General features: G+C 46.8%; 1 protein-coding gene and 2 long non-coding RNA genes across 10 annotated transcripts; 2 read left to right on the top strand and 1 right to left on the bottom strand.

Annotated features, from left to right (window-relative positions):
- The first annotated feature begins 115899 nt into the window (after positions 1 to 115899).
- On the top strand, positions 115900 to 202632 carry LOC142818756 (uncharacterized). Its single transcript, XR_016346930.1, has 4 exons — positions 115900 to 116054; positions 176652 to 176713; positions 195196 to 196563; positions 199733 to 202632. It is a non-coding gene; the product is annotated as an uncharacterized LOC142818756 (long non-coding RNA).
- Positions 202633 to 212214: 9582 nt separating this feature from the next.
- Positions 212215 to 559357, bottom strand: EBF1 (EBF transcription factor 1). 8 transcript variants are annotated; one of them, XM_075900634.2, is made up of 17 exons: positions 558717 to 559357; positions 557287 to 557443; positions 556729 to 556792; positions 556178 to 556233; positions 544568 to 544641; positions 533152 to 533220; positions 340490 to 340571; positions 327577 to 327718; positions 304886 to 305019; positions 295147 to 295273; positions 251846 to 251934; positions 228153 to 228218; positions 227334 to 227511; positions 224669 to 224848; positions 220901 to 221095; positions 220487 to 220555; positions 212215 to 215376 (listed from the first exon to the last, which is right to left on the bottom strand). In XM_075900634.2, exons 1-16 carry the CDS (start codon positions 558848 to 558850, stop codon positions 220488 to 220490), a joined length of 1815 nt encoding a protein of 604 aa, XP_075756749.1. In that variant the 5' UTR covers positions 558851 to 559357; the 3' UTR covers positions 212215 to 215376; position 220487. The 8 variants fall into 8 exon arrangements, with proteins under 8 accessions (XP_075756749.1, XP_075756750.1, XP_075756751.1 ...); XM_075900635.2 differs by having other exon boundaries at positions 304886 to 305016; XM_075900636.2 differs by having other exon boundaries at positions 327601 to 327718.
- On the top strand, positions 217194 to 235589 carry LOC149523491 (uncharacterized). Its single transcript, XR_016346929.1, has 3 exons — positions 217194 to 217576; positions 232307 to 232503; positions 234733 to 235589. It is a non-coding gene; the product is annotated as an uncharacterized LOC149523491 (long non-coding RNA).
- Positions 559358 to 576716: the final 17359 nt, after the last annotated feature.

The raw sequence follows: 576716 nt of genomic DNA, 5'->3' as shown, positions 1-576716 counted from the left end.
TCCCCTCCCGTTTCCAGAGCCTTCCCCTCAGTTTGGTCGAGTCTGCGCCAACCAGTTGACTGAGAGGACGCATTGAGCCTGTTTTGCAGTAGGGCGAATCCCACCGCTTGCCCAGCACACCCAGACAAGAACAGTTTTGTTGGGGTCACCGAGGATTTTCCTGGGGTTCGTTCCCAGTTTTCCCTTCAGAATCTGAACTTCCTGATCAGTAAGGGCCTGGTTCTTCTGGCATCTCTCCACAGAATTGCATGTCCTGCACTGACGCCCCCAAGGCAGGTGTGGGGAACCTCCAGCTCTCGGGGGCAGGGGGGGGGGGTCCAGCGGCCATGAAATGCTCTGGGGAGTCCAAGGGGCTGCTTTAAAAACTTCCCCAGCCACCCCTGCAGCACGGGAAGACACTTCTGGTTCTTCTCCTGCACGCAGACCTGGCTGGCGGGGAAAGCCCCATGTGATGGAGCAGCACTTGCTCCCCCCCCCCCCCACCGGGCAGCTGCAAAGAGCCTGGAGCTGTTAAGGAGGCATGCAGGGACCAGGAAGGAAAGGGGAGGGGGGAATCCAACCCCAGAGTGGGAGGGAAGGGAAGCCCCCAATCCCCCTTTCCTGCATGGGGTGCCTTTAGGGAGGAAGGGGTTGCCGTAGCTGGGCAAGCCCCAGAACCCCTTCCCAGCCCCTGGCTGATCTCTCTGCGGGTTAGCAGCCCCTGGCCCCCAAAAGTTTCCCTACCCCCACCCTAAGGATATATCTACACAGCAGCGTTATTCCGGAATAACATCGTCTGCATCTACACTACAAGCAGTTATTGCGGCATAATGTCCAAAGAAGGGTGAGCTGGAGGACTTCTTACTCCCACTTCTGTAACCTTCATTGTCTGAGGAGTCAGGGAAGTCGGGGGAGGAGCGCTCTTCCTTCAACTTCCTGCTGCGCAGACAGCGCCAAACGCCAAAATCGGCTATTTCGACTGCAGCTACGCAATTGACGTAGCTCACGTTGCCTCGTTTAGTTGGGCTTTAGCCTGGCTGTGTGGACATGCCCGGAACGACTGTTTTCTATATGGACAATAACCTCATGCTCCAGTAGGGCCAGCTTTGGGGGCAACTCTAGTTATCGTATGGAACACTTTGTTGTACTCTCTGGCAAAAGCCCACGCTGAAGGGGCAGAAGTACAGGTGTCCAGGATGTTCACGGTGAAACCAGGCAGGACACGGGGGCTTGGAACAAGGGCAGGACTCACCCCAGCATCGCTGAAAGGGTTGCAAATGAAACATGGTCAATGGATGAGTTTGGGATGGAAACCACACCACGCCTGCGGTCCTACCAGAAGAAGACATTCGAGATTTCCAGGGCAGAGTTCTTCTGCCACTGTGCCCATGGATAAGCAGTGAGCTGAAAGCTTGGAGGGCTGAAATTTAGATGGCTTCTACTTTCCACCACTATGGGTGTCCGAGGTGTGAAGGGAGGGAACACCCCTCCAGGTGGTTACACCCTGTGAGAATGCCGGCTGGTTCCGACGTGCCTCACCGCTGTAGAATTGTTCTACCACAAGCTGTGTTGCCACTCACTGCTGTGGTGAGAAACAGCACAATGTCCTTTGCTTGGGTTTCTCTCCCTAGCTGCCAGGCTCAAAGGTCCCAGGCCTGTGGGGTGACCATGAACACCGTGCCACTGAGGAACTGTGTAACTGGGGTCACAACTGGTCACAAGACTGACCTCGGGTGGAGAAAGGCCGAGAATTGCTCCTTTGAGCAATATGCAATGAGAACAAACTTCTCTTGGACAAACAGCTCACAGACCTCTTGACCTGCAACTGGGTCTGCACATCTCCGGCGGAGGGTCCACACAATGCTAGTGGGGAGATGTTCCAGGCTGGTATGAAATATGCATCTGCCAATTCTTAAAAATCTGTTTAAAGTCAAAGTCTTTCATAGCGCACGGATGGGCCTACAGCTGGGTAATGCAAACCAGCCAGGGTGCTGTTCGCACTTGGAAACAGAAGTGGGCTTGAGCTTTCTTACTCCATTGTTGCGGTTCCTTATTAAATTACACAATTTTCATTTTTTCCATCCTTAAGCCTACCACTTAAAATGGTTTGTCCTACACAATCAAATATGATCCTTGAGCTTCATGGTCTAAAAAAGCAACAATAAAGTTCTCTGGAACAGAAAGAAAGGAAGAAAAGGTCTGTAGTATTTCACTGAAATGCATCTGCAAAAGCCTGCGTCAATCACGCTGAGCAAAGTAAATCCCAGACCTTCAAAGCTGGCCTTTCTGGTTTTATTTTTTTGTTCTGGATGGCAAGTTAGTGCTCTTGATAGAACCCAGAACTGAACTCCCACATCCAGCCACAAAAGAGTCACATCCTAGGCAGATGTGCTACAAGGAAGCCCAGAAACGGGCTTTGTCTCAGGAAAAGGACAGAAAAGTTACCTCGGTGCCCTCTCTCGTTCCTGGCTCCTTGCTGAGAACAAGTGCTAGTTAGCAACCTGATATGGATACCCAGAAACTCACCATGTGATATGGATACCCAGAAACTCACCAAACTCACATCACTGCCATCGGGGATAGAAATAGTCGAACCTTCATGTTCAGGGCTGGATTTGAACTAGCAAACCTGAGGTATAATTTTCCAGTGCTGTCACTGCTGCCCTGAGGAGTCATGCTCCAAATGTCTTTCTGGAATATATTTTCTTTCCTAGAGGCCCTCTATATCACAGATACAAATGGGCAACTGCAAATAGGAAAAACAATTTCCCTAGAAGGGGGGTGAAACCCTGGGATGGGTTCCCTAGGGAGGGGGTGGAATCTCCATCCCTAGAGGTTTTGAAGTCCCGGCTTAACCAAGCCCTGGCTGGGAGGATTGAGTTGGGATTGGTCCTGCTTTGGGCAAGGGTAGGACTTGATGACCTCCTGAGATCTCTCTGGCCCTAAGATACTATGATTTTTTCAACATGGTTGTCCCTGAAATTAGTTCTCACAGAGATCCCAATTTGTCTACCAGACACATGGGTTACGTCTAGACTGGCATGATTTTCCGCAAATGCTTTTAACGGAAAAATTTTCCGTTAAAAGCATTTGCGGAAAAGAGTGTCTAGATTGGCATGGATGCTTTTCCGCAAAAGCACTTGTTGTGGAAAAGTGTCCGTGCCAATCTAGACGCGCTTTTGCGCAAAAAAGCCCCGATCGCCATTTTCGCGATCGGGGTTTTTTGCGCAAAACAAATCTGAGCTGTCTACACTGGTCCTTTTGCGCAAAAGGACTTTTGCCCGAACGGGAGCAGCATAGTATTTCCACAAGAAATACTGATTTCTTACATGAGATCGTCAGTGTTCTTGTGGAAATTCAAGCCGTCAGTGTAGACAGCTGGCAAGTTTTTCCGCAAGTTTTGCAGAAAAACTTGCCAGTCTAGACGCAGCCATGGTATTTTAGGATTCACCTACAAGGGGTCCAGAGATCAGGCCTTTGAGTTTTGAACCATTCTGAATCAAAATCCCAGGGATATGTTTTAATCTGGGGATTTGACTCCCTCACCCTGACTTTTGTCTCACTCTACCACTGAAATCAACGATGGATTTACAGTACAAGCCCTTTTCTAGTTCTGGCAAAAAGATTCTGCATATGCTAGGAATTGTGCCATATACTGATGAAGGCTAGAAAGGTGGGCATGTGATGTTGATTCTCCTCCCCCAACCCCCATTTCCACCCCTGATTGATTGTTCTTAACCACAATACAAGCCTTTCATACAAGTTTCTATTGACAAGACCCATAGCTTCTACTCGTTAGGCAGTGCAAAACAGGGGATTCTGAGACCTGTGTGTGCATTCACACCCTGGTTTGGAAATGTCACACCCATCTAATTTTAAGGTACAGTCCATGCATGCAGGTAGAATTCTCCTTCATGCACTCTGCTGGCAGGATTTTGAGAAGGTGGTGGGTTATTTTCTGATTGCTTCATCCGACCCTAGTTGGTTTGCTCTGCCTACCTGAGGCACATCGGTCCTGATGAAAGGAGAAAGGAGAAGCTACTTGATAACTAGTTATGCAAAAGAATCTTTCCTGAAGGCTAGGGTTCCGTTTCAATAGAGTCACAAATGTCCAAGATATAGTTTCACGGCAGCTGGAGATGGTCTTTGTGCGAGGGCAGGGAGGGAGAACAATGTGAAATTCATGGTGTTGACCCAACACTATGGAAAATACCTCCTTTTAGGTTGAAATTTCACTATGTGATGGGTGTGACCATTTCACTGTGCAATGGGTGTGACCAGCTTCTCAAAATGAACTTGGTGGGGGTGCTGGAATGCTCCTACAGTAATAGCAATGGCGGAATGACGAGCTCTGCAAACCCAACCTGCAAATTTCACATGGCTCTGCCAAACAGCAATTTATGCAGGAAAAAATTGTCCCACTGCTCGTGTCTCTTTATTTTCCCCCCCTCCCCCTTTGTTTTGTGTTTTCTTCCATTGCTCCTGGGACATTTGAGTGACAATGAGGCAATTGTTTCTTCCTGAACAGGGCTCAATGAAACAGCACAGACAAAGTGACATTGCAAGAAAATGTGACAAATATACTGCACTCCTGAGGTGGATAGCATGGTTGCCGCAACGTGCAACTCCTAAGAGGAAAAATATCCATCAAGCTATTGAATAAACAAGATATTACCATTGTGGCATCTCCTCTGGTTTGGAAAACGGAAGGTTTTGATTTTCCCCTCCACACCTTTAAAATAAAATCAACCCAAGTTTAATTCTATTGCTAAAACGCAGCACATTTATACAGTCTGAACCTCTCTAGTCCAGCACTCTCTGGTCTGACAACTTCCATGGTCCAGCATGATGTTAGTTAGCCGGATGTCCACTTAGCATGGGTGTGGCCAAGTTTCCCGCAGTCCCATAAAGTTTCTCACGGTCCCATAAAGTTTGTTTACCCCCACTAGTCTTGGGTCTCAGTGTTCTGTGCTGTTATTTAGCTCTATTTTACTCCTAAAAATCTCTTCTAAGAGCCCAGTAAGCAGTGGACATGTTGATAATGCTGCTAGACAATATTGACTTCTTGTGTTTCGGCAAATTCTCTGGTTTAGCATCGCTCAGGTTCTGAGGGTGCCCGATTAGAGAGTTTCAGCTTGTATGTATATTCTAAAAGTGATTTCCTTTTATCTTCCAATCCAAAATGCAACACCACCTCAGACTATGTGATTTCTTCAGGTTTTTCCCAGGTGAGACACTGGGAACAGGTAACATTGTCTTAGGATAGTTCTGAAATTAGCACTGCTGTGATGAAAAGGGGCTAGTTTCCACAACAACTCAGCCAGCTAGAACATGGTTGATATTAATGCAACAGGAAACAAGAGGTAGAGGGCGGGGACATACTGGGTTAAAAGGAAACTGATTTTTAACAGCCTGAAGAATACAAGCTATTCCATTGGAACGATGGAAATGGGTGGTACGGAATACATTAGCTCTGGTGGTTCTCTTAATTCGTTACCCTAAGGAAGGCTGTCTTGCTAGTTGCTAATCTTCAGAGAAAATTGCTACCATGGAGTTTAAGGAGGTGGTGTCCTTTACATCCCGAGTCCCATGTTTTAAAAAGCTTTTGGAACAGATTTCTAGACACGCAAAGACAGGGTAAATGCCAGGGACTGTATAATTGAAGAACAACTCAGGCACTTATGGTCTTGTATTAATTACTGGAATTTGTTGTTTATGGCTGTCATGTCAACTAATCATGAAAGGAATTACGTCATCCGTGGGGTGCTCCAGGGCTGGGGGGCTTGGCTCAGGGAACCAAAGCCCCATGCTAATGGACTTATCTCCGAGATCAGGAGGTCGAGCTGGTTTTGACAGGCTCAGCTGAGACCGGCAGAAAGGCAGAGAGGACGCGACCAGGGAAGTCTGGAGAAAACGCCTTCTCCCTTTCCCCAAAATGCGCCGTGGCAGATGGCACGCCTGCTCTGGATCATTCTAGCCCCATAGTGATGTGGTGAGAAGGCTAATCTCTCTTGCCCCAGTTACCCTGTGTGGGGGCAGGGAAAAGGGGGGATTCTTTAACCTCACAGTCCTTGTCTTTTCTCCCTGGCTAAAGTGTACGTCAAAGCTACTAGCCAGGGAGAAGGATTTAGGCCAGGCATGGGCAATCATTTTTGCAAGAGTGGCCTTTTAATAAATTTTGGTACAAGGTCACGGGCCAGCTCCACTCCTGGAAGGGGCGGGGTTTGGGACGGAAGGGGCGGAGCTGGGGACTAGCTTCCTTGCAGAGTCGTCTGGGGCTGGAGGCTTTGAATTAAAGACACAGCAAAGGGCTCCCAGCTCCCAACCCTGCTGCTGCCATGTTGCCTGGCCGCCGCCTGGCGTTGCTGGGGCTATTTAAAGGGTTCGTGGCTCTGGCCCCTGCTTGGATAGTGCCACAGCTGGGAGCCGGGAGCCATTTAAATAGGATCCTGCTGCCTGAGCCACCGCCTGGAAATTTGGTGGCACGTGCAGCAGGATGCACATAGAAAGGGGCCAGATGCAGACTGCAGGCCAGATCCGTGTTAGGCAGGCCGGATCTGGCCCCGGGGCCGTATCTTGCCCAGAGCTTATTTAGTTTTTGTGGTGGCTTCAAGATGTAATCATCCCAAGAAGACCCTGCTGGGACGCTGGGGGCACACCACGCATGCTCTGTGCGTCCTCACGCAGAATTGCTCGGAGGCTATTGCCATAAAGGGCCGTCCAGTAGGGTGGAGTCAGAGAAGTGAGGCACCCAAGCCACGCCGAGTTCAATGCCCGTGGCCACCTGTGAAGTCCGGATCTATAGCCACGTCGCTCAGCTTGCGTCCACGCCTGCCTACTCAGTCAGCTGGAGGCGGTGTCTCCTAACCAAACCGGGCCTCATGTCATTGGAGCCTCTCTCCTGAGCACCGTATTCCACCCCCTGCTGGAAAGAACTGGCGCTGAGGAAATCCGGGGGGAAACGTGGGCGGAGATTCATTTCCACGGCTCGTTTCCCTTCCAGGTTTTCCGGCCCCGCTCTATGAAGCGATGGGCTGGCCCAGTCTCATTCAGGCATGGGCACTTGGGTCTCACGCCACCGCGTATGGCAGTGATGGCTGCCTGCTTAGCCCAGCTGGGGTGGCGGTTTGTGGCCAGTGGACGGCAGGGCAGATAGACGCTATGTCAGCCCCTGTTCATCACCAGTGGCTGGAGCTGTGGGGGGTTGGGGGAACAGGGCAGCACTTGAACAGCGCTAGCAGGGATGATTAATGATCTCTCATGCCGGCCGTGGTCCCCTGAGGTCAGAAATGAGGCCACAGGGCAGACAACAGGGAGCTGCCTTTAGTCTCTCTGACTCGTGTGGCCACGTAAAGGAAATCGCTGTTATCGGCCTCCAGCAATTTGGCTGTAACAAAGGCAAAAGGTAGCTTTGGGGAGACTTGGCTTCTACTGGAAGGCTGCTCCTTTCTTCATGCCGGGTTTAACAGAGAAATGGCGTTTTCAAACCAGGGTGCCAAAAATTAGCTACCATTGTCTACATGCAGGCAGCTATGGCTCACTCCGTCCTTTGGGTCAGGGTGACAAGTCCCCTTCCCCGTTGTAGGACTCCGTGTGGTTGCCAGGGTCCACGCATCTGTCTCCGATGGCATGAGCGGGGCGAAATCAATAGCTTGATTTTTTTTCAGAGGCCCAGAACACTTTGTTATGTCGCGGGTTCGGACTCACTTTCCGCACGGCTCTTCCCTCAGGGTGGCTTTGGGGAAGTAACCGGCGGCTCCGACACCGACGTGCCCCCTTTGGGTGAGGTGTTCTCTTCAGGGCACTGCCCTCCGGCAGCGACCACTCCGGTCTTGGTCTGCACCCCCTTCCGGGGCGGGGGGAGTTATTGTTCCTCCTCTGCTCCTCCTCCAGGGTCCTCCCTACTCCCTAGGACCCCCAGTTCTTCTCCCACTCTGCCTGCCCGGTTGCCTCCTGCAACCCTGCCTTGCGGACTTATGGCCTGGGGCTTCCCTGGCTCCAACTCCCCCAGCCAACCGCAGCTGCCTCCATGTGAGCCCCGCCCTCCATGACTGCCTCCATGTGAGCCCCGCCCTCCATGACTGCCTCCTTGCAGCCCCTCAGGCCAGGTAGCCTGGGTTTGCTAGGCCAAAGCCTCTCTCATTGCAGGCAGGCAGGTCCCTCTCCTAGAAGCTGCTCTTATAGTCTCCAGCTGGGCCCTCCTTATTTGCCTCAGCTGGGCTTCCCCTTGACTCCAGGTCTCAGCCCCTTAAAGGGCCAGGCAGGGCAATGCCCTGCCACAGTTATTTGCAGTAGGGGCTACACAGACTGCGGAGGTGATCAGGGACCTTTGGCGCTAGGCGCTGTACATGCTTTGAAAGAGGCCGTCCTGGCTCCAGTAGCTCACAGTGTCAATCCACAAGATCAGGGATCAGCAATGAAGTGACTTTCTTAGCATCATGCTGCAGGTCAGTGACAAAGAGGAGAACTCCCCCCCCTCAGGTTTTTTTAATCTTAATCCAGCGCGTCCTCGTTCAGCTACTTTGAAAACCAGTGATCAGGGGTCTGAAAATGAGGCTACTGATTGTGGTACCAAAGTATAGATGAGATGACTAACTTTACGTGCCTGAGTTTGAAAAATGTGCCTTTGTGTAGTCGCACCCCCCCCAAATCCTTGAACCAGTCCAAAGGCAGAACTCCTGGGAGGTTTAAAATGATCTGTTATGAGCAAGTGACACTAGTTTTGGTCCAAACCGTTGGCTCTTAGCTTTTTGAAAAAAAAATCTCGTTTGTAATGAGTTTTTCATCCCTACGGCAGGTCCGTTCCGTAAGAAACACAAAAGGTCTATTTCTGAATCGAGGGCGCGCTCGAAAGGAAACATGCAATTGCCGGAGAAATGGAATCAGTTCCACGCCGTTAAAAAAAAAAAGTCTTTTCAGAGGAAGATCTGTGACTACAGCTCTCCCGAACTGGTTAACCCGGTGGGGAGATTTAGCAGATGAATTCTGACCCATGCTCTCCACTTTACTGTGCCCTGTGACGGAGAGACACACCATCTCCAGACAGCGAAAGCCAATCTTCCATTGCCAGGGGGGAAATGATGCAAATTTCTTAGAGGAGATTAATTTTACCAGGTGCTCTTCTTCCCCAATCAAAGGTCTGACTATTCTGAGAGCATATAGTCATTGTGGAATTTTCCCTGCTTTGGAAGAAGCTTGGCACAAATGTGAAATGTGCCCCCATCCAGCCATCCATCATGGGAAAATTGGGCTCGGCGGGGACAGGCATGTTGTTACTATTTAAGCAGTGGGGCGCTGGGTTTTTGGCGCCATCCCAAGAGCGAGGTGGTAAATCTCAGTGCTAGCAAGAAATCCTTATTCTCTGGTATGAAAAATGGCAGGAAGGATTCACAGTAAGAAGCTTTTGCCAGAGTGTGGGTGACGGGTATGCTAGGCAGGGGGAGGCATTGCCTTTCCAAACTGCCAGCCTGGCCCCGCCCACACTCCGCCTCCAGAACACCGAGCTCCTGGGTCGGAGAGGCTGGGGACACACCAGCTGTAAGGGGGTGGGGAGTCAGCTTGGTTCCTGTGGGGGGCGGGGCCTCGGTAGAAGGGGCGGGGCTGGGGAGGCAAGCCCCCAGCCCTACCTTCACCGACCGCCTAGGGGCACAGTCTTGAGTAGTGTTACTAAGCGCACAAGGCCGAAAGCTGAGTGACATAGCACCACCTGAGAAATGCAATTCTCATCCCTCACAGCTGAGCCAGGAGCGGTTCGTTGCACTCAGAAAGTGGAATTTACACACACCACATTGAGGCCGGTGGAACCGATGTGGATGTGCTGAGCCGGACAGGCATGGCCGTGACATCACCGGTGGCCAATTGGAAAGCTCCATCTGTGTCCAGCTGTTTCCTGAGAGCAACTGTTTCCCCTACGGCTCTCTCCTCCTACATGCGGCTTGCTCTGTGCCATGAACATCACTCGCAGTCCCGACCGGATTCCACAGCTTCGTAAATTATTAATATCGTCTTTTTTCCCCCAAATTCTGCGGCACTACAGAGCATCTAGCCCTGTCAGAAAAATCCACAGCCCAGTCACAATCCTGTGACAAGGCAGATTTCCCTGCACAACATCACCATTAAGGCTTGCCCTAAGTTTGAGGTAAGTTTCATTTTTTTAATCCCATATGGAAATCAAAGAAAGTCCCGTGTGATAAAGCACATGCACACATATGTGAGAGGCACGTTTTTACAGGTCTGTTGGATTACATCCTCCACGTGGTTCAGTGCCAAGGAGAGGGACGCTCTTACGGGTTTGCAAGATTGAGAATACCGTTCACACTTATTTACTATGTTTATTAGCTGTCCATTCATATAGACATTTCCAAGAAGGGTAGGGATTGCTGCAGGTTTTAGCATTTCAGTATGCACCCTTTGTCCTGAATTTGCATCCTGATGCAGCAAATATACCTCAGGATAACAAGGTCAGAGTCTTGTTGAATAAGGACAAACTGCTTAAAAAGAATAAGAAGGAGTTGGGAAAGCTGATGCCCAAATGAGTCGGTTATTGTGGAAGGTGCCATGGGGCTCCTTGTTGGTTCGGCGGATTCTTTGCTGACTTGAGGTTCCATGGAAATATGAGCATTGGGGTGATACACGGGCTGAAGAGCAAAATGTGTCTGATTCTTTATTGCCCCGCACACTCGCTCTCGGAATGTCCTGCTCAGTTCCACGAACGGTGGCATTTTTTGCTTGCTTTGCTCATATGGAGATGAGGACTCAAGGGCCAAGACAGTGAAATCACATCAGGAAATATCATTTCTTAATGTTGCATGGGGGGAAAGAGCAACTTTCTCATAGACTTAAGCACCCACTTCCATAGGGGCACTGTACAACGGGGCTCTATTCTTTCCCCCCTCTGAATGGCCAGTTGTTTTTTTCTCTTTCTGATTGACTGGCCTATTTTTTGTATTGACTTTACCCTATGGAAACAAAATGAAAAAATAGAAATACTTTCCCCTTCTGCTGTGCCCAGAAGAGATCTGTCTTACACGTCACTTATCAGAATGGGACATTGTTTTGGACAGACGTGGGCTTTTGTTGAGCGGACTGTGATGTTGTAAAAGGAGAAGTTTGGCAGACTATCAAGATAGCTCAAGAAGTTTAGTGACAGGTTAGGAAACCTTTCACTTCTAGATGGGCGGCTTGACTGTACCTCCAGATTGGTAGTGATCAATGATTGTTAATATCTGAGAGCCACCCATGAAGCGTGATGGTGTGTCCAAGCCAATGAGTAATGAGCTGGTGTAAGAAGTTTTGAAGAAGAGCCGGTACAACGTCACAGAAGTTTTGCCCCTCACATGGCGATATCAGATGCCTCCATTCACCAGTTCCTCCCTTCATTTGTAGCGATGTTGGTTGACCAACATTTACAAAATCCCAAGGCTGATTTTCCGAGGCCAGACACAAGTTACAGTAGAACGTTAGCAGATGCATCATCACTGATGGGGAGCCATGGTGTTATTTAAAGAAATCAGTGTCTGACCATAACCATCCAAGACCATAACTTCTACTTCTCTGCTGCTTCTAGTTGAGATCAGATGAGGAAGTAGTTGAACGCTAGTTTCTCTCTTGGCTTTTCCTTCCCTACCCCTCTCTTCCACAAAGACAGTCCATATAAAATAGTTCCTCCGACCACAGGAAATTCTAGCACAATAAGAGAACTGCCTAGTTATTAGGTCACCCATCATGAAATCTGCCTGGGACTGAACAGGTGACTCAGTTCTGTTCCTGGCAGCATAAACCTCACACACGCTTGTCAGAGGAAACGCTTGTTCAGCTCAAGACTCAGAAGCTGCGAGCCCACCTGCGAAGGGAGAGGCATGATCCAAAATTCATCTCTTTCCTCCTTTCTGACCCCTGGAGACCGGAGGCATGTTTGCACGGATTTGTCACTCCGAGAAGCTGTATTTGTGATGGGTGCATGGACATGAAAGATGGAAGCGACGGGGCGATGAACATTTGCATGGTTGTTAACGTGAAGTAGATAGTGGTAGCCATCCCACGGATCAGAGGTAATGCAGGAAGGCTGTCTACCTAAAGTATAAGCCAAAGCCCTTTCCCAAGGCACGATGTAAGAATTGCTCGTATTGACCAGCTCCTCAACTGGGCCTAACCCACCTGGACAGTGCATTCAAAAAACACGTGGAAGGTGTAGTCATGGATGGTCAACTTTAAAGTAGGGGAGAGGGCTACAACACTCTCTAGAAGTCTTTGGTGGACTGGGGTGTCATTCGGGGGGTTGGCTGGTGGTGATGGTGGGACGCCCTTGGTGCGTGGGTTGGAGTGTGACTCTGTCCCATTCTTACGTCGCTGTGTTTGGGCTGCTGGCTTTGGCCACAGGGTCATGTGCACATCTGTACCCCAATACCACCCCCTTCCTGACCCTGGCCCCACCTGATTGCTTGTCCCATGCTGGGCTGGGCTGGGCTGGGCCAAAGATAATGAGCTGGTGGGGCAGGTGCAGCCCGTCGCGTGTAGCTGCTCTGGAGCATGGCTTTGGTCTTTCATTTGCATCCCAGTCCATAACAGCGGCTCTCTGAGCTTCTCCAAACACGTCAGCAGGCCACCTCCAGGAGTCTCTGAGCCCTCTCTAGCAGACAGGTTCCTAAGCCGTAGTAGACACCAGAACGGCCAGACTGGGTCAGACTAAAGGCCCATCCTTCTCAGTGTCCTGTCTGCCGACAGTGGACAATGCCAGGTGCCCTAGAGGGAGTGAATCGAACAGGGAATGATCAAACGGTCTCTCTCCTGCCATCCACCTCCACCCTCTGACAAACAGAGGCTGGGGACACCATTCCTTACCCATCCTGGCTAATAGCCATTGATGGACTTAACCTCCATGAATTTATCTAGTTCTCTTTTAAACCCTGTTATAGTCCGAGCCGTCACAACCTCCTCAGGCAAGGAGTTCCACAGATTGACTCTGCGCTGTGTGAAGAAGAACTTCCTTTTATTTGTTTTAAATCTGCTGCCCATTAATTTCATTTGGTGACCCCTAGTTCTTATATTAGGGGAACAAGTCAATAACTTTTCCTTATTCACTTTCTTCACACCACTCATGATTTTATAGACCTCTGTCCTATCCCCCCTTAGACTCCTCTTTTTCAAGCTGAAAAGTCCCAGTCTCTTTAATCTCTCTTCATATGGGACCCATTCCAAACCCCTCATCATTTCAGTTGCCTTTCTCTGAACTTTTACTAATGCCAATGTATCTTTTTTAAGATGAGGCGACCACATCTATACGCAGTATTCAAGATGTGGGTGTACCATGGATTTATATAAGAGCAATAACATCTTCTCCGATGGAGACCCATTTTACAGGTTGGGAAGCCAACTAAAGCAGGAGGCTCAAAGGGCCCAATTCTGGTCCTCCGAATGGGAATTCTCCTGACGGAGAGCGGAGCAGGCTCCGTTCCTGACGGATACGTGGATGATCTCCGCGTCTCAGGAGGAGTTAGCTGCGGGATCTGTAACGGAGCCCTCCCCCCTAAAAGCCTTCTCCACGAAGCTGTGGCCTGCACCAATGCCCGGGACAGCTGTTTCCAGGGTGCGCCCCCCAACCAGACACTGCAACAGTCAAACAAATATTCAGCCAAGCATCTCTCCGATCTGAAAAATGAATCCCCTTCCGCTCTCCCTCCCCTCCCCCCCGCCGATCCCAGAGGGATACTCTGTGCATTAAGTAGCCCATCTTCCTTAGAGAGAGCGGAGGAACTCGCACAGGTGACTTCCATTAATGCTAATGGAGTTACTGGCATTAATCCCCCGGCATTGTTGGGGGAATGGAGCCCTTATTTGTCTTTGTGCTCCAGCTGACGCTCTAGGGGCTTAGCATGGACCATAGAGGGAGACTTATTAGCAGGAGGTCATTCCGACCACCTCCCCATCAGTGCAGGATCGTCCCCTGCCATATACTTGCTAATGCTTCCTCCTGTCAAGTTTTAAACGTCCCAAGAGAGCGGGCTGCTACTTTTCTCTGGGAGGAAGATTTGCAGGCTAATAGCGGGCTCTAATATTCGACGGAGAAGCTGGAATGTTAGTGGAAGGGATGCCTGTGACTGCCCTCCTGCCAAAATTACTTGCAATTTATCGTTTTTAAAATGTAACAATTCTGTCGGTTCGGCCCAGCGCCTTTCCGCTCTCCGTAAGAGTCCCTGTGCAATGTATTGGGATTATTGGCTCATTTGCTGGGCAGGGAAGGGAGCACTCTGTCCAGAAACAGTAGCCAAACAAGACATCTCCCCCCACAAATGGAATATTCTGCTGCGACTGGCAGACCTCTCCTAAGCGGTTTCAAAGTATATTATGTGAGGTGCAGGTGCTTGACAACACAGACTCACACGGCGTGCGCAAAACCCAATCATCAACAGGCCAGTTAGCCCTGGTTCCACCCACAAACCCCTTCCCTTTCCCGCTGTGACTGACACTGGCTTCGCGACATTGTTCTAAGGCAAGCAACTCCCCTTCATTAGTGACACGCGCCAATTTAAACTGCTAATTAAGGAGGCACTGGTCTGGAAACAGTCGTTTGGCCCCCAGCTCCAAAATCAGTACCTGGACTAACCCTTTTCACCTCGTTGCTTAATGCGGGACATTCGGTTTTGTGTGTGCCCGATCCGGCTCTCAAAAGGTCCTTTCGTAACTTCTGGATTTGTGCCCGTGTGAGTCTATTGCAGAACGAGAGGGCAGCAGCAGTGGTCGTAGTGGGACCATCCATTTTGTTATATTTGGACAATTTCAAAAGGGTTTCTGGGGGGTAGGGGAGAACAGCGCTTAGCCCACAGTGTCCTCACTTGGGTCTAATTGGAGCTGATAGGTGAGTTTCTGGAAGGAAGGAAAACATGTCTATATTAGCGGGGAGGAGTCCTGTGGCACCTTATAGACTAACCAAAGTGTTGGAGCATAAGCTTTCATGGGCAAAGACCCACTTCGTCAGATGCATGTAGTGGAAATTTCCAGAGCAGGTATAAATATGCAGGCCAGAATCAGGTTGGAGATGACGAGGTGAAGCCAATCAGGGAGGATGAGGCCCACTACTACTAGCTGATCTGGAAGTGTGAATTCCAAGAGAGGAATTTTTGTAGTTATAACTACAAAAGCAGCTTCTCCTTTCTTGGAATTCACCCCTCCAGATCAGCTACTAGAAGTGGGCCTCATCCTCCCTGATTGGATCCACCTCGTCATCTCCAACCTGATTCTAGCCTGCATATTTATACCTGCCTCTGGAAATTTCCACTACATGCATCTGACAAAGTGGGTCTTTGCCCACGAAAGCTTATGCTCCAACACTTCGGTTAGTCTATAAGGTGCCACAGGACTCCTCACCGCTTTTGCAGATTCAGACGAACATGGCTACTCTGCTGATACATGTCTATATTACTGGTTTAGAGATGCTTAAGAAACAGTAGAACTAGAAGACTGGCTGAGCTGGGAAGAACGCCAAACCTGTGAAGAGTTCTCGGCCACCTCTGTTTTCAGTACCCTACCAGCCAAACACAGAGGGAAATATTGGAATTACAGTTCATCTGCAAGTCCAATTCTCATGCTAATGGACTCAATCGGGATGAGGGGTGGCTGGGCCATTACCTACCTAACATTCAGTGAAGGTGCAAACAGCTCTTTGTGTAGATTCCTTTGTTAGTAACCCCTCCACATCTATTGACTTTGATCCTTATTTGCTTTGTTTTAACTGGCCAGTATTCAGGTGCTTACTGATTGCCAGTTCTGCCTTCTTGTTTTTCCCTTTGATATTTTCATAACCTCTGCTCCTTGTTTCCTGCTCCCCCCCTTTTTTTTCTTCCTCCTTCTCCCTTATTTTTTTCGGTCTGCACATCCTTAACTCAAAACTCCGGTCATCTGAAGAAGTGAGTTGTGCCCACAAAAGCTCATGATCCTATCTACATGTTTCATTAGTCTATAAAGTGCTACCAGACCAGTTTTTGTTTTTTAAGAACTCATGTGGGTTTCAGTAGGTCCTACTGGGCTCCCCTGCTGACTTAGGGTTTCCAAAGCTCTTTATAGGATTGGTTTTGAAGGCAGACCATAGGTAAGGACACAGAACTATTCTGGGATCTTGCTGACTAGTGGCGCATGGGTTCTGGAGGTAGTGACCCAAATTCTGCTCTGGGATCCACTGGCATCTGTCTGGAACAATTCCTTCCACATCACATTGCCGGGGAGAAGAGGTAAAGGAGAACCTAGCTTCATGCCCTGACTCTGTCAAGGTCTCTCTGCTTCTACCTCATCCCCCCCTTCACTAATTGGAAGAGATTGTTATACTGAGCTTTTGCTTAAGCATAATGTGGTAATGACAGATTTGCAGGTGGGCAGTGGTCCCTCCAGAAAGCCCGTGGAGTGAAATGTCCATGTGGCTGCTGGCGCTTTACATCTTTTGATCAAGAGCTTTTGCTACAGAAAACTCCTGTTTGGGTTCTCCCCGCTGCCTCCACCCCCGTAATTATTATCACATCCTCTACTCAGCAAAAGCCTGGGAGATCCTTAATCCTTACACAAACTCTTCCTTGTGGAATTCGTTGAAAGCCTGCCCTTGCACATAAACGGTCCTTTGTCAGTTACACGCCCCTTCAGGGCGGATGGCGCAGAGTCAGCTAAAAAGGAGCCCAAGGTTGAGTCTTTCAAATGAGTATTGATAAAAGACAAAAACAAGGGTGAAGGCAGGGATTCCAAACCTAGGAAATCGCTGATGAAGGGCAGCTTTCCTGCCTCGGAGCCGCTCGGGTGAAATGACATCGTTAAGGGTGAGGCAAATGGTGCTGGAATTACGTAACACCCGGTCAACGCCCTGTCACGTAAGGACTCGTAATAGCGTCCCTGAGAGTAGCTCACAGTAGGGAAAAGTGAGTGTCTGGTAGTGAGGCCTGTTGAACTTCAGGACTAGCGAAGCCACCGACTGTAAGAATTGGCTGACTGGGTCGGATCAGTACATGCGCCTGTCTCTCTTCAGAGGACAATACGAGAAACTCTGCACCAGGCAGCTGTGGACTCATCAGCTTCCCAGAGCTGGTGAGGTCTTTCTGTGGCTGTGGGTGGTAGCTAACGAGCTGCAGCTCGCTATCTCTGATGCAGCGTTGCAAATGTGGTGAGACACCGTAGCCAGATCACATGAGCCCCCTTCATCTGGTTTGTACTGTGCAGAGAGACTTGTGTTCAAAAGACTCCATTTCCTCGCAGTGTCAGCTAGGAACATATGAATGGCCCAGTATCCTGTCTGCCGACAGTGGCCAATGCCAGATGTCCCAGAGGGAGTGAACACAGCAGGTAACCCCTCTCCTGTCACCCACCTCTGGAGAAACAGAGCTAGGGACTCCATTCCCACCTATCCTGGCTAGTAGCCATTGATGGGCCTAACCTCCATGAATTCATCTTGCTCTTTTTTCAATGAAATGTCCGTCTCTCTTGCTGTGCTCCACGCAGGTGAAGGCATGGGATGGGCGCGGCAAGGGGTGGAATACACAGGAATGGAATTCATCTCCAGGCGGTAGGGATGGGTATGGTTGGAGGTGGCCAACGGCTGCCGAAGAGGAGGCCCACCGTTGAGGAAGGAGGGGGCCCACGAGATAGGTGTTCCTATCATCAGTAAAATAGTCAATATTGGCATGAATGGGTCCTCACACGGTGAAGCCAAAGAGACCAGCTCGTGTTGAGAGGGACTCTCCCCAAGTCCGGATTGGGGCATTTTGGGGAGAAGGAGGCTCGTGTCACCCTCACGTTGCTTCTATTCATTGCTTGGAGGCCTCTGGCTTCCTGAGCTGTGAATTTCACAAGTAATTAATTCTCTCTAAAAAAGTAAAGGGGGCAATCAAAAAATAAAAAGAAGGGGGAAAAAAGGCTGCCAGGAGCTCTCTTTGGAGCTACACCACCACATACGAATGTCAGGTGCATTGTCACACCGGAGCATCACTTTCTTCCCGGGGGGGCGAGAAACATCTCATGATGGTTTGTGATGGCCCATGCATCATAACAGGGCATCAACCTTGGACTGTCAAAGCCGGACAATGTGCGTAGTGTATTTCTGCTTGCCAAGGGAGGAAGGAAAGCACCAAACTGAAGCGACTTCCCAAGAGGAACGACAAAGTCAGCGTCAGAGCCTGCAACTTTGTTACACCATGCCTCTATTCTCTGGTCAGAGCATCCTTCCTTTCTTGCTCAAGGGAGAGCTCACATCTAGGTCTAGAGAGCAGGAGCAGTGAGGGAAGACTGAAAGAATTGGGCTTGTTTAGTTTGGAAAGAAGACTGAGAGGGGACATGATAGCAGCTTTCAAGTACCTAAAAGGGTGTTACAAGGTGGAGGGAGAAAAACTGTTCTTCTTGGCCTCTGAGGATAGAACAAGAAGCAATGGGCTTAAACTGCAGCAAGGGAGGTTGAGGTTGGACATTAGGAAAAACTTCCTGCCTGTCAGGGTGGTGAAACACTGGAATAAATTGCCTAGGGGGGTTGTTGAATCTCCATCTCTGGAGATAGACAGACATCTATCAGGGATGGTCTAGACAGTAATGGGTCCTACCATGAGGGCAGGAGACTGGTCCCTTCTAGTTCTAGTGTTCTATGATTCTATGATCTGTAGCTTGGTGCACTGCTACGGTTCTTCTCCCTGCAGAAAATGATCTTTGGTTAACTTCAGCCACCCTTTTTTTTTTGAGTGAAGTGGGACTACACATTACACATTACAGTCACATCTACTGCACTACAATGAGGTCCTCTGCGGAAGGAACCCTTGGCTGCACTACATGGAAGACCCCCCCCCCCCAAATTCCAGCAAGACAAACACTCCCTTTTCAGGGAAGGGGCATAATAATGAGACACCCCTTCTTACCTTCAGCATTTTTTCCAACACAGGCCCTGTGCACTGCTTGTTTTGCTAGCATGCCGCACTGATTCCAGAAACCCTCATTTTCTGTTTCTCATGCAGTGGGGTTTGGCGCGCGTAGTCTCCGAAGCAAATACACAGGCTGTTGTTTCTGGTGTGCTTTAAACCTTCATGCATTTGTAATGATTTACAAGGGAAAGAATCTCTCTCTCTCTTTCTCTCTCTCGCTCTTAAAATAAATGTAACGACAATACACATCAAGCAGAATTGTTAGTTTGTGGTGACGGTTTTATAATTCCAAGGTCAAGTTTTTTCTATTTAATTCTGCCCAATAACACTCATGACCTCTAATGCAATAATGAAAGCATGCATCCAGCTTGGCCCGGGTCTGTTCTTTGTTAGTGTGGGCATGGGCACGGGTCTGAAAGAAAATATTTGGAACTAATGCTGAGTTTGTTTCTGTACAATTACACCCAGAACTATCCCTCCCACCGCCCTGTAATGTATTGCAAGCAGAGACCTTCTGCTTTTTGACAGGCCTGCTTCTTTGCTTGATAAATGCAATTGTAGTCATGTGAATGATGAGGCATTGCTTGCTCACAGCTGCCCTAATAATAATAATAATAATAATTAATAATAAGTTGATTAAACAGAGGGCAGATAACACTGACCTGCCGCCTTCGACAGTATTTCAGTTTATCAAGGTTAAAAGTGATTATGTGACGAAAGGTTATTCATTGTATAGATTGTCCGATTACTTGGATAATATCCCTTCCGAGCCAGATTTCTGATTGGCTCTTGAAGTTGTCCTTAATTTTTGTTTGATAGTCTAAACAAGGTCAGATCCTCAGCAGATCTTCACACTTAGATCTACAGCCCTCCCGTATAAAAGCACCAGGAACTTGCTAGGTTCAAATAAAGCCAGCCCCTCTAAGGCACCTTCCTGCTTACCTATAGATAAGCTTCCCTTTATGGCCGTGCATAGTTTCACTGGCTGCAGAGGGAATTATGTTTGTCAGCTTAGGCATGAGCAACTGCTCCAGGGGTCGGCGATTCAAAAGGGCTCGGAGCAGCGGCGGAGGCATCTGGAGCCCCAGACCTTTTAAATTGCTGCCAGTGCCCCACACAGCGCACTCCGGGTGACTCTGAGGACTGGCGAGGGGGAAAGGAGGAGGCGGTGTAACAGGTCCAGGCATTGCCGAGGGTTGGCTGCCCCAGCCCCGCCCCTTCCTCCTGAGTCCCCGCCCCTTCTGGGAGCATAGAGCTGGGCACCCCTTCACCTTGCCCACAATTCTGTCAGCCCCCCTGGGTATGACGAAGTGTCGACGAGGCCAGGGCTTACATTTGTAAATATTATTAATTGATTTCTTTCCTAATGCCATCACTTTGGCTACTCTAGACTGCAAGCCTCTTTCGAAACAGCATCTAGACTACAACCAGTACTTTCGAAAAAGCAAGTCGCTTTTTCAAAAGAGAGCACCCAGGCAGTCTGGATGCTCTCTTTCAAAAAAGCACAGTTTGCATTACATAGCGCCTTTTTTCGAAAGAGCACTTTCGAAAAAAGGCGTTCTTCCTCGTAAAACGAGGTTTTCCACGGTCCAAAAAACTGCTGTGTTCTTCAATTTATTTTTGAAAGACTGTGGCAGCAGTCTAGATGCAGGGGAAGCTTTTTTCGAAAAAAGGCCACTTTTTTTGAAAAACCCTGTAGTCTAGACACACCCTTTGTTTCTCTGCTGTTTCCTTCAGAATAGTTTTTTAGTTTTTACTGGAAGGGAAACCCTGGCGGAAGCAGCCAAGTTGTTTCACAGATCTTCCGATGGTTCAAAATCAAAAGCGCATGTTCTCCACTAAAAGCCGCCAGGACTCAGCCTCCACGTTGAGCTCACTCTAGCCAACCCCAGCAACATTTTAGCCAGCATGTTCGTACGCTCCGCAGCCAGCCTGCTTTGGTGGTAGGTTGGAACCTTCGGAGTTATTTTCATGGTCGTTCTTGCTGCCCCATTTTTCATCTGTCCCCCAGAAGGTTTGTAGAAAGTGAAAATTGCGTGACTTTCCCACACCATGAAGGGCCACACTTTGCCAGGCTATCTTGAAATCCCTGTCAGGAAAAAAACCCACAACCCACTACTGCGTCTAAAGGACCAGTCATGCAGCTTGTGCGTCCAGTTCTAACTAACAAGCCGTTAAAGGATGGTTTGTAGGAAAGAGCTCACAGGCCATCCCGGCAGCTTTGCAAGAAATCTTCCTCCTCCATTCTAGGCCCATCTCCTGCCTCAGACAAGCTACAGAAATGCACCCAACCAATCCTGCACCGAGCCCAATAACTTATTGAACTAGAGCATTGTATTGAACTAGAGCAATAACTTATTGAACTAGAGTCTGCATGGGGGAGGCCAAAATGGGTCGCAACTCCATTTGAATGGGGTTGCCGGGGCTGGCATTTGACTTGCTGAGGCCTGGGGGTGGTGCCGGAGGCTAAAGGCTTCAGCCCCTGTGGTAGGCCTTGGGCTACAGGTCTCTCTCCTGCTTGGGGCTGGCACCCTTGGACTCTGGCTTTGCCTGTTCCCACCCTCTGCCCAGTGCTGGCACCCAGGGTCTTTGACCCTTTCCCCAACACTGGGGCAGCTGGCCTCAGGCTCAAGATTTGGCTTCAAGCCCCCCTTCTGGGGTCCTGTAGTAGGTTTTGTTGTCAGAAGGGGGTCGTGAGGCAGTGACGTTTGAAACCCCCTCAGCTAGGCCATCTCTCTCAGAAAGTCACTGCGGGCCAAACCCTCAGAGGGTGCAAATCGGGGCAGGTCTCTCAAAGCCAAGGGAGCTCTGCTAGTTTATCCAATCTCCGAGCTTGATTTAAAGACTCAGTGGTGGAGAACCTAGCCCGGCCCCGGGTACTCGGTACTGGCGGGTAGTGCACCATGCCGGCTGAAAAACCAGTGCATTTTATTTCCAGTTTAAAATACATGTTATTTAAATAGCAAACGAGTTGATAAAATACCCTCCCTTTTTGGCTGGATGCCCTTTGCATGGGGCCGTTCATCCTGGGTTTTCTCTGTCACCTCACACGTCCAATTCACTTGGGATCTGTTTTACTTATATAGCCACAAAATACATATGGCCATGACCTGTCATTCTCCTGCGATCTTAGAAGAAGGTCCTTACTGGACCTCCGATATAATTTCTGGCCTTGTAATATATGCTGGGCCGGTTCTCAACAAACAAACAATTTAGCAAAGAGCAAATGCTGAGGATTATTAAACCCTTGTTTCTTAATTCCCAGTTTGATTCAGAAATCCCAGGCACCTGCCCCCTTTCTGGTTTCTTTTCTCCTGCGCTAGTAAGGGAATCTGCCACTGGGGAGCTGCAGATGGTCAGCGATTTCTGCGCAGCATTAAATATTCTTTTGCATGATGGTGTTGTACTTTGCAAACTGCAAATAGGCTGTGACGCGCCATGCCGAAGGTGTTTTCCTTAGCAATCGCGAATTCGGCAAGTCTTTCTTCTTGAGTTGCAGTTTTCCTCTTTTGCCAGCCTATCTGCCTTTGCACGGAAATAATATCCCTGAAGTTTCTTGCAAGAAAAGCAATTTTCAAGTGGAAAGGGACTCACTAGTTGTTTTGGAGCGTTTTTTGCAAACGTTTCTGTGCCTGTGTTTATTTTTTTGTTCCGGTTCTGGTCCTCTTCAAAGGGCTTAAGTTGCCCTAGAGGAATCCAGGATGGGAGCATTGATTGCAGCATCCAAAGGCTTTTCTCTTTAAACCCAGCCCACCATGCTGCAGATAACTCCCTGTGCTCTCTCAGGTATTTTGGGGGAGACCCAGAGTTGAGTCCAAGCCTATCATTGCGGGGAGGAGAAAAGGGGCCTAGTGATTCCAACAGGCTGGGAGCTCCTGGCCACCACCTCTGCTACTGCAGTAGGGGTAGTGCCTAGAAACCCTGGCCCTTTAAATTGCCGGCAGAGCACTGAGTAGCACACTCCAGGCATTGAGGACTGGATGCCCTAGACCCGCCCCCTCGGTCCCAGGCTCCTCCCCTTTCAGGAGCACAGAGCCACTTTCCCCGGGGCCTGGCGAGGTTGTCGACTGCCTGGGGTGGGTCACAGAATCATCATGAAGGAGTTGTGAGCAGATCTGTGGGGGCGTTTTGTATGGCGTGCAAAATCAGCTACTCAGGCTATTGTTTTGTTACCAATCTGGCAAGCGGACCATGTCCACTGAGGTTTTGCAAGTTCTTCAGGAACTTAAACTAATAAAAGAAACTAATAAAACTAATAAAAGAAAGTTCTTCACACAGCGTGTAGTCAACCTGTGGAACTCCTTGCCAGAGGAGGCTGTGAAGGCTATGACTATAAGGGTATGTCTACACTACCCCGCTAGTTCGAACTAGCGGGGTAATGTAGGCATACCGCACTTGCAAATGAAGCCCGGGATTTGAATTTCCCGGGCTTCATTTGCATAAGCGGGGCGCCGCCATTTTTAAAACCCCGCTCGTTCGAGCCCCGTGCAGCGCGGCTACACGGGGCACGAACTAGGTAGTTCGAACTAGGCTTCCTAGTTCGAACTACCGTTCCTCCTCATTCCACGAGGAGTAACGGTAGTTCGGACTAGGAAGCCTAGTTCGAACTACCTAGTTCGTGCCCCGTGTAGCCGCGCTGCACGGGGTTCGAACGAGCGGGGTTTTAAAAATGGCGGCGCCCCGCTTATGCAAATGAAGCCCGGGAAATTCAAATCCCGGGCTTCATTTGCAAGTGCGGTATGCCTACATTACCCTCCTAGTTCGAACTAGCGGGGTAGTGTAGACATACCCTGATAGAGTTTAAAGAGAAGCTAGATAATTTCCTGGAGGTTAGGTCCATAAAAGGCTATTAGCCAGGGGATAGAAATGGTGTCCCTGGCCTCTGTTTGTCAGAGGCTGGAGAGGGATGGCAGGAGACAAATCACTTGATCATTGTGTTTGGTCCACCCTCTCTGGGGCACCTGATACTGGCCACTATCGGCAGACAGGATATTGGGCTAGATGGACCTTTGATCTGACCCAGTACGGCCGTTCTTATGTTCTTATGAATCAAAACTGGGAGAAAGCCTGATGAAGGACAGAACCCAGGGGAAGTGTGGTGGTTCTGGCTCTTCACAGTAACCTGGCTCCTTTGTAAACCGGTTGATGTTCCCTAAGAAAGGGAAGTGTAAACCCTTCCCAGCTGTGGAACGAGCTGTACCGGTAGTTCAAATTAGAAAGCTTAATTTGAACTACCTACTCCGTGCGGCTTGTAGCCGCGGGCACGGAGTCCGCACTAAGGGGGATTTAAAAATGGCGGCGCCTGGGAACATGCAAATGAAGCCCAGGATATTTAAATCCCGGGCTTCATTTGCAACTTTGAATGCCTACATTAGCCACCCTAGTTCGAACTAGGGTGGCAGTGTAGACATACCCAAAGAGGGTTGAAGTGTATCATTTTAAATGTATCCTAGACCTTCGTGTGCAAAAGAAACCTAGCCAGGTGCAGCTAATAAGGTCTGTGTCAGACCCAGGGCAGCTGATTACAGTAGTTTGGTGTCGGGCAAATATACTGGAAACTGGCCGAATGGTTTTCTGTTCCCTGAGTGAACAGGCCAGACCCTGCTGCCGCGCAATCAAGGCAGGTAGGCTCCTGGGGCCAATTAAGAGCTTGCCGGAAGCAGCAGGCTAATCAGGGCACCAGTGAAGGCCTGCTGAGGCCAGTTGAAAAGGTTTCCCCTCAGGAAGGGCAGAGAGGAGGCCAAAGGCCGAGAGGGAGGAGGTGCACTGAGAGAGCGAAGGACTGGGAGTGCGGAGGAGCAGGAAGGATTGCTCAGGTACTAGGCGGGATCGTTGCGGGAAGCGGCCCAGTGAAAGGCTGCAAGACTAGGAGTGGAGAAACCGTTTCCAGTTGCCACTGCCTTAGGGTCCCTGGGCCGGAACCAGAGTAGTAGGCGTCTGCCCCGGGGAGGAAGGACGGGCAGGTCTATGGAGGGGTTTCACCCATGCCTGTGGTGAGGATGGCTCAGTAGGCTGTGACCTTTGCCTCTAGTAAAAGGCCAGAGGCCGTGTGGAGGGTTGCAGCGAGCCTCTGAGGCAAACGATAACTGCTAGGAAGCGTAGACCCCTCGCGGTGCGGCCAGAGCTTTGCCACACGTTGTAGATGTGGAGAGAGAGTCATGTAACTCTCTCTGCCTTATCAGGCTCTATCCATGATTCCTCTTTCGGATCTGAGGCTCTATTTTCTAAAAAGGCCTGGCCCATCGGAGTGGCATGAGTCCCATGTGGGCTATCTGGGGCTGCAGCAGCATGCCACACAATTAGCCCTGGGCACCATCTGCAATTGTTACATTTGGAGCCATTATAAAATTGCAAAATTCCCCCCAGATGGGCACCATGCAACCTGATTCCAAAAGGCATGTCAAGGTCTACCCTGATGGGCTGTATTTATCGATGCCAAGGGAACAGAAGTGTTACAGAAAGGGATTTGTTCAGTGCTGCTTAGCCCACGAAAGGGTACAGCTGGGAGGGGCTATACAGTCACAAGTACTCTTGTTTGCCATTGATTTAAATTCTTGGGCCCTAATTTCAGCTCCCTAAACTTTCAATGTTGTCGATTCAAGGCCGGGAGCTGAGGAGGGAGACTGATTGGCTGCAGACACCCGTCAGAAATTCTGAGGAAGGCAAGTTCCAAAAAAGCCAGCTAGAGAGGTGTTTTGTCCCTTTCCTGTGCCCCAGACATGGGCGTGCACGTGGGGTTTTTCTACACGTGGAGAGAAAACGACAAAGCTATAGAAATCTAAATCTGTGCACAGAACAAAATGTATTCTGACCACGGAGGGAACATTGGTCTGCATATCACAGTGATACTATAGCTGGAACCTCTCTAGTCTGGCATCCTCGGGACCTGACTGGCACCGAAACAGAAAATTTGCCAGACCATGGTAGGTCAATATTGTCTAGCAGCGTTACCAACCCTGCTACTTCTTACTGGGTTCTGAGAAGACGTTGAGGGGTAAATTAGAGCAAAATAACATCACAGAACCCTGAGAGCCAGGCCTGGCGGCTGTAAACAAACTTTCTAGGACTGCAGGAAACTTGGCTACAGCCATGCTAAGTGGACATCCAGCAAGCTAACATCATGCCGGACCACGGATGTTGCCAGACCAGAAAGTACCAGACTAGAGAGGTTCAATCAATAGTCTAATCAAGTCCTGGGCCAGCTGAAGCTAAAATGAAGCTTTTCTGGATTTCTCCAAGAAATGCCAGTGATCTACCTCAAAACAGCCAGCATCTCCAGCTGAACTATTGGTACCAACTTGAATAGGGCTCAGTGGACAATACATTATCACTCAGGGAAAATACATTAGGAAAAGCGCATCAGCTAAATTAAGAAAGTGAACTACAGGTGACATGCCTGCTTTAGCATAATCCCAGAATTATGATTTAGAAAGAGCGATACCCAAAGTGCATTCTCTTGTCACGTTCTCCTGGTAGCATCAGGATGAAAGCTGTAGATTTTCCGCAACCCCGAGCCCTAATCACTTTCTTTGCAAGACCCAAGAAGGGATGAATATTGGGGACTGCATGCATCTCGGCGCTGATTTTGCCGAACACGTATGCTTTCGTGTAAGCACATGTGAAAGCCCAGCCCTGTTCAGCCAAGCGTGTAAGCATGTGCTGAAAGTTAAGCACTTGCTTAACTAATATTTGAGGCAATGGGACTTAAGCAACATGCATACGTGGTTATGTTGAATCAGGGCTGGAAAGTCCGATCAACAGGAGCCTCTCAAACCCTACCATTGGGCTTTGCATCAGTCCCTGATTATGTTTTAGTTAAATGGACATGAAAATCAGATTTTTGCCTCACGTTGCTGGTAAGATGCCAGGAGGCAGAAAAGTCAGCTACCTTTGCTTTGGTATGGCTTCTGCTATTGTCAGAGTGGATTCTTCTGCAGTGGACTGTTTTTTGGGAGGTTTTTTGTTTGGTTTGATTTTTTGTGTGCTTTTTTTTTGCTGTATGCAAAAGTGGCTGCCTTTGCTGCGCTCCGGCCAGTTTTAATCATCCATCCCAAGTGGCCCTGAGAGTTTTAACATGGATGCAAGTTCTGCCTGACTTGTTCAATTGGTCAAATTTCAATCAAGCCAGGAAAACCTCTTGCAAATGGCAGGAATGCAATTTACAAAAACAACAATCCAAGCGTGAGTGCCAGCGACTTTTCCAACAGGAAGGAAGAAAAAATTCCAATTTTCCCTCTGCATGGAATGCTTAGAATGTATATCAGATTAACAGTTTCTGAAGTAGAGGAGACCTTTTGGGACTTTACGGGAGTGAAGCCAGGGCAGGCTGTAAGAAAAGGTTTTACTTGCATTGTTATCTCTCAGACAGGTCACACTGCATCGAGCTGCCTGTAATTAGCGTTGTGTCAGTGTTTTCATGCTAGACAGCCTCTTGTTTGCTGTCATTTCACTGTCAAACTCTGAGTAGGAAATGAAATTTGCCAAGGGGTGGGGGTCATCTCAGGTCAACAGCAAATACCAAATTGGATGGGACACTCTCTTTCTTGAAGATGGTCCTTTGTCTGAGTGAAAAGGGGGAGAATGGAGGCTTTGTGTGTGTCTGACACCGCTGGCGTGTTCCAAAAATCCGAAACTGGCAGTGTATTCTAATCGGACACTCGGCATTCCAGAGGTTCACAGTGGGAACCGGTGTCTCAGAGAATGCTGAAAGGAAATTAGCAAAGAAGAGCCATCCCAGATTGCAATATGTAAAGCGCCGTTCAGCCAGGCACCTAAGGGGAGCCTTAACTTGCAAAGCAAAGGGAAGCATGTGCTTCTACCAGAGCCTGTGTGAACAAATGGCTAACTTGTGGAATCGTAGATCAGTAGGACTCATCTAGTCCAGGGCCTATTCTGTGGCAGGACGAAGTATTGTGTATTCTGGCCTTTGTGTGATCTCCAGAGGTCGGCTCACAGTACAGATTGAACCCCTCTAATCTGTCAGTCTCTGGTCCGACGACATCCCAGATTCTGTATTTTTAACCGGTATGTTAAAAGCCCTGTACTGAATTTGTATTTTAAAGTTGTAACATTTCCATCCGAAAGTTGTCTGTTGGGACCATACCATCCAGCATTCTTAGCAAGGAGAGCGATGCATCTGCATCTGAAGGTAGTAAACCACAGCATGGCGGATTGCCACTAGCAAATCTCAAAGTCAATGTCTTTCTTCAGAAAAACAACCCCCGGCGTGTACACGCTCCCATCTCTACAGAGTGGCTCTTGACTAGAGTCACTTCTTTATTATTTGTATTGAAGCAGTACTACACAAAGTGTTCACACTGAAACACAAAAGCCACCCCAAAATTGGCGGGTGACACAGAGAAACATGCTATTCCACCGCTACTTTTTGAGGGTTCCCAATTTGTTTTTGCTCCACACTGGAATTGCAAACAAAACCTTTCAAGCCTTTTCTCGAAAGGATATTGTGGCAAAAAAGTTCAGGGCTTTGACTGGATCTCTCATCCTCTCTTTGAAACAAAATCTTCCAAACAAACATTACAATCACAGTCAGAATGAATCACAGATTCAAAAAGAAACCAACCAAATCCTTCCCACCCCGGACTTTCTCCTGAAAATGACCAGGCCAGGTCAGTACCATGCCAACCACTTTTTTCACCAAACTCAATCATTTTTCCTCCACCATTGCCAGCGGTGAAATAACTGCACAACGAATGCGAGCTGGAGTTTCTGCTACACTTTCCCCTGCTTGCAGTTGACTACAATGATCTGTCAAATGGCTCCACCGCGCTAAATAATGCTTGTCATTAGATGTGTGCAGATCTCCTGAAACGGAACACAGCGAAACCACCCGCCTCCTCTTTGCCAGATCCCATCATTCCATCTGGGATGCATAAAACTCCCAAACCGTTTCTCATTCCAGAGAGAAGCCTTCAACCTTTTCCAATTGTCACTGCTTTACTAAGTAAACAAGCATTTTGTTTCCAAGAACCAGGGCCAAATGTCAGTCTTCCATTCTCCCCGAATTCAGCCTGGCCCAAAGCAGAGATCAGAAAACTGCACCTAGTCCAATCACAGACGTAGTTTTCACCTGGAGTCTGTCCAATCAACTACACAATTTCCCACTAAACCTGTAAATGCCAGCTCTTTAAATAAGGATGCCCCAAATCGTCCTGTAACCCAGAGGCACCACACACGGCTTGTAAGTTTCATCAGCCTGTAACCCTTTAGGATGCTTTGCCTTGTCAGTCGCTGCAGCTAAACAATCCACCCGCCTCCCCCATTAAAAACAGCTGTGGAGACATTGACACAAAGGCGCAACCCCTATAAAAAGATTTTGTTTGTCAATTTCTGATGCTGGGGGGCACTGATGGTGACATTCCAACTCTTCGCCCCCAAACAAGAGACACTGGCTAATAAACCTCACCTCACTGCTGTTCTAATTGGTGCCAATACTACATAAGCATACAACAGTAGCCCTGCTCCATGAAACGTATCAGGCCCTGTGGAGTGAAAACATGGGCCCCTTCTCCAGTCTCTCTCAGCTCCCCAAATGTCATGTCTTGTTTCTTCTGTCCCCCCCCCCTCCCGCTCCAAATCCGTCCCGCCCAAAAGGAACGCTCATCTGCCACCAGTGCTTGCTCACGGTGGAAGGCTGCACTGCATGGGATGTTCAGTACCAGTCCCGTGTAGCCCAAGTCCTATGTAGGTGCAGGATTTCCTTGATCACTTTTTCACTACCACTGCACCTCCTGTCTCACTCCTCGTGCTCACGCTTGTCTTTCCTTTGCCACTTCCCCCTTGACTGGTTCATTATGCTTGGTTGGAGAGTCTCCTGAGTCCTAGAATCACAGAATCCTAGGGCAGGCAGAGACCTCAGGAGTCGAGTCCAAAGCAGGACCAACCCCAACTCAATCCTCCCAGCCAGGGCTCTGTCAAGCTGGGACTTAAACACCTCTAGGGATAGAGATTCCACCCCCTCCCTAGGGAACCCATCCCAGGGCTTCCCCACCCTCCTAGGGAAATCGTTTTTCCTAATATCCAACCTAGACCTCCCCCACTGCAACTGGAAACCATTGCTTCTTGTTCTGCCACCTGCCCCCACTGAGAACAGCCTCTCTCCATCCTCTTTGGACCCCCCCTTCAGGGAGTTGAAGGCTGCTACCGAATCCCCCCTCACTCTGCTCTTCTGCAGACTAAATGCACCCAACTCCCTCAGCCTCTTCTCATAAGTCATGTGTTCCAACCCCCTCATCATTTTTGTTGGCCTCCGCTGGACCCTCTCCAATGCATCCATGTCCTTCCTATAGTGGGGACGCAGTACTCCAGATGTGGCCTCTCCCTAGTGTGGAATAAAGAAGAATAATCACTTCTCTAGATCTGCTGGCAAATCCTGATTCCAAATCTCATCGGTTCTTCCAAGCCTGGTAACTCCTGGATCCCTTCCTCTTTGTGAGGGAGCCTCAGGTGCCTCCCTTTGCGACTGGGCCTTATTCAGAGGACCTGTTAGCTGGCTGAACGGTGAAAATATGGGCTGGTTGGACAGAGGGAGGCCACCCTGGGTCATCGTAGCCCCAGCAGACCCCAAGGTTCCTCTTTTCCCTGTCAGATTGCAAGAATCGCTTTTGTTCCTGAAGTGGTGCAAGCTAAATCCGCTCCCCCGCTGTAGGATCTGCCACCTTAGAGTCTGGGAAGCTGCAGGAGGCCTCCCGGAGGTCAACATGTTCAAATTAGCAGCACCGGAGTGTCCACGCTAACGTTATTTCAGACTTACAAGTTCAGAATTAGCGCTACTCCTCATGAAAAGCAGGGCTGTGTCTACACTTGCGGCTTCTTCTGCGAGTAATATGCAAATGAGGCTAAGCATGGAATATCGCTGAGCCTCATTTGCATACCTAATGAGCCACCATTTTTTTCAGAAGAGGCTCTTGTGCAAGAAGGAGCGTCTACACTGCCCTTCCTTGCGCAAGAAAAACCCTTGTGCGCAATGCCGTTACACCTATTACTTGACAGGAAGAACAGCGTTGCGCACGAGGGTTTTTCTTGCGCAAGAAGGGGCAGGGTAGACGCTCCTTCTTGCGCAAGAGCCTCTTCTGAAAAAAATGGTGGCTCATTAGGTATGCAAATGAGGCTCAGTGATATTCCACACTTAGCCTCATTTGCATATTACTCGCGCAAGAAGCCGTGAGTGTAGACATAGCCCAGGAGTCCGGAGTTCCAATTCTGCGGCCCCTTATTCTGAAATAACGGGGTTGGTGGTGTGCACACATGGCTTACAAATTCAACCTTTGACGGGGAGGACGGTATTTTGGACTAAGGTCCTAGTGTAGACCAGGCCTCCACCCCAGGGTTATATCTGCCAACTCCTTCCCAACACATGCTCCTTTCGCCCGTCCTTTCACCCTGCATCCTGCCCACAATACAGCTCCCAAGTCAGCTTCCCCACGGCTACCGTCGGCCAGGCCCACACACCTGTGGGGACCACAAACATAGTTAAAGATGCCTGTTCGGAGGACGGTTAACAGCTTCCACTGAAAGTTGAACTGTGCACATTGTAAGAAACTGCAGAGAAATCACGTCTGTGAGGAAAACAACAGTAGCCACAAAGCTAGAAGAAACTGGTTTGAACTAGCACTGACCCTGTCCTGACAGGCAAGGAGAGTTGCCTTATAAATGAGGCTCCGATACATATACATGAGAAAAGATAACACTTAGAAAGAAGTCAGCCCACACAAAGGGGAACTCGAGCTTTGAGTAGTTCAGTGCCAGGGATGGCTGTGAGTATTTGTCCCAAGATGCTTCCCACTTCTGAAGAACAGAGCATTATCTGCCAATGCCCGGCCTTCATCAAGATTTGTTAGACCCCAGTGCTCAGGAATGTCTCTCGAGCCAACAAAACCACTAGTGTCCCAGGAACATGGCCTATAGCATTGGCTGATGGCCTCCCCGCATCCTTCCTGTGCACAGTAACTTCTATATCACTCTCTAAACCAGGGGCGGGCAATATTGGGGGGGAGGGACTCCAAGAATTTAGAGAGTGGTCATGAGACACATTCTTCCATGATAGTAATGGAGGAGGTGCAGCATCTGGGATGGAAGTTGGGTGTAGAAGAGGGATTGGGGTACAGGAGGGGGTATAGGATCTGGGAGTGTGTTTGGGTGAAGGAGGGCGTTGTGACCTGGGGCCATTGACTGGGGCACAGAAAGGGGGTGCAGGGTCTGGGAGGGGGTATGGATGCAGGAGAAGTTTCTAACATAACAATGTCCATAGACCAAAGGTACACCTAGCCTAGAATCCTGTCTGTTGACAGTGGCCAAGGCCGGGTGCCCCAGAGGGAGTGAACAGAACAGGGAACCATCAAATGACCTCTCCCCTGTCACCCATTCCCAGCCCCTGACAAACAGAGGCAAGGGACCATTCCTACCCATGCTGGCTATCCTCCATGAATTTATCTAGTTCTTTATTGAACCCTGTTACAGTCCTGGTCTTCACAACATCCTCTGGCAAGGAGTTCCAAAGGTTGACAGTGCGCTGCGTGAACAAATACTTCCTTATGTTTGTTTTAAACCTGCTACCTATTATTTCATTTGGTGACTCCTAGTTCAGACCTGGAGAGGGGTGCAGAAGAGAGTGTATGGTCTGGGACGGGGTAATGACCTGGGGCAAAAATGCAGGAGGGGGGTGCAGGTATCTGGGAGGCAGTTTGGATGAAGGGGGGGCTGTGACCTGTGGGAGGAGATTGGGGTGCACAAGGGGGTGCAGGGTAGGAAATCGGGGTACAAGTTCAGGGAGTAGGTTGTGATCTGGAGGAGGGGTGTAGGAAGGAGTACAGGGGCTGTGACCTGGGACAGAGGTGTGGGGGGGACAGAGGTTTGGAGAGAGGGAGGGACTGAGATGCCAGAGGCAGGATCTGGCAAGGAGACACTGACCTGTGTGGCTCCCGGCTGGCTGCAAGGGTCATGTGCAGCGCTCAACTTCGTGAGCCTAGAGGGGGAGGGGCACTTCACGCGCTGTCTGTCCTGCAAACAGGCAGCTTTCATTGGCCAGAAACCAGCCAATGGGAGCCAAGAGATTGTGCTGGGGGTAGGGGCAGTGTGTGAAGCCACTCTCCTCCCTGGCTCGCAGCGTTCAGAGAGCTGCTCTGAGGAGTGTGTAGGGGCGGGTCCGGCAGGGCTCCTAGCGGTCGGATCTGGTGGCTTGGCAAGCCGAATCCAGCCCATGGGCCGTATTTTGCCTGCCTTTGCGCTAACCAGAGTCTTCCACTATCACACCCAAAGAACTTAGGGGAGGGTCAAAGACAGTGTCAGCCCCTCTCAGTAGGAAGAGGAAATGAGAATAAATTCTCCCTCCCTCTCTCTCGCTCGCTTTGGAGGTAACCCTTAGAAACCTTCCTGTTAACGTCATTGAAATCGGTACATCTCTGCAAAATATTTCAGCACTGATGAAACAGCATTTTTGGAAGCAAAACCATTGAATCAAAACACGTTCTGACTGGCTCCCACTGGTGACCTATTTACTCTTTCCATGCGATTTTATTCTGTTCTGGCTGATAACTTTTGTGGCCACAAAACAAAGTATGGAAAACCCACCAACGCCGTTCTGAAAGGACGTATTTCGAAAGGCCCCCTGTGGGTTGTTTGTCTTCCCTCCGTCACGGCAGAAGTTGTGAGGTTTAATTCATTAAACCACTTTGTCCTTACAGAGCTCCAGAGAATCCAGGTTACCAAGGTGATATTATTAAGAGACTTTTTAAGGACAATGTTTGTCCAGGAGATGGTGAAACTTTCACCCAAGAGTTTCACTTGTCGCATTGGGTGGAGTATGGAAAATGTAATGGATTACTACCGATGCAATTCTTTCAGTTCTCCTTTCATTGTTGCTGCTTTTACAACAGCTGCGCTCCATCTCTCTTTGGCCACTTCGTCAATGTTGGCAGAAGGCAGAAAGAATCTGAGGTGGAGCTGTTCTGCGAGCAAATTAAACAACGACCAGCCCTTCACTCATTTCTTCCAGCGCGATTTCAGAGTTCCTCACAATTTGATTGCCAGTCTCTGGAGGTGCTGTAAGAGGCATCTTGAACCGTAATGCTTTTCAAAGACAGGTTGCTTGTGGAAAGCATTGGCCATTGTGTGGTTTGCAAAAAAATCCATCTCTGTAAGACCCACTCACTCTGGTTGGAAATGCAAGGGTTTAGGGTCTTGGCAGGACAAAAAAAAGGCCTGCAATCTCGTCCGGCCCAGGGCTCCAATATTAGGTATCCCCTATCACTGTGCACGCTGATATGCCAAGTGAATGTTATGATGGTCTTTTGGCGGCCACGGACGGAAGAAATAGAACACCAATTTAAATCACAAAGAGCGATGCAGGGCATCTATCATGATTAATCTGGCTGTCAGGTTTAATTTTGGGGACATTACCTCACTCAACACTTGCCGGAGAGAGCGGCCAAAAATGATGATGTCATCATTGCCAGGCACATTTGACCCCGGCTGCTGATTGCCAGAGCTGAGTGCAAGTTAATAAATCCCCCGGTACCTGGATCCACGCTGGAGTTTTATTACAATGCAGCCATTCCAGGAGACCGCTGTAATTAAATGGTCTGGGGAGGAAAAAAATAACCCTACTTTTTCCTAGGTAGTAAAACTGTAAACTATAATTGCTCGGATACATTTCAGATCAGCTTCCTGCGGCTGTCATATAAAGTTGAGTTTATTCTAGCAGAGAGTTAGGAAGCAATAGAATCATAGAACCCTAGAACTGGAAGGGACCTTGAGAGGTCATCAAGTCCAGTCCCCTGCGCTCATGGCAGGACCAAGCACCATCTAGATCATTCCTGACAGGTGTCTGTCCAACCTGCTCTTCAATATCTCTAGTGATGGAGATTCCACAACCTCCCTAGGCAATTTATTCCAGTGCTTCATCACCCTGACAGGCAGGAAGTTTTTCCTAATGTCCAACCTCAACCTCCCTTGATGCAGTTTAAGTCCATTGCTTCTTGTCCTGTCCTCAGAGGCTGAGGAGAACAATTTTTTCCCTCCTCCTTGTAACACCCTTTTAGATACTTGAAAACTGCTGCCATGTCCCCTCTCTGTCTTCTCTTTTCCTGATTAAACAAGCCCAGTTCCTTCAGCCTTCCCTCAGCTCATGTTTCCTAGATCTTTCATCATTTTTGTTGCTCTTCTCTGGACCCTCTCCAATTTCTCCACATCTTTCTTGAAATGTGGTGCCCAGAACTGGACACAATCCTCCAACTGAGGCCTAACCAGTGCAAATGCTTGTGTTTGAGCTAAGCGTGTGAAGGGCCTCGAAGAAATTCTGGGTGTGAGGGCCATGCCACACCCGTTTCTCCCACAACTGGGCCGCTTGGAATTGTGCTAATTGGCCCTTGACTTTGTGGCATGGTGGGTGCCAACATCTCTCATCCCAGTGTATCCCACCGGTGAGTGTGTGTTCCCGCTCTGCCTTTGTGCCTGAGGAAACGAATCTGTTATGATCCTGCCTAGAGACACAGCCTTTCTGCTAGGGCTTTGTGCTGGGGGATGGGGAGCTGTCACAGAAGCACTCCCTGAAACGCAGAATGCTTGGAAATGCATGTCCAGGTGGGGCACAGGTCTGGCTGGTCACCCCCGCTGACTACTGAGTGAACCGTGCCTGCTATCTTGTGCAAAGATATTCATCTCTGCTGGACCCCTGTCCCCAGAGTGGCCGCTCACTTAACTCTCTCTACAGTGTCAGGGCTCTCCTCACACCGCCAAGCCATGGTCGTCCCGAAGGTGGAGCCAGGCGCCTATTGTTGCAGGCGCTCGGCAGACTCAGGCAAAAATCTGTTACAGGTTGGCCCTCCCTGGTCTGGCACTCTCAGGACCTGACTGGTCCCAAGTGGTGGATTTTGCCAGACCAGGAGAGGTCATTTGTACCCCACCCATCACCGGTCCCCCCAGCCCTGGTCTGGCCCGCCAGCCTCCCGCCTGCTGCCGGCTCCACTGTCCTGCTTTGGCGACTCCTGAAACTGCTGGGCAGCCACACACCAGGTCTCCGAGCCCCACTGCCGTGTGCTGGGCAGCTCCACTGGCAGCTCGCTGCAGGCCGCCGGCTGCACTGCTGGCTCCACAGGGCTCCCTGCTGCTGGCTCCTCACTGGGACACTGTAGTCCTGCAACATCCGTGCCAGACCACGGATGTTGCCAGACCAGAGAGTCCCAGCATAGAGTGTTTCAATCTGTAGTATTAATGAATAAAGTGTCTGAATTTTGCCTCTCGAGCCACCTCCAGGCAGTTCCATAAGACAAGCCAGACAAAGAATTCACCCAGTTACCACATTCCTAGGTCAGTACCAACACGAACAGTCATGGGGTTCTCGAGTGCTTTGCATAAAAGAGCAACTGAAGGAGGACTCTTGCTGACTAACGAAAGCCTTTGAAAGCAGGAGCCGAGCTGGGGACTTTCATGCTGGGGAAAACATTCAAACGGCGCTTGTTTGGAACATGGCACCATTTGCCTTTCAAGGCTTCGTAACTAGCATTGCATGCTGCTTTTGCTCATTGCAAAAGACGTTTGGTTTGGTGTTGCTGCTTTGTTGCTCTCCCAAGCCCCTCTTTCTGGATACCGCAGTGACGTTATCAGAGTGACACCATACCATCCTCATGAGCATCGTAGCTGTTTCTATGGCAACAGAAGATGGCGCCTAAAACCACAGGACTCTGGAATTGGTGCAGGTTCAGATGGAAAGAGAGGTAACACCGCCAGCCTGCTTTTCAACACCTAAATCTCTAGTAGCAGCAAGATGAATACAGCAATTCATTGGCAAAAGGAAAGGGGGTTTGCATAAACATTCTTGTCTTCCAAGTTGTGCTCCAAAGGGAAATTCCCTCCTGAAAGTCCCTTTTTAAATATCAGTGAGTTCTTGCAGTGATTCTGACAGTAGGGGAGCAAGCCAACTATCATATAAGGAGCAGTTACATGATCTCCCCCATGCACTGAGGTTATACCAAGCACGGATCCATCTTAAACTGACCACGCCTACAGTTTGGTCTTATAGTTTCACTGAGGCCAGGTCTACACTAGACCTGTCAGCTCAGCTTAAGGTACGCATGTCCAACGATGTAGAATGTGTAGCTGGAGTCGATTTACCTTAAGCCGAGCTTGTCGGCATCCCCACAGTGAGAGGCCGATAGAGCAAATACTTCCATCAGCTTCCTTACTCCTGGCATGAGCAGGAGTACCGGACATGGGCGGGGGCACCCTCTGAGTTCAATTTAGTGAGTCTTAACTAGACTTGCTAAATCAAACTCCGGAAAATTGAGCATGGCAGCAGCAATTGGTGGAGTGAAGACGTACCCTCAGTGAGGAGTGGTATGGTAGGTTGCACTAAACGCCTTACTTAAGGGCATTTGAAGCCATTGAGAATCTTGCTGGAGGCCAGCAGCAATTTCCTGCTTCAGATCTTCAGGCACTTTTGATCCCTGGATGCCGATGGAGGGAAGAAAGCCAGTTTTGGGCTGAAGACAGTGGCTTGGGACATGAGTGATCTGTGTTCAGCTCTTCACTCTGCTATAGATTTCCTCTGGGTCTTTGGGCACACCTACCCCTTCGAATGGGGCTAATACACTGTGACTCACAAGAGGGCTGTGAAGATAATTCATGAATGTTTCAAAACAGAGGTGGGGAACCTAACACCGGGGGGCCAGTTGCACCCCCTGGCTTGCCTGGATCCAGCCCCTGAGGCTTGGGGCTACACCCCCCCACACACACACACTGGAGAACCCACACTGGCACTCCAGCCCCCATTGTCTTTCATGGGGCTGCAGCACACAAAATATATTAGCCAGGGCCTCCTAGACTCTGGTGTGAGGGGAATGAGGGAAGTGTCTTTCTTCTCAGTTGGGGTCCATATCAGTAAGGGTTTGGGTTGTGGGTTTTTTTGTGTGTGGCCCTAGACTGATTTTTTTTGTGTGGGTCAGCAGCCCCCAACCCAAAAAAGGTTCCCCATCCCAGTTTAAAAACAACGAATAGTCCTGTGGCATCTTAGGGTATGTCTACACTAGCTCATTAATTCGAGCTAGGTAGGCAAATCAGGCAACCAGTGCTGCAAATGAAGTCCAGGATTTAAATATCCCAGGCTTTATTTGCATGTTCCCGTCCGGCCACCATTTTTAAATCCCCCTTAGTTCGAACGAACTGCCTGTGGCTACACGCAGCAGTTTAAAGTTAATCCGAACTAAGTCCTTAGTTCGGATTAACTGTTACTCCTCGTGGACTCCTCGTAAACTGCCGCATGTAGCTAAACTGAAAAAAATCCTGCATCAAGGCAAGGGAAACCAACATATTTATAACCTCTGTGCTTCACACTCCAGCTATCCAGTATGTTGCTGATTTGCAATGTTTGAACCTTACTGCTGCGGCGGTATACAATGACCTAAGCAGAGCCAACATCCTCTACACGGGGGTGTCTTGGTCTGAGTGTGAAACCCAACATTATTCTGTCTTCCACAAGACCCAATGGAGGAGACACTCAGTTTGCTGTTTCTAGAAAACAACCTCAATTATTTCCTATACAACTCCGGGTAGTTCTGAACGAGATGCTCTGGATGGACCCAGCAGGTGTTGGCTCCAGAAAATGCCAACACCAGTTCATTGTAGCCGGCAGAAGTTTGCAAATCCCGTCTGTTCCTTCCCCAAGGAGAATTTGCATTGATTCCCCACTATTCCTACTATTATTTAGCAGTGGTAAGTAATTATTGTAACTGATCAAGTGCACTGAAGGGCAATGCAACTGTTCACATAATAATGCCTTGTCTTTCTTTTGTGCCTTTCATTTGAGAATCTCACTATAATTTACAAACTAATTATTTCACTCACCAAAATACTTATGTAATACCCAGTCACAGAGAGACAAGATGAGCCAGGGGCTACTCCAGAATAAAACCCATTTTCAGTAGACCATTCCGGTCACTGTCTGGTACAAAACTGAGGAGCCTTTCTTCCTAGTTCCATACCAGAATCACTCAGTTCCCTCTCCGATTTACGCACCCTTCAATCACTGAATCGCACCATGGTTTGATTTTCAGACAATGAAGAATTTGGTGACGTAGAATATTTCAGTAATTTTAAGTCATGGCTTCTGATGACAGGGCAAGGACGAGAAGCAATGGGCTTAAATTGCAGCAAGAGAGGTTTCGGCTGGAAATTCGGAAAAGCTTCCTACTTCTCAGGGTGGTTAAACACTGGAATAAATTGCCTAGGGAGGTTGTGGAATCTCTATTATTGGAGATACGTCAGAGCAGGTTGGATAGACATCTATCAGGGATGAACTTGATGGTGCTTGGTCCTGCCATAAGGGTGGGTGACTGAACTTGAAGCCCTCTCAAAATCCCTTTCAGTTCTAGTGTTCTATTATTCTATTCTTCTCGGTCCAAATCTGGCCTGAGAATTTCTATCTTTAGGGAAATTGGCCGGGTTGTTTTGAAGGTTCTTATTTAGTTTGGGTTAGTTTGGGTTTCTTCAGTTAATTTCCTGAAGCTCAGAAGTTCTGAGAGTTTTTTCTTTTGAAAAAATGAAGTCAGCAAGAGAATTTGCTCACCCAGCTTGTTTCTCCAACTATTCTTTGTCTATCTTTAATTAGGAAGGGGTTTCAAGTGATGAAACCAGCCTGTTGTCATAAGTCATCCACATGGTAAATTAAAGCAGTCATACTGACATGGCAGTTCAGCCCTCAAAGCCTGAAGGCAATCAATAAAATCTATGGAAAATTACTCTGAGCATATTAAAATCTTTAATACACAAATGCAGATTTTGCATTTCTCTCCATAATATTTGTGCACAACCTTCCTGCTCCCCCCATCCCACAATCCCAAACAAGCTCTGTGTCTGATACACCACAGCAAAATGCTACCTTTACACTCCTGTAACTTCCTAGCTTCATAGGACAGCTCTACGTTACAGGGGAAAGTCAAATTAAGATACGTTAATTACTTAGCTGGAGATGATGTACCTTAATTTGAGATTCCCCATTGTGGGAGGCTGAAGAGAGCAAATGCCCCTGTCATCTTCTCTTATGCCTCACAGGAACAGGAGTACTGGTGCTGTTGGGGGTGTCCTCTGAGTTTGATTTAGCAGGTCTTCACTAGACCCGTTAAATCAAACTCCAGAAGATTGACTGTGGCAGCGTCGATCTTCCCCCAGGGAAGACATGGCCATAGATTCCAAGTCCAGAAGGGACCATTGTAAATCACCTAGTCCAGTGGTGGACAATCTGCAACTCGAGGGCGGGGTTCTCTGTGTGGCCCGCAAGACATTTTGTTTACTGTTGTCCATGTGCTGGGTTGCCAGATTCCACTGCTTTCTGCCCGGGTAGTCTTTTCCTACCTATATTACTAAAGTGACATTCACATAAAGCCAGGGCACGTGAAGTGAGATGCGAGCTGATTACACACAACATTGACCATGGGAGCCTTGAGCTCCCTCTGCCTCCAATCAAAATGCTCTTTTGATTCAGTCAGCACAACCCGCAAAACTATCTCATCCCAGGAGATCGTCTTGGTTACGACAATCCTACGGCCCACTGAGACGATGGAGGGCTACTCCTGGGGCCCACTCACTAGCCTCGGTTGTCCATCACCAACCTAGTTTGACCTTCTGTGTAACAGGCCACAGAACAGCCTCCAAAAAAACCACTAGTGGAGATCTGTGAGAAAAACACCCAACCTTTTGACTGAAAAATAGTGAGTGAGGAAGAACCCATCTCGACCCTGGCTAACCTGCTCTAAGGATTAATGCCTCTCGTTGTTACGGAATGCCTCATTTTCCATTTTCGTTTCTTATCTGAATTTGTCCTGCTTAAACTCCAGCCTTTGTATCAGGTCGCACCCTTCCCTTCAGGAACCTCTCCCCAAATATTTGTTCCTCACGTCGATACGTACAGCCTGCCAACAAGTCACCCCTTGAAGTTGTCACTGTGACGTTACATAGATTGAGCTTCTTGAGTCTGCCAAGGCAGGGGTTCGAATCTTTTAATAATTCTTGTGGCTCTTCTCTGAACCCTCTCCAATTATCACCCTCCTCGTTGGATTGTGGGCACCAGAATTGGATACTGGTTCCAGCAACAGTCGAAACTCGTGCCAAATACAGAGGTAAAAATAGCTTCTCTCCTCCTACTTGAGAATCCCGATTATGCATCCCAGGATCACATTAGCTTTTTTTGGTACAATACTTTTTTCAGAGTCCCTCATTCCCAAGATAGAGTTCCTCCATTCTGAAGGGAAAAACTACATTCTTTGTTCCCAGATGTTCACAATTAGCTATATGAAAATGCATATTATTTCCTTGTAACTGGCTTCCCAAGTGGTCTGTGTGATTTCAAAGCCTACTCATTCTTTAGCATGTCCCCAAATGCTGGGTCACCTGCAAACTTTATCAGTGATGATTTTATATTTTCTTCCAGGTTGCTGATAATGTGAAATAGTACAGGCCAGAACCAATCTTTACAGGCCCCACTGGAAACATTTATAGTCTATGAGGCGTCCCTGTTTCCAGTTACATTTTGAAACCTATCAGTTAGCCAGTATTTAATCCATTTCATGTGGGCCACGTTCTAGTTTTTTGATCAAAATGTTGTGTGGTACCAAGTCAAATGCCTTACAAAAGTCTAGGTATATTACATCATGCGAGCACCTTTATCAACCAAATTTGTCATCCCATCAAAAGACATCAAAAAAAGTTTGACGGGATCTGGTTTTAATAACACAAAGTTGATTTGAGTGCATTATATTACATTGCTTTAATTCTTTATTAATCATGTCCTGTAGAAGCAGCTCTGTTATCTTGCCCATGATCAATGTTAGGGTGACAGGCCTATAATTACATGGGTCATCCTGTCTTCTGGAACTTCCAAAGTGCTTCAAATGGTCTAAAGAGCTCTTTAGCAAGCTCGTTTAGACTCTTAAATGCAAGTCATCTAGACCTGCGATTTTAAAATGTCTAACTTTAGTAGCATCTGTTTAATGTCCTCCCAGATCTACCAGTGAAAGGGAAAGACAGTTATCACTAAAATTCAGCCGAGACGACATAATTTCTTTTTTACCTTAACACAGAACAGACATATTTATTGAACATTTTGCCTTGTTTACATTATTGATAATTCTTTCATTTCCATCTATTAATGGATCAGGATTCTTCTCCCTCCCCCCGCCAATATATTTTTAAAATTCCTGAAATCTGTTGGCCATAGAGGTCACCCTGTGTCCCTTGGCTTCCCTTATCGATTTTCTCCAATTCTAACATCTGATTTATAGTTGTCACTATCAACTTCCTACTTCTTCCACTTATTGGGTACATGTGTTTATATATATTTACAGCTGCCTTCTCTTCCTCTCCAAACAAGATTCTTTTTTTAACCAGCCTGGCCTTTTTCCTCGGCACTGGGATTGTGGATTTTTGGGGCATCTCATAAGATTGTTCTTAAATGAGTCTCACTTATCATTCACATCCTTCCTCCTGGCATGTTTGGCTCATATTTGTTTTTTAGGTTTGTGTTCTTGGCCCTGTTAAAGTGCTAAGTACATGTATTACTAGGCCACTTGCATATTGGAAATGAGATCAAGTCATGATTACTTGTGCCGAAGCTACCATTAACTTTTAGTTCTGTGATCAGTTCCTCTTTATCTGCTAGGGCGGGGTCTAGTATCAAATTTCCCCATGTTGTCTGGAACATAGACATCAATGTAGTTACACTGGCATAACCCGGAGTAGCACACGGTGGCAGATCAAACGCTTCTGTTCCAAATAAGCCTCCTCAGATTTCCTACTAGATGCTCCCTTATTTCTAGTTGGTGCCTTTCTTATATCAAAAGAACAATAGTATTGCGGGAGGTGCAGTAAATATTAGTCCTTCCTTCCCCAGCCTAACCTTAGATGGTGAGACAAAGCTGAGAAAACTCGTGATTCCCCACTTTTACACCCTGTTACAACACAGCGAGAGGGCACCCTGTTATGGAGCCAAGGAGGACGAATTTCTCTGCAGCCTGGATTACATTAGAAAAATCCCCTTCAGCGGCCTGCACTGTGACTGTTTCCTCTCCCTGGTTGTTTCCCAAATCATCTAACATTTTTGAAACTTTGCCTACATTCTATGTCTCACCCCTCCCCTCTTCCTCTTCTCCTTTCCCCTTGACTGCCTGGGCAGATATTGAGCGAGTGTTAGTCACTGGAAGGAAATCTGGATGCATGCAACTGTCGGGAAAGAGCAATAATAAATCAGGGAGTCTTGGAGAAAGCCTTGGACTTCTTAATGCTTTATAGGGCTCAAGTCACATACTAACAGTTTTTATTTCCAAATAGATCATGCATAGATGTGTCTATGATGTATTTCTCCCTCTCTTTCCAGGCACTTGTGTGGCTCCCATTACTGAACTATCTGAGTGCCTTTTCCATATTAAAGAATGTTTTAGCTCCGTGTAAAGCAGGGGGTATTATTCCCATTTTAGTGGAGGGGAAACTGAGGCATGGAGAGATTCATAGAATCCTAGAATCCCAGGGCTGGGGGAGACCTCAGGAGTCATCGAGTCCAGCCCCCTGCCCAAAGCAGGACCAACCCCGACTCAATCATCCCAGCCAGGGCTTGGTCAGGCCGGGACTTAAACACCTCTAGGGATGGACATTCCAGCCCCTCCCTAGGGAACCCAGCCCAGTGCTTCCCCCCCGCCTAGGGAAACTGTTTTTCCTAATCTCCAACCTAGACCTCCCCCACTGCAACTTGAGCCCATTGCTCCTTGTTCTGCCACCTGCCCCCACTGAGAACAGCCTCTCTCCATCCTCTTTGGACCCCCCTTTTCAGGATATTGAAGGCTGCTCTCAAATCCCCCCTCACTCTTCTCTTCTGCAGACTGAACAAACCCAACTCCCTCAGTCTCTCCTCGTAGGTCATGTGCTCTAACCTCCCAGTCATGTTGGTCGCCGTCCGCTGGACCCTCTCCAATGCGGCCACATACTTTCTATAGCGGGGGCCCCAGAACTCAACGCAATTCTCCAGATGTGGCCTCACTAGTGCCAAATAAAGGGGAATAATCACCTCTCTGGATCTGCTGGCCATGCTCCTCCTCGTGCACCCCAATATGCCGTTAGCCTGCTTGGCTACAAGGGCGCCCTGTTGACTCATCTCCAGCTTCTCACCCACTGTCATCCCCAGGTCCTTTTCTGCAGAACTGTGACTTAGCCAGCCGGTCCCCAGCCTGTAACGATGCTTGGGATTCTTCCGTCCCAAGGGCAGGACTCTGCACTTGTCCTTGTTGAACCTCATCAGATTTTTTTGGCCCAATCTTCTAATCTGTCTAGATCACTCTGACCCCTCTCTCTGCCCTCCAGCGTATCTACCTCTCCCCCTAGTGTCATCCGCAAACTTGCAGAGGGTGCAATCCATCCCCTCATCCAGAGCATAGATAAAGATGTTGAACAAAACAGGCCCTAGAACTGATCCTTGAGGTACTCCGCCCTTTCCCTGTAGCTTCCTCCTGCAGGTTTTCCTACAGATGGAGAGCTTGAGCAAGCCCAAGACGAGAGAAGATTTAGATCAGCCCATGCGTTTTAATTCGTCCGTATGCATCCCTGCTCTGAAAACTTTACCTAATGCCATTGTTATGTGCATAACTGTCTTTTGGGTGGTTTGAACTGACGTGTATTTGCATCCAGAGCAGGGTGGGTCAGTACGCGGGGTGGGGGTGTTGTTTTATTGCTGTCAACAGCTGAAGCAAGCAAAAGAAAGTCTCGCTTCAGAGTCATGCCTCTGAGAACAAGCTCCTGAAGGCAGCGGCGGTCCAGCTAAGGCGACGTGTTTGTGAGCAGAGCCCAGCTACTGGCTTAGCATCTGCAGCTCCCTAGTAGAATCAACATTTGATTTGTATTGGACACTGGAAGAAGATCAGAAGTGAACCCACAGGCGCTTGCCAGCCAGGCCTGGTTTTCTTTCCATATTGCTCCTTCACTGATATTCCTGCTAAATGTCTTATGTCTGCTACTAGTGGATCAAGCAGGCCTGGCTGAAATACATCTTGGGCTCATTTCCAGCCGGGGATCACACCACTGGGACCAGTTATCAGCTTCCCTGTCTGTGGGTTTGCCCTTCGGACTGGCTGGCCACTGCTGGGATGGAAGCAAATCCCCACGAAAGCCAAGGGCTTCACTTTGTAAAGGAAGGAAGCGGGTGATTGTGGGGACTGAATGGCAGAGCTAGAAGAATGCTGAAGCAGCCATTGATGGTTGATTGTATTAACATTCCATCTCATTCACAAATGTTCCAGAGCTCTTTCTTGGGAGGATGGGGGACAGGAATCAGTCTGTATATTAGATTACTGCCAGCCGTCAAAGCTTTTAACTGGGGCTGTTTCTGACAAAAAGTGGGTGACTGCTCCCCAGTGAAGAAACACATCTAAGGAAGAGTGGATGAGTGGATGTTGATTGCCTCAATATTACAGCTACACGTGCCAAATGATTCCTGCAGTTCCCTTAGACTGAAAAATAGCTACAACTTTGTCCTGTAAAGCAAGGTCATGGGCATGTGAATTTTACAAATACTGTCGTAGAAAGAAAGTTTATGCATCAAAGATATTCAGACTGGCTTCCCTGTCATCAGAATGACTGCATCTCCAAAAGGCAGTTCCTGGAATGATGATGCCTTCCTTGATTGGAAAAAACTTCCATTAACTTGACAAGTTCAAGCTGAAGCCAAGAAGGATTTGGACCTCTAGAATTTGGGCCTCTAGCTTTCAATGTTCATGCTTAGGCTTGTCAGATGCTTTCACCCAAAATCCCGAACATGTCAGGAAAAAAAAAAAAAGTTGCTGCGCCTTTAAGACTCCCCAGGCTCCTCACTTCCCCCAGCCCACACCAGATGCGGCAGAGTAAGAATGTCCAGTATTTTCTGTTTTTGTTTACCGGATGGAAGGCGCAATTACCGAACTGTCCGGTGAAAACCGGACACCTGGCAATCCTATCCACTCCCGTGTCACAGCATGTTGGCAAATTACCAGGAGCAACACAACTTTATGTGTCCCTTCTGAGGTAGTGAGGGTGCACCTTGAACTCCGAAACTGCCCTGAAAGGCCAGAGATTCTAGTCCACCGTACCTCTCCAAAAAAAAAAAAAGAAAAACCTCATTCGATGGGTTTGTCTCGGCCCGTCACATTCCTTTTCTGCGGCTCTGGGAGCGGCTCCACTTTGGTTCATTCGGACATGAAATAAACAAAGGATTAAACATGAGGGGGGAAATTCACATGGCTAAGTGTATTATATTTAGAGAGCAACAATTTGCTGGCTGTGAATATGATCCAGTGGGCTTAACTTCAGGAGCGGCCCACACGATGAGTCAGAGTCCAGTCCCATGGGAATCACCACTGTTTCAGAGTCCCAGTCTTAGTGGATTTGGCCGGCCATGCTCGTAGATTGATGGCTGGTCTTTTTCTTGTCTTTTCTTTTTCTTTTTTTTAATCTTTCTCATCAGTTGTTGATTACTGGGAGGTGCCTGCCTTTATCATCAGATTCCTTCCCAAAGCAGTAATACTGTGATTCAGGCTACAGTGGAAACTGAGAAACAAATGTTCCTGACATAATAATGCCGAGGTAAATCATAATCTGTCCTGCCCTCGGTAGAGCTGAGAGCGGCCACAGGGAGGGTCCTGCGTGGCCACCCTTCGGGGAGAGACCAGCGTTACTTCCTGTCAGCTTGCTCCTCACTTCTTGCAAGGAATAAATTGCCTGGAAAAGGACAGGGCTGTAAAGTTGCCAGAGGTTGAAACAAAAATACCGAACACTCCCCCCCACCACACAAAAAATGGGAAAAAATTCTGTTGAAGGGGGACCAAAGTTGTTGAGCAAAAAATAAAAAATAAAAAATGAAAAAAGGATTCCAAGGACTTATTAAGCCAAATAAAATAAAATAGCATTAAAACATTATCCTGTGGGTAATAAGTCGATGTGGGTAAGACACGGCCTCCTGGAGAGTTTTGTGTTTAGATAAAACTGACCTCCTCAAAGGGTGTTCCTCCAGCCAGGGAGGAAAGCCTACTGGCACTAGCACAGCTCTCCCACTACATCCCTACACACCACTGTTTCCTGTAAGCTGGGCACTTGTGTGTCCCCTCAGGAGGGAGTCCAATGCCACCCAGCTGAATAGCAGGGAACCCACAGCTAGGGCTTTTGTGGTTCACATTTGCTCATGCCTTGGTGCACATAACCACCTACTAGTGGTTCACATTTGCTCATGCCTTGGTGCACATAACCACCTACTAGTGGTTCACATTTGCTCATGCCTTGGTGCACATAACAAAATTATTCTACACATGGATGGAAAAAAATCAGCACACAGATGGCAAAGATTAGAGGGAACATTACTCTACACCCCTTCTACAGGGATTGGAATTGAGCCTTTAAACTTCCCAAGATAGGTGTATCACAGTGAATTGAATCAACAATCCTCAGTTTTACACAGACTTGAATGGGGTCCGTATTAGGCAGTTGCTGCAGAGACTGGCTTTACATCAGCAGGAGAGAACCTAATGGCCTTTTCCAAATCTGATTTCTATGGTCGTCCAAAAGCTCCAGCCCTAACGAGGGGTGTGTGTGTGTGTAAGGCTTTAGTAGCAGATTAAGTGATATTTACAAAGCACAGGCTACATCTAGACTACAAGCCTCTTTTGAAAGATGCTTTGAGCATCTAGATTGCAACCACTTCTTTTGAAAAAGTGAGGCGCTTTTTCGAAAGAGAGCACCCAGGCTCTCTTTCCAAAAAGCAGTTTGCATTCATTTCTCGAAAGAGCACTTTCGAAAAAAGGCGTTCTTCCTCGTAAAATGAGGTTTACCGCGGTCAAAAAAACTGCCGCAGTCTTTCGATTTAATTTCAAAAGAACGCAGCGGCAATCTAGGCGCAGGGGAAATTTTTTTCGAAAAGCCACTTTTTTTTAAAAAAAACCCTGTAGTCTAGACACACCCACAAGGTGCACAATCTTGTTTATTGTATAGTTAATTATTATGTGTATTACCATAATGCCTAGGAGCCTGAGTCCTGTACAATGCTGTACAGTGCTGTACTAACACAGAACAAAAAAGACAGTCCTTGCCCCCATGAGTTTACAGTTGGGCTACTTCTAGATTGACATGATTTTCTGCAAATGCTTTTAACGGAAAAGTTTTTCCGTTAAAAGCATTTGTGGAAAAGAGCGTCTAGATTGGCACGGACACTTTTGCGCAAAAGCACTTTTTACGGAAAAGCATCCGTGCCAATCTAGACGCGGTTTTGCACAAGAAAGCCCCGATCGTCATTTTCGCTATGGGGGCTTTTTTGCACAAAACGGTTCTCAGTTGTCTACACTGGCCCTCTTGCGCAAAAGTATTTGCACAAGAGGGCTTTTTCCCGAATGGGAGAGTCATTGTATTTGCGGAAGAACACTGACAATCTTACATGAGATCGTCAGTGTTCTTGTGCAAATTCAAAGTGGCCAGTGTAGACAGCTGGCAAGTTTTTCCACAAAAGCAGCCGCTTTTGCAGAAAAACTTGCCAGTCTAGACGCAGCCCTTGAAGTATAAGAAGAGGCAACAAATGGATATAGACAGGCCATGTGGGAAGCATAAGAGAGATTTTTGCTGCTGTTATTGCGAGACGGTTAGAAAACAGGAAATATTTTCCATGGCAATTGTAGAAACAAACCTTTTTTTGTGCTGAAAACTGAAACCTAAAAGGCTTCACTTAAAACCCAAACATCGTTTGAGATTTTCAGTTTTTTTATAAACAGAATAACTTTTCTCATAGAAAGTATTCGACCAGCTCTACTCCTATTATTATCTCTCCACTGCAAACTTCAGGACACTTCATTCTAAATCTGTGTCATCTGTCCCTAGCAGCAGTGTGAATGGCATAATGTTTCAGACCCATATTTATCTGTTAGGTAAATCTGCCATCTCACCAAATTATTGACTGAATTGTATGCAACCATGTCCTGATTCAATGAGCATCTGAAGAACAAGGCCAATCTTAAGCATATGAATAGTCCTACAGACTTCATATGCCTGGCGAACAGTGTGGGAAAATACTAACTTCGGTGCAACTACTCATGTGGTTAAATATCTTGCCAAAAAGCGGGTCTTAACTCGTGCATCATTCCAGCCTATGAATATGTTGTCACGAATGTACAAGCTGCCATTAAAAGCTATTGGACAGCAACTATGCCATGAAAATGTCCTAAAGTATTAGGGTAACTCTATACCACAGCGTTATTTTGGAATAGCAAAACGTGCGTCTACACAGCAAGCCGTTATTTCGAAATAATGTCGAGTTGGAGGACTTCTTGCTCCGACTCCAGTAAGCCTCATTGTACGAAGTGTAAGGGAAGTCAGAGGAATCGGGTTCTTTCTGCTGTGTAAACAGCGCCAAAAGCCGCATTAAGCTATTTCGACATCAGCTACATAATTGACTTAGCTGAAGTTGCGAAGCTTAATTTGACGTTTGCCCTGCAGTGTAGACATACCCTTAGAGACCTCAGGATGATGATGCACTTTTAATGTTTCGCATAAGCATTTGGCATGTGAAGAACTTTCAGCTCTCGTAAGGAAATCGGAATAAATGCTTACGTGGGGGCTAAGGGGAAAAAAATCAGCAACCCTGAACTAAATTTTAGAACTTGATCCCCCCCCCCACTTTTCTCCCTACATGTTGCTCGACTCAAAACAGGAAAATAAAATCAGCTTTGTGCGTGAGCAGGTGCTTTTGACATTTTTTTCCCTCTTGAAGTCTGTGAATTATTAATAAACTAATTTCTCTTTATAGTTCAATCTTTGGAGATTTAAAGTGCTCACTCAAATGCACGGATCGGCAGGAATGCTTCAGCTCCAATCAGCACCTGTCCTCTTTGGACATGTTGGCCTTGAGGTATCTTTGAGTCTTTGAAATCCATCTTTTATTCAGCTGGGAACTTCGGATGGCTAAGAGGGCCCGTCTGTTAATTCTTCCTAATGCCCTGTTTAAGTTCAGGGCATTTCAACCAGCTGACGTGCTGCTTGCAGTTTGCACACAGCTTATTTTTTTCTCCTTTCTTTTTGTCACCATGGGAAAGCTAAAACTCTTTGTCGAGCCGTGAGGTTTGGGCTGACCTAAGAAGGCTGAAGAGTTACAGTCAGTGTAAGATCTCACTGTTTTTCTGCAACCACATTACTCGAGTTTGGTCAGCGCGGCTGGGCTACCGTCTGTTGACACAGAGCACATAAAAGTACAAAGGAGTTAGTGTGTGCCTACCTGTAAAACGACTCTTAGGAGCCCATGGCTCTGGGTTATTAAAGCAAGCAACGTTAACGGGAACTTCACTGGTGAAAACCAGAAATCCGTGCACAGTAGCTGTGTGAGGACATGTTTTATGATTTCCAGGACCCTTAGTAATTGCCTGGCCCCGTTTGCCTGAGGGTGTTAGAGGGCGAGATGATCAGATTCCTCCATCCCTGGCTCCCAGGGCTGAAGAATTGAAAGTGGCTAGTGATGTTTGTTCCCCTTCGGATCCAGTCATTTCAGAAGAAGATAGGCCCAACTCAGGAAGAGCAGAAATACAGCCTCAAGGCACTTAGTATATCTGCGGGGACTTCAGGCCCGATGGTTTTGTATCATCCCCCCAGTCAAGAATTTCTCCACTAATGGCCCAACCCAGCTCTCCAGCCGGGGTCTGTGAAGGACGGGGTGTGCTCACAGTGATGTGACACCAGCGGTTCTGGACAGCAGAGCGGCCCATAGGCAGCTGTGAATAGCTCCCATAACGCACAATGGCCCCGGAACTCAGACTGGAGGGGGTGTGAAACAGCATCTCTTGTGGCAGGTCTCCTGGAAGGGTTCCCTGCAGAACGTTGGCTCCCCCCCAGATGGGACTTGCCTTAACATTGCTTCGGGTGCAAAGGAGCTGCCATTGCTGCGTAAGGATATGGAGAGGGGTGGCAGAAATGGAAGGTCTTCCATCCTCTCCAAAGATGGAACAGGGGGACTGTGGGTAGGGTGGCCACGAAGTGCATCCCCTGGCCATTCCGGTACCTCCAGGCACATGACCCTGCCCTTGCTGGTGTGATTAGCTTCCCCATCCCACCCCACTTCATCCCACCCTCCCCTGTTCTAGGGAGAGATTAGAATCCTAGAACACTCGGACTGGAAGGGACCTTGAGAGTCATCAAGTCCAGTCCCCTGCCGCCACGGACCAAGCACCGTCTAGATCATCCTGACAGGTGTCTGTCCAACCTGCTCTTAAATATCTCCAGGGATGGAGATTCCACAACCTCCCTAGGCAATTTATTCCAGTGTTTCACCACCCTGATACTTAGGAAGTTTTCCTAATGTCCAACCTAAACCTCCCTTGCTGCAGTTTAAGCCCATTGCTCCTTGTCCTATCCTCAGAGGCCAAGGAGAACAACTTTTCTCCCTCTTCCTGTGACCCTTTTAGATACTTGAAAGCTGCTGTCCTGTCCCCTCTCAGTCTTCTCCTTCCCAAAGTAAACAAGCCTTCCCTCTAGACCTCCCATCATTTTTGTGGCTCTTCTCTGGACCTTCTCCAATTGCTCCACATCTTCCTCGAAATGTGGTGCCCAGAACTGGACACAAAACTCCAGCTGAAGCCTAATCGGCACAGAGTAGAGTGGAAGAACGACTTCTCGTGTCTTGCTCACCACACTCCTGTCCATTTATCCCAGAAGCACGTTTGCTTTTTTTGCAACAGTGTCACACTGTTGACTCATAATTAGCCTGTGGTCCACTCTGACCCCTAGATCCCTTAGTCTGCAATGCTGCCAACAGCAGCCACACCGAGGTGGAGGGTACAGAGGATCCCAGTTTTGGGGGCCGAGTGCCCCTTCTGGGCATGTGTCCACTGGCTCTTCTCAACTGCCCCAAAGAATGGGCGTACACTCACGTGGGTCAAGTACATGCCCTCTTCAGAGTCCCCTTGAGGAATCCAATGGAGCAATTCAATGCGGCTCTTCCACGACTTTGGGGTTCTCTCTCAAACCCAGCCAGGATTCCCCTAAAACCGCTCCCTGCTGCGGTTCCTATGCAGAGCTCTTTCTCTGGGAAGATACTGAGACCCGGGGCCTCTTATCTATGAGCAGGCCAGCTCCCTTCTAAATAAAGCCAACCCACTTCTGAGTTGCGATACAGGGACACTTGGCCACCTGACCCACCCCCCCACCTTTAGGAGGGAGGCAAGCATATACCTTAGCATCAGGGCACCATGACAGTGCTCTTCTTCAGCGCATGCAGCCAACTCTGGGGCCTGAAACACGCATCACCTGTGCGTGGTGGGTTCACAAGGGATTGGGCTGAGAGCCGAGCAAATTCATTTCCCCGATGATTTTGCACCGCATAGGAAACAAAACCAAGATGCAAGAAGGCAGCATGGTTTTCTTCCGTCTCTTCTGCTTGTGTCAGTGCCTGGAAGCGGTCTTCCTGAAATGTCAAACTCAGCCGAGAGAGTGCAGTGTAAGTTGCCGGACTCTGCACAGTCAAATCCAATATCTGAGCTCGGATGTGAAACACTTAACGGTGACTCATTAACAAAAAAGTCTTCGGTGGAGCTGTGATTCCTGTTAACACCAAAGAAAAAAAATCTGACCCTGGGAATCAACAAACAAACAAAAAAGAATCCTGGGCTTGTGTCATACGTATGACTGATGCATTTTTCTGCCTTCTTCCTCATCACCAAGCTGACTTGCATGAACGCAGGGTCAGATTCTTGCTCTGCATCACACCGGTTTAACACTCCTATCCATTGTGTTAGGCACAGCGGCATCCAATTTGCAGCAGGAGGCCTGCAAGCAACATCTCAAATCCAGTTTTGTCAGTGCCTGGAATATCCACCAGGACTGAAAATATATGGAGAGTAGCAGAATTGGTTCAGCATAAGATTTATCATTCAGCTCTCCTCATGGCACCGGCAACTCCTTAAAACAACAAAAACATTTCTGAGCATAAGAGGGGAGGCATTTTTAGTTATTCATGAGTTTATTTTACTACTGGTTGAACCTCTCTCATCTGGCACTCTGGTCTGGCAAACTCTGTGGTCCGGCACGAAGTTAGTGAGCCGGATGTCCACTTTTCATGGGTGTTTCACGCCAAGTTTCCTGCGGTCCCATGAAGTTGTTTATAGCCATCAATCCTGGCTCTCAGTGCTCTGTGCTGTTATTTAGCTCTAAGGGTGCGTCTAGACTGCAGGGTTTTGTTGACAAAAGTGGACTTTTATCGACAAAACTATACTTGCGTCTACACTACCACCGAATTCTGTCAACATAACGTTGACAGAATGTGGCAGTTTTGTTGAAGGCGGTCAACCTCATTCTATAAGGAATAATGCCTTTTGTCAACGTTAATACATCTATGTTTGGCGTTAATACATCTATGCTGTCCTTTGCGTCTACACTCTCATGTCGACAAAGCGGCTTGCTTTGTCTACAGACCTGGATGTAGTCTAGACGCTCTCTGTCGACCAAGCCTCTGTCGACAAAAGCCTGTAGTCTAGACGTACCCTAATTTATCCCCCAATGTCCCTAACAGCCCATTACACAGAGGAAGTGTTGCAAATGCTGCTAGACAATATTGACCTCCCATGGTTTGGGAAATTCTCTAGTTCAGCACCGGTCAGGTCTCAAGGGTGCCAGGCTAGAGAGGTTCAACCTGTAGCATAGCTGGGGAGCTGAAAGAAGGTAGGAGCCCAACTCCCATATAATGTCAACGGGATTAGATACAGACCACAAGGACTGCAACCGAGGAGCACTCTCTCATCTGAAAGGCAGAGCGGTCTGGCAGGGTGACCACAGGACAAGGAGCCAGGAGCTCTTCCTTGTGCTCCCATAAGAACATATAACATAATGATGTAAGAACGGCCGTACTGGGTCAGACCAAAGATCCATCTAGCCCAGTAGCCTGTCTGCCGACACTGGCCAGTGCCAGGTGCCCCAGAGGGGGTGGACCGAAGACAATGATCAAGCGATTTGTCTCCTGCCATCCTTCTCCAGCCTCTCACAAACAGAGGCCAGGGACACTATTTCTATCTCCTGGCTAATAGCCTTTTATGGACCTAACCTCCATGAAATTATCTAGCTTCTCTTTAAACTCTGTTATAGTCCTAGCCTTCACAGCCTCCTCTGGCAAGGAGTTCCACAGGTTGACTCCCAGCTCACTGTGTGGCCTTGGCACTTAGCCCCTTTGAGCATGCTCCTGAGATGGAGACCATGCCACACCCATGGAAGTCTCTGGGCTGTTTCTTAGGGTGCCAATTTTGCCTGTCAGTCACACCACATGTTTAATTCATGGCAATGTCATGTAACTGGCCTTGATTTGGCAACCAGAGGGTCTGCAAAACAAGTACACCTCCTTAATCTACTCACTGGTGATCTTGGCAAGGGTGGGACAAAAGGGACAGCTTCAGCCACTTTATACCTCCCAAGAACTTGAACCATCGTGCCTCAGTTTCCCCTCCAGCAATAATGGGATAAGATATAACTATAGAGCAAGCAGAACATTTTCTATCAGCCACATTATTTTGGCCTTTTACAAAACACTGCCCCTGGTAAATGGAGAAGCAGAGGAGTGACGGAGATGCACTAAACAAATTTGAATTTCATGGGAGATTAAAAACATACTTATTCAAAGTTTCCTGCCAAAAGTCATTGGCATTTTGAGACCTGTTCTACTGGTAAGGAAGAAATAGCACATTGACCAAAAATATCTGACCCTCATATTAATGTATAGGTTTCAACTGGCCAGTTAACTAATTGATGGATAATGAATGTTTGCAATGTCCCTAGGGCAGGCATGAATTTGGCTCTGTGTCTATAAAGCACTCCAAAGACAGACGGTACAGTCAAAGGGTAAAATGTGGCCCCAATGAAATCAGTGGCGAATCATCATTGACTTCAACAGAGCCAAGAGTTTGCCCTATATAATGTTGTTAACAATATTTCAGTACCTATTTTTATAACCTAATATAACAAAATGGTGGCACTAAAGACAGCTGCCCTAAAAAACAATTTCACCTTCTTTTCTCCTTACTGACCTTTGGGTCCCCAAATTATAGACTTACAGTCTAGAACTACGCAAAAAAATTGCTTTTTTAGGTTCATTGGCTGAACCAAGAAATACAAACAATTTAACTCCTTGTGGAACAAAACATTGTGTTCAACCTACATCCAAGCATTTTGTTCTATTTTCAAAATAAAAACCACCATTAAAAATAAAATAGAGGTGACATTTGATTAATAAAGTCTTTTCAAAATTAAAAATCAACAAGATTTGTTTAAGACAAATGGTAGAATGAAATGCTTTGATTTTGGAGAAAGTTTTTTTTTTTTCAACCAAAATTGGCCAGTTCCATGTGAATTCACAAGATGGTTCAGTTGACTCAAATCTGCATTTTTCAACAAAATAGTTTGTCCAACATAATTTTACCCATCGCCGTTACATTCTCCTTTATGCACGTTTCACGTTTTCTTTAAAGGCAGAAACATATAAAATAAGAGAAAATGAGTTGCTACCGAGCAAATAAAAACTGTTTTTAAAAAATCACCCAAATGATGGAAAATATGTCTGTGGAAAAGCAAATGATTACTCTTAAAACAATGTGAGGCCAACAGTAAAAAGTCCCATTACTGGATGATGTGTGTTCCTTTAAGTGGCTGTTTCAGGTCTCTGAGGTAACAAAGTTGTCATGTGATGCAGCTGTTGCTATGGCAATAATCTGTAATTGTGCAGAAAATGCAGTGAACTAGTGTGCAACTCCTTAGTGAATTGGAGGGAGAGACAAATCAAACCGATGTAGGCCGTGAATTGATGATGTTCTGAAACTGCATTGGACAAATCAGCCCAGTTTACCATACACTGAATTTTCGAACGAGGAAACGGTAAAAATCGTAGCTAGTTCCACGTACACTTCCACGCACCTGCTTTAGGATTTGGGTTCGCCTTTTACTATGAAGGAAGTGGGAATTGTTACCAAAATGACAAGCCCTGATTCTCTAGGCATTCTTTTCAGGCACAGGTGGAACAGCCGTTTTAAATGTTGTGACTGATTAAAATGACAAAATGGATTTTTTTCCCCTGAAGGAGCAGCATACGAGATCCACTCTGTTGCTTTCCTTGCACAGGGTTGTGTTGTTCCACTGGTAACTTGGTAACAGCGTACACACATGTAAACACACCCATCTGACAGCAGCATCCCTCAGAACAGACTAACCAAAAACAGGGATGTCGAGGCATCAGGAGATCAAATTCGGGCATCACGTAGGAAATAAGCTGCCAGAATTTACAAAGAAACCCCATCAGCATTTAGGGCCCTCTATCCGTGAGATTATTGGGCTAAAAATTCCCTGCCGCCATCCATGCCGGAGGAATCCCATGAGAACTTGCCTTGTGGGCAAATCCCAGGAGAAGAACATCTGGAGTTAAGATGCAATTGCCCTGTACTTAACCCGGGGCCGTTAAGGAAAATGCTCTTTCTTTCTTCTTCGTAAATATTTATATGATGGTAGCTCACAAAGCCTGCCATCAAACACGGTGTTCCACAGTGCTAGGCACTGTACAGACCTAGAAAGGAGACTGTCTCTGCTGGGAAGAGTTTTCCTTTTCATTCAGCAAAAGTGGGATGAATTTTTCTACCCTCGGGACTAGCCTGATGCAGCGGCTGGGGCAGGTGACTTGACTCCAAACTCTCAGGCCTCTAGCATGGGGGGGGGAGGGGAAATCGATGCTTTGTTCTCCCGAGTTAGCTCAATTGAGTCAGTGTAACTCAAATGAAAACCTCTCTCTACACCAGCATGGCCCAGCTGATAATCATTCGCTTGGTTTTAGTAGGTCCAGCTATAACCTAGACCAGTGTTTCTCAATGAGGGGTACGAGTCGCCTCGGGGCACTCGAGAGACGTCTGGGGGGTACGTCAACACAACCGAAACTTGGAGAACACTGAATTTTGGTTTTAAGTTTTACAACGTTTTATTATTTTTGTACTTTTTACACCCAAAAATTTCATCGCCCACCCGGCTACAATTAAGTTGTTTAAGTAAATGTGCTGCAATGGTAGAAAAAAATTTGTGTGTCTGAAAACTGTAGGTACTAGGGGTACTTTATAAAAAAAGGTCGAGAAACACTGAACTAGGCATTCACTGAGGCTGTGTCCATATGAGAGAGCTTAGAGCGGGCATAGCAGTAAGATCTCTCGTGCCGGCCGGAGAGCACTCTCCCGCTGACGTCTTTAAGCCCTTCCCAAGACACACTGTAGCTATGTGGGTGGGAGAAGCTCTCCCGAGGGTGCCAGACTAGAGAGGTTCAATCTATAGCCACTCTGGGGACACGTCTGTGCACCCCGCCCCTTGCACCTGTTGAGATCGGGTGGTCAACTAGACTCCATTGCTGCAGATGGCCCCGATCCATGCAGTCCGGGAGAGCTGGCCACTGTGACCGGCCACAACTGGAGGCAGCTGCAGAGCCCTGGGTCAGCGGTGAGACCCCGGGGCAGGGCCAGTGGGACTCCGAGGGCTGGCGGAGCCTGTGGGGATGGCAGATGAGCACCCCGCCCCCGGCAGCGCGGTGCCACCCCCAGGAATGCAGCGCATGCACGGCCCCGCCCTAGGCACCCGGCGCATGCACGGCCCCGCCCTAGGCACCCGGCGCATGCACGGCCCCGCCCCTGGCACCTGGCGAATGCACGGCCCCGCCCCTGGCACCTGGCGAATGCGCGGCCCCGCCCCTGGCACCCGGCGCATGCACGGCCCCGCCCCTGGCACCTGGCGAATGCACGGCCCCGCCCCTGGCACCCGGCGCATGCACGGCCCCGCCCCTGGCACCTGGCGAATGCGCGGCCCCGCCCCTGGCACCTGGCGAATGCGCGGCCCCGCCCCTGGCACCTGGCGAATGCACGGCCCCGCCCCTGGCACCTGGCGAATGCACGGCCCCGCCCCTGGCACCCGGCGCATGCACGGCCCCGCCCCTGGCACCCGGCGCATGCACGGCCCCGCCCCTGGCACCCGGCGCATGCACGGCCCCGCCCCTGGCACCTGGCGAATGCACGGCCCCGCCCCTGGCACCCGGCGCATGCACGGCCCCGCCCCTGGCACCCGGCGCATGCGCGGCCCCGCCCCTGGCACCTGGCGAATGCACGGCCCCGCCCCTGGCACCTGGCGAATGCGCGGCCCCGCCCCTGGCACCTGGCGAATGCACGGCCCCGCCCCTGGCACCTGGCGAATGCACGGCCCCGCCCCTGGCACCCGGCGCATGCACGGCCCCGCCCCTGGCACCCGGCGCATGCACGGCCCCGCCCCTGGCACCTGGCGAATGCACGGCCCCGCCCCTGGCACCCGGCGCATGCACGGCCCCGCCCCTGGCACCCGGCGCATGCGCGGCCCCGCCCCTGGCACCTGGCGAATGCACGGCCCCGCCCCTGGCACCCGGCGCATGCACGGCCCCGCCCTAGGCACCCAGCGCATGCACGGCCCCGCCCTAGGCACCCGGCGCATGCACGGCCCCGCCCCTGGCACCCGGCGCATGCACGGCCCCGCCCCTGGCACCCGGCGCATGCGCGGCCCCGCCCTAGGCACCCGGCGCATGCACGGCCCCGCCCCTGGCACCTGGCGAATGCACGGCCCCGCCCCTAGGCACCTGGCGAATGCACGGCCCCGCCCCTGGCACCCGGCGCATGCACGGCCCCGCCCCTGGCACCCGGCGCATGCACGGCCCCGCCCCTGGCACCCGGCGCATGCACGGCCCCGCCCCTGGCACCTGGCGAATGCACGGCCCCGCCCCTGGCACCCGGCGCATGCACGGCCCCGCCCCTGGCACCTGGCGAATGCACGGCCCCGCCCTAGGCACCCGGCGCATGCACGGCCCCGCCCCTGGCACCTGGCGAATGCGCGGCCCCGCCCCTGTCACCCGGCGCATGCACGGCCCCGCCCCTGGCACCCGGCGCATGCACGGCCCCGCCCCTGGCACCTGGCGCATGCACGGCCCCGCCCCTGGCACCCGGCGCATGCACGGCCCCGCCCTAGGCACCCGGCGCATGCACGGCCCCGTCCTGGGCACCCGGCGCATGCACGGCCCCGTCCTGGGCACCTGGCACATGCACGGCCCCGCCCCTGGCACCTGGCGAATGCGCGGCCCCGCCCCTGTCACCCGGCGCATGCGCGGCCCCGCACTAGGCACCCGGCGCATGCGCGGCCCCGCCCCTGGCACCCGGTGCATGTGTGGCCCCGCCCCTGGCACCCGGCGCATGCGCAGCCCCGCCCCTGGCACCCGGTGCATGTGTGGCCCCGCCCCGGGCACCTGGCACATGCACGGCCCCGCCCCGGGCACCTGGCACATGCACGGCCCCGTCCTGGGCACCCGGCGCATGCGCGGCCCCGCCCCTGGCACCTGGCGCATGCACGGCCCCACCCCTGGCACCCCAGGCAAGTAATGAGGAGGATGGCCCATGCACCAGAGCCGTGGTGTCCAACCAGTTCTGCAGCAGTAGCCACTATAGTGGCAACTGCTATAGCGAACTAGCCACACTCAACCAGCCACGTGTGGCTAGTGGCTGGCGCACTGGACACCACGGCACCAGCGAATGCACAGTCTAAACGGGAGAGGGAACACAGTGGCTGGAGGACACAGCCAATGACGTGAGAGCAGGTTGTGCAGGTGAAGAGCAGAAAAGCAGACGTCACGGTCACGCCAGAGGTGCGGGAGAGTGGCAGAGATACAAAACCGGAAGCGGGGGAAGGCGTGGTGAGGAGAAAGGACCATCGACTCCCCTGTGGCCGCATTGAGAGCACGTAGCCAGCTAGACAGCCCATGCGGAGCTGCCGAAAGGACAGTCGCGCTATTTGAAGCCAGCGTGTGTTTACAATCAGCTGAAGCCGGCGTGTCGCACAGGGAGAGCATGGGCCGGAGACAGAACCTCTGACTGGTGGAGAGAGAAAGGGGAACCAGAGGGCTCATTAGATTAAATACTGATGAAGCCATTGCAGAGTTCGCAGGAGTGGAGTGTGATGTGACTCCACTTTTTTCTGTCTAAACTGTTTATCTGAGGACGGTTTTTTTTGGAAGGACAGCTTGGCAACCAAACCATCTCAGTCTGTTCTTTGACACATTTTCACTTTTTGTTAAACCAAACCTGACAACCGTCCATGAAAGGTTTTGAGAAAACGATAAATGTGGTTTTGTCGAAATTTTGCATGGGACCAGCACGAAGCACAGGCGTGTGCTCGTGGCAGGTGACCAGCCAATCCGTGGGGGTTACAGCTTAATTACCTAATTTTTTTAAATTAACACAGGCTCCAAGAACAGAACAAATTCATCCTTAAAATAATCAGGTTCAACACTCTGGGCCAAGATGGGCTCCAAAGGGTGGTAAATCGCCACTAACTCATAATGGTTCTAATGTATCTTTGGTAGGCTTGCACCTGGCTACTTATACCTGGGCCACTTACTGGACTGGAGCAGATTAGACAAATAGCTCCCAGGGATAATCTAGATGGTGGCTGGTCCTGTCATGAATGCAGGGGACTGGATCTCTCGAGGTTCCTTCCAGTTCTAGGGTTCTCTCGCTGCTGAATTGGCTACTGGACTGGACTGGACTGGATGGGACTAGTGGCCATGTTTCTGTCTGAGGTGCTTTCAGAGAGCTGGGTGAGAAAACTTGCAACAAGACCAGCCCCGCAAGAGTAACCCCACCTTTCCTAGTAAGGCCAGGTCTGGCTGACACAGGCCTGCAGACTCAGTGCTTGGCTTCCCCTCAAGCTGAAGTCCCAGAATAAACTTATTTACAACTATGAAAGGGAACGTCTACACTAGCCCCCTAGTTCGAACTAGGGAGGCTAATGAGGGCGACCGAAATTGCTAATGAAGCGGGGGATTTAAATATCCCACGCTTGATTAGCATAGTCCCAGCCGGTCGCCATTTTGGAAACTGACTAGCCCGAAGTAACTGCCTGCGTCTACACGTGGCAGAAAAGCAGAATTCCGAGATAAACCCCTTTAGTTCGAATGAACTGTTAAACCTCATTCCACGAGGTTTAAATCCCACCCTTCATTAGCAATTTTGGTCGCCCTCATTAGCCTCCCTAGTTCGAACTAGGGGGCTAGTGTCGACGTACCCAAAGAGATGAAGATCGGGGGGGAGGGGCAGGAAGGAGGGAACAGCATTGACTGTGGCTTATTAAAAAAAAATGGAGGCCCAGTCATAATGTTTTCATCCTGCCTAGGACCTTCTTGTATTCAGAACCCTGACTAAGAAGAAGTAATGCAGGTACAGGGTGAACCTGTCTAGTCCAGGACTCTCTGGTCTGGAAACATCCGTGGTCTGGCAATATTCTAATTACCTGGATGTCCGTTTTTCATAGGTGTGGCCAAATTTCCCGTGGTCCCGTGATGTTTGTTTACAGCCCCCAGTCCTGGCTCTCAGCTCTAACTGACCCCTCAAAGTCCTCTAACAGCACAAGCCACTAACTAACAGCCCAGTCAGCAGTGGAAGTGTTGGTCATGCTGCTAGACTATATTGACCTCCCGTGATCCGGACAATTCTTTGATTCGGAACTGGTCAGGTCCCAAGGGTGCCGGACTAGAGAGGTTCAACCTGTACCGACTTCTGAGTGGCTATGTGTGAATGATCCGTTTCAATAATACGGTCTATTCTTCCGTAACACACGGCTCTAGTCAATTGCTATCAGCCCTCAGGTAGACAAGCACTCAATTCACTCCATTTTTAATGTAGAGGGAAATGCAACCCAGAAGGCGTACTATTTACAAGGCTTTTTTGTGCATGTGTGTGGGAGTAGAGACACGAAGCCAACTTCTGCTTTCAGACAGAGCCCAGCTTTGCATTTTTGGGTGGGCCTTTGAAACAATCTTTGAAACCACTCCCTTGCAAGCCAAACATAACTAATTGATGTCAGCTCTTCTCCGTCCAATATGGACCAGCTTGGCCTACAGATTCGAGGGAGGGTCAATAAGATGATTCCTTGGATTCTCCCCAGATATGACTGAATTGTGCGTAAGGCGTGTACACATGTGTGTGCATGTGTGCATGTGTGTGCATGTGTGCACGTGTCAATTTCGTTCATGGATTTCATTGTTCACACATGCAAACACAAAGTAAAGTCCTGCCCCTGCACAGACGCACGCGTGGTGTCAGAGTGCGGTAAAATTAAGCCCAGGCTTGCGTCTTTACAGGACTGCTGCCTAGCCAAAGGAGCCAACCTGCATGACAGATATCTGAAATCACAGACCACAATGGCTCCACCCGCACACCGCTCCTGCCCTTTCTAATCATCCATGAAAGAACAAACAAAAAACCCCCCTGCCATTTCAAGTCTCCCCCAAACATCAGCCCCGCACAGGCCCCAAAGCCCCACAACAACCCTCCCTCCCCAATCCCCACAGCACTTCAAGTACACAGCTCCATAGGGAAGAGGTGGGTAGCTCTTGGCTTACACAATTGGTCTGGGGCTGAAGTCACTGTTGCTTTGTCCTCCAACCCATTGTCCGGGCTTTTTCTCCATCTGCCCTATTGGCACTCACCATGTTCTGGGACTGTAAGCTATTTGGGGCTGGAGCTGCCTTTTATTACATTCGGTCATAAGCACTTCCCCAGCGGGGTCCCAAACCAGGGATGACTGCAACACTTCACCAATGCTGATCCAACTCATAAGCAATAATCACAGATTCATAGAACTAGTAGGGACCTCGAGGGGTCATCAAGTCCGTTCCCTGCCCTCACAGCAGGACCAAGCACCATCTAGACCATCCCTGACAGATGTCTGTCTAACCTGCTCTTGCATATCTCCAGTGATGGAGATTCCACAACCTCCCTAGGCAATTTATTCCAGTTAGGAAGTTTTCCCTATTGTCCAACTTAAACCTCCCTTCCTGTAATTGAAGCCCATTGCTTCTTGTCCTATCTTCAGAGGTTAAAGAGAATATTTTGTTCCATCCTCTTTGTAACACCCTTTTAGGTACTTGAGAAAGGTGTTATGTCCCCTCTCCATCTTCTCTTTTCCAGTGGATTCCTGTGCTCTGCAACCAAAACACATATAGCAGTTTTCAGGTATCTAAAAGGGTGTCATAAGGAGGAGGGAGAAAACTTGTTCATCTTGGCCTCTGAGGATAGAATAAGAAGCAATGGGCTTAAACTGCAGCAAGGGAGGTTTAGGTTGGACATTAGGAAAAAGTTCCTAACTGTCAGGGTGGTCAAACACTGGAATAAATTGCTAAGGCAGGTTGTGGAATCCCCATTTCTGGAGATATTTAAGAGTAGGTTAGATAAATGTCTATCAGGGATGGTCTAGACAGTACTGGGTCCTGCCATGAGGGCAGTGGGCTGGATTCGATGACCTCTCGAGGTCCCTTCCAGTCCTAGTATTCTATGATTCTATGATATGCATCTTAACTAGATTTAAAAAAAAATCTTAATTAATCATTCTAGGACCAACGACACTGTTTCTACACCTCAAGTGAAATTCACCCCAAGGGTTACTTATTGGAGTCACACCTGGACTGAATCTGGATCGGTGTATCGTGTTTTTCTGCCTGTTTCTTTTGAAGAATGAACCTGCGTCATCTTTATATGTATACATATCAGGTAGGTCGCTGCACAAGCCAAAAAGTCCTTATGAAAGACAGCTGACATTCTATAAGCAAAGCCTTTGTTTCTAGTCAGAATCAGAGCTGAAAGAAACGTCCCATTGTGCAGAAATGGCCAGTCTTCTCCTACCCCGACCTGTAACGGCATGGGACCAATTCAGACCCTGCTTTACTACATCAAGTTTCCACGGTTATTTCTCTGTTGTTACTAAACATTACAACTAAAATGATCCTGCGGTCGTATAGGCAGAAAAAATGACATCATGCTTGAAACCCCTCATCCAAAAAGCTTTGGAATCTATCAAACAAGCTGTTTTCTAATTAGGAATAAGAAACAATGACATTTGAAATGAAGAAATTTCTTGGATTATTTTTTTTCCTTAATCCTCCCTTGGCGTCCCTTCAAGCCAAAGTCATGACAAGTGCGCTAGGGCTGATAAAAACCACACACCTCTGAGGTCATTACGAGGGGGATTGAAAATGACTTTTCTTTTTTCACAGAAAATAAGGGGGGAAAAAAACGTTGTCTAGAGTCTCATGTCTCCAGAAATGCAGAGTTTGGGGAGTTACAGCATTGGGGCTGCAGCATAGAATCATCAAGGGGGTTTTCTGCAAGGGCACGTCCAGCTACCCTTCTCCAGACTTTTCCATCCAAGAATTAAAAAAAAATACTCTGTTTTAATTATTATAGTTTAATGAACTGATTATTGGTGCTCTCGTGGGAAGGTAGGTGCGCGGCAATGAGAGCCGCTGGGTGAATCAACGGTAGGAATAGTCACAGACGCACAGAAGAACAGGCCTGGAAGAGACCTCAGGAGTCATCTAGTCTCACCCACTGCACAGAGGAGGGCCAACTCCAACTAATTCATCCCAGCCAGGGCTTTGTCAAGCAGGGACTTAAAAACCTCTAGGGATGGAGATTTTACCCCCTCCCTAGGGAACCCAGCCCAGTGCTTCCTCCCCTCCTAGGGAAATAGTTAAGAACATAAGAACGGCCATACTGGGTCAGACCAAAGGTCCATCTAGCCCAGTATCCTGTCTGCCCACAGTGGCCAGTGCCAGATGCCCCAGAGGGAGGGAACAAACACAACAGGCAGTCCTCACATGATCCCTCCCCTGTCACCGATTTCCAGACAGAGGCGTTAGGGACACCTTTCCTGGCTAATAGCCATTGATGGACCTAACCTCCATGAATCTATCTAGCTCTTTTTTGAATCCCGTTAGAGTCCTGGCCTTCACCACATCCTCTGGCAAGGAGTTCCACAGTTCTTCCTAATATCCAACTTAGACCTCCCCCACCTCAACTTAAGACTATTACAACTAGTTCTGCCATCCGTCACTACTGAGAACAGCCTCTCACCATCTTCTTCGGAAGCCCCCTTCAGGGAGTTAAATGTATCCCATTAGAGAATCAGTAATACAACAAATTCAGGCAAATCAAGTCTCCAAAGGCTTCCTGCTACCACCCATCCGGAGCAGGAAGAGATCACGAGAATAGGTAAAGACAATGCTGCAAAGAATGACCTACCATCCCACACCTGCCGAAAGGTGGAATTCACTGTCTGGTTGGTTTAGGAACAGAATAAATCCCGACGTGTTTTGAAAAGGTGCCCTCACCCATTTCAGAGTTAATTCTCTGCTGCCTTTTGTCTCAGTCAAAGCTGCTTTTCTCCAAGTGCCGTTACTAATACTGACTCTGCACCTTGCCTGCAGCTGCGGGCGTATTGTGCTGTGGGGGCTATTTTTAATCCGTTTGGTGTTTTGCTAACATTTGGTGGTGTAGATGCCGGCTGGCTGAGTGCTGGACTGAGACTGAAGAGAAACCACTGTTCTACTGCGGAACAACGCGAGAGGGACACCCAACTTGCCATAAAGTTAGAGAGATTCTGCTCACAGCTCCATGGCTACGTCTACACTGGCATAATTTTCCGGAAATGCTTTTAACAGAAAAGTTTTTCCGTTAAAAGCATTTTCGGAAAAGTGCATCTAGATTGGCAGGACGCTTTTCCGCAAAAGCAACTTTGCAGAAAAGCGTCCGTGGCCAATCTAGATGCGGTTTTGCGCAAAAAAGCCCCGATCGCCATTTTAGCCATCGGGGCTCTTTTGCACAAAACAGTACTGTGCTGTCTACACTGGCCCTCTTGCGCAAATGATTTGTGCAAGAGGGCTTTTGCCCGAACGGGAGCAGCACAGTATTTCCGCAAGAAGCACTGATTTCTTACAGGAGATCGTCAGTGTTCTTGCAGAAATTCAAGCGGCCAGTGTAGACAGCTGGCAAGTTTTTCCGCAAAATCAAATGATTTTGCGGAAAAACTTGCCAGTCTAGACACAGCCTACCTGTGCTGACCTGCTAAAATCATAAGAACATCAGAATGGCCAGACTGGGTCAGATCAACGGTCCATCCAGCAAAGGGTCCAATCTGCCAACAGTGGCCAATGCCAGATGCCCCTGTGGAAGTGAATAGAACAGAGAACCATCACGTGATCCCGTCTCTATCGCCCATTCCCAGCCTCTGACAAACAGACGCGAGGGACACCGTCCCTACCCATCCTGGCTAATGGCCATTGATGGACCCCACCTCCAGGAATGTATCTAGATCTTCTTTGACCCCTGTTAAAGGCCTGAAACAGCAAAGGCAACAGATGTGACTAAGGCAGGGGTGGGCAAAAATCTCTAAGGGGGCTGGATCCGGCCCACGAGGCAGCTCCAAGCCACCCCCTAGCTTGTTGCCTGGAGCAGGAGAGGGGCAGGAGCCCTTCAAACTGCTTCTATTTAAAAGGCTGGTGTCTTCCCCACACCTTGCCTCGCACCGCTGACGTAACTAAGGCTGTGTCTAGACTACATGCCTCTGTCGGCAGAGGCATGTAGATTAGACACATAGGCAAAGGCAAATGAAGCCGCGATTTAAATGATCGCGGCTTCATTTACATTTACATGGCTGCCGCGCTGAGCCGACAAACAGCTGATCAGCTGTTTGTCGGCTCGTGCGCTAGTCTGGACGTTCCCCCTGTCGACATCAAAGCCCTTTGTCGGCAGCCCCGTTATTCCTCGTGGAATGAGGTTTACCGGGGCTGCCGACAAAGGGCTTTGATGTCGACAGGGGGAACGTCCAGACTAGCGCACGAGCCGACAAACAGCTGATCAGCTGTTTGTCGGCTCAGCGCAGCAGCCATGTAAATGTAAATGAAGCCGCGATCATTTACATCGCGGCTTCATTTGCCTTTGCTGAACAAACAAATCTACATGCCTCTGCCGACAGAGGCATGTAGTTTAGACGTACCCTAAAAGTTTAGAGTTAGTGTTGTTGTTATTACAGATGTTACAAGTTTTGCCATCTATGCTAATCTTTGGATAATGTTGTTTGCAGTTCATTATTATTCAGATTTAATTACTCTGTTGTGTAAAAAACATATTGGTGTCTTTTTACAGCACATGAACCACCCCTTCTGCCCGAGGCCCCGCCCCATCTGCCCGAGGCCCTGCCCCTTTTGGCTCAGCCCGCGGACACTTCTGAAATTTGTGAAGTGGTCCCCCCCTTCAAAAATTATTGCTCACCCCTGGACTAAGGGCAGAATATGCCAAAAAATGTAGGTGGAATACTCCACAGGGCAAGGAACATGTTTCTTTCCCAACTTTACAGGGCACAGGACTGGGCCCAATACCATGGAGTTGCCCCTACCTTAAGGGGCTATACGTCCCCTCCATTCCATGCCCCTCAATATAAAGAGCGTATTGGGGATGGGGATGGGGAGGAGCAGGTGTGGGTGGGGCACAAGATGCTCTGCTCAATTTCAGGCCAGTATAGCTGTGCCTCTAGTGCCAATGCAGCAGGCAAACTTAGAGCAGCCTTTAGGCTATTTTAGGTCATCTATATCAGTGGCTGCTTTGGCACCTGCTAAGTAGAAGATGCTGATAGATGCGTACAGCCCCCTTCCCCTCCCCAGTCCACTGCTCTGTGTCCATTTAATGTGCAGTGTGAGTTTACGTCACAATATGTATTTTAATTGAAATCTAAATGCGAACCCCCTTGTATAGCTCCTTCTGATTTACATGGCGACTTTTCTTTTTAATTGTCACAACAGCAATAATGTCCTGTGATATTCTTGTCCTTCCTCCGCACTGCCTGCTACAGGTGGGAACCTCTCTAATTTGACTCTCTCTGGTCCAGCAACATCTGTGGTCCAGCATGATTTTAGTTCGCTGGGTGTCCATTTATAATGGGTGCAGCCAAGTTTCCCGCAGTCCCAGAAAGTTTGTTTACAGACCCCAGTCCTGGCTCACAGTGTTCTGTGTTGTTATTTAACTGTAATTGACCCCAAAATGTCCTCTAACAGCTCAATAAGCAGTAGACGTGTTGGGAATGCTGCTAGACAATACCGACCTCCCATTGTTTGGCAAATTCTCGGGTTCGACACTGGTCAGGTCCCGAGTGTGCTGGACTACAAAGGTTCAACCTGTGCGGGCCACTGTTTGGGAGTGGATACTGAAGATACTGAACTATAATAACCAATGACAATATTTGAAAATTCCCTTATTTTTTTGTTTAGTCATTCATTGATTGTCTGAAAAGTCCAGATTTCTGGCAATCTCTGACATGAGGCTGTATATACCAGATGTGAAGATCCTGAGCCAAAGCCCACTGCAATCCATGGGAGTCTTTCTATGGCTTTTAATCCACTTGGGATCAGACCCCCTCAAAGTGCCATGTTATTTATCATTATTATGAAATTTAATAGGGATAAGTGCAAAGTAATGCACATTGGAAAAAATAACCTCAACTATATGTACAATATGATGGGGGCTAATTTGGCTACGACAAATCAGGAAAGTGATCTTGGAGTTATCGTGGATAGTTCTCTGAAAACTTCCACACAGTGTGCAGTGGCGGTCAAAAAGGCAAATAGGATGTTAGGAATTATTAAGAAAGGGATAGAAAATAAGACCCAGAATATCTTACTGCCCCTGTATAAAACTATGGTACGCCCACATCTTGAATACTGTGTACAGATGTGGTCTCCTCACCTCAAAAAAGATATTTTGGCCTTAGAAAGGGTTCAGAAAAGGGCAAGTAAAATGATTAGGGGTTTGGAACGGGTCGCATATGAAGAGAGGTTAAAGCAACTGGGACTTTTCAGTTTAGAAAAGAGGAGACTAAGTAGGGATATGATAGAGGTCTATAAAATCATGAGTGGCGTGTAGAGGGTGAATAAAGAAAAGTTATTTATTAGTTCCCATAAGAGAAAACTAGAGGACGCCAAATGAAGTTAAAGGGTAGCAGGTTTAAAACTAATAAAAGAAAGTTCTCCTTCACACAGCATGTAGTCAACCTGTGGAACTCCTTGCCAGAGGAGGCTGTGAAGGCTAGGACTATAACAGAGTTTAAAGAGAAGCTAGATAATTTCAAGGAGGTTAGGTCCATACAAGGCTATTAGCCAGTGGGTAGAAATGGTGTCCCTGGCCTCTGTTTGTCAGAGGCTGGAGAAGGATGGCAGGAGACGAATCGCTTAATCATTGTGTTTGGTCCACCCTCTCTGGGGCACCTGGTGCTGGCCACTGTCGGCAGACAGGATACTGGGCTAGATGGACCTTTGGTCTGACCCAGTACGGCCGTTCTTATGTTCTTATGTTCTTCTTCTTCTTATTATTATTATTATTATCCCTGGGAGCCCTAGTCATGGCTAAGACCCTACTCCCTAGGTGATATACAAACATAAAACAAACAGTCTGGGCCCCAAAGAGATCTCTAGGGTATGTCTACACCAGGAAACTATTTTGAAATAACTAAAATTGATCGAATAACTCCCGAAATAACAAAATCAAAATAGCGTGTCCCTGCTACAGGGAAGCCTCGGAATTAATCTGCAGCAGGTTCCGTTACTGTGGATGTGTGACTTTGACTTTGAGCCCCAGGAAGCACTGGGGAGTAATTAGTCTGAATTACTCTGGGGAGTCGTTAATTCAAACTAGCTGCACTGGAGCGTCCACACTGCTGCTATTTGAAATAACTATTTTGAAATTAGCGGTCTTCCCCGAGGAAAGCAGGAGTAGAGATTTCAAAATAAGCGACCCACTATTTTGAAATAACGAGCTTGGTCGTGTGGATGTGCCACTTATTAATTCAACCTGTGGGGGGTTCTTTTGGTGTAGACCAGTGCCTAGAATTTCACTATACAAGAGACAAAATGTGAGAGAGGGTTAGATACAATGATGGGTGGAGGGGCAACTGTAGAGGAATTATCCTCTTTTTATGCTCCCTTTGCCTAAAACAAACTTTTAAAAAGTGAAAACCAGCTTTGCTTTGCTTTGCTTTGATAAAGAACAGTCAAGTAATGAAATTCTTTATGGCTAGATATTTATTTAATCTAGTTACTGGTTTGGGAACTAGCGTGTCATGACAGCATTACATCTCCTGCCTCGACTGATGCAACCGCCCGTCACTTCTACAGGCTGTTTAAGAAAATGCATGTTTGGATTTTATCAGGAGTTTATATTTCCCGTCTGATAATTTCAGCGGTGGTCAGTTATGGGAACAAAAGTCAGCTGAGCGAGGACATCACCAGATGCTATGCCTCATGGTACGCCAAACAAGAGCAGCAATCAAGCCAAGTTAGGTGAAGGGCCAGTGAATGATAAGGCTAAGCTTTTTTTTTTTTTTCTCTGAATCCATTTCCTTCGGTCTGGGAGCATCTTCTCAGTCGCCGTTTGTTCAGAAAAGCCCTGTGAGTCATTTCCCATGAGATGTTGTGCAATAAGACTTGTCCAAAAATATGCCAAAGGGCTTTTGTGAGTTGTCTTGATGCTGAGTAACAAGAGCTAGTCATTAGACAGCGATTCTCCTTTCAAACTTTTCGGTGTTGCATCTGCAATTAGGTCAGCTTGCCACTACTCTTAGAAGAGGGGACAGCAGAGGAATGGTGTGAATATTGCACAAACGGCGGTTAGTTAGGAAGGCAATTGAGGATGGTCTGAGCGTAACCACTGCTGGGAAGTGAAGTTCCCTTTTAATGCATTTGATTGATGCTATTTCAAATGTTGCCGCATGTTGTCAGAGACTGCAGGGCGTTTGTTCCAAGGACAGTAACATTCAAATGGGAACACTCTGTGCTCGTCCACCATCCCGACCCGACAGAAAACACGGGGTTTATTTTCTGAGTGTCTCTCCCTACGAGATTTGTTCAGGTCCCGTATTCAGATGCCATTGTTTATGTACTTGGGAGGTGTGAAATATGCAAACCATTCTGCAAGCACAATCCCTTGTGCAAACGTTTGCCTGAAAATGATTATTTCCATATTGCGCGACCCTGCCGCAGAGACAATTACTGCCCACATGCTAGAGCAGCCAAAGTACATGCCACTAAGCCGAGGGACATCTACATGTCCTGGCTTCCCATAGCTTAGAAGAAAAAAGGGTCACCCGCAGCCCTTGGTACACTGAAAAGCAGGTGAGAAAGATCTCAGAGAGGTGTGAGAGGCAGTGTTTAAATTGGAGTGGAAGAGGGGCCAGAGATCAAGCCATTTTTTTTTAATGTTCAACACTGAAGAGGAAAATTCAGAGGGACCAGGGCTAGGAAGAGCCAAACCGAGAGATGCCGGGGGTCAGCCCTGGCACAGGCTGGGCACTAACGAGAGGTCAATAGAGCAACAGGCATCCAAACTGGGACGCAAACAGGCCCGCCAGTGAGGGAGAGAGGAAGGGGCAGTTGTCCCAGGGCCTGGAGATTCAAAAGGCCAAGGATGCCCGGCCACCACTGCTACTAAGGCAGCAGCTGTATCTGGAGCACTGGGCCCTTTAAATCACCGCTGGAGTGTCACATGGTGCGGTCCAGGAAGCTTTGAGGGCTGCGGGGGGAGGGGTGCAGTCTGGGCAGTGTCCCCGCCCCTTTTATCCAAGGCTCCGCCCTTTCTGGGAGCATGGAGCTGCTAGCAGCTTGGCAATACTGTCGGCCCCCCAGGACAGAACTCAGGAGTTGTCTTGAGCTGAGTTGCTCTGGAGACATGACTTCGGGTGCCATATTGTTCCCATTTGGAAAATGGCCGCCTGCACGCAAAAAGCCTCAAGTATAGCCTGTGTCCATGGACTGAAGAGGCAGAAATGTGAACGTGCTGATTGGGCTAGCAGAAAAGGAAGCAAGGACAATTATTTATGTTTTAGTTTGGCTATATTTGTATTGCAGTCGCACCTAACAGCCTCCTCGAAGATCCAGACCCTGCTGCGCTCGGTGCTGTACACCTAGTCAGAGATATTTCATGGATAGAAAAGCTTAAACTCTAAACAGACCAGACAAACGGTGGGAGAAAGTAGCAAGAAACCTCCCCGCCTTGTGTAGACAGGAAATTGAGGCGCAGAGAAGGGAGGTGTCTTTAAAGGCTGTCTTTTTCTCATTGAGGAACACGAGGCTTTTTTTCTTGGCAAATACTATGATGTAAAGCAATAAAGGCACTTCGTTAAGAAAGTAAAATTAGGCCTCGCCCTTGCGAAGCCAGAATAGGTGGATCAGCATGAATACAACCCATGTCAATCGGGGCCCGATGAGGGGAAGAGGGAAGAAATGTGCTACTTTGACAGCTTCCCCATTGGATACAGAGCAAAACAGTTACATTGTCAACCTCGAGCTGCCAGGGACGCCGATGAGCATTTTCCTACCACAGACATTTCGCAGGCAATGTGGAAAAAATGCCGCATGCCAAAGGCATTAAAAGTAGGGGCCAAACATGAATAATTCATTTGGAATTCACTGCACTGGTATGAGTCAGAATGAAAGCGAAGCTGGTATTAACAGCCGGGTAATAGGTATGGTACTTCCTGAGGCATCACTACTAATAAAGAGCAAGTCTTAATAAGGGCCTATAAAAGAGGGCTAGTGTTTCTGCCTCTGCCTTCATGGAGCCCCGTCAGGGGGCAGGGGTGTCTGATCTTCTCTTCAAATACACCAGGCCAAAATCTTACATTTCTTTGAAAAAAATATCACAAAGTTGTAACAGGAAGGGAATCAGGATCAGACCAGGCTAACGATTTCCCTAGGAGGGGATGAAGCACTGGGCTGGGTTCCCTCGGGAGGGGGTGGAGTCTCCATCCCTAGAGGTTTTGAAGTCCTGGCTTGACAAAGCCCTGGCTGGGAACACTTAGTTGGGGTTGGTCCTGCTTTGAGCAGGGGGTTGCACTCGACGACCCCCTGAAGTCTCTGCCAATCATAGAGTCGATGAATGTCTGGAGAATGGTGCTCAGAAGCAATCAAATTCCAAAGAGCAGATTGGTTTTACCATAGTTAAGCTCAGGGCCAGCCCACAACATTTTGGCACCTGAGGCGGGGAGCTCAAATGACACCCACAGACCTCCTTGCTGCACCAGCAGCAGACACAATTTTCGACACTCTGGGTCCTAGAGGCACCCACCTCCTCCCCCCAGTCTGGCACCTGAGGCGGCCGCCTCAGTTCACCTCATGGTAAGGCCAACCTTGGTTAAGCTCTGTTTTGTTTGCATCTCCCCAGCATTCATGCAAATGGGTTTTCATTCCCCCAGAGGAGTGAGGAACGGGAATGGCTACAGTCACAGGAAAGTGCTGGGGAGTCACAGAGCTGGCTCCATTGTACTAGACTCTATAAGCCCCACACAGAGATCGGGGCTCCCTTGTGTACAAGTGAATAGTTAAGAAACAATCCAATAGGCAGAGTTGTTGACTCGAGTCCCACAACTTGAACTCAAGTCCAACTTAAGTCGCCTAAGTGACTCGACTTGAGACTCGACTCGGGATCATTGTTTGTGACTTGAGACTCGACTTGAGACTTGCTAATTTTGTTAAATTGACTTGGTGAAAAAATTGTCCAAAAATGCCGATATTGATGGCTTGTACAAAAGTGACTTGACATTTTTTAAATTAAGACTTGAGATTCGACTTGGGACTTGACTCAAAAGTGACTTTAGGGACTCGAGACTCGATTTGAGACTTGAACTGTAGTGACTTGAGACTCAACTTGGACTTGACAATGACAGCTTGAAGACAACACTGCCAATAGGTGAGCAGAGACACCACATCAACCAATCACACACCAGGCAGACCCAAATCCACCCCGTTTCAGCAACTGCCCCATTGAAGCCATTCCTGATCAATTATTTTTTGTCTTTGAAATCACTTCGACCTAAACACACGGTTAAAGTTAAAGTGCGTGCTTTCGCGCTTTGCTGAATCCGGGCTCTATGGAACAACAAATAGTGAATAATCAAAGATACAGGCAAAGCAAAAAGGGAGCAAGCCACTCATGTGCTGAAATATGTTTGAGTATAGTTTTTATCAGAGAATACATTTGTAAAATACCAAACTCTGATCAAGCATGATTCACAAACAGACACAAGAGCTAAATTCATTGGCGGACTGCCACTCATCTCTAGCCAGGCTGTTTTAAATCTCAGCTTTGTCTCAGTTACCAATTACTTAGGCCTGGTCTACAGTACAAGGGAAGGCCGAAGGAAGATATGTAACGTCAGCTACGTAAATTACGTAGTTGGAGTCGATGTATCTTAAATCCCAATCCACACAGCGGGAGGTCAATGGAAGCAAACACTTCCATTGGCTTCCCTTGCTCATTGCAAGGAGTAGGATTACCAGTGCGACGGGGGCGCCCTTTGAGTTCGATTTAGTGGGTCTATTCTATACCTGCACAATTGAACCCCAGAAGATTGACCATGTCAGCATTGATCCTCTGTGTAGCGTAGACGTGCCCTTAGTGCAAACCACCGGATCATTGAAAAGACAGATTCCCAGTATAGCTTCTGTCTCCATAATCCTTAACAACCAGCACCTGCTAAAATGGCTTGAGTTGAGCAAGCAACCTACTTGGCCAATGTACTATGTAATGAGGAGCCTCACGAGGTGAAACTAATTAATCGAAACATTACAATCACAACAGAAGTTCACCTGAGTTATTTAGGGCACTCATACCCGGCAAGGTGTGTACATAACTCTCAGGAGCGCCAATTTGCAAAGCTCTTTGGGGATGCATCGTCATATTATAGACCGGCCTCCACACTGCTGTGCATTATTGCTTCTACTCATTGTATATCAGACAGTGCTACTCTATGCCCTTAGAGTAGGAGATCTCCTAATAAAAAGGGATACAAATCATTCAATGCTGTCTTCCAGGTTTTGACACCGGTACTGCGGGTCTGCAAGAATTACGCCCTGACACCGACCAGTCATGGGCTCTGCAGAGACCAGGTTCTGAAGCTGCAGGAGCAAAAGGATGGGAAGGTCACCGTCTCCCAGCAGAACTCTTGAAGGGAAAGGATTAGAGCTGGTTCCTGAGGACTGATTGCCCCAACAAGAGGGTCAGGTTGAGGATCTTTCCCCCTGCCATTATGAACCTGCACAGGTGCCATTATGAACCTGCACAGGTGTCACACATACATTGACACAACAGGGAGCATCATTTGGTTCTTCCCGGATGATGCAGACACAGCTAGGTTCGGTAAAGGTCGCCCCCAGGAAGCTCCTGACTCCGTCACATTCTACACACAGGTCAGGACCAAACCCAGGACATGGAAGGGGGACTCCTCCTGAGACATGAATTTCTCTAACTCTGTCTTTAAAGTGCCTCATGAGCCATCTCCCTTCAGTCTCTGTTCTCTGTAGAGCCCGGCCCTGGGTGAGTGGTCACAGAGGGGCAGATTCCGGCTGGTGTCGACCTAGCGCAAAGCCCTGTCTGGAGGAGCTTTCACATCTGCAGCGCTTGTGCTCCAAGGAAGTTCAGAGATTGCTACCTACCACGCATCAGCGGGGATTTGCTGTTCCCCAGCAGGACAAGTAGTGGAGTGGTCTATAGCCTTGCATCCTGTCATGCAGGCCAGGAAACCCCATCGGGGGCCTGCTGTGACAGGAGGGGACTGGACTCGATGACCTTTCGAGGTCCCTTCCAGTTCTAGTGTTCTAGGATTCTATCTGCCCCAGGACAGGTTTTACTGAGCTCTCCTGGGAACATGTATCTCTGCACCTCTTCTACGGTGTAGTAGTGCAGTGGCTGGGGCGCACTCTACTCTTTAGAGGTTTCCATCCCCCGGAGTCAGTAAAGTCGTGTCACTCCAGAGCTCCACTGCATCATGGGGCAGTCTTACATTGCATGAGAACGTGACCCTGGAGAGCAGTTTTTCTTAAACTGTGTTACACGGCACACCAGCGTGCGCGGAGAACAGAATTAAAAATGGCCACCCTTAAAGGGGCAGGCGACCTTTTTACCTTTTTTTTCTCAGTAACTTTCCCCCAACCCTTTTTTCCTCAATAACTGTCCCTCTGGCCCTCCCCCCCTTTTTTTTTTGGTCAACAAAAAATCCTTGGTGTTCCTCATAAAAAAAATATTGTTTGGTGTTCCTCAGTCTTAAAAAGTTTAAGAAACGCTGCTGGAGAGGAACCAAGCTGTGGAAGATGTAGAACAAGTGTGTGGTTTCTTATGGCTCTTGCATGTGAACTTTAGGTTTCTTTTCTTCTATGTTCAAAACCTTTCTCTCCTTTTAAACAGGAACCTGGAAATTCTCACTGGTCCATGCAAGTTCCCTTTGCTTAGATCAGCTTGGACTAAAACCATCAAAGCTCTGCATTACTTACAGTACTTTTGCATGTCTAGTAATAATACTACTGCTAATCAATAAATGGGGCTTATATAGGCCTTCTATCCCTGAACTCCAAAGCACCTGAAAACATTTTATGATTGGAATGATGAAGCTTCAGAACAGCTTTGTAAAATCAGTTAGTATTCCCATTTTACAGATGGTAATTAGACCTGCCTGATGTCGTAATCAGACAGCCAGAAATAGATTCCCAGCCATGTGTGCAGCTGGTCAAAATGTTTAAACCAAAAACTTTTCCTGCCAAAAAAAAGGTTTGTCCAAAATTAATTTTTTGGTGGGGAAAATATTGTTTGATTAAACTTACGATTTTATGGGCAGTTTGGAGTGCACATCCAAAAGGAAATGTCTGTTTCATGTTTCAAATGGATTTTTTTTTCATTTCAGTTTTGACAATGCAAAATTGAACATGGCAGATTCTTGACCTCTGTCTTCATCTTTTTTGCAAAGATACGGTGTGACAGTTCACTTCCCCCCCATGCTTTATGAAATGGACTTATGGACCTAAATGTACATCACTCAAAGGTACATTGAGAAAATTACTTCATGTACCCTATCAAGCTTCATGCCTTAATCAGCTGGATCTGTTGATCTTATTTTGGTGTGTAGATATATGGAGTAGGGAATGCTTTATGGGTTTTAAATGAGTGTATGAAAGTCGTCAAGGGAGGCCTTAGTGTCTGGGCAATCATATGCAAATAGCCTTTTGTCCTTAAGCCTTAGTAGTGGTTGGTAGGGACAGGCCATGTGACCCCCCGTGCAATAAGGGAATCTTTAAAAACAATAGGAAAATAGGAATCTTTGGTCTTTGGCTGGCACATGAGAGGGAAGGTACCAAAGATCCCAGGGTGAGGAACAGCCCTGGTTTTGGAAGCACCTTTGAGTGATGTACATTTATGTCCATAAGTCCATTTCATAAAGCACAGAGAGGGTGAACCGCCACATACAGTATTCTTGGCCCCTTCCTATCTGCGTGGTTACATAGTGCTTTCTCTGTGCTTTTTAATAGCTGATATGCTCCATAGTTCAGTGGTGATTGCAGCTATCTATTGTTCATAAAGTACCTTTGGGACCTTTTCGGGGAAAGGTAAGACATTACATATAAAATGGGTCTCTTTCACATATATGAGTTTATGAAGATTTCAATACGAACACGCATGGTACAGATTTCGTAACCTGGCTCTGTCCAGTGTACAAGGCGAAAGTTCTGAACTTGTTACTCGGCTGAAGATAAAAGAAAACCGCGGTTTGATTTTTCAGGAATTTAAAGGGCTACTTCTTCCCTCTTAAGATGCAGGAAATAGGTAAAGCCAGGAGGCGGTGTCGGCTAGCAGATACACTTCTAACTTCCTGGTGGAGTGTACTGGTTTTTAACAGATCTTTTAAATAAGATTTTATTAGAATAAGTGATCTATATGGCGGATTTTCTGGGGAAAGTTTTCACGCAATGGTATATGTTGAGCGGCAGTGCTTTGCAATGTAAAAATGGAGTCTAAGTGTATATATATCTTTTTATTTATACATGCCCTTTGGACAGACTCATTTTATTTATACATAGCCTAAGAAAAATGACACTTTCATGGTGCTGCCAGCTAAAAATTGCTGGAATCCCATGGTGAGATTTGAAGGAATGTATTAAATTACAGAGACACTAAGTGCCTACGAGAGCCAATGGTGCAAATTCCTGCCATTTAATGAGTATGATTAATCTTTTGCTTGATACTGGCGGTTATGCTTAGAGTCCACATGTAATTGTAGGACTCCATACAATTCTAATATATACAGCTCACAAACAAACATCAGTGCACACAGGGCAGAACTGCATATGCAAGCGTACATAACTTCAGTAGATTGAGGTCTTGTTCCATCGGCCTCCTCAGGTGGAATTTCCACTAAAGCTAACGTGTATTTCAAAGGCAAATGCAAAAGATTTTGCGAGGTCAGGTCATAAGCATGCAATGTGCAGGTATTTGTGGGCTACAAGATAATACATGGACATTAACATGTTCAGATGGCATTTTGGGAGCCAGTAACTATGCGCTGGTTTATATTAGGGAGTTATTTCGGAATAACCCCCCTTTTTCGGAAATAACAAATGGAGCGTCCACACTACTAAGTCCATTATTTCGAAATAATAGGCCGCTTATTTCGAAACCTGTACTCCTGCTTTTCTCAGGGAATAACGCTTATTTCGAAATGGTTATTTTAAAATAGTGGTCGTGAGGACACTCCACTGTTGCTATTTTGAAATAACTACTTCCTAAAGTCATTCACAGTAATTACTCCCCTGTGCTTCCTGGGTCTCTAAGTCAAGGTATTAACAGAGCCTGTCCCGGACTAATTTCGAGGCTTCCCCATAGCGGGGACATGCTATTTTGATTCTGTTATTTCAGGAATTATTCTTTCAAAATAGTTTCCAAGGGTAGATATGCCTTAAGTGGCCAACCTGGATAGATACATGTGAAATATCACCAGAAACTGAGAAATGCAGGCTTAGTTACATATTTCTTATGCTGGGTATTTTATACTGAATGGACCACACAAGATTATATAAGAAAATCTTATTTAAAAAAAATGTTTGAAAGTCAGAGACTTCTGAGGCTTATGTAGCCAGGAGGAATAACTTTTCATTACTCTGTGAGGATGGAATTTTTTGCTACCTTCTGTCATTTATATTCATTTGAAAAGTGAAGGATTATATTGCAGACTGGACTACTTCAAAGGTTCAGACCTCAATCTGAACTACCGGGCCTGGGCTCTGCGTTGGGGGGGGGGGGGGGGCTGTAAAACAGAACCACCGAACCTTATGGGGTTCTGCCACAGCTATTCCAACTGCGGTTTATATAAAATAGGTTGTAAGAAAAAAATCCCAATCAGGACGAATGGGAAGCCATAAACAATTAAGTCACACAGAAGGCCTCTGGCCAACATATTAACAATATTTTATAACATACGTGCTTTATCACTTTGCTGTGTATTCAGACGTTGGGGTTAGGGAAACGTGTATGTATGCTGAAAAGGACAGATCTGAAAATTTTACATCTCTGAAGTTTCACCCACGACCCACAATAATTTTCCTTGGGGCTACAGCATATCTCCCTGGAAAGGAACCCAAAGGATCACAGGTAAAAAGACAAACCTACCAAGTACCACTTGCCTGGTGCATATTTACGGTCACGGGCCATATACCCAACAGGCTTGATTCCATCCAGTTCCTTTGAAGAGACGTTTCGGAAGAAGCCCCCACAAAAGCAAAGGATCCCGACGGTCCCCAAGCACTTCCTTGGTCAGCTAGTTCTTCTGGGGACACATTATCCTGCCGCAGGCCTTTAGCTGAACAGGATTTTATCTGTGAGGGGGCCAAGGCTGGGAGCACAGCTGGAGGTGGGAGTTGAGGCCTGGGTGTGTAGCCGGCAGCAAACCGAGCCCCTGGGCACTGGCCCCACCCCCACAGCCCTGCTGGGCATGCTCCAACTGGAGACTAGCTATAAAAGGGAGGAGCGCCGCTCAGTCGGGGCTGACTGCTGGAAGGAAAGGATGTTGGGCAGAGGCTCTAGCTCCGGGAGGCCCCATGCGGTTGGATGGACCTGGAACTCCCTAGCTAAGCTGCAATCCCACTGATGGTGGGCCCTTCCTCCGGGTTTTGGCCTTTGGGCCACACTGCCCTGCATCTTGGGGATGCCATATAGACTCTAGCCATTGGGCCACACTGCCTTGCAACAAGGGCTGCTGTATAGACTCAGCCACTGAGCCTGGCATACAGGAACTAAATGAATCTAGCCATTGGGTCACACGGCCCTATGCCCAATGACTTTTATGCTGACACTGGCCATTGAGCCTCATTGCCCCGCACACAGAAGCGACGATCCTGACTCTGTCTGCTAGGCCGCGCTGCCCTGAATACAAGGGCCACTTTGCCTGACTGGGCATTAAGGTGCTGCACCCTAAATGTCTCCCTCTGACTCCCCCGGGCAGCCCTGGCATGCGAGACCTGGCATTAGGGATCAGAGACCCCTTTCACTCCACTGCGCCGTGTAAGCTAGCGGGGCCCTCCTCAGCACCGTGCCCACCCCGCCTCCTTCTGAGTGGCATCCGCTAGAGCCAACAAGAGCAGGGGATTCAGTTCACAAAAGGGCCTGTCCCTCCAGCAGGGCAGGCTGTACACAGTGACCAGGGCCAGGTGAACCCATCCACCCGCCCATCCAGGGCGTGGGCAGGGGGGTCGGCTGCCGGCTAAGGCTCCGGCCTGCAGTCTGGCCGAGCTGCAATAGGCTGTTTCCCCAGCCGCTAAGCAGGCGGGGGCAGTCAGTTCGTGTGGCTATAAGGCTCCCGTGTAGGGGCTCAGATACGGGACATCTATCGGCCTCGCTCCAACCAAGTGTCATCTGGTCCGGCCTTTTATAGTTCCCCTTCCTGTCCCACCCTCTGGGCTCCACCCCCCAGGCCGCGTGTGGTGCTCCCTCTGCGTCCGAGGGGAGCCCGGCCTCCAGGCTACATGGAGGCTGCACACATGCCAACCAACCAAACGCCGCTGGCACGAGACCCAGTGGCCAGGGTGTCTTAATGGGAAGTCCAGCGGGGAGCACAGAATCCTGATACAACCGTCAGGCCTCGGAGCAGGCCGCACAACTCGGAAAGTGACAAGGGCCATATTACTCCATAGAAAACAGCTGCGGGCCGCGAGTGGGGATGCTCTCCCCAAAAATACCAAACTTGCGGCTAAACATTTTTGTTGAGCAAAAAAAAAAACCAACAAAAAACTGCGTATCTCCACTTGGCCCCCTGGCGTTTGTCTCCTTCACCCTGTCCCTTGGTGTCTTCCTCTTTCTCCTCACCTGCCCCCCTCCCCTCAGCACAAGCCCCTTCCCCTCCCCTCCCTGGCTTCTGCCTTTTTGAATCCGGTGGTCGCTGGTCGTCTGGCCGCATCCTGGCGTCTGCTGGCGTCCCGCCCTCTGGCGCGTCCCGCTGCCGTGCACCGGAGCTGCATGCAGGCAGCCCGGTGGTGAGAATCGCCGCACTTCCCCCTCCCTAGCGGCGCTCCGCTCCTCCGCCCGGCCGGCAGATCGGAAGGGGCCACACCAACCGTAGTTGTCACGGGCCGCACAGTGAACCCCTGCGGGCTGCATGCGGCCCTCGGGCCATATGTTGTGCAGCCCTGCCTTGCAGTCTGGCAGCGTCTCTCCAGCAGGGGACACCTCATGGACCTTTGATGTAGCGCGTGTGCACATACGCCCACACAGACACACACACACTGTGAGGCTGTGCCTGGGAACGATGGGCGGGAATTCCTTCCTGACCCCTCACAGACACTTAGCTTACGGCCAGAAGCATGGTATTTCCTCACGCTTCATAAGCTTTCACCCAGGAGTCACAGATGTTTTTAATCTCTTAAGCAGACGTGCATGCCAGAGAGCAGTGAATGGGGAAAGACCTGCAAGGGAGAGGGCATGGAGCCAACATAAGAGCGGCTACACTGAGTCACACAAAGGTCCATCTCGCCCAGTGTTCTCTCTTCTGAGAGGGGCTGCTGCCAGGTGCCCAGGGATGAGCAGAGCAGGGAATTATCGAGTGATCCATCCTCCGTTGCACATCCCCAGCATCTGGTAAACAGAGACTAGGGACACTAGAGCAGTGGTTATCAACGGCTGCATGCGCAGTTTGTTCTGTGGGCCACACCGTATATATACTGCCTATGTGGCTCTGCAGAGGTGGGTTTTGCATCCCTACCCATCTTGGCTAATAGTCATTGATGGATTCATCCTCTCTGAATATATCTAGTTCTTTTTTTTTCAGCACTGATATAGTTCTGGTCTTTCCAACATCCTCTGGCAAGGAGTTCCCCAGGTTGACTGTGCACTTCCTGAAGAAATACTGCTTTCTGTTTGTTTTAAGCCTGCTGCCCATCAATGCTTTTTTTTTTTCTTTTTTTCAGAAACAGACAAAAAATAATTATCGGTCCATCTGAAAACATGACCTTGATTCTTCATTATAGCAATAGCCCGAGTGATGGTTTCACATCCAGATGTGAACATATTGGATCAGTACTCAGGAAAACATAAAAGTAACCATCGACGCTTGGGCCCCAGAGGCTGTCGTTGCACTCGCAGATATTTGAGGGAATGAAGTAACGACTTCAAGATCAAGGTTGTTTTCATTTTAAGCCGCATCCATTATTTCTCTTTCTCCTGGCAAAGGTATCTAGATACCTCTGCACAACACCAGCCAACAGGCAAAGCTTACCCTGGAAAACCTGACTATTTCTCAGCCTGACGGAGGGCCTGTTTCATACATTAAATTGGTTTAATCATTTAAACTTTTACTATGCAGCTTGGCAAGGCGTAGGAAGCAATATTGCATGTTACCAATTTAAGGCATTTAGAGCATATTTAAGTGGCTTCCAATGTTCTTAGTCACTGCGATTCAAGCAAAAGACCCATATTTCAAGTCACAAGACTTCAGCCGGGAGATGACATTCGTGATGGATAATCAGTGAAACCATCGATCAAGACATCAAGTTTGAAACAGATGGCAAAAAGAAGGTCCAGAGCCATTTATGGGCCTCCTGACATGCTCACCAATTCAATTCACCCCCAGGATGCACAGTGCTCTCATTCACTGCAAGCTTGAGAGGGAATTAGCCAAGACGTTTACAAAGAAACAATTCCAACGGATTTTGCCAACGTCGCTGGGAGCAGAAATTGGCCCATTGTCTTCTTTTTTTTTTTTAATAGATCCTTGATTGCTAGCGTTGAAATCCCAAATCCTGTACATGGATTGTTGAGCTCCATCATCTGGCTCCACTAGTGGTTCATAAATAAGAAGTAATTTTGCTGTCATTGTCATTGCCAGAATGTACATATATCTTTGTATCTTCAAAGACATCCCCTACCACCAGAGGTTTTCTCTTTTGGCGTTTTCTTTGTTTAGCCTCCTTGATTTCTCTGTTCATAAAGAATCTGACAATCTTTTTGACTCTGCCAAGCCTTAACGTGCTGAACGGCAGCATGCATGAACGGGCCTCTAACCAGGAGATTCTTTTGTGTTTGTGGGGTTACTCTGTTACCCCCTCCTCATTCTTAGATTTAAAGGGAAAACAGCCTGGGTTTTCTACGTGCACTCTGGAGCCGACATTAAAATGTGAAAGAACCCCCATTAAAAAGTTAGATTTTTAGTTAAAGGCTTCATTCGAGTGGCTGGGGAATTAATGTCAGTTGGAAAATGATTTCCCAGTGGTTTGGTTCTGTAGCAAAAGTCTTCAACTTTTATGTACATAGCCTTTGAAGTTGGAAATTGTTGTTAGACTATCAAATATTGTTTGAGGTGTCACTCATTTTTTCTTTTTGTTATGGGAATGGGATCTTAGCAGGGAATTACTGAGGCAGAAAATAAGCGCGTGAGTGACACCGAAAAGAAAGGTGTTTATAGGGCATATACAAGGTGAATTGTTGTGGAACCTAAAACTGTCAATATAATCTTGGTTAATTCTCTGAGTGTCTGGGCTCTCATCGAAGGGAAGTGGGGTTAAATCTCTGAGGTGTGACACGTGCCTGTCTCATCCACTGGGTGGAATATTTTCTAAAGTATCTTTCTGCTTGGGTAACTTCAGCTCTCTGGTTTCTCTGAGTCACCCCCACAATGCTAATGTAAGGACTGTTGTTTAGGAAACAGCTCCACTAGCCCAGAGATTGGGCTCACTCGATGATTCCTGGTTCTGGTCACGCCCTCCGGGACACCTGGCATTGGCCACTGTCGGCAGACATGACGCTAGGCTGGAGAGACCTTCGGTCTGGCTGTTCTGAGGTTCTTATGAGTTTCCTGCCTTTGTGAGCCATGCAGATTCAATGTGTGCAGGGTCATTGTTCCCAGACCTTGCGTCTTTTGCCATGACGCCATTTCTCAACCACAATGTTCATTGCCATGGAGACACCGCTGGGACTAGACACCACAGATAGGTGGAGAGAAGAGACCCAAGATTCCCTGGTACAGAGCTCGCTGGGTGAGGCTCTTGCTATGAGCCGTGTACTCGTGTGAGCTCCACCCCCCTTCCAGGGCAGGGCTGGCCTTACATGAGGCAGCCACCTCAGGTGCCAGACTGCAGGGGGCGCCACTAAATGAACTGACATTGCCTATCTCCTAGAGCTGGAAGGGACCTTGAAAGGTCATTGACTCCAGTCCCCTGCCTTCACAGCAGGACTAAGTACCATCTCTGACAGATTTTTGCCCCAAATCCCTAAACAGCCTCCTTGAGGATTGCGCTCATAACCCTACGTTCATTAGGCCAATGCTCAAACCACTGAGCTATCCCTCCCCCCTCACTCCTACACACTAGGACCCCGAGTGTAGAAAATTGTGTCTGCTGCTGGTGCAGATGGATTCTCTCTGCAGTGCCGTGAGAGGAGTAGAACAGGAAGAAGGCAGAACTGAGACCTTTCGAAGTTTTGGCCCAAGCGAGAGGGCATGGGGGCATCATTTGAGCTCCCCGCCTCGGGTGCCAAAATGTTGTGGGATGGCCCTAGTTCTTGAGTGGGATAAAATTAAAACGCGAGAGATGAGCGGATAAATGGAATGAAAACACCACGAAAACGCTTTTATCCTGGATTGCATGCAACCTCCAACCCCAATGCACTCTCTTGCTTTTATCTCTTCCTTTGCTTTTCGAGCCTCACTGTTTATCACCGGGTAGCTAGCACCTGCCTGGCCTACCCAGAAGAGTCACCACAGTGGATGCGACCATATGGCTTTTAACAGCAGCTCTAAATTCTGTGCCATCACGTACTCGAAGGAGTCAGGGTATTGGGCTGTGCTCAGTATAACCGTAAATAATTCGGAAGTCCTGCTGGGGGAAAAGGTGTGCATCTCGCAAAGGCATTAAAATGTGTTGGTTCTCGTCGGCCTTCCTAAACAGGAGTGCAGTGCAAAACGGTGTTTCCGGGAGTGACATCTTAGCATCGTTTCCTAGAAGTTGTGCGCATGTGCGGCTATGCAGGAGAGAGTCAAATGCCACCCCGCTGATTAGCAGAGCGTCCATAGCTATGTGTTTTGCTTCTACTGGTGGTGCACATCCTGCACATGCCTTGGCGCGCACAAAAAATATTCTGCACAACGATAGAAAAAAATACGTGCCTGAATGAAAAAGATTAGTGGGAACATTGCATCTTAGTACTTGACAATCCTTGGTCTGGAGCCAGTGAGAACCGGCCAGTGATAGAATGGCACATGCGTTTTCCTGTGAGAGTAATTGAGTAGCGTCAGGCTGGTTCCAAGGTGGAACTGTTAACTTTAGATTTATCGTCACCAGATCCAGTTTCCCAGAGCAAAAAAATCTTTGAGAGCACCGATGGAGGAGCCTGGTTTTCCTGCCGGCGTCTTTCAGCCTCCTTGGGAAGGAACACGGGCAGGTTTCCAGCCCTTTCCCATCTCTGACGGCACGGGCAAAGGCCAATAAAAAAAAGGATGGCTGTCTTGAGAGTAGCCCCCCTCCTCCAAGTTCTGAAGGCAACAGAATGGAGTGGGTAGTGAACAACCTGTTTGTCTTGGGTGCAGATGGCTTTTAATTGTCATTCCCAGATGTTCTGCCTCTTGAAGGTCAAATTCACCTTGTGTAAATTGTGCGGGAGCCATCCAAGAGCGAGCGAGCGAGAGAACACAGGCATTTTATTTGAAGAAATGCAATAAAAGAATCTTCTTCTTGCTTGTTTGTTTCCTTGTCTGTGTATTTAAAGATAATAGCTCAAGTGGAGTACGCAGGACTTAGTGAAGAGAGACGGACCCTTTTACCTCCAGGGGAACCGCTCCAATGAAACTCAAGTCAGCGCTGGCCTAGAAGATTTTACCCTCTGCTTGCATGGCAGTGACCTGTGTGCGTGGACCTAGTGGGGTTGGTCTAGCTTCCAGCGGCTTGCCGTCCACACCACAAAACCCGCGTTTTCCAGAAGTTAACCTCTCCAGCTGTTGCAACAGAGAAACCAAGCACGGAAAGGAAACAGTATCTGACTTATCCAGCAGATCAGGGCTGGGACTCCCCTGCCTCTGCGGTCCCTGCTTTTAGCTGCGTCCGTCTCCCAGTGGGTCCCTGGAGTGGCTTCTCCGGGCAGTGCACACACACCCACTTTTACCTCACGACTCAAGCTAGCTCTGCTGAGCACAACCAGATTTCACGGGTCCCCCTCCGAAATACTGAATTGGGCTGCTCTCTCCACACATGTCGGAGTCCGTATCGGGAGGCCTCAGCCCTGCCCAGATGGACCAAGAGGTAAGAGGCCTCTGAAGAGCTCCACCTTGCTGCATCCGGCGGGTGTGTCAAGGCGGAGGTGTTATCGGACCAACTGTCTAGTGGCACAAGCTCAAACACCCTGGCCCTGCCCCAGCTTTGCGCTTTCTCTGAGACCCTGCCGTCCCCTTCCCCCACTCTATCCCCGTCCCTCCATCACAAGCTCTCCCCCACCCTCCCTCATTTTCCCCAGGCTGGGGCAAGGGGTTGGGGTACAGGAGGGGGGGGGCTCTGGGCTGCAGCATGTGGCTGAGGGGTTCAGAGTGAGGCAGGGGGCCCTGGGCTGAGCCTGGGGTTGGGGTGGAGGAGGGGTGCGGATAGAGCCCGGCAACGCTTACCTCAGGTGGCTTCTGAGAAACACCCGGCATTCCAGCCCCGGGGACAGCCAGGCAGCTTTGAGCGCTGCCCCGGCCGGCCGTGGTTCCTGCCCAATGGGATTGGTGGAGGTGGCGCCGGGGGCAGGGGCATTGTGCAGAGACCCCCTGACGCCCCTGCCCCTCAGTGCTGGACATGCCGGTCACTCCCAGGAGCCTCCTGGAGCCAGAGCAGGGAGAGAGCCTGCGTAAGCCCCGCTGCATTGCCGGCCTTTGAGCAGCCTAAAATCTCCCTGTTTGGCTTCAGTCGCCTCCAGGAGAAGGAGACCAGTTCCAGGAGACTCCCAGCCAGTCCAGAAAGCTCGGCACCATTAAACCTGGAAACCAGAAGAGAAGCTGAGTATAAACCGCAGGGCACGGGCAGAAGGAGGTCAGAGGTAGGAAGTGGTCTCAGAAACTGGCTGCACCCTTGAAGGACCAGGCATTGGTCCCTGGGCCAGACCCTAGGGCAGAGGCCAGGTCTGGGCTCTGCCGGCCTCGGGGAAGCAGCATACAAGGCCTCGTGAGACCAGGGTGGGGCAGAATGAAGAGGAGGCCAGGACGGGGGCAGAACGACCTTCTGCGGGGGTTGGTTCTTGGACTTCAGCTGTGCTCTCCTTACCCCGGAAGGAGTGGGACTCAGTCATAGAATCCTAGCACTGGAAGGGACCTCGAGAGTCATCGAGTCCAGTCCCCTGCCCTCATGGCAGGACCCAGCACCGTCTAGACCATGGTGAGCTGACGGGAGGGCTGAGTGACAAGAAGAAGCCGACCTCCACCCAGGCCTGGACAACACTCAGCCGGGGGGTGGGCTAGCGAGGCAAGATCCGGGTTCTCCATGCCAAGCCCAGCCGTGAATGAACCCACCCTGCCACTGTCACATTTGGTTCTGGTGGTATTTTCCTAGGGTGATGGCTCCACTAACAGCCCTCCGTCCGGCGAGCAGATGCACTGACTTCTAGGAGGCTTGTACAAACGTGAACTAAACAGACCCCTCTGTCCAGGATCAATACTATTAAAAAAACACGCCCTGACAATACAAGAGTTTAATGACACAGCAAGAAAGAATGCTTTTAATTTTCTAAAAAATGAAAATAGTATCTCCCGCGATCCTTTTAATGAATCCAGCACAGATTTTCATAGCAGATGTTTTAAATATCACGAAAGGCCATTGATGGCCTAGTTATAATGTGTGTGATGGAGGGCGGGGGGTATGCCCCACGGAGGCCCTGGAAGGTTGAATTAGGCCAGGAAGGAGCAAACAGTCAATTAAGTTGCAAACAATGGGGATTTAGGCCATCGGGGAGGCAACTAATTAGAAGGGAGCTCACCTGTGTGGGAACAAGTGGGCCTTCTGGAAAGCCAGGAGGCTGGAGGGAGGAACCCGGCAGTTTCTGTCCCTGAGGGAAGGCGGGGATAGAGGAACCCCTGAGCGAGCTTACCTCGCAGCCTGAGGGAGAGGAGTCTGAGCAGCGAGGTGGAATAGCTCGGGGAAGACCAATGGGAAGTAGTCCCGAGATGAGCGCAGTGAAGCTAGTGTAGCCAAAGACCTTACCGGTTGGCTGTGGGACACTGGACTGCAATGCAGGGGGGGGGGGGGGTGTAGATCCCTCTGTCACCCATTGCAGCATGGGTATGGCAGGGGGCAGGGAAAGGCAGACAGCCCACGCTGCTGCCGGAGAGCCACAATCAGTACAGCGGGTGTAAGGGCTGCCTGGTGCTGCTGAGGGACTTGAGGAGACCTGGACGGATGGGCGGGCCGCAAGGCAGCCGGGCTGGGACTCTGAGGGGAAGGAGAGCTGCAACGGTGGCAAGGGAGAAAGGGGGCACTGAACTGGGCCGAATGAATCCCTGGGTTTGTGGTAAGGAGGTGTCCTCCCCTCCCCCGGTGTGAGCAGAGCCCTCCGCGACATTGCACATTGAGACTACCCAGGGTCTATTTGAGTGTGCGCTGCTGCCGTAGAAACGCCCTGTCCTGGCCCACACGGCCCGGCGATACTGTTCCATGCCGTCTTCCAAGACCTTTCCCAACCACTGCGAGCAGCTTTTGACTCCTGGGAAGACGTGCTCCAGCAGCGGAGGCTTAGAGGCAGCTTGAGAGCAGAGAGAGGGGTGGGAACCACTGGACAGTCTGCGCGTTCTTGTGATCTCTAATGAAAGCTACTTCTTAAGGCGGCCGCTTCCTGGGCACCAGGTTTTGGTGTTGGGATGAGGTTCCTGAGAGACGCTTTGCAGGCTGCAGGCCTAGGTGTGAGTGTGGACTTCCGCTGTGTCATGGACTCTTCCACTGGCCCATTACCAGGAGCCATAAAGTCCTAGTATCCCAGGGCTGGAAGAGACTTCAGGAGTCATCGAGTCCAGTCCCCTGCCCAAAGCAGAACCAAGCCCAACTCAATCATCCCAGCCAGGGCTTTGTCAAGTCGGGACTTTACAACCTCTAGGGATGGAGATTCCACCACCTCCCTAGGGAACCCAGCCCAGTGCTTCCCCACCCTCCTAGGGAAATAGTTTTTCCTAATCTCCAACCTAGACCTCTCCCACTGTAACTTGAGACCATTGCTCCTTGTTCTGCCACCACTGAGAATAGCTTCTCTCCAGCCTCTCTGGACCTCCCTTCAGGGAGTTGAAGGCTGTTTTCAAATCCCCCCTCACTCTTCTCCTGCAGACTAAAAAAGCCCCAATCCCTCAGCCTCTCCTCATAGGTCCTGTGCTCCAGCCCCCTCAGTGTTTTGGTTGTCCTCCGCTGGACCTTCCACTGGACCCTCATGCAATGGCCCATAATCCCTGTCTTTCGGGCAGGACACAGCGCCCGCATGTTGAGCTCCAGGCTGCTCACCTCACTGCTGTGAGACGTCCCCTTGAATCCAAAAGGGCTCTTCCCAAGGAAGTAAAGAGCATTTAATCGGCGGGTTGTGCTGATGATTTTGCATTGTCAGCAGGATTTTCAGAGGGGTTGCCCCACGAGCGACACCTCAGAGGGTGTTTGGACTGTGCTGAACACCCGCCTGCAGGAAATCAAGCCCATTTTAAGGGGACCTCAAGCTGAGTAGCCAGAAAAGGTGGCAACCGCCATAGCGGGTCACTTCTGTTCATCTCAGCCTTCATCTTCTGTCCTCCCAACACACACACATCAGCTCCTGTCCTCTGTCCTTCCTCAAAGGCCTCTTTTTAGATTGGTGACTTCCATGAGCCATTTGGGAAGAGAACAGTGAAAACTCTACAGGTCCAACCTCTCTAGTCCGGCACCCTTCGGACCTGATGGGGGTTGAACCAGAGAATTTTCTGGACAACAGGAGGTCAATATGGTCTAGCAGCATTACCAACACTTCCACTGCTCAGTGGGCTCTGAGAAGACATGTAGAGGTAAATTAGAGCTAAATAACAGCACAGAACACAGAGCCAGGACGAGGGGCTGTAAACAACATTTATGGGAAACTTACTGCTAAGTGGACATTCAGGTACATAATGTCATAGCGGACCACGGCTGTTTCTTGACCAGAGAGTTCTGGACTAGAGAGGTTCAACCTCTATGTGTGACAAAGGTGGCGTGTAATGGAGAGACGGCTAGAAATTATAAAGAAAAATTAAGGTGCAATTAAGCAACTCTTAGGGGTAATTTCACACTAGCGCTTCCCACTCGGAAACCATAAAAGGGGTAGAAAACACTGATAGTTTCCCCTGCCATCCTAGCAGATGGCAATATTTTGCCTTTTTTGTTCTTAGAAATTCGGCGCACCTTTGGTCCGTGCTTCTGTGTTATAAGCTGCCCCCACTGAGCCGGTGGAAAGAGACTTTGGGTGGGCGATTTAGGGTACTGTGAGGCTACGTTGAAGAGTGACCTATGTACACCAGGCATTGCGTTGCAAGTCCAGGGGAAGAGGGGAGAATTGTCATTGTCTCTTTTACACGTGGATGCTGAAGGCTGAATATTTGCAGCTTGCAGGTGACATAGTGCTTGAAAGCTCAGTCAAATCTCCTGCCTTCTAGCCTATCGAAAAAGAATTGATACGGGAAGAAGTGGAAGGAGGCTTGTGGGGGAAGGGGCCTGGTAGTTACTTGACTGCAAACGGGGAAAAGTAATCCAAAGAGAGGGAGGATTTCGTAGGGTTTAGCGTGCGGACGAGGGAAAGACCGCACCAAGCACCCGTGTCCGTCTGCCGGGGGCAATGGTGATGTCCTCTCTCCTTTTGCAAATCTGCTTCACTCTCCTTGTGCCCTTTGTCCATGTTTAGCCACAAACTAGCCCTCGCCTGGCTCCCATGGCTGAGTCCCGATGGATTGGAGGCTGAGAAGAGAGGAGCACCTGGCCCTTCCACCCTGGCTAGGTAGAGCACTGGAGGGAAAATTTCCAACCACAACTTCCTGCTCCCAGTTGGTCTCCCATTGGGGGCTAGGAAGGCCACTCCCTGAGGGGAGCTAAGCTGTGCTCAAACAGGGCCATGCGACTGGTTACAGGAGATCTTCTGCCGCTCGTCTTACCTGCCCAGTTGAGATTAACTGCCAAGTCACTAGCTATGCTGCTGGAGCCCGCTTGGCAGAGAATCTTTGATGTAGGCACCTTTCTTCCTGGGGGCAACGGGACCTGAGTTTTCTGGTGTCTAGAGTAGCTTGCAAAGTCCACTCTGGTGGACTCCCTTGAGTAAAAGCCAGCCGGCTGAAGATGAATGCTAAGATTGGCTACTGAAGGTCTTGTGTGCCTTGTAAAAACTCAGTTGCATCTGTACTTGCAACCTTGGAGAAGTGCACGTAAAAACACAGTTAAATACTATTATACAGGGATACCAAGCCCTGATCATAGAATCATCGAACACTAGAACGGAACTCGAGACGTCATCGAGTCCAGTCCCTGCACAGCAGGACCAAGCACTGTCTAGATCATCCCTGATGTCTATCCAACCTGCTCTTAAATATCTCGAATGATGGAGGGATATCATCAGAAGAAAACTCACCATTTAATAGGATTCGTCACACAGCGTAGCATGTTCTTTAAAGCAACCCGCACCGTCAACGGCCCCCAAATGAGGAAGCCATTAGGCATAGGCTTGAAAAGAAAGGAGGAAAAGCCAGGAAACAATGGAGCTAGTAAGTACACGGCAAAACTCTTCAGCGCTACAGTGGGTTTTAAAAAAATATAGAGAAAAAAATTTACAGAAGAAACAGATGTATCTGCCAGAAGTTAAATACACATTTGTTAAGGATGCTCTTCTCATAGTCAGGGTCAGAAAAATATGTACAAATGCAGCACCTTGCTGATTGACAGAAAATCCTCCGTCCCGGCACTGGGAAACTTGTTTTCTTGACAGCACTTTGTTTTAAGGCTAGAGGCAGAAAAATGTCTTATGCTTGTCCTTAAGCTGGAAGGCCCTTTGTTCAGGATACTTATACCATTTGCAGATAATGATGTGCATTGCCGTTTCAGCTGTCTGCATATGCATTTTTATGTTTTTTTATGACAGCTCTGCGTACGGAACTAAAAGGCCATTTAGAGCTGTCAGGAACTGACAAGCATTACCCTTTACATTTACAATTCTGTTAGCATGCACTGTCAGGTGGATTCACCATTCCGCCGACATACGATTTTCTTTGAAACCTATGTATGACTTTAATTTAATACAGCAGTCGCCACAAAAAGAGCCTTATTAAGATTTTCTTTTCTATTTATCTTTTACGCCTTTCCTTTTTATGTGGCTTCTCCCCCCCCCCCCCCCCCACTTTCTTTCCTCCTTTTACAGCTCTGTAAAGAGAAACAAGGAGAGAGAAAATTGTCTTACCAGGAACATTACAGTGTGTTCTGGCACTCCAGCCTGTAATGTAGTATGTAGAAGAGTTGATTTTTTTTTAAAGTCCATTTACTTTAAAAAAAATTGCTACTGGTATGTTACAAATATTGAGCCAGCCTATGAAAGTGAAAAGAGCAAAATACCTGCAGTTGGTAATAGCGACAGGAGCTCGAATATTAGCTGCTGACTGATCTGGTAACTCCTCTGCCCTCTGGGTCAGTTTCTGATATATTTGCTCCTGGTGAGTAGCTGTTTACTCCTCAAGCAACTCTCGAACAAATACCAGTGTTAATTCAGATTATTTTCTAATCACTGCAGCATTACTTACCTTCAAAGGTGTAGAGTCAGCTGTGATCTACACTTCATGCAATCCACCTTGGGCTTCAAAGGAGCAAATCTGGGAAGAATTTAACCCTCGGCGTCAGTGTTTTGAAATGTACTAATATGTATTCGTTTTAAAACAGTAGGGCCCAAAGACTACATCTATACTGCGGAGCTATTTCAGGATCCTTCCGGTATCCCGACATAGTTATTCCACGTCTTTTGAGCAAGCCCATTATTTCAAAATATAACGGGCACGCTATTCTGACATGCCTGCAAACCTTGTTTCATGAGGAGTAAAAGGCATTTTGGAATAGTGCTCTATTTTGAAATTTGGTGCTGTGAAGACAGCACCAAATTTGAAATAAGCTATTTCGAAATTAAGTCAAAATAAGCTATGCAATTTTGAGCTACAAATTCAGCATAGATGCACTCAAAGATGCCAGATGAGATGGGGGTCTCTATGCAAGACACACATAATAAAAGTTAGTCCCAGCTCTGAAGAGCTTCTAGTCCAGCCATGGCCAATCCTCAGCTTGCGAGCTACATGAGGCTTTTGCCCCCCAAAAGTGCAGCTCGCGAAGCCGCTCCTGCGTCCCTCCCCATGGCCCCCCACCTCCCGCCGGCTTCTCCCCTTCCCCCCAGTCCCCAGCTTCCCTGTGCTTATCGGGTCGGAGCTGTGGGGTTTTAAAAATGGTGCCCAATATGGGTGTCCGTCTTAAAGGGGCAGCCTCCTTTTTAGAATTTTTTTTTTTAATTTTTGGTTTTGCTCGATAATTCTGTTCTGGGGCTTTTTTATTATTATTATTTGCTCGACAATTCTGGTGCAGCTCTTCACATTTTTTCCAGTGCTGTTTTGGCTCTCTTTGTTAAATGGGTTGGCTACCCCTGTTCTAGTCTAGCTAGACAAAGGTAAGAGGGGAAACAGGAACAGAATGAAACAAAAGACAGGACTATGAAGCACTTTAAAGATTAACAAGATGGTTTATTAGGTGATGAGTTTTCGTGGGCCAAACCCACTTCTATCACCTAATAAACCATCTTGTTAGTCTTTAAAGTGCTATATAGTCCTGTCTTTTGTTTCAGCTAGACCAGACTAACATTGCTACATCTCTATTACTATGAATAACTTGCTAAAGATGCCACAGCAAGAAATTGTAGAGCCAGAACTGGCGCGCAAGTTATCCTGGCTAGCGCTCTTGGAATAATTGTGGGTTTTTTTCAGTTTGTTCACTCACCTGATAGTGGAGTTGTGGGGTTGGGGAAGAATTCATTTCAGGTCAGTCCAGATTTTTTTCCCCCCTAAACCGTATTGTGCACAGAAAGAGTTGCAGAAAATTGACTTTGGCAGAATCTTTGTTCAGTCTTTTTTTGAATTAAAATCGAAATAAACTCAAAATCGAAAGTCATTTTGGAGTGGGAAATCCAATGATTTCCTTTTCAAAATAGCAAAATGAAATGCAATATCTGTAGTTCAGCTGAAAATAAAAACAAGTTGGCACATTTAGCACAGGCCTGCCAGTGTTTTGTTGCTCTGAATCTGTTTGTGCGCACTTGGGCATGTGCGTGAAGTGGTAGGATAAGGAAGTCTGGTTGAAAATTTGAGCAGCTCAATTCCTCACATCTAGTTGAGCCTTCTCTCAAATCTGGAGGGAGAGGTAGGATATTCAAGTGATAATTAAAGGAACAATGGAAGTGTAGTCTTTATTACATATTTAAATACTGACAGTATGTTCAGTCTATCTCAGGACACTGCAGAAGCCACATTCCTTAGGCCATGTTGTTCAACTTAATGACTCCCGATTTTACAAAATCGAACTAGTGTGTCCACACTGTGGGGGAAGCTTCGAACTTAGTCTGAGGCAGGCTCCATTAATGTGGATGCGCTACCTCAGACTTAGAGCCCCCGGGAGCGCTGAGAAGTAATTAGTTCGAATTACTTGAGAGAGTTGTCATTTTGAAATAACGACACCAGAGCATCCCCATTGCTGCTATTTCGAAATAGCTATTTCACAATTAGCGTTACTCCTGATGAAAAGCAGGAGTACAGATTTTGAATGAATCGAATTAAGTGGCCTGCTATTTCGAAGTAACGAGCTTGGTAGTGTGGACGCTCTGCTTATAAATTCACCCTAAGGGGATTATTTTGAAATAAAACCCTAGTGTACACCAAGGCTTGGGGTTTATAATCTAAATAGCCTCGTACGATCTAAACGCACTGCCTGGAATGACTAGATTAAGAAAATGATTTAGGCCTATGTTCGACTGACTCACCCTACTTAAAAATCTACTCTTCAGTACCGAATGGCTGTCAGACTGAGTAGTATTAAAAATAACTTGACGATTGCTACCGCTGGAGCTACAAATTTTTTTCTTCTTTGATTCCGCCTGTTTTGATATCAGACCAATTCAAATGGAAGACTCCGTAACTTGGCAAACCTATTTATTTTTTCGGTAGATCATATACATAGATATGAGTGATGCCTTTTAGTTCAAGGGGGATGTGTTGGGGGGTGGTCACAGAAGACCCTTTGGGGGGTGCCTCCCAGAGAGCTGACAAGTGCACTGCCACTCGCCTTTTTGCTATCTGGAGCTTCTCATCACTCGGTCCTGCTGGGCCAGATCCCTGGCCGTCCCCAGCCAAAGCATAGAGCTAAGATCACTGCCTTCCCCCCACCCCGAGAAGCAGTTCAGGTCCAAGGAAAATGCAGTTTGGGGCCCAGCTTCCTGGGATACCGCTCCCAAAATGGGCTCAGAACCCCAAAGGAATTTTTTGGGCAAGCCCCCTTTAACAATGAAAGGGGGAATGTACACACTGGTTGTTCCCCCAGGTAACAATTAGTTACACTGGGCTTGATAGTAAATAAAAGTGATTTTGCTAAGTGCAAGCAGTAGGAGTTAAGTGGTAATAAATGAGAACAGGCAGAGCAAAGTAGATTACAAACTTAAAACAACAGAAAGGCTGTGTCCAGACTCCATGCCTCCGTCGACGGAGGCATGTAGATTAGCCAGATCGGAAGAGGGAAATGAAGCCGCGATTAAAATAAGCCTCGTGAAACCAGGTTTACCTGTGTCGATGAAGAAAGGCTTCTTTGTCGGGGCATCGCGTCCAGACTCTCCCGATCTGCCGACAAACAGCTGATCGGCAGATCGGGGCAGCCATTTAAATTTAAATGAAGCCGCGATTATTTTAATCGCGGCTTCATTTCCCTCTTCCGATCTGGCTAATCTACATGCCTCCGTCGACGGAGGCATGGAGTCTGGACACAGCCAAAATGCGTGGCTAATTCTAACCCTAAAACCTCAGTACAAATGTATTACAAACCCACCCTAAAACTGTTCTCTTTCCGGCTAAGCCTTCAAACCAGGGCTGCTCCTCGTCATGGGGTCTTTGGATCCCTTTCTTGGCAGTGTCCCAGCCAAAGACAAAGACCTCCTAGTTTCCTATTGTTTTAAAGATTCCCACTTTTGCATGGGAAGTTACTTGGCCAGTCCCTACCAGCTAGGGAGGTCGTGTGACTTCCTACGACCAATCACCGCTAAGACTTAAGGACAGATAGCTGTCTGCATATGATTGCCCAGACACTGAGACGTCCCGGCATTGGAAACACCCTTGATGGCTTTCCTTTGCACATTTAAAACCATAAAGCATTCCATTCTCCATATGTCTAATTTTACACACCAGGTCGATACAAACACCAAAATAAGCTAAACAGATCCAGCGGATAATGACATGCAGATTGATAGGTTACATGAGACATTTTGTCCAAAGCACCTTTGAGTTAGACATATCTCTGTCCGCAATTCCATTTTTTACAGCCTAAGGGGGTGTCTGTCACAGGGGCACCATAAGAAGTAGAGATTTGAATGGGAAGCCCTTTGGATTAAAATAAGACTGGTATTAAATACACAGACAACCTTAAGATGTTTCCCTTCCTTCCACAGCATAAAGGCAAACTCTAAACATTAGCTTAAAACAGCTGCTGTGCACATATTCGTTGATAAATTTGAATCCATTTCCTACGCCCCCTAAGCTCCTCATCTGTCTTACCCATTTGATATACACACATGTGGCTTAGACAAGCAGAGACAAGCTCACTGGGGTTATCTCTGTCTGCACGGCAACCATCCATTTGTAACTTTCTGGACCTCCAGGCTTACCAATTACCAGTGATTTCCTAATCTATCACTCTTTTATTGTGTAATTGTTTGTTTTACAGATTGCGTCAACTTCACATATGTGAGGTCTGGAGGGCTGATCCTGCTTCAGTTGATTTCCACGATATACATTTTGATGGGAGACGGATCAAGCCATAAAGATAAAATAAGTATCCTCCACCTTTATCCCAAAGGTGTAAATTGTCAAAGTAACATACAGGGAAGTGTAGCTGTGTAGCTCCCATTACATTAACTGCCTAGATTGTGGCTTAATGCTCTTAAAGAAGAGAAAAAAAATGCATGCTGCCATTTCATCATCTCCTCCTTCTTCTGTTACTCGTTAACGTTTTGCCCCAGTCTGGAATGCCTTTTCCAGTCACACTATCCTAATGCAGGCACTCACCAGGAATGACCGTTATAGGATTTGTTTATTCTCCTCCTGTACACCTCGACTTGAGTTCAAATCTCTCTTCCTTGCAATTAAGAAAGTTGCACATTCACATGTATGTTGACCCCTGCACAATACAGTTGGAGATAGACCACATCCAACTTGTGAGTAAGTCCCTTCCGTTAGATGATGACGCAGCTACTGTGGTTACTCCACCTTTAATTTTTGCTCTAACACTCCTGTTGAAATTCCACCAGCCGTTCATTTTGTGCCACGTTTTCTCCGCCCAAAATTGCGGCAGCCTTGAAAATGGGCAAGTTCCATTCATGAAAAACTGTTTTTCTTGCGTGTGTGCTGGGAATCCTTACCCAGCTCTCTTGACTGAACTATTCAGAATAATCAATGGGTGACAAGATTGGCATTAGGTTTGAGCTGGGCTTCAGAGCACAGGTTGGAGGACAAGACTGGAAATCTAGTTTAGTTATTGATGGCACCAACATCTCACAAGTTGCTCTCACAAGCTCTCCGCCGCTTCAGACTGCATGTGAAGTAGGTTCAGCTAAGAGGGTACTTCCCATATACAAGCATAGAATCCTAGGGCTGGAAGAGACCGCAGGAATCATCGAGTCCAGCCCCTTGCCCAAAGCAGGACCAACCCCAACTCATTCATCCTAGCCAGGGCTTTGTCCAGCCAGGATTAAAAAACTTCTAGGGATGGAGATTCCACCACCTCCATAGGGAATCCATCCCAGTGCTTCCCCACCCTTCTAGGGACATAGTTTTTCCTCGTATCCAACCCAGACCTCCCCCACTATAACTTGAGACCATTGCTCAAGTATGAACATGGCCAAACAAAAAGTATAGGGTTAGTTTGGATTCATACACAGGAGTCTTGCCTCCTTCCAACTCTACCTCTGGCAATATAGAGGTAGAGTCTGAGATTCCTGTTTGGGTTCATCACTTCACTACTTACTGTGTCAACAAAACAGCTGGAAGACGAAGAGCAACTACCATGGAGTAGATCACAACACCCGGTGGACAGAAGAGGTGCTAATTTCCTCATTACTAGCATATGATGATTTTTCAAATGCATTATTTAACTAGTTGCCAGGCATGTGGTGTGTTGAAGACTGTTACAATTGTGATCTTTACATTCTCACAGGCATTTCCTGGCCCTGCTTGTGGGCAAGGAATTCTACAGGGAAACGTGATGTCAGAAACCATCTGAGCCTAGAGTAAAGTGACATGACTTGGCACATTTGTGTTTTAGGGAGAAGTCTGCTTTGTCTAGCAACTTTTATAGCATTGGCATACAGATAGTGCTCAGGTCTCTGGATAGAGGTTGCAATTTTTTCCTCCTTTTCATTACATTGTAAATTGTTGGTATAACTCTATGTAGCTATTTTTCTTTATTTTCTTGTTATTAAATACACCATCCCTGTGGCCAGTTTTCTGCTATGTGCTGGCACTTACATACATTAACTAAAAAACATGACTATTCTGGCTGGAAGGTTGTAAGGTAAAAGTAATTAATTTCTTAATTCAAAACCGTAATGCAAAAGAACCCCAGAATAGAGAGACAAGCAGGCCACCCCCTAAGGCACATGGGCACAATTCACTCCACCTTACTCTGGCCTGGCTCTCTACAGACTGGCACTGATTGTATGCATCACATTCTTCTCCTCTCCCAGCCCTGTGCACGGAAACAGGAGAGGGAAGCCTCCTACCCCCAAGAATTTAAAGTGAAAATGGCTCCAATATGCCTCATGATCTATCAATGACTCATGATCTATCAATCTCCCACAAGCGGCAGAGAGGGTTGCACTAAGACAGGCTAAAGAAATGATACGTGGTCCTATGGCACCTTAGGGTATGTCCATAGAACCATAGAACTGGAAGAGACCTCAGAAGGTCATCAAGTCCAGCCCCCTGCTCTAGGCAGGGCCAATCCCAACTAAATCAACCCGGCCAGGGCTTTGTCACGCTGAGACTTAAACACCTCTAGGGACAGAGAGTCCACCCCCTCCCGAGGCAACCCGTCCCAGTGCTTCACCCCCTCCTAGGGAAATAGTTTTTCCTAATATCCAACCTGGACCTCTCCCACCACAACTTGAGACCATTGCTCCTTGTTCTGCCATCTGTCACTACTGAGAACAGCCTCTCTCCATCCTCTTTAGAACCTCCCTTCAGGAAGTTGAAGGCTGCTATCAAATCCCCCCTCACTCTTCGCTTCTGCAGACTAAACAGACCCAAGTCCCTCAGCCTCTCCTCACAAGTCATATGCTCCAGCCCCCCAATCATTCTGGTTGCCCTTCGCTGGACCCTCTCCAATGTCTAGACTACATGGATCCATCGAAGGAGCCATGTAAACTAGTTTACCTGACATAGTCAATGAAGCAGGGATTTAAATAATCCCCGCTTCATTAAAATAAAAATGGCCACCACGCTGTGCCAACAATCAGCTGATCCGGCACAGTGCGGCAGTCTAGATGTGGATCAGTCGAAAAGGGAAGACTTTGTCGACTGCTCCCTTATGCCTCGTGAAATGAGGTATACAGGAGCGGTCGACAAAGGCTTCCCTTGTCGACCGATCCACGTGTAGACTGCCGCGCTATGCTGGATCAGCTGATTGTCGGCACAGTGTGGTAGCCATTTTTATTTTAATGAAGCGGGGATTATTTAAATCCCCACTTCATTGACTATGTTGGGTAAACTAGTTTATATGGCTCTGTCGACGGAGCCATGTAGTCTACACATACCCTTAGAGGCTAACCAAAATAGATAGAATCATGAGCCTTCATGGGCAAAACCCACTTAATCAGATGAATTGGAGTGGAAATAACAGCAACCAAGAGAGAGATACAACATCAGAAGAAGTACCTGTGAATTGTAGGACCCGTGTTAATGAGGCTTAGTAAATGGGCTGGAAGTGTCCCATATAGAACTTTTGATATGGAAATGCAGATGTCAAAGGCAGCAGAAATTGGCTTTGTAATGTGCCAAGCAGTGAATGGTTTTGTTCAAGCCTAGAGTAACAGTGTCAAATCTGTAGATGAATTCCAGTGCTGCAGACTCTTTGTGACTGGCTAGTGAAATACCTGTGTAGAAGAATGGCTACTTTTAAATCCAGGACTGAGTGCCCCGGCAGGTTGAAATGTTCCCCTACAGGTTTCTGTGTGTTTGGTGTCTGATTTGTGTCCATTTCTCCTTTGTCGCAGAGACTGGCCGGTTTGGCCAGTGTACATGGCAGAGGGGCAATAGAGGATGTGTAGTTGTATGAGCCCTTGATGTTGTGGCTTGTGTGATTGGGTCCTGTGATGGTGTCACTTTCCTGTGGAGGGCAAAGATTGAAGCTGTGGGACACAACACTGCTAAAAACAGCAGTGTATCAGGGAAGGCCAGCGTGGGCAAGTGGAGAGCATGTACATTCCTTTACCCTTTGGGTGTATCTAGACCTTGCTTTCCTAAGATGTGCCTGTGGAACTCCTTGCCAGAGGATGTTGTGAAGACCAGGCCTTTAATAGGGTCCAAAAAAGAACTAGATAAATTCATGGAGGTTAGGTCCATCAATGGCTGTTAGCCAGGATGGGTAGGAATGGTGTCCCTAGCCTATGTTTGTCAGAGGCTGGGAATGGGTGACAAGAGAGAGATCACTTGATTCCCTGTTCTGTTCACTCCCTCTGAGGCACCTGCCATTGGCCACTGTTGGTAGACAGGACACTGGGCTAGATGGACCTTTGGTCTGACCCAGTGTGGCCATTCTTACGTTCTTAATTATATAAGCTTTATTTTTTGTGTTTGGCAGTAGTGCCTAGAGGAGATCGACCAGCCCAAGGGATCATGCTTCTATGCATTATACAACATATAGCAAATGACAGTCCCTGCATAATGAAATGGTAGATGTCCTGGCTATCCATACCATCAACGACACAGATTTATTGTATCATATTCACCAGGTGAGAGCTTAGTACTAAAATTCCTCTTGACCCTTCTCCACACAGTCCATGAGTTTGCCAGCAAATGCAAAGCTGAATGAGTGGGTTAGCTAATCCTGCCCTGGATTCGACTTTCTTCACCCAGTTCCACCACTTCGGAAAATGCACCTCTGAACCGTTGCTTCAAAGCATGCTGGGAAAGGTATTTTCTTCAGAGCAGTCATGCTGGGAGTGCCTCAGTGTTTCTGACCATGGACGGATGGGCTAAAATGGACGTTCTGTCCACTGTACGACGTGAAGCTGGTCTCCTCTGTACAATGTGAAGCTGAATCAAATGCAGAAGTGGTGGGTTTCCACTTATTAACAAATAATTCCTGCTTGGCGTTAGATGGTTCCAGTCACTTCTATGAACTGGATTTTCATCTCTACCCTTTTAGATCTATTTGTTGCCAGCCTCAAAGAGGAGGCAGGTCCCTTCTTATTGTTCGTGGAAAGTCTTCTGTTGGATTTGGTTTCTTCAGCCCCCCCTGAAGCCTGTAACTCTATGTTTATATAATTTCCGTGTCATAAGTTGGTTATCTGACACTTTAATAACATATTGCAATTTAAGGAAAGACGCCGTCCATACCGCATTAGGCAAGTGGTTCTGTCTATGTTGCTTTTGGTGGAGTTTAATAGCGGGTAGGAAATATCATTCAAATGGTGGATGCAGATGATTGCATCCTGATCGATTCTACTGCCAGATCCTGGTAAGCGCACCAGCCTGACCATCTCTTTCTTTTCCTTTATTTTTCCTATTCGGTAATCTTGCCTTTTGGGAGAAAGAAGGGAATCAACCCCCACCGTATGTCGTCATCTAGAATTGTTTTTCTTTCTGTAAGTCATTCACATGCCTCTGTGATGAGTGCTATGAATACTTAGATAATGTCTACCCCATTTATGGATCCAATCCAAAGCCCATTGGAGTCTTTCCATTGACTCTGGATCAGGCGTTGAAGTCTCCTTTGGCTACATCTCATGCATTTATTCCGCTTTCATTCTGTTCTTAGGATAAAATGCTCATTTATGACACCAGCAATATGGCAATCCAGCAAACTGGGAAACTTTCAAAGGATAATTGAAGCGGAAGTCTTCGTTCTCTCTTCTTATACTTATGTCATGAAAGAAACAACAACGTCGTTTCCAATGCTCTGTTTTAGAGCTGGTTGAATAATACTTAGTCATCATGTTGGTCAAATAGCCAATAGGGCTGTTTGTTGTTAAATATATTATTCACCCATTCCACACAAAAATTGGCCATCTCTAGAGCTGCCTTAAATGTTTATTCAATTGATTAGTAGTTTAATCCAGTTTTAACTAATTCAGTCTATTTGGTGGTAATCAACCAGTGCTATTTTATATGTACATTACACCATTGAATTGGAAAAACTCAATAAGGTAAATAAGAAAATCTTGAGGATACAGAAATAATAATGTGATAGAACAGAACATATATGATGACAAAACTGATAAACAAGTCTACAGAAGTGTAATTTTCACAGAGAAGCGATTGTGCTTGGACTTCCCCCCATCATCTCACCCTTTGCAAAGTCAGGCTCTGTCTGATAATATAGAATCATAGAATACTAGAACTGGAAGGGACCTTGAGAGGTCTTTGAGTCCAATCCCCTGCTCTCATGGCAGGACCCAGTGCGTTCTAGACCATCCCTGACAGGTGTCTGTCTAACCTACTCTTAAACATCTCCAGAGATGGAGATTCCACAACCTCCCTAGGCAACTTATTCCAGTGTTTAATCGCCCTGACAGTTAGGAACTTTGTTCTAATGTCCAGCCTAAACCTCCCTTGCTGCAATTTAACCCCATTGCTTCTTGTCCTACTCTCAGAGGTTAAGGAGAACAAATTCCCTGCCCCCCCCCCCGTGACACCCTTTTAGATATCTGAAAACCACTATCATGTCCCCTCTCAGTCTTCTCCTTTCCAAACGAAACAAGGCCAGTTCCTTCATCCTTGTCTCATAGCTCATGTTTTCTAGACCTTTCATCATTTTTGTTTGCTGAATCTTCTCCAATTTCTCCACATTTTTCTTGAGATGTGGTGCCCAGAACTAGACACAACTTCAGTTGTGGCCTAATCAGTGCAGAGCAGAGCGGGAGAATGACTTCTCGTGTCTTGCTCACAACACTCCTGTTAACACACCCCTGAATCTCATGTGCTTTTTTTGCAACAGCGTCACACTATTGACTCTCATTTAATTTGTGGTCCACTGTGACCCCTAGATCACTTTCTGCAGTACTCCTTCCTAGATAGTCACATATGTTTGAATATAGCCAGCCTACCAACATGTGCAGTGACAACTGAACTTATTCGCAGCCTAGCAATTGACTAATGAGGTCTATGTCCTGAGACCTCTCTCCAAGGAAATCACCAACTCTGGTGGTAAAACATGAGTTCATCAACAGGAGAGTGATTTTGCCATTGTAGGCTCCAATCCTACAAACAGTTATGCACTTGCCTGGTCGTAAGCACATGAACCATTCTATTCAAATCCATAGCACAAATCATGCATAAAACTAAGTATGCGGCTTGCTCTTTGCAGAATCAAGTCAATGGTGAGTACATTGAACCTTGTTCATGCATTTCTAAGAGTTGGAGATGGTCAGAAAATTGTGGGAGGAGGGCAATTCTGCTGTGGAAAATTTTGAGGAAAGCAAAAAGTTTTTTCATCCATTTTCAGAAAACTTTGTTTTGTGGTAGGAGAGAGGAAGAAACTTAAAAATAGGAGCAGATAACTGTCTAAAAAGGCTGTGCTTTTGGGGGGAGAGGTCAACTTTATAAGGAAAACAAAAAAATACTGAGGAAAAGCAATTTCTGTTACTATAAAAACAATGAGAAGTCCTGTGGCACCTTATAGACTACCCACGAAGGCTTATGCTCCGATAAATCTGTTAAAGACCCACTTTATCTGACGAAGTGGGTCTTTGCCCACGAAAGCTCCAATAAATCTATTAGTCTATAAGGTGCCACAAGACTTCTCGTTGTTTTTACAGGGTCAGACTAAAACGGCTTCCCCTCTGATATCTGTTACTATGCATTTTCATTTGGTCAAACCACCAATTTTTCATGATGGAGGAGGAAGTTTTGACAGAATTTGACTCTCTCAACTGCATATGAGTGCTTAAGTAGATTTTTTTCCTGAGGGGAGAGGTGTTTCAGTTCCTGGATATTTTGTCACTTAGCTTGGGGGACGGGGTCTCATAATGGTCCTATTTTGCTCCCACTGGAGCCAATGTGCAATTTATAGGATTGGGCGTATCAAGAGCAGAATGCAACATCTCATCTCCTATTGCTTTGTGTGGACAGCTGGCAGAATAATGTTATCCGCACTTGTTTTTTTCATTGTCAGTAGTCCACCAATATATGGGAATGAGCATTCTCAAACACTGCTTCGTGTCTTGAACCTGAATTTCAGTCCAACTAGGAGAAAGGCTTTGAATTTGCAGCTTCTGAACACAACCAGTACAACCAAGCTCCATAACATAGTGCAGCCAGCCTGTCTCAGCCACACAAACTGTTTTAGATGTGTGAAGTCTGATGTGCACAAAGTTCTGCTGTATTTGCAAAAGCACCTAAGTTGTTCATTTCTCAAAGCCCAAAGGAGTTGGGTTTTTTTATTTTTATTTCTGTGTGAAACCTCAAAAGACTCAGCGCATCAAAAGCACAGAGAGTGAATGATTATTTAATAGGGTCACACATTAAATGATGTGTACTTCCACAGCTTGTCAGAGCAATTAGAATCACGCATGAGATGGCTGGAGACCCCTCCAGTCCTACAATGAAGCTGACATGATGCTTGAAACAGGAATTTGGAGGTAAAGTTCCTCAGGGGGGCTCTCTTTAGGAATGCAGATAGTTGTTTGGAATTACAGCAGAATTGCACACGTGTTGTATGCTGCTACCTGGGGAATAATGTGGTTACTGTAATGTGTGCTATTGTAGAGTTACTAACTTTTGTTACATCAAAGTCTTTGCTGCCTAAAAAGAGATGTGTGCAAGTTACGTGCGCATGATTAATCCACATGAGCTCTCCTGAGGAAAAAAACACAATGAAGGCGAGGGACTTTGGTTTTACCGGGAGATAAATTAGGTGAGGTCACCCCTAAATTCTCACCTGAGGTTGACCTCACATAGTTTGCCTCACAATAAAACTGAAATTCCATGCTCTTATGGTGTTTTGTCCCTCAGAATAGCTCAAGTGCATTAGTTACCTGGAGGTAACACACACTCCTTAAAAGCAGACAACAAGCTTATGGTAAATAAGCCACTGTTTCAAAATAGGCCCAGCTGAAACTCAAGCCACAGTTCTGGAAAGCGTTTCTATTTCCAATGGACACTTAGCTTTAACTAGGATTTCATGTTGCTACCAAGCTCCACAAAGAAACTGGAGATATGCAGGTATTGTTAATGTAAGATATGGGAAAACAGGCGGAATGTCTCTTTAGAACCCTTGACTTTACTGAAAAGAGTCACACAAAGATGACTATGAATGGATTCTGACCATGTCTGATGAATATGTTATAGTTCAGAGAAATGTGGCTTATGGCATAGGATGTTTCCACCAGAGATTTCACGAACCAGAAGAAAATGTTGAATGTTTTAGAAGAGTGCTACATACATTGACTGAAAATTGTGGGGTTTTTGTGTGGAGGGGAGGGGAATGAAAAACACAAAAATCAAAGATAGGCTGGTTACTGTTTAACAGGTAAAATCCTTTTACAAGACTGTTCTCGAAGAGAGACTTAATCCTAACCACAACTATCCAGAGAGTAAAGCAAGCTGAGTTGGTGAAACAGCAGAACCTAGCACAGCTTGACAAACTTGAAAAACCTAAAACTGTAAATAGATACCTGAATGTTACCATAAAAACTTTGAGGAAAGGAGAGAGAACTCCCAGGTTCAGGGAGACAAATTCTAAGGTAACATATTCTCTTTAAACAAAATCTTACGGTAATTAAACCACCTACATGCCCAAAGTGTAGAAAAAATACAGTAAGAGATTATGATTGTCCAGCTAGAGGCATACAGTCTTATAAAACCATGAACTATGGACATTGGACAGTTGTTTGCTGCACCAAAGCAGAAAGGAGCTAACTTGTATTAAAGGCAACCAAGAGCTATTGTTTCTAGGGTTTATCATTGCTGATAACACAGAGCCTACAGGAGGGTGAAACTGGATATTCATAAAAAGACTTCTGACTTTCAAAGTGACTCAGGAGCTGATATCATTGGCAGTCTCATCTGAGATGACTAGAACTGCCTTCAGTCCTTCCCATAACTAAAGTCACCTGTCACTGCTCTGACTAGCCCTGGAGGTATTCTGAACTACATAAGTCAGTCCACCACAGAAATAGCTTATAAAGCCAAAAGCTATGCATTCAGTGTGTGTGTGTGTGTGTGTGTGTGTGTGTGTGTGTGTGTGTGTGTGTGTGTGTGTGTGTGTGTGAGAGAGAGAGAGAGAGCGAGAGAGAGAGAGAGAGAGAGAGAGAGATCAAAGGATCAAAAACCAACATCTTCCCAGCAGCACTGTGGGCCTAGTGAGAAAGGTGGAAGAACTTGGTAGAGGCTTTGATGAACTGGACTGCTGAAAGAAGATCCACGACAAATCAACTTGCGATCATGCTGAACCACAGTGTACATACACTCCTACCAGCCAGACTTTGGAAGAGACTAGCTGTAGATTTATGAAGATTCAGACATCATTATCTGGTGGCTGAGGACTCTCTTTCCAGGTATTTTAAAAATAAAGTATTTGCTACCCAGAACTTGCTACCTGGTAACATATCAAGATACCAAACTCCGCTTTTGCTCACTTCTGTTTCCAGAACAACTAAAGTCTGACAACGGACCATAACTCACTGCCACAGAATTGAAGTCCTGCCAAATGAAATATGGTTTTGGTCATATTACTAGCAGCCCACATTACCCACAAGTGAATGGAGAGGCTGAGAGAGTTTACAGACAGCCCAGGAAAACCTGCAGCAGAAAGATCCGTTCCTTGCTCTTCTGAGATAAATCAATGCCAATAGCAGCATAACTCAGATTCTTTTCCAAAGTTGGAACAGTAGTTCTATCTCCAAAGTGGCCACACATGAAGAGAGTAGCCAAATTAGAAACCAAGGCAAAAAGTTCTTCTAAACACTTTTACTGCTCAGGGCATGTCTACACTAGGAAATTATTTCAAAATAACTCCCCAAATAACTATTTCAGACTAGCGTGTCCACATTACAGCGAAGCCTCAAAATTATTCTGAGGCAGACTCCCTTGATGTGCATGTGCTACCTTCAATTAGAGATGAACCACTGGGAAGTAATTATTTTGAATAACTCTGGCGAGTAGTTATTTCAAAATAGCAGCAGTGGAACATCCACATTACCGCTATTTCAGAACAACTATTTCAAAATAAGTGTTATTCCTCATGGAAAGCAGGAGTATGGATTTCAAAATAAGTGGCCCATTATTTCGAAATAATGGGCTTGGTAGTGTGGATGCTCTGCTTGTTATTTTGAAATAAGGGACCCTGATGACCATGTTTATATAGAACTGGAAAAAGGGAAAAGGGTATAGAACTTAGAGATTTCAGGGTGCAGATCATAGTGAGAGGGTATGTCTACACTATGGGACAAGGTTGAATTAAGATATGCAACTTCAGCTATGTTAATTGTGTAGCTGAAGTTGAAGGACCTTAACTCGACTTTTGATGCTGTCCACACAGCAGGAAATCAAAGGGAGAACACTCTTCCTTTAACTTCCCTTATTCCTCGTTGAAGCAGGATTACCAGCATTGACCGGAGCATCCCTCTCAGTTCAAATTAGCTGTCTTAACTAGCCCCGCCCACTCAAACTTTGGACGATTGACAGCAGAACTTTGATCGTCTGTGTAGTGTAGACGTACCCATAGAGATCAACAGTGGCGAGTTCAGCAAAAACCATCGATACCTACCACTTGTTCTTTCTGAGGAATAATCAACAGGTCACTAAGGGTACGTCTACACAGCAGGGCTAAAGTCAAATTAAGCTATGGAACTTGAACTACTTCAATTGCATAGCTTAAGTCAAAATAGCTTAATTCAGCTTTTGGCGCTGTCTACACAGCAGGAAGTAGAAGGAAGAACACCCTTCCCCCGACTTCCCTTACTCCTCATAAAATGAGGTTGACCCAGAGTTGGAGTAAGAAGTCCTCCAGCTTGCCATTATTTCGAAAAAATGGCTTGTAGTGTAGACCCGCTCTATGTTATTTCGGAATCACATCAGTTATTCCGAAATAACACTGCTGTGTAGACATAGCCTAAAGGATTGTATGAGGAACGCATTTGGTATGCATAAGCAAGCTCTGTGACCGATCCATTCCCAGTCCTGAAGAACATGACAAGTAGCACCTTGAATGCCCCCTCCAACTAAGAGCGAGGTCTCTTTGTGCTAAGTACTGCCCGTGAACCTCACGAGAGTCCCGGTCCCAAAGAATTTCCCCTCTAAAAGACAAGATACAAGAGTTGGACAAAGGGCTGGCGGTGGTCTGCAGAGCAGTTGCTGAGTTCCTTAAAGCTGACCAGCCTTGTGAGCCTCACTCTCCTTGTTTCCAGTGGGTACATTTCATCAAAAGGCAGCTGCAAATATATTAAGTACTTTCCTAATACTACTTCTCCAGGGGCTTGCCAGTGTGGTCACCAGGAAGCTGGTGAAAAATGAGAGAGGAGGTGATCTGTACACATGCAAATAAGAAGGGAGGCCTGCACCGGATTATTTCTCTATTAAGTGATCAACCCTATGAAACCGATCGAGAGCCCTGGTATTTGCCTGGAAAGAGTCAGATGGAACATGTGTCTGTTGGTTACTACTCATGGATTGCTTAAGAGCAAATGCTTGGCTCTGGGTCTTTCCTGAGCAAATTATGTCATTCTTGTTCACAAAAAAGAAGAGCTTACACTACAGCTTCTAAATTAAAGCTGGTGGTTCAAAATTAAAAGCAGACGGGGCAGATGTGCCTAGAAGAAATTTATATCCACATCTTTTGGGAATCTGCTAATAGTTCTGCCAGGACGTTAAATCAGCTTTTCCTGTGTATCCCTCAGTGGCACCACACCTATCTAAGCCACAGTGAATGATGCGGAATTAAAATGTTACCAGATATTTCCTTCACGTTGCCATGTGAAAAATGAAGGAAAAAGTTGATGAAGCCCAGAATTGCAGGGGTCCAACAACCATTGAATGTTAGTCAAGATTTGACAGAGGCAAGGGGAGTACAAGTGACCATCACCAGGTTATGATGCAGCCATGTAAAATACTAAAAATTTGATTAGAGCCATATGAAGCTGTAACACCCTCTGTTACTGGCACAGCTGTTGCAAGACGATAGCCATATATTTTGTATTCCTCTCAGCTACACTGCAGAACGTCTCTATTGTTTTGTACTAAACCTTTCCTAGAGTGGATCCAAAGAACTGAAGGGACCAGGAAAAACAATTTCCTGGGACATTTTTAAATTTGAGAATGTGGAGAAAGGAGGGATTGGTAGGGTTCAAATTTTTTTTCAAAATTTCAGTGACATTTTATCAATATTTTTGTCACTCATATTCCACATTCCATAATGATTTGGCATATAACTTTGATTTTCAAAAATTGATAATGCCATTGAAACTCGTGCAAAAACTGGACATTTCTGAGGGAAAGTTTTCTCAAAAAAAGTTCCATTTTCCATAAGGCCTTTATTTGGTGTAAGTTTGTAGACATTTTTTTTTAACTGGCTCTGAAATTTACTGGTTGGGGGAAGGCACAATGTGAAATGAAATTTTATCTTAATGACTTTGGCCATTTTACTCCAGACTGCTGAATGGTGTGATCAAAATGAGGGCAACTAAGAATTTTATACCATCCTCCAGGTGAACATATTGAGTGTGTCTATCCAATGTTCCATAAAAAATTGCCACGCAACTAGTTTTAGAGGGGTTTTAATTGTTTTGTTTAAGTATCCCTCCTGTAAAGCCAGAGGGTTTTGTTACTTCACAAGTCAACCCTTAGAAGAGGAAGAATGTAATACATTTAAAACACATTCAAAATATAACATGAAATAGCTTCTTTATATAACACGAATATCACACCTTTTAAAGCCGGTTGGTCTGGAACCTACCTAGCATTTCTCCCTTTACCAATAATATAAAGTTTCTAACCCTGCAGGTATGAGACTATGCATAATAAATTTGTTAATAGTTCAGGAGTGAAACTAAATAATCCCATTATAGGCCTGAGGCCAGTGTAATTTTGGGGAGGTTTTTTTTTTTTTTTTTTTTTTGATGGGGGGGAAAAAGAAATGTTTCTCCTGGGATTTTTTTTTTCATGTTTATTTTTTAAGTTGTCACTGTTTGAACCAGCGGGTGGCTGTGCGATGTTGGAATTGGCCCCTGGAGAATGGGAGTTATGGGCAGAATGCAGGTGGAGTGGGAAGAGGTGCGTGTTGAATACAGTTCCATTACAGGGTATTAGTTTCTCATATTACTGTCACCGTAATCGTGGTGGGGTGTATGTCTCTGCTATAACATCTCTCTGTCTTTAGCTACATTCTAGGCACAGGGAACTCCTTCCCCACCCCAGGGGAGGATGCAATTCTGTACCTACCTGCATTCTGTCACAACATCTAAAGCCGTGTCTACACTAGGAGTTTTATTTCAAATTTACAAAGTTCGACTTCTGGGCACCCGATTTTACAAGTTCCAAGTTCCATGTCCTCACTCTGGGGGAGCCTCGAAATGAGTCCGAGGCACCGTTCATGTGGATGCGCTACCTCAGACTCAGAGCCCCAGGAAACGCTCTGGGGAGTTGCAGGAGGCCTCCCGGAGGCCAATTAGTTCAAATTAGTGGCACCAGAGCATCCACACTAAGTTATTTTGGGCTTACAAGTTCAGAATTAGCGTTACTCCTCATGCAAAGCCGGAATCCAGAGTTCCAATTCCACGGCCCCTTATTCCAGAATAACAGGTAGGGTTGCCAGGTGTCCGGTATTGACCCTGACCATCCGGTATTTTCGCCTCCTGTCCGGTAAAAAAAAATCAGAACATACCGGACACCTAAAACGTCTGGTATTTTCTGTTTTTTTTCCTTGCCAGGAGGTGAAAATACTGTTCACCTGGCAACCCTATGACACACTCAGCAACTGGGCCCAGGCCCCCGCCCCCGGACCTCCTGCTTACCTGGTTCCGCAGGGAAGCTCCGTTCTGGCTTGATCAAAATGGCCCCCGGCAAAAAGCCTAAAGACCACGGGGAAGCAATGCCTTCCCTGGGTCTTAGTGCTCAACCGCTCCTCTGTTCCTATCCCTATTCTGACTCTGCACACACTCTGAAAGGGCCGCGCTATTTTATTATTTATTTATTTATTTGCTTAATAACTTTCAAAGTCCTTTTTTTTTTTGCTCAACAACTTTGGTCTTCATCCCCTTTTTTTCCCCCCTCAACAAAATTTTTTCCCCGGTGTTTTTTTTTTTGGCGGGCGGGAGGAGGGTTGGTATTTTTGGTTAAACCATCTGGCAACCCTAATAACAGGCATGGCAGTGTGCATGCATCACTTACAAATTTGACCGGGGGCGGGGGATTATTTTGAACCAGGTCCTTGTGTACACTGGCCTCACAGTTCTTGGCACCTGGAAGGGGCTATCCATGACAGGATGAGGCCTGGCCTCTGTCCTACCTTCCCTGCTGAAGGGCTTGCTGCAAAAGAGCAGGCGCCTGCCAGTATCTTTGAAGACATTCTGTCTTCTCCCGCTCCCTGCTGGGATAGCGCCTCCAGCCAGCAGCTCTCGTGTGGCCAACCACCTCTCCCCGCCCCGGCTCAGCTTCGCTTCGAAGAGCCATGAAGGAGCCCATAGAACCAGGTGGATTCTAACCAATCCAGTCACAGGACTAGAAGGAGCAGTCAGCGTGTCCGGAACGAATCACGCTAAGCCCACCTCATTTCCTTCTGAGACGCTGGCCTAGTGGGGAGGTGGGAAACAGTAGCCATGTACAAATGCCTGGCTTAGGAGCTTACCCCCTTAACATTCTCCCTCTACACGATTATAGATCAGTATTCAGCTATTGAAGTGCCCCCTGAGAGACTGGGTAACACCGATGACAGCTCCCTGTTACGCACCATTGCATTTTGCCCACGCGCAGGTTCTGGAAAGCAGCAGAAGCAGCCCCAAAACAGACTTTTAAAGCTGCTTCTGCTGAGGGCCCTCACTTGCCCATATAGCCCAGTCACACGGCTGCTCCTCTGGGCCTCTCTGGCAGCATAACGTGGGGAAATCAGCATTCTGAGCCTGCCTGCTTCCCCCGGGCCTCCCCGGTGGATGTGGACACAACATATTGGCCTTACGCAGGTCCTCGCCCAGCCTGCAACAGGTGGAGAATTCGGGAGCAAGCTATGGTCAGGCCGGGGTCAGGGCCAGACTTCACTGCAGCAATTGTCTGTTTCCTAGGAGACATGGACTTGGGGATGACAGTGGATGAGAAGCTGCATATGAGTCAACAGGGTGTACTTGTAGCCAGGCAGGCGAATGGCATATTGGGGTGCATTAAGAGGCGCAGAGCTAGGGAAGTGATTATTCCCCTTTATTTGGCACTGGGGAGGCCGCACCTGGAATATTGCGTCCAGTTCTGGGGCCCTCACTACAGAAAGAATGTGGACGTATTGGAGAGGGTGCAGCAGAGGAGAACAGAAATGTTTAGGGGGCTGGAGCACATGACTTATGAGGAGAGGCTGAGGGATTTGGGCTTATTTAGTCTATAGAAGAGAAGACTGAGGGGGGATCTTATAGCAGCCTTCAGCTACCTCAAAGACGGTGGAGAGAGGCTGTTCTCAGTGGGGGCAAATGGCAGAACAAGGAGCAATGGTCTCAAGTTTCAGTGGGGGAGGTCTAGGTGGATATTAGGACAAATTATTTCCCTAGGCAGGTGGGGAAGCACTGGGACGGGTTCCCTAGGGAGCGGATGGACTCTCCATCCCTAGAGGTGTTTAAGTCCTGGTTTGACACAGCCCTGGCTGGGATGATTGAATTGGGATTGGTCCTGCTTTGGGCAGAGGGTTGGAGTTGGTCTCCTCCGTGATTCTCTCTCTGTCATGCCCACGTTTGTGATGGATACAAACCTCCATGCTCTCTGAGAGCCTAGTACGAATGTGTCCCACCTTCAGAACCAAGCGCTCTCTGTCTCCCTAGCATTGTGCAGGGGCAGAGGGGGAATCCCTGGCTGGGAGGATTGAGTTGGGGTTGGTCCTGCTTTGGGCAGGGGGCTGGACTCGATGACTCCCGAGGTCTCTGCCCGCCCTGGGATTCTAGGACTCTGTGGGAAGCAGATAATAAGTCAGAGCAGCCCCGAGGCTGCTCTAACTGACCCCTACGGGCAGGGCTGTCCCCGGCCAGGCCCCAGGCGAGATGAGTTGCAAAGATGGCTTTGAACCACCTTAACGCTTCTCTCCACATCCCTGCCTAAAACTCCGTACTGGGGTGCTTGAGAATGTCGTGTGGCATTTTCAGGAGTCAGCTGAAGTCGAGGGGTGGGAAGGTGATCTCAGCAGGGAAATTTTCCTCTGAAAACCCAGGTCCCTCCCCGCAGCTTTAGCTGTTTTCTGATAATATTATTCTCTTTGGTCTTCTGGGAGTGCCACCACCATCATTAATCAAAGCCTCACATTGCTTACTCGTACTGAAGTGCCCTTGCTGCATCATCAATCATAAAAGCAGCCTAGGGTGTGCTTTGGGTACCTAAATAGAGCACAAGACAGCACAAAATAGCGAGCAAGAAAGGGGGCTTAATTATCCAGGGGTCTTTGGTCTAGCACTCACATTGGGAACGTCTCTAGCGCTTTATTGTGGCTGCATCTCCTTTTAGAGCCTTGTAAACAGCTGGGAAGCGAGCAGCCTCTGTGCTCCGGCCCGGGATACCCCACTGCTTTTCGAGCAATTATTTTAATAAGGCCTATTTTACAATTAAGGCTCCGCGGGCCTTAAATTACATCTGCAATGCAATGTGGCAATGGAAGGGTTCGGTGTGCAGCTGCCTTCAGAGGCTCGACGGCTGCGTATGAAGACGCTGCTGGCGCCGAAGTGGAAAGTGCCAGAAGGGCGTGGATTTGCGCCACTCAAGTACGAGCAACAACCCTCATTCCTCTTTCCTCCTCTGGGAACGCCCTATAGTGTGATTCCCTGAGGGATGCCAATAGAAGCTTCGGGAGGGTCAGGCCTGGCCATTGTGACCGGCAGGCCCTGCGGTGAACCCGAAGCCCTCTGGTTCCGTCTGTGCGCGCTGATTAGCCTGTTTCTGAGCTCCTTTGTTGCGTCTTGGCTCCTTCCCAGCCTCATAATGCTCGGCGGTGTGGGGTAAGCACGGGGCCGCCGCTGTGGTCTGTGGCGAGGTGGGGAATGGCTCTCACTCCAGATGGTTGTAAAGGTTAACGAGGAATTTATGCAGAGCTATATACCAATCAGACGGCATCTTTGCGGGGGGGAACCAACAAACCACCAGCATAAATTCAGCCTGCAGAGCATATGTCGCTCGGTGACGAGGGGAAAACATCACCTCTGCCGCTTGCTGGGGGTGGGGAGAAGAGGAGGGGAGTTAATCACCTAACATGAGCAGGGAGGGAGTGGGAGGAGGTCTGGATCTGCTGTAGTACAAATAAAGAGCAATAGTCCCCTAACCTTAGCTCGCTGCTCTCAGCCCTTCGGTGTACTGGGATTTGGAGGCGGGAGAGGGGAGGTAAGTGTAGCATTATTCAGTACCACCCCTCACCCCTCCCACCCAATCCAAGACTCAGCAAGTTCTCTCATGGACACACACAGCACAAGCTATGGTAGCCAAGAGGCAATCTCGCAAGGGCACCAAGGCCCCATTGTCCCTCTAAGTCCCTTCCCTACTCCCCAAGCTGCCCACAGAGGACTTTTAGCAGAGGCAGACTGTGGCCCATTCCAGGTAGCCCCCTATAATCCAAGAGGCACATTCGCAGGAAAGGAATGAGCAAGTCTGTAAGTCGAACCTGCCCGGATACAAAATTTGTATCCGCTGCCGCACCTGCATCCGCAAACATGAGCCGTGGCTGCAGACAACTGTGGATATAGAAGGGACAGCCACGCATGTGCAGGCTCCTAGATGCAAACTTTGTATCCGCCTCTGCAAAAATGAGCCAGGGATATCCGCAGCCACAGCTGCAGAGGCGGATAATTGCGGGTATAAAGTGGATTTCCATGGATTTGCAGGGTTGTAGCTATAAGGATGCAGCCAGGGAAACTGAAACTGGTCTTTCCTTCTCAGCCTCAGCCATTCCAACAGGCTATCCCGTGAAATGATCTCCCAGGAAAAGAAAAGGAGAGCTGCATAGAGACTCTGTGTAGAAATAAGTCCTACTACAAAATTACAGCTGGCTGGGGGAGAAATAATCCATACACTATCAAAGAGTCAGCACACCACAAATGCTGTTTGACAGGGCAGACAAGGCCCTGAGTCTAAAAAGAGCCATAGAGAAGTCCTCCAGGAGGCTAGAGAGGCTTTGATGGAATTAGCCAATCAGGGGCCAGAGAGGCCTACAAGAGGAGCTGCCAGGCTCAGCAGCAGTGGGTGTGGGACAGAGCTCAAGGTGAGCAGACTGTGAAGCTGGCTGAGGAAGTTGCCTTCAGGAGGGGGAACCCTGGAGTGGGGAAAGAGACTGAAGTGAAAGAGAGAGACAGACTTGGAGACACCAGCAAAACTTGTTACCAGCAGGTAGGACCCTTTGTGGCAATAGGTCACTGATGCTCCACAGGGCCCTTCCCACCCTCTGGTTTAAATACAATGCTCAGATCCCTCCCCTGAAGTGGAGTACATGAGCCCCTCACTCAGCTACCTCTGTTAAGACTCCCAGCTGCCAAGAATCTATTGTTGTTATTCTTTGTCTTCCCCTGACTAATGTGTCAGCGCAAGGCGTTCCTCTACTTCCCCACCGAGTCGAGAGCCTAGGAACAGTGGTCAGGAAGGCAGAGGATTTTGTTTTAAAGTTAGAAACAAATCAAAGCGAGACATGGTGCGACACTAAGAATTTCCTGTTACTAAGAATGTCCGCGTGGTGTTCTAACCGGTTTCCAGGGAAGAGGGAGATTGTTCAGTGCACTCCTTGTGGTGTATTTTGCTGTGATTCCCTCCGGGGTATTACACGCAAATGGATAGGGTTAGCCCCGAATTTAACCTCTGCTAAGGGTTCTGCCTTTTCTGTAATGGCAGAGAAAGGAGCAGGCTGGCTGCTGTTTTACTACCACACCCTCACCTGGGTAGGGAACCTGGTGGGAACCCCTCAGAAATATGTTTGTTAGCGCACATGGTGCTACGCTGCAGGAGATGAATAATGCTGTACCACGTTAGCTGCCAGGTGGCCTCTGTCTGTACGATGGCTCCTCGGCTTTTGTGCCGTGTTTGGTCTTAATTCTCCTGGCTGTTTCAGCTCCTTCTCTCGAGTGGTTTTATTGAAACATCTAGCTGCTTATTCCAGTTTAAGGATCTGTTATTTATGATTCCCGCCCCTTTGTTTGGTCTATTTATAGCTGCTCAGATGTCTTAGTGAATTGCTTTTAAGCAGGGGACACACTCACGAGGGTTGGGTTTGCTGGCAGGAGAGTATGGGCTGTGAAAAGGAGGCATTTGGGACCGGTGGCGATGTGGCTGGCTGCTCCACAAAGACATTAGAAACCACAGAACTGTTCAAGATTTCCCCTCTCGATGGTTCCTCGGGAGAAGATGAAAATCAACAGGCAAGCAGGAATATGGTGGACTAGCTGCTCAGGTGACGTAAATTACCATGGCTTGATGGACCCTGCTGATGCACGTCACTGAGGAGCTGGTCCAATGACTTCCAGTAATTGAAACCACAAGTTCTGTATGGACCCTGGAGACTTTTTCAAGTCTTCTCCAACTAGCAGAGATCACATGCTGGAGCCTTCAAAACGGATCCTTCTTGGTTCCTCCCTGGTGTTTGTCATAGAATCCCAGGGCTGGAAGAGACCTCACAAAGTCATCGAGTCCAGCCCCCTGCCCAAAGCAGGACCAATCCCAACTCAATCATCCCAGCCAGGGCTCTGTCAAGCCGGGACTTAAAAACCTCTAGGGACGGAGATTCTGCCCCCTCCCTAGGGAACCCAGCCCAATGCTTCCCCACCCTCCTAGGGAAATTGTTTTTCCTAATATCTAACCTAGACCTCTCCCACTGCAACTTGAGACAATGGTTCTCCTCGTTCTGTCATCTGCCACCACTGAGAACAGCCTCTCTCCACCCTCTTTCAGGTAGTTAAAGGCTGCTCTCAAATCCCCTCTCACTCTTCTCTTCTGTAGACTAAACAAGCCCAAATCCCTCAGCCTCTCCTCATAAGTCATGTGCTCCAGCCCCCTAAACATTTTTGTTCTCCTCTGCTGCACCCTCTCCAATACGTCCACATCCTTTCTCTATTGGGGGCCCCAGAACTGGACACAATACTCCAGATGTGGCCTCACCAGAGCCAAATAAAGGGGAATAATCACTTCTCTGGATCTGCTGGCCATGCTCCTCCTAATGCACCCTAATATGCCTTTAGTCTGCTTGACTACAAGGGCGCCCTGTGGACTCGTATACAGCTTCTCAGCCACTGCAATCCCCAGGTCTGAACGGGAAATGCAGCCCTGTCCGGACAGCCCTTACAGGGTTTAGTCCCCATTGAAGTCCTCGGCGTAAGTGGGATGAGGTGCTCGTCTTTTGCCTCTGAGGGACGTTTCCAAGGAAAGACGCCATACCATGACCCAAGAGTCCTGCCTCCCTCCCCCGGGGCTGTAAGCTTGGGGTTGCTTTCTCACAGGCTGCCATTTTATAACATAATGCACTTACCAGACTTTGGGCCTGCTAGGCCCAAACAAGAATCAGGCTTTCCCTCAGCAGCATTTTAAAACAACCCATAATCCCCGAGCTGTCGTGCCAGGCCAGTCCTGTCGTTAAATCGTAAGCGTCCCTTTCAATGCTGTAGTAAAATCCTGCATTTTAAATGTTACGTTTTCCCCAGTCCCCTCCTTTCTCTCCTCCTCCCCCTCTTATGACCTCATTCCCTCTCTCTTCGCTGGCCTGATGTTGCTCATGCACAGACCTGGACGCTTCGCCGCCTTCTCGTTTCCCGCTCTTTTCACTTCATGTACAGCCCCTCTCTGCCGATTTTGCTCGAGGCCTCGTGCCCACGGAAGGGAATTTGACCCAATACTTGATTTCTGTGAATGTGTAGGGAAAGGAATGTATTGCTTAAAAAAAAACACCCTAATTTCGCTGAGCACAGGTAGGCCATCATGCATAGCTGTCTTGTGTACACCATGCAATGTCGACATGGTGCGATGTTGATCCAGGAATACACGAATTTGACAGGTCAGAAAGAGCACCAAAAATGATGAAAGGTTTAGAAAACCATGACCTCTGAGGGAAGGCTGAAAGAATTGGGCTTGTTTAGCTTAGAAAAGAGAAGACTGAGAGGGGACATGATAGCAGCTTTCAAGGACCTTAAAGGGTGTTACAAGAGGAGGGAAAAAACATTCTCCTTAACCTCAGGATAGGCCAAGAAGCAATAGGCTTAAACTGCAGCAAAGGAGGTTTAGGTTGGACATTAGAAAAAACTTCCTACCTGTCGGGGTGGTCAAGCATTGGAATAAATTGCCCAGGGAGGTTGTGGAATCTCAATCACTGGAGATATTTAAGAGCCAGTAGACAGACACCTGTCAGGGATGGTCTAGAGATGGTGCTTGGTTCTGCTGTGAGGGCAGGGGACTGGACTCGATGACCCCTCGAGGTCCCTTCCAGTTCTAGAGTTCTAGGATTCTAGTATGCTATGCTATAATCCTCTTCCAATCAAAGCCTAGTGTTAAACAGAAAGGGCCTGATCCTGTGCTTGCTGAAATCTGCATAAAGTCTCCCGCTGACGCCTGACTAACCCACCATCGCGTCCATGGCCTTGCTGAGTCCTATGGCTTCTAAGAAGCAGGGTTCGAATCAATGCGGCAGGATGTAGGAGGACCCCTGGGACTCTGAAACTCCTCTGCAACTAGCAGAGCCCATGTTCCAATGGGATTAGGATCAGGCCCTCGTTGATTCAGCAGTTTTTAGAAATGTGTATCCGTCAGCCCGTCCGTCGGCGAGTCTGCTTCTTGAAGAACTCTTCCTGAACGGTGAGAGCTAGGACCACCGCATGCGGGCGGCAGCTTCCTCGCCTTCTATCTTAAAGGCGTTCGGCTGTGCCAGGACAATGGGATGTGCCTGCACTGGGATTGTTTCATACCAGACGGAAAGGGAGGGGTGAGAGAGCAGGGACTGTTATACTCCCCCACAACCACAAGGGGGCAGCCGCTGGTCAGCAGTCCCCGCCACCCCGGCCTGCCCTGCGGAGGAGTTGCCAGTTGCTGTGCAGCCCCACCCCCACCTCAGGGCTAGGCTCAGGGGTGCACAGCCCACCTGTCCCCGGGCTGGCCTTGGGGTGTAGCTTATGGCCAAGGTGCCTGGCCTCCCTACCCCAGGCCCACCCGAGAAAAAGCTGGTGGCTGGGGTGCATAGCCCTTCCCCGCCCCAGAAAGAAGCTGCGGGGTGGGCTGCTCAGCCTCCGCTGCCCTGCCCCCCACCCCGGGGAGAAACCGATGGCCACCTCCCTTCCCCCCCCCCTCCCCCCCGGCAGTCAGGTTGGTAATTATGATTGTCCCTGACTCATCGGAGGGCACCCGAGATAGAAAGGCACCATGACTCAGCCAAGGCCTCACGGGGAGTCGATACAGATTCGCCTCAGATTCCGAACCCGGGCGCCTTCCTCCAGAGCAGATTGCTTCTTGGAATAGCCCTGCTTAGTCCTGTAAAGCCGCCTGCCACCGCTGCCCTGTGGAGAAGCTGCTGAACGCCCAAATGACCTTTTTCGTTGCTCCCGAGTTGATGACAGAAAACAGGATAGGACGGTGTCAACGTGATTTCTCGTGCATGCTGTATATTTTTTAGCCCTCTCTCACCTGCTCTTTAGGTTTTTTACTTTTGGTCTTTTTTTTGTTAATTGTTGCTATTTGATTTCTGTTTTCCCTGCGTAACCCCCCTCCCCCCTATGTGTGTCCTTGGTGTTTGAGCCGAGGTGCCCTGAGCCGGGAATAAAGAATCGGTAGAAGGATTGTGAGTGTTGCTGCCCCACCTCCATTCCTTCCCCCTTTACCCACCCTCACACGCTCTGATCTGCCAGTGATCTCAGGAATACCGAGACCCACCACTCTCTCTAGGGATCTGTCTGCTGCGACCGCCTCAGGCCTTTCCTGAAGAGAGACTGCTAATTGGGGGAAATTATGTTGCATTACGTGTGGTGATTTTCTGATGCAGACTCGTGTCTGCAGGGAACGCAGCTACCTCCTGCCCTCAAACCTCCCCCCACAACTCACCAGGAGTTTAGGACTCGGGATATGGCTCGCTGAACCTGTGTGCAAACTGCTAATACTGAGGCAGATGCATACACTGTGCAGAACTTTAAAGACGTAGCCACGTAGATACAATTCTGCTTCACAACTGGGTAATGTAGGAGCATGTTAGAGCTGATGATGGAATCCAACTAACAGAAGAACGGCCAGACTGGGACAGACCAAAGGTCCATCTAGCCCAGCGTCCTGTCTGCCGACAGTGGCCAACGCCAGGTGCCCGAGAGGTAGTGAACAGAACAGGGAATCATCAAGTGGTCCCTCTCCTGTCACCCATTTCCAGCCTCTAACAAACAGAGGCTAGGGACACCATTAAGCAGACTAAGCACGTGCTTAGGGCACCAGCAAAGCAGGGGCACAAAAAAAAAAGAGATTTTTTTTTTTTAAATTTGATATTTCAAAAAAAGCATTGAAGTTGTCATCGGGGGAAAAGTCAGAACTCCGCAGAATGCTCTTTTTCTCAGCTGAAAAGAATATAAAACCCTCAGAGAACAACGTGTCGGGACAGACTCGATTCACTTTCCCTATTGTGTATGGAAGCGGACGTGCTTCGTCAAGTCAGCTTCGATGAACGTATCCAGAATTTTGCAATCAGAAAATCTAGAAAGAAGCTATTTTAATTTCAGAAGACATGTCAGTTTTGTGTCATTTTGAAAAATACAATTTTATTTCACGGTATGGTTTTGTTTTTATTTTGAATTACATTTGCGGGGCACCATAATCTTTTCAGTGCTTAGGGCCTCTAAAAGTCTTAATCCGGCCCTGCCAATATGTATTGATGGACCTAAACACCATGTATTTATCTAGTTGTTTTTTGAACCCTATTAAAGCCCTGGTCTTCACAACATCCTCTGGCAAGGAGTTCCACAGGTTGACTATGCACTGTGTGAAGAAAAACTTTCTTTGGTTTGTTTTAAACCTGCTACCTATTCATTTCACTTCGTGACCCCTAGTTCTTATGGTATGGGAACACGTAAATAACTTTGCCTTATTTACTTTGTCCACATCTGTCATGATTTTATAAATCTCTCTCATATCCCCCATTAGTCTCCTCTTTTCTAAGCTGAAAAGTCCCAGTCTTTTTCATCTCTTTTCAGATGGCAGCCGTTCCAAACCCCTCAGCATTTTTCGTTGTCCTTTTCTCACCCTTTTCCAATGCCAAGATAGCTTTTTTGAGATGAGGCGGCCACATCTGTACACAGTATCCCAGATGTGGGCATCCCATGGATATATACAGAAGCAATAAATTATTCTCAGAGAACTGATGAGTTTACTTTTGAAAACCCCTGGGTCTTACTGACCCTTCAGAAATTCAGTCCGGGTACTATTGTTTTTTCAAGGGGAAAAGTGCATTGACATACAGGGCTAACTCTGTTGCCTACATTTGAACCTTATATCAACTTTTTCCCTTCTCCAGCAAAAAAGTCTAAAGAGGCACCTATTATCAGAGTCATCACAGATGCTGGGTTACCTGCAGAGAATGCATGGACAGGGAGGGGGAAAAATGTGAATAGATCGTCAGTTCCTCCGCGCTTTCCTTTACACAGATTTATCAGTTGCGATCTGTTGGAGAGATGCTAAGTCAGATCCTCCTCTGGTGAAAACCAGCAGTGCGCCTTTGACTTCAGCACAATGAGGCTGACTTTTCCGGACTGTTGTTTTGGCCCACTAAGGTGTCCTAGACTCTACAAGTAATTGAAGGGAATACAAAGAAAAGTGCCTCTTTCCTGCCTTTGAGGAAGAGGGGGCATAGTCTTACAAAATGTGACTAATCTAAAGAGCCTGCGATACTGTGTGCAGATGTGGTCACCTCATCTCAAAAAAGAGATCTTGGCATTGGAAAAGGGTCAGGAAAGGGCAACAAAAATGACGAGGAGTTTGGAATGGATCCCATATGTGGAGAGATTAAAAAGACTAGGATTTTTCAGCTTAGAAAAGAGGAAGAGGGGGATAGGATAGAGATCTATAAAATCATGCCTATGGTGGGGAAAGTGAATAAGGAAAAGTGATTTTCTTGTTCCCATAACATGAGAATGAGGGGCCACCAATTGAGATTAACAAATAGCAGATTTAAAAACAAACCAACGGAAGTACTTCTTCACACAGCACATAGTTAACCTGTGGAACTCCTTGCCAGGGGATGTTGTGAAGGTCGGGACTTTAACAGGGTTCAAAAAAGAGCTAGATAAATTCATGGAGGTTAGGTCCATCAATGGTGATTAGCCAGGATGGGTAGGAATGGTATCCCTAGCCTCTGTTTGTCAGAAGCTGGAAATGGATGCCAGGGGAAGGATCACTTGATGATTCCCTGTTCTGTTCATTCCCTCTGGGGCACCTGGCATTGGCCACTGTTGGCAGACAGGACACTGGGCTAGATGGACCTTTGGTCTGATCCAGTCTGGCCATTCTTATGGTCTAGAAGATGTGTTTCCCAGAACCTTATCATCACCCCTCACACACAGACCTTTCTTTACACTCTCACAACTCAGCCTTTTCTGGATGACCTGTTGTGCCAACGTGTTTGGACAGTCCTAACAATACATTGATTTTCTTTAGCTGATTTCTGCCAGAACCTTGTGGCTCTGTGTAATGTAGTGTATCAATGTCACCATGGAGAAGCAGGGAGAATATGCTTTCCTATCAAAATCAATCCAGAAATAGCATCTTACACATTTGGATTTTTTCATGGGCGAATACTGGTGGGTGCATAAATACATTATCTTTGTAAGCTGGCACTGGGGTTTCTATCAAAGGGATTCTAATGTATACTTCATGTACCAGCCACAACTATCGTCAGTTATTTCATGTACCCAGGGGTGGCCTGTGCGTATAGGCCGACTTGGCCATCGCCTAAGGCGCCGCCTTCAACGGGACGCCCAATGATGATGTCACGCCAGTGAGGGTCGTGCAGGTGGGGGCGACGATCGTGGGTTCTGCCTGGGGCGACAGCTGCTAGCAGAGACCAAGGATATACCACTAGAGACCAAGGATCTCTCCCTTGTTGCCTGGGAAGGGCAAAGCCAGAGGAATCTCTGGTGGAGGTCCGTCGTGGTCCTCATGTGCAAATCAGTCATCCAACCTGGGTATAGAGGTGAAAGACTAATTGAACCATGTAGTAGCTGCTTCCCTCCGAAGTTTCCCTCCAAAGAACTGGCGCTCGTCTGTCTCTGTCGTTTTTTTAAGAGCAGGTTAGGCAGACATCTATCAGGGATGATCTAAACGGTGCTTGATCCTGCCATGAGGGCAGGGGACTGGACTTGATCATCTCTCAAGGTCCCTTCGGGTACGTCTACACTGCAACACTATTTTGAAAAAACGAGCACTATTCCGAAATAACAAAGCCCGTGTCTACACAGCAGGCAGTGATTTCGAAATAGTTTCGAAATACCGTCAAGCTGGAGGACTTCTTACTCCGACTCCTGTAACCCTCATTGTATGAGGAGTATGGAGAAAGAGTGCTCTATGTCGAAATAAGTGCTGTGTAGTCGCTTCCTATTTTGAAATAAGCTATTTCGAAATAAGATACGCAATTGACATAGCTAAATTTGCATAGCTTCTTTCGAGTTAAGCCCTGCTGTGTAGACGCACCCAGTTCTAGTGTTCTATGAGTCTATGATTCTGTGCTTGACTTACCTTGAATTCAAGGAATCCAACGACATTCTATTTCCAACCCTTTTATGAGGGGGAAGGGCAAACATTTCCCCCCCTTTAATATACTGTAATCCGTTCTAAAGATATCTTTAGACGTATAATTAAAAAACCTGCGCCTCAAGAAATACCTCTACTAATTTCAGATAAGTAGTTTTCTGCAGTAAAAAAACAATCCAAAAAAATCCTGGCTCTATTCAGAAACAAATTCTACCAGGAACATTGTGGAAAAAAAAAATCCCAGAAGGCAACAATCCCTGAAACAATTAAACTGGGAGAATGTCCCCTGAGGGCAGACCAACAAAATTTAGTAAAAATAATTGCCGTGCAGGGTCCTTGCCCTGTTTTGGCTGAGTATAAGCAGACACACACAAATAACCTACTGCGAGCAAGAACATTCCTGCATGAAACAGGCTAACAGAGCCATGTAGCTACCTGGCCACACTGCCTGGCTTTTGCTGGCACGCAACACAGCTTTTTATACCTAAGCCAATATAAAATAACAATCAAGCTCTTTACAAGGCCCTGCCAAATATTAGCCTGATATGCCATTCTCTTCAAACCTTTCAGTCTCTCTAATACAAACCATACACGGTCCTCATTACTTTATGTATAATATTCTGAAACAGCAATGTTATGGTCTACTTATTTTTTAAAAGATTACGTGTTTATGGGAAGATAATGACACGGTGCATTTTATGCTGAAAGATCTAACAATTAATTAATTTATAATCCCCCATCTCCCTCCAAAATAAATTAAAATATTACACTGCAGGAGAGAACAGGTTCATGTTTGCCCTTAAGATAGAGGGCAAAATTACTTAAGCAGGTGGACTGCCATTATAAAGTTAGATGCTTGTATGTTCGTTGCCAGGTGACAGCTATTAGTGAATGGAATTGAGTGTGACAAAAACAGATATTGGTAACATCTATTTTTTTTGCGTCTTTCAGTAGTTTTGATGAGTTAAGCAGAGGGGAGTTGTCAGGATTGTTAATTGTGAGATATAACAGAGTTATCTTTGGCAAAGGTGCGCTGTTAGAAGAGCAAATCTCTCTTCCGCAAAAGGGTGCATGGAAAACTTCCAATAAAGCCTTCTTTTTTTTTAAATGAAAGATCCACTTCCTCCTTGTCTCATTTTCATCCCATAACATTTTGCTTCCGCCAGTTCCCAAAATTTACTTTCCTACAGATCTTTGTGTTCTTTAGTCATTTGGGGGCTAGACCAGCACCTCTCGAGTTGATGGAAAAGCTTCTATTGATTTCACACAGATTTGGAACAGACCCGTGGAAACAAGTTAGGACTTTGAGAAAACTCGACAGGCTAAATTCTGCTCTTTGCCATTTCTCTGCTGCAAATTCAGTGCGGGTTCCTCAGGATGCATGCTGGTGTTAGTGAGAACAGAATTCAATCCATTCTAAACTCTCTCATGCCGCTTGTGCTCACTCTCACCTATTGTCTGAACCAAGGAAATCTTTTCTCAACAGTGAAAATTAGACCTCCCCTAATGAGATGTCTTTTTTTTAACCATCTGTGCATGTAGTTTTGGAAACACCTAATGTCGACGGTTGGGTTTCTTATTTGAAAGTGAGCCCTGACGGTATATTTTTTAACAACGGGGCTGGTTGGTTTTTTTTTTTTTTAACAATAGGTTACCAGATCCATCAGGCTGTTTGACTAAAAACCCCATATTTATTTCCCTAATTTTATAAACATTTAATAGGTCCTTATTAAACACATCAGCCAGTGTGATTTAATAACACAATCAGTCTAGAAGTTTTAGAAAATTGAAAACAGGATTTGAATGTAATACAGCTACAATTACCGGAGATTATAGGCAATCATTTCCATATGCCTGCAGTGGGGAGCTGCTAATCTCTGTTTGCGTGGAGGTGATTTCCTCTGGAACACTTCCCAGCCTTCAACAGCGCTAGTGCTGAACAAATTAGATTTGAAAGTCCCCAGTTTTATGACTAAGGTAATATACTCTGTGTATGTAGCTCAACAATGGAGTTCCTATTTTAACTGGCTCTCAAACACTGGACAGAGAGACCTCAGCTTCATAGAGTTTGGTCCCAGCAGGTAGATGGTAAGAGATTGTCTTTAAAGGGTAAGCACGGGGCACTTTCATAGATACCATCAGCCCAGCCCATCCATACTAGCGGAACAGTTGGCATCCCAGCCTAGTGACATCATGGCTTTGGAATGCACAGCAATTAGCTCAGGAATATTGCATGTCGTTTGTGGCCAAGGGACACGTTCCTCTCTCCCGCGAAACTTTTAGAGCCCTGACCCCTTACTCCCGAACCTACTGCTTTTGAGATGCTGAACAGCATCACTCGTGTGGTGTGAGAATTTGTCTGGGAAAGGAAACGTGTTGTGCCTGGCCTGGGCTTCGTGTTGGCCGTGACTATCAAAAACGGGACGGCCGCTGGGGGAAACGTTTCCTGCTCCGAGCAGCCAGAAGTTTGGCTGATCTCGCCTCCAGCCACTGATTAGCAAAAAGGAGTGAACTACATAGGGCATAATGCTTGCAAACCTCCGAACTTATCTGGGGGGCTTTGGGGACCCACAACATATTTAAGTTCATGTTTTGTCTGAGTGACGGAGGCTCATGTTAGAGATGCTTAGTGAAAGCAGTAGGCAGAGAAAAAAACCAGGACATCGGTAGATACCCAATGTATATACAGACTGGACTGCTTTAGTCCAGCGCCCACGGCACCTGACCGATGCTGGATCAGAGAATTTACCGAACTATGGGAGGTCGATATTGTCTAGCAGCATTACCAACTCTTCCACTGCTCACAGGGCTGTTGGAGGAAATTTAGGGTTAATTAGAGCTAAACCACAGAACAGAACACTGAGTCAGGACTGTGGGCTGTAAACAAACTTTATGGGACCACGGGAAACTTGGCCACACTCATGCTAAGTGGACATCTGGCTCACTAGCATCATGCCGGACCACGGACGTCACCAGACCAGAAAGTATTGGAGAAGAGAGGTTCAGCCTGTATTATTTATTTCCACCGGACTTCTGTTTTATTCAGTGCATAAAGAGGTCAGAATTAATATTACACAGTCAGCTGGAAAACTGACATTGCCTAACCTTAACGTGCTTAACTTTGCCACATCAATAACATTCTTTTACTATTACAAATGTCATTTCTTGATCGACAAACACAGAGCAGGAAGAAGTGGTCAGTTTTCACAGAGAAAGGGATAAATAAAAGGGGTCCCCAATGGGACCAGTGTGTTTCAACATATCCAGAAGTGATCTGGAAAGTGGGGGCCGCACAGTGCAGAGGAAAAATGTACAGATGATACAAAATTGCTCAGGGTACGTAAGTCCAAAGCTGACTGCAGAGAGGGACAAAGGGATCTCTCAAAACTGGGAGACAAAATGGCAAAGGAAATCAGTGTGGATAAATGGAAAGTCATGCACAGTCGGGGGGGAAAAATCAAAACTACATCCCCAAAATGATGGGGGTCTTAATTAGCTGTTACTACTCAAGAAAGAGTGGCCATGGTTAGTTCTCTGAAAACACCCACTCCTCATGACAGGGCAGTCAAAACAGCTAATGGAATGGTGGGTTACTATTAGGAAAGGGATGGAGAATGAGACAGAAAATATCATAGTGTCTCTACGTAAACCCATGGTACACAAACACCTTGAACACTGTGTGCAGTTGTGGTCACCCAATCTCAAAAATATATGTGCTCAATTGGGAAACGTACAGAGAGGGGAAATGAAAATGATTTGAGATCTGAATCAGCATCCATATGGGAGGGATGAAAGAGAGCGGAACTGGAAAAGAGACCAGGGGGATTGGAAAGAGGTCTATCAAAGTATGAACAATGTATAAATGAGCAAGTGTTATTTACACCTTCACGTAACACACAAACTAGGCAACAGGTTTACAACAAGCAAAAAGTGCTGTTTCGGACAACACAGGATCAACTTGTTGCCGGGAGGATGTTGTGAAAGCCAAACGTATAACTGTATTTACAACAGACATAGATGAGTTCATAGAGGGTAGGTCCATCAATGGCTGCTAGCCAAGATGATCAGGGATTTAACCCCATGCTCTGGGTGTCCTTAAGCCTCTAAATGCCTGGACAGCCAGGGGAGTATTAATTGAAATTGCCCTGTTCTTTTTATTCCTTTGAAGCATCAGCCACTGTCACCAGAGGTATGTAAATTAGACTATGTCGGGTGACCGACATAGTCAATGAAGCGGGGATTTAAATATCCCCCGCTTCATTAGAATAAAAATGGCCACTGCGTTGTGGCAGTTCAGCTGTTTGTTGGCACGAATCGGCAGTCAAGACGGGGATTGGTTGGCAAGGAAAGCCTTTGCCGACCGATTTCTTATGCCTTGTGCAACGAGGTTTACAGAATCGGTCGGCAAAGACTTTCCTTGCTGGCTGATCCCCGTCTTGACTGCCGGTTCCTGCCGACAATCAGCTGAGCCGGCACAACACGGTGGCCATTTTTATTCTAATGAAGCAGGGGATATTTAAATCCCCGCTTTATTGCCTGTGTTGGTATGTCTAATTTACATGTCTCTGACGACAGAGGCATGTAGTCTAGACATACCCTAAAAGACCAGGATACTGAGCTACAGGACTATTTTTCTGGCCCATTCTTATGTTCTAATCCAAGTCCTGTCATCTGACAGTGACCTCATTCTATTCCACCAGACCCGAACACGGTTACTTGCATGCTGAACTTGGAAAAATTTGGGGCACAAGTTTCTTCTGGGAAGATTGATCTGCGACTAGACGCAGGAACAGTCGTTAAACCTCGAGTCAGGAAGGCACTCAAACACATGCGTAATATCATCCCTGTTCAGTAAAGCTTGACTTAAAACGTTTGCTGAAGTCCCGTTACTTTAAATGTGTTTCTGAATACAAAGCAGAGCATCGCGAGAAGGGAGGATTTGAGTCAGTTGGATTTAAGCATATGTTTAAAACCAAGCATGTGCTTAAGCGCCTTCCTGTGTCGGGGCCTTCTAGAATGAGAGAGATACAACCGCTGCTTCCTGCAAATTAACTGCTCCGAAACAAAATACAGCACCCACTCATGTCAGGAGGCCTTTGGTTTGCTTGGTCTTATCCCATAAGCCGGGGCTGGAGGTGCAGAGCTACAGAACATGTGATTGGCCCAGCTTTTACAAGCTGGGTTGGACATTGTTAATTGGTTTGTTAATTAGTGTTTTCCTTCTCCTCATGGAGGCAAGAGCATGGATGGTAGGTAGGCAAACACAACCCCTGCACCTTCTGCCGGAAGCCACACCCCTCCATCCAAGACCACACCCATTCGACAACCTACTTCCCAGCCAGGCTCCGCCCATCCCCAGTCCTCAAGTCTGATCCTTCCTGTCCACTCAGAGGGCCAGGGCTGCTGCGCCATGGTCTCAGCCCTCATGGGTGGCTGGGCAGTGTAGGCTGTTTTGGGAACGCAATGCCTTGCCGGCATTGCTCGCCGCCCATGGGCATGAGAGACTCAAAGCCACCTGCAAGTCTGAGTCTGACCCTGCATCATTCTGTCTCCCTGTCAGAAGTCCATTGGCCTCTAAAAGACTTGAGACTTTACTTATCTCTTTGCCTGTAGAGCTAAGTCCAGAGGAAAGTAACCCTCAAGCAAGGCTTGGTGTAACAGCGAAATGGTGCACCCTTTATTTCAGAGACCCTTTTGATGAGGATCCACTTTGTAGCAAGATTGAAAGAACCTGGCACCTTGTCTGAATTACAGTCTTTGCACAAGTTGCAGGGACCCCCACAGAGAACTATACGATGCGTATGGGACACCCACCTAAATCACTGATCAATCGCATTGTAGGAGTCATGGCAGGGACCCAAAGAAGCCAGCCACCAATTGTGCAAATGAAGCCATGAAAGAAAAGTAAACAGGCATCTTTCAGTGCTCACAAAACACCTACTTGGACTGATATTGACCAGAACATAGGGCCAACAGGTTCTATATAATGACTGCAGTTAGAATTAAATGTACATTCTAGATGAGCTCCGGCTTACTACCAGGTAGCCCAGCAAAGCTTTGGGTTTGCAAGTGATTCACTGTTAAAAATTGCTTCTAATATCTGCTCAGCTATTTCCTGCATACTTGCACCGAAGGGGCAAGAAAACCTTGGTTCTTGTCATGACACATGTGTACGGTACCAGCACATGACTACCTTTGTAGCCGTTTTTATCCTCCCAGAACCAACTCTGCTGCCCGGTATATTTTTTCATTATACATTTGCTCATGTATGTATTCCAGATGCTGTGAGGAAGGGACTTAGGAATTCTAGTGGCAATCACCACTTATGAAAATAAGGGCAGGGACGATTTTGATTATGAATGTTGCTCTTAAGGAGTTTATAACACAAATGTCTTCAATTTGAAAGTTGGAATATATGGGTCAAGTGATTAGATCAGTAGATTCTTTCGCCCACTCTGAACAAACCAAAATATGCTTGGTTGTGGTTTTTGTTTTGGTTTGGTTTGTGAGCGAGACGAGTATATATTTGTTTTAGAAAAAGTGGCTGGCATTGTTAGGATGTTTCAGTGCTGTCATTCTGTATAAGGAGGAAAACCTGATTACAAGAGAATTGGCAAGCCAACTATCTATAATATGTACTAATCACTTTTCACATTTAGAAATAAAACATTCCCCACACTTCCAAACGCCATGACAATTAACTTAGGGAAACTAGTTTCTCCGTAATTTTGCAAACTTTTTATATGGCATCTAAGGCACATTTTTATGTTTAAACATTTCTCCTAATAAGTATTTACATAATTCACAGCAAACGTTGCTTTGAAAGATGCAGCTGTGGTCTATCAAGTCCAACTCTTAGGAAGAATTTTTTATTTTCCTTTTTAATAACTCCCAACAATCAAGAGCTATTTGGGCAGCGGGCTGGACTCGATGACCTCCTGAGGTCTCTTCCGGCCTTAGGAGTCTATTTTTCTATGATTCAAAGGCTAGGTCTACACTGCAATGGTAAGTCAGAAAAAGAAACGCAATTTGTGGTATGCAAACTGCATCTCTTCTCCTGCTTTACTGTTGAAAGAGGCTTTTCTGAAATTTGGCATGTCTACACGGCGCCAAATTTCAGAAAAAAAGTGCTCTTTCAACACATCCCTTGTTCCTTGTAAAACGAGGTTTACAGGGAAGGCAAAAGCGCGCATCTGCTCTTTCAAACATTTGTCCGAAAAAGCGGACGTGTTCCTTGGATGCGGCATTGTTTTTCCGGGATACCTCTGGTATCCCGGAAAAGCAGTGCAGTCTAGACATAGCCTAAGTTGAGCAGAGCAAAAATATGCAAAAATGACACTGCCGCACACATAACAAGTTTATTTGGTAAGTTATTTCTCACTGGTCGTTAAATCAGCATCTTAAAACTGGTCTCTGTTGTAACCAATTTGCTCACCCCACTGTGCATGAAGGAAGATTTGTAGTGCTTCAATTCTTCCCTGCATCCAACTAGTCCCTAACTATTCCCAAAGCTGGGCTGTGACCTAAAAACAGGATGAGCTAAAGACGGTGACTTGCTTTTGCTCTGAATTTCTTAGATTATACTGTTGTTCTGCTCGCTGGACTCTAAAAGCTGTTATTTGCCGTTTATTTTATGCCCATTCCCAATGAGCACGATGTCCATGAAGGGAACTAGTTACTACTAAGTTATCTAATAACATTAAGCCATGCAAGCAAATGACAATGACAATATTATAGATGGTAAGTGTTGCATCATAATATTTTTTTCCCTTGGGTTGCTGTGTTCCTAACTACTGCACACTTGATAAAAGCATGCAGTACTATTGCTCCTACAATAATTCTTCATGCACAACACACAGAAAAGATTTCAGGCATTTTATTTCCTTGTCAGCTTCAATCAATGGAAATGATTTACCTAAAAGAGCAGCATATCAGTGCCAAATTTTCCAAGGCTTTTGGTTTTGTTTTGCTTTTGCTATCCAGAAAGCAAACTGTAACTTTATAAGCAAGCAAACAAAAAAGGCTTTTTATGCATATCATATTAGCTAATTTCCTTTGATTCCTGCAAGTGATGTCATGGAGGCCAGCTGTTGTTTCTGCAGATGATTTCCCTTACTCATGTTTCACGAAGTAATTTCAGGCCTTAATGGAATTACTTTGACTGAAATCTAGCTTTTTCATGGTTCATCTCTCCTATCAGTGGATACCAAGAACTCTTCGGCAGGAAACATGGAGAGCACATAAAAGCTATTAACTATATTTTAAAGCATGTTTTTATATTATTTCCAGTCATTCTCGGCCCTCCCCAATCACTACAGTTCTGGGTATTAGCTCTCAAATCCAATCAGAATGTATTGACTGAAAGCACTCCGAGTTAAAAAGCAAAATGACCTGTTTTCAGCTTTGGAATCATAGTGTGTATTTTCACCCAACTTCTCCAAAAAATCTGAGTTTTTGGAGGACAGGTTGTTTCTAAGTAATAACCTGTTTGGCCCAAGGTGACAGTAGAAAAAATCTGCCTTTTTATTTAATTGGGATCTATCTAATATGCGTACATGGCTCTAATACCATAGTAGCTAAGGGCCGGATACCCAAAGGTATTTAGATTCCCAACTTCCATTGAAATCAATAGGGCTGTGTCTAGACTGGCCAGTTTTTCTGGAAAAGCTCCGCTTTTCCGGAAAAACTTGCCAGCTGTCTACACTGGCCGCTTGAATTTCCGCAAAAGCACCGACTTCCTACTGTAAGAAATCAGTGCTACTTGCAGAAATACTATGCTGCTCCTGTTCAGGCAAAAGTCCCTTTTGCACAAAGCTTTTGCACAAAAGGGCCAGTGTAGACAGCTCAGATTTGTTTTCCGCAAAAAAGCCCCGATCGTGAAAATGGCGATCGGGGCTTTTTTGCGGAAAAGCGCGTCTAGATTGGCCACGGACGCTTTTCCGCAAAAAGTGCTTTTGCAATCTAGACGCTCTGTTCCAAAAATGCTTTTAATGGAAAAATTTTCTGTTAAAAGCATTTCCGGAAAATCATGCCAATCTAGACGCAGCTAGAAGTCAAAGCTTCACTAATCCAGGCTCGTGTGCATCTGTCTTTAGTACAGGCAGTCCCCGGGTTACATGGATCCGACTTCCATCGGATCCCTACTTACAAACGGGGTGAGGCAACCCCGCACTAGCTGCTTCCGCCCAGCAGACCAGGGAGACGCGAAGCTAGCGGGGCCCCCCCCAGCAGACCAGGGAGACGTGGAGCAGCTTTTCTCAGCAGACACCTCAGCTTGAGAATAAAGGACTGAGGGAAGTGAGGTGTGGGAGAATAAAACTGAGCTCTGGAGAAATGTTTGGCTAGAGTTTCCCCTACAAGATGTACCAGTTCCGACTTACATACAAATTCAACTTAAGAACAAACTTACAGTCCCTATCTTGTACGTAACCCGGGGACTGCCTGTATATAAACCCTCACATACGAATGTCCATACTGGGTCAGACCAAAGGTCCATCCCGCCCAGTACTCTGTCTGTCGACAGTGGCCAATGCCAGGTGCCCCAGAGGGAGTGAACTCAACAGTGAATCATCATGTGATCCTTCTCCTGTTGTCCAATTCCAAACACAGAGGCTAGGAACACCATTCCTACCTATCTCCATGAACTTATCTAGCTTTTTTTGAACCCTGTTATAAGTTCTAGTCTTCACCACATCTTCTGGCGAGGAGTTCCACAGGTTGATGGTGTGCTCTGTGAAGAAAAACTTCCTTTTGTTTGTTTTAAACCTCCTGCCTATTAATTTCATTGGGTGACCCCTAGTTCTTATATTGTGGGAACAAGTCAATAACTTTTCCCTATTCACAGCTATCTTTTGCAGTAGAAGTATTATTAGGTAGAGGCCAAGCCCTGGATTCCCAAAGGTGTTTAGAATTCCAGTGGGTGATATGGGACGTAAATACCTATCTGCCTTTGTTCACCGTGTTGCTGTAGCCATGTTGGTTCTAAGACATGAGTGAGAGAAGGTGGTGAGGTTTTATCAATGATTGGCCCAATGGAAGGGGCACCTTTCAAGCTTCACCAAGCTTTTCCTGTGGTCTGGAGAAGGCAGCCGGAGTGTCCAAGCTAAGTCCAAGAGGAATAAGGGGTTCACACCAGGAGGAGTCATGTGTTTAAAGAGGTGTTAGTTGTCCACGGCCTTTCAAGCAGTCTCCTGCAGCACGTGACAAATTTCAGCCAGCTCTGTTTGCCAACTCCTTTCAATACCTGGAAATTATGTTGGCACTGGGCCCAGTCCCTGCTCGTTAATGTCTATGAGAGTCTGGCTAGTGATTCTGATGGGAGTTGGAGAATGGAGAGTTTTCAATGGAACCAATCCAACGCATATCCCTTCGGTGACATCCTCACGTCCTTGTGTTGCCCGAAGCGCAGCCTCCTGCCCCGCTCCCTGCCTTGCAGCTGGGCTTTCTCCTCTTCCCCCTCTTTCTGTTTCATGACATGGAAACTGACGTATGGGAAGAAAGGCGCCTGTCAGGAGGGCATCACAGTCAGCCACGGTCACAATCCGACACCACAATCAGACGCCACAATCAGATTGCTCTGCTGACTCCTAGGAACACATAACTGTGTGTTTCAATCCTTTGTTGTTGTTGTTGTTTTTGGTTAAGAGGTACTTGGCCTTGGGATGGCTACCGGCAGCACTTTGCCTTCTAAACGATGTCTTGTTCCCTGCCAAGCAACACCGAGAGAGGACTTAATAAGGAAGGAAACTCTGGACCCTTTGTATCAGGGCAGATTGGGAAGCATTCTGCTGCAGGTTGAACCTCTCTAATCCGGCACCCTCAGGACCAGGGAATTTGCCGGACCATGGGAGGTCAATATTGTCTAGCAGCATTACCAACACTTCCACTGCTTACTGGGCTGTTAGAGATATTTAGGGGTAAATTAGGGCCAAAGAACAGCACAGAACACTGAGAGCCAAGACTGGAGGCTGTAAACAAACTTTATGGGACTACAAGAAACTTGGCTGCACCCATGATAAATGGACATCCATCTCCCTGAAATCATTCCAGTTCACAGATATTGCCGGACTAGAGAGGTTCAGTCTGTAATATGCAGGCATGGTATGTGCCACAATTGAAACATTTGCATTTTACCTCTGGCACCTGAGTTGGATTGTTGCCTGGGGCATGTATGTTACAGGTGTAGCCCTTCGGGCTGATTGATTTCCACGACCTCCTCTCTCCAGAATATCCAGAATTCACAGTAATTGAAAGCCGGTTGGTGTGCCTGGGTAAACTAGAATCTCTGCTTTGCCCCCACACATCTGCCCCTCCTCTCACAGGTGGCTAATCGTCAATGACTGCCCATTGACAAGACCGTATAATGTCTTCAAAGCATTGCAGCTCCCCCTGATGAAAGAGCACGAGGGTGCTAGATACCAAGGCAAATTGCATTTGTTCACTCCAATGGATGATGGATTGTCTGTCGCTGTTCATGTAGTAGACACAGGCCTAATTTTCAGATATTAGTTGATTAACATTTGAATCATCGTGTGAGTCCTATGGCCAGTAATGGAGAACAACAAATATGGGAAGGAGATTAATTGTGTGCACAGATGTGCCTCGTTGGATCAATTTGTGTGGGGGTTGAGGAGGTGGTTTCCTACAAATCAAGAAAAATCAGAGTAATGTCTTGAAAGAAATCACAGTCTGTTCTCTGCACGGCTGGCACCAAAACACTGTGAGTACAGTCTCATTTTGAACTTTCCTCTCTGCTCGATGGGCAACTCCCCAAAATAGTGAGCAAGAGACACCCCTCCGAAAAGGGGAGCACAGAATGTGCAATCCATCAGAGCTTTTCCTCAATGTTTTGTGTAAAATATTTCGGTATCTTGCAGTGTTGTGGAAGTCATGTGGGTCCTAGAAGGTGAGCGAAAGAAGATGGGTGAGGTGATATCTTTGATTGGGGAATCAGACCTGAAGGAGAGCTCTGTGTCGCTCGAAAGCTTGTACCTTCCATCAGCAGAAGTTGGTCCAATAAACAGTATTACCTCACCTTATCTTTGTGCTGTAGATATTTTATATATAGTAGCTGGTGTGAAGGCCACACAAACAAATGTTACATTAAGGAAGTCAAATCTAAACCTTAGAAGCAGCCCTTTCTTGAAATAGACTTGGTATTAATGGAGAAAGAGTTTGATGCACTGACCTTGGTAAATGGACATATACTGTTAAATCAGAGGAGTATAACAAGTATCTGGAAAAATGAGCCAAGGCCATGTTACCTAACACAGCCAGAACCCTCACATACCTACCTTCTTAAGACACATCTAAACTTACTGGGAGATCATCATGCCAGAGGTCAATCTTCTGGTGTTTGATTTAGAAGGTCTAGAATAGACCCACTAAATCAAACACTGAGGGAAGCTCCTGCTGCTGTCTCGTACTTCTTCTTCTGCAAGGAGCAAATGCCCCTGATGCCCCCCTTTCACCCACGCTGTGGGGATGCCCTCAAGGTTCACCTTAAGCCGACCTTCCTGGTCTAGTGTAGACCAGGCCTTAAAGATGGCAACTGGCCACATGACCCATAAAACAAGAACTCCTTGTTTCAACCTCCAGATCCCGTCCCCTTTCTCAAACCACCCCCACCTGCAACCCACCTGCTGGACCTGGGGAAGTCCATCACAATATCAGTATAACTGCCCTGGGTTCTCTGTGCACAATCTCTGTGTCTTTTAGGCTACATCTAGACAGTGGCACTATTTTTGGATGTCTTTTCTGGAAGTATCCTGAAATAGCTATTCTGCTTCTTTAAATGTGCCTGTTATTTTGAAATAGATTTCGAAATAACGGGCGCGCTATTCTGGCATCCCTCTAACCCTCATTCCATGAGGGTTATGGGATGTTTTGGAATAGCACTTTATTTCAAAATTTGGCTCTGTGTAGACAGCGCTCAATTTCGAACTAAGCTTTTTCCAAATGAGATCAAAATAAGATGTGTAATTTGCATAGCTAAAACTGTATATCTTATTTTGACCTACGGGTGTAGTGTAGATGCACCTTTACAGTTAACGTTAGTGTGAGAGTCCCCATGAAAGGCGGGAGCTGAGTTTGTTGGCCGTGCATTGCCCATTCCAAATAACTGTCCGTTTGTCCAAAAAGTTAACGCATTTTGCAAACTTTTGATTTGAGAGCAGATCCTTTCGTAAAACATCTGGCAGTTGCTTACACGCTGCTGCAGCAGCAATAGGACCACACAAATCATGCACTGGGATTTCATTTACATTGGAGTAAATCCAGGGTAGCTCAATAGATGTCAGGGGAGTTGCTCTGAATTTACCAAGGGCGTAACTAAGTAGAATTTGTCCTGTTGGGTTCATCTGAGACTAACCAGTAGGGGTGAACACAGTTTTTTGTAGCCAAGGGAAGGAACAATGTCTCTTTACTGGCGTCCAATTTATTCTTTTGTTATTTGAAGCCCACCCTCAATCCATCCTCAAAATTGGCCCTTGCTTCATTACACAACAGCTGGCTCAACTAGCTCCAAAGTGGGTTACACAGCCAGGATCCATCCGCGACTTACAAAAGCCACCAGAGAAGTGCACACGAAGATCTCTTTTTCTGTGAAATTGACTCGCAAGGGAAATGGTGGAGGCCCCGTTACCCCGGTCATCTGAAAAATAGACTGTATCGAACAACCTTGCATTTGCCAGAGGACAGGCACGTGACCCTCCTCATCCATTTTTATGTCAAGCTTCTGTGATCTCAAATTCACGTCGGCTTGTAATTAAAATAGAAGGAAAAGAGGGAGTCGTGTCATGAACTCTTTGTTTCCCATCTGTAGGATACAGCATTAGGACTTGGCTAACAATCACTTTGGCAAAAGAGCAGATGTTTAATTAACACCGACCAGCCTCGGGTTGACTTCACCAAATACCAGGACAAAGATCTGGCATATCTGAACTAGGGTTCAGCATGGACCTCCAGCTAAATGAGAGTCGACTGTGTCACACTGTTGCAAAAAAAGCCAACATGCTTCTGGGATGCATTAATGGGAGCATGGAGAGCAACGGCGCCAGAAGTCATTCTTCTCAGATGCTTCTGACAAAGTAGGTTCCAGCCCACGAACGCTTATGCCCAAATAAATGGTTGGTCTTTAAAGTGCCACTGGAGTCCTAATTTTTCATCCGCGTGTTAGAACACACCTCAGATTTCACTGTAGATATCCCCGAAGGCATTGATGGCCCAGACACGTGCCCGATTTAGCAAAACGATCATTCCTTCCTTAAAAAGGGTTTACCAGATCATTCGAGTTAGGGCTTTATTTCGGAATCCCGTGTCACTGCCGCATGTAGACGCGCATAGTTACTTCGGGCTAGTCAATTTCTAAAACGGCAACTGGCCGGGAACATGCAAATCAAGCGCGGGATATTTAAATCCCGCGCTTCATTTGCAATTTCAGTTGCCCTCATTAGCATCCCTAGATCCATCTAGGGGGCTGGTGTAGACATACCCTGGGTGTATGTGAGCATTTTAGCAAAAGAAATCTAAAACTATGCATGTAGAGGGTGTACAATTACACCCGAGAAATCTCTGAATCCAGTCCTTATTCTGCCCCCGAAAGGTGTTTTCCCAGAATAAAGACCACAAGGTGATTATAAAAGTTTCCCTCATTTTTTGGTATTTTTAATGGGTTAGATTTGTTTATATCCAACATAAAACAAACTCACACATTGCACCATGTTATTTAAATATAAAAATTGCTGGAATTCCCCTCACATTTAAGACTTACAAACAAGCTGTGTTAGCTCGCTAGAGAGATACTACAGAATGTGACATTTTAAATAATATATACACACCCTTTGTGATATCATTAATGTGGCCTGTACTCCAGGAAACTATTTGTTGCTGCCAACAAGAGTCAAAACAGAGAAGAACAGGGGAGAAATATAGTACAAAGCAACATGCCTAAAGAAATCAGCCTTCAAATCTGACACTTCTGAGTTGGCTCTAATGGAGGTCCAGGTCTGACTTTCGCAGGTTAAATAGTCAACGTTCTGACTCGGGGGACTCAAATTGAAACCCCAGATGTCTTCAGAGGAGAGGGGCCTGTTCCCTGCTGGGGGATGTGTTCTCATCTCTGAGATATTAGAGGGAGGAACAGCAGGAAACGTTCCCCACCGATCTCTATATCTGGGTATGGACAGTTAAACCAGAACAGTAGAACCTACTGCAGGATGGTTTTAAACCTAATTGAAATCAGATTCGTGTGCCATCTTAGCCCCTTTTTTGGGGCAACATCGTTCGTGGCATTGTTTTCTTTACTATTTTCTCATCGTTGTTAGTACAGGTTGGACCTCCCGGGTCCAGCTCCCTTGGGGCCTGACCAGCCCAGGACAAGGGAGTTTTCCAGACCAGAGAAAGTCGGGGGTGGAGGATGGTGCCATCCTCTTCTTTGGGCTCGCCCCCTCCTGCAGCTACCTGGCACCATTGCCCTCAGCCCTCACGAGCTCCGGCAGCCCCATCGGCCCTGGGAGCTCCAGAAGTGGCCCTGTGGGCATTTGTGGCCCCGCCAGCTTGGAATTTGCAGTCTCTATGCCCCATGGGCTCCGGCACCCCCACTGGCTTCCCACTGGTCCTGCCAGCTGGCTCCACGCCCATCCACTGGCAACCTTTGTGCTGGGGCTTTCTGGCCCAGCAACATCCATGGTTCTGCTGGGCTATGGAGGTTGCCAAAGAAGAGAGTCCTGGACCACAGAGGTTCAACCTGTAATGACCTCGTGTCCTTCAGCAGCTAGTAGCAAACATCTCTCATGGCCGGGGAGAGGACACCAGTTTGTGATCAGCTCTGAGTTACTCCAGGGAATTCATTCCCAGGGGTCGGGCCCACATGCTCAGCTGACTGGCCACTACATTTGGGGCCGGGAAGGAACATTCCCGAGTGTCAGATTGAGAGAGAACCTGGGTTTTTTTTCACCTTCCTCTGCAGCACGGTTGAGAATTTCAGTCATTCAGCCAGAGGTTGTGAGTCTGTTACAAGAGTGAGCAGGTGAGGGTCTGTGCCCTGCGATGTACAGGAAATCAGACTAGATCGCTCTGGTCGCTTGTCTGAGTTCATTGCCGCAAGGGACAGAGGGGAAAAGCAACCTGACCTGCACTAGCATGACATCATTCAAAGGTTTTCCTCAGGAACCAGCGTGTCTCAAATGCTCCCATGCAGCGGAATCTTCAAAACCAGCACACCCCAGGGCGGGCATGTGACAGGAAGTGGCTAAAGCAAGCAGGCTGATTGGTAAATTGCACCACCAGCACGGTTCCACAAATAACGCCCCTCATGTAGTCATGGTAGCAATGAACAAATCTCTTTGCAGTGCTACTTATTCTCTTTAACCTCAACGCATTTTCTGGATCACCCTAAGCCCCTTGTTGTAAGTGGAGTCATTGGGCTTTTAAAAATCATTTATTCTTTTCCCTGAAAGGTGGAAGATTTAAAAATAAGAATTACATAATAATAATAGGCTTGGTTATATTATCAAACAGGATCCCTCCACATGTAATCACGTGCAATAGCAAGTATTAATCACATGCATAAATCCATCGATCAATATCTTCCAATAATTTTAGCAAACTTATTTTGGCATTGGTCAGTAGCCATCACAGAACCTAAATCCACTCAAGATTAAGCCACGCAAGAATAATCCATTCAAGATTCCATTCTAGTATCTGTAGACAAAAATATGCTGTAAATCGGACTCCAGTTTGGAATTTCTGCATTATAATTTTTAAGAGACAAAGCCACCATTTCCAAAAAAAGATGGCTTAAAGTTAAACTCCCAAATTCTTACATAGGCTCTTATATGGAACTGATGTGATTTACAGAAGCACTTAGCACTAAGACTAGTAAACAGAAAACTTCTGTCAAATCCAGGTTTTGAGAGGAAATAGAGTATGAAACATTTTAATGAAATGTTTCATTAAAAGTTTCTGCTTTCTGGGGGTGAAAAAAAATCAACTTTTTTAAATGAAAAGAAAAAAGGAAACGGTTTCAGTTTTTGGCCAAGCATTTTGGGGTCACATGTTTTTGATGCAAAGTTGAAATTTCCTGTGGAAAATATTTACAAAACTGATGTTTTCCTTTGCCATGGGATTTTTTTCTCGCCTCGTTCTACCGAGCACCCCCCGCATCTTTGAATGCATATGCCAAAGGCAAACATCAGCGGATTTTTTTTCCTCCCTCAACATCATTTTCTAATCTTTTGCATGAAATAATTCACCGCTCTGCGCAACGAACACCTCTTCAGCCCACAATTAGCGTTGTCAATTTCACATGACAGTTAATCACATTTCTGAGCTAGCAGAGACGCTAGATTGCAGGGATTCATGAAAATGGAGAAGAATTTTGATGGCACCAAAATGTTTGTAAATGAACCTCCATGGTATTTTTAACAGACATGTCACGAGAACACATTATCCTCTTTTTTATTTATTTAACATGAACAACCACAAGAAAAGGCAGAAATAGGGGGGGGCAGAAACAATTTTCCTATAATTTTAGTTTGGTGACTGGATATCCTTTGTGCCTCCACTCCAAATATTTTGTGGTCTGTATTTATGCCTGCATTTACACAATATATAGCTTTTGTAAAACTGATAGTAATGGGGCAGCTACATGGAACCAGCCATTCCTACAGAAATTCCGTGCGAATGAATTTCATCCAATGTGGGTAATGCCCTTGGCCTCAGTCCTACACATACTTATGCACATGAGTATTCCCACTGGTGTCCATGCATTGGAGTAGAACCTAGGAGAGCTGGATTCAATTGGACTCCCTGGGTGTCTCCCACACTGGCTGCCAGCCCCGCCTGGGGACTTTGAATAGTCGTGTAGCGGATAAGAATTCATGGGGTTACATGACTATTCAATTACCTGATATCTCACATCCCTACTAGCCACAATGCAATGGCAGTCAAAAAAGCAAACAATGTTAGGAATCATTAAAAGAGGGATAGAGAATAAGACGATGAACGTTGTGTTGCCTCTGTAAATCCATGGCATGCCCCACATCATGAATACTGCGAACAGATGTGGACGCCTCATCTCAAAAGAGATCTTGGCATTGGAAAAAGTTCAGAAAAGGGCAACTAAAATAATGAGGGGTTTGGAACGGGTCCCATATGAAGAGAGATTAAAAAGACTTGGACTTCTCATCTTAGAAGAGAGAAGACTAAGGGGAGATATGATAGAGGTCTATAGACTCGTGATTGGTGTGGAGAAGGTGAATAAGGAAAAGTTATTTGGTGACCTCTAGTTCTTGTGTTATGGGAGCAAGTAAATTAAATTAACAGGTAGCAGGATTAAAACAAACAAAAGGAAGTATTTCTTTGAGCAATGCACAGTTAACCTGTGGAACTCCTTGCCAGGGGATGTTGTGAAGACCAGGACTTTAACAGGTTTCAAAAAAGAAGTAGATAAATCCATGGAGGTTAGGTCCGTCAATGGCTATTAGCCAGGATGGGTAGGAATGGTGTCCCTAGCCTCTGTTTGTCAGGCTGGGAATGGGTGATAGGGAATGGATCACTTGATGGTTACCTCTTCTGTTGATTCCCTCTGGGGCACCTGGCATTGGCCACTGTCAAGACAGGATATTGGGCTAGGTGAGCCTTTGGTCTGACCCAGTATGGCTGCTATGTTAAGTTCTTAGGTTCCTTGAGCAAGTCTGTTAATTACTCTGAGCCTCAGTTTCCCCAGCTGTAAAAAAATGGGGATAAAATCATTGATGTCTTTCCTGGGGTGATGTGATAATAAATCCATTAACTTTTCTGAGGTGGTCAAAGTGAGAGCCATAGAAAAACATAAAGCATAGCAGATGGAGACTTACTCCACATATTATAAAACCATGTTTGGCAGCTGTGTTAGTCATAGGCACCTCAGAAATCACACAGCTGCCCTGTAATGGAGACTTCCAGCGATTCTCCCTTGCTTTTTCTGCTGCTGGTTGGCCTCCTACGGCCTCCTTTGGCTTCTACATCCTCTGCTTCTGCAGGAATTCTTTTTTGTTCTGTTTGTACAACGCCTGTCACAGGGCGCTCTGATCCCTGACTGCCACAAGGTAGCAGAGGAGCACACGTGTGTCAGGAGAGAGCCACTGATACAGCAACTCAGGAATATGGACCAGGAGCACCTCTGTGTGCAGCAGAATTTCTTGGTAGCTTGCCAGTTTGCTGGTCTGCAGTTAGGGAATTAAAACAGATGCTGAGAGTCCCCGGCAAGCTTTGGAAAGAGAGGGCTGCCAACCGAGAGGGCTTCCCACATGTTTCCTTGCCAGCAGGGTGCAAAGTGGGTCCCCAAACCTAGAGGTGCAGTACTACGCACTGCCAAACCGAGAGGTGCAGTACTACGCACTGCCAAACCGAGAGGTGCTGGGACTACACACTGCCAAACCGAGAGGTGCAGTACTACGCACTGCCAAACCGAGAGGTGCAGTACTACGCACTGCCAAACCTAGAGGTGCTGGGACTACGCACTGCCAAACCGAGAGGTACAGTACTACGCACTGCCAAACCGAGAGGTGCAGTACTACGCACTGCCAAACCTAGAGGTGCTGGGACTACGCACTGCCAAACCGAGAGGTGCAGTACTACGCACTGCCAAACCGAGAGGTGCAGTACTACGCACTGCCAAACCTAGATGTGCTGGGACTACGCACTGCCAAACCGAGAGGTGCAGTACTACGCACTGCCAAACCGAGAGGTGCAGTACTACGCACTGCCAAACCGAGAGGTGCAGTACTACGCACTGCCAAACCTAGATGTGCTGGGACTACGCACTGCCAAACCGAGAGGTGCAGTACTACGCACTGCCAAACCGAGAGGTGCCGGGACTGCACAGTGCCAAACCGAGAGGTGCAGTACTACACACAGCCAAACCGAGAGGTGCCGGGACTACACACTGCCAAACCGAGAGGTGCCGGGACTACACACTGCCAAACCTAGAGGTGCAGTACTACGCACTGCCAAACCTAGAGGTGCTGGGACTACCCACTGCCAAACCGAGAGGTGCGGGACTACCCACTGCCAAACCGAGAGGTGCCGGGACTGCACACTGCCAAACCGAGAGGTGCCGGGACTGCACACTGCCAAACCGAGAGGTGCTGGGACTACACACTGCCAAACCGAGAGGTGCCGGGACTACACACTGCCAAACCGAGAGGTGCAGTACTACGCACTGCCAAACCGAGAGGTGCAGTACTACGCACTGCCAAACCGAGAGGTGCTGGGTCTTTTCCCTGGCAACTCCTGGATCCAATTGAGTCCTGAGGTCTGCTCTCAGCTCAGTTATGAAACCCTAAGGAAATGCAGGCTCGGGGCTCTGAGTTTCTAGGGCAGCCTCCACTGCCCAACGAGGACAACGTGTTTCCCACAGATTCAGGTGTCAAGGGTTCGTCCAGAGCTCGGGAGTCCTGCATGACACTGGGCGGTCCTTGTTCCCACTTCAGCCAAGAGCCATTTCAGGATGTAGGATCGAGCCTGGGCTCTGGAAAGTGACGAGGATTATCTAAACTGCCACACACAGGCAATGCCGACTAAAGGCAAACCGGCCTGTGGCATACGAAGAGCTTCGTACATCATGCTCTCACGAGAAACCACAATGCGGACAAACGCGCCATATGAGATACTCAGTATAGCGTGCTGATGAACTATACGTAGGCTTCCCCCGACTAATACATCGGAACGATCAGACCCACTGCCTGTCCTTTACACAAAACGCTGTGCGTTGGAAAGGCCCAGTTCAATACAGTAGCTTTCTCCTCTTCATCACAGAGAGCCATCCGATCGGAGGTTAGAGCGGTCGTGGCTGGAAAGATCCCTTGTGATTTATGCAATGCACAGCTGATGTGAAGGCAACAGCTGAAGGGCGATGAATAATTCAGCGCCTGGACCCATCGCATCATCTCTCTGGCCGGGTTATTGCTGTTTTTACGTAATTGCAAAGTGAAAAATAAATTGATGTAATAAATAAGCCCGTGTCATTTGTCTTGAAAGGCATGTAAGACATATAGGTCTATTTTTCCCGTTTTGTGAACTCGGTACGCTCTTCCCTGGGTGTAAAATTAAAAATGCGTCCTTATTAATATCTCACATAGGGATGAGTCTGTGCCAGCAATGCCGCATGGCACCTTTTACATCCATGTTCACAAGATGCATTGATGAAAGGCGATGTCTCCAAATTGCCTTCTTCAGAGCAGTTGAATTACCCCTGCTCCTACCCGTCACTGTCAAAGCCTTAATGCCGTCCGGATCAGAAGTGTCACACGATCGCAACGGAGGGTATTTTTATTACCATGCGTGTGCATGGAGAAAACCACATCCGTGGCAAGGGGCAGGTTGGGGGATCGAAGAATGGGCAAGACTTTATTACAAAGCTGGGTCCCAGTTATGAAATTTACGCAGAATCCATTTCCCCCCATGCAATGGACAAGTCTAAGGAATACGAACCAATAAAGCTCATCAGGATGTAGGTAAGCTTTATCCTATGCAAAGTGCGTTGTCTTTTCCTCTTTGCACAGAAATCATAATGTGACAAAAGAAAACCACCCTGGGTGTGATGGGGTTCAAAGAACAAATTGTATGGAATAGATACACCGGGCAAAGCCTAGCTACAAATATCTCCATGCGGTGGCTTTTGGATGGGTCCTGGCAGAGTTTCACATGTGGAAGGAACATGGTGAGTGCCAACAGACGGCCCTCCAAGTATTTGAAGGGATTCTCCCTTGGACCTATACACGTCATGTAGGATTGTGCTGATTTTCTGCAGAGGGGTGAAATTCACCCCAAGTCCATTGGGTCTCAGTCGGAATGTCATCTGTGTTCTTAGAGGCATCGACAGCTGCCAAGGCCTCTGGGCAAGGTGTGCATGCAGGGGGTCCATGGTCCCAAAAGGGGCAGAGCTTTGAGTAGAAGGGCCGGAGCCCGCCAGCCCTCCGCACTGCATGGAGCCCTCTGCTAACCCCTCCGGCCCTCAGCACTACCCGGAGTGTGGCGCCCCCCCCCCCCCCCCCCACCAGCCCTCAGAGCCACCTTGAGTATGTGGGGTGGCACTCCGGTGGAGATTTAAAGGGCCGGGGGCTCCTGCAACCACCGTTGCCATAGTAACAGCAGCGCTGGCCAGGAATCCCAGGCCCTTTGAATTGCCAGGCCCCAGAGCTGCTACCCCTTTTGCCCTCCCTATTACAGGCCTACATGGAATGCCAGTTCAGCTCTCCAAAGGGTGCATCTCCCCTTCAGGCTGGATCTGTCAGTTCCACCTCACGCAGACATCCCCGAGCTCGCTCGGAACGTACGAGGCTGCTCAGAACAGCAGCGTAGCCGTGCCGCTGTGAACGGCAGGAGAGACGAGATGCCTCATGTCTCAGACTCAGGGCCGTGTACAACCTCCTGCCTGTGCGACGCCCTGTCTGCTTGTAGCGTGTTTTCTTGAACAGTGCTAGCATACGGCACCCACTCCAAATAGAGATGTTGCTTTAGCGAGAGGTCTGGAAGTTTGGATCCAGATCCCCAAAGTTCTGGACGGACTCATAGACTCATAGAACACGAGAACTGGAAGGGACCTCGAGAGGTCATCCAGTCCCCTGCCCTCATGGCAGGACCCAGCACTATCTAGACCATCCCTGACAGGTGTCTGTCTAACCTGCTCTTAAATATCTCCAGAAATGGAGATTCCACAACCTCCCTAGGCAATTTATTCCAGTGTTTCACCACCCTGACAGGCAGGAAGCTTTTCCTAATGTCCAACCTAAACCTCCCTTGCTGCAGTTTAAGCCCATTGCTTCTTGTCCTGTCCTCAGAGGCCAAGGAGAACAATTTGTCTCCTTCTTCCTTGTGACACCCTTTTAGATACTTGAAAGCTGCTATCATATCTCCTCTTAGTCTTCCTCCTTTCCAATCTAAACAAGCCCAGTTCTTTCAGTCATCCTTCATAGGTCCATTCAGTTCCATTCTCTTCTCCTTGAGTCCCATCTCGGATTTCCTCTACATCCTCTCCCCCTACTCAACATGGGTCATCTCCTTCTCTTTTCATGCAACTTTCAGGCAGATCAAAATGTCCGGGGTGGTGAGAAGGATGGACCGCCAGACTCCCGCCACTTAAATCAGCTCTCTGCTTTGTACTTTTCTTACTTAACGTTATTCCTTAAGAATTGCAGAAGAAAATATATAGCCAGGGTCTCTTTTAATAGCCTGAAAGATGTAGTAATTGACTGAGGCCTCTGATTTTCTAGTCATCCTAAGAGGTCATAGTCACTCCTCTGTTCTTGACCGTGTCCTTCAGCCTTGCTGAACACGATGCCAATGTGAGCAAATGCAACTGCTTAGCAAAATTCTGACTGCGCAGGAAAAGCTTTCCCAAGAAGAATGAATGCAATCTGGGAGCTGACTTGGTGATGCACACCGATTAGGAGAAATGCTATGCAATGCTGGGGACGTGCCATTTTAATAGCTACAGATGATTGCTTTGGGGAAGGAGACAATAGGTTTAGCGCAGAAGTGACAAAACCCATTCTTTCCCCCTTCCCTCTCGGTCAGCAAATGGCATTCCATAAATGAAATGAAGCTCTTTTGCACAACAGTGAGTGGGAGGGGAAGACACATTTCTGGCATCATCCTCCAGTTGGTCAGATAATAGGCCAATGGGGTGGCCGCCAGGACCTAGCTGTGCTTTGTAGGGACAGGCCTCCCGTTTTCTAGGACATGCTGCCAAAACTCCAGGGCTAGGCATTTTCATCAGGGCCATTGGTTTCTCTCTTCAGCCCACTCCAGGCAGGGGATCTTCGGTTTGGACAGTGCTGCAAGGGGCATGGAGGCCCTTGAAAGATGGGTTACGAGGAAGTGGGGGACCTAGGACAGAAGCAGAGGTATACTGAACTCAGAATGGACAAGAGTAGAGGGGCCAGAAAGGGAAAAGGGAATCAGAATCACAGAACACTACAACGGGGAGGGACCTCGAGAGGTCATCGAGTCCAGTCCCCTGCCCTCACGGCAGGACCAAGCACCGTCTAGACCATCCCTGATAGATGTGTATCCAACCTGTTCTTCAATATCTCCAGTGATGGAGATTCCACAACCTCCCTAGGCAATTTATTCCAGTGTTTTACCACCCTGACAGGTAGGAAGTTTTTCCTAATGTCCAACCTGAATCTCCTATGTTGCAATTTAAGCCCATTGCTTCTTGACCTGTCCTCAGAAGCCAAGGAGAACAATTTTTCTCCCTCCTGCTTGTAACAACGTTTTAGGTACCTGAAAGCTGTTATCAGGTCCCCCTCTGTCTTCCTTCCAGACACAACAAATCCAGTTTTTTCAGCCTTCCCTCATAGCTCATGTTTTCCAAACATGTAATCATTTGTGTTGCTCTTCTTTGTACCTTCTCCAGTTTCTCCCCATCTTTCCTGAAATGTGGTGCCCAGAACTGGACACAGCCCTCCAGTTGAGGCCTAATCCACACAGAGTAGAATAGAAGAACGACTACTTGACTTGAAAGGGAGAGACGAAGAGAGAAGAGATCCTGGAAGGTGCCAAAAGGAAAGGAGGTGCACATGGGCCTGGAACAGAAGAGACAAGGCTGCAAAAGCAAGTAGGAACAGGGGTGCATGGGGCACCAAGTGGACTGTGTTGTTGGGCTTCTTCGCTGATGGAGTCCTATTGCTCACAGTGGGCATGTCTAGACTGCATCCCTCTGTTGGCAGATGGATGCAGATTAGGCAGGTCGACATTGCAAATGAGGCAGGGATTTAAATATCCCATGCCTAATTTGCATAAAAATGGCCGCCATGTTTTGCTGACTCAGCACTTTATCTGCAAAAAGCGGCAGGCTAGAAGGGCATCTGTTGAGAAAGAAAGCCTTTTTCGACAGATCCCTTATGCCTCCTGCAAGGCTTACTTTCTTGACAGATCCCCCTCTAGACAGTTGCTTTTTGCCGACAAAGTACTGAGTCGGCAAAACGTGGTGGCCATTTTTATGCAAATTAGGCACGGGATATTTAAATCCCTGCCTCATTTGCAATGGCGACCTGCCTCATCTGCATCCCTCTGCCGACAGAGGGATACAATCCAGACATACCCAGTGGCTGAGGCACATCCCACCACGTCCAAGAGTTCAACAGGCATGAGCCAGGCCTCTAAAAGCTGGGAGATTGACATAAAACTTCTGAGGTTTTCTTTTTAAACAACAGCTGCCTTTGTGCCCTTTTGGTTTTGAACCTCGGGGCGACACATGTTCAAGCTTTTCTCCACAACCCCTGAGTGGGAGACACGTCTTGTCTTTTTGTAAATACAAAGCAGAGATTCCCTCAGAATCACCTGGCTCCGAGAGCCCTTGTTCCATTGGAAACTCGTTTGCTTTCCTTGTCATCACGACCGGGCATTTCCCGCTGCAGCTTCTGTGCCTTTCAGGCAGCTTGTTTTTCTCTCTACTTCTGTGATGGTGCCTCCTTCCCTTTCTGTGCCTCCGTGCAGCCGCTGCTCTGCTTTGGCCCTGCGGCCATATTTTACCACAAAAGAGCCTTGTCCTTCTGTGAGCCAGGGCAGGGCCTGTTCTGCCTTCTCCTTCTCTCAGTCTCGTTTGTGCAGCGCTGGCTAGAAAAGCTTCTTCTGCGGCCCACCCTGATGCCTGCAGGGTAACGAAATCAACCCCCAACTCTCACCCCAGAGGGGTCTCAGCCGCCCCTCCTTACGTCTGGCAGGAGGCAGGCCCGTTGAGTTGTGGAGCCCAGAGGCCCTACTCTTCTTGGGGATGGCCAGTGCCAAATTCAGCCAACCCACAGACCACAGAACCCACAGCCACGTTTACTTTCACTCCCATGACCCGGCCTACCACGGTGTGGGTTGTTTTCTTAAATCCACCAATGAGGAGAAGGCCCTATGACAGCTGGTGGAGTTACTCCTTCAAGCAGGCAGAAGAGGCCTTTGTTTGAATCCTGACAGCCCTGGATTCAAACCCCACAGGCAGCCCAGACAAGGGGATTCTTGCTCCACACAGCTGGTGTTACAAAGGTGGCATGGCCTCCTCGCTGCCGATCCCTATAGAACCTCACTGATCCGGAGCCTGTACCCCCCAAACAAACAGAAGGGCTAGTGAACCCCAGCCATTCAGATCCGGGCGGCTTTCCATTTCTTGTCTGAGGTTTTGCCATTTGGCTTACTGCGGCTCTTCTATACTGGTTTGCAAAAGGCGATCCCATTCTTTGCATATTTCCCTCCCAAACTAAACACTTCAATATTTATTTTTCTAATGAATAAAATTGTAAAACTGGACACCAGCTGGCATGTGAGTAACCCTACAATAATAAACCAGCAGGCAGGCAAAGGGAAGGAAGGACAGCTGTATGGTTTTGTACCTAGCTTTCTAAAAATTAAATATTATAAAAAAGACCTTGATGGTGTCCATTTAAAATATTTCTTTAAAAAAAGCCTCAGGGAGTTAAACTCCTTCTGCTCACCCCCATACATCTGACTTGGGTGCTGTAATGCTTAGATGAGGATAAATATTAAGGATTCAGTCATTTTATAGTGTTTCTAATCTCAAAAGTACTTAATTCACACAGACAGAATGGGAAGTGACTGTCTAGGAAGGAGTCCTGCAGAAAGGGACCACAAGCTAAAAGTGAATCAACAGTGTGACACTGTTGCAAAAAAGGAAACATGCTTCTGGGCTGCATTAACAGGAGAGTTGTGAGCAAGACACGAGAAGTCATTCTTCCGCTCGACTCTGCGCTGGTTAGGCCTCCGCTGGAGTATTGTGTCCAGTTCTGGGCACCACATTTCAAGAGAGATGTGGAGAAATTGGGAGAAGGTCTTGAGAAGAGCAACAAGAATGATTAAAGGCCTGGAACACGTTAGCTATGAGGGAAGGCTGAAGGAATTGGGCTTGTTTAGTTTGGAAAAGAGAAGATTGAGACCAGACATGAAGGTGGTTTTCAGGTATCAAAAAGGGTGTTGCAAGGAGAAGAGGGGGAAATTGTTCTTCTTGGCCTCTGACAGGACAAGAAGCAAGGGGCTTAAATTACAGCAAGGGAGATTTAGGTTGCACATTAGGAAAAGTTTCCTACCTGTCAGGGTGGTTAAACACTGGGATAAATTGCCTAGGGAGGTTGTGGAATCTCCATCACTGGAGATATTTAAAAGCAGGTTGGACAGACACCTGTCAGGGATGATCCAGACGGCGCTTGGTCCTGCCGTGAGGGCAGGGGACTGGACTTGATGACCTCTTGAGTTCTCTTCCTGCTCTATGATTCTACATATGGTTTTGGGTTTAAGGAGAAAATTTCCTCAGTCCATTCTTGTCGTGTTGTCTCTGTACCACATTTCCAAATATTTCCACAAGTATTTCCAAGTACATATCCCACATTAAAATTATTTTTCTAGTTTCTGTCCATTAATGGAGAAACTGCTAGGGTTTTACAGCAAAGGGGAGGGAGACTGGATGGAGAGGAAACACCTAGATTGTTTCTTTAGTTCTTATGCAAAGTTTCCCTGAAATCTATTGCATTCACTTTCTTACGGCTGGTCACACAAAACGTGTGATGGAGTCACCCCCCTGAACCTTAGGTCAGTCTATGTAGCTTTAATACTAAGGAATTGTATAATCCAACAGAGGGCTAGGTGAGAAGAAACTAATCCAAACCAGTAGTTGATTCTTGACTTTTTTCCCCTAATACTTAATCTCATACAGTTCCATGGAAAGCTACATAGATATCCTCCCGATGTGTGTAATAAGGTCATTTTAAGTGCACATTCTCTCTCTCTCTCTCTCTCTCTCTCTCACTCTTTCTCTCTTGGTCTCTCTTCAGGGCAGTAAACAAAAGCCAGCTCTATTTGATACCCTCGTCATTTGCACAAATATCACAAGCAAAATCCAACTCGAGAGCTGCGCTCTAATCAGCATAACGGCATGTGCTAATGTGCAGAACACACATGTGTTTCCCATAAGACCGTTGTTGTAGGGTTGTTTTTTTTCAGGTCTCTATCAAACACTCTTTCTTGGGGCAGGGCTGCGTGACTGAAACCAAAACACCAGGGAAATTGCCTGTCCTCGTGCTTCCAAGCTGGTGCGTGACCCCTCGGTGAACGCCAAACGGCTCCGTTGGCTATGCCCCGCAAACCACATCAGGCCTGCCGATCACTGAGCCGGGGGCCGTACGAACATCACCAGGGCGGCTCAGTGCCAATCAGAACGAACCCGGAACAACGAGTTATTTCATTTCACCGTGTTCCCACTTTTACGGCCATTCCCCTGCAGTATAGCACAAATCGTACAGCTCGGGTTCCTCGCGTCCAGGCGCCAACGATGGCTCCCGGGGAAAACATTTTCATTGATCCTTATCTCGAAGAAGCAACTTGTTTCGCGGCTGGGATTATAATCTTCTTTAAGAGCGTGAGCAGTGTAACCCTTGTTCTTTCCTCCGGCACGAAGGAGACACTAATTAAAAATGTTCTGAAGCTGCGAGCGCTCTTTCCTCCCGTTATGAAACCGAACGGCGTTCCCCACTTCCAGGGAGAGGCAAGGGAAACCCAAGAACACACGAGTTCATCGCCAATAATTTAAGGTCAGAAGAAACACTGCAAGTTTCTTTTTGTTCTTCCTGCTAACCAGCACAAAGAGAAAGTTCCCTGTAACATGACTCTTTCAAGCACATTCCATTCCCGAAAGGGGGAAATGGAGGATTTGGTTCAAATCAGCAATGCAGCACACCAATTAGTATGCAAAAATTAATTGGTTTATTGCAGAGCAAAATTCTTTGCTGGGATTGGAACCGTGTCTGTACACCTACGGATAGTAACTTATAGCACACTAGCCCTACACTTTATAAAACATTCATTATTAGAGCATTTTTACATAGCGAGACATTTTTTATGCTCCAAAGAACTTAAAATGATGCCTTTACCAAGTGACACAGGGACAAAATCCATCAGCAGACTCCGCTGTGGCCTATCTCTCATCAGCTAACACTTCCTGGCAAAAAGAGATAGAATTCCCCCCTGCACATAGATCTCTTCCTCAGAAGCCTTGGGACAAATCTATGCCACTAACTGAAGTTGACCTCAGTGATGTTGGCAGCCGTAATCACTCACTTGGGTGTCGCATGTCCGCTCCATGCTCCTTGGTTTGGCGATGTGTGTCTGCACCAAGCCCGCTGGCTCCAATGTAACTGTCGGTGTGAGGCATTGTGGGATGGCATCGGAAAAACAGGAACAGTCGATGTCAAGCAACTCGGTATCGAGTTCCAGCAGTGAGAGCGGCTGTAATGTAGACCAGGCCCTCCTGAAAAGGTTAGTTTTGCAGCATGCCCTAAAGGACAATAAATCTAGGCCACCTATATGGACATATTACCATCGCGCCTGAGTTACTAAAACACATGCCAGGTAGGAAAATGCTGTTATACCCATTTTACAGATATAGGACAGAGAGTCTAAGGCTACGTCTAGACTGTATCCCTCTGTCAGCAGAGGGATGCAGATTAGGCACCTTGAAATTGCTCATGAAGCGGGGATTTAAATATCCCATGCTTCATTAGCATAAATATGGCCACTGCTTTTTTTCAACACGGAGCTTTTTCGAAAAAAAGCAGCAGTCTAGACACGGATCTGTCGAAATTAAACCCTTTTTGGCAGATCCTGTAAACCTCATTTTTTTTGAGGAATACAGGATCCGTCGAAAAAGGATATTTTTTTTACAGATCCACGTCTAGACATCTAGACTGCCACTTTTTTTTCAAAAAAACTCTCTCAGCAAGTGTCATGACTTCCGAAGGAAGTTCTTTTTGTAGCACCTCTTCTGATCTGAACTACAGTTGAATGTCTTCAGTAATAGGGATATAAGAGTTTAACCAATTAACTGCTTAACCAATGAACGGATACTTATCATCGGTTAAACTCTGCCCCCTCCTGCGGAGTCAAGTTCACTCCCGGGGAGTTGGCTGATGCCCTGGGGGTGGGGCTTGCAGCTGGTCCAGAGTCCTAGGAGTGGCAAGGTACTTCCCAGGAGCGGCCGTGAGGACCCCTCCAGCCTCCACCATCCTTCCCTCCCCCCTCAGTCCCTCCCAGGTAAAATGGTTAACCATGTAACCGATAGGAATTTTTAATGGTTACTGGTTTTTAAGATTTTTTTGCAGCCCAATAAGTAAGTCTACTGTAGTTCTAAGTCCTAAGTTCAATAGCTAGAACCCATTCCATCCACCATGTGCCCAGATACATGGAAGACAGGTGTCTGAGAACTATATAGAAAATGCATGTATCTTTCAAAACAAAATTAGCAATCCCCTGTATTAATATTGACTGGGCAGCGACTTTAGAGCTGCCCAGATATTAGAGTTCTATCTGCCCTAAGAAATCCACCTTCGGCTTTGTTACAGTTCTGGGGGAATCTCTTCTTATAACGAGATCTGTATCTGCCCGCCTTTGCTAAGGTATAATTATTATGAGCCTGTGACTCTTCGCTTGCCAAACTGCCAGCCTAAAATAGAATGAGTCAGGGTGTCAGATCCAAATGGCCAGGCGGGACTCTTAGTTTCCTTGCAGGAACTCGGTTCTGGAGTTCAAGGGCTTCCCCCTTCCGCTAAGAAAATAGAATATATGACCTTCCTCCACAGTTGCTGGAGAAGGCGGCTTTTCTTCATTGCAGGTATCTGCTGACCTGTTCAACAGCTGAGGATCTGGAAGAATTAAATTACATTGGTTTTGCTGCCATTAACAAAAAAAAGTAAAGAGAAACTGTCTGGCTCCCTTTCTTTGCCCTATTCTTTCATTTCATTGTTTTCTAATTTGAAGAACAAGACAAAATTGCAAGGAATAGAACTCTCAGAGTTCTATTGCTCTTGTCAGATTTCTCCAAACCATGAGGGTGCATCTACACAGCAGGGCTGAAGCCGAAATAAGCTACGCAACTTTAGCTACGTCAGTTGAGTAGCTGAAGCTGAAATAGCTTAACTTGGCTTTTGGTGCTGTCTGCACAGCAGGAAGTCTGAGAAAGAGCGCTCTTCCTCCGTCTTCCCTTACTCCTCGTACAATGAGGGTTACAGGAGTTGGAGTAAGAAGTCCTCCGGCTCAACATAATTTTGACATTATGTCGAAATAACTGCTTGTAATGTAGACGCAAACTGTGTTATTACAGAATAACATTAATTATTCTAAAATAACGCTGCTGTGTAGATGTACCATGAGAATGTGATTCTGCCCCTCTGACCGATAAACCAGGGAGAACGGGATGAACGTTGATAGTTTTTTCTTTCCCACCACATCCACAGCCCCACCTGCACCCGCTCATGACGCTGCCTTAGTTGAAATATAACCAGAAACCGTGAACGAGGCTGACTTCATGGAGCGGGGTCTGACAGCTGCCGATCTTCTCATGTATGTTCCAAGACAGTGATCCTCAACATAAACAATCACAGCAGGTAGACACTCCGGTGCAGAGGTAGTTGAAGAATTTAAACAAAAACCTTGCCAGGTAACGACAGTGTAGGTTCCATCCATCAAGCTCATTTCGCTATCAATTGTAAGACGATATTTTTTTGCACATTCGCTGGTACTCAGGTGATGGCCAAATATTTGTGAATCCTGAAAGCGTCACGAGTTTTGACACGAACAGTTAAGTCATCATCTGAAAGTGCTCTATAAAAGTTCATTAGTTGTCATTAGTTTTTCCCCTGTGGGAGGGTTATTAGAAAATTTGCATCCAATCAATTAGCAAAAATAATAGCAGGTGACTTGGAGTTGAGCAGGCTTGGAGTTGAGTGGTTGGTTGTCCAACTCTCGTTAACTCATGTGCCTGCTCTGGGAGGAAACCCTTATGGAGTTCCTCAGGTGAGTAACGGCGCTCTGGTGTGAGCAAAGTTTTCCGTTAAAAGCATTTGCGGAAAAGAGCGTCTAGATTGGCACAGACACTTTTCCGCAAAAGCACTCTTTGCAGAAAAGTGTCCGTGCCAAACTAGACGCTCTTTTCCGCAAAAAAGCCTCGATTGCCATTTTCGTGATCGGGGCTTTTTTGCGGAAAACAAATCTGAGTTGTCTACACTGGACCTTTTGCGCAAAAGCTTTGTGCAAATGGGACTTTTGCCTGAACGGGAGCAGCATAGTATTTCCGCAAGAGGCACGGATTTCTTACAGTAGGAAGTCGGTGCTTTTGTGGAAATTCAAGCGGCCAGTGTAGACAGCTGGCAAGTTTTTCCGGAAAAGCGTCTGATTTTCCGGAAAAACTGGCCAGTCTAGACACAGCCCTCTAGGGATGGAGATTCCACCCCTCCCTAGGGAACCCGTCCCAGTGCTTCCCCACCCTCCTAGGGAAATAGGTTTTCCTAATCTCCAACCTAGACCTCCCCCACTCGTCAGCATAGCATCCCTGCTACAAGTGAGCCTGGTCTCAGAAGGGGAGCTTGTGTCAGTCAGGGCTGCTAGGAGACGTCTGATAGTTGGGCCAAGAGGCCACCCAAGAGGTGACTGGCAGCAGCGCAAGCCTGAGAAGAAAACGTCTTTGCACACCTGTCCGGCACTCGGCCTCCTTTCAGTGAAAGCTTCCTCCAGGCCCACCGGAGAGGGAATGCGACAAGGTCCATGGCCCGAAGGCCAGTGAGTCAAAACAGGGACTGCTTTGCGTGCGCACACCTCACAGGCCGGGATGGTCCGTGCGATGGCCAGGGGAGTCTAACATGCCTGGGTTTGCTTGCCAAACGGCAGCGAGTCTAGAGCAGCGTGCAAACCGTGGCAGGTAACCCCTCACCCCATTCTGGATGGCCCGTTCTTACCCTTACCGAGCTACTAACGGCATGACAGAGACAGACCGAGCTTAACCATTGCTTGTGCAGCTTCTCCTGCACCTAGGGCCCAGTGCTGCTGACTCTCATCTATAAAAGGCTGAGCACCCCGAGTCCCAGTGGCACTGAGAGTGGTCGGGCCCACACAGCTCAGCTAGGTCGCTCTTTAAATCCGTGACCGCCATGAGTGGAGAGTCACTTGGCCATGGACGTAGATAAGAATGGAATCGGCTTTGTGTTGACGGCCAGTGAGTGGTGAGGTTGAATCCGCTCTCCTGTGACATAGACGTCCATGCTCAGGTGTATATTTCTCACTGCACTGTAGAATTGACCAACAAAGGTTTCCTGCCCTTGGAGGCATGTTGGAGGGCAGGAAAGGTTCCCTAAAAATGAACTAGATTTGGTCTCACTCTGTCCTCCCCAACCCTTGTAACGTATTCCTAGTGATGGACACCTTACGTCTGTTTGGCACCATTTATCTAGATGTTAAACAGAAATAAGAAAGAAATGGGAAGATCTGCATCCATTCCACTGTCTTTTACTGCCCATGGGCCCACTGAGTTCCACCTTCGTTCCTTCTTTTGTGTTGCTTTGTAGTTTTTCTGCAACATTTCCATGAATGCTGGGGTCAAGAAACGATCAGAGTATGTAGTAAATGAAGATGATTTTATTAGGCAGCAGGTTTAAAACAAACCAAAGAAAAAACTTCTTAATGCAATGCACAGTCAACCTGTGGAATTCCTTGCCAGAGGATGTTGTGAAGGCCAGGACTTTAACAGGGTTCAAAAAAGAACCAGATACATTCATGGAGGTTAGATCTATCAATACTTATTAGCCAAGATGAGCAGGAATGGTGTCCCTAGCCTCCGTTTTTCAGAGACTGAGAATGGATGACAGGACAGGGATCATGTGCTGATTACCTGCTGTGTTCACGCCCTCTGAGGGCATCTGGCATTGGCTACTGTTGGCAGACAGGATACTGGGCTAGATGGACCTTTGGGCTGACCCAGTATGGCAGTTCTTCAGTGTCCTAATGTTATACTGTGTGTATGTAGAGAGAGACTGTGGATATGCAAGTGATATAGCAATACTGGGGGAAACAGGATTAGACCTTGAGAACTTTAATCTTGCAGACAACATTTTTACAAAATCCAGGGGCTGAAGTCAGCGGTGAATATTTAATAGTGAGTATCTGACCATTCGAACCAGTTACCAAGGGATCTAATAAACTCTTCGCCGCCGGGCAGCTTTCACTCAAAACTAGATGTGTTTCCGAAAGATACTCCAGGTCTGCCATAGATCCTTGGTGGGTTTGATGCAAGAATCCCAGGCAAAGCCTATGACTGTGTTATGCAAACTAGATGCTCATAATGGTTCCTTCTGGCCTTAAATCCATGAGATCATGAAACTCTATGCCCCACTGTCTCATTCAGCGTGCATAATTCATTGAAGGAACCCGCCTAAAAGGATCCCCTACTATGAGGAGCTGTCCAGGTCGGCCTAAGGCCAGGTCCACACTACAGCCGAAGGTCAGTGTAAGATACGCAATTCCAACAAAGTAAAAAATGTAGCGGGAGTCGACGTATTTCAAGCCGAGCTTCAGCGCCACCCTCACAGTGGCAGGTCGATGGGAGAAATGCTCCTGTCAGCTTCCCTTTCTCCATGTGGGACCGATGAGGGGAGCTCTCAGCGTTCGATTTAGTGGGTCTTTCCTAGACCCACTAAATCAAACTCTGGAAGATTGACCACCGCAGCATCGATCTTCCCACAAGTGGAGACGTGGCCTGAGGGCTGTTAGGGCACCAAAGGCATCTCATTTGGAGAAGCTAATCTTTCCCTTTTCGGTAGGAACGTCGACAAGACAATGTCACTAGAACGATATCGCCGGCGAACATTCTAGAGAGGTTCCATTCCTTTGAAATGCTGGCTGTCCAGCTTTGTGGGTGGAGGATGGGGGGTAAATCTTGAATGAATCTCAATGATTTTGATACATTCTTATCAGGACCTGTTCTCGCCTCGGCTGGATGAATGAACAATGACAATAATGGGGGTTTCCACCCCGGGATCAAGAAGAGCAAAGCTCCCCCGAACCCCGGCACAGATCAGTGTCTCACACTGACAGCGGTGCTGTGCCAAAGGCAGCTCAGCACACCCACTGTTGTGAGCATGCTTGCCAGAAAACAAACCTGTCAGCACAAAACAATTCAGAGCCCAGCACATGGGTAGCATTTGTGTGCACCCAAATCGATACCAGGTGTTCCCCTCTATTGTCGCGGTTTTGTCGGGGGATGGAAGCGGGGCCAGTTCTGCGATAAAAGGATTCGCTGTCCCATTCCTATTCCCCCGTCACTCCAGACCCCTCATCCCCATCAGCCTCTAGCCGGGCTCTCCCTGAGACATCTTTATCAGCACCATCATTAGCAATGGCTGCCATACGTAGCGTCGGAGGAGCCTCAGAGCCAGAATCCTCTGGAAGGAAATCGCTGTGCTTCAGCCTGATGTCATAACAAGATCTGCAATAGCTGCAGCGGGGAGACATTGGCAGTTCACTCTGAGGTTTGCACACGAAGGGCAAAGGGCTGCCTGTAGCCTAGGTGCAACTGGTACCCAAACTCAAAGCTTCTATCCTTCTCCAGCCTAAACAAGTTCTAAATGAGCCACGTTGATGCCACATTGGCATTGGAAAAGGTTCAAAACAAACTAAAGGAAGTTTTTCTTCACACAGCACGCAGTCAACCTGTGGAACTCCTTGCCAGAGGATGTTGTGTAGACCAGGACTTTAACAGGGTTCAAAAAAGAGCTAGATAAAATTCATGGAGGTTAAGTCCATCAATACTTATTAGCCAGGTTTGTTCCTCTGACACCTCTTACAATGATGCTGTCTCTCTTGCAAGCACTGGCATCATATTTTACAGTTTCCACACTTAGGGGTAGCATGTTTTGTGACCCCCACAACAGCCCCAAATTAATTACAATACATCACATTCCAATCCTCCATCAGCCCTGGCTGAATTGGATTTACATAACCACACCTCGGATTCCTTCCCCCTCCTGGCATGAGCTGTATTTACATATCAACACTTAACAGTTAATTATCTTGCAGAGCTAAACAATTGGAGTGAGCACACCCACCCCCAGGGCAGCTTTCTCCTTTTAGCTGGCTGATAGCAAGCAGTAATTCAGCCCCTGCTTACAATTAGTTAGGCTCCTGCAGGCAGAGAAGTAACATTAGCTCTATTTTACAGGGGGTAAACTGAGGCCTGGAGCAGTTAAGTCACATGCCAGAGATCACACGGCACGTTAGAGAGGAAAGGGGAAAAGATCCCAGATGCCTAGTCCTGTGCTGGACCATGTTTGACTCTTCTTAAAGCATGCTTGTGTTTACACATCAGCCATACACGCCGTATGACCGAGCTAGCGGTGAATTATACAGCACCCAGGTACTGGGTGCAATTATACACCACGCATGCTCTCCATTCATTTTATTGCATAACTAACCAGGATGTCAATGGGGAGGGGGTTGCTCCTTAAGGAACTGGTGGAGGAAGGAAGAAATCTCACCCTGCATAAACAATTCTTCCTTTCGGCCCTGGGTCGGAGAATCTGCCCCTCCCTGGCCCTTTAAGAGTTGAAACCCAGCCCTGGGAGAAGGCTGAGAGCGCAGAGCCTGCAGCTGAGGCAGAGACAGCCAATTAGCACCCAGCTGGGGCTGTATAAATAAGGGCTGCTGGAGGGAGAAAGACAACCACACTCTTGCTTCAGCTGGAGAGCAGGAGGGACTTGGCTGCCAGGGAAGCTAGAGGCTTCCTGAGACAGAGTTTCCTTAATGAACCTCATTAAGAATGGGTTAAGGCTTGCCCATTTCCTGGCAATTACGGACCGGTCAGTCTAACGTCAGTACTGGGCAAATTAGCTGAAACTGTAGTAAAGAATAAAATTGTCAGACACATAGATGAACATAATTTGGTGGGGAAAAGTCAACATGGTTTCTGTAAAGGGAAATCCTGCCTGACTAATCTATTAGAGTTCTTTGAGGGGGTCAACAAACATGTGGACAAGGGGGACCCAGGGGATGTAGGGCACTTACTTTACTTAAGAGCCTTTGGTGAGGGACCTTGTCAAAGGCTTTCTGGAAATCTAAGTTGTCATGGGATAAGAGGGAAGGTCCTTTCATGGATTGATAACTGGTTAAAAGAAAGGGTAGGACTAAATGGTCAGTTTTCAGAGTGGAGGGCGGTAACTAGTAGGATTCCCCATGGGTCTGTCCTGGGACCAATCCTAATCAACCTATTTATGAATGATCTAGAGAAAGGGTTACAGTGGTTCCCAAACTTTTTGGCATTATGCCCCTTTTTTGATTTTTGAGAAACCCTCACACCTCACCCCGCACCCCCAAAATAGCAGCCCCTTTAATTCCCAGGACCAGTGTAAAAAAAAGGTGCCAGCACTCCAGGGGAAAAGTTATTCACAAAAAAAAAAAAAAAAAGAGAGAGAGCAGAACAGGCATTACCCTTTTAAGGTGGCCATTTTGAAATCTGCCTGGGACACTCTCCCGGCCCCAGCCAGCCTGAGCTGCACATGTTCCAGAGGATGCCCGAGCAAGGAAAAACAGAAAATACCGGACATGGTATTTTCTGAATTTTTTGACCAGAGGGACCGGGCTCTTTCTTCGGGGAGGGCATTAAGGGGGGAGGGCTGGGTTGCCTCACACCCCCTGGAATCTTCATGCCCCTCCCTAGAGAGCACCCCTCCCCCCAGTTTGGGAACCAATGGGTTAAAGAGTGAGATGATACCAAACTGCTCAAGATAGTTAAGAACAAAGCAGACTGTGAAGAGCTTCAAAAAGATCTCACCAAACTCAGTGATTGGGCTATGGAATGGCAAATGAAATTTAATGTTGATAAACGTAAAGTAATGCACATTGGAAAAATAATCCCAACGAGACATACAATATGATGGGGACTAATTTAGCTACAACTACTCAAGAGAGGGATTTTGGAGTCATTGTGGATAGCTCTCTGAAAACATCCACTCAGTGCACAGCAGCAGTCAGAAAAGCTCACCGAATGTTAGGAATCATTAAAAAAGGGATGGAGAATAAGATAGAGAATATTTTATTATCGCTATATAAAACCATGGTACGCCCACATCTTGAATACTGTGTACAGATGTGGTCACCTCATCTCAAAAAAGATATATTGGCCTTGGAAGAGATTCAGAAAAGGGCAACAAAAATTATTCGGGGTTTGGAACGGGTCCCATATGAAGAGAGATTAAAAAGACTTGGACTTTTCGGCTTAGAAAAGAGGAGACAAAGGGGGGATATGAGAGAGGTCTATAAAATCATGACAGATGTGGAGAAAGTTAATAAGGAAAAGTTAGTTACTTATTCCCATAACATAAGAATTAGGGGGGTCACCAAATGAAATTAATAGGTAGCAGGTTTAAAACAAACAAAAAGGAAGTTTCCTTCACACAGCCCACGGTCAACCTGTGGAACTCCTTGCCAGAGGATGTTGTGAAGACCAGGACTTTAACTGGATTCAAGAAAGAACTAAATATATTCATGGAGGCTAGGTCCATTAATGGCTATTAGCCAGGATGGGTAGCCTCTGTCAGAGGCTGGGAATGGGCGACAGGGGAGGGATCACTTGATGATTCCCTGTTCTGTTCACTTCCTGTGGGACAACTGACAATGGCCACTGCCATCAGACTGGACACTGAGCCAGGTGGACCTTTGGTTTGACTCAGTATGGCCGTTCTTATGTTCTAGAGCAGAGCTGGAGAAAGGCGGGCAGACCTGGGGAGCTCTGGTCTGACCTCTGAGGCAAGGCCTGAGGGCACCAGGGTGGCAGAAGGCAGCCGGTCCACACCCCTTGCCAATGCTGAGTGGCCATGGCAGACGCAGGCTGCCCAAGGCAGAGGATAGATGATGACTGGCCGTGGGTAACTGAGGCATGGTGGGTGTAGGGGAATTGGGTTCCCTGGGAGGGGAGGACCCCGGGGTGCAGGGGCACTGACTTAGGGGCAGTCTGAGAAGGCAGCAAAGGGCACCATGGCCAGGAAGGCACAATGGGCTGAATCAGCAGGAGACCTGCACCAGTGGTTAAGATAACGGCCAGCAGAGGGCGCGTTGGGTCAGGGATCTGATTCCCCAAGTGACCAGCAGGAGGAAGGGGAAGGTCGAATCAAGTCTATGTAACTTGATTCTAGTTTCGCTGCCATCCCCACAGTGGGAGGATGACAGGAACAAACACTCCCATCAGCTTCCCTTACTCCTTGCAGGAGCAGGAGTACTGGCTACCAATGGGCGTGCCCTCTGAGTTCAATTTACCAGGTCTTTATTAGACCTGCTAAATCAAACTCCAGAAGATTGATCGCAGCACTGTCAATCTTCTCTGGAGTGAAGACATAGCCTACGCTGTTCTGTATCTCAGTTTCCCACCTGTAACATGGGAGTGTATCTCTGTCCTACCTCACAGGGCATTGTGAGGATAAAGATACTAAAATCTGCGAAGGCCTCAGGTCTGGTAGTAGGGAGGGCATATAACTGTCATAGATATAAGTATATTATAGGTGCCTGCATTTATATATAATAGAATGAAACCATCTGCTGACCCAATGTAGGAGAACCAATATGCCAGGAAAGAAATACACATTCACCAGCATTGATTGGAATGTTTTTGACAAAATTAGTTTTGTTAGAAAATGGCCATTTGGTGAAAGCAAAAACTTTCCCCGGCAATAAAAGTTTTGACTGCACCCCCAAAATTTGTATTTTTGTATCAACATGGAAATTGAAAGTTAATTACAATAAAAAAAAATGAAAGATTAAAACAGCTCCCAATCAACATGGAGTTTTGAGCCTGTTGACACAAACCATTTTGATTGCCCCAAAGTGAATTTTTGCTGGAATTATTTTCAGGATTTTGACTTTTTCCTCCTGCTTGGGCATGCGAACCCTTTTCAAAATCTCACAGACTGTCACAGGACATTTCCCTGCCAGCTCGAATGTCCGCCCAACACGTAATCTCTCTAAAGCCAACCCGACTGTCAATGAATGCTGTGAATGGGATAGGAAAACTCATATTTGCTTCCTCACTTGGTACAAACAAACATAGTCCCCTGGAGACACTCTGGTCCATGGAGAATGGAATGTTGAACCTCCACCAGATGTTTGTAAACCTTCACTTTGAAATGTGGCACAGTACCACAAGCTGTCAAGTTGTGTAAAAACTTAAGCAAAGACAAAAACAGAATGTAATATTTACCAGATGAGATTTCTGTGTAATCTTGTTGGAATTTTGGGAGTATCCAACTCCCATGGCTTTTGAAATGAGTTCTGTATCTCCCCCCCCCTTTCCTCCTCCCCTTTCTTCTTCTTTCCCTCCTGAAGAGGGAAAGGGGAGAAAACGCATTAATGAAAGTGAAACATTTTGCATGCACAAACAACAGACACAAGATGGCCCTGGGCAATGTCAGCTGTAGATAGGTTTCTGCACAGACCGGCTCCTCTAAAATATGCACAGCCTTGGCATCTTGCTTAAAATACTGTCATGAAAATTCCATTTCTGCAACAATTCGTTGAATTAGTGCTAAGTAGGACAATATCGCTATATTAGCAGCATTCTTCATAATGTCGGAAGGCTTCCAGTGAAAAACGTTAAATCACAGTCGATCCAAAATCTTTTACAACTAAAATGCAGCCAAGATTTGAAGGCTTTTTTTTTTAATTCATCCATATGATGATATGGACAAAATATTTAACAAGTTGATTTTTATTCTTTGGTTTTGTGGCTAAATTAAACCTAAGTTTGTCTTTAATTCAAGTCTTTAAGATGATCTCTTTGGCTCTCAACTGAAAAAGGTTCTCCTCTTATCAGAAGAACATAAGAACGGCCAAAGGTCCATCTAGACCAAGTATCCTGTCTTCTGACAGTGGCCAGAGCCAGGTGTCCCAGAGGGAGGTAACAGAACAGGGAATCATCAAATGACCCCTCTCCTGTCACCCATTCCCAGCCTAGAGACACCATTCCTACCCCTGCTGTCTAATAAGTATTGATGGACCTACCTCCTAATTCTTTTTTGAACCCTGTTAAAGTCTTGGTCTTCACAACATCCTGTGGCAAGGAGTTCCACAGATTGACTGTGTGTTACATGAAGAAAAAACTTCCTTTTATTTGTTTTAAACCTGATACCTAATTTCAATTAGGTGACCCCTCGTTTTTATGTTATGGGAACAAGTAAATAACTTTTCCTTCTTTGTTTTCTCCATACCAGTTGTATTTCTATGTATATCCTTATCTAATCCTGGCATTTCTAAGACTCTGATCTCTATGGCACTCGACTGTGATGCCATTCAACCTCATTAAGGAACAATCTGGGTATTAACGTATAAGGTTCGTTTATCACCCCTGAAGAGGGTCTTTTGCACTGCTCAGGTGGCAGAAAGAAGTTGGAACAGGACTCCTGCTGAGGGTTCACGTTGCAGGGGGAATTCACAACTGGCACAAGGACGACAGAGCAGGTCGCGGAAGGTGTGGGGGAGGGTTCAGAATGGGAGGAGGGTGAAGCAAAGAGCATTGTGCCCTTCCTCAGCCAGTCTGTGGTTCCTTAAGACCATTCCCAGTGGATGTCGTTTATAGCATCTCCTAGGTGACTCTGACTCCTACGGGGATGGGGCTGTCTCAGATGATTTCCCAGAATCAGGGAATTGCAGCTGGTCCCGGAAACTTCTTGCCCATGCGCACACACACACATTTGGTGCAGCACAGAATCCGGCTCATCTACTTTAAAGTGATGGAGAAACTGCTCATTAACAGCCATGTAACGAGGCAACACAGTTTCCCGAGTATGTTCCCAGTCGCATCAAGATCCAGATAAACCCATGAATCTGAAAAGGGCCATGAAATATTTTTGAGGTTAATATCGAATTATTTCACATCAGCAGCAAAACATCCCTGGCACATTCTTGAGCATCTCGACTGACGCCATTAACTGGAAACATGTTTTGCCCACACTTTAGATTCACAGGAATGGGATTATTTTTTTCTGTTTGTGTGAATAACAGTTGAGATTCAGAGCCATGTTTTCCAACAGGCCTCACTCCAACTCCTCAATCTGTGTGCACGCTCATTTGCATGCTCAAATAATAGAATGTGCTTGGGCCAAGAGGATTTGTGTGCACAAACTAGGTTGTTAGTGCCCTAGGTACCTAGCGTTGAAAATTGAGATCCAACCTTCAGAAATTTGGCTCTTAAATCTGAAATTCCTCCTAAATGGGAATTAGGGAGAGAAATCTAGAAACCTTGAGACTTTTCTAAGCATAATAAAAGCGAGGCTCTAAATCTGTGCTTGTATGCACATTTAGATGCGTGGGAAATATACAGAACTCTTCTTGGCATAAATAGCCACATGAACCTTTGCTAAAGTGTCCAGTTTTTAACTGAGTGACTGTTTATCGAACTGTAATGCTGATCAACGAAACGGAGATGGGCCTGAGCCAAATCTCTGTTTCTAAGCATCCCTGAACAATGGGCCACTAATAAATCAAGTCAGAATAAACTAACCAACTGCATGTGCCCTAAAGCAATGGGTCTCAAAGGGTGGTCTGTGAACCACTCGACTAGTGGTCTGCAACCATCATGCAGGTGGGCCGTGGGCTCAGGCCTTACGCTCACTGCAGCGGGGAGCCTGTGCTGGCGTGCCAGCCCCACGGTGCCCACCCCTGCAAGGTCGGAGCACCAGTGCCAGTTTCCTGCTGCACGGAGGGGCCAGTCTTGTGAGATGGATACAGCTAGCGGGGTAAGGAAGCAGCTCTGCAGCGGGAAGGGAAACCCAGGAAACCGCTCACCTGGTTGCTTTCCCCGCTGCTCCCATTGGTCGGAACCACGGCCAATGGGAACAGTAGGGGGTGGTGCCTGGGAGTGGCGGAAGGCACATAGCCATGTAAGGATCTCCTAGCCCCTTTATGCCTAGAACCTGCACCCCCATCACCCTCAAGTACCTCCTCCCACTGAGACCTTGCATCCCCATCCACTCCTGCATCCATCCTCCCAACCAGATCCCCAACCTTCAGCCCATCCACCTTCTGCACCCGCCTTCCTAACCAGACCCCCCATCAGACCACTTTTGCACCCTACGTCCCACCCAGACCCCCACCCTCAGCCCCCTCCTGCACCCAACCTCCCACCCAGACCTCCCACTCCCTCCTGCACCCATTTTGCCATCATGGGTGGTTGTCTGGTGGTCCATGGAAAGGTTGGCGTTGAGCAGGGTGGGCCACGGGCCAAAACATTTGAGACCCACTGGTCTAGAGTGTCGTATGGTTTTGTAGCACAAGGCCATGGAAAGGTGTGAAGATCTCCCTGATGCTGGGTACAAGGAAGCTTGCGTCTTTCTCTGTAGGTCGCTGGTGAAGAGTCAGTTTGAGATTGCAATGAACGTGTCTACTTTGGGGTCCCAAAGTTTCTGCTGGGTTAGGTGCCTCCTAACTGAACGTGCTTAGTTCTGTCATGACTGCGAAGGAATAGACTAGCTGACTTCTCAAGGTCCCTTCCAGTCTTGGATGTTACAGTCCTATGCTCTGATGCTCCTCTCTTTGAATATCCCTTGATTCCCTTCCTATAGACCTGATCCAGGATTTCCTCACTGCAAAAACTTTGCAGGATGGTCTGTATGTTCATCCTGGGAAACATTTTCTCAATGACTGGTACCTCACATTTCCCCACGAGACGCGATCGCACTGTCATCACTAAAACTAGTTCTTGGAACACTTTCCAGAAATGGACCCAGATCATCATGTCTGCTTCTGGGAGTGAAGAGGATGTTCCTTGGTGGGCAGGTGGGCAGTTGCCAGACAAGAGTAGACCCAAGGTCCACCTAGTCCAGCATCCCAATTCCTGATACCAGGTACTTCGGAGGAAGGTAGGAGAAACGCTCCACTGGGAGACATGGGATAGTAGTTAGAGATGGACTAATCCCACAGAAACCTGTGGTTTAATATCCCTTCCAAAACTTTGCAAAGCCTTCATTATTCAGAGTTCTGGTTCAGGTACATAGAGCTAGTTGTCTCTTCCCGCTAGAGATGTACCATAAGCACCAGAGGGAAAGGTCAAAGTGAGATCTCGACTTTTCCTAGGTTTGAGGGAGTCCTGATGTGACCTTCTGATTTGGGTCAAAGGGGTATGAGGTGTGAAGGCTTGGAACTGCCAGGGTACGTCTACACTGCCTGGCTATTTTGGGATACCAGAGGCATCCTGAAATAGCTACCCTGTGTCTTCACAAGCCTCCCGTTATTTCAAAATATTGTTTGAAATAATGGGCACGCTATTACGGTATCCGGGTAACCCTTGTTCCACGAGGGTGTAGGGATGTCTTGAAACAGCGCGTTATTTCAAAATTTGGTGCTGTGTAGATGCGCCAGATTTCAAAATAAGCTATCTTATTTAGAGTTTAGGGGGCTGTGTAGACTCACTCCTAGAGATTTGGGTGTGAGTTCCCCCTAAATGAGGGGTTCCCATTCGGGGGCTCTGGCTTGAACTAGCAAAACTTGGGCGGCAAGTCGGATCTGTGCTGGAAGCAGCAGATGGAGCAGGAGGTGTAAGAAATGCTGTGGCGCCATTTAAGGAATCATCTACTTTTGGGGGTGAGATAGCTCAGTGGTTTGAGCATTGGCCTGCTAAATCCAGGGTTAGGAGTTCACGCCTGGAAAAGATCATTTAGGGATCTGGGGCAAAATCTGTCAGGGATGGTACTTGGTCCTGCTATGAAGGCAATGGGGAGGACTTGATGACCTTTCAAGCTCCCTTCCAGTTCTAGGAGATAGGAATCTCTGTTTGTTTATTTTTTTATTGTCCCAAAGCCTATTCATTTAGATTCAGTGTTATTTTTAATAGGGCTAATACTGAAAATGCACGAGAGGTCATTACTTCCAACCACACCTGCATTAAAAAGAAAAAGAAAAACGGAAAATGACACCCCTGACACAGAAGTAGAAGTTCAAAGTGGAGGACAGAAGAAGAAGAAATGAAACCCTTATAATCAGGCGTGGTCTTAAGGGAAAAATCAAGGTTAAAAAGAATTAAAAATAGGCGCCTTTGCAAAGCTCCACTAGGTACACCAAATCGTCTCGCTTGCTTCCCGCAGTTACGGTGCGCACTGTTGGCAGAGGTTCAAAGAGATGAAGTGTTCTTTCCTTGGGAATTGTCTTTCGCACAAAGAACGCAATTAGGGGAATACAGTAATATGATGCATTCGAAAATGGGAGCCATAACAAACTACCGCGTAAGCTGCCATGGCTAATTCTTCTGAACACTCCTTCTAACCACTTTCAAAACATTTCTGAGTTTCTGTCTATTTCCAAAATTCTGTCTGGTCCATATGAGCGAGGCAGGCCTATCAGGTGTCTAAGTGCCTATTGGGTGCGCTAATGACAAATCTGTCCCCCCGGCACAGGACGGGAGAGGGGGGGCGGAGGTAAAAAGGGAGAGAGCGTTTTCGAGTTTTACTTTTTACAATGCCGTGTAAGAGGAGCTGTGAGGAGCTCTTTTCGTGAGTGGGCTAATTGTGCCGTCTCTGATGTAGCCTCTGATTAATATGGGTAGGAATCCTTTTAGAAACCACAACAAAGAACTGTGCCGTTGGGTTAAGAAGGGAGAAGTCATGTGCTGAATGCTGTATGGAACAACGAAATGCGAGCCTGCTGAAGAAGAGGCAACAGTGTCGTGAGGACTGTGACAGTAGCTCTGGGAGGCGAGCTAGACTGCAAGCCTCGAAAGGGGCTTTTTCGGAAAAAAAAGCCTCTTTCGAAAAAGCGTCTAGACAACAACCAGTACTTCTGAAAAAGCGAGCCGCGTTTTCGAAAGAGAGCCCCCAGGCAGTCTGGACGCTCTCTTTCGAGAAAGCACGGTTAGCCTTCCATCGCGCCTTTTTTCGAAAGAGCACTTTCGGAAAAAGGCGTTCTTCCTCGTAAAACGAGGTTTTCCGCGGTCGAAAAAACTGCCGCGTTCTTTCGATTTACTGTCAAAAGAAGGCGGCAGCAGTCTAGACGCAGGGGACGTTTTTTTCGGAAAAAGGCCACTTCTTTCCGAAAAACCCCTGTAGTCTAGACACGCCCGGGGAGTCACACACGTGGTTTGGATTTGCGATTGCTTTCCTCTCCATGAGGACATAAGAACAGCCAAAGGCCCATCCAGGACAGTGTCCTGTCTGCTGACAGGGCCGGTGCCAGCTGCCCTAGAGGGAACCATCCCGTGACCCCTCCCCTGTCGCCCGTTCCCAGCCTCTGACAGAAGCTAGGGCACCCTCCCTGGCTCTCTTAGAAGGTCTTTCATAGTCACGGCCGGGCTGGATGCGGCAGGGGAGCCCAACCCCTGCTCCCCGGGCAGAAGCTGGGGGATGGGCGGAGACTTCCCTCACCTCCCAACCCCACGCCCCATGTCCCCTCCATCCCTGTCCCCTGCAGAGGCTGCCAGAGGAAGCCCCAGCCCTGGGACCCTGGCTGCAGCCCCGGCTCTGGAGGAGCGCTTACTCCCTGCCTGTGGGATGGCAGGGGAGCTCTGGTCTGAGGTCTCCAGTGTGGGAGGGATGGGGAGCCAAGGGGAGCAGAGCGGGACCCCGAGGAAGGTGCAAAAAGGAGCAGGGAGAGGGGGAAGGCGGGGACCACAGGCGGAAGAGGTGGGGAGAAGTCCCTCTTGCTGTGGCCGCCCAGGAAACGTTAATTGGCCCCTGGCAGTACGTATGAGTGCCCCCTTTCTAAGATGGAGGCGGAGGGGGAGAGAAAGGAACAGGCACCTGGCCTGCCGGAGGGCACACTAAGCCGCAATACGACCCAGAGCTCCTGGGCTTGTGCTTTCACCCTCAGTCAAAGCCCGCTCCCTTCCCCCATCCTGAGCTCTGAGGTGATGGCTCATTGTGCTACAGCGCTCCACGTCCTCTGCCTCCGAGCGGCTCCCGCGAGGCACCTTCTGGTGCATCTGCTGCTTCTTCCCACCTGTTACAATCCCCCAGTTTTTAACCTGAGCCTGGTAAAGCCCCAGGAGCGCTCGTCGTACAGCAGCGGCGGGGTGGGTTAGCGGGCGTTGCCAGACTTTTCTTTGGAGCACAGTGGGGAACGTATGGGAATGGAGCACGCGCAGGCTGGGACCCCGCTTCACTGCAAGGCATCACGCTTTGCTGAGGTCTCAAGTCGCCAGTGCCGTCAGCAATGCCAGCAGTGGAGAAGGCAGCATCTCCACTGAGGATCTCCACATGCCAAGTGTCTTCAACAATTCTTTGGCGGTCAGAGAAGGCCAGGACTTTACTAGGGTTCAAGAAAGAGCTAGATACATTCATGGAGGGTAGGTCCATCAATGGCGATTAGAGGGACGGTGTCTCTAGCCTGTTTGTCAGAGGCTGGGAATGGGTGACAGGAGATGGATAAATTAATGATTCCCTGTTCCGTTCATTCTCTCTGGGGCACCTGGAATTTTTCACTGTCGGCAGAAAGGATACTGGCTTTGGCCTGGCCCCGTCTGGCCATTCCTGTGTTCCTACAGCCTGTGCAATCAGCCTGACGTCAGAGCTGCTGGCCTCCAGGGAGACGCTGAAATACGCTGAACATGGCCCATAGCTTCCACATGGGGAGCGGTCAGCTAGTGGGAATAACTCCGGCTCTTAAGGGGCCATGATATCTCTGGAAGACTCTTCTTGACCTTCGAGTGAACCGTGAATGCAGCTGGTGGAGGTACTCTTTCTCTGTGAGATAATAATACCACAGGGGCCGCTTCTTTGATATGCCAGCATTATTGTCACCACCCTCACGTTGGCCACTGCCATGAGTGGAATCTAGAGCTTCTAGAACTAAAAGCACAAGGCTGAGCTAAGAGGCCACATCCCTCACATAGCAAGCCCAACCCCCTGGGAGCTAGGTGCAGGAGATGGGGAGGTATAAACCCACACCGCACCTTCCAGGTTACGTTCCTAGACAATTTTCCAGTGTCTTTGGGACTCTGTTTTCCTGGGCCCTCCTTGGTGTGACTCAGCTGAAAGATGATTTCTTGCTGCTTCGGAGAATTGCAAACCAGTTTTTTTCCCCCCGGAAAAAGCCATACTAATAGCTCCAGTAATAGGGCAACAATACATCCTGAGGTGCAAAACCAGCGCTTGTCCGGTTGGAATTTGCATCCGCAGTCATTTGGAACTTGCTGTGAACCAATAAAAGGAGTTTATCCTCAGAGAAGGTTTAGTGCCCACAAGATCCGACAGAAAACTCGTGTCCCTTGTGGAACTGAGTATATAGGAAAAATAAGACCATGTTACTAAGAATCAGCAGAGAATTGTAAGTAAACAGTGGTAATACAGTGTACTTTAGAAAAAGCAGTATTTTTCTGTCCCTTGATCTCTGACAGTCTTAAGCCAATTTTGGCAGGTACTGCTGTATTAAGTGGTCAGTCTCCCATTGTGGTCACACACTGTTTTATTGGAGGTCTGACAGCAGCAATAGGAGAGATTAAAATTAACCCTTGGGTACCAAAGGCTGTGCCGGATCTCCTTGCCAGCCATGGGGAACGCAACAAGCATTTCCATCCCTCGGCCTCGTGGGGTTAATGACAATCCGTTGCTGATTTCCCCGGACAATCAGAGCAGCAAACATGGTCTTTTTAATGAGCCCCTGAGGACAATGCTGGCACACCAGGCTGTAAAGATCTGGACAAACCAAGGAAACGTAAAATGAAAACAAACATGGAGGTTTATTTTCGTAACTCGCCAGTTGCAAACAAAATTTCATTTAATAAACCATGAAATGATTCACAGAGTTTCTGTATATTATTGTAGGCGCAGCTGGGCAGTGTAAAAGTTACTTTCCCTTTCTTTTGTGAGGCAGCCCCGGTATCCAATTCCCCTCCAAACAAAGCTGTATTTATTTATGGCTTTAATGGCTTTATCATTTTACTCCTTTGAATGCTTTCCTGCAATCAGTCAGGTGGGGATTCAACAGGGACTAGTGCTAAGAGGATCAAAACAGGGCTTAATAGGGAAAGTGTTTTGCTGATCATGTGAAGGGCCAGAATTTGTAGCAGAGCCGGGTGAATCACATACAGGGAACAATTAGATGAATTTCCCCTTTTCTTCTGCCTGTAAATTATCTGGACCAGACTATGAGATTTACAAACCTATTTGTTCAAGCTCTCATGTCAGCACACAAGCCCGAGTTCAGGAAATCCTCACGACTCGGGAAAAGACTGGAAGTGCACTTTTAAGCATGTGCTTAAGTCCTGCTGACGTCAAAGGGACTGAAACACACGAGGAACACTAAGGATCTGCTTAAGTGCTTTCCTGTCGGGATCACATCACACTTGTGAACTATTCGTGAATAAATGCAGCTTTGCCCAGCTCTGTGACTATTCATTGTTTGTGGTACAGGATTGCTCACCTGAGGTAACTGGAATTAATTACTACTTCCTGTCTGAATGACTGACACTGTTATACACAGGAGCAGGAAAAATCAGGAGAGCTTTCACAACGGCCAAGAGAACATTGTTTATGTAACCCTCTCGTAAATATCGACAAGACTTTTCTCTTTGGTGAACAAAAGATCGGGGTCATGCGAATTCATGGATTTTGCTTGATCCGATGTCTACAGATACTTTTGGTCAATACCAAAGCAGAACACTAGTTAGGTGTCAACCAAGTGGAATTTAGCTTTATTTACAAATAAAAGCCACATCTAGACTGCAGAGTTTTTCTGGGATATCAGACATGTAAAATTCGGAAAAGCAGACGTGTTTTTTTCAGTGATAGAAATGTAGCTGTGTTAGTCTGGTGTAGCTGAAACAAAAGACAGGACTATGTAGCACTTTAAAGACTAAGAAGATGGTTTATTAGATGATGAGCTTTCGTGGGCCAGACCCACTTCCTCAGATCCACTATTTGATCTGAGGAAGTGGGTCTGGCCCACGAAAGCTCATCATCTAATAAACCATCTTCTTAGTCTTTAAAGTGCTACATAGTCGTGTTTTTTTCAGTATCTCTGTAAACTTTGTTTTACAAGGAAGAAGGGATATTCCAAAAAAGGGTTTTTTTCTGACATTTGGCCCAGTGTAGATGGGACCTCATACGTCATGAGCAGTCCCACTGAAGTCGGGGGAGTAGTGAGTCCAATTCTGGGCCCTGCGTGACAGAAAGGATGTGGGCATATTGGAGAAAGTCCAGCAGAGGGCAACAAAAATCATGAGGGAGCTGGAGCACATGACTTTTGAGGAGAGGCTGAAGGATTTGGGTGCATTTAGTCTGCAGAAGAGAAGAGTGAGGGGGGATTTGAGAGCAGCCTTCAACTACCTGAGGGAGGTTCCAGAGAGGCTGGAGAGAGGCTGTTCTCAGTGGTGGCAGATGGCAGAACAAGGAGCAATGGTCTCATGTTACAGTGGGGGAGGTCTAGGTTGGACATTAGGAAAAACCATTTCCCTAGGAGGATGAGGAAGCACTGGGATGGTTCCCTAGGGAGGGGGTGGAATCTCCATCCCTGGAGGTTTTGAAGTCCCGGCTGGACAAAGCCCTGGCTGGGAGGTTGGAGTTAGGGTTGAAAGTCTCAGAGGGGTTGCCGCGTTAGTCTGAAATGGAAAAAATGGAAAAACCAATAAATGGTCCTACAGCACCTTAGAGACTAACAAAACGTGTAGACGGTATCATGAGCTTTCGTGGGCACCACCCACTTCTTCAGATGGAACTGGGGTTGGTTCTGCGTTGGGCAGACGATTGGACTCAAGGATGCCTGAGGTCTCTGCCCACCCTAGGATTCTACACTCTCGACTGTTCAAGATCTTGCCTATAGACTGAGCTCAAGATCTGGCCCACAGATTGTGACCCATTGATACGAAAATAGCTATGGAGAAATTCAGACTTTATGAACCAGCAGCTGTAGCCCCCATGGCTTTTGGCCTGCCCAAACAACAGCTGGAAAACTTTTCAGGCTCTCTATATTCATCTCTAATGTAATGTTTAAATATGTAGTAAACACAATTGTAATGCTTCTCATTAACTGTGGAATCTTATACTCATAATTTTTGATACACAACATTACTTACCAATTAGCTTGTCTTGTTCATTTAAATGTCTTCTCTCATATTTTAATGGGAGCTAATGATGCCTTTGTTGACTTATTTAATGTTATGTAAATGTGGCTAGAAACTGTGAAGGGTTTAAACAGCAGCCCTCTTTTTGCTGACTCGTCTGTTTTTGAAGAGCGCTTGGAGTTTCCCCCAAAGTGAACAGATTGTCCTGATAAATGCACGTAACTACGCAGAGATATAACAACAATTCTGTAAAATAAGCAGCGAAAAATATTCAGTGTGAAATTTTATTTTTCCTCTTTAAATAAATGTTCAAAAGTAACTATTAGTTCATCACAGCTAGAGGAGGGGTGTATATGGCAGTTTGTCTAGTTCAGCGTGTAATTTAGGAACTGTTAAATATTGTTAGCTGTCTTTGATGCATCCACATTTTGGGCTCAGTCTTGCAAACATAAGGGATTTGCTTAATTGTGCAACACCTGAATAGTCCCATTGAAGTTAGCAAAGCGATTAACACTTATAAAGGTAAGCACATTGTAAGTGTAACTGCGATTAAATCTATAACTCGTGTTAAACTAGGACACAGATAATACCCGTGTTAAATGAAGTCATTATAAAATACAGTCTCGTACATTTTCATCCTTAAATGTTCCTGCTATCTGCCTAACCTTAAATTAGTTCCCTTAATATAAGGACTAGAGGACACCAAATGAAATTAATGGGTAGCAGGTTTAAAACTAATAAGCGAAAGTTCTTCTTCATACAGCGTGTAGTCAACCTGTGGAACTCCTTGCCAGAGGAGGCTGTGAAGGCTAGGACTATAACAGAGTTTAAAGAGAAGCTAAATAAATTCATGGAGGTTAGGTCCATAAAAGGCTATTAGCCAGGGGATAAAATGGTGTCCCTGGCCTCTGTTTGTCAGAGGCTGGAGAAGGATGGCACAAGACAAATCGCTTGATCATTGTCTTCGTCCATCCCCTCTGGGGCACCTGGTGCTGGCCACTATTGGCAGACAGGCTACTGGGCTAGATGGACCTTTGGTCTGACCCAGTACGGCTGTTCTTATGTTCTAGCCCAACGCTGTTCAACTCCCTTTCTCCTCCACAACACGGTGCAGCTTCCTTTTGTTTCCTTTTCACGTGTGTTTCTGGACAACTGAAGGGAATCCTGGGAAACACTTTGAGGGCACGGACCAGAGCAATTTGTGAATGGGATGGTCGTGATTACCCTATTGCCCACACTTATTACTCATGCATCGAAATGGGAAGAAGGGAAACTTGCAAACATTTCCAGCAAGGAATCTGTAACCAATGGAGCACTGGTTTTTCACATCCGAGGCTTTGGAAATGTGTCAAACACACGATAGGCAATTTAAATATTTAAATATTCATTTATTCTAATGTTCCTTTTGCTAGGTACCCGCCAATCTGAATCCATTTCAGCAACTACGAAGATCTACAGCACTCTCTCTATCAAGGTAGGTTTTAGCAAAATTCACTGTGAATGAAAGAGCAGTTTTCAGTTTCTTATTGATGTTTCGGGCACTCTTTTGGGAAGTTCAATAGCCAACAATCAGAACCTCGGTACAACTCTTCCTACAATGAGCAAGTTAGAATTTCAAGGCACGTACAGGTCCCATTTGAAAGGTGTAGGAGTGCAGGTTGTCTGTCTAAAGAATACCTTCCTTTTCTCAGCATGAGTTTTTATAGAGTGTGTTGGCACAGGTGTAAATGTACAGGTATAAACTCTTAGGCTACATCTACACTGGCATGATTTTCCAGAAATGCTTTTAATGGAAAAGTTTTCCGTTAAAAGCATTTTCGGAAAAGCACGTCTAGATTTGCAGGATGCTTTTCCGGAAAAGCACTTTTTGCAGAAAAGCGTCCGTGGCCAATGTAGAAGCGGTTTTCCACAAAGAAGCCCCGATCGCCATTTTCGCCATCAGGGCTTTTTTGCGGAAAACAGAACTATGCTGTCTACACTGGCCCAAAAGACTTTTGCCCGAACGGGAGCAGCATAGTTTTTCCGGAAAAGCACTGATGATTTTACATTAGATCATCAGTGCTTTTCCGGAAATTCAAGCGGCCAGTGTAGATAGCTGGCAAGTTTTTCCGGAAAATCAGATGATTTTCCGGAAAAACTTGCCAGTGTAGACACAGCCTTAAAGAGTACATCTACACTGCACAGTTATTTCGGAATAAGCTATTCCGGAATAGTTATTCTGAAATAGCTTATTTTGAAATAGCACATCTACACTGCAGGGAAGCCTCAAAATTAGCCTGAGGCAGGTTTCCTTAATGTAGACGTGCTGTCTCAATTTAGAGCCCCAGGAGGAATAACTTAGAATGGCCTTGGTGAGGGTCTATTTTGAAATAGCAGCAGTGGAATGTCTACACCTGCCTTATTTTGAAATAGCTATTTCGGAATAGGCGTTATTCCTCGTAGAATGAGGTTTAGAGATTTTGGAATAAACCGTCCCTAAGGGTGTGTCTACACTGCACTGTTATTTCGAGATAACTAGCGTTATTTTGAAATAAAAATGCGAGTGTTTACACAGCCATTCCGTTATTTCGAAATAAATTCACAATAACAGGCGGCTTATTCCGAAATCTGTAAACCTCATTCTATGAGGAATAACGCCTCTTCCAAAATAGCTATTTCGAAATAAGCGCGCCAAGTAGACGTATCCTTAGAAATACTCTGTGGATGTCATGGGTACTCATTCTATGCTACCTACTATAAAAAGTCACGTGGGCTTACAATCAGGAAATGTCTCTGCCTAAAGTCCTCTAGCTATGCATATTATATGTGGATGACATGTACTATATTAAATTATAGCACTTGTTTTCAGACAGTGCCCAATTGTCAAGGCTGTTCCCCGCTCTGGCACTTTGAAGGTCTCTTGCATGCTTCCACCTTCTGCATTCAAATACCCTGCCCCTAAAGGCTTCTGCTTAAAAAACTCCCCAACCTTGGACATGGATATTTCTGGGAAATCCGTGCCTTATTCTTGCTTAATCTATTTCTCTCCCATCACCTTCTTTGCCTCAAACACCCAGGAAAACTGAAACAGGCAACAACTTGTTTCATTTCCAGCTTCTCCCACTCTCATCCCATTGGCTCTCCTGGCTCCCTGCCAACACTTCCTGGATACCCACCATTCTGGATTTTAACCCTTTTGTTACTGAATGCTGGGACGTTTAGAAAAGGGTAGTGTCCCTCCCTCCATCAATGTCAATAGCTTCATAAATCTCCAACTCGGGCAGATATTGCGTGCAGAATATAATGTATCGGTATGATGCACGTATAATAATATAGCTCTGTAGTATTAGTTTGACTGTTCTTTGGGCTCCTCTATAGACAGTTATGCTGCTCTTCCACCCCCCCTTCAAACTCTCCAAGTGCTTTTCTTCCAAAGACATTACTCTGACGAGCATACTTGGAACTATCCTTTCAGGTTTAATCCAGTACCAAAACCAAGATATATATGATAAGCTAAATGTGAGTCAACAGTGTGACACTGTTGCAAAAAAAGCAAACCTGATTCTGGGGATACATTGATAGGAGTGTGAGCAAGACACGAGAAGTCATTCTTCCACTCTGCTCTGAGCTGATTAGCAGAGGATTGTGCCCAGTTCTGGGCACCACATTTCAAGAAAGGTGAAGAAATTGGAGAGGGTGCAGAGAAGAGCAACAAAAGTGAATAAAGGTCTGGAAAACATGAGCTATGAGGGAAGACTGAAAGAACCAGGCTTGCTATTTTTGGAAAAGAGAAGACTGAGAGAGGACACAATAGTAGCTTTCAAATGTTACAAGGAGGAGGAAGAAAAATTATTCTCCTTAATGTCTAAGGATGGGACAAGAAGCAATGGGTTTAAACTGCAGCGAGGGAGGTTTAGATTGGACATTAGGAAAAACTTCCTGCCTGTCAGGGTGGTCAAACACTGGAATAAATTGCCTAGGGAGGTTGTGGAATTTCCATCACTGGAGATATTTAAGAGCAGGTTAAACACGTCTGTCAGGGATGATCTAGATGGTACTTGGTCCTGCCGTGAGGGCAGGGGACTGGACTTGATGACCTCTCAAGGTCCCTTCCAGTTTTAGTTGTCTATGATTCTATGATTATAAACAGATATGTGAAAATATATATTTCTGTCTTTCCACAATTCCATGTAAGCTAGAATATACATATATTTTAAACCCCCATCAAAGGAAAAAATTGCACCGAAAATATGGAATACGTGATTTTAGGTTTTACCAGCATTACTTTACAATAAACGCATTACTCATAGGTGGTGAGTTTTGCAGGCCACCCCAAATAAGTGCTAATAAAAAATGTACACCACACTGCTGCTTGATGTATCTTGTATATATCACATATGCTGGATATTGATTTTGCAAAACAATGAGGCATATTCAGAATGCATGACTCTGGGGTGTGGTAAGGAGATTCATTAGAACTCGTTTGGGAGGATCATTTGTGGCTTCACACGAATCATTACTCTATCCTGTAACTACTAGGCATGGCTCCCCTATATCCTTAGCCTGTCTTTATTTATATGACGTAGCTACAGTGCAAACTGTATTTCTATCGTTGGCATAATCCTGCTTTTCTACCCAAACACGCCCACTGAGGTCATAGCTAGCTCACAACTGTGAAGGTGGAGTTTGGTCTCTTGTGTTTCGATTGTTAGTGTAAAAGGCTTTGATGCATGTGAAAAGACCGACTAATAACTGACTTAGAAACATGCATGCGGCTTAAAAAGAGCTGTTATTACAGCAGGCCATCTGCAACTGATTTTGAAAATGTATTTCTTATCCCTTTCATTATGAACCAGGAGTTGAAGTGTGTGCAAAAAAGAGCTTTTCCCACAATACATCTTTTTTTCTCGTAATACGGAGATATTACATTCTATGGAGATCGCTAGTAAGATTTCTTGGTTCTTGATATTACTGATGGAGGTGACACCATGAGGCTCAGATATTAGATCTCAGGTCTTATTATTAATCTTTCTGTTGACTGGAGGCAGAAATTAGAATTGGTGTTTCTCATTCTGCCAATTTCAGCCGCTCCTGACTCACTGGCAAACATGTGACATATTTTTTGGCAGAAATTGGAGTGACAGCTCAGGGCAGAGGGGAAATCCAGGTTATTTAGCCCATGGCTACAGGAGAAATTGGAAGAGGTGTGTTTGACTATAACGTGCAGCGCTCATGTGGTCCCAGAAGTTCAGTGAAACTGCTAAGTCCTTTGTTTGCTTCTCGGAGCTTGATCAAAACTTTCTTCAGCTCTAGAGGCAGGGAATTCCATGAAAAACTGGCTCTCTCAGGAGAACATCCATACTTCTTGCTGTGCCTGCTCAGGTTTGAAAGGAGGGAGAGACAAATTCATTTGGAACTCATTTGGGAGTCAGGAAACTCAGCCAGCGCTTTAGCATTACCAGCTCTGGGTCCCATTTGAGAGACAGAGCAATAAAATGAGGCCTATTCAAAATGTCTGGCTCTGGGGTGTGTTAAGGAAGTTGGCCAGAAAAAAAAAAGAGAAGGGAGAAATCTAGTGACAAAACAGATAGTGACAAGACATCTACACAGCAGTGTTATTTCGGAATAACTGCCGTTATTCCAAAATAACTTCGTCCACATCTACACTACAAGCAGTTTTTTCAACATAATGTCAAAATAATGTTGAGTTGGAGGACCCTTTAGTACGAGTCCTGTAACCCTCAGGGTGCATCTAGACTGGCAAGATTTTGTGCAAAAGCGGCTGCTTTTGCGCAAAATCTTGCCACCTGTCTACACTGGCCGTGAGTATTTGCGCAAGAACACTGACGTTGTAATGTACAAAATCAGTGGTTCTTGCACAAATACTCCGACGCTCCTGCTCAGGGATAAGCCCTCTTGTGCAAGTATTCTTGTGCAAGAGGGCCAGTGTAGACAGCCACGTTAATTTCTTGTGCAAGAAAATTCGATGGCTAAAATGGCCATCGGAGCTTTCTTGAGCAAGAGAGCGTCTACACTGGCATGGATGCTTTTGTGCAAAAGCAAATCTTGTGCGCAAAGGCACATGCCAGTATAGTCGCTCTCTTGTGCAAATGCTTTTAACAGAAAAACTATTCCGTTAAAAGTATTTGCACAAAATCATGCCAGTGTAGACACAGCCTCATTGTACGAGGAGTAAGGGAAGTTGGAGGAAGAATGCTTTACCTCGGACTTCCTGCTGTGTAGACAGCGCCAAAAGCTGAATTAAACTATTGATGTCGCTCAAGTTGTGTAGCTTAGTTTGGCTCTAGCCCTGTTGTGTGGACGCATCCATGCAGTGTAAATGAGCTTAGAAAACCCATTCTAACCCTAAGTGTAGGTGAGCACTGAAATAGGCTTCCAAAGGAGATTGCGGAATTCCCTGTCCCTAAGAACAGGACAAACCTCTGTCAGGGGTGGTCTGAGTTTACTTGGTCCTACCTCAGCCCAAGGAGCTGGACTTGACGACCTGGCAGCTCTATGATTCTGTAACAGGATATATATGCTATTTAGGATGCTCTCTTGTTCCAGCCATGCTTTTGGTGCTCAAATGCCTCATTGATGAGGACCCTGTAGGTACCTAGGCATGTGGGCGGGCGGGTGGGTGGACAGACAGCAAAGGTTTCTCTTTCCCTAGCAGGTGGAAACGAGTGTGTCTGACGCCTTGACTCATGGGAAGGTGGAAGTTATAGCAGGGAGAGCAAATACGAGGAGAGCACGTAACACAAATAAATAAATAAATAAATAAGGTGTATGGACAATGCCAAGCAAGAGCATCTAACAGTTCCTGCTTCCTTCCCTGGTTCCTTTTCCTTTGTTCCTTTGTGTTTCTTTTCTGTTTGTCTTCCTTTTGTCGTGGAGTTAATGGGAGCGAATGGCGAGTGTAACCACATGTCTACACCACCATGCTACATCCATGCTGTTATGCCACTAGCACAGCTGGAGAAGATGTGCCTTGCCCATAGGACAGTGCCCTGCCATTGGCATAATGGCTCCGCCTGAAGGAGAGATGGAAGCCAGGTCTTCAGGAGAGCACGTCCCACCAGCAGAGCATGGTGTGGCCACAGCTTTCGGGCAATGCAACTTGCGTTACTGAAGAGGTGGCCTTTTCACACCCCTGAACAACACAAATTCCATTGACTTAAGCAGTAGTGCAGACAAGCCTAAGAGAGGACTTACATTTATGAAGTTACAGAAAGATTACACACTTGTGTTTGATGCAAGCTAAAGGCCCCTGTGATTCTGAAAAATGCAGTGTTCCAGAATGCACAGGAACCCACAATGTGATCCCACTTCTAATTCAGCAAAATGCAACTCAGACATGCCAGTGGCCAATGAGTTTCAAGCCCAGAAAGTCCACTCCATCTGCAGTTGTTGGCAGACAGCTCCAGAGGCAATTAAGAACGCTAATGCGTAGCCATGTTTGTTGATGGATTTAGCACTAGAACAACATTGTGCAGGGAAGCTGGACAAAAATGGTGTCAGTTCTTGTTAGATACAAGAGAATTTGTGAAGCTAGAGGTTTTGCAAATCAGTCAAGCTGCTTTTTGGGTTCACAAGCCTCGTCTGACTTCACATGCTATTTTTTTTCTGGTATTTAAATCCCAGCAGGTTTCCCCCATCCCACTCTGAGGATCATTCATTTTAAAAAAAAACAACAGCACATTTTTGAAGCTAAAAGGAAGCCTACGTCTTGGATTAGCAATAGCAGATTTTCTTCCCATCCAGTTAGACAAACAAAGCCAGGTGCTAATAAATGGCAACAAGGATTTTGCTGGATTCTTGTCACCTCTTTCTGATTTTTGTTTTCTTGTTTTTCATTCTGTCCATATTTGTTTCTTATTCTGACCCCTCTTTGTGTCATTTTTCACTCTTCTCCTTCGTGCCTCCCCCTTTCCACTCCACATGGCTACGTCTACACTGGCATGATTTTCTGGAAATGCTTTTAACGGAAAAGTTTTCCGTTAAAAGCATTTTTGGAAAAGTGCGTCTAGATTGGCAGAACACTTTTACGAAAAAGCACTTTTTGTGGAAAAGCGTCTGTGGCCAATCTAGAGGCGCTTTTCCGCAAAAAAGCCCCGATCGCCATTTTCGCAATCGGGGCTTTTTTGCAGAAAACAGATCTCTGCTGTCTACACTGGCCCTTTTGCGCAAAAGTTTTTCGGAAAAAGACTTTTACCTGAACGGGAGCAGCATAGTATTTCCGCAAAAGCACTGACAATCGTACATGAGATCGTCGGTGCTTTTGCGGAAATTCAAGCGGCCAGTGTAGACAGCTGGCAAGTTTTTCCGCAAAAGCAGATGATTTTGCGGAAAAACTTGCCAGTCTAGAAACAGGCCATGAGTATCTCATTAACGTTTGCATTTGAGATCAACTTCCAAGCCCACGGTTTGAATCCAAAATAAGTTTGGGCCCTTTCTCAATCTTGCGCCGCTTTAAGGCCCGAGAGAAATGACTCCAGACACGATAACGTACGTATTCTGGGAGAGCCCATGATGCCACCATTAAAGTTGGATGAAAGACCCTCCGTGGAAAAGATGATTGGGCGTTAGCAGTGGGCGTTGAGAAATCCCTTTCATTCACGTTGAAATTCCCTTGTCAGTGAGAGAAGACCCTGCACAGCAGTTCACATTCTGCTCCATGAAAACGGCGCAAACTGTGGAGTGCCGGCTTGGAACGTGCTTCAGCTTTGCAAAACACGCCGTTAAATATTTATCCTAAGTGCGTCTGTGCCATTGTGTGATTAAACCCCCTCCATTATTCACCGCACTAGCTCCGCTTCTCCCAGCAACAAGCCGGAGTATTAAATATCATCTCCAAGTTGTTTGGGTGGCTTTTATTTTTTTTTAAAGATACCAAGATGGAACAATCTGTTCCTTGTTGAATGAGCAGCAGCTCATAAGTGAGCAATCAGCATTATCTAAATAAATGAAATATTCTTTTGGGCTCCACAGCGTGCTTGTTAGGTTGAGGCTAATCAGTGGGAAATGAATGGTGCGGTAGTGTCTGAGAGCACAGAAGAGTCTCAATTTGCATTAGTGCTGCTCATAGTGCCAACATAAATGTATGGGACTGTACGTTACTGAGCTCATTATTGTTATCAGATGAGCGGTGGAAGGGAAGGCCGCACGGTGTAACGGATGCTTTTTATTGGGGATGGAAACCGTCGCGTGTGTGTAAAAGATCTAGCTCAGCTGGAGAGTTGGGTGCTCTTTGGTGGCAGGGACAAAACTTTGAAGCTAGGGGGTCAGAGTTTTCAGACGGAAAGAATGCAAAAGCATTTATGTGGAAGTCAATGCTGACGGACAGGACTCATTAGTGATGAAAATGCATCTCAGGATGGGGCCAGGAGGTGGCGGTTCTGTTTTGCCGAATGAGTCATTCGTGATTATTTTAGAGCTGGGGGCAGAGGCTCAGCTGACAGTCCTGGAAAGAGAAGTTCTCCGCTAGCAAAGCAGCTACAGCAAGGGAGTGCTTCCTCTCCCGTTTCCACTCCCACTGGAGGGCGGTTCTACTCCAGAAGGGACACAACTCAGATGAGAGGAAGAGCTCAGTCTTTATGGTGATTTGCCTCTGTGCTGGAACTGTCACGGAGAGAGAAAAAGCTGGTCCTCTGGATAGGCCATACGGATACAAGATTAGCATCAATAAGGACTAGGACTTTTCAGCTTAGAAAAGAAGAGACTAAGGGGAGATATGATAGACGTCTATAAAGTCATGATGGGGGTGGAAAAAGTGAATAAGGAAAAGTTATTTATTTGTTCCCACAATATATGATCTAGGGGTCACACAATGAAATTAATAGGCAGCAAGTTCAAAACAAACAAGAGGAAGTTTTTCTTCACACGGCGCACAGTCAACCTGTGGAACTCCTTGCCAGAGGAGGTTGTGAAGACCAGGACTTTAACAGGGATCAAAGAAGAGCTAGATAAATCCATGGAGGTTAGGTCCATCGGTGGCTATTAGCCAGGATGGGTAGGAATGGTGTCCCAAGCCTCTGTTAGAGGCTGGGAACAGGTGACAAGAGAGGGATTAATTGATGATTCCCTTTTCTGTTCACTCCCTCTGGTGCATCTGTATTGGCCACTGTCGGCAGACAGGCTCCTGGGCCGGATGGGCCTTTGGTCTGACCTAGTCTGGCCATTCTTATGTTCTTATGTTCTTAGAGAGGAGGATGCTCGAAAGAGCAAAGTTATTAGGAGTTTGAAGTAAGAGACAATATCGCCTCGTGGTTTCCAAGCAGCGTATCTGCACTGAAAACTTCCGGCACCGCTTACTCATGTTTTGCCATATGCCATTGACTGTCACATTTCACAAGTTAAGAAACATGTTATTTCTTTGTTTATTTTGTCAGTCTTAGATATTCTCTGGAGGGAAATTATATCAGTGTTTCAGTCGACTACGTTTAATTTGTTTGTGTCTTGTTGTCTATAGAATCCATCTAACTACTTATCTCTTAAGTTACCTTTCCGTCAAAGGTTCTCTGTGTTGTTAACAGTTTGACAGGGGAAATTCACACTTGATTGCTGTGAACTCCTGATAGGTTTGTCCAGACATCTATGGGTTTTTTTAAAATCTTTACTAGCAGGAGAAAATGGGGATTTAAAATGTACAGAGCTAGCAAAGGCTTAGCTGTGATTTGTTGGTAATGAAGAGGAGTAATTTTATCCTTTTCTCACAACTAATGGGGCTATGAGATCTGGCTGCACTGAACAGTAACATCAGCAAACATGCCTCTAAGAATGGTTGCTTAAAGATTTCTTATTTTCCATCGCAAAGCTGTGAATCAAAACCAGGTTCTACACGTCTTGACCCTACACAACAACCCAATGAGAGAAGCAGAAATCCCATCAAATCTATTATAATAATGATTATTGCTGTAGTAGACTATCTAGAGAGATGATACCACTAGGAAACTAGATGGGGAGAAGATGTTTGGAAGTAGAAGGTTCAATTAGTCTGTCAGGTAACGCAATCATGTGCTCCAATAGCTGGAAAACTCAGTACTTAGTCCTGCCGTGAGGGCAGGAGACTGGACTTGATAATCTCTTGAGGTCCCTTCCAGTTCTAGCGTTCTATGATTCGTGCTGGGAATAAGTCACCCATTAGTAACGGGGAGGACACCTCATCAGAGCCAAAACACGCCAAGCACGGTGGTCGATTCTCCATCGTTTGAAGTCCTCGAGTGAAGATTCCGAAGACGTTCTCAAAGGGATGGTCTCGGGGAACGAGTCGCTCTGGACTTGATGCAGGAAGCGCTGGCTCAAATGCTATGGCCTGTGTAATGCATGGGAGGGCCAGACTAGATCTGGATGAGCAATCGTTTCTGATCGTTTTATTTGGAATTACTTGGGGGGGCATCATAATCTTTTCAGTGCTTAGGGCCTCAAAAGGTCTTAATCCGGCCCTGGTGATCAGGGTAGGGAGTGTAGGAAGGGGGTGGGGATTCTGAGAGGGAGTTTGGGTGAAGGAGGGGGTTGTGACCTTGGGCAGGAGATTGGGGTGGAGGGTCTGGGAGGGGGCGTGGGCGCAGGAGAGGATTCTGGCCAGGGGGAGGAGTGTAGGAGGGGATGCTGGGTCTGGGGAGTGGGGTGCAGAGGATTTGGGTGATGACCTGGGGCAGGGAGTTGGGGGTACATAAGGGGATGGGGGCCAGGTGTTGGTTCTGGCCAAGAGACACTTACTAGGTGGCTCCTGGCCAGCAGCCCAGCAGGACCCTTGGGCAGGCTCCCTTCCTTCTGCACCCCAAGACTCAGAGCAGCTGGCTACTCCATGTACCGCTGGACTAATGCCAACAGAGGGGGGGAGGGAACTTCACACTCTGTTCCCACCCCTGCACAATCTCTCGGCTCCCATTGGCTAGTTTCCATTGGCTGACCCCGCCCCCAGCACAAATTCTCAGCTCTCATTGGCTGGAACCAGCCAATGGGAGCTGAAAGACTGTGCTGGGGGCGGCGGCAGTGCACAAAGCTTTCCTTTCCTCTCCTCCCTGGTGCAGCCAGCTGCTCTGAACCTTGGGCCTGCTCCCTGCCTGAGGGGGAGCCACGGCCCAGATGGAAAGGCTTGGCAGGCCAGATCCAGCTCCTGGACTAGATGCTCACGATGGTCCCGCCTGATCTTCAAGTCCAAGAAGAATCTCCGCCACACCCGCCCCAGCCAGGATTTTGTGCAAAGGTAGATTAAAGCAAACTGGGGCCCAGGCTCACTTACAAGTCACCAGTGTATGTTTGTAAGACACACGACGACACAAGCGTTTAACAAAACACCCAGCCCCTATGGCTGAGAGTGCAAAAATACATTTGAAAACATGGAGAAAGCCAGCATCTACTGTGCCCGGGACGCATCCAACAGTATTTTAATCCCAATGCCCCACTCTCATTACTAATGCAATGTTTCTTCTGCTTCCTGGTTAAGGATCCTGGTCTTCCTTTGCCTTCTTTCCTTTTAATGGGAGCTGCCTCTGCTTGGCTTGACCTTGGCTCTTGGCCTTGGGTTAGCGATCCTCTCTGAGCTTGTCCTTTTCTTCAAACCTTCTTCTGGACCCTTGGCTATCAGTATAGCTTGGCTCCCAGCCAGCGCTCTGCAGAAATGAGAGGTTAACCAGTTCCACTGCCCGCGTCTCCCTGCTTTGGGCTGGTTTTGAAAGGGCATTGCACGATGCCGCCCTGCTAGGGTTGGCGGGTGGGGTATCCCATTTCAGACACCATCCCCTGCTTTGTATTTATATGGTGGTATACACGCCTATTTGTATACCACCTCCTACCGATCTGGCAAAAACCCTATATTAACTAGCTCTGTAGCTGATAGGTAACCTTCGCCCATCACTTCCCCCTTCCTTTGCATCTCCCACAGACCTGATGATGACTGGCTATCCATTCTCCCCTAGGCAGCTAATGAGTATATTGATTAACACCAACCCCAGTATCAATCCCTATGGGAGACCAATTGATACCTCCTTCTCCTCAGTGTCTGAGGATAACTCACGGGTTTCTAGCCATTGAATAGATTTTTTTTCTCTACCTTATTGCATTATTATCCAGGCATTAGGACTCAAGTTTGTCTATCGGACTTCCTGTGCACACCGAGTTCCTGAAGGCCGAGATATGTCACACAGGCCTTACTTGAATTATATTCTCCTTACTAAAACTGAAAAAAACAACACATAGTTTGGTAGCACCTTAAAGACTAACGAAACATGTGATTGCATCATGAGCTTTCATGGGCACAACCCACTTCTTCGGATGACTGGAGTATTAAAAGTCCAGATCCAAGAATAAAGAAGGGAAGGGAGGAGAAATAAAAGGAGAAAAAAGACAGTGAATAGATTGCTTAAGTAGTTACAAGAGGCTGAGAAGCACCTCCATTGTTTGGTTGGTGGGTTAAGTCATTAGGATGTGGAAGGTCGTGTGCGAGCCAGCCGAAGTCTCTGTTCATTCCACTCTGATAAGAATTAAACTTGTAAATAGAATTAAGTTCCAACCCTTCCCTGTGTATTTGGCTTGTGGAATTGGCCTGAAACAATAGGGTGACTTGGAGATCCATTCATGAGTGCCCGGCCATGCCTTTTTTTTCCTCCTTTTTTTCCTCCTCCCACCCCCCTTCTTTTATTTATTCTTGGATCTGGACTTTTAATACTCCAGTCATCTGAAGAAGTGGGTTGTGCCCACGAAAGCTCATGGTCCCATCGATGTGTTTTGTTGGTCTTTCAGGCACTACTAGACTCGTCGTTGTTTTTTACGGTTTTCTAGTTCCAGACGAATTTGGCTTCCCCTCGGAAGCTTTTATTCTCCCTACAGCTGGGCCAGGCTCACAGAGCCAGGTTGGCTCCCACCCTGCTCCACTTCATCCTCGCGGTTTGGCTCCAATTCCCTTTGGCTGTTGGAAACTTGTGGGTAAATTGACTTGGCATGGAAGGGCGGCCTAAAGGCATGAGCCAGGCACAAGGGGAGCAACTCCTGCCGGCCTGAGATTGGGGTCTGCCTCCCCTCACGTCGCTCTGAAGCTCTCTAGTCTTATCTCCCAGGGTTCAGTGGCTGGGCTGAGGGTAGCTCTGAGGAACGGCTGATGCACAGTGCGGAGGCCGGCGGCTGACAACTCTCTGCTGAGTGGACCTGTAGGCAGCAGGGCAATGGACGTAGGCACAGGACGTAAGGGTGCTGCAGCACCCCCAAGTTTTCCACCAGCTTCCTTGCACCCAGGGGCTAGCCCTGCCACCAGTTCCACCAGCCTCAGGTCCTGGCCTCCAGGCAGCTCCACTGGGGTCCTGGGAGTTTTGGCACCTCATGGGTCCTGCTGCCCGGGCTCCAGTTGCCAACTCTCCTGGACTGGCTCGACTGGATGCCACGGCAGCAAATGGCATCCAGACCGGAAGAGTTGGTGACTCTAGGGGTGACCCCAGCCTGTGGTGGTGAGGGGTGAGATTGGAGGGGCAGTGCTCAGCTTCCCTACCCCTCAAAAAAAGTTCCAGGGCCACTGGTGATGGCGCCATCTCGGAGGCTGGGCCATGGTTGTGGGACGAATTCCCATCGGATCTCAGAACCGCCCTTCCTCCATTCCAAATGCAGGGTGTGCTTCTTTGACCCGACTCCAGCGGCCAACACTCGCAGCATGGCTGGCCTCGCGGAAATGAAATAGAGACGTTAATGGCTCATCCCCTTTGGAAGCTGCAGGGTTCTTTCTCATCTCACTGCCTCTCTATTTTGGGTCAAATGGTCCCAGGTCTGGCATGGGAGTTTCTTTTTGACTTAGTTATCACCACACACATACGTATCTTCTCACCATGGTCCTGGCTCAGGAAGCGTCGCCAGGCAGAGAGGGAATTTGAGCATGTGCTTAATTTAAGCATGTGCGTACATCCCAGTAAAGTCAATGGGTCTTAAGGATGTGCTTCCCATTCAGCCAGAGATTCAGCGCTTTTCCGAAGCCGGGCCTTCGTGAGTGACCGTACTGGGCACCTGCTCACTAGCTCCTCTTTAATTAGATCATAGACTCATAGATCATAGACTCATAGAATCCTAGAACTGGGAGGAACCTCAAGTGGTCATTGAGTCCAGTCCCCTGCCGCACGGCAGGACCAGCCAGTGTCTAGATCATCCCTGACAGGTGTCTGTCTAACCTGCTCTTAAATATCTCCAGAGATGGAGACTCTACAACCTCCCTAGGTAACTTATTCCAGTGTTTAACCACCCTGACAGGCAAGACGATTTTCCCTAATGTCCATCCTAAACCTCCCTTGCTGCAGTTTAAGCCCATTGCTCCTTGTCCTATCCTCAGAGGCCAAGGAGAACAATTTTTCTCTTGCCTCCTTGTGACACCCTTTTAGGTACCTGAAAACCGCTATCATGTCCCCTCTGTCTTCTCTTTTCTAAACTAAACAAGCCCAATTCCTTCGGTCTTCCCTTAAAGCCCATGTTCTCTAGACCTTTCGTTTTTGTTGCGCTTCTCTGGACCGTCTCCAATTTCTCCATGTCTTTTGTGAAATGTGGTGCCCAGAACTTGGCACCGTCCTCCAGTTGAGGCCCAATCAGTTCAGCGTAGCGCAGAAGAACGACTTCTCGTGACTTGCTCACAACACACCTGCTAAAGCCGCCCAGAATCATGCTGGGTTTTTTTGCAACAGTGTCACAGCATTGACTCGTATTTAGCTTGTGGTCCTCTATGACTCCTAGATCCCGTTCCACAGGGCTCCTTCCTAGACAGATAAAGGAGAAGATACTCAGAAGAGGCAAACTGAGCAGAGCTACACTGACGTCAGTGAAGATTTGCTGATTTGCCCCAGCTGAGAATCTGATCCAAAGTTTCCCATTAATTGCATAGTGTCCAAACCCTATTTTTAACCTTCACACACACACAAGCACACACACTAACACAACACACAAACATACACTCACTGTCACACACACAAACACTCACGCGCACACCCTCGCACACACACACACACTCACAGACACACACACAAGCACACACACTAACACAACACACACACACACAAACATACACTCACAAACTCACTCTCATACACGCAAACACAAACACTCACACGCACACCCTCGCACACAAACACACACACACAAGCACACACACTAACACAACACACACTCATACACTCACACACTCACTCACAAACACAAACACTCACACCCTCGCACATACAAACACAACACACGCACTCACACCACACACACACACACTTGTCAAGTTTTTATAGCACTCATCCTAAGTAACGAACTAGTCAAGGGGGAGCTGCCGTCAGATATGGCCCAGGGGTAGACGAATCTGGTTCGCTCTAAATGAAGTTCTGAGCCGCTGGTAAATGAGCTGAAACTTTTATTCTGAGCATTCTTTGAACCTGAGTGGATGCAGCCAGCTCCGTGTCTCTTTACCCAGGCGAGGGTGGCTTTGGAAGCGTACTGCTTCCGCTCCCGATAAAAGCAAGTCATTTGCTTCTTTCATGGCGTCGCTACTAATTTCCAAACAGTCAACGCTGCTGCTAATTTATTTACTGAACACTGACGCCCTGTTAGCAGGGGCTGCTACTGAAACTGATTTCTGGCCTTCGGCTTTTGTTTGTTGACAGCCTGATTTCCCAGTAGGCTGTTTCCACCTGTGTTTCTGTTGTTTTTAGTGCATGTCTTTCTTTCTTCTTCCCAGTGACTGTCTCCCAAATGGCTCCTGAAGGCTTTTCTCATCTTCACACTCACTCTCTCTCATCCAGTTCCTCCCTCCCCGCCGCAAGGACTCTGGGCTCTGCTTTCAGTCATTCTGCAGTTACTGGTTGTCTGCACTGCTGAGTTCCCATGGGGCACTAATTTTTGTTTCAAGGACAAGATTCAAAAGAGTTTGCTACACACAGGTTGCAGGGTGCACCTTCAGAAGTGCCTTCAAATAGGCTTTGGAGATTGGAATAGATGAGCTCCTGGAAATCAGTTTTAAATTGCAAGGGAAGGTCTGCTAAGTACCATAAAAAAATCTCTCTTCTTTTTAAAAGATGTATAAAAAAAGTTGGAAAAAAATTTGCCTTTCCTTCTCCCCTGACATTGGGTGGAAATAGAAATTAGGAAGACAGCCATTTCTCTTTAATTTCATGCGTCTGAAAGGAGGCGAGATGACAGGATAAGATGATGCCGTGAGTGGGTAGAGGGGGTCTGCATCTGTAGTAGCGAGAAAGGAAATACATTGAGATGTCGCTAACAGAGTTTTTGCAGAAACCTGGAGCGTTAAATCTCCAGTAACGGTTCTAGGATGACATCCATGAATTAACATGTATTGAGACAACACAGCATCATATTTTATTAAGATACTCTTAAATGAACTACTTAAAATAATCAAATCTTCTCACGTGTGTGTGTCCGTGTGTGTGCGTGTACGTGTGTTCATATGCTGTATTTATATTTAACCTCTCTTTTCCTGTTGTCTTCTGTCACCACCGCTGACCTGTATATCAACTGGGTTCATGTTGAGGAGAAAGGGTTTTCTGGCTACAGCACTGTGACGAACCAGTAGGTTTTGGTTCACTGGGCTTCATAAAATCCTGTTGTTGTTTTTTTTTTTCATGTGCATTACCACCCTTTGGGCAGCCTCGTGAGGTTTTTCTGTAAGGCTACATCTACACGATGCGTTTTGTCTGGAAAAATATGCTAATAAGAGATTCATTTGCATGAGTTGCAATCTCATTTGCATATTTTCTGCCAATCCATTTTTGCGCAAAAATAAGCAGTGTGGACATTTTCTTTTTGTGCAAAACCCCCCTTTTTCTGCAAGATCAGTATACCTCATTTTTGGGGGCATAAGGATCTTGTGGAAAAAAGGGGTTTTGTGCAAAAGAAAATGCCAACGCTGCTTGTTTTTGCGCAAAAATGAATCGGCAGAAATATGCAAATGAGTGTGACTCATGCAAATGAGTCCTCCATTAGCATATTTTTTGCAGCGAAAACTCATCGTGTAGACATTGCACTGAATTTTGCTGGGGTTGTTCACTCAGGCTATCTTTTTGTGCAAACCCCCTCATTGTAGCTGGTCTAAACAAGAAAACTCCCCAGGTGCTTTCTCCTGGTTTCCTGGTTCTCACTAGAAATGGTACATCTAAATATTTCCCCTTCCCAAATTTCAGGGCAGCGGCGGGGTTGAAACCTTGGCTATGAACATGTCTGGGGTCCCAACTGAGGCGGCAGTAAGAGAGGGGTGTTGTTCCTGGAATTCATTAAGATATGGTATAGAATGGTGGAAATCTCATGAAATAAGCAAATCCCATGAGATTTTGCCCAATTTGGGACAAAAAATCTGCAAAACAGCCCATCAGAGCAGTGCAGCATCGAAAATGAAGCCAGCCCTTCGCCTTGGCATGGCCAATAAACCAAACCCCACAGCCTAATCTAATCGAGGTCCAAACATCATCTTCTCCGGCCATTTCTCACTTCCACATACAATCAGAAAGAGAGAGAGGTAAATGTGCTTGAACTTTGACCCAGGTTTCCCAAAAGCTTTGCAAACATCAGTCCATGTGTCTGGAACTAGGTCTGTGTAAACAACACCTAAAACTAGATGAGTTTCTTCCAGATGCATCATGGAAGAATTTGACAGCTCTTTTAGTGAATGTGCTGGAACTGAATAGTCTAAAATCTTCACTAAAATGACAAAAGAGGTCTGAATAAAACCCGCAAAAGCCAGGAAACTTGGAGCGAAGGTTGAAACACTCTATGAAGTGTTTAATATGACATACCATATTCGCGATATTTAATCGCTGCTTAGAGACTTTTTGACATTTTCTTAGATCTGGGAATTGCGTACTTTCAAAAAAAATATCAAAAGAACAGAGAGTTTTTTCCATCATTGGTAAACCTCTTTCCACGAGAAAGACGCCTTTTTCCAAAAGAGCTCTTTCGGAAAAAGGTGTGTGTGGACGGGGAAGAGGGAGTTCTTTTGGAGAAGAGGAAAGAGGAAAAAGCAAAGGGTCCCTGGTGGCCATTCTGACCATAGTAATCACAGCTGAAATGCGAGAGAACATCCATTCAGTGTGGACACTATGGGTACGTCTAAACTACATGCCTCTGTCGGCAGAGGCATGTAGATTTGTTTGTTCAGCAAAGGGAAATGAAGCCGCGATTTAAATGATCGCGGCTTCATTTACATTTACATGGCTGCCGCGCTGAGCCGACAAACAGCTAATCAGCTGTTTGTCGGCTCGCCGCTAGTCTGGACGTTCCCCCTGTCGACATCAAAGCCCTTTGTCAGCAGTCCCGGTAAACCTCATTCCACAAGGAATAACGGGGCTGCCGACAAAGGGCTTTGATGTCGATAGGTGGAACGTCCAGATTAGCGGCGAGCCGACAAACAGCTGATTAGCTGTTTGTTGGCTCAGCGCGGCAGCCATGTAAATGTAAATGAAGCCGCGATCATTTAAATCGCGGCTTCATTTACCTTTGCTGATCTGTCTAATCTACATGCCTCTGCCGACAGAGGCATGTAGTCTAGACACAGCCTATCTGTCTATAAAGCAGATCTCTTTTGCAGTGTGGATGCTCTCTTTCGGAAGAAGTTTTTTCGGAAGATCTCTTCCGGAAAAGCTTTGTCCGAAAGAAGCCTGCAGCCTAGACATAGCCTGAGAGTTTTGGACAGGTTGTACCTCCCTAAAGCAGGATGCTGGTCCAGCACCTTCTTAGCCCATTAGTGGACCAGAGAGCCCTGGTTGGGAGTTTGGTGGTAGGTGGAACCAGCATCCAGCTGCAAGAGTACATATTTATCCTGTATGAGGCAAACTTCCACTCAAGGATGTCTTGGAAGTTTTTTCATGCGACACCCTTTCCGGTGCTTTCTGCGTTTCAGCTCACTCTAGGAAACTTTTTCCAGGAGTCTAGCATTGCTCTCCCTGATAACATTCCCTGCCCGTCTATGCTGAGCATTGTCGATGATTGTCTTAGTGCTGGTCATTTGTGTTTTTTCAGGGGTGTTAACATTGGAGATTTCGTGTCAGCAGCGGGCCTTCAGAGCAGAGCAGAGACAGCGCAGCGGAAATCTTTCAAGTTGCTTCAAGCATTTGCAGCAAACTGTGCGTGTTTCACAGCCATGTAAAAGGGCTGCTGTCACCGCGGCGTGGTATCTCATCCGTGTGGGGGACACCCCGCAACCACAACATGATTTCGTGTGTGTTCTCGGCTCAGGGAGACACAAGATGCTGCTCAAGAAACTTTTTTTTATCAAAACAGCGGCCCTTTTTTCTAAAATGATGGGGTTTTTTACAAACTTTTGTTGCCGTTATGAAAAAAAATCCATGTTTAATAATTTTTTGGTGATTCTTTTCTACATCAAGTTTTAATCGAAATCGTCATGGAAATTGTTCTTTTAGCAAACACACACAAAAAGTTGCTAGAATAGCATGCTAAAATGTCACAAATGGAGGGAAATGGGCCTATTTAGAAGCCAGTGGGGAGAAAAAACAGCTTTCACGTTTTTTTCATTTTTCCCCCCATTTTTTTCAGCTGCTGCCCATTGAACATTTCACACACATTCGTTTCTGGTCGTAGGTCCTCGTGTGCTAAACAAATGGCTGCAAATGTCTTTAAATTGAGTTAGCAGCAGCAGTGTTGATTAACAGCCTGTTAATGCAGGCTACAATCAATCTACAATTCCAGTGTAGACAAGACTGGGCCCTGCAGGAACCATGGCCTTTAGGAACTGGATCCAGTAAGTCAACTGGACCCCTGAAGGTCTCAGAGCCCAAGTTCCAGCCCAAATACAAGTTTATAGCCCTGCAATCTGAACCCTCACCAGCCCGACTCAGTGGGCCTGGACCAGCCGCGGCTGTTTTTATGCAGTGTTGACAAACTCCCATTGGCCTGGTCCAATGCCTGGGGGTGGGTGGGTAGGTGGTCAGGCATGTAGGCTGAAAGGCAGCGCGAAGTCATCCAGCCACAAGAAGAGCAGGTCGATGACGTTTGTGGCATTCACACATTTCTGGAAGGTTTAGATAGGGTGCCAATAGGGGAGGTGAGGAGAGAAAAAAGACATAGCCCCCCCCCCCCCCTCAGACTTTCAATGGGAGAGGAAAAGGTTGAGGCAGAGACAAAGGGACCACGGTTAATTTCATTTTTTCCACAGTTTGAATTTGGAACTGGGACAGGCGCCCCAGGGCATCTCCTGTTTCTACTCCAGTCCCTCACCACGGGAGACTTTGAACCGCTGTGAGACGAGGAGAGCAGTGCGCAGGGAGGCAAGAACCCACCCAGGACCTATCCAGAACCATCCGGGAAGCCAGGAGAGGACTCTACCCTGGCCAGCGGTGAAGACGCAGGAAGGGAGCCCTTTCATTTTGTGTAAGCCAATTCCCAGCACTGTCACCCTTGTCTCAGGACCTCTCCTTAGTGCTCCCTTCGCCCTGGCAGCTGCTAGGGCGAGAACTGAGTATTGTGTGCTGAGGGGAAGGTGGGAAATTTGTTCTCCGGGGGGTGTTTTCATCTTTTCGATCATCTCAATCCTGTCTTCCTGGGAGTCTTTCCCACCTGTCGCGAGCAAGGCCCTCTGCATCTGTCCTGTTGTCTTTGGTGAGTGTGGCCCGCCAGAGGTGGGGGCATACGTGTCCCCTGGGGATATGCCTGGCAGGACGAGTTGTTTTCCTGAGGGACAGCACCCCAGCCTCAAAGAGGAGTCACGTCATGGGGAGGTACCAGGTGCCGCCATAAAGACCCCCAGCGCCAAGCATTGCAAGAGAAAGGTGACAAGCAGTGGCAGGGAAAAAACTTACCCCATGCCTCCAAGGAAGGATAGCAGCCAATCTGTGTGTGTGATTTCCTAGAGGGTGTAAAAATAGCTAGAACTAGACAGTTCCTCATGTGACATCACATTAACAGGGGCCATCAGCGGGGTCTGAACCGTTAGATCCACCACACAGTCCTCTCCCACTTGAGCTAATGCAGTAACCACTAGCAGTAGTAGGTTGGCATTTGCTGTGTGGATGAGCATTAGGAGGATGAGATGCATTGCTAGCAGGTTTCACAAGCTGACACAAATATCTGGGGGCTATTCCAGGCTCCACAGCAGTGTGTGCGCGAGTGAGTGAAAGGCCCATCTGCCTGCTTCCTCCCCACACTGGACCCCTACGTCTGGTCCCCAAACAAGCTCCCCAAATGCTGGTTTCTCTGCCTCACCAGTGACAGTTCGTCCCCTCCTGGCTACTCATTCAGCCTGTCTTTTCTCCTGCTCCTGTGCTCACTGGCTCCCGGTCTCCCTCCTTCTTGGCCAATCTCCTTGCCCTCCTCCTCACTTTGGCTCTTTGTCCAGCCAAGCCCAGTTCTCCCCTGTTGCTCGCGCCCTCCGAAGAAGCGTGATTCTACTTCATGGCAACGTTTGAGGTTTCCGAATTTTTCTTTCCACAAGGGGGCAAAAAATGAAACTTTTAGAAAATGTTTTACTGAAACGCGAATGGTGCCAAACGTCCTTTTTTGGCTCGAAACCTGAGGTCTCAGCAACTGAAAACAGGGTCTTATCACGGGGAGGTGTCAAACCGTCTGACCAATAGCCAATGCGCCCCACCTATAATAAACCCCCAACCTGTCCTTAAGGGAGATCAACCCCCCTATCACCTGCGGGCAAACACTTTTCACAGAAAACAGGACTATGTAGCACTTTAAAGACTAACAAGATGGTTTATTAGATGATGAGCTTTCGTGGGCCAGACCCACTTCCTCAGATCAAATAGTGGAAGAAAATTGTCACAACCATATATGCCAAAGGATACAATAAAAAAAATGAACACATATGAAAAGGACAAATCAAATTTCAGAACAGAAGGGGAATGGGGGGAAGGTAAATGTCTGTGAGCTAATGATATTAGAGGTGATAATTGGGGACGCTATCTTTGTAATGGGTAAGATAATTAATGTCTTTGTTTAAACCTAAGTGTAAAGTGTCCAATTTAAGCATGAATGATTCTCTTTCAAGTGTGGTCTGAAAAGGTCTTTGAAGCAGGATGCAGGTAATCAAGTCGTTGAGACAATGTCCTTTCTGGTTGACAATGTCCTTTCACAGAGTCATCACACCTTAGCAGACCTCTGTGCCTTCAGCCTCAAAGGAAACCTGCATAATACCTGGGCACACAGCTTTGTCACATGGACTATAAAAACTCTGCTAAATCTATCACAACACTTTGTAACACGCCCACTGCTTCCTAACTCTCCATTGTCCTGTGTCTGCGGAGATGCCTACGTCATGTTCATTTCCCACTTCTTTTTAAGTGGTCTCCCACAACATGAGCTCGGTCAATCAGACTGCCTTCAGTAATGAGAAAGCTCAGCATCCAGTGTTTAGCCCATCGAACGAGTCTGAGACCAGTCATCTGACTCTGACACTGGGCAGCGTGTAACCTTGGCTAAGTCTCTTAACTGCTCAGTGTTTGTTTACCAATTACTTTCCTATTGGGCTAATATTTACCTACATCACAGGCATGTGGTTAGGTCATATAGAACAATGTTTCTCAACTAGTGGTACGAGTACCCTTAGGGGTACTCGAGAGAAGTTTGGGGGAGTACATCAACACAACTGAAATTGGGAGAAAACTGAATTTTTGTTGTAAGTTTTACAGCACTTGAAATTTTGGGGTAAAAAGTACAAAAATAACAATCACCCACCCGGCTATGATTAAGTTGTTTAAACAAATGTGTTGCAATGGTAGAAAAAAAACTGTGTATCTGAAAACTGTAGGTACTGGGGATACTTATAATTTTTATTTTGAAAAAGGGGTACTTTATATAAAAAAGGTTGACAAACACTGATATAAAGTATGTCTACACTACGGGACAAAGTCGAACTAAGATATGCAACTTCAGCTACATTAATTGCATAGCTGAAGTCGAAGTAGCTTACCTCGGCTTTTGGCACTGTCCACACTGCAGGAAGTCGAAGGAAGAACACTTTTCTTTCGACTTCCCTTACTCTTTGTGAAAGCAGGGTTACCAGCGTCGACCGTAGCGCCCCCTCACTTCAAATTAGCCGTCTTCCCTCGACTGCTAATTCGAACTCTGGAAGATTGGTAGCAGCAGCTTCGATCTTCCTCTGTCGTGTAGACATAGCCATAGCAAAGTCGTCTACAGTATATTTCAATGTTTGTTGTTATCTTCAACATGAGCAGTCTCATGTCTGCATACATGTATTCCTAGAAGTATATGCAAGTTCTAATCTCAGTGCGTGGGACCCAACAGCCCTTTACCAAACGTGTCATTAAGTGAGAACTTTCACTCTGAGCACAGGGCTTATCAAGACGTCGGCAACTAAAGTTGATGTTCTGCCTTTCTACAGTTGCCATGATGCGATGTCATTTGTTCTCTCTCGCTTTTATTAAAGTTAACTGTGATTTAAGAGATCAAAGTTAATTATCGCTAAGGAGATCATTTTACCTATCATCTCCCTTCAGTAACCCCACTATTACGAGTAGAAGTTTTATGCTAATCAGGGTTCTAATTTGCATAAATTACTGGGGTTTTTTTCCAGCAGGGAAGTAGCTCGGATGGCGACAGCTCTTGAAAAGAGGGAGTGACTGAAAGGTGAATTTCCAGGGTTCGCCAGCTGAAGACAGCACCCGAAAAAGGAAAATCACGAACCTTTTCAGTTCCTCAGGCCATGAAACTAACGAGAAAGCAACGTGGCGGCACTGCTGCAGTCTGGCACATGCTGTGCCTTGTTTACCAGGGTGATAGGAATGGAAGGAAACTGAGGCTCACCAGGTGAGGTGCGCCTCCCTCGACTGGCAAAGACAGTGTTGGAGGAGATGTACTGGTGAAAACCGAGGTGCTTTTTCTTATGCAGCCCTTTGCATAGCTTAGCCAAGTGTGCACCGATGCAGAGGACAAGATACTGTATGGCAGGGGAAGGCGATTTCAGAACATAAGAACATCAGAATGGCCACACTAGGTCAGACCAAAGGTCCATTAGCCCAGTGTCCTGTCTGCCCACAGTGGCCAATGCCCCAGAGGGAGTGAACAGAAGAAGTAACCATCAAGTGATTCTTCTCCTGTCATACATTCTCAGCCTCTAACAGAGGCTAGGGCCACCATTCCTACCCACCCTGGCTAGTAAGTATTGATGGAACAGATTAGTTCATGGAGATTACCATGAATGTATCTGGTTCTTTTTTGAATCCTGCTAAAGTCCTGGTCTTCACAACCTCCTCTGGCAAGGAGTTCCACAGGTTGAGAGAAAGCCCCCTTTTGCTCTCTCACATGGCTTTCCCTAGAGCGAGCGTGGGAGACTGCTACTGTTGTGATTGACATCTGCAGGAAATTCATCCCAGCAATCCCATGGAAGAACAATAAAGAACTTGAATTAAATAGCTACCCTGGTGATCTAGAAGCTGAGACAAAGGACTGTCCTGGAGCAAACAAGTCAGTTGCTGTGTTGGTCATCCTGCTTAGACAAGCGCAGAGGAGCTCCAGCTAAGTGAAACTCACTCCCAACTGATGTAGCTGACCTTGTAGCCAACATGTTCCCTGGGTCCAATTGTGGGCTGGTAGCTTTAGTTTGGCTTCATTGCCAGCAGTGCGATGCTCTTCCTATTGAAGAACAGTCTGTTCTCCATTTTCCTCCATGTGCTGCAAATCACGAGCCAACGGGAGATTTGCCATTGATTGTAGTAGTACCCCTAGAGTTCAGCTGGGATTTTCAAAAGTGCCTAAGGGAATTAGGCCCCTAAGTCCCATCGCAGTTGGGAGAGGCGGTCCTTGAAGGCTCTCACCGCCTGTGCTGTTTTGTTATGCATTGTACAGGTACCCTGTGATGGGGTGGAGACACCACCATGGCGCCCCCTGCTGGCCACTCTGGGGATTAGTGCTGACTCAGCAGGGCGCCCTCTCTTGGTCGTGGTCTCACCCGTTGTCGCTCTTTGCTCTGAACGTCTTCTGGACCCGCGTCACTCCCACGGCGTCCTCTTCGGGACACTGCCCTCGGGTCTCTCGCCCCCTTCTGGGGTTAGCAGCAGCCTCAGTCTCGCTCCTGCCACCGTGGCCAGCTGCAGCCAACGCCCAGCCCCTCACCTCAGGGGCAAGCCACAGTCTGCATCAGCCACTACCCCTGCTGGCAAGGTGCGGGGCGAGGCAGAAGTGGGGTCCCAGGCCTGCCCACTACTTGGGGTACTGGCTCAGGGTCCCTCTGGCAGCAGTTTTGTCCTACCCTCCGTCAATCCCCCTTTACTGTTCTCACTTTTCCCTGGGCCGCATCCCCATGGCCCTGGCACCCTCCTGCCTCTGTAGCCTGGGAGATAGCAGGCTGGAGTTTCTTTCCAGCTCCCTTGAGCCTGCCCAGAACTGCTCTGTCCAGGTCCTGCACGCTCCCTAGTCAGGACCCAACTGCCCTCTGCTCTGCTGAGCAGCTTCTTATAACAGGGCAGCCCCAGCAAGCTGCCTTCTGGTTGGCTCCCTACAAGCCCTTCCCTGATTGGCTGGGGTTCTGCACAGGCTCCCTCCATCCTGCTTTATCCCTTTTATGGCTGGAATGGAGCAGCCCCACCATGTACCCTTACCGCAGGGCTACATTGCACACTCAACAGGAAGCCCTAATCCCACTTGAGTTCACACACAGATCCATCTGACCTGGGTCAGCGAGCCTTCAGGACCCTGATGGGAATGGGGAGAGCTGGTCAGGATGGGACATTGTCTAAATCGTGCTGGGACTCGGGGCTAAGCTTGGGAACTTTGCAGTGTGGACACAGGTCGAGGCAGAAGGGTGGCATAGCACAGTACACACACACAGGAACCCAGCTGTGAGACCTTGCTCCAGTATTTGTAACACAGGTTACAGTGCTGTATGGACGCTCCAAATCCACAAGCTGGGTCCCATTGGCTTTGGGTGCCATGTAGACAGACACATAGAGCCACAGTGCCAAACCTTATCCTCCCTGGATGTTAGTGAACTCCTCCCATCGGCCTCCATCCCGAAAACCACGCTGCACATGCCGCTTTTCAAGCCCCAGGGCCATCCCATCAACACCAGAGGAATGCCTCCGATGGTTAAAGATACACACATACGCTTTTTTCAGGGTAAGACCCATCTGAGATGCCTTTTGTATTGGGTGTACTCTCAAAAACCAATGTCACACGGGTTGTGCCTTCTTGTTGAGGTGGGCATGGAGAGCCAGGGGGATTTGTTTCCATGTAGGAAGGCAAATCCTGAACGGCAAATATGGCCCTTTACATTCTGTTTCTTTGGTGATCATCTCATTTCAGACCCTGGCTCAGCCTGTACAGAACATCAAGTATCTATAAAATCATTACTGGTATAAGGAAAAAGTGAATAAGGAGAAGTTATTTACTTGTTCCCACAATACAAGAAGTAGGGGTCACCAAATGAAATGAATAGGCAACAGGTTTAAAACAAACAAAAGGAAGTTTTTCTTCACTCACGGCACAGTTAACCTGTGGAACTCCTCGCCAGAGGATGTGGTGAAGGCTAGAACTTTAACAGGGTTCAAAAAAGGACTAGATAAATTCATGGAGGGTCGGTCCATCAATGGCTATTAGCCAGTATGGGTGGTCTTTGTTAGTCTGGATGCAGGTGACAGGGGAGGAATCACGTGCGGATGACCTGTTGTGTTCCCTCCTTCTGGGGCATCTGGTATTGGCCACTGTCGGCAGACAGGACACTGGGCTAGATGGACCTTTGGTCTGACCCAGTCTGGCCGTTCTTCTGTTCTTATGTAAAGGGTGTCACAATCAGGAGGGAGAAAAATTGTTCTCCTTGGCCTCTGAGGACAGGAGAAGAAGCAATGGGTTTAAACTGCAGCAAGGGAGGTTTAGGTTGGACATGAGGAAAAACGTCCTGCCTGTCGGGTGGTTAAACACTGAAATAAATTGTCTAGGGGGTTGTGGAATCCCCATCCCTGGAGATATTTAAGAGCAGGGACAGACACCTGTCAGGGATGATCTAGACGGTGTTTGGTCCTGCCGTGAGGGCAGGGGACTGGACTCGATGGCTCTCGAGGTCCCTGCCAGTTCTAGTGCTCTGATTCTATGATTCTAACTGTGCATTTGTATTTTAAAAGAAATGTAAATGATGCTGCACCAGCCTAAGGAACAGAGCAGGCATAACCTTTGTTTTTATCATCTCCCTTAGTCATTGGGCTGGATACTTGTAGGGTAATAGGATCACACAGCTGGAATCTTTCCCTGTGCCCACTGACAGCCCATCAAACTGTGGGCAGGCTGATCCAATGGTGGGAGTTAGAGAGGAATAATGTGACTGAGCCACAGTGATCTGAAACAGCTGATTGAAGCCAGCACTTAGTAAGACAGGGTGTAACTCACATGCCTGATGCCCACCACCAGGGGGATTTGAACCGGAGACCCTCGGGAGCTTAATATAAGAGTCTTTACCATCTGAGCTACAAACCAGCTGATTTCCAGCCTGTACTGTAGAGGTCTCTCGGACTTCTCTGTTGCTGTGGTCTAGGTGCCACTGCATAAGACGTGAATAAGGCTACGCATGGAATACCGCCGAGCCTCATTTGCATATCTAATGAGCCGCCATTTTTGCAGAAGAGGCTCTTGCGCCAGAAGGAGCTATCTACACTGCCCCTTTTTGCGCAAGAAAACCCCTCTTGCGCAATGCTGCTACGCTGATTATTTTCAGGAATAAGGGCATCGCGCAAGAGGGTTTTTCTTGCGCAAGAAGGGGCAGCGTAGACAGCTCCTTCTGGCGCAAGAGCCTCTTCCGCAAAAATGGCGGCTCATTAGATATGCAAATGAGGCTGTGCGATATTCCACGCTTAGCCTCATTTGCATATTTCTGGCGCAAGATCGCGCCAGTGTAGACAAAGCCTAGGTGTGTGGGGTGCAATGGCCCGTTGTGGGTTTCCAAAGGGGTGCAGTATTCCAGGTGCTAACGGCTCAGGCATCAGTCGCTCCGGGTGGTTGTAGACTCAGTGTGCGTTGCATGGAGGGAAATGGGCTGTAGCATCTGATCCTGCTTAACCCCTCCCACGCCGCTCGCCGGTTGCAATGCAGGTCAAGCCGCTCAGGTTATGTGATGTGGATGACAGAGTCCCACCGCGGTGTGATAACTAATGCTCACCACACGCATTCAATCAGAGCAGCTGCAGGCATGTTCGAGCGTGTTCCCCTGGGTCCAGGACATGAAGATGGCGTGTTAGTGTGTAGGTTTTTTCCCATCCCTCCCAGCTGCCGGCTAAGTGCACGGGGTTAACCGGCGTCCCTCGTGCTCCGTAATCCATTAGCTAATGGGGCGTCTCAGCCCAGCAATTTTCTGTTTAGTCCTGAACACCGTTCGGGGGTCACCCGCTGTGCATCCAAATGGCCCTGACAAAGAAGAGTGATCGCTGAACTCAAATAAACAGCACGTGTTGCTCTCATTGAGCGGCAGGGTTTCAAACTGCGCGGGCCTTGGAAAGCAGAGCACAGCGCTACCCGCCGGCATCCCCTCACTGGCGCCTGGGGAACGAAATATCAAAGAAACGCTTCCTCCCCGCCCCGGCTGTGATTACAGAAGCACTTTTCCCAGCCCGCTGCACTCTTCCAGAAAGGTGGGGAGACGCATGGCCAGACTGGGTCAGCCCATAGGTCCCTCTAGCCCCGTGTCTGCCGACAGCGGCCAATGCAGGTGGCCCAGAGGGAGTGACCAGAACAGGGAATCATCTTGTGATTCCCTTCCCTGTTGCCCATTCCCAGCCCCTGACAAACCATTCCTACCCATCCAGGCTAATAAGTATTCACGGACCAATCCTCCGTGAATCTATCTAGTTCTGTTTTGAACCCTAGTAAGGTCCTGGCCTCCACCACATCCTCTGGCAAGGAGTTCCACAGGTTGACAGTGTGCTCGGTGAAGAAATACTTCCTCTGGTTTGTTTTAAACCTGCTGCCTATTAAAGGCCTGAATGGTATCAAGGCCTGAACCCCACAATATTTATACATGATGAATTAATTATTCAGCAGGCTTAGGGCACAGGAGGTGGCCTGGTGGTCACACAGCGACTGCTCTCCAGTAAGTGCAGGCAGACGCATAAAGTGGCATTTCTTGAATACTTTCCTTATCTTCCATTGGTGTGTCATAAGTCTTAGAAGGTAAATCGCCAGCTGTAAAAACAAATTGTCAAAACAGCCTGTTGATTGTAACAAATGTTACTGCGCTGTTATGTCTCTGAATTAAGTAATTATAAAGTTAATCAGCCAAGCAAGAGGGTGTAAAGACTTTTACGGCGCTAAGAGGCTGTTTTTCCCCCCAAAGGATCTTTTTACTCTGTTTATTGCAGGATGACTCAGCTGCATTTCTTCTTGCCATACAGATTCTTGGATTGGTGTGAAAGGCTGTGCCGTTACCTTTTTATCTACACTCGCCTTTCCCTCACAAGCTGACCAAATTAAGAAACAGCTGTTTTAATTCTTGACCCTAAACCATAACATTTTATGGACAATAAATAAAGTCAATTAGCCTGTGGAACTCATTGCCACAAGGTACCTCTGAGGCCGGGCCCAAATTAACTTGTAAATCTCTGCTGTTTGAGCTAAGGCACCAGGCTGCGTAGCTGTGAGCAGTGCTGGACTCACACCAGGTGTCGCTGCGGCACAGCGAGGGCAGTGTGGAGCAACACATTGGTTGACGAACAGCAAAGGGCTAATTGGCTGTAGGGTTTGCGATGTGTACAGTACGTTTTGCCTCAGAGCCTTGAGCCACATACCCGGGGCTGCCGCACCCAGCCTCACCTACCCAGTGAGTTGGGGGCCCTCAAGTCCCCCCAGCAAATGTAGACCTGAGATGAAAAAAGGAGGCTAAATGGCATTGCTCTGGGAGCTTTTGGGGGGAGAGCCACCCACACGGTCATTTCAGGCACAATCTCAAATGCCAGTGGTCAAAAGCCATGAATCAGACCCCCCACCCCGCAATCAAGCAATGGCTGCTTTAAATGGTGTCTTTGTCGTGTGTGTGTGTCTCGCTTTGTGTCTGTGTGTGTGTCTCTCTCTCTCTCTCTCTCGCTCTGTGTGTGTGTGTGTCTCGCTTTGTGTCTGTGTGTGTGTCTCTCTCTCTCTCGCTCTGTGTGTGTGTGTGTCTCGCTTTGTGCCTGTGTGTGTGTCTCTCTCTCTCTCGCTCTGTGTGTGTGTGTGTCTCGCTTTGTGTCTGTGTGTGTGTCTCTCTCTCTCTCGCTCTGTGTGTGTGTGTGTCTCGCTTTGTGTCTGTGTGTGTGTGTGTCTCTCTCTCGCTCTGTGTGTGTGTGTGTGTCTCGCTTTGTGTCTGTGTGTGTCTGTGTGTGTGTGTGTGTGTCTCGCTTTGTGTCTGTGTGTGTGTGTCTGTGTCTCGCTTTGTGCCTGTGTGTGTCGCTTTGTGCCTGTGTGTGTGTGTCTGTGTGTGTGTGTGTCTCGCTTTGTGTCTGTGTGTCTCTCTCTCTTGCTCTGTGTGTGTGCGCGCACTCGTTTCTTCTGTTCACAATGCGGGGAGCTGGGACTTACCCATGTGTTGGCTGCACTGAAAGGGTCCCAGGAGCATGATTGAGTTGGCAGCTCTGAGGTGGGGGCAATCCAGCTCCTTGAGCTTTCCCTTGCCATTCTGTCAGTCCCCCCCCCTCGCCCCGCCCTACCCATGGGGGGGGGTCTCATTTCCATCCTCCCAGCATGCTCACACGCTGCCACCTGTCCTACACCCCTCTCCCCCCCATTCCCTTTGCTCAGTCCCCTGCTTGCCCATAACACTTTATGGACAATAAAGCCAGACAGTTAGCCTGTGGAACTCATCGCCACAAGGTCCCTCTGAAACCAGGACCAAAGTAATGTGGAACTCTCGACTGCTTGAGCTACTGTTGTGCCTTGGGGACAAAGACTCTGGGAGCCTCTCCCAGCCTCCATCGGCCACTTTGACGCTGAAGCAGCCGGGCCCGATCGCTTCCAAAGTGAATGGGCCAATCAGCAGGCTTGCAGGGGGGAGGGCGGAGTTTGGGCCTGACTCAGTGATGCTCCTGTGGCTGGAGGAGGGGCTAGATGTGCAGAGCTCTGAGGCTAATACCAGATGGCCAGGGCGTTTGGGGCTGTGGCACGTGGGTGCCGGGCACTGCTGGCTTCTTGGGGCGCTGAGCCAGAGCAAGTGCGGGGGTCTTCTCTACCCTCTGCACCTATAGGCCCAGCTGCATTCTGCTGCCCCCATCTACGGTCCCCCCAACCCTCCCACACATCTTTCTTGGGGTCCTGCTCCTGTTCCACCCTGAGTCCCCCCCCATATGCCCTCACTGTTGCGCTGCAGCCCATTAGCAGCTTTCATCCCCCCACCCAGCCCGGTTCTCTCCTCCCTCCTCCATGGCCCCGGATCACAGCAGGCAGCGAGAACCATTCCAGTCAAGGGTTTTTTTTTTTTTTTTTGATCTGAGGAAGTGGGTCTGGCCCACGAAAGCTCATCATCTAATAAACCATCTTGTTAGTCTTTAAAGTGCTACATTGTCCTGCATTTTGCTCCAGTCCTAGGGCCAAGCCAATGGATTTTGCCAGGGTCAGAGGCTTGGGGGGCGGGGGGGGGGGGGGGGGCTTGTCCTGCCATCCAGGCTTCTGCTCAGGGAGGGGGCAGGGGGCGTCTCCTGGCCTTCCCCCTGCTTTTGCCAGAGAGCAACTTTGGGCCCACATGGGGCCTCCCCCGCCCCTCAGCTTCTACCAGGGAGCAGGCTTGGGGGGCATGGAGGCTTCCTCTGTGCCCATCCCACCTGCGTGGCACTGCTGCCAGGGAAAGGGGCCAGAACATGGCGGCTTTGGCCCCCTTATCCACACAGTGCCCACGGGGTTTTTTTGGGGGGAGGCAGAAGCCTCCCTTTTAGCCACATAAATACGAGCAGAGCGGCACTGCAGTTCACACACACACACCCCAGCAGGCCCATGCCCGCCGACTGGGGCTCCCAGGCCTCTGGGGTAGAGTGGGGGGGGGCACATGCAGGTCCTCAGGGGGGCAGTCTGAATGGGGGTGTGCAGGAGACTGGGAGGGGGTGGGGGCACAGTCCAGGCACGAGTGTGCATGTGTGTGGGGGGGGCTCGGCTGTCTAGGGCGTGTCTGGCTCCCCTGCCCGCCCCGGCTGTGAGTGTGACGCGGGGTGCGAGCCCTCGCTAGTGCTGTCTGCGGGTGCCTGAGCCCTGGCGCGCCCATGGCAACGGCGCTATGGCTGTTTAGTTGGGGTGTAAGCACTCAGCCATGGCCGGCACCCTGGGCTCTGGGACACTGGCCGGAGGGGGGGACTGTCAGCCCTGTAGCTGTGGGAAACCACAGCGACACCCTCCACACACACACACACACACACACACACACACACACACCTTCTCTCTCACACACACCGCTTCTCTCTCTCACACACACACACCCCTTCTCTCTCACACACACCCCTTCTCTCACACACCCCTTCTCACACATACACCCCTGCTCGCTCTCTCTCTCACACACACACACACCCCTTCTCTCTCTCTCTCACACACACACACCCCTTCTCACACATACACCCCTTCACACACACACCCCTTCTCTCTCACACACACCCCTTCTCTCTCTCACACACCCCTTCTCACACATACACCCCTGCTCACTCTCTCTCTCACACACACACACACCCCTTCTCTCTCTCTCACACACACACACACCCCTTCTCACACATACACCCCTTCACACACACACACACACACCCTTCTCTCTCTCTCTCTCTCACACACACACACCCCTTCTCACACATACACCCCTTCACACACACACACACACACACACCCCTTCTTCTCTCTCTCTCACACACACACACCCCTTCTCACACATACACCCCTTCACACACACACACACACCCTTTCTCTCTCTCACACACACACACACCCCCCTTCACACACACACACACACACACACACACACACACACACACACCCCTTCTGGGCCCTGCACTGACAGCCCCGGCCTGCCGTCTGAGCGCGCCCAGAGCGAGCACCTTCGCCAGCGCCCCACACGCCCGGCCTGCGGGCACACGCCAGTCACGGGCACCTTAATGCAGCGCAGCCAGCCCCTAGGTGGCCAGCTCAGCCGACGGCCACGCCAGGCCCTTCTGGAGTCTGCAACCGCTCGCCCAGCTCGGCCTGGCCATGCGGCCTCTGGGCCGGGTCCTTGTACCGCGCCAAGGAGCCCGCCCAGTGGTCAAATCCACCTGCAGACGCGCTCTGGGCAAGTTCAAAAGCTTGTCCCTTTGGCCAGAAGCTGGTGGCTCGAGCGATGAACTAGCACAGGGCTGGGCAAGATGCGCCCGGGGGCCGGATTTGGCTGGCGGGCTACATCTGGCTGCTTTCTATTCATCTCCTGCTGCCCGGGCCACCGAATTTCCAGGTGGAGGCTCAAGCAGCAGGATCCTATTTAAATGGCTCCCGGTCACGGCGCTAGCCAAGCAGGGCTGGAGCTGCAAGGCCTTTAACTAGCCCCAGCAACCCTGGGTGGCTGCCATGCGCTAGCAGCAGGCCTGGAAGCGGTGAGCTCATTGCTGTGTTTGCAATTCTAACGCTCCGGCCTTAGACAGCTCTAGGGGGAGGCTGGTCCCCAGCCCCGCCCCTCCCACCTCAGGCCCCACCCCTTTGGAGGGGGTGGAGCCAGCCCATGCCCACCCCAAAATTCATGAAGGGCCCCCCACTGTGAAAATAATTGGCCACCTTTGGAACTGGTGGTAGCTGAGCTGACATAAGAACGAGGCCTGGGTCAGGGTTGTACTGGGGGTTAGTTCATTTTCCTGGGGCGGCAGGTCACCTCTTTCCAGCCGGGCTCACGGCGGCTGGTATTGTTAAAGCCTAGCTTTGGCAGAAAGGGCCGTTCATAGCACCGCCGTCAAACCCGACTGCTTTTGCACGCGTGGGGAGGTGGATGAACCTGGGGGAATCGGCTCTGCCTAATATCTTCCGTAGAAGTGCTGTCGACACTATTGAACGGAAGCGCAGTGAGTGCACGGCTCTCCCACTCGCGCCTACGTTAAAAAAAAAGGTATCAAAATATTTCCTGTCATGGCACCTGCATCCCCCACCTCCCATATCAGTATGGAGGCCTCTGGAGAAGCTGATGCCGCAGCAGCGGTGGAAGGGGAAGCACAAAGGCAATGGTGACGTGTGGTGTTCCTGTGAGGGGAAGGTCACTAGCCCATGGCCAGTCATGCTGGAAAACAGGCCTGGGCCAGGGGGTGGTATGAGACGTGGCTTTCCCTCCCGCCAAGGGCTGCCCACCGAGCCCACATGCTGAGGCGGCGGCAGCAGGGACCGCAGCCATCAGCCAACGTCCTAGAGTGGCAAGTTTGGATCTGGGGGGGAGGGTTCTGCACTATCCCCCCTCCCTTACTGACATCCCACAAGCTTCCTGTGTCCCCAAGAGTCTCCCCGAACACCGTCTTCCGGGTGACTGCAAAGGGACCGGAGTGAAGTCTGAGATGCTCATATGCAGTGAGAAGCAGGCAGAGGAAGAATGGTCGTGTGGCTAAAACACAGGCCTGGGAGTCAGGAATCATCAGGTCCAGTCCCCTGCCCTCATGGCAGGACCAAGCACTGTCTAGATCATCCCTGGCAAGTGTCTGTCCAACCTGCTCTTCAGTATCTCCAGGGATGAAGATTCCACAACCGCCCTAGGCCACTTATCCCAGTGTTTAACCACCCCGACAGGCAGGAATTTTTTCCTAATGTCCAACCTAAACCTCCCTTGCTGCAATGTACCTGTGGGTTTCATTCCCCCCTCTGCTCTGGTCCCCTGTGTGATGTCAGACAAGTGCGCTCTCCTCTTGTGCCTGCCTTCCCCAGCTCTATACTAGGGCTCTTACCATCTCTGGTTAGGTTGCAAGCATTAAGGGGCAGAAACAATCTCTCAGCCTGGTTTTTCCTATGCCTCATCCAGAACTGTCCCTGCTTCTCTCTATGCTGCTCCCACCTGGCCACCGATGGTGTTGCACTAAGCTAGCAGACAGGAGAGGAAGGCGCAGTGAAGAACTTAAGAACATCAGAAAGGCCACACTGAGTGAGACCAAAGGTCTATCCAGCCCAATGTCCTGTCTGCCAACAGTGGCCAATGCCAGATGCCACAGAGGGAGTGAACAGAACAAGGAAAACTCACGTGATCCCTCCCCTGTCATCCATTTCCAGACAGAGACTAGGGATATCATTCTTACCCATCCTGGCTAATAGATTCATAGAGGTTAGGTCCATCAATGGCTATCTAGCTCTTTTTTGAACCCTGTTAAAGTCCTAGTCTTGACAACATCCTCTGGCTAGGAGTTCCACAGGTTGACTGTGCGCTGCATGAAGAAAAATTTCCCTTTGTTTGTTTTAAACCTGCTGCCTATTAATTTCATTTGGTGACCCTTAGTTCTTATATTATAATGCAGTGCTGTCTTCAACTTATGGGCTACTAACCACTTCTTTGTTTCCTTCGTTTTGATAGAAGAGGCAGGGCAGGTGATAACTCTTTGGAATTAAGTACATCACGCTTATCTGGCAGGTGATGTTTAATACGAAGACTGGCAACGTGGAAACTCCTTGTAGAAGACTATAACTTCCAGTTATACCATGGATCTCAGTGACCACAGGATCAAGCTTTTCATCTCTCAGAGCCTCACCTTTGTAATCTGCATCTTTTCTCCTGCCCTACATCAGCCTTGTGTGTTGAGCCAGCAAGCTCTTCAGAGTCTAGCTGTTATTGTGCTCAGTCACTGTACAATAACCCAGCTAGAGTCCGTCTTTGAGGCCTTAGCGCAGTGCTGTGATGTAAGTGAGAATAATAAATGCTTTGCTATAAGATAAGCAAAAGCCATCTGAAATCTGTATGGGAGGCATTTCAATGCAGCGAGGGAAGAGTTTCACGATCAAAGTTCATGAACCGTAGATTTCCATGGGCTATTCTGTCATTTTCCGCTGCTCTGCATTGAGAGGCGCTTCTGGCTTCCGCCGTAAACACAGTCATCTTGGTCCGCTGAGCAGCAGGAAGCAGATAAATAAAGTCACAACCAGGGACGCTAGTCACAGACAGGAAGTAACTTTAATTAAATATTGTGAAAGTTGAAAAGTTTTTACAGCTTGAATTTCTGCAAAAAAATTATAACAATCTCTACAGTAGTTAGTTTCTCTAACAATAGAACTGTACAGTGTGTGTGTCTATTCAAAAAGATTTAGATAAGAAGGTGAAAGGTTAGTAGTTTCAGAGATGACTTCATTTTAGCTGCATCCTAGTACAATTGTGAGGAAATAGGCATACTTTATGCAATCCAGTCATTGTGTCGCTTCACCTTTTGAAACTGAAATCGGAACGGTTCCACTTAAAGCCATATTCTGTAAGGAGTGGCATCTGTTACTTTCTAAGATGGGGGGGGCGTGTTTTGCAAGGAGATTTTGATGAATTTCCTTTCATCCAATCACTATAAATAGTTGCAACAAAACTCATTATTCAAGGATCTTTGGACTTTGAAGAAAAGGGCTACAAATGTACACGGCTAACATGGATGTCTACATGGCTACAACGCAGAATGGAGTTCTACCAGACCAATCGAGGGTGTTACTGGACAAAATATGGCTTTAAATTTGATTACATTGGCGTGCAGTTGCTTATCACGTGAATTAGAAGAATTGTCTGAGTACAGAGAAGCAATACTTTGATGTCTCTCGCATTTTCCAGTTGTATTTTTCCTTTTATTTGCTCAGCAGGACAAAAAGTTTCCTTTTTCTCCTCTTTCCCCCCCCCCCCCCCCAAAAAAAAAAAGATCACACCGTGACTTTCTAGTGAAAACCATTGCAAAATTCATACAGGAAGCATGCACAGTTGCAGCATCGTTGGAAATGATTTCCTGCTCTACTAGAAAAAAGTTACATTGTCTTAAGGTAACAAAAACAGTTCTTTTGTGCTTTTCAATTCCTTTTTTTTCTTAGAATGTTAGTGATGATTGACAGTTCCAATGTACAAGTGAAATGAATATGATTTGCATTGTTAAGGCATCCAATCTGCTGGTTTATATTTATGTGAAAGACAGAGAAATATACAAGCAGACTTAAGAAAGAAAGTATTTGCAATGAGTCCTATGAAGTTTCTCCCCATATTTAATGCACAAAAATGCGTCACTCCAAAGAGGAGAGATCCCATGCATATTAATAGAGTAAAACAGCATTATTTTTTGTTAAGCCTCAAAAGCAAAGGATATTTTTTTTAAATCTACATAACTAAATGCTACAAGAATAATATGCTACTTTTTGCCATATATTGGAAAAAAAAAACTTCTTAACTTACAAATAATACAAAAATAGACAATGGCTTTTAGGTGGAAATAAAAAATGGAAGCATGGTTTAAAACAATCTTTAAAAAATCCCTATAAATGAAATGTTTTCAAATCACATTTAAACAGCTAATACAACAGTGAGTGACCAAACAAATCAGCACTTTTCACATAGCAAACATACACAATAAAATAAACTGGGGTTAGGGGGGTAAAAGCAATGTACAAATTCCAAAGATAAATACATTATTTATATGGATATTTTACAAAATCCCCTTTAAAACAAACAAACAAACAAACAAAACCCCAACAACAAAACAAAAAAAGCTTTTTTTTCCCTTTCATTAATTTTGCAAGTATGTGCAAGCTAAAGGTAGTGAGCTCTTTTTGCAAAATATGCAGTAATTTTTTTTTGTGACATTGAAAATTTGTCTTAAGACATTAAAATGTATAAATAGAACAACAACTTTGGCAAAAAAATCACAAAAAAATCTACAGTATTTATAACTACATACAAAACACAACAGCAAAGAAAAAATATCAGGTAATGCATCCTCAGAGTTTTGCTGTCTCTTTGACTAATCGTTTTAAGAACACTTCCCAGATAACGAGAGCAAAATTCCTGTAAAACAGAACCTGTGGGTTTGATTTCAAACCTTCCTCACTTCTCCTCCCCCTCCCGCCCACCTGCAAATTCAAATTCCTGTTTCCACTTACTATTCAAAAACAGTTACCTGTTGCTTAATATATTATGCTACAAACTGAGCAGGTCGGCTGATACAGCAACAATCCTAGCTGGAGGCTAACAAAAAACGTGTGTGCTTCTAGATCATTGAGCATGCAGAACTGCAGGTGAGCCAATTCTGCGCCTGTCCCATGGAAACAAATCGATTAAAGCGAGGAGGAAAAAATGTATGAGAACACCCAACATGTAATAATGGCTTGAGTCTGTGTCTTTCGACAGCGACACACGATCCAAAGGAGATGTGTATGCACAGCTCAGTTTATGCTAAATCGAGGGAGGCCACTTGATTGGAAGGTTCTGATATAAGCTAAATAGAGAGCCATGCTAGTCTAATTATGCAGTTTTAGCATTATATCCAGAGGCACTGGGTTTCAGAGTTAAAGACATTAGCTTACATGATTGATGTCCTTAGCTGTACTTTCACCAACTTTTCTCATCATATTATTTACACAGTTATTTAGTCTGATATTAAAAACAGAGGCTACAAAGTCTCTCCCTGTTTTAAAAGAACTGTTTAGTGAGTGGTATCTATTTAATTAGAGAATGAAAAATGTATTGGAATAGCAAACCATCCCTGGATAAGCAACACATACGAGCCGACTCTTAATTAAATGGCCATTATTCTTCTAAAAACACCAAACTGGCACTTCTGTTCTGTCCCTTACTGACTTGTTTGTAAATGTTGCCACTTCATTTCCCTTTACCCAGCTTTAGAAAAGGGTCATAAATTAAAAACATGACGTTTCATCGCTAGTGTCCCTTGCAGAAATATATGATTTATAAAAGACAAATGGCTGTTGAGTTAAATTGAGCTTTAAAAAAATAAAACAAACAAAAACTAAGAGAAAAAAAGTGGATTTTCTTATCAACACAGAATAAATATATCTCCCAAGTACTTGGGATGGACAACTCAAATCAACACCTTGCAATTGCAGATTCTTTGTTAATTTCAGTATCTGCCAGGGTGGTGATTTTTGTTTTGTTTAAAAATCTGCAGGTATTGTAAGATTCCTCTCTATTTTATTGTATTTTATTTTTTTTAAAAAGGCCTGAGTAAAAAGTTCCACTCTGGGACTTGTATCAGATTTCTCTCTGAAGCAGAATTCAACCTCTTCAATAAAATTCTTCAAGGCAATCCTTTCACATGGGAGGAACAATCATGCCAGATATAGCTGTTAAAGGGAGGGGAGACAAAGAAAAAAGAAAAAAAGTGACTTCTTTGCATCACATCTTCAATTCCACACCCCTCCCCCACCCCTCTACATTTACCAGTCATATACGGTCTGTATTGGGAGCTGAAATCATACACAAGTGTCAAACACACAATAGATGCATTACATACAAAAGGTCTGATTCTGGTCTCACTGACACTGGAGTAAATCAGGTCTGACTGCTGACATCAATGATATTTTTCTAGTGTAAATTCAGCATGGGATCTGATCTCAGGCTAAACCACTTTGGCTCCCTAGATGCAGAGTTCGCTGACTACATGCAAAGCTGAGTCCTAAACTGTGAGAATTTTCATATATTTTGTTAATCTCTTTAAAAAAACAGTTCTGGGCCCACACAAGGCACATGTGTCTACCATCTCTTATGTATTCTTTTCTTAGCCTGTTTTCCCAGGCTAGATCTGTGTGGTGTTCAAATCGTTGAAGAGCGGCTGGTCCAACCTGTCTCTCTGCATTTCCGGGCTGGGCTGAGGATACATTTCACTGGTTTGTGCAAGCGTTTGCAAGAGTAGGACAGTCTGGTCTGGTACAGACACCGGTCATGCTAAGCATGACGATACATGAGCGAAACATCCCATCCAAAGGCTGACTGGGGATCCAGGCCCATCACAACAGCAGTTTCAGCCTATGGGGAAATCAAAGTTTTCCATCCTATCACTTAACTAATAGGAACCAGCTGTGATGATGGATTGCCGCCAATGGGTTATTTTATTTCGTTGCCCCAGCTCTGCAGATGGGTCGGAGAAAACTAGCCAAGCAGGACTGGCAAAGTACGCCCTTACACTTCTTTCCCTGGTTCTCATGCATTGATTCAATTCACCTTTATCTAGTTAAAAACCTGTTGGATATTGACATTATTGAGGCTGGGGCATATGTAGCTAATGGCCCTCAGAGCAGCTTACATCCCCTACAGAAGAACGTTCCAAGCGACAGTTGCGATTAATCCTTAACCGGGGTTTGTTGGGTTGTTATTCGACTGTTGTAAGCCCAGCACCACGGCATCTTGTGGGCTACTACCGGGTGAATTAAGAGTAGAGCTTTGGCCTTAATTTAGAATTTTTGTCTCTCTTGTTTGTCTAGGTCAGAGGTGGGCAATCATTTTTGCAAGGGGCGCCACTTCATGAATTTTGCTACAGGGTCACGGGCCAGCTCCGCCCCGGAAGGAAGGGGTGGGGCTGAAAATCAGCCTCCCGCCAGAGTTGTGTGGGCCAGAGGCTTTGAATGAAAAACACAGCAAAAGGCTCGCAGCTCTGCCGCCTGCCGGGATAGCACCATGACCAGGAGCCATTTAAATAGGATCCCGTTGCCTGAGCCACTGCCTGGAAATTCAGTGGTAAGGGCTGCAGGATATTCATAAAAAGCAGCCAGATGCAGCGCATGGGCTGGATCTAAGTTTTAGGAGGGCTGAATCCAGCCCCCAGGCCGCATTTTGCCCAGGCCTGATGTATGTGAATATGTGGGTTTGGGGGTTAGCCTCACCACCAGCATTCCTTCTGCAGGGCTGGGGAAAACCTGCTCCCCAGGTTGACAACTGGGTATGGGGAACGTCATGGAGTTCATATGAGGATGAGTTGCACCTAAACATCAACAGAGGATGGACAATGACATTTACTCCCTTTGTGAAGCACTTCGAGATCTGGGCATGAAAGTCCTAATATACGTGCCCGTGGGTGGGAATTGAGGGGGGAAGGGAAGGGAAGGGAAGGGAGTGTGAGCTGCTCTCGGCTCAGCTAAAGGCCAGGGTGAGAAGAGCTTCGGCGGAAGCCACAAGTTCTCTCCCTATGTAGGTGGGGGGAAGTTGAAGAGGGAGTGGGTGGCATCTTAACTCTGCTCCCCCCATACTCTGGACAGCATAACTACATGGCTGCAGAAGGGTACAGAATCTGTAGCGGGTGAAGGTCTAGTGCAAGTTCCTGCCTTCCCAGGAGCAAAGGAGGAAACCGGAGACAAAACTGCATCTCTCCAAGTCGGGTCTTCTCCTGGGGCAAGGCCACCTTGTGCAGCCGACGTGTAGGAACTCCGGGGGTAAGCTGTAGGCAAGTAATGACGACTCATCACCCTGGGACTGTTCCATTTCCCCACAGATAACTGCAGGAGATGCACCTGGTGCCAGTGGGAGTGAAATGATACAAAAGCGCAGCAGGTGAGTGGGATTTCAAGGCACCGCTATTCTTATTCTTCTTGGGGAGCACGGATAGTCTGAATTAAATTGCAGGTCAAATGGAGAAAGCGATATCTTTTCTGCCTATTCTGCCAGGACCTCGTTTAGATCCCACTCCTTTTGTTCCCCGAGTGCTCTGTCCACGAGGCCACGGAAATTCCCTCAGCTGCGTTGTGCCACTGATTCTGGAAGAGGAGCGCTCAGAGGGAACCAGTGTAGGTAGGAGATCAGATCTCCTCTAAAAGGAGAGAGAGGGGAAACAAAATTGTTTCTGCCCATCCCACGTTCATTGGGATCTGCTGTTAGAAAACGTGGTTTTGCGCAGCAGAGAGCACTACCGAGCGGCCTGGCTGCTATTAGTGACTTCGGCTGCTATCGGAGCTCCATAAACAAAACAAGATTGCTGGCTGGGGTAATCCGAAGCCCAAGCAAGATAAGCCAGCCTGCTCATACATGGCTGTTTATTTAAGCAATAAGACAACAGGCAGTGCATTTCCGAGTGATAACCGCCTACCTCGGGTGGCGTCACGAGGCCCCAGGCTAAAGCCGTGTGTCCTTAACTCACAAGGAAGTTCAGTGGTGTCTTAGGCCTATTATGCAACTCAATGGCTAAATAAAAAGCATGCCGACGGGTGTGTTTGCTGGCTGTGACCTAATGACTAGGCAATCGGCAATCCCCAACCGCGACCTGTGCTCTCAACCCATTCCATAATTGTTTTGCATAATGCACAACATGAACTCTGGAATTTCATGTGTGATGAAGTGGAAAACAATGATTTTAAAAAAACCCGCCTGCTGCTCGCTCTCTTTCCCCGCTCCAAAGCCGGGGGAGGAAGGGCCGGAAGAAATACAAATATACTCAAAAGCCAACCATCGGTTTCATATTTTTATTCACAAGGCTAAATAGTTTTCGTCAATGTGCTTGCAAACAAATGCTGTTGAAACCTGCAGCCTGTCGGATTCTTAAAAACGGTGCATTTTTGGTGAGCCAAGGTTTAGCTGTCAATTAAAAACCTGGCTGTGTTTTGTTTCTTATGCGTCAAATCAAGGGTTTGACTGACACCTCACAAAAAGCTACTAAGTCACATGTTCTAGCCTTCTCACAACTCATTTCAGCATAAGGATTTAAACCCCCAATTTTCCAATCTAAAGTACTCGGAATGCAATGCTTATCATTAGTCACAATTGATGCCAGGTTTTATGAATGAATTCCTTCCACGCCACATGCATTGTGATTTTATTTGGTGAATGATGCCATCTCAGCTCTGATTGTGAGGAAAAATGAGGGCTGCACTGGACACGTAGATGTTTTAGGACATTACACCCATTTTGGACAGATCATTCTGAAGACAGTCTGATGCAAAAGCTGTGTAATGACTAAAGTGTTGATTTCTCTGCTCGGTTCAGGCACATGGAAAAGAAAATAGACCTCCGGTGTGGGCAAACTATAGTGTGAATCACAGAACCCTTCCACCTCCGGCATAGTCTGAGACACTTGGCGGCATCTGCTTATGAAAGCCCCTCGGTTTAAGTGATCATGAAAACGTGCATGTGTCAGCATGGTAAAGTGGTGAACAGGAATTATTAGGGAGGGATAAGTACCACATTGTACAGTAGGCCTCACAAACACAGTACAGTAGGCCTCACCCAATAGTAGGCCTCACCCAATAGTAGGCCTCACACCGTACAGTAGGCCTCACTCAATAGTAGGCCTCACACCGTACAGTAGGCCTCACCCAATAGTAGGCCTCACCCAGTACAGTAGGCCTCACCCAATAGTAGGCCTCACACTGTACAGTAGGCCTCACTCAATAGTAGGCCTCACACTGTACAGTAGGCCTCACTCAATAGTAGGCCTCACACTGTACAGTAGGCCTCACCCAATAGTAGGCCTCACACAGTACAGTAGGCCTCACCCAATAGTAGGCCTCACACAGTGCAGTAGGCCCCACTCAATAGTAGGCCTCACACCGTACAGTAGGCCTCACACCGTACGGTAGGCCTCACCCAATAGTAGGCCTCACACCGTACGGTAGGCCTCACCCAATAGTAGGCCTCACCAAACACCGAACAATGCAATAGGCCAGGGATGGGGAACCTAAGGCCCAGGGGCTGGATGTGGATCCCAGTTTGCCTCAATCCAGCCCCCATGACTCAGGTCTCCCCGCCAGCATTGGGGAGCCTGTGCTGGCACTCCAGCCCCCTCACTCCCCCTCCCCCCACACACAGCCCCACTGCAGGGCTGGAGCACACAAAATCTACCATCCTGGGCCCCCCTAAGCTCTGCTGGGTGAGGGGAAGGTGGGCAGTGTCTTTCTGCTTCTCAGTTGGGGGCCACGTCGGTGAGGGTTTGGTTTTTCTTTTTTGCTTCTCCCTTCTGTGTGGCTCCCAACTGATTTTTCTGTGGGTTAAGCACCCCCGACCCAAAAACGGTTCCCCACCCCTGCAATAGGAAGTTGTTTCCTGCCGCATCTCCAACCCTGACTGGAGTTCAACCTCCCTTTCCCTCAGCGTGCATGATTATGTACTTGGGTAACCATTTTAGTATATTTTTCAATGAGAGGAGCAGGGACATAAGCAGCTCATGTATTACCAATGGCCAAAGAGGCTTTCAAAGGGACACAGGACACAGCATTATTGCGGCGATTCATTGGCTTACGTGCAGTCCATGAACCCCTAGGCACCATTGGTCCCGTTAGGTAGCAAGTTGGGAAATGCTGCTTTGAGTCAGGAATGTGCCTGGTATTTATGAAAGGCAAATACATGCACCAAGCTTTGCAGCTCTCTGTGCCACAAAGCCCTCCGGCTCTGGTGGAGTCGGGAGGATGTCTGCATAAGCGGATGGTGACAAAAGGGGGGGGGGGAAAAGGAAGGGAAGATTGAGTGACGTACTTCAGGAGAAGGCCAGTCCCTGGAGAGACCCTGCAGTGGAGTACTTGCTAGAGTCCACAAAAGACTGGTCTGATAATGGACGACCACAGGGAATAAGAGAGGAAAGAAAAAAAAAAGGACGGTATTAGTACGCAGAAACAGTTCTCGTTTTTAGCAAAATACTAGATTGGGGCGTTTAAAGCCACAGCATCTAAATTCAGCAGGATTAGTAGTGTTAGAGGAAGGATGTATTCCCAGTCACCAGCTAGGCACAGCAGGGAGGGGATAGATTCCAGTTACTCTTAATAGGAGTAAATTATAGGCCAGAGACCACAAAAGCCCCATGAAAGTCCATCCCATCCCTTCACTGACACCTAATTCAATGCCATGCTGGGCATAATGTTGCGCCTCCGTCTCGCGGCTGCCCTCACCTACCTTGCAGGCTATTGCCGTTGGTGCTGGTGCAGGTGGGAGGAGGGGAAGTTTGCGGTCTCACGACAGGAGCAAACGCGCTCTTCTGTTTCACCGCGGAGACCATGTTGGCTGGTGAGAAGGAGAAAATCCCAGAGGAACTGCTACAGTTTGAGGGAAGGCTAGTGGAGGAAGCCATTGTTGGACTTGATGGCACAACTAGAGGGGAGAAAAAAAAGCCCAAAGCAAACATTTCTTACTATGAATTCCAAAGCCAGCACTGGAAAGAAAAGATTCCTGGGTCCAGGATGCACATGTCCTGATTTCAAAAAGCCCCGGGATCGTCCCCATCTCCCTTTGACTTCAGTTAGAGTCCCGCGTACTCGGTACATCTGAAAATCTGGCCCCTCGCGTGTGGCTGTCACCACTGAAAATCTCACAGGCTTTCCTGCCGACTGCTTGGCCATGAATTTTAGTAGGCAGCAGGTTTAAAACAAACAAAAGGAAGCATTTGTTTACACAGCGCACAGTCAACCTGTGGAACTCCTTGCCAGAGGATGTTGTGAAGGCCAAGACTATAACAGAATTAAAAAAAAAACTAGATAATTTCATGGAGGATAGGTCCATCAGTGGGCAGGGTGGGCAAGGATGGTGTCTCTAGCCTCTGTTTGTCAGGGACTGGAGATGGATCACTTGATGATTCCCTGTTCTATTCTATCCCCCTGGGGCACCTGGCATTGACCACTGTTGGAAGACTGGATGCTGGGCTAGAGGGACCTTTGGTTCTTATGTTCTCACTCATCATTCTTGTCAGTGTGATAGACAACCCCAGCATATTTCTTTATTGTTATTTGTAAGTAACTCCAATCAGTGCTAATGTGGGAGATTAAGCCCATTCCAGGGGAAGTACGGTGTTTTACATGCAGACTTGGATCAGGGGTCTCATTTGGAAAGGCCCTGCCTTTCCACTAGACTGGGATACACACATTTCAGGCAGCCTGTCTTTGCAACTAGCGAGGCCTGGAAGAGTCTGCGGTGGTCCATACAAGCCTGCCAATGGTGAGAGCTTGTGGACTCCAGCCAACCTATTGGACAAGGTTCAGCTGAGTGTAGCTTCTTTTTCATTCTTTCCCACTGGATGGGTGGGGGCTGAAAAGTGCTAACAAGAGGTTGGTGAGTTGATGGACCTATCCTCCATTATCTTATCCGGTGGTTTTTTTTAAATCCAGGTACACTTTTGGCCACCACAACATCCCGAGGCAATGAATGCCCTAGGTTAGTTGTATGAAAAAGCTGTTTGCATTAAACTTGCTGCCTATTCATTTCTGAGGTGACCCTGGGGTTTTCTGGGGAAGGGCGAATAGCATTTCTCCATTCACTTTGTCTGCACTACTCACGATTTTTACAAACCTCTATCCTATCCCCCCTTCAGCATCCCTTTTCTGAGCCGATGGGCCCTAATCGTTTCAGTCTCTCGTAGGGAAGGCAGTTCCATATCTTTGCACATCTTTGTTGCCTTTTTCTGGACCCTCCCCAGATCCACTCTATCCTGTCTGAGATGTTGTAGTAATTGCACAATGCAATTTTCTCCTGGTGGGCATCTACTCTGCAAAACCTGCCAGCCACATCTACCTTCTTTGCCTTCCCAATAGGCGGATTCCCCCTGGCCTGTCTTGAGATGGCCCCTGGGGGCTGTGATGATAGTTTCTCATTTATAAAGGCCGAAATCGAGCTGTTCTCTAGCTTCAAAGGGTCAATCGGTTTTGGGAAGCCTTCTTCTTTTAAGGACCTCGTTAGCCTCCTCTGAGGGCCATCGGCAGCAAACAGAGCATCACAAACACTATTCATATGTCTCATCTGGCCAGTGGGTGGGTGAGGGCAGCTTGGGAAGGTGGGATGGTTTAAGAGAAGTGTTGGATGAACAAATCATGCATTAGGTAATACTGAAATCAGGGACTTGTTATTATGACAGGCAAGACAAGGAAACCTCCTGGAGGCTCTCTGAGGTGGAGAATGCTACATTTCATTCAGAGTCATGGGCTAGAAGCTCAGGTGATGTAAATGCCTTCAAGTGAGCCAACTCTGATTTATAGCCATTCAACATCTTGTTCCATCACCAGTAGTAAATAGACATGTCGTTGGGGTTTATAAACAGGTTTAGAAGCTGAGGAAGGCTGCCCAGCTGCAGGGACAGGACTCAACCCCAAGCTCTGGAGACCAATGCCTTATCCCTTAGGCCGCAGGGACCCACCAGACCTTTCTACCTTCAGCTCATGCCAGCTCCAGTCCTGGAGATGCTCCAGTCTTGGAGGATTGTGGGTTCCACCAGCTTTTCATGTGTGTCTGAGTTCTAAAACACCTCCTGTTTAAACTGAAAAGTTGCCATAACGGAGGTTTGATTTTTAAATATCCGTGTACAGTACTTGGAATCCTGAGGGTTTACTGTAGAATGCAGTTAAAGTCTTTGGGTCGTGGATTTATCATATAGGCTTTGAAGAGGTTTTTCATAAAAATACACCCAAACAATTCCAGATAATACAGCAGCTAGACTCTACCTTTGAACCAAAACAGAAAGGGAGCAGCTCCCCGTAAAATCCCATACTCTTATTGTTCATCTGGCTTTGAAACTATTTATGGACATGAATGGTTTATGAATATTTAAATATTATAGGAAGAAAATTCAAATCAGCTGGGCTTTGGATTGTTATTTTATTTGCATATATGCAGATAAAAATCATGCCATCTGAGTCCCTGTATGAGAATCAGATATATTTGTGAAACACTGAGGAAATCAATTAATGGAAATTAAATGTTCAAAGTTTTACAATCTGACAGATACAATCTAGTCTGAAGTCACTTGCTGTCTGCAAGCACTTGTTAAGGAAGAACAATCAAAGCACCTAAATTGAATTGCTACTACATAGCAATTAGTTTATTGATTTAATTAAGAATGACACCTTTTAATTTTCAGGTCATGATTGAAACATTTTCTGATTGAATGGATTAGGTATTAACAGAATGGCAGACCTTCCACAGAAACCTCCCAAAAATAAAAACAGAATCAAGCAAACACTCAGGAGGGAGAAGTGAAGCATTACTCCAAAGGTGGCTTCATTCATAAGTATGAAACAATAAACAAGCTCCGAGTAAGAACAAACCCTAAATGAAGGCAATCTAACTCTGAGCAACAACACACAGAGTGAATTATGGCCTTGAGAGATAGCCTGGTGACAATTAATAATGGCTAAGAATGGTGTTAGCTTATTATGTGCAGAAGTGCCTGCAAAAATCATGCCAACAATTTCACAAGAAATACCACATCTTGCTAAAATGACAGGACTTTTCTTTTCTGAATCCGGTCCCTTATTGTTGGAACAACTTAGATTTCAGTTACAAATATCCTCCAACTCCTCCCCCCAAATAAATAAGCTCAGACTTGCTGCCACACATTTTGACAAAATCCAACAGACATGATGAAGTCTCTTATGTGATCTCCATTTTCAAGAATTAGCAGTGTGTAAGGTGGTGTGTTCTTATTTACAGCAAGCAAAGGACATTTTGAAACTGCTGTGGGAGATGTTATTTTTTCCCAACACTTCACGGTCTCCCAAGTACTAATAAAGAAGTAGAGCAGAACACTCATGGCCATGCTAATATTGTCCTAAAAGTCCTTCAAAAGGCCAGTGACTTCAGGAGGAAAGCTGAGCCCCCTAAATATTGAATCGCACAGAAAAGTCGCCCTTCCATTCTAATGTCAAAGTAGAACATGCAAAACTGCCATATACTACTCACTGGCATAGGGAGAATTGGCAGCAGATCCATTCAGGAAGGTGGGCGAACCACCAAGATTGGACATTCCCGCATTCCCGTAGCCGTTCATGCTTGTTGTGACGGAGTTGTAGTTTGTCTGCTGCGGGGTGGTGCTTGGCACGTACCCATGAGGGGACACGCTGCTTGAGTTGCGAGTAAAACCTTTTTGGGGTTTTGGAGAGGGGAAGAAGGTTAGAGAGACATATTTCTAAACATCATCCCCCCCCCCCCCCACACACACACAAATCTGCTAAGCTAAGAAAACTGATAGAAACTACAGTGAAACACCCAGGCTGCTTCTTCAGGGTTTGTTGGTAGGAGATCAGCGATGGAGATGGTGTCAATATTTGGCCACAATTTCCAAAAGGGAGCAGCGAGGTGACACAGGTTAAAAGGACTCGTTTTCTGTACAGTTTGGGGGCTGCCCTGCAAAAACTCAACGCTTTTGTTTGTTTTGTTGGGCCTCCAGAAACTGAAACAACCACAGTCACTACAGGTCGAACCTCTCTGGTCCAGGAATCTCTGGTCAGGCAACATCCATGGTCCTGATGTTGCTAGACCGGAGAGCCCCAACCGCAGAGGTTGAGAGCAGCTGGGAGCGGAGCCTGTCATGTGGGTGGCAGCTGGCAGGGCTAGTAGCCTTGGGGCAGGGAGCCCTGGAAGGAGCTGCCACCCGGCGCAGGGCCGGAGTCTGGGAGCAGAGCTCTGTAAGCGGGCCGGGGGGAAGCAAAGTTAGGCAGGAGGGCTGGGGGCAGTTGGGCCTCTTGGTTCTCCCAGGGCAGCAGCCAGGAGGGGATCCTCAGAAGAACCTGGAGGCCTGACCTCCCATGGTCCGGCAAAATCCCTTGCTTGGGACGACTCAGATCCCCAGAGTGCAAGAGTAGGGAGGTCCAACCTGTAACTATTTTTTAAGATATTTGAATTCACAGAATCATAAAATTGTAGGACTGGAAGGGACCTTGAGAGGCATCGAGTCCAGTCCCCTGCCATTGCGGCAGGACCAAGCACCATCTAGATCATCCCTGACAGGTGTCTGTCCAACCTGCTCTTCAATATCTCCAGTGATGGGGATTCCACAACCTCCCCAGGCAATTTATTCCAGGGTTTAACCACCCTGACAGGCAGGAAGTTTTTCCTAATGTCCAACCTAAACCTCCCTTACTGTAGTTTAAATCCATTGCTTCTTATTGTGTCCCCAGAGGCCAAGGAGAACAATTTTTCTCCTTCTTCTTTGTAACACCCTTTTAGATACTTGAAAGCTGCTCTCATGTCCCCTCTCAGTCTTCTCTTTTCTAAACTAAACAAGCTCAGTTCTTTCAGTCTTCCCTCGTATGTCATGTTTTCTAGGCCTTGAATCATTTTTGTTGCTCTTCTCTGGACCCTCTCCATTCAGGGTAGAGGCAGAAACTAGCCGCAAAGTTTAAATTCAGATCCAATTTCCACAGAAAGCTGGGAAACAGCATTGGGAAATCAATGTCTGAATATAAGGCTTTGTTTTCAGATCCATCTGTTCTATGGGACACAAAATACATTTCCGCTTCTAAGGATACGTCTACACTGTGCAGTTATTTCAGAATAAGCTATTTCGGAATAGTTATTCCGAAATAGCTTATTTTGAAATAGCACATCTACACTGCAGGGAAGCCTCAAAATTAGTCGGAAGCAGGCTTCCTTAATGTGGATGTGCTATCTCGATTCAGAGCACCAGGAGGAATAACTATTTTGACATAGCAGCAGAGAAGAATCTAAAGCCACCTTCTTTCAAAATAGCTATTTTAGAAGAGGCGTTATTCCTCATAGAATGAGGATTACAGAAGTTGGAATAAGCCGTCGATTATTTTGAAATAACAGAATTGCGGTGTAGATGCTCACATAGTTATTTTGGAATAATTTTGCTATGTAGACACACCCTAAGCGATGAACTCCAAATGTTGTCACCTCTCCTATGGACCCCTGGTAGATGGTATGTTGCATTCTAATGTTGAACCCATGTATCAATGTAGTGTAAACGGATCCTTCGGCCCTCTAGGAGAACACCCTTTTTGACTGGCTTTGCCACCAACATATATTTCCATCTGGTTAAAAGTGGGAGATGGGACTGCGAAAATATGTGCACAAATAAATGCCCCCATTTTTCAATTTTGTAAAACGTGAGCAAATTTTTAAAGTTATAAATGATGCCTTTGCTCTGTGGCAGATTGTAAGACGGGGGAAGGAAGAATATCCAAAAAATGCCTTTGAAACTCTTGCCTGATTTTGGTTTTAGTTTCAAAATTTGATCACGATTTTAAAAATCGTCCCAACCGTGGGTTTCTTGCATAATGCAAAAACAGAAGGCCTGCTCTTTTAGCGTAAGGAAACACTTTTTAAGGCTCCAGATCATCCCTTGTCAGGAAAGCATTTATGCACATGCCTATATGTTTTCCTGAATTGGTAGCAAAGTCATTGTGCAATCTATCATCCCTTGAGAAAATCAGGCGTGATTCCAGGATAGATTATGCAAGGGGACCCTTAACTAGGCATGCTCCTTCCATGTTAGTAAACTCTGAATAACGAGTCCTTGATTGATCTACATCCTTCGTGCCTGGGCCTTTGACGTTTGTCAGCATGGGGTACATAAAAGGAAGAAGCCATTTCTTTCTCTGACCCTGATTGGTAGCCTGCGAGGCTTCCGAGACGTTGACTGCTAGCTGACCGCTAAAGGAATTCACTCCCATCATTCCTGCATGGACGGATGTATTCGCCAGTGCTGGGAGCTGGTTGTGATTGCGGGGGACACTGTAGAGGGCTTCCGCAATATCTGCTGCTCTTTTCAGAATTATTTCCTGGAGAGGGGACAGGAACAAAGGAGGAGGGGTGTCAAGTTCTCTCCCAACAAATGTAGGAAGATGCGTTATGTAAATGGGCTAGATAGGGAATGTCTCAAAGGCTTAGATGGCTGGGGGCGGGGGGTGTTGTTTCTTAATCAGTGGACTGACTCCACCCAGACGGTTAACGACAGTACCTCGTTAACATCTGATGATAAATATTGACTCTCTGGGAAAGGAGTTGGGCGATTTAGTCCAGGTCCACTTCCCTGTGGACAAAATCAATCAGCACGTAAAAACAATGATTATCATAGAGGCCACAGTGCGAACGGAGCTGGAGCCTGAAGGCTCCTTTCTCGGAGAATCCACTCTTTTCTCAAGAATAAGGTCCCGAAGGCCGAGCAACAATCTTACTATGTTGCTGCCCGAATGATACATTTTCAGGCAACCAGAGTTAAAACGCATCATGGCTGAGAAGCCAGCTGCTTTCATGAGCAATAAATTCACATGCTTAATTCCCCCCGCAACACACCCAACATTATGTTCTCTCAAACATTTGTCCTTCTTTCCCCCTGTAATAACACACTTATAGCCTTCCTCCTCTTTCCCTGAACAGAGCTTAGTCAAGTTAAGGAGTTGTTCCAGTTGAATACATTTACCTGGTTATTATGTGGCATACCATAGAGCGCTTCCACTAAATCAGCGGCCCTCTTCAGTATCACTTCCTGTCAATACAAAAACAGACGTACTCCTTTGATTTCAATAAACAACGACGAAGGAAAAGTACTTTGTTAGAATCTTTTTATAGTGTTGTATCTGTGACGTTGGGCTTTTTCCCCAAGCAGGTTGTCTTCAAAAGCAACAACTCTCAGCAAACATCAAATAGTGTTAAATCACTAGTTCATCCTATTCACACACACGCTTAATCAAGTCAAAAGGGTGAGAGTCATTGATGCTGCAAAATAAAATACATCACTCAATTGTCTCTGCCATCGGCACGATAAACCACTCATAGGTTTATTGCTGAATACAATCCTGAGGTCATTTCGTAGATTACTGCAATCAATATCATTCGGCGCATGTTATGCATTCCTTAGATGTGTTTATTTCATTCTTAATTGCGTATCACAGGAATTGTGACCTTATCAGACAGGCCACAGCCAAAGGATATCCAATCAGTCCCATGTGACTGATAATGTAATATTCAACATCTATGGTTTGTATGGTTGTGTTATGGGCCAGAGTCACAGTCATCTACTTGCAAGCGTTACACCACAATATTATGGAGAGACTGTGCCGGATTTAGAAGGTTCTCCTGGCAGAATTCCCTATATGGAAATGTAATTTAAAACAATCCGGGAGCTGGCTCTGAATTCTGGGGATAACTGTACCTTTAATTTCCTTGTTTGTCACTTTCTCCATCTGCTCATTTGTTTGTTGTTGTGGTGGTTCTCTGTGATCAATTGTATTAGGGAGAACTCTTCATTCTTCCCCTCTCAAGCTCTGTTATTTTCTTTAGTATTTTATACTGACATCTGGGTAATCCCATGTCTCCTCTGTTTATATTTTTACACATGCAAGAAGTCACTCTAATAATCCCAAAATAAATTTTTTAACTTTTGCATCTGCAAAATTTAGATAAAAGAAAACCTTCCTCCATATGATATCGAAATATCCAGCAACTCTCCATTGGTCCGATAAAAATCTACCTGTACGTACTTTCTTTAAAAATATGCTTCTTTTACCCATAGCTGAGTGTTTATCTCATATAGAAACGTGTAGCTGCATCAAAATACACATTTCTGCAGGAGGTTTACAAATATAGATGCAGCACCAATTCTTAGGGTTTTTTATACTTTTGTGTGAAGTTAAAAAAGTTTAACTTAAAATATTTTACACAATAGCTATATTTTATACCAAAAAGGAGCAGTAATGTAGCATATATTGTACACTCTGATCAGAAAATAGAGATATAATTGCATTCATTTTGCTGTCACCATAACCTCTTCAAAAATCCTTGAACAACTCTTCAAATGACAAGCTTTTAGATGCAGATTAGCATTTTTTCAATTTTAAATTCTCTATAATATAAGATAAAACAGTTGTCATACTGCAGTAACTACTTATGACATATATAATGTCCTAAATTCAAAAATGAGATGGAGGTTTTTTGAACTCCTGGTAAACATTTAGGCTTGCCTGAAGTTGCTATACATCCCCTTTCCAAAGCACACATTTCAATTATTTTTCATGCATGGAGAAAAGTGCATTATATAATTGATGGATTTTATTGAAGCAAGACATCTAAAAGAGTTTTCAGTTAAGCAGCTACTGCTTTTGTCCTGTTTGTGTTGCTTGACCATGGGAGTTAATAATTTAATAGTGCAGGGAGAGAGCGCGCATGCAGTAACCATCCAGAATCAATCCATATTGTTTTAACTGAGCCACTAAAAAATTGCCCATCCTTATCTGCTTTGCATTAAAGGTTCGAACTAAAGCTCTGCTTGTCAAATTTTGTGTCTTCCAGCCCTCACTAAATTTATTTTTAGTCTGAAGAACATTGCACAAGCATTTGACTTTTAAACACGGGTTTATTTGAACATTGTACAAAGCGTTTGTCTTTATAAACATGGTCTTATTTCCTTTAAGAAAAGTTATTTGTTCCATAGTGACTGATTCAAAATCAGGAAGCAAAACAGAGTCTGCAGACTGCTTGGGTAATGTTTTAGCTTCATTTGTCACAATGCTACATTATTAAAAATTAGGGAATCTCCCCCCCCAACCCATCTTGGTCATCTATGTAATGCTGAGCTAAAAATCCTTTGCACTGAGTCTGAGCAGAGAATAATAAATAAAAAGCACTGCAAAGCTGCACGGTGTAATGTCAAACATGTTCCCGCTATTAAGGAACTGGAAGTTATTTGATGCCATCTCACACCGCGTGTAAATAACATTAATTTTCATTATCACTTATTGAAGTACATTTGACAAATGGCTCTGAATGGTTCCAGCTCATCCCAGATTATTTGTAAAGAGTTTCCGGAACCTGTACATTTGAGCCTCATGCTTTTTTAAACAACATTTTCACACAAGAAAAGCCTTTCCTTGTATGTGACATTTTCAGATTGCACAAGGCGGGTGTTACACAAAAGCTCCTTTGTCAGGTAGTGGTATCAGCTGCTCCAGAGCTGACCATGGCTCCTACAGAGACAAACTCACCTCGAAACCATGCACAGTAAAATGCTGCTCTCTCTATATTTAGCTATTCACTCATTTCTGAATTAGAGGTCATTTAATTTTTTTTACAGACCCACTTAAATTACCAAAGGCGAATGATGGTTTCAAATAGAGAAGAGCCCCCCAAATCCTCCATAACCGAGAATAACAGTCCTTGCAAGGTGCTTGGATGGCAGAGACCAGAAAATTGTTCTCACCTCCATGTCATTATGCTCACAGGGAACCAGCCCCCGAGCATGTTTGTGTTCAGGATCTAATATATTGCCTTTCAATCAGAGCTGAGAGGCACTGAACACATAGACAGAACATGACGAGCAGGTCAGGAAAGCAATAAAGATTTTACAGAGCTGTCCAAGGTGCTAAATTTACTCAATAATGGGTTTGGCACCATAGTGTTAACCTCTCATTTACTACCAGTTTGAGGGACTAAATTGAAGTAGCTGACTTCATTTACCTTGAAATGTATATTTTATGACATTATGTAAGTAGATTGAAAGGGCACTGCAGTTTTAACAATTTAAAGGCTAAAGCATGCTTAAGATGAAGCTTCAATATTTATTGTACATTGCACTTAAAGTATATAGAATATTAAAATGTATTGATTAAATTCGTAAAAGGTATTATAAAAAAGGACAGCCACTATAAAAGATCTATGTTTTTCAAAATCAACTGGATACTGTATGTTACCACTGTAGTGGAGACAGATTTTTTTTTATTGAAAAATGAGTAAGACCGGCACACTACCAAACAAAATCTCGTGATAAGGTCAAGAGTTGATGTCCTATACACTCTTTGGCTCACTGAAATGATTCTTGCTCTCATGTTGGAGTCTAGATTTTCATGCTATACGTGGGCATCATCTAAAAGTCCTTCTATTTGAACACACAAGTGCAAACATTTCTTGAGAGACCGAGTATGACTAAAGCTAATATCTAAATTATGGAGGCATTTGTAAGGAAAGATTCACTCTTCTCATTATTCAAAAAGTCTCTTCACTTTTGTTGTAGAGTCAATAAGTGCACAGGAATTAGGTGGTACTAGAAAAAGGATGTTCTTGCCTTTTCTTTCAAGTGTATCTAATACTGCTCTTACAAAAATAATAAATGACCAAATTGAGGGAAAAATACATTAGAGCTGAAGCTTATTGTGTTCCAACACAGGAGGTGGCAATGTAATCTACACATTCAGCCCCAGTGCAGTCTGGGTCTATTTTAGGAAAGAGGTAAACAAAGATTAATTGTGTTTTTTTTAATTTGTCTCAGAGGGGCAGCCGTGTTGGTCTGTAACTTTAGAAACAACAGGTAGTCCTGTTGCACCTTGGAGACTAACAAAAATATATAGTGTCATGAGCTTTAGTGGGTAAAACTCGTGTGAGGTAGTGGGTTGTGCCCACGAAAGCTCATGATACCATCTTTATATTCTTGTTGGTATCTCAGGTGCCACAGGACTCCTCGTTGTTGTTATTTTAAAATTTGTGAAATGAAAATGCAGCTCAGGGTGGGTATTGTTCTGGTTTTAAAAGAACCAATGACAGTCTCATCCTTCTTTTTGAAAAAAATGGTGGGTGTTTCCATAGGTAAACAGCAGCAGAGTCAGGCCTGGAAGAGCTGTAACGACACGGTCCAACTTCACCGAAGGATTTTATTATCACAGCAGAAGGGCTGCGCTTTTGGAACACGGGCTGTTGCATTCAAAGTAAATCCGCTTCTGGCTGAACGTCCCTAAAGTGAACACTACGGCAACTGTCCAGCTTTATTTGTTCAGCTTTGTGATGTGAGTAACACTCCAATAGGGCACGACACTTACTTTCAACTGAATTATAATCGCATATTGAAAAGTCCAGAGCTTTGTCTGCTCTGCCACTTGTCTCCAGAATGAATCATATTTACCATATATGGTTCACGGGGGTCAAATTTCATCTTAATGACCATTCTGTGCCCCTCTGACAGAAGATGTGTGAGCATTGTTGATGATCTCTGCTTATAATGTTGCAATTAGTAAAAAGAATCACACATCTATCTGAGTGTGGATTGTGGGTTTAATTGATGTCAGGGCGTTCTTGGGTCATTTTAGGATATAAAAAAAATACTAAATTTAGATAAATCAGTTACAGAATGTTTGAGGGATTTGTTAAAGCCACATGCATTTTGCCAGGCAGGAGCTGTCCGCTCTATATGATGTTCGTCAGCCACATCTCATATTATTTCATCTACCAAAGGATTTATGTACTTGAAAAAAAAAGCTGTTCTAGCAAACCACGAGGCATTTATCTTATGTGTTGTCTAGATATCATATCGCCTTCTAATGCTCTATTAGCATTGTAATATAAGAGAGCTCATTCATCTTCCCAGAGGTTACTTATGGATCATGATGTCATTCATACTTCCTCGCCTCATCTCTGACTTATTGTCTCTGTCTCCTGACTTCCTGATTTCCCCGGCGCTGACAGCACACTCACATGCAGTGCTCCAATGCTGCGGGTCAGCTTCCAATGATCTGCCTCCCTTGGAAAAGGCACATTCTGAAATTTCACATTGAAACCACAGCAATGAAATGCATACTTAGTTGTTACTATTTCACAAGGGATGACGCACGAGAGGCTGCTTACTAGGGATGCCGCTACAAAGGGCTATGGCTGAGACCAGTTTCCAGCTAAAAAAATACATATATTGAGGTGTGTTACTTCCTCACAACTTGCATATGCATTCTGGTTCAGAGGGGGAGGTAGGGGTGTGAGCAAGAGAGAGACGTAGTAAGGAGCATGAAAGAAAAAGGATGTTTGGGTAAGAGACTCAAAACCTTAGAAACCATAAATCACTGTGACCCTCCAGGTATCACACAATACACATTTCTTTCACATATTGTGTCAATTTTTGCATGTGAAATAAAACGCCATTTGCACGAGCCATTCAAAACGTGAAGAGATTGGATCCCCGTGAATGTGAGGGGAATATGCCAATTTAATGAGACTATCATGATCAAGAGTGTAACATGGCAGGGCAGCTCCTCTGTCACCGTCACACAGAAACCAAAACTTGACTGAAGGAGACACAGAATCAGGGGGAAATATTTCCAGGTTCCATAACTGAGTCATCCTGCTGAAGAGGTGAACACAGCAAAGAAGCGAGAAGGACCAGAGGGCAAAGGAGGAAGAAACCCAATGGCTAGAAAAATTGTCAGAGACATAAACGTACGCGTACTATGGAATGTTAGCATGCTCCACCTGCTAAATTCCAATAGTATGGTCCAGCATACAAGGCCCATGTTGAGGCTAGACCGCGGGCTTCTCCTGTCTAGAAGAGTCTCAAAGGGTTCCACCTAAACAGAGGATCATGGCTAATTCTAGAGCACTAAAGTCACCCACGCATGACCTTGCTACCTGCTCCTTAATGAATCAAACCTATAAATAGAATACAGAAGGACTATCTGTAGCATTCAAAAGAATGAACTCTGACCTCCATGTGTAGCCAGAAAAGATGAGACTCAATGAAGAAGACACTTCTGCACCACAAGGGGGATACATCCACAGCTCTAGAGGAAAAAACACCCCGTTCAAACAGTTCTCTGCCTCAACTACTCCAGGAAAAAAGGGGGCACAAAAGAATGAAGACAGTCCTTTCGTCCATCCTTGTGAGTTTACCTTCTTAGTTAGGTCTCCTGTTAAGTCAGCACACCCAGGGTGTGTCTACACTGCCCCCTTCGCTCAAAATAGCTTATTTCATAATTTATTGCTGTCTACACAGCGCCAAATTGCAAAATAATCCTTCTATTCCAAAATGTCCCTTACTCTTCATGGAATGAGGTTTACAGGGGCGTCGGAACAGTGCGCCTATTATTTCGAAAAATATTTCGAAATAACGGGGGCACTGTCAAGATGCAGAATAGCTATTTTGGGATACCGGAAGTATCCTGAAATAGTGTCTCAGTATAGATGTACTCCTAGATACCAGAAGAGGTTTGACCTCGTCAATCTAAAACACACGTTTTTATTCTGTGTTCCAGATGGAGTCTGGCTGGGCCACAAATGGGCCAGAGACCCAATTGCCGGTGAAGATGTTGAACATCAGGTGTATGTCGCCTGGTTAGATAGTAATGTGGGACCCTTGGACTATACTGACGTTTGAAAGTGTGTCTCTGAATCTGTTCTCATCAACTGAAGTATCTGGCATGTCGTTCGGACAGCTCCGTCACTCAGAGCAGAGGAAATCTTCATTGCTGGTAGGAGTCTAAGTCAATAAGAGGCAAGTGGAAAGAGGGAAAAGTACTGTAGTACCAAATATCACTCTGCTAGTACGAAGCCCTCTCTTTGGTGATTTTTGTCAAGATGACATTTGAAACTCACATCTTTCTGTTTTTATTGCTGCATTTGTCTGTATGAATATTTACTGTAAATATTAAAAAAATAACCCTGTATAATTGATTATTTTCCAGACACAAGTTATAAACTCATATACAGGCAAATCATTTACATAAAACAGGTTTAACGAAAAAAATAACGGACGAGTGAAGCCTTAGAAGGAGAGGAACTGTCACTTTTTGGGTCCAGCAGTGAAGAGTTTGGGGGTTGCCAACCTCACAAAAGCAGAGTTTCAAGTGAGGTGCTGAAGTACATGGTAGCTTTTAAAGGTGGAAAGAAAACTGAAAAACAAGCAGCACTGAGATTTTGACCTACAACGATATTCCACTATGTTCTGCCCAGAACAAGTGCATAAAAATGTTGAAATAGAGACTCGAATCATGTGGATAGGTTTTAGCATTACCGTTAAAACACTGCTCAGTCGTAACCCCTACCAATGAGTACATTCACTTACATTTTATCATCAGCATAATTAAAAAAAGTCTCTTGAAAGGGGCATTCTCATTACAACAAAGGACCACTTCAGATGCAATTGAAATGAAAAGAAAGTGTGTAGATTAGGTGTAGATACCAAGTGGTAATTTCTAGGGAAGCATAAAATGCCAAATGTGTAACAATTATATTTTACAACTATGTGTTCAAAGGACTTAATAGTATTTTATGGCATAAAGAGGCTTTAGCTCAAGCAGAACTACTTCAGTGAAGGGTTTCCTAGCTAATGTTGCTCAAAGAATTTTTTTAACATTCATACTGGAAACAAAAGATTCTACCCCCCACCTCCCAATATACATCTGTAAACATGTCATGCAGAAGTCAAATGCTTTACAGAAGTCTACGTCTATTACATCAAAACTATTCCTTTTATCAGCCAAACTTGTAATCTCATACTTAGTTTGACAGGATCTATTTTCCTTGTTGCTTTGCATTAATTACCTCACACTTCTGTAATTCATTAACTGTTACAGCTCATATCAACTGATCCATTGTCTTCCCCAGGGTTGATGTTAGCCCCAGAGTTCCATAATTACCCAGGTCATACTGTTGACCCTTTTTAAATATTGGCCCAACAGTAGCTTGATTCTGTCTTCTGTAACTTCCCCAGTGCTCCAAGACTTTTTTGAAACGTACATGAAGAGTCCAGTGAGCTCCAGAGCCAGTTTTTTAAAACCTTTTGGATGCAAGTTATCTGGACCTGCTGCTTTAAAAATGTCTAACTTTAGTACCTCTGGTTAATATCCTCCAGACACTTGGCCCAGGTCTACACTAGGACTTTATTTTGAAATAATCCCAGCCCCCTAAAGTCGAATTTATAAGCCGAGCGTCCACACTAGCAAGCCTGTTATTTCAAAATAACGGGCCACTTAATTAGGAATCTGTAACTCCTACTTTTCATCGGGAATCATGTTAATTCCGAAATAGTTATTTCAAAGTAGCGGTAGTGTGGCCATTCTGGCACCGCTATTTCAAAATAACTACTTCCCAGAATAATTTGAACTAAATACTCGCCAGTGCTTCCTGAGGCTCTAAATCCAAGATAGCACATCTACATTAACAGAGCCTCCCTCGGATTAATTTTGATGCTTTGCTGTAGTAAGGACACGCTACTTCAAATTTGTTACATCAGGAATTATTAAGTCAAATTTAGTAATTTTGAAATAGTTTCCCAGTGTAGACATAGCCTAGTAGGATGGAATGAATACTATCATCACCATTCAATAAGACTGTATCATCTGGTTTTGCCCAAATACAGAACAGAAATATTTATTGAAGACGTCTACCTGTTCTGCATTATTGATCGTTTTACCATTTCCGTTTAGTAATAGACCAATGCCATTGTCCAGATTATTTTTGTTCCCGATATAATTTGAAAATGCTTTCTTATTGGCCGTAATTTTCTTCCTCTATCCTTTAGCTTCCCTTATCTTTTTCTTACACAATTCTGATCTTCTGATGATCATTATTGCCAACATCACCTTTCTTCCATTTTTATATATATGCATGTGCGTGCTTGCAGACACACGTACACACATTTTTTTGTAATAGTTGCCTTCACTTAGTCCGTTTGCCTTCACTTAGGTTGGTTTTTTAAAAACCAGCATGAGCTTTTTCCTCACTTGTGGTTTTTCGGGCATCAAGTGTGGTATTCTTAAATGATTCCCAATACCATTCATCTTTTTCAGATTACATTCTTCCTGCCAGCTGATTTCAGTTAGATGAAGTACTGGTCCCTCAGTGGCTCTGTGATATGCAAGTATCACATTTTTCTACCAGATGAGGCTCTATTTTTAGTGGTGAATGAAGCAATCATTGGTTTATAGTCTATCGCAGAGTTGATTGGGAAAATACCCCCAACAAATTTCACAGGTCTGTTTGGAAATTTTTACTGGTTTTTCAAAATATGTCAACATTTCAAATGTTAACATGTTCCAGACAGTTCTCAAGCAAGATGAAAGCCCCCAAAACATAATGAAAATGGTCCAATATTGTCAAGATTCTTTTTCAACTGAAATGTCAAAAACTTGAAATTGATAAAAGTTTCACCAGTTCCAATCTGCAAAGAGCTTGGAGGCCCTATGTAATTCAAGTCAAAAAAGCTAACAGAATATTGGGAACCACTTGGAAAGGGAGAGAGAATGAAACAAAGAATATCGTATTGCTGCTATTTAAATCCACAGCACACCCACATATTGAATACTGAGTGCAGATGGGGTTGCCTAATCTCAAAAAAGATCTACTGGAATCAGGTTCAGAAAAGAGCAACAAAAGGGGAGAGGGCAGGTACAGAACAGCTGCCACATGAGGGGAGAGAAAAAAGACTGGGGTCTTTCAGCTTGGACAAGAGATGATTAAGGGAGGATCTGATAAAAATAAAAATCATGACGGTTGTGGATAAAGTAAATGAGGAAGTGATATTTACACCTCATTTCAGAAGAATGGGTGGTCAGTAAATGAAATAAATAGGAAGCAGGTGTAACACACAAAAAAGGCAGTATTTCTTCACACAGAGCACAGTCAACCTGTGGAACTCCTTGTCAGGGGATGTTGTGAAGGCCAATGCTTTGACAAAAAGACAAAGGTAGGCACAGGGAGAATAGGTCTATCCATGGCTATTACCCAAGATGGTCAGCGATGGTACCACTGGCCTCTATTTGCCAGAGGCTGGGAATGGGCAACACAGGAGGGAATCACTTGATGATTCCCCGTTCTGTTCACTCTCTCTGAGGCACCTGGCAGTGGTCACTGTCGGGAGGCAGGATACTGGGCTAGATGGACTATTGGTCTGACTCACCCTGGCCATTCGTATGTTCTTAAGACACTATATCAAGATAAAATTAAGATACCATCCTTACAGAGCTGACCGATAGTTTCTCCTATCCTGGGGAAAAGGCAGCTTCTGAAATCCCTATATTGTCAGCACTGTGCGTATGAAAAAACATTACTTTGCATAGGCTAGCAGAGCATTTATACAATGTTCCCATGTCCCTTCTCCACCTTCCACTGCCAGACATATTAACGTGAACACCGATCCTGCATGAGAGCAAAGCCAACATGCCTTGTTTACAGACGTAGCATGTGGTTGTACACAATTGTACTTCGAAGATGTTTCAGTCCCGAAAAGCGATATCGCTATACGTTGCATGATTGACTTTTACAACAAGAAAGAAAACGCTGTACTCAACCCCACTGTTATTGCCTCAATGGAAAAAAAAATCAATGAAAGTAAAATGAACAAGAGATTTTTCTGCGTTGCAGTTAATACCACTGAAGAGCAATGGATATGAAAAGGTCAACAAATAAATTAGTCCAAGTGTTATGAAATGAATGATTTGGCTTATAATTGTATTGAGAGCAAATTGTTCATTGCTGGTTAAATCAGGTAATTTTTATCCATTGTGTCTCAATGACTGTTCCATAAGCAATAATAGAGTCGTAAGAGCGGCTGGTACGATCGAGTGACCTCTGAGAAGCTGGCCGGGACAGCTGACTTTACCATGATGGATCACTACACTTGATCTCCAAATGGTGCCAAACCTCCTTCCTATGAGGAGAGATCTCATAAAAGAAACATTACGGCCTGATTCATTTTGCCCAAACGTCTGAGTTTCCAAGGGTCAGCAGTTAAGTATAGATTGTGAAGCGCTGTATTAGAAGAATTATGGCACTGGTACCCTGTGCTTCTAGCACATGCTGCTAAACAGCATCAGGATGGTAAAGAAGGACCCCCTCCCTGCAGCTCAACGGGCGTGTGCTGTGAGAAATATGCAGTGATCCTATTTAATATCAGAGAGTGGACCACTGTGGATCAATGCACTGGTGACGCTTCATACTCCAGGGCTCTGTCTACACTGCCATGAATTTCCGGAAATGCTTAAAACGGAATACTATTCCGTTTTCAGTTTTTCCGGAAAAGGAGCATCTACATTGGCAGGCTGCTTTTCCGGAAAAGCCCTTTTTCCGGAAAAGTGTCTGTGGCCATTGTAGACGCGCTTTTCCGGAAAAGAGACCCGATCACCATTTTCGCGATTGGGGCTTTTTTCCGGAAAAGACTACTGGGCTGTCTACACTGGCCCTTTTCCGGAACAGTGTTCTGGAATAAGGACTTATGCCCGAGCGGGAGCAGAATAGTTTTTCCGGAATAGCGGCTGATTTTGTACAGTAGAGCATCGTTGCTTTTCCGGAAATTCAAGGGCCAGTGTAGACAGCTCTCAGCTTATTCCGGAAAAGCGGCTGATTTTCCGGAATAAGTGGCCCAGTGTAGACACAGCCCTAGAGCAGCTTCCATCTGAGGACCTCAAACCTCCTTATTGCAAGAAAGAAGATATTTTCACAGCACCCCTTCTAGGCAGGTAGTTTCCCCACACACCTTGCATCAGAGAAAGCTTTGATCTTTGCACTCAGAAACAGCCTAAGAAAGCATCTGGGCTGCGCTGACAGACCAGACTGACTGACTAGGTGGGGAACCAAGGACCTTACTTGTTTCGGATCGAGAAACTTTTGAGGCTTATGAGGAAAAGTGCTTTTACGAAGTATGTATAGGGCTCAGAGCCTGGGAAGGAGCTCAAGTAAGTGAAACAAACAACGATTACATAAAGTATCAGCCCATTTTACAGATGGAAAACCTAAGGCAAGCCTTGTCCAAGATCAAACAAGAAGTCTGTGGAACAGCTAGGTAGTAACTAAATTTCTAATCCACCAAAGCATCCTGCTTCTTACTCAAAAGTAACATGTGATGCCCCTTATAGCTAAGGATATAACATAGCCCCTCTAGGTTCAGAGACAGTTTTTAATACCTGAATTGCCCAAGCCGTATTTTGCACACATATTTTGAGCCTCAGATTGACGAGCAGTCGGAGGGTCTAAAGCTATTTCTTCCACTTCCTGTATAAATCTGTCAGCCTAATTTTCTACTGACATCTCTGGAGAAGAGTCTGAAAATCACACTTGGGAACAAATCCTGCTGTTTTACTCAAGTACGTAGGGGTTGTTTGTGGGAGTAAGGATTAGATCCTGGTGTGCATGGGGAAAAAATAGGCTATAAGTGTAACGCCAGCAGGCAGAACCGAACCTGGGACCCCTGAAGCTTAGTGCATGAGCTAGTGGAGCTAAAAGCCAGCTGGTGCTCAGCTAAGACTGCAGAGCAAACTCCTTCTCTCTGTAAGTGGTCCCAATGCCATGCCACGGGGCAGTGCCCCATGCCCAGCAGGTGTGCGGGTGGCATAAGCATACAACTATATCCCCTGTGTTCAGGGAGTGGAGGAGCTAAATGTGTCTGGCAGCGCTTCTGTGGAGCAGGGCAAAACATCCCCTGCATCCCAGGAAAGGCACCATAGCAGCTCAGCTCCCCACGGCTCTCCCAGGACATCTTGCTTGTCTATGGCATAAAGCAGCCAGGAGCAACCGATCACGCTGCCCCCTAGAGGCCTGACAGGTCCCTGCACAGTGCTGCTGCCTTACTCTTCCTCACCCACGTACCTACTGAGTTGAAGATGTGCCGACAAGCTGTGAATTACTGCAATAGCCTGAGCCTAAGAAACTAAAACAATAAAGGCATAATTAGACGCCGCTGCGCCATATACAACCAATTCCTGTGCCTATTGCTCCGCCGCTATATTTATGATAAATCACTAACCACAATTACTCTATTGGGAAGGCGATTTTCCATTTCATCTCCCCATTGAGCAAAAGACGGCTGCGTGACTCGGGTCTGAATTTCAATTTTACCAGCATCCCGTTGGCGAGACTGTTATTTGGCACAATGCAGTGTACAACCGAGTCACTAAATGGCTGATTTACTAAATTATTATTAGATGAGCCCTTGCTGTTCCCGGGGAAAGCACAGTCACCGTCTCCCTTCGTGGTGCGTTCAAATTGTTCTGTGTTTAAATATTCAGCATGAGGCTAATGTGAACTGATGAACTGAAACAGCAAACATTCACTTTCAATGCAGACAGCGAGACAGAGCCGCAACCTATCATGTGGCCTGCAGAGGTGAAAATGATTTATATTTAAGGATGGCGCTGCCTACTTCCATTATGTTAAGGTGCTCTTAATTAGCGTGGTGTTTGAATGAGTAACTCGGGGGTGTAGCAAAAGACCACTTCATGGTGATGGAGGCCTCTGAGTTCCAATCAAGTAGCGCCTCCGTCTGATTCTCTCCCTCCTCTCTCAGCAACGCCCTAGGAACGCATTTGCGGCCCCCATCATTGCACAGTTTGGGGTGTGATTTGCAGCCTAGAAGGAGCGTTCGTTGTGATCCTAACCTTACAATGAAATTTGCAGGATCAGCCCACAGATATGTTTGTGATATACTGTTTTGTAATTATATGACTTTTCCGGGGGGGCGGGAGACTGAAACAATTTCTTTACTGCCACCTGCTGGAGTTGACAATAACCCTTTGTCATAACGAAAAGAACAAGCATCCTCACTTGGAGGACAGTTACGGCAAGCACTTAAAATACTGTGATCCGAGACACTTACAGTAGATTAGAATTTTTTATTGGTGCTGTGTTGCCATAACAACATAAAGACAGCAGATGACTTAAACTAAGCTTGCAAAGCAAAAGGCTGCTCAGCTGGCAGTTAAAATGAATACAGTTCACTTCACAAGTTCTCCATATGGACCCTTAGTGTATGGTAATGAGGATACCATATGGTGGGAGAAAATGCGCACAGAACAATTGTGCTGGATGGGCTGAGTGTACCAAGTAGGAAGTTATAAGGAAACATGGGAGAGAAATTTGTGCCTGTGCTCTCTAGCTCAAGGGCTCTTTCAGAGAGAGACTCCCTCTTGTCTTAATCCTCTGCCTAATAGATATGCATATACAAATGACAAAGACACAGACTGCACATTTTGCAACATCATTCATCACAAACTGTCAGCTGTGTTTGTAAATCAGCGTGGTAAGATCTTATAAATTTGTAATTCTTAAAAGGGAGCAGTGCTAAGTTTTTAGACAAAGTGCAGGGAAATTTAAGCACTCCTGACAAGCAGAAACATTAGTGGTAATCATTTTAAAAAACAGTTGCATCTTTTTGCCTGCATGTTTAGCTGTAAATAAAGCTAGAAGGTATAAAAGCTTTAAACGGGAGAGAGGGGGAAATGGAATAAATACTTTTTTTTATTACATTTCCAAAAGGATGAAAAATAATTAATTGTAAGCACGTGTATGCAAGAGTTACACCAACACAGACACACACACTTTACACAATACTAACCAGCTCCTAAGCCTGGTAAGGCAGCTTACTAAATGCTGCAAAGTCAATTTTGTACTACACATGCTTCATAAAAGATGAATATAAATGTATTAGTTAGACACGGTGAGCTAAATTAGAAGGTCAGGTAGGGCTGGAAGGGCTGAAAAATCACACAACCAATGCCTGTAATTACTCTTTTTTTAAGTCTATTAAGTGGTGTTGTTCTATAAAGGCTCAGGGGTATAGGACATGAAGTACAAGATAAAGTAATGTGTATTTATTACTCCCACAGGATCAATTTACAAGATATTTTCAGCTCCATGGAGCAAAATACACAAATGCAGCCTTTGTTACTTTCCTCAAACTGGGGTTTATTTTCTTTAAAAGTGCTACTGCTTGAAGGAAACATGTTTGCCTGGTTAGTGGCAGGATTGGAGAAGCCAGGATTACCCCGACTGGTTCATCAAACAAGTGGTTCGAATCACTCGTGTGGAAGGGGCTGATTATACAGGCTCCAGACCCAACCTAGAAATCTGCCCCGGGCAGGCAGAACGAAGAAAGGACGCGTGGCTCCCTGTCCTCCTGCTCACCCTCATGCATTCAAGTTTTGTCACCGCTTCTAAATGACACCATCTGCTCTGGTCGTTTGCTGAGTAAATGCTGCCCCAATTATAAAGAAAACTCACTGAAATGTGGACGGGTGCGGTTGACCTTCTGGAAAGGAACAGCGCCTTGCCAGCAATATGGATGTGACTCTGCCCTTCAGACAGCTGCGCGTCAGTTTTGGAACTCTCGCCTGTTTCAGACCCTACACATTCCCGGGGGAATGACCCCTACATCCCACTTTGAGAAGGACAGAGCCTGTTCAAAGCTGCTGCCGAAGGCATTGGACCATTCAAATCTGGGTGGTTCTGAACAGCTCCCCTTAAGGGTATGTCTCCACTGAACATGCCTTAGAGGGGCATGTAGCGTATGTACAATGCAGAAACCCCCTAGCACTGGCATACATCATACAGTCATAGACTCATAGACCACTAGAACTGTGAGGGACCTCGAGAGTCATCAAGTCCAGTCCCCTACCCTCACGGCAGGACCAAGCACCGTCTAGATCATCCATGACAGGTGTCTGTCCAACCTGCTCTTCAATATCTCCCAGGATGGAGATTCCACAACCCCCCTGGGCAATTTATTCCAGTGTTTAACCACCCTGACAGGCAGGAAGTTAATGTCCAACCTAATCCTCCCATGCTGCAGCTTAGTAACAACGTAGACAGCGAGGCACTGCTTCCGGGAGTCCAAACTCCGCTGAGTCATTGGGAATGTTCCCCAGTGCAGCCCTGCCAGTGGCCACTCCTATGCCCCTATACCAGCCTAGGAGTTAGAGACATCACCTCCCCTCATGCCTTGACTATCAGTGTTGAAAGCCCAATGGCAGGTGGTGCTCCTGTGAGCCACGGCCTCGCTGCTACCCGCTAGTCGGTACAAAGATGCCTCTGATCGGTAGGTATGTCGGGAGGGATTCAGGGAAAATCCTGGCACTGTGGCGTTTCCTGCTGGAAAGGGCTCCAGGAATGGTGTCCTGGGCACGACACAGGCTGGATTAGCAGAGGAAGAAGAAATGCTCCTTAGGTGAATGTTTTATGGCTGGGGGACTGGCATGGGAGAGGGTCCGTGGGGAAGGTGGGACTTAGAAGGGGTGTGCTGCCTGAATGGCTCCCTCCACAGGGCCAGGAGAAATAGAGCCCTGTTCAGCAGGTGCAGCATGCAGCAGAGGACAAGCAGGTCAACGATGGGTTGTAACTGGAGGGTAGGGTCTCTGACCGTTATCGGGAGGGGAAGTAAAAGCAGACACGGTGAGTTGCTTCTCCCAGACCCAGGCCATGTCTTCACTCAATGGAAGACAGACGTGGTCACGATCAATCTTTCCGAGTTTGATTTAGTGGGTCTAGCTAAAACCTGCTAAATCAAACCCAGAGGGTGCCCCTGTTGGCAGCCAGTACTCCTGCTCCTGTAAGGAGTTTGCTCCCATTGGCTCCTGCTGTGGGGAGGGCAGCGAAATACAAATCAAGGTTTGTCGACTGCAGCTATGTAATTACGTAATTATGTGTAGACCTGGCCCTAGTGAGTAATCACAGTACAGCGGTGGCCAGCATTTGCCTACATTGGCAAAGAAACATACTTGGCATTAGTTTGAACAGAGGAGTGACGGCTTAAATAAGCATCGAGTTTTTCCAGCCATCATTTTTATTCATTGAGTCCTACACCAGAAGGGACCGCCGTGACCCTCTGACCTCAGGCCTCAGAACATCCCCAAAATAATTCCTAGCACTGAGCTTGTAGAAACACATCCAGTCATGATTCAAAGGTGCCATTGCTGGGAATCCAACACACCTCTTGGTAAATTGTTCCAATGGTTATTTACTCTCAAAACGATGTGTCTTATGCGCAGTCTGAATGTGTCTAGCTTCTAAGTCCAGCCATGGAGCTGGGTCATCAGAGAGTATTGAACCTCTCACCTTCAGGGCTAAAGCCATGGTCCTTGACCATCTCAGCTAAAAGCCAGCACCCCTTGACTAGGGCTGTAGAGCACACTTCACTGTGCCTATGGGTCTCAAAGCCTCTGGGTTAGACTTACAGGAGACCCTCCCAATTCGTGGAATCGCTGTTCGTGGCACTGTGTATTTGCGGGTCTCCTGTCCCAGCTGAGAGCAGGGGGCCGGCAGGTGGAGTCCCTGCAGCTCATAGCCCATGTGGTGATCTTGGGGGGACTCACCACAGGGAGCCGGGAGCCGCAGCTCCTGGTATTGGCGCATGTCACCATTTGTAGTGGATGCAGGAACACATCCACGAAGGGTTTCCTGTGTATCTTTCTCAGCTAGGCTGAAGGGCCCACTATTAAATGTTGGTTTCCCCACCTAGATACTGCAACCGTCACCTCCAAGCTCTCTCTCGTTCAAGTGCAAGCGATTGAACGGTGGGAGTCTAATATGACGCCACAGGCCTCCTAACCCTTTACGCCTTCCCCGCACACTCTGCTTTTCTGGCAGAGCTGGCCAGAGGAGTCCAGTACCGGTCCCACGAGGGCCAAATAATTTCTCTGCTTCTTCTTGGATTCCCTTGTGAGGGCATCCCAGGATCACAGCCGGTCTGTCAGTCACCGTCCCACACTGGGAGCTGATGCCCTATCGCTGCTGCCAACCCATTTCTAGTGGCATGGGTGGGATTTGAACCCAGAGCCCCATGCCATAACTATGAGGCCCCTAAGACCCACCCCACCTCTGTCCCTTCAGCTGAGGCCAGCTCCAGCCCTGGAGAAGCTGCCTATCTGCTCCAGGGGCATGGGTGGCCTAAACGCTTCCTTCCTAGAGGCTTGAAAGTCAAAAGCAAGTAAGGGCCAATTCACTGACCTCCACCCCTCCCAGACCCCTGCCCCAGGCAGACACTCTGCGTGGGAAGTTGTGAAGACAAGGGACTTTCTTTGCAAGAGCGGTGAGGACAGGCGTGTCCTCAGAGAACCTGCTTCCCAACTATCTGTGGAGCTGCTCGCACGACTCCCCAGTCGTTCGGTGCCTGCCGCAGGGTGATCTTAAATATTCATGGGAGAAAGCATGAGTGAGCCTTAGCAAGCAAACGTGCATGTGATTTAAACCTCTTTACAGATTTGCACTGCGCAAATGCGTGGAAGGACCAACACATGAGTGTGAGTGCGCTAGTGTAAGAGGGATTGATCTTTCTCTCTCTCTCACACACACACACACACACACACACAGCCCCATGGAGCAGCCCTCTCAAGTCTCCACCTTTGGGACTGTGGTGCAGTTCCTTTGCTCTAGCATCATAGTATTTCTCTTTGTTTCTCTCTGGAGAGCTTTTGTCCAAGGTAATCTGCCTCCCCTGTTAGCTGGGCAGGAAAGATGACTTCCTCTTTTGCTCCTGCTGCTTCAGAAACTGCTTTTATTTTAAACAAAATTCAGGCCAGATTGTCCAGAGACCCGAGTCTCCTGTTCTCACCGGTGGGGAAGGGAAGCTCGGATTCTCTGCTGTTCGCAGTGGGAGTTGCAGGGTGTGCGCTCTCCTGAAAAGCTTGTCCAGCAGCCTTAAAGCGAGAGGAGACCGACGTGCCTCTCTGGTCATACTAGGGGGATCGTAATCCCTGGGGCCACAGATGTTGCTGCTACATTGCTCCTGCGGAGCCCTGCCGAGCGGAGAGCATGCACTCGGAGCCAGCCTCACGCTCTCCCCAGGACTACAGCTGCTTCCATTTCTGAAAGGACGTCTGTCTCATCAATCACACGTTAATGGAACAATGGCCTTGCAGCCCTGGCGGCAGTTACGGAAACGTGGGGGTTCTAAATGGAAAAGCACAGCAGACGAGGCGCGTCGTGTGGAGAAAGGGCCGATCCGTCGGGATGGCAGGGGTAAGACGAGAGTGGAAACCAGAGCAATCTAAAGCGCGGAGGGCAGTTATCCGTTCCCTTCTCTCCCCCGCCGCCCCCGCATTTTCCTTCTGCACTCTTGGTGAGCCTGCCCGGCTTCTGCCCAAAGCCAGACAGCCCCCGGATCCCACAGAAGGAGTCGTGGACAATCCCCCGCCAAAGCCCTGCCTCATAACGGTACGGGAGAGCGCCGTGCGGCACGCTGCCTGCACACAGACTCACCGCGGCCTGGGGCGGGGTCCTGGGGCCTAGCGCTGCTAGGAATGACCCATCGGGGCCTCCCATGCAGAAGCCACGGTGTGCCTACTACTGAGTCTGCACGGTGAGACCCACCCTTCGGCGCGCTCTCAAGCACAGCTGCCCAAAAACGTACCCGGCCTTTGAACAGAAGAACAGCCAGACTGGGTCAGACCAAAGGTCCATCTAGTCCAGTGTCCTGTCTGCCCACAGTGGCCAGCGCCAGGTGCCCCAGAGGGAGGGAACAGAACAGGGAATCCTCATGGGAGCCCTCCCCTGTGGCCCATTTCCAGACACACAGAGTCCAGGACACCATCCCTGCCCACCCTGGCTAATCGCCATTGAGGGACCTGCCCTCCATGAATTTATCCAGCTCTTTTTTGAACCCTGTTAAAGTCCTGGTCTCCCGTTAGGGTCGGACAGGGGTTCAATATTCCTTGAAATGAGGAAATTGGCCACTTCTTCCTTGTGTGATGTGCACATGCTGAGATCACACCCAGAATGTGGCAAAGATGATTTCCCTGGACTTAGGGACCTTTTGAAGGACCATTCACACACACACCTAGGGGATCAGGGAACTGCTGGGTGACCCCGACTGTGTGTTGTTTATCCCCAGAACCTTGCACTTCCAGCTCTAAACGCCCGGGGTGGTGCTGGGAAAGGAACTCAGGAATCGTGAGCTGCAGCCCCAGATGCTAACCGCAACACTGCGCCTTCTCACTGCCCCGAGGAGGGCATGCAAACCACGACACCTTACAGGGGAGGTGTGGAAGAGTGTGTTAAAAGATACGATGCAGGCAGCCCAGCCTATGAATTCGCAGCTGGACGTAAAGAGCAGCTGACAAGAAGTGGGACAAGCCAGAGGAGTCCAGATTTCATTGTGACCCTCTGCAAAAAGACCAGCGCTGGGCCTGGCCAAGAACTGGATGGAGAGCTAAACAGGGGGCTGAGAAGAAAACACTCTAGGCTACGTCTACACTGGCGCATTCTCACGCAAAAACTCTTTTGCAGAAGAGTTCTACAAAAACCCTTCCAGAAGAGAGCGTCTACACTGTCATGTGCTTTTGCGCAAGAGCATCCATGCTAGTGTAGATGCTCTCTTGCGCAAGAAAGCTCCGATGGCCATTTTAACCATAGGGCTTTCTTGCGCAAGAAATTCATGTTGCCTGTCTACACTGGCCTCTTCTGGAAGAGCTCTTGTGCAAGAGGGCTTCTTCCTGAGCGGGAGCATCAGAGTTCTTGCGCAAGAAGCCCTGATTTTATACATTAGAACATCAGTTTACTTGCGCAAAAACGTGCAGCCAGTGTAGACAGGCAGCAAGTTTTTGCGAAAGAGCGGATGCTTTTGTGCAAGATTGCACCAGTATAGACACAGCTCCTCCCTTTCAAACTGCCCTCTTGCCTGCCAGGCTAGCATCTTGGGTAAAAGCCCCCAACCCACAGTATCTCTCACTCCTGAGCCGCAAAATACTTCTGCTGCCATTTATTCTAGTGTGACTCAGTGCCACAACAAGAAAGGCCACAATGTCACTCAGATGAGCGTCAGAAGAGACGCATGAATAAGCAGGACTAGATTGTGATATACAAAGAAGTTAGGTTCTTCCAGTGCAGTAAAAGCTATTGTTTTACACTGGGGCGTGTCTACACAAGGAAACGATTTCGAAACAACTAAAATCGATGTAAGAACTCCCAAAATAACAAAATCGAAACAGTGTGTCCACGCTATGGCTCGACTTAGAGCTCCGGGAAGCTCTGGGGAGTCATTAGTCTGAATTATTCTGGGGAGTCGTTATAATGAGATAGCGGCACCGGAGCATCCACACTACTGCTATTTGAAATAACTATTTCGAAAGTAGTGTTATTCCTTGAGGAAAGCGGAAATACAGATTTCCAAATAAGTGGATTGTTATTTCGAAACACAAGACTCAGCTATTTTGTTGGAAAGTTGGGTCCAGAGCAATCTTATGACGCCTGCCTCCTGGAGGCTTGCACACCCTGGGTGTGTCTACACAGCAAAGTTATTTCGGAATAACGGCTGTTATTCCAAAATAACTATGCGAGTGTCTACACAGCAATTCCATTATTTCAACATAATTTCGAAATAACAGATGGCTTATTCCGACTTCTATAACCCTCACCCTATGAAGAATAACAGCTATTCTGAAATAGTTATTTTGGAATAGGGGCTGTGTAGATGCTCCATTTCCGCTATTTCGAAATAGCCCCTCACCAGGGCTATTCTAAGTTATTCCTCCTGGGACTCTAAATCGAGACAGCACGTCTGCATTAAGGAAGTCTGCCTCAGATTCATTGTAAGGCTTCCCTGCAGTGCAGAGGTGCTCAGGGCCAGCCCAAGGCATTCTGGCGCCCTGGGCACCGCCCTCGGGGCACACGGCATCGCCCCCAGGGCGCACGGCGCATGCGCAGCCCAGCTACAGCTGCTGGGGCTCAGCCCAGGGCCCACCCCAGGGCGTACGGCGCATGCGTGGCCTGGCTACAGCCACCGGCACACAGCCCGGGGCTTGCCCCCGGGGCGCACGGCGCAAACACGGCCCTCTCCGGCCCGGCTGTCGCTGCTGGCGTGCGTGCCAGGCCATGCAAGGCCCCGCGAATGTGGGAGAAAGGGCACCGCTGGCCGGCGCTGCGGGGATGGGGGCAGGCCGGCGCTGCAGGAGCTGGGCGCGCGGTGCCTGATGGTACCTCGTGTGCACCTTATAGCTGCCGTCAGGTGCCCCACATCGGTTGGTGCCCTGGGCAGCTGCTCACGTCGCCCACCCCTTAATCCGGCCCTGGACGTGCTATTTCGAAATAAGCGATTTTGGAATAATTCTTCCAGAATAGCTTCTCTGGAATAACTGTGCAATGCAGACGTAGCCCCTGGGTGCTTCCCTGAGGCGTTGGGATTCTCTGGCAAACAGCTTCTCTCAGGGGCCTGCTTGGCTGTGGAGAGACGCGGCAGACACCAGAGCCTCCAGCAGAAGTAGGTGCCGCTTGCCTGTGGGGAGGATGGCCCTCCGAGGAAGGAGTCCTAGGTACAAAAGCATGCTGCAAAGCTACCTGAAAATCCTGTGGGCACAAGGCTAGACAGAGAGAGGGAAAGGGGTTTTAGAGGCCAAATGAGACCAATGAAAAACAATGCTCCAGGACAGCAGGTTTTCGTCTAATTTCTCAGGCGGCAGGAAGGAAGGGCCACCCCCTAACTAACTAACTAACTAACTAATGAACTAACTAACTAACTGACTGACTAAACCCCCCACCCAGGCATCAAGGCTTCCCAAACAAAGAGAAAGGCGAGCCAGCAAGACATTTAAAACCACTCATCTAATTTCATTTCTGTGTCAATGGACAGAGCGTGCTAATGTGATGCTATTCACTCTACCCCCAACCCCGTCCATTTCAAAGCACTTCGCAGGTGCCATCAGTGCTCCCCAAAGAGCTATGAGATACTCCAGTATCGGGAGACTAACACAGGAAAGCCCAGGGGTTTTACCCAAAGGGTACAGAGGGCACCAGTGTCAGGAGAAAACTCAGAACTTCCCAATTCCCACCCCTTTGGCCCAGCCACTCACCTTTGCAGGACTGACGCCAATGGCAGTTTCTCCAAATCCTTCGATGGGAGTCGAAATGGTCTCTAAGCCACCTAACCACATCTCCCAACAGGCCCGACAAAAACTCCCCAAACACCCTGCACTACATGCTGGTGAGTTGCCCAGGGAGATACCTACCCCAGCTACGCTACACTCATGCATCAACCCACGTGCTCCCGGTGCAGCCCCGCACGGTGACAAAAGGAGACAAGACGCACGTACACAAGCCATGTAAGCAGGGGGGTGGCTGCATTCCGATGGCTCTTAGGTCGATGTCATTTTGCAGCATAGACATGCCTGGTTATGGCCGGATTATTGACACAATGGCTTGGGCTGTCATCATTATACTGCATGGAGGCACCTGGATAGACAGCAGGTGAGGCGCACGATGGCTTGTGAGCCTCTGAGTTATGCAAGATCTGACTGTAATACCCACCACTACCCAGACTAACGCCATCTAGCTCCCCATGTTGTGTTCCCAAATACCCACAGTGCACCATGCTGGCGGGCCGCCTCCCTGCACTTTATTATCCACAGTGGACTGAGCCTGCAAGACCCCCAGACACAGCACACACCAGGCAATGGACATACTAGCTCCAATTCCGCAACAGGCCACGTGCAGTCTTCCTGTAGGCTGCAGTGAAGGTTTGAGTGTCCATGTGACTGCCACCGATGCCCAATCAGGACATGCCGTGAGCAGGCAGGCAGGTTCCTTTTGTAAAGATCAAAGTGCTTATTTTCAAACTAAGACCAGACAGGCCGACGTGGGCCATACTTAAAAAAAAAAGAAGCAGATGCTGACCTTTGGCAAGCGTTCAGGGTCACCAGGGTGCCGGGGGATGACCTTCTGTAACCTTTGGAAACCGTAGTCGATGGTGGGTTCGTTCAGGGCTGAAACAACAACAAACAACATGGTGAGAGGAGAGGAGACAAGTCAAGCGCGGCGGCTCAGCCGGGCGGGTACCAAGTGGCAGTGCACTGCAGGATCAGAAAGCGATCAGAGCCACATCTCACTGCAGGATCAGCAATGACGTCAAGCTCTCGCTTCAAGCACCGTTTGAGGGGAGGCGGGAGGCTTTGGTTTGAAACAACACCAGAAAAACCCTTCCTGCTCAAGGTGCGGTGACAAGGCTGCTGCAAAGTTCCAGGCCTTTGTAAACAGCCCCCGAGTGTGGATAATGATTGTCTCCCAAAGCCTTGATAAATTCATTTGATCACCGCTTTGCTCCCCGCATTTCATTTGCTTCTCTTTTCAAAGCGAGAAGGAATGGCACAGCATCAGAGACTCACACTCGATTACGTATTCGGTGCCACCTGCGTGTGGAGATCACATGCGTTTTCACTGTACGCTTTGGGGCACTGTTGTCATGGCCAGAGCTCAGGTCTACAAGCCTCTGAACTTAATGGCAACATCCCCATTGACCTCAGTGGTCCGGGGTCAGCTCCCACATTAGTAACCTCCAAGCTGAACCTGCAGCATTTATTTCATGGAATAAATTTCATGCCTTTTGCATGTTTAGGGTTTTATCCACAGGCATCAAGGGGAAGGAAAAAGGGGCATGAAAAAAGGGAGGAGGAAGAAGATTTAAATTCTTATGAGAGCGCGACCGTACTAGTACGGACAGAGGCCCAGATTCAGTGCAGCAGCTAAGCACATGCTTAAATTTAAGCATCTGCTTCAGCCCATCCCAATTCAGCAAAGTGTTCTGGCAAGTGGTGTGACTGTTCAGAGCCACTGCTCAGTGTGGCCACTAGGGGGCATCTGCTAAGGAAATAAGAGTCCGTGGAAATAGGAAATAAATACTCTTGCATTCAACTGGCCATGCTGTGCGGGGTTTCTCTCATTTCTATGCCTCATTTAAAGCACTGAAGTCAGTGGAAATTCAGTGCATGCTTAAAGTTGAGCATGCGCTTAAGTGCTTTGCTGGGCTAGAACCAACAGCAGGCACTCTTGAGCCTCCTGACACGGTGGTGTTAATATATCCTGGCCTGTCCCAACCAAGACCTCCTGCCACTTCAGCCTCAGACCTCCCCTGAATTGTGAACGCACCTTGCACGGATGTCTAAGGTGGCTTTGTTATGAGGACTATTGTGTTCTTGTAAGTAGGGTCACACTGTCTCGTGCATTTCAACAGATTCAGGGTCACGTTTTGCAACCCTCACTCACAACGAGCAGTGCCCTGGCTCCACCAATTGCTCAGGGAGATGGCCAGCAAGGTTGGGTGCACAGCTCCTCAATCTGGCTTTGAGTACAAGACTCTGGCTGGAGTTATTTGGGTTTTTACTAAAAGGCAGGGGCGCCACCAGACTGGCCAGGCCCCCAGGCAAAGTGGGGCAAGAGGGCAACTCCACACTCCCAAAAGGGGCGGGGCCCTGGGTGGAAGAGGCAGGACTGGGATAGCCAGCCCTCAGTGCCTCCTGGAGCACGCCACTCATGCGCCGATGGCGATTTAAAGGGGCCACAGCTTCTGACGCAATAGCAGCAGCTGGTCCCAGGCCCTTTTGAATCAACGATTCCCTCCCTCTCCCCGTCAGAATGCCTGATAAAAGCATTTCAATATTCCGTAACTGGACATCCTTGGCAAGTTGTGCTTTACCGTAAGCACCCACACAGTTATAAAAGTAATATCCTTGATCTGGTTTTTACCAGTCCCTCCGCTCCTCCGGCCAGTCTTTCCCCAAATAGGATAGCTCCTCGTCCACTGTCAGCAGCGAGGTGTTCCATTTCCCTTCCTCCTTTAGCTAGGTGTTCCTTTCCTGCCTCCTGGGCAGCCCCGTTTCCACAGTGGGCATTTGGTTTGGAAACAAAGGGTCAGAGTCTTGCTCCCCTAAACTGAATCCAGCTGTTTCTCTAGCATCAGAATCGGATTCATTAGGTGGATCCCCGAAATGACTTTGCCATCAGGCCAGCAGTCTTCCAATAGGAGAGTTCCCCAAATAGCACGGGCATCTCTCCACGACTACAAAATTAGGGGGTAACTGGTGGGGTGGCGGGCCTGCTGAAAGCGATCTGGGGGTGACAGTGGATCACAAACTGAATACAAGCCATCAAGTGTGAGGCGGTGGCTACACACGCTAATATCGCTCTGGCAGTCCGCTTGTTACCAGGGAGGTCTCAGCTGGAGTTCTGTGCCCAACTCTGTGCCCCAGGTTTCAAAAAAGATGTGGGGCAACTGGAAAGAGTCCAGAGGAGACCAACAAAAATGCCTGAAAGTTTAGAAAACATCACCTAGGACTTCAACAGGGTTCCAAAAAGGGCAAGATACATTCATGGAGGTTAGGTCCATCTATGGCTATTAGCCAGGAGGGGCAGGGATGATGTCCCAAACCTCTGTCAGGCTGGGAATGGGTGACAGGGGAGGGATCACGTGATAATTCCCTGTTCTCTTCACTCTCTCCAGGGCATCTGGTATTGGCCACTGTCGGAAGACAGGGTAATTCCGACTAGATGGACCTTTGGTCAGACCCAGTGGGGTCGTGCTTATGTTCTTATGAGGAAAGGTTAAAATAATTGGGTGTGTTAGTCTTGAGAGCAGAAGACCAAGAGGAAACCCGATAACAACATACAAATAGGTGAAGGGTTGTTAAAGTGGACTGGGACCAATTGTTCTCCATGTTCACTGGCGGTAGGACAAAAAGTGAAGGCTTTAATAGTTAGAACGCCATTCCAAATATCAAACTAACAGGTTCGTGAAGCACTGGAACTGGCTTCCAAGGTGGTGTTTAAGAAGAGTGTGGACAAACGCTTACAGAATCACAGAATCCTAGGGTTGGAAGAGACTTCACAAGATCGAGTCCAGCCCCCTGCCCAAAGCAGGACCAACCCCAACTAAACCATCCCAGCCAGGGCTTTGTCAAGCCAGGACTTAAACACCTCTAGGGATGGAGATTCCACCCCCTCCCTAGGGAACCCAGCCCAGTGATTCCCCACCCACGTAGTAAAACAAGAGGGTGGTGAAGCACTGGAATGGGCTATCTTGTCAGGGACGGTCTAGTTTTACTTGGTCCTGTTTTAACACCAGGGCATTGGGCTTGATATTTTCTTGGAGTTCCGTCCACCCCTGAATGTCTACGATTCTCTTGTCTGCTGTGAACTTTCCATCTCTGCTGTGTAGCTAGCCTGACATTGTGCAGAAACAGCTAAGCATAGTTATTTCGCTCCATGACAGAGAACAGGTAATCCAACAGCTTTCCAGTTTGTTGCCATTTCCCATATTGGCCTCACATTGTCAGCACTGATACAGGATTTGGTAGAAAAATCTAGACACAATGTACTTATTTTTTACACCACTGTTCTCATTATCTTGCAATTTCCTTATTGGGCCCTTCCTTGTGGCTATAGCTAGCTTAAACTGTAGCTAATACTTATGACAAATGACTATTTATTATAAATAGTTAAACCGTGAGATTTTTAAACAACATCCCTAGAGCTCTGCTCAAATTTCTCGTGCAGTTGTGTTAAAAGATTTTCGCAAGGTTCCGTCAAGTACGTTTCTTCTGCGTTTCAATCCAATAGCTCCCCACCTCCTCCCCCGCTCCTTTAGTGAAAGTAGCTACTAAGTTCTGGGACAAGATAAATGGAGGCCAGTTTCGAAATTCCCCTCTGATGTTCTAGTCATTTTCTCATGCCTTCCCACACTTTCAGCCCATTAGAAATCCATAGAGGATTTCCTGGGACTATTTTTCAAACTGGGTAACCAAAAACAAAAGGAATCATAGAATCATAGAATAATAGGACTGGAAGGGACCTCGAGAGTCATCGAGTCCAGCCCCCCGCCCTCAAGGCAGGACCAAGCTCCGTCTACACCATCCCTGACAGATGTCTATCCAACCTGTTCTTAAATATCTCCAGAGAGGGAGATTCCACCACCTCCCTTGGCAATTTATTCCAATATTTGACCACCCTGACAGTTAGGAATTTTTTCCTAATGTCCAATCTAAACCTCCCCTGCTGCACTTTAAGCCCATTACTCCTTGTCCTGTCCTCAGAAACCAAGAGGAACAAATTTTCTCCTTCCTCCTTGTGACACCCTTTTAGATATTTGAAAACCGCTATCATGTCCCCCCTTAATCTTCTTTTTTCCAAACTAAACAAGCCCAGTTCATGAAGCCTGGCTTCATAGGTCATGTTCTCTAAACCTTTAATCATTCTTGTCGCTCTTCTCTGTACCCTTTCCAATTTCTCCACATCTTTCTTGAAATGTGGCGCCCAGAACTGGACACAGTACTCCAGCTGAGGCCTAACGAGCGCAGAGTAGAGCGGCAGAATGACTTCACGAGTTTTGCTTACAACACACCTGTTGATACAACCTAGAATCATATTTGCTTTTTTTGCAACAGCATCACACTGTTGACTCATATTCAACTTGTGGTCCACTATGACCCCTAGATCTCTTTCCGCCATGCTCCTTCCTAGACAGTCGCTTCCCATCTTGTATGTATGGAACTGATTGTTCCTTCCTAAGTGGAGCACTTTGCATTTCTCTTTATTAAACCTCATCCTGTTTACCTCTGACCATTTCTCTAACTTGCTAAGGTCATTTTGAATTATGTCCCTATCCTCCAAACTCTGTGGTCCAATCTCAGATAATGCTAAGTGCTTCCTGGGCGATGCAGAGTCTCTTAACTTCAACTGATTCCTGTGTTTCTCCAGTGGGGATGGAAGCGTGCACTCACCCATGTACATGGTCAGGTCCTTAGAAACTGGAAAAGATGCCAGACAAGGAATGCTGCTACCAATTGCAACGTTATTATCTTTGACCCGATGCAAACTAAAACTGAGTGGCTCACCTCACCAGAGATATAGCCATGGGCACACACAGTTTTCCTTCAAATTTAGACTAGTCATTTCACTTCACTTTTAGGGACTCTAGGTTCACTTTTACCTTTTTCCTGCTTAAATATTTAGCCCCAGCTGAGAGTTATGGACCAGAACTGCTCCCATGACATCAAAAATACCAAAGTAATGGCCTGGATTCTGATCTCACGGACATTGGCCAAAATCTGGAGTAACTGCATCACTTCTATCAGGCTATGTCTGGACTGCAAGCCTCTTTCGAAAAAGAGCATCTAGACTGCAAGCAGAACTTTCGAAAAAGCAAGCCGCTTTTTCAAAAGAAAGCAGCGAGTGAGTCTGGATGCTCTCTTTCTAAAAAGCCTGTTTGCTTTCAAGAACGCATTTTTTTGAAAGAGCACTTTCGAAAAAAGGCGTTCTTCCTCGTGAAATGAGGCTTACCGCCGTCGAAAGAAAAGCCACGTTCTTTCGATTTAATTTCGAAAGAACACGGCTCTAGTGTTTTTCGAAAAAAACCCTGAGTCTGGACACAGCCTCAGAGAACACATGAGATCAGACTCTAGTCTCGGGAAGCTTATTGGCATCGTATTTAATGAGTGTTGGATTGGCATCTGCAGTTGAACTCCACCACAATTTGCCCCCGCATTTCCCGGTGTCCTAGAATAAAGCGGGTGAGAAGAGAGGGGGTCGGGATTGGGTTCAGACATTCAGACTGAGCAACAAAATCAGTATCCGTATTCTTGACGTCCATCCATACATTTAAACCAAGTTACTGCGTATTGTACTTAAAATGCATTCCCAGTCCCCTAATTTTTAAAGAGTACTATTGGAAGAACTAATAACTTTAAAAACTGTATTAAATGCAAATAGGTCCCAAGGCTAATGGCAGTAATTTGTATACCAACCCAAACTGACTGGCCCACTTTTCAAAATACAGGTATGATAATCGTGTGGTTTTAAAAGGACATTTAAATTGAAAGACTGTGAATTTAGTACATAATTACGCCAATAGAACCCTTTAACTTGTCAACGTGTAAATCTAAAAGGCTATCAATCATTTCTAAAGAGGAAATAAACCTTAAAATTCTTTGATTGACAGTGCTTACTTTTTATGTTTAAAAAAAACGTGGAGTAAAGTGGCCAGAAATCCATTTACAAAAGTATATTGTTTTACATAGGCGAGTAAAAAGCCAATAATTACACCCCCAAAAGACATATAAATCAAAGTAAGTACTTTCTCCTCACTTATATATTTTAAGTTGTAGTGAACTTCGGGTAACTTTTTATTAAAATACTTTTCCAAATGTAATGCTTATTGAAGTTGTTAGTAGAATACCATTTTCATTTAAGCTAATATAATCATTTTTGCAAATATGAGATGCAAGCCATTTTTCTCCCTTCCAAACAATAAACTTTCAACCTGTCTCTTGTGTGAATTAACTGAAATTACCCCCAAGTGTACAAAATCTGTCTGTCTATGAGTTAAGGCACAATATTTATTATTCTTGCCATTTTATGAATTACTTCTTAAACCCTTGAGGAAGAACTTTCTTTCGAATTAAACTCTAACAGAATAAGCCACAGAGCCTCTTTATGCAGAAAATCTGAAGCCATAATTCATGAAATCTAAGGGGTTTAATAAAAAACACACACAATGTCTGTGGAAATAAGGACATGAGTATGCATTATTTTCATGTTTCCACCTGCAACTGGATTTTCAACAAAAATGCTGCTTACGTTTTTGAGAAAATAAATGTTTCCACCCTCTCTATAATTTCAATCATTGATCATTTTAATCAAGATGTATACATAATCCACCATCTTAAAAATGCCCTGTTTTTTATTTAAACCAGACAGTGGAAGGTTTGGGAGCTTGGGGTATTTTTTTAATATTTCACATAATGAATTCCTACTGTGTCAATAAAGCTTTGGTGGTTAATTGAATGACTGTCTGATGTATCTGAGAGAGGAATTTGTTTCTCTGGCCACGCTGCCAACTTACAGCAGAATGATCGACACTTAATATCAGCAATTAAAAGAACCTGTTCAAATATCATATGGAACCCATAGCTTGAGGTAGCCTAGGAGAACTCTTCTCCAAGGAAAACTCATTCAGCTGATGCAGAGAGTAATTGAATTAGACACATTTTAACATTATTATTTGAAGAAAAATAAACACGCACTACATAGCCGCATTATGGAAAGAGTTCAGAGCAGAAAGCAAAACCAGTTCATTTGTTTCTCATGCATGCATGGCTTCATTGATTCCTTTTATTGTTCAGCCATCATTTTTCTTTTATTCTGTTGGATTCAAAACCAGTCAGAAGCCGGCACCTCGCTATAGAAACTGGGAGCATTCTCTGCAAGAAAGGGCAAGGAATACAGGAAGCTCAACAAAAGCAAAAAATAAAATAAAAATAAATCCTTAACTAGCTCTCGGTTACTGGAGAGGGGGAAAGAATGCCACTGTTCCACAGGTGAAAGAGGGTCTAATCCCAGCAGAATGGCCTTGTTTGTTTGCAGCGCGGGAAAGAGAGGTTCCAAAAGGCCACACGCTCGTGTTCCATACTGCTACTTTCTGCAGAATTGCAGAGGGCTTTCTGGGGGTGGGAGTGTGAAGGGAGCAGGTACAAGGCAGGCTGGGTAACTGGCGAGAGCATGACCCATGGGGTCAATCCAAGGAAAACTGCACCCCCACGCTCTGGAGCTATCCAGAAGAAAAAGCATGACCAAACAACAGTTGCTTCTGAGTTGGACTCCTGGGTTGTGTCTAGACTGGCCAGTTTTTCCAGAAAATCGGCCACTTTTCCAGAAAAACTTGCCAGCTGTCTACACTGGCCACTTGAATTTCCACAAAAGCACTGATGATCTCATGTAAGATTGTCAGTGTTTTTGCTGAAATACTATGCTGCTCCCATTCGGGCAAAAGTCCTTTTGTGCAAAACTTTTGTGTAAAAGGGCCAGTGTAGACAGCTCAGATTTGTTTTCCGCAAAAAAGCCCCGATTGCGAAAATGGCGATCGGGACTTTTTTGCGGAAAAGCGCGTCTAGATTGGCACGGACGCTTTTCCGCAAAGAGTGGTTTTGCGGAAAAGCGTCCGTGCCAATCTAGACGCTCTGTTCTGAAAATGCTTTTAACTGAAAACTTTTCCATTAAAAGCATTTCCGGAAAATCATGCCAGTCTAGACGTAGCCCAGATGTTGGCCACTTGGTCAAACGTCCAAGTGAAATGGTTCTTCAGCCAAATGAAATGTGTCAGGGGTTGTCTTGGCTGTATCACATATTTCCTGGAGATCACTTTAATGGTTTCAGGTGAGAGCTGCATACATAGGCACGTAACGCTGGACATGGGTAGCTAACCTCTGTGCAGACAGCCACATCCCATTCAACACACCCCTTTGGCAACGTGCATTGTCAGCTCAAGTCCGGCTGCTGCGTTGAGAACCACGCGGGCACGGCAGCCTCTTGGCAGAGTCGGGGTCTGAAACAATCCTGACCCTCTGTTTCCCTGCTAGGGACAAATCCAAAGGAAATGGGCTTTACATAGGACACAGGGGTTGAGGGGTGAGTATCTTCCCAGCCTTGGAACTAAAGGGCTACATCTAGACTGGCATGATTTTCCAGAAATGCTTTTAACGGAAAAGTTTTCCATTAAAAGCATTTTCGGAACAGAGCATCTAGATTGGCACGGACGCTTTTCTGCAAAAGCACTTTTTTTGGAAAAGCGTCCGTGCCAATCTAGACACGCTTTTCCGCAAAAAAGCCCCGATCGCCATTTTTGCGATCGGGGCTTTTTTGTGGAAAACAAATCTGAGCTGTCTACACTGGCCCTTTTGCGCAAAAGTTTTGAACAAAAGGACTTTTGCCCGAATGGGAGCAGCATAGTATTTCCGCGAGAACACTGACAATCTTACATGAGATCGTCGGTGCTTTTGCGGAAATTCAAGAGGCCAGTGTAGACAGCTGGCAAGTTTTTCTGGAAAAGCGGCTGACTTTCCGGAAAAACTGGCCAGTCTAGACACAGCCCTGGAAGCAAAGAGGCATCTCTGAGCTAGCTGGTCTCATGCTAATGAATGTCGGCAGAAAAAAATTCACGGCTCACGGTTGACTTTTTCTCCTGTGCATTTGTATTCTCCAACAACTCAGCTCCATGCCTCTCTAAGGAGCTCTGGTTCAACACGGTTGGTTGTCAGGCCTGCAATCTCAACTGCTCTTCTCGACTTTTGATTTTTCTTCTCAACCCCTACCTCCCAGATCCCACCGATTGCTCAGAGCTCCCAGAGAAAGCAAGCCCCGCCCCCAAAACACTTACACATTCTGATCTAGCACGTTGGGAGCACACCCCAAATGCCCCCTTCTGTGCATGGTCGGCATGTTGTACCTGTTCCATGAGGAAAGATGAAACACATTCTTCAATGGAAAAAAAGCGTATTTTGCAAATCTTCCTGCAAAGTGTTCTCTTGGCTAATTAAAGATCGTTCAATGAAAACACACTATCTTTCAGGCTATTTCTGTTGTTATGAAGATGACTTGCTTTTTGTAATGCCTCCCTTCCATTAGCTTTCCCAGGAGAATTTATTCCCGTAGGCAATGGAAAATGGAAATGGGAGGGGCAGCCACTGCCTGGATGGAAAAATTGGTGTTAGAAGGGCCATTCCAGGGCAAACTCAGAATTTCCCTGCTTTTTATGGCTTCATGGCTCTCTTACTTTAATATATTCTTGTGTGTTTAATTTCCTTTTCTTAATGGGACTGTGACATGATGTCATTTTTTTTTTACTGGAAACAGCGATGGAGATATTCAGAAATGAAACATTTATATTTTATTGCAATTTAATGTCCAAACAAATATCCATTTTTTTTGCCAAGCAATAAATAACATTCTGGAGCCAAGTCCAACAATCAGACTAGCACCTGGGTCTCTGGGTTTCCCTAGCGACTGCTCTTTATTGAACTAACAGCGAAAGGGGCCAGCTTCCACGGCGTGTTACTCAAGAGGATATTTTCTTCATTGTGGCAAGTTTTCTGCAGCACGTGAGTGGCTGTCCTTGCTTTTGCAGCTAGGGTTCTGAGGGTGTTCTGAGCTGGTTTGGAGAATGCAAGACTTGGCCCCAAATTAATGCTGGAAGTTAAACACTGAAATTACAAGATGGGTCTCTTCAGGTTCCTATATTGGCTCCTCTTCCAGCATTGCTTGACTGCCAGCGATTTTATAACAAAAGCCTCAAAATGCATTAACTCTGAATGCTAACTTCTGGCCCAGCTGCAGACTGGGTGCATGGAAAACCTCTGAGAGCCGGCAAAGGAGAACATGAGGCTCATGTAAGTTAGTTACTGACCAGTCGGAGAGAGATCGGGTTAATTGATACTTATTTATCTGAGATGGCTGGTTTTGCTCTGTTGGTGGAAGCTGCAAAATGTTTTCCATTTGTGGGGAACATATTTGGGAAACTCATGAAAGAATTCCATACGGCTTTGCTGCAAGCGTGCAGTGCTTGCGGGATGACCATTCTATTTAAGCCAATATACAGTTAGACAACGACGACGCCATTTTTAAAATTGGGTGCCTACTGCTCCGCACCAAAGTCCATCTTTAGTCTCTTTCTCAAAAGTGCTGTGAGTCCAACAATCATTTTTTTGAATGTTTTGGGTGAAATAGAGAGAGAGGAGGCAGCCAGTCAATTTGTAGAAAAAGTCCCATTTTCACATCTTCACTATACATTGTCAAGCTTCTAAGGAGTTTGAGGACACGCTTTATTTTTAACCTTTCCTTCTTTGCAATCCAACTGACTCTCGTCTCCTCTCTTTGCAGATTATCAGGTGCCCGATTCTGCTCTAGTAACAGAACTGCCAAGCAGTGGTACAGAACATCGGAAATAACTTGATTAAAGTCGATTGTGATGGAGAATTTTGCCTGACTACCCCTCTGCGCCTAGCTTTTCCATACACATTGAATTTAAGATCATAGAATCATAGAACACAAGAACTGGAAGGGACCTCAAGAGATCACCAAGTCCAGCTCCCTGCCCTCATGGCAGAACCAAGCACCGTCTAGATCATCCCTGATATATGTTTGTCCAACCGGCTCTTAAATATCTCCAGGGATGGAAATTCCACAACCTCCCTAGGCAATTTATTCCAGTGCTTAACCACCCTAATATTTTGGAAGTTTTTCCTAATGTCCAACCTAACCCTCCCTTGCTACAATTTAAGCCCAATGCCTCTTGTCCTACCATCAGAGGCCAAGGAGAACAATTTTTCTCCTTCCTCCTTCTAAGATTTGAAAACTTAGCCTAGACTTGATTTTTATATCCTCACTTGCTATGTCAAAGACCAAAGGCTGCATAAATAACACAATGACCCTTCCTGAAAGTTAAGGGTCTTTGCTACAATACAATATCTTAGACCAAATTCTCCTCCTTTGCACTTGGATGGAAGTCCAATGACAAGTCTCTACTGGTGGAGGAAAGGAGAAATATACCAGCCCCCATTTCCACAATCCCTGTATCTGAGATGGGAAGCAGGGAATTGGTAGACATACCCTATAAAAAGTATGCCGCCCCTAACTGTAATGAGCCCTCTGCAAACCATGTGCCATGTTCTTGGAAGAAGCTGACCTTCCAGGAGGCTTAGTTATGACGTTGGATTAAAGATCTAAATTAAGATTCACTCCCCTGAGAAAATGAAAGCTTCCAGGCTTTCTTACATCTTTATTTTTGAACATTCTCTTTGATTTGGGCGTGCAAAATAATTAAAAGGTTACTTGCTCAGAAGAAAGCAGACAGATCATTTTGACTGCATAATGGATGACACAGTATTAAAGTGATTATAACTAAAGCAGTTTTGTCTTATAACATTTGGGGGAAATCTAGCCTTCTAGACCTCTCGGTAGCCTCGGGTTTTAACAGCAGTGATATTACTTACGTCGATAATTGTTCCAATTTCTTCCCAAAGAGTTTTGACAATAACTGTTATCAAGGGAGGGGGGAACTATACCAGCCTGTCTGATAAACATGTTTTCCTGCCCTCACACCCCAGTGAGCACTGTGACACTATACTTTTATCATCTAGTGTGTGCTCAGAATGAGCTTAGAACAGCAATTGCCAGGAATAGGCAGGCGATAAACCGCATTGATTTAACACATCTTGTTTTCAATCATGCTCGGATTTTCTGAGCACGCATTTTTCCTGTACTCTGGCTTGTAGCTTTTATCTGACGAGCTGATCCCTTTTCACTGGAAAATGAAAAGGTCGCACAATAAGACACGGTTTACTGGAACTTGAACACGCACCGGGAAAGTATTTTAGATAAATACTGTCAGACATAGTGGAGCTGAATTTCAACAACACAATTGCTAAACAACAATACTTATTACTCTCCCAGAACAAGCCGACAAGCAACTTATGGCTCTCAGCGGGGAAGATCACAGAGTTAGGCTGGGTAGTTTAGAAAACCTTAGCAAAGCCTGTTTAAAGATGACAAGCTCCTTTCAACTTAAATACCAACTAGTCCTATCTCCGGGCAGCACTAACTATGCTTTAGCTATTCACCTAGACTTTGTGAAATGGACCATAAGTGCCATCTATGGCTATGAAATTAATTTTCCCTAAAAAAGGATGTGTGCGTGTGTGTGGCTGACAATTTAATCCAATGGGTAGTGGACAGTGAGAAACTTATAAACGCACACCTGGACAAAGAAAGCAATGTAATTGAAATTAATTAACCAATGCTGGCAACGGGGGAGAGGGGAGGGAAATAGATAAGTATGTAGTAACTTGACTGGACTTGCCAAATGATTACTGAATTGGTCTAATAAACAGGACGGAATGATCAGAATTATGATTTTTAATTTAATGTTTCTTTCTCTTCCTGCCACAATCCTATACTTTAAAATATGTATCTTCCCTACTCCCATTGGATGTAAGACAGGGTTATCACGCCCCCTTCCATTCCCGTTTACGGAGCCCCCGAGACACCACGGCCCAGATTTTCAAAGGGTTTAGGCATTGCTGCGCTCAGCTTTGCAAGCCTCGTCAATTCAGAGGGCTACGTACAATTTTCTAAAGTGACTTTGGGGCCAAACCTGTGTAGGCGCTTTTGAAACCCCACCCCTCGGTGCCTCAGTGATATTGTCCGGAAGAAGAGCTCTGGTCTCTCTCCCCGACAGAAGCGGGTGCCATGAAAGAGATCGCCTCACCTGCCTTGTGTCTCTGGTATCCAGGGGCCTACACATGAGGCACCAACAGCCTCCGCAGGTCCCTGGGCCAGGTGTGGGGGGAAGCTTGGCACCGCACTCCAGCAGGGGCGGGGTCTCGGGAGGAAGGGGTGGGGTCTCAGGAGGAAGGGGCGGGGCCTCAGGAGGAAGGGGCGGGGCCAGGTGTATACAACCCTCCGTGCCACCCGGCGCACACCACACCGCCCCAACCCTTAGAGCCTCACAGAGAGTGCAGTGCGGCGCTCTGAGAGTGATTTAGAGGGGCTCCAGACACCGCTGCAGTAGCCCTTCGAATTGCCAGGCCCTTGAGAAACTCTCCTCTTTGCCCCATCGGCAGGCCTGCCGACAGAGCCACTGCAATGTTGCCAACGGCAACGGACTTTCAGTTCCGTGTAGGTTCCTATGTCACTTTCCCAAATGGGAGGCTGTAAAGTGGCGGGGGTCTTGCACAGCGGAAAGCAGCAACGCTGAATACCTTCGAAAGCATCAGCCGACGTGACTTGCCCAACATCAAACCGGAAAGCTGGAGGCAGAGCAGTGAAGTGACCCAGGAACCCACTAAAGTCTTGTGCCAAATCCCCACAAAACCCTGCAGCCGCTGGCCCGGCCTTCCTCGCTCTGCCCACTGTCCCCATAGCGTTTCTGCCAAAAGCTGCCAGCAAAGATGGTTTTAATGTAGCTACCTGGGTACTAAGAACTGATCCGAAACCAAGAGTTCATGCTACATATGCCACAGAACAGCTGTCAGATAAAAATGACTTTCGGCCATTACCAGCCTGGCCTATTTTCAACGACATGACATCGTTCACAGTCTCCAGATTCTAGTGTCACGCCCCTTTTTAATTAACACTCACATCAGTGGGCTGCATACCATATTCCGCACTCCAAATGCCTCCTCGTCAGCACATGCCACGTACGTGCAGAACTTACTCCGCTCACAGCAGACAGACAGTGGTTGTGGGGCCGGAGAGCAGGGGGCCTTTCACCCTCATTTTGAGGTAGACTCTGTTGAATTAGAGCTGCAGGTGGCTCATACTTGCTTCAAAGGCAGGAGTTTACTTGGACAGAACGCTCAGCCTGCCGCGGCCCCCAAGTCGGACAAAGAACCCAACGGGAGCATCCAACACAAAGATTCAGGCAGGCACCTTAAAACACCGGGAAGTTCTTTTGTAAACCACCGGCATCCCCAGTTCACAATTCACAAATGAGAACAGAATTCAAGAATAGAAGTAAGGGGACACCAGCTATCTGGGGTAGGTAATACTGTGAGGAAAACAAGTGGCTGCCTGGAAATGAGAGGCATTGGAGGGAGGTGTGGGAGAGTGAGAGTGTGTGTGTGTGTGTGTGTGTGTGTGTGTGTGTGTGTGTGTGTGTGTGTGAGTGAGTGAGAGAGAGAGAGAGAGAGGTGTATGTGAGTGCGGGAAATGTGCATGTGTTTGTGTGTATGAGAAAGACAGGGAATGAGGGAGGCATATTTGTGTGATGGAGGCATGTAAGTGAGAGGGGGTGTGAGGGCAGGAGGATGTCTGAGGGACATGTGTCTGTGTATGAGCAAGGGGATGTGTGTCTGAGGGAAGGGGCATGTCTGAGGAAAGAGTATGTGTATGTAAGGGAGGAGGTGTCTGAGGGAAAGGGGTGTGTGTGTGTGTGTGTGTGTGTGCGAGAGACAGAGAGAGGGAGGTGCCTGAGTAGTGTGCATGCGTGTGTGTGTGTCTGTGAGGGAACAGAATGTGTGTCTGAGGGAAGGAGGAGAGTGTGTGTGAGAGAGAGTATGAGAGAGAGAGAGAGAGAACGCAACAATTAAATGCCCCACATTTGAGAGTAATTTATATGTGCCCAAATGAAATTTTTCAGTAGGTATTTCATTTTGCCCACACAAGATTCTTCATTCCTGGACTTTTTCAGAGTCCATATTCCCCATATGCCCTATGCCTTGTAACACAAGGAAAACCGGAGGTTAGCAACAATTTTCCAGACAGGTCTATTGTGATTCAAACTGTCCTTTTTTTATTCAATTATAAGAATAAAAAGATCTGAGATAAGTACCCAACATGTGAAAACAGATGCTGACCCTGAGCGTATCTACTGCTGACGATGTCCTCCTACGTTAAGTGAGTGGCCACACTGTGGAGATGGATAAGAAAATGAACGCAACATCTTGCTAGAGAACTCTGAATGAGAGCGGTAGTTATTGCAGGAAACTGAAACACAAGACCTAATCCGCTTTGTCTATTGGTTGGGGCCTACCATTAGGTCCCTGTGGGGCTGCTGTCAAATTAGACAGGTTGAACCTCTCTAATCCAGAACTCTCACACCCAGAAACATCTATCATCTGGAATGTTGTTAGTTTGCTGGGTGTCCACTTAGCATGGGTGTGGCCAAGTTTCCTGTGGTCCCCTAAAGGGCCACCGGTCATGGCTCTCAGTTGTTATTTAGCTTTGATTTACCCCTAAATATCTTCTCAGAACCCAGCAAGCAGTGGAAGTGCTGGTAATGCTGCTAGACAATATTGACCTCCTCTGGTCTGGAAAATTCTCTGGTTCGGAACCGGTCAGGTCCTGAGGGTGCCGGACTAGAGAGGTTCCACCTGTAGTGATCTCCAGGATGACCCTTGAGAGCTTCACACACATAGGGCAATCTTTAGCCCCAGCGACCTCTACCACCTGACACTGCCCGTTTGCAGAATCCCCACACTACAGCAGCAGCATGGGTTTAGAACTGGATGAAGTAGGTTCCACTTTTAAAAGGAACATTGGATTCTTGACTGTACAAGAACAGGACTGTCGCAGAAACTTATTTGTATGTCCAGTGCTTTGGGGGAATGGGCTAAACAAACAGTGTCAAGTTTTTCCATTCTAATTTGAGCATGCTGCCATATCGCCCTGCAACTGTGGTCCAGAATTGTGGCCTGGGTCAAATTGAGTGCCCCATTCAGCAAAGACTCATCTGCATGATTTAGTAGTTTCTGGAAAGTCAAGGCAACATCACGAGGAATTTTATCAGACAAGAATAAGCAGTATGTCTAGAACAGTGTGTCCAGTTTTGGCCCCTCCCTGTACGAAGGGTGCAAACCGCAGAAGTCCAAACAACCAGAAGGGTGGGAATATGGTGGAAATTAAAGCATGACAAAAGACTAAAAAAAAAAACTAGTCATTTATTGTGGAAAGGAGAGGGGTTAGAGAAAATGTGAAGGAGAAATCTAACAGTAAAGAGAATATGGTGAAAACTAACCAATGTTTCATTAAAATAGTGAAAAGACTCTGGATTAAATTAATGGCTGGAGACCATAGAGTAAACACCTATATATTCCGCTTGTATAATCCACTGTTGCAGGATATTATCCACTCAAATACTGTCACTGAAGCTGAGAATGATGTGGATAAGATGGTGATCATTGATACTTGTAATAATGGAAGTGAAGGTCGCCACTGTGTTCTCAAATCTCCTGTTAGGGCATAATGAATCTCTATAGGGGGCAGGAAGAAATTCCCTTTAACAGACAGCACTGCAAAACTGGCATGAAACAGTCACAGGCTACTTGCCAAAGACAGGAAACTGGATTTGATGGACCAGTCGTCTGATCAGGGATGGCAAATCACGTCTTTCTGTGGTGTAGATGGGAACAGCTCTCCTTTAAGTGGTTTGAAAATATATGGGAGATGGATTTTATCTTAAAAGCTGCCAAAATACTTTTTTTTTTTTTTTTTTTTTTTTTAAGAGAGAACCAAAATTCTCTGGGGATAGTTTCAAATCCACATAATGTTCCTGAGTGTGAAAGTTTGCGATGCTACCTCTACGTTATCCGATGTGTGTGTAAAAACACACTGCCAGCTCGCTCGCGCTCAGTGACACATCTGAGGATGATATGGAATCGAGTTATTCAGTCTTAAAAACCAACAAGCACTTATGTTCCTGGGCTTTGTGAAAGTAGATTTTCAGATGACACAATGTGCAGAAGAGATGTGTGTCTGCTAAAAAAAAAATCAGGAAACATCTCTTCAATTAGCTCCAACAAAGGAGGTGGAAGCACAAAGAATTGGGATGAAACACATGCTGCATTTCAAGAGAATCCACTCTTTCACTGACTAGGGATTTCAGTCCAAAACCAACTGAACTTAAAATCACTGGGCAAGATCTTTGGATGGTGCCAATCAATGCAGCCTTATTAACTTTGCTTGGTGAGAAAGAAAGAAAGAAAGAAAGAAAGAAAGAAAGAAAGAAAGAAAGAAAGAAAGAAAGAAAGAAAGAAAGAAAGAAAGAAAATACTTGAGACTGAATCTTAACCAGAGGCATCTACTTTACTACAGATAGTCTTGGCTTACAAAAAGCAATCCCAAGAGCAAAACCATGCCAGCATATTCTTTTTTTAGGAAACTCTGAAATATTACTTAAATATAGTCAAATAGAAGCAGAGGGAAGGCTAGACATCATGGGCTGAGAAAATAAGCAAGTGCCTGGGCAGCCATTTTAATTTATAGCCCATGGCTCAATTCTCAGTGGCTCCTCGCCCACAGGAGATTTCACACACCCATTGCTTTCTCCTTCTCACCTCTCTTAGTCAAACACGTTTAAAAGAAAAAAAAACGATGTTGCATTTTGGGGTTATCTTCCACAGCCTGGGTAGAATTCAGAGATGCTTTCTTCATTAAGTGCTCATCATCCCAGAAATGAAAGCAACTCATTTCTTCCCAGGGTGCCTGTTAACTGAAAAACTCATCTTAATTGACTGCACAGATGAGTTAACCCTCTTCAGATTCACAAACCCATCAATGGCCCATTTGCACAGCAGCTCGGCTGGCGAGTCTCGTCTGAGCGCTGCGCTGACGAGGAATGCGAGATTCAGCGATACGAGGGTGGGGGACAGATGGGGCCAAAGCAGCCCTAGTCAGGATCCTTGTTCATGACAAAAATGAGCATTCTGGGGCCGAGCATGGAACGTGACAAATAATGCTGCCGCTGCTAAATTGTCAACACGAAGATCACCTTGCCAAGTCAATTGCAGAGGAATCAACAGATAATGCAATTCTACCCCCAAATACTAGTTAAATAGCCTTGCAATGGGCCTACAGAGAGGACACAGAGCTGGAAGCTGGAACCTCGCAGACATAGGAGAAAAGGAATAACAATAAGCGAGGCAGTAAAAATAATTGCACATTTCACTCTCTTCGCATTTGTCTTACTACCTTCCCGCCTTCATGGTTTATTATCTAGAACACACATGGCAGGACCAGAGGACATAAGAGGGGAAACTAGAGTACCTCAAATCTAACAGCTTTCTTATCTAGCTGCCTGAAATGAATACAGATGATTCTCCAATGCGCATTGCTGTTATTTGATATATAATTCTTTGCCAATGAATAGGAATCAACAAAGTTACCCACATGTTCACCCACTTACAGGTATCTTTATGGACTGATTTAATCTAGAGCCATTGAAATGGTTTGCATTAAAAAGAGAGGATTTTGCTAAAAAATTAGCCTCTTTTCAAAATCAATGTTCCCACTAAACATTTTGCTGTCCCCATTTTCCATTTGATAGGAAGTGTTCATTATATTTTAAAGAAAAATAAATAAAAAAGTATTGAATATTATGGATTTTTAAAGAAAATTATTGAAATTGTGTTTACTGAATGCCCAACTGCAGTAAGAAAATTGTTTTCAGTTAAATAAAAAGTGTTTAAAATGGTTTTGATGACATGTGGACAAAAAAAGTCATGAATTTGACAACATCGAGGCAACTTCAAATTGGCTTGTGAAGTCTTTTTCCTGTTTCTCACCCAGTTCTAATGACTACTATAACGTCATCACACTACTGCACATCGACCAAATACTACCCAAAGCTATAAATACTGGACATCAACAAAAAATACCACTCCAAAAATAATTACTATTCCATCTCAATTTTCGAGTTAGAAAAAATTATTTTAATCTGCACGTCAATTGTATCGTTCTTAAATGTAGACTAAAATGAGGCACTGTTTAGCTAGAGGTAAAACCCGCCCTGTGATTCATAGCATAGGTCTAGCTTAAAAATTGTTAGACGATCTTCCCCTCCCAGAATAGCAAAACAGAACTGTCTCTGTGTAAAACAGCCAGAAAGGTAACTTGAACTGCGAATGATCATACACAGAAATCACAGTGTATTATATAGAGATATTTTGTATCGCCAGTGGGCTACATTTTTAGAACTGGACATGAACATTTCTCTCTCTATCCAGAGTTGCTTGCATAAACAGGATTATTCACTAGTTAAGGTGCCAGCATAGAACCCAGGAGAGACAGGTTGAATTCCCTGCTCTGACACAGACTTCCAATGTGACCTTCAGCAACTAAATACCTGTAAGGATTTGGGCCTGAGAAACTTGCCTAACTGCCACTGAACTCAATGGGAGTCAGGTACCTTGAGGATCTGGATGTTTGTTACCCATCTGTAAAATGGGAACAATTCTACCTCCCGGGGGGTGGAGCTATTAGAATCAATGCATTCGACACTGTGAGGTGCTCAGATAACATTGCAATTGGCAGCCAGCTGAGCTTTCAACAGTAAGTTGATTTAAGACCCTGCTTCCGAGGGATCACACTGATTAGATCAGATACATGAGTTTCATTACCCAACTTCAGAGGTTGAAAGGGGAAATCAGCTTTGCATATAAAGTGGGGCTCAGCCCCAGCACTGAGATACAGGCCTGCATGTCAGCTATTATCTCCCTGCATTCTTATCTCCTCAGTGTCTAAACAGCTGCCTTTAGGACAGCGCAGCTCTGCCACCCTCCTGAAGTAGGCTTAACGTCTCTTCCGTGGCGCAGCTGGCCGTGAGGTGGGGATATACCCGGACCTCTTCCCCACCCCCTTTGCACAGGACAGTGTGCCCAGCGGTACTCAATCTGCGAACCATAGAACCATAGCGCCGGAAGGGACCTCAAGAGGTCATCAAGTCCAGCCCCCTGCCCTCATGGCAGGACCAAGCGCCATCATAGATGTCAGGGGATCCTCTCGAACGATTCCCTAATTCTGAGATAAGCCGCGGAGGAACAGAGGAAGGCCAGATGGCCCAGCATTGACCAGTTCCCCAAACAAACAGGGAAGACACAAGGGAGTTTTCTCCCTCCTGCCAAGTAAAAAAGGAGCCATCAGATTTCTGCAGCAGCCTGTATTAAAAGCCTGTGAGACACCAGACATTAAAGAAACAGACACCATCTAAGACACAAGCTCTCCACCCTCTGGTAGCTTTGCCACCTACACTCAGGCATCCACCTGAAAAGCTGTGGGCATCTTTGTACGGCTACATTGGGGGGGGGGAGGAGGTTCAGAAGAGGCATGCAAATAGAGCTCGCATTTGCATATCTTCTTCCGTTTTTTTTTTCCCCAGAAGAGGCTTTTCCGCCATTTGGCCCTGACTACACGGGGCCAAATGTCGGGAAAAAAAAACCTCTTTCGAAAGCCCCTGTAATCCTCGTTACGAGGGGTCAAAGTTACTGGCACTGGGTTGGTAGTTCTTCTTGCCTGACAGTTGGCAATGCAACCTTAAGAGAAAAAGAGTAATGTGGAACAGATGAATAGAAATAGACTTTGTGGGAAAGTTAAGCCATTTAACTCTGAATTCAGTTAGATCAATTTAAAGAATTCAGTTTGTTGCAATAAATTTAACATCTCCAAAATTCTAAAATTAGTGCAATAGAGAAAGCAAATATTGCGTTGTCACTGTTCCAATAAAAAGGTGCATATCTATAGATCGCCTATTTCTTTTTCACCAAGATACTTTCCAAATACATAATGCTACTTTCAGCAGTTTTTACCATCTGAAATAATAAAAGAGAAGTGAAATTTCTGAGGGTGACAAAAGCTTCACAAACTTGTGGTGTCACTTTCTTTAAATGTGGAACCACTCCAACCACAGAGATAATTATAGATGACCAGATTGTAACTGCTTTATTGCTTCTTTTTCCTCATAAGTTTTAATTTTGGACAGCTAAATGAAAAATGTGGTTTCAATTTCCTACATATTGCACACAATTTGGTCTGACCAAGAAAATCGAATAAAATGGGGTGCTTTTTAGAGTGACTTAAAGAGTGGAGTTTAGGGTTTTGTTTGGGGGTTTTGTTTACTTGTTGCTTTTTAGCACTGTAAGAATAACAACGTTCAAAATGCAGAAACCCCTTTGGGGGCAGAAAATAAATTGCACAACAGACTCAGAAAAGCGCCGGGTAATTTTTTTGCCTTACCCTGCTTTCAGCAGTTTAACAAGGTAATACAATTGGCCTAATCTCTCTTCCGCCATTTTACCGTGTTACGGTGTAAAGGAAATGAAGCTGAATGCACGTGTTACAGGAAATCTTTTCATAAGAAAAATGCTGTGTATGTAACCATCTTGCTCTCTCAGAATGCACCAGTGATTGTCAACATCGGCAGAAATCAGCTCCACTCAAACCATTTAAAAGGCTCCTATCAATATTTTACATTAAACTAACACAACCAAAAAGCTATGGACAGGAGGAGAAAGGTGCAGGATCTGTTTTGCCCAGGTCTCTGGTTGGTACGTGATCTTACCCGCAGGTCCAGTATGGACTGCAAGAAGTTGGCATGAGAGGTGCTTAATTGTAGAACTCTTTAAAGTCAGGCTCTGGAACCTGGGACAATGCTAGTGGAACGTATGTATTACCACACTATGTCACACTGAGGGATCCTCCAGGCCAACACACTATCCCCTACAGTGGTTCATGCTAGATGTTGCAGAGAAAAAAAAGCAACCCTAAAATAGGCACGGATGGGTAAAGTACCCAGAGGGCCACTGACCCTCATTAGAGACATGACCATGTCCCTAAATATATGCGCTGGGTTTTCAAATGACTTTTCTTTTTAACAACCGCGTGAAGGTGGATGCCATCTGCCTCTGTTCATTGGACTTATAGCTCTTCTGCACCCATTACAAAGAAAATAGGTATCTTTATTGTACTGAATGCTCGCTCTGTTGACAGCATGTGGGGTCGCATTCTAACTATGCACAGTATCCTCTTTGTAGAGGTTTGCTGCAGTTAAAAGAAAAGAAAATCCCGGCAAACAAGAGTGCTGTTCCAGATGGAGTGATTTGCAGAACTGGGAAACCAGGCCTTAATCCAGCAAAATAAGGCACACCAAAAGTCTTCAGTAGGATTACCGATGGGTTGAAAGTTAAGCGTTTACTTAAATATTTTGCCTGGGTGGAGGCATAAATCATTGCCCATTGATTTTGTTAGTCAAAATACTGTCAAATTGTATAGTAATATGTCTCACAATAAGGTATTTACAAGAGCTGTTTTCTTGTGAGCATTTGGGTCTGTTTAGAACTTTGCAAAAACGTGTGCAAACAAAGCATAAACAAAATGTAGAATAGTGATAGAGATGTAGCCGTGTTAGTCTGGGGTAGCTGAAGCAAAATGCAGGACAATGTAGCACTTTAAAGACTAACAAGATGGTTTATTAGATGATGAGCTTTCGTGGGCCAGACCCACTTCCTCTATTTGATCTGAGGAAGTGGGTCTGGCCCACGAAAGCTCATCATCTAATAAACCATCTTGTTAGTCTTTAAAGTGCTACATTGTCCTGCATTCTGCTTAAACAAAATGTGTGTTTGCCAATAAACTGCAGTGCAAAATGGTTTTCAGTATGGGCTTGTGAAAAATCAAAAGCCAGCTTTTTCCCTGAAAAAAACCCCAAAACAACCCATGATTGGTGATTTTGAAGAAAACTTCAAGAAAAGGTACAAAGAGGATTTTTGAGGCTTTGCAAATAATTTTTAACACCCTTCAGGAATTTGGTGGAAAGAGACATTTGGGGATTTGTGAAATCTGAGGCCTAAATGAATTGCTGGAAAACTTTGAACAAATCACTGGGAGAAAGTTGTCATCAATTTCAGACAGCTCTATCCAAGAACCCTAGGAAAATGTTGTCATCAGAAAAGTCTCTTTGGAACAATGACAATGCAAGTCCGACAGCGTTATACTGAGGTTCTGTCATCTTATGCATCTATATACGCACAACACCAAAGAATCTATAATAGGAACCCACCGCTTCTATCCATGTAGATTTTACAATAGAAAATGCTAATCCACTTCAGATAGTTGGCCAACCCACACGACTGGGACCTAATTAGACAAGAGGCAAAAGCCCAAAGAGATTAAGGTCCCGAAGTCAAAGGGACTTTCATTCTTGACTTCAGCAAGTGAATGAGCAAACCCTTAGAGATTTTTTCAAGGTCACTGAGGAAGTCCATGGCAAAGCCCAGAACCTTCAGATACCAAGGATAGACCTCTACCCTTTGAGCCGCAGGAATAATTCCATCACTTGGCAGGGAGGGGAGCCGACAGCCTCCGCAGGCCCTAGGAATGTCAAATATCGGTTAACTGAACAGTCGATTAACCTCATGAATTCTTATCAGTTACTCGACTATTCTATAGTCCTCAGGGGTGGGACCGGCAGCCAATGCACTCTGGCTCCACTCCCGAGGAGCCCCCTGCCTCTCCACGCTGCTGCCTCTGTATCAGAGCACGGGGTGCCAGGTGGGAGCTAGCCCATGAGGGGAATCAGTTTAAATGCCAGCTCCCCTTGCAGACCGGCTGCCTGTCATCCCACGCTGCTGCCTCTGATACAGAGGCAGCAGCACAGGGTGGAAGCAGCCCCTGTCCGGGGTGGGGCGGAGGGCTGAGCTCTCAGACCTGGCACGAGCCAGAAGTGAGCCGGGCTGCCTGCCCGCATTGGCTCCTAATACACTTTAAATGCAGAGCTGCAGCAGGGGTAGGTCCTAGACCTGGCGCAAGCCAGGACTGAGCCAGGCTGCTGGTCAGCCTGCTAAAAATGTACTGGTAAGGGGGATGGGGAATGGAGAATGCATGCAGTCTACAGCATTAACCTATAAGCTTTCGCTTATTGGTTAATCGACTCCTCTATTACATCCCTAGCGGGCCCCTGGGCAACTTGAGGGCGGGATCAGCTCTAGGCTACAGGAAGGGGCGGGGCCTCTGAAGGAAGGGGCAGGGCTAGAGGCAGCCAGCTGTCTGCACTGACCATGGCACGCTCCCCCCAGAGATCAGAGCAGCACGGCGCGTGCAGTGTGGAGCTCCGGTGGTAATTTAAGGGGCCCAGGACTCTGGTCCGTTTGGATCACCGGGCCCCAAGGCGACTGCCCTGACGTAAGGCCTGGTGGCTGTCGAATGCTGCCCTTCATTGGACAGTCACTCTATGTCCACACTGCACACTGAGCCAAGCCTCCCATAAAGCAGTGAGCAGCAGGTCAGCGAGCAGCTATAACCGGGGGTCAGAGACCCTGCTGGGGAGTGGCAGGTAAGAGCCTGAGTCCTGCCAGGACCTGGACCCAAGGGCTGTCCTTGGCAGCGTGGCTGCATGTCAAGCCCCAGAAGACCTATGAAGTGCAGTATGGATGTGTTCATCATCTAGGGTTGCCACACACTGACTCCAGGCACCCCCAGAGCTATGCTTCAAATGCAGTGTAGACAGTCCCTCTGTGGGGGTGTAACACATGCTCTGCCAGCTGTTTCATGACAATGATTTTTCTCCAGGGCTTTTAAATGGCTACTTTTTTTATGTGACTTTTCCTTTTCCGGCTAACCCACAACAGACTCACTCGGACAAGATACGACGAGTTCCGCGACTCCTGCTGTTGCAGTTACGTTCTAATAGGGTTGCCATTAGTTTTACCAAAAATACTGAATGTGGCAGGAAAAAAATTGGTTGACAAAAAAGTTGTTGAGCAAAATAAACATTTTACATAGCCGGTATTTTCTGGTTTTTTTACTGGACAGGAGCCGCAAATACCAGACTGTTCCAGAGACACCTGGCAAACCTAGTTCTAACCCTGACCACTTCCTTAGCTGCTTAAAACTTCCCAAGGAAAAAAGAAGTTTTACTTACTTAAGTATAGGGGCCAATCTTGCACTACACACTTTAGTATCAACAGCTTAATATTCTACAGTCACACTCTGGATTACAGCACGGCCCTTGCAGTTTACTGAAAATAATCTTCTGAGGCTCAGCTAGCTGAGGATTATTTCCCTACATCCACCTCCGTCACCCCCACACATGAAATATTCGTTTCACAAATTTTTCCTGGCGGGGTTAAAAAAGAAAAGATCAGTATTGCAGGCATGACAATGACAAGGAATCTGTTCAATCACAAAGAGCATTTTCACTAGGCCAGAACTGCTGAGAACTCCATAAGCTGATGAGGCTCTGATTTTTAGGTAATCGTGACAGTGAGATGGATCAAGTCTGCAGGAAACTGTAAAGCTGACTCCTCCCAGAAATATATGCACGTGTAGCTTTAAAAACCCTAAAGGTATCACTGCGACAGGAGTTACCACTCCTACATCTTGTGCAATTTCTTCCATTTTTTTTCTTTTGCAGTGAAGTCATGACTTTGCTCATTATAAAAATCTTGCTGCTAAATTATTTATCACAAACTACTAAGCGGGGTATGTTTGCAGTCCTCGGCAGAAAAAAAACACCCCAGAAAAGCTATGTTGCACAATGCTTTGTAAATGTCAGGGTACCTCTTTTAAACATCTCGGTGACCCTAGTCCTTTTTCCGACATGCTTGTTGACATGAGATGCGAGCACAGGGACCTTTGTAACAACTTTCCAATGCATATCATGAAAGTTTGTATTGGGGGAAGGTCTATTTCTTCCCTGATATTGTTTCTGATGCTATGCCAGGCCCTGGTCTACACAAGGGAGTTATTTCAAAATAATTCCCCTTATTTTGAAATCACAAGCAGCGCGCTCATGCTACCAAACCCGCTATTTCAAAATCTGTACTCCTGCTTTCCAGGAGGAATAACACTCATTTTGAAATAGTGGTAGTGTGGACTTTCTGGTGCCACTTTTTCATACTCCCCAGTAATTCAAACTAATTACTCCTCAGCGCCTCTAAGTTGAGGTTGCGCATCCACATTAATGCAGCCTGCCTCAGACTAATTTCAAGGCTTCCTTGCAGTGTGGACACGCTATTTTGAAATCATTATTATTTGAATGATTTTGAAATAATTTCCTAGGGTAGACATGCCCCATGAGACAGACATCATACCAGTACACCTTTCAGAGCTACCATACACAATCAATGTGAGATAGTGTAAAAAACAAACCTCAACCATGCTAAATTGTATCAGGTGGTCATAAGACCCAGTCAGAGACCAAGGAAACTTGGTCGCTTGAAATACCTGCACTATTCTAGCCAGGCACTGTGACTTTAAGATGCTACAGCTTTGTGAGCATTTGGGAGCTTGCTCGGCAGGGCCCACATAACGAGGCAATAGTAGCGATGAAATAATGAGCGGAGGAATGCAGCCCTGTGCGTCTGTTCCAATCTCAGGTGCGATCGCACACACTAACGCCCTGGATCGATAGTCACCGCAGCTAGCCGTTCAATACCCCCCTGAATTATTGCTTCATTTTTCTTCTTATTATAGATGAGTTGTGTTATTATTTTCCCCCAATCAATAGTTTACAACCTTTTTTATCCAGTTCTCCATAAATTTTGTGATTACTTTAAACTGGGAATTCCGGTACACTAAATAAGATGCAGTATCTGAAAGACTGCGAATGTACCAACATGACTTCTCACGCACGACACCATGCCATGGTTACAGGCAGAACCTAATCAATAGCGGGGGTGGGGGAGGAGTCTATGCAGAAAAGTTGAAAATGGCAGAAAAAAGCAAATTGTTAAACTACTTAGCAGCTCGGGGAAAAAAGCAAACAACCCACAATTTGAGAAGCCCACCAAGAGAGTGTTCTGATGTGCATTTTGTGTCTGAAATTTAATTCCAAACAAATATGCTTTTGCCTTTCCTTTCTGTTAAAGGACCAGCATAATTCCATGAAACTGTGTCTTACAAAGCAGATTGTTCTGTGCAACTTGGAGTGATTTAATTAACTTGCACTGCCCTTTCCTGGTAAGTGTTTGAAGCATACTCAAATCAAATCACAGTAACTCATCGGCTAGCCTACTTTCTGCGTTTTATGCAAAGGAGCTTCTTTGGAACATGAATGGGCACTACAGGTTTCCCTGGAGAGGGACCAGTGAAATGAGTTAATGACACAGTTATTGTGAAACGGTGCACATCATTCTGCAGAAAACAATGGAACTGAACAATCATTACACGGAAAACGTTAATAATTGTGGGCAGCCTGCATTGGCGCCAATGAGACCCACTCGCGTGGGGCTCTTCTGATGTCAATCGACCATCAGGGATCCAAACTAGCAGCCTGCGTTGCAGGATCGTGGCCATCCCGGGTGTAATTCGCTGTATATTAGCTACCACGTTGATGATGGAAGGACAGTATTTGAGGATGACACGTCCCCAAGTTACAAAGGAGAACAAGAAATGACTCTGGAAATCGATGCTACAAACTCCAGTAGATTCCTGCTTCTATCCACTCCCACTAATTAGTCCTGGACCTTTCAAAGAGACAGTCCAATAACTCTTTTGGAAGTGGGCATCTGTATTTCAGTGGAACAAGTAAATTCATAACAAATCATTCCTGCTCACTAATTGTCCAAAGAAAGTTTACAATTTCTTTCAAGGTCTTTTTTTTTAAATTTGAAGTTACTCATCAAATAGTTTCTGTGACTAATCCTCACCTTATAGATCATAAACAAGCAAAGTGTTATGAATATTTAATATGTAGCATCCACATCTACATTTTCTCAAGGGATAATATTTATATATATGGCCCCGATCCTGCAAGCTTGCACATGCTTTTCACTTTACTACTCCCACATGAATTTGTGTTCCCAGAGTCAAAGACCAGTAAGCACTGTTGTGATCATGTAGTCTGATCTGCTATGTGTCAGGCCAGAGAATTTCCTCAACATAATTGCTGGAGATCTTTTAGAAGACTAGCCAACTTGGATTAAAAATGGTTAGTGGTAGAGATCGACTATAATCTTGAAAAATTGTTCCAATGATTAAAATGTAAATGGCCTCGAGAAATCATCAGGTCTAATCTTTTGTGCTGAGGCATGACCAAGTTAAAAAAAAACAAACAAAAAAACCACATAGCGCCTCCCTGACAGGTGTTTGTCCAACTTAGTCCTAAAAACCTCCTCTCCCACCCATGACTGGGAGTCCAGGCAATCTATACCCCCAAGTGGCAACACTAATCACATTTATAGATTTTGAACTGAAAAAAATGGTAAAGGAAGACCCAAACTTAAGCCACATCTTCATTTGTCATGCTGGCGATCAATCTTCTGGTATTTGATTTAGCAGGTCTAGTTAAGACTCACTAAATCAAACACTGAGGGCACTCGCACTCCCTGCAGCCACTCCTATCGGCCTCCCTCTGTGAAGACAGCTCCAAGCTTGGCTTAAGGTAAGCTGATTCCTGCTATGTATTTTACATAGCTGGAGTTGTGTACCTTAACCCCATCGTCTAAGTCTAATGTAGATCTGGCCTTAAAATAAACAGGAGCAACAGGTTGCATCCTCTCCTTCCTTCAAAATAAAAGGCACAGACATCGCAATGCAAAGCATAAGATAATGAAAACTGCACCAAAATCATGTAGCTGCAGCTGCAACATTATTGCTATCCTACGGCCATGTCTATTTTAAATTTATTTTTAGGAACCATTCTATAGATATTCTCCTAACTGCTGATGCATGACACGCTGCTTTTGAAACTTCCGGAGAAACTTACAATTTTTATAGTGATGGCACTAGCCAGAAAAACATGTTTCTCAGAGTTCATGAACACAATAATCATAGTAATCAGGCTTTTGTTACAAATTCGTAATTTCTGCAAGAATCAATAGTCATTTTTTCTCGAAATCTGTGAGAGAAGCCATGCACTTGGTTCCTACTACTCCTTCAAGCTAGGGGGTGCTGCTGCATTCCTAGAAAGTCCAGATTCAGAGACCCTGCAAGGTTGGCTTTGCAAATTTCCCAAACAGTTCCAACGGAGAACTTTGTAACTACCCACAATTTTAACAAACATGTATTTTGACAGATGCCTGTTAAAACATGTTAATCTGAATGTGCATTTTCCATTCCATTCTCGTGTGTGTGTGTATGTGTGTAAAAAGTACTTGTGTGTATGTAAAAAAGTTCTTGTAAGTGTGTGTGTGTGTGTGTGTGTGTGTGCGCGCGCGCACACGCGTGTGTAAATTAACCCTCCGCCTGCTGGGAGTTTGGGTTTCCTGATGCTAACCACCAAAGCTGATCCCAGGTGCAAATACACTAGCAGCTCAAGGCAGCAAACCTCTCATGCAAAGAGGTTAACCACAATTGATGCTAACAGGAAAAAGGTGAAAGATTACGTTTGGGAGGGGAGGGAGGACGAAGTCGAAAGGCGTGAATTGTCATGGTGTTTTTCTAGGCTGCTCTGTAGCTGTCTGGGCTGAAACAGACCCCAAGGCAAGAGACCCACTTTGCCGTTACCCTCCCTCATTCCAAAAAGAGTCTGCACAGTTAAGGGATGAAGGCCTCATAGCTGGTGTTTCACAGCAGACGGTCCGATGGCACCATGTCAGTGGAGGCTGCTGCGCACTGTTACACAAGTGGAGGACGAAGTCACTTCTTTGTACAGTTTATATTTCACTTGCTTACAAGGGGATCTGCCTCCGATCTTTTTAAAAAATGACCTCGGGCTTTCTGTTTTAGCTTCCTTGCGGCAGACCCAGAAGGCTAGCGCTGGATTCTGTTTTTCAGCTTGCGTTTGGCATATCGGGTTTTTCTCAAGAGCCAGTGGGACGGCTCGGGGTGTTTATTCCGAGCACTGTCGTTAGGAGCATGTGCTCTTTAACCCAAGCTTCCTTTCTCCCCATGCGTTGGGCTCAAAATCCCTTCCCCTCTCAGGGGCTCAGCGTTTGCTCTCTTGGCTCACGCCATGGCGTCAGCATAACTAGCCCTCCGAGGCATCGCAGTGTTTTCCGGCCTAGACAGGGTGTGAGAATTTCGAATCGAAATAAAAACACACAGGGAAAAAAGTGCGGAAAACCAACTTTGTCATCTTCATGCACCCGGTTGATGCTTTATAACTAGAGGAGGCCCAGCAAACCGGAATGCCCATCTCGCTAATAAAAAGGGGTGTGGTGCTTCCACATATCCAGGACAGAGGAGGATCGCTGTACCGAGATCTGCGGGTAGCTGGCTCTTCAGCTGTGCTGGGATTCCTGGCACCCAACGGACGGCCTTGGATTCTTACAAGGCAGGGGTCCTGCCCAGGCAGTCAAAACCAATGTAGACATGGGCCCCCCTGAGCCTCTGACAGGGCGGTGTCAGACCGCCAGAGGACTCGGTCAGGCACAATGTCTTCCAAAGTGGAGCAGAAGGGTGGGGAGCAGCCGACCTGGCTGCTCCACAAAGTCCCAGATCAACAAAGCTCTGAAGCTTTCCGCTGGGCTCCAATTCCATAGACCCATCGGAGGGGGCCCACTTCTTCCACTGCCTGCCTCCCCCGGGATTACAAATGCAGCCGCTCGCACAAGCTGGCAGCTCCCTGGCATCCCCAAGCACTTGCAGGCAAACCCTGGCTGCCGTTCCTGTCAGTTTGCTGGAAGGAGAACACAGCCTTCCTCACCCCTCTCGCCTTCCCATCCAGCCAGGGGTGGACAGAATTTGCTCCTTTGATTTTTTGAATGTTTCCTCTGTTGTACATTGGTTTCTGAAGAATATCAAATAAATACAATGTGGATTACACACACACACACACACACACACACAGCCTACTAGCCAAAGGGTTCAGGTAACTTTCCAAGAGCCGAGTAAAGGAGAATAGCAATTCACAACCCTCTCACAGGTCACGGCAAGGGCTGGAAACACAAGATCCAGAAATAGCCTGGCCCCGCGGTCTGGCTTTGCACCCTCAACCCCTCCCTCTGCTTGAAAAGCAGCAGCCATGGCAGGTGACATCCAAATGCTTGAACTGCTCACTTAGTGGTCCCCATCGCAGGGCACATTTGTTCCAACGCCCTCGCTTGATCAGATTGCAAGGTTCTTTTGTGGTGTGACTGTGCCTCGCTTAACTGGTTTCTTATAGACTCAGGCCAGAAATAATAAAGGATTTAGCTCACGCTACATTAAAAGAGATCTCAGCTCTTGGCTCCACCAGTCTCTGAAGCCATGGCTACCTTATGCAGAAGATTGATGCTGCTGCGATCAATCTTCCAGGGTTCGATTTAGCAAGTCTAGTGAAGACCCGCTAAATCAAACTCAGAGGGTGCTCCTATCCGTGCTAGTATTTCTGCTCCTCACTAGGAGTAAAGGAAGCTGACGGGAGCACTTGCTCCTGTAGACCTCCCGCTGTGTGGATGGCGATTTAAAATACATCGACTCTAGCTATGCAATTAAAGTAGCTAGAGTTGCGTATCTTAAGTCGACCTTCCTCTCCACTGTAGATCTGGCCTCTGAGACAAACCCTAACCATCTTTCCTCACCCTGTGTCACACATTCATGGACAACAAAGCATGGAGAAGAACAGAGGGCCACGAGGCAGTGACTGGAAGCCTCTCACAAGCAGATGCTAAAGCGTCTGGCCCCAGAATTCAGGCTTTCGCGACTCATGTGTTCAGTTCTGCAGCTCCTCTGCTTAATCCCAGTTGTGGGATAAGGGGTCAGCCATCAGATACCACAGTCTGTCAGCCACATGGCCTGAAAACCACGTGCCAATGTTCTGGCCCCCTGCTGGAGGCCACACCGACTCCTCAGCGTGTGCACAGCCTGGATTCAAACACACGGACGCCACTCTGGGTAGGGTAACAGACCAGCCTTTGCGTGCGCGCACACACACACACACTCTTGACAAACTGGCCTGTAGCTTACAGGCCTCCTTTGCCACACACAAAGTGGGAGTGAAATGCAGCAACGCACAGTGCACAGCAATGCTACACAACAGCCTAGCACAGGACCCGGAGAAGGAAACAGGGGAAGGAATTGAGCAGGCAGAATCTATAGCCCCATTCTAAAAGATGTCCCAATTCCGAGGCTAAGATCTCTACTCTTAGTCCTGGTCTACACTAGGGCTTTATTTCAAAATAACCCCTCTTAGGTCACATTTATAAGCAGAGCATCCACACGACCAAGCCTGTTATTTGGATGTAACGTGCCACTTAATTTGAAATCTGTCCTCTTGCTTTTCATCAGGAATAACACTAATTCCGAAATACTTATTTCAAAATAACTGTAGCGTGGATGCTCCGGTGCCGCTATTTCAAAATAACAACTCCCCAACATAATTCAAAGTAATGACTCCCCAGTACTTCCTGGGGCTTTAAGTCGAGGTAGTGCATCCACATTAATGGAGCCTGTGTCGGACTAATTTCGAGGCTTCCCCTTAATGAGGACATGCTAGTTCGAATTTGTTAAATCAGACGTTATTAAGTCTAACATAATTATTTTGAAATAGTTTCCTAGTGTAGACATGCCCCTACAGAGTGCTGTGAAATATTTAACGACCACAAGCTGTCTTGGTTTGTTGTTGTTGTTTTGTGGGTTTTGGTCTCATCAGAAAGATAGCAGCTTCTTCACAAAGTGTCCACACGGTATTTGAACACCCAAGCATAATGAAACTGGTCAGTGAAATCTGGTAGAAATCTGCAAATACCTTTAAACGATGCAGCTTTTTTATGATGCACTTTGCAGATCCTTGTTTCCTTGGCCAAATTGATAGAATTATCAAAGCAGTAACGAAGTAGCGGCAGAATTGATCATTCATTTCAATCTGAGGTAAGAGGGTTTGGAAGCCAGGGATGAAAATAGAAGGTTTTGTTCTGGGATAGAGGAAGGAATTGACAATACATATGTTGTGAACCCCGTGGGTTAACTTATCATGAAGTAACCATAAAACCTGAAAAGCACAAAGAGGTGTATTGGTGTTGGAGATCATCTCGCTACGTTCTATGACATTAAACGGGAAAAGGTTCCAACGGGGTGTTGGGTTGCATGACAATTTCAGGAATACATACAAATCTAGTTTATGCCTTTAGCATTAATAGCTTTCTAATCCTTTACACAAATGCATAGTTTAGAAGTGGCAACACCTCTTCAAGATGAAAAGCATGTAACAAATTGCTCATGTCCTTTAATAATCAAATTGCGTCGCTTCAACTGAAGATTATCAGCCTTCTTCCCACTCCATGGTTTCATAGGTAGAAAATACTTTATATCCCTATTACATGGATGATGAATGGGACCATTGGCTATGGGTTGTTATTTGCTTGGCTGTAGTCAATATGTTTTCTTTGGACAGGGATTTCAGTGATTTATTTCTCTTCTGGCCTTATCACTTATTAACTCAGGGCAGGCAAAAAAAACCGACAACCAAGGTTGTGAATAAGGCCTAGTGCCTATTTAGACTTGTAATAGCAGAGAAAATATTTGTGGTTAATGATGGAGGTCCCCTTTGCTCCACTGGCCCTGAGTGCACTCCCCTTTAACTGGAAAATAAAAGTCATAATTCTTGGAAAGTGCATCCATAATAATTCGGTTCCTTCACTGCTCGCTTTATTCTGACCATCGCTGTAATTGCTTTTACTCGGCTGCTGTCTTACAGGTACCCTGCACACTTCCTCTGATTGTATTTTTTGCAGTGCATTATGGTGCTGACAGGGTTTAACAAATGCCAGAGGTGCTAGGTGTCAGTGATCAGATTAGCCTCCAGCAGGGATTTTCCAGGTTCTCTCCTCCCTGTCTTAACACCCCTTTCTCTGTGATCCACATTATCTCCCTGTCCTGAATTTCTGCAGCCCACGCTCCTTCTGCTAACCCTGAAATATAAAATAACAAAACAAATAAATGCTGTAGTTATTTTACATAAGAACGGCCGTACTGGGTCAGATCAAAGGTCCATCTAGCCCAGTATACTGACACTGGCCAATACCAGATGCTCCAGAGGGAGTGAACAGAAGAAGTAACCATCAAGTGATCCCTCTCCCGTCTTCCATTCCCAGCCTCAGACAAACAGAGGCTAGGAACACCATTCCTACCCCTTCTGGCTAGTAAGTATTGATGGACTTAACCTCCATGAATTTTTCTAGTTCTTTTGTGAACCCTGTTAAAATCCTGGTCTTCACAACATCATCTGGCAAGGAGTTCCACAGGTTGACAGGGAGGCAGGTATTCCCTGAACATTTCCAGTAGGTTTGGTATGTCATGCAGATGTGTCACTTCCCCTGCCTAGGGGCGTAAGGGTGGCCTAGCGGTTAAGACACATCTCAAAATTCAAGACAAGAGGCTTCAACTCCTACCTGACTCACAGGCTTCCCCTATGACTCTGGACAACTCATTTACTCTCCTCTGTACTTCAGTACCCAATGTGGAAAATAATTTGCTACCAGGATAAAATAGGTTAAGGACTGTGAATTGCTCTTCTATTAGAGAAAGGAAGGCCACATAAGTAAATAGGCCTTACTTACCCCACACTTGTTTTTATATGGGACAAGAAATCAGTGGTGGTAGACTGGCCCAGTGCTTGGGACACAGCAAACAGTAAGCACTGAGTTAGTACTGTCTATCCATAATTAAATGTTCTCTCCATAAGTAATGGAGTCATAGACCCAGATCCTCAAATCAGCTCGGCCTACCCAGTGTTTACTGCAGAATCAGTCTTCCTGCAGTCTCATGGCAAGGTATTCATGTTATGCAAATTGAAAATTTGCATAATGAGCCAATGGGGCAAAGCAGTTACATATATAATTGGGCAATTTTTTAATCATGCGTTAGATTTTCAATTTCTTTCTGTAAACATGAAAAGCAAATAAAATTCACCAATGGAGAGCAGCAAGGGAGGTTGAGATTGGACATGAGGAAAAGCTTCCTAACTGGCAAGGTGGTGAAACACTGGAATAAGTTGCCTAGGGAGGTTGTGGAATCTCCATCCCTGGAGATACTGAAGAGCAGGTTGGACAGACACCTGTCAGGGATGGGCTAGAATGGATGGTGCTTGGTCCTGCCGTGAGGACAGGGGACTGGACTCGATGACTTCTTGAGGTCCCTTCTGGTTCTATGATTCTATGTTAGCGTGGATTTAACTCTCCTTTCCCTGCTATTACTGTGGGGTGGGGGGGCATGGTCGGCCCTCAATCCTCAATAGAACTTCAACGAGATCAACAGCTGTGTAACTGTCTTATATGTTGAAATTTGGACATTGCTGTTTAACTGATCCTGTGGTGTTCTCGCCTTCACTTTCTGCATACCAGCATGGGCGTTGTTTCTTGGTTTTAGCCTTAACCCTGCATTCCTTTGCATTGGTGGGTTTGGTTGAGTCCCTCCGTTGCAGTTCGCACTGATGGACCGTTTGCTGTTCTTTTCTTCTATCGCCCCAATTGCTATTCACTTGTCAAACGCAGCGAAAGGTTGGTGTTACAAACACACGGCATCCATGCATTAGCGCCAAAACCTCCCCTCCTGTCGCTTGCCAGGAAAAGAGAGGTGCTTCACGTTTCATTTCAGAGCAGCAAACATCCCATCTTTGGAGGAGACGAACTTCACGACTGCCTCCGAACGAAACCCGGAGCCGCGCCGACGCCTTTTTAATTCTTTTTCTTGTCCTTTTGGCTGTGGCCTTCTGTCCTCATTGACACTCATCAGCTCTGAAAGCGCACGGGATTTAAAAATAAATGTGCCCGAAAGAGGCAAGCTAATAAAGTTGAGGATTGCAGACCACGAGAACAACCGCCGCATGGTGCTAACACGTTCCCGTAACAGCTATGGCAGGGGTTGCCGGCGTGAGGTCAGGCAAAGGCTCCAGCTGGGCTACTCCAAGAGCCCCCGACAGCCAGTCTGTCTCTTTGTGCCATGTCTTAAGTCAACAAGCTCCAGGTCCCTTTGTTCAGAAAGCCGATGGCTTCATTGATTATGTCTCTTTTGAGCACAACACAGACTCTGGCGCCTCCTCTGAGCAGCAAAGTTTTCTTGCAAAGGTCTCCATGTAGGTTCCAAGTTTGGAAGCTTTGCAAGGGGGAGTGTGTGTGTGGTCTCTGCCCCCCAAAACAGCTTCATGTGCACCTGCGAAACAGCTGAAATCTGAAGTTCTTAAACTATGGCTAAGTTTTCTTTTTTAAAAAATTCCCCAGTGATTTGCGGGAGGGGGATCTCAATTTGAGAGGAGCCTGACCTAGGAACCATTAAAGGAGCCAGATTTACAAAGTGCCACACGTCTAGAAAGTCAGACCTTGCAAAGCATCTTGGGCTGGACACCCTAGATTAGAGGCACCGCCTTCCCTCTGCAAATCAAACCACTTTGTAAAATTCCAGCTGTGGCTCACAGATCAGCTGTGACCGGTGATGCTACTTCTGGTGGTCTCAGCCTCGTTCAGAACCACACAAGAGAACAGGGAAAATTGCACAGGGTTCTTTCCTCTATAGAGAATAGTCAGTCAACTGGAAAGTTGCCTTGACAGACAAGTCGGATCATGACGGCACACAGAGAGCTGCCCCGCCTCTCCCGCCGCACCTTGGCTTTTGTCATGTTGTCACTCCAATAGCCCCGATCAGCCAAAGATCTCAAGGAACTGCACCAGTCAAGGGTCAGCCGCCTGCCAATGGTTTGCTCTACCCATTTCACAGATCAGGGAGGTGAGGCACGGCAAGGTTACGGGAACGCCAACAACAGCTTCGCCTGGGTGTGAGGGGCCACACGGCAAGATCACACCCACGCGACTGCATCCCCATTAGGACTTCTGAGGGGACAGTTCTTTGCGCTACAGGGAGCTGGGCCATTCTACAGCTTTTTCCCAGTGAACTCTGGGAGTGCTGGTCTGTCATTGTGGGTGCACAGGGGGAAGTGTGGGAAGGCCTCTGACTACCAGCACAGGCACGGTGGAGCCTGTAGCCTCATTGCAGAGTGGGTTGGTTTTAAAACACCATCTGCAGGCTTGGTTGCCTGGCAACCCAGTGAATACAGCCAGGCCCCCATACACCCTCGGTAAGTGACTGTGCTCCGATTGGGTGGAAGGACCCACAAATCACGGTGTAGCAACAGCAGTACAGTGGCAGCTCAAGAATTTTGTGCCAGTCCTGCTTCCCGCTCCAGCCCCAGTCCCTGCCTTGTCCCAGAACCTCACCTCTAGTTCTGTGGAGAAATTGGAGAGGGTCCAGAGAAGAGCAACAAAAATGATGAAAGATCTAGAGAATGTGAGCTGTGAGGGCAGACTGAAAGAATTGGGTTTGTTTAGTTTGGAAAAGAGAAGACAGAGGGTGATGTGATAGCGGTTTTAGAACATAAGAACATAAGAACGGCCGTACTGGGTCAGACCAAAGGTCCATCTAGCCCAGTATCCTGTCTGCCGACAGTGGCCAGCACCAGATGCCCCAGAGAGGGTGGACCGAAGACAATGATCAAGCGATTTGTCTCCTGCCATCCCTCTCCAGCCTCTGACAAACAGAGGCCAGGGACACCAATTCTATCCCCTAGCTAATAGCCTTTTATGGACCTAACCTCCATGAAATTATCTAGCTCCTCTTTAAACTCTGTTATAGTCCTAGCCTTCACAGCCTCCTCTGGCAAGGAGTTCCACAGGTTGACTACATGCTGTGTGAAGAAGAACTTTCTTTTATTAGTTTTAAACCTGCTACCCATTAATTTCATTTGGTGTCCTCTAGTTCTTCTATTATGGGAACTAATAAATAACTTTTCTTTATCCGCCCTCTCCACACCACTCATGATTTTATAGACCTCTATCATATCCCCCCTCAGTCTCCTCTTTTCTAAACTGAAAAGTCCCAGTCGCTTTAACCTCTCCTCATATGGGACCCATTTCAAACCCCTCGTCATTTTAGTTGCCCTTTTCTGAACCCTTTCCAAGGCCAAAATAACTTTTTTGAGGTGAGGAGACCACATCTGTACACAGTATTCAAGTATCTAAAAGGGTGTTACAAGGAGGAGGGAGAAAAATTGTTCTCCTTGGCCTCTGAGGACAGGACAAAAAGCAATGGGCTTAAACTGCAGCAAGGGAGGTCTGATTTGAATATTAGGAAAAACTTCCTACCTGTCAGAGTGGTTAAACACTGGAATAAGTTGCCTAGGGAGGTTGTGGAATCTCCATCCCTAGAGATATTTAAGAGCAGGTTGGACAGACACCTGTCAGGAATGATCTAGTTGTGCTTGTGTAACCCAAGGGGGTGTGGCTCACTGTTCAATGTAGTGGCACTTGGACCATTTACGGAACGAGATAAGAATGAATGAGTTCTACAACCTGAGCTGGGAGGCAGATGGCTTTATAGTTCAAACTGCACAGACTCCTAAATTAAGCCCAGAAGTCCCAGGTTCAAATACACCTACAGGTGGTTACACTTGGTCCTACCACGAGGGCAGGGGACGGGGCTTGGTCTCTCGAGGTGCCTTCCAGTTCTAGTGTTCTCTGATTCTGTTCTGACCCCTGGGTTGTACAGCCACCCCCGGGCGTGACAGCACCAAACTCCAGAGGGGAAGGCTGTTAAAGAGAACCCAGGCAAACGCTTCAGGCCAGGCAGACACTCTGTGACAAAGCCACCAAGGTTCCCGACTCAGTCTCTTGCTGTAGGAGATTGTCTGGGAAGAAAAGCTGCAAAATGGAAACTCACTGAGCAGTTGGTAGGAGACAAAGAATCATTAATTTTATGGGCCTTCCATCTGCCCTTTATTGTATGCAGCGAGTGACTTTCTGCTTTCATTTACACCCGTGCACTCCCAGTAAAACCGCAGCGTGTGTAAATCACCAGGCTTGGTAGCACCATTCTCTGAGTGATCCATCTGTGAAAAGCACACTGCCTGCCATGCATACATTTTTAATGCAAAAAAAAAAAAATCACGGCCCCATCTGTATATCACCCATTAATATCCGTTTTCATCCTCAGCTACCTACATTCTGAATCACCTTGACAAATGCTGAGGGCCGTCAGTCCCTTATTGGAAGCTGCCTGACCCTCGGTTTCCCAACTGTGAAATGAAGCTAACAAAGCTCACCTGACTCAGCGTGCGACATTTGGCCAAATTCATTAATACATCCAACGTGCACTGGAAGATCTATAGAGAGAAGCGCTCGATGAGTCACGGGTTCATTTCCTCAATTTGTTAATTGGTCTGGCTAGTCCTCTTCATAGAGCAAATCATAGAATCCTAAAGCTGGAAGGGACCTCGAGAGGTCATCGAGTCCCGTCCCCTGCCCGCACGGCAGGACCAAGCACCGTCTAGATCATCTAAAACATTATTTAGAACCTGATGGCTTAGTTGTAAAATGTGTGAACTTTGGTATTTTCTACAAACTGGCTCCTAATAAACTGCTTGGGAGCTTCAAAGCATGAAATCGAAGCCAAAATTGCTCTTGGAGCTGTCTGCTTTTGACACACTGAACAGATAGAACATAAAAAAGTGCATTTCCCTGTAAGCACAGTCAAGACGGGTTTATTCTTGCTAAAATACTTTTAAAAACTTGGATTTCTCCATATGCATGTGACCCGGATTCCTGGATGGCACATGGACACCAAGATCAGGTTACTAAGTTGTTTGTAGTTAAAGAGGGCGGGTAGGCTAAAATTAATAGGGCACTTGGTATTTTCTTCTAAAAACATAAGTACTTAACAGTAAAAAAAAAACAACGCAGTTTATAGCCAGGTTGCTTGAGGGGATATTTTGTTGAATGCTGATTGAAAATAATTTCTTTTAAATGAGAACTGACCACAAAACAGGGCCATAACATGCAGGAACATTCTCACTAGAAAGAAAGCAATGCTTGACCAGCTCCTGCACTGCCCACAATTGCTTTCCATTTTTTCCCTCTCCTGCATCCCCTTATTTCTTTCTACTGCCCTCCCCCCACCCCCCACTTTATTTATTTATTTATTGGTTGCTCTCAAGAGCAGCAAATGATGCCGAAATATTTTTGGCCAAAACAGAGGCCTTACTCCTCTGAGAAAACATTTGGCCTCTGCGGGTTTTGTAATAAGTTCCAGAGCACTGAGTACACTGCAGACCACTGTGAAAAACTCGCCCTTATTGGAATGATGCTGTGGAATGTTACAGTATCAGAACTTCCAATTGGTCCATTTCCTGTCAGCCCATAATGAGTCTTGTAAAAAATAAAATAAAAAAAAATCGTGCTATGTGGGAGTTAAAACAAGTTCTCATGGGAAAAACGAATGGCAAGAAATTCTAGCTTTAAAAGAAACAGCTAATCTGCTAGTTTGATTGTTCTTCAAAACTTACACAGAACCAATAATCCTAATTAAAAACATTTGGCCTACTTCTATAAAGCATCATAGCTTTTTCTATGCTTCATTTGTACATACCGTAAACTTCTTTTTTTCTCCCTACTGCTCACTAACAAAGTGCTGACTTTCTTGGGATGGCTGTGCTAATTTCATGAACTCAGTGTGAAACCTTAGCTAAACAAAATTGTGGTAATTTTCCTTAATTTGTAAAAGTGATTGGAGTGCAAACAAAATTTTCCTCTTGGGTCAATCCTATAATTTTCAATTAACTAAAACTAATCGGCAGGCATGCACTAAACCTGCATTTTGTTTAAAGGGCTGGAAGGCATTTCTGAAGGTCAGAATGCACTAATTGTTTTTATTTTAGTTTAGGGGTTTTCTTTCTTAGAGAAGGGTTTTCCTTTTTTTTAAAAAAAAGGAAGCCAGGTTTCAGTTTAAGAAGTCAATAAAGGGACTCAGCAACAAAGAGTATTTGAGGTAAAAGATCAAATAAGCTATAGTTTAGGGCCTCAGATTATGAGGGGCTTCTAAATTTTAAAAATTACCAGTTTTTAGTTGCATCCTCACCGATGTACTGGTATATATGCAAAAATAAAACTTAATTATTTCTATTTTAATTGTCCTTTAGAATAACGCACATTTTTGGTATTGCTCTGGGGCCTCAAACTTAACATAGCTTATGGCCTCAGCACATCTTGATCTGGCCCTGGTCAGTCAAGATAAAATATATCACATTTTTATTACATTTGCTCAATTTACAGAATCTTTCTTTTGAATCTCTGTAATTTTTGCTTCATTTTCTATTCCCTTCCTTTATTGAATGAAAAACAAAGCATTGTAAACGTTAACCTGAACACGGCACAAATAAAACAATAAAATATTAGGAAACATAACTCGGAGCAATTTAGAGTTATATCACCCAGTTATCTCCTTTTGTTCAGAAAGACCAAAATATGCCTCTTTTCTACTAGAATGACATTATTAAACGCAGAACGCGGAGGTGACATCTTTGATTGGACCAACTTCTGTTGGTGAAGAGCTATACAGCTGTATAGCTTTCGATCTATCTAGCGCTTTTCATCTGGTCTGAGAAAGGCGCCCATCATGTCTCAATTAAATACTAAATACAAGTGATTATCTTTCCCAGGCCTGCAGAAGACCTCCGTGTAGCTCTGTAGTTCATCTCTTTCACCAACAGAAGTTGGTCCAATCAAAGATGTCACCTCACCGGCCTTGTCTCTCTAACATCCTGGTACCAACATGGTTACAACACTGCAGACAGTTAAAGGGGACCTGGAAACAAATGGAGCTTAAGCCTTTCTTTGCGGTGTGTAAAGAGGACCTGAAACCTCTCGCCCAAAGAAAAACTTGGACAGTGGTGTCCTGCCGCTGTTTTGTTAGGTTCTTTCCATCTGCAACATACGCCTCATCTAGCCAAGAAATAACACTTTGGTGACTGAAGAACCAGTAAAATTGTGGCATGCTGACAGTCAAGAGAGTGAAGATGGAGAGGCAGAAGGCTTTTCAGCCAAACTGTTTAACACTGGGGCTCAGATTCTCAGCAGGTGTCAACTGAAATAGTTACTTTCCACCAACTGCCACCCTGGCCCCATGTTTCTCTTCTGCTCTTCTTAACACGTACTTAACTTCCATCCTACATCAGCCTTATATTGAGGATTTCCCCTTATAAATAACTTGGTTTCTGTTATTTCTGCTCCAGCTCATAGAATCACAGAATCATAGAGCTGGAAGAGACCTCAGGAGTCATCGAGTCCAGCCCACTGCCCAAAGCAGGACCAACCCCAATTAAATCAGCCCAGCTAGGGCTTTGTCAAGCCAGGACTTAGAAACCTCTAGGGATGTAGATTCCACCCCCTCCCTAGGGAGCCCATCCCAGGGCTTCTCCACCCTCCTAGGGAAACAGTTTTTCCTAATGTCCAACCTAGACCTCTCCCACTGCAACTGAGACCATTGCTCCTTGTTCTGCCATCGGCCACCACTGAGAACAGCCTCTCTCCAGCCACTTTGGAACCCCCCTTCAGGTAGTTGAAGGCTGCTCTCAAATCCCCCCTCACCTTTCTCTTCTGCAGACTAAACAAGCCCAAATCCCTCAGCCTCTTTCATAGGTCGCATGCTCATCATCTGATGAAGTGGGTTTTGCCCACAAAAGCTAATGCTTCTATCTACTTTTATTAGTCTCTATGGTGCCACACGACCGCTCGTTAGTTACAGCCTAACATGGTTACCCCTCTGGGACTGTTTATGTAGAGGTCTGGTCCACACATGTTATGGGTTAACAAGGTTCCTAACTGTGTGGGACCTCTTAACAGCATCTTTAACACCAGCCCATCTTCCCCGCCCTCCCACACACACAGATCCCAGAGGGAGAAGAATCCCAAAATGCACTAAAATGCACAAGCCATTCCCATTCTCTAACCATGGCAATGGCTGCTGTGGCGGTGTGGGGCAGCTGCCCACAATTCCCAGACTGCAGAGACAAACACAGTAGTGAGCAGGGTAGATGCGAGCAAACCAGCCTGGTTCTGAGGCAGGGCTGTGGTAGGAGGTGCTGTCCCTGGAGATCACAGGCTGCTTGCATTTAACAGACTTCTCTCAGTAGTGTAGACAGACTCCTGGGTCGGATGCTCTCCATGCCCTTGGATAGCTTTGCTTTGTGCCCTTCCTGTTTTGTCTAGGAATGGATACAGTGCCGGTCACCATGATCCCTCCCTACCTACTTCTCTCCTTGGTCTCCTCCTTTTCAGTCCCCCTTCCCGGAGGAGATCCAGGCAGATACACTCAGCCATTGGGGCAGAACTCATGGCAGCTTGTAATGAACGACAGCCCAGCATGTAGAGTGCTTCCACCACGACTGGCCCTAGCTGGACAGGTTGTAGCCAATACAAACGCACGCTTACCCGTGTAAATGAATCTTCCAGGAGTTCCCTTGCAGAACTGCTTAGACTTATAGGACAATGTGACTTCTACCACGCCAGGGATATGTCGGGGAGGCGTCTGAACTCGGATCGCGTGAGGGGTAATCAGCTGAAAGAAACCATCGGAAGAGGGGGGAGGGGGAGAAAAGCACAGTTAGATGGAGAATTCTTTTCTAACAACACTTTCTTCTTAGAGCGCTGTAAACAAAGCTCTGAAACGTGTAATTAACCTGTCAATGTTTGAAGACAGTCTTGATGTAACCCACACAAAAGCCAGTGACACCAATATTTACAAGTGTTCTCCTTCCCAGCCAAAACAACATTATCTCTGTTTTCATACATGGCAGACACATGCTTCCTAGGATGGAAATTACATCTGACTTAATGCAGCGGGTGTGCCTAGCACACAAACGATGCCATTTTTAAAGTCAAGGTTTGTGGCAGTACCAAGTTCAGAGTCCCAGCACCAACAAGTATACGTGGCAATCAGGTGACGGATGAGCGAGAGACAGAAAGCCACAGGGTGTAAGGCCAGAAGGAACAACCAGATCATGTATTTTGGTCTCCTGCACATCATGGGCTAACCTCTACCCCGTTACCCCTCCAATGAGCCCAATAACCTTGCCCTACGCTGGTCTAAGAAATATACCACATCAAGCCAATGAACAGTCCCATGGCCTTAGAGACTAACAATTAGGTCATGAGCTTTCATGGGGAAAGCCCACTTCATCAGATGGGTTGGAGTGGAAAATACAGAATCCAAGGTATATATAACAGCAAAAGAAGTTACCTGTCAATTGTAGGACCCGTGTTAACCTTCATCTGATGAAATGAGTTTTGCCGATGAAAGCTTATGATCTAATATATTTGTTAGTTTCTAAGGTGCCACAGGACTGCTCCTTGTTTTTAAAGATACAGACTAACATGGCCCCCTCCCCCTCTGAGATCAAACCAGTCATCCATCAAGCCCAACATGCTACTCCTCGCAATGGCTAGTCCCAGACACATCCAAGGAACTCAAAACACCTCCCACCTGAAACTCACCACACCTCGCTGTGCAATGCTCTACAGAGAAGTTTCCCTTCTGATTTGTTCAGGTGACTAGAGGTACATGCTTGGGCATCATCTGAAGATACTTAAATAAGGGCAAACATGTCAGGTCATGAGTCTGGCAGCCTTTAAAAGGGCAGCTGTAGTATTGAGACTCGGGGAACCTCTTGTGTCAGGAACTGGGCAGCATTATATGTAAATGTCATTTGTACAACCATTCCAATGCTGCTCAAAGCTGGAGTTTGGAAGCTTGGGTCCTAAAATGGGCGACAGCATAGAAAAAAATGGCCCATAAAAGCCACTCGTTTTACCAGCCAGATACAGGCACGGAGACTGAAGACACTGAGGTAGAAACCCGTTGGCTGTGTTTGGCAATGGTCGTCTATGGAGTAAGAGTCTGGTCTTGTGCTCACTGAGACAGTGGAAAGAGACCCGTTGGCCTTGTGGGGCCACTGGAGCAGATCCTTAAAAAAGCAAAGGTTTCACCTGGAACTAGAAGGCAGAAGCCATCGGGGCCTGTGCAGTCCCTGCTACGGGTGCAGTCAGCAAGTCACCCACCACCCCTGCGTCCTCAGCTGGGTTATCAGTCAGCTTGGCCAGCCCAGGAGAGACAGGTTCAGACCAGACTCATCTTTGTCTCCTGAGTGAATGATACATTCTAAAAAGTCCCCAAATATTTAAAAATAAGAAGAACGAAACAATACCAAGGTGGGAGCAATATGGCCAACCCCAAGGGCTTGACAGGCATGAGTCAGGACCTCCAAAATTAAGATGGTTTGTATTGCCGAGCTTTTCTCTGAGGCCACAACTGGCTTTTCTGAATGAAAGCTGGGATCGCTCTAAAATCCCATGACTCCAAGAGCTGGGGCTTTAAGAAAAAAGACTCAGGGCTTGTCTAGACAAGTAGCAAGCATGTGGCAACGTGTGGGAAGGGTAAATCTTTTGTGCACTGGGGTATGTTTAGACTTACTTTAACTTTCGAAAGAAGATATGCAAATGTGGCGGTAATTTGCATATCTTCTTCCAATCACTTTTTTCAAACTTTTTTTTCCCCCGAAAAAGCAAGCAATTTAGATGTGGTTCTTTCGGGGGAGGGTGGGAACCCCTTTTTTTCAAAAGAACCTGTAAACCTCAATATTTGAGGAAGAAGTTTCTTTCGAAAAAAGGGTTTTTTTTTTCCTGAAAGAACCACGTCTAAACTGTTAGCTTTTTCGGAAAAAAAACTTTCTCGAAAAAGTGATTGGAAGAAGATATGCAAATTATTGCCAAATTTGCATATCTTCTTTTGAAAGTGAAAGCAAGTCTAGACATAATCTAGCTGTTTGCACGGCCTTTCTTCTCTGGTACCTATTAACCTACAACGGCTTCAAAGCACAGAAGAGCAAAGCATTCTATGGAACTTTTACGGTGTGGTGGTGTGGTCTACTAGGACAGTTAGTATAATGCATGCTAGGGTGCTGTAGATGTCCATTCCGGTTTGCTAGGCATTAACTGTTTATCTAGACACCCCAAAGTGCTGCAAGATTTGAGATGAAATCAGGAGACTTGGAAGAGCTTGAAAAGGTAAATGACATTTTCAGGAAACAAAAGATCTTTTAGAAAAATAGCCCAGGACCTTAAAGATTGATGTGCTACCCTCATCACACCATTGTATGCCTTTCCCCCTCCAGGATGGCTTGGTCTCAAGAAGCAAAGACTAGCTGCAGATTTGTATTTCTCAGCATTTACTGGTTTGCCACCACTTTAGTGTTCTTTAAACATAGCCTGTGGCATTTTCCAAGACGGCTTTCCTGGTTCCCAAGAGTTCCTGACCTATTTATAGCCCATGGATACATAGTGAGAGATGGGATGAGTCCAGCCAGTTTCCTGGTTGGCTCTTTACAAACAAACAGTTTGGTTTGCCTTTGTCCGCTGAGGACAAGTATGTTTCGCTGTGTCTAAAGCCACAAATATACAACACTGTCACCCGCACATTCTCAAAGGGTGAACTCTGTGCTTAAAGTCCTAAGTCCCACAACGCCCAGGTTATGTCTTGTTTGTGTCTAATTTAGACCTGGGTGGGTCGGACAAAAGACCAACTAATTCAGTGTTGTAAACCAGCCTGCTCAACAACGGTTTGCAAGAGGTCACGGCAACCAAGAGCGCTTAACGCTGTGCAATCTGCCAGGAATTGTCTTTAGTGTCTAGGGCAAGGTTTAATAAACAGCTCTCTCAGCATTATTATTAATTGTTACTTACAACAGTACCCAGGAACCCCAGTCAAAACCACAGTCCTGCTGTGCTAGGCGCTGCACAGACAAGTAACAAGAGACAGTCTCTGCCTCAGAGAGTCTGTGTAACCCACACCCCCTCTGGGTGTGGCACTGTCCCATCTAGTGGCACCTAGACCACTTACGGAGAGAATAACGAGTCTGCTCTATAGCCTGCTCTGAGAACCGGCTGGCTTTTAGCTCAAGCTGTAGAGCAGTGTTTCTTAAACTTTTTCAGACCGAGGAACACCAAATAATAATTTTTTTTATGAGGAACACCAAGGATTTTTTGTTGAGCCAAAAAAAAAGGGTCGTGGGGAAATTGTTGAGGAAAAAAAGTCGCCTGCCCCTTTAAGGGTGGCCATTTTGAACTCTGTTCTCCACCGCACATCTCCGACTGCCTCATGGCACACTGGTGTGCCATGGAACACAGTTTAAGAGACACTGCCATAGAGGCTCACACAGGAAGCTCCAGAGGTCGCCGTTTTGGTTCCACCTCTGGGTGTTACAGCTGCATGCAAGGATTAGAAAAGAAAATGATCCCGTGATATTGAATCCCACAGCACTTACAAAATGGCTGCCTAGCCCTATGCAGCCAACTTGCCATCTACGGGAACTCTTGCTCCCCTGAGTGGTTCCATCGACTGCGGGGGGAGGGGGATAAAGGCCTGCATGGTGAGAGGCGACATGATGACTGGTATTGTGCTCCAGCGGCTAAGGGCCCAGCCTGGGACTCCGGTCTAGTGTGAACTCCTGGTCCATTCCCAATCAACAGCACAACTGCCGTGGAGGCAGGAGTTCATCCCCGGGTCCGATTCCTAGCTCTGCTAATGACCAACGAGGCAAGTTAGTTGACCTCATTTCACCACCTCAAATGTGGTCGCCTTGTCTCCACAAAGGGTATCCTGGCACTGGAAAAAATTCAGAAAAGAGCAACAAAAATGAGGAGGGTTTTGGAACGGGGCCATATGAGGAGAGATGAATAAGACTGGGGTTTTCAGCTTAGAAAAGAGAAGACTAAGGGAGGGTGCAATGGAGGTCTAGAAAATCATGACAGGTGTGGAGAACGTTAATAAGGACAAGTTATTTACTTGTTCCCAGAGTGCACGAAGTGAGGAGTCACCAAATGAAATTTATAGGTAGCCCATTTAAAACAAACCAAAGGAAGTACACAAGACACAGCCAACCTGTGGAACTCCTAGCCGGAGGACATTGTGAAGGCCAGGACTTTAACAAGGTTAAAAAAGAGAACTAGATAAATTCATGGAGGACAGGTCCATTAATGGCTATTAGCCAGGACGTGTAGGAATAGTGTCCTTAGCCTCTGTTTTTGAGAGCTGGGGATGGCCAACAGGGGTGGGATCACTTGATGATTCCCTGTTCTGTTCATTCCCTCTGGGGCACCTGGCATTGGCCACTGTCAGCAGACGGACCTTTGGTCTGACCCAGTGTGGCCCTTCTTATGCTCTTTCCTCTCCACCCCTGCTTCCATTACCCTCCCAGTCCTCTGTCTTGTATGCTCTGTGTGATCATCAGGACGGGTTTTATCTACATGCAACTACAGTAGGGCCCTGACCTCAGACAGGCAATCTAAGTGCAGTGATGGGACAAATAATTCATTAATCTTCACAACAGGGATGTGCCAGGAAGCAGTCTTTGCAGGATTGGACCCCTACTCTTCAGCAACGTTAACGCTTCTTTCAAAACTGTAGATCTCGGCAAAGCACGAAAGCCTGTGATTCAGAGATTAAATCCAGACCTCCTCATGCCTCCAGCAAACTTTGGGGCAAGTCTGATGTGGATCCGGACATCAACTCAGCAGTGGGCTCGTCTTTCTTAGGCTTTGTCACTAAGCTGGGCTAATTCTTGGGCATCTGCGTAGGCTGTCCCTAGTCGGGACCTGGAATGCATCGGCTTAAACCTGGAGGCCCTGCAGGTCTTCAGAAAAGAGGGAGCAATGTACGTGTTAAAATCCAACACAGAACGGCAGTTGTGTTTGTGCAAACAAGCTTCTTTTTGTTGTTATTTGCTAATCTAGTCTAGACATTCTTGTGTGACACAGCATCATGTCCACTCTGGAGTGTGTCAGGTCATTTTCTTAAAAGAAAAAGTGGCAGTAGATAAAGTTAAGGGGATGGATGTTCCATTTAGTTGCTCGTTTATTTTTGCCTCTGGGAGTGCCACTGCGTGGTTCCAGAAGTGATGACAGAAACTGAATCTGGATTCTCTACAAAGAGAGCCATTAAAAGTCAAAAAATAAAATCATGGGCCCACTGAAGTCAGTAGGAGTTTGCTGTTTACAACAGAAGCAGCACTGAACCCAACAGTGGCTGCACTGATGTAGGGAGGCCTAATTTTCGTGGGCCCTCCAAAACGGAGACACCCAAAATGACTAGGTCAGTTTGGAAACATTGGTCATAGAACTGGATTCGGCAACATCGACATCCGTCCCGGCTTCTGTGCTGTGCAAGTAGCAGAACTGGAAGATCGTGAGTTCTTCATCTTTTCTCAGTTTAAAAGTAAAAAGCAAATTTCCAGCTGACCCTAGGGAGATGCAGGAATGTTCCTGGGCAGGAGAGCGGTAAACGTAAGAGTCAATTTTAAGCAAACATTGCACAATATTGACGAGAGACTAATTTTGAATTTACAGCTGCGAGTATTTTCCCTGAAACAGGATTCAAGAGTTACACTGTTTCAGCCAGGGGCCAGAAACACCCAAGTGTCTAATCGGCAGCTCAGATGTTGGAGACTTACAATCCACAGACCAAGAACATTCACTTCCTAATTCTGAGGAACAAATCAGTCAGAGATGAAGTTTGTGGAACAGATTATTTGCCGTGAGTCATTTGCCCAGTTACAATGTGTGCACGTTATAACAAAAAGAGTTTGCATCAATTCCTGAGGTCACATGGAGAAAGGTATTAGAGAGCCTATTTCACTAGTCTTTAAAAACACCGCATTTTTAAAAGCATTTTCATGCACTATTACAAAAGTTACAGATTAATTGAACTGACTGGCTTAAAGTATCTGCATTTCTTGCGCAAAAATAATGTGACAAATTAAGTTTTTATTTAGTTCTCCTTCAACTGGGAAAGGCTGTAATTATGTTAGTGTGTTTACCGCTAAAATATATGTTTAAATAATAAATACTTGTTCTAGGAAACTATTTTCAATGTACTTCTTTAACATAATCAACTGCCTTTCAAGCCTGTGAATATTTCAATTGCGATTAAAACGATATTATTTACATTTCACATTTTACAGTTTGACCACGAAAAAAAGTTTTAAATTAACTTTTTTTCCCCCTTTTTACTTGGCTTCTGACATGTGATGGGAATTGTATTGTAAATATCTATGTGACATTCTGTTATGGTCAACATTATTATCTGAGCATCTTATAGTCTAACTTTTTTTTTAATCCTCACAGTACCGCTGTGAAGGAGAGCAGGGTCATGACCCCATTTCACAGATGGGGAACTAAAGCCCAGAGAGGTTAAGCACCAGAATTTTCAATGTATTTAAACTCCTCATTCCCACAGAAATCAATGGAAGCTCAGTGCTCATATGCCTTCTATAATCCAGCCTTAAGTGATGTGCCCAAGGTCATATAGGAAGTTGGTGGCAGAGGAAGAACTTGCACCCCCGTATCCTGAATCGCAGGCTGGAGCCCTACCCACTTTTTCTAAGCCAGAATAGTCCATGTAAATAAAGTTGCATGCATAACCCATCTGAAACTTGTGAAGAGCTTAGTGGTTTGCTTTCCTCCCATAGCTCAAGTTTTGCTCTGGGTTTTGTGCAGCTTGGTCAAAGCTACCAAGATTTGCCTGGTTCTCTGGCAAAAAAATCACAAGACACTAAACATTTGACTTGGTTTTAAAAATAAAATCACAAATCCAACCAGGTTTGCTCAAACCTAGCCCCACATTTGCAAAACCAGCTCCGAGTTTTGCTCTTGCAATGACATCCAAACATCGGAAGCGCTTCATTCCCCCTCCACTAGCAAAGGGCAGCGAAAACGTTCACTGGATAGCTACCTTCACTTTGGACACTGAAAATCCAATGGACATTTTTAGCAAAGGGGAGATAAAGTGACTGATTCCTCTTGTCTTGTGTCTGTGGATGCTGTATGTAGTCTGAATTATTTAGAGATCATTCAGCTACCTTCACGCATTTCCAGGTTTGCTTTTAATGGACTCCCGGTTCTTTCAGCAGTCATATCTTTTCCCTGTGGGATTTCACATTCCATTTCTAGGTTACAGAACGGCAGGAACAATTTTACAGTGAAGGCTGCAAGACAATTTCCATTCTCAGCCCAATTACAACCCACTCTCTAAGATTCACAAAGAAACAAACTAACTCCTTTCCGTCTGAATCTTCCCATAATCTGCGCCGACAACAAGGCCTTTCCACCATCTACAACAACAACTGATTCCCCAGCTTTCAAGCTGTGGAGCTTTGAAGCTGCCAACCAATTACCTTTATTAATCACTACAACCGGTTTTCAAAATGGAAACGCCAATGCTAGGAGCATTTCCTGATGCCGCCTCTCCAGCCTCTTCCTTTCCTAATCTTTTGCCTGTCCCATTAAAAGTCTTTAACTACAATGGTGCATATCCTGCAGACCCTTATTAAAGCAACTCCCCCTCCAAGACCGTGGGGAGTTTGGTCTACTTAAGGGCTTCAAAATGGACCCCATTTTTTATACCTGCTTTGTTATAATACCCTTCCATCCATCTGCACTAGTCTTCCATATGAGAGTGAGAGAGAGAGATGGAGTCCTCTGCACATTGTAAGACTGATTTAATATTTAAAATATTCAGTCCTGGGGATTAAAAAGGAGGCAGGGGAAGGCAAGATCCTGTTTCAAGCTTTTTTAGCTTAATCCCGTTTAATTCAGAAACCAAAAAATACAGCTCTGCACCTGCTTCCCAAGGAACCTTGAGCAACCAAGCCATGGCCGAAATGTCATAGAATCCTAGAACCAGAAAGGACCTCGCGAGGCATGGAGTCTAGTCCCCTTCCCTCAGGATCAAGCCCCATTGAGATCATCCCTGACAGCTGTCTCTGTAACCTGCTCTTCAATATCCCCGGTGATGGAGATTCCACAACCTCCCTGGGCAATTGATTCCAGTGTTTGACCATCCTGGCAGGTAGGACGTTTTTCCTCGTGTCCAACCTAAACCTCCCTTGCTGCAATTTCAGCCCACTGCTTCTTGTCTTATCCTCAGAGGCCAAGGAGAACAATTTTTCTCCCTCTTCCTTGTGACACCCTTCTAGGTACCTGAAAACGCTATCGTGTCCCCTCTCCGTCTCCTCTTTTCTAAACTAAACAAGCCCAATTCTTTCAGTCTTCCCTCAGAGGTCATGTTCTCTAGAGCGTTCATCATTTTTGTTGCTCTTCTCTGGACCTTCTCCAATTTCTCCACATCTTTCCTAAAACGTGGCATCCAGAACTGGACACAATCCTCCACAAACTGAGGCCTAGTCACTTGTGATGTCGTGTTTCAGAAGGATATGGGAAACAACAGACTTAAAAGCTTATAATGTGAGAGAAGGAGAGAAGGAGAAGGAAATAAAGACACATGAGCAATGGAATAGTGGAAATAAAGTGAAATGGAAGAGAGAGAAGAGAAAGGCTTGCCTTGAGGCATGACACACCTGGCTTGGTACTTTCCACAATGGGTACATTGCAATGCCCAGAACTGGACACAACACTCCAACTGAGTGCAGAACGGAGCGGAATGACTTCTCATGTCTTGCTCACAACACTCCTGTTAATGCAGCCCAGAATCATGTTGGCTTTTTTTGTAACAGCGTCATGCTGTCGACTCATAATTAGCGTGTGGTCCACTATGAAGCCCCTGCATAAGTATTTGCAGGAATGGGGCCAATTTGTGAGGACAAACCATTTGAAGCTTTTGAAGTTCTAAGAAATTGAATATATATATCAAATGCAAATTCTCCAGTTGAGGCTTCGAACAAAATAACTAAAATTTAGTGGCTGCCATTTGGAGATTTGGGGCTTCTGTATCCGCGCCTTCCCTCCCCCCCCCCCCCCCCGCCCCCACACTGCAGGAAACAAGCATTGCTGGTACATGGCATCTCTAATAATCAGCATCTTGTCCATTTTTACTTCCTTAGCCACTGTCATGGCAAATGCCGAATCCTTCACCACGAGGCCCGCTTCTCCTGGGCTCGTCCCTGAAGTAAGAGCTCAGTTCAGCTCTGAGGGAAGCAATCCCACTGACCATCTAGATTTGTGCCCCTCCCAAATTTGATCCCGGTGGCATAAAACTGGAGCAGCCCAAGAAGGAATACACATCAAACCCCTGGTGGCTGCCTTGGCTTTGGGCCCAGAAGAAAGGCAGGCCTGCCGCAAACTAGACAAAGCCATTCGACATTAACGTTCAGACAACACCTACCTCACTCCAGACCAGCATGGTGCCGAATATGACCTGTAACCCATCAAAGAAATTGTCTCCTATGATGATGACAGTAGCACCGCCTGTAGTCCATCCTTCACTCGGACTGATGGCTTTGATACATGGTGTAGCTGCTTTTCAACACACATGAAAAAGAGAAGTATGCAGCTGTTAGAACTGGATTTTAATGACAGAAGATTTCAGGGTGGGAGAAGCTTCCCCCACCCCCCAACATAAAAATCTCAGAAAGCTCTTTCTTGCTTGTGCGTGCGTGTGACCCCACATTAGATCTTTGGAGAGGAGATGGGCTTTGCCCATTAATTTTCATCTTTGTGTTTCTAACAAGACGATAAACATTTTATCTGCCGTGGCAAAGAAACTCACAACAGGATAGGCCAGCGCAAGTGGAAAACAAAACACATTCCTATAGCCAGCCTATGTTTAAATACCGAGTACTTGATCCAACAGAAGGATAATCCAGCTACCTTGATTAGCCATCTGAATGTACAGAAATCATACTTATTATGGACAATGTGAGTTCGATTTAAAAAAAAAACCAGGCATGCAAGAATGATACTTTCATTCTTCTGCCACAGGCCCCAGGCTGCTCCAATGTTCCACTGTCCTACTGTGGTGCAGTACGGCGGCAAGGGTCAAAATCAGTATGTGCTGCCAGGTCAAAGACTGTGCAATTAAGAGACCTGCACACTGCACTTTGGATGTCAAAAGTCTCCTGTGGGGCCATGCACTCCCCCCGCCGCCAGGCCACCGCTGCCAGCTTCCCCAGGGCTGCAACTGGCATCAGCTGAAGGTATAGCAGCAAGGTGGGCCCTGTGGCCTAATGGATAAGGCACCAGCCTCTAGAGCCTGGGGACATGGGTTTGAGTCCCCACAAGCAGCTGCTGCCGTCCCATGCACAGCCTACCTCTCAGGGGTTTCTGTCCCTACCCAGTGCTCCTTAAGAGGGTAAAAGCTCTCAGGCCCAGATGTGGCAAAGATATGTCAGCTTTAGGGTCACAAGCAAGCTAAGAGCTGCACAGCAAGGCAGCAAACCATTCAGAGTTCAGGCCTGTCACTCAGGAGTTAACTGGCCTGACCAGAATTCTGCTGCTGTGAAAATGCAGTTAACCAGAGGAGAAATGGGCCCTTGGTTAACTGGTCACCTCCCGGAGCAGCAGCGGCTCAAGAGCCAGATGGGGGCAGGTGTATCAGAGGACTTGCTGCTGCATCCACACCAGATGCCGGTCTAAGGCAGAGAACATGGGACCCAAGCCTCACAGGACAGTCACACACAATACATCAGCTGCCAGACAAGAGGGAGTGTTGTCCAGTACAGGAAGTCCTGCACTGATGAAGGGGCTGTGTTCCAAATGTCGGGTGGGTAGTTGGGTACTGGGAACCCATTTCCCCTTTTCCCCTGTTGAAACAAATGGGGGGTAGGTACCCACACAAGCCTCCTCAGCCCATGAGGTAGCTGAAATACTCTGTATTTGCAGTGAAAAGCAGTAGAAACAGGGAGAGGAGCGGGGGTATTTAACCACAGAGGCTGGTGCTTAAGGAAAGGCAGGTTTAATCTGAGGAGGATGAAGAAGTAGGTGGAGTTCGGAAGGGGATTCCCTGGCTACCATTCCCCAAAAGTGGCCAGTGTTAGGCCAGTGTTAGCAATGGGCTAGGTGCTTCATGTGGCCAACATTCTGGCCCCAGTGAAGTCAAATGGGAGTTTTGCTGCTCGGGTTTGGGATTTCACCCATCTCTGTTATCTCTGTTAAGTCACGGGCTCTGTCTACACTGCAGAGTCTACACTGCAGAGATTTTGTGGTCTCCGTGTCCAAGGAACCCGTCTGCTCTTCCAAAAAAAATTTCAGAAGAGCAGATGCTTTTTTTCGGCATCCCTGTAAACCTTGTTTATGAGGAAGAAGGGATGTGCCAAAAAAAGGGGGTTTTCCAACATTTGGCCCTGTGTTGGTGGGTGAAATGTTGGAAAAGCCTCTTCCAACAAAAGTAGAAGAAAAAGATATGCAAATTGTGGTTTGTCATTTGTGAACCTTTTTCTAGATGAACACCTCCGTCTAGACACAGCCACAGAATCAGAACACTGGTACTGGAAGGGACCTGGTGAGGCTCATCAAGTCCAGTCCCCTGCCCTCATGGCAGGACCAAGCACCATTTAGATCGTCCCTGAGAGATGTCTAACCAACCTGCTCTTAAGTATCTTCAGGGATGCAGGTTACACAACCTCCCTGGGCAATTTATTCCAGTGTTTCACCATCCTGACAGTTAGGAATTTTTTCCTAATGTCCAACCTAAACCTCCCTTGCTGCAATTTAAGCCTGTTGCTTCTTGTCCTGTCCTCAAAGACTAAGGGGAACAATTTTTCTCTCTCCTTCTTGTGACACCCTTTTAGATACTTAAAAGCTGCTCTCGTGTCCCCTCTCAGTCTTCTCTTTTCCAACTAAACAAACCCCGTTCCTTCATCCTTCCCTCACAGTTCATGTTTTTTAGCTCTGTCATCATTTTTGTTGCTCTTCTCTGGACCTTCTCCAATTGCTCCACATCTTTCCTAAAATCTGGCGCCTAGAACTGGACCCGATCCTCCAACTGAGGCATAACTGACATAGCTTCACTGAGAATCAAGCCGTCTCTCTGCCTGCATAGGTCAACGTACAGAGGACGGGGCTTAGCAGCTGGCCAGCATGTTGGCAGAAAGGCTGGGCGAAGTGCGTGGCCTGTTTGGTTTAGAATTTGAAATGATGGCTGGGGGGCTCAGAACTGGTGTGTGGCTTTTTTGTTTTGTTCGAAGCCTTCAGGATGTAACTAAACTAAATAAATAAAAGAACCCGCGGCAGGCAGAGGGCTTGGAACTGCTTTTAACCCAAAGGGCTAGCGGAGTTAATGTTATTCATTGGGCAAGTGCCAGATGGTCGGAGTGGAACTGATGCACCAGGAAGACCATTTCTTTGAAGCACGCTGAAAGGTGGCTAGGCCAGGGGATAGACATAAGGGAGGAGCTGGACTTTGCTGAATTGCCACTCATGGTATGCATTTCTGCAGAAAAGCTCCAGAGGAACAGATGATGTACATGGGACGCAAACAGGCCCCGTTCTCGCTTACAAAAAGGCTGTAACTGTCAGGCACAAAGTTTTCCACTACTTAATAGGTGATAGGTATGCCAGCTAAAATGAAAAAAACCCACATAACCAAAAATCATTACATTGCTCCAAACTTGGCAGCGGGCGGCACTTTAACTTTTACATGAACTAACAAAAGAAACAGCCTAACATTACAGTCATGAAAATGCAGCGCACGCACAGAAGTAACTTCAAGATGTTTAATTTGGATTCAAGTTACTTGTATAAAACGGCACATAAAAAGTTTGGAAAGCCCAATCCAAACGTTTTCCTTTCGAGTGACCTCCCGGCAATGGATTTGCCACTAAACCAGCTTTTCCAAATGTCATCTAGCCCTTTCACAAAATCAATTCACCCATAAAAATTAAAATCCACTCCAAACTACACTATTCCTGATATTTACGCACACTGCAATAAAACTTGGACATAATCGGTTCTTCATGTGTCTGCACAAGGAGCTATTCTTACTAAGGACTAGAAGACACACTTAAAAAAAATCATGGAACACTAGAACTGGGAGGAACTTTGAGAGGTCATCAGGTCCAGTCCTCTACCCTTACAGCAGGACCAAGCACCATCTAAATCATCCCTGACAGGTGTCTGTCCAACCGGCTCTTAAATATCTCCAGAGATGGAGATTCCACAACCTCCCTGGGCAATTTATTGCAGTGTTTAACCACCCTGATAGGTAGGAAGTTTTCCCTAATGTCCAACTAAACCTCCCTTCCAATTTCAGCCCATTGTTTCTTCTCCTGTCCTCAGAGGCCAAGGAGAATAATTTTTCTCTCTACCCCTTGTGACACCCTTTTAGGTACTTGAAAACCGCTATCATGTCCCCTCTCGGTCTTCTCTTTTCCAAACTAAATGAGCCCAATTCTTTCAGCCTTCCCTCACAGTTCATGTTTTCTAGACCTTTCATCATTTTTATTGCTCTCCTCCAATTTTTCCACATCTTTCTTGACAGCGTTCGTGGACATTGACATTTTCCTGGGAATGGGTTTGGTTTGAAGCAGCTCCACGTTTCATTGGGAAAACCGGTCTGTGAGAAGATTTTGACCAGTAACGTTGATAAAACAGGTCAGAATTCAAATCTAAGTTTCCATAAAAGATTTATTATAATAAAAGACAGTGGATACACATGCATCTGACGAAGTGGGTCTTTACCCACGAAAGCTTATGCTCCAACACTTCGGTTAGTTTATAAGGTGCCACAGGACTCCTCGCTGCTTTTAGTGGATACACACACACTCTTAAAATACTGAAAGGCAGACAACCCAACAGTATCCAGACCCAAGAGGGCTTGCACGTGTCTTTACCAGACGCCGTATAAAAAAAAAAATCAGTCAGGTATTCAGTGAAAGTGTACTTCTCAAAGCAGACTCTCTGAGCCCAATACACACAAGAGACCACATTAACTGCAACCTCTCAAACAACACATGTGACCCTGATTGAAAGTGATAGAGACATCTCCTACACCTGTAAAATTTTGCTTGTGGTATTGAGTATTAACGAGACCCTCTCATTCCTTGCAAGGCATTGAGAAAAATAAATGTTGACGTGTTTTGCCATGCTGCTTCTGCTATCTGTATTAACAGAGAGAGATGTTAAGTAGGTAGCGGGCAGTTGGGAAGATTTGTCACTGCCTTCAATGGAGCAAGGATTTCACCCCGCAGAAGATGCTTATGGGATTTAGGAGCACAAATCACGTTAAATTCCCAGGAAACTCAGGTGATTTGGGTGCTTTTGGAAAATCGTCCCCCTCTTTTCTGAAGTACTGCTGCATTTTACAACTTTCCATAACTGGATGTTATGTACCAACGTCAGCGCATAAGAAACAAAAGAGAAAAGTGTTGGTGTTGTTTTTTCCCCACGGAGGACTTGTGTATGTATGTATGTGTGTATGTGTGTGTCTCTCTGCTTTCCCCCCAGCCACCAAAGTAGAGGAGACTTTCCTTCCTTCAAAGTGTGACAATAAAATGATTACCCCGCCACAGTTTAGCATAATGGTTCAGAAATGCTTGTGGCATATTGCAGAGTTAAAGTGGAAATTATTAGGTAGCTCTTCTTTGTTATAATAATGATCACTCCACAAATAAAAGCTCTTCTCCCAACGGCACTGCGAGGCACAAAATGCTAATTCTGAAGATTATGTGCGCGCTTTTATTAAATATTACTGTGCCCTGTCTGTTTGAAGGCTTCCCTGCTCTGATTGTTTTATGAGTGCCGTGTTAATGTCAGTCCCATCTCGCTAGCAGCAGGCACACACTTTACCTTTTGTACGAGAGTTGATCAAAGGCCACGTGCTGGGGGAATTGCTGAGAAAACACGGACGAGCGATAAAAATCTAACAGATTAATTGGTTTAAATTTCATTTCAGGGTGTTGAACTTTGGCTTGGGCTGCTAATACGACACTACGAGTCAGGGCCTAATTACCAGATTTCCAATTTGCTGCTGAACAATGGTTGGGGAGGGAGGGAGAAGAGTCGTAATAATAATCATAAAAACCCTTCCAGCCTCTCGTACATATTTAACAACTAGAGTTCTGTGCCCTGACCATTTTAGTAGGCACTTCCCCACTCCCGCATCTGCTCCGCCTCCGTAACATGCTGATTGGCCTCAAATAGCAACGGAAGACAGAGCAAACATCTGGATTTATAGAATCAATGGGAAGTGGGGCAGGTGCCCCCCAACATGCACCAGACCTATCAGGCCCTTCTTTCGGGACTGAATTTATAAGCAGGGACTGCATTTCACCGTCCTGTCTATTTCACGGGTCGAAAACAGAGGTCAGAGGGGAAACGGTGTTTACTTCCGAGTTTATGGTGGCTCCAGGAGTAAGGGTTAATTGAGCTCTGAGGTGCGGGCTCCCTGAGGTGACTTAGAAGGGTTCTGGGGCTGCTTTTATTTTGCTTGTGGAAACTAGTTGCCCTGTGATAGATATCTGGTTTGCTCTAGCGACTGCAAGAATGCCCCGGTGTGCAGTTTGTATCAGAAAATATCGTGCCGCCTTTCATTATCCATAGATGAGGCTCTGGCGAGAGTTGCCACAACAGAACAGGAGTTAAAATGATGGGATATTTGCGGACATTTTTCCTATTTTGAACATGCTGGGCCAGCACAGTGCAACTGCATTAAAGTTGGTGATTCAGATACGGCTACCACGTGTCTCTTCGGAGAGGAAATTTTAGAAGCCAGGTCAGACAACAACGTCTGCCTGAAATTACATGTATTTACTTTCATTTTACAGTTTGCCAGCTGGAGCCTCTAGGTGAAACACTTACTGGAAATCAGCCACTGACGTTTTCAGGGTTGATCCTGCAAGACGCTGGGAGAATGCTTACCTCCTACTCCATTTGGGCCCTGATTCAGCAAAGCGTTTAAGCAAGTGCTTCCATCCAACCGAAGGTCACTGAGGTGTTCTACACAACCCCGACCTTGAGTCCTGTTCCCTCCTTTTCTGGGAAGGGAAGGCATTGAAAATCTTGCCCACTGGCCATTTTCAAAGGGAAAATTTCATTAAAATGGGTTTCCCATCCCTCAACTTTGACTTTTTTGCTGTTTTCTCTGCCTTTCGCCCCCAATTGTCATTTATCGTGCGCTGTTTGTACTCCCCAGTCTGACTGGGCAGCTTAGGCCCATCGTAAGAGTTCTTTGTCTAGCGCTGAAAAATTGCCTTTTAAAACACAATTTCAAAAAGATGAAAATGATTGTTGGTGCAAAAAATTCAAAACCGGAACCTTGTTGTTTTTTAAATTCCTGCTCCCCCCCCCCCCAAAAAAAACCATTCTTGGGTCATAATCAGCATCATTTGCTGCATTTGAAGTCTGACCTCTAGCCCAGCGGTTTTCAATTTTTTTTTTTTATTCATGACCCAGTTGAAGAAAATTGTTGATGCCGCAACCAACAGAATTTGACTAACGTGAGGGCTCTGGGGTGGGGCTGAGGAGGGACTTTGGGGTGTAGAAGGGGGCTCTGGCTTGGGTGGGGTCAGGGCTGGGACAGGAAGGGCTTACCTCTTGCGGCTCCTGGGCAGCGGTGCAACAGGGGGAGGGAAGGAGGCGAAGGCAGCTTTCTGCCTCTCCTGGCACCGCAGACCAGGCTGCGCCCCAGAAGCAGCCGGTTCCCAGCCAATGGGAGCGCAGACCTAGTGCTCGGGGCAGGGGCAGTGTGGGGAACCCTATGCACTCCCCTCCTCCCGCCCCCACATACACACCTAGGAGCCAGGCCTGCTGCTGGCCGCTTCTGAGGCGCCATGCAGTCTGCCGTCTCAGGACAGGCAGGGAGCTGCCTTAGTGCCCCCCCCCCCACTGCTCACCCTGCAGCACCGAGACCCAGCACCCCACAATCCATCACTCCGCACTGGGTTGCGCCCGGTCACTTGAAAACCCCTGCTCTAGGGGACACAATGGAATTTAACCCACTGACTTCGTAGAGCCGAGTCACATAGATAAGGGTGACTGGATCACCCCGTGCAGTAAGCGTCGAAAGTGTTAGTCACAGACGCTTGAAGGAAAGAGAACGTGACCGTGTGCTTCCCATATTGTACCCTCAGCATTAAATCTTCCCTCCTCAGCCAAACAATGCAGTTGCTGTTTATCTAAGTAAAATGATGATTTTCCTGCTTTCCTCCGTGGCAGTGAGGTCTGCTGCCCTCCTTGCTCAGCTCTGACAATAAGCAGCTGCTAGTCAGGAAACAGGGTAACAGAGGTTTCCCTCTTGAAGAGATTACTCATGTAGCTTTATACAACCCAGGCAGGAGGATGCGGTACTCCCCGCCCCCGGGTGTAAGCATCTCTCTGCCTGAGAATCACAATACGGGAGCTGTCGTGATTTACACACCCCCGTGAAAATGGCAGCCGCCTCCCCTCCCGGATCCTTGTGACCTCATCCTTGTCTGACAAAGCAGAAATCATGCCCTGCATAGGGGCTGGGCGCTGGTTTGGTTTCATCGTGGAATTAAAGGTCTGCAGCGGAGCATTGCCTCAGATTGCAGATGGCCAGTTCCCGTTAACTTGAATGGATAGTGGGAATGCAAATCCCCAGGTGTAATATTCCCGCTACAATCAATGCCTCAGACCATCGTTTCCTTTTCCTATCTTTACTGACGCTTCAGCGAATGAAATTGCACTTTGCTGACTCCTCGGCGTTTCTCTTTCCTGGAGGATTCCTGTACCTCAACCCTGGTTCTAGAACTTTCTGGGTTCGGCCAGCCGTTGAGACACAATTGCGCTGAATGAACGATATTACACCCCTCCTCCATAACCAGACTACAGGAGCACACCTCACACGTTAAAATCAGAGAGGTGAACATCGGCCTGCACGTTCCACTCGACCCCTTCCTCGGCAGGTCGAAACAGTGTCTGCTGCTACTTGAGAGCATCGGGGGGGGGGGGGGGGGGTGAGGGGGAGAAGCGGCCAAACATGTCCCCATCTATCTTTCATGGGGGGGCTTTGCTGCCCCTATATCTATTGGTGGCCTGCCTCCGGCCCTCTTGACTGGAGGCTGAGAGGAGGAGCTAGCAGGTAAGAGATGAGCATGCCTTCGGGAGTAGACCATGCTGTCAAGAGAGGCATTCCCCGAATCGTTTTAGAATCCCGTTTTGGGGCTTCCAGGGCAATGACTGGAGTTAGGGCTCTGATCAGCACTGGTCAGTTCGTGGCCAGTGCCAGCTGATGGAGAGCTAGCCACTATGGTACTCAGATCCCTGCAGGGTCATGCAGCAACTAGGAGTGGCTTTCAAAATTTCAGTGGCATCTTTGGTGGACATAGCTACCTACAGCGGCAGATAGATGCATATGTATCATCTGTAGAAGGAGAGATTAATAAAACAGGGACTTTCCAGCTTAGGAAAGAGACAGCTAAGAGTCAATAACGATAGACGTCTATAAAATCATGACTGCAGTGGAGAAAGTGAATAAGGAAAAGTTGTTTATTTGTTCCCATAGCAAAATAACGAGGGGATCCCCAAATAAAATTAATAAGTAGCAGGTTTAAAACAAACAAAAGGAAGCAGCACACTGTTAACCTGTGGAACTCCTTGCCAGAGGATGTTGTGAAGGCCAGGACTACAACAGGGTCCAACTAAGAGATAAATTCATGGAGGACAGGTCCCTCAATGGCTATTAGCCAGGATGGGCAAGGATGGTGTCCCTTACCTCTGTTTGTCAGAAGCTGGGAGTTGGAGACAGGGGAGGAATCTATTCTATTCATTGCCTCTGTGGACCTGGCACTGGCCACTGTCAGAGGATGGAATATGGGACTAGATGGACCTTTGGTCGCTCTTATGTATCTGTAAGGAGCTGGGCTCCGGGTGCTTCTGAAAATCCCACTCAATGCCCACGTGCAACTGTTAGTGCTTCAGTACCTTTGAAAATCTGGCCCAGAAGAGCCCAAGTTCCATTGGCTTTTACATTGGAAAATGGGATTCAGTTGTTCCCGTGAGGCTGTCACCAGCACTTATAGTACCACAGGACCCCAGGGCTGGCAGAGACCTCAGGAGTTGAGTCCAGTTCCCTGCCCAAAGCAGGACCAACCCCGACTCAATCAGCCCAGCCAGGGTTTGGTCAAGCTGGGACTTCAAAACCTCTAGGGCTGGAGATGCCACCCCCTCTCTAGGGAACCCAGCCCAGGCTGTTGCCAGGAGGGGCTACAAGTTCTCCAGTGTTCCCCAGTGCACGAAATGATCATCTAGCCCCATGTTGCCCTAGCATGCCTAGCCCTGGGCTGGCCAAATGCTTTGCAGCCCTGCCACACAGTTGCATGGCTCTGCATCCCCTCCATGCCCCTAGGGAGTTTCTAAAATAAACCAGGAGGCAGAAATTGAAGAATGCAAGTACTAGGCCCGGTGCACACACAAAGATGCACCAATGTGGACTTATTTAAAAGCAATTCCATTAAACCAGTGCAAAACCCTGTGCGTCTCTCCTACTGGTTTTGATCTGTTTAGCTCTAGTGGGAACGTTGCCGGCACATGCTACACCAATGTAACCGATTTTAAGCCAGTGTGTCCACAGAAAGGCTTGCATTAATTTGTTTAAGTGGGGCAATTTGTTAATTTGTTAAGGCAGGGCAAATTCCTGTGTGGACTCAAGACCTTAGCTGAAAATGAAGGGTCGAAAAGCGCAATTTAATTCAACCCATTTTGAGCCCACGTGTGTAAGCAGACTGGGAAAAAAATGTTCGAAACCTTTATTTAGCAATATCTAAAAGCTATTCTACATGCAAATGCAGCTTTAACTCTTCAAATTCAGGGAGCGTAGCTGCTGATGCACATTTTCTAATAATGCACTCAAAAGCCAATAAAAAATACTGAAATGTAAGCCATTCTAAGTCTAACCCCACCCTAATAAAAAATGATCAGATTAGGGTTTTTAGTCACTTACTCTATTGCAAAAAAGAAAAAAAGAAAAAACCCATTTAAAAAAATCTGAAATGAATTATTCATACATTCAAGTGTGATATTTATTGTAACAAGAAGACATTTATTTGCTTCCGATTGTACAATAGATGAATCATTCCTAGTTTCTTGGGAAAATAGGTTTCCTGACCAAAAGTAACTTTTAGCCCAGTTCTTCTGGTTAAGGACAGCCCACAAAAGCAGCTGGAGAAATCATCTTTCAAAAACTGAACAATCCACATCGAAATGCAAAGCAATTGTGTGTGGGGAGAGGGAGCAGAAATCCAGTTATGCTAAGGAAAATCCAAGTGCCTTAAGAGTTTTTAGCCCTGGTCTGATTTCTCTTACAAATCAGAGGATGTACTCTAATGCCATTTTCTGGAGAATCATAAAGTCAAATATGAACAAGTCTAGTGGAAAATCTGTGACGTTAATCTTGGCCTAAGCCGTGTTTTTAACAGGCGCTGAATTTGTGCGCCGGCTTATCCAGATGGCCGTACAGGAATCATCCTGATAGGATTAAGTCTTTGTGCTGAACTCTGCTCCATCTGTTCTCAGAGGTTTGCCTGAGCCTGTCAGAATACGAATTTGTAACCAGTGTCTAGCAGCCTGACTAAAAGCAACAGTTTAAACACACACACACACACACACACACACGCACACATAATTAGACATGTAGGATGAAGTTAGCTTGGTGATTTACCCTTAAAGAAACATATTGGTTTTATTCTTTTTCAGGCATTTGAAAGGGTGTCACAAGGAGGAGGGAGAAAAATTGTTCTCCTTGGCCTCTGAGGATCGAACAAGAAGCAATGGGCTTAAACTGCAGCAAGGGAGGGTTAGGTTGGACATTAGGAAAAACTTCCTGACTGTCAGGGTGGTAAAGCACAGGAATGAGTTGGGTTTTTTTAAGATGGAGATATACCTATCGCATAGAGCTGGAATTGACCTTGAGAGGTCATTGAGTCCAGTCCCCTGCCCTCACAGCAAGACCCAGCACCATCCCTGACAGATTTGACCCAAAATGGGCTCCTCAAGGATTGAACGCAAAACCCCTGGGTTTAGCAAGCCAATGCTCAAACCACAGAGCTATTGCCTACGGACGTTGTAGAAGCTCCCTCTCTGGAGATATTTAAGAGCAGGTTAGATAAATGTCTAGCAGGGATGATCTAGACAGTACTGGGTACTGCCATGAGGGCAGGGGACTGGACTTGATGACCTCTTGAGGTCCCTCCCAGTGCTAGTGTTCTATGATTCTAGGAACAAAGTACACCGCATTGGAATTCAAACACAAAAAGGATTTTTCTTGTTGTTCTGGGACTTGTTCAATTCATTAAACCTCCAGACTCCCCTGAGCGTACCAACGAAGGCATGACGAAGCAGTAAGCAGCATGGATCTTTGAAATCTATTGGAGTATTGGAATGTAGGAGATCATTTCCACTTTGAAGAGATCAGGGCTGAATATTCCTAGCCAGAGGAGAAGAAAAAGGAGCCGGTAAAATCATCTTTATTTCCATTCATGTTGTTGTTTGCTTTGATCGGCTCCCTGTTACTGACACAGGCTTTTGCATTCATTGTTGCAGCCTGCCCGACGCTGAACGCATGCAAACATGCATGTGGAACATGTGCGAAAATTCAGCTCAGGGAGGCCCAGTGACTGATTACACAGAACGGCCAGCGGGGAAGCCTGGGTCCGAAGGAGGTTTCCAGGCGCTGGGCCAAAGGAGTAAGTCGAGAAACGGGCTGATCTCGAAGACAAGCGGCCCAAGGAGTCAGAAGGCTTCACTCGACTGTTTTCCTCGCCAGAGAAACCCCACAGACTAATGAACAAGTGGGCGGGTTGGAGCGGATTTTCAAGGAATAGCTCAGAGAAGCGGATGGCCCAGACCTCAACGCCAGAGGAATGTTGCGCTGCCGGCTTGCGGTTGCGCGTCACAGCCAGTGACCTCTAAAGGAAGAGTGCCATGAGCTTTTTGGCACCTTGTGAAACTAAAGTCAGATCCGGGTAGGATCTCCCTGGTTCAGCACCCTGGGGACCCAACCAGTCCCAAACCCGGGAATGCACCAGACCAGTACAGGTCAACGCTACGGCTGGCTAGTGGGCTCCACTCCAGCAGAGGGGTTGGAACTGACCGAGCTGTGACGGGGTAGCGAGGGGGGCTTGGAAGAAGAGGCAGGGTGGCTGTGGAGCCCCACAACCATGGGCCAGGAGCACAGCCCCATGTGAGTGCGCTGAACCTCGCTACCGTGTAGCTGTGCTCCTTGTCCCCAGCCGTGGGCCCCATAGCCACCTTACCTCTTCCTCTGTCTCCTCACCCCTCCCCCTGCTTCCCTGAGCTCGAATGCCACAAATCAGCTATTTCCCGCACTCCAGAAGTTCATGGAGAGTGGGGAAATGGTTGCCGAGCGTGAGGCCCCAGCTTTTGCCTGGGAAGAAGCACCCCTGGGGATGCCAGTCTACCCCCGGGGATGCCATGTTGCCGGACGAAGGAAGCCTGGAGGACAGAGGACCAGCCGCATCACAGTGCCTGATGACGCACACCTAAGCGCAGTAGGAAGAGGAGATCGGTGGGGTAGAAGAAGGGCACCGTTGGGCCAAGACAAGATGTCACCGCTTGTGTGTCTCTTATCCCAGGACAACGCGGCAACTGCCCCAGTGCCTACGCATCAAAGCGGAAATACGATCGGCGAGCCCAAGCATTTGGGTTTTGCACACGTAAATGTAACACATACATCCGTGTCCAACGCACAACCAATGGAAACTGGAGCCTTTCCATGGACCTCATTGTGTCCATTGTGTCCAGCATGAATAGTGTGATTCCCAAGCACCGAGCCTGGAGTGGCTCACACCACACCATAGGGTGCTGTTTTCTGCATCCGTTTCCTGGCACGTGCTGTTAATTCATTTCATCATATTTGGAGGAGCTTGATCAGGTAGCCATTTGGCAGTGGGAATATTCTACAGCCCCAACAGCAGAGATAAGGGGAGAGATCTGGATGTTGGCCTAGATGCTCACACAGCTCCAGGAAACTGGTTTAGTTGAAATCACCTCTTGGCTTTGCAAGGGAAAAGTCGGGCTTGGTTTTAAAATAAACAATAGTTTGGAGGAAAAAACAGCCATTGACAAAACAAAATGTCATCAGTACTAATCTTTCAACCCTAATTTCGCTATCACTGAAATCAAAGAGAGTTTTGCCATTAACGTCAATGGGAACTAACTAGGATTCTTTGGTTATGATTTTCAACGTAACTAATGAGATAAGGTGCGTCAGTTTTGGGATGCCCAGCAGGAGATACCTGGAAGTGGCCAGATAGTCCCAAAGAGCTGAGCACCCTTCCTCAAATGATCCCTCAAGTTACTTCCAGAAGAGCATTCAAAAGCTGTAGTCACTTGAAAAGTTCTTGGCCTTGATTTCCACTCACAAGAGGCATACCTGAATTCTACGTCCTCCGTGGGATTGGGGGAAGAAGCCTCTTTCTTACAGCAACCAGGGTGTTTTTCTAATTGACAGATATGGACTGGAGTCGCTGGTCTGCATGGTACATCTTAGGTTATAATAATGTATGGCTTTGCAATTGACTGGGGTGCGCATTTTGGGATATGTTAGAAAAGGAGTATCTGGCAAACGTCCTACGTTTTCAGGGAAGCATCCCTCCAAGATTTCTCATGCCCTAGTGCCATTCTTATCCCCCCTTTCATGCCACTCTACCGGTGACATAGCAGTCAGTATAGCAAGTTGGCATTACCTATGAATATTCATTACCCGCTTGAGTGCTACTGAATGTAGTCCTGTCCCGGTAGCTATAAAGGTTCAGCCAAACACAGCAGCTAAGGTGTTCCCGAAAACCTTCATAAAGCTCAAGGTACAGTTTCTAAATGGCCAACTTCTCCAAGACTGGCAGCGAACATCAATATAACAACCTAGTATCATGGGCTGCATCTAGACAGCGGTGCTATTTTGGGATACTTCCGGTATCCCAAAATAGCTATTCCATATCTTTTAAGCAAGCCCATTATTTTTAAATATCACGGGCATGCTATTCTGACATCCCTGTAAACCTTGTTCCACCAAGATTAAGGGATGTTTTGGAACAGTGCTTTATTTTGAAATGTGGCGCTGTGTAGAAATAAGCCATTTTGAAATTAACTTGAAATAAGCTATGCATTTTGAACTATGCAAATTGAGTAGCTCATTTCGAGCTAAGGGTGCAGTGCAGACACCCTCCTAGAGAGTTTCAGACACTCCTGTTTGAGACGCCTGTCTTTGAGGAAGCCAGCTCCCTCCTCCCCTGTCTCTATGGAGCTCGGGAAGCAGAAAGAAGCAGCGCTCCTATCCCGAAGAGAGCTCCTTTGCTCTTGTGGAGGTCAGAGACTCTGCATTAGCAGAAATTCATCAGTGCCGCTCAGTTAGAAATAATTTGGCTGACAGAATTTAGCGATCCAGTCACTGGAGTTGCATAAATCAGGTTCTCCTGCTACGGCTATTTTGATTGATCATATATTTTAAGGCCAGAAGGGACTATTATAATAATCTAGTCAGACATCCTGCATAATACCGGCCGAAGAATCTCACCCAATAATTTCTGCATCAAGTTCATAGTATATAACTCAAATAGAGGTTATTTTAAAGACATCCAGTCTTGACTTAAAGAGTGCGAGCAAAGACGTCTCTCTGACCACTCTTGGTAAGTTGTTCTAATGGTTAATTTCCTTACTCTAGAAATCATGCTGGGCTTGCATAGGGTGCTTTTGGAACGAGTGCTATTTAAGAGAATGGCACGCTTTCTAAAGCGGTGACTTCACAACATACTTTGTCCATGCAAATGGACGGGAGGCTACAACTCCACCTGGACACACATACTGGTTTGGCCGTGGGGTGCTTCTTTACATCTGAGACAATGTGGCTCTTGTATGTCCCTAGGGCAGGGAAGAGGTTAGTATCTTGCACCCTGTTATGTCAAGTGACAAACACTCCTAACAGGCTATTATGTAAAAAATATGCCTGAGTTTCTGAGTCACCACATTAACGAGGGAACTGACATGAGGAAGGAGACTTGGGAAAAGTCCGACACCAGAAAGAAAATCATTTCCGGCTTGAAGCTTTGCAACCCGTCAGGATATTAGGGATCACGTATTATTATGGATATCACGTATTATTATGATCAAGCTTTTCTCCTGTGCGTAAACTTGTGTAAGATCTCCAACAATCCTGGGTATTTTTTCCTAATAGGAAATAAACTAAAAAGCAGAAGTAACACAGAAGTGCATGCCAGTCGTATTCTATTAAAGAGACACAAACTTAATATTTGTACTACAGGTCAAACCTCTCTAGTCCGGCACTCTCTGGTCCAGAAACATCCATCATCCAGCATGATATGAGTTAGACAGGTGTCCACTTATCATGGGTGTGGCCAAGTTTCCCAAGGTTTATTTACAGCCACCAGTCAAAAAAAGTGGCCTTTTTTCGAAAAAACTTCCCCTGCGTCTAGACTTGCTGCCATGTTCTTTCGAAAGTAAATCAAAACCTCGTTTTACAAGGAATAACGCCTTTTTTTGAAAGCGCTCTTTAGAAAAAAGGCGCTACGTAATGCAAACTGTGCTTTTTCAAAAGAGAGCATCCAGACTGCCTGCGTGCTGTGCTCTCTTTCGAAAAAGCAGTTCACTTTTTCGAAAGAAGTGGTTCCAGTCTAGACCCTCTCTTTCGAAAGACGCTTGTAGTCTAGACGTCGCCTCCTGGCTCTCAGTGCTCTGTGCTGTTCTGTAGCTCTAATTTACCCCTAAATGTCTTCCAAGAGCCCATGAAGCAGTGGAAGTGCTGGTAACGCTGCTAGACAATATTGACCTCCCATAATCCAGAAAATTCTGTGGTTCAGAACCGGTCAAGTCCCGAGGGTGCCGGACTAGAGAGGTTCAAACTGTATTTCAAAATTGCTCTCCTATACAATAAACCGAGTCCTCTGTGTAGCTGGCTGTGTGTGTGGAGTGAAAAAGACATGTCTTTGTTTCAATTCCCCACCACTTTAAGGTCCTTTTGCAAAGTCTCATTAAGCTGCATTCAAATGTTGGCATCTCGGTAAGTACTTTAATGCCAGATAACTCTTGATATGCTTAATAAAAATTGTCAGTGCACCCTGGGTTTAGCAGGCCAATGCTCAAACCACTGAGCTATCCCGGCCCTCTCTGTGATACTGTTATTTTATATTAAAGGCTTGACTACGAAGACATACCCATGCCACGTGGTATGCAGGCCATACTAAAGAACTCAGGGTGAAAGAGTTCAAATGAGGCAGATACCGGAAGTTTCTCCGTGTCATTCCAGTTCATACCAGTTACAAGATCGAAGGGCTGTGGCCAAATCGTCCTGCCGCACAACAATTAGGTCAGCAAGTCAGATTTCTGAATAGCTGCTAGGTCAAATGAACTGAGGTGACCGTGACATCTAGGAACATTCTAGATATGAAATAACCCAGCTTTCTCTGTACAATCGGAGCAGAAGGTTTAAAGCAGAGGCAGGGGACCTTTTGTGGGGGTTGGGGGCCACTGACCCACAGAAAAATCAGTTGGGGGACGCACACAAGTGAACAAATAAGAAGCAAAAAAACCAAACCCCCCCCCACTGACTGAGGAGAAAAACTCTCCCCACATTCTGCTCACACCTCAGAGCCTAGGGGGGCCTAGCCTAGTAGATTTTGTGTGTTCCAACCCTCATGGTGGGGCAGCGGGGGTACTGGAGCACCAGTGATGGCTCCCCAATGCTGGGGGAGGCCATGAGCTTTGGGGGCCGGATGCAGGCAAGCCGGGAGCCACATCCGGCCTCAGGTTCCCCGCCCTGGTCTAAAGGCATTCAGAACCGAGGTGCCATCTTACGGATTGTCTTATTGGAATGATTTATAAAGGCGGATGATTGGCACTGTCTCGTGAATGTAAAAGAGAAAACAAGACAGCAATTACAAAGCTCCCATAAGCCTCTCAGACTCAGACCTTCGACAGCCTTATATAAAATCTCCAGGATAGTCAGTGGGTCTGTACTGCTGGGCAGCTGACGGATATTTAACCGGAAATATCCCTTTGTACGAAAAAGGCACATGAATGTGATTTTAGGGAGCCCTGCTATTTAAGTAGGCTTTTTTGTTTTAAATAAACTTAAAATACTACCAATGGTCTGGTAGCACTTTATAGACTAACGAAACCTGTCGATGGTATCATGAGCTTTCGTGGGCACCGCCCACTTCTTCAGATGACTGGAGTTATGAAGAAAAAGAAGAAGTGGGCTGTGCCCACGAAAGCTCATGTTACCATCTACAGGTTTTGTTAGTCTATAAAGTGCTACCAGACCATTGGTCGTTTTTTAAGTTTATCCTGTACAGACGAACTCAGTTACCTCCTGAAGCTTTTTTGTTTTGTTGGCTTAACAAAGGCGGTATCTCAAGAAAAGCAGAGAAGAAGTTGTCTCCGCCTCTTGAGAGAGGAGGTTCCATACTAACGTTCCAACCCTGCAACTAATATCACCAACACAAAGTCCCACTAAAGTTCCCAGGACTTTCCTGCGGCACAGCATCCGACCGGTCCCTATCTATTGCAGGATGTCTCTGGCTTCTAAGCAGTCTAGGAGAAGGCCTGTGTGATACACAAGAGCAGCGGCGGAGCACTGCATTAGCAATCACGGCGCTCTCTGCTCACATCAGCAGTTCCCAAACCAGACGAGCGACGGGACTCGAAGCGCATCATTGGCACATTTCTTCTTTCGCGGCTGCCGTGGGGGAGACAAGTCAGTCCCTAGCGCGCCCCATTCCTCAGTGATCTCACTCCAGAGAAGAAGAGGAGAGTGGGATGAGGAAGGAGAAGAAATAAAATTTGGCCCTTTAAAAAAAAAAAAAGCATTTAAACTGCTTGTCAGCCGTCTGCCTGACAAGGCCACTTGAATGTATTCAGGAGTATTTGCATAAGCGCTCACAGTGAGTTCACTGTAGCTGCTAGCGCTAATGGTACATACAGTAATTTAGTCACTTCTCTTAGGCATCCTGTCAGAGTGACGAGCACCCCTCTTTGTCTTGTTGCATATTAGATCATTAGATAATAAAGTGTTAGAGCATGCGAGCTGACAGGGTCTCCGGCGATATCAGTTTTCGAGGGCACTGCATGCTGCCAGAGAGGAAAAATAATAGAGAAACTGATGCTGCAATTGGCTTTTCATTCAAGTGGCTATTCCCAGAAATATGAAAAATTATGATGAAGGAAGGGATAGGAGTTTGTGCAAGAAATTCTGCAGAGGTCTCCCGTGGGGGCTTCATGCTTAAGAAACCTGAAAGAGTTCTTCCAGGCCTGCTTGAATGCGACCTCTCTTGCATACCCTCCTTCTCCCACACCTGTCCCGGGATAATCTTTTGAATTGTTTTGGAAAGGTTTTCCTTTTAAAATTACAACCTAGGTTGAAGTACTGGTTGAACCTCTCTAATCCGGCACTTTCTGGTCCGGCAACCTCTGTGGTCCGGTATGATGTTAGTTAGCCAGATGTCCACTTATTGCGGGTGAGGCCAGGTTTCCCACGGTGCCATAAAGTTTGTTTACAGCCACCAGTCCTGTGCTGTTATTTAGCTCTAAATTACCCCTAAATGTCTTCTAAGAGCCGGTAAGCAGTGGAAGTGCTGGTAATGATGCTAAGCGTGAGCATGTTTTTTATGTTTCATCTACTTATTTCCTTGTGCCAATACACTAAGTTTGGCACAAGCACTTTGTTATGAAGAGAGCGGATAAGTCTTGGGTAGGTATAGGCTTATATAGGGTATATGAGTCCGGTCAGACATTATTCAGCAGTACTGTAAGTGTTGTTGCATTTATTCACCTCAGTGAGATAAAAATAAAGAGACCCTCTACAATATTGACCTCCCGTGATCCGGCAAATTCTCTGGTTCTGCGCCACTCAGGTCCCAAGTTTGCTGGACTAGACAGATTCAATCTGTATATTGTACCGATTCTGATCTATACTAACTCTTCTCTATTCATCCTCCTGGATTTGTATGCTTTAGAATGGCCCCGTGGCTTACCCTAAATATTAAACATGAGAAAATCCAACTATCTGTGAGTGAAATTGCGATAATTATTGCAAACCACGGGTCACTGTGGCCCACCCTACTTCTGCCACAGAGAGCAGAACAAAATCATTAGCCTCTGTCTTTCGAAAAAGAGGTCAATTTATTTGAAAGATGAGCTTATTAGCCCTCCAGGATCATGGTGTAGGGAGTTTGGATGCAAACTCCTGATCTCGGTTTCTACGTCTGCACGGAGAGATGAGCCCCTAAAAAGGGAGCTGTCCTTTTCCTCCCTGACCAGCAGGATATAAATAGAGACCTGTGCTGCAGATCCCAAAAATAATCTAGGTTCCCTGCAAACGAGATAGTAAAACCCCACAGTCCAGAGACACACGGCTCCTGAGTAGCTCAGGAGGAAAAACTTTCAGTCCAGTTTTGCTTTTCGGCCCCCAATGTGACCCTTTTCTTAGGTGCCCTGCACACCGGAGCTCAGTGTTTCAAAGCAGCATTTGCCGTCGTAGGCTGGTAACGAAAATCAGAAGGTTAATACTGTCTAACAAAGCCAGGCCGCAAGCGCCCCACCTCGTCACTTTCTTCTCCCTCGTCCCCACAAACCACCTCGGGTATTCATCGCTTTCTGGACAGACGTGTGTGTGTTGGGCTCCAAACCTCTATCCGGGCCTGGGTACAGCTAATTAATAAAAGCACTGTTGGTACATTCCAGATGGTCAGAGGAGTATTCTCATGCTTCTGGTGATATAACCCCCATAGTCAGAGCAATGGGCAACGCAGCTACCAACTGGGAACCTGATTTGACTTGGGTCATCTTCTCTCCTCCCCATCCACCCCGGCCACCGAAGATGGCCGACACAAGAGTATGGTGCATAATCACAATTAAGGAAGACAGACCAGGGCTTAGGACTTAAGGCTTCAGGACTAGGACAACTAGGAGGAAGAGAGGGATGTATTTTGGGGGAGGGGACTATGAAGGATGCCAATTCCAGTGGAGAGCGCTATAGACTATTCCAGGCAAGGCCTTTAAGTTTTCGGTGGTGTCTCACAAAGGTTGAATGGGTCATTTTTTAGTGCAGCAGTCACCATAAATGAGAATTTGCCCACAGTGGCAAAATAAAATGATCTGAGAGCTATTTGAGAAACAAATTGGATTAGATCATCACTTTTCCTGCAGGATTTTAGACGAAGAAATAATTGTGGTGAATGTGTGTAGAATTTGTTGGAAAAAGCTGACATTTAATGGCAAACACTAGGCCTGAGGCTTATCTGGAAATATCTGTATAATTTTATCATTTTCTCCTTTCTGTCCACAGAGTTCTTTACCCAGTGAGAGTGGTAGGTACATGAAAAGGAGCTAGCACTCCAGTAGGTTTGAAGACAAGAATGACTAAAGCATGAGAAAACAAGGATACATTTAATCACAGGTAGGCATTCAAAGGTCCTCACTGGGGGAAAAGGGGGGGGGTAGCTAACTTAGTTCTAATAAACCCCCCAAAGCAGGTTTTGAAAGACAAAAGTTTATGTTCAAATGACTGCAAGGTCGACGCGACCGAAGTGTCCTTCATAAAGCTCTGCCTCTTGCTAATTAATAAAAGCACCATTTGTACATTCCATACAAAAATGGAGCAAACATTGTGACAATGGTTTGTTTATTAGATTAGGATGTTGGCAGGGAGGAAAAAAAATTCTATAGGATGAAGTGGGGCTGAAAATGGCTCATGACCTATATAAAAAGTTAGAGCTAAATAAATACAGATGTAAGTTATGTGTAGATAATGAGAAACACTGCTGAGCTAAGAATTTTCAGGTAGGAAGTGAGAACTACAACACCCATCCTGCAACCACTTAGCCATACTTTTAACTGTCCTCACAAAAACAGCCTTGTGGACTTCAACAGAGCGACACGTGCATAGGGTTAAGCAGGTGGTCGCAGGATCGGAACCCAAAAGAATGAGTAGAATAGACATCTCTGCCATCAGCAATTCATCCAGGGGTGGAAAATGGCATTTTCACTTATTACTATTATCACAGTGAAAGCTCCGCTATCCGGCACTCTGTTCACCGGGAAACTTTGTGAACCGGCATTGCCCCCGACCGCAATACCGCCGCGTCTTCAGGTGCACATGCCTGGCTCCCACCTGTCTTGTGGGCTGTTGCGGGGCTTCTGACAGCCGGCACTGCCAGATGACATCATCCTTCCTGCTTAGCCTCCCTCAAGCTGCAGGGAGCCGGATCTGCCAGGAGCGGTTAGAGGCAGAGCAATAAACTTTGTTAACCGGCACATTCAATTAACCGGCAACCCCCAGGACTGCCAGATAACAAAGCTTTCACTGTATTATCATCATCATTTGAATTATCATATATTGTTTACATAGTTCCAAGTGGCATTCACTTTCCTTGAGACACATTTTATCTGGTTTCTATCTCTTTGGCAGAATATAACCAATTACCCCATGTAATCCCTGGCAAACATGAATGGCACAAACGAGTTAAGGATGGGGTGCGTATCACACCCATTTCTGTCAATGGGAGCAAACACCTCGTGTTCCGAATTGTCACCCACTTCCAAAAGGAGGGACTATTCTCCCAAGTGGCTGGGGGTAATTCCCTTATGATGGTGGGAGGGGTGTTTGTTTGGGTTTTTTAGAAGTAGTTACCAATTTAAAGGACAAAACAAAAAACCAAAACATTAATTCGGTTCAGATTTTCAAAGCAGCTCAGCTCTCAGTTAACGAACATCAGTGCACTAGCCAGATTTTCTACAGCGTCAGCACCTAGCTAACACCAGACACCTGATGCCAATTGTAGGCACGAAATGCTATCGAAAATCTACCCACACAGGCCAGGGGAGCAACCCCATTTTGAAAACCTGACCCCAATTTTGGAGGCTGAGTGGAGGTGATCCCAAAAAACGTAGACCTTTTTCGGGAAAGCAAGGGGCTGGTTCTTCATGAGAATTTTCTCACGTCCCCTGCCACCACCAAAAGCTATAGTGTTCCGCTGCTTTGAAAAGCCAAGCCCCATTTTTGGAGGCAGGACAATTTGAAATGACAAAGAAGCGAGAAACCAAATAAACCCACATTTAACGTATGCCAACCAAAGAAAATGATATGCCTACCATGTTCCAGATAAGAAGGCGTACCTTCCGAGGGATCAAGCCTTCGAGCCCTTCGCCCGTGCTTGGAGTTGTTGTGTACAAACATGTTGTCCGACACCGCCAGCACGTGGCCATCAACGTTGACTGTTGTCGACACCACAACCTTGGAGCACAGAAGCAAAACAGGTCAACATTTTGATACATTTAAAAAAAAAGAGCACAGATTGTAATAAACTAGGTTAAATAAATAACAGTTGGGAGCTGCAGAAAATTGTGTCGCTATTTCGCATAATAACTGGTGCTTATGCTGTACAAATCTAACAAGAGACACTATTGACGAGGGAGTCTTTGGCATAGAAACCTTCTGATGCAGCTCGAAGTCAAATTGCATAGTTGGTAGCTGTGAAGCAGAAGGTAAGCTGCTAACCATCGTTTTAACAAGAAGATCTTTATTAAGGGTTTCTCCCCCTCCGCAAACACAAGGACAGCTGTGTTTCCCCCTAAATTATCCTTCAGTTGCTGTGCTGAAGCAGAGAGCAGGAGCTGCCGTTACAAATGAGAATCGATTCAAAGGAAACGCGAACAGAACACTTTTTTTTGTCAAGTTGAGACAAGAGCAGAGGTCTGGTTCTCGCCCCACCCTGGTGTCCTCTTTTTTTAGCCAGAGTCGCCCCCAAATTCTCCTGCTCTGGGCTGCATTTTTGGCATGTGCCTGGGGACAGTCTGTCAGACCTAATTAACCTTCCTACAAGCTGTGTTACGTGCCTCTCTAGGGGTCCCAACCCAAGATCAAGCTCCCATTGTCCTAGGCACACTGCAGACACCATCTGAGATGGAGCTGGCCCACAGGAGTTTCCAACCTGGACTGATAAGACACAAAGTGTGGGGAAGGGAAACTGAGGCACAAAGGAGGAATGTGATTTTCCCACGGTCACACAGAGGGTTGGCAGCACTGCTGCAGGTCACTCGATTTCCCACCCCAGCCCCAGAACTACATGCAACTTTTCTTCCTGTTCCCCGCTCTGACCCCCATGTCCTGTGCTAACGAAGTACAGCATTTCAGGGCCTGATCCCAGCCGACAAGCGGGCACAGGGTAGCCTGTCTGTTTTCCAAGCGCGCACGTTGCCATAGAGAACTTTGACTGAAACAATAAGAAGAAATGACCTACACTTCTCCTTATATTAAACAGGGAAAGGGATTAAAAACTGAAACCCGCCGAGATATGTTTATTCATGCGCCCTCTTACAACCAAATATAATAATTGTCTGTTAATTGCAGTTTCAGCCCCCACCTCAGACTTCGACATGTGAAACAGCAATCAGCGGCTCCCGTTTAATCCACCTATTATGTTGACTAATTAACTTTGCTCGACAGTTTATTTCTTCCTCCATTATCAGCCCCTGTCAGCCGCAAGCACACCGCCGCACAGGGGAACCTCAGCCCTCTTGATTGATCACCGATAGATTGACATGCAGATTAATTTAATTAGAATCACCTCACTTGAGAAATGAAAGACAATGGCAAGGGAGCTAATAGATCTGCTCTTCTAATGAGGCAAGCCTCCAGAGCCGGGGCAGCGGTTTTCGGATTTATTTGGCAGAATCCCCCCGTGGCTCTGAAAGGCTCTTGCTTTAATTGTTCTTGGTTTTGAGAGGCTTTAGCCTCTGAAGAGGTTGAAATGCTTGACAAGGATTGGCAAACATTGCTTCAACTATCCCAGGAAGCCGGGCCTGCTCAGACTGGGTGGCGAAGGATTGCGCACGGCCATCCCGTCCCTTGCATGGGATAGAAAGGAAATAAAGCTACAAACGTTGCCATTCCACCTCTTCCTCACCCCCCTACGAACATTTAAACCTGCAACATTAGGCAAATGGTTAAACTGTCCTTCTCCAGGCAAGGACACTTTTGTCTTTAAACGGGAGACTACAAAAGAGCAGCTGGCATTTCAAGATCTCTGACACTGTCCATCAGAAATGTCCTTCTGCCCTGGATTTTTTTAAAACAAATAAATATTATTCAACTACAGAGAGCTCTTACAGACAGCGATTTGGGGGGAAAGGCTGCCCCAAACTACAGAAGGTAAACACTTATGCATTCCCACAAGTGGAGGAAAGCATGGCCCACATGTAAAATCCCACATGGATTTCAAAAGTTATTTTTCCTTTTCCCTCACAAGGAGCAGAATCAAATTTTGGCTGTTGGCATTAAACTGGCACGTAGTTGATGGGTGCACAAAGGAGACAGTAACCATTGTGAACCCTTAGGGACAAGGGGAAAATACGAAGTGTCACTTCTGATAGCCCCATTGACTTCTATACCAGCTCATTGACTTTTGTGTTCCCTGTTGTTGGGAAAGGGCCAAGCACATCTAAGCTGAAAATAAAATAAAATAAAATAAAATAAAATAAAATAAAATAAAATAAAATAAAATAAAATAGCAACTGCAGCTGAATTTCAATTTCTGAGAACTTCAAAAGCTTCAAATGTTTTGTCCTCACAAATTGGCCCCAATCCTGCAAATACTTATGCAGGGGCTTCACTAGGGGTCACAGTGGACCACAAGCTAAATATGAGTCAATCGTGTGACACTGTTGCAAAAATAAAAAAGCCAACATGATTCTGGGATACATTAACAGAAGCGTGTGAGCAAGACACGAGAAGTCATTCTTGCACTCTACTCTGCACTGATGAGGCCTCAGCTGGAGGATTGTGTCCAGTTCTAGGCACCAGACTTCAGGAAAGATGTAGAGAAATAGGAGAAAGTCCAGAGAAGAGCAACAAGAATGATTAAAGGTCTAGAGAACATGACCTATGAAGGAAGACTGAAAGAATTGGGCTTGTTTAGTTTGGAAAGGAGAAGACAGAGGGGACATGATAGCGGTTTTCAGGTATCTAAAAGAGTGTCACAAGGAACAGGGAGAAAAATTGTTCTCCTTAGCCTCTGAGGATAGGACAAGAAGCCATGGGCTTAAACTGCAGCAAGGGAGGTTTAGGTTGAACATTAGGAAAAGTTTCCTACCTGTCAGGGTGGTTAAACACTGGAATAAGTTGCCGGGCGGGGGGGGGGGGGATTGTGGAATCTCCATATCTGGAGATATTTAAGAGCAGGTTAGATAGACATCTATCAGGGATGGCCAACCCGTTCCGGACGAAGAGCCAAGATATTAGTGGATCCAGCGTGAAGAGCCGGGGCAAAGTTGTAGAGGAAAAAGAAGGCCTGCCCCTTTAAGAAGCGCGAGAAGCACGTTTCTATGCTTTCTGGCCTCAGCAGGTTCCCGCCGGTCACCACCATATTGGAAGCACCAGACGGCTCTCCTGCCCCGATGAGCACAAGGGCGCCGGGGCGGCTTCGCAAGCCACACTGATGGGGTGAGGGAAAAGCCGCATGCGGCTTGCAAGCCGCTGGTTGGCCATGGCTGGTCTAGATGGCACTGGGTCCTGCCATGAGTGCAGGGAACTGGACTTGATGACCTCTCGAGGTCCCTTCCAGTTCTAGCGTTCTATGATTCACTTTGAACATGCGGGAAGTCCCACTGAAGTCAATTAAGTTAAGGGCCTGCTGAAAAGTTACGCCTGGGAGCACTTCCAGGATCCAGTCCTAAAAGTCTATCTAAAGTTAAAAACACAGGTTGAACCTCTCTCGTCCAGCACTCTCTCGATCGGCAACATCTGTGGTCCAGCATGATTTTAGTTAGCCGGTGTGATGTAGTGCTGGTGGCTATGCTGGGCAGTGGGCTGTGGGTGACCTCCACTGGCGGCTATTTGTAGCACGGCCCAACAGGACAGTGGATGAGTCACTAGGAAAGGGTCTCACAACCTGTCTGACCAGTTGTTTTTTTATATATATATATATATAAAATGGAGATCACCTATCTCCTAGAACTGGAAGTGACCTTGAACAGTCATCGAGTCCAGTCCCCTGCCCTCTCAGCAGAACCAAGTACCATCCCTGATGAATTTTTGCCCCAAATCACCTCCGCAAGGATTGAACTCACAACCCTGGGTTTAGCAGGCCAATGCTCAAACCACTGAGCTATCCTCAGAAGTGAACACAGGGAGCCAGACAAAGAGAGGAAGGCAGAGACCATCCCCTGGTTGGGGGGTAGGGCTGGAGGAGAGTTTTAGTTTTCTGTCTGGTATCATGGAGGAAGCAGCCTAAACAAGGGGCTGGGATTTAGGGGCCCAGTCTCCCCCATCTCAAGGGGGGCTGAGGCATCCTAGGCCTGCCCTGGAACCAGATGACATCTGTGCTGTGCTGTATCCTGGAGAAGCAATAAACTCCCTCTGTTCTACTGGCTGGTGGAGTCTGTTCGTGCCACTACGGAGGTGCAGGATTCGGGAGAACCCCAACGCACCACCACAGCTGGATATCCACTTTTCGTGGGTGTGGCCAAGTTTCCTGCAGTCCCATCAAGTTTGTTTATAGCCACCAGTGTCCTGTGCTGGTATTTAGCTGTAATTGACCCCTCAATGTCCTCTAAGAGCCCAGTAAGCGGGAGAAAAGTTGGTCATGCTACTCCCTCCCGTGGTCTGGCAAATTCTCTGTTTCTGCACCATTCAGGTCCTGAAGGTGCCAGACTAGAGAGGTTCAACAGGTGCTAGTTTAGGGCCCAAGTTGGCAACATTTTGTACCTGCAAGTAACCTCTCTCACATAAGAACTCCTAACATTGGAGTAAACGCTACCCACCGGAGCAGCTCCTATAATGTCTCTTACTCGTGTGACTGAGTCGTCACAGGATCAAGCCTTTATAATATTTTCCCTTCAGGTGTTGGAACCTGTTGAATGGATCCATTTTGATTTGCAGAGCAGGACCTCCCTGCCTACCTCTTGACCACGGTGCTTGAATTACTGCACAGAGACCACATCAGAGGGGTTCTTTGGAGTCGTTAGCAGACGAAACTATAAAAGGAATCACCGTGAAAATCTGTTTCCAGTGTCAGGAAATGCAGAAAAAAAAAGTGGTTACCCTGGGGGTCTGTCTGAAAAAAAAATGATTATTCATAGTGCACCTGTAAAAAGCGGCACACATGCTCTGATTCTTAAAATACACAATTTTCTTAATGTAAGTGCTTTGTTTTGCTAGGCATGAAAAAAAGGACCTTGCACACATGCGCAAGCTAAATATTAATGCTGGGACTATGTAGGAATTAAAAAAGAGACTGCATTTGTTATGCAATGCAATGATATACTTGGACTTTTTCAGAGGACATAAAGGCTTAGAAGGCAGGCTTCGATTTTTAATCTAAAACTACAATACTGAATTTGAAATGATGGAGACATGTTCAGGTCAGAGCACGTGCTCAAACTAATTTATGGAGAAATCGTAAAATCGGGGAGCGGGGAATCGAACTAGATGCGGAGTGAGCAGCGAGAGAGCCGCAGAACACAGACGACAGCATGGGGGGGAGGGAAAGGCATACTTCAGTTTAATAAATGATTAACGAGGTGCTGACATATGAATGTAAACATGGGAACATGCAGATCTGCCAAATCGCAAACCTTTCCAAATTTTGTCCACAAAACACATTTTTAATTTGGATCAGGCAAATACGGAAAATGATTTTGAGCGTTAGCTTCAAGCCTTCATAGATTTCTAATCTAAACCCTGGATCCCTCCCTCACCTCACCCCCTGACATTTTACAGCTTTTTTCTGCCAGCCGGCACGTTCATTGGCTCTACACTGCAGACTGACAGCAAGTTCTTCTTGCCATTAAATAGTTCAGCTGTGAATATTTTTGGGAGGTAAGTTAAAGAACCTTCTGAAACCAGAATGTTCGAAATCAGACTGTTTATCCCAGTTAATGCTGGGCCTGTTTATTTGTTATGGTGCTTCACCTAATATGTCAAAATTAAGCATTGCTGACTCCTCGTTTTTAACCACAGCCCATTAAGCTCTGCTCACTGATTAATACATAACATGTTCCTTGCGCTTTCAGTTTTCTTCGTTTCCTTGGCCGGGCCCTGATATTTTAGTTTATACCCCAGATACCTAATGGCAAAGGCTGCAAAAATTCAGTGCTGATAATTTATAGGTTTGAGAGGTCTCTTGCTGCCATGTGCTTAAGGCCTTTGGCTTTGGGATTCACTAATTGGATTTTATATCTTATTTCTTCACACAGTGCACAGTCAACCTGTGGAACTCCTTGCCAGAGGATGTTGTGAAGACCAGGACTTGAACAAGGTTAAAAAAAAAGAACTAAATAAATATGATAGAGGTCTATAAAACCATGACTGGTGTGGAGAAAGTAAATAAGGAAAGTTATTTACTTGTTCCCATAACATAAGAACCTGGGGGTCACCAAATGACATTAATAGGTAGCAGGTTTAAAACAAACAAAAGGGAAGTTTTTCTTCATGCAAAGCACAGTTAACCTGTGGAACTCCTTGCCAGAAGATGCTATGAAGGCCAGGACTTTAACAGGGTCTAACTAAGAGATAAATTCATGGAGGACAGGTCCCTCAATGGCTGTTAGGTTGTGTAGGAATGGTGTTTGTCAGGGGCTGGGAATGGGCGATAGGGGAGGGGGTCACTTGATGGTTCCCTGTTCTGTTCACTCCCTCTGGGGCACCTGGCATTGGCCACTGTGGGCAGACAGGACGCTGGGCTAGATGGACCTTTGGTCTGACCCCGCCTGGCCGCTCTGCTGTTCCTGAGCCCCTGCTGCCTATTGGATGTCCTGACAAAAAGGGATAGGAAAACAGCCTTGTTTCCATCCCCAGTGGAAGGCCATTTTTGCAATTCTGGGAACTCAGCTAGTCCTTGCCTCAGCGAGATACTGGCGTTAAGCACAGGCTGAAGTGAGATTACTCACCGGCTTGAAATGAGGCACAACCACGGTGCGGAATTGGGGTTATAGATCACAATGCTGCTTTCCAATTCCTCCCCTGCTCCTCCAGTTTTCTCTCTCCAGGGACAGACCCTCACACGTCCCACCTCCATTATCTGGGATGCGTGAAGCATTATTTGGGTCTCTTATGCAGATTTGCAGCAGGACACAAGTGGCTACAAGTGGCAGCATCCCATTAAGGCAAGTTAGCAGCCTCAGATGGGGGGCGGGTGAGGGTTGCAGTAACCACATCAGAGACCGTGATAACGTGCTAGTGACTTTCCGGGTTTGCATGGCGGGGGGGGATTAAGCGGTGACTTGGCCACCAAAGTTGATTCCCCATGAAACCTGACAGCAGACGCTTGCGAGCAGCCTGCCGGGGTCTGCAGGTGACACGAGCACACCGAAAAGCTTTTCGGCTCTGGTGGCGGTTTAGTGCAGAGCTGGGGCAGGAGGGCACTGGGGGTACATCTAGACTATGTTCTTTTTTTCGACAGGAGAGATGCAAATTCGGCACTAATTTGCATATCTTCTTCCGATCGCTTTTTCAAAAGAGTTTTTTTTCCAAAAGTCAAAGCAGTTCAGAGGGGTTTTTTTGAAAGAACCCTGCACACCTCGTTTTTTAAGGAAGAAGGGTTCTTTCGAAAAAGGGGGGTTCTTTCGAAAAACCTCCATCTAAACAGCTTTCACTTTCGAAAAAACGCTTTTGAAAAAGCGATTGGAAGATGATATGCAAATTAGCACCAAATTTGCATATCTCCTTTCAAAGAAGAACGTAGTCTAGATGTACACTGGATCAATAGGGGCTGGACCCCCACAATGGGACTACTGAGGGGAGCAGATATAGATGACGCAGAGGCCGGACGGAGACCCAGCTACGTTCCCATGCTCGTGCGGGAGCAAGCAGGACCAGGGGTGGAGGAACATCAGCCCAGGCCATAGGGAGCAGATAGGGTTGGCTCTTGTCTCCCTAACTTCTGTTACGTAGCCACGCTGGCTATGGCCGGCGTACTGGGACCCCGCAGGAGTCCCGCGGAACATGCCTCCAGACAGCCAGGCCAGCTGCCCATTCACGTGACCCTCAGGCCCAGCCCAAACCCCACCCTTCAGCTACTCTGGAGCCCTGTGGAAACACTTGGCCCAGGAGAGGGCCAGGCACGTGTGTGCCAGTGGCCAGGCTGGGGGAGACATGGCTAGAGGGATGGGGTGCCAGCAAACAGATGCCAGCCACCGCGTGGGTAAAAGGGAGAGAACAGGGCACCAGCTACCCAGGCTGGCAGGGGGCATTCGGCCCTGGGGGCCAGCTCCCAGAGGTGGGCAGAGCCGACAGAACACCAGGCCCCAGCTGCCACCGAAATGCCATAGGAACAGCCTGGCTACTCGTGTCTGCCAGCTGCGTCTCAGGAGGTCCCATCCCTCCCCACCCATGTTCCCTGTACGCTAAGCGCTTGGGCAGCCCCCCGGGAGAGATTCAGGTGCCGCCCAGTTGCTTGCCGGCAGCATGGTGGTGCACATCTGCACATGCCCGGGCGCACCTAACAAAATGTGTTCCGCACATGGAAGGGGAAAAATGGAAGGACTATTGCTCCCCGTCCTCTCCCTCTGCCCTCTCCTGTCACTGGAAGCTGCTCACTCGCTCCCATAATGCCATCTAATCACATGTCGCGTTGCGACCGCACGTCACTCCCGGTTGCGCTGGAATGGAAGACGTGAAGCGTGGCGGCGGCAGGCCTCAAGCCGCAGAGCGGTTAAACACGTGACGACATTTGGGCTCCCGCGGCAGCCTGAGCGCCACGACCCTCCCTCCCCCCAGGCTCCTGAAACACACTTGAGGACAAGACCCCCTCGTGCCTTTCCACACGTGGGCCTACGTGAGGGGTTCGCACACGGCTGCACAAACCAGCCGACCTCCCCCACCCCCGCGATAACATAATGGGCTAGTGAGTCTCCAGCGGTAAAACCCCCCCGGGGAGGAAAGAAAGAGGAAGGGAGCTCAGGGGCAGGGGAGCCGAGAGTTTTCCCCACAGGTGGCCCCGGCCCTTTTAGGGGCCCAGCAGCCCCGAGCCTCCTGAAATCACCAGGCCCTGAGGCATCTGCTCCCCTTGTTGCCCCCAGCAACGGGCCTGCTCAGGTCGCGTTAGCCTGGTGTATCCCGGTCTCTGTCTGGGCCCCCACCTCCACCCCGTGCTGCTCCACCCACGGCCGGGCCAGGGCACGTCTGCCGCCCAGGCGTCCCTTTCCGGGCAGACCAGGGAGATCAGCCCCAAAGAAGAACCCGTCCCCACTGGACAGCAGGATCAGTGTGGAAGAAAGTGGCACAGAGCAAGGAAAGGGGGGGTTATGTTGGGTAAACTGAACTCCCCCACCTCTGCGCGGAACAGAGGGGGCCAACAGGGGAACCCAGGGATGGGCAATAATTTTCACAGGAGGGCCACTTAACGAATTTTTGTACGTGCTCATGAGCTGGCTCCACCCTGGAAGGGGAGGGGCCTAGGACTGAAGGGGCGAGGCCTGGGGCGGGGCTAGGGCAGAGGGGGCGGGGCTAGGGCAGAAGGGGCAGGGCTAGGGCAGAAGGGGCGGGGCTAGAGATTAACCTCCCCCCAGAGTTGTCTGGAGCCAGAGGGTTTGAATGAAAACCACAGCAAAGGGTTTGTGGCTCCCTGCCCCACCACTACCGCATTGCCTGGCAGCCACCTGGGGCAGTTGCAGCTATTTAAAGGGCTCCTGGCTCCAGCCCCTTCCTGAGCCATTTAAACAGGATCCCGCCGCCTGAGCCACTGCCTGGAAATTCGGTTGCATGGGCAGCAGGCTGCACATAGAAAGGGGCCAGATGCAGCCTGTGGGCCAGATCAAAGTGGTCGGTGGGTCGGATCCAGCCCCCGGGCCGCATCTTGCCCATCCCTGGAACAACCTGCCCCCTCACAGCCAGAGCGGTGGTCTAGCCAGATTTGAACAGGGTTTGGATGTTGTGTCTCCACCCGACCAGATCCCTGGGTCTCAGGTCAGTGCATCGCACCACAGTGCAAAGGAGTCTGTCCGCTAGGCTGGCCGGCTGGCAGTCAGCTGCAGTGTAGACATGCCCCCTGGGCCAGGCTTCTCCCCACATGTTCACCCCCAGGAGCCGGCTCTGCACGATCTCCCTGTGGTATTGCTCCATACCTTTCTCCCCTCGAAGAGCTCAACGAAGCCTGCGTCTCCCCCCGCTCCTGGGCCCAGCTGCTTCCCTTGTCAGAAGTTTGTTGGTCGAATGTGGGAGCATCAAGTTCAAGGAGGAAACCCAGCCATGGCGCAAGGGGGAGAAGGAACAAAACAGCAGCAGGGCTGGCATCCAACGGCTTGCCACCGGCTTTCGAAGCACACCGTACGCAGCGGCCGGTGGGGCTTTGCTCTGCTGGAAGGGATTCGTTTCTTGAAAATGGGAAGGTCACGCTAATTGACATGACCTGCGTAATTAAGCAGGCTCTGTTTACACACGGCAGCCGCGAAGCTGGCTCGGCATGACAAAATGTCTTTACCGGTGAAGAGATCAACCACCTTTCTTCTGCCCTACCTGCTCACCCACGCGGGCGCCGGCTCGCTGTTCCGAGGGAGCACGCCACGGCAGTACCATCGGAAAAGCAGCCTGCATCTTGCGAGAGTACAAAACTGGCAGGGCGTACAGCTCACCAGCCGGCTGCTTTGACAGGCCCCAGACCTGGCTGTTCATGCTAGATTGCCCTACGGCTGCGAACGCCCTTGCAGAATGCTTTTCCTTGAGGAGGACAATATATTTTTAATGAGTGGGAAATGGCAGCACTGTAGAGAGACAGGCACATGGGCTGGACATCAGGGACTCCTGCATTTGAATTCCAGTTCTGACACAGACAGGTGCATAATCTTGGTCATGTCACTTACTTTCTTGTCTCTCAGCTGTACAGCAATACTACTTATCTCCCTTGCAGGGAATGACAGGGATTAACCAGTCAGCATGTGTACAATTAAAAAGGCACGGAGTATTATTGACCCTCCTGCAATGTGTGGAACGTACAAATATGGGAGGGGATCCAGCTGGTGGAATTTTGCACAGTATTGGAAAAAGTTCAGAAAAGGGCAACAAAGATGAGGAGGGGTTTGGAACGGCTGCCATATGAAGAGAGATTAAAAAGACTGGGACTTTTCACCTTAGAAAAGAAATTAAGTGGGGGGAATAGAATAGAGGTCTATAAAATCATGAGTGGTGTGGAGAAAGTGAAAAAGGAAAAGTTATTTACTTGTTCCCATAACAGAAGAACTCGGGGCCACCAAACAAAATGAATAGATAGCAGGTTTAAAACAAACAAAAAGGAAGTTTTTCTTCATGCAACACAGTGTCAATCTGTGGAACTCCTTGCCAGAGGATGCTATGAAGACCAAGATTTTAACTGCATCCAAAAAAAGTGATACATTCATGGAGGATAGATCCATCAATGGCTATTAGCCAGGATGGGTAGGAATGGTATCCCTAGCTCTGTTTGTCAGAGGCTGGGAATGGGCAACAGGGGAGGTGTCACTGGATGATTCCCTGTTCTGTTCACTCCCTCTGGGGCATCTGGCATTGACCACTGTCAGCAGACTAGGCTAGATGGACCTTTGGTCTCACCCAGTGTGGCCGTTCTGATGGTACTTGCCCCCTTGTGACCTTAGCCAGCCTTCTGCGATGCTGCTGGCCCAAAGTTAACCCAGCCCCCTGGAGACAGAGCTGAATAAGAAACCTCATGGAGCTCACCTTCTTAAACCCCTCCCTTCCCTCCAACAGGGAACGGTCATCTCCACTAGACCCCTTCCAAACAAATACCCACTACCGGACCACATGGCTGCACCTACCCAGGGGAGGGGGGAAGGGTGTGCTTTGGGCACACATTTCCCATCACTGCCAACATTCTGCCGGCTCCAGCACCGGGGAGGAGGGGGGCAGTCTAGCTATCGCTCCCATGGCTCTCTTTACTCCCGGAGCCTGTAGGCTGGTACTGAGCCTGGTAAGAGGATGGATGGTTACAAATATTGGTACAAATACAAACTCTGTTCACCCCCCCGCCCCTCCCCCCGCACCCAACCTCGGCTCCCCTGGGGGGTGCTTACAACAGTGGGGAAGCATGAGCCCCAAAACACTCTAGTGAGGACCAGACAATGGGTGAGCGATAGGGATGTTAAATTTAGTTTAATTGACTTGGATTGTCCGTCAATTAGTCGATAAGCAGGGCACCTGCAGTGGGGTTTGCTCCCAGCGCTGGAGCTAACCCTGCTGGCTCTTAATACATTTTAAAGGCTAAAGGGCAGCACGGGGGGAGGTAGTGCGAGCCAGAAATCACCAGACATCAGCTGTCCCAGCTCGCGCCGGGCTCCCCAGCTGCACTTCTGATTTTTAAATGTATTAAGAGCTGGCAGGCCGGAGGTGCAGCATCTGGGACTGGTCACGGTCCTCTCTACCTCCCTGCCTCCCTTACCCCCACGGAGACGGTGCTGGGGGAACCGGCTTTTAAGCTGGCTCCCCCCAGCACCGGCTCCTGTTCTCCCCCTTGCTGTTTCTACTAGAGACAGCAAGGGGTGGGGAAGTGACTAGTGGAGGGACTGATCGCTTACACCCCTTGCGAGCCAGGACTGGGCCAATATAAAATTAATGCCACCTTTCAAAACCAGAACAATACATCTTTCATAGCGCAGCAAAAGACTCCGCAAAGGGAGCTTGTTTTGGATTTTTAGCAGAACCGTAGATCTGATTTTGCCACAGGACCCCCCCCTCCCCGCCAAATAAATATTGCTCACTCACTCAAATTCTTTACTGGAAGGCACACGTAGGATAGAGCAAGAGAGAAGCAGCCGTGTGATTCAACACAGCAACTGAATGGTCCCTTCTGTGTCTTCCTTTCACATTTTTATGCCCCAAGGGGAGGGTATCATCTTGAAGTCTCCTCTTGCTCAGAGCGTGAAAACCCAACAATTTCCTGCTGTCCTTTGACCTCCCCAAACCTGACAGCAGCTTGGTACATTTCAGTAACTTCCCGTTAATGACCCGCTCAGTTTGGGTCCAATTATTTCTACCCCCACAAGCTGATTCTCTGGAAAGAAGGAAGCGTGGCATACTGACCTGGAATCTCCGCATGTCTCGGGGATTTCCCGCATTTTTTAGGCAATTTTGGTTACATTTGAGAAAAAATTTCAAGAAGAACCTGTGGAGAAAAGAGAGACCATCGTTAACCACAGCGCCATGGCCAATTCCGGAGTCTGATCCAATAACACCGCACGCTATTAGCAGTCCTTACTCCCACAAGTTGTCCCTTTGAGTGGCCACATCGGTAAGGAACACACCCCTTTACCTGCCACCAGCAAAGCATTTTGGCTCTAAGGCTACATCTACACTACGAGTTTTCTCGACAAAAAATATGCTAATGAGGGACTCATTTGCATGTCATGCTCTCATTTGCATATTTTCTGCCTATTCGTTTTTGCATTGGGTTTTTTTGCGCAAAAACAAGCAGTGTGGATGTTTTCTTTTTGCGCAAAAACCCCTTTTTCCGCAAGATCACCTACCGATCTTGTGGGGAAAGGGGGTTTTGCGCAAAAAGAAAACATCCACACTGCTTGTTTTTGCGCAAAAACGGATTGGCATTGAAAATGCAAATGAGATCATGACTCATGCAAATGAGTCCCTCATTAGCATATTTTGCAGAGAAAACTCATAGTGTAGACGTAGCTTAAGAGTGACACACACACGCTTAAGAGCTTTGCTTCCTTACAGCCATGTCGTGTGCAGAATTGGTCCCTATGAAACGTGACTAGCGTCAGGGAATCCCATTCTCTCCCACAGAGCCAGGAAGTTAAAGAACACACCATTTCAATACAGCAAAGAGGGAGCACAAATATGCCGGGCAAGAAACCTTCTCTCTGCATCCGAGGTTTCATCTCCCCAGTTCATGTGTCACACGCAAACCAAGTTTGCCAACATAAGGGAAGATTGTTCGGGAGAATTTACACGAAGGAACAAACAAGCCATTGCTCAGTGTGAGGGGGGAAGTCTTGGTTAAAAAGCCCATCTCCTAGCAGAAATGAAATTGCTGCCAATAGCTAGATGCAGCTCTACGACCTCGGTGTAGATCTTTAAGAAGAGACCCTGCATTTTACAAGCCCCGCCCCCCAGAAGCAAACATTCCACTGAAAATACTTTCTTTGCTGTTATGCACCAATGGACTGTAAAGCCATAAAGACAAGTCAGTGAATAACAGTGGGTCTCACATTCTTTGCTTCCTCTTCAACAGCCAAGGTTTATCTGCCTTTTGTCCAAAATAAACTGCGGCCAGCTCTCTCCTAAAGCTTTAAAACCAGGTGCTACCAGACAGAGCATCATTATACCTGTAATAGCTGTTGATTAAGCAGGCAGAGGCTAATTTAACCGGTCTCTGCTGCTAATGATGCATTGGGGGGAGATTGTTATGGTTTTACTTAACATTGGAAAGTTAATTTTTTTGCAAGCATCCATCCTGATCCCCAGAGAGAACCCAAGGTGGCCACTATGGCCATGTCTACGCTAGGAAATTATTTCAAAATGACTACATTTGACTTCACTCCTGATTTAACAATCAAACTAGTGTGTTCACACTACTTGGAAGCCTTGAAATTAGTCTGAGGCAGGCTCTGTTATTGTGGACACGCGACGAACCCCAGGAAGCATTGGGGAGTAATTAGTTCGAATGACTCTGGGAGGAGTTATTTCAAAATAGCGACACTGACACATCCACACTACCGTTATTTCAAACGCTTTCAGAATGAGTATTATTCCATAAGGAAAGTAGGAGTACAGATTTCAAAATAAGCGGCTCATTATTTCAAAATAACGGTCTTGGTCGTGTGGACACGCCGCTTATAAATTCGACCTAAGTGGGGTTATTTCAAAATAATGCCCTAGTGCAGACCAGGGCTAAGTGGCATATCTAGCGAATGCAGAAATAAAGGAGGGCAAAATTGGGCGCATGGCCCAGAAACATTTCACTGGCCTGTTTTTCTGGCTGGTGTTCTCTGATGGCGCTCCCTCCACCCCCACCCCCACCCCCAGCTCAGCTGCATCCTAAAGAGGCCCGTTTAGCTCTTGTGTCAGCTCCTTCGCACTATAGAAACCATATTAGGCAGTGGTCACACTGACACATGTAAACGACAGGGGGCTACTTTCAGTAACAGAAATAAAAGAGACCGACCTGCTTATCAAATAATAAGCAGCCACAAGCCACTGGCGGCAGCAGTGGCGGGTCAGGGTGCCGTTTGTTTTCACTCAATTAAAGAGGGGAATAAGCCACTGCATTTTCTCATCAAGTGGGCCTGGCTGTTCGAGAAGCGAGCGCTGGGGCTATTTGTCGGGTGTGTGTCTTTTTAAGCCTCTAATGGCCAGCTGTGACAGCCAGCCTCAGATTGTGTAGAAGGAGCTGTCAGCACAAATATTGGCATCTTGAAGCCAGACAACTGCTTGCCACCAGCCGCAGGTTTGTTCTCGTGCCAGACTGGATTTTGAGAGACAAGCAAATAGGGCATTAATTCCGCCAAAGCAAAACGAAATGCAGGGAAGAGTTCAGGATCTTACACTTCACATGGTGGCTTTCCTGTCAACAGCCCATCATTTAGCTCATGAGCTATGAAGGGCACGGACATTAGATCCCTCCTGCCCTAAGCTAGCCCTGTCATGCGGAATGCTGGCAGAATAGCGAGACCACCCCTCCACGGGAGCTCGCTGGCTGAAATAAAAAGCCCGGCCATCTGTTGGGAGGCAAAGACGTCCCCTGTCAGCTGGTGCCTGGAGCCTCAAACAGGCCCTTATGTGGCAAAGTCTCTCAGAACCGCTTATTCTTTAGGGAAAAGTCAGCTTTGCCCCAGGGTTTTGCTAGAGAATTCTTCAGAGTTTTCCAGAATGTAGGAGCCAAGCAGCTGACTGCTTTGGCTGGAGCTTCCCTCAAGGAATATATAACCGGGAAGGGGGGAGGGAGAGGTAACAGTTAAAAATATCTGCGCCGAGGGACGGAGTCAAACGTGCACACACAGAAAATATTGATCATGCTAACTTTGCAAGGCGTGTCAACCCAGGGGCGCGTGTGCCTGTGCATGCTGATCAACTTTAAAGTCCCCTTTCCCTCCCAAAAAAATAAGGGAAGCTCTAAACCAAGCCCTATCAAATCTCTAAGCTGAACAAGCAACGTCGTTCTCTTGTTTTATAAGCTGGTGCCAAAAGCTCCAAACACCTACATGAAACACAACAGCTTGGCTCTGCAACGTCTAATTCCAACGCGACAAAATGTTTACCATCCATAACATGGGTGAGTCTCGCTTCAGATCAATGGGGGTATGTCTACACTACCCCGCTAGTTCGAATAGCGGGGTAGTGTAGACATACCCTGGGTGTTCTCCCTCCCCCCCCAGAAGCTGAAGAAGCATTGAGGTCTGTTTAGTTAGTTCTAACAAGCCCCCCAAAACGGGCGACACTTGTAAACTCCAAGGAAATGATTTATAAAACAACCAACCAGCCATTGCATTTTGGAGAGGAACTGTCAAGGCACAGAGTTCACATCTTATCATTTCTTTTGCTTTGTTTTAAAACAGAAATCAACGGCTCCAATCTTGTGTTCTTATTCCACCGAGAAACCAACCAACATACAGCCTAAGTGTGGTCTCTACGCTTTCATCTGAAGACGTGCTCAGTGCCCATAAAAGCTCGCGGTCCCCGCTACATGTCTGGTTCGTCTCTAAGGTGCTGCTAGACGATTGGTTGGTTTTTAAGCTCTACCTACAGGAAGGTCCCGTGAGTCGTTATACCCTAAGCTGTGAGAAACGTGGGTTTGGTTCCTGGCCAGTGATGTGCCTAGCACCCAGTTCGGCACAAATCTCCATGATCCGCCTGAGTTGGATGGCACAGGTGAAATGGAGGGCAGAATCTGACCCCGTGTTACTTGGCTGTGAAGAGAGAACCTCTGCCTGTCATGCTGACAAACACTCCCTCCCAGTTACCACGCACTCCCTGGTGTCTGGGTCCATCTGCTGCCCCTTGTCCTAGACCTGCTCTTTGGGACAGAGCCTGGTTTTGTTCTGTGATTTGTACAGCGCTTAGCACAATGGGGTACCAGTCCATGACTGAGATGCCAAGGCTCTGCAATAATACAAACAAGAGAAAATGGGGGACAGGAGGAAAATCAAAGGGGGCTCGGTGGGCACGTGGTTTAAAACTCAAGGGTGTTCTAGTGATCAAAGAATCATCAGCTCTGCTACATTCTCCAGCCTGAACCTCGTCCTGCCTCCTTGCTCTGCAAGACGTCCCCATGGTAAGAGATCGACCGGCGGGAGTGATGAGAAACGTAACTTACGTGTGTATTTGTTTACATCTAACTGCTGCTGCTGACAGAAACCAAGTATTGGATATTTGTTATTGCAGACTCAACCTCTCTCGTCCAGCCTTCTCTAATCCGGCAACATCCGTGGTCCGGCATGATTTTAGTGAGCCGGATGTCATGAATCATAGAACCCTAGAGCTGGAAGAGACCTCAGAAGGTCGTCAAGTCCAGCCTCCTGCCCAAGGCAGGACCAATCCCAACTAAATCAACCCAGCCAGAGCTTTGTCAAGCCAAGACTTAAACACCTCTAGGGATGGAGACTCCACCACTTCCCTAGGTAACCCATTCCAGTGCTTCACCACCCTCCTAGTGAAATAGTTTTTCCTAATATCCAACCTGGACCTCTCCCACCTCAACTTGAGACCATTGCTCCTTGTTCTGCCATCTGTCACTACTGAGAACAGCCTCTCTCCATCCTTTTTGGAACCTCCCTTCAGGAAGTTGAAGGCTGCTCTCAAATCCCCCCTCACCCTTCTCTTCTGCAGACTAAACAGACCCAACTCCCTCAGTCTCTCCTCCTAGGTCATATGCTCCAGCCCCCTCATCGTTTTGGTTGGCCGCCACTGGACCCTCTCCAACGCGTCCACATCCTTTTTGTAGTGGGGGGGGGCAGAACTGGACACAATGTCCAGATGTCCACTGACCATGGGTGTGAGTTTCCCTCAGTCCCAGAAAGTTCGTTTACAGCCCCCTGTCCTGGCTCTCAGTGTTCCGGGCTGTTATTTAGCTCTGATTTACCCTCCATGTCTTCTCAGAACCCCTTAAGCAGTGGAAGGTTTGGAAATGCTGCTAGACCATATTGGCCTCCTGTGCTTCGGCAAATTCTGTTTCAGCACCAGTCAAGTCCTGAGGGTGCCAGACTAGAGAGGTTCGACCTGTACTACTTCCAACACCCCTCGGTCCAGCCCCACTGTCCCCCTGTTGTGTTGCAAAAATCAGCGCCCCCTGATTTCCGGGGCATCTACCTCAGGCTTTTTACAGTTAAACAAAGCTCATTTGCTGCCCTGCCCCTCCCCTGACACAACACACATGGATTAATACAGCCAACGGCTCCAACCCACTGGGACCGACCCTGCTGTAGCACTGCTCTACGCATCTCTGCGTCACTGCTCTGCGTGTGCCAGCGGCACACCCACTGGACACTTCCCGCCCACCCCCGCACCCGTCAGGGAGCTGAGAAGTGCTCCAGGAGGGCTGCCAGAAACCAAGGGCCAACGCCCTGCACACAGTTATTTGAAAGGCTCCCACAGTGAGTCGCACGACTGCTCCCAGCGCGAGGGTCCCGGGGGTGCTCGTCAGGCCCATGCGAGCCCCTCGTGCCCACTGCTCTTCTGGAGGAAGTCACACTGGCCTGCAGATTCTCTGAGCACCGTGCTGGACTTGTGTCTCATCGGGGTCCCCATGCTTGCAGGCTGCTCTTGGGCCTGCCTTTTGCAGCAACTGCCGTCCTCCCCCTGACCAGTCACATCATTGCCCCTCCGAGCTTCTCCCTCCGAGCTTCTCCCCCCCAGCTCCCCAATCTCAGTCCTTCGCCCCTCAGTCATTGCCCACCTTGCTACTTCCTGCTGCTGAACCCTTCCTCTGCTGGAGAGGACCCCTCTCTTGGCCAGACATCCCAATGCCCCCAAAAAGAGCCAACACAAAAGCTTCCGAGGGGAAGCCACGTTCGTCTGTAACTGGAAAAACTTAAAGAACGACGACTATTCTAGCAGCACCTTAAAGTCTAACCAACCATGTAGATGGGACCATGAGCTTTTGTGGGCACAGCCCACTTCTTCAGATGACTGGAGTACAGGCAGTCCCCGGGTTACGTACAAGATAGGGACTGTAGGTTTGTTCTTAAGTTGAATTTGTATGTAAGTTGGAACTGGCACATATTGTAGGGGAAACTTTAGCCAAACATTTCTCCAGAGCTCAGTTTTATTCTCCCACACCTCACTTCCCTCAGTCCTTTATTCTCAAGCTGAGGTGTCTGCTGAGAAAAACCGCTCCGCGTCTCCCTAGTCTGCTGGGGGGGCGCTAGCTTCGCGTCTCCCTGGTCTGCTGGGGGGAAGCAGCTAGTGTGGGGTTGCCTCACCCCGTTTGTAAGTAGGGATCCGATGTAAGTCGGATCCATGTAACCTGGGGACTGCCTGTATTAGAAGTCCCGATCCAAGAACACAGGGAAGGGTTGGAACTTAACTTCATTTACACGTTTAATTCTTATCAGAGTGGAATGAACAGAGATATTGCCTGGCTCGCACACGACCTTCCACATCCCAATGACTTAACTCACCAACCAAACAATGGAGGTGCAAATTGTTCTTATCAGCCTCCTGTAACTACTTGACCAGTCCAGTCACTGTCTTGTCTCCTTTTTTTTTTTTCCCTTTCCCCCCTTCCATTATTTATTCTTGGATCTGGAATTTTAATACTCCTGTCATCTGAAGAAGTGGGTTGTGCCCACGAAAGCTTATGATGCCGTCTACATGTTTTGTTAGTCTTTAAGGTGCTACTAGACTATTCCTTGTTTATTACATTTTTTCAAAGCAAAAGAGATGTCTAGCATGGAGGTCGCAGTAGAGACTTGGAACCCCTATGACAGACAGAAGTCCTCTTCTGCTTCTTATTGGGTATCTGTCCATTACTATCTGCCCTGAGCCTCCGTGGTTTCCCATCTACTGGCCAGTTTGATCAGACACGTTGGTCGACTGCTCTTCAACCATGCACACCCAGGACACCCCGCTCTGCCTTTCCACCCTCCCTGGGGTGACCTCTGTCCTTGAACAGAGATGGCAGAGTAGTTTCTGCCCATGAGAGGAAACAATATACTTTAGCACCGCACAGTCGCCAGTTCCTTTGCAACAGAGAACCATCTCTGGACCCAAACATCAGTTACAACACAGAGAGGTCTCCAATGAGTCTGGATTTTGCTTTTCCACACAGGTGTGTAATATTGTTGTGAATGGCCTTAGCTGACAGCTTCGTTTTCCTATGTAGGCCCTTCCCACTTCTGCATGCATCAAGCTATTCTTGACTTTTTTTTTCCAATGACTTTGTGTAGGCGTTTATAGCCCCCCTCCATTCTGCCACCGGAGTCTACTGGAGCAACCCAATAGCTGCTCTCACACTATTACAAGGCCAATCTTTCCCCTCAGGTGGAGATGAGGAACCCCCACGGGGTCGGATTCTACTGCAAGACCTACAGCACGAGACGAGCTGCTTGTCTCAACATAATAACAGGCCCACAGCTAGCTTCACGCATCTGTGGGAAGAATTCGGTTACAGATTAAGAAAAACCCACTCCGGAGAAGTTCCTGGAAGGCTTTGTGCATGGAATAAACCATCCTACATTTTAGAGCTTGCACTGAAGGGCAAACGCAGTAAAACAGTTCATTAGGTAACAGCTTGTACATCATTCTTTATTATGCAAAGGATTGTTATAAATCCAAGCAGCCCAGTCTGACTTTCACAAGTCCTGGAAAATTGGGGGTGGATCAGTCCCCTCACTGCCACCAGACACAGAACAACAACAAAAATAGACGTAAGATAAAGCATTAAATACAAACCCCCTGTTTACACCTTTAGGCTGTGTCTAGACTGGCCAGTTTTTCCAGAAAATCAGTCGCTTTGCCGGAAAAACTTGCCAGCTGTCTACACTGGCCACTTGAATTTCCGCAAAAGCACCGACTTCCTACTGTAAGAAATCAGTGCTACTTGCAGAAATACTATTCTGCTCCCGTTCAGGCAAAAGTCCCTTTTGTGCAAAGCTTTTGTGCAAAAGGGCTACTGTAGACAGCTCAGACTTGTTTTCCGCCAAAAAGCCCCGATCACGAAAATGGCGATCGGGGCTTTTTTGCGGAAAAGCGTCCATGCCAATCTAGACGCTCTGTTCCAAAAATGCTTTTAACGGAAAACTTTTCCATTAAAAGCATTTCCAGAAAATCATGCCAATCGAGACGCAGCCTTATTGTCTGTTGAAGATAGGACAAGAAGCAATGGGCTTAAATTGCAGCGAGGGAGGTTGAGGTTGGACATTAGGAGAATCTTCATACCTGTCAAGGTGGTTAAACACTCGGATAAATTGCCCAGGGGGGTGTGCAATCTCCATCACTGGAGATTTTAAGGGCAGGTTGGCTAGAGATGATGATGTAGATGGTGCTTGGTCCTGCCGTGAGGGCAGGGGACTGGATTGGATGACCTCGGGTTCTACGAGTCTATAAGCTATTTGGAGAGCTTATGCCAGGCACGGTAATAAGAATGAAAGCTCTTCCCCTGGCCTCTGGCTGTGAAGTACCTGAATACAGACTGCGTTTACAGCCAGCAAAGCTCCCTTGTCCTTTGAAAGGAGCCACCTGGGTGTGCCTCAGAGGAAGCTGCCCTTTGGCTAGTGTCGTGCGCCCAAGTGAAAGGCTGCTCCCAAGACTACAGGCCTGACCCAAGGCAAGTAGGACTTTTCTCCTCAAGCAATCCCACCAGCATGGCTCACAGGCAGCGCAGGTCAGAAAATGAGTTTCATTCCCCCGTATTGGAAACAAACAACACAATTATTTTTGTCCAGATTTTTTTACGTTACAACAAAAATTTAAAAAACCAAGAAAAGCAGAATTCAACCCAAGCTGGAACAGCTCAATTCAGAAATGCCACCGTAGTGCCTCATGCAGCCATTCTTCTGTCAAGGTTGGCCTCCTTCATCGGACTCCACCCTCCCACAATGCACTTCTCCCCGGCCTTGTCCCCCATGTTTCTTCCTTTCTTTTGTCCTTCTTCTCAGTGGATTCCCTCCTAACAAACCCGAGTCCTCCGCCATTTGCTGACCATCCCATTGTGTGTTATTCCCCCTTATCTGCCTTTTCTATTTACACTGTAAGTCCGTGCTCCGAAAACCTGTCCATTCTCCTATTTTTCTACAGCCATGCTAAGCCCAGCCAGGTCACATTCTTGGTTGGCCCAGGTAGGGTTGCCAGAAGGTTTAACCAAAAATACCGAACACCGTCCCCTCCCCCCCCCCAAAAAAAGAAAAAAAACACCGGGGAAAAAATTCTGTTGAGAAAAAAAAGGGGGGAGGGGAGACTAACGTCGTTGTGCAAAATAAAATGAAATGAAATAAAATAAAACATGGTCCCTTTAAGAAATGCCTTTGAAGCTTTTTTGGCTTTAACAGTCTGCCAGCGGCTGGCGGCCATCTTGTTTTCCTGCTCCGAGTCAGAAAACAGCTCCCCTGCAGAACCAGGTAAGCGGGCGGGAGCGGGGCCCGGTTGCTGAGTGTGTTGTAGGGTTGCCAGGTGTCTGGTATTTTTGCCTCCTGGCAGGGAAAAAAATCTGAAAATACCAGATAATTTAGGTGTCTGGTATTTCCTGGATTTTTTTTTCTTTTTTACCAGACACAAGGCGAAAATACGGGACTGTCTGGGTCAATACCAAACACCTGGCAACCGTAGGCCCAGGATACAAAACAAAAGGAAAATACACAGGATTTGACCAGGGGAGTTTGCAGGCCCACATGGGAGGGTTATACATTAAAAGCAAACTTTCTTAAAAACAATAAGGATCTGAGTGGGGAGCAAAACCCACCCTCTCTCCATCTCAACCCTGTGGGAGATTTAAGGGAATTCATACACAGAGGGCTAATGCGAGGACTTGCTCTTCCATTGCCACAATAAATACATCAGTGAAAGGGGAATAAATAGTTGGACAGGGAAGACCAGCCTTCCCGATGCGGAAGAAAAGCTTGTTTGTTCCCGGCACATTGGCGGAATTGTGCGAGAACAGTTCAGCCATGTGAAAATATGACAGTGGTGAGGGTGCCAAGCTCAGCGAGACCCGTGGCCATCCAGGGAGCGAGTGCTGCTTGCACTCCGCAAACCTGTCAGAGGGCAAACAAAACGAGCCCCAGGTTTAAGCGCCGGGTAATACGAGACTCTGGGAGAAGGCTTTTCCAGGTGTCCGGCTCACTGTAAAATGAGCAAAACCTCCAAAGTACAAACAGCAGTGTCATATCTTTGCAGTGGGCCATCAGAGGAAAGAATTTCACGGCCACTGCAGCCCGGTACTGTTAATGAGCGAAGATAGCCCGCGGGTTGTCCAAAGTTTTCCCTACCACGCACACACACCCCTCCCCCGCAGGGTAAATATGTCCGTGTGTTATACAATTTGATTTTTACTCATATTACCGGAATCACGTTGTAGTCATATTTTAAAAGACTCATTTCAGCTAAATTCTTTGAAGTTTAAAGACAATATAATAACAAGACAACAAGATCAACATAATTATACTGGTTTTGCCTTTCATGCAAGCAATAGCTGTACAAGCGAATGCCGACAACTTCAAAGTTTCCACCTAATGAAAAGAAGCCAACACAGATTTTGGTTGTTTATTGTTCTTTACAAAAACCTGCAGGTTATGTACGTCCGCGGGTATTCTAATATATTTTTTACATACAATAGAAAAACTGCGAGTAATACATGAGTGCGTGTTATACTTTGGTGCGTGCTATATTCGCTAATTTATGGTACTTACACACATCTATAACCTAAAGCACGAGAGTAGCCCCTCCAAAGAAAACGGAGTTCTCCTGCACTTAGCTCCATGAGGGCCATTATGAGCCGGGTCACCGCTGGCTTGTGTGCTAGAACCAAGGGAAGGAGTAGCAGAAATTCCAGTACTCCCAGGCTGGAGTAGCAGAAAGGATCAAGCAGACAAGTGGAAGTTCCTTCATTTCTAGTGTGAACCAGGCACTTCCCACCAAGTGAAGTGACAGGGGGCCCTCGGCCCTAGTGCAGACCACAGAGCAACACCGGACCAGACGCTAGGGCCGCTTGATCCATTTATTTGAGTTTCTCCCTCTGCTTTTCAGTACATCAATTCCCCTTCTCCATCACCTATTAAACCATCTTGTAAGTCTTTAAAGTGCTACACAGTCCTGTTTTTTGTTTCACCTTCTCCATCAGACACTTCCGCCGTGCCTTGCTGTCAATCACACTCCTTCCCAGACTCCTGAATGTCAGCAGACAAAGGAAACCTACATGGAATTACTCAAACGGAAGTCCACCAACGTGACGATTGCCATTTCATATTAAGTACGGCTGCTTGTCCCCAGATCTCACACAGAGTTGGCATATATCAGAGTCGAAGTGGGTATAAAAAAACCCCACACTTGTTACTGATGAGACAGTTTTTAAAGAACATACTGTACAAAGAGCTGAAATTTGCATTCACACCCAAATCCAGCACATCTCCATTTTCCCCTGGGTTTTTAATGTCCAATAAGGGGCCACATCAGGCTCCCGGATCACAAAAGAAACACAGAAGGCTTACACCGATATTTAGCAGCATGAGACTGTGCATGGAAATCAAATACAGGCATGAGGGAATGCGTCTATTACCCACATGTTCACAGCTGGATTTTTAGTCAATAAACAGCAGTAGCCACCTTTTGTGGCATTTTTACAACTGGAAATTTATTCTACAGAGGAGAAATTAAACACTGCAGACAGCCTTGCTACCTATTCCCAAACCTAACCGTTCTTCATGTGTCAAACTTCCTCTCACTGATGTCAACATGCCCGGTAATTCTCAGGGCACCAGATCAGACCCATAGGTTTTATTTATGGATGCAAACAATTTATTAAGGAAGCACAACTCAGCAACAAAGTTATGGGAACAATGCTCTTCCACTGAAAAAAATGCACCTTTCAGCTAAAGTCTAGAAAGGCTCCCTGGCCATATCTACACTAGGAAACTATTTCAGAATTACTACATTCAGTTGAGGAACTCCTGATTTAACAAATTCAAACTAACATGTCCTCATCACAGGGAATCATCGAAATTAGTCCGAGGCAGATTCCGTTAATTGGCCTCCTGAAGGCTAATCCATTCAAATTAGCGGTGCTAGCACATCCACACTAATGTAATGTCGAACGTACTATTTCAGAATAAGCGTTACTCCTCGTGAAAAGCAGGAGTACAGAGTTCGAGTTCTGCAGCCTGTTATTTTGAAATAACAGGCTTGGCAGTGTGGATGCACAAACATGGTGGCGGTTATTTCAGAATAAAGTCCTAGAGTGGACCAGGGCCCTGGGGTGTGCTATGACGCACCATGGGAGCCCCTCACAATTGATTACTGACTGGTTCTGTTGGACAAAATAGATGGTATTTTTGTGTACCTCTTCTGAAACCCACAATGCCCTTTTTGCTGCTGGTGGTGTATTCAATACGTCCGCCCTGCAAAGTGTGGGAGAAGAACCCACATAATCACCAAATCCCACATTAGAACTGCGCAAGAGGCAGCCTTCAACTACTCACGGCCTGTTCCCCCAAATGTTTCAAGTTAGCTTTCCAGAAGTCTGTGTGTTCTGTGCCGCGAGGTGCAGAACAGCCATTTTTAGTCTCTCAGCCTCCCCGTCCAAGTTCTTCTGCTCTCCTGTATTAAGCGGTCTAATGCATCACAAAAGTGTAGGCTTCTTTGGAAAAGCGGGCTTGGAATTTTCCCTCCCAAGTGACTTAAAAAAAAGTCACAGAATGCTTTTCAATCTTTCATGATGAAAAGCATGAGGCTGCTGACTATTCGCCCGGCACCAAAAGACAACAGCGCAAAATTGGGCAAAATATAAACATTAAAATCTCATTAAATGATTCAGAGACAGGTCTAAATTCTCACTTCCCCCTGTTTTGAGTCTCCTCCCTCCTCTCCCCCCGAGTACGGCCTTTTCAATACTTCTTCACAAGGGAGTAAAAAACTCGGTGGTTGATGGGGACCAAATATTTCTATGCTCTCCCATTTACGCACGGCATGCCATTTACCTGCAATGTTTAATGAACTCCAACTGGACCTAAATACCTAAAACAAACAAAATTTGGAGGGTTTTACACCATCTGTGCACCGAGTATCCAAAACACAGAGAATTCACCTAGACGTAAGATGGTGTATAATGTGCACATACACACAATATAGGCATACAGCAAGGATGCATCCATCTTCACATACACAGATATACAACCGTGGCTATGACCTCATTGTACAGAGAAGAAAGTTTTGTGCTCTGGTTTTCTTTAAGACCCATGCAGTCACTGTCTGTCCTTTATGAGCAAAGGGGTCAGAGCTTTAGCTGAGACGGTGCTTTAGCCCCTCCAGAATTAGAGTACTTTATTATCACATTAGTACAGGGAAAAGTCACATAACTAACAGAATTTATCCTCATATACTCAGTAAAAGCACTAATATTCAATTGCTCTGGAGGTGTTTAATTACTCTTCCTTACACTGCTTTTTTTCTTACTTGACCCTTCAAGTACCAGGGTATGAAAATGTGTTAAAACTATTCTATTTAATTCCACTTAAAATGCTAGACTTTATTCACTGGAATAAGTATAAAACCAGCTCTGAGGTCTCTCATAGTTCACACAATGCCACTGCATTAGCAGTCACCGCGGTGTCATCCCTGTGCTAAAAGAACCTCTGTTCAGTGTACGTGATGACAGATAACAGAGTTACTGTTAATTGTAATAGGATACTGGTATTCGGCCGCTTGTTATCTCGTGGTAAACTAGTGTAACAGCGTGTAGGCATCAGTAGTGTCTGAGATATAGTTCGTTAAAGAAAATGAAGAGAGTCGTCTTAAGCACTACTTCTGTCTTAACAGACTAGAGAAAATAAGGGTTTCTTCAACTGTCATCCTCACCCGCATGTTGTGGCGATGATAATTCTTTCACTGGGGTATTAATTAATTCAAGGTTCCCATTGAAAATTTTTTACAACAGCTACCTTCCTTCAGTCTGCCTGCTTGGGGCTCAGCGACACACAGGTCAGATTTTCACCCTTTAGCCCTGTGTGTAGAACTGCATGCGCCCAAACTTGTGCTTGTACATGTGCTAATGAGTCTTTAAATAGCCTGACACCTGTGCCCATGCAAGTGTGAGCAGAGGAACCTGCAAAACCCCAGGGGGGCAGACTATTTCAAGGGCATGTGCAGATCAAACTTTTCAGCAGGTGTCTGAACCTGTGACATGCAGGTGCAAATTTGGGCACTTCTGGGGAGAAGCCCCTCTGAAAACGAGTCCCTAATTAGATCGGGCGAGCTGGAGACATCACTTGAGCCACAACATTGTCTTCACCATGCAAGACCCAAAGGCTGCACTCATTTCTCCTAACCCCCTAACCCTAACCCCCCTCTCCCTCCCATCATTTTAAATAGAAGTATTTCATATTCATGGGAAACATGTCGTTTTATGCAAACTGACATCGAAATTTCAGATTGGAGCTGGGGACAGGGTTCAGTGGGAGGGAAAGGAGAAATACTATTGTGCACGTGTGTGTATTTTACAGTTACAATCTATGTACGTCCCTACTGTGCCATAAGCAACAACACAGGAGAAAAGGAAACTACTACAATGGGAGAAAGGAGAAAAGGGGACTACTAAAATGCACCATGTCTGGAGAAACAACAAGGAGTCCCGTGGCAACTTAAAGAGTAATGGATGTATTAGGGCAAACGCTTTCATGGGGAAAAAACACTTCATCAGATGAATTGGAGTGGAAGTAGCAGGTGTATATATATTGTAGCAGGTGTGTATATACTGCTACTTCCACTCCAATTCATCTGATGAAGCATATATATACACATGGCAGAAGTTGCTTGGGTTAATGAAGCTACCCAAGTCAGGGAGTGGCTCATTCACAGCATTTGGTGAGAGGCTGCGAATATCCAGAGAGTGGAAATTGCCTTTGTAATGCACTAACCAGTTGAAATCCTTATTCAATCCTAAGCTGACAGTGTTGAATAAATGAATTCCAGGTCAGCTGTCTCTTTGTCTCACCCAAGCCTGGAGAGCATTATGACCCAGGAACTATGACCCCAAAGCTCTCCATCAGCTGAGAAACGGGGCTATCTGGCACAACACAGAGGCAGGATCTGAAACATGCTACTGGGATGCTTTTGGTTACATTTGAGCAAAAGCCCGGAAAATGAGACTGCATTGTTTTATGATGCCTGCACTGTTGGTGACAGGACGAGTGAGTCAGATTTCCCCAAGCTTCATATGCATGGGCGTGTGAAGGGAAAGATTGTTCAGCAGCGTTCAGAAGTCACATGAGAGTTTCACCATGGAGATAGGGCAATGCAGAGCGCTTCTGAAAATCTACGGTGAGTAAAGAGGCTGCATCTCGTCCCAGAGCAACCTGTGGCTGGACCTCAGGAGGATAAAAATGTTTCTCTTTTTGATAAATAAAAAGATCAGAACAGCCAGACCAATGGTCCATCCTGCCCAGTGTCCTGTCTGCTGACAGTGGCCAATGCCAGGTGCCCCAGAGGGAGTGAACAGAACAGGGAATCATCAAGTGATCCCTCTCCTGTCGCCCACTCCCAGCCCCTGACAAACAGAGGCTGGGGACACCATCCCGACCCATCCTGGATAATAGCCACTGATGGACCCAGCCTCCGTGAATGTATGCCATTCTTTTCCAAACCCGTTAAAGGACGTGGACAATGCTTTTGCTTTCCTACCAGATTTTTTTTCTTTAAAAAAACCCAACATTAGCAACATTCATTCAGTCTGGAGTTGGCAATTATCTTTTAAAAAAGGGGGGGGGTCATCATCTGCTCCGGCTAACGGCCCGTGTCTCCCAGTCTCTGGGTCTCACGTCTAGGAGCATGACTCAGAACATTGACATCACTGTCTTAACATTTGCCTGCAACATCTTACACACAAGCCAGTGAAAGGGCTCCCCGCATCAGCTGTCCCCCGGCGTCAGTGTCACAGAGCGGGTGAGACGCATTCCAAAGCCTTCTGATTAACCGCTGGGAGGACACCCAGTTCTGCCTTTAGCCGCGCTAACTCCTCAGCAGAACGGGAACAGCCGGGGCTGATTTCGGACCTCAATCTGTAAATCTCCTCTTCACCCAGCCCCACGCAGGAGAGGAGGGGGATGCTTTCACCCAGCCGTCCTGGAGATCTGCAGAGCAATCCTTTCAGATGCAGGTGTGGTGAGGGAATGGCCGCTTCCCCGTGGCATGCAAATATCCCCGCAAAAAGCACACGAGGACTGACGGCATGAAGTGGAGCAACAGGAGCAAAGGGCCCGATGCGGAACACGCAGGCATGTTCTTCTGAGGACACATGTGGGTGCAAAAAAATCAGGCCATAGCTCCATCCGAGAGGGAAATCCTCACGTCTTCTAAATCAAGAAGGGTTCGTGGCAACAGGGACAGGATTTCACCCTGTATCGTTCCTCCTGGGGTCAGAAGTTGGGGCAGAGTAGAGGAGGGGAGGGGGCATCAGTTTGATGGAGGCTCTGCTCCTGGGGGATCCTGTCTTTCCCGTGACTGCGGTTCTGCAGGCCAAGAAAGGGCTAACTAAAAAGGCTGTGCTGTACATTCTTAAAGAGTCTGCCGAGGGAGCCCAAGGCATGGAAGGGATGCTACCTAGCAAATAAATAAACAAACACCACCTAAAAATAGTGAAAGAGCAGAGCCGAACACCGCACTGAGCTCCTCAACCCAAGCAGACAGCCCCTTCCATATCTCTGCTGCTTCACAATCCTGAGGGAACAGAGCGCTCTCGCTTCCGGCACAGTCAGGAGCGCCGGCAACCTGGACGGGGTCTGGAGCATTGTTGCTATTTTCAGTGCTGGAAGGGAGCAAGGAACTGGTCGGTGGAAAGGCTGAGGCACTTAGTCTGAACTCTGGGTGTGGCGGTGCAGCAGGGGGCGCTGATCCAGCAGTGTGGGAAGCAGGTGCTGAGTTCTCAGAAGGGATATGCCTTATTCTCAGTAGAATTTTTCCTTCTGTGTGTGCAGGAGGAATCCTGGCAGAGGAGGAGAAGGTGGAGGAGGAGGAGGAGGTAGAGGTGGAGGTGGAGAAGGAGCAGGAGAAGGTGGTGGAGGAGCAGGAGATGAAGGAGAAGGAGAAGGAGATGGTGGAGGAGAAGGAGAAGGAGACGGTGGTGGAGGAGGAGGAGGTGGAGGTGGAGGTGGAGGAGAAGCAGGTGAAGAAGGAGGAGAAGGAGAAGGAGAAGGAGATGGTGGAGGTGGAGGTGGAGGAGGAGGAGGAGGAGGAGGAGGAGAAGATGGTGGAGGAGGAAGAGGTGGAGGTGGAGGAGAAGCAGGTGAAGAAGGAGGAGAAGGAGATGGTGGAGGTGGAGGTGGAGGTGGAGGAGGAGGTGGAGGTGGAGGAGAAGCAGGTGAAGAAGGAGGAGAAGGAGATGGTGGAGGTGGAGGTGGAGGTGAAGGAGGAGAAGATGGTGGAGGAGGAAGAGGTGGAGGTGGAGGAGAAGCAGGTGAAGAAGGAGGAGAAGGAGATGGTGGAGGTGGAGAAGGAGGAGGAGGAGGAGAAGAAGGAGAAGAGTGGCTGTAGTGTCATCCATAAATACTGCATAGGCTGGAGGATTGTACCAACCTTGCTCGAATGAGAACACTGGGAAAGTTTTATTCATCTTCTGATAAACAACCTCTCCCAGGGAGTCTCATCTGGACTTTACTGCAATCTTTAAAACAAAGCCAAACAAAACCTGCCCACTGCCTCACTTGTAATTTAGGCGCGACATTATGAGAACTCTGCATAAAGCAGTGAGACTCGGACATGCAGGACGAAGAGCCTTGTAAGCCAGCTGCTCAAGTTCCTATCTGCACTCTGGAGAGTGGAAGTGGGGGCACTGCAGCTGCGCTGTTCCCTTTCGCACTAATTCTGAGAGGTCACACAGGCCAGCAGGGAGAGTGCAGCCAGAGAACGGCAGTAAAAAATGTGTCTCTCTGTCTGCACATCTCCTGGTGAGGGTATTGCCAGGATGAGAGAGAACCAGACATAAGAATGGCCAGACTGGGTCAGACCAAAGGTCCATCTAGTCGAGGATCCTGTCTGCAGACAGTGGCCACTGCTAGGTGCCCCAGAGGGAGTGAACAGAAACAGGGAATCATCAAGTGATCCTTCTCCATTTCCAGCCCCTGATAAACAGAGGCTAGGGACACCATTCCTATCCATTCTGACAAATAAGTAATGATGGACCTAACCTCCATGAATGTACCTAGTTCTTTTTTGAATACTAGTAAAGTCCTGGTCTTCACAACATCCTCTGGCAAGGAGTTCCACAGGTTGACTGTGTGCTGCATGAAGAAAAACTTCCTTTTGTTTGTTTTAAACCTGCTGCCTATTAATTTCATTGGGTGATCCTTAGTTCTTATGTTATGGGAGCAAGGAAATAACTTTTCCTTATTCGCTTTCTCCACACCAGTCATGATTTTATAGACCTTTAGCATATCTCCCTTCATCTTCTCTTTTCTACGCTGAAAGTCCCAGTCTTTTTAATCTCTCTTCCTAGGGCAAACCAAAAGCTCAAAATGATCACAGAGATAATCTCATGATGGCAGGGTCCTTGCCCAGAGGATTTGGGGGTACAGATGGATTTTAACAGTAGGAAGACACAAGGAACATGTGCCACTATATCATTTATATGTTGGAATTCTGGGAAGCATAGGTGCAGATAGGCCGGTCAAGGATCAGCCTGGTATTACATCCCATGCCACTCACAGGCCTAGTCACAGTGGCAGGGACCGGTGTGTGATGGTGTCTTCCAGGAAGGAGGGTGATCTCTAGCAAGAAAAGCCTTTGCTGGAACCAGAACGACTAACATTACAGAACAGGAAACAAGTTTGGTCCCAACCACTGGCTCACTAGGTAAGTCACGAGGATGCTGGTATCTCTAGGGGTGTCACTAGGATGCTGTCTAGTATCAGAGGGGGAGCCGTGATAGTCTGGATCTGCAAACGCGACAAGGAGTCTGGTGGCACCTTATAGACTAACAGATGTATTGGAGAATAAACTTTCGTGGGTGTGACGGCGCGTTGGGGGTCCCCCGTCTCCTGCACCCCGAAATGGCACAAACAGACTGCACCAGCCGGTGGAATAGAGGAAGTTTATTGCCTCTCCAGGATACAGCACAGCACAGATGGAATCTGGTAACAGAGCTGGGCTAGGATGCCTCAGGCCCCCTTGAGATGGGGGAGACTGAGCCCCTAAACTCCAGCCCCTTTCCCTAGGCTGTCTCCTCCATGCTTCCAGCCAGCCACTAACTACCTCTCTTCCAGCCCTGCCCCCCAGCCAGGGCAGCATTCCACCTTCCTTTGTTCCTCTCCATGGGGGGTGTCTGGCCTTACTGTTTTGCATAGTGACTCATCCTGTTTTGCTGGGTCGTGGTACCCACAGCAGCCAGTGGGGGTTACCCCAGAGCCAGCAGCCTAGAAACCAGCCAGGTACCCCCACTACGTCACAGTGGGCAAAGATACAAAGCTTATGCTCCAATGTATCTGTTCATCTATAAGGTGCTACAGGACTCCTTGTCGCTTTTACTAGGATGCTGGTATCACTAGGGGTAGTTTTTCACAAAGTTCTGTAGGAATCATGAAGCACAGCTGTATTACCGTATTTATTATTGTAGTGGGTCAGTCGTAGCAGTGCTCGTGGTGACAACAAGCAGAGCTCACTTGATCTATTAATTAATCAAGTTGCCAGGAAAGAAAGGAACGAGAACTCTCTCCTCTCTTCAGAACAGCAGAAGTTACAGCTAATCCCATTGACTCGAAAGGGCTTACAACCTCACAGTTCCAGCCCTGCCGTCACTGTTTCTTTAAGAATGACTGCGAGAGAACAAGGAAAATCAGCAACAATTTACAGTGGAGCCTCTTGTAGACTATCCAAAGATTAATTCTTTGTTAATGTAATCTTAAGCAGCCAGTTCTATCTGAAGCCTTTCAACTGGAGAGTAACTTGAAACCAACCGGTATTGCAGATGAACAGTGAACAGCTAGAGTGATTTTGGTTCAATTTGGCAGCCTTTTCAAAGCCTCAGAAAAGTTTTATTTGTGAAGAGCAAAGTGCACAATAATCCAGTTAGACTGAAAACTATGAGTCTAATATATAAATGCAACGAATAGTAAGTTTAAATGATTTAAGGCAATGCGTGCCAAAACGCTGTCAATTCAGAAGTCAGAGGCCAGATTCAGACCGCATTGTGTGTCAGTATAAATGCAGATTAACTCCATGGATTTACACAGGTGCAGTTGATACTAGAACCTGTGCCTGCATAGTTTGCTACATCACAACTGACATAAATGGAAAGCAAGGACCTATCTACAGGCAGTCCCAGGGTTACGTACAAGATAGGGACTGTAGGTTTGTTCTTAAGTTGAATCTGCATGTAAGTCGGAACTGGTACATATTGTAGGGGAAACTCTAACCAAACTTTTCTCCAGAGCTCAGTTTTATTCTCCCACACCTCACTTCCCTCAGTCCTCCAGACCAGGGAGACGCGGAGAGGCTTTTCTCGCCACGGAGGACGCGGGCAGCGGGATCGCAGCGTGACTCGGCGGTCTTCTGGGGGAGGGCGCAGCTAGAGCGGGGTTGCCTCACCCTGTTTGTAAGTAGGGATCTGATGTAAGTCGGATCCATGTAACCCGGGGACTGCCTGTATTCATAATGCTAAGGAAATGCTGATTTGTTCCATGTTCAGCAAATAATGTTAGCACTTGTTATAGCATCTCAGAACACACTCAGGTTCTTACTCTCTCTCTACTGGCCACACATACATTAGGAGATAGATTAGGAACTACTGTACCCTGCCAATGAGAAACCAGCCACCAGGCACATCTGCTGTCATGATAGCAACATGCAAGCATCCTATCAAAACAAGAAACAAAAACTGCCTCCCAACTAACATGCAACATTGATACCCTGCCTCAACAGCAGGAAAACAATCACATCAAATAGATTTTAGAACAAATTGTATATGGTTTTGGTGTTGAATACATTAAATAACCTTAGTCCTGCAAAAATAATGGGAAGCATGAAAAAATCCAGCAAAATGGCAAAGGGTGTAACTTTGGGGTGTACTTGGCAGAATTTATTAACAAAAAACACAAAACAGGACTTAAATATCCCCAACTATACAGCTACATGGTCAAGTCTACCTTCAGTTATAACAATGCCTCTCCACTGCGTATTTCTGTAGTGGGAGGTTAATGGATATAGCTACTAAGGCAATATTTGGCTTATTGTACTTAAGAAGAAATGAAGATTCTTTTATCCACTGAAGCGAGACAAAGGATTTCAGGCAGTCGGAACACAAGAAGTAGAAGAGCTGGATTTTGGGAAGGACTCTGAGGATGACCTTACAAATCCCATTGAAAGAGTCAAATCCCACCTCCTCCCTTCTCCAGCACCTGGGTTTTTCCTTAGAGGTCTCACCTTTCCAAACAAAACCCCACAGTTTATTAATGCACTGCATAGAACTCTGAGTAGCTGTCCATCCACTCTTTCACTTCTGTATATTCTGTAGATTTCTTTTCTGTTTTGAGAAAAAATATCAGGGCTTTTTGACACAAAAATCAACTGCCACCACCTGACAGGTTTCAAACCATCATCAGCATCTTGCAATAAACCTGTTATGTTGTTTTCAGTTCTTTTAGAAGGCATACTCAACCATTTAACATTGCCTGGAACACCTGTCTCTCACAGAGCAAGAGTAGAAAGCAGCTTGGCTTCCTGGGTGGGTTGGGGATATTTATTCTGCTTTTGAGGACCATGCCGGGATAGAAATTGACACCACCGCTCTTTTAATCAGAGGAAGTCCTGTGTGGAATCGTGGGCAACAATGCACCGGGGATAAGGACATTCAAAGGAAAGGTGGCAGCTGGCTGGTGGACACCTCTGAAAATGATTTGCCTACAGTATAGGTAGGATCAAGCAGGTCTTGCCAATGATCGGCAGAAAATGTGTCTGGAATGTTAATATTCTAGAATACAGATGGCGCCAAGCCCTGAATCAAAATATTTCTGAGCTCTGGGATACATCGAGCCTGGACCTGAAATTTGTGGCTGGACCCCTGCTTTAGACAGGAGCAGAAACAAAAGCCCAACCTCGAACACATTGTTGTGAAGTCCACATTTCAATCTAGAAGCTCATCAGAAATGTCTAGCTCAAGACCCATCTTGGAGATTCTACTGGAATATCGAGATGTCGATAGGGTGACGCTGTCCTGGGAAATCTCTCTGCCATTTCTTTTAAGGGGAAAAGAGACGCCAAGTTCCCTCATGACTGCGTTTCCCATTTTTCTGCAAATTACCTCTCCCCATCGCTCAAGAGACATTGGCAAACGGAGCCCCCTTTCGGCTGGCTACATCCTGAGGAACGCCGTCATTTTTCTCACATCACAAACCTTCCAGTCTAACACTTGACAGCCTCGATCAGGTGCTGTCCAAACATTTATTAAAACATTTTAAATGATGAATATATCCAATTATTACTATTAATGCAGCTAATACTGACTAATGAGGGAGAAACACACTCGCTTGTGTCCTGCAATTCATTACCCCTGCCTTGTCAACAATTCAAAGCCCAAAACCTAATCATCCATACCGGGCCCTGTTATATTTCACACATCACATTTAATAAGTCACTCAGTGCCTATAAATTAATGTAACATGTCGGCATTTATGAGTGCGCCTTTGTCGCCGTTAACAAATGATGTGCCGGCCCAGTCTACTGCAGCTAAGCAATGACGAATGATGGAAGATGATTTCTCTCCAAACTGCAAACTATACACTGGGGAACCTAGTAGTTCCAACCCTACGATTCTACGAGTTGTCATTGCGTGCGCACGCACACACACACACACACACACACACACACACACACACACACACACACAATGTGTATGCATAAACAGTACATAATGCAGAAGGGTGTGGGTTAGGGTTAGGGTTATGTATGTATGTACTTTATAAACAGGTTTGCTCCAAAAAAGGCTAACGTGTGCCTATGACAAATGTAAACAGTCTTCTTCTAATTGTTTCATTGAGTTGGAACAACGCTCCTTATAGGTATGGTCAATGCCAATTTATTAGTGGGTCTCATTCCTGTCATATTTCCATTTTCAGCACTTTCAGAAATACAGCCCAGGGACGGAACGAGCAACAAAACGTTTAAACACAGCTGTGTTGCAAAAGGTGCTGTTAGATTGTATATGACTGGCTGACTTGGGGCGGGGGGATGGGGCAGGGAGAGGAAAACAAAATTGATATGTTTACTGGGCAGGAATAATTCACTAGATTTGTTCTTAAAGGCAGTAGTACCTGCATTCAGACAGTATGTGCAATTGTAGTGTAAGTAATAGTTTAATATCGTTTGGGTTTTGAAAGGTATGTGTTCACTACAAAGTAACGGGGGTGGGAGGAGGGGACATTCGTGTCTTTTTGGTTACTTTGGTTACAGTTGCGGCTGCTTCTGTTTGGATGAAAGACATTGGATCTACTCAGGACTACAGTAAGTACTACGTGTGGCAAGCACAGACCCTTTGCCCTGGTCGACTCTAGGGCTTTCTTTTGAAATAACCCCGTTAGGTCAAATGAATAAGAGGAGCATCCACACGACCAAGCCTATTATTTCAAAATCTGTACTGCAGCTTTTCATTAGGAGTAATGTTAATTCTGAAATTGTTATTTCGAAATCACGGCAGCGTGGCTTCTCCTGGGCCGCTATTTCGAAATAACGACTCCCTACCGCTTCCTGGGGCTCTTCATCGAGGCAGCGCATCCACATTCGTGGAACCTGCCTCGGACTGATTTCAAGGCTCCCCTGTCATGTGGACACGCAGTTTCAATTTTGTTGAATCGGGAATTATGTTGATTTTGGCAATTTCAATGTAGACTTGCCCCGAGGGCTACACAGGACTGCAAGGGCCATGTGGTCTAAGCCTCGCGTCTAGTCTAAGCCCACTGCATGTTGCAAATGGCCAAGAGAGCAGCTTTCCTCCGGCATGAGCACGGATAGCACCCACCCCACCTCTCCACTGAGGAAGCGGTAGACAAGACTGGCACCTTTGCAAAGCCAGTTCTTGAGTCCTGCAAAAGCCCTGCTAGTAGCAGTCTAGTAACCCAGCAGCTGAATGGCCCTGTTGGTCTTCTCCCAGAATATCCCCTATGGCAATGCTTGATCTACCCTTTATTTTAAGGATTCATCACTATGTGCTGTTTTGAAAAGTTCATTCAGTGTTTTCAGCCTTACTGACAGGTGATGTTTCTATTTTTTGCCTCCAGTATATTTTTGTAAGCAGCTATAACCACCACCACCACCAGGCAGATTTGAACCTGGGACCTCTGGAGTTTAGTTTAGGAGCCTCAAAGCCAGCTGGCCCTCAGCTTAGGCTGTAGAGCTCCCTTATACTTATCGTTCACTGTAGGTGGTGTAAGTGCCACTCCCTGAGACAGTAACCCACACTAGGGGTGTGTCTAGACTACACCCCTCTTTCGACAGAGGGATGTAAATTAGACACTTCAAAATTGCAAATGAAGCCGGGATTTTAATTTCTCGCACTTCATTTGCATAATTTCATCATGGCGCTATTTCAAAAACGCGCTATTTTGAAAGTGAAACCGCGCTCTAGACATGGTTCTTTCAAAAATAGAAGCCTTTTTCACACTTTTTCAAAAGAGCGCCATGACACGATTATGCAAATAAATCCTGGCTTCATTTGCAATTTCAAAGTGTCTAATTTACATCCCTCTAACGAAAGAGGCATGTAGTCTAGATGTACCCTAGGTGTGTGGGTTACATGTGCACTGTACATGAAGTGCCCCAAAGAACCTGCAGAGCTCTTCCAGTGGGTGGGTATGATAGAGAGTCAGGAATTTTCTCACTAAACTTTTTTTTGGGGGGAAAGCAGCTGAAAATGCCCATTTATCAAAAGCAAAACATGTTCCAGAGGAAATGTTGGTTTGGTTGAAATTAGACGTTAGAGTCTAAATGATCTGGCCCATCATTTTATATGCCTCAGTATCCTATGCGTAAACTAAGGATCAGGACGCTTCCCTACCTCACACACAGAGTATAAAACTACAATGGGTGGAGAACAATTCCAATCTCATATTACTAACCTTAAAAAGCTCACATATTTGGCAAGACTTTCCAAGGGAAAATAAAAAAGTCTGTAGAATGACAGATCCCTTTTCTTTACACTTTTATTAGAAATTTAGTCAGCTGACGCAAGATCTGTGACACAAGCACATGTCCCAGTTTGTTTTGCTGGGCGCATGTAGGTTTTTTGGGCTCCAATCTGTCCTAACCCACTCGATGCTTCCCGACTAATAGGTCTGGTAAAACATTGACTAGCAAGAGCACTGCTGTTCTGACATGCTCCATAATTGGGAAACGTCTAGCGCTGAAGGAAGCGCTTTTGGAATGCAGTCGGAGGTCAGGCACCGTGGAGCAGCGTGCAGCGCATAACTGCAAAGGCTAGTTGACCAATTAAAGTGATGTCTTCGTGTCCCAACCGCCTGCCATTTGCACAACGTTAAAGGCAATAAAGACCCTGAAAATCCAGGACCACGTACCAGTCCTGCCTCCTACCTGGCTTGATAAGGAAAATCGAGCCCTGAAAGCCCCGAATATATTAAACATTTTAAACAATTTCAGCATAAAAACGTAATATGCAATCAGCTACCGAATGCATATTGACGAGTCACATAAAAAGCAGCAAACATGGAGGGGGATTTCTCAGGTCGGACATAGTGCTGGGGAAAAAGTACGGTGTAAAACATCCTCTCCCCCTCCCCACCAAAAAAAAAAATGTAACTACTCTTGATAACAGCTAGACAAGCAGCAAACTGCAATGAGTGTTACTGACTGGCAATAAACCGGGCCCGCAGCTAGTCAGTGCTAAACATTCCATTCTTTTTTAGCTAACCTGTCCGTCTCGGCCATTCGCTTGTTTCGTTCGCCTGGCTCATCTTGCTCTTTGTACTTGAGCAGGAATGGTCATTCCAACTGGTTGTTGGACAGCCAGGCACAAGGGGGCGCTGTCCCAGTTGAGGCCAATAGTCACTAGTGCAATATACACGATAAACAAGAGCGTACGGGAAACACAATGCTTTCTTTTCCCGGCATGCACGTTGCACTAGGAAAGAGTGGGCCTGATGAAAAACGAAGAGATAGCTAAGGGGATGTCTACACTGTATGTCTATAGGGCACATCTACACAGCGGAGCTATTTTGGGACACCAGAAGTATCCCGAAATAGCTATTCTGTGGCTATTGAATCAGCCTGTTATTTTGAAATAGATTTCGAAACAACAGGAGGCTTATTCCGATGTCCCAATAACCCTAGTTCCACGAGGCTTAAGGGGCATCTCGGAATAGTGAGATATTTTGAAATTTGGCACTGTGTAGACAGTGCCAAATGACAAAATACGCTATTTCAAAATACATTCGCAAAAAGCTACGCCACTTGTGTATATACGGATAGAGTCGCGGCACCGCATCGGCTAAAAAACAAACACAACATTCCCCGTCGCAAGAGAATCACCGAATCGGTGACATTTTGCAGGGCCGGAAAGAAATCTGCATGACAATGCCATTGTTTCCTCCTCCAAAAGACCCACCCGACTGGCAAAATCGCACAGGCAAACCCGGCCCTTTTCCATTCAGCCCATTGTATCGAACGCACGTGTCGGCAGGTTTATTGTATAATCACGTATTATCAGGCAAAGGGAAGGTTCAGGCAGCGGGGTGTCTACTCACGAATGTATTGTTCACCAAAGTGGTTTGTTTTGCAGAAACATTTCTCTTCCCTCGCTTGTGTTTTGGTTTTTTCCTGGCGGTTCCCTGTGGCTTCTTCTGGGCGGCGCTTCCATCCCCACTTTCCTTTGCTGTTTAGGGACGTCATTTTTAAAGCCGTCCCCCTGAAGGCTACCTGCTGCTCGCCGCATCCTGCTGCGCAGCCGTGACGTAGCTCAGTGCCGCTCCTGACGCAGTCTCATTTTCCCAGCACCGTGCTGGGCTGGCTCCTTCCCTTCAAAACAGCCGTTTGGAGCCTTCTTACCATGGGCAGGCCCCGTGGAGAGCAGCCCCCTTTGGAAATCTCAGACCACAGCCCCTGGGATCCGCAGGCCCGAGGTGGAAAACCAGAGCGTTAGAACGCTGACAACCAGCCGTGGCCCTGGAGAGCCATGCATGCAAGACCCCCTTGCAGGCGGGACGGGGGTTCTGGTTGGGGTGTTAACCAGTTAACTCGCCCTTGGCAGTGAACTCCGCCGGCGGCCAGCCACACCAGGCCGGAGCAGCCCCTGTTGTAGAGAGACAGGCCAGCTGGGCAGCAAGACCCCATGGTCACGGCAGTGGTGGGGCCAGCCAGCAGGAGAGGAGGCAAAACGGTTAACTGGTTAAGTCCTCCCGTTTAATGGGTTCCCCATTTAAACATCCCTGGTGCTGGCTGCCCTGCCCCTCCCGCTCCCACAAAGAGCTAAGGGTTGGCACAAAGGGGTTGGGGTGGCCCTCACCATCCACACCCCAACCACGCAGTGCAGCTCCCCCGGAACCAGGCAGGCCTGAGCCTGGTGCAGAGACAGAAACCAACCCTGCTTGGGTTCACAACAGGGGGTTTTAAGACTGGATCTTCAGTGCTGAATTCAGGAGCCTCCACTGATTAACCTCAAGAAATAGCTCCATCATGCCGGCAGTTCTAGGAGACTCTTATCCTTAGATGTTGACCAACCCCCAGGGCAAGACTAAAGACTTACATTCCAGAGGAATGGGGGATGCAGGGGATCTGAAGACCAGACCATTACTCCTCCTGGGGGAGGGGGGGAACCCCCCTTTTCCAGACCACAGAAGTGTGAACATACAGAAATTATCTCTGCCAGGCTCTTCCACTGAGTATTTCCAATGGGCAGAGCAAACCCCACACCCCAGGACCTATAGCTATTAGGCCATAAGCAGCTTCTCCTGCAGAAACCAATACAATCCCTCTTCTCTCTGTGATTACACACTGCCGCAGCCCATAGCCAAACAGCCATTGAGGCAGGTGGTGCACACCTATTACAAAGAGCAGGGCTTTCTCCTGAGATGCTCAGAGTCTCTATTAAGGACAAGGAACAAATGCAGGTCACTATGTTGCAAGCACCTTTTCTCTCCTAGGCGAGGTGTGTGCACAACACAGCTTGTTGCTAGTGCTATGGGGGCAGGGCAGAACAAGGTAATGTCTGTCAAAGATTTCAAGCCACATTGTTAACTTGTAACATTGTGATGAAAAACGCCACTGAAATTGCAATTTTGGAAAATTACAGCCCATCTCTCTCACAGGCTCAGAAGCAGCACACACCTTTCAGCCAACATTTGTTATTCAATGTCATACTCTTCATGACAGTCAACCTGTGGAACTCCTTGCCAGAGGATGTTGTGAAGACCAGGTCTTTAACAGGGTTCAAAAAAGAAGGACAGGTCCATCGATGGCTGTTAGCCAGGATGGGTAGAAGTGGTGTCCCTAATCTCTGTTTGTCAAAAGCTGGGGGTGGGTGACAAGGGAGGGATCACTTGACGATTCCCTGTTCTGTTCATTCCCTTTGGGGCACCTGTCACTGACCACTGTGGGAAGACACGCTAGATGGCCCCTTGGTCCGATCCAGTATGGCCATTCCTATGTTCTTTCTCTCTCTCCAAAATCGCTATCTGGCTCTATAGTATCTGAGCATCTCTCAATCTGTAGTGTCTTTACCTTCACAAACCCACAGGCTACGTCTACACTGGCATGATTTTCGGAAATGCTTAAAACGGAATACTAATCTGTTTTCAGTTTTTCCGGAAAAGCGCGTCTACATTGGCCCCGGAGTTATCGTAACGAAGCGCTTTTCCGGAAAAGCTGTCTACACTGGCCCTTTTCCGGAAAAGCTTTTCCGGAAAAAGGACTTATGCCCGAGCGGGAGCAGCGTACAGTTTCCGGAATAGCGGCTGAATTTGTACAGTAGAGCATCGTTGCTTTTCCGGAAATTCAAGGGCCAGTGTAGACAGCTCGCAGCTTATTCCGGAAAAGCGGCTGATTTTCCGGAATAAGTGGCCCAGTGTAGACGCACCCACCATGTAGCAGGGCAATTCTATTATCCCCATTTCACACGTGAGGAACCAATGATTTGCCCAAAGTCACACAAAGTCTATAGTAGAACAAGGAATTGTGCCCAGGTATGCCAAGTCACAACAGTGCGCTAACCACTGTGCCATCCTACCTCTCCTTAAAACACGCCATCTCCTCCACTGCTTACATTTGAAATGGAAAAGGCAAGTGATTTGGGGGGAAAAAAAAAGATGTAAATCCCATCTCTGTGATCTTTCCAATTGAAAACGAGGCTTTTATTTCAGAAATAAATAGTTTTCAAATAAAATTAAAAATGCAATGCCTTGTGTGTGTCAGCTCCCTGGCTACATTCAATTGAAAATGATAGGACATGAACAAGAAAGAATGATAGAACGGGCAGAAGTTGGCGGGAAAGATGATGAAAGAGAGAAAAGGTACCACCTTTCATGGAGGAATTCGGAGTTTACTTGGTAAATGTCTTATCTGTGCCGGACTGTGGAATGTTTGCTAGCACTTAGATACATGAGCTGATCAATAGCCCAAAACAAAGGCGCGCAGGTAGGTATAAATTCAATAAATTAGGATGGTTGTTAGGGCAGATTTGTTGTTGTTGTTGTTTCAAGAACAATCATTTCAGGATCAAGAGCGAAACCATTTCAGCCACATCTTGATTTCTGCAAAACTCCGCGGGAATTATGAGGCTTAACAGCATCTCAAACAATTAGCATATTATAAATACAAAAATGATATATTAAAGCGGCGAGGAGAAAAAGGCCAGCGTTTTACACCTATAGTAATATAATCCCACTACTTAATGCAAAGTAACAGGCATTAGAGTGTTTGGGATCCTCTTGTATGGTGTTATCTGCTCGATCAGTAAATGAGACTATGTGAACAGTACAACCTATAAATAATTCAAGGCCTGGGATGGCAATTATAGAACCATGCACAACCAGCATGAATATTTTATGAAGGCTAAAACAGCCCTCAAAATGAATCATGGATAGATGAACACACACACACACGCACACACACACACACACACACACACACACACACACACACACACACACAATGAATCATGGATAGATGATGAACACACACACACACACGCGGGCACAAACACCATATAAAAACTCAGCTGTGGGCTAAGTATTGCTTCCAGACTTGCCTTCCATCTGATCCCTAGCTCCCCTAAAGAAATTTGACCCCAGAAGTTACAGCTGTATTTTTTTTAGCTATTAAAAGATATTACAAAATCAATCAAGTGAATGCACAGAAAATCATTTTATTAAGGGTGAAACTGTTTATTTCTGTTCAAGGATTCTAGCAGACACTCCAAAACGACTTTCTCCTGTGCACAAAATACAGCTGGCAAAAGTAAACAACTGGTTTCAAACTCTGCTCTTCAAGGGCCACCGGGGGAAAGTCGGTAACTCAGACCTTCAGTACCCTCTGCAAATAACATAGTAACCCAGTAATGCTCATTGATAGAGTCAAACCCAGACATGTGCATGGACACAGCCTGGCATGGACGCAAGATTTATATCTGCATCGGATGCACAGACACGACCCATGGCTAGAAGTGGATGGCTGCAGATCTACAGGACTCTTGTGTAACACACAGTGAATTCTGAGGGTACATCTCTGCCTACAGAATCTGGCCATAATTAAGAGCTTGTCTACACTGGGAAATTTGTCACCATAATTACACTGCTATAGTTATACTGGTATAATAGCCCATGTGGACACTCTTTGTGCGAGGGCCTTATATGTGAGTAAACCAATAATGCACCCAACCCCTTTCTTCATACGATATGTATACTTATTAATGTCTATATTTATGTAGGTGCGAGGACTGTGCATGGATGGGGATATATTTTAACCCTTCACTTTTTCAAGGCACTTTACAAACTGTAATTGATCCTCAGAACACCCCTGTGAAGGCAAGAGACTCAATAATCCCCACTGTATGGATAGTAAAATTGAAACACGCTGCTGGCCAGCGGAGGAATTCGGACTAGAACTCACATGGCTGCCTTCCAGTGCTTTGCCTCCTTCCTACCGCCTCTCACATTTACACAGAGCCTTGGCAGCCGGAGGATTTCACATGTCAACGGCGGTTTGACCCCACTGTTTTCACAGGTCTACTTGGGCAGGCATGTTCAATTATGGATGGCAGCAGAAAGGAAAACCATCTGGCTGACGTCCATAGAACTGGACATTGGACTCCCGTTGGTGTTTCACTCGTACTTATAGACCCATCTTTCACGGCTCTGGTTTATACAATACACTGCAGACAAAACGCCCCGTGCTCCTGCAGGACTGAGTCCATGAATAGGGCTACCGTGTCACAAAAGACACAGAGCGCACACACATCTATCCTGTTACCTTTTTTTTCTCCGTGACCCTTGTTATTTTGGAGGCTGGGCAAACCTAAGGGGCCATGGTGTCATTAGCTTGCCATGGTGGCAGGTTTGTAGGTAGGTCAGGCATCTGACAAAATAGGACTGGGTCATTCCAGGAAGAGCTGATGCCAGGAGCAGCAAGTTGGTGGGTTGCAGGCATTTTGTAAGGGGCTTATAGGCAGATCTGGAAGCTTCAGTTTGAGGCAGAAGACAGTGAAGTGGGTTTTTGCAACAGGGAGAAATGAGAATATTTATCCAAGGAAGTGGCAGGTAGTTGCGGGGAGGGACTGAGACTGAGAAGGGTAAAGTAGCTGGGAGAGAGTTGGGTGAGTATATGGAGGGATACTGGCAAATATGGAAACCGACTATCTGATTTGGCCACTTTGGGACCGATTCTGATCCCTTACTCAACAAGTAGCTCTATCTCCTCCAATGGGACTATTGCTGTGAGCAAGGGTATGAGAAATCAGCTGGTTTGGACATGGGTTTACAGGCAGATTGTACAATCCCATTCTGTTGTCCAGACCACTGTTTCTCAACCTTTTTTGATAAAGTACCCCTTTAAAAAAAGTGTGTAAGTACCTCCAGTACCTACAGTTTTCAGACACACACAAAATTTTTCTAACATTGCAACACATTTGTGTAAACAACTTAATCATAGCTGGGCAGGCAATGAAATTTTTGGGTGTAAAAAGCACAAAAATAATAAAACGCGGTAAGACTTAAAACCAAAATTCAGTTTTCTCCAAATTTCAGTTGTATTGACGTACTCCCCACACTTCTCAAGTACCCCGGAGGGTTCTCGTACCACTGGTTGAGAAACACTGGTCTACACAACCTCCCCAAAATGGAGCCTTTTTACTTGGACCAGTCCATGAATTCTGAGGTGTTGAGCTGTGATTCCGACATAATTAAACTGCCTGTGTCAAAGCAGGATCATCAACTTTGCTTTCCTCGTTTAAAGGCTGGAGAAAAAAAAATCGCACACAGAAATGCCTGGCTTGAGACCACAACTCAAAAGGAAATACCCTGCTAATTGCAAGGGGTTTTTTTAAAGTCATGAACTAAGTAAACTAATCTGCAGTTGGCATATTTTCTATACCTCCCAAGTTTCTGTTTAGAATCTTTGTTTAAATGTTTCACAATCGAGGACTGAAAAGTCCTTCAGGAAAACATACCCGCCCACCCTGGCATAAAATGCATCTTCTAAAACCTAACCTGGCTGTCTATCCATTTCCAATATAGGCTTGGGTTTTCTACTCAAAATATCTGAGCGGGTTAATCTTTCATTTTCATTATTTTGACATTTCTGTTTACTTTCTCCAAATGCTATCAGAAGCACAATGTGGCATTGGAAAGCTAAATGCTAACACATGGAACTCTCTGAGGCTCAGCAGAAAATTTCTCTCATACTTTTGCGAGTGCCACAGCCAAAATCAACAGCGCAAGTTTGATTTTCTTCATCATGAACTGACAGCTTATTTATCTCCACGGAAGAACCTTCTAAACCCTTTAAGCTTCCACACAACTGAGGAGGAATTCTACTTACTATTCAAAAATAGCCTTTCATTTTACAACACAAGGATAAGTTGTTTAATTCATGCTGTGTCCTCCCCCCGGAAAGAAAACTTTGTGCGCTGTACGTCGTAACAGACTTTAATGAAATAAAAGGAAAAATTGAAAAGGACACTGAAAGCTTTTGCAAATTAATCTTTTCCATCCCATTCAGGAAACAAAACATGTATGCTCAGGAATATAGCACGGAGTTCTTGTGTTACACTAAGGATCGAAATAAATCTTCATAATTGTGTCTTCTGGCCTTAAAAACCTATGATACCTTAAACATGTGGTTAAGCTTAACTGAAGTCAAACACACACACACGAGCTGACACGGTCTTGAACCAGGATAGGTTCATGCACATGCTTAACCGCTTTCCTTAACCGGGCCTTAACTGTTTCATAGTCCAGGTGAGGTAACAGATAAACATGACCCCCTCCCTTGTGACTGCAGGATAACGCCTGTGCTTTATTATAGTAACAAGGGAAAGTCATTTCCGCCGGTCACCATGGAAACAATATCTTCCGGTGATTGTAAGCCACCTTGAGATGGCACGCAAAGGCTGGCCCCGAGTGGCACGGGAAGGGAACGGAACCCCGTGTCACTGCTGGAGAGCGCTAAACCAGACTCCCATCCTGTCAGTCACTAGCGATGCATCGGTGTTTCACACAAACGCTTATGCTGCCTTCCCATGAAGTGACTGCAGTTTGCTCTTGGTAGTTGAATCCACACATGCGAAAGAAAGGGTTCAAGAAAGGGAGCTGTTTAGATCAGTGTTTCTCAACCTTTTCTTGCTCATGGCCTCCTTCTGAGCCTCATTTACCTCTGTGGTCCCCCTCATAGCCGCTGTTAGTTGGAAAAAAAAGGTACATCATTTACCTAATTTTCCGTTTTTTCCACGTGGCCCCTTAGAGGTAGGATGTGGCCCATGGGGAGCCATATGGCCCACAGTTGAGAACCACTGGTTTTGATGGTGAATAAAATGCCGGATATTATTGTAGTCCACCCATGAAACGAGCTGTGAGTGAAGACATTTTGATCGACAAAGTATTTGCGCCATGAGTTTGTGTCGCAGGAGGAACTAGACTGGGCAGGGGGAGGGAGGATCTGGACCTTGCCTCTTTGTTATTGTCGCTCATCTGGACAAAGATGTGAACCATGCAAACACAGTAACAATCCAGAATACTTCCTTTCAAACGGAAGGTGGTAGGGTCTTGCCTCTGGCATGGTACTTGTACCAAAACCACACAACACAGACTCTGCATGTGTGAAAGTCTCAGACAGGGAACAGTGTTAGTCTGTAACTTAAAAATGAGTCGTCCTCTAGCACCTTCGAGATTTGCAAACATATATATGGAGAAAGTGAACCATGAACTTTCATGGACAAAGCCCATTTCTTCATATATGGCTTCACATTCAGTGAAAAGGGCTGGTAACCACTTCTCCTTAGTTACAGACCCATCACAGCTCCTGGATCAACATTCTGGGTATGGTATCCCAGGTCTGATTCTGAACTCTCTGACCATGGTGTAAATCAGGAGTTTCTCCTCTTGAGTCAACACAGTTTCCTATGTGTAAACCAGGCAGGAGTAGGAAGCAGGTGACTCTTCTCTTCAATTTCCCCACCCGCAAAATGGGTATAATAGTTACCTACTTCCCAGGGATGTACCAAGGCTTAATAAATGTACCTAATGGGCTCTGTGATCATTAAAAGTAGTGTGGCAGGGCGTTGCCCTGTACTGGTCCTTTAAGTGGCTGAGACCTGGAGTCAGGGGGAAGCCCAGCTTAGGCAGCTAAGGAGGGCCCAGCTGGAGGCCATATAGAGCAGCTCCTGAGAGGAGGAGAAAGACCTGCCTGCAATGAGAGAGGCTTCGGCCTAGCAAACCCAGGCTACCCAGTCTGAGGAGCTGCAAAGAGGCAGTCATGGAGGGCGGGGCTTGCATAGAGGCAGCCCTAAAAGGCCGGGCTGCAAGGAGGCAGCCGCAGTTCGCAAGGAGGCAGCTGCGGTTGGCTGGGGGAGTTGGAGCCAGGGAAGCCCCAGGCCATAAGTCCGCAAGGCAGGGTTGCAGGAGGCACTGGGGGTTGCAGGAGAAGAACTGGGGGTTCTAGGGAGTTGGGAGGACCCTGGAGAAGGAGCGGAGGAAGAACAATGACTCCCCTTCGGAAGGGGGTGCAGACCAAGACCGGAGTGGTCGCTGCTGGAGGGCAGTGCCCTGAAGAGAACACCTCACCCAAAGGGGGCGCGTCGGTGTCGGAGCTGCCGGTTACTTTCCCAAAAGCCACCCTGAGGGAAGAAGCCATGAAAGTGAGTCAAACCCGCTACAGTAGAGATTATCCAAACTTGGGATATTTGTTCTACCAGAAATTGACATACAGAAAATTTCCTCAGTGGACACTCACACACACACAAATATAAAAATTGTGAATGTTCCCTCTCAAGGAAATTTCCAAGCATTTCCATTTTGAAAATACTGAAATGACTTTGTCAACACATTTTCTTTTGAAGGAAAAGAAGGAAGGTCGAAGGATTTCATTTCAATGAGGTCAAAGTGATTTGTTTTGACTTCACTGTTTTGAAGGTAAGTAAAAACGAAGTACTGCAATACTTTTTCAGCAAAAATGTCAACTAAATTGGTACCTTCCCATGAAATGTTTCAATTCCCCAGCGGAAAACTGTTCCATCAAAAAAAAATTCAACCAAGTCTAGTTGAAAGCAAGGCACTATTGTAATAAATCCATGGCTTGTCTCCACTTACCAGGAGATCGACGCTACAAAGATCGATCTCCCTGTGGTCAATTTAGCAGGACTAGTAAGGGCCCACTAAATCAACTGCTGATCATGCCCCTGTAGACTTCAGCACTCCACTAGGTCATGAGGATTAAGGAAAGTTGACGGGAGAGTTTCTCCTGTGGACCTTCTGTAGTGGTGATGCCATGGAAATTTGAACGAAGGTACATTGACTCCAGCTATGCTATTCACATAACTTGAGTTATGTCTCTACAGTCGACTTTTTCCCGTGGTGTAGACTTGGCCTCAGACTTCAAGTGGGCCACCATACTGCCTACCGGAAACTTCTGGAACTTCACGGGAGCAGCAGGGAAAGAACTCAGTTTGAGGTAGTGGAGAGATCTCTTGGAGCAAGATAGACTCTAAGACACACATCTTAGGCACGCCGACTCCATCCAGTAGTGGGCAGTGCAAAGTATACTGTAGACAACCTGGTCACGTGTGTGGCTTCAGATTTTCTCAAAAGCAACAACCACACCCCACAAAACACACACACAGCACAAAGTGAATTTCACATTCAAAACAGCGTTCCAGTCCCACACTGGTGTCATAAACAATTGCACCCAAGAGGGATGGTGGGTTTCTAAGGTTACTTTGCAGAGAAGCGGCCTCTAGAGAAATGAACGAGCAAAGGAAGGTCTTTTCTGCACTTCTCTATCAGGACACAAATGGATGTATTGGGAGAAAGTTTCAAGGGCTGTCACGTGGGCACAGCATACACCGTACTAAGTAGATTCCAAACATGGAACAGGAGAGATGAAAAACTCAAGGGAGAGGACAGATGCTGATGAAAACCAAAAGAGATTCAACAACGGACACTTCCAACGCTGGGGAACCAATTGGAACTCAAGAATTTGTGTAAGTGGATAATCAAAGGTACATTTTAAAAAGATACAGATTAAGGGAAGGGTTCATGCAGTGGGGAGCAGAACCCATCCCAGGGAGCTTTAGAAGGGACAGAACAAGAAGGGGCAATGCCCCTTCCCATAAAGCAGATTCCTACCATAGATTTTATTGTTCACCGCAGGTCCAAATACCATGGTGTCCTAGCACATGAGCCTATTCTAGACTCATGCTGAAAACACCCTCGCCAGAGAGAACTGCTGCAAAGCCGCATGCTAACCCCCGTCCCTTTGAATAGCAACCAAAGCTGCTCTTTTTTAAAGAGGAGGATAGTTTGTAAGCAAGGAACCGCATCTCTCTAAATCTACCCTGTCAGCCAGAATGCAGGAAGTTTTTGGTTTTAAACACACACATACACACACACTATATCAATATCGATCAAGATAGATACAACGGGTGTATGAGGATAGATAGATAGATAGATAGATAGATAGATAGATAGATAGATAGATAGATAGATAGATAGATAGATAGATAGATAGATAGATAGATAGATGTGTTTAAAACATATCTATCCATCTATCTAATTACATACACACTCAATCAGATAAATGCCACATGGTGAAAACCATTGTGCAATATCCGAAATATTTAATTATGTCCATCTTACTGCAATACATGAAAACAGGTAATTACTCTCAACAGCAGAATTCTAATAGAGGACTGGCCAACAGAAGGCAGCTAAACCATACTGCCTGTTTCAAATGAGATCTGCCAATTCCGGAGGGCAAATTTTCCAAAGAGAATTTCAATTGACTTCTAGAAAAAAATCCATGGAATTCCAGAGCTGTGTTTCTTTGCAATGAACAATCAAATGCTTACACAATAAAAATGGAGGAGGGGACAGAACTTGAAATACCATAAGAGAAAAAGCGGCGAGGAGTCCTGTGGCACCTTATGGACTAACTGAAGTATAGGAGCATAAGCTTTTGTGGGCAAAGACCCACTGCGTCAGATCACATGCATCTGATGAAGTGGGTCTTTGCCCACGAAAGCTTATGCTCCAACACTTCAGTTAGTCTATAAGGTGCCACAGGACACCTCGCCGCTTTTGCAGATTCAGACTAACACGGCGACCCCTCGGATACATAAGAGAAAAGTTTCTAGTTTTTTAGCCATTGGGGTTAATGTCCCTCCCCCACAATATTACCAATGTAACGAAAATACGTGATTATGCACAACTCTGGCTTCGGATGGCAGCATGTCCGTGAGATAGTGAAATAAAATACAAAGCAGAGAGAGAGTCCTGAAGCCGTCTGAGAACAGGAATAATAAAGCCCAAAAGAGCATTCTGGCCAGCGCTTGGCGGCTGAGGTTGGCGTTACTTGACATTGGAAACGATTCATATTCAAAACTGTAATTGATAGCAGTGACGCGTTCGGGAAAAGAGACTGCAGTGTTCAAGCAGGCTGGCCTGCCAATCAAACATAACCTTTCTTTGAATGAATAAAAGCTGCCTCTCTCTATTATGTGGCGACAGGCCGGTAGCACCAAAGTAACCGGTTTGTCAACTTCACGTGCATTGCCCATGCTCAGATAGTAACTTGAAATCAGCGTGGTGTAATGGGGCTCCATGTAAAACCTTGGGTGTTCATTTTACTAAGTCGCCGGAACTCAAAGGAGCAGAGGAGCAGTGTTTCCTGCCCTTTCGGCAAGGCTCACATGCAATTGCATTTCAGCTACAGGTAGTTAGAAGGGCCATCGGTTGCTATTTTTTTTAAAACACATCTGTGAAACTGTGTAGTGTGAATGCTGCAGGCAACGGCGCCTTATCACTCCAGGGAGGAAATCTTTGTCCCGATACGTTTGGTGCCTCTCCTCCAGGCAGGCTAGCTCTTGTAAATAGAACAATTGTCTCGTCGCTACCAACTACTTGATGGGAGACGGGGTTTGGGTTTTCACGAGTCCTGCTCCTGACTGCCATGGCATGGCTTTGTGCCTCGCAGTGCCATGGAGGTCTGTCCAGATGGGAACAGCAGCCATGGAGCCCTGGAGAGGGCAGCTGAATCATCCATTGATGGCAAGGGCTGTCTGCTGTCCAACCGCCGGCATGGACAGCAGACAGCACACTGGGCTTTCGAAATTCCTTGAAGAAAATGCTCCTGCGACCATTTGACAGGCTGTGCAATTGGGCATTGAGGCCACATTATAGAATCACAGAACCCCAGGCCTGGCAGAGACCTCAGGACTTGGGTCCAGCCCCCTGCCCAAAGCAGGATCAACACCAACTCCATCATCCCAGCCAGGGCTTGGTCAAGCTGGGACTTAAAAACCTCTAGGGATGGAGATTCTGCCCCCTCCCTAGGGAACCATCCCAGTGCTTCCCCACCCTACTTGGGAAATAATGTTCCTTCAGTGGTGGTGCCCATGTTCATACACAGATGTGTCTAGAGGTCCATAGACCCCTTAATCATTCAGGTGCAGGTAGGGAACATTTTAATGCTGAGTTGCGTAAACGGGAGATTATCAGGCCCAGGAAATGCTACGGCCTTCTCCGATGGCTTCTTGGTGTTTCTCTCCGATGGCCCCCACCTCTGGCCGCAGCTCTCGAATGCTGAGTGGACAGGTGACCCACCCGGCCACCCAGCGAGAGAGGCATGTGCTGCTGTGCAATCAACAAGGGTGGTTTCAAGTGGGGATTTGTCTTTGGGGAATTAACCTCCACAGCTCAGTAGCTGGCCCCAGCTGGAGATGCCTCCCTCCTTGTTCTGAGCAAGGACCATTCACAAAGGTTCTCCTGGCAAAGGGCTGAACACCCTATGCCCATTTCCTTGACGGGATCATTCGGTTGTTTGAGCATCACTGGCTCCCGCAGTCTCTGTTGCCTTCTGCTTCCTAACACCCTCCCTCACCAACACTCAAAGTCAACACAACATGGACATGAGGATATGTATTGCACCGCCAAGCGCTCCTGGCAAGGAATAAAGTCACCAGTGTCCAGATATTCCCACCCGAGATGCAGAGAATCAGGTAACAAATGTACAAATACCCGTATGAACAAAAGCTCCTTTGGGACCACACGTGGATACAGCCACAAAAAAGAGAAAAGAGAAGAAAAGAAAAAAGAAAAAGGAAAGGCCTGAGAGCTAGCTGGCTCCAATTCCACGATTTCTTCAGCTCTTCTCACAAGCCATGGAAGGGAAAGGTTACTTCTGCTAGTGTGAGTGTTGCGACAGAGAAAGGGCACGTCTACACAGCTGGGCTAATGTTGAATTAAGCGACAACTTCAGCTACATCAATTGCGTAGCGGAAATCGAAATAGCTTAATTCGGCTTTTGGTGCTGTCTACACAGCAGGAAGTCGAAAGAAGAACACTCTTCCTCTGACTTCCCTTACTCCTCGTGAAATTAGGGTTACAGGAGTAGGAGTAAGAGTCCTCCAGCTAGATGTTATTTCAAAATAAAGGCTTGTCGTGTAGACTATGTTATTCCAGAATAACGCTGCTGTGTAGATGTGTCCAACTGAGCGGTGGACTTGATGGTAAAAAGTAGCAAAAGGCCTTTCTTGAAATCCTCACAGAGCTACTAGGAGACACAGGCCAACAGGAAGGTGATGCAGAGGAAGGGGCATTAACCTGCCTTGTGCCTAGAAATGTCTGTACCTCTTCTCATGGTCCCCGTTACCTTCTGTGGCTTAAAAATTCTTCACGCACACTGTATGCAAAGGAGGAGTGCCTGGGAACACTAATGCAGGCAAGTTGGTTGCAAATAGATTTATCAGGCTTCAAGGATTATTGTTTGCAAAGAGCTAGTACACACATTATTATTTCACAGTTCAGCTATGACATTATTAACCTACTGTGCACAGATTTTATGGCCAGATTGGTTCATTTATCAAAAAGACGAGAAATCCAAGCCCCCGTACGGAAACTAACATTTCAGCAGGGTTGGGCTTTCGTTTAATGTCATTAATCTATTTACACAAGAGGCAGAAATGTTCGTTTAGTAATGTCTTGCCGTTCAAAGTAAGAGGCTGGAATCTGTTAGCAAGTCTGAGCACCTGAGTGTTCTACTTATTGGCAGAAGAGATTTTGTGCAGTTGCTATGAAATTAATTAGGCCACCCCTCTGCTAAAGACAGTGGCAGATCTGACACTGGCTACGTGTGGGTAAAGACAGCCAACACTGGAGAGAGGAAAATATTCAAATATTTTATCACACTCGCCTTGCAAACAATTAAAATCTTTTATGCATAAGTATTTGCCTCTTTCTAGCATGACATCACGAGGTAAAAGGCAAAGAGCAGGCAGTGGGGGGAAAATATCTAACAATGACTCCTTTTTTTTAAAGAAACTGATGGCAAACATCTCAATAATTCATGAAGCAGCAATTGATTTTTTTGGCTGGAAGGACTGGCTCCTTTCGACTTGTCCTCTCCAGAGGGAAAACTCATTAACGCAGGGGTGGGGGAGGCGAATGTTCATGAGAGCGTGTGTGTATGGTTTAGTCTTATATTTATACACAGACAGACAGATGTACATATCGCGCGCGCGCACACACATATTTCCACAGGAAGCTCTTGGTTGCTGTACTCAAACTTTCATACCCACTGAAGACCTGCTAATTAAACCTTTTGTAACCATTCATCTCCAAAGCATGCAAGCCATTGAGATCCCAACAAACAAGCGTACGGGACTGCGTAGCCTAATATTAGTCTAGTGCTATGTTCCCTATCTTTTTTTTTTTTCTCATCGAAATGACCAAGTACATTAAATGAAAAAGGCAAACCCGGAGCATGCACGAACCACTGACGTTACATCACGTTTCCTGCTGTTTGACTTTCCCCGTCCCGATTCCATATGATCGACCGATGACAAGAAGCAGCAAAGCGCCACTGGTTTCAAATGAGTGTTGCTGTGATGATCACATGGCTGCAATATATTGAAGGCCAAATCCATGTTGGGTGTTACGAGGCGGAGTGAGTGGGGCGTTGCGACCCACATGCCGACCGGGTGTGGGGCACGGTCCTGGAGAGTGGCATTTTGGCCACTTATAGAGAGAAAAAGAGGAGGATATGCACCACTGCCGTAGGTGAGCACCAGCCGGGTTATTGCTCATGCCACTCCAGAGGTCTCAGGTTCAGTTCCGTGTGACAGTGGCAAAAAGATCAATTGAGCGGGGCCGGGTGAGGTTGTTTGGGAAGGCAGTCGCCCAGGGAGACCGGCCGCCCAGGATACCTCCCCTTCCTTACTCCCACCTGGATGACTCGTCTCGGCCTCACAAGAAGCAGGGGCAACATGGACGCCAGCATTCAAGGAAACCACCCCACTGTTGACTTCTACTTCTCTGCCAATGGAACTTCTCTGCGGGTACCGTGGGCGAAAGGCTGCGAGCAGCACGAGCTGCTGGGCTGGTCAGAGGAGAAGACTTCCAACCCAGGCTCTGAGCCACGTGCCCAATGCACACTGCATCCCAGGGGATAAGGCCTGTTAAACCAGGGGAAGGAAATCATTTTCATAGGGGGGCCAGCTGCAACCCATGGAAGGGGCGGGGCCTAGGGAGGAAGGGGTGGGGCCTAGGGAGGAAGGGGCGGGGCTAGGAACTAGCCTCCTCCTCGAGTTGTCTGGGGCCAGAGGCTTTGAATTACAAACCCAGCAAAGGGCTTGCAGTTCCCAGCCCTGCCACTACCATGTTGCCTGGCAGCTGCCTGGGATTGCTGCAGCTATTTAAAGGGCTCATCGCTCCAGCCCCTGCCGGGGTATCACTGCACCTGGGAGCCATTAAATAGGATCCTGCTGCCTGAGTCGCTGCCTGGAAATTTAGTGGCATGGGAAGCAGGCTATAACTAGAAAGCGGCCAGATGCAAACCATGCACCGGATCGAAGTGTTAGGTGGGCCGGATCTAGACCCCGGGCCGCTTCTTGCCCAGCTCTATGCTAGACCCACATAGCTGCATTCCCGTGTTATAAAGCTGCAATTTCAGGGCACAAAGAGCCTTGAGGCACAGAGCACCCCCACATCCTAGGGGGCAGATTCTCTTCTTGCCTTTCCCACGGACCTCCGTGGTCCCTAGGGTGTGAGGCATTCTTTTCTGGCCCAGGGTGCTGTGCAGAACCATCTGCTCTAAACCTGTATGTCCCAAGTATAACAGTGTTACCGCATCGGAGGTGCAAACGCCATGCGTTTTGTTTCTGAAGGCACTAAAAGTTTAGCAGAACATTTTCGATGCCATGCACCAAGGAATGATTTTGGTTTCCCCGGACTACGAATCGCAAACCCAGATGACTTAGCTTCCCCACTGGGCTCTCTGTTTCCAGGGGAAACTGGCGAAAGGAAGATTTCTGTGCTGAAATTGCTAAATCAGATTGCACAGAGCTGCACTGGCAGACAAGAGCCGAGTGGAGGATACAGCCTCGTGTCATCAAAACCTTACAAATTATTTATTTGATCAGAAAAGAGAGACGCAAAATGGCGGCAGCTATGGACAGCGAGTACTTCAGCTTTCATGGCCATCTTTTCCAGCCAGGAAAGGAAAGCAAGACGGAAAAAGGTTCTGAAAATACATGCCACTATGCCCACATTGTGTGTTTGCCACAGATCGGGGCAGGCAATAAAATGAGGGCTGTTCACCAGGCTTAGCCCCTGGTGGGACATTGCTGTTATATTTACCTGCACCTCCGCAGGTACGAGCCATCGCAGGTCCTATTGGCCGGGAACAGTGATCCATGGCCAACGGGAGCGGTGGCCCCCCGCAGAGGTAAATACAGCACTGTGGGAGCTGGCCAGGTGCTAACCTGTGGGCTGGTATTTGCCCACCCCTGCTATTAATGGACATCAGACTCACAGCTGACAGCATAACATTGCCACGTGTGGTCCACTGGCTGGCAACCCATGATGCCAGGTTCTATTCTTGGCTCAGATGCTGAACATCTGGGTGACACTGATGAGAACACTTAACCTCTGTCTGTATTTACCCCGCAAGTTCTTTAGGTGAAGGACTGTCTCTAAGCGTGCGGTAGCCCAAGCCAGAACACAACAGACAACATCATCTCAATCTCTTGCGGACCTCGGAGCTCTGCTATTACTAGTTATTTAAATTATGGTACATTGGTTTATAGGCAGCTATAGGCATCCTGTCCCGGCTAGCCTACTGCAATACTCACCATTGGGGGTTTAGCTACTCGAGAACAAAGCAGGGTTTCATAACCGGACTATATTAGGACCACGCTTTGGAAGCTGCAATGTGTGTTCCCCGCAGTATCCATGGGGTCGCTTTTGATCCACAAAGGCCTTCATGGTTCAGATGTTGGTTAGCTGAGAAACTCTCTCCATGTTCTTACACCAGCAGGACAAGTCGGAAAGATTTGCCCAGCCTTGAGGCCTCTTGCCATTTGGTTGCGTGTGTGTTGGTATTTGGGGCTTTTCTTAAGTACCCAGCCTCCTACGAGAGGACCTCCACTTTCACTTGACAAAAGGGTTCTGGGCCCTTCGTGCATGGAAAAACACTTGAAGATGTGAATCCAAAAAGCCCAGATACCAGCAGGCAAAAGAAAAGCAGCCTGAGTTGATTATTTTTAACATCTCATGATTTTTAAAGCCAATCTTGAGATTGATTGATTGATTGTCCCAGGAATGGCTCTTTGGACTGCAGGAAGCTGGTAATGCTGTTCTTTGGATGACAGGCTAGAGACCGATGAAGAGACTTTTGATTCCGGAGCTCCCTTCCTCCAATGGCTCAGACACCTACGTTTCAGAAAATGTTGCCAAACTTACCTGAAGCAAAAAACAGGACTATGTAGCACTTTAAAGACTAACAAGATGGTTTATTAGATGATGAGCTTTCATAGGCCAGACCCACTTCCTCAGATCAAATAGTGGAAGAAGAAGTGGGTCTGGCCCATGAAAGCTCATCATCTAATAAACCATCTTGTTAGTCTTTAAAGTGCTACATAGTCCTGTATTTTGCTTCAGCTACACCAGACTAACACGGCTACATTTCTATTACCAAACTTTCCTGTTTACTCCAGTTTCCCAAGAGGGGCAGTTTAGGGTGCAGGGAAGTGTTGGGGAGGGGGCAGGAACAAGTTGGGAGAATTTTTTGGCATTTACGATGTTTTGATTGCGTTATTCTTTTTTTATACGGGTGTTTTAATTTTCTGTTATTTCACCAAAGCAGGCAGGATTTGGCCACGAAACTGACGGAGTCCACAGTCCTCTTTCTGTTAGCAGGTGTACCTGAGAACATTTAAGACTTGCCTAATTCTTTCTTCAACCAACACTGCTTTCCACATTGATGTCCCAGCCTGCCTGCTCTTTTGGTAAAAGGGACTCTTCCTGAATTCCTTCGCCATCCTAACCTTATTAGAACATAAGAACGGCCGTATTGGGTCAGACCAAAGGTCCATCTAGCCCAGTATCCTGTCTGCCGACAATGGCCAGCACCAGGTGCCCCAGAGGGGATGGACCGAAGACAATGATCAAGCGATTTGTCTCCTGCCATCCCTCTCCAGCCTCTGACAAACAGAGGCCAAGGACACCATTTTATCCCCTGGCTAATAGCCTTTTATGGACCTAACCTCCATGAAATTACCTAGCTTCTCTTTAAACTCTGTTATAGTCCTAGCCTTCACAGCCTCCTCTGGCAAGGAGTTCCACAGGTTGACTATTGGTCTTCCCACCCCTGCTCCCTTGTGCCCACACCAGCTCAAGTAGCATCCTATCATCAGTCTTCTGTTCCCCTTAGAATTGTGCATGTCTCTCATTGACTAAAGAATACCGACCACATGTTTCTCAAGCCACTATAAATTCAGTCCAGGTGCTCCTGGCACATGTAGCCAGACCTCCTCTTCTTCTCGCTCCCTGTCCTCCTAAGGAACAGGTGGACACTGCAGGATCCAGGCACAACCCGGCTCTTCCCATTTACAGCGACAAAAGAATTCTCCCAACTTTAGTTGGCCGTGGCATTTTGTTTGCCTTTTCTTTATCCTGCGGCTCAGATCTACGCACCAACGCTTTCAGGGTTTGATCCAGCACAGCAGTTAAGATTCTCTCACAACAGGACCAAGCACCATCTAGACCATCCCTGACCGGTGTCTGTCCAACGTGCTCTTAATAGGAGTGTTGGAAGCAAGACACCAGAAGTCATTCTTTTGCTCCGCTCTGCGCTGATTAGACCTCAGTGGGAGGATTGTGTCCAGTTCTGGGTGTCACATTTTAGGAAAGATGTGGAGAAATTGGAGAAGGTCCAGAGAAGAGCCACAAAAATGGTTAAAGGTCTTGAGAACATGAGCGATGAGGGAAGGCTGAAGGAATTGGGCTTGTTTAGTTTGGAAAAGAGAAGACTGAGAGGGGACAAGATAGCGGTTTTTAGGTATCTAAAAGGATGTCACTGCGAGGAGGGGGAAAATTGTTCTCCTTGGCCTCTAAGGATAGAACAAGAAGCAATGAGCTTAACCTGCAGCAAGGGAGGTTTAGGTTGGACATTAGGAAAAACTTCCTAATGGAAGTGGTGGTTAAACACTGGGATAAATTGCCTAGGGAGGTTGTAGAATCTCTATCACTGGAGATATTGAAGAGCAGGTTGGGCAGACGTGTCAAAAATAATCTAAATCATGGGTTCCCAACCTGGGGAACGCGTACCCCCAGGGGGTACAAGAAGCTTGTCAAATGGGTATGAGGAATATTTGGTAAATAACTAGATTATCCTAATGGAAATATTCCAAAAGCAGTAGTGTTAGTGAAAAAAGTTGTGGATTCTAGAGTCTAGAATCTATTTCCTTTCATATTGAATAGGGGGTACGGGAAGGTTTACTAAAAGCCAAGGGGCTATGGGGACCGAAAAAGGTTGGAAACCCCTGATCTAGATGGTGCTTGGTCCTGTCGTGAGGGCAGGGGACTGGACTCGATGACCTCTCGAGGTCCCTCCCAGTTCTAGTGTTCTGTGATTCTATGAAAAGCGGCTGGTAGACAATAAGTTGAGTAGAAAGGAGAGTGTCAAACTGACGGAGGATTTGCCCAAGAGCGAGCTGACATCTCAGACTCCAGGCACAGCTCGTGTCCTCCCTGAAGTTTCCCCTTCCAATGTTCCACCGAAACGTCTTGTTTTCACCATCTTCCCTTTATTGCCTTTTCACTTCAAGCCATAAAGACATCTCTTCCCGCAGCTGCTTCCAGACCCTGCTTTATAATACAAGGTGATCTCCCTGGCCCCTTCTCCCAAACCATTTCCTCTGCCTTCTAAGCTCTTCCAAACCGCTTCTGCCACCCAGTAGCCAGGCCGTATTCTTTGTCTCTCCCTCTTCTGCACAGCTACCATTTCAGAAATGTAACATACGTGTGCTTCCCAAGGACGCTAACACAAACATAACACTAAAAATATTGTACTTGCTAAATTCCGTTAAAGGCAAAGGCAAAGCTGGTTCGGCCCTTTCTACCTGATTTCTCGTCCCCGCCACATATATTCTTAAGCTCTTTTATTTTTTCCCGTTATGAAAGAATACATGGCCAATGCGATCTTGTGTCACCGGGATTAGGCGTTAAGACATTCCCTATAAATCAGTGTAATCTTTGTACCAGGACATTGCTGCATCAAGCATTCCTGCCTGAATGGTGCATTTTCAATTACGCGACATGTTTTCTACTTAGTAAGCCAGCTTAATTCTTAGCTCTGTCACAATATTAGAACATGTCCCAGGTTGGAAAAAGGAGCAATCTTAGGGCCCTTGTAAGTTGTTTAGCCTCTGGCACTTATAAATCCAAAAACACTAGGGAAATCCCTTTTCCTTGCATGTAATATGCCGTTAGATTTATTACTTAAAGAATCTCTTCACTTAATCCTTTGTTGCGGTCAGGGTTCATCTGCATTCTAATAAAGGTTTTACTAAAGGGAAAATAAAAACCAAGGAGCTGTATATGCAAGTAATGCTGCCGATAAAATAGATTCCTGAATAAATTCTCCAGCAAGAGAGCTGGAAAAGGCAGGATGCTTTAAATTACTCTGCACAAATCCAGACCATCTATCTTGGGCTGCTCTCTTTGACAGCTTGGCCAGGGTGGGCAGGCAAGGCAGAGGCTAAAGAACTCTTTAGGGACCAAATTACTGTTTCAAAATGGGCCTCCTGCTCCAAGTATATGACAATATTATCTGAGAAATGTTACAGGCATTGTGTGTGCTTCAGAGGTCGGCTAAAGCCTCCCCCATGATTGGAGGCATGTGCCATTAAAAATAGTCCTGAAAGAGGTGCATTAAAAAATCATCTTTAAGAGGATCTGGCCGCAGAATTAGGAAAGTAACCAAACCTGGGGAAAAGACTTTTTTTGCCTTTTCTCTAGGTGAGCATGGTTGGGTTTGTGCAAAGCTAGCACAGAGGTGTTTCATGCAGCCTGTGAGTTTAGGGAGGACTGGATTTGTGTGTGACCAAAACAGGGCTGCAGTTTTCCTCAGCAATGCTGAGGAGACCCGACAAGCGAGACGGGGGGGGGGGGGGGGGGGGGGCAGTCGTCTTCTCCTGACTCCATTTCCAGAAAAATGATTTTCATCAGACCTGCCCGTTCGAAAGCTACCTTGTTCCATGCTCCCGCCGAGGGAGTGACACACTCTGAGGCAAGTAGTCACACAGAGAGTAGTCCTGAATGGGTCACAGTCATGCTGGAAAGGCGTATCAAGTGGGGTCTCACAGGGGTCACGGACCCACAGAAAAATCAGTCGGGGGCCACACACAAGTGAGCAGCCAAACACCAAACCCACTGACCTGACCTCCAAGTGAGCTGCCAAAACAAGAGACACTCGCTTCACTCACACTCAACGCGGGTGCCAGGCCTCAGCTCATGCTCCAGGCCCACAGCGGGAGAGGGGGAGGATGTTGAAGCTCGGGGCTCCCCCGGCATCCAGTCTAGCCGGTGCTCTCACTCCGAGGCGTGGCGACTCGCCGTGGGGCAGGAGTGCAAGCGCCGGCTTGCAAGCCCCACACCTCACCACGGGCTGGCTCACAGTCAGTTGGGGGCCAGATGCGGCCTGCAGGCCGTAGCTTCCTCACCCCTGCTTAACAGGATCCTTGCAGAGGAGCTACGTAAGCTTTGGGGGAAGGGCCTCTCTTCGTATGGGTCTTCTGCAGCCAGCGCCCATTATCGGTACGGAACCAATGCGGCCGACACACTTAAGCGTTGTCAAGTGACACGGTGATCAGGTAGGTGAGGCGAAGTGCGGAGCTGACACAGGACTGCAGCACCGACCCTGCAGGGTATGTACGGGACCCTCTTCAAGCCAGGATTCAGAGGGAAATGGACACGCCACAGGGTTTGGTTAGCATGGGCTGGATCTGCCTGGGGCCTGCAATGTCTTAGTTTCATTTACGCACCAGGCAAAAATAAAAATATTTGTCCTCCCTCACAGCAGCCACCTCTGTGCCACGGCTGGCAGTGCCTGGCCTCACCTGCCAAGCTGTGGGCATCATTCGGGGCATCCGGGGGCTGTGGCAGATTCCTCTGGATGGTTTCAGTTACCGTTTTGATGCTCCCTCTGGACGGGACACATGCTTCCCAGCTAGGTGGGCTGCCCGTCTCCTCCAAGGGCCGGATCCAAAGCCCATGGAAGTCCATGAAAATCCGAGACTACATCTGTCCTGTGCAATATTGGGCAATGAAGAATGTTTTGGGGTTTTTTTATTTGAGCGGGGGGCGGGGGAGAAAATCCCACTTTGCCCTCTTAAAGCAGAGCAGTAAATCCCACTTTGCCCTCTTAAAGCAGTTCTGTTCTGATACCCAGTTTTACACCATTGACTGCCAGGTAGGATCTGCTCATTGATACCGGTGAGAGATTGGATAACAGGAAGGATGTGGACACATTGGAGAGAGCCCAGTGGAGGGGAACACAAATGATGAGGGGGCTGGAGCACATGACCTATGAGGAGAGGCTGAGGGATTTGGGCTTCTTCAGTCTGCAGAAGAGAGGAGTGAGGGGGGATTTGAGAGCAGCTTTCAACTTCCTGAGGGAGGTTCCAAAGAGGATGGAGAGAAGCTGTTCTCAGTGGGGGCAGACGGCAGAACAAGGAGCAATGGGCTCAAGTTGCAGTGGGGGAGGTCTAGGTGGATATTAGAAAAAACAATTTCCCTAGGAGGGTGGGGAAGCACTGGGACGGGTTCCCTAGGGAGGGGGTGGAATCTCCATCCCGAGAGGTTTTTAAGTCCTGGTTTCACACATCCCTGGCTGGAATGATTGAGTTGGGATTAGTCCTGCTTTGTGCAGAGGGTTGGAGTTGATGACTCCTGAGGTCTCCTCCAGGATTCTATGATTTTAAATCTCTCTCTGTCATGCCCACGTTTGTGATGGATACAAACCTCCACGCTCACTGAGAGCCTAGTACGAATGCGTCCCACCTTCAGAACCAAGCACTCTCTGTCTGCCGAGCACAAAGCCTCCCTAGCAGTGTGCGGGGGCAGGGAGGGAATCGTTATGAAATGTTTCCATTTTGTTGTGAACAAGATTTCGTTCGTTGATAAGTATGGATTATATTTAGATTTCCTTAGGATTATATGGTGCAAACTCTTTGCTCACACAGTATATTTGCAAGTAAGAATATCGTTCCCTGAGTGCAAGCATAAATAATTTTCAACAACGGTCCTGATATTTTAAGCACATGAATTTAGCTCAAAGTTCCTCTGAGGTTGTGATTTATTACCGTGCATTAAGGACCCTGTCCTACAAGGGTCTGAATCCTGCCTCCAAGGTCTCAAGTGTCCCCAACTGCCACTCAAATCATAGACGTGCAAGTCAATGGAGGCTGACGGTAATAGCCCTCAGCACCAGAGCCAAGTGACCACTTCAATCTCTTCTCCTGACGCTTACCAATGACCGCACTACGCTATTTTCAAGGCATAACACAGCAGTTCCCCTACAACCCATGTTTCATGGTTCCAAGTCTGACCATCCATGACTAACAGTCTCACATATGCAGAAGATACACGATGGCAACCCATCATAGCACGATGGCAACCCATCATAGCAAAGTCGTGTTTCTGTTAAAACTCTGATATTATCAGAGTGGTATTTTCAAAAGCCCTCCACAGGCACCCAGCTCTGTTCAGTGGTGAAGCTCCCCAGTTAAGCCAATGTTACACGCTTTGGAAAATTCCACTTTGCATGGTTACAGAGACCGCTTCATGTTTGCACAGCCTTCCAGTGAAATGGTGGGCCACACACCAATCTCCATTACCTTAGTGAAAATCTACACTAACCCTCGTGAAATTATTCCAGTTTCATACAATGCAGGGAAGAATCTGACCGAGTGCATCACCAACACATCTTATTTTCAGAAACTTTCGGGTCACAATGGGCTACCAGATCATCTGGGCTCACCACCAGCCCCCGCACACTAACGTCTACAATCTCAATTAGACCAATGTATTACAGCTCACAGGAAATTGGATTATGATAGGAGTATTGGAGTTTTGTGTCCAGTTCTGGGCCCCACATCTCAGGAAAGATGTGGAGAAATTGGAGATGGTCCAGAAAAGAGCAACAAAAATGGCTAGAGAACATGAGCTAGGAGGGAAGACTGAAAGAATTGGGTAAGTTTAGTTTGGAAAAGAAAAGACTGAGAGGGGACATGAGAGCAGTTTTCAAGTACCTAAACGGGTGTCACAAGGAGGAGGGAGAAAAATTGTTCTCCTTGGCCTCTGAGGACAGGACAAGAAGCAATGGGCTTAAACTGCAGCAAGGGAGGTTTAGGTTGGACAGTAGGAAAAGCTTCTTAACTCTCAGGGTGGTCGAACACTGGAATAAGTTGCCTAGGGAGGTTGTGGAATCTCCATCTCTGGAGATATTTAAGAGCAGGTTGGCTAGACCTCTATCAAGGATGACCCAGGGATAAGTGGTGCTTGGTCCTGCCGTGAGGACAGGGGACTGGACTCAATGACCTCTCAAGGACCCATCCAGTTCTAGAGTTCTACGATATGCCACAGGCAGAGAATAGGACGGACAGCAAGACACCAGGGCGCAAGGTCCCTGTCATGGGAGAAATGTGATCAAATGAGATATGCCTAGATGGTCCCAGCAAGTGACCCACATTCACACACTGCAAAGGGAGGCAACACCCCTCCACCACCACAAAGATCATTGCCAATCTGATTTATGGGAAAATTCCTTCTCATCCCCACATGGGATGTTCAGTTAGACCCGGAGCATGTGAGCAAGAGCCAACTAGCCAAGCCCTTGAGAGAGAGAGAACACTCAGAGTCCGACCCCACCCCACCCGATGACCCGTCTGCAGGTCTGACGTGTGGCCAGCCCTGGTCCTTCAGATTAAAAAAAAAATGTAAAGCAGACTATATTGGTGGGAGGGGGAACCCTTTCCAGACCGGCCCGTGGCCAGCTGAAATTCGGAAGCATGAACCTGTGACAGCAAGCGTCACTTTTCTGATAATTCATCGGGCGTTCACTAGCCCTTAAACGTCTCGTTACTGCACCAGACTCCACGTCTGTAGAGCTGGTTGATGTCAACTTGAGTTAAGCGCGCTCCAAGACCAGGCCCTTATGCAGCAGTAGATGGCACGGTGGCGTTCCAGGTCCCTCTTCCCAACCCATCCATGCCTGTTGCTATGGGAGATGTGTTGAAGTTACTAGGGCTAGTCGGCAGACTAAATTCCCTGATGTCCCTGTCATTGTAGAGATGGTTCGGTGACACAAAAAGCTCTAGATTCAAAGGGGATTGGAGGTTTGTATGGATGAGGAGGCTAGCCAAAGCTATCGCAATTAATGGTATTTTCAAAGGGGCATTAATTCTCATGTTTCAGGGCTTACAGATATAACTACTGGATCAGAGAGGGTCCATTTAGCCCTGTGTCTGTCAGAGACTAATTCAGAGCTCCAGGGACTGTACAGAATAGAGCTCTTGGGGTGATCCACCTCTTTCTTCCTCTCCCAGCTTCTGGTAGTCAGAGGTTTAGGACCAGTGCGAGGGTGTGGCTGCATCCCAGACCATCTTGGGTGTTAGCCACTGAGGGACCTACTTGTATATGATGTTCTTTTTAGAATGCAGTTATACTTTCTGCCCATGACATCTGGTTGGTCTGGTTGGGAAAGTTGACCACCCTACCCACGGCAACCTCTAGCAATTAGAATAAAGATTAAAAAATTAAGCGAACAGAGGATTATCCTGAATCCGCCCACTGCAGGGCCCTCACACCTTCCTCTGAAACAGCTGCTAACAGCCACTGTCCGAGACAGGCCCTGGCCTAGACAGACTCAGAGACTGATCAGCTGTGTCTAGACTGGCAAGTTTTTCCGCAAAATCATCTGCTTTTGCGGAAAAACTTGCCAGCTGTCTACACTGGCCGCTTGAATTTCCGCAAAAGCACTGACGATCTCATGTAAGATTGTCAGTGCTTTTGCGGAAATACTATGCTGCTCCTGTTCGGGCAAAAGTCTTTTTCCGAAAAAATTTGCACAAAAGGGCCAGTGTAGACAGCAGAGATCTGTTTTCCGCAAAAAAGCCCCGATTGCGAAAATGGCGATCGGGGCTTTTTTGCGGAAAAGCGCCTCTAGATTGGCCACGGACGCTTTTCCGCAAAAAGTGCTTTTGCAGAAAAGTGTCCTGCCAATCTAGACACACTTTCCCGAAAATGCTTTTAACGGAAAACTTTTCCATTAAAAGCATTTCCGGAAAATCATGCCAGTGTAGACGTAGCCGTCTAGCATGGCAAACTCTACGTCCTCAGGAAATTGCAACATTTGTAGCAAAGCAGAAATAAAAACAAAGCAGAGAACTCTCCAAAAAGACAAATGGCAATGACAAAACATTTAAACAAAAGAGAGTGAATGAATTCATTTGCAAAACAAATGTGAAATGCAGCCAGTCTGAAAACATATGGGACTAATCCAGGACTCTAATAGTATAAAATACTCCAGAGTGGACATGCATTATGTTTCAAGTCAAACGCTGAACAATTAAACCAAGGAATATTGACTATCCCTGGAAACGAAGTGAACCTGTGCTGTGATATTAAGGAGAGCTGATTAAATGAGCAGTTTGTTATACAATTCGGTCAGTGGCGTTTTGGCATTGCAGTATAAATGGGTGAGGATTAAGTCATTTTTCAGCTTTCCTTGGCAGAGTCTTTTATTATTTACAATATTTACTTCAGGGAAGTCTTGGCGTGTGTCATATTTATCTTGCTGAAAAATGGGCCCATAAATGCATATCACCTTTCGAACAAAGCAAAGCGTTGTGGTACTAATTTGGTTCATGAAGTGTGTAATTCAGTCCCTTTGCACTGGGGCAACATTTGTCTCCTGCTTTATTAAACTACCATAGAACAATTTTTCTTACTCATTACAGAAATATGTAAGGCCGCTGCCGCACAGCGGCTGGCATTCTGGAGATGCTACTGCCATGGATTGCCACTTTTGTTTGGTCTCCCCCCTCCTCCCCCCGCCAACCGGAAGGCGCTGATGATAAAAAGAAATTGCCCCATTTCCCTCCTTGTCACTTGTAGCACTTAGGGGGCAAATGGGACAATCACTCTCTAAGGCCACGTCTACACTAGGAAACTACTTTGAAATTAGTAAATTCGACTTAACTTCCAATTTAACAAATTTGAACTCACGTGTCCACACTACGAAAAAGTTTTGAAATTTGTCCAAGGCAGGCTCCATTAATGTAGACGTGCTACCTCGACTTAGAACCTCAGGGAGCACTGGAGAGTAATTCATTCAAACGACTCTATGGAGTAGTTATTTTGAAAGAGCGGCACTGGCGCGTCCACACGACCATTATTTCAAAATAACTCTTTCAGAATTAGCATGACTCCTGAGGAAAAGCAGGAGTACAGAGTTCCAATTCTGAAGCCCCTTATTTCAAACTCACGGGCGTGGCAGCATGGAAGCACCACTGATATTTTCGACCTGGGGGAGGGGGTATTTGAAATAAAGTCCTAATGTAGACCAGAGCTAAGGTGTTTCCGAGAAGAGGATCGCCACCTTGGAAACAAACTCCCTCCTCCTTTCCCAAAGTAGACGCGTTGCCCCTGAGTTTTGCCAGCCAAAAAGCTCAGCTCCCTGCGGGAATTCTGGAGACCACCCACCGCTGCAAAGGGCCGCTCTGATCGGCCAATGTGGTGCCGTTCCACCTTAGCGGGAGACTGGGAAAGCCGGGATCATACAAGGGAGGTTGTAAGGAGCACAAGGCCCTGCTCCTTCCATGCAGGCAGAGAGAGGGATGAAGTGAAGGGATGGGAATCCAAACAGATCCACCCGACCCTCCCTTCCATGTGTACACCTGCCCCCACACTTGGCAGGGGTACAACCGAAGCAAAAGCCCTGAACCTGCACCAGAAAGTCAGAGCAGCCACAGCCTTTGGGGGAAGATTCCTCCCCCATTACCCAGGACTTGCCCTTAAAAGTAGAGGGCGCTACGTTTTATTTTTTAGCAGCTGCTTCTTTAATGAACACTTCCTTATTCTCTGGCAGAGAATTGTTTCAAGTTTCATGTCATCCCATAATATCCTAAGTGACAGCTTCACTATCTCCTTGGTGAGAGATTACTTAGAAGGGTTAGAGTCGGTTGCCATTCATGCAGCACCTGCAATAGCGTTTAAGTAAAGAACAAGGATTTTAAACAAGCAGGAAAGGTGGTGCAGGCACAAAACTACAGGCAAGTGCATCTTGTTTTGTTTTGTTTTGTTTTTTTTGTTTAAGGCAGACATCTTACACAAAAACAGTTTAAATGTAATTTGATATTATAGTGCAAATAAGCATGGGAGTGAAATTACATGTGAAGCTTGCAAATAAAAGGAATAAATATCTACTTTTAGTGAATTGGGAGTGTTTAAAATAATTTCACAGCACATATTCACTTATCACCACAGGTGGCCTGCGTAATAGATGTTTTCGTTCCAGATTCAAAACAAAAAAAAATGAGCCACAGCAATTGTTGATTACAAGCAAGAGGCTTTTGCATTTAAAATCGTATTGAAACTGATCTTTATATGTCTATAGCATTAGGCTAATCTATTGTCCTTGGTTTATCAGATGAAGGTATTTCCTAACGTTAATTAATGGGAATGGGAAAAGCTAGCCCTGCAACAGTTCCACACTTTTGTCTTCAGAAACGGCGGCATGTTAGAGGAATCATCAGGAAATAAGTAATAGATGAATAAATAATCATGAATATCTAACTCTTGTGTAGCACTGGTGATCGGTAGTAACATGCAACTGCATTTCACGTATCGATGCAGCTATCGAATTATTATTAAAAGGTGTGAAATCGACCAGCGGGAGCTGGGGAACCCCGAGGTTCCGCCCAGGTACCGCACAACGGCATCTCCTGATCTAAGAGCCCAGCTGTTCTCCCGTGTTCTGAGCTCCCATGGCAGTCGGGGGTTCTGGATGTGAAAAGACTGCAAGAGCAGACCCCAGATTGTCAGCGATGCAGCTGAGGGATTCAGTCACCCAGCTAGTGACCTACCATGTTAAAAAAAAAAAGAGGGAAGCGAAGCGAGACACCAAAATAAAGGTAAGTGCCTGAGGACTCTAGAGCTAAGAGATATTTTCTGCTCTGACTCCTCTCGGTGGGTAGCACTTACATTCTGCGTAGCAGCTGGAGGAATATTCCTCTAGGGCTATGTCTAGACTGCAGGCTTCTTTTGGAAGAAGCTTTTCCAGAAGAGATCTTCCGAAAAAACGCACTGCTTGTCTCCTGCAAGCCTTGGCTTCACTCACAAACGATGCCCTTCAAAGATACCGTCTCCTAACTCCTGCGCTGCCTTGTAAGCGCCCTATCTGGACTTCTGGTCAGCAGATCCCGGTCTCGTCTCCCCAGGTGCTCAGCCTAACTGGGATCAGATGCACCTATTGTAATCAGGTACCAACTAGAAACAAACCCTACCCATCTCCAAAGACAATCGACTGGCTCTGCAGCCCTTTTCCTCACCAGGAGAGGGTGCAAGAGGTCAGTTCCACAGAATGTGTCACTTGCAGGAAAAAGGGGAGACAGGAGTAAGCTGCAAAATGCAAGTTGTGTGTGTATGTGTGTGCTTGTCTGTCTGAGCTCTCTCCATCCCTCTCCCTAGGAACTTTTCACTCTCCCCGTCTCTGTCATTCAGAAATCTCGTGTGAGTCCTGTAGCTATCCCAAACACATGACGCTAAAAGCTTTAGAGCCCTCCATACCACCCTCTGGAGCAGCCTATAGTAATGTGTACTGACTTATTTTTTATAATTGTGTCCTTTGATAGGACAAAGTTGGGTAGGACATCTAGAGGACGACAGCCATTTGTGTTGAGAAATCAGGATTATCACTATCATTACTAAAACTACCAGAGGAGCCATTTCCACGTGATTAGCCAAGCTGTGTGAATAAAGCAACTGTTTATTTTTTTTAAATGTTTATCTGTGATTTTGTTGCTCATCCCCTTGGTTTTGTGCCAATCCCATAAAATCAACTCTCAGTATTGTGCTCAGAGGGTGTTATGGGCAGGTCTGAATTACTTCTGTCCCACCATGAGAAAAGGGGGTCTGCATACAAACCCTGAAGGTTTCTTCCCCCACCATTCGCACAGTGCTAAAATTGCTGCACAAACACAAAGGCTACGTCTACATTGCCTCTCTTTTGCGGAAGTGCTCCTTAGCAACTTCTCGCGCTTCATTTGCATAATCTCGTCCAATGCTTTTTGCACAAGAGGTTTTTGTGCAAAAACAAGCAGTGTAAACTGGTCCGTTTTGGGCAAAGAATAAACCTTTTGTGCAAGAACCTGTATACCCCTTTACTGAGGCATAAGGATCCTGTGTAAAAGGGGGGTTTTGTGCAAAATGGACCCGTCTATACTGCTTGTTTTTGCACAAAAACCTCTTGTGCAAAAAGCATCGGAAGAGATGATGCAAATGAAGCACGAGAAGTTGCTAATGAGCGCTTCATTTGCATTTCCTTCTCTGCAAAAAAAGTCAGTGTAGACATAGCCAAAGTGAACTCCATGGGAGTTCCACCTGTACAGAGGCTACTGGATTAATCTCGGTCTGATTTATCATTTTAAAGAGTAAAAATATTAGTGAAGCTTTGAGCCAAGAAGGACCATGGCGCCGTTGCTCCAGAAGGTTTGGTGGTCGGCTGCCGTCAAACACGAGGCTTCTGCACCAGCAGGACAAAGGATATCGTTCCTCTGTACACGAACGCTATCCTCTGAACAGCAGCAATCCAGCACCGCTCAAATCCACGGTCCTTCCTCGGCCGTGCATCAATGCCACTTCGTTCAGACTGGCTGGCTTTCTCCACAGTGACCCTTTCCTGCCTTCTGTATTATTTAAGGAGATTAATGGGGGGGTGGGGGTGGCTCGGATGAGGAAACATGAGCACTGACCCTCAGGGTTGGAAGCCCTCGGAGAGAAACATTAATATTATGCTACCCTGGGAGGAGGGGCGGAAGAAATATCGGTGGCAGCAAAGCAAAGGATAGAGTGAATCGTGACACTGTGTCCCCCCGTGACACCGAGTGGTGAAAACATGCTCGGGGGTTGCACCGGCCAAATATTCCCCTACATTTTTTGTAGGCACAAAACAAACAGCCGGTGTAAATCACAGCATCAGTGCCTCTGCTCAGATTGTTCGGAGGGGCGTTAGAGCAGTCCCTCGTGCATTTCAGGCCCGGCCACGGAGCGCTTCCTATTGGAGCAGCCAAGCCAAAGCAATGCAACAGACGATCGGCCAATTGGGAAGCCAGGCTCAGAGAGGTCACACTGCTGGTCCAAAATCTCCCGAGAAGTCTGGAGCAGAGCCAGAAATTAAAATCTATGTCTTCTGAGACCTAGGCCAGTAACTTCACCGCAAGGCCATCTTCCCAACCAGAGTCTGTAACTGTTTGATTTGCCCCTGTTCAGGGTTCTGCTTGTAAAAGAATATTAAAGAACCGTAACGAGACCTTTAAAAGGTCTGGATAATTTAACATCTGTTCAGGGGAGTCAACAAACTCTCCGGGCCCCTGGACAAGGCGGGGGCGGTGGCGCTGCACTCCTGGAAGGGGCGGGGCCTCAGGTGGAAGGGGCGGGGCCTCAGGTGGAAGGGGCAGGGCTAGGGAGGCCCAGGCCCAGTTGCTCTCTTTCCCCCTGTTGGTATCAGATATTGGCTACAACTGGATGCAAGACACTAGGGTCCACAGATTCCAAGTCTGAATTATAGATTAATAAATTCTGTTTCCGAATGCACTTAATTAAGATTTAAATATACTGTCCATATAAGCATCTTGCCCTGATGTATATTTTGCATGTGAAAATATTAATAAAAACACTCTCTCATTTGTCATTACCAGTTTATGAAACTAGGCCAGAAAAAGACAGAAAGGAAGAGATTAGATAGATAACAAAAACCCATGAAACCCTCTCTACACCTGCTCTTCAGAAAAGATCTCAAACACACCTGCGAGACTCAGCTACCTTGGAGAAATTAGAGGCCAGAATAAAGAAATAGTATGTTTAATCTCTGAGGCAGAGATGGGTTTTTTTAAACCATATATTTTATTTAGATATGATTTCCTTTTCTCACTAAAAAATTTATTAATATGTGCTCTCTGACTAATCTCAGCAATACCTGGTAATTTTCTCCCGTCTTTAAATATTTGTTAGAACAAATGTACTTGGCTTCTTAGCATATGCACTCGGTGCCTGAGTTCCTGCTTCTGATTTATGGCTCTCGCTTTGCTTTCTCGAGGCCTGTTAGTTTTGTGCCATCTATCTGCCACGCTCAAAAAACATGACAAAAGCTGGAAGTGACAAGAGCTTACGGTGGCATTTAATCAGAGAGACTCCAAGTGAAATCCAGAAAGGTGGCTGGCGTGCCATTTTGGATAATATACTGGATGACCTGCACACGCACACACATATGTGCCCGCACAAACAACCTGGTATTTCTGGTTCCTAGTTAAAATTCTTGCCTGTAAAGTGAGGCCTAACAATGGGAAAAAATGCCAGTAGTACACTGTAGCTCATTTAAAAAAAGGGGGCAGCAAACTAAGAACTCTGTGTATTTTATTGAGCCCTGAAAAAAATGGAGAAGTTCTTTGAAATGTCTGCGTTTCCTCCAAGGCCTGCCCAATCTCCCTCTTTTTGGAATCCTGTTGGTCTCTTCTAACTTTGTGGCATCCCAGAAGTAGCCAGTATCTGCAACCGACACATCGTTATTACGTTATCCTACTTGCACCACTATCCACATCAAGATACGTGACTCCAGCTATGTTCAACATACCTTGATTCGAGTTTTGGCACTATCCCCACAACAGAAGGTCGATGGGATAAATTCTCCCAGTGACTTCCCTTACTCCTCAGGAGGAGTAGGAGTACCGGTGTCAATAGGAGTGGGGGCAGCTCAGCATTTGATTTAGCAGGTCCTTTCTAGACCCGCTAAATCAAACACCAGTTTGATCTCCGGAGCATTGATCTGCAAGTCATCAGGGGCCATTGTGACCTCTTTCTCCCTACTGTACTGCTCAGTCAATGCACACATAGACATATATCATCCTGAAATTTGCTGCAGCAAAACAGCTATTCTAAGTACTGTCCTGTACAGAGTGTGCAGTAGAAAATAGCATCTCACTTGCAAATTTAGATCAAATAGCATGACTGTTATAAAAAATATACAGCAACAATGACCTACTATTTGTTTCAAAAAACATCTGCTCCAACTATTAAAAGTCTAAACCAACCAGTGGCCAAGGGTCTAACCATGCCCCTAAAAGGGGCCAGTCTAGACGTGATTCTCCGGAAAATAAAGCCTTTTCCGGAGGATCTCTTAGTAGGAAAAAGTAGGAATAAGAGATCCTCCAGAAAAGGCTTTATTTTCTGGAGAATCACGTCTAGACTGGCACTTTTCTCCGGCTTATCTCCAAGCCGGAAAAAAGCGGCAGCCATGTTAATGCAAATACCGCGGGGGATATTTAAATCCCCCGCGGATTTGCCTATTCCAAAGTGCTACATTAGCATCCCTTTTCCGGAAGGGATGCCAGTGTAGACACAGCCTTACTGCCTACAGCCCCGAATCAGCAAAACACTTTAGATAAGCATAAATCCATCAGTATTGAGAAAAATACTTAAGCGTGTGCTTACGTTACATTGGCATCACGTGCGATACAGAATCGGAACCTACCAATATAACAGCCCAACCTGGTATAATTAACAATTGCAGGATATTTTCTGTTTATCCACACTTCTCTTTTCATCGGCTGCCAGACACATTTTTTTTCATAGGGCTCTTCAGAACTAACCTTCATTCCATGACCCAATGTAAAGAAGAATTTCTTGTGATATAAGTAGCCTAAATGAAATGTGTCTGACCAAAATAAAATGTCTGCAAGTAGAAAGAGAGATTTTTGTTTTGTCCAGAAAATGAAAGAAACCAGCTGAAGACAAAATTAAATGAGCAATGAACTCTCAAAGAAAATTTCTTGAAAAAAAAAAAGATGAATGAGTTGACAGATGTTTTACTAAAATCATTAAGACAAGATATCAGTAATTTCTCGAAATGTTAGCTAAATTACTTCCGAGATGGGTCACATGATTTATAACACCACCGTTTCTCCCCGGGGTGATGAAACCGTTTAACCGTTTAAGAGTCAAGCAAATGCTCCAATGAATCAGGTTACACCTCATCTGCGGCATTTTGTGTTCCTGGTCTAGAAAAATATTGATAAAAGGACTGATATAAATATACCTGGATGTGTCTTTAGATCTGGGCTTAGGTAACTGCTTATTATTGTCATGAAGATATGATTCTTAATGATCTGGGAGCACAGCCCCATCCAAGTTTGAATAATGACGCTGTCTCGTCGCATGCATAGTTTGTGCTTTTGTCTCCGACAGGTTCATTTGTCACTGGAGGGGAAAGGTTCATATCGCACGAGGGGGGTAACCCGTTGATGTTACAAGGATGACGATTAGCCCCCTTGCTGTTCCACATGACACCGGGAAGGCCTCCAGCAGGCACCGTTAATGCCTGCTTCAGCATCTTGAAGAAATTAATGAACACAGCTTCGGTGGCAAAACATTTCAATCAGCCCTTACCAGCTGCGCCTACCTTTTTTTTTTTTTTTTTTTTTAAACAGGTTTATCAAAAGTTTCTTCGAAGGATAACAGTCATGTTGGGGCTCAGAGCAGACGGGATAAAACCGGAGAAGGACAACGGCGGTCCGTGCCAAAAAATGTGCGATGGCCCCAGTGTTTGTTGAACAAATTAAGCACGTTCCGGTTTTTCACCTGCTGAAGTAGCAGCAGTACATATGGCCCAGAAGTTAAAAATAAGGAAATATGCATACATTTCCATACTTAATGGACGACCCTCTCCATTTAATATGCAAATTTCCTGAAATATTACTGAATGCCGTCTGTTCTAAATGAATAAATTTGAATTGCAATTAGAATAATCCTTTATAATTAATGAAAACTGTCAATTTTGGTTCATAAGTAATTTGATTAACAGGATGATGGGACACTTATCAAGTTCACTGGACTGCTAGGGTAGGAGAAAGCTGACAGTGGAAATAAGGTGGTCCAGGCACTCAGGCACCACTGGCATATTATCCTAAATTATTGATAACACAAGCTAATGAACTTGAGCAAGTGAACTCTGCCTGCTGCATTTAAAGGGACAGTACAGCAGGGTGAGTTGCCAGAGGATGTGGTGAACACCGGGACTTTAACTGGGTTCAAAGAAGAGCTAGACAGATTCCTGGAGGGTAGATCCATCAATGGCGATTAGCCAGGATGGGTAGGGATAGCGTCCCTTGCCTCTGTTTGTCAGGGGCTGGGAATGGGCGACAGGGGAGACTTGATGATTCACTCCCTCTGGGACACCTGGCATTGGCCACTGTGGGCAGACAGGTTGCTGAGCTAGATGCACCTTTGATTTGACCCAGTCTGGCCGTTCTTATGAGTTGCACCCAACTGGTCTCTTTAAAAAAAAAAAAAAAAAAAGAGTGAGAGTCACATGATTGCCTACTCTCGGGAAAAAAAATCCACAAACGCCTAGTTTAACTTGAAATTTACACGCCCAGGCTTCCAAGGGCTAGGGGGAAATGTTCAGCCAATAAATGCAAGTCGGGGCAATGTAAACCAGGTGGAGCAGAGTTTATTATAATGTATCACGGATATTTTAGACTATATGTCCACTGATTCAAATGTGCATTCCCTATAGGGATGCAGGAGCACTATTTAAAAAAAAAAGCAAACCATGTTTCCACTGCTTGAGTGCATGCCGATTTGAATGCATTGGTTTCCGTTCACTGCAAAAGGCCACGAAAGAAAACTTCTGCTACATTTGCATCCCTCGTTCCACGTTCTCCCGGACACTGGCGGGACTCGACCATAGAGGAGAGAAATGAGTTTGGGACTGGAATTCAAACTCCGCTGCTGTATCACCCCCATGCAATCCCATTCACTTCAGTGGGGCCTGATCCTGTGCGGAATTTGCTCCTAATTCTCTTTTACAGAGGAAGCCAGCACTTCTGGTCATCCACTGGATGACGTCTTAGGTAAGAGATATGGGGGAGCAATGGGGAGAAGGTCAAATCTTCCCCAACAAGCCACAACGTTCAGTTTCCTAGCGGGGCTCTCCCTTCTGAGCGGGGCATTCGACCAGGTATGCCATCCTACTCGTGCTGCATGCGGGGAGAAACTGAGGCACCTGCTCTTCCAACTGTGCAGACTCAGGGCAAAATCTTGGCTTAAACTGTGCAAGAAGTTACCACAACGGTTCCATCCCATAGCCTGAAATCTGCTGAACCCATTCATATAGAATGTAGAGGGATAGTTTTCAATCTGTTTTCATTAGTGGACCCCCTCGGTGTGGACTTCTTTGGAAATCTTAGACAGTGTGTAGTCTCCCCGGATGGAAAGCCATGCTCTGTGGGAGGAGCAACCTTTCACAGATTCCTTAGACATCATTTGTGGACCCCTATGGGAAACCAGTGATGTAGGACCAGCATCCGAAGCTCCTTTGGAGATTTCCCTCAGTCTATGTGCATCTTCACCTGCCTTGTAGAATGGTTCCATAAGAAACTTCATTCTACGCCACCTTTACACATATCACAGAACAATTCCACATGGCGCATCCGAGTCCCGTTTCATTCCAAGCACATCCTGACAAACCATATTGTGACAGGCTGACCCACGAATTCCAGTCCACTCGCCTCACCACAGAAATAGCCGCAAGCTGTGAGATCATGTACTAAGAGAGAATCACCACTCTCTTTATGCACACATATGCGGGCAGAGTGCCACTGGAATTCTGGGAGATCATTTCTAAAACGCCTGATGCTGTATTAATGAAACGTGTGTGCGTGAGCAAGGTCCGGTTCTTAAACCACGGCTGCTCAGCCACCTCAAGGCAGATTTTCAACAGGTCTCCAGGAGACCCTTCTGCAACCACTGGAGTATATTCCAGCTGAATGTTGAGTTGAAACACACAAACTATTGATGCACCAGAGAGGCTCATAACATTTATCTTGGCCATATTCAAAAACAGCATCACTGATTCTTCTCAGACTTTCTGATAACATTCAGAGCGTGGCGGGGTAGAAACATGAAACATTTCAACCCCCAACGGGTAAAAGTTTGCCAAAGTGACAAGCATCTGGAACAGAAATGCTCAGGCAACCAGCACCAGAGCTGTTGTGACAAGCGTGCCTTCCCTGAAATTCACGCAGCTGGATGGGGTTCCTTTCGCCAGCCTGTCTTCCTACTGCCAACATTTCTTCTTTAAAGACTCTTCACCAAGTTAGAAATGGTTTCTACACGATCACGCTGTAAGGTGGAATCAGATTCGCCTGGCTAGTTACGTGCCCCGACTATTACACAGTGTCTGTGACCTCTGTGATGGTCATGCCTTATGAAATGGACTTATGGGCACAAATATACATAACTCAAAATTGCTGTGAGCGAATTATTTCATCGAACCCATCAATCTTCATGTCACGATTCCATGGATCCGTTCCTCTTACTTGGATGTTTGTATCATTTTTGTGTGTGAAGTTCAACATACGGAGCAGGGAATCCTTTATGTGTTTCAAATGTGTGAATGAGACACATGGCGGGTGTTATTCTGATGTCTTAATGAGCAACTGTTAAACAATCTCTTTTGTCCTTAGTCTCAGCAGTAAGTGGTAGGGAGCGGCCTCACTCCTTAAAATAGAATAGGGAAGCAGGGGCCTTGGTCTTTTGGCTGGGCTGCACCTGAAGGAAGGAGCTGAAGACCCCAGCACAGAGAGACAGGCCTGGTTTGGAGGGACAGCCAGAAAAGAGGTTTTACGGGGAGTTTGAAGAGTTTGTGCCGAGGTCTCAGTGTCGAATTAGCCAAGCGTTTTGTGTTTCTTTTGATTTGCAAGCTACTTTGCTCGGCCTGTTCTCACTCATCACCACTTGAATCCTAGTGCTTGGACTTCATAAATTCACTTTTATTTTCTATCAAACCCCATGTAAGGAATTGTTACCTGGGGGAGCAACCAGTGTGCACGTCCCCCTTTTCATTGCTAAAGGGGGTTGTCCTAAATAATTCCTTTGGGGTTCTGATCCCATGTGGGGAGGGGTATCCCAGGAAGCTGGGCCCTAAACTGCACTCTCCTTGGAGCTCAAGTGGTTCAGCGTCTGTGCTGCTTCTCAGTGGGGACAGAGACCTCAGCCCGGGGCTTGGGCTGGGGGAGACCAGGGAGTTGGCCCAGCAGAACCGGGCAGTGGGACGCTCCAAAGAGCAGGAAGGCGAGTGGCAGTGGCCGTGTCAACACCCTGGAAGGCCCCCGTCAAGGGATCGTCTGTGACCAGGAGCTGCCCGAGGCCGGCTGCGGCAGCTGGCGCCCCAGGCGGAACGCGCGATCGACGCCCCCGCCTGCAGGGCCGTCAATGGACTGACGTCATCATCGGGCGCCACGAGCGGCAGCACCCTAGGCAGCGGCCGAGTCTGCCTATAGTCACGGGCCGCCCCTGTCTGTGACCGCACCTCGACACAACCTCCACTACCCTACAGGGAAAACCATGCCACTGCACCAATTTCTTCCCTCCTTCCTCTGACCCGACCAGGAGAGGCTTGATTCAATAGACTGACAGAGGATTTTCCTCCTCTTCTCTTCTCCTCCCTGCACTTTCCTTCTTTTCTTGCGTCTACTTTGCTGGTTCCGTGGGGCCAAGTCACAGGAATAGCTTTCGAGACCCCTATTTACTAGTGCGTGGAAATGACCGAGAAGCAGAAGGCTCGTAGATACGAGGAGAAACCAATGACGTTCCTGTAACCAAACTCTTCAGAAGCACATGGAAACCATTTGCAATTGGGTAATTTGGCTTTCCTGTCAATTTCCCAATGTTTGCAAAAATTCTCCTCTGCGTGCATTGGTGGGAGACTCAGTATCTGACAATGTGAGGACCAGTGTTTTCGGCCATTTGGTTGCCAGATCCCATGACACTTCTACTTTCTATCTTCCACCCTTGGATCTTAAAGCATGTACCCGCATTTTAACTACTTTCATTATCTCCAAGTGTTATTATCCCCAATTTAATGAACAGACAGGCACCCAAGGCCACCACACGCCTGCAGCAGGGACAGCAGTACACCCCAGATCACACCTTTCCAAATTCTGTAACTAACTCGCAAGAGCCACCTGCCCCTTTCCTGGTATGGCCACAAGGCTAACAGCAATAAAGCCGCTATCTGCAGCTACTTGGCCTTGAGAAGATTCTAACCAAGCTAATTCAGAGCAATGTAAAAGCAGTGACTTGCTTGGGAAAAGAAGCCTTTATTGGATATTGCTGATAAGTTACATTGAAAGTTCACTATGTCCCAGGACTCCAGGAACAAAATGCAGACCCATATCCATGACAAGGCGATACTTTAGCAAAAACATACTCCAGCACCATCTCCTCCCAAGGTTCACACACCGTGGGACCATCAGAGCAACAAAGCCCGTGTTTCATAGAATCACAGAACTGGAAGGGACCTTGAGAGGTCAAGTCCAGTCCCCTGCGCTCATGGCAGGACCATGCACCATCTAGATCAACCCTGACCAGTGTCTATCCAGCCTGCTCTTCAATATCTCCACAACCTCCTTAGGCAAGTTATTCCAGGGTTTAACCACCCTGACAGGAAGTTTTTCCTAATGTCCAACCTAAACCTCCCTAATGGAGGAAGGGAGAGATGGGGTCAGATGCTGAGGCTGCCAGAGAAATCTCATGGGACAATTAACAACCAACAACAGAGAAGTTACGGAAGGGTTGTGATGGAGCGAAGGTGTCTTTATGCAATACTTCAGAAACTGAACCAGCATGATAAACACAATACTGCATCTAACTTACAGAGATTTGGAGTCACGTTGGAGATGAATAATCCTTGGCAAGTGAGAAAAATTATCTTTGGGAACTAACTGAAGTTTGGAAATCTTTCGCTTGGATAGTACCAGAAGCCATTTTATCCAACTCTCTATTTTTATTCCATTACCATCGTGTCCAAGAACCATTACCATTCGCCCTTCTTTCTGACTAGAAAAAAGGGAGAAGAGTTGAAAAGGGGAAATTTTTTTTTAAAAACTCCAAGACATATTTTAGGCATATAACTGCCCCCCAATTAGACCTGAACATGACACTTCTTATTTGCACTGCTTGAATAATTTTTCTCATGTCTTTTGCTCATCTCCTCTGAGAAAATGTGTGATTGTAAAACCAGAGTGGTTACAGAGAGAGGAAAAGTGAAATCAGGTGAGCATTACATAAGACTTTGCCCCAATCAAATGAAAGTCTTTGAGTGAATTATGGTCTGACTAGTTTCTTTTTTAAGACACATCAAGGCATTTTCAGTATGTGTCAATAAAACCCCACCTGGAGGAAGAAATTACAGCACAGTGGAAAAAATGCCAAGATTACTCAAGTCTTTGTGTTTTCATTTGTTTTAAATCTGTGTGTTGTTAAAACAAATGTAGAAATTAGCCATATGGGAACGAAGTTTTGGTACAATATCGTCATCTGTCACCACATGGCGGGGGGGGGGGAGCGGAAGAAAACACATGCACAAGAATATCACTGGCACTCCGTCATGGAGGGAGGGTCGAAACAGCACACAGGGAAACAATGCTGAACATATGCATGGGATTCTGACCTCGCCGCATGGCAACTAATGATTATTTCATAAATTCACCCACTAAAATAGATCCCTGTTATTGAGGGAGATCCATCTGAAGGATCTTCTTACAGGCACAATATAAAAAGGGAGCTCACGTCTCATGCTAGGACAACCAGCTCTTAAACTCAGCATAGCCAACCCAAATGAAACGAAACCATCCACCTCATTGTGAATTCAAACCTTAGACCCAATGCATGTAAGACAGGGGCTTAATAGCTTTCCAAACTCTCATTTGGCCTCAGTTATACAACCGGCTGACACTGAAAATAATTAATGCCCTTTAGGACTCACATCTGCTCCTACAGTTCCATGTCAGGGTTTTTAATTGGGCTATTTTGGCATTTGGAGACAATGGCAAGGTGAAGTGACCTTTCTTTAATATTTCTGAGGTCAGAAGTTAGGCCTGCCAAAGGTCATCCTTCAGGTTCACAAATGAGTCATTTGTATCACCTAATGCAATCTGTGACTTGCAAATTGCACTGGGATATGTTAGAGCGCATTAATTAGTCCATGGGATGAATACTGAATTCATCATTACTGGCTGGCGCTTGTGCAGGCGTGCCAAGACTTGTTTGGGTGGGTTGCGGTAGCTGATTATATTACATCGTCTCCTTCTAAGGGGAGCCTTTCATACGAAGAATTGTTTGCTGTTCAGAAAAGTGGCAAGGATGGGCCAGCCCTCTCCCGGGGGACGAGCGCGACCCTTACAAGCCGCATTTCCAGACTTCCATACGCACCACCACAAAGGAGAACCCCACCCATTCACTTTTGATCGTCCATTCCCAGACACTAGGGGGCCGGTACACGCAGCAGAAAGAAGGTCACAACACGCCTAACTCAGAGGGTTCAAAATTCATAGAATCCTAGAGCACTAGAACTGGAAGGGTCCTCGAGAGTCGAGTCCAGTCCCCTGCCCTCGTAGCAGGACCAAGCACCGTCTAGATCAGGGGTGGGGAACCCCAGGCCTGGGGGCCGGATGCGGCCCCTGGCTTGCCTGGATCTGGCCCCCAAAGCCCAGCATTGGAGAGCCTGTGCTGGCACTCCAACCCCCACTCCCCCCGCTGCCTCACCACGGGGCTGGAACACACAAAATCTAGGATCGGGTGTGCGAGGGGAATGTGGGGGCAGTCTCTTTCCTCTTTCTTATTCCGTCTTTTGATTTTGTTTTGGGCTGGGTTTTTTTTTCTTTTTTTTTTTTTGCTTCTCTATTGTGTGCAGCCCACAACTGATTTTTCTGTGGTCAGCAGCCCCCAACCCAAAAAGTGTTTCCCACCCCGATCTAGATCATCCCTGACAGGCGTCTGTCCAACCTGCTCTTCAATATCTCCAGGAATGGAGATTCCACAACCCCCCTAGACAATTTATTCCAGTGTTTCACCACCCTGATGGAAAGTTTTTCCTACTGTCCAACCTAAACCTTCCCTGCTGCAGTTTAAGCCCATTGCTTCTTGTCCTGTCCTCAGAGGCCAAGAAGAACAATTTTTCTCCTTCCTCCTTGTAGTGCCCTTTTAGGTACCTGAAAATTGCTGTCGTGTCCCCTCTCATAAGCCTGCCCCACCCAGATCAGGAGATTAAGAATAATAAATCTGGAGTTCTTTGTGTTCACCACGTGGTTTTTGCGCCTTCGGGGTTCATGTTGTCAAACCTGACAAGTTAGAACCGTTCGGAAAGCACAGAAGCAGGGATTCCTATGGAGATCCATACTCCAGGAGCCAGGGTGTAGGGAGAGACACCGACTATCTCCGGACTGGGGATAAAATGCTGAGCGTCGACGCTTCCCTCTTCCAGCAGCTGTTCGCTAATTCTTGGGGACAAAGGTCCTGACTTCATTCCAGGACCTGCTTGCGGCCACGACGGTGCAAAGAGGATGCAAGAGAACTGCGGGAGAATGTAGCCTCCATGCCAGTTGGTGCAGGCCAGCAACACGACCCCTTCCGCTGTGCGTGGTCTGTAGACACTGAGTCACTACTGTGTCCACTAGGCCAGGGGGTCAGGCCTAAGCATCCACCCCATGGCGGCTCCTCCGCTCCATGGGCCTCCAGGCTTTCGCTTCCCTGTGCTCTGATCCGTCTGCACAAGGCCCTTCCAGGGACCGGTCCCCTTCCACCACGGTAGGACTCCAGGTTTACACAGTGGTTAGGGCCTCCCATGCAGTGATGGGGTGGCCAGCCCACGCGAGGCCTCGAAGGGTGGAGATGGCTACTTGGGGCAGTTGGAGAAAGAGACTGGGGGCAGGAATTCGAGTAGGACAGGCTCAACGGGACCCGATAGAAGCCTGGAAGCTGGCAACAGACCCGGCTGCAGGAAAAGAGGCAGCAGTCACTCCCAGGGGGAGGGAGGCGCAGTAGAGGCTAGTAGCCTGTCCATACTGAGTCCTTGTAAGGAGGGAGTTAGGAGGCTAGGAAACCTGGGAGAGGAACCCAGGGAAGGAGGGAAGCCAGGAAGGTAGAAAAGGCTCAGGGAAGAACATAAGAACATCAGACCAGCCAAACTGAGTCAGACCAAAGGTCCATCTAGCCCAGTGTCCTGTCTGCCCACAGTGGCCAATGCCAGGTGTGTTCCAGAGGGAATCTTCAAGCGATCGCTCCCCGTCACCTATTCCCAGCCTCCGACAGAGGCTAGAGACACCATTCTTACCCATCCTGGCTAATCACCATTGATGGACCAAACCTCCATGAAAGTATCTAGTTCTTTCTTGTACCCTGTTAAAAGTCCCGGTCTTCACAACGTCCTCTGGCAAGGAGTTCCACAGGTTAACTGGCTGCTGTGTGAAGAAAAACTTCCTTTTGTTTGTTTTAAACCTGCTACCTATTCATTTCATTGGGTGGCCCCTTGTTCTTAGTTCAAGCTGCACGGCATGACAGTGCAGGCCTTGGCTGCTGTGTGTAGGCTCTCTGAGCTGGAACCTGGGGGCTAGCAGCAGCAAGTAGACATTGTGACGCATGCCGAAAATGGACTCCTCCACCTTATGTTAAAACAACTAGGAAGCTGGTTTCAAATACTTTTTGGAGAATTCCAACCTAGGATCTTTCAGCAGGTTGGCAGCCATCACCTCTAACGAAGCCATTATTCATTTCTGTTTTAGAGAATAGGAGATCAAGACATGGACACTGCATGACTGGGCCACCTGTGCAGCTGACATACCCTCTTCCCATCTGTCCTTGACACCGCAGAGCACCGGAGGTCACAATCAACAATTAGTTGTAATCCCCCACCCCCGCAAAAAAAAAAAAGTTTCCATCCAGCTCCTTGTCACTTTTTGTTTTAAAAAAAAATTAAACAAATGGACTTCCAGAACACTGATCATCTTGCCATTTTCTGGAAACTGACACGTAGTTCAGTTTGATTCCAAGCCCACACCGAGGAAAGTGAGTTAGTCATGACCAATGTTAGCTAACATGGACAAAACAGGAGATTCCTTCAAGGCAACAAAGACAAAAACTGATCTTCACACATTGCAGAGACTCAAACTACTACCAGAATTACTACAAATCTCAGGAAATTAATACACAGATCCCACTATGTACAGAAGCCAATTACAACGGAAGGTAGAGATACGCGAGGTAAACGTGGGATGTGTTCGGGGCATGTGATGAAAACCTACAGCCGAGAAAAGCACGGATTGTGTCAAGGTATTCAAGGGATGATCTGCTTCTAGGTTGCTAGGCCATTATTTAGCTCTGGATATCCTGAGGCATCGCTTTTTTCCCTGTCATTCTATGCAAATGGCTAATAGCCACAGAATGAAAAGCTCTGATAGATCACAAGCTATTGGGCTGTGTCCTCTAGGCCTGCCACAGCACTCATTCTGTGCCCCTATTTTCAGTGAAAGAACTTTCCCAAAAATGCCTTTGGAGTTCAGATTTGGCACGCTTAGGCTCACTTTAGAATAGAAAGTTTGAAGAAAATCCAGCTGGCAATTACGAACTCTCTCACAATGAAAAAAAAAATGAGGCTTTTAATCAGTTAAAAATATTTCCCTTTTTTTTTTGTACGCTGAGATCACAAATGCCGTACATTTAACATTTCAAACGCTGCAGTTAGCAATGAAACCCTCATGCCATGTTTCCTCCTTGAGGCACTTACACATTGGTTAACCTTCACCGCTCGCTTTTACATTTGGTTTGCTCACCCCATTTTATGGATGAAAACACCTTCAGCCATGGAGGGATGTGAATTGTTCACCTAATAGAATCCTAGGATTGGCTCCTCTAACTCAGGAGGTTTTGGCTTGCAGTGATGTTCCTGACAACGCTAGACCTTCCTGGAACGTCCCCTCCATATTCAAAGGGCAGAAAAAGACTTTCCACAGGCTAAACAACCTCTCATTTGCTGTAAGAAAAGAAGAATGACAACGTAACCGTAGAAGAGCTTATGGGGTGCTCAATCCTTGGGTCCCAGATTGATACATTGCCAATATAATGGAGCTGAGGATCTGAGCAGCTGGCAATTCCCAGCCGGCACAAGAGGCATGGCTAGGAAGTATCGACACTCGTTCTTCTCAGCTGCCGGATGGACCCCTTAGAACCTGAGTCAGAGTTAGAGCAGGCCCATAACTGTTCTCATTTATATCAGAAATCAAACCAGCCACCGACTCTCAATAGCACAACAGGGTAGCTCTTTGCATTTCATTCCTTCATCCCTTTTGGTTCTATTCATCTTGCCGCGTCGGGTGAATTAATATTTCTACAGGTCTGTACAATGCACGCACATTCACCAACTGAAGCACCAGTGAAATGAGGCCAAATCATCTTCTTTGGCTTGGGTGAGCCATCTTCCTTTGTCCCTGCACAACCATGAGCACGGAACAGGCACCTCATATACATTCACTTCCTTTCAGCCACGACAGGAAGTGGCACTGTTCACCTTACACACAGTCCATCGGTCCACGGGCATTACCACTGAATGAGAACTTCTCAAGCAAAGCCACGGTGCGTGGCTCAGAGATTCTGGTATATGACTGCACGAGGCAGCGTCATCTTGCAAATGGATGTGAGGCCCTTAAAACAGGTGGGCAAATCCTTCTTTTAGTTGCCTTGGTCTACATTGGGGAAGTTGATGGAGCTATTCTGGATGGACATCCATGTGAGAGAGAAGGAATTGCTCTAATAATGAGAAAGGGGCGAGAAATATTTCTGCATGCGGATTTTCTTAGCAAATGGTGCTGATCCGTATTGGTGCAATAGATCCAAGTTGGATTACACAAGAGATCACATATCTCAAAGCATGGCCTGTAACCTAGAATCCCAACAGGAAGTCACTAATTACATCATCCACAAACCTCAACACCACATAACGCTGCCATCTAGCGGCTACACATAGGCATTACACTTTACATTTATTGTCTCTATAGCATTTTGTATCTTTATTATTTGGGGTTTTTCCCTATTGTAAACTACAGTAAGTCATTTACATGTCAGGGTCATGTTTGTAACAAAATTACAAAAGAGAACTATTATTTAAAAAGATTATATCATCTGTCAACATTTCAGCAACTACCTCAGTGACCAAAGTTAGTAATTTGTATATAATGCTGCAGTATTCATAGACAAAAAGTAGACTGTAAGGAACTCCGACTCCAAATCTGGCATTAGGGTTCACATCCACAGACCCCTGTGCAAATCCTGAGTCCATTTGGCTTCCGTAGGAATCTACATAGGTCCTCCTAAAAGCTGGTGCTGAATTAATTTACTGTGTATTATTGAGGTAGTAAAAGGAAATGTAAATATATATGGACTGTATCTGCATATATATATATATTATACTTATCTTAGTGTATATTTTAGAAATGTGCAACTCCTCCTGGATGGTAAGAGCTAGGACCACCAAATTTGGTAGGCAGTTTCCTCTTACCATAACTTAAAGCAAGGCCAGGGTTTGGTTATGCCAGGACAATGGGATGTGCGTGGAATTTGACAGTTTCTCATCAAATGGAAAAGGGAGGGGGTCTGGTAAGTGGGACCATTATACTCCAGAATGACCACAGAGGGCAGCAAGGAGCGAGAGATGGGGACTGGGACAGCTATAACTTCACTGGGCCAGCAGGGGGCAGGGATGGAGAAAGGGACAGCTGTCTACTATATATTTCAGAGAGCTTGTCTGTTTTTTCACGTGTCTGTCTTTCCCTCAACCAGGAGACATGCGCCTCTCCCTGACTGTGCCCACTGCAGCCATGGACAGGTGCTTCTCACCTGGCAGCCTGCATACTGCACACCTCATACCCAACCCCACTCCAGAACAATGATTTAAATGAAGAAAAACAAAACTTGCTTGAGTTAAGGACCCCAGCAACACTGCGTAAATCTTCCTGTCTAGATATAAAATAGGCGTACAACTGCACAAACCCAATCCCCTGCCAATTTTTTACGTTTTATAACCATATCTTCTTGGAGTTTTTTAAATGATCACCCTACACATGTGCGCGCACACGCACATTTTGGTGTGTGAAAAATCCACAAAAATCTTGTGAAGGGGAAACACTGTAAGAGCCTGATTCTCCTGCCACTGAGATCAGTAGCAAACGCTCACATTGACCCAGGCCCATGCAGTGTAAACAGGGAAACTAACTAAACTCACAGGGTCTGTTGAAAATCCCACAAAGCACCTACCTCCACCTGTGGACAACTAAATACCCTTAAAAATCTGGCTTCAAGTAACTATTTTAGGGGTTTGCTACATCTGCTGAACAGAAAGAGAGAGAGAGAGAGAGAGAGAGAGAGAGAGAGAGAGAGAGAGAGAGAGAGAGAGAGAGAAACTATTGCCACTAACAAATTTGCAACAGACAATAGTTTGAAAATTCCAAGTAGCAGAGCCAATACGATCAGAGGCATTAGAGTAGCCAATCAGAGTAAAGAGATCTGCTTAATCACACTGCCAGTTATTGAAAAATAATTGGACAGTTATTATTGCAAATCACCACACTCTGATTTGCAAATAGTTGTACAGAGTTCTGAGATTCACAAACAGCGCAATTATAAAGAAACAATATTTTTGTGATTATGCCCATTAGCTATCCTTAACCAGTCAGGGGACAGAGAAATGGATAAAAAGTTCAAAACTGTATGTTTTGGCTTCCATTATTGTTCATCAGATGGCTGGGACAATAAATTATTACTTATTATTGAATACATTGAAAATGGAGACTTGAGTGTTATATACCCCTTCGCATAACAAAAGCACCAGTGGTTACCCACTAAAATAAATAGGCAGCAGATTTAAAACAAGGTAGAGGAAGCATTTCTTCACACAGTGCCCACTCAACCTGTGGAGATCGCTAACAGACCCTTGATGGACCTAAGATGGTGAGAGATGAAACTCTCATGAAACCATGGAACAGGACTGGACGACCTCTTGAGGTCCCTTCCAGTTCTAGTGTTCTATGAGTCTATGATCCTATGCTTTGGATGTCCCTTGCAGAACAGCAGCCATACTAGGTCAGACCAAATTTCTATCTAGTTCTGTATCTGGTCCTCCACAGGTGCTCAGTGCGAGGTGCCTCTCAGGGAATGATTTCATCAAGTGATCCATCCCCTGTTGCTCATTCCCAGCATCTGACAGAGGCTAGGGAAAGCATCCCTCCAACCATTGATGGACCTAACCTCCATGAAGTTAAATAGCTCTTTTTGGAACCCTGTTAAAGCCTGGTTCTTCACAACTTCCTCTGGCAGGGAGTTCCACAGGTTGACTGTACATTGTGTGAAGAAATACTGCCTTTTGTTTTAAACCTGTGGCCTATTAATTTCATTTGGTGACCCCCAGTTCTTGTATAATGCGAAGGAGTAAATAACTTTTCCTTAATCACTTTCTCCACGCCTGTCATGATTTTGTAGACCTCTATCCATACCCCAAAACTGCCAGAAGCTAAGGTTGGATGTCGGGGGATGGATCACTCAATATTTGAACTGTTCTGTTGATTCCCTCTGAAGCATCTGGAACTGTCCACTCTCTGAATACAGGATCTTTGGCTAGCTGGACCATTGGTCTGACCAGTGTAGACATTCTTAGCATTGGACACCAGTAATCTGAAACACTCTTCATAATCACACAGCAGCTGCATTAACAGTGAAACTTATGATCAAATTGGAGGTCACCTGGAGATGCCGAAGAAGAGAGGTAACCCATTTCTTTTGGAAACCTGTGACGTTCTTCACCGTGTTTATTCTGATAGGTTGGAGTAGGGCTTGTGTTTCTTCACCTACATATGGCTGTTCTAGGTGCACGTATGCTTTACCCCATGTGTTAAGAAAATTGACCTATTTATTTCACTCTCAGATTTCACCTTATTTCTGCAGCCAGGACAAGCGGGGTATCCCAGAACCAATCTGGCCTTGATGCTTTCTGGCAACCTTCTTTTGAACCAACAGAAATGGGGATTCTTACAAAGATACCCTTCTGAGACGGCAAGTGATAAGAAAAGATATTGTGGCAGCTTTAAAATAATGATAATCGAATTCTACCCTTTTAGGGCTCAAAGAGAAACCAATTCTTACAGCCATCAGCAAGTGAATGCATTAGGTATAGCTAGTCTCTTCCCCTAGGACACAGGACGGAACCGACACAGTTCTTCTGCTTCCACCAAGTTCAGGAGGGAGATTCCTCCAGTCTCTCCTGAATCCTCTCTCTTGGGACAGAGCAATTAGTTATCCTCTGAGCCATAAGCAGGCTGGACGACTCTTATACATTCTCGTGCATCCCTTCCAAGCCCATATGCAGTTCCGTTGGCGGCAACCAACTAATACAAGTTATCGGAAAATAAAAACCAAGAGAAGCCCCATTACTTAGCATATTCTTCCCCACAGCTGGATGATAAAATGCAATTCTTATGGCAAAAATATAATTTTTTAGGCGCTGCGTTTCCGATCTGCAATTACATCAAAATCCCATTAATTGAGCAATAACACTGTCAGGCCCAGCAGCTGGAAGGCACAGCCATACATTGTAAAGAGCTGGCCATTAATTCAGAGCTCCGCACCGTGGCAATGAAAGCGGAATGTCCATTCCCCAACATGATTTACCGTCGCTCAAGCTGTTTAAGTGGGAACCTCTACAAAAAGATTTAAGTTAAGTGACTCTTAGGCTGAGCTGGAGCTCATGTATTATTGAATTAAGTTTTCATTTCTTTTAAAAAGGGAAGAGAGAAATAACCGCTTTATTTGAAACACAGTAAAACAGTTACAAGAAACCAGGTATTGCGAGCCAGAAAGTCAGCGTGTGCCTAGGCAGATGACAGCACCATGCTACTTTTGCAAGGGTGAAGAGCTAAATTTAAACTCGTGTGTACATAAAGGCACATGTATTTATAATTACACACACATTATAGTACAAGTCGAACCTCTCTAGTCTGCCACCTTCGGGACCTCACTGGCGCTGAACCAGAGAATTTGCCGAACCACAGGAGGTCAATATTGTCTAGCAGCATGACAAACACAGCCACTGCTTCCTGGGCTCCTAGAGGACACTGAAGGGTAAATTAGAGCTTAATTACAGCACAGAACACGGAGAGCCAGGACTGGGGGCTGTAAGCAAACTTTCTGGGACTGCAGGAAACTTGGCCACCCCCATGCTAAGTGGACATCCTGCTCACTAAAATCATGTTGGACCACAGATGTTGCTGGACTAGAGAGGTTCAACTAGTAGAGTAGAGTAGGAATAGAGTAGACACCTTGATCCTGAAAATTTTTAAGCACGTGCTGCATTTTAAGCATCTGAGTAACTCCCCTGAAATCGAAGGGTCTACTCAGCCCATACGTAACTTTAAGCATCAAGGTCGTTGCAAACTTATGACCACAATTCATTGTTTGCATGTTACTTTCTCCACATTTAAATTTCTTTTTCTTAATTTTATACATAAGATTGAGCTCGGCCTCAGTCAAGTTTTCTTCCTGCAAATAAATTAAACAAATGTCCCTTAAAAACAAACAATGAGAGAGTAATTCCTGATATCTAAACATGGTCAAGTGAGACAGAGATGTTATCCACAGCACAGAGCCGAGAAATCCAAGGACTGTTTTCTTGCAACAAGAGCCAGTTTTTGGAACCCTGTAATGCGCATGAACTACTTCCGACAGACATTAATTCCATACAAGCACTATAACTTCCAGTCCAAAATTGCATACTCAGAACCAATGCCCCCTCTAAGCTTTTCCATCCATGTGTGGAATAAATTTTGTCATGTGCACCAAGGCATGTGCAGATGTGCACCACCAGCAGAAACACATGCTGCTTTGGGCTCTCCGTTAATCAGCTGGGCAGCATATGAATTTCTTCTGGGCACTCGCACAAGTGCTCAGCTTACAGGGAACACTGCTCAGAACACAAGAGTCCATATAATCTCTAGACCCGGTGTCCTCTGGTAGCTTGTCCTGGACCAAAATACTTGCAGAGCGGGCCTGACTCCATTGAAATCAACAGAGTTTACCCCACAAACTATGTGACCCCCTGGTATTTATTCATTGTGGGGATACACGAACTATCAGGCAAAAGTGAGCCAGTTGGAAAGGAAAAAAAAAAGCGGTTACTCCTCACATTTAAATTGGCTAAATGTTTCTGAATACAATAGACTTCAAAATAAATAATTAAAACCTGCCAGAGCCCCCCAATGGTGTCATTTACACCCCAGTCACATGAGTCTACAGCGCAAGACCCTTTCATAATTAGGTACATTCACTATATAAGCTCCCTGCCTAATTAGCAAATTATGTTGAAAATAGCATCCTGCTAATTAACGGTTATTATGGCATTTCTGAAGCTGAAGCTTTAATTATCACCAACCTAATGCTTGTGTACAGGAAAAAAAAACTTTTTAAAATGATCAATAAGGGCAGGAGATTATCATCAGGCAAATCTGCTGACGGCTGATTAATTTGTTTGATGCAAAGTTGCTGTGCGTTTCATATTATTTTATCGGAGTTGCAGGAAAACGGGACGTAATTTGGTTTCATTAGCAACTCCTGCTATTTATCACTAGAAGATGCCCCCTCCCTTTTTAGTTGTTTGTTCAATTCCCTCTGTGTTTTTGCCTGCACCAGCATCAAAGTCAAGAGCAGGAAGTTTTAATTAAGTGACACTAATGAGGTCGTTGAAAATGATACTTCAGCAATTCAGCATGCTGTTAAATGTGTTTATTCTATAATGTCATCAAAGGTGATTGTTTTCCCTTGTAATAGATAAAATTCATTACCATAAGCATTGTATTTTTGAGTGTTGGAACTACAAAATGCAAGCGAGTCAGGTGTGTCTGTTGCACATTTCTTTTAGTCTGTCTCCACAAATGAATATGCCTCTAAATCTACACCTGAAAAACAAAGGGCAACTTTAGCTTTATTTTTCAGTGTTCTTTGTTTTTGGTTGTGTCAGCGTCGGCTAGTCTATTTATTCGTGAGGATTGTCACCCTTACTTTCTGGTTAGCAAATCATTTGGAAACATCCCAATTTCCTCTGAATGTATCCGTTATCTGTAACCAGTTTGGACAAATAATTTTCAGCCTGTCTGATATTTGCAAGCTGTGCTAGAGTCATAGGATTGTGCATTATTCTGTCCTCTCAAACGTCTGCTGTCCAAGGAAAAGAAACAGCACCAACGGTGAGCAACTTAAGTGAATCGCGAAGTTTAGTTCATACTAAAATGAGGGCAGTTTTCACAATGTATGAATATTTGCACAAGTGCTCAGTGGGTGAGGGCATGCTCACTAACAATTAATATAACACCCCAGCTATGGCAGGTTAGCTACGGCAGGCTAACTTTACCCCCTCCACCTTTGGCTTACCATCTTTTAGTAGTTTGCCGAATAAAGGGCCCAGGTCTGCAAACACTAGAGCTGAGTAACTTTCACACATGTGAGCATGTCCCATTGAATAGATCTATGCTCAGACCCAGGTGGTTGCAGCCCAAAACACACAGGTTTTCAACCAGCAGACCCCTGGGGAAGCTACACACACGCACACAAACAAAGAGTTTGCTCCATTCAATTTGGGGGCTTAAATTTCATATCTTGAATCTCAGATTTCTAAATGCTAAAACCCAACACTTGCACGGTACGTTTATTTCAATCACGGCATTCACAATCAAATGCAGACCACTTGCTTCTAAGATGAACAAGTTTGGGGGGCATGAGAAAGATTAAGATTTGCTTTATTTATTTTTAGACTTTGCAACAGGACAAATGAATTGATATTTAGCTGCATTCCAAATATAGCGTAGGATGCTTAGGAAAAGGTCAAAATATCAACTTCTGCTCCTATAGGCTGGAAAATAAAGAACAATAAAGAACGTAAATATTAGGAGTGATCAAAAAATCACAGACTCACAGAACTGGAAGGGATTTTGAGAAGTTGTGAAGTTCAATCCCTTGCACTCACGCCAGGACCAACCAAGTATCTTCTAGATCATCCCTGACAGGTATTTATCTCACCTGCTCTTTAAAATCTCCAGTGATGGAGATTCCACAACCTCCGTAGGCAATTGATTCCAGTATTTAACCACCCCAACAGGACATTTTGCCTAATGTCCAACATAAACCTCCCTTGCAAGGGTTTTCCATGGCCATTTAAAAAAAAAATTGTGAACATTTTAGATTCGCCATAAAAACAAAATGTAAAGTTTCATTTTGTGCAGCTCTGAATTGACATAAAAATGGGGAGGGTCTAGGTTTGAAGGGGGTGTTTTGCGTGGTTCCTTTCCCCCTACACTCAGGAAGGAGGAGGGGTGGAATTTGTTTCAATCACATTTGCTCCCATTGCATGGAAAGAAAATTAAAAAGCACTGTCAAATCAGCCCAGCTCCCCCCCCCCCCCACCCCCACCACACACACACTTCTATAAACAAAATCTTTATAGACCTCTATCCTATCCCCCTTTAGTCTCTTCTTTTCTAAGCTGACAAGTCCTGGTCTTTTTAATCTCCTCTCATATGAGACCCATTCCAAACCCTTCATCATTTTTGTTGCCCTTTTCTGAACTTTTTCCAATGCCAATAGTTCTTTTTGGAGATGAGGTGCCCACGTCTGCACGCCGTATTCAAGATGTGGGCGTCCCAGGGATTTATACAGAGGCAATAAGATCGTTTCTGTCTTAAAGGCGGGGTGGGGCCTGCGGCAGGGGGCTGCCCCACACGTGGGACACGGGGGAGGCTGTCTCAGCCCTGCGCCCCCCAGGGGACACCTGCCTGCAGCCCAGAAAGGATGCAGGTTCTCCACAGCTTGCTCTCCACCCACACACCATGGGCCATGGAGATGGCTGGATCTCTGCCAGACCTGGGAGGCCAATCAAGGAAAGTCCCCATCCTTTTTGGTTTCTCAGATGATTGCAGGTACATTCAGATTCTGCAAGAAAAATGACACATGGGTTGCGCACTCCGCTCAGGAAAACCCCATCAAAGGCAGAGTCATAGGGACGTCCTGACTCCAGGTATGAAAAGGCAGAAGTACAATTATTTGTAGCTGATTTCAAATCTGACTCTGTTCATGGTACTAGATCCATCCCAACCTGGCCAAACAAAACCAAGCAGTCAGCACCCATGTTCCCTCTTAAGCTTTTCCATCCATGTGCGGGATAAATTTTGTCACGTGCACCCAGGCATGTGCAGATGAGCACCACCCATAGAAACACATGCAGCTCTGAGCACAGTGGGTGCTCTGCTAATCAGCTGGGCTGCATTGGGATCTCTCCTGGGTGCCCGCACAAGCCCTCAGCTTACAGGGAATTCTGGTCAGCACTGATCCTCTCCTCAGTCTATGAGCAACTCTGTCCATCTCCTTTCCATACACCCTCCGCTGGCTTCAGTTATGAGCCGCACCCCTGGAAAAGGCTTCCTATGAATGTCCCGTGCTACGCACTCGCCCTGTGCCGATGCACCCCCAAACCCATTGTGGGAGATGCCCGATCGACGCTGGCAACTGCTCCAAAAGGTGCCACGAAGTTGGGCTAAAAAATGCCAGGAGACACCCTGTTCTGGAGGGACCCGGCACCGAAATAACTGGACAGCCTGCATGTGAGGGATCAGGGCATTATCTGACATCCGTGGCCAACGTCACCACCTCGCCACAGTGGGGATGTGTAGAAAACCAGAGACTTTCCTGCTGCTCGTGTGCTGGAGAGGGGTGATATGGCCGCAGAGATGGCCAGTCATTTGGGGCTGGACACACAAAGGCAGCATGTGACGAAGCAAGGAAGTAAAACCCTTCTTCATGCAGGACTGGTAGGCCTGGCCCTGATGGACGGCTTTCTGGTCTGTCCCGCCCAGTACCAAAGAGACACTGGCAGACAAAGGCAAGTCCCATCTGGAGGAAAACAAAGAACCAGATAAAACACTGTCTGTGCGCAACGCTGATTGTGTTTGAAAGCTTCTCGTCCAACTTTAAAAGCAGCAGAATAGGTCATAAGCCAAACCCCCTCCCAAAAAGGTTAAAAATCAGGGTATTTTCAAATTCGCTTTCGAGCTCCACTTATACACCATTTGATTTCTGAGCTGTTAGGAGAAGTCACATTTTCAGGTATTCCTGTGAAACCATGAGGGCTACGTCCCGATTCTTCTCAGAGGTTGACTGTCTCGTGTACACTCCGGACCGTAGGAGCTGGGGACTTGAGAAATGCCCCAAACACTGTGAGAGCAATAAAATTGCAGATTTGGGAAGACTGTGAGCAAGGCACTCCTTTGTCATGGAGCAGAAATATGCATATTCTGTCAAAGGAAACCTGATTCCGAGGTGAGAGGGAGCGACTGTACATCATCAAAGCAGAAGGTATGAACAGAAGAGCGTGACACTGTTTCAAAAAGAGAAAATATGCATTAACAGGAGTGTTGTGAGTAAGACACGAGAAGTCGTTCTTCCGCTCTGCTCTGTACGGATTAGCCCTCAGTTGGAGTGTTGGGTCCAGTTCTGGGCACCGCATTTCAGGAAAGATGGGGAGAAATTGGAGAAGGTCCAGAGAAGAGCAATGAAAATGATGAAAGGTCTAGAGAACATGAGCTATGAGGGAAGGCTGAAGGAATTGGGCTAGTTTAGTTGGAAAAGAAAAGACTGAGAGGGGACATGATGATGCCCTTTTAGATACTTGAAAGCTATCACGAGGAGGAGGGAGAAAAATTGTTCTCCTTGGCCTCTGAGGATCGGACAAGGAGCAATGGGCTGAGATGGCAGCAAGGGAGGTTTACGCTGGTCAAGAGGAAAACCTTCCTACCTGTCAGGGTGGTCAAACACTGGAATAAATTGCCTAGGCAGGTTGTGGAATCTCCATCACTGGAGATATTTAAGAGCAGGTTGGACAGACACCTGTCAGGGATGGTTTAGATGGTGCTTGGTCCTGCCGTGAGGGCAGGGGACTGGACTTGATGACCTCTCGAGGTCCCTTCCTAGTCTATGATTCTATGCAATGACTTAAAAACCTGGCTCTTGCTGTGGGAGGGTTATTTGTGGAACTCCTCGCCACTGGGGAATGGAGCTTTAAAGAGCTGTAGAGCTTTGTTTCTTTTTAATCCCCACCACCTCTCTACCTTGTGTCTGAACATGAGCCTTATTCATGCTACACCACCAACACCCACAGCCAGTGCTTTCCCAAAGACAGGCAGACAGTAGCTTTCTTGCATTCATTCTTGATCCATTGTGGGCAACTCTCCCTTTGATTGACATGTGACATTCTTGTCGTCATGGCTGGCGAAGCACAGCTATCGATGGCTATCGACGTAGGGAAATGTCATGTCTGAATATGTTTCAAGAGGACCTTTCTTCCTCGTTTTCAGCCCCTTCCTCCTATTTAGTTTATTACTTGTAATGCCATAAAAATGCTCAAATATTAATTCACAATTTGAACTCTTAATTACAGGCAGCAGGAGCCTGGCATTTAATTGCCACACCATGTTAAAAGTCACATTTGCAACAGACGCGACCTTACGGGCTAAGGCTGGGGGAATTGTGCTCTCTGATATGCTAGTGTAACTGCTAGACAGTTGGTCTCCTTGCCTTCGAAAGTGGAAACATGCCGCAGAGCCCAATATATTGGTGAGGCAGGCAGTGGTGTGAGTTACACATTGGGTGCGGTGCATTCACATACAGGAGCAAACAGGTCCAAACGGGAAAGCAAATGAGTTTGCACAAGTCTGGGAGCATAAGGCAAAGGCCATTTACTTAGACGTGGTATTTGGTGTTGATTAAATTCAGCCCTGGCATAAATCAGTCCAGCCCAACACGGATTCTATTTCCTCCAAAAGAAACTCCCTTAGCACTACACCGGGATAGCATCAGACAGGAAACTGTGCTCACTTGCACCCGGGCTGGGTTTGGCCCCAAGAGCATCGGGGATGGTGCTGGCATGAGAATATGACACTAGGCACGTGTTTGGATCTGCTTAATTTTCACCCTCCAGTCACTTGCTTCTCATGCTACTATCCCTTGCATTCATTTTACACATCTCCTGAGTGCCAAGCCGGTGCCAGACCTGTTTTTTCACCAATTTACACTGACAAGTAAGTTACACCACTGCCAGTGTCAAAATTAATACAACTCAGGAGAGTGTGTCTGTCCATCTCCTCTATGCCCCCTCTTACATCCATGGTGCTCGTCTGTACATCCCTTTGTCCCTTGGCCTTTGCATGTCCTTCCCTGTCATCCCATGCACAGGGAACCCCCGTCCTCAGGTCATCACCGTCTTAGCCTTAATAGCCCCCCTTCTCACCTGCATCTAACCAACAAAGATCTTTATTAACCCTTTTACCCCAACCTCTACACAAATAACCACACCATCTGATCACTATGCAAACACACCATCTTATCCATGGTGTCTCCCATCCTTCCACCCCTTTCCAATGTTCGATACCTCTCCTTGTTTGGTCATGGCTGAAACTGGTTGGTAAACTCCGCTGGGGAGGTTATACTGCCATTTTACCAGGATTGTCAGAACCCTCTCTTAGACATCATCAAAACGGTCAACCAAAACAGGACAGGCTCGGAGAACTGTATCTGAGCTAATGCATCTTTGTTTTTTCTACTCTGAGCTTAAAATTACCGACATAAACTTGTGTGTGCCATCACTTGCTGGTGAGTTAGGCCTTTCTAGATAACTCGAGCACTCCTGATTTCTTCTCCCCTCCATCTTACCGTGGAATAATGTATCCAATTATAAAATTCATCAGGAGCTTGAAGTATCTAATTTCATATCACCCTAATAACGCTCAGACTCACAGATGCACATTAGTAAATGTTACCAGGGCCGGCCTTACCATGAGGCCAACTGAGGCGTCCGCCTCAGGCGCCAGACTGCAGGGGGCACCACTAGGCCCCAGAGTGTAGAAAATTGTGTCTGCTGCTGGTGCAGATGGATTCTCTCCGCTCTAGCTGCACAGAGATGGGGGAGTGCGGTGGTGGGGACAAGAGACATCACAGGCAGGCAGGAGAAAAGGGGACATGGGAGCCGTCATTTGAGCTCCCCGCCTCAGGTGCCAAAGTGTTGTGGGCCGGCCTTGAACGTTGTTATAACATTAATGGGAGTTACTGACTAATTAAGCAGAACATAAGAACAGCCAGACTCGGTCAGACCAAAGGTCCGTCTAGCCCTGTCTGTCTTATGACAATGGCCAGTGCCAGGTGTCCCTAGAGGGAATGAACAGCACAGGGAATCATCAAGTGATCCCTCCCCTATCACCCATCCCAGCTTCTAACAGAGCTGGGGACACCATACCTACCCATCCTGGCTAATAGCCATTGATGAACCTGTCCTCCATGCATTTAATCTAGTTCTTTTTTTAATGCTGTTAAAGTCCTGGGCTTTACAACATCCTCTGGCAAGGAGTTTCACAGGTTGACAGTGCATGGTGTGAGGAAGTACTTTCTTTTGCTTGCTTTAAACCAGCTACCTATTCATTTCATTTGGTGAGCCCTAGTTCTTGTGTTATGGGAACAATGAAATAACTTTTCCTTGTTCACTTTCTCCACACCAGTCATGATTGTATAGACCTCTATCACATCCCCCTTTAGTCTACTGTGTAAATCTCCAGCCACAGATGCAAACAGAAGAGGGCCCATGCAATTTATCTTACTGTGGTTGCAATCATACTCTCAACCAAAACTGAGAGCAGTGGCACTAAAGGTTGGTGTTCATGGCCCTATTTTTTGCAACCATCGAACAAAAATATTTCAAAGGAACGCTGACGAGTTATTGACAGATTCTCTCCCTCACACACCCACCACTCACTCACTCTAAAATAAAAAAGATGTGGTCACTAGGCAGGGAATAAGAATTCACATTTTTAAGGGGCTAGCATAATTACTGCTCTTGTTCAGACACAGGTTATGAAAGGGGCACTGTTAGCTCGCCACTTGGCTTTTAGTCACTGAAAATAACCAAATCTGCTCTCCTGCATGGAGAGGTTTGGAAGGGCGCTCCCCTCCCCCACCCTTAAAGTCCACAGAGGCTTTTGTCATAATAAAGGTTATATCTCCTCATCAGGGTAATGTTCGCACACCGCACCATGAGCTCATGGCAGAGGGCTCCGGCACTCAGAAATCCCCCAGTTAGAAGGTGTCGCCGATTAAACTATCGCATTTCAAAGGGTTCCACATCCAGTAAATAGGAAAGAAAGGAAGAAAAGGGAACCGTGGCCTTTTGTTAGTCAAAACGCTCTGGAAAGCGATAATTAACCCATTTTTGTGGAGAAATCATTGGGACAAAAGTCAAGGGATTGCCACCCTGTCAATTGTTAAGTCCAGATAAGGACATTATATTCCACTGTACAAAGAGCGACTGAAGCTGGTGAAAGGAAAGTAGGCCACAACTGGGACTCACTCCATCCCGTCTGAAAAGCCATCCCCCCGCCTCCCAAACGAGGTGGCATAGGAGAGAATCTTTTCCTTACATTAAAAACTTAACTACGGGGCCTGAGGTTTTTGCATTTTGTTAAATATTCAAAGGTGCCACGCAATTAGCATGTCATTAATGAATAATTAATTGCAGCTAAAGCAGCCTTCAGATTTTTCACAACTAAATTATTTAAACGGCAAATAGAACAATAGCATGCCGATCCCTTGCTCTGCATTTCCTCAGTGCACTGTTTGAAATGAACAGCGAAATTATATTTTAGTAGCTGAAAGAACTGTGTGCCACCAGCACCGGTCCCATTTTCAGGCTAAAACTTTCTTCCTCTCTCTCCCCACTTCTAATTAGTTATTCTAAATTGGGGGGAAGGGGCGGCTTTGGTAAGAATTGAATTGATTCAAACCACTGAAAAAATACAGTTTGGAACACAAGCTGTTCTTTAAAGTACAAATCAAACATTTCAAGGTCTGTCACTAACACTTTTAAGTAATACATTCTAATATTCAGAAGAAACGGCCTTTTTTCCCCCCCCCTCATCACGAGTCAACAACTTACACTTAAGTAATGATTGCATTCTTACAAAGCCAACCCTAGCATACAGCCAAGAGTTAAACAGAAAGTAATGTGTCGCCACTGGCAGATATACATCACTACTAAGGCGCTAGTTTATATTTATAAGCCACACATCTGCTGATCAGTTGGCCTATCCATCTGTTAGCTGCACCAGTAAACAGTAAGTCTGTGAGCAGTGTATTCCTGCATCCATCACATACTCTTCCTTTAATTGGATGTTTGTGGAATAAACCTCTACGTAAGTGCTTTTTGAGAATGTTTTTGGATAGTGGTAATTGGGCTTTATGACTCAGTATTGGTTTTCCCATTGCTGGTTCAATGCTGTTATGTTAAATGGAGATGGTACTCCTCATTGATAGGGTCAATGGGTCCACAGAGGTCGAAATCAGAATTTGGTCCGGAGAAGATGGTATTGGTTTTTCAGTACTATGACAGGTATGGAAAAAGTGAATATGGAAAAGTTATTTACTTATTCCCATAACATAAGAACTAGGGGTCACCAAATGAAATGAATAGGTAAGCTGCTTTAAAGCAAAAGGAAGTTTTTCTTCATATAGTGCACAGTCAACCTGTGGAACTCCTTGCCAGAGGATGTTTTGAAGACCTATCTAACAGGGCTCACAAAAGAACTGGATAAATGCACGGAGAATAAAGCCATCAATATTTATTAGCCACAGTGAGTAGGAATGGTGTCCCTAGCCTCTGTTTGTCTGGAAATGAGTGACAGGAGAGGGATCACTTGATGATTCCCTGTTCTGTTTATTCCCTCTGGAACACCTGGCATTGGCCGCTGTCGGCAAACAAGGCACAGGATATTGGTCTGATCCAGTATGGCCATTCTTATGTTCGAATGCTCTGCAGTGAAAGACTGTTTGTCCGATGACGCCCACCCAAAAAAGGGATCTATTAATGTGCCCCAATCTAGGGTTGGGGCCCAAAACCAGAGTTTAGGGCCCGAATTTACCAGGCTCAGCATATGCTTAACTTAAGATGTGAGTCAAGGAGACTGCTCACCTGCTTGAAGTTAGACATATGTTTGAGAACATTGCTGATTCAGGGCCTAGAGCTCTTATTTCAAAAGGAAAGTTATGCTTGGATGGATGCTGCATCTGATTTCTGTAAACAAGAAGCTAATGGAGAGAAAATGAGCCACAAAGTTACACCTCTTACTGTATCTCATTTTGCTCAGGAACTATTGCATGTACCTTTTTGCATAATAGGGGATTTTCATTGTATTTTTCTTCTAATGGCTTTACAGTAGAGTTGTGTACAATACGATGTTCAACTTCATAGAGCATTTAGTTACGCCATTTATTTTGTTTGAGGAACTGAAAGTACACTTATCTAGGTAGTATTGTGCTGATGCAAATGGCTAAGTTTTCCACATGATTAAACTTCATTTTCTCAGGGCATTCCATGCCCAACCGCCTCGTTCTCAGAAAACGTTTAGAACAATTCACGGCAGCTCTGGGGGGCATACATGCTGAACATCTGTCCCACTCTAAACAAACATTTGGGCATAGTTTAGTGCAAAAGGACAGTACTGGACAACTGCACTTTGCTTGGTCTGGAAAGACCAAGTTGGTTAAAAAACACTAATCACAAAAAGTGTGTGCGTCTGCCTTGCAGTAATATTCAGAACCGTCAGTTGTGTTAACGCGTCTCCGCAGATTTACAGTTTACTGGGGGGAAGTGTTTAATTTAATACATTTTGGCCACCGGGCAAAAGGCACCTGCCAATGAATGATGTCGATCACACAATGCTTTCCAGAACCTGCCACTGATTGGCTGTCGTGACATCTATTGGCACCGGCCACCCAATCAGCTTCCAGGAGCTGCCGTTCAGTTGATTTTCAGGCACCAAACTACTGGTGAGTCCAGCACCTGCCCTTTTCTTGCCATCGCTAAGGTCTTGTCTACACTACGGAGAAGACCCGCTAAGTCGAACAGAGAGGGCTCTTCGTCGGCGCCGGGAGCGCGGCTCCTCACAAGGAGCAAGGGAAGTCGATGGGGACGTGTGCTCCCGTCGGCCTCCCTCTGTGTGGACAGAATGGAAATACGATGTAAGTTATGACAACTCCAGCTACATAATTCACATAGCTGGTGTGGCGTATCTTAAGGCAGCTTTAGCGCAGGCCAGGCCTCTGAGCCTTATGGCCACCCTTCCCCCTCGCTCCTAGGGACAAACACCGCTACGGTCTTGGGTCACACCCAGGAGAAAAGGCTCTGAGCTACCCAATTGGCAGTGCATGGCCGGGGGTCCTAACCGACTCGTAAGAGTAAGAGGCTCTTGAGTCTGACACCATCCAGCCAGAGGCTACGGGATCCCAGAGGTGCACAAATTCCTCTTTATAGCGAGAGCTGCTGTGGCTGTGTCTGCCTCTCCCCCACACGCCTTTCCCACCCGAGCCTAGTGCCAGCAGAAACGCCTCCGTCTCACGTCACTGGACCCAGCACGGCCCTCGGTCATGCACCGTGCACCATCGAGGGCAGCCCTCCACGCCCTCCACGTCACCTCACCCAGAACAGAGGACTTCTCCTAGCTCCACCTGACGACCCAGGGAGTCCTTCTGCCTAGCACCTCGAACCTATGGGGCGGGTCTAGGCTGGACGTGAGGGGAAACGATTTCCCTAGGAAGGTGGGGAAGCACTGGGATGGGTTCCTAGTCCCCAACTCTCTTAAATCGGGGACCAGCAAACCCATTCACAAACTTTTGGTAGCCTGGTAACATTTTATTTGCATATTTGCATATTCATTAGGCAAATTACAAATATGCAAATACAATGTTGCCAGCCCTAACCCCTAGAGCCCCCCCACCCCTCCACTACCCCCCAGTGCCAGCCTCCCACCCCTTAGAGCCCCCCCCACCAGATCCCCAGCACCAACCTCCTGTTTCCAGAGCCCCACTGCACCCAAACCCCCAGACCCCTCTCACCAGTGCCAGTCCCCAATATTAGCCCCATCTCCACAGGCCTCCAGAGCCAGCCCTGTCCCCATAGCCCCTTCACTACTAGCCCCACCCCCAGAGCCCGCCAGTACCAGCTCTCCACCCCAGATGCCCCAGTGTCAGCCCCCTCCCTCTTAGAGCCCCTGACCCCTTAGAGCTCTCCAGTACTAGCCTTTCCCCCAGAGCCCCCCAGTATTAACTTCACCCCCAGCCTCCCAGTGCCAGCCCCCCACCTCTTATAGCCCCCCCCCCCCCACCTAGCCCTGCGCTGCCTCCTAGCCGACAGCTGAGCACCGCTGCCCAGGTTGCAGCTGCCCTAAGGCTGCCATGCCGGGTTCCGCACAACCGTCCCGCCACACAGCAAACCGCTCTTCCATGTGCGGGAGGAGACCCCGCCCCTGCCCGGCACTGGTTGGCTGAGAGGCAGAGCAGGACACGCCTCTCCCAACAGCCACGGCAGGAGTGGTGCTTCCCAGGCCCTAGAGCCGCCACGGCCCGGCAGCCAGAGGTCCACAGCCTGGCAATGGGCCACGACCTGGTGGTTGGGAACCACTGACCTAGGGTGGGGGTGGACTCTCCATCCCTAGAGGTGTTTAAATCACAGCTTGACACAGTCCTAGCTGGGAGGATTGAGTTGGGTTGGTCCAGCTTTGGGCAGGGGCTGGACGGGATGACTCCTGAGGTGTCTGCCAGCTCTACGATTCTATGGTTTATGGAATCCTTAGGTTGTCTGCTGAAACTGGTGATGGGGGCATCGCATTGGGGGGCTGCAGTGAAATTGGGCTGAACCGACAGCAGGTCACAATGCCATTGAGTCCCTACCGGACCTGTATGACAGTGACTCAGAGGGGAAGAAGTTTGGTGGAAGGGGACTAGCCCAAATTACCCACTGCCTAATCAAAATGTTTCAAAGCCGCTTCAGCAGAGGAGACTCTTATTAGGAAAAGCAACGAGGAGTCCTGTGGCACCTTAAGATTTATCTGGGCATCCGCTTGTGCGGGTAAAAACTTCAATGTATCTGAGGAAGTGGGGTTTTGCCCACAAAAGCTGATGCCCAAAGAAATCTGGGCGTCTACAGGGGACAACACAGCTACCTCTCTGAGTCTTCTTAGCAAGTGACATTTCCAGCAAAACAAAATGCTTGGAAAAAACCAAGCAAACCGAAGCCTCACCATCTGCAAAAAAAAAAAAAAAAAATCCTCCACAAGATACCAAAATCTTGAGATTTTCTGTAAGCAATATTCCTGTATTCTCCTCTCCAGCCATGACCGAAATGACAATGATTCTGTACTCCCTCGCTTCAAAACCACTGCTTTCCAGATGAAACGCCAAATCTAACCCTAAGAAGTACATTCGGCCCTCCCCCTCCCCCCGCCTTTATACCGCTACTGTGTGCTATGGAGAAAGAGAGGCAGAAATCTGTTGAAAAACATTTCCTCGCTGTATTGTGATTGACATCTGACAGCGCTCAGTGGTGTCCTAACTTAGATGAATTTAAATGACAGGCCTCGCTTTCTAGGTGATGGAGCTCCTTTTACAATAGAACAGCATGATTACTTCACGGAAAGGAGGGCGGGGGGGAAGGAAGAAGAATCAAAGTTTTTCTTCAAGCCCCTTGGTGGTACGGCTGACCTGGCTCCGGGCGATGACCTCCCCTTGTTAAGCCATGCAAATCAGACAATGCTAATTTGTGGTGCTGATGAGGACGCCACGCCTTTAAATTCAGAGAGCGGCCAGAGAACGACAGGCCTATCCCTTCAGGACACCTCCACGTTGCAATTTTTTTTTTAATATGGTTGACAGCTGACTGCCCCACTGCTCTGTTACAAGTTGGCCCATCTACTCCACCTTTGGCCTCCGCACGACTGATTAACGAAATGATGGTTCTAAACCCCTTCCCCTGCTCCAAAAGATCCTCAACGCCCAGGTCAAACACACAGACCACTAGCCGCATGGATTCATGAACAGTCACCCAATCACTTTTATGGACATGAAATAAAAACAGCCACGCTGTTATTCGCGGTAACAAGCGCCGATTCCAGCTGAGAGATATTGTGTCAAACTCGAAGGCCTGTTTCAAAACTTTCCCCATTCACGCAACGCAGCAGACTTTGTGAGCCCGGGGGGCAGTTTCACAGAAGATACTCGTCCACGTCACACAAAGCCCCAGAGAAGCTATTTTGTCAGGGCTTCGCTGAACATTTTTGCTTTAAATTGGGCTCTGATCAAGGCCTCGCTCTTTCTTTTTTAACCCTCACACACATCACTGGGGTAAAATTTGTTCTCCATTGTACCATTTTTTTCCCCTGCGAGATTCTTAACCTCAGAGCACAAAATAAAATAAAAAAATAAAATAAAATTATCCTTTACGAGAGGAGAAATACCATTTATTTCTTTTACAGATGAGCAATCTCTTTTAAAAAAAATCTTAAAAAGAAAGAAAAAAAATGCACCCAAAAGGAATCTTGAAAACAAAAGCTGTGCAAAAACCAAGCAAAGCGCAAGGCAGTATCATTACTACAGGCTGCACCTCTATAAACCAGGACTCTCTGGTCCAGCAACATCCATGGTCTGTCAGGATCACGGCTGTGCCAGGATCAGAGAGCCCTGGCATGATGCATAGGGTGGGGAAGACCAGGAGCCTGGTGTGATGCAGGGGTGGGGGAGGCAAGAGTCCAGCCCTATGCTGCGGGGGAGGCTGGATCCCAGCACACAGTCCAGCAGTGCCGGGGGTTGGAGCGGAGGGCAGGAAGCCCAGCGCACAACCCAGCTGGGCTGCTGGGAGAGCTGGGAAGCCTGGGGGGGGGGGCATCTGGGGGGCCAGAAGTGATCTCCCCTGGTCTGAAAAAATCCCTCATCTGGGACCAGTCAGGTCCCAAAGGTGCCAGATCAGGGAGGTCCAACCTGTGATAAAATATTCAGAGTCTAAGTAGCAACCTCTGTACCTTATATGATCCTGCCAATGACCAGCCTGTATCTCGTCCAGTCATCTCATTTGCCTGGGCCTTGCATCTCCGCTAACACTCCGCCCCGTTAGCCACGCTGTCAAACCCCCGCGCCGTGACCGACGTGGCCGATTGCGGATGGCAGCGAGTGCAAGTGATTTGATCCACTTGCGGCAGCTTGAGGGGCGGCATCATTGCAGACATGTAAACACCCCTGTCAACAAGCCGGCCCATCAATAAACGCAGCCTCTTTCTCTCAGAGTCGTTATTAAAAACGTCCTTGTCCGTAGCCAGGAGACAACGCCGCACGGCGCCAGCGCAGCCCCGGCAAAGGTGTGAGAAACACGCTCGCTTTTGCCATGACTATGTTCCTTGCCACTCCTCGGACCCACGGGAGCACGGGATTATACCGGTAACGGCCAAATCTGCAGGGAAATGCTTGGCTAGCTCCCACAGGCGCTGCATTTTCGTTTCCCCCCACAGTAAACGCAGCTCACCGAGTTTTCCCAGGAAGGTCTCAGTGAGCTCATTACTCGCAGGAAAAATACTGGCTTAGGGAGACTGGGAGATTGGAAGGTTTTGCTGGCCAAACAAAGAGACTATTTTTAAACTACAACTCCTGTACTCGGTTTACTTTTCAAACAGCGCTTCTCTATCGCTTTAAGGCAGGGGTGGGGAACCGAAGGCCCGAGGGCCGGATGCGGCCTGTGGCTTGCCTGGATTCAGCCCCCGAGGCGTAGGGCTTCCCCCCTGCTTTGGGGACCCCACACTGGCGCTGCAGTTTTGCCCCACTGCCTATGGAGCTGGAGCCCCCTAAACTCTGGGGTGTGAGGGGAATGTGGGGAGTGTCTTTCTGCTTCCCAGGCCATGCCTATGTCAATGAGGGTCAGTTGGTTTGTTTGCTTCTCATGTGGTAGGGCCCCCAACTGATTTTCCTGTGGGTCAGCAGCTCCCCTACCCCAAAAAAGTTCCCCAGCCCTACTAGAAGGAATTAACAACCAGCCTCCCAAGGGATCCTGCTGCAGGGGAGATGAAGGGCAATTATGAAGTGGACGTTTGGATCATGTCTACATCCCCTCACCACAACCCTCAACGCAAACGGCTCTCTAGAACAACTAGCCACCTGCCAATAACTTGATGTCTGCACCACTGAGCATGCTCAGGGAATCTGTCCATCTGGCTGGATCACTAGCTAGCTAGCTAGCTAGTCTGTATAATTATACAGCCCTAATCACCAGAGTCCCGGAGCGCGGATGACTCCGTTATGGAGACAGGTTCTCCTCTGGCTGGTTTGACATTAAGAACGTAGCACGTGTGATCATGGAGAGCATTTTATCAGGGGCAGGACGGCAAACCTCTTGTGATCTATGAGAGCTCAAAGACTATATCATGCGACAGGACTTTCCAGGGCAGAACCAACCAGTAACTGACTCGGGGGAAGAGGCTGAAAAAGAACAAGGGACGTCAAAACAATTCCTGAAAGCATCAAAAGGCTCCTCAATCCGATAAAGCGCTTAGCCTTGGGCAGAACTCTACGAACATGAGTATTCCCCCTGAAGCCAGTAGGACTATGCACATACTAGACTGGGACGTTGCTAGACTGGGACGTTGCTAGACTGGGACGTTCAAGTCAAGGGGGTGGCCTTGTAGTTGAGGTTCTAGAGAGGAGCTTAGGAGAGCCAAGTTCACTTCGTGGCTCTGCCACAGACTCCCCTTGTAATCTTGCACAAATCAATGAATCTATCCATGCCCCATCTTCAACACTAGAAGAATAATGTGGACCCATCTTGTAGAGGTGTCAGGATAGCCCAAGAGAGACAAGGCGGGTGAGGTCAGAACCTTTATTGAACCAACTTCTGTTGAAACAATTAGGAGTCCATTGGCACCTTAGCGACTAGCCGATGTATTAGGGCGTGAGTAAAACCTACTTCATCGGGTGGAGTGGAGTGGAGTTTACAGAGGCAGGCGTGTGTATATATTTAAGGACAACAGAAGAGGGTTCTTGTGTAAATGAGGCTAATCAAGCCAGGGCAGAAGTGGCTCATTCACAGCAGTTGGTGGATACCAAGAGAGGGGGAATGGCCTTTGTAGGGCCTTAACTAATTAAGATCCTTATTCAGTCCTAAATTGATAGCATTGAATTTGCAAATGGACTTCAGTTCAGCTGTCTCCCTAGCTTGGCCTCCACAGAAGAGCTCCATGGAGCTCTTTTACCGATTGACGTTGGCCTGAAACGATATCTCCTCACCCACTTTGTCTCTGTTACCCCAGGACCAACACAGCTACAGCAATTCTGCAAACAGAACTTTTGCTGGTACATTTAATTACATTAAGATCTGGACTCACATGAAGAACACTTGTTCAGAGGCGTAATCCCACTGGCATTTTGGGTGAGTAAGGGTTTATGGAGCTGGCCTTTAATGATGAGTCAAAACATCTCCACGAGCTACAGAATTTCACAGCAAACAGCAAGATTTCGGTCATGCTTTTCCCTGACGGACCGTTCTATAGAATGGAATAAATCTGCAGAATTCCATAAGCCAGGATGGAAAGAGCTCTAGGAAAAGGTTGCCTTTTAGTTAGATTCCAGGTGGCTTTTCTATAAATGATATGACCCAGCTACACCGCCACCTTTTCCAGCCACATTAAGGAAACTCTACTTCCGTACTCATATCCCCACCTGGACAATGCTCCTGTGGGATCTGACAAATAAGGACTCAGGACATCTGCATTTTCTCTTTTCTGTGCGTGACCACGACTTTGAGTACAATAGGACTTGACTTTCACCAGGAAGGAAGATCTAGAGGACAGGGGACTAGACTGGAATTCGGGAGCTCAGGGTCATATCCCAGCTCGGTACGGATTTCCTTTCTGTCTTTGGGCAAGTCTCTTCCATACCCCCTCAATGAAAAGAGGATCCTTTCCCCCTCACTCGCTGGATAAACTCTACCAGTGACTGCGAGGTGCTCAGACACTGGGGCTGGCAGTTATCGATCTTAGGTACTTATGACAGAATCTAGAGCCGCAGACTCCAACCTGTTTTCATTTGCAACCCGCTAAAAAATTCTAATAGAGGTGCAGACCCCTTTGGAAATGTTTGATATCGGGTCCACAGACCACTGGTTGCTCTCTAACCAGAACAGCCCACAATAAACAGGACCAGGAGAACTTGACCCTGGCTGAAATCCAACCCATGCTTGAGCTCCCAACATAGATCATTGCGTATTTACTCTATGGCAATTTCCTCACTTTTGATTTGTCAGGCAGTAGCACCTCTGGGCTCCATCGCAGAGCAGGGCCTCCCCGTGCTAAGTGCTGGTCAGACACCAACCCCAAAAGCCCCTGCCCAAAGGAGGTTAGGTTCAGACAACAGGTGAGACAGTCTGTGTGTGAGGATATCACACTCCCTCAGCCCCACCCCAGCACTTAAGACACAACCACGCTTCACACCTTCCCAGCCCCATCCTCCATGGCGGGATACAGGATGGCCCTAAGAACACATCTGTGTGGAAAAGGGCCCCGCTGTTTTAGAGATGGGATGAAAACATCAACCACACCTGGAAAGGTAACTCACGATCCCAAACAGGGACTCCTGGGTCACACATGCTCATGGGAAGGCAAAACTCCAGCTGCATTTGCCAGTCCACAACCAAGTGTGACATTGTTGGCCCCCCCCCCCAAAAGCAACCATGATTCCGGCCCTGCATGAGCAGGAGTGTTGTGAGCAAGACACGAGAAGTCGTTCTTCTGCTCTACTCTGCGCCGATTAGGCCTCAGATGGAGGATTGTGTCCCGTTCTGGGCACCACGTTTCAGGAAAAATGTGGAGAAACTGAATAGTGATAGAAATGTAGCCGTGTTAGTCTGGGGTAGTTGAAGCAAAATGCAGGACAATGTAGCACTTTTCATATTTGTTCATTTTTTTTAATTGTATCCTTTGGTATATATGGTTGTGACTACTTTCTTCCACTATTTGATCTGAGGAAGTGGGTCTGGCCCACGAAAGCTCATCATCTAATAAACCATCTTGTTAGTCTTTAAAGTGTTACATTGTCCTGCATTTTGCTTGAGAAACTGAAGAGGGTCCAGAGAAGAGCAGAAAAAAGGATTAAAGTTATAGAGAACATGAGCTGTGAGGCAAGGCTGAAGGAATTGGGCTTGTTTAATTGGAAAAGAGACGACTGAGGGGACATGATAGCAGCTTTCAAGTATCTAAAAGGGTGTTACAAGAAGGAGGAAGAAAAAATGTTCTCTGAGGATCAGACAAGAAGCAATGGGCTTAAACTGCAGCGAGGGAGGTTTAGGTTGGACATTAGGAAAAACTTCCTGCCTGTCAGGGTGGTTGAACACTGAAATAAATTGCCCAGGGAGGTTGTAGAATCTCCATCACTGGAGATATGTAAGAGCAGGGTGGATAGGCATCTATCAGGGATGGTCTAGATGGTGCTTGGTGCTGGTGTGAAAGCAGGGGACTGGTCTTGATGACCTCTTGAGAGATCCCTTCCAGTTCTAGGATTCTAAGGGAAAATTCCTTCCTGGTCTTAATGCAGCCAAGAAGAGCCCAAAGCCAATACTGGGAGACACCCGCCAGCTGAACATCCGTGGCGATGGTCCACGAGATCGAAGACCACATTCCACAAGGGGAAGAATGCTCCATCACTACTGGGAGCATTGGGGCTTTGCTCCCTAAAGTGGGATGTTTTATCCCTGTGCTCTAGGGATGGGGGCTGAACATAGAAAGCCACTACTGGACTTCCAAGCTGCTCTTCAGGCCGACATCTGATGGGCGACCCACAGAGATGAGCGTCAAAGAGTTCTATCTGGTTCATTTTCCTCCCCTTGCATTCTGCCACAGAGCACCTCATCATGCCAGGATGTTGCAGCTATTCCCTGCTAGAATTTTTGAAAGGGAAGTCTAGTTCCGAGACTCTGGATGTTTGCACATTGAAAATCTCTGGTTTCAACAGTCATGATTCATTGACACAAAACTGTGATACTTCCTTTCCTGTGGCATCTGAGGCTACTGCCTCTGGCATTTAACTAACACCGGCTACAGAGCCCTACTTTTCCTGCTTGTGTCTTTCGGGTTATCAAAATGGAATGCTACCCTTTTGCTAACCCCTTGCCAATGACCAGACCCATACGTAAATTTCACACCGTAGTCTTTAGTAGCATAATTAATCCCTACTTTATGTTATGAGTAATATTTCCTATTCCCGACCCTGCAACGTCCTTTAAGAAGATCCATGTTCCAATTAGACTAGCCCATCGGCACTCTTTTAATGAGCAGATTAATCATTCAGATGGGTACAATGGTGTCATCACAGGTTTTAAATATGATAATCTACATCCTAATGGTGCCGCAAAAGCCTTGGCTCAGAGCAAAAAAAGGTAGGCGAAATTGGCGCGACTTGCTTTTGTGTTCTCGTTTTTTTCGTACATGACATGAGACGTGTGGCGATTTGGGCAAGAAGACACGGCACGGATGCGGCGGCACACCGGGGAAGCAGTGTCAAACAGTGCCCTGAGTCAGGTGCAACCCGTGTTCCATATGGACAGACGAATCTGGCAGCCCCTGAAGAACATTCTGCCACGGGGAGACAAAATTTCACATCTTGCTTGTCAAACAGATCGATCCTGCACTTAAGCCTTCTCCCCTCCTCCCCAAGAAGGGGAGGTTTAGATTGGACATTAGGAAAAAATTCCTAACTGTCAGGGTGGTCAAATATTGGAATAAATTGCCAAGGGAGGTGGTGGAATCTCCCTCTCTGGAGATATTTAAGAACAGGTTAGATAGACATCTGTCAGGGATGGTGTAGGTGGAGCTTGGTCCTGCCTTGAGGGCGGGGGGCTGGACTCGATGACCTCTCGAGGTCCCTTCCAGTCCTATTATTCTATGATTCTAAGAAACACGTTTAAAACACATCATAAAAAGTGGGACATGTCACCACAATTTATTTACGTTTAATCAAAGGAAAGGGTCTTTCAGATCGTGTGGCTGATCTGTTGCCAAATGGAATGCCGTTTTAAAAGAGCAAGCCAAGCCAAATGAGGAGCCCGTCTTCAAAAGCAGACACCAGTTCCAGACTCTGTAGGGAAGAAATGCACATGAAGGGGAGATCTTCCTGCACAGCCATATCCTCTGTGGGTGTAAAGTGCTGTAGCTCCACTGAACTCAACAGAACAATGCTGATTTACACCAGCGGAGGACGGGGGTCCTACAATGCAGCCAGTGGATAGGTAGCTCTTGGAATAACCTAGCCCGACAAGCAAGTTAAGTGGCCGAGAGAGACCACCCCAGTGTAAGGCAGGACACCCAGCAGCGAAGCGCTCGCATGGGGATCTCTGCGACCACACGTGCTCGCTGCTTGTGTAGTAGTGAAGAGGAGTGTGTGGCTTGGACATGCCTATTCTACACCGATCTTGGGGCCTTTTCCACATCAGGTGCAAGTTAGAACAGCCTCTTCTGCATCTCCAAATAGGCACAGGACGTCGGGCTCTGCAAACCAGGATGGGGGAAGGAAGCGCACACGTCTGTCCTGCGTGGTTTGGATGTAGCTGGGTTCGGACCAGCTGCTGTAAATCCACCCAGAGATTAAATTTTAAATAGAGCAGAGTTAGGAGGATGCTAGTCGCAGGGTATCAAAACCCCTTGCAAACCAGTGACGGGATCTTGCAGCCCTTGCTCCAGTGAATAGTCCTAATGAAGTCATGGCCCAAATCTAGGTAATCTCTGCACGTTGGTCTATGGAGAGACAGGATTTGGCCTTAACACTCTGAATAATACACAATCAACTGATACGATGACAGGTGGCAACTGTAAATTCTGCCTTCAATGGCTCGGTGCCGCTTCATTACAAAGTGTTTCTAGTAACCGGGGAATCTTTGTACAAACTTTATCAAAGCAAAACTGGGTTTCCAATTGTCACAATCCACTCACTCAAGTCAACAAACATGTGGACAAACTTAAATTAATGGAGATTGCCTATCTCCTAGAACTGGAAGGGACCTTGAAAGGTCATCGAGTCCAGTCCCCTGCCTTCACAGCAGGACCAAGTACCATCCCTGACAAATATTTGCCCCAAACAGCCTCCTCAAGGATTGAACTCACAGCCCTAGAGATTTAACACTCCAATGCTCAAACCACGGAGCTATCCCTCCTCCAAGGGGAGCCAGTGGATGTAGAGCACTTAGATTTCCAGAAAGCCTTTAACAAGGTCCCTTCGCTAAAAACTCTTATGTAAAGTAAGCTGTCATGGGATAAGAAGGAAGGTCCTTTTGTTGATAACTGGTTAAAAGACAGGAAACAAAGGGTAGGAATAAATGGTGAGTTTTCAGAGTGGAGAGAGTTAACTAGTGGGATCCCCCAATGGTCTGTCCTGGGACCGATCTTATTCGACTTATTTGTAAATGATCTAGAGAAAGGGGTAAACAGGGAGGTGGCAAAATTTGCAGATGATCCCAAACTGCTCAAGATAGTTAAGATCAAAGCAGACTGTGAAGAGCTTCAAAAAGATCTCACCAAATTCAGTGATTGGGCAACAAAATGGCAAATTAAATTTAATGTTGATAAATGTAAAGAAATGCACATTGGAAAAAATAATCCCAATTGTATAGTCCCCATACAATATGATGGAGACTAATTTGGCTACAACTATTCAGAAGAAATCTTGGAGTCATTATGGCTAGTGATCTGAAAACATCCACGCAGTGTGCAGCGGCAGTCAAAAAAGCAAACAGAATGTTAGGAATCATTTAAAAAGGGGTAGAGAATAAGACAGAAAATATCTTATTGCCTATATAAAACCATTGTACACCCACATTTTGAATACTGTGTACAGATGTGGTTGCCTCATCTCAAAAAAGATATATTGGCACTGGAAAAGGTTCAGAAAAAGGCAACAAAAATGAGTATGGGTTTGAAATAGGTCCCATATGAAGAAAGATTAAAAAGACTTGGACTTCTCAGCAAACGAAAAGAGGAGACTAAGGGGGGATATGGTAGTGGTCTATAAAATCATGAGTGGTATAGAAAAAGTGAATAAAGAAAAGTTATTTACTTAGTCCCACAATATAAGAACTAGGGGTCACTTAATGAAATTAATAGGGAGCAGGTTTAAAACAAACAAAAGGAAGTTTTTCTTCATGTAGCACACAGTCAACTTGTGGAACTTCTTGCCAGAGGATGTTGTGAAGATCAGGACTTTAACAGGGTGCATAAAAGAGCTAGATAGATTCATGGAGGTTAAGTCTATAACCAGGATGGGTGGGAATGGTGTCCCTAGCCTCTGTTTTTCTGGAGGTGGGGGACAGGGGAGGGGTCACATGAGGATTCCCTGTTGTGTTTCCTCCTTCTGGGGCATCTGGTATTGGCCACTGTTGGCAGACAGGACCCTGGGCTAGATGGACCTTTGGTCTGACCCAGTCTGGCCGTTCTTCTGTTCTAATGTTATGTTCTTATTTAACAGCTTGAAATGGTACTTCCGACCTTCTCTTTAAAAAACCCTACAACTCCTGGTGCGAATCCTGCTGCTTTTACTCACTGCTGTCACTCGGTGGACATCAATAGCACTACCCATGGGAGTAAGGAGTCCACAGGTTGGCCCTGGATTAGCGTCTGATCCAACTCTCTCTGAAAGCAGTGCGAGCTGGATTGGACCCCTATTACGTAACAGCGACAGACGATCGCGTCTATCATCTGGTTGTTTCTGGGGCACTGCCTTGAATCAGTAGGAATCTGTCTGATGAGCACATGGAGTAAGCACCGGTCAGAATGAAAAAGCATGGAAATAATAAGCAATGGGGATGTTAACACTGGAGTATACAATAAATGGACACGATGGGTTAGTACGCTGTGCTACTTTTAAATGTTGCTTTGCTTCTCTCTTCTTTGAGGGGATCCCAATTTTTTCAGGACACGTTAACCGTGTATGGCCGGGCCGGGGGTCCTAATCTCATACAATGAGGAAAATGCATTACATCAGAACATAAAAACGGTCCTACTGGGTCAAACCAAAGGTCCATCCAGCCCGGTGTCCTGTCTGCCCACAGTGGCCAATGCCAGGTGCCCCCAGAGGGAGGGAACAGAACTGGGAATCATCAAGTGATTCCCCCCCTTGTCACCCATTCCCAGTTTCTGACAAACAGAAGCTAGAGACACTATTCCTACCCATCTTGGCTAATAAGTATTGATGGACCTGACTTCCATGAATGTATCTAGTTCTTTTGTTGAACCCTGGTCTTCAAAACATCCTCTAGCAAGGAGTTCCACAGGTTGCCTGTGTGTTATGTGAGGAAATACTTCCTTTGGTTTGTTTTAAAGCCACTATTGGCTCATTTCATGTGGTGACTCCTGGTTCCCACATTGATTCAGGATGTGTTATTGCAGCAAATCTAATATTTGAATTACCTGCTGAACTAAGGGGGCATATTCCCATTTGCGCAGATTTGGCAAATAATCCACTAAACGGCACTCTGAGCAATAATTTTGCATCCAGTCTAGTTGCCAGCCTCCCAAGGGTCCTGACCAGTGTATTTCAGGGGTCTTTCTAGAAGCCCGAACATGCGGTGGCACAATGCACATTTCTACACACCCCAGAAAAGTGCATAACGCCCGACTTTAGCCGTGGCACACATGAAGCATAAGGCCTCCCCTGACATTACCTGTGCAAATTTCAATTTGTCCCCAGACCACAAAATCCACTGGCAGTATTTCCAAGTTTTGCACTGGGTCACCTCTCACTTAAAACACCCCCACAAAAGACACAGAGGGTACTTGACATTTCAGGGGGGAGCTTAACCTAGACAATTTCAGATATCCCTCCAAATTACAATTTAAAAGATATTCCCTATATCTTTGATCCAACCCAATCAGCTCCGTCAGCAGAGATACACATGTAAACAGCAGCAAGCAACTACAAAAAATAATTATAAAATTAGTTCTAGACATCTAACTCGGTGAGATTCATTTAACGGTTCCACCGTAATCCCAGTTCCAGAAGAGTTAATCAACCATAGCAACCTCCTAATCAGAGCAGTGAACTAATGATCCTATTTCTCAGTAATACCAGTCAGATAAGGCTCTCAAAAGGTAGTTAACATCACTTTGTTGGAAAGGCATGACAAGTGCTAGTCCTAGTGGTGGGTAATGCATCATTCATGCCCCCTCTCGTCCTGACATTTTAACGTTATCTTGTTTTACTGTGTCGGCCTAACACTGCCACTGCTGGCAAATTAAACTGTGAACTTACAAAGTGGGTGGCAATAAATACAAATTATGAGAGTTCAAAAGATGTCCCGGAGGTGTTCTGCCAGACAAGGCATCTCTCTGGCTTTTCTGTCACACGGCAATAGACAAGACAAAGTGGCACATGAGCTGAAGAAAAAAAAAGAATTAATGGCATGATGATGAAAAATGTGATGAAAATGAAAAAAGAAAAAAGGGATGAATAAAGCAAATAAAAGGAAGATTTAAACAAGGAATCCGGATGAACAAAAGAGAGTATACCCTTGAAAATAGAACCAGTCCAGCACTCTCTTTCACCTTGCAAAACGAAAGTTATGTAAATGAGGCATCAACAAACGCCTTCTCGAAATGTAGACCATCTACAAAAAAGGCTGCCAATGTTCCTGGAAAAGTAAAGGCTCCTTATAAAGAAACTACAGTACAAAAAGGGTAATTGGATAAGGTCACAGTCTTCGTTTCTAGCAGAAATTCAACATGCCCCCCGCCACTCCTCAAAGACTCATGGGTTGAGTTGATTTAGACGTGGCGGATCACAGTTTTGCTCTCAGGGCCAGATTGCTTCTTCCATGGGGGAGCGGGACCAAGGAAGATGCTGAAACCAGCATCCAAAACCCGAAGGTTCCTTTCATGGCCTCTCTTCCCCACTCAACTCATAGCAAGGGGATGGAGTGAGGAGAACAAGGAGGAAGAGGGCTTCCCGCCCTGCTCCGGTCCCCTCCCTGGGAACAACAATCCTAGGACCCTCACAAAACAAAGACCCAAGATTGCTGGGGCAGGGCTACGGCTCCGACGCACACTGAAAACGGCAAAACTTAGTTATTTCCTCCTTTTCTCAGCCAGATCACTCTTGTGAGTGCTATTAATGAGGTTGGGGAAATCTGATTTTTAATACAGACAAATCATGATGTTTACTGAACTTGGTCTAGCTCCACTAATGCATCTTATAAAATATTTTATCTCCCCCTCCCATGCTCACAAACCACTCACACGAGGCTTGAAAACCACCGTGATTTTTTCCCAAAGAGCGGATATCACTCTAGCCATATGTGGCATTACTGTTTATTTTTCCCTATAAACCACTGTTTTCATTGAAACTCATTAGCATCACCTGTGTTAATTACACTAGCAAACCAATCAACAGCTCCTTCTTAATTAGGTTTTCTTTATTAAAGCCAGAAATTGCCAAGGCGACAAAAGTCAACTGGGGAAATTATGTGAAAAGGAGTGTTTATGCCAAATTACAGTGGGAAAAAATAGCAATAAAAAGGAAACTCTGTTTGTTTACAGGAATCGGAAACAATATTAATTTTCAAGGTCACTGGTACCATTATTAATTATCCTTGTTATGTTTTATTGGGGTAGTTTTGTGCTGAAAAGATTTGATTTATAAAAATTCCTTGTAAGTTTGCTTGTATTAAATTTCAGCCGCACTGGTCAGTAGCTGTGACATGCTCATGGCATAAACAAAGGTGTTTGGAGATTAAAGAAATTAACAGCAGTTTCACAAGCTCTTCTTATACAGATGTGTTTTGATGGTCACGGATACGGATACACACACACACACACACACACACACACACACACACACACACACACACACACACACACACACACACACTAATTAGCTTCATTTAAGCCGGTCCCACAATTGACAGGTAACTCTTTTTGCCATTACATATATACACTGGGTTCTGTAATTTCCACTCCAACTCATCTGATGAAGTGGACTTTACCAGGGCCAGATTACAGCCTTAGGCACTTTTATAATCATAGGTTCTTTTGCAGTGAGCTGACCTATCAAAGGGAATTGCCAAAAAGAGCCAGGTGTGAATTGTGGGCCATTCTCTGTTATTTAAGTCACTTAGAATCCCAGGGCGAGCAAATGGATTTCTCTTGAGTTATTTCATTGGTACTCAATGTCTTGTACAACCACTGGGGGTGGGTTAAAAAAAATTAACCCGTTCACCAAAGGTAATCTTTCCCACTGAAACCAAGTGTACTTGTGTCAGTTAGCAGATTAAAATTTTATAGTAGGGGACTCATTTGGGGCCCGACATTTGAAATAAGCTTTATTTCCATACTGCCTCTCTATGTTTTGTATACTGTCATTATGTCACAGGACACGTCCGCCTTCATCATGAATTCCACTTTTTGCTCAGTTATTCCTGGTGCCATAAACCTGCCTGTAGAGCCCTGTTTGAAAACTCCTCCAGAGAACCCACCAGAAGCTCTGCTCCTGCATCATCATCATCACCGCCTTGTCCACCAGCTAACGGCTCCTCAACAGACGTGAGTCTGGGTATCTCTGTCATTGGGGCAGGGCGGCCTCAAGCCATCTGAAAAATAATTGCCCGCATTTCGTAGATCCTTGAGCTGTAGGCCTTTGTGTTGGGTCATGGCCAACTTCACATTGATTGCAAACAAATATTGGGTCTGCCATCTGTGATACCTGTATGTTATCCTTATACTTGGGTAGCTACCTCTGATCACAGCATGGGGTTTCCCGGGAGGTGTCTCTTTCTGCCGAGAAGCCCCTTTCCTTCCCCTCTTTCTGGCCAATCTGAGAAGAAACATTCACGAAGACGTGTCCCTCCAGTCAGGCCACACACGCAGGTTGGCGGATGATATCTCAAACCATGAAGAGCCCATCTCTGCTTTGGGAAAGGAGTCCTCCATTTGCCAGAGTGCACCGCTTCTCTATCCCCTCCCAGGGGCATAGCCGGGGGGGGGGGGGGCTTGAGGGGGCCATGGCCCACCCACTTTGCACCTAGGCCCACCCCCCTACTGCCTGTCCTCCCAGCCAGCCGGCGAGCAGGGCTGAGGTGCCGGGGCTTGCTTCCCTCCACTCCAGTGCTCTGGCTGAGGAGAGGGACAAGGTTTATCCCACCCTGGGGCTGCCCTCCCATCTCTCTGACCTGCTCTCCCCCCATTCCTGCCCATCCACCCGAAGTTGGGGCCCATCCACAGGGACCCTTCTGGCAACAGCCCTGCTGCAGAGAGCAAGAATCTCAGCTCTTGTCTACATGGGGACATTCCAGGCACCCTTCCTTCCGGAATGAAAAGTGCCTTTTCCTGATTTAGCGCCATCCACACTGGATGCAGTTCAAGCTAATCCACAAAAAAAGCACTTCTATTTCAGAATACCCGCCCCCCTCCAGGCGTAATGCCAGTCCAGCTCTCCTCCTTTAAATTCACCACCTACCTTGCTGCAGAATCCCTTCCCCAGAGAAACCAGCCCTTACTCTAGTGATCCCATGGGCCAGCAACCACAGAGGCAGATTTTGGCTGGATCTGACCCACAGGATGAAATTCTTCCTTGGTCTGACTCCCCCTGAAGTCACAGAGTCTGCCTGAAACTGCCAAAAGCCACAGATAATCCACAAGCCAGGCTGCAGTGCGGTCAGTTACATTCCCGACTACACACGGGAATTGCTTTCTGTAGCTTCGATGGTATGTCGTGTCACCCACGCGTCCAAAGCGGCCTCACGATGAGATCACATCAGCTGCCCCATGCCTTGAGCTGAGGTACAGGAGGGTGTTTCAGCCTAAATGTGGAGCTTCCTCGCTTGCGTCCATGTAAGGAAGACCATGAGCACTGAGCTATAAAGCAGGCACAGGTGTGTGGAAATGTTCATTTCTTTTGCGCTAGCGAGTGGAAAAAGGAGGAGGCGAAAAAACCACGCCTTTCCCTGAAATTCCTCAGCGTTGCCACAGTCCCACAACATGGATTTAAAACCATGGTGCATTTCCCTGCCAAGCTCTAATGCTTTGAACCCATCGTGGCTAGTCATAACAATAGATTTCGACCAGTTTTAAATGTGTATTGTAAGAGCCTTTTTTAAATGAACATTGTGTACCCAAAAGACCATAACAGTTCTGAAGTGCGTTGGGTACATCTATAGTCAGGGACCTGTCGCTGTTGTTAAAATGGGTTTCTGGCCCAAGAGATCGTAAACGGCTTCTCTGGACTCATCTGCATTTACCGGTTTACCAGGGCTGGCGCGCCGTCTGAGGCGCTGTTTAGAGCAACAGCGCTCATGTGCCACGGCGGGCCATTTTTTTCTGCGAATAAAACAAAGCCTTGCAGTTTCTCCCCTGTCTCCGGAAAAGGTCTCCACAGCACTAGCCCATCAGGGGACTGGACTCGATGACCTCTCGAGGTCCCTTCCAGTCCTAGTATTCTATGATATAGGATTTCTACGATAAGTTTTCAGATGCTATTTAGTGGGGGTGCGATTGCAGAAGGCAGGAAGGAGAGAAAGAGCAGTCAGCCAGGGCTCTAGCAGATTCCTTGAGCTAGGGCTGGGCTCTGGACAAGTATTTCACACTTGTGGCCAGCATAGGGGTCGAATACGTTGGCTATGGAGGAAGAGGAGCGAGACTGGAGGGGAAAGAGCTGTTGAGCTGGCTGAGAAGAACCTGTTGTGAAAGATGGGGCTGCTTTACAGTAAGCCTGCGCCACATAAAGGGTTAAGAAAGGGTCGGTGGACAGACAGCTCATAGTCCATGGGCGCTCACATGGTGGGAGAGAGGGAAAAGATTCCTAAACCCAGAGCTACATAGCAGGGCCGTTTTCCGTGGAGTTATAGCCCTGGATTTCCAGCGGAGAGAAGCAAGGTTTACCTGTCAGAGCCCTCTCGAGATATCCATCCTGGCAGGCCCTTGGCAGGCTGTGCAGATGGCTCATTTACATCCGTGGGAGAGATTGGTCCATACTGTTCAGCTGTACTCTCTCTCCGGCTGGCCACAGAGGGCCTGAAAGGAGACCCTTGGACGTCACGTTCTCACAACACAATAGAGCAAACATTAACGGATCGGCCTTCAACGGGAGCCCACAGCAGTCCCTCGGCACCAGCTTTCCTCTTGATGTGGTCCCTCAAAAACAACTCAATAGGCACCCTGCGGCCACTGGTCCTTCTGTCGCTGAAGTGACCAAGTGGGAAATCGATTGTACAAGTTGGACCTCCCTGGACCGGCGCCCTTAGGACCTGACCAATCCTGGGTGAAGGATTTTTCTGTACCAGCCGAGGTCATTCCTAGCCCCCATGCTACCAGCCTGCAAGGCTGCAGTCTCCTAGCCGCACCTCCACTGGGACTCTCTAGTCCTAGAAGATCCATGGGACAGGAGGACCATGGATGTTGCTGGACAGGCGTCCCAGTTTAGAGAGGTTCAACCTGTATTCTGTGTCATATCAATTGTGAGTTCTCTGGGATAGGAACAGTCTTCTTTACCTCGCGTCTTTACTATGCTTACCACATTTCAATTGCTATCATCAATTGCTGCCATAACAATAAGTCTCTGTCCTTTCTGCACTGCTGCTGCTAACTTTTCACCCCTAAAATGAAATAAGATGACATTTCTGGACTGAAACTTTTGGGCTTAGGGGAAAAAATTAGCCAATTATTTCTGAACCCCTGAATTAGGTTCCCAGTTAAAATACAGAAAAAGCCTTTGACTTCTTCCATGCACTCAAATCTGCTCCGTTTAAAATAATTTTCAACCAGGGTCTTATGAAGTATGTCCTACAGTTCCTCATGTGCTTTACCTGCTGTAGACAGGTTACATCTGGCTAATGCATGCTTTGTGGAGGACTAGCAGGATTTGATTTTGACAATGCAGTGCACAGAAAGGACAACGTGATTAGGATAAGCTCTCCACAAAATCTGGTTTAATTCTAAAATATTCAGTGCAATATTTACATTTCTCTTTAATAGATAGGATTAACTGTTCGCTGTCTGTCAGCCAAAAGCTAGGACCCCCACACAAAGCAATAGCCCATAGGTACATTCCAAAGTGGACTCTAACCTTAGCACTAGAACAGTGCACTAGTTTCATTAAAGGGGATCTAACCAAACTGATGCAAACTCCTCATGTGGACGCATTTAAACTGGTTTAACTCTTGCTTTCATTGATTTAGAAAAGGCCTTTTTGTCAAGACACGGTCATTCTTGCCCTTTTTGCACAATGTATAATCTCTTCTGACCTAGACATTGAGAAGATAGTACCAATGGTTGGGCCTGATTTCTCCTTTCACATGATAGCTAACTCCACTGACTACTCTGAAGTCACTCCTGGATTACACTGCTGGAAGTAAGAGGAGAATCACATCTTCTTTGGCCATGTCCAGTGGGGTCAGATCAATGGACCATCTAGCCCAGCATCCTGTTATCTGATAGTAGCCAGGCCCTGCGACAGCTTTTCCAGACACCAGGGGGAACAATCAATGGGCCGCACCCACGTGGATGTGGGCCCACCTGACATTTAGGCGGTGCTGGGCCTGCACTGGCTGGTGCCCAGTGAACTGCTGGCTGCATGGGTGAGTGCACTAGCCCGGCATGGCGTGGGCCTCCAAATGCCCACCTAGCTGCCTTCACTGCTGCCCTGCACCCACCTAGGAGCCCAGAATCCTGCCTGGGCAATTAAAAAGGGTCTGGGGCTTCCAGCTGCTGCTACTACAGCCATGGCAGTGGCCGGGGGCCCCAGGCCCTTTTAAATTACCTGGGCCTTTGGACAATTGTCCCCTCCAGCCCCCTCCATTAGCAGGCCTGACAGTGGCCAATGCCAAATGCCTCAGAGAATGAATGAAACGGGGCAATTATCAAGGGGTCCAGTCCCAGTCTGGCAGTCAGGGGCTTAGGGACAGCCAGTGCAGGAACATTTTGGCAACTCGCCATTGGCGTTCGCAGGATGAGGCCAAACACTTAGATACTCTGGGGTTTATTGACTCCCGAGTGAAAGTTCTTAACCCTCAGGTGCATTATGGGGAATAACATTTGCATATCACAGGGAGAGGGATTTCTCCAGGAGTTGACTACCTACAAGTTTTCTTCTCTACAAGTTTTCTTCTCTAACTGGTCTTTGTCTATCATGTATCACCCAACACACTTTAGGAAAGCTCTCAAAGCTACATTTTTGCCCCCGTAAACCAGGCTGATTCATCATGGGTGTCAGAGGGATGGACTTTGCTCCTCAGCAGGGCCTCGGTCTTTACAGGAACTAGAAAGCATCAATCCCTTTTAGGACACACCTAAGCTGCCCCCAAAGCTCTCAAAACGCAGATTTCCTCACCCTGTATAAAACTCTCCCCACTGGTAAGTCAATGGACCATGGAATCTTCCATGTTAAATTAATTCTTATAACCCCACATAATAGAACCGAAAAATGAAATGGTCACCGAAGCACCAAAAGCAAGCCAGTCGAGATCTCAGAGGTTCCAATAGTTTCAGGCACTATTACCTTACCAGCCTCCCCAGAGGGGGCGGATTAAAGAAACATTTGGCCCTTTTATCTCGTATGATCACTGACGCATGGAGAGCCCAAAGATAGACGGGTAAGTGGCCGTCCCGTTTTGGGCAGTGAATGTCAATTCACAAGTGGGAAGTTAAGCCACAGGTTAGTTCAGTCGTTTTCTTCTTTGCCTCACTGTTGTTGGTGTGCCCACTCCACGTGGGACCATCTCGCAAGCCAACCACACCACCCTCTCCAAGCCAAAATCAAATTCTCACAAAAAGATCTCCTCCCATGGGATGGCAGAACCGGAGTTTCAGTTGGCTGCATCCATCATGGAAGAGATTCCCCCGTTCCCTTACCCAGGGAAGACAAGAGTCAGCCAGGGAGATAAGATAAAGGCCAGGCTTAAACATATAAAAATCAACCTATCTTTAGGGCAACTAGAGCTTTTTTTAACATACATTTGCCACATGTAGAAGATTTTCCCCATTTTTATAATAATCGTTAAATAGTTTTTCTTTGTGTCTATTGGTTAACATGTCCACATACAGCTGGTTATCCTTGGCCTATTGCGATCTTCCTGAGGACGCATGATCTGCAATCCAAAACCTTGAAAGATTGTCAACATAATCCTAACTATCCCATTGTATTACCACATCAGTATTTCAATTTTAGTGGGATGTTCAGGTTTTTCCTCCCTGCAAGAAGTATCATATAAATGGCAAACAAGATACTGAAGATCGATTATTTAACATAATTGCACAATCTAATTGTATAGATTTTAAATGGAACAAGAAGGGGAAAGATTAAAATCATATAGCACAGCAGTATACTTTCACAAAGTGCATTAAATATATTTTCTCCAATTAGGGAACAATGAAAATATTTACTGTCAATTCAGTGAAGAAATTCTGGAACAAGAGTCAAGGAAAATTCAGACTAATATGTGAAACGGGCAATTAATTTTAATCACTAAAACTTCCATGTGCAGAGAGCTGCCGAAAAGACCTGTGCTCTAGACTATCCTTCATTTTGGCTATACATTGTGGGGCCTTTATAAATATACAGCGTCACTGACCTCCCCATGCATCACAAAAGAAAAACATCTGGTTTTATAGATATTATACTAGGTTTTTGTCGGCTTTATAATCCGTTGCGGGGGGGGCAGGGATTGACCCAGTGCCGTATACTCTGTAGATTAACTGCAAGGGGACAGAGGGACGAGGAATGTTACCGTGTCTCGAAAATTAAGTGAAAATGCTAACCTTGTCATATCCAACAGGCAAACAAAGGGGAAGAAAGCCATGCTCCGCTCAGCTTTACCATGGGTTAACTGGCATTTCTAATACTTTTCACCCAGCCTGACTTGACAGATGCCTAACCTTAGCTACTGAGTGGAGACAACCTGATGGGCTTTGGCCATACAGGGGGAAAATTTTTGATGCTTCCCACTTATGACATGATTGATTTTCTTTCAGCGGCCCTTCACTTTTGGATGTGGCGAAGACTGCCTGCCTGCCTGAGCCCCCGCGCGCCCTGACCTCGACATATGGCCGCTGTGAGGCTGAAAACTGATGACGGCAGAAACCTAAAAAATCAATAGGCCCTGTCAGTCAGGAGGGAGGCGAACGTCTTTTAAAAACCCAATCACGACATGTACTGGCTGCATGGTGCAGATCTACTGCACACTTGAGAACACACTGAATTTCCAATTTATTTATTTGCTTCCCCGTTTACCTATTTATGCCTTAACTTTAATGCAGCAAGGGAGACAGCAAAACATGTTGTTAGGATGGGATATTCATGCGATTGGGGGGGGGGGGGAGGAAAGATTCCCCGGAAACGCTGTGCATAGTCTGAAACAAAGAGCACCTTTCTGTTGCCAACATAAACACTGACATCATTATTTTTGACATTATCTGGAAAGAATTTAGATAGAAGGAGTTTTGGAATCTAAAAACATATGAGCATGCGGCTGTTTTAATCCCCGTTGCAGGGGGCAATGTACTTTTTTGTTGGGAGGGGGGCTTTCTCCATTTCTAAAAATATACGAATCATTGAGTGCAATTTTGGTTTTACATTTCTCGGTTCCTGTCGTGGTCTCTTCCGTACATGGGAGAGAGCAAAATGTGAGGTGCTAAGTTTTGCTTGCCCCGAGGAAGTCAACTAGAGTGGAGGGCACACTGTGTGGTACAGAAACCTAACAGCGGCCCACAAGTTCAGAACAGTAGCAACCAACTCTGGTCACTTTTCTCTTGCCAATTCAGAAAAGAAAAAGCAATTTTTTTCCTTGAGAGGCAACACAACGCATCGCTCTTTGGTTTCCACAGTTTTCCCACCAAAATCACTTTGGAGGGCTCCTGAAACAAACTACAACAAAAATAACTCCACTCTGACTAGAAAGAGAAGGAAATATTGTTAGTGAACGTGTTATCCTTTGTCACTGCCGCAAAAGAAATACCAAGAAACAAGCAAAGGCACTGAGCGATTGACCAAGTCAGCAATCATTTTCTGAAAGCAACGTATGCCAACACTGGTATTTAACAAGTGAAAAGAACCAATCTGGCCTAAGAAAGGGAAAGGTGTGTTACCGCGATACAGTTGAAAAATCCACCACACGTAAATTATTTTTTTTAAATCACATCTGAGGCTAATTCCCAAACTAAGACCAATTAAAGCTTTCTTTATGACTGCAAACCTGACCATCTTACAAGTTCACCCTGTTGCAGTGGGGGGAAGGGGTGTTTTAATGTAATATTAATGAGCCAGGATAGAGGGTCATAAAAAGTGATAGGTTTTTGCGATGGTAAATTATAAATCGGTATTGATTTTTCCCGGCACTAATGCAGCCAGCTTATTGTAAGACACCACAGGCAAAGTGCACTTTATCAGATTAGACTGGAGCCTGGTATCAAATATACATGAGAAAAAGGATGCATTTGTTACTCAGACGAGACTTTAAAAAATATATATAACATTTTTAAGGAAAAAAGTAGAAAAAATTAAGAACTTAAATATCAATCTGAAAGGATCCCAAATAGGAGCAAATTGGTGTCAGTTACATTCTGCTAATTTGTTTTTAAACTAGTAGATTTAGGATATTCACACATATATAGGTATATTTGGGCCCTGTGCATATTCAATTGTAAAATGGTAAAGTTAATCAGTCGATTACTAAATGGGTAGAGTATCTCATGTGCTTAAGGGTTTTCAAAAAATCAAGCCCAATTTGTACATATGTTTATGAATAATACACACAAAATGTATGCAATGTGTTACTTTTGCCATCAGATACTGTTTTTTTTTAAAAGTGGTTCCATTTTACATGTTGCTACTTCAAGCCAACAAAAGAGTATGAGAGAGCTCTTTCCTTCTGTGCTTTTATTGCTGAAATGCTTTCAAGAGTTTCTTTTTCCTTTCGCCTAACAAGTCTTGGGAGTTGCCTGCATGGTGAAATTGGGCGTGATTTTTAAAAACCGCTCTGCTTTTCATTCGCTGACCTTTCTTTTTGTAAACAGGCCCAATTTCCTTGTTCAAACACAGCAACAATGTAGATAATTTAAAGCAAAGAGAGGCACATAAAAAAAACCTAATTACATCCAACCAGGTTGCTTTGTCTAAAAGCGAACATCAGTTGTTGCTCATTCACTTGTGAGTCAACAAGGGAAAAGTTTGCACACAAACAGTGTACTCTTGTGCCACTCCAGCTCTTATGTCATGTCAAGAATGCGAAGGGCCATGTTTTAAAACACTTCACAACTGCTTCTTAATGACGATTGGCACTTCTTCTGTAAACTACCTACCACTTACCCTATTGCTCAATGAATAAGTCCCAACATCCAATCTGAAGTGGTGATGTTGCAGACCAAAGCAGCAACAAGCCTCAGCCAAATCTGCTTTTCTCTCTGTCTTAAGGGCATAAACACTTTTCTTTAAAACTGGCAACTCTTTTGTTTAAGCCCATGTGTCTACTGACAGCTCATTAACAAACAGCAAACCCCCACAAGCTGTTTGCTACAGACTGTACTGAAGTGAAGAAGTGTGAATGTAAATAAGTAACAAAGGGAGAACGAGGGGGGGGGGGAGTCTCAGTGAATACATGTCTTCTCATGTATTTTACTCCATCGCAACTAATACCGGAGACTTTGTTTTCAGACAATGCACTGACTTCCTTCAAAATGATTCATCTTCTTTGTTATATCTTACTTTTACAACTTGCACCGGCAGATTAAGAAATAGAACCACTTGGGGGGGGGGGGGGGAGCTTCCTGATTTCTCTCCCCTTGCTCGCAAACGGTTGGCAACAGATAATCCTACACAAACCGACCCACCCTTTTACACTAAGACCCTGCAATTAGCTGTGTCCAGACAGAGCACTATTGACTTTAATAAACCTGCAAGGTCAAGCCAAAGTTGCTGAACATTCAGCAGTGCACTTCAGTACCTGTTCATTTTAAGCACGGGCATGGTCCCATTAACGTCCATGGGACAACCCAGGTGCTTAAGTGCTTTGCTGGATAAGAGCCAAAGAGGACTGCACTTTGCAAGATCAGCCTCCCCCCCCCCCCCCAAATTGCAGGATCTGGGTCTCAGGTTGTAAAATCATAGAACACTAGAACAGGGAGGGCTCTCGAGAGGTCACCAAGTCCTGTCTCCTGCCCTCACGACAGGACCAAGCACTGTCTAGATCATCCCTGACAGGTGTCTGTCCAACCTGCTCTTCAATATCTCCTGGGATGGAGATTCCACAACCCCCCTAGGCAATTTCTTCCAGTGCTTGACCAGCCTGACAGGCAGGAAGCCTTTCCTAGTGTCCAGCCTAAACCTCCCTTGCTGCAATTTAAGCCCACTGCTTCTCGTCCTAAGCCCGTTGCTTGTCCTATATAGTATGACAATAGAAAAGGACCTCAAACTACAGAAGACTCTCTAGCAGGCTGCTAACAACCTTGTTGCCCTTGTTACAATGCAGCACCACAAGACAAACATTCGAGCCCCGAGTTTAGCAATCCCTACTCAGGCAGAATTCCCATAAACAGCCGCGGAAGGTTTGTCAGGCTCAAGATGAGGCTTTTGCATTGCAACTACTCCTAGCTTTAAAGTACTAAGAGGAAACCTATTTTTAGGCAAAAGCTAATCAGGTAAAACCTAATAAAGCCAAAAAGGAAATGAGGAAAATAGGTTATTCCCACTGCAACCTAATCGTACCCCTATTGAAGCCAACTGTAAAAACTCCCTTAAACATCAGAGCCAAATGCACTTACCGACTCCTCTGCTAGTGTAAATTACTGTTGCTCCATTGAAATCAATGGAGCTTGGATAATTTACACCAGATAAGAATCTGACACACTAAGTCGTCCTTTACATGGCGTCCCAATGCACTGAGTGACGCTATGAGCCAGGCTATCAAAGAGAGCAAAACTGGTTTCTTCATCTTCTCAGTGGAAACGGACCACGCTTCCAATCAAATCGTTATTTTCAAGTTATTTCTGGAACATGACTAAAGTGAAAGAACCATTTTTCACTTATGCTAATTTCTCTTTATTAGTGATGCCAAAGTCCTCATTTACATTCTTTCATACAAGTTTGTTCTTGCTGCTTTAGGGATAAAACTAATAAACAAATACATAAATTAGTATATTTTAATTAAATGTTATTCCATGAAGTAATATTGTATACCATTGTCTAATAGAAGCACCTCTTATTCAAAATCTCATGTAAGATTAAAATATTAGAACTCATTAAAAACTAATTTGAAAATCACTTTACCTAACAAACAAAAATTCCTAGCTTGCTCTTCTAATATGTGTGGTTTGTTAGGCTACAGGAGATATCATTGGAGCACTTTGTATTATTACAGCATACATGAGGTACAAGTAGTGCAATGCCTCAAGACTTCTCAGAACACTGATTCAGTGGTACCAGAAAAGTTATTACCATTTCTGTTTTAAACACATTCTCATTATACTGCTGCTGCAGTTTTGCAGGATCAGAAGAGATCCTTTTTTACACCCACACACTCTGAGATAGTGCTTTGCATCAGTAGACCTCAAAGTGCTAGTTTTATACACACCAGCCCAAACATATATATGAATTAATGTTTGGTAGGTCTGAAAGATGATATCATATCACTTCTGAAAGCATAAAAGGCATATGTATTTATGTAGAGAGCCTTACAAATCTCTGCATTATATCCATGGCTATCCTCAACCACAGACGTGGATGTGAATTATCCTCAGATCATTTTTGCAGATATGGATACAAATTTTTTATCTGCACTAGACTGTATTTAGATTATCTATCTATCTATCAGACAGACAGACAGACAGAGGGGGTACATGGGGATAGATAGATAGATAGATAGATAGATAGATAGATAGATAGATAGATAGATAGATAGATAGATAGATAGATAGATAGACAGACAGACAGACAGACAGACTCACTCCTTCCATCCAGGTATGTTCCTCCTGAATATTTTTTTCAAGAAGAACGTACATCTTATAAATTTAAAACTCTGTTCCCATTAGAATAAATAGGGCCGTTTAAGCAGCACGGTGTGGCTTACGTTCAAAAAGCATAAAACAGTCACATTTTAATCTTTTATCGGACCCACTTCTGCTGGTGAGCGAGATAAACAAGGCAACAGAAGTGGGTCCAATGAAAGATATTTCCTCATCCACCTTCACCCATGTCTTGGGACCTACACAGCTACGCCAACACGGCAGACAACATTTTTAAAGCAGTTGGCAGAAACAGCGAGAGGGTTAAAAATTCCCAAAGTTCATGAAAACACATTTGCTTCATTATAAGGCATTCTCTAACAGCGCCTCCCCTCAGAAGCAGTAACTGCACACTGACTCCACATTTCCTATTACAGTTCTACCCCCATGGTGATTTTTTTCATGTAAGATTATTGCTTTCCAAGGAGAGTATTTAAATAAAAACAAACGCTCCATTTAGCAGCTGCACTGACAAGCTTTGTCTCTTACTTGGTTACATGTCTTGGAAATCCAAAGATTTAAAGAAAAAAAAAAAAGAGGAACCAGAGGAAATCTGAGGGGTCATTTTTGTGTCTATAAATGTGCTTTTTGAAAAGGTACATTCATATCTCAGCCTTCCTGAAAGCATAACTGACTAGCCTTTACTAAAACTATTTTACAACACAACCTAAGGAGCTGTAAGACCATTCCTTGAGGCAAGAGGTATCCGTTTCCAATATTGGAAGAACGTTCTCTAGAGTGATATTGATTACACTGTGATGGGAAGCTACAGGACAAAGCTAAACTAATTAACCAATAAGCTCAAAGACTACCTGCCTTCAATACTGTTTGAAGGCACATTTAATTATTCTGTGGCTGCAAGAACATGGAGAGGGACATGCCATTTAGGTAAATGTAGCAGAGTGTATTGACTGGCGAGCTGCAATTCCCAAGCAGGGCTAAGATCTTCCAAGAAATGGTAAACAGAGACGTTTCCATTTGGAGAAGTCCTGGTGCCTTCGCATGGGGGTTTATCCATCAAACATGGGTGGACTCCTCTATACACGACACTCTGAAGGAGGAATTCCCTGCAGCTAAAGACAAACGATGCCTTTTCCCACCCAAAAAAAAATCATTCCAATGCGGTAGGACTTCGATCTCCATCTGGGATGTGATGTTTCCGGTGGTGGAACTCACAAGTCAGAGGGTTGTCCCAGCTGAAGACTGGCATGGTTTGGGTTTTCATTCCTGCTCACTTGCTCAGACCTTAGCATAACTTCACAAATATTTTCAGCGTGGTCTTTTAAACTGGGTTGACAGCGGCAATTTGGTTTTATCTGAAAAGGAGGCTCAGAGTCCACCACACCACGAAGAGGGCAAAGTCCTCCTCTAAATCAACCTCCCGCCTAACCGTAACCTTTTCCCCAGGAATATCAGCAAGAAACAATTGATTACACAATGGGTAAAATCACTGTGGGCACGGACCTTTTTAATATTCTACCCGGCAGCTTTGAAATCACGGCAAACAGTGTAGACGGGGAAGAGCCTCTTAACTACGCAGAACCTGAAGATCCCAGAGAACAGGCCCAAGGAGATGAAGGAGGCCCATTCACACAGCCCACACACAATTCTCGATGCCCATCACTGCCCTAAAGTGAGAAATACAAGCTCATCACACTGCCCAGGACACGGAGTGAACTGAGCCTAGATCTCCTGAGTCCTAGTCTATGAAGAATTTCAATTTGAGAAGGTTGATTCTGTGGTCCTCAACGTATCCAGCAAGACCTTGGTCCCAACACAGTCAGATATTTCACTAGTCATCTCGCTCTCAACCCCACTGCAGCCAAACACACAACCACTCAGCAAAACTGAACAGGCAAAAACACTTTCTTCTTTCCCCCCCCCCCGGGGTTTAGATTTTTCTGTACCCATCGGCACATTGCTGACCGTATGACTAGACCGGGGTTTCCTATTTTTAAATGATGTACCAAGGTTTTAACCAGAGAACTGTTTTTGCAATCGTACAGGCAGGGCACATCGATAACAGGACTAATTCTACTATCCAGCGTGGAAAAGCACAGTTTAATGAAGCTGTACTATGAAAAATTACAGGGAAAAATTATTTCTATTGGAAGCCTTTTTAATAAAATATGTGTTGGCTCCCAAAAACTGCTCATCATTTCTAAGACTAAAAGATTGATCCTGCAATTACTGGGCATGCCAAATTCTCACCAACTCTGAAAAGTCCCTTACAGTGTTATTCACGAATAGAAGGGCCAACTCGAGAAGAAAACCAGGACTGAGATTTTCACGCTGACCACATCTTACAAAGCATGTAAAGCCAGATCCAAAAGTACCAAGTCCCCTCTTAACTTCAGTGATGTTTTGGATCAGAAATCCATTCGGTAATCTGCACAGATTCTCTGCGCTTGCAAACTCATTCAGCATTTTCAAACATGGGCCACAAAAATGCACACACATCCACTGCAAACCGGTGTTTTCACACACAAACCACAGACGTGCTTGTTTCCAGATGTGGGGACCAACCCCCATTTCTAGACTTGGTTCCTACATTAAAGAAGCTTGCCAGGAACTCTCTCTCTCAAAATTCCGTTGATTACATGTTATCATTTTATTAAAACCCATTTTTTATTTATAGTCAGTGTTCAAAGTCAACATTTCTGGATAGAACTCAGTTCTCTGTCTAATTTGACACCACAGGCTGCATAGTTAGGAGACGGGAGAGAGGCCAGTTTGCCTGTGTTATGGGCAGTTTGGAGTGACAGCTTCAGACGACTGAACAAAGACGCATTTCCAAAGAGACTCTAGCAAGCAAGCCATAAGCTACAAAATCCCCAGAGCATAATGCTCTCAGTCCAGCATTGTTTGCTTGTGGTACAGGTCTCTTGTGCCCAATCAGATTCGGAAATGGACTAGCTAAACATCTTCCTGTGAGCTGATTTGATAAAGGTCCTGCTGTCTGATCATGGAAACCTTCAGCAGCATTTTAGAAACGTGCGAGAGGTCGCTCCCATTCAGACTGTATTTTAATCTTTGAAGTTTGGGTCAAAGCACCTATTCTGAAGCACCCCGACTCGGGGGAATGATCCATCTTCGACACAGAGCTACATGCCTACGTTCTGTGAATAGGGGTGGTACGCTAAAATCCTTCACATCCGCTCCAGGCCCTAGGCAAGGAGGGGAAGGGCTGTTTCTTTGCTCCTAGGGGGGTGTGGCCTCAGGCAAAAGAGGCGTGGCCTCAGGTAGAAGGGGCATGGCCTAGGGGCGACTACAGCACACCCAGCCCCAGTGCTGCCTGGAGCAGACTGCATTCCCTCTTGCCCTTAGAGCCACCCAGAGCACACCCCACTGTGCTCCAGCAGCCATTTAAAGGGCCTTGGGCTTCCCTTTGAATCACCAGGCCCTGGAGCCACTGCCCCCTTCCCTCCGCCCCAACTAGTCAGCGGACCTGAAAGCACCTCACGGATTCCATCCTCCGCCTCGTCCTCATACCAGAAGGGGAGGGGGGGGTCACCGAGGCACAGGGTAGATGAAATGACTTGCCCATGCTCACGCCAGGAGCAGCAGAGCTGAGGGGAGCCAGGGGGCCCTGCCCCTCTCACTTTTTAACAAAAGGAGCACCCCCTCCCCTCCCCCATTTCTACCAGGGCGCAGGGCCGGCGGCAGCCGTCCCGCGTTGTGTGAGTGGGAAGGGCTGGGAGCAGCTTCCAGCCCCAGGGCAGGGTGGGAGGGGACGACCTATTCCGGGGCTTTGCTGAGCTCATCGCTTCCCCGCTGCCGCTGGTAGCGCCCAAAGGCAGCCAACACCTCCAGGCTGCTGCCGACCATCCACGTGGGCAACAAGACCAACGGTTCCCAGGGAGGCCTGCGCAGAGCTAGCCTCGCCGCACGGCAAGCGGCCGTGGGGCAGGAAGAGGCAGAACTCTGCAGCGCTCTGGGGCTGGGTGGCGGCAAGTCGCCCTGTTTGATTTCGCTCCTTTCCTCTGAGCGGCAGCTGGTGGTTGGCTTCGTGCTTCGATTGGCAAAGGGGCCACTCTGGGATCATTGCTAGGAAGCGGCCCTGGCAAAGGGAAGGGGACGTGGGGGTCTGGATGAGGCACCAGGGGCATTGCTGGGGGTGTGGAGCAGTAGCATGAGAACTGAAGGGCCAGAGAGCCACACCCATCCCTCCTCCAAAGTTTCCCGGCACCCTTGATTGCGGAGAGCCAGGAATAACATGCAGGTCTCCTGGATTCTCAGCCTGATGATTTAACCCTTAGACCGGTGGTTTCCAACTGTGGTCCATGGACGTCTGGCAGACCACAGACATGCTTAGATTTCCAAATGGGTCTGCACCACCATTAGCAACATTTTAAGGGGGCTGCACTGAAAAAAACCCATTGAAAATCACTGAATTGGACCATTCTTTCTCCCTACAAAATAGCCAATATCTATTTATTGATATGGCTACTACTGCAAAAAAAAAATCAACTTTCAACAAAAAAATCTTGTTCAGCACATTTGCAGAAAGCATGGTCGGGGACCTCTTAATATTTTTAAATAGTCAATTAAAAAAAATCTATATATGAAAGAAGCCACCGCCGAGATTATCCATTTAGAAGAAATCAGAATGTATTTTGCCACTATTTTTTGACAAAACAGTATTTTAAAGAGGGCGGAGGGAGAGACAGAATTGTTTTGTTGTCAAGAAAATACATCTCGCATAAAATGTGAAGGTTGCCAAGAAATGACAGTATTTGGCAGCATCCTTAAATGTTTTTCATTTTTAAAGTATTTATGCTAAGGCAGAAAATAAACTATCCAACATTTTAGTCACTTGCGGTGATTAAGGCAAGTCATTAGATTTTTAGTTTAAAATTGCTCCCATTCCTAAACCAGCTAGATTTTCTTCCATGTAGAAAAATATGTGCAGTTTTCTGCTCTCAAAACTCGTAAGTGTATTTGCTTTATTTTAGTGTTCTTGTACGATGCAAGCCAAACACAATATGCTAAGACTTTGAACATATTTTTCATTTTAATTGGAAACATTTACAAACATAATGTTGGTGAAAAGAAACAATTGGAAAAATGGATTGGAACAGAACATTTAAAAAAAAAAGTATCCATCAAACAAATGCAAGAATTTGTTTCTCTTCCTTGTAGAAATGCAAGTAGTTGCATTTAGTTTGTCTAAAATTATGTACAAATATCAACTTGGCATGCTTCCTTGATAGTGGCCTGCTTCACTTACCCTATTTATCATGCTGTTTTAAAACTATTTACAAATGCACAGTTCTCATGAAGTTAGAAGTAAATTTGGATCTATTTTTTTCTTTTTATAAAGACATTGATGTGTTTTTTCTGACATGCCTCATGAACTCAGTCAATCACAAGTCTTTCTTAATGGAAACCACATGTCTGCCCAGAACTGTGTAATTACAATGCTAGGATTCTTGGCACTGCCAGGAAAGGGGGCATTGTCAAACCAATTAGAGTTTATTTATTTACATACCATTTCTGGATGAAAAAGTTCTTTCTTTTATGCTGAGAAAATATATATTTCATCGAGTAACTGTAATTTTCTCTAGATAGTTTTAAGTTTCATAGCAATTACACTTCTCATTTTCAGTTAGTTTGCATGTAAGGAAATTTTCCTTTAAACAAAACATCTGGGAATAGCATCATGAAATTTATCGACACGGTTTTCATTTGTTTCAAATGACGGAGGAGATGTCAGGCGGCCGTTTCCCTGAGCTCAATATAGTCCATCCCACTAGGTGTTTTCCATGTGCAGTATGCTGTATTCTTATAATTATACAACAATTCAGTATCACTCTTCTTAGATTTCCTTATACCAAACTCACCCAACTCAATCACTGGAACTAGACACACAACTACGTTTCAGCAGAAAGACCAAAGGTCCAGAGGGTGATCTGAGACATTATTCCAAGACAGGTTGCCCTGGAAAACTTGTATCAAAGAAGTCACATGTCTCGGGAAAGCCAAATACCATGTAACTGGTGTGCCGGATCCATCATCAAATCATGCATACTGTCAGCCGAAGGTTACGTTTGACAAGTTAGTGGAAAGGGTGGCAGCATTCTGTGATCTGTCGAATGCATTTCAGGGAAGCAAAAGGCATGCTACAGACAAAAAGCCCCGGTGGGTGTGTGTGATGTTTTCCATTCCATTGAGAGGCATCCGACACACCACAAAATGCTTCACAAACAATATCCACTCAGTTGTGCCTTCTCACAGGCCCCGTTCTGAGCCAGATAGACAAAGCAGAGAAGACTCCTAACTTGCATCCATATCTTGGTTTTATTAGACTCCTGTTGCTGCCCAGATGCAAAACATCGTCAATTGCCTAAGTATCAAACAGGGACAGCTCTCTAAAAGGAGGAGTCTTGCCTGTGAGTTTATTGGATCTAAAATTCCGGCAGGAGCATTACGAGATGTCCCCAAGACCTGCAGCTCTCCGTGCCTGAGGCGGAGCTCACCGCCTTGTTTATTCCTAAAGGCACTTCAGGACGGCCGTTAACATAGCACCTGAATGTCTGACTCTCCTTGTAATGTATTTCCCCTCACAGCACCCCCATGAGGCTAGGAAGTGGTGTGACTGGAAACTCAGGGGCCAGACAGAAAGGCGACTGCAGAGCAAGGCCTCGACCCAGCTAGGTTGCATCTGACACAATGGGGGCTACGGAGGGGGATTTTTTAAACTCTTTGTTTTAAACTATTTTTGTTCAGCTGGTGTAGTCTTTATGGCAGCCCTAGGCAGCAAGGTCTTCTCTCTAGCCCCAGAGCAGAGAGAGCAGGAGCAGCCATAGGGTCGCCTTCTCCCAACCTACTGGCATGTTTTAATCCTAACAGGAAGGCCTGTAATGGGGCAGATGAAACCCTGAGCCAGAAAGGGCCATAGAGAAGTCCTCCAGGGGGCTAGAGTAGGAACAGAAGAAACTGGCCAATCACAGGCCAGGGAGGCCTACAAAAGGAGCTGCAAAGCTTAGCAGCAGCAAAGGAGGGGGGGGAACTGCTGTGCCAAACCTCTACATAAAACTCTCCACACTTCAGAGGTATTGTTGATCAGTGCTTGCACAGAAGTGGTTAAAGGCCCTGGTCCAAATTTTTTGTTTGAAGCTTCTTTTTCTGAAAAAAAATTAATATACGCTTTCAGAATTTTCCTTTTCTTAAGGAATAAAACCTCTCCACTTTTTCAACAGCAAATACCTTGGAATTAATGTCATCCAGGGTAGGGAGAGGATTTCTCCAGTTTTCCTTTCACCCCTCTGATGTTTCAACCCCTCTTCCCCATTGGCACAGTTACAGAGGGGCAAAAGGAAACATGCAATGCAGCCACTTGAATAAAAAACATGAATGTTAGTCTTCCTCCCACACACCCATTTCTGTTTTTCCTGTGGCAAAATGGGGAAAAGAGAGAGACAAAAAAATGGTAGAAAGAGAGAGAAGGGGGAAAACTCACAATGCTTTTAAAATGAAAAATGCCAATAAAAATTGTCACCAAAATATCTGAAGCAGGAAATTGTTCCTTTCGGAAACAAAATCGGAACAATTTATCCAGGTCATGGTGGATTCTCAATCACTGACCATTTTTAAATCAAGGCTGGGTGATTTTCTAGAAGATCTGCTCCAGAAATTATGCAGGATTCCCGTGTTCTATAAGAGCTCAGAGCACATGATCACAAGTGGCCCTTTCTGGTCTTGGAATTGATGAAAATTGAAATGATTGACAATTTCCCTCCTATGTTTTGGGCATCCCCATTGGGCTGGGAGCTGAGAGAGACAGTCCTTGCCCTGAAGAGTTGACTGTCTACATACCCAAGAGAAATTCGAGGTGGGAGCAAAAAGAAAGGCATGGAGAGGGGCGCGTGTTGCTCATGGTCACGCAGGAGGCCAATAAACGAAGGCCAGGTATACACTCAAAGGGAAGGTCGAATCAAGATACGCAACTCCAGCTACATTAATTATATAGCTGGAGTCGATGTACTTTGTTTTGTATTTCCCACCATCCCCACAGCAGGAGGCCAATGGGAGGAAACGCTCCCATCGGCTTCTCTTCCTCCTCACAGAAGCAGGTGTACCAAATGGGGGTGCCCTCTGAGTTTGATTTAGCGACTCTTAAGTAGACCCGCTAAATTGAACTCCGGAAGGTCACTCGCGGCAGCGTCAATCTTCTGTTTTGTAAAGTCCTGGCCTAAGCTATTGATAACAATACCGTTCTTTCTTAAAAAGGCAGGGGGGGAAACCTACCCAGTCTGCCACAATGCTGTTGCAGTTTTATGCCTCTGCTCAAAATAATGGAGTCACAGCGGCTTGATAACGGGTGACACAGTGGAGTGACAGGACAGGCATTTAAGCTGAAGTTGGCATCTTTTTTTTTTTTTTTTGGATGGATGAGTGTATTTTAAAATACAAACCCTGGCCAGAAGGAAATGTCTCCTGAGTTAGGCATTTAAAGCACTATTTTCAGAGCTGACGGAGCTAACCCCACATTTTCCAGACTGAGATGAGAAAGGTGAAGATGACCTCCCAGTAATATGATCAGGCTCGGCTCAGAATGTTCCCTTTCCTTAGGTCAAAGCCTTTGTCTTCACAAGGAGCCAAGCCAAGACCACATCTCTTCTTTAATGACTGGAGCATTAAAACCCTTCTTTGTCCTCTTCCAGATGGACTAGACAGTCACAAAAGGCCTTCTCCACCCCGCAAGCTCACTGATCAACCACACTTAGCCTGAGTGTGGAGGGCAAAGTGAAGGCTACTTTCTACTACGGGCAGGGAGGGTACCAAAAAACAGTCCTCAATTCATGCTCCAGCAACTGACTGGGCGCATAGAGAAAATTGCTCCCCAAAATGGGTTGAAGGAACTGACTGTCTCCCCAGAAACAGGGCAGCTGGAGAGGGGCTGTGGCTCTTTGTAATGGCTACCCCATAACTCAGATCAGATGTTAAGGCTTCAATGTAGCCTCTCTCAGGGTACATCTATACTGCAACACTATTTCGGGATACTGGAGTATCCTGAAATAGCTATCCTGTGTCTTCACAGCAAGACTGTTATTTCGGGCTTGCTATTCCAACGTCCCTGTAAACCGCATTCTATGAGGAGTAAGGGACGTTTTGGAATAGCGCTTTATTTTGAAATTTGGCGCCATGTAGACAGCACCACATGATGAAATAAGCTATTTTGAAATAGCATCGAAATAAGCTGATGCAATTTGCATAGCTCAAACTGCGGATCTTATTTCGATTTACCGTGTAGTGTTGACGCACCCTCAGTGACCAAATCAGATTTCGACAATCTCGCTACGAGACAGGAAAATGGCGTCAGCTGGCAAAGTAAAACTGCAAAAATTATGCCAGAGCTACTGTGTGTTCGAGGAGTCTGTCAGGTTACTCAACACAAAAGCAAAGGTAGCTTTTCAGCCCATTGTTGGCTCTTCTTGCTATTCTTGTCCCAATGCCGCCAGAGCCGGGCCAGTGAAAAGTGTTAAAAACAGCCAGAATCCTCGCTGAAAAAAGCAATATGCCGTCAGTCTGACATCTACCTCGCTTTTCCGCTCATTGTCAGTGCCATGATTGATGGTGTTGTTCATTAAATGTGGGACGATTGTCAGCTTTTCCTGAATAAATATAAAAAGAAACAAAGAACTCCCCACCCTTTTTCAAGCCACAGTGAATTATTTCCTCTTTTCCTTTGGTGAATTCAAAAGTGTTTCATGCACTGTTCTCAAAATACACTCTCTAGTTTTAATCCCAAAGTAGGACATTACACTTGGAATACAGAACCATGTAGCTACTTATTTGTTTTAAGAACAAGAGGCTTTTTCCTTTAGTGTCGCATTTCAGCTTTGTGCAAAAGGCAAGAACTGCTCTTCAGCAAAGACTATAAAGTTCATGGAATGATGTGCATAAAGTAGAGGTTACGATTAGCACCACAAATGATAGTACAAGAGTCAATTCACTACACTGCTGTGTTTATTTCATAGCTGGATGAGAAAAAATATTTTAAAAGTCAGCTATTTGGAAAATATTTTAACCTGGCTGCATTTTTCCCAAGCTTCCGTGAAGAGATGCGATGTACAAACAATCAAACTATTCCTGAACATTTGCCATTTTCACTGTACATTTTATCTTCATGACTTCCCCTTGTACGAGCACCTTTTACCTTTCTGCTTCACGGAACCCTTCTAATCAGGTCATTGCTTACACTGTTAATAACAGGGTCATTGCTCAACATCGTTCAAGTTTTACATTGCATCAGTGTGTAGGAAAACAACCACAGACAGTAATTATGAAATTCAGTTCGGGCAGGGGAGTTGGTTAGCAATGCTTAATTCTGCAAATTATACCTGGATTCTCTTTGGAGGGAACTTGCTAACGGACAATCGTATTTTCCTCCTCAAATGCGACATGGGTTGAGTTGAATGGTGAATTATTTTGAATACCTCTGTACAGAACAGGAAACTGGGAACTGTGGGGAAAACTGGCACTGGGCCATGGATTGAAGATTCTATCTGACTGTAATAGAAGGTGATTATTGAGGACTAGCAGGCAGATGATGGATGATTTCCTCTTAAAATGACAGCTCTGCTGTGTATCCGCAGTCCTCCTGCAGCACAAATGCACAGGTCGGCTTTTGGGGCTTTTTAATTCTTAACGTGGTGGGAAATGGATTTCAAAGCTGTGGCAAGCTAGTGCCGGCTGGCAGGGCACGTTCGCCCTGGTCGGAGAAGGTTTTTAGTCACAGCAAATCCAGCGCAAGACACGCTGACTACAGGTTACAGCCATTTTATTGTCAAAAGCAGCAATAAAACGGAGTGCTCCCCTGCAGTTCTTACTCCAGCAAAACCCTTTAGACAATTCTACAGAAGAAACTCACAGATTGCCACACCTACCTTCACAGACACAGTTACCACCCCAGACACACACACACAAAATGTTCTTGATAGTCTGAGGTAGCCCAGAATATACTCCCAAGGAGAGAGTCCAAGATACATGCCTTAAACTCTACGCTGCCTTTGCCAGAGAATGACATTTCCACAAAGAATGGGCCACTCAAATACCCCTAGAGAACTTGCTTCAAACACAGAACTAAAATGCCCTCCACCCACACATCCCTGCTTGTCACCTATCACTTCACACTGGAAGCAACAGGGAGCAGGAGATACCATCAGACAACTAAACCCATACTGGATTGGGAACCCATCCGGAACCCACACTTGTGGCCTTCAACCAACTTTCCTGCCGCTCCATCAGAAGCAAGTTCCCTACAGACCAGACCTCTCCATGTGCACACTTCCCCTGATACAGTGACCAACCTCCCTCTTTGCAGGCGCACACACACACACACACACACACACACACACACACACACACACCTTTCGAGATCCCAGGGTCCTCCATATGCCTATCCCAGTCTGGTGTTCCTCATCCAGAGATCTCCACATCCCCAAGAGCAATTATGTGGGTGCCACAACACTCTCAAATGAACTCACTCAGGAAAACAACAAAAACCAAAAACACCCTAGCTACGTCCAGATTGCATCCCTTTTTCGGAAAAGGGATGCAAATTAGACGTATCGCAATTGCTAATGAAGCGGAGATTTAAATCTCCCCCGCTTCATTAGCATAAAAACGGCTTTTTTTCGGCACGGAGCTTTGCCGGAAAAAAGCGCCAGTCTAGACACGGATCTTTCGGAAAATAAAGCCTTTTCCAAAAGATCCCTTATCCCTTATTTTAAGCAGGGGAGATTTAAATCCCCGCTTCGTTAGCAATTGCAATATGTCTAATTTGCATCCCTTTTCCGAAAAAGGGATGCAATCTAGATGTAGCCCCTATGACAGGGCATCTGCCTCACCCTGGCCCTACAAGGGTAAAGCCCAGCCCTGGCAAAGAGCTAAGGCTGTGGAACAAGCAGCTGAGGCAGATACAGCCAACTAGGGCCCAGCTGGGGCTATATAAATAAGGGCTCCTTGTGGGGAGGAAAGACTCACTCCCTCTTGCTCCAGTTGTGGGGCAGGAGGGGCCTGGCTGCCAGAGAAGCTGGAGGATTCCTGACACAGAGCAGGGCCAGGGAAAGGCAGGCAGAGCTGGGGAGCTCTGGCCAGGCAAGCTCCCAGGCTGAGGCCTTGCTTTCAAGGGAGGCAGCCATGGCAGAAGGCGGTGGCAGGTCCACACCCCCTTGCCAACGCGGAGTGGCCATGTCAGGGGCAGTTTGCCCCGAGGTCTGGGGTCACTGAGGCAAGGTGTGTTTAGGGGCTTCGGGGTTCCCTGAGGAGGGAGAAGTCCGGGGGGGGGGGGCACTGCAACAGGGCAGTACCCAGAGGGGAGGGCACCGCAGTCTGGGAGGGACACAGGCCCTAACACCAAGTGATGGAGGTACAAATAAAAAGCTAACAGCAGGTGTGACACCGGCCAGGAGGGGGCGCTCCAGGGCTGAAGAGCTGATTCCCTGAGTAACCAGCAGGAGGCTCTGTGGTGCATCCCGCCCTGTTGCACACGCACAGGCGCACGCACACACGCACGCCTGTGGGCAAACACTGCTCCCAACACGATCGCTCCGTAGCTGACCGCCCAGGCCTCGTCCTCGGAGGACACCTGCTCATCGTTTCCAGCAGACAAGCTGGGAGCTCATATCCAGAGCGGTCCACCCATAGGGCAGTTCGGAGCGTCCTGAACTGGGGGCCCCATGGCAGCCACTCCAACCGTCCTATGGACAGGGCAGTCCCCCACATCAATACTTGGCCGTGGGGGCCAGGGCGGCCTAGAGGATTTCCTAGGGGGCCTGGCGCTGGGCAGCAGGTGAGGCGCCCCCCCCCCGCCGAACTCACCATGGCAACAAGAAGTGGAGCACCCTGGCCTCAACCCCAGCTCACTCCACGAGCAGAATGCAGTGGGCAGGAGCCGGCGCACACCGCTTCCCGCCACCATGGTGAAGCGAGACCCCGCGGCTGGGAGCGGAGCAGCTGTTGCTGTGGGGCTGAGGGATCCAACCCTGCTGCCGCCCTGTGCCAGACCCAGATAATCTCCTGGATTGCATCTCTCTTGGGAGAAGGGGTGTTGGGAAAGGAGTGCAGTAGGGGCAGGAGGAGGCAGGACAGGGGTGGGAAGAGGCATGCAGGGGTGTGGGACATGGGGGGAGGTTGCTCCAGGCCCTGCACCCCTCTACGGATGGCCCTGCGCCCCTGTAGGGACGGCTTGCATTGCAAAACTTTTTTAGACACTAACAACCATGGTGCTAATAAAGATACTGGATTTATGGCTTGTTACAACCCACTGTAACCCACTATCCCCCCCTTTTTGTCCCAGGACTACAGGTTTGTGAATGGGCCACTTCTCCGGGAATGGGCCCTTAGAATATGTGCTCAGTACGTATGGCTGAAGTCAAGTCATGTTTATAGCTGTGAGGTTCCCCCTTTCCCCAGGCCTCACAAAGAGCTCTGTGTTGCTTGAAAGTTAGTTCCTCTTCCCAAAAGAAGCTGGTCCAATAAAAGATATTCCCTCACCTTCTCTCCCTAGCAAGCACAGCTACAATACCACTGCACGCAAAACTAAAGGAATTCACTACCGCCCAAGTTTCAGTTGGCCTTCATACCTTTTGTGTTTCGAGAACTACGACTCTGCCCTTCTATGGAGCCCTGCAAATCTGTATCGGCAGGCTCCTCTCTGCGGCTCATTTTTGCAGATGCCAATACAAAGTTTGTATCCAAACCCCTGCAAATTTGTAGCTCTCTACAGGTCACGGATGCGGATATCTGCGGCTCATTTTTGCGGCTGCGGCTGCAGACACGGATACCAATTTTGTATCCAGGCAGGGGTAACCCATCTATTTAGTGCCACACTGTTCATTCCAAAAACTGTTTTGATTTAAAATCATCTCTATGGTAGATTCCGATCCTTATCGCAGTGCCTGAGAACCTGGGACTTCTTGGGATATAAGCTACTACTCAGCCATAGTAAGGATGCTTCAGTGTTGCCCACATTCATTTCCTGCTAGGCTGTAGAGAGGACAACCCTGGGAGAGAGACAGGGACCAGAACAAAGCTATTTGAAATGTGCTGCTTGAAAGCTGTGCTATGGACAGCTACTGCATATTTGTTTCCTTAAGAAAAAGAAATAATCAGTAACATAGTGTTTTCCTATCATACATCTCCATGTATTCCTTCAATAGTCACGGCTACCCTTTTAGAATGTCATGAAATATATAGAGAGTGGTAAGAAAAAGACTGCTCCACAGAGGAAAAAGTGCCATCCAACAAAATCCAGACCCCGTTCTCTATGTCACTAAGGCCTGTCTAACAATACTCTGGCTCCTCGGTACTTCACAGTAAATTAGCAGAGATGTGTTCTGGAGTCTGTCAGGACCCAGCCCTGACGTACCGCCAGAGTCCTGCCCAAAAGGAAGAAGTAATCCACAAGAGTAGTAAATTTATCAATCAAATCCTGTAAGTGTCCCTGGCTGATAACACCAGCCCGCTTTTGAATTTAACAATGAAGCTGGCTCTAACTCCCGAGCCATCACATACATGTTTCAGCTGGACTAAAGCAGCTGCCAATGTTTTACTATGTGTTTGCCATTCTCTAGTCCATAATCAATGGAACGGTAGAGTGTTCCCTGTCTCCTCTTTAAAGGTGTCAAGGACTCTAAGTCACAGAAAGGAAAGAATAAAATCTGATCCATTAAGTAGGCTCATACAGGGACTTTCTCCAATGAGGCTGGAGTGGAAGCTAATGTTTAGATCTTATTGAGGCCTCTTCCGTGTGTAATTCAAGGAATTATTAACTTGATATTCATATGCAGCTTGCATGCCCATTTTTAGTCTACAAATGTGTATATTTAGGGATGATGGAACGAAAACCATTAAGCCAAAGATGCTGCACATCAGCCATGAACAAAACAAATGTATTTTTGTCTCTACTCTATTTTGATTGCTTTGCCAACAAAGCAAAAGAATATTATGTGCCTCCTCTTCGAATATCCCTGGTTTTGTACAAAATGATATGCCATTGAGTAGAAGCTCAGGTATATAGTAGAGTAAACCATTATCAGTGTGTGATGTCAATTGAAATTTTACTAGAACAGAAACCTTTTGACCCCTTCCAAACTTGATCCATTACTAGGTTTATACATAAAAGCTTAGGAGAGAATTAAATTAGAAGGAACGTTTCAAGAGAACTGTATTTGCATCTATTGCACTTAAGACTGGAGATTAGTTGACCTTTGGAAAAAGGGATTAAAAGCAGTTTCACCATCAAGAGAAGCCAATCTGTGTTCCTAAAGCAGTCAGACTGGGAGTGTAACAACCTCTGAAGGATGAATTGAGCGGAGAACGAATCCACGCTAATTTGCATGGTTTACATGTCACTTAGAAATGAATTTTGCAGTGATTTCCACACAGAGCATTGTACAGTATCTGGATTGCTTCGTGAGTCCATGGGCACCGGCATGCAAATGTGGTAACTGTCCGTTTTTACAATCTAATTTTACAAGAGATTAACCTCAGAAAGAGTATCCGTAGATAGCAGAGATGCTCTACACTGCATATGACTGGAAGAGCAGAATGCAGTTACAGGGAAGTTTCCTTTCTCCGTGGGAAAAAGACGTCAAGAGCAATCATCACCAAAGCAGAATGCAGCAAAAGTGGCTGCACCAAGATAATCCAGATCAAGAGAGCCGAACTGGAAGCACTTTTAATGCTGTGCACAAATGAGGCTTGTAATAGGGATGGCGCGTCTTATAAAAATATATAACGTTCTCCGTGTCCCTGCGAGCAACGGCATAGCATGAGGTGCTTAGTCAGTCATGGGCCTGGAATAAAAAAATCAAATTAACTGATGTTCATACGAAGTGTCATTAGTGCAACAGTCACACGTGGCGACATTCAGCGCCAGCACCGGTCAGGAAAGTACCTATGAGCCTTGTTACCTATGCCATGTACTACCACAAGGCAGCTCAGCAACTCCGCTGTGTTCCTGGCCCCATTCAACACCAATGGCAAAAATCCAGGCCTCCAAATTGGATTTTTGTGTGTGTCCATTGGACTAAGATGGAGGACTATTGCTCGTGTAACACCGACAGACAGAATCGAACGTGGGACCTCTGGAGCTTAGTGCATGAGCTAAAAGCCAGCTGGAGCTCATCTAAGGCTGCATTGCAACTGCAGCTTTCTTTTCATCTTTATCTACTATATATTTGAGAGAGTTTGTCCATTTGTTCAAGAACACCTCTAAATGGCAAGAGGTAGGACCACCAAATTTAGCATAAACCTTCCTCTTATCATAGCTTCAAGCAACGTAAGGGGTAGGTTGTGCCAGGACAGTGGGTTGTGCCTGGAATGGGATTGCTGCTCAGAAAACCATACAGAAAAAGAGAGACCATCCCAGGCAGGTGAAAGGGGCTAGCCGGGAGCTCCCCCTCCCCATTTGGAACTGCCCCAATCCTAAGCCTCCCATCCCGCAGGTGCCCTTTAGCGAGTGCGGGAGGTGCGGAGGCTCCCCTCCCTGCTCCTTATGGGAACATTACTGGCTGTTCTCCTTCATCTGGGAGTGAGGGGAAAGTGCAGAGTTTGCTGCATTCCTCACTCTGGCTGGGGGACATGGGAGGCAGATGAACCTGGACCTGCCCCAGCTAGGGGACATGCACCCCTCCCCTGGCTGTGCCCGCTGGAGCTGCAGCAGTCCTAGAGAGATGCTTCTCACCTGGCCACAAGCTGCTGTAGTGAGCGAAGTCTGGGGTTGTCCTCTCTCTCCCTGGGGCAGGCTGCCTCCTGAAACCCTCACTCCAACCCCACCCCAAAGCAATGATTTGTTATTTTCCAAAAAACAAAAATTGAGTTAAGGACCTAAGCAACACCAGGTAAAACTTCTAGTATATACATATAAATATTTATTTTTTGGAACACCACCAGCATGACAGGTATGGAGAAAGTGAATAAGGAAAAGTTATTTACTTGTTCCCAATACCATGAGAATTAGGGGTCACCAAATGAAATTAATAGGTAGCAGGTTTAAAACAAACAAAGGAAGTTTTTCTTTATGCGGCGCACAATCTGTGGAACTCCTTGCCAGAGGATGTTGTGAAAACCAAGACTTTAACATGGTTCAAAAAAGAACTAGGTAAATTCATGGAGGTTAGGTCCAACAACGGCTATTAGCCAGGATGGGAAGAAATGGTGTCCGTAACCTCTGTTTGTTAGAGGCTGGAAATGAATGACAGGAGAGGGGTCACTTGATGATTCCCTGTTCTGTTCACTACCTCTGGGGCACCTGGCATTGGCCACAGTCAGCAGGACACTGGGCTAGATGGACCTTTGGTCTGACCCAGTCTGGCCGTTATGTTCATACAAACCTAACATCCAAAGAGTTGCTATCACATAGGTTGAGTTGCCTGTTTGCTATGGTTTGATGGTTAAACAATGTGATAGAATCGGAAATGACCACTCTCAGTATAGACCCCTGGCAGGTACAGAGCCCAAGTGATACGGCGAATGAGTAAGGGAGTGTTAACTAAATAAAGGGGGATTGCACGTGGTATCACGCCCACGGAGGAAACACTTAATGGGAGTGTGGAGGTATGGAAATGGTTCTCTCAATCTCTCACAAATCTTTGCTAACAAAAACATTCACATATTCTCTCTCTCAGACACACACACACACAATGTTGAAGCAGACATCAGCAACATGATCGAAGTTATCAGCTGGCAATCACGCCTCAGATTATCCTCATTGGCTAGGATACGGCCACTGCACAAACAGCATTTTGGAAGGAAGATTTTTGATTTCAAACAGCATTTCAGACGGTCTAACACGGCAAAGTTAAAGGTCAGATAAGCAGTTCTAAGACCTGATAATAACCACCATTTCACATCTGATCCATGGGAAAAACCACGCTCTGCCTATGAGAATGTTGTGCTCTGTACCCGAAGAAGAGGAAGGCAGAATGGACGAAGACCACCCCTCCCCCACACACCTATAAGCAAGATATGGGTCAGGCGAGCATTTGTTAAATGTATTTTTCCTCATGAATGACCAAATGGCCACTGCTTTGGCACCTGAGGGAATACATAAGCCTAGAAGCAGATGGAGACTAAGGGAAGCCTTCATACCTTCAATGGTGTGGGGGGGAGGGGAGAAAGCACACTTCAGCGAAGAAAATAAATACTTTCCATCAATAGGTTAGCACACACATTGAGTATGTTGGAAGAGGGAGCATCTATCTTGTATTGTATCTATCCCCACGCAGATGTAATGCAGACAGGATGTGGGCTACCCAGGTTTGTTTCGTTTTTTTAATTGAAGAAAAGTGTTAGCGTTTTTAACCCCAGCTGATTCATCTGGAGAACATTAGTGGGAGTGGAGAGGTGTAACCCACACACCTAGTGTGGTTCGCTGGCCCGTGTAGTGGCACTTAGACCACTTACAGAGAGAGATAAGAACAAGAGCACTCTCTAGCCTGAGCTTTATAGCTCAAGCTGTTGAGGCTCCAACACTAAGCTCCAGAAGTCCCAGGTTCAAACCTGTCCAGTGGTTACAGAAGCACTTGCTGTCTAGATGGTCACATGATCCAAACGGCAAATCAAGGCAAAGGTGTACATCTGGGGGTGGAATCCTGGTCCCATTGATGATTAAAGGTCTAGAGAACATGAGCTATGAGGAAAGGCTGAAGGAACTGGGTTTGTTTAGTTTAGAAAAGAGAAGACTGAGGGGGGACATGAGAGCGGTTTTCAGGTATCTAAAAGGGTGTCACAAGAAGGAAGGAGAAAACTTGTTCCCCTTGGCCTCTGAGGATAGAACAAGAAGCAATGGGCTTAAACTGCAGCAAGGAAGGTTTAGGTTGGACAGTAGGAAAAAGTTCCTAACTGTCAGGGTGGGCAAACACTGGAATAAATTGCCCAGGGAGGTTGTAGAATCTTCATCTCTGGAGATATTTAAGAGCAGGTTAGATAAATATCTATCGGGATGGTCTAGACAGTATTTGGTCCTGCCCTGAGGACAGGGGACTGGACTCGATGACTCTCGAGGTCCCTTCCAGTCCTAGTATTCTATGATATGATTCTATGCTATGATTGATGTCAACTGCAGTTTTGCCACCCCCAAGATTTCAATCCCCATGTTTCAAAGAACTTCATGCCAGATTTTTCAAGCCATCACCATCTGCAGCAGGAGCCAAACTCTCCCTGGTGCTCAATAGCTTTGCAGCTCCCATTGTCATATTTATAATGAGGCGTCAACCTTCTGAGCACTTCGGAAAATCTGAACCCAAGTAAATTGCCCAGCATCATGTAGACAAGCTACGCTTGGGAAGGGAGCTTCGATCCTCTGACCCCATTCCAGTACCTGATCCACAGGACCTTATTTTCATCCTTTAGATAGATTCATGGAGGATAGGCCCATCAATGCTATTAGCGAGGATGGGTGGGAATGGTGTCCCTAGCCTCTGTTTTTCTGGAGGTGGGTGACAGGGGAGGGATCGCTTGAGGATTCCCTGTTGTGTTTCCTCCTTCTGGGATATCTGGTATTGGCCACAGTCGGCAGACAGGACCCCAGGCTAGATGGACCGTTGATCTCACCCAGTGTGGCCGTTCTTATGTTCTTTCCAGCAAAGCCTCCCTCGCACTGTATGCATTGAGCGTACTGGTTTTTTTCTTAAGCGTTACGGGGAAATGAAGTCTTAAACTACATAGAAACAAACCCCAATCTCATGCCCATTGAAAGAATTAGTTCTTGTCCTGTAAAGAAAATCACTTTCTGTTCCTAGCTTTATTCTTTCTTTTTTTTAAACTGAAGATGGTTAAAAAAAACTCACCACCACCAAAAAAACCCCAAGTGTTACTGTAGGAAAACAGAAAATGACGGCTTGTGTAGTAGTCCATCTGTTAAATTCTTCTGCTGACCCGCTAAGGTCGCCCAACAAGGGACCGGCTGCTCCTCTGCAATACTGGCCTGGAAGGAAGTTTTCCAGGATCGGGGACCATGACATCGTAACGATTCACCTCGAGGCTGATTTTGACAATCAGCCGAAGGGCCTCAATGATTCTTTCATATTCACCCGCAGAACAGACAACCTCTCTCTGGCATAAAAGATCAGGATAGTGCAGTAGGATGCACTGGAGCAGCTCAGCTTATCAGCGACTCTCTTGTGCTCTGGTAGCACAATGGGAATGGCTGAGCCTTTCAAAGTAACCGCCATAGGCTCCTCTGGAGATGGCAGCCAATCCCATTCCTCACCCGCCCCTAAAAACAACCCCGCCCCCAAATCTCCTAGCACTGAAAGAACTCTTTCATGCAGCGAGCTAGCCCTCCCAGCCAATTCCAATCCTAGCTCCACCGCAGAATAACCCACCATCAGTCAATCTAGGCTTGGGGGTAAGTTTGCACATCATGTTCTTCCAGGCGGGAAAAAGCACTGACATTCTTGTAAATGCCTAAAACTTACGAGCCCCTGGATTTGGCCAACTGGTGAGCCATCTGTGGCCTAGCAGAGTTCTATGCGTGGCCCGCAAGACATTTGGTTTGCTGTTGCTCAGGGTGGCCAGATTCTGCTGGTTTCCATGGGCACAGATTTTTTTTCCTCCTAGTAGTATTGCTAAAGCGCCACACCCATAAAGCAAAGGCACAGGAAGTGAGGTGCCTGGCGATTGCACGCCACGTTGACTGTGAGAGCCGTGTGCTCACAAAGCACTACTATGGTGCAATCGCCGCAACCCAAAACTTCTAGGGACGCAAGCGCAGTGAGCAACACCGCCCTGTCCTGGGAGACCATCTGGGTTGTGACACTCTTCAGGCCCACGGAGATGAAGGAGGACAGCCCACCCACTAGCCCAATTCTTCTTAGGTGTCATGAGCACCCAATGCACAAAAGCCAGGAATAAATGAGCATCACTCCATGCAGCATACGCTGCACATCTACACGGCCATGGCCGACGCGCGCCTCTTACGTGTAGCATAGAAGCCTTCATGATCCATTCTCCTCGCATCAGGAAGGAGACAATGCAGCACTAATCCCGTTTGTACTGCAGAAAAGCTACGGCAATTTCCAATTTTTTCCCCCTTTCTGGCAACTCATTAAATCGCTTGACAACCAACAAAATCCCCCTTTTTCGTATTTATCTGAGCCTGCCTAGAAGACACGGTTTGTGCACGATGGCCCCCTGTGCCTCCCAATGCATGTTGCTCTTTTTCACCATCAGGCCGCGCTAACTTCCTGTTCACAGCAGGATGTGATGCCGATGCTGCGGAAGGGTGAGAACTGCCCACACTGATCATCAGTTGGGGCACTTGGGCTCCTCCCACATCCTTTTGGAAAGCTCTTCCACCTATGGGCAAAGCCATGGGTTCAGGCTCCGAGTTCATTTTATCTCCCAACTCGCCAGCCCCTCTTTTGGGGTCAGTTGTGGCCCTTTTGTCACTCGGGTCCTGGAAGCAGGACTGTATGGAAACTGGGCCCTCGCTTCTGCAATGCATTTAACCCCCTCACCCATCAGAAAACACCGCTTGTGGAATTTCAGGGCATTTTGCATGGCTCAGCTATGTGTATTTGCCAGTTTGACCCGAGTGAGGTTACCCAGGGACGGAAGCCCTTTGGATTGACAGATGTCACTAATTGGTGTATATTATTTTAAATGTTGATGTATACGACTGAAGATTGAACAATAGGCTCATTCTAACTGACCAAGCCACCAAGATTTATCATTTCTAGAAACATTTCTGGATCTACATAGAAGGTAAACTTTCCATAGAAGAAACATTCTGTGGGCAGTGAGTTTAAACTTTTGCATAGTAATTCACTCATCTGCTGACTATGAAGCTTCAGATAACAAAGTTTAACATATACAAACTGGTTATTTTAAAAATACAGATTGTTCACACAATTCAGCAAAGCTCTTAAATAAAAGGGTTTTTTCTTCCCTGCTTCCCTTTTTATCTTACCAACATTTATAAAGAGAAAGAAACTTTCATAACAGAAACATTTTCTAATGTCTGAAAAATGAGACCTTTGGATTTGAACTGGAATCCCCCACTGCATTCAAGATTGTGTTATCAGTTTTGTGGCACCCTATTAATCTGTTACAGTAAAATATGGAGGGTTTTTTTTAAGGGAAACTATCTTTAAAAGAAAAGGAAAAGCAAGAGGTCCAACCTTGATAGAAAAGCCTGTGCTAACAGTAATGAAAGTAACATGATGATCTGTGTCATCTGGACTTGTAATTGAAGAAAGATGCAAAAAACAATACAGAGTAGAGCACAATAAACATGATTTCATTTCTACTTAATAAGGAAATATTTTATAGATTTTTTTCCTGCTTTCTCTACATATATATTTTTAATATTAAGATTGAGTGCATATATAAAGCTGTCAAATAACAATAACAAACCAGCAGGATTCAATTAGCTTGCTTTTTTTAAAAAAAATGGTTAGAAATAGCTTGGAAAAGCTTTTGCTACATCCAAGGGAATTTTCCCAGAGCATAAACTTTAACTTGTGTCTAAAGACAAAACCCAGCTTTTATAAAAGTGAAGCTTAAATATTAATGTGTGTTTTGTTAAGGAAGTGGAAGTCGAATCAACTTCCTGGTACCCAGAGTATCTGATTTCTAAAATGGTCTTACACTGATTGTCACAACTTCACCAGATGTGAGGGTGAAGCTCTGAAACGGAAGCCCAGGTTTGCGGCCTACTGCTGTGACGGACGCAAAGCTCACTGGACTGCATCCTCCGATAGTATATTTTTGTTAGCTAGCTGCCCGGAAGCCCTCAACTGCTTGATTTGTTTTGTGATCCTGCAAGACCCTTCCTGGGTCTGATGACAGCACAGAATTCAAGAGTTTGTTTGCTTTGGTGGGCTTCAGGGCTGGCAAATTCCTTGTTACTTAATTTATTGCTAAGCAAGAGGGGAATGAGGGCCCAGCCCTGTAGAATCAAGTCTATTTTAAGAAATTTGGGTTCTAGCCTGTTGTTCATCACGTACCAAGAAACAATGTTTTTTGGTATGAATCCTCCTCCCCCTTTTTAATTGTTCTGTTTACTAACATTTTCAAAATAGGCCTCGGTAGGAGTATTTCCTGATATTAAGAGCAAATGTCACCAAGAGAAAAAATTACCTCATTAAGTCGGACAGGCAGACGGACAGACAGACAGACAAACTTGGTTACTACGGCTGAGTGAAAAATGAAAAACGTTCATTGCCTCAAACATGCACAGTATTTCCAATTTTTCAGGCCAAAAACAAACACGGAAAAGGAAAGTTTGTTTTTTTAATTTGGGGGGGGGGGTTCCCTCCTCTTCTTTTTTCTATTTTGCCACTTAAAAATGGGAGGCAGAAAGGGGGTAAGACTGAAAAACTAAAAACTGAAAAGATTTGCATGTTTCATTCCAAACATCATGTTCAGAATGTGTTTTCAGGGGAGGGTTAATATGAATTGGAAAAATTAATAAAAATGAGAATTGCCTGGTCACCCCAATTTGAACTCATACTAAATTGCGTCAACGCATACTACTTTTCTCACTTGTATTATGTCTCTACACTAGGTGTTCTAATAGGGCCAGCTATATCACTACAGAACAACCAGTTCTGTCCGACCGAAGGCCAGTTACAAAATACACCCCGAATTCCCACAGAGATGTACCTTAAAGCCCATTTAATTTGTTTATTACAATCTAAACTTGGTTTTGCCTCTATTTTTAACTAAATGTTAAGACCCCTGTAACTGCAAAAAAGGCTTCCTTGTTATTTAAGATGCAGGTCACCTTGCATATTAGTTACAATCATAGAATCCTAGAACTGGAAGGGCCCTCGAGAGGTCATCAGGTCCAGTCCCTGCCCTCACAACAGGACCAAGCACTGTCTAGACCATCCCTGACAGGCGTCTGTCCAACCTGCTCTTAAATATCTCCAAGGATGGAGATTCCACATCCTCCCCAGGCAATTTATTCCAGTGTTTAAACGCCCTGACAGGTAGGAAGTTTTTCCTCATGTCCAGCATAAACCTCCCTTGCTGCAGTTTAAGCCCATTGCTTCTTGTCCTCTCATTAGTGGTTAAGGAGAACAATTTTTCTCCCTCCTCCTTGTAACACCCTTTTAGATACTTGAAAACTGCTGCCATGTCCCCTCTCAGTCTTCTCTTTTCCAAACTAAACAAACCCAATTCTTTCAGCCTTTCCTCACAGCTCATGTTTTTTAGACCTTTAATGATTTTTGTTGCTCTTCCTTGGACCCTCTCCAATTTCTCCACATCACTCCTGAAATGTGATGCTCAGAACTGGACAGAACACCCCAACTGCGGCCGTATTTCTACTCGACAGTGTTGTCGTGTCGATTCACTGTTGCAAATGCGGGGTAAGTCCTACCACTGCCGATGGTAGCATACACAAGGCACCAAGCAGACCATAGCATGAAGCTCTGCTCTAGGCAATTAGCCCTGCGTACATTACCACTTCCCTAGAGTTCAGCTCTTTGCATTGCTTGCAGGTCTGTCACACGGGGTCTGTGTAGATACAGATGTTGATCATGGGCAGCAAGTGAAGGCCCAGCTGGGCAAGGTAAGTCCCAACCCCTTCTGACCAAGGCCCCGCCTCTTCTTCAACCTCCCCACCACGGAGCCAATCCCTACCCAATCCCAGCCCTGAAGCCCGATCCCTTTAGGCCTGCCAGAGGGCCAGGCTGCCGCGCTGTGTCCTCTCGGGTGGCTGGGCAGTGCAGGCAGTTTTGGGAAGGCAATGCCTTCCCTTGCCTACATTACCCACTGCCCATGGTGCTGATCTTGGAAAGACTTACTCACATGCTTACTTTTATGCATGTGGGTAGGCGCCTGGAAAGCTACAGGATTCTTGAGGTGTGTAAAGATAAAACACATGCTCAAGAGCAATGTTCCCTCTATTCTTTTCCATCCATGTGCAGAATAATTTTATGTGCACCAGAGCATGTCGGAATGTGCACCACCAGTGGAAACAAAACCTAGCTCTGAGCGCTCTGCTAACCAGCTGGGCAGCATTTCAATCTCTCCTGAGTGGCTGGCTTACAGGGAACACCGCTCAAGACCCTGCAGTGCCAGGGCATAAAATTGCAAATATTTTTGTCATTCCTGCACCCAATCATGTCAAAAAGTTCAAAGACTTTTAAGCAAAGGTTTTGATTCTATCCTCCCCTTCCCTCCTTCTCCCCCACCCACCCCCTCTTACTGGCCGTGTGTCATTAAGTCTCACAAAGGGTTTCAAACGCGCCACTTACTGTAGTATCTCTGTGCCCCACACTGAAACACAGAAATGACAATGGATCCAGTTCTCCTCCCCATTTTAGTCAGTGTCTCCTGCAGGACAAGTCTCAGTTCCCTTCCTAAAGGAGTACACCGAATCACCAGGCCGTTAGGACACTAACATTATGTGGCCCACAGATGCCTATGAATTTGGCAGTTCTGGCCCACACTCATGCTGCACATGAGCTGACCCCAGAAAAAGCTCCTGTAGTGAGGAAATGGGCTTCAAGTTTCAGCTCCCTTTTAGCTCCCCTATGTCTGGCCAGTCCACATCACACAATCACCCTGTCCCCAATCCTGTTGAGAGGTATCCATGCACACGAGGCCCTGCAAGTGCATACATACATAGAGTCAGCCTAATTAAGAACAAGTCTCAATGTTTTATTTTGCAAGATCAGAGTCTTTGCTTATACTGGCAATGCCCCGATAACTCCAGACAAGCGTGAGATAGTCCTACCATTAGCAGGAATCCAGTAACTACTCTAGAAATGTACCTGTCATTAATGCAACTCAATTCACAAATGTATAGGCCCTCGATTGTCCCCCATCTATGGCACCCCAAAAGAGAATACTGACATATCAATAATGCATGTTGGGTTTGGTCATGTTGCAATCTCTTAAAGATGTCATAGGTCCAGTCCATTCAAAGTCAATATGTGAAATGACATAATAGTACAGAGCACAACAATAGAATCAATTTGACACAATGTAACAAAACAGAAATGTAATTTTCCCCCCTTTCAGATTGGCTTGCTGCTGGCATTTCAGGCATCAAATAGCCAACATAATTTTCTGAACCTAGATATTGTTCCATTAGATTGTTTCCAGAACTTGACATTGTTACTCACTATAGCGAGGGGTGTTATTACTGATCTAAAAAATTACGTCTGTACTCTTGTTTAATTAGTCAGTTTCATTCTCAAGACATGTAATAGAGATACAAAACCAAAACCTGAACTTCTGCAAACTTATGTTAATTTTCATTCTAACATACAAAATAAATATATTCATTATCCAGCGATGCTTATTGGGGTTTAGTCAGCGTGATTCTAATGGGCAGTTCCTCTCCAGTTAATACCATTTAAACCATACCATTTAAACCAGCCTGCTGTCCAACATATATTCATCCCAGAAAAACATTGATTATATGATAAAAATTTGAACTAAATAAATCTCTCCAAAATATTCAGTTAACTGTCGTCTTAAAAAATATTTGCCATTCATGACATCTAAAAGACGGGATTTATCTGGAACTACAAGCTCAGGAAAGAAGACGATTCTTGTTTATTAGTAAAGTAGAACAGCAAATCCACCGGACTGCTATGGCAATGAGGGGTTTTTTGCTTGTTTGTTTCGTTAAATTCATAGACTAAACAAGATAGAAGAAAACCCAATTGTCCATGGGTCTCCAAAATATGCCCATAGTTTCTGGATACATCTGTGCATACATACAGAAATGTGAATGGAGTCCCCGCAGCCACGGTCTAAGCATGCTTGTCTCAGTCTTCAATGGAATTTTTGCCTTAGCAAGAAATGCAGCATCTAGGCCACTGTGTATTGTGAGACACCTTTAGAATTGTTTTGCCTAACTGCCTAAGATTACTGTAAATGGAGAGAAGCAACCAAAATTGAAGAGCTGAGGTTGGAACATTTGTACACAAGAGTTCTGAAAAATCAACTCTCATTTCCATAGAATTCAAGAAGCGGGGTGAGACTAGAATCAAGCCCTGTTTTACACTGGCGGTCATGCCACAGGATTTCAGTGGAGTTACTCCTGATTTAAAGCAGTGTAAATGGGAAGGAAAAACAATTTTAAAAAATCAGACCCACGTTTTTAAAACCTGCATAATCAGATAGGCAGAGATCACATTGGGTAAGACAGTAATATTTTCCCACTTCCTCTCTTTAAAAACAGCTTTTATGAAAACCATAAGCCCCATTCATTTCTATTTACCCATTTTCTTCTTTAAAATACATGAATCTTTGTATAATTCCTCCAAACACTTAGCAGACGAATGTTTAAACTAAGGAGATGTCTTGTGACCATAAATGTCATGTTTATTTGTGTTATATAACTAATTAATATCTCTGAATCTTGTGTGTATCTGGGTAACAGGGCTGTAAATATAAATGAAAAATAAGTAATAATTTATTAAATCTGATTTGCATTTCCAAATACAAAATGTGAAAAATCCAACTAATTAGCAAGAATGAAGACCAAGGTGTTTCTATAGCAACTATAAAAATGCTTTTAAAATGTTTTATATCACACTCATTAATTTTTGTTTTCCTCACTTGTTTTCTGGCTCTTCCCAAAGTCCAGGATACAAAGATTGCACAAGATTTCTGCTTTGCTGTTAAGTTCTGGAATAGGTTTATCACTGAATATCATTTCATATGTCCGGCATAACCAGAGTATTACTTATTTATGTTGACAATTCAGTTGCATCCTTAAAAAAGGGTATTTGGCATGTGGTGCATAAATTACAACAACTAAAAAAAATTTTAGTCCAATGTCCCAGAGAGAAATAAACCAGCCAATCTGCCAAACAAAAGAAAACGAGAAAAAGAAAACTTGGCATCTTGCTCCCCTTCCTGAATTCTCCCCCGTTTGTACTGGCTCTTTTTAATTCGGACCTATTGCTGGATAGGGGGATGAACATCAATGTTATTGAAAGTATCCCTTTCTTGAATATTTTCTGGGGACGTTGCTTGTTCAATATATAGCATCCCAACTCGGCAGCAATGCTAAGGCACTCTGATTTCCCCCTTCCACGTTCCCCTCTGCAATTTTCTTGCTTAGTAAATTGAAACCTAGAGCTTAATTTCCATTTGCTGTGTACACAACTCTCCAGCCGTTTAATCTGCAGGCAAGTGAATTGAAATGCTTACCAAGTAGCATGCTCTACAGTAGCAACTACACCCATACTACAGGCTGATGGTGCTTGTGAAAGGTAGAGAAGGGACAAATGTCCTCCTACAGCCGGTAAAGTGTGGGTGAGAGGAAGTTTTTCCCCTTCAGTTTAATTCCTAAAAATCATTTCAACCCTACAAGAATGCCCAGCACTTCTCTGCTGTTCATTTGAATGCAAAATAAACTTATGCTGGGCTAAACAAAGGCCACCAGATGCCATTTATTTCCAAACTGAGTTTACTCAAATGCTAATTCCCAGCCCCTCTGCTGTGTATGAATTATAAAGCACACAACATTGGGCTTAAATTCACACACACACACACACACACACACACACACACACACACACACACACACACACACACACAAAATATACTTAAAGGACTGCAATGTTGTCAAAAAACACACAGTCACCTGTTACAGTTGTGGGCATTAACATATTATGCTCCATTTGCAATTGCTAGGGTTTAATACCACTAGTCTCTGTTGCAACTTTAAATGGCCTTGCTGGACCCTACCCTATAGTGATTGTTTGATTCTGGATGTTGATGGAGGTCTCATCTGCTCTCATTGCTGCTGCTCACTGTATAAGACTCACACGATGTCTGAGAAAATAAAGGACTGCCGATAAATTCACACACTGCGTACGTGTGTGGACACACATGCAACAAAACCCACCTTTGGTACAAAACCATTTGCTCAGGGATCAAACAAGGCAGAGTTTTCTGATACCAGGGAGGGGGGAGAATGCGATCAACATACTCTTTTTGCAACAAAGCACCGTTCCTTCAAAACTTGTTAACAGCCTATCTCCGCCAAGGATGTATTTTGATCGTTCCTGAATGGTGTTGTCATACAGCATAATTAAAGCTTACAGAACTATTATCAACACACCAGCAAAATCTGCACTGGCAGGCAACTGGCTTCCCCACCACTCCATTCCACCTGCTTCTCACAGCGCACGTTATGACCGACCAGCTGGCTTCCAAACTTTGACACCAGGCATACGGAGTAAAGTCAGGCCTGGGGGGTAAAATACTAGGACAAGCTCTAGTGAGCAATCAATTAGTGGTAACAGCTATCCCCTCTCACGAAGGCCGCATCTATTCCCACCATAACATGCTGCCAATGTGTCACAGTAAGTATTCTGAATGCAATAAAACTTGTAGGGCGCCATCGCAACTAAAACTCTTAAAGATATATGATGAAGATTAACCATAAAAACACTAATTAAGGATGGGCTGAGGAATTAATGGGCATGCACAAGCTTTGCATTTCCCCCCCGCAACTTAAAGCCTCTCCGTTTTTCAAAAGGTATAATGAAAAGAGAAGTTGACCAAATGGGTTCTTTTATTCCTAAGCTTTTTTTTTTCTTTTTAATGGGCATGTCATTAGAAAAGGAACACGGCCAGAAAAGTCTCTTAGTGAAGGCTCATTACATTTTTCAAGCACAAATAAAGTGTCACTTAAAAAGGAAAGCCAGCTACTCTTTAACATTTGTAGCGTTACTTCAGAACGTGTGAAGTGAACGCGGCCGACGTCATGGCTCTGGGTTTGTGCAATCTTCTAGTGCCTAACTGTGTACGGAGAGGGCCATGGAAAAATATGTACGTTGTTTAATTTATTATATCGGATTGCCATTTTTCTCATGAAAACAAACAGAAAATTTGAGCAGCTGGTTCCAATACTGGCCACTTAGTTTAAATTTATAGCGAAAGCCAGCAGCGTCATAAAAGAACAGTCATAAACATGTTGCTCTCTTCCAAGCATCCTATACTGTATCCGTTAGAGATATATGTAACGACCGTGCCACCACCCAGAGCCAGCAGAATGGTACCAGACTGAAGCACAAACGTAATATCTGAGGCGGGTTCTCCCAAAGTAGAGCTGGTTGAAAAATTTCCCTCCCCCCCCCCGAAAAATGGCTTTTCAAAAAAAATATCATAGGAAGAGTTTTCAGAGAAAAGGTTCATCTGCTGCAATGTTCCAGGTTTCAATAATAAACAAGAAACTACACACAAATATGGAAAGCTTGAGTTTTGGAAACCAAAATAATGCCTGTTTGGGCCCCTCCCCTGTTACTTCCCCCACCTTTCGAGTGGAAATGAGGGAGAAAGGAAAGAGAAAGGGATAAATGAAGATGGAAACATTTTTCATTTTTCGCTTTGACAAATCTCAGTAACCGGTGTTAATGATCATCATGGACGTTAATATCTTCCTTCAGCCCATCATAAAGACAGCAGAATCTAGGGTGAACAGCCCTTGCTGCTAATAATGGGAATCATAGGACCCTAGAATGGGACGGGACTTTGAGAGGTCATCAAGTCCAGTCCCCTGCCCTCACGGCAGGACCAAGCACCATCTAGATCCAACCTGCTCTTAAATATCTCCAGTGCTGGAGATTCCACAACCTTCCTAGGCAATTTATTCCAGTGCTAAACCGCCCTAACAATTAGGAAGAATAACCCACAGCACTATGTCTCTAGCCACCCAAATCTTATTGAGAGCCGCAGGGAGGGGAACAGTATTCCCTATAAACTAGGTACTTGTGCGGCTATCCAGGTGAGATTCAGGTGCTGCCAGCTGATTAGCAGACCACCTACAGCCATCCACACCTGGCAGTATGTGTTTCTACTTGTAGTGCACATCTGCACATGCCTTGGTGCACAGAACAAAATTTATTCCTCCCATGGATGGAAAATATTCGAGGGAACACAGCAGTGATGCACCTAATTCACTTAGGTCTCTATGAAAAATGACAGTTTGGAAGGTTATTCTGCAGCCATGCACACGGGCTCCCTTCCCCATGAGTTGGCAAAATGCAGCACTGGATCCACAGAGCAGAAGGTGCAAGAGGCAGAGATGTTGTCTTTTTGTGGCTGTCGTGTACCACGCACCTCTACAGTGCTCCTAGCCCATACAGAGGGGACGGATGAAGCAGACCGGGCCATACGGCCCACAATAGACTGGTGCAGAGGGTATCGGGTTTGTGGGTGGGGGCTATTTGTGGTCTGATGCCCAGAATGGAAAAGGGGTGAGATATGAGGGTCTCCAGCCAACGGGGCTAACAGATGAGGACAAGTTTAAAGTCGGCATTGGATCCCACGCAGCACGTTGCCATCCCACTCACGCTCTAACACCACCACAACAATCCCACCAGGCCAACTTCCCAGCGAAGAGAGCGAGAACGACTCTCACAGCCGGCAGCTTTTCAATGCCAAGGCGCTGACCCTGCAGACAGTTACCCTCACGCCTACCTCGGCACCGGCGAGTAGCGAGGTCTGCGATCTCGCTACAACTCTCGTGCCCATTCCCTTCCACCCATGTGCAAGAGCAGAACGGCCAAACTGACGTCGTAATGCACAAAACATGCATGAAACAGGAAAGCGAGACTCGATGCAATGGTCCACAAGTACGAACCTACTAATATTTCACCGCTTCATAACCCAAGGACCTTTGCCAAATGTGTTGCAAAACTAACGACATTCTCATTAACGAGCTATGCAGGGGGAAACATTAGGCAGAAAGTAATATGTTCCTTCTCCGCCCAACAGAGTTATGGGAAAAGGGAGGGGTCCAATTTTCAGTGAGGAGAGAAATGTTTAGAGCCCTTGTTATGCAGCTTCCACCATAACTCCAACATAACAATAGGTCATGTGAGAATCCGGCACTCAAAAAAAAAAAAAATCACAGATCTGAATTCATTTCAAAATTCAGACACTAGAAAATGTTAAAACTCCCATAGTCTCTGAAGTCAATGCCAAAATGCTGTTTGTATCTAACTGCAGGTGCTTTGCTACTGTTGCTGAAGTTCTTTTATTTAATTAACTAGCCAATGTATGCATTTATGCACCAATCTGTGTTCCTCACATTTATATTTGGAGTATGCTGGGGCATTCAGTTACACAGCCTGACTTTTCTTTCCAAGCTCATGCTGAAAAGCCAGTATCAGACACTGCCCAGGACAAGCCAGATGACGACTGTGAAAGAAATAACATGATGATAGCTTGTTAAGTGTTCGGCAATTGTTACGCTCCTGACTTCTTATTTTAGATTTCCCATGTGATGTGACATCCTTTATTTATTAAAGAGTATTTATCCATGGTTCTTTATTGTTGGCCTACTTTTACTTCTTCCTTAACCTTATTAACCCTTGCTAGTATCTGACAGCTTAACACCCACCATTACTCTACAACAGGCACTATAAGAACTGACATGGAACTAATAGCAGCCTTTTTATATCCAATCTGCGAGGTCACATGAAACTGCCCTTGTCTGAACCTTGCAAGACTTCCTATTGGTGGTTCTCCTTTTCTGTGGGGTTTCTACTTAATATGTCTCTACAGATCTGTCTGGATGTTAAAAATGGGTCCCAATTCTTGCTAACTTCAATGTCTGACATGTCTGACTTAGAATTTTAGGAATACGTTTTCCCTTTAGTGAATGTTCCAGCAATGTGATAGGAAACAATTTTATGACAGTCTTTTCAAGCATCAGATAACGTGTAGGGCACACACCCCCTTTTGAAGATGTCTTTTATTTTCTCAGTTAAATGCTAGAATGGAGCAGTCATATCCATTCCCTTGAACCTCAACACAGCCTGAGTGGGACATTAAAATGGTAACACGATAGGTCGATGTGCCTTGCTCTGTTGTTTAGCAGGGGATGCTTAAATGTAATGAATTCAGGTCAGTAATTTCAGATGATACCCATCATACAGTATTGTATAACACAAAGCAGTTGTTTATTCCACATGACTGGCTACATTTGAGCCTTTTCCCAAACTGGGCATTTAAATCTGCACTGAAATGCACCCAGCGGTTCTTACATTTTTAAAATATATGGTGCAACATGGCCAAAATACTTAGGTCCAAATTTTGACTTGTGCATGAAAAGCGATTGGTTGATGTAGAGTTGCCCCGAATAGCAGTGATAAATACACTGGTTTGTTACTATGGGGTTTTCCTTATGGGAGATGAGTAGATGTAGGAAGCCTTATTCCTCCCCATCCATTTATTCTGGAGAAGAATGAAAACTTGAACATTTGTTCCCAAAAGGAGGAATGCAGACGAATGGCATAAGTTGCACAAAGAAAGGACACAGCTTTCCTTTCTGGTGTATTTAGTTCTTAGATTCTATTTCAAAATTACTTGCATTCAAAACCTAAAGACATTTTTTCTCTTCTCTGCGCAAATTCATCATCATGATGAGCATAACAAAAACCCCATGAACTAAATTCTCCACCTGAAACTTTGGAACGCCCTTCTGAGATCCGAATTTGGCCTTCTCATTTCAATGCAATAGCAACCCGGAGCGATAAAGTGGGAGAGGCACCAACATCTGTTACAGATAACCAGTAATTTGCTAGTTCTGCAAAACTGTGTTCTTCCAAGTCAGTGTCATATATGAGAAATGCAGATGGTCCCAAGCCCGAAAAAAAGAAGTGTTGAAACATATACAAACGTTAGGAGGACTTCAAGTGTAAAATGTTAACCAGCTGTGAATGTTCTCCTAAATCTACTGTGATACATCACTGCTGCACATGAAATCTATACATTTTCTGTGCCGATGGTAATTTCCCCACTTCTCCGCCTGCAGCTCTTTCTGCGCCAAACCCGTTCAGAGGAGAAAATAAAGAGAACGACAATCCAGCAAAAATAAATAAAGGTGGACACCATTTCTAAGGTTTGTTTGTAGCTATCCCAACCATTTCCTGTGTTGTAATCTGACCAGTGCTTTCATTTACTCGGGGAAGATCCTAATCAAACAGTCACAAGCATCTAGAGTTAAGAATCACCCATAGACTTTGAATCGGAACCAGAAGGTTGCTAATTCACACAAAGTACTAGAGATTTAGAGTCAGCCATTCTATATACAGTTCAGCAATGCATGGAATGTAAAAAGACACGTAAACCACAACACATGATTTTGGCCTGTTGCTTGCAGGATGGGTCGTTTCCCACACGGAGCCCGACACTGACCTTTTATGAAGCCTGTACATTTGTAAAAATAGAACGGTTGGGAAATCTTGGGCACTTTTACTTAAATCACAAACAAGATAACCATGCCTTCTGTTCTGCGCAGCTGAAAAACTGGATAATCACCACGTCAAGACAATTACTCCCCCCTCCCTTCACGAGTTGTTTTGACAGCACTTTTCAAATGTTATGTAGGATGCAAACTAAAAAGGAAAAGAAAATGCAAGTTCCAGGATGCATTAAGAGGGGAGCGAAAGAGGAAGAAGCTGGTTCTCCACAACCGTCCCCCCTCCATCCAGAATTGCTGAGTTGCAGTGTACGTCTTTGGCACCGTTGTGTTGCTAAGTAGCACCATGATTTATACATGCACAAGAATCTCTGGCCAAAAAAATACAGGGATGGATTGTGACTGGCACCGTGTGCATGCGCCATAGGAGAGACAGGCTACAGCTCTACATGCATGGACCATCCATCAACCCACGCCACTACGGGTCTAGTTTGATGGAGAAATAGAAATGATTTAGTGCCTGCAGGCTGTGATGAAGTGACAAAAGTCTTTGGTGAGCGAAGGGGGTGCTTGATTCTATCCTTTTCTCCTCCACAGCCTGGGTCTAGTCCACTCTGAAAAGCCTCAGAGGGATTGCCATGTTAGTCTGTATCTGCAAGTCCTGTGGCACCTTAGAGACTCTGGCCAGGACTCCACTAAAGGGGAAGGTCAAATCAAGATGCGCAGCTCCAGCTACTTTAATTACCTAGCTGGACTCCACGTACCTTGTTTCAAGTACCAGCCACTGACGGGGACACCTTCTGAGTTCAATTTAGCGGGTCTTAACTAGGCCCACTAAATCAAACTCTGGAAGATCTATCACGGCAACGTCACTCTTCCGCTTAATGAAGCCATGGCCTAACAGATTTATTAGGACATAAAAGCTTGCGTGGATAAAACCCACTTCATCAGATTAATTGGAGGGGAGTTTACAGAGGCAGGAGCACATAGAAGGGCAACAAAAGAAAGGAGGTTCTTGTGTAAATGAGGCTAATCAAGTCAGGGTGGAGGTGGTTCATTCACAGCAGTTGATGTGGAAACGTGGCTAACAAGAGAGAGGAAATGGCCTTTGTGGTGCATTAACAAGTTAAGATCCTTACTGAGTCCTACACTGAAGTATTGAAGTTGCAAATGAACTCCAGTTCAGCTGTCTCCTTCTGTAATCCGGTTTTGAAATTCTTTTGTGGAAGGATGGCTACTTTCAAACCCCAGTGTCCAGGGAGGTTAAAGTGTCCCCGACTGGCTTATGTGTATAATAAATGCAGTAATTCAAATGCGCACAGAGAACAGACAGCTACCAGGGAATGCAAATTCAACCAACTTCTGCCCATCCTGGTACACCTGGTACAGCGTCACCGTTCTCGTACAGTCGTGTTTTCACACCCACTCTACATTGGTCTAAATGACTACACATGGCACAGGACAAACAAAAGCCAAACCCCTAGAAAACAGATCCAGAGCAGGAAGAGTACAAGAAAAGAACCATCACTGAGCTAGGAACTTCCCCACAATAAACTAACTTGGCGGGGGAGGGAGAGAGATCTTCAAACCCTTTTTCTTCTCAGCTGGATAGATGCTGGTTTAGGACTTTCCTCCTAATAGCTTGTTTGCCTGTTATTATGGACTTTATTATGACATTAGCTTACTTTAAAATGTTATTTGTATAATTACCTTTCCAAATGAGGCCATTCAGATAACATATTTCCTTCAATATGTGCAGCAGAATTATCCTGAGATGCCATCATAAACTCAATACAGCCGTTTGGTTAACTGTGCTTCCCAACTACAGAAATCCTAGGCAAAGGGATGCTCTAGGAAAAGCAGTGGTTTCATCTCTGGCCATGCTGGTGAAAGGTACATGCCATTCCTACTCCCTCCCCATCAAAGGCCCTTATATCCCGGGTGCTCTCTGCCCCGAAGATTCGGAACCTGCCGAGATTTCCATGTGAAGTTGCACTATCTAGTCAAGGGGAGCGCTCCAAAGTGGAAAGTTGCTGCAGAACTAACTCCCCAGCCATGTCAAACTCCCTGTTTGGATTACCTAGAATCTTTGGATCTGTGAGTGAAACTTTCATCAGCTCCACTCCGGCGTTCTATGCCCCACACTCCCCAGGAGAGAGATAAACGGAGTTCCAGGCAGTTTGCTGAATGAAGGCACGTTAGCAGACACTATAAATTGAGGCTCTATCTGATCTGCATGGACACAAGATTTTCTCTCTACCCACTGTGGGACAATGCATTGGCTACCCTGTATGTACACACACAAACACACCTATCCACGCGCTAGCCTGCATTTCACTGGTATTGTACATACACAGTCTGCAGCGCTTTGAGTCATTTGGGATAAAGAGCCCTATACATGGTCAGGTCAGATACTATTATTCTATACTCAGAACACAGGAAGTTGGCCACCTGAAACCTTTTACAGAGTTTTGTGCATATTGGGGCCCATTATTTTCTGACAGACTTTTCCTTCCATTATGCAATACAGGAAAAGAGGTTTTGGATTATAACACCAAGAACGCAGGTTTCTGACTCCTGCTAACAAGAAGCTAAGATCCTGGAGACAGATGTACACAACTATCAACAAACTCGGTGTAGCACTGAGATCACATCAGGTTTTTCCTTTACATTTAATGAAAAGAGGAAAAAAAAAAGGGCTTCATGTCGTTTCCTCCTCTTGAGCAAACACAAATTCCAGCAAACTTCAAAAACAATACTTTGAGATGTTGGAGGATGCAGGCCGGAAAACGAGGAAAGACTTTGCACAAAGTTAGGAAATCTTTTTTGGAGGGAATACTTCAAACTACTGAACAGTTCCATCTGAGTGATGAGATCTTACGGTAACTGAATCGATCATTAGATTTAGAGATAGCACACAGCTGGGAGAAAAAGGTGTATCGTCGTCAGTAACAAAACAGGGGGATCTGACTGTTCTGGTCTGCAAAATGTTTAAATAGTGTCCACTGCTAAATATTTGATGATTGCTTAATATTTAACAAAGTCATAAAATTCTCTCCAGATTACATCCAAATCACCGTAAAGGCGACGTGAAATTATTTTGGTTGTAGTGTCAGTGAGCTGTCCATGGTTGACTGGTTTAAATTTTATCTTTTCATGTTAGGAAAGGGTTCTGTTTTCTTTGGAAATTTAATTAGCAGAGAGTGTTTAATATGAAAGGAAGATTTATAGCCTTCAGGAGCAATCCAAAAATAGTGTCATAAAAATGGACTTGAATCCCATTGCAAGCCATGAGTGTTATGATAAGGCTCCATGTTTGCAATAAAAACTTTGTTTATGAATATATTTCATCATAGTGCATAAAAATTTAGGAGGGGCTGCTCTGAAATTTGCCCCCACGGTTTGACCCAAAATGTGTGGGGAAAGAAAACAGCTTCAAAAAGAAAGCCAAGCCATGATATCATTGAGAATGTAACAGTATTTATTTTGGAAAGTGCTCCTGGCTATCAGTAAATATTCCTTTTAATTTGCTGCCATTAAAACGCAGCAGGGATGACGCTCTTCGAGAGAGGGTAAAAGAACAACAAAGATATGCTCCTATTGTGTAATAATCAGTCCACCTTTCTATGAATAAGTAATATTTTCACGAGCCAAATTTAGATAGTGGATTTATTTAACCTCAGAGGGTCAGGTAATAAATACTAAGTGAATTATTTGGCCCAATGGCTAATCGATACAATGCAGTGATATATTTTTTGTGTTCCATAAAAGGTTGTACACTAAAGGCAGTGAGCAATTATGGAAATAGGGCCCGAGCAGCACTCAATTCTTCCCTTGCTTGAAACCCCGGCACCACTACCTTGACAGCAAATCGATTAGTGCACTAACAGAGCAGCTCCGTGACCTTTGACCCCCTTCCAGCTCTGTCCGACAGCCCAGAGAGTATTTTATATTTATTTTATTGCGTTAACCCCCTCTTGTCCATGGAACATTTTACACATATGGAGCTGCTGTATGTGTTCCAGCTCAGTGCTGCTCTTGTAGGTCTGGCTACGGCGAACCTAAGAGACTCCTTTGTTCTGGCTTCAAAACACAGATATTTTTATTTTTTGTGGCCACAGTGCAGGTTTTCAAGTCCATCCCAAGACTAACCTAATTAATAGGATGCTTACAATGTCCTAGGTGCACCATTCCCATTCCCACTGGTCCCCTGCCGCCCTTTCCTGACTGGGTGCAACGTTCAAGTCACCGCGGAGCTAAATAAAGGCCGCTCGGCAAAAGTGCGTTAAGATCACCCTAGGAGTATCGGCCTGCTTCGCACGTGTAAAGGCGAACGTTGGCGATTAACGGTATTTCCCACCAGGATATTAAAACCAACATAAAGCCATAGAAAAAGGCCTGTTAGGTTGGTGAATTACCTAGGGTCTGCTTCTGTGTTTCTTGTGCACCCACAACCCCCACGGACTCCAACAGGAGTTTCTGCCTGCCAGGGGTGCGTGGTGTGCGGCGATGGAGAGAGAGAAGCTATGAAGCAGCTTCGCCCCACTGTCGTTTTGGGGTTTCGTGCAGGTGCAGGGGTCTACTTGTGTAGATCCAACTGCAGGATTCCTCTTCACCCAGGGCCGCTCAGTACTCGGCAGTATTACCTGTAGCCCAGACTTCAATGGATAATCCAGACACAGAGGTCAGAGCCTGAGGCTATCTCGGGGCATGGCTGGCACAAGCAGAAAACGCCAGCACCAGCCAAGACCCAAGAAATCCTCAGGCCCCGTTCTGCACAGAACACCCATATTGCTCTGTAAATCCTGAATTGCCGCATCTCAGCACCTAGCCGAACTGCAACATTTCCATTACACGCTGCGCCAACCGCTGCCTTTGTGACCAGCCCCAGACATTTTGAACTGGGCACCCACCCAGCTAAAATGACGGCTCTTCTTCGGCTTGAGCTAAGGAGTCAAACTTTAGAGCCAGGGCTGTCAAAGACTCATGTTATCTCTGCAGGGGACACATGCACCAGGGAATGATGCTTCACTTCTAAAGTGCTCTTTAACGTGTCTATAGGAGAAAACAAAACTCGTGACTATTCTAATAGCCTCTTACAGCGTTGCCAAGAGAACTCTTCTTCCACCCCACTGACTGCAATGGAGTTATACCCCACTGATACTAGTGTTCTCCATAGGAGAACCAGGCCCAGTGGTTTATAAATCAAGGTCAATAACTCCTAAGCCATATTGAAAATACAGGTACAAATTCTGAGACTTGCTGAGAGTTCACTGGACTTGAAATTCAGATCTACAAGCTGAAAAGGTCAGAAGACTTTAAGGTCAGAAGGGACCATTATGATCATCTAGTCTGACCGCCTGCACAGTGCAGGCCACAGAATCTCACCCACCCCTCTTAGAATCATCCTCTCACCTATATCTCAGATATTGAAGCCTTCAAATACTTTGAAGGCCCCAAGATGCAGAGAATCCTCTAGCTGTGATCTGTACCCCATGCTACAGAGGAAGGCGAAAAACCTCCAGGGCCTCTGCCAATCCACCCTGGAGGAAAATTCCTTCCCGACCCCAAATATGGCGATCAGCTAACCCTGAGCCTGTGGGCAAGACTCACCAGCCAGACACCCAGAAGGTTCTCTATAGTAACTCCTATCATCCCTCCATTGACCTATTTCCCACTGATAATGAATGGTCAATTAGTTACCAAGATCATGTTATCTCATCAAACCATCCCCTTCATAAACCCATCTAGTTTAATCTTGAAACCAGATAGATCTTTTGCCCCCACTACTTCCCTTGGAAGGCCGTTCCAGAATTTCACTCCTCTAATGGTTAGAAACCTTCGTCTAATCTCAAGTCTAAACTTCCGACTAGCCAGCTTATATCCATTTGTTCTTGTGTCCACATTGGTATTAAACTTAAATAATTCCTCTCCCTCCCTGGTATTTATCCCTCTAATATATTTAAAAAGTGCAAACATGTCCCCCCTCAGCCTTCTTTTGGTTAAAGTAAACAAGCCAAGCTCCTTGAGTCCCCTTTCATAAGACAGGTTTTCCATTCCTCGGATCATCCTAGTGGCCCTTCTCTGTACCTGTTCCAGTTTGAATTCATCCTTCTTAAACATGGGAGAGCAGAACTGCACACAGTATTCCAAATGGGGTCTCACCAATGCCTTGTATAATGGCACTAACACCTCCTTATCCCTACTGGAAATACCTCGCCTAATACATCCCAAGGCATGGGCAAGGCATCAGCAAATAGTAAAAGGAGAAATTTCTCAGGAGACCACAGCATAAGAACATAAGAACGGCCGTACTGGGTCAGACCAAAGGTCCATCTAGCCCAGTATCCTGTCTGCCAACAGTGGCCAACACTAGGTGCCCCAGAGAGGGTGGACCGAAGACAATGATCAAGCGATTTGTCTCCTGCCATCCCTCTCCAGCCTCTGACAAACAGAGGCCAAGGACACCATTTTATCCCCTGGCTAATAGCCTTTTATGGACCTAACCTCCATGAAATTATCTAGCTTCTCTTTAAACTCTATTATAGTCCTAGCCTTCACAGCCTCCTCTGGCAAGGAGTTCCACAGGTTGACTACACGCTGTGTAAAGAAGAACTTTCTTTTATTAGTTTTAAACCTGCTCCCCATTAATTTCATTTGGTGTCCTCTAGTTCTTCTATTATGGGAACTAATAAATAACTTTTCTTTATCCGCCCTCTCCACACCACTCATGATTTTCTAGACCTCTATCATATCCCCCCTCAGTCTCCTCTTTTCTAAACTGAAAAGTCCCAGTCGCTTTAACCTCTCCTCATATGGGACCCGTTCCAAACCCCTCATCATTTTAGTTGCCCTTTTCTGAACCCTTTCCAAGGCCAAAATATCTTTTTTGAGGTGAGGAGACCACATCTGTACACAGTATTCAAATTTAGAATAATAGAATCCTAGGGCAGAAAGAGACCTCAAGAGGTCGTCGAGTCCAACCCCCTGCCCAATGAAGAACCAATCCCAACTCAATCATCCCAGCCAGGGCTTTGTCAACCTCTAGGGATGGAGATTCCACCCCCTCCCTAGGGAACCCATCCCAGCGCTTCACCACCTTCCTAGGGAAATTGTTTTTCCTAATATCCAACTTAGACCTCCCCCACTGTAACTTGAGCCCATTGCTCCTTGTTCTGCCATCAGCCACCCCTGAGAACAGCCTCTCTCCATCCTCTTCGGAACCCCCTTCAGGTAGTTGAAGGCTGCTCTCAAATCCCCCCTCACCCTTCTCTTCTGCAGACTGAAGAAGCCCAAATCCCTCAGCCTCTCCTCGTAGGTCATGTGCTCCAGTCCCTTAATCATTTTTGTTGCCCTCCGCTGGACCCTCTCCAATGCATCCACATCCTTTCTGTAATAGGGGGCCCAGAACTGAACACAATACTCCAGATGTGGCCTCACCAGAGTCAAATAAAGGGGAATAATCAGTTCTCTGGATCTGCTGGCAATGCTCCTCCTCATGCATGCCAATATGCCATTCGCCTTCTTTGTCCAGGTCACTCTGTTTACTTTCCAAGCAAACGTATCCATTGAAAATTGAAGCAGAATGAGGAAGCTTCACGAATTCAGGTACTTTCTATGGGCCTCATTCTGTCATCTTCATTCACGTTGGATAGTATTTTACTGTGCAATCTCATTGGTTTCAGTGGAAGTACTTGCAAGAGAAGGTGCTACTCAACTTCCAGGTCACAAAATCAGATCCTAAGTAACATTACAACAAGGTCGTAAGCCTTGTGTTTTCATAAAGGCCTTTCCATTTTCATGTAACCCCACGCATTCAGCCCTGAATTATTCTTTTTTGTCTCATTCACTCTTGGAATCCATACAAAAGTGATTACTTCAGTCATTTTTCAATATTACTTTCATTCCTGGAAAATGCATTTTCAAACGTTATTTATTTTTCACAGCATGTCATATTGTTATATTGTACTCGCTTAAATAAAACCGCAGTACGCTTCTCGATGTATTGGCCTTCCCCAACCAACGTGGGGAGGCCGGATTTCCAGTTTTTATGTGCATTTGTTTTACATATTACATTAGCCTTTATTTTAGGGCCGTTGTCAATTTAAAAAACAAAACAAACACAGTAAGTCTAGTGACTGAAGTAAGTTAGCTTTAAAGCTGCCTTTGAATTTAAATCGGATTTTAGGGAAATTGTGCTTCAATATTAACTGTGGGCTTGGTTTGTGTTCTTTTGTTAATAAACTTTTAAACTACTTCATCCCACCAACTTCACTGAGAACCCCTGTGGAGATAATAAGGGGGGGAATATCCCTTCACTGCAAGGAGACAACCGATTGGGCTCAGTACAGAGAAGTAAGAAGGGCTGCGGGTTTCTCTTGCCCATCCAGCAAACCAATCACGTTCTCCCTGGTGTTTCGTCCAGTTATAGCCCCTCATCCCTCCACAGGAGTTAGGTGACTACATACTTACAGTTCCGGATTCAATGAGCTGTCTAAAACACATCACCCCCTTCCACACCAGACTACACAGAGCTAACCCGGAATACATCTCCCTGGGTGCACACATAGGTCATGTCTACATTAGGAAACTATTTTGAAATGACTAAATTCGACTTAACTCCAGATTTAACCAATTCGAACTAGCATGTCCATACTACGGGAAAGCCTCAAAATGAGTCCAAGGTAGGCTCCACTAATACGGACGTGTGACTTCCACTTAGAGGCCCAGGAAGCACTGGGGCATAATTATTTCGAATTGCTCTGGGGAGGAGTTATTTCAAAATAGAGGCACCAAAGCATCCACACTGCTGCTATTTTGGAATTAGCTTTACTCCTGAGGAAAAGCAGGCGGACAGATTTCAAATTAAGCAGCCCGTTATTTCAAAATAATGGGCTTGGTCGTGTGGACGCTCGGCTTATAAATTTGACCTAAGGGGGTTCTTTCAAAAAGTCCTAGTATAGACCAGGGCACAGTCACTTCCCTACCCTTGCCTCACACTGAAGTCTACATGTTGCATTGGGCTTTATTCCAACTAGCCACACTCTGGGGCGAATTTCACCCTATATGCGCTCCATTTTATAAGTTCTTCAGCGATATTTTTTTGGGGGGGGAGGATGCAAGATAGAGTGTCAAGAGTTTGGGCTATATCTCATGACAGTAACAAGCATACGGCAATAAATCCACAGCAAAAAAATTGCTCAAAGGAGTTAGTATCTTTTTCTTCAAGCCAATTAAGACATCCTCAAATGTATTTGTGAATCAAATTTACCTAACCAGTGTTTCTGCATATATTACCCTAAGCATTTCATAAAGAACCCCCCAAAAAAAGAATATTTCTAAATGGAAAACATATTTTAAACATCTTTGATTTTCAGATCAATGACTTTGTTTGCTTTAGCTCCCATACAACCATAAGCATTCCACAAGCTTTAAGCTGGGACTGCTTTCAGGCGAACTCAGTGAAAGACCATAAAAATGACTGCCGATCCAGGTGGTGGAGAGGAAAAATTAAAATCCGCAGCCTCAGCATGGAGGCTATTTAAGTGCAGAATAAGAGTTACAGAAAACATGCCTACCCTGACCTAAAAAGGAAACGGGTGAAATCCTTGCCTCCTTGAAATCAATAGGTGTTTTGCCATTAACTTCAATGGAGCCAAGATTTCACTCCAGGAAGGCAAGAGGGAAAAAATACAGCATGCGGCAATGGCGTAATAGGAGAGTTATTTGAGCAACAAAAATTGCCGAGGAAAGCCAACAGAAACGAGACACCGTATGGAGCTAGAGCACCAGGTTTGAACCAGCGTTCCCTGTAAGCTGTGCGCTGGTGCACACGCTCCGGAGAGAGTCAAATGCCGCCCAGCCAAGTAGCAGAGCGCCCACAGTTAGGATTTTTTTGTTTCTCCTGGTGGTGCCCATCCACACAGGCCTCGGTGCACATAAAAAAATGCATTCTGTGCATGGATGGAAAAGCAAAACATTGTTCTGAGCCTTTTTCTTTCCGAGGTCCCCCAACAAGCCATAAAAATGCCACAGCCCGCCAGGGCCAGAACAACGGGGTTTTCTGCAAAGCCAGGGCCGGTGTGAGGGGCTAGCAAGCAGGGGCAACTGGGCTCCATGCCACAGGGGGCCCACAAAGCTAAGTTGCTCAGGCTTCAGCTTTCAGCCTAACCCCAGCAAGTCCGATACCAGCCCCGCTCTTGGGTTTATTGTGGTGGATTCCCTGAAACCTGCTCATGGCCCCCAGGGGAGCCCAGGCCCCTGACTGAGAACCACCAGGGGTGAAGGCTATGACAACTGCTATGTTATTTCTAACCAGGGAGCCGACAGGATGTGGGGGGCAGCTCCGTGCTCCCAGAAGGGGCAGGGCTTCAGGCAAAATGGGCGGGGTTAGGAGCCAGGCTCCGGAGTGGGTCACCTTGTGCTTCAGTGGCAGTTCTAAAGGGACAGGGCCCTGGTCGCTCCTGTTGCCACAGTAACAGTGGGGATGGCTGCTAGAGCCCCGGGAATCACCAGGCCCCGGAACAAAAGCCCCTTTTGCCCCGCTCTCCATCAGCGGGCCCATTTCCAACCAACAGGAAACGATAAATATTAAACCATTGGCCCTGAACACCTTCTATATAACCGGACCGAGCAATGGGGACCAATTTCCGTCCCCCAAAATTGGGTGCCGTGAGGCACCCCAGTACACGCATGCAAGCGACAGATTTCCACTGTGCTTAGAAAATACCGCTCCCGTGCACATGGCTGACTTAGAGGCAGAACAAAAAAGGAAACGCTTAAATATTTAATGACCGTTCCGCAAAAGCCCTGAGCCCAGACTTTGAAAGCATTATCTCCTCTCCATCCAAAGAGGCGGCCTTGAAAATGGCTGCCGTCCAGATTGCAGGGGACTTTTTTTCTGAAGTGGCCCTGGCAGGGGCCTATCAGGAAATCTTTCAGGATTGCTTTAATCTTTCATTTTAGCTTGGTCTCTGGCCACACAAGTGCGTCCAGCCCTCAGAGCCCCTGGAGGTCACTATCGGAGAGTTTTTCAAAACAGGAAAGCCACGACAGAGAAATTAGAAGAGTGAGTAAAAAGTTACTCTGCTCTGTGCGCATTGTGAGTTCAAGAGAAACTGACTTACAGTTTGCTCCCTGCTATTGCTTTTAACTAAAGAGACAAGCGCCTGGAACGTTTGAGACACCTCAGAGTTTTTAGCTCTGTGCCAAAGACTTTAGCCATTCAATATGACGTGAACTATAAATGCGAATTTCAGACGCAGCTCACAGCATATGAATCTACCCTTCCCTTTGATATGCATGTGAAGTTTTCATTGACATTAATGGGAGCTAAACGTGCTTAATAAGGGCTAACTAGATATCTCTCTCTCTGTGAATTTATACTTCGACAGACAGCTCTACAAAATGCTGGGGTCAGGGGAAGATAGCAATAGGAAAAAAATGTATTGGTGCTTTGAAAACAGATTCTGCTGCATGCTTTTAGAGAGGCAAGCAGCTTTGAAAAATTAAACATATACAGAAATACAATTACATGAACGTGTGTGCACACACAGCCATTCCTTTCAGTGTCCATGTGAACTCCAATGAACATAAACAAGACTCCAGAGCATGCATCCGAAGATGGTCACAAGCCAGTGTGCTTATGTTTAGGACCCAAATCATGCGCTGAATCAGCACAGCATAGATTTCAGCGGTTATGCCAATTTACACTGCATATATGGATGTTCTGGGTCCTCAAAGAATACAGAATTGGACCCCTGGGAAGTATTTAAACTATTGTATCTTATCTGTACAAGTGTGCAGAGCATTGATATTGGGCATTAGTTTCCTTTATGGAAAAATCTCCTTAGCTCTGTATTTAATTTTCTTAGCTTACTTGGTCACATGGGTTAACCTAGCCAGAGATGGGCAAAGAGAGAGACAGAGAGAGAAACGTTAAATTCATAACGCATGAACCAATATAAAGGATGTGAGCATGAAAAAGAATAAAGTCCGAGCAAACACGTACCGTACCTTTTTCTGCCACATTTGGATACGTGCACATAGATACTTATGCATGAAATGCAGGTACCATCACCTTTTCCCATGATAGACTGTTTGCATTTACTCTAAAATTAACACATTGAGGAACGGAGTCAGTCTCACCTAGAAATTTCTCTAGTGATTTTTTTTTTTTTAAGTGAAGAGAGTTTTTACTGGAAGATATTAGGCAAGGGTCAATTCCCCTCCACACACTGAATGATGCTTCAGAATAACTATGTTATGCACAGCGCCTTAAGAAGACTTATAGGACTGTCATAATATTTAACTACTCATTTTTGCCTGCATGATTGTGGTTGATATGACCACAGAATACTGATCTATCCAAAAGAGAAAAATTACAGAGTGGAACAGTGGGATTTATGAATGAGATCTCTTTGGCTGCAAAGCGTTCCCATTATAGCACTCAGCCACCACAAAACTGCTGTGTAATTGGAAGAGAATTTTTTCCCATGCACCAAAGCTACAGACTAACTGCCAAACAATGAGAGACAGGCTTGCCCGCATTAGAGGATTCACATACCTGATTTTAATCCCACTCATTTAGACACAGGCCCCGATCCCAGAGCTTCCTCACTGCCAGGGCTGGGTGCCGGAAGGCTGCGTTTGGCAAATGCCGGAGCAGGAAGCTAATCTTTTTTAAGCATTGTATCAGAATAAGTGTGTGACTAGATCAGTAGCACTTTCAAAGCTATGGATTTTTGTTTGTTACTCCCCCAATAGGATCTATACACTATTACCATTCTTCTATGTTTGTATTACACCTGCCTCCAGCAACCCCCCCCCAAAAAAAGGCACCCACTGTGTTGGGGCTGTCCAAACTGATAAAGTCTCCATCTCAGACAACTTACAGCTTCGCCTTCCAGTCCTGCATGGTGGTGCACCCGGGGGGACCCACACCAAAGCCAAGAAGGGTTTTGTGCAGACCCATCCCACTGTCGGCCTGGGGCCAAGGGTTTCAGACAAGACACATCAGATTGATGCCGAGAATGAGGGAAGAGTAAAAGAAGCAGGTTGCTGTCGCCGGTTATCACTCGCCCAGACGTTGCGACAAGCCAGATATCGATCAACAGCCAACGCCAGCAGATGATACTATATACATCAAGCTCATGCCTAGAGAGAATATTTCATGCTCCTGAAACAGACCAATCTGTTTACAGGGAGCATAACCACTGGGTCACCCCTTACGAGTGAGCAGCATGCGATTTTTACCCCCATTTCACTTGCTTCCCCCCAATCCTCTTTTTTCTGGGGGGCCTTTCCCTTGGAGGCCACTGATAGGGGATCAGCAGTTGTGATCAGCGAGCCTTCATAGTGCCCGGTCACCATCACTCACCCTCCGCCAGCGACCACAAAACAGCCACCAAATACCACAGGGCATTTTTTTCCCCAGCAAAATGACTGTTTTCCAGTCTACTCTCTTCATGAAAAATCCAGGGAGGGAAACAAAACACAGAAAAATCTCCCATGGTCATATCTAGACTAGATGGAGAGTGATGCCACGTGGCCAGGCAGGGTCAGACTCACGTTGGAAAGAAAAGAACTGGAAACAAATTTGTGTGCAATACTGCAACATGACAACAGCTGGCAACACCATTCTGCCAGGGTCCCTCAGGCTGCATCTCCAATCACACACCTTCCATGGAATAGTCTGCACTAACGTATGCCCACAGAACAGAGGGGAAAGGGAAATTCCAGTCACTTTGTACCCACGGGTGACCATGGAGCTAGAAGTGATATCAACAGTGTTTCTCAACCAGTGGTACTAGTACCCTTAGGGGTACTCGAGAGAAATCTCAGGGGTACGTCAACTGCAATTTGGAGAAAACTGCAATTTGGAGAAAACTGAATTTTTGTTTTAATTTTTACAGCGCTTTATTATTTTTGTACTTTTTACACCCAAAAATGTCATCGTTCACCTGGCTACGATTAAGTTGTTTAAACACACGTGTTGCAATGGTAGAAAAAAAAATTGTGTGTCTGAAAACTGTAGGTACTGGGGGTACTTATTTTTTTTTGAAGGGGTACTTTATAAAAAAAAAAGGTTGAGAAACACTAGTATAAACAAACAAGCAATCCCTCTTTTAATTGAATGCACTGATGGTTTGGGAGCCAATATCCTCCAGAAATATATCAGTGATGACTGTAAACCAGGGTAATATACACAAATGTGACTGGATGTTTCTTTTTTCATGCTCCAGAGAAAATGCCCATCAATGCTTGGGCAAAGCTCCCAAAACTCACAGGCCTATGTTTTCATAAGGGACTAGTGATTTCGGAGTGCCCAGCTTGAGACACACTGGAATTAAGTTTTCTCCCCAAAAAAACAATCAAGCCTCCTTAAGGTCAACTCAAGTTAGATCCCCAAAAATCCAAGCACACAAATCACCACAGATTGTACCTCTCTAGTGCGGCACCCTCGGGAGCTGACTGGTTCCAAACAAGAGAGTTTTCTGGACCATGGGAGGTCGATATTGTCTAGCAGTATTACCAACCCTTCCACTGCTTCCTGGGCTCCTAGACATTTAGAGGTAAATCAGAGCTAAATTACAGCACAGAACACTGAGAGCCAGGACTAGGGGCTGTAAGCAAACTTGGACTGCAGGAAACTTGGCCACACCCATGCTAAGCGGACATCTGGCTAACTGAAATCATGCTGGACCATGGATGTTGCCAGATCAGAGAGTTCTAGACTAGAGAGGTTCAACCTGTAGTTACTTGAAACCATCATCATTGCTTTGTATATTTGGGGCCCGCCATGAAAGTGTTTTGCACAGCTCCATACAGCAACTGTTACCCATCCTGCCAAGAAAACCCAGCTACTGAAGGACCAATCTTCTCCAAAACTTTTACTCCCCAGGGTTTTGAAGTTTATCAAAGGCTTTTCTAATCCATTTCAAACTGCCTTTTCACAATGGGATCTCTCCCCCTTTTCTTTTTGACTATGGGTGATTAAACAACAAAAAGCAACAGCTTAAATATGATTAGTCCAAAATTGCAAAATTAGGATCATCTTATTCTCACATGAGGATCCCAGGAATCTGAGTTTTGAGGAACAAAAGCTATAGCTCACTCAGATTTAGGTTTTAGCAGAATTAAAACTGCTTGCCAGTGAGTGCCGATTGTTTTTGTGGTAGCCTACAAAACCGACCTTGATTAATAGTAAAATAACAAAACTTGTGATATAGTGATAGAAATGTAGCCGTGTTAGTCTGGTGTAGCTGAAACAAAATACAGGACTATGTAGCACTTTAAAGACTAACCATCTTGTTAGTCTTTAAAGTGCTACATAGTCCTGTATTTTGTTAAAACTTGTGTTCACATTCAAGAAAAGCATAGAGTGAAAGTCAGCACGTGAAGGAAAGGCCAGCCTTGCAGATTCGGAATCATCTTTAGAAACTTTATTAAAATCCCCCTGGATATATCCACTTGTTTTATTACCACCTTGCTGCTCTCTTTAGTCCATCTATCATGTCCAGCAGACATGGACATTGTGATCTCTCTGGGGCAAGAATGGTCTTGTTATCTGTACAGGCTCCAGCACCACAGAGCCCTGATCCTGGACTGTGGATCTTCGATGCTACTGCCCTACGACTAACAACCCGTTTTCTCCCACTTTGATTTGGCGTCTGAGGTTGGTAACACAGCAACAGTCTAAGGACCTGACTCTGTTCCCATTGATGCCATCGAAAGACTTCCTCCTGACTTTAATGGAAACAAGGTCATGTCCTACTCATGAAAATATGTGAGATGGGCAACATGACCAGAGATTGTCCCAAACAGCTCAGTGCTAAGAGATCCCAAATATTATCCAGAAAACACAAGGCTCCTTGTCACTCTGGTTTTCCCTCTGCACCCAAGGGCTCCTTCCCTGCGGGTGCAAGGCATTTTCCTTGACTACCAGAACTAGGACCCACAACTGGATTAGTCTTATCAGGTGCTGCTGCCTGGCAACTTGACATTTCCCAGTCTCCTCCCTCCAGGTAGCTGCTCCTGCCAGCTACCTTCGAGGTTGCAGTCCATCAGTCCCCCTTCATGCACCAGCAGAAGTAGGAAATTCTTCTACCTGAGCTGGAGACAAATACCCTGACCTTCAAACCCCGGATTTCCAGAGCAAATACATGAGGCCCCAGCGGCATTCCTGACAGAGCCGTTGGAGAAGCTGCATCCCCCCCGAAAAGACGACCCTCTTGGATTCAAGGCTGAGAGTAAGAACCACCTCTGTTTAGTCCTGAAAATGGCTGGCAAGAGAGAGCGACAGCCAGCCCTGCAGGAAAACCTATGTGGAAGTGAGAGCTGCTGTTCTGCACCGATGCAGAGAGAGCTTGCAGGCCTTTGGCCATTCCTCCAAAATACATCACAGCTAAGGAAGGGGAGCCCTGGATCTGAGGGAGGGAAGACTGCGGGGAACCCAGGAGTTCTGGCAGGAAATGGGAATAGTCACCAAAATATTTGTCTTCAGAGGTGGGCGTGTTTCCCAAATAGGTAGACTCCCAAATTGCATAGCGTTGAAGGGTGAATGTCCATCAGTCACTACAGATTGAATACACGGCACCTGCCTCTTCCTCGGCCCACACAGAGAGCCCAATCCACCAGCCCCATGGGGGCCCGAGCCTTGCTTTGCACACCTCTCTAACACCTGCCAACTCCCTGCCAGAGAGGGCTCAATTAAATGCTGCAAATTAATTTTAAAAAAGTCAACATTTCTTCTACATCCCATGGCTAAAAATAAATATAAACCTCCGACAGGGAGACATGAAGTAACAAACTAAAGGCAGAATGAAACATTTTGATCTGCTGGACGCCTTTATAAATATTTGAGTATCATTTATTTATGTTTTCCTTCTTTTCATTGTAAAGCAAGGTTTTCTGACAAAAGCACTCGTTTGGGGAACACGGTGGTTTATTATTTAACTTCCTAAAAGCAACATCAAAGGTTTGAATTTAAAGCCGTTCAAAAAAATGAATAGATCTGCAATCTTTGAAAGATTTCATGAGAAGAAGAGAGGGCGGTTTCTGGAATTCAGAGCAGGATAAGGAAGAGATGGCGGTTCTGTCAAGCGCTCCAGCCATGTCTACACTAGGGAATGGGGCCAGTTAGATGCACCTACAATACACCATCCCCACGGGAGCCATGATGTTTGAAGTTCATTCATGCCCCTTCTGCACTGTAGGCTCCCCGACATTATTGCAACCAGGCTGCTCTGCGGCTCCCTTTTGCGACATTTCCCAATCCCCCAAAGCACTGGCGTTGCATGGACTTTGAAGTCACCAATTCATGCGGCACAAATGACATTGACATGGTATTGTTCCATCACTGCCACCCTGGAGACCGACACCAGGATACGACCAGCAACCGACCCAGGAATCAGGCTAATTCAGCCAGCGTTTGGCATGAGTATACACCATGCAGAGCATTTTGGGGGCCACACAAGCATGTGTTTGGTAAGATTCTTCAGTATAGACAAGATCTGCCCTCTTCTGAGTAGGCTTAAAGAGCCACAACCTTATCTGGTGTAAAATGACCTTACTCCATTTAATGGAGGGAGGCCAGTTGATCCCGCCACTGGCCACATGACCCTTTGTGTTTAATCAAAAGGGACAGTATCTTGCATGACCTTTTCATCACATAAGAAAACACCCTTTGGGGGATCAGAGCTCAGAGGAGCTGCAAATGCACACTCCTTACTCTCGGCTTTCATGGGGTTCTGTATGGGAAAAGGGCCCATAGTGAGGGGTTAGTGGGTTGGGCCTCGTGACTGTTGGGAACATAAACATAAGAATGGCCACACTCGGTCAGACCAAAGGTCCATCTAGATCAGTCTCCTGTCTTCCAGCAGTGGCCAAGGCCAGGTGCCCCAGAGGAAGTGAACAGAACAGGGAATCATCAAGTGATCCCTCCCTGTCACCCATTCCCAGCCTCTAACACACAGAGGTTAGGGACACCATTCCTACCCATCCTGGCTAGTACGTATTGATGGACTTGTCCTCCATGAATTTATCTACTTCTTTTATTAACCCAGTTAAAGTCCTGGCCTTCACAACACCCTCTGGCAAGGAGTTCCACAGATCGACTGTGCACTGGGAGCAGAAATAAGAAATACTTCCTTTTGCTTGTTTTAAATCTGCTACTAATTGATTTCATTGGGTGACTCCTATTCCGTGTGTTATCAGAACAAGTAAATAACTTTCCCTTATTTACTTCCTCCACACCCGGTCATGATTTTATAGACTTCTATCTAATCCCCCTTTTATCTCCTCTTTTCTAAGATGAACAGTCTCCGTCTTTTTAATCTCTCTTCATATGGCAGCCATTCCAAACCCTGAATCATTTCTGTTGCCCTTTTCTGTTCTTCATTGGAGACCCACTTTCCCTAACTCACCAGACTGCTGCCTGGATGAAACTGTTGGGAGAGTGAAGGGCACAGTGATCCCTGAGTCCCCTCAACTTCCACAGAAATTAGCAGAAGCAAAAGGATGAGGGTCTGGTCTTTATGAACCAAACCCAACATGCTTTATTCAGGGCTTCAAGGGGCTGCTTGCACATTACCCCTTATTCCCCTATGCTTTGTCTGCCTGGCCTAGTCTTCCCGAGGGGGGCTGCCAATTGCTCTGTGGGCACGTGCAGCTCCCGGCCCGCCACAGAACTTCCAACTCCCAGAGATGTTGCTAGTGCAGTCGCGGCTAAAGGCAGAGACGGGCACAAACAGCAGGAGGAGCTAGTCGCCCCTGAGGCTTTCGAAACACACAAGGCAGCTCCCCCATCTCACCCCTCACACCACCACGGTGATGCTTCTGTCTTTAATACACTAGGAACCATCAGACCCAGCATGGAAATCACACCTTATAGCTCTTCCCTGGCGCACACACTCATGCCGAACATGGGGGGCGAGGCACAAATGTCATAATAATGAATTAGTCACGGAAACTTACAGCAAGCAAAATTTAACTATTTTTGGTAGAGAATCTAGCCCTGAATGCAATTTTTAGCAAATTTGGGCAATACTTGAAAAATCTCTTGCACGCTAATATGAGAGATCATGCTTTTTAGGCAGGTTTATTCAAAAAGATTAGGCACGATGCGTTTTGCAGCAAGTTACCAAAAATAATTTGTTCCAAGAAAAACCCCTCCGAGCATTTGTTTTCAAAATATGACACTACCCTTCCTTTACAGTTTTGCTGTCGAAGGTTTTTAGACCTCAGCTCCCATGAATACATTTCTAAAAATATTAAATTCCACGTAAGCTAGTTGAAATTATGCAGGCACCTTTTAAAAAAAAAGTAGTTTGTGTTTTAAAGCAGAACGTACTCAGCCATCCATTAAATATGACAAGGTCTGCATTTTATTTAGACATTGCCATTAATAATGAAATGATGTATGATTTCCATTCCTGCAGTTCTTCCTTCCCTAAACAATCAATTATACATTTAAGAAAATATTTAGTTGCTATAAAACTACTCCAATTAAGCATCACTGATACACCAGCTCAGGTGTGAACTAATCAAGAAACGGTCTCTCAGATGTGGGGCATATGAAGATGATAATTCCTCTCTGAAGACTTTCACTTTTATAGAGATGTTTTTTTCCAGACAAGAATAAAGCTACAGAGGGCTCAGCTGAAATCACAAAAGATACGAGGGCCCTGTTGCTATACAGGAGTATATCCTGCTCACCTTACTTGTAAGTTGGTCCTGGAGGCTACTCGCGTGAGCAAAGTAAACAGAATTTGACCCGAGAAAAATCAAAACACAAATCTCCGTGGGAATGCATGTTGTCAAGCAAAAAACATCGCTCTGGCCACAGACGAGGAGCTTACACATGGCAGACAGAGCTGCCTGAAAGACACCCCCCCCCCCTCTTCACCTTGGAGCGGCCCAAGAATACAGGGGGTTAAATGGAGGCGGTAAGGAGGGGCTGGAGGTGGGAAGAAGGAGCAAAGAGAAAGAGGCTGGATCAGGAAAGCAGCTGCCAATGAGGGAGAGGCAGCAACTAGGATGCAGAAGCAGCCAGAGATAGGGCATTAGAGGAGATTTACTGTAGGTCCACACCACCCTCTCTGCTCCCACTGTGCTCTCTTTCTTCCTGACCATACACACACAGTAAATCTTCGGCGACTCCTTCTCCCCCAGTCTGCTTCGAGATCCTCACTGCGATCTCTCGCTGCCCGCCTGCCAGCCATTTCCAGGTCTCCTCGCCTCTCTGCTTCATTGAGCTTCCAAGCCCCCCTCTTGGGGAGGTCCGCCGCCCCACTCCCATTTCTCTGTTTCAGGGCTCTCCCCTCCGATCTCTCTCTCCCCTCCCACCACTCCTTCCCCCCTACCCCCCACAGCTCTCTGGCCTCACCCACGTTTCCAGATGGCGCCTGCGACGTATGCAGGCCACAAGAAGGACTTGGGTGTGGAGGGGGACTCCAGGACAGTTTGGTTGGTAAATTTCTCAGTCGGGTTAGATCCTTAGGCAGAGTGAAAAAGAGCTCGGCTGAACTCAGTGAACTCGGTTGGGTTGATTCACACCCCTTGAAGATCTGGCCTGTTACGTTGAACGGGAAAGCCCAATGCAGTTGTAACCCACACGCCTAGTGTGATTCACTGTCCCACGGAATGGCACTTAGACCACGTACAGTCAGAGATAAGAACAAGGGAACTCTACAGCCAAGGCTGCGAGCCAGCTGGCTTTTAGCTCAAGCTGCAGAGGCTCCTACACTAAACTCCAGAAATCCCAGGTTCAAATCCACCCAGTGGCGGTTATCCAGTGTTACCTCCATTTTCCACAGCGTGGGAATATACGTGCACACCAATCCACTTCCTCTCTGGTGAGGTGCTGGTGGCTTCAAAGGGTTCCAGGCAGGGGGACAAGTCCCACTTGGAGGATCTCCAATCTCTCCCACCTGTGGTTTGCCACCAAGCCAAATTCCAGCCTAGAAAGGATCCTTGCTCACCACTCCACCTAACCAGGCTACTCCAAGCGGGGGTGCCCTCTGCCATGTTCCGCGTGTTGCTGTTTCCTTTTCCTTTACTGCTTTTCTTTACTCCTATTTATTTATTCCCTCCTGGTTTTATGTCGCTTTGAACATGCCCAGCTGTGACATCTTGGTTTTGCTAAAAATATAAACAAACAAACAAACAAGCAGCACTCCAATGCAGTCTTTCACTGCATGAATACATTTCTCAGCCTCCGGTCTCCAGTGCTCCCACTCTGAAATTTAAACTCGGGGGGGAAGCAACACCACCACATCTATTCCCCCCCCCCAAAAAAAAATGCTTTGTTCAACCGTACTGTTTATTCTTGTTAACAAACATCTCAAGTTGCTTCGTTGCGGAATACGGTGTCAATGAACGGGGGAAGAAAAAGGCAGATTTAAATTCAACTAAAGGAATCTCTTCCCTATGGTAGCATATCTGAATGTCCCTGCTTACCCACTTGTGCTAGCAAAAAAAATCTTGTCTGGTTTTACAGCATATGACATCTTATTGGTAGCCAATTTTTCAAAGTACCGAGTTTACGTTTTCTGCTTGGGAAATGTAACTTTACCCCAGTGATCACTGAGCCTTGGGCTTTTCAGTGTGGCTTAACAGTAATTATCTGGATGCTGAGAATGGGCAGAAGTGTTAAAAGTGCCTGACGCTCAATAGTGCCACATTTTGTCTCTTTGCGGTGAAAGAGTCTTTACCTTTCCCAAAAGTGAGGCTCCAAAAGGAAGCTAGTGAGCAGAAAGGGGGAAAAACCCACCTCCAAACAAACCCATCTGCCACAACACAGAAGGGGTATTTTTAACTCTGCTTTTGACTTTGTAGTAAAAGAACAATTAGACATGACAGAGGAAAGTCACGAGACAGCGGCACGTCTCTAGCTCCCCGGCAGCTATTTTCTCTGACACCCCCCCTTCCCGCACCCTCTTCTTCGCCTACCCAAGCGCGCGCACACACACAGTGCCCCGAGTCATACTGCATCCACTGAGCGATTCCCTCCTCGCTGAGGCAAGCCTTTCACCACATGTGCGACTTATGTTTCTGCTTTCCCTGGCGACAATCTGGAGCCAGAGTTTTTCCGTTCAGGAGGAACTCTGCTACGTGTCGCTAACAACAACACAAACAGCTCCTGCCCTTTCTCTCTGCTCCGCTGCCCACAGCCCTACGGTCAGGATTTATAGCGAGGAGACACCGATCTAAGAACTAATTCATGGCTACCTACAATGCCACCACTGAGAGGAGGGGGGAAGAAATACCAGTTTGTTCCCAATTCCGCAGCCCTTCAGCCTGAAATCCTGACTCTCCGCTTGTGCTTCACATGCGGCACTGATCCCGAACACTGATCATTTTCCCAAATTTGCCCCTATGCGATAGATAAATACACGTAGTTTCCTGCCCCTGTCTTTTTCTTTTTTCTAAACTTTCAACTTCTGATCAGCTTCAAACTGCTGGGTTGTTTGGGTTTTTTATCCTGGAGACAGTAGTAACAAGAGAGCCATTGATTTCCCCCCCCCCCCCACACACACACACACACACACACGGCAGCAGCGTGCTACATTCAAACTTTCCTTGAGCTTTTTCTGGTTCTTTGTATTGGACGTGTGTTTGTTTCTGAAAGACAGTCCAAGTTTAATCAGACCGGGCCTGCTTTCGGAAAGGTCCTGTTCAGCATAGAGGGACAGAAAGAACTGCAACATAGATAGCTCGGGTGCTTTAAATCAGCTCAGAAGAAGGTTTTCTAGATATAGAGCTCAGAGAGGGATAACAGCAAATAGGATGGATAAAAATCTTGCCTTGCATTGAAGTCAATGGCAAAACGGAATGGAGACAGGATTTCTCTCCATACAGCCGCGTATATACTCCCCAATCAGAAAAATAAAATCATAAAAACGATAACGGAAAAGATGTGGGATGATATGGCTCCATCAGATTAAAAGAAACCAACAAGAGCTGTCCTACAATTAGAAGGCGCTAGATAGCTATGGGTAGACTACAGAAAGCTTGGTAAACAAGGATGTGTAGCCTTTTAAAGCGCCTCTGTGAGCCAGCTCTGTAGTTCCACACCCGCCGCCTTCCTCCACTTGGTTTGGGGAGCTTCTAAAATCAGTCCCGGCTTATCCTGTTGGAAACATGGCGCACCTGAGCATTCACGTGCCTCGTGGAGGTGGAAGCAGGGGCAGAGGCATGGACAGAACTGGCCAAGGCAAGAAAAAAAACCATCTACTTGTACTCAGAGTTCGAGAGGTGAGGGCTCTCTTGAGGATTCGGTACAGCTGGCCATCACCTCGCCTCACTCAATGCCGGCCCATCATGCTCCAGGGCTGCGATCCCAATGAAGGAGCCAAATGCGCCACCCTCTGGGTCAAACTGCATGGAAACGAATTTTTCCATCACCCCCAAACCAAAGCGCCCGGCGCCACCCTGGCCTAGTTCAAATTCACCACCGAGGGTCCAAGGAAGGAACTGGGGGAGGGGAAGCCATGCCAGAAAGAGGTGGCATTTGCTGTCAACAAGCAAGTTATAAAAGGTCTTCTTTAGAAAAAGAACCCCTAGTTAGAGTGTAGGAATGACCGCAGCCCTAATGCAAAGAGCCACCCGGTGAACCACAGAGCCCGTAAAACGGTGAACTCCCTCAGCCCCACACGCAGAACACGTACTCAGCTAGGTTAGCAAGGGGCTCTCACGCTGACACCCCCTCCCCCGCAGGAGATTGTGGCAACCGTAGGATCGAGGTGGGACAAGGCTACGCCAGGCCAAGCCACCCAAAGTTGACGCGCCCCCCTGAAACGGTGAGGCAGGATGTGGGGTGCTCCTGTCAGGGGGAGTGGCAGCGCCCCTTCCTCTCTTGGTTGGAGGTGTTTTCCCTCCACCTCCAGAGTTTCCACCCCTTCCTCAACCCCGACGGATCTCCGCCCCTTCCTCTCCCCCCGTTTGTGGGACGTCGTGGGCAGCCCTCTCACACTCTCCCACAGGAACGGGGAAGGTTTCCGTTTCCACTGCTTCATTGTGTCTTTGGGGCCGAGTTCACTCATCAACCTTCTTCCCTCAGAAGGAGGGAGCTGAGCCCTAAACAATCCATGGGCATGCGCACACACACACACACACACACACACACACACACACACACCTGTGGCGCAAGCTGCTGAGGACAGATGCCTGGAAGGCCGCTGCTCCACAATCCAAAGCCAGACAACGTGCACCTGGCTTCTGCCTACCATCTTGCCCCATCCGACCCGGCCCAGTCTACCTGCGTCCCGTCTCCGGCACAAACACAGAAATGCCAGAGAAGCCAAAGGGGGAAAACAATAAAGAATAATCAAGATCATCTGCTGTTTGAACGCCAAGCGGAGTAATGAATTGGAAAGTACACACTTCACAGTACCAGACTGTATATTGTCAAAACTAACATTAAAGTGTATGGAGATAATTAAGCAATAATGACCTCTGCGTAGGGCATTTCCTAAGAATTAATGACCAGCCAGGAGGAGTTGATGGCCCGAAGTACAACCAAGGGCCATTAACCTCAGCAGGTCATTAATACTCAGGAAATACCCTGCACTAAGGTCATTATTGTGAATATATGATAAAAAGGAGGGAGTAATACGCTTATCGGTGCTTTGGTGGTGATGCTGTTTCAGTTCTGTACTTGGCATTCAGCCCCTATCAGTTCACCACCCGTTTTGCTTGGGTCATCTTTTAACGTTGAGTTCGCCTATTTACGCACCCGCAGATACAGAGCCTGCTTCTGCCCCTGCTGGACTCAGAGGGAGTTTAGACCAGGGCTGTAATGGATACAGAATCAGGCCTATCTGGCATTCCCTAAACTACACATTGAGGATTAAAGAAAGGCCAAAAAAAACCAACCCCCAAGTCCAGAAGTTTTGTTTTAATCCACATTTTACCGGTGAAACTGTCGTCATGACAGTAGCCGCTCCAGAGTCCAAGTTTCCAGTTAAAGACTCTAAATGGGGACATTGTAGAAGTCAATACATGCTGTCAGGACCGCTCCCAGCTCAAGCACCAAATTCTGCCCCCCGGATGCATTCACCGGGCCCTGTTAACAGTGGGAGCTAGACAGGAAGAACACTAAAGCAGAATCAAATCTGAAAACATGCCATCTCTGGACCTCCCAGGGACGCCAAAGGAAGCTCCAGGAACAGGAAGTTAGGTGATAAGCTGATGCCGAGATGTGTATGCATTGGAATGGATTCCTCTCCTCCACCCCCCAAAAATCCATCCCTGACCGGAAATGTATCAGAAAGGAGAAACAAATCCTTCTCTGAACCAACCTCAGAATGGTTCCGAGCATCGGGAGACCTGGGAGTTGAGTAACCAGGAAGAATATTGCCAAAATTTAAATGCAATACCCAGAGATGGGTTTCCTAGTCCCTGTTGGCTTATAACCCATGTTAAACATGCGGAGTAAAACAAAACCACAAAAACTTGGGGGACAAATTCCCCCATGGATGCAGGACACAGGACTCCCCCTTTTCCTCTTAAAAGTTGTATTATGATCACAGAAGATGACAAAGCCCCATTCCTGCCACCCTCTTTGGTCCAAGGAATCTTCACTATTAAAACCTATGGGAGTTAGGCACAGCAGGCGCTGTGGAGAATCCCACGGGGTGCCTACCTACAACTTCAGGCTCCTGAACACCTTTAAAAATCTGGCCTATAGTCCCTGCCATCTTCACACGCATCAAGATTTCATCGGAGGTGCAGGGTAGCTGTGGCGCTGACAACCGGCCAACAGGGCCAGCTCTGGAATTTTGCAACGAGCTGGCCGGTCGAGTTGTGGGTCCCATGCCTGTTAGGAGGGATGTGTGCCTGTCCATCAGTACGTCCCTACTATACACAGGAGCGAACAAGCACACAAGCCATCTTTTGCTGCAGTAGCAAACCCCAGCTGCTTGTTCCTTCCAGCCACAGGAATGCATTGACACCGATGTGTGTGTTCAGGTCCAACTTTGGGAAGGAAAAGAGCTAGTAACTTAAAGTGTCTGTGTATATGAAAACTGAGGTTCTCCTATACATTTTCTCTTGTCCTAATGTGTGCGAGGGGAACAGGGGGTAGAGCCCCACACAGATACAACATTTGCACCTGCAAAAATGAGCTGTGGATATCGGATCCACATCCACAGATGCACATACCCACAATACAAAGCGGATAGGTGCAGATTTGCACGGCTATAGATTACGGAGGGGGAGGAAGGAAGGACAGTTTCAGAACCGTCCACCACGGAGATATGAGCACAAAACACTTTACACAGAAGCAATTATACAATGTTGTTTTAAATAAGTCCACATGAGGGCAAAATTACTCGACTTTTCCATCACAGACCCTCTGTTCATTTATTTTTCCTTCTTGCACCAAGGCAAACAAACTCCCTTGGATGTGAAAATCATGTAATTTTTTGCCCGATAGGAGCATCCTCGATGCAAACAGCTGACCTGTAAAAACAAACATACAATGGCTATATCCTAAAATATTTTCCCACATCTGCCGCTTTCAACCATCACCGCTAATCATGCTGTTTGAGAGAGCACAGCAATTATGGTTCCATCTCCTTTTCTGGAGAAATAAACTGTACTAATATTTTAAGTCGTTACAGTTTTGAGAGAAGCCTAGAGTTGCTTTTTTTGGCTCCAGCATTTTTTCTTAATCATTTACCATAGACTGGAAGAAAAACTAAGCATGACATCAGCAATGTTAAGATCCTGATGATTATATATTTAAAAACAGCTATTAGTCAACAAAATAAAAGTCATTAAGTGAGGAAAATTAGGGCTTGTTAGCGCATGTAATTTTCAGAACCATAAACGGAATAAAAGCAGCAAAGCAGAAAATGTTATCTGCAGAGAAAATTATTCAAGTATGCATTTAAGTAACTCTGTATTTTAACTTAACCCTTTGAAACATTAATCAAACCATGGCTAATTATAGGAATTAAGGAATTAAACGATGGAATCTTCTAAAAGATATTATTTAAAAGGCAGTTTATACAATTACTTGTATAGATGTTTGCTTTAAAGAGGGAAACATTTCTACTGTAATGAAAAGGGTCTTAGAAAATTAAATTAACAAGGGGGGACCAGGCTGATATGAAACTAAATTAGCATCAAATGCAAATTACAGGGTACTTAATGGTAGAAACAGGTGCAGAGAAGAACCCTAAATGAGATAAATGAATAAAACATCCCTCTGCACAAATGTGGAAGCTGACACAAAGTCAATGATATGAATAATTCAGCAGCCTCCACACTGCTGTTGAGGTCAGCTTTCCTTGACCTTTGAAACAGGAAGTAAAATTCTGTCCAAATTTGAGTGACTGGAAATGTAATAGTTATTTGTTTATAAAAACAGCTTTAAAGAAAAACAGAATACATATACGCTAACAAACCGAAGCATTGAATAAATGTACTCCAGAAAAAAATATGCCAAATTAAAAGCCTAATAAATGTAAGATTAGCAGTGACTGTAAGACATATGTTTCAGTATGAAATCCTAAGAAAAGGTTTATATGTAAAGAATATTCAGGTAAAAAAAATGATCTGAATATATGCAGCACTACATGGTTTCATCTTTCCTTAAATATACTTCGGCTGTGCTTCAGAGGTTAATGACAGTCCAAAAATTACATTGCGGATGTCTTTTTTGTTTTGCTTTTTAAATACTACATTTAAGCATTAAGTTCCCCAAAGCTGACTAATTAATCGTTTTGTTCTATAAGCTTTGGGGGGTTTTAAAAAAGCTTGTAAAATGTCTTTCGGGAACATCCTTTTTCTACAGAATCCTGATCTAATCAATTAATTTCTGACACATCAATGTTTATCTTTAAAAAATTCATTTTCAAGAATAAACCACCCTAATAATTGCCAACTGTTAAGCAGAATATAAACCCAATTAAGACTATATCTGTAGCTCTGTATAAACAGATACACAAAGAGAAAAATTCCCATATTCCAAACAGCACAGTCTTCTCTCATTTACAAACCTGGAGCATCTCCATTAAGTTCAGTGGCGTTCCTTCATATTGACAGTCAAACAACTAAGAGCAGAACAGGATGCTGTGTTTTTCACTTTGACAAAATGCTCAGGAAAAATTCTGGGCTCGCATATTTTTTGGATAAAAGGTGCGAGCCTAATTTCAAATTGAGCTTGGCACTAATATAGATGAATAAGGTCTGACAAACAACTAATTTATCCATGCTGGAAAGACAGGCAGAATAGATACAGGATATCACCCCTGCCGCTTGTTTTAGAAGGTAACAAAAGAGGTTGGATAATAGTTCTCTCTCCTTTTCCTTTTGTCCTATTAATCTGTTCAGCAGCTTGCCTGCTTACCTTCCATCTGTATAATGCACGTCAGAAACAAGATGATCTTGTACTGCGGGTTTAATTTTATTTTCTACTTGGAACATAAAAATACCATGCTGAGGACTGAATCGCAAGAAACCTGTGCTGTTACATTTTGCTGAAGCAAAGAAGTTTGGCTAGTAGTTGATCTTAAAGGAAGGTCTGACAATAGCAGCACTGAAGATGTATATTAATGGGATAAACAAAATAATTCCTTGCATTGCATAATCAAGTGTGGTAAACCAAACACTGCTTAACCTGCGCTAAGGCGTTCTGTGCCAAGTAGCTTCTACTAAATGATAGCTCTGAGAACCCAGCTGGTTCTAATTTTGAAACAACCAGTTTCTCTATTCCCCAAGTGCTAAAGAAAATAATCCCAGCAATCCATGACTACAGGCTTTCACAGGGACAGCAGTGAAAATTTGACTGTAGAGATCATTAAAGTCATTCCTGAAACTTCGAAAGGGGGGGGCAGGGGGAATTGGGAAACCAATGACCTTGTTTAAATTACACTAACACCCAGTTAGCTTTGGAGAAGGGCAAAAAAAGAGTCCTGTTTTATAGATTTTTTTATACTCTCTTTTCCTCTAATGGTTACAACATTTGCAAAGAAAATGTAATAGATTGTGGCTAGTAGGAAGATTAGAATGATGTTTGCAGCCTGGATGTTCCTAATTTGGCAAGAGCAGAGGGAAATGCTTTCGCATTTTGGTAAACTTGAATAAAATCACGTACAGCCACTTTGATCAGAATGGGTTTAAAGGGAAATGATACTGTAACAGCAATAAAAACAACTGCTATCTGCTTCCAACCCTGGCAACATCATCTTCTTTTTTAAATTAATCTTTCCTGCAGACTTGCCATGAGTGAGGTCTCAAACAATTTTAATGTTAAAAAAAACACAAGACCATGTCAAACATGAGCCAATCCTCTGCCAAGACTAGTTCACCGTGTCTTTGAGAAAACAATGGGCCAGATCCTCCGCAGGTGTAAACTGGCCTAATTCCATTGCCTTTGAGGAAGCCGTGGGATTGCCACCTGCTGAGAATCTGGCCTGATTTGGGTGAGACTTTCTTCGCACCAGAAATAAATTGGAGGCGCCCGTCTCGGCTGCCGTTCAGCATTCTGGATTCTGCCCGGAATTCAGAGATGGTCAGAAAGGGTTTAAAACGTGGGTAATCTCGGTCTGCACTATCTGCCTTTAACAGGAAGAGGAGATCCGCTCAATGAGTGTTATTCAGGGCCTCTCAATTAACCTGATTAGTTCAGCACACTGCTCTCATGAATGACACCTTATCTTGAAATTGAAGGGAAAACTTCCTTCCTTCTGGAGAGACAGGAGTCCCCTAAAGCCAGAAAGATGTCGCCGATCCATGATTAGCTCCCTCACTTTCTTTTCCCTTCCCAAGCACACAGGTCACTGAGACCAGAAGAGGCAGTGCCTGATTGGATTTTGTGTCCTAGGGATAGACTGGACCCGATCTCATCTGCCCAGGTGGCCTACGAGAAAGCGAGGAAAGGATGCCCTTTAGGCAACCGCCAGCCCCTTCATTCAGAGTCAACCAGGCACGTGATGGGATTGCTGGGAGCAGACTGCAAGTCATTAACCCTTCACTAACTACGACAGCCCGGGCTGAGAAGACTGCCTGTGGAAGAGAGGGCCAAGACTCCCCACCCTTCGGTGCAAAACAACGGCTTGTTTAAATGTGTTGTCGTTGGGAACTTGTTTCGTATTTGACAGACTAATGGGACATAACTGTGTTACCATGGAAAAGAAAGATTCACAAAATTCTCTTTCATTTCCCCCGGAACAATCTCAGATATCATGCCACTTATAGCAACACAAATATTAACTAATAGCATGTTGCCCTTTCAAGCATGGATGGCTGAGAATGTGAACAGGGCTGGCCTTGTTATGAATACACTCCAAGAGTCAATAATAACCAGGAAAAATAGCTTAGTTAGTTAGTTAGTTAGTTAGTTAGAAAAATCTGAAACATACATGGACAAAGCCCAAATGCCTTTAAGGATATTAACACTCCAGGCATCATAAACCCTTGATGATTTGAAGGGCATTAATTGTCCAATATTAGAAATCCCTAATTGTTTTTAAAGTATTGTTAATCTACTGTTTAATATTCTGGTTGTTTCTGACGAATTAAGCTGCAACTGACACAGTGAGGTACTCTTGAAACAAGAATGTTTCTCCCATTATAAGGCATACAAAGTGTGACCATTCCTGTACTAATAATGGATTTATCTAGGAGTATTCTTCCTACACTAGGGCATGGTTTATTCCGTTTTCCAGCGTGCCAGAGTGATTCCTCAAGCTGAACTAAATAGACTTTAAAATCAAGTAGCTCAACACAGCTAAGATGTCTTGCCTATTTAGATGGCTGCCATATGAAGAGAGATTAAAAAGACAGGGACTTTTCAGCTTAGAAAAGAGGAGACTAAGGAGGGATACGATAGAGGTCTAAAAAAATCATGACTGGGGTAGAAAAAGTGAAGAAGGAAAAATTATTTATTTGTTCCTATAATATAAGAACTAGGGATCACTAAATGAAACTAATAGATAGCAGGTTTAAAACAAACTAAAGGAAGTATTTCTTCTGCAGTACACAGTCAACCTGTGGAACTCCTCGCCAAAGGATATAGTGAAGGCCAGAACATTAACAGGGGTCAAAAAAAAGAGCTAGATAAATTCAAGGAGGTTAGGTCCATCAATACTTAATAGCCAGGATGGGTAGGAAGGATATCCCTAGCTTTTGTTTCTCAGTAGCAGGGAATGGGCGATGAGAGAGGGATCACTTGATGATTCCCTGTTCTGTTCATTCCTTCTGGGGCATCTGGCATTGGCCACTGTCAGAGGACAGGACACTGGGCTAGATGCACCTTTGGTCTGACCCAGTATGGGCCGTCCTTATGGTAAGCTTGCAGGGGCAGAGAATGCCTCTAATATGTGACTCCAAAGTGCCTACCCCAACATGGCCTGGAACAAGCCCAGCCTAACAGAGCTGGGGAGCGGCTCCCTCGGGGAGTATCCGGCCACTGCTTCCCCCACCACACAGCTACCCCCAGAGCCACTCCTTGAGCAGGTGAGCAACCCACCGAACCCTTGGTGCCACGTCCAGAGCCCCTAAGAGTGATCGCTAATAAGGAAGCAAATTCTACGGAGAGGCTTGTAAAATGTGAGAGGGTCCAGGTGGTGAAGTTCTCAGCCCCGAGGCTGTGACATCCAAGGAAGGTCCCAAAGGAGTGCCAAGGAATCAGGACATCTCCCTGTTGCTACATGGCTAAGGAGCCCAGCTAGATGGGGGTCAAAATCTCTGCTCTAGACCACAGAGAATCCAACACTGGATTAAAAGTCAGCTCCTTAGTATGACAGTGGGAATCTATGTTAGGAAAGAACAGGCCACCCAGAGACGAATGGAGTAAACAGGCTTCTTTATGGCAGACACTCGCTCCGCCACGGACACCCCTGAACCTTGGGATCGGAGAGAGCAACAAATCAACCACAGTGTCAAAGAATCAGAGGGGTAGCCGTGTTAGTCTGGATCTGCAAAAGCGACAAGGGGTCCTGTGGCACCTTATAGACTAACAGATGCATTGGAGCAGAAGCTTTCGTGGGCAAAGACCCACTTCGTGCAGACATGTATCTGATGAAGTGGGTCTTTGCTCACGAAAGCTTCTGCTCCAACACATCCGTTAGTCTATAAGGTGCCACAGGAGTCCTCGTTGCAAATCAACCACAGGTCCACCTTTTGATTGTAGTTAGTAGGTAAATACCCTTATCAATGACAACACCCATCTAATGCATAATCATCATAAGCATGTGATGAATATAATTATACCTGCCCCTGTTTATAGTTTTGTTGTTGAGGTCAGCAGTTTTCACATCCTAAAACTCCTTAAATCAGCAGCATCCAAAGGGGAAAGGAGATGTGACCCTTCAGGGTGAATGGGAACAGATAAGGGGACAGGGAGAAAGTTATTTGTTTAGCACATAGAGCTTTCGTAAAAAGTTACACCCTTGGTACAGTTAGGTGCTTAGCTATCCCAAGGAAGCAGGGAAGCATGACTACAAATCCATAGGGACAGTGCCTGCCCGTGCTGTCCCCCCATCGCCATGGTAGCAATTACTCAACCCCTTATTTATCTCAGGCCTACCCCAACATTCTACAGGGCGTATTTTTAAAAAATGAACATCTGGACACGAGGCTAAACTCCTGTCGCAGATGAGTGGCACCTGTCAGCATGCATTTCCGAGTCTGCACATGCTCATGCCGGCCCACAGGTAGCAACGAATTTCTCCCCGGTACAAAGAGTTGCGTGCCATGCATCTGGCATCACAACCTGGCCGTTGCCAGACTGAAGTCATGCAAAGAAATATGAAGCACGCTGGGAACACTCCTTACACCTATGCTTAATAGCGCCACATGTGGCTAATTTTCTTCTTCCCCTACAGCCCTTCCCCTTCTTGTGACATCCTTCTACAAAATCCAGGCGAGGTAATATGTTTTTTAACATCCAGTTATCAAAGTGAGTGAACATCTGGGATGTCAGCCAATGGTTATGTAGTGAGGTAGATGCCAAAAAGTCTGACGGGAAGATTATATTCATACAGACTATAAAAACGACGAGAATCCAACTGGATAGAAGTGGTTAGTTATCCCCGTCAAAAAACCTGGAAGGGAGCCTACATAATGATGGAGAAAATTACTGAAAATGGTTTTTTGAATGCCATCCGATGTTAAAAGGATTGATCTAACTGTTGTTTTACAGTCCTTGTGATTTTTTTTTTACCCAGCAGAGCCGTTGACTGTACCCTGCATTAATAACTCTTCCAAAAAAATGGCTTTGATATTCAGCTCAGGAACCGTTTTGGAAGCATGTAAAAGGACAGTGAAATGAAGCAAAGGTGTCCCTGACTCAAACAGCCAGTCTGGAACAACCCTGACATGAAAAGAGAACTTACTAATGCATTATCAGACATCTAGGCGTGTTGTTTAATATATTTTATTTATTTATTTATTTAAACTCGTTTCAGAAGAAAGCCCCCTCTGAGAGGGGACAACAGTTTGGTATCACGGTTTTTCTTCTGTGCAAGAAAAGATCACTTTTAACTAAAAAGCATCATCACATTTCGCTCACTAAACAACCCTATTGGCTGAAATTGACATTCTGTAACCACATTTAGCATGTCGGGGGAGGGAAGGGAAGGATCAGTCAATTAAATGTGAAATCTACAGCAAGATTTGAGGATCTTTGCAACACTACCCAGTATCCTGCCAAACAAAATCTCCTCCCGCTCTCTGGCATGGAAGGTGTTAAAGAAAACAATAAAAGAACAAGTGTACAGGGTAGGATTTACTGGCATTTACTTTTAATCTATGGTCCTTTGCTCTATGGCTTATCAGCCCTATGTCAGTCCTTTTTCCTCCTTTATATTTCATGAGGAGACCCACATGCTGCTACGGAGCGACAGAGCCCAAGTATCTGGGAGCTTTTTGTCAGGTAAAAAGAGAAGAAAAAGGAAAGGAACAAGAGGAAAAGCAAAGCCAAGAGGCATCTATTAGATGTCACTAGGCTTTTGTATTCATGTCAATGATTCAGGATTAGAGTATTTGAAATAATCTTATTGAGAGGAATCAAAAGCCCCACGGAGTCGGAGGCTGCTCTGTAGCATATGGCAGAGCAGTGGACAATATCTTATTAAGGATGTGTTAGCTAACACTATTACTTTTTATATTCTATTACAAAACTATTGTGTCTCAAATGGTTAGCCCAATGGTATAGTTGCAGTATGCCACTTTGGAGGTTATTGAGTTGCTACACAGCTGTATAGATTTGCCAGCTTGTCTGCTTGAGACATTACATTTTATTTTATTTTTCAGCCTTCCCCTGCTCTGTATTGCTGGAAAGAGAACCCTGCACTTCACAGTCGAGAAAAAAAAAATCCAAAAGGGTCCCAAGGACCACTCTGCTTCCACTACCGATGTGGTGTGTGTTACACTGACCGGGAGTGGGGCAGAAACCAGAATGGCCGAATTAGTTTCACTGCATTTCAAATCTGTGCCCTTAATAAGAGAGGACATGGAATATTCAGAATTCATGGATTGCTTCTGCTATAGTTTTTTTAACAAAAAAATCAGACTCAGTTTTGCCACGTTAAGGTCATTAAAATTCTGTTATAAATGAATACTGTAAGTCTAAACCTTTATTTTCTTTAGGACAAAGGCTTGTAATTGGAGTAATGGTCTTTGTTAGATTGATCTTCATCAGCCTTTACCTTTACAGGCAGCTAGAAACTAAGCACAAAACAGTACTGTTTGTAGTATTTCCCTGACTGCAGTGAAAGTCTGTATATCTGGGTCACATTTGTATCGCCCAGGATATAATTTCAGGGCAACGAAATAAAATATTTTCAACACTTTCTTCATATTAAACACAAATGAAATCCACAGAAATATTGCTTTCCCATTTAAAATGTCTATGTTAAAAGTAGCGTAGAAAACTCTTTGTGCTACTTTTTAAAAGTTTAAAATACTGTCGTGAGCAAAAAGCAAACACTCCTTTGATACAGTAATATATTCTGATCACAAACTACCTCAGCAAAGTTGCTAATGTGATACACTGGAAACTTTGTGTGGCTTTTCTGTATTTTTCCAGAACTGTTACAGAAGAAAAACTGATACTACAGGAAAAGAGAAAACTCATACCAGAATTTATCATTTCTACTATGTATACGTGCTGCTGTTTCAGACACTAGATTAAATACATTTCTAGGATGTCACCTTCACTATGAGCTACATAGAAACCACTATTTGCTTTTTACTGTATTTTATCTTTTAAAACAGTAGGTTGTGTTAATGTGCTATATCTCCAGTGTATTGAAGGGCATTTGAATACATCATGGTTATCTTTCAGGAGTAGCCAATAAAAACAGAAACACGCAGACTGCCATTCATTGATTGCATTAGGGGCCAATTGTGCAAACTTTCAGCACTAGGATGGCTAGCACCCTAAAAATTATTCCCCTGCATGCGCACTTGCAGGGCTGTGTTCTTGGTTACACAAAGCTGCCAGAGATGCACGCTACACAGCTCATATTCAAAACCATTTTAGCCAATCTGCAGTAAAATTTAGTATCATCTCCACAAACACATTTTCATACCCGTCTCATTCCTAGCAATCAGGTGTGTATTCCCACCGCGGTAGCAAATGTTGAAATAAATCAGGGAGGGAAGAAAGGACGGTAAATTTATCCTCCGCTGCAACAGTTTAGATAACACAACATTTCTGGATTTTTTTCCTTAAAAAAGGAGGCGAAAGTGTTATGCGGCGTTGTACAGACCCTGGGAACACCCTGGGCTGAGCACAGCCTCTTTGCACCTCAGAGGGAGCCGTTCGCGTGAAGACGTCGGTAGGTAAGAGCAGCACCTTTGAAGCTTTGCGAATGAAAACTCAGGGAGGGCCCCCATAGAGGCAGGTTCTGAGGTCCTCCCGGGAGGGGGCTCATTCACAGAGACAACTGAGCATGCTCTGCACTTCGCAGGCACCCCGTGGTGCCAGACACCATCAACCAAAATGTTTGCAGATGGCCGGTGATTCTGAGCACCCAGCATTCCATGCCGCAGCCTGATATTCTGGGGTGTCCCCAGGAAAAAATTAGACCAAAGACCTCCTCAAAACAAAGATCTAAAAATTGAAATATCCAAAATTCATGGGCCCATGTCTGAAAATCTGGCCCCTGGAAGCAAGGTTCGGATTTTCAAGATAGGCTAAGGGAACCAGGTGCCAAAATTCCAATGAAATTAAATGAAAGTTGGGGGATGTCTAATTCCATTGTGTTCCTTTGAAAATCCAACCCTTAATTCTTAATGGCAAAATGTCTCTTCAGGACTGAGACCTTCTATCTACCTGAATCTGGACAACATCTAGCACAAAGACCCTCTGATCCTGGCGGGGAACTCCGGATACTAATGTGATATTAAATCATCATAAGCAAGGATGAGATCTGAATGAAACAGCCTATAACCCTAACTGCAGTTTCAAAAGTTATTACTGAGAGAATCGAGTACCTAGTAGTGCAGTGTGGCATGTTTTCAGAGAAACCCAGAACACTATTACAACTCACAGAGAACCCCCAACACAACAGAAAACCAACTGGAAATTTCAGAACTGGGTTTCCAAGAGATTCACAAACCTCTTGAGCAGAGCCGAGTGCGTGTTAGGGCTTTGCACCATCATTCTAACATCGTATCACATGCTTTGGCTTTTCCCAAACCAATGTAACAAATAAACAAGTGGATGTTGTTTGGTTGCTGCCAGTTTCGGCTCTGAGATTTTGGGGTTCATTCAAAGTTGAAACGCAGAGTAGAACTCAGGAGTGTGAGTAAGGAAAGGCTGGGGAAAGAGGCACACGCCCACATGGGCTGAACCCAAGGAAAATTCTTGCACCCACCCCGTGTCGTTCTTCCACAATTCCCGAAGGCGCACCGGGGTTCCTTTCTAAGCCAAGTCGGAGTTTTGAAGTGCTTATTGGCTGATGGATTCAGACATTTGTACCACTCAAAAAGTCAAGTCGTGAGCTGAAGGCAAATCACAGTCCCTGATTTAGGCTGAATTCTTTCCCTTTTGAGAACGTGCATGAGGCATGAATACCTTTGGTCTGTGTGATACAAGAGCAGAACTTTACTGGGATGGGGCCATTAGGGAAGATGGGTCTGTACCAGCAGATTGAGCAAGGATAGCCTACTTTGACATACATCAGGTATGGACATGTAGCCCTTGCCACAGTCCTCTTTTGACCAACATATGGTCACACACTTCCATGTTGCTGTTCCTCCAATGAGCCTCATTTTGGATTTGTGCAACCAAAATGGCGTCTCCGTTTATTCTGCAATTGTGTCAATATTGGCTCCCTTGCCGGGAGTGTCCGCTGAACAATCTCCATCTCCATGAAAGTCACCATCTCCTTCTGATGCAGGGCAAGCTGAAGACGCAGCACATGCTCCCAGCTCTCCCCGATGCATGCCAGATTGTGAGACAAAATGGAGAGGGGGCCCAGAGTAGCCAGGCTATCCCCCTGGCTCCTCTACTGGCTGGATGTAAGACGCCACCAATAGGAAGCATAAATTAAGGCAAGCCAAGACCGTCTTGAAGACACATTTAGGATCAATTAGAGCGAAAGAACACTGAGCCAGGACAGGCCGCTGTAAACAAACTTTACAGGACTGAGGGAAACTTGGCCACACCCATGATAAGTGGACATCCACTGCCAGCCTCAGATGCTGCCAGACCAAAGAGTGCCAGACTAGAGAGATTCAACCTGTATCGCACTGACTAACCGTGCCATCTGGAAACAGTTGGGGCAAAGATTACCAGGCACACGGTTGTCACTTGCTGACACCCCACAGTAGAAGGACATATAGGCCAGTAGACAGGACATGACACTTTATACTGAAGTTTGTCTGCCACGGGCTGGAGATACTTTCAATCTGTATTATCTCAACCAGCAGGACTACTGTTTACTAAATCTGCCCATAAAAGGTAAGGGAAAACACAGCAAGCACTGATATCTCAATTGAACATCACAATCTGCAGTGGTCAGCTGGGTTTAAAAAAAAAAGTTGGCATGGGTGTCAGGGTACAAAAGCCATTTTCCCAAATCAAGAACTAATAGAAAGCTCCACTTCCCATCCTGCGTGATTTTTGTCATTATCATCTTTTCTGATTCTGACAAAGCAAACCTAATTAGGAAGCTCTCTCATTAGTCTTCCAGAAAAATTAGCACAGCTTATGCTAATTACTCCTGTAAAATTTAATAAACTCGTTGAAATGGGAATAGTCTAATGAGGTTTTATTTATTGAACTAAGATAACTGTAAGGAAAAAGGTTAGGAAAGAGGGATATCTAGGGGGGTAATAAAACCACAATTTATTCAATTCCTGCACAGTAATTTTATTGCAAACCTTATAAATTCAAAGATGAGTCACAATTTGAATGTTAAATCAATCTAGAATTTAAAGAAATAACAGGAAGTGCTACATTTTTGTTTTATCTAGGTTTACTATACAGCCCAGTGCTTCACTTGTAACAGGAATCGTTGTACATTCACGCAGTGACAATAATACCTCTGCAACAATTAGTTCTGGAGCTCCGTTTGGATACGTGTAAAACTGGGTTAGTGACCAAACATAGAGGCTACTCTAAAAAGACAATTCCACGCACACTGGGTTTTTCTGCCCATGAGCTTCCTTAAGATGACTGCTCTATAAGAAGAATAGATTTATCCCTCTCTTCTCTGAATTTGCTGAATTCTCTGATGCTAAATGTCTTTTGATCATTTTTACAGCCATCCAGCATGTTGTTATGATAGAGTAAAATATAAAGTAATTTTCTAGACTGGTCTCATTATAATCTATTAAAATTGTAATCCCATTTTGAAGAAAATAAAAGATACAGTCCATATTTCCTAAATATCTAGTTAAAAAATTCTAACTTTTAGGTTCATTGTAAAGGTTAACTCTGTAGCCCCAAAGACTGTTCTATATGTATCCCACAAATGGCTTTCTTGAATAACCAATCCAAAAAAGACAGTCAAAAAAGAGAGAAGAGGGCAGCGTTTTTCATGCAAATAAGGTTGTCTAAAAACCTGATAGTTTAGATGGTGATTCTGTGTTGAAGTTAGATGAAATTCAAAGATAAAGCAAGACATGGGAGGGAGTGCTTTATACCAAGTGACAAATAAATTCTGCTTCCTCAAATGCAAATAAAAATAGCTAAATACGGTTTTGGATCTCAATTGACACAGGAGCTGAAGATTTTATGCATACAGAAATGACAAGAAGCACAACTAAACACGTGTTCCTGGGCAGACTTTTTTTTACAACAATTTTCCAAGTACTCCTCTTAAGAAATACAGACTCCATATAGATAGGGGTCTTTATACTTTTCAAACCAAAAGGGGAAAAAAATGAATAGGATAAATGTCACGAGAAACATCACTGAAGCCACTAACTGCACAAAGCACGTACTTATTTGGCCAAAATTGTCTGAACTAGCTACGGCCAAGAAAAGGTTTTAAGTACCCTACTGGGACAGATGCAAAGCGGCAACAATAGAAGCCACACTAATGCGATCCAGGTAACACAATCCTGTTTCAAAAACAGAGGGAAGGCTAATTACAGCACTGCTGAGTCAAATTTCTTATCCCATTGCAACCCACAGGAACAGGTCAAAATCAAATGTTATTCAAACCACCGTCATATCAACCTTCTGTATCAAAGTCACAATTTAAAACCAAGTGAAGAACTTAAAAGCTTAACCCATTCACAAGCAAAAGGGGGTGCATGGCGGGAGGCAAGGTAAGATTTATATTATAATCTCAACCGTATTCAACTTGGGTTTTTTTAAACCTGTTATTTGAAATTGCAAGCCTTCTCTCCATTTCAGTAAAAACTGCTAATGTGAGTGCAACTAGGAAGTTAAATCAATTTTTTTCAGAAGTGTTTTGCTGTTTGTTTGTTTTTCTCACCATGAAAGCTGGTGAAAATCTGTACAGTTCACAGCTTAAATAAGTTGCAACTACCAGTTGTGCATGTTGGATTGATAAACAAAATATTTCTGTAAACCAGCTATTGGCATCGCAACATTTCACTTCTCAGTACAATGAAAAATGCATGGGAATTGCGTCGCTTTCATGTAACCACTTGAACACCCTATTTCATACTGTTCAATTCTGCAGCCTGCTTAGAGAGCTCTCTACAGAGGTGTGTTTTTATGTGTTCTTTTACTTCCCCTGTTGTTACCTAATTCTGATATTAAGCTAAAGGATGCACAGTTAAAAGAGATATATTTTACATTATCTCAGGACTTGATAGTTTTCTCTCCAAGCTGCCAAAACATGCCCTTACTCAACCAACTCAAACAAGAGATAAACCTGAAAGACTGCCTAAGTACAATGCCAACTGGTCTCTCTCTGCTGTGTTCTCTTTTCTATCATTCTGTTTTGCTGTGGCACAGAACAGATCTGATTCTTTAGCTTTTTTCATAAAAATGGACAATCCCGCACCAAAGTTATTTTGAGCTCAATATAGCGGACGTTAACGCAGACAATAAGACAAAGAAGAACTAGCCTCTATCCTGTGCTTTTCCTGTATATAAGTTAGTTTCCCTTCAGGGTCCCTATATTCACCGATTACCGTACAGTATTGCTTTTGATGACAGACAGTTTCAGTCCTTTGTAGCTATTTAACACTCTCAGAGTAATGCCACATAATAAACTGTTTATCAAATATGTTTCTGTACAATGAATTCCAATAATTAAAATCTAAAAATGACTATTCGGGTGCAACTTTGCATAATTTGCAAACAGACTGACAGTTGCTCAGAACAATTAAAACAGATTTATCGTTCTACAGTGATTTGCTTGGGCATGTCAGATTAGTAATATGGATTTGTTTAAAAACACAATAATTAAGACGGGCAAAATAAATTAGCCAACTGACAGGATAGTCAAAATAGCACTCCAACCAAAGAAAACAACCAGAGAAAAATCTTAGTTTGCAGATTTTTTTAAAACTGTTTTTATGCCTAAATAAAAACCTTAAAATGTAGATGGATTAAATCCAACAGGACAACTGTAGCTGAAAGTGATAATGATTCAAACATTTTTCAAATTAAAGTTAAACATTTATAAGCGCCCAACCACATTCCATAAATCATAAACCATTATTTTATTCCAGAAGCTTCCCTGGCACAGCATGTGAACTGAGCCACAGAAAGTCAGCAAAGAAAAATATCCCCTTTAGGAACATGAATCAGACAGCAAAAAATGGAGCATTCCAAAGAGCAGTTACATTCCATATGGTCCTTCCTTGGGAATCACAACCGCACACTGCAACGAATTCGGTATCAACAACAAAATTTCAGCCACAGAGACGCAGACCCCTTTTCCCATTCGCCACACCGCACAGGTGTGTCCTTATAATGAGGACTAAAATAAAATTGAAGGAAACAATCGCGGTCCTTACCTGTCAATTATCACTGGGTCTGATGGAGTCTCATTTCTGTTGCCACAGCTTTTCTTGTCACAACACCGGCTACGGAGCAAAACGGAGAGGATTTAGTGCCAACCATTACCCTGTAAAATCATCATTACGAACACAGGAGGTTCAAATTGCAAGCTAGAGTTACCATCCTGCCCCGTCTGGAAATCAGCCGTAGTTAGTGGGTCACATATGGGTTAATTACTATGTTTAACTTCTTGCACAGCTGGTTAGTAATGGCAGACAAAGAGAAAGGGGTTTTGCCCGCTTTCACAAACAATAATTCAGGGATCACTTCAAATAGGGAGTATGATCTATCCCTTTTCACAGGGCACACAGACCAATACCAAGAGTGGGCTATTTTTTTTCCAGTGTACGTAGTTTTGACATCTGGGTTGGTGCTTACACTATGCACTCATATTATACTCTTGGTTTCCATGGGAAGTAGAAATTCCCAGCACAGTATTTTCCCCTTTCAAAATACTGATAGCTGGGAAGCTAAAACAGGAACACCATTGGCTGCTGCTTTTCATGCTTGTGTCTCTCTGTTTCTCTAAGTTTTCGGAGCATTTTAATGATTGCTAATAGTATGATGGAGAGTCCAGCGCCGTTGGCTCAGGTCGGACACAAAGCAGCCATGTGAAATGTAAGCTCCCTCTACCAGCTCCAGTGCTGACCTTGAGTCTTGGATTCTTTTGAACCAGGACGGCTCAGTGTTTCCAAAGAGAGCAAAGTTGTTGTTTGTGATGATTTCTTGCCAGGGGTTATTGTCTATTAAGAGCCTGGCTCATTAAAATATCACACAATCCCTAGCATCGGATATACCCATTTCTGCTTAGGGCAGAAACCAATTAGAGGTGGACCTAGACGTTCCTGGGAACCAAATCTCAAAGCCCGTGGACCCAACCAGGTACTTACCCACTTCCTTCCTTTCCCTAGTGGCAGAACCACCAGTACTCACCTGCCAAGGATCTCTCCCCCCTTAATAAGGGATCCCCCACTGGAGTAAAAGAACACAGCCCGGTGCAGTCCCACCCCTGGCCTGCCCTAAGCCCATGCACAGACCCCTACCATGACCTCAGCTGTGCCCATTGTGTTGATTAGCTGCCCTGCCATGCTAGGGGTTGGAGAGCTGTGCACGGAGGATAGTGTCTGTGCATGGATCTAGGGGTGGGGCCCCTATGTTATCAGCTTGGCCACAGAGGATGGGCCCTCTGCCTTGGGCAGACTGATTGTGGGGTGACCCCATTTTATAGGGACAGCTGTGACCTTTGGGGCTTTGTTTGCATAAGCACCAGCCATCACCCCCTCTCCTGGCCCCATTTTTTCCCTTGCTATCTGGTTACTCCATCTGACAGGGACCAAGAAGCCTCACCATATACAACAACTATTCAGAGATTAATCATCAATGGTTCACAATCATGCTGGAAGCACATAAGGGGAGTTCTGCAGGGGTCTCTGTTGGGACTGGTTCTGTTCGATAACTTCATCAACAATTTAGATGATGGCAAAGAGAGTACGCTTATTAAGTCTGAAAATGAAACCAAGCTGGGAGGGTTGGCAAGTGCTTTGGAGGAGCACACATTCAAACTGATCTGGACAAACTAGAGAAATGGTCAAACGTAAAAAAAAAAAAAAAAAAAAAATAGTCTAGCAGCATCTTAAAGACAAACAAAACATGTAGATGGTATCATGAGCTTTCATGGGTTCCACCCACTTTTGTGTACCCATGAGAGCTTGTGATACCAGATCTATGTTTTGTTAGTCTTTAAGGTGTTGCTAGACTATTCCTTGTTTACATTTTTCCAGTTACCGACTAACTCTGCTACCCCTCTGAAGCTAGAGAAATGGTCTGAGGTAAATAGGATGAAGTTTAATAAGGACAAATGCAAAGTGCTCGACTTAGGAAGGAACAAACCATTTCACACATACCGAATGGGAAGTCATTGTCTAGAAAGGAGTACTGCGGAAAGGGATCTAGGGGTCAGAGTGGACCACAAGCTAAATATGAGTCAATCATGTGACACTGTTGCAAAAAAAAGCCAACATGGTTCTGGGCTGCATTAACAGGAGTGTTGTGAGCAAGACACAAGAAGTCATTCTTATGCTCTGCTCTGCGCTGAAGGATTGTGTCCAGTTCTGGGCACCACATTTCAAGAAAGTTGTGGAGAGATTGGAGAAGGTCCAGAGAAGAGTAACAAAAATGATAAACGCTCTAGAAAACATGATCTGTGAGGGAAAGCTGAAGGAACTGGGCTTGTTTAGTTTGGAAAAGAGAAGACCGAAAGGGAACATGATAGCGGTTTTCAAGTACCTAAAAGGGTGTCACAAGGAGGAGAGAGAAAAATTATTCTCCTTGGACTCTGAGGATAGGAGAAACAGCAATAGGCTTAAATTGCAGCAAAGGAGGTTTAGGTTGGACATTCGAAAAAACTTCCTGCCTGTCAGGGTGGTTAAACACTGAAATAAATTGTCTAGGGGGGTTGTGGAACCTCCATCACTGGCGATGTTTAAGAGCAGGTTGGATAGACATCTCTCAGGGATATTCTAGACAGTGCTTGGTCCTGCCATGAGGGCAGGAGACTGGACTCGAAGACTTCTCGAGGTTCATTCCAGTGCTAGTGTTCTATGATTCTATAACAAATACTTTTGTAAGCGTTAGATTTGCTTTGAGTGGAACTAAGTAAAACCGATAACCGTAACTGTAACCTCTATTTTCTATTTCAGCATTCAGGATTAGGGTACCGGTAGGAATTACTGCTACTCTGACTTCCTCAGAGAGGCCTCGTCTAGACTGCAAGCCTCTTTCGAAAGGGGCTTTTTTGAAAGATACTTTCAAAAAAGCCTCTTTCGAAAAAGAGCATCTAGACTACAACCAGTACTTTCGAAAAAGCAAGCCGTGTTTTCGAAAGAGATTACCCAGGCAGTCTGGATGCTCTCTTTCAAAAAAGTACAGTTTGCATTACATCACACCTTTTTTCAAAAGAGCACTTTCGAAAAAAGGCATTCTTCCTTGTAAAACGAGGTTTTCCACGGTCAAAAAACTGCCGCGTTCTTTTGAGTTACTGTCAAAAGAATGCGGCAGCAGTCTAGATGCAAGGGAAGTTTTCAAAAAAAGGCCACTTCTTTTGAAAAAACCCTGTAGTCTAGACACACCCAGAGGGACTATTTTGTTCCTACAGAAGGCGGAAGAACACCAGCACAGGAAGTGGTTATTAGAAATGCCGCACTATATAAATAGCTCTGCTGGGAGTATGACAAAGGTTCTCTTATGCTGCTGAACAATAGAGAAAATAATATACAATAACCCACCAAGACTAGCGAGACAGCCACTAACCACACTAAAAACAACAAACAACAACAAAATGGCTTTACAAACCCAGCCTGTTGAAATGTGGTTTCCAAAAGGGGGTGGGAGAAACAGTTTCAAAGAGGGGGGAAAAATATATAATGCTTCTCACTCTCAAAGCTTCAAGGCAACTATTCAGGATTAAGACTTTTCAAAGGTAATGCATGCACAGGCTGTTCAGTTCTGTGCGAATCACAGTGTTTAGGACAGCCCCCAAAAGTGATCCATTTCACAGTACCATCTCACCCCTGATTCGCCAACAACATTAAAAGCCTCGATACACAAAATATATGAGAATTTAAGAAGGAATAAAATAAGCTTCTAGGCCATGGGAATTTTTTTTGCTGATAAAAAGGAATGGAGCTAGAATACATGGGATGGTGGAATGGACCCAAAACCAAAGTAGGAAAAGCCACTTATATTGTAAATGATTGCACTTGAAGTAGAAGCATTGTTAGCCCAAGTTAAGACACTGTCGTTCTTGTGATTAACATGCAACAGGGCCAGATTCTGGCATTCTAAGACTGCCATGTAGAAGGACGTTGCCCCATGAGTCGTCCCCTGGTTCCAAAAGGATTACTCGTAGAGAAAGATAGCATTGAATAACTAGCGTTATTTCGAAATACTGTCAAGCTGGAGGACTTCTTACCCCGACTCCTATAACCCTCATTGTACGAGGCGTAAGGGACAATAACCCACCACATGCAGATCCCAGTGTCTACACATGACCCAACTGGGGTCTCCTTGGCCTTGGAGGACAGGACAAGGAGCAATGGGAGAATGGTCCACATGAAACCAGTTCCTGGATCATGGCCAAATACCTCACCCTACTGGCGGGCTATGCATGCCCTTTGAAGGAGCCCCCCCATCATGAACAAGTCAAGGGTGGAGTGAAGAAGCATGCCTGAAGATGGGGAGGATCAACACATAGGAAGGCCACAGGGGGGATAGATTTGTTTCATTTCCTTGCAGGGAGAGTTTGCCTTCAAAAGTCCTTGAGTTGCCAATGCATAGGGCTTCCTGAGCAGTCAGGTACCAGTAAACAGGACTAAAGGGTGGGCGAACGCAGCCCTTTGTATTACGTGAAGGCAAAACACCTGGGCACCTGCCCTTCTCCTTGAAGATTTATGAAATATGAGGAAGGGCCAAAATGTTGGGGGTGAAGCATTTTTCCCCTGGTTTCTCTTTGCATTAGGAACTCAAGCATTGTCTAGCCTGGTTTTTCTATGGACAACTGGATGATTAAGACATCACAGCAAGCCTCAATTTGAAACCTCGTACACTGACATGAGAAGTGATTTTTTTCCTCAGTCTGATTCAAACGCTTTAGGTTTTGTTAATAGCTAATTAACACTTGGGATGGCAACTGTCTGTGCTAAATATGCTCCTCCCTCATCCCTTCAACTAAGAACCAAGAAAGCTCCCAATACTCCCAAAGTCCCCCAAGAAATCCTCTAGCTAACCCAGGAAAGATGTGGCTAAATATTCTTCATGCTTCTAAGGTTAAAAAGTACAAAAGAAAGGGGTTTTATTAAGAAATGTTTTTCTTTATACATCAAAATGAGAGTGGGGAAAGGCACAATCCCAATTTTTTTCCCTCCCTTGAAGATCACTTTTCAAAACACGATTTTCATAGGAAGAGCCAAAAAGAAACATGCTATGCACATGGGTTTAGTTGGAACATAAGAGCGGCCAGACCGGGTCAGACCAAAGGTCCATCCAGTCCAGTGTCCTGTCTGCCCGACCTAACCCCCATGAATTTATCTAGTTCTTTTTTGAACCCTGTTAGGGTATGCCTACATTGCAATGCTATTTTGGGATACTGGAGTATCCCGAAACATCCATCCTGCATCTACATAGCAAGCCCATTATTTTGGGCTCGCTATTCTGACATCCCTGTAAACCTCATTCTGTGAGGAGTAAGGGACATTTTGGAATAGCGCTTTATTTCGAAACTTGGTCCTGGGTAGACAGCTCCAAATAATGAAATAAGCTATTTTGAAATAGCATCGAAATAAGATCTGCAATGTGCATAGCTCAAATTGAATATCTTACTTTGAGTTACAGTGCTGTGGAGATGCACCTTTAAATTCCTGGACTTCACAACATCCTCTGGCAAGGAGTTCCACAAGTTAACTGTGTGCTGCATAAAGAAACCCTTCCTTCTATTTATTTTAAACCTGCTACCTATTAATTTCATTTGGTGACCCCTCACTCTTAAGCAACACACATTAAAACCAACCAAGAGGCTCCTAACCAATTCTAACCTGAACACAGGAGAAAGAGAGTATGCTGAGAGAGCCGTCTCATTTCGCTGTTCCTGCTCCCTTTACTTTCTTCTCCCTCCCTGTTTCAGATAGAGGCTGCTCTCCTTCATGTAGCCTACTTCCTCCCAGAGGCATAGCGAGGGTGTTATGCCCCCAGGGGCAAAGGCAAAATTTGTGCGCTGCCCCCATGAAGCAGGCCTCCAGTTTGGGGCCAGGCTGCGCATGCACTAACTCGCTGGTGAAGATGGAGGAGGGTGGGGCTGGGGGCGGCAGGCGGAAAAGGAGCAGGCAAGCTGAGGGATACCAGGAGGAACAGAGGGGGACTAAATTGGCATCCCCCTAGCATGGCGCCCTGGGGCAACTGTCCCCTCCCCCACTACTTCCTGCCTTCTTCACCCCAGTACCACCTGTATCCTCCCTCCTGTGAGCTGTTGGCTAGCATGGCCCCCGACGCTTGCCTTGCCTAGCGCCGACCATGACTGGTGCTTGTGCTGGTGGAAAGGGAAGGGGCAGCTCATGAGGAGCCTTCTCCCTTTGCACACGCATGGCAAAGGTCTCTTGGAATCACAGGCCGGGCGCTTGGGAACCCAAGGACTAGGAAGCATAGAGGGACTAGAAGCTACGCATCTCCCGTTCTGGAGCTGCCGTGGAAACAGCTGGGGGAGGCAGGGCGGGGAGCCACAGACAGTCCTGGCATGCGGAATTGCTCCCAACGCTCAGCCCTGCTCGTTGGCTCTCCTGGAGGGGAGCGGCACCCGCCACGCAAGGCTGCCTGCACCAGGGAGCCCTGAACGCAACTTCTCCGCAGCATGCGAACCCCAACGTGAGTCGTCCGCAGGGCGCAGCACCGCAGCTCCACACTCCATCCCCGCCCCCAGCTCACAGAAAACCAGGGAGCAGCAGCAGGCCCAGGGGAGGGGAGAGAGGTTTCACGTGCGGCCTCCCGCCCCCCAGCACAATCTCACTGATCGTCCCCATGCTCCGGAGGGTCACACCCGCCCATGGCCCCCCACTGCCCCAAGCGGGAGCCGGGTGTAGGACCACAGCTTGGGGAGGTGGACAGCAGTGAGGGGGCCCAGGCTGGCGGCTTAGGGCTGGGGCCGGGCACAGGGCTGGGGCTGGGCACAGGGCTGCAGCCGACCTGAGGAGGGAGGCCAGAAGCCAGGCCTGCAGCCAGGTGCAGTTCCACTCCATCCCTGCCCCCGCTTCATCCCTGGGCCAGGAACGGAGCCTCGGCCTTCAGCTAAGGCTGGGAACAGGGACAGGCAAGTGTGGGGCCGGGAATCTGGCTGGGGGACAGACAGGGGCAGGGCTGGGGGAAGGGAGGGGCCAGGTGTTGCTCAGGCCCTGCCGTGCCCCCCTCAGAACTGCCCTCCATGCCCCCTCAGGGGGTGCACCCCACTCTGCTCTGGAGGTGGGAGCATGCACAGTCTGCTGCCACCCAGGAGCTGTGAGTGACAAAAGCATGCTCAGAGCAGACGGCATCCTCCCAGGAGTGAGATGCCCAACTCTACTGAGCATGTGCAAATGGAGTTTTTTGAAGAGGATGTTAACTTGGCCAAATAGGGGGGATTTTTATGGGGCTGGCACAAGGCCGCAGTCTGAGGCCAAGACAACCTTCTGCGCTCATGGGAGAGTTTCTCAGCTCAGCAACGGTAATTTTTTTTTTTTTAATACATGGACAAGCCTATGTTTCCTGCCTTCATTCTTGGAAATGGCAGAGCCATGCTACTTCAACGTTCCCCAAAATGCACCTGTTGCCATTCACCGTGCACGGGACATTTCAGCCTCAGTTATTTAATTTTGGCAAAGTTATAACCAACCCAAACCAGAGTTTTACACAGGAAAGCGTCAGGCAAGTCTAACTATACATGGTCCCTATTTTCACTGCCTCTGCGAAGAACCAATTCCATGGAGCCAATGAATTCTTCCCAATTGTTACCATGTCAGCCCAATGGACAGCCTTATTGTGTAATCCGCAAAGCGCAACAAAATCCCTACAAACGCCTGAAATGTAGCTCGGGCCCGCTTTTCGGCAACTAGCAAGAGGCTTTCCTGTATATTTGAATTCTTTGTCTTATCTACCCCAGAGTTTTAGTGCACTATAAATAAACAGCTTTTGTCACATCAATGCAAAGTTTTATTGTGCAGTTAGTCTTGATAGAAAGCTCTGCAGAAAGTTGTTTAGGAATTTAATATCGAAAACAAGCTATTTTAAAATACAGAGCCCTCTCTATTTCATGTCTGAAATGAAGAAATTTCATCTTAGGGAGAGCAAGCTGTCTTTCACACCATATGGCTAATGGTAGTGCATAGCAATTAGCTGGGCTGATTAATGGGGAACAGACTCTAATTTTATGCTTATAATTGAGGCTGCATTTGCACCCCTGGTGCAAATTCAACACATCCCCACCTCCACTTACAACAGGCAAGAAATCAAGAGAAATAGAACGGTGTACACTGTGGAGAGATGGTTTTTTTCCTCCACAGTCCCCTAAAGAGCATCACATTTGCAATTTAAAAGAGTGTTAGCAACACAATAGATGACAGATTTGTGTAATAAGGTCAAGCACCCTAGTAAACAAACAGCACCCCTTACAAATCTCGAGGCAGCCAGGAAAATCGTAAACTTTAACATCTGCAATATGAAATTTGAATTTGGTTTCTTCCCATCAGGCAGGCAACATTTGCCTGCGGTGGTCTGAATTCTTTTTCTCCCCCATACTTTTTGTTTTAGAAAAAATACAAAAGCAATTCATGGTAAAGACAGACAAGTGCAATAAAGAGTTTGAGCCAATGAATGTTAAGAACAAATATAAACTGCATAGAGAGATGGAAAGACCGCATCTGAGTGTCAGTTTTTTCAGCATTCCAATAATGGAATAAATTTTATCTGGGTCAAAGTATATTGACATGAGTGTAAATCTTCGATGTCGATAAACATTGGACTTTGGGTGAAATCTATCCGTGTGTATATTCTGCAAGTTTTTTACAAAAAGTATGTCTAGGAAAATGAATGCATCGGTGTCTCTGTAATTCCTACTCTTTCAAAGAGAGACAAGGTGGGCGAGGGAGTGTCTTTTATTGGAGTAACTTCTATGGGGGAAAAAGACAAGCTTTCTGGCTCCACGGAGCTCTTACGGGCTTTCAAAGGAGTGTGCAGGGAGATTTCTGCCAGCACTGGCTCTGCAGAAAATGAAGCCGCACTTGACTGGGTTCCGAATGGGGATTTGGTTCTGCGCCAAGAGAAGTTATGGGGAGCTGTGCTGTTGTCTTCAATAGCGGGACAGTCAGGTCCTTGATGCAGAATGATTATTATTTGTATTGTGGTACCACCCAGAGGCCCTTAATTAGGTGCACAGACAGACAGATAGGCACAGAGGAGTAGCTGTGTTAGCCTGTAACTTTCAAAAAATGAGTAGTCTTATATATGTGTGTGTATAATATACACACACACACACACGTAGTTATACGTATATATAGTGTTAGTCCTGTAGCACCTTAAAGACTACACATTTTTTTGTTTTGTTTTGTTGTTTTTTGGAAGGGGGTTGTTTTGTTTTTGTTGGGGGGGGGGTTGCGTGCAGGGGGGGGGTTTAGACATAGAAGCAGACAACCCTTGCCCAAAAAGCCCAGAATTTAAAAAGAAATCAGCCTATTATTCAGTAACATCAGCCCATATGGGTACCGACCCTCCAAACACTCCAGCAGGTGTTTAATTTCAGTCAAGGGACCAGTGCCGCCATTGTTGTTCTAGGACCGTGGGGGCCAACCCACTAGCCACATGTGGCTATTTGGCTGGTTGAGTGTGGCTAGCTGGCTCTCCAAATTACGTACATTTTCAGAAGAACGTGGCTAGTTCGCTGTAGCAGTAGCCACTGTACTGATTGGTATGCAGCCACAGAACTGCTTGGCTATCACGGCTCTCAGATGACCTATGCGTGCGCCACTCAGGGGCCCTGTGCCGTGAGGTGAGTTCATTGCTGAGTCTCCAAACGGCAGGTCGAGCAAACAGGCCCACGTATTTTAGGGGGATCTTGGGCTGCTGACAGGACTCTGCTGCCGTTGGTTAACCAAGAACAGGCTGGGAGTTCTTAGTAGAGTGAAATCCCAGAGCAGCACCCGGCGCCGCTCGCAGGCCTCGGTCCGCGCCCGACATCCCATACCAGAACTGATCATTTCCCTAGCACTGTGGGGAGCCACAGAGGCAGCAGAATCACTGCCGTCCTGCTACCCGAGGGTCTCTCCCCCAGACGGGCCAGGCAAGGATCCTAGCCCACTTGCTCCCATGCATGCTGTAAGGGAAGAACACCGCACCACACGAGAGCTGGGGGTTAAGGGGGAAGCTGGTGGCTTCACAGTAGTGCGGATCTATGGATACAAGCGTCAGGAGAAGGCCCAGCTGGGGAAGGCAAGCCCAAACCCTGCCCCTTCTGCCCAAAGCCACACCCCTTTCTCCATGACCACGCCCCTTCCACAATCTTCCCTCCCCCAGCCAAGCCCCAGCCAATCCCAGCCCTCGAGCTCAATCCTTCCTGGCCACCTGGAGGGGCAGAGCTGCCACTCCAGGCCCCCAATGCAGGGAGTTTGGGGAAGGCAATGCCTTCTCTTGCCTACATCACCCACCACCCATGTCTACCCAAGTGGTAGGCTCCGGTGGTGCCGAATCTGCCTGGAGATTTGCCCAGGCACACTCGCATCCACAGCCAAAGCTCATTCACCCAGATGCAGGCATCAGGGCTTGGGCCCAAACTGCTACTTTTTAGTAAATATTCTTCGGAGGCCACCGTGCATGCAAAGACTAAGTTGGAGTTTTTCACTGCTCCGAACCATAAGCGGCTGCCACGCTTCCCTGTGCCGCGCTGCAGAAGTCCATCTTTATTGCGTGGCTACATTTAACATAGAACTGCTGTGCCCTCTGAGCCTGCAAAACTCCCACGAATGCTCCCGGGATGGCAGGTTTGGGGTCACTCACATGTTCGGAGGACTCTGTGAAAAGTTCTCCTGGGTCATAAAGAGAAAACGGGAGGGAAGAACTCTTACCAGCTAGAAGAGAGCCAGAGCCAGCCACCAGCTACAAAACGGCCACGTTAAGGAGAGTCAAGGCTTGGCTCTGCCAAGTGTAAAGGGCCAGCCCCAGAAAGGACGCTGGGGTTAGGGAGAGAGAGTTCCTAAAAAGAGAGCAGAGCTGCGAAGGGGCAAACGAGGAAACGAAGGAGAAAAGAGGATTTCCTGCCCCACGGTTGATATTTTGATATCACCAGTTGCACAGAGCGCTCACTAACTTCACCCACACTGACACGCGCAAGCCCCAGGAAAGACAAACTGCAAGGAAGGTTTGTGTTAAGTGGGAGAAGAGAGAGCTATAAATTTCAAGCCTGAACCCAGCTGAATTAAAGCCACCTGGGCCATCAACAGCACGCTTTGTCATGTGATTAGTGCCGGCACAATGGTTGGGAGGATAAATAATTACAGCGAGCAAGACTGAAATTTATTTATTTATTTATTTTTGGCGGGGAAACATATACTGGGCCCATTAATGCTAAGGTGTCTAAATGCAAACCAGTAGCAGCCTCCGAAGGACAAACCTTTATAAATAATCGAAAACGGGTCTGATGGCTGAGGCTTTGCTGCTAATTACATGAGCGGAATGCTCTTATTTTGGGGCTGTTGCAGGCAGGACAGACACGCTTAAGTCCTAAAATAGCTCCAGGGCCAACCTAGATTTGGAGAGACAAATTCATCTTCTCTTTTGCTAATTAACTGGAAACAGGATCTTTCTTACCTGCACATTATTTCATGCGTGAGCAGAACTCTGCACATTTCGGGGTTCTTGTCTTGGCCTTCATACACTATCGCCTAGAAACAAAACACAGTTTTAGCTCCACGCCACTCTGAATTTGGAGAATATAAAATGCACCACCACATTCTGAATGCTGAACTAGTGTTGCCGGCTAGATGCCTTGTTTAAACAGACTGTGTGATCATACAGACGGTGTCGGGATTTGGAGTTAGAGAACACAGGCTGACTAGAGTTAGTTTCCCTCCTCTCTTGTTTCAACCGATACCTCAGGCACATCTTCAGAGCAGCAACTAGGACGGGCTTTTTGAGTCGTGGAGACAACCACCGATTTCCTTTTAGTTCAGAATGAAATGTAGACCCACAAGCCAAAAGGACTGATAGCAATTTCAGGCCTATTCTAAACACACACACACACACACACAAGCCAAAAGGGCTGACAGTAGGGTTGCCAGGTGTCTGGTTTTGAACCAGACAGTCCAGTATTTGAGCTTTCTGTTCGGGAAACAAATTGAGAAAATATAAATGAGAAAATAGAAATGTCTGGTGTTTTCTAAATAAGATGTAATGCAGATTGTGATGTAATATCAGTGTCGTGTATTTTTGTTGAAACCATCTGGCAACCCGAGTGGATAGCAACTTTGGGCCTATTCTAAACACACACACACACACACACACACACACACACACACACACACACGAGCCAAAAGGGCTGATAGCAACTTCAGGCCTATTCTCAACACACACACACACACACACACACACACACGAGCCAAAAGGGCTGATAGCAACTTCGGGCCTATTCTAAACACACACGCCTCATGCATTTTTAATTCCAAAAGCAAGCATGTGGCCTTGCCCGTACACTTTTCCTACTAGCTACTGCAAAGCTTGGGGTCTGATGGATTCTCACTCCCGCCCCACAATGCTTGGTGGCTTGACAGAGGCAAAAACGAGATGAAAATCAGGCTCATTGAGTGTGAAGCCCACTAGGGAGTGGGTGAGAATAAAACACGGAGGCCTGGACACAGGAAGCTGAGCGGAGCTGGCAGGCAAAGCCAAAGTGCTGGGAATACGACAGGCCCCCTCTAACCCAGGGTCTCCCTCTGAAACACACGCACCAAGGGCACCTGGGCAAAGGGGGGCTGGAAATGGGCTGGCACTGGAGGCCAGGCTGAGCGCACAGAGCGGACTTAGGAAGGGTTTCTACCTGCTTGGCAGCAAGGAGTGTGCCCAGAGCAGCAGCAGCGCTGCCTCTGCAGCTGGTAGCAAGAAGGGATGATCTATCGCTATTGGCTTGCCCTAGAAAACGTTTAAACTAGGTCAGCGCCGTCTCACAATGTCACCCAGACACGGCACAACCCCGCCCGTTGCTGCCAGCACCCCGCGCACGGCTCCCTGCGGGGGAGCCAATGAACGTGCACATGGGCGCTGGATAACACTTCCAAAAGCTCCTACAGAATGTCCAAAGGGATTTAGGCTCCTACGTCCCTTGGGGTGACATTTTCCAAAGCCCCTAAGTCCCCACCACCCACACCCAGAAGGGTCTGCCCCTCCCAGGTTCCCAGAGAAGTCTTATCATGGCCGCCATGTGGGGCCAACGCTCTGTGGCGCCTAGGGGAAGAGAAGCAACTCTCCCCCGGGAAAGGTAATGAGGGAACAGCAGAGACGGAGGGTCCCACCCAGCTGAGGACAGCCTGGGAGCCACAGGGGTTGCAGTACAGTTCCTCAGGCCTGGCAGTGTTGCCTAGTGGGTAGTGCACTAGACTGGGGGTGAGGAGACCTGTGCCCTCCCTCATTTTGTCACAAATGCAATTCAGTTAACGCAAGAAAATCTCAGGTGGAAATTCTGCGAGGTGGACAGCATGGATCCAGAACCGCCTTTCCCAGGGACCCCGCCGGAGGAGTCAATACGCCCTTCAGAAGCGCTCTCCCATTCCTCGGTAACCTTTACTTGTACTAGTGCAATAGAGCATGGATACCCGGGGAACCTTCATGTCGCTGGTCAATTCAGCTAGTAGACCCTCACGCGGATGCTCGGAGAGGAAACAGGTTTGCTTCGTACAAACTGCCCCCATATATTTCTGACCCAGTTAAATGAAAGGTACAGAAAATGCAACTGAGCAACACATGATGAAGTCCCTGAAATCAGCAATAAAATAATGGCGGTAAATAAAAGTCTCTTCTGGTGCAAGGTAACATGAAAATGGAAATATGGAAACCGATAAGAAGTAACAAATTGAGGCCTCTTAATAGATGATAAAAAGAGATAATGATCGACTGGTTTGCGTTCAAAAATCTCTCCCATTGACATCGATAAGAGCCTTCCTACACAGAGCCATGCATCTTACGCACCAGTTGTGTGTAATATTAACAACACGCATTAGAATATAAGCGCAGCCAGGCGGGGTCAGACCAAAGGTCCATCCAGCCCAGCGTCCTGTCTGCCCACAGTGGCCAGTGCCAGGTGCTCCAGAGCGAGTGAATGCAACCAGGAAACATCCCGTGATTCCCTCCCCAGTCACCCATTCCCAGCCTCTGACACACAGAGGCGAGAGACACCATTCCTACCCACCCTGGTTAATAAGCATTGATGGACTTAACCTCCATGAATCTATCTAGCTCTTTTTTGAACCCTGTTAAAGTCCTGGCCTCCACAACCTCCTCTGGCAAGGAGTTCCACAGGTTGACCGTGCGGCTGCATGAAGAAAAACTTCCTTCTGTGTGTTTTAAAACTGCTACCTATTCATTTCTTTTGGTGACTCCTAGTTCTTATATTCTGGGAACAAGTCAATAACTTTTCTTTATTCCCTTTCTCCACCCCAGTCATGATTGAGCAATTCCACAAATAATATCCGGGATTGCTCTGTGTTGTCCTTGCATAAGATCCAGGCTCATTTCCATTGCATTGCTCCAGTTGTAGTATGTTTCCCTTCAAAGCAAGCACCAGTGTGGTTTTGCTGCGAGGAGAACTAGAAAGACGTGAAATACTCCGTTTCCCAGCATTCCACTGGCGGTCACTCCAGCAGGTGTGGCACTTCCCCACAGGTCTCTGGACCCATCTCCCGTCAGTTCACAAACTCGTCAAGGCTGCTGCCAGTGCTGACATTCAGCACTTGTCAGAAGCCTGGTCCCACAAGCCCAGCCCTCCCGTCCTTACGGGAGTCAACGCCCACTGAAGTCACAGCCCCTAGCAGGATTGGGCCCTTCGTTTCCAATCAGCCTGCAGGAAAGCCGCAGGGGGGTTGAAAGATGGGCTGCACTTGTTAATGTTTGACACGGTCCCAGGGGGTGGAGCAAACCCAGAGAAGGTGGAGGTCACTCAGCTGGGAGGGTCGATTATACCACCAGGCAGACCGGGGGAGAGGGGAGCTTTTCAAACAGTAATTCCCATGCACCAATTATTGTGCCGAGAGCTTGCACCTGCTGGGCAACAAAAAAGCTGAAAAGGTGGGAGGCAGAAAAATTGTTCTCCATGGCCTCTGAGGACAGGACAAGAAGCAATGGGCTGAAACTGCAGCAAGGGAGGTTTGGGCTGGACATTCGGAAAAACTTCCTGCCTGTCAGGGTGGTTAAACGCTGAAATAAGTTGCCTGGGGAGGTTGTGGAATCTCCATCCCTGGAGATATTGAAGAGCAGGTTGGACAGACACCTGTCAGGGATGGTCTAGACAGTGCTTGGTCCTGCCGTGAGGGCAGGGGACTGAACTGGATTCCAGTTCTAGGATTCTATCCCTATTTTATTGTATGTGTCGAATGGGAATCGGGCTGCGTCTTTGTCTGGAAAGTGCAAGGGAAACAAACAGCTCAACTAGACGATCGATCCAGGGGCTCAACTCAGAATGTGACTGCAAAACTGGGAGAGAGCAAAAGTTACCCCCAAATCAAGTCACTGCACAGAGAGGCACCAGACCACTCCTGACACCCGCGGATGGGCCAAACGCCTGCTGAAATCACTGGGCATGCCCTTTCACATCATGCAGAATTGCACAAGATGAGCCAGCAAGAATTTCACCCAAGAAATGGCATCAGGATTTGGCCCATTACGGTTAAGCCCTGCTATTTTTAAAAAATAGGGTTCAGCTAACATGGGCCAACCTTGTGCCCACCAAAGTCAACGAGAGCAGGATGAGGTCTGCCAAAAACTACCAATGAGGACAAGTTAATTTAATTTCCTCTTTTCCTTTTCTTCCTCTCCTTTCTTCCTGCCACGATGCTTACTTAACCTCCAGGTACCTGCTTAAATAACCTAACTAAATAGCAATAATGAACATGCAGAGTCAACAGTGTGGTACCTAATCACCTTGTCTGTTGTGTTTATCGTCAGTGATCCTCTGCTCGGAAGCATGACGTTCTTAAGCCTTCCAGTGCATTAACTGTTAGATTTTTGCTTTGTTTGCACTTGACTATTGTTCCTGAAGGGATACCGATAGTAACATGAAAAAAAAAAAGAGGACTCTGGCGTCTTCTTGGTTGCGAGTACATGGGATTGATCAGAAACTTATTTTCCAAACAAGTTGCCTCAACTTCACCCAAACCCAGATTATATTCCCCAGCTTCTTTGTGCAGAAGAATCATTCATTTACATGAAGCACACATCCAGTGGCCTGACAATAAAACGATTACCCGATGGGTCTATTGTTACTCTACGCACTCTCAGACTGTGCTGTTATAAAAAAAATGATTTCTACAATTTGTTTTGGAAAGGAAACAGGAACTGCTAAAGTTTCAGATCTTTACAGCTGCTACAAACCCAGATTATTTTACAGGAAGACGCTAAAATGGTGCTGCTGTGAAAAAAAATCAGTTTTGCATTAAGTAAAGGCATTATTTCGCCAAAACTATCTTTGTTTTCCCACATTTTTTTTTCCGTCTTCATTTGTGCCGTCTGAGCTGCGGCATGGGTTATTGTATCAGGATTCAGCTTGAGCTCAGGCATAATCATAATCATGCCAAACAGTGATCAGATTGAACAAAGAATTAAAGTGAAAGTTACTGTGTACAAAGTTAGATCAGTGTGTGGGGGGGGGGTGAGTGTGGGACTAAAAATAAGTCTGCAAATACACACCGGAATCACATGGCAAAAGAACGCCAAAAGGAAATACACGGTTATATATTTTGTTTTTCCCCCTTCTTCTTTACTTTGATTGTAGTTTTAATTCAATGTATTTCCTACAATGGGAAGAAACTTTAGAAGGGGTTCTCCTTCTTGCTCTGTGTCAAAACATTCGCCTCAAACTTTACTTTCCATTTTGTAAAACCTTACTCCTATGAGTAACCTTCATACAAGAAGTCCACCGAGTAAGAGCTACTCATGCAAAAGAGCTAGCAAGATTGGCCCATAATAGAATAGTGCCAGATACAGATTTCAATTAAATGAAAAAGAATATGAAGTATCAGCTGTAGAACACTAATTTCCAGAATATGAAAATTACTAAACGGGGCACACTACAGTCAGTCCTAGACTTCACTTTTCCAGGGGCACCAGATCCATAGGGAAAAAAGAAATATCAAATTAAGGGTCTAGCACCCCCCGTGAAGAACAAAGGTAAAAGCTGCCAGAGTAAAGACTGCAGGATGGAGCCATGAAATAAGTGGGGAATAATCTAGAACGGTACAGAGCCGGATTTTGCTGTCTGCTACTCAAGAGTAATCCAAATTTATGCCAGTATTAACTGAGGGCAAAATATGGCTCCCGGTGTCAATTTACCAGTCAAGCACTCCTGTTTTCAGAACAGGATTAGAAACAACCCTGAAGGAATGAGATCATATTGAGTATATTTGGTTATGACACAGCCTTGATTTACAAGAGAGAGAGAGAGAGCGCATGTACCAAAAGCCATGCTCTGTTAAATGCTTCATTTATGTGTCACAACACAAAATGCCTCATTCATTGAAATAAAGGAGAATGAAAAACAATCAGATTTTTAAAAAGCGGCTCTTCTTAAAGAGGGGACTAAAAGGAATGTTGGGCAGAGATGTAGAGATTTATACATGTGTCCACACGGGCATATATGTACAGGGTGCGGGGAAAATTCTGACCCCATTTAAATCAATGGCAGTTTGGCAATTGATTTCAATGGGGCCATGACTTCTCCCAGAAAGAGTTATAGCTATCTCACCTATATATAAAATGCTGTCAGCTATAAGAGTGCAATACATTATTTTGACTCAGAATGATTGATTAACCATTAATGACCTAATTCTGCCCTCCTTACCCAGGCAAAATTCCCAATGATTCCAGTCGGGATTTCGCCTGCATACCTGATGCAGTACCGGATCCCAAAGAGAGTGGATTTAATTCTTTCTGTTAAGCTCTAACTAGAATTCAGTAACATCTCATTATTGTATGCAATCTCTCTCCATCTCCGATGTGCCAGTCAGCTTTGTAACTTATTCATACAAATTAAATACATTTCTCTCGCCTAATATGTTCATTTTTAATGGTTCCCAAACATTCACATGGAAACAGCTCTAGCGTAAATATCCCAGAACAAATGGCTGTATGCTACACAGGAGGCAGCAGTTGGGCTGCCAGACTGGGAATGCACTAGGCCATCTGGCTTCAGCAGGCTCTCCAAAATCCTCAGCTTTGTTTTCTCCCCCAGACTCCAAACAACACATTTTCCACTGTGATGAGTTTACATTTTCCCAAACACAGGTTCTGGTCGTGCATGCAAATTCCCAACTTCTCTCTTCCTTTCTGCACAAGAAAATTAGAATCACCTGCGCTTTTGACATGTTACCAAAGGAATACGAAAGCTGCAAAAATTGGGCACGGTGTCATCTTGCCCTATCGGGGAGGGGGGGATGTTTTGTTTCGTGTTTTTGCTGCATCCCTGTTACTCTACCGAGTCTTTTTGGAATGCATTGATAACGGTTTCTTTACACAAATGCGTGACTGCCAACGAAGAATCTGGTTAGGGCACCAAAGGGAGAGCTGGTCAAATATCTGCAGGATGTGATCAAGCAATCCACAGGAAAAAAAAACACACTTGGAACTAGAGTTTAAAGAACTGGACAAAAAAAATCAAAACAAACAAAGTGCGTAAGGCCTAAACGAAGGACTTAGTAGGACTCTGGATAGTGGACTTGACTTGCAATATCTCAGATTTCTTAGCCTTATTTCTGTTCACCGGATCTCTATGTGCATGAACAGATGAAATAAAGGGAAGGGAACAGGGAAATATTTACGATTTAGTTCCTACATGTTTCCTAATAGTAAAATATTCAAACTTTATGGAAACTCAATTGCAGGACTGGGGGACATTTAAATACCTATATCCTTAGTCTTGTCTAAAAGCACCAGTTTTATCGGCGTGGGTACACGTCACATACTGCAGACAAATTCAAAATGCATCATTGTTACAGCCAGCCCCGTAGCAGTAGGAGCTGCTAGCTGACCAAAAGCAGCAGCTATAAAGTTTGGGATCCTACAGGGCTCTGAATGCAGGAGGAATGTCAAATGAGATGCTGGGATAATGTCAAAGAAAACTGAATGAAGGCAATATTAACATTTCATGCTTTTACCCTTAGAAAACTAATGTTCCCTACAATGAATCCAAAGAACGGAGGAGTGGTGTTTAGTATTTACAATTTAGAAACGATTGATACATTTTATAAATGTAGCAAGACACCTCCAAAGGGGTGAAATTAACGTGTCAGGCTGCCACTTCTTTGGTGAAGCTACCAAGGACCTGGACAGAGCAGGATACTACACACTTGGAGCCCAGTTCTGCACTCCTTGCCCAGGTAACACTGTGGTGGAAGCCACTCCCGTGAGAGAGGTACGAGCATGTTCAGATTTCGGCGCATGTACACACTGGGCCAGATCTACCTCCCATGGATGTCAGTGTCAACATTCTCAAGGAATTCCTTGCCAGCAGGCTCCCCTCCGAGGTCCCTTAGAATACCACACATGACAGAAAATGCATTCACCTCCCCACTGCATGTGAATCACCATGCAATGGGTATGACAGAGCTCTGGCCTGCTATGGGGGAGTGGAACATTCAACCACTCAAGAAACACTAGCGGAGCCTGATCTGTTTAGACTAGGAACTCTTAAGGCAAGCTCCTGGGAAGACAGACGCATGTTAGCAGGGCTTGCACTGAAGCACGCTAAAATTGGCAGTGTAGTGTCAGGCTTGAGAAACCAAGCTGCTGCCTAAGCTGCAACGTCCACAGAGCTGTTTGTAGTGTGCTGACTGGAGACCCTGTCCTAGTCATCTCACTCCCTACTGCAGTGTAGACATTAGGGGGTCAGGACCCTGTTATGCTGTGTGTCAACAACACCTAGCATAATGGGGCCCTACTGCAATAGGCGATGTCTAAATGCTATTATTTTCTATTTTAATTGTGGATGTAAAACTTTTGCTAAAATTACGAGAAATGTCTTATAGAGAGAGGAAGCTCATGGGTTTGATTTACTGGACATTCAAAAAAATCCTGCACAATTCACAGTAATCTAAAATGGGCAATTCACAGCTGCACCATCAGGAATGTTCATTAATCTGATCAGTTATAAACAATTTTACAAAAATCTGAGGCTCTCTTCTTATATATTCTGGGGATCTAACCTCCTCAAAGTTTTGCTTTTGTGGGATTTTTAAGTTGTCACCAGAAACCCCAGAGAAGCTGTAATTTCAGACCCGACATTCACAATTACTGAATATCTGTCTGTCTGTCTCTGTCTGTGTGTGCATGCATGTATTTAGGAGCACCATGAAGTCTCTTGCCAGTGAAAATATGCATGCTCCTGCAACTGCTTCAGTTTAAAGTAATGCTTTCATTATCCAATTTGTTCTGCGCCTTCTGTATTAGAATACGACACCTCTGAGGGGGCTGACAATATACATTTAACTTTCATTAAAAACTGGAGAAATGGTATTTCAACCAGACTTTGCAACATTTAATTACAGCTAGATGGTTTGAAAGTTACTCGAGAATCCCCTCTATAATTCACTGTGGCTAAAATATAAATGATATAGTCACATGTGGGTAAATCTGTGTCATATGCTGCTCTTTGCTGGCTAATGAGTATTTTACTGACTGCAATAAAAACCACCAAACCTCTCAAACAATTGCACTCAGAATAAAGAATATACACGCAGATTTACAGTTCGGAAATAAATATTAGGACATGCCTCAATTATGACATGTTTATTCACAACTTCTGTTAAAAATGATAAATATGTCCTTTTGTAAAGGACTAGTGCAATTAGTAGGAAAGCAAATTAGTTTTCCCTACAAATACCCTTTATTTCACTGTATCCTTAGTCTGAATTCAGATTTTAAACACTGACTGTATTACCCCTCCTGTGCCTTCCCAAATAAAATAAAATAGAGATTTTGCAATAGCTTTATATATTAAGACTAATTAAAAGCAGACAATTTCCCTTAATTGTAAATGTGGTTTATATCTGCATGATATGTTTTACAAATAAACTGTCTTTTCTCTCTCTCTCTCTCTCCCCAAAAGACCCTGTGATGACTTGATAATAATGAGAGAGCAAGAGGTCAAACTGTGCCTTAGGATGGACTCTTCATAGGCAAGATGCCTTTGTTAAGAAAATAATATTTTGACTCTGCTGTTCTACATAAATTAAAAGATCTGTTTTCAGCTGAGTTCCAGGGGGGGGGGGAGGGGGAAATAGCTTTGCATTTCTGTAATGATCTGAACAGTGTTTAAAGATAATATTCATTGATCATGCTTTTTGTATGGTCTATAGTGCAACACATGGGATTCAAAACAACTAAAAAAACAGCTAATGTATCAGAAAGGATTTTGTTCTAACCAATCTAAGCCTGAAAAATATGAGTGACACAGGAAATACTTTCCAAGATGTATTGTTAAAGGGCATGCCGGTGCTGTTTTAATCCATACAGTCTCTGGTTTGGAAGTGTATATTTAACACAGATCAGATGCATGGTTGAATTCTATATTATAATTACTCCAAGTTTCCTCTTTAAAACAAAAAACAAAACAAAAAAAAGACAGTCTCCAATGGCAGGAAAAGATGTTTTGAGAGCATCAAAAACAGTTTTCTAAAACAAACTCAGCACATGCAACTTTACATTTTGGTGTCAAAAAAGAACCATACTACAAGCCACGGGAAGACTGTCTCAGCATATGACAGCAATTTGAACATGCCGGAACTGGCATTTTTTTTTCCTTCTATGCAAGACATTTAATATTTTAATTTGCTTTTGTAAATAATACAGAGACTTTTTTTTCCTATAGAATTGGAAAAAGTCCACTAACTGATTAAAAAGATGCAAATTCCAGGGAGGAGGGGACGTTTGAATATATTGAAATGGAAATATATTGTAACAAATGCTCTTTCAAATTAGCAGGATAGAATACTTGACTTAGGATTGCGAATTGTTTTGAAAAAACAATAACCAATTTTTTTCCAAAAAATCAGTACACGTAAATATTGCGTTTATATTTGCACACAAATAACATTGTGGGGTTATGGGTGTATACACACACTTTCTTCCCGAGCTCGAAACTAAATGCCATGTTTAAAATTAGTTTCAATCCGGTTTTTTTCCCCACAGCTGGCTCTCCTACAACTAAAAACAGTTATCTTTGCCCGTAAAACGTATCAAATCATTACGTCTCCTGCGTGCCTATTTTCAGTGGCTATTTACACAATGAAAACCACTCGTGGTTTAATCACTCTTCCTTTAAAACAACTAACCAAGTAATTGCAAATAAACAAAGGCTGAAAATTTGCTACGGTGCCCGGCTGGCGTTTTGAGCTTAGGGTCTGGTTGCTTATTTCTTTGCATTCTCGTCATTAGAGCAAAAAAGCAAAACAAACTCCCGGGCTGTAAAAAGCCTGTAGAGGATGGAGCGCGGGGTGTCTATTTTGTCAAACTGCTGCGCCTAATTAAAGCGGCCGATTTTTTGTAAAATACAAACACCCCCTGTCTCTGGTCGCAAATGCATCTTTCGAGCTCGGATCCAAGCCAGGTGTGCACGGAGGCTGGTTTTAGTCCTTCCCCCCGTGGCTCCCGGCCAGTCCAAACCCTAGGGGCTGAGGCGCTTTGGGGAGTTAGATTTCCCCTCCGGCCAGAGATGCAGTTTACACGGGCTCTGCGCCCGCTGCGCTCCGCGCCGGGTGTGGATAGCTCGGAGCGCATGGTGCGTTATTGTCCCTGTCTCCGGGAGGGTGCAGCGTGATCCAGGGACCTTAGCTCTGGATGAATCCCAGCGGCTGCTGGCGGAAGGGGATCCGAGAAGGGAACTGGGAAGAACGGGCCGGGACCAGCCTCCCCATCCGGAGAAAAGGGCTGACGGAGCGAACGCTCCTCCAGCTCCGTAACTCGCCAGCCCGAGAAAGGTGGGTGGGCTGGGGTGGAGACATTAGGGCTGCGAGGGAGCCCAGCGCGGGGCTGCGAGGAGTAAAGGGGCCCCGAAAACTCCTGCCACTCACTGGGCTGCAGGGGGCCCCGGTGGCCGCTGCGGACCGCGCCCGTGTAAACGAACGAAAAGGGAACTTGAGAAACAGCAAAGGCACTTAGCACCCCACCCCCGCCCCAGCGGGCTGGGATCCGCCAGCCCAGCCCACGCCGTGCACGGGGACTTACTTGCTTGGTCATGGAGTCGATGAGGCGCACGTAGAAATCCTGCTCGGTCCTTATCCCTTGAAAAAAGAGGGAGTAGGGAGAATGAAGAGGAGCAAGCGGCTGGAGGGGGCTGAATTTGCCTGCGCACCCGCGGGGCATCTTCCAGCGGCGGGGGGGGGAAGGGTCCCGACGCCCGCTCCTTTCACGCCAAAGCCCCCCACGTAGCAGCCAGCCTGCCCCGCGTGGAGCATCCGTGGTGCTAAAACTTCCCCTCTCGCAAGCTTCGGTCGGGCCTTGTTTTGCGTGGCTGGGGGAGGGGGGATCAATCAACACTTTTTGGGGGGCAGGAAAACGTCCCAAGAGGAAACACGTCTCGGCTGCGCTCCGCTGGGCAGCGCGCGCTTGGAGAGCCCCACCCGCGCGTGGGAAGCCAAGGGGCGCCCGGAGAGGGCTGGACACCGGGGGGGGGGGTCCTGGCGCGCCCCGCTGTCCCGGGCCTTGGGCTAGGAGAGGGGGCGCGGCAGTGCCTGGCGGGGGTCCTGTCCCCGGCGTGCCCGCTCGCGGAGGCTCACCATTGCTATAGAGCAGCTGCAGCCGGTAATGGATCCCGTTGTTGGTCTTTTCGCTGTTCGCCTCCTGCGTTGGAGGGGGACACAGAGCCGGGGTTAACCTCGCCGCTAGCCCGCGCGAGTTGCGCGTCTCGCGTGGGGGTTCTCCCCTCCACCCGCCGCGCCTTCGGCCAGGGAGCTTGGAGGCAGCCAAGGAGAAGCAGCAAATGCAGCTGGGGGGGGACCCCGAATTGGCACCTTCCTCCGGCCAGGGCCCGCTTTGGGGGCTGGAGTGGTCAGTGTCCGGAGACTGGGGGCGATGGAGGGGAAGGGGGCGAGTCTGCCAGGCTCTGGGGGGGCGGATCTGGAAAGGGTCCAGGCGCAGGGCGCTTGTCGGAGGGGCAAAAGGATCGGGGCCCGTTGAAAGGGAGAGACTGCCGCTGCTCAAAACCTGACCCACCCTCGGGGGGACTTTCGGGGAGCTGGAAAACGCGGCCCCGGGAGCACCGGGGTCCGTGCCCAGGGGAGCCGAGGGACCAGGACCCCCCGGAGCCGAAGGGAGCAGCCGGGTGGGCCACTTACTTTGTCCTTCTCCACGAAGCCCACAAAGGCGGTGCGCTCGATCTCCACCGGCTGCCCCTGCCTGTCGTACAGCGCCAGCACGAAGTGGAAGAAGTTGGATTTCCGCAGGTTGGAGGGGGGCTGCTTCTCGAAGTGAGCCCGGGCCAGGCCCACCCCGCTGCGGCCAGAAAGACCGGGTTAGAGGGAGCCAGGACAGAGACCCCGTCGCCTCCCAGCGCCGCCCGGGGCCCCCCACGCCAGCACCCCGGGGGCTCTGCGCCCTGCCCCAGCCCAGTGCAGCAGCAGGCTGGCGAGGGGGGCCATGAAAACTGAGGGGGGTGCATTGCAGGGGAAGCTCCCTCACCCCTATCTCTGCCCCCGTTTTGCAGCAGGATCTGTGGGGTGGGAAGGTCCCCGCTTGTCAAAAACAAGCAGCCACCCGAACGGAGCCGGGAGCCCGGAGCCCGGCTCTGCTTGTCTCGGCCCCAGCTCTGGTGGTTCTGGGTCCAGCTGATTTCCAGAGCATGGGTGGGTGCGAGTCCCCAGCCACTCCAGGGCAGAACTTTCTCCATCCCCTGCCCCCGTCCGAAGCGAAGGGGAACGTGTCCCCTTTCCGTGCGAAGCGGGCGAGTCTGCCAGTTCCCCAGCTCCCGGCAGAGCTGTCAGTGAAATCGGCCCATGTGCCTCCTCCGTCAGCTCGAGCGATAAACACTCTTGATTCATGGTAAACAGCCCCAAGCTGCCGGAGGAGCGAACTTTAAATATTTCAGCCTTCGGGTTGCGCCTCCAGAACTTTCCCTTTCCGAGCCGACTGGGGGGGGGGGTGAAATAGACCAGAAGATGTCAACGACCCACTTGCAGGCTGATGCTGTCTCGCTGGCCCCGGCTGCATGTTCTGCTTCCCGGGGGGGGGGGGGCGAATGATAAGAATTCAAGAGCGCCTGGAGGGGGTGTAAAGGGACCCTTGGAATAAAATCGCGCCCGGACCAAGCTTTGCTCGACTCGCTGGTGCTTGTTGGTTTCTCCTGGCGCCGCTCAAGAGGCGCAGTTCGAATCCACCTTGGCAAAACTCACCGCTCCGGGCACGGGGGGGGGGGGGGGAGGGAGGGTAACTGGGGGGGCAGCAGAAATTAATGAGCCTTGCAAAGCCCATATCGCTTCTGTTCAGGAAAGTGACCCTGGACGGCCCGAGCCGGCCTGGGTCCGTTCTGCAGCCACGTGCGGGCCGGGGAGAAGCCGGAGGTCTGGGCAGCGCAGTCCAGGTAAAACTCCCAGTTACTTGGGGGGGGGGGGCAGAGAAATCTCCCCCGAATCCATCCGTGGGGCACACGCCGCCCTGGCAAACCCCAGAAGTGAGTCCGGGGGGGGCGCTGTCCCCTGGTCCCGTCCCCGCGGAACTCAGCGCTGCCCTGGCCGCCCGCCGCGGGGGAGCGAAGGCGCCGGGAACCTACCTCTGAGCCGCCGTGTTCGCATCCAGGACGCCGGCCCCCTGCATCCAAGTGCGCACCGCGCTCATCCCGGCGCCGAGCGGCTCCTCCTTCATGCTGCTGCCGCTCCGCTGGATGCTCTCCTGGATCCCAAACATGAATGGCCCCAGATCCGCCCGCTCCGGCGCGGCACAAACCCCCCAGGCGCGAGGCGGGCTCGGAGGCGGCTCGCCGGAGTCAAAGCCACATGGACCGAGCGCAGCACGGGCCGTTCCCGCGGGGCCGGCGGCCGGGGGGCTCCCACGCCGGAGACAGCGGAGGATGGAGCCGGGGCGGCCGGTTAGGACACAATAGACTCGAGCGGCGCCGCTGCAGGCTGGGCTGCACCAAGTGGCATTTTCCAGGGACAAGTTTTTTCTCTCCCCCCCCCGCCCCCTTTTCTCTCTTTTCTTTTCTTCGCCTCTTGCCGCCCAGCCCCGGCGCGGCGGCTGCCTCCTCTGGCAGCGCAGGCGGCTGGAGCCCGGCGCACGCAGGGGAAGAGAGGAGGGAGCGCCCTGCGTGGATGGAGAGTCTCTCGCCGCCCCCCACCCCCCTCCCGGCCCTGCTCAACCAGGAGTGATTTGCGGGCTCTCCCTACGGGATCCGCTCAGCCTCTCCCCGCAGCGAACCAGGAGCGCACCAGCCCCAGCGGGCAGGGGGCGGGGCCTGGCCGCCAGACCCCGCCCCGTCATTTGCATCTCGTCACCGCTCCTTCCCCCGCACCCCTCCAGCGCTCCACGCCTGCCAATGGCTAGGGGCAGAGGGAGACGCCCCCTCATTAGCATGTCCCCGCCCCAGGCTGGGGGGGGGGGCGAGGAAAGTTGGAAGGAGCAGCGCTGAGTAGCTGCGGAGGGGGGGGCGGTTATTAATGCAAACACCCCCCGTGCTTTGTGCCTCAGTGTCCCCAAGGCGGCAGGAGCCGGGGGCGCAGCTCGGAGCAGCCCAGGGCTCGGCCCCGTCTCTGAGCTGCCCCCAGCACTTAGCCGCGGCCCCGGGCGGGATGAGCCGGGGGGGGGGGATAAACACTCGCAGCTGCCCCGCTCTCCGCCGCCCCAGCGTCAAGCCAACCGTGGCCGGGAGCTGCAGCGCGTTTGTGTCATTAGCTCCCGCTGTGTCCCGGGCGCGCCGAGTCGGTAGCGAATGAATTAACCCCCCCCCCCCCCCCGCGGGGTGCAGAGGTGCGGGGCCTCCCCCCATTAGCAGCCCGCTGCCGCGCTCCCCGCAGCTTCGGCGGGGCGGGAACCCCCCATCGTCCCCACGTGGGCGCCTTTCCCGGCCCGGGCGGGGGGCTCTCCATTCTCTCCCAAAGCGTCTTGGGGGGGTCGGAGATGGCAGCGGGTCTAGGAGCGTCTCGGTGTCACCAAGAGCCTCCGCGTGCCCCCGTTTACACGCGTTTCACGGGCGCCGCGGCTGCGCCCCACCCGGTGTCTACACGGAGAGGCGCCTTGGCCGCAGCGGGTCCTCGCCCGGGGCAGGGCAGCCGCAGGGGAACGTTCCTCCCGCCCGCGCTAATCCGAGTTGGCCTCCGCTAAAAAGCGTTCAAGCCCGTCGATTCGGTTCCACTCCGCTTCGCGGCCCGCGTTCGCACGGGGCGGCGCTGCTGGAAGCGGAGCGGGGACAGGGCACCTGCCTGCAAACCGGCTCTTTCGTTTCCAAGCCCCCGCCCCGCGGTGTGGCGCTTTGTTTCGGAGTAAAACCACGCGCCGGTTGCGCGCGAGCCCTCGCCCCGGGTGGCCCGGGGATCCGAAGTCAAAGCTCCCTCCTCTCGCGGCAGGTGGCGCCCCGCGGGAAGCGACGCGACGCCCATTTGTGCCCCGCGCGCTCACCCCGCCCTTTGTCTACACGAGCGGCCGCTCCGCGCAACTTCTGCCGGTCCCAGGTGCTCAGCCCCCCTCCCCGGCACAGCCCGTTGCGAAGCCCCTTCCTAGCTCCCCCGCTGCAAAGGCAGAACTCCTGCTAGTCATTATTGAGGGGGGCGAGGGTCTGCGGAGGGGGGGTGAGGGTCTGCAGGGGGGGGCATCCCTCCCCCTACGGCTTGGAAAAGGAGCTGCTAGAGGTAGGTGGGAGAGGAAACCTGCAGCCTCCGCTCCCTTCCCCCGTGTAGACGCGGCAATAGATCTAAGCGCCAGGTCGTTCCGCAGGTTAACCAAACGCCTGCAGTCCGCTGGACTCCTCTTGGCTTCGCTAGCCGCGGGATCGGGTCCCTCCGGGGACCTGTGTGAGCAGCCACACACAGAGGGGTCGCGCTCTTCCCACGCCCCCCCCTTCCGGGTGTGACTCCGGATCGTCTGCGGCCTGTCTGCACCCGTCGGTCTCGAGCCGCCAAACCAAGCGTCCGGTCTAGCTGCTGCCGCGGGGAGGGGTAGCACTTCCTGGGCCACTTGTCAGAGCTGCGGCCCTCCCCGCTCCCATTGCCCACGGGCGGGGGAAGGGGGGCGAAACGCATTGCGAGCAAATTTGCCCCTGCAGTAAATACCCCGTTCCCAGGGCAGGAGGGGGCATGGAACCCGCGCCCAGCAGCTGGGCGGATTTGGTCCCTCCACCCTGTGCAGGGAGCCAAGGGGCTGCCCCCTCTGCTGCCTGGGGGAAGGGGTGTTTTGGGCCAAACGCCCCAGCCCAGCCCACAGTGGCCATTCACTACTACACTGAACGCCCCCAGGTCTCTGCTAACCTGCTGCCATTCTGGGGGCCCCGCTGTGGCTCCCCACTCTGGATCAGCAGCCTCCCAGGCCCTAAGCCCCTCATTGCTGCAAACATGGAGGCATGAAGGGCTCCCCCAGTGTGAAAGGAAGTGGGGAGAAAGTCAGGACTTGATAGAAAGGGGCAGGGAGCCACAATCTGACTTCTAGGCTCCCGGAGGCCTGTCCTGGCCCAACACATCTGCTGTAGGGGAGTATCTGCAAGGTCCCAGTTACCGGTAAGGTCTGACCACAGGGTCTTGGACCAGCGGCTTATGCCCAGACAAACCTGTTAGTCGTTAAGGTACCAGGGGACCAGCGGTGAAAATAACGAAACATTTCTTACAGGTCCTGTCCTATTGCAACCCGCGTCCCTGGCAGCTCTTGCAATGGCTCCGCCGCGGCTCAGCCAGCTCTTGCTGGAGCTGCACATCGGGGTTGTTTTTATTTAGCTCCCCCACCGCTGGGTACCCCTCTGAACCCAGTCACTTCCCTGGCGGCCGGGGAAAGACTCCGGATTGGGCGCCAGTGGGGGAGGAGAAACTCACCTGGTGTGAGACCGGAGTGGGTTTGTCCTTTTCTCCCCAGGACAAAGGAGGTGGGGGCTGCCGCATAAAACAGCGCTCGGGGTGTTTGCATGGGGGGTACGGAGCATTTCATTCTTCTTTTGCTGCAGATTTGAAGCTACAGGCTACGGCTCTGGCCCTACAATGCAGCATACCATGCAGAGACTGGGAGCCTACCTGTTTTCTCCCACGGGTGAGTAAACCCATCCTGGCCAAAACTGTGCGGTGGATTTTACCCAAGCGACCCCAATAACTGCAACACCAGGGGACGGAGGAAGATCAGGCTGCAGTATGGACTGTGAGGCCTGGCGTTTGGCTCAGACCTGACGGTGCGGAACGCAGCGTCTTTGGGGGAAAGGACGCCTGCACTTGGCTAAGTAGCAGACATTGGGAGAGCTGCAAAGCTGCAGCTAGCTGCTTTCCCTCCCCAGCTGTGGATGCTGATCTCTGCGGCTCATTTTTGCGGATATGGAGGCAGATGTGGATATAAATTTTGTGTCTAGAACCCGGCAAATCTGTGGCCATCCGCTTTATATCCACGGGTAGCCACATCCAGGGGGGAGGGATGCGACTATCCAGGGATCATTTTTGCAGATGTGAATGCCAATACCAATCTTGTGTCCTTGAAGGACTCTAGATACTGGTCCATGCTGGAATCTTGATCTCAGGGGATGGCAAAGAAGTGTAAGGCTATTAGGCTGACCGGACGTCTGCATCTCTATTCCCTGCTTTGTCTTATACCGCCATCCCACTGGCTGTCGGCACCGTCCTTACAAACCCGGCTGGCCCGTGCCGGCTGGATCAGCTCACAGGGCTCAGGCCAAGGGGCTGGCTAGCTGCAGTGTAGACAGAGTTCAGGTGCCGGCAGGGCCAGCCATGGTGTTCAGGTGCAGTGTAGACGTACCCAAAGCGGACTGGCTGGGGTCCTGGAAGTAGCTGGTAATGGACGTACCCAAAGCGGACTAGCTGGGGTCCTGGAAGTAGCTGGTAATGGACGTACCCAAAGCAAACTGGCTGGGGTCCTGGAAGTAGCTGGTAGTGGACGTACCCAAAGCGGACCGGCTGGGGTCCTGGAAGTAGCTGGTAGTGGACGTACCCAAAGCGGACTGGCTGGGGTCCTGGAAGTAGCTGGTAGTGGACGTACCCAAAGCGGACCGGCTGGGGTCCTGGAAGTAGCTGGTAGTGGACGTACCCAAAGCGGACTGGCTGGGGTCCTGGAAGTAGCTGGTAGTGGACGTACCCAAAGCGGACTGGCTGGGGTCCTGGAAGTAGCTGGTAATGGACGTACCCAAAGCGGACCGGCTGGGGTCCTGGAAGTCGCTGGTAGCGGATGTACCCAAAGCGAACTGGCTGGGGTCCTGGAAGTAGCTGGTAGTGGACGTACCCAAAGCGAACCGGCTGGGGTCCTGGAAGTAGCTGGTAGTGGACGTACCCAAAGCGAACTGGCTGGGGTCCTGGAAGTAGCTGGTAGTGGATGTACCCAAAGCGGACTGGCTGGGGTCCTGGAAGTAGCTGGTAGTGGATGTACCCAAAGCGGACTGGCTGGGGTCCTGGAAGTAGCTGGTAGTGGACGTACCCAAAGCGAACTGGCTGGTTTCCTGGAAGTAGCTGGTAGTGGACGTACCCAAAGCGGACCGACTGGGGTCCTGGAAGTAGCTGGTAGTGGATGTACCCAAAGCGGACTGGCTGGGGTCCTGGAAGTAGCTGGTAGTGGACGTACCCAAAGCGAACCGGCTGGGGTCCTGGAAGTAGCTGGTAGTGGACGTACCCAAAGCGGACTGGCTGGGGTCCTGGAAGTAGCTGGTAGTGGATGTACCCAAAGCAGACTGGCTGGGGTCCTGGAAGTAGCTGGTAGTGGATGTACCCAAAGCGGACTGGCTGGGGTCCTGGAAGTAGCTGGTAGTGGACGTACCCAAAGCGAACCGGCTGGGGTCCTGGAAGTAGCTGGTAGTGGACGTACCCAAAGCGGACTGGCTGGGGTCCTGGAAGTAGCTGGTAGTGGACGTACCCAAAGCGAACCGGCTGGGGTCCTGGAAGTAGCTGGTAGTGGACGTACCCAAAGCGGACTGGCTGGGGTCCTGGAAGTAGCTGGTAGTGGATGTACCCAAAGCGAACTGGCTGGGGTCCTGGAAGTAGCTGGTAGTGGACGTACCCAAAGCGAACTGGCTGGGGTCCTGGAAGTAGCTGGTAGTGGACGTACCCAAAGCGGACTGGCTGGGGTCCTGGAAGTAGCTGGTAGTGGATGTCGTGAAACATGGAGGCTTGAGCCAGGCTGAACGCAGAGGCCTCTGCAGAAGCACGAAGGTCTGCTCCTATAGGTCTGGAAACACAGAGGCCCTCGCAGGCTGAAACCAGGGGTCCCAGGGGCCCAGCTGTGCAGGCCTCTTGCTCTCTGTTGACCTGGCCGCCAGCCGGGACCACGTCCTCTCTTGTGGCAGGCGCAGGCTTCCCCATGGAATAAATGCTCTCTCCTAGCATCTTACCCTCCTGCCTTGTGGGCCTGGGAACCCAGCCTTCAGCCGTCCACAGGGCCCAGCCAGCCTCTCGTTCCCTTCCGGGGGGTGTAGGCAGGATTGGAACCTGGGACTTTCAGCTGAGGGGGGGTGGGGCACTGGCTGGCTGGGCACGGGGGCCGTTCTCGTCCAGCCTTGTTGTGGGGAGGAAGGCGCTCAGGCCACGTTCTCAGGGTTCAAGGCGGCACAGCTGGGGCCAAGGTGGCTTGGAGAAGCAGGGCAGCTGCAGGCTGAACATTAATCTGGGGCCGGCTCTGGATGGAAGAGGGGACCCTTAGGGGCCCGCCCCCCACCTCCCTGCGGTGCTGGGGGGGGAGGGAGATGGTTTGGCTCCTACAGGTATGGGGGCCTGGGCAGAAGGGGCAGGGGCAGGGCCAGAGCCGGGCCGGGGGCTTGCCTCTCCAGCCCTCCCTTCACCCACTACCCACGCTGCTGCCAATGCTGCTCAGTGGCTCCGTTCCCAGGGGACCCAGGATCCGGGCACCGGGGAAGGCAGCTGCTTTGGTTTATAGACGCAGCTTTGAACGGGAACCAGGAGGTTCCTGACAAGATCTGGGCGAGGTTCTGGGCCCCCCACCCCCAGTTTAGAAAGCAGGGGCTGGGGGGCAGGGTGTTTGTCTAGGAACGAGGCGGGGTCAGGGGACAGGGCCTGAGAACAGGAGGGCCTGGCCAAGGGGGAATGTGCATTGGGAGCCCGTCACAGGCAATGTGATGGTGGGAGCTCCCTGGCCCGGGTGCTACAGCCCATGGTCAGAGATGGGGAGGGACTGAGGGGGCAGTTGGCCGGGCTGATTGGTTACGGGGCCTGGCTGGTTCTGAAGAGCTGGGCAGAGGCAGGGGGTCCCCGCTGCTCCTGCATGTGGGGGGGCTGCCTAGCCTGGAGGAAGAAGGCTCAGGCGTGGGGTTAGCTCCTCTGGTTGTGAACTGAGCTGTGGGCTTTTAGCAGCTGGCTGCTACCTTACAGAGATGGAGGGTGTGGGGTCTGTCTGCCCGGCCCGGTAGGAGAGGGGGAGGTTGTAGGGGTTCACATAGAGGCAATTCCCACATTACCCCCTTAAAATAAGGGATCTTTCGGAAAAGGCTTTATTTTCCGAAAGATCTGCGTCTAGACTGGCGCTTTTTTCCAGCAAAGCTCCGAGCCGAAAAAAAGCGGTAGCCATTTTTATGCTAATGAAGCGGGGGAGATTTAAATCCCTGCTTCATTAGCAATTGCGATACGTCTAATTTGCATCCCTTTTACGAAAAAGGGTTGCAATCTAGACAAAGCCAGGGAGTGTTTTTTCACACCCTGAGCCAGAAAGTGACAGCCTGAGCCAAGTGATCGGCTTTGCACTCTGGGCTGCATCCCCCCCAACCACCTGCCGGAGGGGGCGGCGGGCAATGTGGGATTACAGCTGATTGTGAGGACTTAAACTGCCCTGGTCCTCACATGGTGCAGGGGGATTCCTGCATCTAACTGGCTTGGAGCCAGCTCCCGCACCCTGTGCAGTGCGAGGGACACTCAGGCTGTCTACAGACGTGTTTTGTGGGCAGAAGCAATGCAAATGAAGCTGATTATGCCTCTGGGAAAGGCATAAGGATCTTGCACAAAAAGGGTTTTTTGCACAAAACGGACATGTCCACACTGCATGTTTTTGGGCAAAAACCTCTTGCACAAAACCGGATTGGACTAGATTATGCAAATGAAGCATGACAAAATGCTCATCAGTGCTTCATTTGCATTGCCTCTTCTGACAAAACACATAGGCTCCATCTACACTGTAGGCTTCTTGTGCAAAAACTTGCCAGGTGTCTACACTGGGTGCGCATGCTTGTGCAAGTAAATTTACAGTACAGCGTCAGAAAACAGGGCTCCTTCCGGAAGAGTTATTCCTCTCCCCACGAGGAATAAGCCCTCTTGCACAAGAACTCTTCCACAAGAGGGCAGTGTAGACAACATGATTTTCTTGCGCAAGAAACCCCTATGGCTAAAATAGGTGTGAGAGCTTTCTTGTGCAAGAGAGCGTCCACACTGCCATGGATGCTCTTGCACAAAAGCACGTGGCAGCGTGGACACGCTCTTGTGGAAGACCTTTTGCACAAGAACTCTTGTACAAAACAGTTCTTGTGCAAAAAGCCTGCAGTGTAGACATAGCCCCAGCGGCCAGTCCCTGCAAGCCCTGTGCCCCTGGACGGGCGGGGGAGGGGGGGCTGAACCTCCCTGTTACTTCCCTCTGCTACAAGGCAGGAGGGACTCCGCTTACAGCTGGGAGACGCTGGGTTTGCCAGGAGGAGCATCGCGCACCGCAGCCTCAACCGTCCCCAAATGGGAACGGCTGCCCAGAGAACAGGTTTGTCGTCTGAATCCCTGCCAGCTCCTTTAAGCCCGTGGCCCTCAACCTGCCCAGGCTCCGATGCCCCTTTAGGGGGGCTGATGAGCTTTGTGCCTCCTGGCTTTCCAAAGCAGACATGAAAACACAGAAGCGCCCCCGCATGTGAATGCTGAGCAGCGGCTGGCTCTCTCCTTCCCACCAAGCCATGCTACACAGCCCCACGGGAGCACCGAGAGCATGCCAGGGGCTGGCGAGCAGATCCCGGTGTGAAACCCCAGTGTGGACTGACTCTGCTGGGGCTTTTTGCGTGGCCCGGTGTACAGGTGGGTAAACAGCCGCTGAGCTGAGGTACCCCCTAGAGAAGATCTCTGGGCACCCCCCAGGGGCTCTACTCCGGACTGAGAACTGCTGATGGAAACTAACAAAAAGTTCCTGTGGAACAGGTGGGGAGCAGCTCCTGGCTCACCTGCTAGACTAGAGGAAAAGTGTCTTTTAGTCTGAGGCCACGTCTACACTGCAAAGTTTTTGCGCAAAAACTCCCGGAGCCTCCACACCTCAAGTGCCTTTTTGCGCAAGAAACTTTACAGTGAATTGACAGAACAGAGGGTTTTGCGGTGTAGGAATTCCTCTTTCTACGAGGAATAACTCCTTTTTGCACAAGCGCTCTTGTGCAAAAAGGTGTGCGTGGACAGGAAATGGGTTTTTTGCACAAAAAGATGCACAGGTGCCCTGGTGGCCATTCTGTGCATAGCTATCCATGCTTTCTTGCCAGAGAGCGTCTGTGCAGTCTGGACGCTCGCTGGCACAAAAGCGCTTTGCTTTTCCGATGCACTTTTGCTGCTCTTGCGCAAGACGTTTTTGCAGAAGATCTCTACCGCAAAAAACCTCTGGACAAGAAGCCTGCAGTGTAGACATAGTCTCTGAATGAAACACTCCCCGAGTCACGGAACTCCTGCGGACTCCCAGAGGCTGCTGCGTGCCAGCCCTTGTATTTACTTCTGCTCTCAAAGGATTATGGCCTGCCTCTGGGGCAAACCTCCCTGCTGAGGGGCCCTTGTCTTTCAGCCGCTGAAAACAGAACAAAAAGCCGGGGAGAAAGTCATTTAAGCCTTACCAGCGTGGGTGGGGGGCAGCTCTGCCCTCGGGTAGAAGTGGCCGGGCGAGGGGCCAGCCTCACCGAACCAGCCCTTCCGTGGCGATTTAAAGGGCCCAGGGCCATAGGCGCTGACTTCTCATTGTGTTGGGGGCCTTGTCCCACCCTTCTGCTCCAGGCCACACCCCCCACTCAGCCCCTTCCCCCTAGGGCTCCATGCTGCCTCTCGCCATGCCTCCTCCACCCCGTCCCCATTCCTCCCACTCGTTCCTGGAGCCTGAACACTTGGAATCAGCTGTTCGCCGGGTTCCAGAAGCACCTGGAGGAATTGATCTGCTGGTGCCTAAGAGGCACGGGAGCAGGGAGAGCAAGGGGAGCAGTTTGGCACCGGTGGGTGCTCTGCCCCCGTTAATTTTTCCCCAGCCCTGGAGCACCCACAGAGTCAGCGCCTAGGCCTGGGCCTCCATGAGCTGCTGCAGTAGCCCCGGGCCCCAGGACAGCTGCCCCTTTTGACCTCCTTGCCCCTGTGGGCCGCCCTGCTGGGACGGTCCTTAAAGCAGCACCAGGGCAGCTTTGCAAGATTAGCGGGGCCGCGATCCAGCACTCTCAGCGGGATGCTGAGCCAGCCCCGAACCGCACCCAGCCCCGCCCGACTGGGCCAGTGCAGCCGGCAACTGGGGAGCAGCAACTGACACCGTTTGTCTGGAGGGTTTAACCCCACAAAGAAGGCAGTTGGTGGCACCTTTTGGGCCCCACCTCAGCCCATTCTGCGGGGGGGGGAGGGGGAGAACGTAGGGGGGAAGTGGTGTCCATCATGGACGGGGGTTACACTTGGGTCAGTGGCTCTGGGCACTCCCGCTGGTCACAGGCTTCCAACCTTAAACGGCTGTTAACCGCCCCCCCCCCCACCATGAAATGGGGGTTGCTCCTTTAACTGGGCCACAAGCGGAGACCCGACGGGGGGGAGGGGGATGTTGCTCCTTTAACTGGGCCCCAAACTAAACCCCAAAGGGGGCATCGCCTGCTTGTTCTGGCACCTTAACATTACAGAGACCCCCCCCAGCACCCCCCAACCCACACTGCGCCCAGCCAGGGGCTGCTCTGGCCAGCCCAGCAAGGGGTGCTGTCACGGGATTAAAAGTGGGGGGGGGGCAGCCAATGCTTTGGCCCCTCCCCCTGCAACCGGGATTGGGGGGGGGGCATCATCTGCCCCCTCCGGGGAGGGAAGGATCCCGGGTCCCCCGCCTGCGCCTCCCCGCTCAGAGACCCCCCGCGGGGAGCCCCAGGCGGGGGGGGGGGGGTTAAGCGCTTGCAGGGGCTTCGCAGGGCTCGGGGCGCAGCCGCTCTCGCTGGGGGGGGGGGTCCCCTGGAGTTTCGTTGCTTTCCCTGGACGCCCGCGCCCCGGGAGGCAAAGGGCTGCGGGACAGACGGGGCGCCGCCCCCCCCTCCCCCCCCCGCCCCGCGGCCCGCGGCCCGGCCGGGCTGTGTGGAACAACGGCGCCCTCTAGCGGGCGTCCGGGCGAGGGCAGCGCTCCCCCGCGGCCCCGAGCGCTGCCTGCGCAGCTCTGCCGCCTGCAGCTCCCCCCCACCATACGAGGGGGCTGGTCGCAGCCCTTCCCCCCCAGGCCTGGCCTATGGGTCTGTGGGGCCTTCCCCAGCTGCCCCCTGCTGCCCCACAGAGAAAGACCCCCCCAGCCAGCTCCCAGGGGAGCAAACCGAACCGCCCCCTCCAGGCACCGCCCAGGGTGTGACTTGTGTCTCCATGGTGTGACTTGTGTCTCCAGGGTGTGAATTGTGCCTTCAGGGTGTGACTTGTGCCTCCGCTCACCCCCTGGCAGCAGAACAGCCCCCAATTCAAACCAGGGCCAAGGAGGGGCCACAGAGCAGGGCGGGCACCGGCGGCCCAGCCGGCTTCTCGCCGTGGTCCACAGGGCATCCGGTCGCCGGCGCCCACCCGCAGGGTTGCCAGCCTCGGCGGGTTCCAGCCGCAGCAGGTTTTTCCTACGGGGGGGCGTCGAAGCGACACACCTGCGAGGCCAGGGCGTGGAATGACCGGCAGAGTCACCCCCCCCCCCCCCCCCGCAGCCAATCACGGTGCAGGCGGCAAATTCTCGGCCTGCCGGCGCCATCGACAATGCTGGCCCCGCCCGGCGGACCGTCTAGCTTACGACAATCTTGCAACCCCCTCACTAGCCTGGCCTGCCCATCGCTGCCTCAGAGCCTGGGGCACGTAGCGAAATCGGGGGGACGTGGGGCTTGACGGACGCACGCTCAGAAAAACACACGTGCAAGGGCCCATTTCACGGGATCCACCCCTGCTAGGAGTTTGCCCCAGAAAGGCGCTACCAGGGAAGGGTTCTGCCTGGGGTGGGGTGTAAATTCAGCCTTCCCATTGGGGCCCAGTCAGGCCCCGTCTCTTGCAGGTATAGTTAAAATCCACGTAAAGTCAGAGCAGCCGTCTGTGTTGCTGGGACTCGTTACAGGCAAGTATGCAGTACATACCAGAGGTGAATGCACAAACGAGTACACAGCTTTCAGCTGTGGCACTGCTATACATGGACAGGGAACATGCCTGTCCTAAAGAGGGTGACCCGTTTGCTGGGTTGGTTTTGTTACACACACGGGTGCATTGTAGATGTACTACAGTGCAGACTGGACAGTAACAGGCACGCTCTTGCTGTCTTGTCCAACACCAACCACATTGTTGCTAATAAAACAGACCTAACAAACCATCACTTGTTCGTATCCATGGCTTGCATGTTACAAGCAACTCCGAAGGGTCAGGAACAGTGTCCTTAAGTTCTAGTGACCGGTTATCTTCTCAAAACCTTTTAGAGAGGTGTCTGTACCACACCAATCTGTAAACCCCTTTCCAGCCGCAAGTGACGTGCACGTAAAGCCAGGGCACGGGAAGCGAGGTGCGTGCTGATTGCACACAAGAGGGACGGTCAGAGCCATGTGTTCCCCCTGCAACCAATCACAGTGCAGCTACGGTGCAATTGGCAGCCCTGGCAAATTCTAGGCACGCCAGCACAGTCAACAAAACTATCCTATCCCGGGAGACCGTCTTGGTTACGACAATCGTGTGTGCATAAAAGAGGAGAAACCAAGGGAGGAAGCATTGCTCCCATTCCATCAAGTACTCTGCCAGGAGCAAGAATCCCAGACCTCAGATTAGCTCACATTTGTTCCAGTGGTAACTAGCGTTAGCATCATTTTATAGCACAAAAACACTGTACTAGGACCAGGGGAGCTGACAGCCACACTGGGCCCCAGAAGGGGCGGGGCCTCTGGAGGAAGGGGCGGGGCCAGGCAATCAGCCTACAGAACCACCAGGAGCATGCCACACCAACAGAGCCCTGCGGATCTCCCCGGAGGTCAAGCTGCAGCTTGTTTTGTGGATACGGATGTGGACAGGGATACTAATTTTGTATCCACGCAGGGCTCTACAAGACGCCCCTTCAGCCCTCAGAGCCACTCGGAGCATGCTGTGCAGCACTCCAGTGGGGATTTAAAGGGTCCGGGGCTCCAGATACTGCCACTACAGGCAGGGCCGACTTACCCATTAGGCACAGTCGGCACAGTGCCTAGGGCCCACGATACTTTTAGGGGCCCACGAAAATGTTTTAATTTCTTTTAAAATCAGAAGGAAAAAAATGAACTTTTAGAGTCGAAGGAAATGTTTGAATTTTTTTCTCACATCAGACAAAAAAAGAAACTTTTAGGGCCCATGAAAATCTATTAAATTTTGCCTAAAACAGAAAAAAAAAGTGTTGAAGTATTTAAAGTTATATCAAAAATAATTTTTCATATTTTTTTTATGGAGGAAGGGGCCCAAGAAGGAAAAAGTGCCTAGGGCCCACGAAAGTCATAATGTGCCCCTGACTACAGGAGCCCAGGTCCCGGAGCAGTTGCCCTTCGTCCCATCGGCAGGCCCGGCTAAGGCCTTTCTGGACATACAGGCCTTGATTCAGCAAAGAGATAAGCACGTACTTAACTCCTATGGACACTTGAGTACATGCTCAGACACTTTGCTGAATAGGCACAGAATTAGGCAGGGGCTTACAATTATGCAAGTGATTTGCTGAATCAGGGATGTGAAAAGGAAACTTTCTAAAAAGTGATGGAGGCCTTTGGAAGCTGCATCCTATTGCACAGCGTTGCCATTTCGGTTCCTACATCACACAGGAGCTTTTTAAAGTTTCCTGCCCAAACCACAGGTCCCCCCGCAAAGAGTTTATACTCTAAACAACCGTCCTTAGGAGAGGGCGTGATACAACGTACAAAGAGCATGACTGACTGTTGCAAGCAGGCACCAGGACCTTATCTTGGAGCCAGGGCCAGCTTGAGCCATTCATGCGCCCTGGGCAGCGGGCGCGCGACGCATGTGTGGCTCCGCCCCCGGGCGCACGGCGCACCTTCCAGCTGCAATCGGGCATGCAGTGCCTGATTGCAGCTCTAAGGGGTGCCGCAGGTCCAGTGCCGGGGACTGCACGGCACCTGATGGCAGCTCAAAGGGGCACTGCTCAGCCCCAGGTGCATGGTGCCCCTTACAGCTGCCATCAGGTGCCCCCCATAGGTTGGCTCCCAGGGCAGCTGCCCGGCTAGCCCCCCCCCCCTTAATCCAGCCCTGTTTGGAGCACCCCAGGGCTCTTTACAAACTCTATATAAGTAATACTTCCTCTGCCACGGGAATTCAGTCACTGCTGGGGTGAGATGAAGCAACTGTTTAACAGCACAGAACACCACTGAAGAACGGGACCCGACTGGATTTTGGCCAGGAATCAGATATTAAAACCAAACCGCCAGGCTTGCTAAAAGTTTCAGCTTCAGGCTTTCTCCGAAAGACACGCCTTGGCAGACATGAATCAAAACGGCGCTTCTGACTTTCGTTGGGGAGGGAAGAGCGGTGAGCCTGCTGCTGTGGGAATGAGAACTTTTATGGTGGTTTTTATCGCTATAGACATGCAAATACTTACACTGCCGTTGCCGTTCTTCCCAAAGGGGGAGTTGAATATTTTGGGGGATCATTTCTTCAAATTGTTCTGTAAAGAAGGAGGCAATTAATGACAAGAATCTCTTACAGCAACACTGCAGTCACAATCAGGGCAGCTTTCCAGGTGACCGTCACTCTTCCCCACTGTCATCAGGGTATAAAGCAACACAGGGAGGGCAAGAACTTGTCTTTTCAGTCTGTTTGTACAGCGCCTGGCACAATGGGGTTCTACGCCACGAATGAGCTTCCTAGGTGCACATGAATTATTCTGCAATCTGATTGGCTGTTAGCTCACCCCGCACTGGGCGGATGGATCGGGCAGTACTTCGTGTTTGCACAAGGAGTTACCTACGTGGTCCAAGAATGGCGATTCTGCCTGGCCCAGGGCCTGCAAATCCAATTAAAGAATCAGGACCTTCGTTTTCCAGGCTCTGTCTCTATTTACATACTGTTTAATGCAGCAGGCACAAAGTAAGATGATGCTGAGACGAGCGGATCTCCGTTAATTAGAGCAAAGGTCCCAGCACAGACGAGTAATGAACTAACAAGACAGTTGTCCTCTGGCAAATGAAAATAAAATAGCCGCCCCTCCGAATTCATTGTTTCCACAATACATTGGGATGATCCCTTCCCCCTCCCTCTCAGAGTTGATTCAAGTTCTTTGAGATCACTGTGGGATTGCTCCCCCCCCCCCCGGGGGCTCACAAATGGAGACTGTGAAGCAGCGTCTGCTGGCCCATGCTGCAAGGGACTGGGGTGTAGGTGGTATGGCCTAGTGGTCACAGCCTGGGGGAGAACTGCACGCACGGGACAGGAGTCGCCAGGATAGATTGAGAGGAATCGCAAGGCCAGGTCCTGTAAAACAGTCAGTCAGTCAGGCTGGGATGAGGGACTGGAGATCAGGAGACAAGGCAAACCTGACATCACAGGAGCCCCCAGACTGTGCCGTCACCCAGGCAGCTCCCTGGGGCAACCCTTGGGGTTAAGTAGGGTCACTCGGCCAGTCAGAAGGCTGCAGGGGACTGTCGCTGAGGGTATTGGGGCGGTACTTCCTGCGCATTTCCATGGAGAGCCGCGGACAGCGGAGGGGATACCCATGCGAGGCTCAGGCCTCGGCGATGGTCCAACCCAGGAGCGGCTCTGGGGGTGTCGGGTAGAGCGCCGTAGCGGGGAGGCTCCGGGGCACCCAAAGTGAGGTCCTTGGGGGAGACGACTCTGGAGAGCAGGGACGGCTCCCCATTCTCGTTGGCCGTAGCCCAAGTGGGTGCGGAGCCGGGAGGGGGTGTTGGGGGTGAGGAGCAGTGGCGTGGGAGGGCCCAGAGAGGCGGGCAGAGCCGTTTCACGGGCCTCGGAGCTGCAGGAAGGTGGGGGTGTTGGGGTGCGGCGGGAAGCTCTGTGCCCCCGTCCCACAGTCCTCAGGCAGCAGCCGCCCTGTGCGCGCACAACTTCCACCGTGGCCGGGAGCCCCCCAGAGCCGCGTGAGGCAGGCAAGGGCTCCCAGGAGTGAGACGGATGGGGAGGAGCCTCCCCCCTTCTTTGGGACAGTGGGATCTGTGTCTCGGAAGCCCCAGCCAACGTGGCCGGAGATGCGGAGCCCAGTGTACACGGGGGGGACACAGACCCCTCAGGAAATGGGGAACGGTCCAGTGGGAGGCGCCTCAGCCAGCCGCTTTGCCTTTTCCAGACCTGCCCCCTCACACTCTGAGGGGACACGGGTGTCTCCGAGGCGCTGGAGCCCGCTCCGACATCCATCACCACAGGGAAAGGACCGGGGCTGACCTCCTGGCTCGTCGCATAATCTGGCAAGCAAAGCCCTTGGGAAGGACAGCTGAGTCTCCGTTAAACCGAAACCACGACGCGACTCAAGCGGGGGAGGGGAGAGCTCAGTACCTGAGAAGAGGCAGGAAGCCGCAGCCCAGCAAACACCAACGTTGACTCGAGGTGCAGGCGGTTGAGAAGGACGCAAGCGACAGAGGGTCCGCACATCCCGCTAGGCCCCAGGTGCTGCTTTGTGCCGCTCAGCCGAGATGGCGCAGGCCTGGGCACACTCCAGGAAGGGCTGTTCAGTCTCAGTGTGAAGTGGCGGTGATCTGCGCAGGGAAGGCAAGCGGGCCGGCGTGGCGGGGTCCAGACAGGCAATGCACCTCCCCGTGTTCTCTCAGCAGCGTGAACAACGATGCGCCTCATGTCGTTTCGTTCCTACCTAGCCCCGATCCTGCAAAGTCGGGTGCAGGTGCTGGATTTTATGCACTGTATAAACAGTTCCTTTGCCGAGTGTCTCTGTGGAAAGTTAAGCCAGTGTCTACACGAAAAGGAAGAGAACTCCTCTTCCTGCTACGTCACTGGAGCTGCGCACCATAAGCCAAGCTGCCGGGTCTGGAATAGGCCTGGTCTAAGTGTATGCAAAATTGAGGACTTAGTCTCTAAGAGGGGCATTGCCTTCCTTTTCCAAAACACGACTATGATAAAAAAACTGACCCCAGTTTTATTAATTTGTCAAAGTTTTTATGTTTTGCAGCTGGTTTAGGAACATGTTTCAGAACAGCCTCCAGTTAAGTGTTAGGGATAATTAGCCGCACATGGAAAACACGTTAGAGCCCTAATATTTGGGTTGTTTTTTATTATAAAAAAAGACTATTCCTCTCTACTTATTTTCCACTGGATGAGGCCTGACTGCAGAAAACGGTACTCATCTTTTAGAATTTCCTGAACTAAAGTTTTGGCCTTGATTGAGAACAACTTACAATAAATGAATGACCAAAGTCCTTCCTTTTAAATTCAAATATGTAGCCAGGGAGATTTTTCTATTCTCATGCGTTCAAAATTATTCCAACCCCCCCCCCCCCCAAAACTGGTGCTAATTGTGGCTAGCAAATTAGCAAGTAGAAGAATTGTTCTAAAAGGAAATATTTGATCTCATGCATGAAGGTCAAGCTAAAATTGGAGCTTGCTTCAGTGGAATGTTTTTGCATCGCTTTAAACCCTGCGCATAAGGACGGAGGGAAAAGAATCAGAGTCTGTAATTGAAGCTGGGCAGTGTTTTGAGGAGTGCACAGTGCGATTAGAATTTGAGGAATGCTAAGAAACCCTTTGCGTCGGACAGAGCAGAAATCCCGACCATCATATTTCTATCATCTAAACTCTGATCTGTAGGATATTCCTAAGTAAGGTGGGGAGGGTTTTTTTGGCGGCATATAACTGCTTTGTCACCGAGAATAGGAGAACGTACGTTGTCTGACTTTTGGAAGGGGAGGAGAGGGCAGGTGTTTGAAACAGGCAGATCTGGATTTAAAGCCCCTTCTAGCCAATGTAAAGTTAACTCCCGTTTTACTGACACTGCCTAAGATTCCCCCTGCTCCGCCTCCCCCCCCCCATAGCCCTAGGCCATGTCTACACTACCAGCTTATTTCAAAATCGTCATTTCAAAATAAGCTGATTCCTCTTGGCAAGCAGGAGAGATTATTTCGAAATAGCGGACGTGGGCGCGTGGACGCTCACCTTGCTATTTCGAAAACGGGAGTGATTTGGAAGGAGCGCCCCAGGCAGACATGCCCCTGGGAGGAACACTTGGGAACCCGACTAACTTGGCATTTTGCTAGAAGAATCATTGTTCTCGAGGAGCGGGGAGGCCCCGGGCCCTGCACCCCTCTCTGCAGCCAGACGGGATCTCAGCCGGCAGGGACACTGCGTAGCGCAGACTCGTCAGCATGGGAACGAGAAGCAGCCAGGACCATCCATCTTGGGCAAAGGAGGCCCAGAGCCAGGGCCCTGACCCCCTTCCCGGTACCCGAAGCCAGCAAGACTAACCCATCTCAGCCCTGCAGCCA

This window comes from Pelodiscus sinensis, chromosome 16 (genome assembly GCF_052426305.1).
Source record: "Pelodiscus sinensis isolate ZL-2025 chromosome 16, ASM5242630v1, whole genome shotgun sequence".
NCBI classification, from domain to species: domain Eukaryota; kingdom Metazoa; phylum Chordata; order Testudines; family Trionychidae; genus Pelodiscus; species Pelodiscus sinensis.
The sequence above is the reverse complement of the archived record's forward strand: the minus strand, read 5'-3'. Positions and strand labels throughout refer to the sequence as shown.

Coding starts and splice junctions, on each gene's coding strand:
- EBF1 (XM_075900634.2), bottom strand. CDS start 558,850: ATGTTTGGGATCCAGGAGAGCATCCAGCGGAGCGGCAGCAGCATGAAG. Junction 556,793..557,286: donor GCTTCGTGGAGAAGGACAAA/GTAAGTGGCCCA, acceptor CCTCCAACGCAG/GAGGCGAACAGCGAAAAGAC. Junction 251,935..295,146: donor TGGAAGATTCATTTACACGG/GTAAGCGTGCGT, acceptor TTGTTGTTTCAG/CCCTGAACGAACCCACCATC.